The 483,991-nt window shown below is 34.8% G+C and overlaps 4 protein-coding genes, 3 long non-coding RNA genes and 1 other non-coding gene across 10 annotated transcripts; 3 read left to right on the top strand and 5 right to left on the bottom strand.

The window, feature by feature from the left end:
- Positions 1–1,603: 1,603 nt before the first annotated feature.
- LOC111503497 (sulfotransferase 1E1) lies at positions 1,604–35,348 on the bottom strand. Of its 2 annotated transcripts, XM_074172877.1 has the most exons (7): positions 33,656–33,853; positions 33,483–33,605; positions 26,220–26,319; positions 15,761–15,953; positions 13,571–13,697; positions 9,060–9,154; positions 1,604–1,990 (listed from the first exon to the last, which is right to left on the bottom strand). In XM_074172877.1, exons 1-7 carry the CDS (start codon positions 33,759–33,761, stop codon positions 1,697–1,699), a joined length of 1,038 nt encoding a protein of 345 aa, XP_074028978.1. In that variant the 5' UTR covers positions 33,762–33,853; the 3' UTR covers positions 1,604–1,696. The 2 variants fall into 2 exon arrangements, with proteins under 2 accessions (XP_074028978.1, XP_074028979.1); XM_074172878.1 differs by lacking the exons at positions 33,483–33,605; positions 33,656–33,853 and adding an exon at positions 35,246–35,348.
- A 2,448-nt stretch (positions 35,349–37,796) lies between these two features.
- Positions 37,797–144,148, bottom strand: LOC111503494 (uncharacterized). The gene is made up of 10 exons (XM_074172876.1): positions 143,858–144,148; positions 65,407–65,467; positions 59,273–61,521; positions 58,283–58,447; positions 53,248–53,487; positions 46,628–46,765; positions 46,441–46,569; positions 45,081–45,224; positions 41,062–41,292; positions 37,797–38,153 (listed from the first exon to the last, which is right to left on the bottom strand). Exons 2-10 carry the CDS (start codon positions 65,432–65,434, stop codon positions 38,100–38,102), a joined length of 3,378 nt encoding a protein of 1,125 aa, XP_074028977.1. The 5' UTR covers positions 65,435–65,467; positions 143,858–144,148; the 3' UTR covers positions 37,797–38,099.
- Positions 144,149–180,100: 35,952 nt separating this feature from the next.
- futsch lies at positions 180,101–434,971 on the bottom strand. The gene is made up of 9 exons (XM_074172875.1): positions 434,689–434,971; positions 228,458–228,556; positions 219,185–219,357; positions 216,283–216,622; positions 209,000–209,223; positions 196,462–202,126; positions 189,583–196,410; positions 187,989–188,327; positions 180,101–181,938 (listed from the first exon to the last, which is right to left on the bottom strand). The coding sequence occupies exons 1-9, from the start codon at positions 434,834–434,836 to the stop codon at positions 181,769–181,771; spliced, it is 13,986 nt and encodes a 4,661-aa protein (XP_074028976.1). The 5' UTR covers positions 434,837–434,971; the 3' UTR covers positions 180,101–181,768.
- LOC141481404 (uncharacterized) lies at positions 267,390–271,440 on the top strand. 2 transcript variants are annotated; one of them, XM_074172874.1, is made up of 3 exons: positions 267,390–267,643; positions 270,618–270,817; positions 270,902–271,440. In XM_074172874.1, exons 1-3 carry the CDS (start codon positions 267,445–267,447, stop codon positions 271,364–271,366), a joined length of 864 nt encoding a protein of 287 aa, XP_074028975.1. In that variant the 5' UTR covers positions 267,390–267,444; the 3' UTR covers positions 271,367–271,440. The 2 variants fall into 2 exon arrangements, with proteins under 2 accessions (XP_074028975.1, XP_074028974.1); XM_074172873.1 differs by having other exon boundaries at positions 267,395–267,643; positions 270,618–271,440.
- Positions 285,711–317,415, bottom strand: LOC141481405 (uncharacterized). Its single transcript, XR_012464942.1, has 3 exons — positions 317,329–317,415; positions 286,118–286,153; positions 285,711–285,978 (listed from the first exon to the last, which is right to left on the bottom strand). It is a non-coding gene; the product is annotated as an uncharacterized lncRNA (long non-coding RNA).
- LOC141481500 (uncharacterized) lies at positions 380,274–381,236 on the top strand. The gene is made up of 3 exons (XR_012465023.1): positions 380,274–380,766; positions 380,961–381,014; positions 381,101–381,236. It is a non-coding gene; the product is annotated as an uncharacterized lncRNA (long non-coding RNA).
- TRNAV-AAC (transfer RNA valine (anticodon AAC)) lies at positions 396,308–396,380 on the bottom strand. The gene has a single exon. It is a non-coding gene; the product is annotated as a tRNA-Val (tRNA).
- Positions 434,972–468,908: 33,937 nt separating the features above from the next.
- LOC141481501 (uncharacterized) lies at positions 468,909–469,744 on the top strand. Its single transcript, XR_012465024.1, has 2 exons — positions 468,909–469,616; positions 469,676–469,744. It is a non-coding gene; the product is annotated as an uncharacterized lncRNA (long non-coding RNA).
- The last annotated feature ends 14,247 nt before the right edge of the window (positions 469,745–483,991 follow it).

Below are 483,991 nucleotides of genomic sequence, written 5' to 3' on the forward strand. Positions count from 1 at the left end.
GTTGCTTTCAAATATAAACTGAAAGGGAAAACTCCTTCCAAACGACTACTTTCATATGAACATTGGACCACATAAAAAAAGTCCTTAAATAAAGTCCTTTCGAAGCAATTACTTCCATATGAACATCGAAGTACACGAAAGAAGAAAGTCCTTTCGAAACAATTGATTTCATATTAACGTTGAATTACACAAAAATCACTTGTCCTATTCAGTTTGTACTACATGAATCCATTATGAAATTGATACAGGTATTATTCATAGGAACGCTGTACAATGTAATATTTAAAAGAGTATCGATATAGAGTGCCACTTACATGGAACACCATCATAATCAATGGTGTCCTTTGAAGTTTCGAGTCACCGTTTAAGATAACATCACTTACAAGGCGAATCACTATTTTTTTTATGAGATTACGCCTTCATGCCATCAGAAGAGTTAAATATGCTCTTATCAAAATATTAGTCGGTATACTCACTCTCAAGGTTAGTTAATTCATTTCCAGCCATAGGAATGTTTTATAAATTGGGAAGGGACTATTTTTAGGGGAGAGTAATATTTTAGGATGAAAGTTTTTTTGATTCCCACTTCTCCATCATTGAAAAAAATTACGTGGGAAACCTTCAGAGACGAAGGAAAAAAAATTACTACAATAAAAACTCCTTAGCAGCATATAGGTACATTAGGTACATAGACATTTCTTTCAGATACAGAATGGAAGAAAAAACCCTTTCGACAAAGCTACTTTTATATCAACATTGAATCACATGAAAATCACTTTCTCCCATTCAGTTTGTACTACGTATATTCGTTATGAAATTGAAAAGGATATCGATCATTGGATATGTGATGTGAAATTTCACTTATATAGGAACACTGTCATTCTCAACAGTGTACTTCGTAGTTTCGTAGTTTCATCAAAACCGGATAAAATTTCAAGACCTGAAGAGACAAATCTACACACATTCGTATGAGTTAATCGAATCCCAGAAATTGGACTTCATTTCAAATTGACACAGGAATACTTTCAGAAAAGATCAGTTTCTTGTAAGTGGATACTTTTATCCTTGTGAATCATATCTGTTTCAATTCCATACCAATGTTTGGAAGTAACTTTCTTTATATAAAAAGCTGAAATTAATTTGATTTTGTTATGATCATCATCGACATATCGGTTTCGGAGTACTAGCTCTTTGTCAGTGCCGGGTGAGTCAGTTCCGTTTGAGTATTTCAAACAAGCAGAAGTTTTTTCAACTAGGAGTAAGCTTCGCCTGCAGTTGATTCGGTAGGCTGACCACCTCACCACCTGCAGAAAAAGTCCAGCAGATATCAATTAGCACGTACTCCAGGTTGGGAGTCATAGAACGACGACAGTATGTAAAACGTTTTTTCAAAATCTGCTTTCATCCTTTTCATCAATTTTTAATATCTTCAAATGTCTCAAAAACTCATTCAAGGATATTCTGTATTTTTTCTTTTTCCCAGTTCCGACACATCATCCACTTTCATTTTCTTTTTTATTGGAATTATACTCTAATTCTAATTCTTTCTTGACAAATATGTAATGCAAATCCATTTTCACGGTTTTCAAGATTTTTCAAAAAATCATAAATCAGGTATTATATTTGATATTGGAAAAATAAAAGAGGGATGCAGAAATTATATCAATTAATCAAAATAATTTTCAAATATGTGATTTCATTGATCGTTTCGGAAACGAAGATCACAATCCTTCAAGTTTTCTTCAATCCATTCATCCACTTGCCTTGCCATATCCCCTACAAAATATTCCCTCCATCCACCTAATTTTCCTTTCCGGATGAAAGAGGTATTTTTGGTGGCAATTCCCATCTCTACGAAGTGTTCCAAGTTGACAGATTTGTTTGCTTTGAAGTTTTCAAATTTCAAATGGTCTTCTAATGAATCAATATCTTGCTGGGTGAGATCAACTCCCAAAAAATCAGCAATTTTTCTGAACGATTTTGGTTTATCCTGAAAAATTATAAATAAATGATAATAATAATAATAGTAATAGTAATAATAAAAATAATAATAATCAGTCCTTGAGGGTGGTGGAAGAGTACACGCATGCTATCGGTATGAAATTCGGGATAGACAAATGTGCAATGGTTCATCTCAAAAGAGGACGATGCGGGGACTACGGAGAGGATGTGCAGCTCGTAGATGGAAGCATCCTACACCATCTGGATGCCGGAGAGACGTATACTTACCTCGGGGTGGAACAACGCCACTCACAAGAGGTAACTGCAGTGAAAAACTCTCTCCGCGGCAAGTATCAGCACAAACTTCGACAGATTTGGTCATCGGAACTGTCGGGGAAGAACAAAGTAGCTGCAATAAATATGCTTGATGTTCCAATCTTACTCTACTCGTTTGGAGTAGTGAAGTGGACTCGGGAGGAGCTGTATCAACTCGACGTAAGGACCCGAAAAATGATGCATCTCTATAGGAGTTTCCATCCCAAATCGTCCGTTCCACGGTTGTACTTCCCCCGACAACAGGGAGGTCGTGGACTTTTGAGTTTGAAGTGTCTTCATGACAGAATGGTACTGGATACAGCCTGTAAAGTCGTCAGGAGTTCGGATCCCCTTCTCTGCATGGTCCGTGACTATGAGAGAGCAGGAATTGGAGCATTTCTCGTTCAGCAAAAACTCAGATGAAAGCCGCAGAGATCATCTTACTTCTGCGGAGACACAGGGATAAGCCAATGCATGGGGTCTTCTTCAATAACATTGAAGGCCTGACGTTCGCTTTTCTCAGGTCGAGTGGGCTGAAGTCGGAAACTTGGACTGAAGTCGGAAATTGAGGGGTTCATCATGGCTTGCCAGGATGGTGTCTTCAACACCTTAGTCTACCGCAGTCGCGTGATGGGTATAGAGGTTCCTGACACAAGGTGCAGGGCCTGCCGCGAGGCGTCCGAGACCCTAATGCACTTGCTATCAGCATGTCCGGCATATGCTATCTCGGCCTATATCCATCGACATAACGCGGCCCTAAGAGTGCTATATTACCATCTACGGCACTCTTACGGTATTGAAAAGACACCGGTGTTGCCCTACGCTCCGGGGGATATTGAATCCGTTGTGGGGAACGAGAAGTGCCGAATTTATTGGAACTATTCGTTCCCCACCCTCAGGCTCATACAAGCTAATAAGCCTGATGTAGTCCTTCTCGACCACCAGACCAAAACGATATTTGTCGTTGAGTTTTCAGCTCCTGGCGAGACGAATATCGTCAGAAAAGGGGAAACGGATAAAATATCGATATTTTCTCTTCGAACTCCGCAGACTCTATCCAGATCACTCTGTCAAGATGGTCGTTCTGATTGTTGGAGTCCTTGGTGGAATGATGTCTTCTCTACTCTCGAATCTAAAAATCATACCGGCTTGCCGCACTAAGGCAGAAATCTTAGCCGCACAGATGCAGAAGGCTGTCATTCTTGGCTCACTGCGCTTGCTCAGGGCACATGATTCTCGGGCCCAATGATCACTTACTTATGCATCTGGAGAGAAGGATCACCATCAGTCCTTGAGGGTGATGGAAGAGTACACGCATGCTATCGGTATGAAATGCACTTGCTATCAGCATGTCCAGCATATGCGGTCTCGGCCTATATCCATCGACATAACGCGGCCCTAAGAGTGCTATATTACCATCTACGGCACTCTTACGGTATTGACGAGACACCGGTGTTGCCCTACGCTCCGGGGAATATTGAATACGTTGTGGGAAACGAGAAGTGCCGAATTTACTGGACCTATTCGTTCCCCACCCTCAGGCTCATACAAGCTAAAAAGCCTGATGTAGTCCTTCTCGACCACCATACCAAAACGATATTTGTCGTGGAGTTTTCAGCTCCTGTCGAGACGAATATCGTCAGAAAAGAGGAGGAGAAACGGATAAAATATCGAGATTTTCTCTTCGAACTCCGCAGACTCTATCCAGATCACTCTGTCAAGATGGTCGTTCTGATTATTGAAGTCCTTGGTGGAATGATGTCTTCTCTACTCTCGAATCTCAAAATCATACCGGCTTGCCGCACTAAGACAGAAATCTTAGCCGCACAGATGCAGAAGGCTGTCATTTTTGGCTCACTGCGTTTGCTCAGGGCACATGATTCTCGGACCCAATGATCACTTACCCCACGATGTGGGGAATAGTCATCGGTTGATAATGCTGGCGCGCCCTCCCGAATGTATCGGAGCTTCGGGGGATAGGGCCTGACCAGCGCACACTACGGTGGAAAAAAAAATAATAATAATGACCAAACAGCACTGCCTTGATAGGATACGAATGCTAGTGACTGCTAAGAAGTCACCAGTGAGGCGAGCGAGAAGTATCGCGGAAAACCTTAGGTTCCGCGAGAAACCTTCTCGCTTATTCCAAGAGCCTCCACGTGTTGTGGATAATCCGCCGACCGCTGATCAGGTGGAATCCTGCTGGAAGGATATCTATGAACACCCGCAACCACTCAACTTAGACACTTCAGCCCTAGCGCAGTTCGAAGCTCTCAATAGAGAGCTTCGACAGCCTGAGCCCAATGAACTGCGCAACCCGATAACCCTGGATGACGTTCGAAGGGCCCTTGTTGGTTCCAAGAACTTTGCTGCTCCAGGCCCAGATGGGCTGAACACTTATTGGTGGAAAAAACTACCAAGTACCCACCGCCATCTGGCCAGAGTTTTCAACTCATGGCTGGATGGAGAGCAGCCGATTCCGGATTGGTTTGTCGAGGGGCGGACCGTTCTTATCCCAAAAAGAGGAGATTTGTCGGTTCCTAAGAATTACAGACCGATAACATGGTTGAATTCGTGTTATAAGTTGTTTACAAGCATCTTATACACACGAATACTCACCGCAGTTGACCGAGTGTTCGAACGGATATATGAGCAGAGAGGGTCGAAGAGAGGAGTCGCTGGATGTAAAGAGAACCTGCTCATCGATAGATGTGTAACGCAGGACTCGATACAATATAAGCGTAACCTCTCTATGGCCCGGATCGATTACCGTAGGGCATTAAATATAATTTCGCATGAGCTCATCTTGCATTTGCTCAGATGCCTTGCGGTACCCGACAACATAGTGAGATGCATTGAACAACTGATACCACTTTGGCGAACTCGCTTCACCATAACATCTGGTCAAGCAAGAGTTCAAACAGGGTGGGTCACTTTCAGAAGGGGTGTATTCCAGGGTGATTCCCTCAGCCCCCTTCTATTCTGCATCTCACTATTGCCATTATCCGTTGCGCTCAGAAATACTCGAGGGTATAACTGTGGCACCCCCGGAAACCGGAGGCACAACGTCACCCATCTGTTTTATATGGATGATCTTAAACTTTATGCCTCTGGAGGGAAGGATCTCCATCAGTCCTTGAGGGTGGTGGAAGAGTACACGCATGATATCGGTATGAAATTCGGAATAGACAAATGTGCAATGGTTTATCTCAAAAGAAAACGATGCGGGGACTACGGAGAGGATGTGCAGCTCGTAGATGGAAGCATCCTACGCCATCTGGATGCCGGAGAGATGTATACTTACCTCGGGGTGGAACAACGCCACTCACAAGAGGTAACTGCAGTGAAAAACTCTCTCCGCGGCAAGTATCAGCACAAACTTCGACAGATCTGGTCATCGGAACTGTCAGGGAAGAACAAAGTTGCTGCAACAAATATGCTTGCCGTTCCAATCTTACTCTACTCGTTTGGAGTAGTGAAGTGGACTCGGGAGGAGCTGTATCAACTCGACGTAAAGACCCGAAAAATGATGCATCTCTGTAGGAGTTTGCATCCCAAATCGTCCGTTCTACGGTTGTACTTCCCCCGACAACAGGGAGGCCGTGGACTTTTGAGTTTGGAGTGTCTACATGACAGAATGGTACTGGATACAGCCTGTAAAGTCGTCAGGAGTTCGGATCCCCTTCTCTGCATGGTCCGTGACCATGAGAGAGCAGGAATTGGAGCTTTTCTCCTTAGGGCAGCTGCCCCAGCAGCTGTTGAACTCGGTATAGTTTTCGACTTTGAACCAGGTGACCACAACTCTGTCACCGAGTTGGAACCCGTTCAGCGAAAAGCTCAGATAAAAGCCGCAGAGATCACCTTACTTCTGCGGAGACACACGAATAAGCCAATGCATGGGGTCTTCTTCAATAACATTGTAGACCTTGGCTTATCAAAGCGCCTGACGTTCGCTTTTCTCAGGTCGAGTGGGCTGAAGTCGGAAACTGAGGGGTTCATCATGGCTTGCCAGGATGGTGTCTTCAACACCTTAGTCTACCGCAGTCGCGTGATGGGTATAGAGGTTCCCGACACAAGGTGCAGGGCCTGCCGCGAGGCGCCCGAGACCCTAATGCACTTACTATCAGCATGTCCAGCATATGCGGTCTCGCCCTATATCCATCGACATAACGCGGCCCTAAGAGTGCTATATTACCATCTACGGCACTCTTACGGTATTGACGAGACACCGGTGTTGCCCTACACTCCGGTGAATATTGAATCCGTTGTGGGGAACGAGAAGTGCCGAATTTACTGGTCCTATTCGTTCCCCACCCTCAGGCTCATACAAGATAATAAGCCTGATGTAGTCCTTCTCGACCACCAGACCAAAACGATATTTGTCGTGGAGTTTTCAGCTCCTGGCGAGACGAATATCGTTAGGAAAGAGGAGGAAAAACGGATAAAATATCGAGATTTTCTCTTCGAACTCCGCAGACTCTATCCAGATCACTCTGTCAAGATGGTCGTTCTGATTATTGGAGTCCTTGGTGGAATGATGTCTTCTCTATTCTCGAATCTCAAAATCATACCGGCTTGCCGCACTAAGACAGAAATCTTAGCCGCACAGATGCAGAAGGCTGTCATTCTTGGCTCACTGCGCTTGCTCAGGGCACATGATTCTCGGGCCCAATGATCACTTACTTATGCATTTGGAGAGAAGGATCACCATCAGTCCTTGAGGGTGATGGAAGAGTACACGCATGCTATCGATATGAAATTCGGCATAGAAGAGGCTGACATCTGGAAAATTAACACTGCCATGTAGAGCGGTGTTATTTGCCAGGTGTAGAGCGATTCGAAAAGCGATTGGATGACGATGGGGGCTAAGATCACGTTGGCAAAACAACACGCGTCCTCGTATCCAATGTTTGATGAATTACAAGGCGGCTAGCAGGCCATTCACGCCCGTAGTGCAGTGAATTGCCGCCAAACTACGACGTATCCATCCCATTTTGAGTCAAAGCGTGCTGCTAAACACCAAATAGATATAAGACGAATGCCAGCGGCTACTAAAAAGTATCTAGTGAAACCAGCAAGAAGTATCGCGGAAAATTTCAGGTTTCACGAGGAACCTTCATACTTAATCCAATAGCCTCCGCGTGCTACGGATGATCCATCGGCCTCTGATGGGGTGGAATCCTTCTGGAAGGACATCTTTGAACATCTCTATGAACACCTCCATAGGAGTTTGCATCCCAAATCGTTCGTTACCCCAACAACAGGGAAGCCATGACAGAATGGTACCGGATGGACCCTGTAAAGTCGTCAGAATTCGGATCTATTTAGGGCAGCTGCCTGAGCAAATGGGGAACTCGGTCCAGTTTCCGACATTGAACAGATGATCACAACTCAATCACCGACTTGGAACTCCTTCAGCAGAAGGCCCATATAAAAGCCGCAGAGATCACTTCACTCCTGCGGCATCACAAAGATAAGCCAATGCAGAGACACAAGATGTAGGGCCTGCCGCAAGGCTCCTAAGACCCTGATGCACTTGCTGTCAGCATATCCAGCATTTGCGGTCTCAGCCGCTATCCATCGACATAACGCGTCCCTAAGAGTGCTGTAATACAATTTAGGGCACCTTTACGATATTGACGAGACATCGGTGTTACCATACGCTCCAGGGGTTATTGAATCCGGTGGGAATGAGAATTACCGTATTTATTGGAACTATATATTAGCCACCATCAATCTTATATAAGCCGATGAGCTAATATAAGTTGATAAGCCTGATATAGTCCTTTTTGAATGACAGAGCAAGACGATATTGGTCGTTGATTATATATAAATGTAATGATTTAAGATTCAACATACAGAAAATAGAGGAGTAATAAAAGTATATAAATACATTATTTGCGGTTTTATTTGTAATATCTAATATGGAATTTAAGTTATCAAATTATTACCCGTAGTACAGTGCTGGTTGAAAATATCGCTCATTTTGTAAATTGGTGTTATCGTGAATTCTCGAGGGTGTACGTACAATTCTCTAGTGTATATTTAAGATGAGTCGTTGAAGATCAGTGTATTCTTCTTTGATATTATTTCCAATTGTATTTTCTATCAAAAGTGACAAACTTATCAAGAACTGCTGTAGTCGAAGCAGCTCCAGTGGCATCCAAAACAGAAATGAATCCCAGAAAGTTTTTTTCTGATGCCACTGTATTTGTCTGTTGTAGTAGAGACGAAAAAAACGACGCCTTTTTTGAGAGGTTGGGGCTTATTGGTTGGTGATGCTACTGCGTGTAGTTTTACTTTTTAATTCGACTCATAATTGAGATTTATTTTGGACACATTCTATATTATCCTCCTGAACATAAATCACCACGTCACTTTATTCTAAATCAGAATCATTTCATTAATGTTTTTCTTTTTACCTTGGTTTCCAGCACCGTAGGTAGGCGCCTAGATAGCCTATACGGTAGCTCCGCGCCGGCCCGGCAGGTTAGTGATTGATAGAAAAATGTAATGGTTGATGTAGGTGTTACGTATTTATGATGTAGTTAATTTTGTCAAAATGAAACATAAAAATTGATCAAAGAAATATCACGATCCTCAACGATATTGTTGTTCGGAGAAATCCAAACGGAGACTCAAAAAAACAATTCGTAACCCTTCGCAATCAGTCTATTATGTGCTAGTGATATGATTTTATATTCATAATATAACCCTAACCTCAAATATTCTATGCGAACGGTTAAAAATGGATCTTTTGGTATTTGGTCTTGTGTTATATACAACTACATATTTCAATTCACCTTAATTGTATCTTCGAAGAAGATAAAAAGAAAGTTGTCATCATTTCTTCTCGCCCAAGCCTCTTTGACATGTTCGAAATAAGGTTGGTATAAAACTAAAACAAAAAAATGGAATTTAAATAAAATGTTTGTTAGCAAAAAACAGATGAGACGAAAGTAAATAATTACAATGATAATAGTGATGAAAAATGTTGAATGATATGAAATGGTGCATTGTGCTTACTAGAAAATATTTTGGACCAAAATCGTATATCTTAAAAGTTAATAAATTAGAAGCGAAATAATTGTAAAGCAAATCACACCCCTATAAAATTTTTCAGAGATTCTGAATGAGTTTAGTAAATGAAGTGCCAAAATGTACAAGATGACCAATCGAAATTGTAACAGAGTATTCATCATTTCAAAAAAACGAATAGACTTCGCGATTTTCGATTGGTGGGGGATACTCTTTTCTAATATTTTTGACTCCATCACTTCCACCTCCATCAAGGGTGGTAATCATCTCAACATTTTCAAACAGCATGAAGGAACGGAAAGATAACTTTCGAAAGAGAATATTTCGCAGTCTTTACATTCTAAAATTCGGCCTAATAGTTTCAGGAAATATTATATGTTCAATGTATCAACCTGCGTTCATACAATAAAGAAAATTAGAACTGTAGTATTAAGGGCTAGGTAACTGTGATCGAATGAATTGACTGATTCCAAACCTTTCGCCCCCAACTGCCATGGTCATTTTCAGCAGGAGAGTACTCCTCCAATTGGCTTGAGTGTTGCTGGTTTGACCATGTTTTGTCGATCCTCGTGATTTTCTCCTTTTCGATTGAATTTGTTTCGATATTTGGGAATCTCTATAGCTTCTTGGTTTAGCCTTTTGTAATAATGGTGTGGCGTGATATACGTCTGTTCTTTCAATTTGCATTCCATGGCCTTCTTGTAGTATGTGCTCGGTGGACTTTAATCGCCTATGCAAGAGAATTTTTCATATTTTTTCAAAGGAATATTTGTATATCGAAACACGTGTTGCTTTTTAATAAACTTCCATAGAGAATTTTCAAGTATCAATTCTAGGAACAGAACGACGGTATTGCCATGGAAAGCCCACACAATCCACCAGTTGCCAATATGTTGGAACATTCGAGAAAAAGGGTATCTAGTCGGCTCCACTAGTCCCAGGAGTTGACTTCTCTATATAGACCACAATTGTTATCTAGCTGCATAGCATTCTGTCTGTATCTATAGAGTAGGGAGGGTGAGTGTAGACCCACAGCACTTAGGCCACATGTGACCCATTGTACATACTCCCGAGGAGTTGTCCTCCTGTCCATTCTGTCCTTTTCAGGAAGGTGGACAGGTCAATAGGAGGCATCTCCCTTATAGCGGCAGGTGAAGGCCAAGACTCGCCGAATACATACTCTCTTTGGCAATCTTTAGGTGTCTTACGGCGGCCTTCGTGAAGGTTTTGGAAGGTGCAGCGTCATTACTGTCGTAATGTATTGTAGGGGCAGCCAGTGCCTTGCCTTTATTCAAGGCGGAGCTCTTGCCACCCGCCGCAGGAAGTGCCCTTGCTGATGGAGGTGGGGTGTGAAAGGAGGATGGTGCACTTATAGTTGCTGCCACTCTTGCCTCTATCGCTCTCTTCCTCCTGTTGGCCTCGGCGCCGCAAATGCGCTTACGCCTTGGCCTTTGTATTATATCACGACGTGATCTGCCATGTCCACCCTCATTCCAAGTGGTAGATTGGGGTGAACATTTCTGTTCATTTCTAGCCGATACAGCTGCTCCCCAAGATCCATTTTGTCGTGGAAATTGGAAAGGTTAACCAAAGGCTGCTTCTAGTTATCTGAAAGTCTAGAAAACCTATGGACACTGACAAAATAGCATCACTCAGGTCAGGAGGTTGGTGCCGTTAAGCTCCTCACTCAACGAGCTGAACGAATTTGTGAAGCTCGAAGCTGAAAGGTAACATCTACTTCATGCTGCAAGGAATACGATACAGGATGATAATGAAGAAATTCAGCAAACAAAAGCGCACACAGGCACCCACTCATGGCTCAGTTTTCCTGCCTTGTAATCACAAGGTAACTGTGTGATAGAAGACATTTTTTTCTGAGAAATATGTTTAAACCAACTCTGCGTGTTTCCGCACGCCCAAAGATCGCAAAGACCCTCTTTCTGATCCATGGATTTACCGAGTACCAGTCCCTGCGGGTCGGTATACGTAGTAGGTTCCACCCAACGGAGTGTGAGAACTCAGTTGAAAGAATATGAAAGATTCTGTCGTCTTGAACAGGAGAAAAAGTCTGCAGTTGCTGAAAGTATACTTCAAGAATGCCTCGAAATACAATTTGATAGAACAGAAGTTCTTCACACCAAAAGTCACGCGTCTGAATCAAGAAGCCATAGAGATACACAAAAATCGAAACAACTTCTTCAATCAAAAAGATAAAAATCACTCGATTAAATATGGTATTCAGCTCACCACCGATGCCCGATCAAACCGGACACAGCCTGAGCTTATCAGATGAGTCCTCCAACTCCTGGCGGGTTGGCTGTCCTTGTTCATCTTTCACTGCCTGAACCACTGTACATGCTGTTTTTGGCGAGTGCATTGGCTTGGTATGTGGGGATTGAGCAAACCGGCTATCGGATGCTTTCTTCCACGTAGCCCCGCTGGATACGGGAATTGCAATATCACTTGTGGTTGTGTTATTCCCTAACTGAATGGCATCCCAACGATGGCTTAATACTAAGGTGTGTGTATCCGTGCCGAGAGGATAAATGAAACTGAGGCTATTGACTGTCTCTACGGAACCTTCGAGATACCGGGCGCCCTCTCGTCATAGCATCGCCTTGTCACGGTAATGCGGGGCTCTGCCGTGGTTGACCTTCTTTCCCTAGCTACTTGTGGGACTTTTATGGACAGAGTAAACTCAAAAAATTCTTTCTTATGCTGAGTCTATAGAGGAGATGCATGTCGAGCTTACCACTCCAACTGACCTCCCTGTAAACTTAGATCGGGAGCGAGTCTACAGAGAAGATGGATGTCGAGTTTACGACTTTAACTGAAACTGACCTCCCTGTAAATTTAGTTCAGGAGCTAAAGCTCTTCAACTCCCCAACTCCTGATCCAACGACTGAACCTCACAAAAAAGGTTTTGTAGTGCAGCCAGGACATGACTGAGTCATCTCCTAAAGCGGGGTATCTTATAAAACCGCCTTGCACTAAATTCTTGAGCAGCGTACGCAGAATCTGTCTCAGGTGGGGGAACAAACCCCCCATGAGCAGGTTCAGCAAACGTTTACGCTCAAGTGATAATTCACCAAAACCTGAGGCGAAAAAGCCCTGCACGACTGAATCTAAGACTCCGTCAGGTGTAGCTGACGTGCAAAAACCCTCATATGGGAAGGTTGTCGTGGGTATCAAGGTAGGAATCTTGAAACTTGACTATCCGACTACCTCATTAACATAAACTTAGCTTAAACTTAGCATAAACTTTGTGCCTGTCCTGCTGGGGACTGAATCAGGTCTTTAGAGTTCGGCAGAGCCGTACTCTTACTATCTGACCTGAAAGACCACTCACCATACAAACTAATCGGTTTCGTTAAGAAGCTGGGTTTATTTGGCCGAGTGGGAATAGGTGTGAGCCACAATAAACCCTTGCGGTTTGCGGTGGAGGATCGAATAGACCCACTCACTTTGGACCTAACCTAACCTCTACCTCTAAGATACACATATAGACGAAGGATCTCACTAACAAGTCTGCCTACTAGTATATCGCAATACATCGCTACCAACCACTGCTGAAGATGCTCTAGCCAATATATCTTCTGGACCAGGAATACCCAACCCTGATTATCACGGTTCCCATTTGATTTCCCACCGTCAAAGCTTAAAACTTCATTTATGAAGATTTTGTTCGAAAAATTCTCCTACATTTTGAAGCACTACTGGAGTCAGCACTTGACAATTCATTGATGTATTACTTCTGAAAGCTGTTAATTCATATCCACATTCTATACGACATTGGATTGGAAGAAGAAGCAATATTACATGGTCTTCCCAGTCAACTGATCTGCCGTTTCATAATCGAAGGTAAACGAGCCACCCCAAGGCGGTCAGGTTTGTGCTGAGAGTTGAGTGGTTCAGCCTAGCATCATTGATGAGACCTTGGTGGGTCGAAACAGCGCTGCCTGGTGTTAGATCACAAGTTCATTAAGCAGAAATTACACACTTGAATGAATTCACATTTTCAAATGTAATTTTCCACAAAACTATTTGAAAACCTTCGAACGTCATTCATCTCCAGACTCAGGCCATTTGAAAAATTTGAGGTTGTTTTTACCTTCGTGGAAGTAAATGTGGTCTCAAAAATGCTTGAAAGAGTACCTATCACCATTTCATGAAATTCCTAAGCATGTTGACATGGTGGCTGATATGACTTTTTCCATTGGCCAAGTCTTACTGTGAATAGCAGATGATGATAATAGTGATTTTTCAAATAACATACTCATATTTGATTTGAAAACATGAAAGAATTCTTCAAATTTGGCATCGGAAAGATCTTCAAACAGAAAACAGGAAAGATGATACATGGAAACTATGACATCTTTTGGATTCCTGGCAATATAAATGACCTGAAATAAATATAAATTTCAGCAGCATTGAATGTACTCAATATGTGATGATTAATTTTTCTAAAAAGTGTGTAAGACAATATTTTCAAAAAGCTCAAGTCCCCATAAACAAACTATAGATTAAAATTATTTACTTTTCAATTTTTTTTTCAAAATTATTGAATAGAGCTGGTCGATTCCTAATGGAAATCCACTAATACATTTGAGTTACGCGACGTTACACAATACTTATTATAAGCAGGAATGATGAATTATTTATAAATAATTTTCTTCAAAAATAGACACCACCTATGATCAGTTAGTTGATTCTGAGCTGGACTGAACAACCTGAAAAGACTGGATATAATCCTTAATCCACTACTGAAAATAGATCAATGAATTAGTAATTAAGTTTGATTACCTGTAAAGTACAAATTCAACAAAGAAGAATCATTCAAATGAATTTCATTGTTCTCAAGGTAGTTGTATTTTTTAAATTTATTACTTTTCAAAAAAAGTTAATTTCAAACCTTCCTTCTGAAAATGGAGAGTTTTGAATCCATTATTCACTCAGAATAGAAAAGTGAAGTCAATATGCAACTTATCTCTTCACAGAGAGACATGAATTCTCTCTTGAATTCAAAACTTCATTTGCAAAATGAAGGTTTGGAACTTACACCTTCTGGAAAGTATGGACATCTATCAATGAATTCCAATATTTTCGATACCGCATGAATGAATTAATTGATTTGAATAAATGGCCTCTGCTCAAGTTAGTTAGGGAAGCTATATAGATTATGCTGTAGATGACCCCTCACGATATATAAGACCTAGTCACTCTGTCGAATAAGGCCCTCGTGCCCCCCGTTAAAAGATGAACAATCTTTTTATCAAAACACCCCAGCCAGGTAGGGGTCCACCGTGAAGGGCGGTGTATGAGGACATTCATGCCGCCATATGATCAGTTATGCCCCTCTTGTCCTTCTGACGCGCGTCAGTCCTAAGGGTAAGGGAACCAGGCTCCAACCTGTTTAAAATTAAGATGTCATTGACCGGCCTCTGCTCAATTTATTCCTACTAGGTAATCTGTTTCAATCTGTTTAACCTGTTTTTCCTTTTCCTTTTTCCCAGCTTCAACCAGATGAACTCGAGAAAAATTTCTGGTCGAGGTGGGAATCGAACCCACGGCCTTCTGATCGTGAGTCGGGCGCACTACCACCGCGGCCAATTCCACAATCAATCATTCATCAATTCATTGACCTACTTCTATCTGTTTCACTAATACATTAGGGATTATATATGGACTTTTTAGCAAATTGAATCTAGCCTACAATTAATCATTTGATTAGACCATAGGTAGTAGCTGATGTTTCTAGAATATAAAATTGTCACTGCTTCGAGAAGCAGCAAAAGATGTATGTGTCTTGGTTTTGTAAACATTCATAGTGAAAATCTTTTGACAGAAAACTTCATCAGTATGTACCCAGAATTAGATCTCAAACACATTATTCATGTTGATGATTTTTCCAATTATAGAATTATCCGAATGCTAACATTGTTGTGGATTCAGCAAGTGACTGGAACCGGGCCTGCTGGTCGATGAAAACCGTGTCTGCATATAGTGGTTCGAAATCATTCTGTAGGGGATAACGAAAGGGGCGAAGAGTCATCGAAGAATAATAAAGGTCAAAAAACGTGGAGGTGAAGCAAAGTCTGGAAAACGGTTTATCACTGGCTTTGAGACTTTCAATTACTCGAGTAATCAGTGTAAAATCAGTTCCGCTCCAGACAAGTCAGCTATAGCAAGTGGAGTGAACGAGTGAAATATTGCAATAGTGAGCATAGCATTGATGGAGTTTGAGTACCAGTGTTACTAATTTTTATTTCTGTATATAGATTTAAGAAAGACCGAAAAAGTCTGAAGGCAAACGAATGAAAAATTAAGAAATCAGTAACACGCGTCGAGAAGAGTATAACTTACGGTTTTCATATATAGAAGAAATTATTTATTTACAAAATTTTCAGTCAACCCATTAGTCGACTAGAAGTCAACTATAGAAGTCATAATACAAGATAAAACATACCTTGGCCCCAACGTCAAATATATGAGGTGGATTCAAACTTATTGGCAGATGTGATTTGATGAATCGTCGTTTTCCTGTATCATACTCTTCTATGTTTTCTTTATATTTGTTGGTTAGTTCTTGCAGTTCAGCTGAAAAGGCTACCTTGTCAATTTTTTCGTGAAATTGTAGCAATGCGTCATTAATTCTTCCACTGAAATATGAGATAAAGGAAATAATGTTATTTCCTTGTTATTTTCAACCTGAATTTTGCACAAAAGTATCGAGATACTACACAAAAAGTTATCGAGGTCAAAGGAATATGTTCAAATCTCATAATGACACACTCTGGCCCTCCACTCATAGGGTGAAATTTCCTACGTCTCACTCGAACCATACGTCTTATATGATTGTCCTTAACTCTTTCTCTCATCTACTTTAGTCTTTATTGTTAAATATGCAACAATTCATTCTTCCAATTTTGCTTGAAAATAGGCAGTTGAAGAGGCGAGAGCGTTTTCAAAGATGTACCAAATTTATTGAAAACACTTTCCCAACACCATAACAAAAAAACAGAAGTATGTTAGTCAAACTGAGCGGAATATAACAGCTTATTGCTATAGTTCAAGTAAACTATATAGTGAAACCTACCTTTCAACAGCTCCTCTTTAATAATTTAGTTAGGGAGCTTACTAATTTTGTTATTCAATAATCATTTCTGATTAAATAAGAATCACAATAACTATATAACATATAAAATAAAAAAATAATAAATAAATAAATAATAAATATTTCATCTATATAGGTGAGTGGTAAAGTAGGGTTTCAAATATTAGGGTGATAATTGAAAATACTTCTGAATACTATTTACTCACATACACATAATTCCTCTTCCATATTCTCTGTTTCACTATCACTGTCGTCATTTAAATCAATAATGAATTTATTTCTACCATTAATATAGAAGTGTCCAATGTCCATATAGTCTTTTCCAACTAAAATTACTTTCGCTATCCTTTTCTGCCAGTCTTCTTCGATAATATTGGATACTTCTTCTTCAAATAACTCTATTACCTTCTCATAAAATTTTGGAAAATTATTTTTACGCCTGATGCTTTGTTTCCATTTTCCCCAAATCAACTCTAAGGGATTGAAAACGCAAAAATAGGGGAAAGTCTCGGTATGGTGTGTCCATACTTTTCAGCAATAATATCAAGGGCATACACTTTTTCAAATGTTTTTGTCTGTGAAACTTCAAGTAGTTGGCTTTAAGTATAGTAATCTTGAAAATACACATTGTTATCCATTAAAAAACTTTGTATTTCATCTATCCTCGAATTTTCATTCGGTACTTTGATGACCTGTCGCGAATGACAGGAAGCGTTGTCAAGAACTATTACACTATTTCACATCCAAATTTAGGATCAATGTGTTTTCGAATCATTTTTCGAAAATATTAGCTTTCATGTTCTCATGCAGTCCTCAAGTTTTTTCTACATAATTTCAAAGAATTCGGAACCCATCCTTTACTTTCTCCGCAATGCAAAATGATTAATCGCGATCCTTTGTTTGCAGGCATGTTAGGCGTACACATTCTCGAATCATCAGTCTACCCTTTCGTAACTGTCATGTCATGAGTGTCATACCAAATTCCGTCCAAATAGAAAATTTCTTGTAGTTCTTGTCTATATTAGTTATTTGTTCTGAGTACTTGTAATGCAATTCCACTATTCTTCTGCTTTCCATAACTGCTTGACGTTTGTTCATTATTTCAAATCTGAATCCTAGTTTCCTCATACAATTCTGAAGTTTTGTCAAAGCAACTCACTTTGTGACCGGAAGTATTCAATTTCTTCCTTGATTTCACTTGTAGGAATCTCATTGCTTTCGTAACAGTCGTTAATTTTTTTTCAATGATTTTATTAGATGAACATCTAAAGGTTTTGGTAATCCTGTATCACATCGCGTCTTGCGTTCATAAAGTTTGTTTCTGACTATTTTACGTACAGTTGAGAAAGGAATTTCGGTAAAATCTGATGTTCCTTATAATAAATAGTTTGTTTTCCTCGAAACCAAACTAGAGATGTAGATTCTTATATACATTGAAACATACTCTCTGTGTTTCAATATGCAAGTGCATCCGAATCTTCTTCACTGGTATCTCTTTTTATATAGCATTGTTCACCATCGCTATTGGAATAACTACATCGGAAAAAGTCTGCGTTGTTATCACACTCGTTATTATTATTAGTACCTGTCCAAGGACGCCACATTTCAAACAGATAACAGAAATTTCAAGTAATTATAACTGCACCAATATCGAATTTCAACACTCAAATCGCGATCAGTTCCTGAACTGAACATTGACAACACGACTGTTATAACCATCCTCGCATTCTATTCGTCACCGTAACAAGGCTTCAAATTTAATTTTATGACTCTTTAGCCAATTATAAATACGAACCGCCATGTCTATAGTCCACGGGCACTAGTTCGCTGCCTGTTCATTTATATGTATTGGTTTTTTCGGCCTCTGAGAGCACCGCAAACTTCAAGAGTCCACAATATCGTTTACTTCGACTATATAAGGAACATATTTCTCATGTTTGTTTATAGTCTGCTCAATATGCCATAGACAACGGCGATAGAATAAGTGAGGAATCCTTGAAATTGTTGCGACCGTTACATAAAATAAAGTCTTTAGGCGACTTCGGAAGTTCACAATTCGAAAAATTGATAATGGACTCTATGAACGGCGATAAGGGTACCATTCCTGAAGGTCCTTTGTTCACAGTCTCACTTAATTTCTAGTAGAAAATAGGTGAAGATTAAGTATCAGTCAGGTAGCAAATAACATTAGTAACATAACAAATCACTAGGAATCATTTCAATGACCCTCATTATGTAAGGTCTTTCGTCTAGATGCATATGAGAACATTAACATAGCCGCAGGAATAGTGTTTTCAAAAGATTCATTCCACGACATGTACCGAAATGATATTTCAATCTTTGATATTAAAACCAGGCGGTACCCAAAATGCTTCGCTCCCGTCTTCACAACATTTAGCCAGAAGCCACTTCAATATGAAACTAAAAATATAATATATAATATAATATAAATATATAATAATACAATGTTTTTTGAATTTTTCGACTTCTCCTACAAATTTCACATTCAACACGTTCACCAGGATATGTGGTTATTTTGAAACCATTTGAAAGGAATCAAAATATAAGGTTGCATTATAATAACGTGGTGGTACAAAACTAAGTTGTTCTCAACAGGTGGCACGGTTCGAATCTCTTCCGCTTCGAAACCTTCTCGCCCCGAGAGTGGATTCAAATTCATTCACATATGAAGTGAAACATACGCGAGAACGTTTCACTCTCGAATCTCTCTCATTTCGAAACTTTCTCGCTCCGAGAGTGGATCCCAATTCATTTACATATGGAGTGGAACAGAATCGTGAACGTGTCGCTCACGCTCAGAATCCTTCTCGCTGTTTTGATCTCGAATCGTCCTCGCTTCGAAATCTTCTCGCCCCGAGAATGGATCCCAATTCATTTACATGGGAAGTGGAACAGAAGCGAAAACTTTTCAATCTCGATTCTCTCTTTCTTCGAAACCTTCTCACTTCGTTAGTGGAAGTACTCTTCCACACTTATTATTTATACCGGGTGTCCCACATTTTATGTGACAGGCAATATCTGGTTTGTTGAAGGAGATACACAAAAATGTTTCATACAAAAGTTTTAGGAGTTCATGAGAGCTATATTTTGATATAATTTCTAAATATACAGGGTGTTTGGTGTAGGTGCTACAGACCAAAATTCCATTTTTTAAAATAGAACGCCCTGTATATCATTACATATTCAGATGCTACGTTAAATTCTGATATAATTTCATGTTTGGTTTTTGAAATTCGGTTACGGCGTTGTTGAGTTATTGCACTTTTCCTTAAATATAAAGTTTCAAAAAAACTTATTTACTCGTACACGAATCCAGTCTATATCTTTTATTAAATTGAGCTAGACTACTACTGAATACAAACCATTATTCTCACCTCTACGATACGATATCGATATCAGTTGAATATAATATTGAAATTCTTGAATATGTGACTAACTTGAGGGTGAATTGCTTTATATTGCACAATTTCATCAAGTAGCTTATGCTTGTTGATGCCATAGTAACAAATGTTGTTGAATTGTATCTACTTGTCAGTTCGATTCAGTGATTCTTTGCAAAACAGTAACTGTGTTCTTTGTGCGAAAACTCCAGTATGCCTTTTGTGTTTAGTCCAAGTGATTGCATTGATATGTTATTAACTTTTGGGGAATGTCAGAAAATCCCCACTGGGTCCGCGAAAGTAATTTTCAAACTACTTGGGGTATTAATGTATGGTGTGGATTGTTCAATGGCCGCATCATAGGACCTTACTTTTTCAATGAAAATCTCAATGGATTGCGATATTTACATTTTCCAGAAAATGATTTGATCCAGTTGATGGAAGATATTCCCATAGCAGAACGACAAGGAATTTGGTGGCAACAAGATGGTGCTCCTCCTCACAATTCACAGGTTGTTACTGAATATCTGGATAGAACGTACCCAAATAGATGGTAATAAGGGTCCAATTCGGTGGCCGGCTCGTTCCCCAGATTTATCACCGCTTGATTTTTTCCTATGGGGTTATTTAAAAGATATTGTTTTCACTACTCCCCCTTTGAATGTGGATGATCTGAAAATGAAAATTCGCCTAGCGTGCAGTGATATTACGCCTGATATTATAAGAGCGACTTGTACGAGAGAAGTGATTCGACGTTTCGAAGCCTGTATAATACCTAATAGGCATCACTTTGAACAATTTTTATGACTTATTCCTAGGTACCTACCATTCTTATGAAATGATTTATCAAGTTATATTATTTACATTGTTATTAATTAAAGATTTGTTTTCGAATACACCTCTTTCAATTTCGCAATTGTTTCATATTCAAAATGATTCCTGACTGAATTCCACAACTCAAAATTGAAACCATTACTTCGAACACCCAAAATTTTGACTAATTTTCATGTGATCTGATGCAGAGAGAATAATTGTATGAGATATTTTTAAAAATAATAGTCGTTCTCAAGACTTTACATTTTAAGCAATAACTCAACAACGCCGTAACCGAATTTCAAAAACCAAACATGAAATGATATCAGAATTTAACGTAGCATCTGAATATGTAATGATATACAGGGCGTTCTATTTTAAAAAATGGAATTTTGGTCTGTAGCACCTACACCAAACACCCTGTATATTTAAAAATTATATCAAAATATAGCTCTCTTGAACTCCTAAAACTTTTGTATGAAACATTTTTGTGTATCTCCTTCAACAAACCAGATATTGCCTGTCACATAAAATGTGGGACACCCGGTATATGTTTTATGAATACACATAGTTCATTACGTAATTCATACGTAGTCAAACTGGCATTAATTCCAAATTGAACATAGAATGGGGCATATTTAATTGTGTTATTTAATAAAGTAAAACAGAACAGACATTTCTGGAATTGAGGTTTTTGAAGGAGGTTTTGAATGCTTCGAAAACAAGTTTCTTGATTTATAGGGAGAGATAAAAAAATTGAAGATTGAATCATTGCATGATCAATTCCTTCAAAAAGTGGGTATCCATCTTTAGCAATCTCATATAAATACATCTGCATATAAATACATTTTACAATCCACAATGAAATTCATGGGCTAAACCTTTGTGACACTACAGAATCCAAGAAATCGACTTGGAGGAAACTCTCTCCGTATACTTGCTCTATTCTGAAGATCCCTTTTTTTATTGTTAGGTTATGAGTACGTGTTGAAAGCTCGACTGAAATCCAGTAAAAATATAAATAAAATGTATCATATTCGAAAGTAAAATTGTATGGAAGAAGTAAAATGGAAAACGTGTTCGAGTGAACCTTGATTTGTATTTCCCTTGCCTTTTTTATGAATTTTTATGTATTTGGTAATATGGCTATCGCACGTAAATTTTTAATTCCTTTGGATTTGGTATCTTTGAGATACGTTACACAACTGCTCTTGCATATACAGAGTGACCCATTTGAAAGCGGGCCACCTCTCTAAAACTGTTATTTATTATCCGATTCAGAAGTTTTTTTTTTCAATAGATAGAGCGTCAATAGTTCTATTAGAGTGCTGTGAAGTCGAAATATAAATAAAATTTTCAAGGCCTACTTCGAATTTTTTTCAAGGTCAAAAATCCAAAAAACATACTAGCGATTTTTTTATATGAAATTTGACGACGCCACTGGATTTGTGATGCTTTCAAATGGTTGTGACTGAAATTTCAAGATAAAATAATATTTTTTAACAGAAATATGGCATAAGTAAAATATACCAATCACTGTCAAAATAATTCAAATAGTTGTATATTAAATAACAATTTTGTAAATAATATGGTTTGAAATACTTCTTCAGAACATAACAACTTTATGTGCGATATAGTTATCTTTATTAGCACACTGCAGTTTGTTGTCAAAGAATAGAAATACACATCTTTATATCATAATATAATTATCAATATTAAAACCATAAATGAACCACTACAAAAGAATGTATTAACATGACAATGCCCACACATTAAATTTTGGACTGTTCCACCAAATCTCCATTCAATTCGATACATTTATCATATCGTTTTCTAATGTTAACCAAAACATTCAATAATTGATTTGGGGTGATATCTCTGCAAGCCTGTCTTATTCTTTCACGCAGTTCCTCTTTGCTCGTTGGGCGAGTTTTGTATACTTTTTCCTTAACGGTGCCCCATAAAAAAAAATCAAGTGGAGTCAAGTCCGGGGATCTGGGGGGAAACTCAATCAGTGAACTATTTCGCCCTATCCACCGATTAGGAAAATTTTCTTCCAGCCAATCTCTAACAATCCTGCTATTGTGGATGGAACAGCCATCTAATTGAAATAGAATATGGGCCTCTTCTGCTAGTGGAAGTTCATCCATAGCGTTGGAAAACTCGTTTTTCAAAAAATTCAAAAAAATTTGACCATTCAAATTGTTTTCAAAAAAAAAGGGGCCAATTATTCTGGTATGTAATATTCCGCACCAAACATTTATTTTTTGGGAGTACTGTCTTCTGCAATTTATTATCCAATGTGGATTTTCTTCCGTCCAGTACCTTGAATTTTGAGAATTAACTGTTCCATTGGTTGTGAATGTTGCCTCGTCACTGAACAAAATTTTTTTCAGAAAATTCCTGTTATTTAGATATTCTCCTTGAGCCCATAAACTATACTCCATCCTCTTTTCATTATCGCCTTCTTCTAAGGTGTGAAGACACTTTGGTTTAAAGGGCTTCATATTATTATATTTCCTAAGATTTCTCCTTATTGTTTCACGCGGTAAGTTGATGTCCAAACTTGCAATTCTCACACTTGTTTTCGGATTATTATTAAAATAATTTCGAATTCGTTCAGAATTATTTCGTCTCTGCCTTTGTACAGTATTAATATTCTTCAGGATATGTTTACTAACAGCTCCATACTGATTGAAAATTTTGTTTACTCTTCCAACTGTAGCTCTGCTAATATTTCGACGCTCCGGATGCATGTTATTGAAAATTCTACATACTTCCCTTTCGGATCTGTCGTTGTTACCACGAAGTTTTACTATTTCAATTTTCTCCTGCAAAGTCAAATTATCTGCCATACTTCTTTATTAGTGTAGGTACTTGAAGAGTTATAAACTTCACTATTAATACTGACAAATTTGTGTCTTTTCGTCTTTTATTTTAATGACTTGTCATCTCCACGGCAACTTAACTTTCAAAGCCTTCTAATAAAAATAATATTTTCGAAATGTGGCATCCCAAACATGTTTGAATGAAACCAAGATATGTAGATATTCGGAATAACTGACAACCACCAAAGAGGAACTGCGTGAAAGAATAAGACCAGGCTTGCATAAATGTTACCCCAAACCAATGATCGAATTTTGATCGAATCTTATGATTAGTTAGCATTAGAAAATGGTAGAATAAACGTATCGAATTAAATCGGAAATTAGTTACAAAGTACGGAAATTAATGTCTGGGCACTCTCATCTCAATCCATTTTTTTGTTGTAGTTCATTTATTTCATCAGTATTGGTTATTATTGATTATTGAATATTGATTACTATTTGATGTAAAGATGTATATTTCATTTCTCTGATGACAAAAAAACTGCAGTGTTTTGATGGACATAACTATCTTCTATACTTTATGGAGTTCTGTTTGAAAGAAACATAATTTGACACCATTTTGAATAACTGCTGTTTACAAGCTCGACTGCTAACGACGTGAAAGAGCATTTTAAACGATATTATTAATAATATTGTGATTTAATATGACGACAATTCGAAATATTTAGATAAAGTGATAAAAATTTTACTTATGCTATATTTCTGTTAAAAAAACATATTTCATCTTGAAATTTCAGTCACAACCATTTGAAAGCATCACAAATCCAGTGGCGTCGTCAAATTTCATATAAAAAAATCGCTAGTATGTTTTTTGGATTTTTGACCTTGAAAAAAATTCGAAGTAGGCCTTGAAAATTTTATTTATATTTCGACTTCACAGCACTCTAATAGAACTATTGACGCTCTATCTATTGAAAAAAAAAACTTCTGAATCGGATAATAAATAACAGTTTTAGAGAGGTGGCCCGCTTTCAAATGGGTCACTCTGTATATTTTCACTGAATTTCAAGTTCATTATATTTGTTGTGAAAGTTATTGAATGAAGGCAGCAAAGCCTGGAGAGTCTGAATAAATACATCACATCATAAGGCATTCGTTTCAAAAATGAAATAATCATTCTGTAAAAACTATCTGTTCTCCTCTGTAACTGACCCTGCTTGAAACGGTTTGGAATCCTCACCATTTGCAACTTATATTATATAATTATTTGTTATTTTTTAAAAAAAGAAAAAAATTCATTGAATCTATCATGTTAATTTTTCTACTAAATTTTTTCTCTACTCACTGCTTAGTTATAATCATAAAATGTACACTTTTTTAGAAAGTCTATAGATCTAGTACATGGCAGAACAGATAAACATATCTAGGTCAAGTAACTGGATCTGAGACTTTTGAAAAACACAATATGTTACATGTAAATATAAATTACATGTATGTTCTGTTTAAAATATGTTTTTCCGTTAACCATCTGTCGCACCCCTACGAACAACAACCCTCAGAAGTCGAAACTTGTGCGAGCTAAGGATTAATGAGGTCTTACCTTTTAACGTGTTATTCCTAACACGAATGCACTGAATATGTCTCTGTCGATCCCATAAATCGCGTCTTTCTAAGGGGAGATAGTATGAGCCATAACTTATTCAGGCTTGTCCTTCAAGGACAATTGAGTTCACCAGAGTATTTTTGTTTCAACCTAGCACCACTGATGATCTCAATGACGGATCGAAACAGCGCTGTCTAGTATGGAATCATTAATGCATTGTTTTTGGGCTCTGTTTATCAACTAGTTGGCTTTCAGTGAAAGCTGCAGTGAAAGACAGGACGATATCATCGGGGAGATATCATCGCTCTCACTTTCTCGGGCATGCACCATCATTGATGCTGTATTTATAACAAGTTATTCATTTCTTTACCTCAAAAGTTTCGTAATAATGAACAAGTTGGCAACACCTTGAAAATGTGTTGGTAACATATTGTTATCTATATTTACCTTTTAAGAATCATTTCAAGATAATTTTGTCAAAATTTCCACAATTGCTTCGATAATCTTATGAATTAACTAGTATTGTTCAAGTTTTACACAATCATTTGAGTAATGTATACTTTTTCTAATCTTTTCTCAAACTTTCTTCAATAACATCTCCATAAGTCACTTTCAATTGGTGTTCACTTGACAATTTTGTTAAAATAAGTGATGAAAAGGATGTGATTCGAAACATCTGATAGAATTTCTACATTTGATTCACTTGTGTTCAGCATTAGAGATGAAAACATTTGAACAAACTGGAGTGCCTAAATCAATCACAAATCTACATACCATTTCTTGGAGAAAAATTAGCAACAAAGGAATTCAAATTTGAATTTCTATGAAACCTCAATGGGTCGAAAAGACTTTTCAATTGTTTTTTTGTTTCTTGCACTTTCATGAATTTGAAGAATTTCACCAGTTTGCCAGTTTCTACGATTTTGTATTTCTGATTACTATGTGAAAAGCAGTATATCTGTGTGAAAGAATGTGAGATGGTGTTATTATTTGGATAAAATACTGGCCAGGCTAGTGATCACACGTTAAAAATAAGACCACATTATTCCTTCGTTCTTTGAAGTTCCTACTATTACGTGACATTGTTAACTTCCGATTTGATAGTACGCATTTTTATTGTCTCTATTCTCACTTCTAATATTTGAAAATATTTGAACCATGCTTACTCTAAATGTCGAAACCTGAAATCAATAACTTCTTCAGCAGCCTTCTGGAAATCCAAATTATTAGCAATCAGCCATATCATTTCCGCATGGAGAGTTGTCCCTGAAAATTATCACCATTGAACTATTTTAAATGAAAGACAGTATCCATATCATTTTTGTTGACCCATAAGAAATGTACAATTCATGAAGTGACAAAAAATTCATAGTCAATCAAATTGAAGCATTTCTGATCACAAAATTAATCAATGAAATTAACATTAGTATAACTAATGATGTATATTTCGTAGATTATAATTTCCTTTATATTAAAGATTGCCCGATCATAATAATAATAATTATCATCTTTATTTTCTGTCAGACATATATAATACATGTATAGGAATAGTCCTTTTTCATACATATAATCGTAAGCTCACACACAATAGATGTACATATATGTGTATATAAATTAATACATATAAATGATTATAAAAATAAGGATATATAAAAACAGATCAAATACAAAATAAGTAAAAGGTATCGAACAATCGCATAAATACTTTTACAAACGTCATAGATTAAAAAAAAACTCGCCCAAATTATACAAACTTCTTTGTATTAAAAGTCGTTTCAGCTTTCTACTGAACATATTTTGGCAGCTTATTGAAAATAATTTTCCCCATCACAGATGGCGAGTCTGATGAAATTTTGTACTTACAGTACGGAATATGAAAATTAGATTTTTGCCTCGTATTCACATTATGGACAATTGAGTTCCGCAAGAACATCTTTATTCTTGAAAATATGTAGAGACAATTCAGAATTATAAAGACTTACAACTCTAAACTGCCTGAATAAACTTCTACAAGAAAAAGTACTGTTAACTCCAGCTACTATTCGCAAAATCCGTTTCTGTATTATGAATACTTCAGATGTCAATGTAGAGTTTGTTACACCACATGCATATGCCATATCCCAGCCTGGATGCAACCTAGAAGTGATATAAAGAAAGTAGGTAGTTGTTGTTCCGTCAAGAAATTCCTTATATTTCTGAATAGATAACACAAGGAATTTATTTTACTAATTAGGAGTTCACAGTATTTTCTCCAATTCAGGCATGAATCCATAGTGATACCGAAAAATTCAGTTTATTCTGAACTCTCGAGTATTATGTTGCCTATTTTGATTCGGATATTAGAGGATTGTTTTTGGCGATTGTGGAATCTCATCAGTTGAGTTTTACCGGCGTTGAGAAATGTAGAATTCATTCCACAACAAATGGCAATTTTCTGTAGCACACTTTTACATTTGAAGCTAAACCTTCTTCTGACTCGCCGGACACGATCAGGAAAGTATCATTCGCATACATCGTCACAAAATTATCTCTCATGACTGTGCCCATTTCATTTGTGTACATCAAAAACAGTACTGAACCTAATACCGATTCTTATGGCACATCCATGGAAATCTCCGCATGATCGGAGTGATGTCTAAGAGTCGTATTTTCATTATTATGTGTTATACTCACATACTGTTGTCTGCTTTCTAAAATCGATTGAATCCAATCATATGCTAGCCCTCTTATACAATAAAAACACAATTTCGATAATAGATTTATTCGGTTGTCACAATCGAAGGTCCTGGTTAGGTAGTGAAAAATGCATACAGAATATTCTCCTGCTTCTCCTACATTTTAATACAAAACCTCTTCGATTCATTAATTCAAATAAGTGTATTCAGCTTTTCCAAATCCTTCTATGTAATAGACCAAACGCTCAAAAAAATGAATCTCTGCTGTGTTCGTAGATTCATTCACTCGAAAACTATGTGTTTCTAGTGAGTAAGAATTTTATGTTCACCTAAAAACTTATGAGCCTATCCAAGTAAGAATATTCGAATAATTTTGAAAAATTAGAAGTTATCGTTACTGATCTATAATTTTCAAGTTTTTATCAGTCCTGCTTTTTATATATTGGGAATACCTTCACAATGTTTAATTCTTTGGAAAATGACCCTCTTACAAATGACAGATTGATCAAGTACGTTAGAAGCTGATTATGGTAGGACATTTTTTATGAGGAAAGAAGGAACCTCAACATGACCAGAAGACTGTTTGTTCCTGAGTTTGTTTCTCAATACAGAGAATAGTTCTTCTGAAATAAAAGGTTCAGGAAATATATAATGTTGATAAATATTTATGAGACTCCCTTCGCTTAAATTTTCGTCAGTGATAATATTATTCACTATTTCCTGCGGTGTGTTAATGAAAAAATTATTCAAAAGATTTGAATCATCGATTTTATTTTGTTTAGTATGATTATTTTCTGCATTTTTTTCTATTTGACAGTTCAGATACTTGCCAAGGTGCTTCGTTAGAATTTGATTAACCCGTTATAAAAAATGTTTTTTGTATAATTCACTGTTCATATGAAAGTATTTGTTTCAGAAGAATTTTTCTTTCGTTTAATTCAAAGTTTATATGAAAGTACTTGTTTTCTTCCAGTTTGTGTCGGAAAGTTACTTCTTTGCATGATCTACACATCTATGTATAGAATTACTTTTTTTTAAATGATTGCTTCCTTCCTTTCTTTGGAAGATTCCCACATTTTTTTGGATCAAGATGGAGTAGTAAGATGAATATGTTCGTTGAAAATATTACGATCCACATGATTGAATTTCGGTTATTTGCTTTCCAGGAGATAACACAAACCTCCAAATGTTTTTCAAAGTAATATTTATCTAACTTTTACACTTCAAACCTTCTTTTGAAAATATAGATACACCACCCTGTTCGTGAATGCTTCTGCAATATGCACAACTCAAATTAAATTTATCAATACGCTTTCTTTGGATAAGATGGACTTCAGCACGGGTTTGAGTTAAGCATGAAAATAACGGATCGGGGCCGTTGATTTCAATTTCTAGTTGACATATAGAATTGAAATTCAAACATTTGATAACACAATTTGAGGAGAGAAGGCTTATTCACTGCAGGAATTGAATTCACCCCTTTCCGAAAAAAGTTGCCTATACAAGCACCATCTGGACAAATTTGTGGATTCATGGCCAATTTGAAGTGCCTTTCATTGATTGTCGCCTTGAAGGATGAATATACACTTGGAAAGGAAGTGAGTCCATAAACTTAAACTCCTGGAAACGTGGAAGTCAATAAAAGTTTGAGCTCTTCAGAACATGTTCCTTTATATCTACCCTAGAGACATGCAGGTGCACATTTTAAGGGACACCTTTGATATTTTATTCTTTATTGTTACCAACAATTACTTTTCTATGTTTATCACGCTTAAATTTACTGCATGCCACTGATTTTCTTGACTTGTGCCACTAACGCTATTCTGAGTAACACTACCATTACCTTGCTCTTTCGAATTCGGAATGGTATTTATAGTATAACCCAAGTTGAATATTTAATTATATTTTATTCTGGTACGTACATCAAGTAATTCGGTTCCTAAGTGTTTCCTATTTGTTTTGTAAATTCCTTCTATCTTACTGCCTGATGATTCAGGCTGAAAGTCTTGTTTATCTGACTTCTTATAACAAACATGTTTTGCACTGGTCGACGATATCTCTTCAGACTTTTTATCTACATATTTATCATTCAGCTCATTCAGGAGGCCGGTTTGGGTATTTGATTATTCGGATTTTACTGCGAAATTCTTCGATTATCACTTCCTTCTGTTTCAGCATATAACTTACTATATGTGCATCCAATTTCTTCTCATTTTGGGTGTGTTTTCTCCAAAGCGTCGTAAAACTCATTACCTGCTTCCACAATAGGGACGCTTTCACAACAGATAACATACTTTTTTCTTCAAAGGTTCTTACACTTGAGCTATTTTTTTCGCAGCTCACACTTCATACATTCAATATCGTTGATTACCTTTGATTTGCACTTTTTACGTGATGGGCACTCGAAACTATATCCATACTCGACCATTTCACTCAGCACGTTTCGTGAAATTCGGAGTTTTTCACGAAACAGGCAGCATTTCACAGTTCAAAATTCAGAATAACAAATTGAATTTGATTGATAATACACTATGTTCATTATTGCAAATCGCTACCAGCCCATTATCCCACATCTAACATTAGTTAAAGTAGGAATCACACGTTAAAAGGTAAGACCTCGTTTCTCAACTTCTGAGAGTTGTCGTTCGTATGGGGGCCACAGCTGATCAACAGAAAAACAGATTTCAAGAAAGATTTTTTTATAAGCAAATTATAAGGACAAACGATATTTTCATGAGCATAAATTATTCACTGTAGCTGTTTATTGTCGAAGAGACTGAGGACTGGCAAGTTCATCGAATTGAAATGTTAAACACCAAAAAGTTGGTGTTAAACACCAAAAAGTTGGTGAGAAATTCAAATACCTCTTCTAATGAACTCTAAGTATATTATTAGCAGTTTTACAAGAAATAAATAATCCACGAGAACCATCATGTAGGAATAAATAAACCACGAACCCCATCATGTGCACCATATTGATGTCTACAACAGAAAACAGTTTTGTTTCTCAGGCTTATCATTTGAGAACAGTCGAATCCACCATACATTCCTGGTTCAGCTGAGAAAGAATACTAGGTTATTGGACTTTGTCATCCAATACTTCTCTCAATGCTAGCAAAAAGATCGTGTTTGTATCCCTACAGTTTTGTTCTAATTGTTTTCATGAGAAAACACTAAGCATTGTAAGGTCTGGGGACTATAAAGGCCATCCGTCGTGTATCGATACATCTTCAAATAAGTTGAATCTGTCTTTTGAGAAACCTCACTGAAACACAAACTGAAACTTCAAGGAAAACCAAAAAAGTGTTTGAAGACGGCCAAATTATAATAAAAAGAACATTCTATCAGTACCTGATTTGTTTTCTTGAAGTGATAATTGGATGCTTGGCAGTTGCTTTTCATAATAAATTTTGCATAATAAATAATTATAAGATGATTAGAAAAGGTGGACACATTCTTCACTCATCTCTTGCAACACCACTTTGATTCAATAGATACTCTAAACATATATCAATTTCATGATAATTTAGTTCCGAAATCATGTGATATTGTTGTCAATGTCACATTTAATAACTTTATGCATGATTTTCTTTGGTTTTCAAAGTCTTTGTTTTCTGGAAAAACTATGAAAGATTGATTTTTTCTATGAAAAAAAATCATATGAACTAAGGACAAGAGGACAGAGATGAAAATTCAAATAAAATCATAAAGTACTGAAGAGGGGCATCACTAGCGAACATTTTTCTTGAAAACTAATCTCAAGATGAAGCAAGCATCAGTAAATCGGATAACAAAGCGGAAATACTTTGTTATGTTATAAGTAATGTCAATAAAGTAAAAGAGAATTGTGAATCTGAGAGAATATTGAAAATTGATTCTAATAACGGGGTCCTGAACTTACTAAAAAAGTGGTCTCGATATTTGGACGATATTTATCAACAGTGAAAACTGACAAAATGAATGAACATTTCGATCAACAGTTTTCCACACAATATAAGTACCACAGATGTATGCATTTCCGAATCGATGTTTCTTGATATGTCGTTATCATAGGGTAAATTTTTCTCTCGCCTTAAATTAGCCTCTATAACGTTCATTGTTGAAAAAGGTGATCCTAGTAGTACTAAGAAAACAAGTAATATCCTATAGAATCACAGGTTCCATGTGACAGTCAACATAGGTTATGTATGTTTGAAAGTGGTTGACAATATTTCATTTATAATTTTACTAGTTCTATTAAAGAACAAATGAAATCAAAATGAATAGCTGAAATATCAAATAAATATAGGCAATGAAGCATAAAATTTAAATACAATAAAACGAATGAAATGAAATAATCAAGATGAAAATGACCACAGACTAAAAAAATAAAAAATATAATGAATAAACTGAAACATTTCAAAACCAAAATACTTCACGATGTTTCGATTGTAAGTATCGACAGTCGTCTCCAAGAGATGACTATTTATTAATCGAGCGCTTTTACCCTCTTTCCTCTCTCCACTTCACCAGTTCAGCGGCAGTTGACCGTTTGCAGGAAGTTGATCGTTTTCCGCTTGATTACAGGTTTCCACATATTGCTTATTTCTACGCTATATAGGCTGAATGCGTCTTTGGACAACATATATGCAGCTTCTTTCAACTTCCTCTTGAACCAGTGTTCACCTCTGTGGATTATCTCAGCTTGAGATCACTTGATGTTATGTTGATGAGTCCAAATAACATGCTCCGCTATTTCCGATTTACAACTATATAGGAAAAACCAGCACGATAGAATTTATGCAATATACCAGGAAAAACTGAATCACTTGAGAGCCGGGTTGAAGCAAAACCTTCGAAACATGAGGATACAAAAAAGCCGATTGAAAAGCAAATACCACCCCAAGCTCCATGTTGAGAAGTATATGCCTAAAAAAAATTACGGAAGAGGTTACTGAAAAAACAGAAAAGTTCATGAAGCCACCTGAGGATGAAGCTCTTCAAAGAAGAATTTACTATGTTCCGACGGATGAATAACTTCCACTAGAGATGGAAAACCCGCAGATACTGAAGGAAAAAAAACCCGCCTGAAAAAGCTAGAGCTTTCGACTCGGTTAATAACTCTTTGAAGGGCAAAAAACAAAGTAGTCGTGATCCAACATCAGACAATTTCGATCCGCCAAGGTCTCATAGTGATGCTAGATTAAACCACGAAAGTAAGGTTGGAGTCATCTGTCCTTGAAAAACAAGCATGATTAATAAAAAGCGATGACATCTTCCCTTATTACAAAGATACCATTTATTGGGTCGACAGAAGACTTGATCCACCAATATCAAAGATAAACGGGGTTTCCCAAGACAGATTTGTCATCGATCGCCGCCATAGATGAAAACAAAGCATTCATAATCAATTTTCTGACATCCTTTTCGATAGACATCGTATACAAGAAAGAGATAGCTTTCTTTTTCTTCTCGGGCTTTTATCGACCAATGTCTCGTCTAAAATGTCTAAAATGGCCGAATTGGTTTTTTTTCCATTGTAAATTTTGCGAAAAGTTTCATGCTACCGAAGACTAAATATTCAGCAGTTCAGAGTGTAATTCTCGAAAGACTGAGGATGAATGTCCCTTTCAATCTGAATAAATTGATCAAATTTATCCACAATTATTGACAGTTAGTTGAAATCAGGTAGTAGTCTATTTTTAAATAGAAGATTACCTCTTACAGCATGTAACTATCTTCAGTTTCAAGTATTATCATGAACTCTGTGATTACCTGATCTGTGATAACCCATCAACCATACATCATCTGGTCTTGCTTCAAAATTGTATATGTCTAAACCACATTCTCTGTAACTGGGATGTAAAAAATATTTTTTAGGTCCAACCAAAATTCCACCTACGAATTTGATGTCTTTTTTTCTGTTCTAAAAGTATGCAAAAACTTACGAAATTGTGGAAGATCCGGAATTCCTGTTTGAACATACACTTCATTCTCAATATCTTTCACTTCAAATGGAAGTTCTTTGAAAGTTTTCCTATTTTTCGCCATCATAACTCATAAACTGAATGGAATTCAAGCAAAGACTCATTGTGTATATCCACCGAGTAAACAATGGTTAATTCCCTCTTATCAGTATTTACCATCCATTTGTCAGGTATTTAAAACTAAAATACATTGTTATTTTTCAACTGTCAGGGTTTAGGGACTAGGTACTGAGATCTGTACAAATATACTATAGACTGTATGTATAAATTTGTCCAAAATATATTTCAGTTCACGTTCTGTTTTATCTATAATATGTATCTAGATTGATTTCGATCTCAAATAAAGATATATTGAAATTCACTGTCAGCCAAAATTTTTTTTTCGTTCTATTCTATCTACACTTCATTTACTTGGTGTTTTTTCCATACACAGAAATCTTCAGAAAATAACAATATATTTTATAATTATGTGTTTTCGAGTTTGAAACAGTCGAGGCCACCTGAACAGTTCAAAAGGCGATTATCAACCTTGAAAATGAGCTAAGCGCTCAAATTTTTACAACAGCGTCTTTAGAACATATAGAAAGTATCGGGTTGCTCAAACAGTCCTGAATCAATCCTATTGTTGATCACTAGAGATTTGGTAACCACCAATATGGAAGTGAAAAAGGAAGTGAACAAAGAGCTTACCTAGTCATTGTTTAGGCGGAAATCTCAAGATCTTCAAAACACCTTTCTGAAGAGAAAATTTGAAGCACATTTAAATTGTACTTTCCTGGGAAAATCTGTGAGATTGAATCCACGTACCCGATTTCTTCACAAAACTTCAGACAAAAGACATTTAATTTCCCATTCACAAGTCTGGGTTTGAATGGTATTCATATTCATAAATTTATTCTTCTTTGAATTACAACATAAGTTGTTCCTTAACTGAGGCATAACTAACCGAACGTCTTCAGTAATTCAATTTGCAGAACATAACGAATTTGAAAGTTAGGTATAAAAAACTTTCCCACCTTCTTGAGGATACAAAAAATGTATACTTATGATACAATTTTATTGCACAAATACTTTTTATGGTGACAGGTGACATCATTTGATGTTGGGTAGTGGTCGTTTATCCTTTTCTAATAAACATTCCCGAAGTACTCAATTCCATAATACTCTATCTATATCGATTCAAGTCATTTTTCTGAAAGATGTATAGTGTGGAATTATTGACAATCTCAGTGTATTTGTAACAAGCTTAGTGGGTCAGATATTCTTTGACAAGCCTTATTAGGTCTCTCTCTCTCTCTCTCTAGTAGTCTCTAACACGAATGATTTTGAAGAGAACATACTAGTTCGAGTATTGGAATTCAACTGATGAAGTGTTCTTTCTTTTTCTGGATTTATGAAGCTTCATATATTGAAATTTACTGCTTTTGGATTCATTCTGCTAAGACCGATTTCGTTGTTGAAGAATGAGATCTTAAGGTGCCAAATGCATGACATATATTTACTCTTACATTAGGAACAACATTGTCAAAACATTGATTAAGTAGGTACTACCTGCACTTATCACCCACATATTCTTCTGAAACACTAATCCATCTGCAGAATAATCACAAAGTGCACTTTTAGAACTCGGTGATCTCAAACTGAGCAATACTGAGAATTATGTGTCAACTATTTTTCATTGAAAAATGTATCAAAAATGTATGACAAATGTATCAACAGACAGAGAAGAAACAATCATTTTATTATCTTTTGATTATAGCAAAGCATTCAACAACATGGATCTACTAAAAATGTATTTTTGTTTGCTTAGCTCCTCTATTATATTTTCAGCGAAAATTCATATGTGTATTGAACTAATTTGTAATATTTTCCAACCTGTGGTATAAATGTAGCACTGAACTTTCAACATGCTACTTAAGTTCAAAATACGTATAATCTACCTATGCAAATAACATGTTTGCATCAATTCGCTAAAAACTATAATCTTTTGCAAATAACATTGAATAACTAGTGGAATTTTTCGAAAGTAATTGGTTGAATTTGTTGTTATGTGTTAGTCAACACAAAGAGAGCGAAAATGGAATTCTGTGTGTACTATTTGTACACATAGTACAAATGTCAAGTCCTCCATTATTATTTCTGGGAAGATCCATTACCGACGGAGGGACATTGCTAATAATGTAATACTTGAAACTGGTGAATCTTCATTGAATGTTGAATCACAAATGGATTCTGATCTCAAATCGAAGGGACCCAACCAAATTCCCATGATTTGTTTAGCGAATAACATAGTTATATAATACCATTCACTGGAAAATGTTTGTGATTCAATTATTGGGATATACCTACTCTAGTGCCCCTGACTCAATTCAGCTGCATTTTCAATTTGAAATTTTGAAAATATCAATTAAGTGGGATGCAGATACTTTTCATTATTTTGAACCATAAAGTTGCACACACCTCATCAACCGCTTACCCTTCTGCAGAATATTCTTCACATATAAAAAGCTCCGCCTCTAAGCATACCCTGAGGCTGACAGCCTAAACATCGCACGCAACCTTGATAGCATAAAACTAGAAGAAATACTGGGGATTGTCCCTTTTTTATAGATACTTTCACAAACTGAAGTGTGAGGAAATCTGCAACTGTTCATATTCCTTTGAAGTTTGATTCATTATACTTGGAACTACACTTTTTACGAACTCTGACTTTTGGAGAATTGTGAAACTTTCTAAGCCGCTTATTTACACAGTAATCGATTTCAGAGCGTTTTAAAGACTAACATGCATTGCTTGAACATCCCCGTAATAAAGAATACATTTTCACTGAAGATATAGTAAAAATGTACAGAGAAATCTCCAACAACTTTGATCTCATTACGGTCTCATGAGCATATAATGCATTAATTAAATATGATTTCTTTAGTAGGCTAATCATTCTTTTTTTATTGCTGTTTGGAATGCATCTGACTTGACCATTTTTCATGTCTACGAAAGACTTTGTAGCCTCCCGAACTCATTGAGATTGCCTTCTTTTTCATGACTTCCATTTCAACAATCTTATTTTCTGTGATACTTTGTACAAATTCTTGTTGGATGTTTGTCATATACATAATTTGGGTTGTCAAATTGCTAGTCTCTTGTGGAAAAGTGTCCCAGATTTGAATGAAATATGGCAAGCTGTCTGTGTCCTTTAGTTACATTGCTTGCAGCGGAGTTCTTCATTTTACCGTCCTATATTTTGTTTAAGTGTACGTTAAGTTGGCAGTGTCTAGTGACTAGCACTCAATTATTCTGAGACGATCCCTGTAGTGTTGAAAAGGCTTATCCATTTTCCTTTACAGGTACTAATTCCCGGAAAACTATAATTCTTATAGACCTTTATTCTGATCTGGTTCGTTACCAATGGTTTTGTTTTCCCCACAACTGGTTCAGAGCCTATATCAATCTGCCAGTCCCATCTGCCAGTTCTTCTATATCTCGGCATTTCTGGATCAGTCTAGATGCATATGTTATATGGTTTTAAACATTCTCACAAGATGTGAAGAAGGAAGATGTGAGAATGTCTCCAAGGCTGCTGTTGATGAGGTTGTAATTGCACTCGTTATTCTTGAAGAAACAAGTCTTTCTAGCCTGATAAGTCTGCTGAGAGTGGTCGTCTCCGATGACTGTTCATTGATGACCAGTCATCGGATATATTAATTCAGGATGTATAAATCTCTGACGGAGGATGAAATTCCAAAAATCCACGGCCTTCAAACCCGGAAAATAGTGAGTTTTTTCTATATTATTTTCGTATAATAAATATTTCTAACACTTCAAAAAATATCTTAATAATTTTTTTAGAACAGTCAAACACTGAATTCCAAATTTTTGAATGAAGTTCATCCTTATATGAAAACTACCTCCTTTTTGGATGAAATCCATATGCAGTTGTGAAAAAAATTATTCTCGCCTTGACCTTTCAGACTTTTTCTTCGATATTCTACTCTAACTTGTTCAACAGACTTAATAGGATATATATTTAATATCCTCATATCATATTCCAAAAGTTCATATAGATGAATACCGTTATTAAACAGGTGTAATAAATCTAAGAATATCTTACTCATACAAAACTAAATCACATTTATTTCAAATTCTATTAGAGAGCTGCAGAATCAACATATAGGTATCAATAATTTTTCAAACCAGGTCGAAAACTCAAAATATTACATCGTTCAAGACAAAATGAAACCAATATAATATTTACAAAAGTACAGCTATCGATACATATCGGAATTTTAAATTTGTTCTTCGATTATCACCACAATATATACTACAGAAATATACATTACAAATTTCACTAGGTATGTATCACAAACATTTCAAACACTACACTTTAAAATATACATTAGAATGGACTTCAAAAGGATTCAAATCCTCCGCCTGAGAGTTTTGTTGCATATAGGCTGACAACCTGAAAAAAAAAAAATTAATTTCATTGTGATGAAGTGTGAAAAAATTACAACATTGATTAATGGTTGTATCATACACCTACATATATAATCTAAAAACATATGCAGAATTTTGGTCATACTAACAAAGGTTACATTCAATTCTTTATGAAATGTAGCACTCATTCGATAAATGAATAAATAAGTTTTTGAAAACTGCTGATATTGTGCAGAAATACTATACTTGCTGCAAGGCCAAAATGCTATCATTATTGTCGACTCCGACGATGCTTCGTGAGAGAAAAAGACATTTTTAGTGTAATTTTCATTTTCATAGATATATGTCTCGGAATATTATTGTTATTGTGTGAAAGCTACTTTCTTTTTTATACAAGTATAATATGAGTTTATGCAACTGAGATCTTCAACTTCTTGATAATCTTGTTGAAAGGAGTTCTTAGTGATAAAATCCGTGTTCCACGAAATAATATTAAATTTTTATTCTCTTTATGAAAGCAATAGAACTTTATGAAAGCAAATAGAACCCACTAATGAAAACGTGAGGAGAATTGAATAAAACCCATGTTAGTTACCAAGTAACTACTGTTTATTTTTGATTTCTTCCACGAAAATAAATTTGAGATATTGTTATTCACTGTCATGCATTAGGTATTCAATTATATCAGGTTTCCAACTAGCCTTTATATTTTTTCTGAGATTGGTCCTTTTGAAATGTGAATAAAAGAATCAGTTAAAAAATATCTGCACTGAAAGTTTTTATTGTTTCAACAAGTACAAAAAAAGATTGAACAAATATTAACAATAGAAGGCTATAAAAATCTTCTTCTGTCGTCTGTCTTCTTCTGTCTGTTGGTTAAATATTTGTGTAAAAATCTTCACACTCTGTTGGGACATTTTTTTTGAGCTTTCTCATGTCTTTGATTTTCAAGGGATTGATTGGTACTAGTGATAAGCGAGTCGAAAAGTTTTCTATAGTAGTAATACTAGAACAACGACCTTTTATTTATGACAAGGCATACCGTGAAGAAGTGGCAAGAACTTCTCAGGGTTCATTAGAATTAAAATTCGATTATGAAAAACTGGACACACTGAAGGAAACTTTGTCCTCCTTATTCACTTTTTCACATAGCACCTTCCTGACAGTGGCCTTGAAGTTAACCTTTGACAACTTTTGAAGTCTATGATATCGACATATGTGACACTTTTCACGAAAAAATAATGCTTTTTCCTACTGAAGTTTATTGAATCTATATTATTGTTTATGAGTAAATAAACGAACAATTATTGTAAACTTTCACGGCTGGAGATAACTGTGTGAAAGCTATTTTCCAGGTTTTTTGGCAGTGGCCTGCAGGTTTTTATGCTTGACGTTTCGTCTAGTACTGTGGTAGACAGGCGATGTGGTAACTGTCGCAGTGCCCGAGATGGTGCTTGAGTTACTGTTTCCCTCGTTTCGACCGCATCAACTGGGGTGCTGGTATTTGACTGTGGATTTTATGTAAGAGAAGCCAAGCCACGCTCACTAATGATTACATAAACCTATGCTGTTTCCGTCGAAACGACGGAAACAGCATAGGTCTCATTCCAAATTCACTCAAAATATAAGGTATCAATGCAGTGATCCCCAAAGTAGATGTCAATCAGAACATTTTTCTTGAAACTTTTGAGTTGTTTCAAGTATATTTACTCTCATTTGACCATTATATTAATTGTAAGTGTAAGAATATTTCGACCCAGATATACCCTGGTGAATGCTGAGATGCACTTTTATTTTAGAAAATGTTTTAGACCTAGCGGAGTAGTTCGGACGTTGCCGCAAGATGGTGCCAATAATCAATACTTCTATTGATTCGTCATCAATCGATCCTTGATAAATTATATTGCGAATACTATTACTTATTCTTCATCAGGAACAGATTAGTGTTGTTCACTATGTGAAGTATTGGGTGAAATGAGGCAATATTGCTTTTCATATTGGTGTTTCAAAAGTGATGATTCAAGTATAACGTTGTATAAGGTACCTAAGGTAAGGACAATTTGAAAAATATTCTAGAAACAAAATGAACCATAGACATAAAAGAAAAATGTACATTTCAATATTGATGAAATTCAAGTTGTCAATCGAAATATAAGAACAAAAGGTGCATATAATTTCTTAAAACATGAAACGTCATTTTTGTCTCACTATGGATCGATCTATATAGGCCAATTTATAATGATAATAATAATAATTGCTTTTATTGATTCTACAGAGAAATCGAAACATGAGCAGACCTTGCTCTTCCATCCCTATGATGTAGATAGGTGCATTTTGTTCTTTCCCATATAATGTATTTCAGATTGAGTCATTCACGCAAAAAGTTATTTGCCATCTCTCTTCGACATATTTTTATCGAGCAGAGAAAGCGTATCACTGTAGGCAGGATGGACAAATCCGGAATAAACTAATGCAAACGAAGCGCACTTAATATCACGAGAAAGGATCTACAGATATAACATTACTTGCAAAATATTTTCATTACTATTCAATAGACTATCAGTAATGCAAACGTGTTCACTCACATTTGCACAACGCACAACGGTTCACAACGCACACAAAATGACACCATCAATAGTTTTAGATTCTTACAGATCAACAAAAGTAATTCAGATAAATCTGTGAACTTTCATGTGTTTGCATGCATAATCTAAAATAATATATTATGTCAGTGTAATAACAATTCACATCTACCTCTCAATTTACATCATCACGTTGTAGAATTCACAGTACTTTATTGTCACACGAACAGTGATATTAATGGTTTTTAAGCGGTCCATGAAAATGAAATCAAGTAAGCCAGCCACATTGGTCGATAGATTTACATGAAAATTTTACAAGAATTTAGTTTAAAAGTGATAAACCATACCAACCTTATAAATGAACATATACTGTTCTTTTGTCTGCACTGCGCTAGCTCTATCTCTACGTATCCTGTAAACAATTCTTGGAATATCTACAAGGCGTGTTTGCTCAAACTCTCTGATGGCAATATCACATGCTATCACTACTCCTGTCCTTCCTGTTCCAGGGCTGCAATGAACTACTACTGGGTTCACTTCATTAATGGCTGAACCATTCATATTACCGTTGATGACAACGTTCTGAAATGTTGATTGATTACTTGAAAAAATCTGATTTACCAGTAAACAAATAAGTCGAAGGGTCATTACAAAATCAAATTTTAATTTGTATACAACCCACAATTTTTTAAAAAACTCTTCTATGATAGTCGATGTATCCTAATGCACCCAATATTTTGATTGTGAGATCAATTTAATTTGTGAATCGATTTTTTCACAATTTGGTAAGTTTTCGAGGAATCTTTCATAGGCACAGATTACCGACTAATTATTTGTGGAAATTAAAATGTGCTAGTGATAGATTTGTTGTAATCGAATAGTTTGAACATTCAAGTTCTAATTTTTAGAAAATATTTTTTTAGGCGGGTTTGAGTATTTGAAAATTTCATCAACCTTCTGAAATCTTTTGGAGATCTAGAATCATTTGATCGTTTCATTTTCTTCGCCACTTATTCTATAAACTTAAGAAGATTATATTATTACATATCTGATAAGAGTTTTCCAGATGGTTTCTGTGTAGCACTGTTTTAAAATATAAAGCATTAGTATTTGATGTTGACAGAATGAATAAAGTAAGCTAAGGTTAATTAAGCTCCAGGATGTCGAGACAAATAGACGGCCAGCAAATGCAGGTATCTACTGAAGAAATATTCAAATGAAAGCTTTGACGCTACTGAAAGCTAAGGGCAATATTAGTGTCATTTATCAACTTGAGTTTGAAACAGCAGGACTCAGGAAGAAATAGGTACCTAACTAATTGGTATTGTATCCAAGGGGACAAGCTTGTCTTTGCAAAAATTCCACACAAATCAGAATGCAGAACTTCATTCATCGATACAAATAAAGGAATGAACTGAAAGGTAGAATTGAAACTCCTGGTGTAGAATGAATCCATCAAAAACACTGTTACCACACATTGAAACTATAACACTTTTCTTCATGCAGGTTTCACCTACCAAGTTCCTGTCATCAAAGATCAGTCTAGAAACCTCGAAGATAATTGGAGAGATCATTATGTTTCTATCTTCAAATGATTCAATAATATCAGAAACAAAGCTGCACTGACTGTGCTGAAATGTATCCAAGCATTACAAAAACGAGGATCAAAATTGAAAGTGCTATTACTGAAAGTCAAATACATTGATCAGAAGAATGAAGTTGATGTTCATCACTCAAAACATCTTCATTCAACACAACAATTGAAAGAGTATTGCATACACGGCTTTCTATTAGAGAAATATGTCTTTTACTCCAAAAAAAAGTTAAAAAGCGCTTTCCATTGTTTCATACCGATCACCAAGAAACACTGTTGGTCACTCAATAAGTTCGTAAAGGAGAGTGCTGAGATTCTTATGAAAACTAACTTCCCAGGTTCTGTCTTTCCTGGATTGACGAACTGGACGGATGTACCAACAACACTCTCACAATACGACTGGCAATATGCTAGTACAGTTATTGATGAGGACAAAATAAGATGGGCTATATCGGGCTTTTCCCCCTTCAAGTCACCAAGACCTGACGGTATAAGACTAGCCCTACTTCAGTGGGGACTGGACACTCTTATGCCGCACCTGGTTGGAATATTCATTGCCTCTCTAGCTCTGAGGTATATTCCCAGTAAGTGGAGAGAAGTAAGAGTAGTATTTATACCCAAACCAGGTAGGATGGACTACACCCTACCAAAAGCATTCCGATAAATTAGTCTCACATCGTTTTTCTTAAAAACCATGGAGAGGCTATGTGAGCGGTACATAAGAGATGATGTACTTGTTCACAACCCACTTCATCCAAATCAGCATGCTTATACCCCGGGAAGGTCTAAGTGGTTGTCAGAAACGAGAGATCATTGAACAACAAAGAATCCACCCTGGGTATATTCATAGATATCGAGGGAGCGTGTGATAAAACAACTTTTCCAACAATTACCCAGCAACTACACTCCAGGAATGTACCCCTGGTAGTAGGAGAATGGATACTCCAGATGCTCTCTAGTAGAGCAATGAGTATTAATGTAGAAGACATCACAGTGAAAGGACTGGTCATGAGAGGATGTCCACAGGGAGGGGTTTTATCACCCCTTCTCTGGAATATAGTTCTGGATACCCTAATTGATCACCTTAACAAAAATGGATTCTACACAATTGCATATGCAGATGACATAGTTATCTTGCAGACCGGCAAATTTGTAAACACACTGTGCGATAGAACGCAGAATGGGCTCAAATTAATAGAAACATGATGTAAGGAACACTCACTATCGATCAATCCCAAAAAGACTGAGATGGTCCTTTTCACCAGGAAAAGAAGTTTAACGGGCTTTAAACCTCCCGAAATCTTCAAAAGCAAACTAAACTTCTCTGAAGAAGTGAAATACCTTGGTACTCTCCTCGACAAGAAGCTAACATGGAACTCTTATCTACAGAGTAGAGCAAAAAGAGCATACGTGGCTAATGAGTAATGTCGGAGGACAGTGGGACACGCATGGGGTCTTTCACCCCGTGTGGTCACCTGGATCTACAATGCAATAATAAGACATATGTTAACGTATGGAGCCACTGCATGGGGACCGAAAGTTCTACAAGTAACGGCCATCCAAAAATTATATCAAATACAGCGACTGGCTTGTTTAAACATCACAGGAGCCATGAGAACAACACCAACCGCGGCAATGGAATTAATCACGGGTCTGACCCCTCTGGATATGTACGTTAAGGAGGTTGCGTTAATGGCCATGGTACGATTGCGCACGGCTGTAAACCTCGAAGTAGGAATGGGTCAATTGAGGCTGGGCCTATGTCGGGAAGCGCTTACTGCGCAACCTCTGCCGCAGGCAACAAATGATGCAATTGAACCCAGGTTTGTGTTGATAAACCCTATGAAATACAAATTAAGCAGAACTGCAGATGCTACAAATGCAATACGGATTTATACAGACTGCTCAAAAACCAAAGAAAGCTCAGGATGTGAAGTGTACTTCAGGTCACTAAGCCTAAGGATTAAGTGGGGAATGGGAAGAAATACCAGCGTGGTCCAAACAGAACTGGCTGGTATCTCAATCGCCACAAAAGAAATAACCAAGTAAGGAATTTCTGGCAAAAACATAACAAAGCCTCGGTAGATAATAACATTATCCTGAGGTGGGTTAAAGGGTACGATAGGAGTAAAGGTAATCGCATTGCCGACTCTTTAGCCAAGGAAGCGGCTGGACTAAGAATTTTAGGACCCAGTGGCACCCACGGCCTGATGACTTCGACAATTGCGGAACTGGTCAAATGTTACACCCATGCTCAATCCTTAAAGAGATGGGATGGAATAAAAGGATGTAATCTTGCCAGGATCACCTTAGGCGACCCTGGGAAGCTATCGAAGAAATATCTGGCGATGACCAGAAAAAATCTACGCCTTACAGTAGGATTTCTGACTGGCCACTTTCAACTAGGAAAACACCTCCATAATGCAGGATGTGTGAACAGGATGATGAGACTGTCAGGCATATCCTGTGCGAGTGCCCGGAGTTATCGTCGAGTTCTTGGCCTACACCTGCCGATATAGAGGAGATGTCTCCCAGCGACCTGTCCACCTTCCTGGAAAGGACAAGATGGACGATGACTTAGGAGGACAACTCCTCGAGAGGATGTACAATGGGTCACATGTGGCCTAAGTACTGTAGGCTTACACTCAGCCTCCCTACTCTACAGATACAGAGAGAGAGAGAGAAGTTCGTAAAATAATTGGTTCAATATCTGTAAATTCCTGTAGTTAAACGAAAAATCAGTAAACGTAAAAGTACAGTTTTATATAATTTTTACCTTATCAAGTGTTGATGACTTCATGAAACTCCTGGCTTCAATCAAAAATGCAATCATAGAGTTTCCTTCAGATGGAACTCCTTTCTCTGGCCACCCCAAATACCAGAAATGTGTAACTTCTCGCCAACTGTTCGACACCATATTCTGTAACATACAAAATATAATTTCTACCACTCCAGTTCAAAGAAAGTTTTTCGAATATTTCAATAGAAACAATATGGAGACAAAATAATGGAGAGTCAATGGTCGGTATGAAAAAGAAGAAAGATCGTTTTCCAACCAGAAGATGAAAATACTGCTTGAAATATGTCGATAAATGAAGGAAAATAATTTTTCATTCAAATTCTCGAAAATTTCAATAGAAAGTATTTTGTATTTTGAAGAGACTTTAAACTTGATAATCAACACTGGTTTGAGTAATGAATGTAATAAAAATTTTCTACTTCATTGGCAGAATATATGCTCTATGATGTGACATATTTGGACACATATTTGAACACTTAGGAACTGATAGGAGTGGTAGATATAAAAATTAACTGAACTATTTCAATACACACAGAACAGTGATGAAAATTTAGATAGTTATCAACTAATCGAAGTGTCACCCGTCGCCCCATCATTACTTATCTGGAAGACAAGAAATTGTCTCTTATAATAAACATGGTTTCACAACAATGATCCAGTTATTTTAGCAAAATATTATTCAGCTATTTGACTGTTAATCACAAAAAACTACTTTTCAAGTTACATATTAAGTTATAGAGAATATATTTCAATTAAATCGATTAACCTACAGTATTAGAAATAAATTGCTTCAAGATATCTATTTTGATATCACTTTGCATTGGAAAACTCATTGTGGAAACTCATTAAAATTTTCAGAATTTCTATTAAAAATTTTACGAAATATATTGGATGAACATAAACTTCGAAATATTAACTTTGCTCAATTGGAGATATCGAGTGAATTTTTGGGGTAGAGCCACATATGCAAGTTATCTTGTTGCTCAAAATAGATTTATAAGGACTACACCTGGTGTTTCTCAAAGAACAAGTTTCTAGTTTAGAATTACAACTCTACCGACAATTTAAATTTTTGAACTGTGTATGTACAAAAACGAGGAGGATAAAATGTCTATTGTTTCATAATCTATTCGATATACATATAATATACATATAATATAATAAATGTGTACAATGTACATATTTATTAATTTGTTCAAAACTAGCCAAACATGTAACTTTTGGAAGTAGTATGTAATTTTAAATAGGTTTCATTTACTTCTGTATCAATAGGAAAATTTAAAACAATTAATTCACTGATTCATTAAAATTCAATATCAATTTTGATGATACTCACTTTGAGCTGAAGACTGGAAATAATATATTTATCCTTCACATCTCTTTTTTTCAGAGTAACTTGGAAATCACCAAACAACCTATTGCAGTCTAATATTTCGGAAGGTGGAAGATAATCAAAACATTTTTCCTGAAAAGAATAATTATTTAAAAAAATTTATATCTGCATTTAGGTGTTTTTTTCATACCATTCCATTTTCAAAAAAATGGGTAATCATCAAAATTACTTTTGATTGTTGTTCCCACATCATTCTCCAAAAGTCATCAACGGTGTCCTGTAATGGAGCTTGACATGCAATATAATATCCTTTTGTATTTTTTGGACCCTAGAAAAGATCCTGATTTGAGTTTTTATAAAAACCGGCATGGGGAATAGCAACATTGGTTGATGATAAAAGTTACTATTCATGTTTTTTACAGTTCTACAAAAGAATCTGCATTACAAGTTTATGTGTTCTGATCGAGATAATGAATAAGATATGAACTTTCTGAAAGTCAGTTGTGAAATTAACTGAATAATTTTGTTTTTCAATTCAATCATGCATATGTACTGCCATTTTTTATTAGACACTTGGTATAACTATTTATCAAATTTAATGATTATACTAGACAGGAATATTATCAGTTCAAATTGAGTGAACAGGATAATGAGAACATGATTATAATCAACAATCAGGATATGTTATATAGCTAACAATGGAATAACTAAAAATTTACAATAAATGTAATATCATTGGTGATATATATCCTGATTTGAAAAATTTCAACATGACCTACATTAAAATATCACAGTATATTATATGAAGTATACCATCGATATCATTGATGTATTATAAGTAGACAGAACAGTTTGAACAACATACAACAATTATTGAAAAATGATATTGAAAAAACTCCCACACTATGTCGAAGTTATTTTCCGGACTGGCTGACAGTGATCTGTAGGTTTTCAAGCCTCACGTTTCATCTACAACTGCGAAATACATTATCAAAGGCGATGAGGCAACATAAGTATTGTAAATGTCGTCAAATTAGATACTACCGAATTGATTTGGTTCTCCAAATTAATGAGTGAAATTGAATGACCTGATATGCAAGCAATTATGTGCAGGTGGCCATATTTTATTAGTTTTGATTTATTCCTCCTTTCATTTGAAGTTTCTGTGTTTCTGAAATTACATTGCTTTCCTATATAGTAATGGATAGTCCGATGCTGCCATATGTGATGGAAAGCTGTTTACAAGAAAAGCTTTCCGCCATATTAAAAAGAAAGGCTTTTGTGCCATATGTGAAGAATTTTACCGACGGGACGGGACGTTAAATCGATATTCTGGCCAACTAAAACCATCAGCGAGATGGTTGGTCATCTGAGGATACCGTAGGGCGTTTAGAACACCAGGAATATACCGGATCCTTTGTAGCTGTGAATTAGTCTACATATTCCCGGCCGTGGAAGCTTACACGCTTTGATCAACTCCGACATTGTCTAATTTCTTTTCAATTTGATGATCTTTTCTGTAAAGTGAAAATTTGAACTGTTCAACTGTCAATGAATGTTGAAACGGTGGCCACGTAGCAGGGATGGACGCGGTAACGTCCATCCCTGCGTAATATAAATCGAATGACTATGAATTTCACGAGCGGTTAGACATAAAAAACACTACTAAGTGTTCATAAGTATATTTGCCAACATTTCAATGATTGTTTATCGCCTTCATAAGGGATACAAAATGGATTGAATTATAAGCATTCACATCAAAAACATGTTGTCAGAAAATTTCTGTACCATACAATCCTTTGAGTGTACTCACCTAATTGTTTTGGCGATTAGTGGTGTCATTGAGTCTAATAAATTTGGACTTCTTCATAAAAATCACAAAATAATTTTCATTTGAAAGAATTTGGTATATAATCAAAACCATGAATAATCACTAAGCGACATATGAAATACTCACAACTGAAAATACAAATTGAAAATATATTTGGATATTCGTATGTTTTCGATTCTTTGATTAGCATTGAGTTTCCACAAAAACTATATGTTTATTCTGCGATAAGGGATTGTTTTTTCAATAACATACACATACGGTTTTGGAAGAAACTTAATACTAATCTAAGATTCGAAAACATATAATTTTACAAATATCATAATGTAGTTTCAATGTGTATTTTCAGTTGTGAGTGTTACATGTTTTTCCAAGTGATGATTCACGGTTCTAATTAGGTATTCACCAAATTTTGAGATTTTGTATGGAAAAATATAAATTTATTAGAGACGCTGACACCACTACTACTTGCCAGAACAACTGGAAAAATACACTCTGGGGATAGCATTGCACAGAAGGTTTTTGACATCACATATTTTATGCAAATGCTTATAATTCCACTTATTTTGTAGCACGAAGAAAGGCGATAATCAATCGCCGAAACGTTGTGAACACTGAGTAGTGTTTTTTATGATCAAATGATAGTGAAATTCAAAACCATAACACATCTGGACGTGAAAATGAATCTTATTGTATAAATAAATAAAATTTACATTTTATTATGAAATGAATGATTATATTATATTATTCATTCGCAAAATGGCTGAAAAAATATTGATAGAAAATGCCTTGATTGAAAATATGCCGAAACGTTTGCAATTTTTGGAAAGCTAGGTATGTAGTTCAAGAAATAGGGTGAATGTTCAAATATCGCGGGTTTAAGTACACTCGATTAGGGATTTTTTATATTTTTATGTTGATACACTAGTTTCGAACATAAGTTCATAGTTCCAGCTGTCTAGCATGTTTAGTTTGTTAGTGAGAGGCATAAAAGTTAGAAGTGTTTCGCTTATTCAGCGGGTTTCTGCTACCGAAAAAAAAAAATGGATCAAAGAATTAACAATAAATTTTGAGTAAAAAATGGAATTACCTGATCAAAAACACTTGAAATGTTGACAATCGCATACGGTGATTGTATTATGAGTCAGAAAAATGTTTACAAGTGGTACAATCTTTTCACAGAAGGTCGAGAAGATGTGACGACGCTTGCCCTGGACGCCCCACCATATAGACAACCGATGAAAATGTAGAGAAAGTAAAGGAAATTGTCATTGAGAATCGTCGAATTACTATTATAGAAGTTGCTGAAAATGTCGGCATATCGGTTGCTTCCTGCCATGTGATTTTTTGGTAAATTTTGGGCATGAAGCATGCGGCAGCGAAGTTCGTTCCCAAATTGCTGAATTTTGACAAAAAACAACGTCGCATGAGCATCGCTCGGGAATTAATGAATGACGCCAATGACAATCCAGATTTGCTTAAAAGGGTCATAACTAGTGACGAGTCAATAAAACACCTGTCTACAGAATGCCAAATTGAGATATGTGCAATGTGCTGTGTAATAGATTGTGTGAAAATTGTCATTATAACTGCTTACAGACCTCCTAGTGGTGAATCAGATTTATTCTTTGACTGTTTGTCGCAAGCATTACATATTGCTGAAAAAAGGTCTAAAAACATAATTCTTTGTGGGGATTTCAACACTGACTTACTTTCAAATGATAGGAACGCAAACTTATTAAGAGATTTATTTTCATGTTTTCAGCTGTTCAATAATATGCTAGGTCCAACAAGAGTTTTCACTAATATTAATGGGTATACCAGTAGTACGTGTATTGACTATATGGCAACAACGTTATCTTCAAACGTATATGATTGTCAGCTAATCCAACCAAATATTGCTGATCATCTTTCTCATATCTTGACGTTAAACTTGGATAATGTCGATCACGAGCTCAAAAGTAATCCTAATGCGTATGTATCTCTGAAACGTCAAGTGCACCCCAACAATATCAGTGAAATGAGATGGAGACTGAATAATATACAATGGTTCCCAACTCTTTCCTATCTTACAGTTAAGGAAGGATTCTCCCACTTTTTGGAATCTATTAAATTGGTGTTTTGAAGTCTCCTGTCCAAAGAAAAGTGTCAAAGCGAAAAAGTTAAATAATCGTTGGATAACCAATGATCTTGTCGAAGAGGGAAAATATTTGAGAGAAATGTTCCATGTCTTAACTAGTTTTCAAGTAATTGACTTGCTAAGCATGTCTAATTATAAAAATAGACTTAAAGAGCATAAAAAAACATTAGGCATAGTAAATTAGACTACTTTTCCGCAAAAATTAGTAATGCTACCAATAAAACTAGGGAAACGTGGAATATAATAAACAATCAGCTTGGCAAACGTGGGTTTTCCTGTGCTGAAAGTAACATCAACCTGAAACTTGAATCCAAAACCATTGGGAAGCCCTTAGAAGTAGCTGAAGCATTTGCTGAGCATTTTTCAAAAACCGCTGAATCTCTCATAACTAATCACTTTGGACTAAACTTATCACTGCCTTGCACTACAAGTACTAAGCTTAATATTCTCTATCCATACGAAGACAGTCCGATAACTAAACGTGAGATACATGATACCCTAAAATTAATGAAAAATAAAAAGTCATCAGGCGTTGATGATCTATCTATGAGTACTATTAAGAGCATAATAGATGCTATAATCGACCCACTCACTTATGTTTTCAATCAATCATTCATCCAAGGATATTTTCCTGATGAATTCAAAAAAGCTCTAATTTTACCGTTGTTTAAAAAAGGTAGTAGAGACGAAATAGATAACTACAGACAAATTTCTCGGCTTTGTGAACTTTCCAAACTATATGAGAAATTAGTGGCTAGCAGAATAATCAGCTATCTGGAAAGTAATACCCTGCTATCAAACTGCCAACACGGTTTTAGGAAAAATCATTCTATTGAAACAGCTAGCTATTGTTTTCTCAGTCATATTTATGAAAAACTTGATAAAAATGATTTTATTATCAGTGTGTTTTTTGACCTGTCAAAAGCATTTGACACGGTATCAACTGATTTTGTGTTGACTAAATTAAGTGTGCTTGGTTTGCCTAATAACATAGTACTATGGTTTAAGTCTTACTTGAGTGGTCGTAGCATAATTGTAAAGCAAATAAATTCAATGTCTAATGAACGCGAGGTTAGATTGGGGGTTCCCCAAGGCTCTGTTCTTGGTCCCCTATTGTTTTTAATTTTTGTCAATGATCTGTCGGAATATATGAGTGATTTCTATTTAACTATGTTCGCTGACGACACCACCATTACAGTCGCTGGACCTACTACAGATGATTTGCTAACAAGAGTTAGACTGATTATAGACCAGTTCACAAGCTGGTGTGATCGTAATCGTCTGGTTCTGAATACCTCAAAGTCGGTATCGATGAGATTTTATAATAGAAGTAGGGGTACCATAAGTGAATTAGCTCAGTGCGATAATATCAATATCAATGCAGCAAACGAAGTTAAATTTTTAGGAACAATTTTGGATGAAACATTAAGTTGGGATCAACACCTCGATAGTGTCTATGAAAAACTAAATAAAGCATATTTTGCGATCAAGCAAATGAAAAACTGTGTTGACCAACAAGGTCTATTGGCAATCTATTTCGCTATGGCTTATTCCCATATTTCACTCAATATAATGTCTTGGGGTTCTGGTAGAAATTTCAATAGGATATTTGTAGCACAAAAACGTATTGTAAGATTGATTTTCAATATGGAATATAGAGATAGCTGTAAACCGATATTTGTCAGAATGCAACTAATATCGGCACCATCAATTTATCTGTTCAAATGTGTTAATTTTGCGAGAAAAAATCTGTCCACTTTTGCAACCAATGCATCATCCCACAATCATAACACGCGGCATGGTAGCTTATTGAGAATACCAGCCCACACCACATCTAAATTTAAAAACTCTCCCCAGTATAGTGCTATTACGTTTTATAATAAACTACCCAACTTTTAAGTACTAAGGAATTTTTTATTGAAAAATGTTTTTATAATGTACAAGAGTATCTGGATGGCAACTTCAGCTGAGTTTTATTTTGTTTAGTATACTAACAAACTCTCATTGAGATTTTAAACTTTATATCTTACTTACTTGCTATATTTTAAATGTATATGTTTAGTATAAATAGTACCTGTTGACTTACCATATGTACATATTGTACCTCTGTGGCTAAATAAATTATTATTATTATTATTATTATTAATATTAATCATGGGTATATAGTTATGACGTCGACACCAAAGTTCAATCGTCCCAATGGAAATGCCCCGGAGAACCAGGACCTAAGAAAGCACGCCAAAATCGATAAAATGTCAAGGTTTTGCTTGATATTCATGGTTTTTGCATCACGATAATGCAATTGGTCACAAGTGATTGCTTCTTCGTAATTTTTCAGCCAAAAAAAACATATCGCAATCATACCTCAGCCAACGTATTCAACAGGTTTGGTCTCCTACGACTTTTTCTGTTTCCAATATTAGAGAAAACCATGAAAGGACGGCGTTTTGTGACGATTGAGTAGTTTAAAACCGAATCGCTGATGAGAACATATCAAAAAGTGCATATCAGACCTGCTTTGAGGATTGAAAAAAAAACGCTGTCACAAGTGTTTTATATGTGAGGGAGAGTACTTTGGAGGGAACAAAATAGAAATTGATGAATAAATGAATATTTCTTGATAAAATTGAAATTCACTTTATTATTTGAACGAAACTCCTTCAAAACACATTTGGAGGCGGATGCTGAGGTTTCGCTACAATCCTGCCTTAATTTATATCAGATAATATACATCTCCAAACCTTTTAAACATTATCAGGTTCATATAAATTTCTTCGAAATTATTTTCAATGAAACAACTGTAAATTTCAGTAATAATACGGTAATACTTTTCTGAACTTACTGTGACGTAATTGGCATTGATATAATCGCTATTCGGATATCCATCAATGGTTTTCAGAAACACTCGTGTTTCTGGTAGAGGAATCACGTTTGCATATCTGTTCTTTGGTTCACAGCCCTCAGGAAGTTCGCTAGTCTTTGCTGTGATTTGGGGGATTTCCTCGAATTCTGCTTTGATGTCTTCAGTATTAGCTGCAAATTTCGCAAGAGCTGGGAAATTCAATGGGTGTGTGACTGCTACCTGAGAAAAAATGAATATTTTTGAGTTTGCAAAAAAGTTTTTATAACCTGAAAAAAAAAACAGTACTTTTGTTATCATTTCTGAAAATTTTTGAGTTCTACCCACACTGAGAGTCAGCAAAACACATTTGTCAAGCTTGTTCACACATATATCTCTTGGCTTTCAATACTCAAATATAAAATAGTGGAAGTCAATTTTTTTTATATGCCAAAAGTATTCTGAATATGAATAAAATGAGTTGGGGGAGAGTGTAGGTTCAAAGTAAGTGGGTCCAATCGACTGCTTTCTGTGAGTAATTATTGTGGCCAAATAAATCCAGTTTATTAATGAAGCCGATTACTTCATTCGGCGAATGATCTTTCAAGACAGACAGAAAACAACTCGAAACTTAACTACCTGGACATAACCATCGGATATAACCACAAAAAACACAATTTCAAATGGCAATATACAGAAAACCTACACGAACAAGCTTCACCATACCCGCAAGTTCAAACCATCCACCATCACAAAAAATGGCTGCATATAACGCATTCATATATAGAATGTTAAGGATACCACTCAGCAAGGAAGCCCGGAACAAAACGGAAAATCATATACCAAATAGCGAACGAAAACGGATACACCCAAAAAACAATAGATAAATTAGAAAACAGAATCAAACAGAGTGTTCCGCTACCAAGGCCTGAGTTATTGAAAAATTTGTAAAAAATAGAGAAAAATATTTTTACACAAAATGTGACACACAGTTGTTTTTGTTTTTTTTCGGTAGTATTTAAAAAAATATAGTAAAGATTAATTTGTTTAAAACAAAATGTTTATCAAATAAATAAAGAAATTGTAAATTTAAAAATATAAAAGAGAAACAGAAATTATGATTGAAAAAAATCGTTCCTTAATAATCATATTTAGTAGGAAAAAAAATTGTTAATCGACAAAAGCGTTTTCAAGCAATGAAAAATTCTTTTCAAAAAAATATTTTGTTTTTAAAAGTCATAATCTTCATCACTGATAAAAATCCCACCAGAAACATTTCAAATATCTTATAAACAATACATTTGTTTATAACAATTTTCAAAACAAATAGAGCTAAAAATTATGAAAAGTAATTTTTATGTAACTTTGAATAATAAGAATACGGATAAATTTGAATTTAAAAAAAAATTATTGCTTTAATTGAGTTTTTCAATTTTTAACGTCTTTGATTATTAATAAGGAAGTGGAAAATCATTTTTTTTTAATTTTCCAACTAGGAATCTTTTTTGAACGCTTTCAAGAAAAGCTCCAAGAAGTGAACAGAATATGAGGTTTTTAGTTTAAAAAATAATCAGGGTGTTTATGTAAATTTAAAACTTGTAAAAATTAGTTGATTAACTGATGCAGATCTATCACGGGAAAAAAATCCGTGGAATTCCGTTCATTCAAGTGTCTAGATCTGAAACGTATGTGATTTTTTTTCTTAATGATGTTATTTAATGGGTTAAAATAATATTTATTGTTCAAAGGCCCGTATCGGTCAGCGCTTGCGGGACGCGCATCGCCCTGGTGATATTTTCGGGAGGTGGAACTTTTTTTTTAGTAAATTTCCTCCTCTTTTAGGATCTTTTTTCAAATTTCGGATATGTTCAACATTTTCCGAGATATTTGCAAACAACCAAACCACACTTTTTTTACTAAATTTGAAATTTTTCAAAAAGTTGCTAGAGGTCATTCCGAATCGAATGAGCCCTGGATCATAATTTTCGGTGCCCTTGGACAGAAGTTCCAAAAAAAGGATCTTGTGACCCAGACTATATAACATACAGGAAGAAACTGAATCAGAATAATCAAATACATAGGTATGCATTGAGCAATGAATCAAAAACCATGTGGCAAACTATAATGTCCAGAAAAAACTATGAGCCCAAAGATATTTCTATTTTTAATGAAGAACTAAAGGCGTCATGTGTTGACATGGCTAACAATTTTAATACACATTTCACGAAACCGGAAAAACAAAGAGAGTATGATCTCAATTTTATGGAACATATAGTCGTACTTTGCCCAAACTACATATTTTTTCATCTAATCAAGGAATATGAGGTTTCTGAATTAATAAATTGAATTAAAAAATTCTAATGTCAGCGGATATGATCAGGTCTCAAACAATCTTCTGAAAAAATGCATGAAAGAAATAGTCTATCGCCTGACATATCTGATAAATATTTCCAAGGAACGAGGAATGTTCTCTGAAAAATTAAAATTTGCAATCTTTAGCCCCAATCTTCAAAAAGGAGACTCAAATAGCTATGAGAACTATGGAGGAGTAAGTCTTCTCTCTAGTATACCTAACAAATTGATATTAAAAACCAGTCACTATCATTTTTCCTCCAGAATGAAGTACTTTCGACAAACCAGCATGGTTTAATGCAAGATAAAAACACGGAAATAGCTTTGTATGATTTCATAGAGCACGTAGAAACAGCTTTGGATAACAAACTACAAATTTGTTGTTCGTTCATAGATTTTTCTAGGGCATTTGACTGTGTTGATCACTATGTACTGATCCAGAAAATGCATCGCTATGAGGTTCGTGAAGTCGCCATAGATTGGATGAGAGAACAGGTCACAAACATTAATAATCCAAGTTGTTTACAGTCAGTCCTTGGCCTGTAAACAAGGAGTTCCACAGGGGTCTATACTCGGACCACTGTTATTCTTATTTATGCGAACGACTTGATACAATACCTAAATAGTGGGAAAGAAAGTTTTTGGCTTTCTACTACTCCATCTTGATACAAAAAAAGGGGGTGAGGGAATCTTCCAAAGAAAGGAAGGAAGTAATCAATTTGAAAATAAGTAACTCTATACATGGATGTGTAGATCATGCAAAGGAGTAACTTTCAGACACAAACTGAAAGTCTTCCTGAAACAGCTATTTTCATATAAACATTGAATTACACGAAAGAAAAAAATTCTTTCGAAACAAATACTTCTATATGAACACTGAATTATACAGAAGATACTTTTCTCTACTCAGTTTGTATTTCAAACATTCGTTGTGGAATAAAAATCAGATATCATTGACATGAGTTCTACTTTGAATGAATGGTAATAAATTGCACTCACATGGAACACTGTCACCCTCACTGGTATACACCGGACACTTGCCCCAAGGCAAGTTTGAAATACAAACTGAATAGAGAAAAGTATCTTCTGTATAATTCAGTGTTCATATAGAAGTATTTGTTTCGAAAGAATTTTTTTCTTTCGTGTAATTCAATGTTTATATGAAAGTAGCTGATTCAGGGGGACTTTCTTTCAGTTTGTGTCTGAAAGTTACTTCTTTGCATGATCTACACATCCATGTATAGAGTTACTTATTTTCAAATTGATTACTTCCTTCCTTTCTTTGGAAGATTCCCTCACCTCCTTTTTTTTATAAAGATGGAGTAGTAGAAAGCCAAAAACTTTCTTTCTCAAAAATTAATCACTCCTAAAAATATAACCCCTTCAACCTGAATAGTCTTTCGAAGGTACATATTTATAGTTGCATATGCAGACGATACAAATGTTCTGGTCACTGATCATAATATATTAGCACTTGCAGAATCAACAGAATCTATATATGAGAAAATAAGGAAATGGGCTAACGAAAATCATATCAGCAAAACAGCATTAGAAAAATTCTCAATGCGGAACACCACTAAAACTCTCAAAATATATGAAGATAGCCCACAAGAGGAGACATCCAACCCAGAAACAAAAATGCTAGATCTAATTCTAGATCATGAGCTCAATTGGAGTTCTCATATAGATTCACTATGTGAAGTACTGCACTGAAATTTATGTCGAATCACTGTGGAAGAGCGGTTCTCCTAAATCTGTATTATGCAACTATTGGCTGTCACTTGCGCTGTGGAATCTTGAGGCGTTTTCTGGCGCTCATGTATTCAAAACGTATTCTTCAAATACATTCATTCTGGCGTTGAAACGATAACGTCACTTTGAAACGGAATTTGACATTACGTAACGTCAATTGTCAGTTTCTGCTTTATTTTGCTCGATATAGTTTATAAAGTGTTGAAAACTTTTCATTAAGCTGGAAAATTATTACTCGCTCAAATCCGATTATAATTAACGTTAGAGAAAATGAAAAGTTTGTTTTTATTATTGAATTTGATATGTGACATTTTTTTTCAAGTGCTATCATATATTAAAGAAGAAAGTGATACAAATCATGAAATTGTGAAACAAAAAAAATCAATTGGGGCTCTTCTTCATCTTGAGTACAAATTTTGTGATTAACCAACAAAGGTATATTGTGGAATTAAATTCAACACCATTGTTTTCTGAGTCATTGATATCACTTTCCCAATTCACTGGTTTTCTGAAATTATGCTTTTCATTTGTATAGTCGATTTGTATAACATTTTCAGGACTGTTTCTCTTTCTGAAGTCCCTGTCAGTTATGACAGGGACTTCGAATGATTGTAGTTATGTTGAATGCAAGTAAAAAAAAATTATTATCTATTAAATTTTACCCTTATTTTTCGACAAGTTATGTCTAATTCCCAGTAACTTATTCATTATAGGTAGACTCATTAACTATTGGCATTGCAAAATGTATCTTAACCTAACAATTGTATATTTTTTAAACAGTTGAATATTTATATGAATTTAAGAACAGAATTCCAACAGGATTCTTGAGTGCTTATTATTCCTCTTCTGCACTAGCAAGTGGATGGAATGGGCAGAAATGAAATAGAACATATAAACTATATTTTACTGATCCAAATCTGATATGGGTACTTACTGGGTCCTCAAATGCTGGATTTCCATAAGATCTTTTAGACTGGCGATCAGCTTTTCGTCTGAGGCTGTTGTATACGGAAAGGTTGTCTACACTGTAGTCATCCAAATTAATAGGTCTACATCGTTGCTTATAATTGAATCGCTTTTGTCGTTTTCTCATGAGATACTGAAAGTTATGAGATTATGAAAATTATTCATTACATGTGTGGATGATCAAAGAAGGTTATATAACTCCGAAGTAAGCTCCGTCAAAATAGAAACATGCTTTGGTCATTAGAATTTAATTGGAGAGGGTTACAATGAACCAATAAATCAGATTGAGATGACGAATAGAGACAACCTCTGATCACGCAATTTAGCTGTGTTTGCTTTTGACTTGTTTCAGAAATCATTATTGTATAAGTGAAATATGATGAACTATAAGTTATTTTGTTCTCAGTTTATCGGTTCATTAATTGAAAAACGAAAAGAAACGGTGAGAAAATTCTTCATATCTGTTAACAGTTCCTTTCCATTTCTTGATAATGAGATATTAGTGCTGACATAAAAAAATTAATGATTTTGAAATTATAATGACAACTATTTGTGATTCTGGTGAGAAAACTAAACAAACTATCAGATAAGAGAACTATACGGAAGAGATCTCATTACAATTATTCACATAAAAATTATAGTAGGGAATTGCGATTGATTTATTTTATAGGCGAATATATTTCATCATACTGATTCAAAATAGTGCAAGAAACGAATCAACAATGTGTTCTTCATTACCTTTAATAAATAGAGTTTGAATATTACTGGATTTTTTGTCCCAACATCAAACCGTTATTCAAACTGTTCAAACTGTTCTTGAAGATGATCACTTCGTGATCGAAACACGTGTCGAGGTGTTAAAATAACGGTTTGGCGTTGGGAAAAACTCCAGTAGTATTCATTACTACACCAAAGGTTCCAAACAGTGCATCACAAGATGATTTGAACATGAACTCACCAATAATCCAGCTAGTAGAACCAGACATAAAGCGCCAACAGTTGAGATAACAATAGCAGCTATTTTGCCGCTATTATCTTCAGAATTGTCTATCGTGGCATGTTCGGTCGATGCTGAAGTTTCTGTAATTTCTTCTCCAGTAGTAGTCTCAATAGTAGTCTGCTCGGAACTACCAGAGTCATTCATTGATCTTGAATTATTGCCATGGGGAACTGGATAGCTAAAATCAGGACTCAATGTTTCTGGCAACAGAGTGGTGTGATTATCTCTCGTTTCCACATGCACAAATTCAATCGTCGTTACTGTCGTGTCTAAGGTGGTAGTATCCTCTGACGAGTGACTCACGTTCATAATAAGGGGTACGAGTGTTGTGGGAGTTTCCGTTGTTGTAGTTACTAAATTTGGTGGAATAAAACTAGTTTTGATGATATCTGTCGAAGTGAACATTTCCGTAGTAGTATCGATAACTTCACTTGTGGATTCTGTGATAATGACCCCTTTAGAAATTCTCAAACTACTTGAGTTGATTTCAGTGTCATCAGTATTCGTGGTAACTATTTCTGCAAGAGTAGTTTGATCTTTCAAGTAGTTCGTTATCGGAGAAAGTGTGATTTGTTGTGTAGTTGAAATTACAGTTGTGTAGCCACTAGTACTGTCTAGGGCTTCATTTGTACTTTCCTTATGAGAAACGGTTATTTCTGATGATTGAGTGTCCAATGTTGTACTTGTCATTTCTTCAGTGGTTTCTGGATTGAAGGTAGTGGTTTCTTGATTGGAGATGGTGGTTTCCGGAGTGGAGGTAGTGGTTTCTTGATTAGAGATATTGGTTTCTGAAGTAGATGTAGCTTTCTCATCACTATCTATGGTTGTTTCTTCACTATCAGTAACTGAGATGTCAGTTTCGACAATAGTCGTTGGTTCCTCTGTAGTTGTAGATAATTTGTCACTAGTGGTAGTGTATATCTCACTGCTGGTAGTTGATTTTTCACTCATAACTGTGGTGTCAATATTGGCGGTCGGCGTTGTTTCAGTCTTCTTTATGGTAGTGAACTCATCTTTCTGAGTGCTGTATTCCTCACTAGAACTTTCTTCAACACCGAGTGCGACTTCATTTCTACTGGTGACAGTTATAGATTTTGTGGGAATATTTTCAGTTGTTGTATCTTCTCGATTTGTAGTAATAGTATTACTTATTTTATTCTCTTCTGCTGTTTGTTTCTTCGGAACAAGGTCATTGTCATTCCTGTAACTCTTTGTTGAATTTTCGGAAAAAGGGCGTATGGCCTTAATTGTCTCTGATTCGATTTTATTGCTCAAGATGTAACTATTATTGTTCGTTGGTGGTTTTGTCAGAGTTGTGCTCTTTCCAGTTGTTTCGAAGGAAGTTTTGGGAGATGAGGTTTCTGGTTGGAGTGTATCTTCTTTAAAATCGTATCTATATGTACTAGTTGAACTATAAGTAGAGATAAAATTTATCTTTTTCATTCTTTCAATGAGGAGATCATCATGTTTGGAGTTTTTATCGATAGTATTATTCTTTGATACATTCATTTGCTCTTTGTAGTCCAGAGAAGTTGTTGGATCCCCGAATAACTGACGTAGATGCAAATCGCCTTCATTCTGATCATCCATATCTTCGAAATCCTCATGAATATTGTGATGATCGTTATCGTGATGAAAATCTTCGAAACCATTCGATTCGTATTCCTGTTCCAGTTTTTGCTTAGCTTCATTGAATTTTTTGTCGAAGAACTCTGTTTTTGGAGTTGACAGTTCAAAATTTTCGAAATCCACAAATTTTCGAGTTGAGGATTTCAAGTAGGACTCATCCAGATGCTTGTTATCGTCATAAATGATTGGAAGAGGATAGACGTTGTTTTGAAATTCTGAAGATACATATTTTTGGATGTTTATAGACCTCGAATCATTCTCTCTATTCTTCTCGTTTGAATCCTGCTTGATGCTATTGTCTCTGTTTGCTTTATCCACCTCAATATTTGAATTACTTTGGCTCTTTGTGGTATGGTTTTCTTCTTGATCGATTATGTTTGAAATTGAATGGGAATTATCCAATTTCGAATCATGGTTTATACGTTTTTGAGTATCTTTGTTTGCAATGTTCAGTTCAGCATCAGTCTTTGGTAATTTTTCTATTAAGTTTATGTTAGTATCAACAGTATCTAGAGGAATATTTTGTTGGATTGTGTTGTTGCCGGTGATCCTACATATTTCAAGAATCAGGAACACTCCTGAAAAAAATTGAGTAAGCTTTAGAAATAACAAAATCAACCAAGCCATACTATTGGAAACCGTTCAGAAAAATAGCTCAATATCTGATCAATACTGAAGATTGCTAAGGAGGGTGGTGTGATGACTGCTACCTAGGACCTTTCGAATTATTTTTAATATATTATCTACATCATTTTTATCTTTTTAATTATGTTATTTTCAAGTTTTTGGTTTCTAATTTTGTTACTTAATTATTCACATTCAGTTTAGTTCATTTAGTGTGTCAGTATTACAAGATAAAATGTAATCCGTCATTTTTAAATTGTGGCCATGTAGAATCTGCATCATTTTCAAAGTCAAGCCCTGTCATTTGATACCCACATTGAGGTAGTTGAGATCGAAAAGTGTTCCAGCTAACTTTTTTTTGTTTAAAAAATCGTGAATGCATTATCTACATCATATCCAAGTACGTGGAAAGTAATCATATCTTCTCTTGTTTCCAGTTCGAATCTACTGATGAAGAAATTTATTGTGAATGAAGGCAGTGGATTAGCTTCAGCGTCATTTGATGTATTCTCTTTGTTTCCACGTGTTCCTATTTCGAAAACAGTTGAATATTTGCAATTTTTAAACAAAAAGTTCCTGTCAATACTTGAATTCTACTCTTGAAAAAGATTCTCGAATATTAAGTTAAACAGCAATGAGGATTTACATTTTCCTATGTCTTGTTCACCGCAGACAGAATTTCCACATTGAAAAAAATAGTATTCAATATTTTTCAATTCTGTTTGCAGAAATCGATTGCTCGGAGGACAGATAGCCTGAACACGCGGCGCGGCGCATACTCAATTGCGTAGACCAGAAAAATATAATGTCGCTCAAAGGGCTTTGAGGAAAGTTCATAGAATGAATGAAGATTTTTAAAATCACTTATACTGGTTGATGACACTAGACTATTAGATGCCTTCGGAATACTGAAAATAACAAAATGTGGCACGAGAACTGTGAAAAGTCACGAATTCCTACTTCAAAAAGCTCATTGTTTACTTTTTTATCATACACTGTTAAATATAAATAGGCAAAGTTAGGTACATAGGTATAGTAAATCTTCCGATGACGGAAACTTAGTTGGTGAAACAGTTGTTGAAACTGGTATTTCCGTTGTTGAAACTGGTTTTTGTTAATGTATCGTCAACTGAAATACGAGTATTGTAACGAAACAGAAGCCGCCCCTGACCAGTACGCCGGCCAAATCATGGAACAAACACATGACATCACCGCAAAAGAATGCAGTTAGGAATCGCCAGTACAACTCTAATATCGAACCGACTACAGATTTCTAGAAAGGACCTTTAAGCACGTCTTCCCGACCCAAGAGGGCAGTCCAGAAAGTGAATCGAGCGGCTAAACAAGAAATTCAAATAGTGGATATGAATTAAACGTTAGTTGCTAAAGGTTGTAATAAATAAATTAGTTTGTGATTAGTGAAATATTGTTGAAAATGAATTTGTTCAAGACAGTTAATTTATTAATTTGTCACAATTGGTGTCAGAAGTGGAATTTGTAAAATAAATCTGTCAGCGCTTGGCAATCTTTGTATTGCGGGGAAGTTGACTAAAAGACTATTTGTTCGCGCAGAGAGATTGGTGATTCGTTGTGTTTCATGAGTGGACAGTACGGAACTACGGAAATATGAACTGATAGACCTTTCTCGCGAAAAATAGACTTGTGAAAGTAAATAAGTGTTTTTGGACTCGATTAAAATAAGTTGACATATACAGTTTTGTGGAAAATAGACAGTAAGAGACAAAATGTGTTCGAGGAAAGTGCGCCTAGCGGACTTGAAATTCGCCGAATTGAAGCAATAATTGGAGGAGAGGGAGATTGTTCTGGAAAGAAATCAGTACTCCAGAAGGGACTGTGGAATAACTTGACTGAATCAGAAGGAGATCCCGAAGCATATTTATTCGAAGTTTCTGGGGTGATTTGGGTTCAATAATGAGCAAACTCGATGAGACTACCAAATCGCTGAAAGATAAACTTCGAGAAAATGCGGAAGGCTTGAAGAAACAACTTTGTTGCCTGGCGAATCTACTCGAAGAAAGGATAGGAACCGTCGAAACAGAGATAGACAAAATCAAGAAGGAAATGAATACGGAAGTAGAGGAAATCAAAGGGGATATCAAAGATGAAATGAAGAGAATGAGAAAAAAAAGGCGATGCAATCAAAGGCGGAGTTGGAACAGAAATCACCAAGATGAAGGAAACAATTAGTAAGTTGCAATACCAAATCGTTAATTCTGCCCACACCACAGAAAATGTTACCGAAAACTCAATTCCGGAACTGAGTTTTAACATGGAAGAACTTCAAAAGGCAAGGAAAGATGTCAAAGTCAGTTCTGAGCCAGGAAACCTCTCCATGAAGCCGCCCCAGTTTGACGGAAAAACTCCTTGGGAAAATTACCGCCGACAATTCGAAGCTGCGGGTAGAATGCAAGAGAAAAGACGATAGCATTTACAATGGCGTTGCGTGGAGAAGCAACGAATATTTTGCAAATCCTCACGGCTCAAGAACAGGAAGACTATGACCAACTTATAAAGCATCTTGAGCTACGGTATGTGCAGGCCTACCTAGAGGGCGTTTTCCATTCACAGTTGAAGAACCACTGCCAGAGATCAGGAGAATCTCTACAGGAATTTGAAGCCGTCATTGCTCGATTGATTCGTCTGGCATATCCTGATACACCAGAAAATGTAATGGAGCGGTTAGCAGTTCAGGCATTCTTGGACGGACTTCGCGACCAAGAAACGAAGCAGGCATTGACACTAGCTCGTCACAAACATCTCGTAGATGCACTGACAAGCGCTCTGGAGTTTGAGGCTGCAAAAACAATCCTGCAAGAACCAGAGCAAAGCTCGAACTATCGAGAAAGATGGACAGGTGCTTGGTGATATTGAGGCCACCATTAGAAAGGTAATAAAAGTGTTGCTCGAGAGAAAAAAAATAAGATGCTGGAACTGTAGGAAAATTGAGCATGTGCGTAGCAAATGTCCAAGCATTCAAAGAACCAACACCAAATAAGGAAAACTAGAGAGGTTCGATGAGAAAGGGCAATCGTCAACCTGTATTCAGCAAGCCCCCGTAAAAATCGCAGATGCCCTGTCCCGATGACTGCTCACATTGCCGATGATCAGAAGAGAAGGAAGCAGCTATTTGTAGAACTACAGCTGTAGACGACAACTGGGAGGACAATAAGATCAAGGAAGACCAAGAGAAAGACCCAGATATTGGCTTAGTCATAGCATGGAGGAAAATTAATCAAAGACCATAGTGGCAGGAGGTGGCAAGTTATTCGCCAGCGGTTGAGTCCTACTGGGCTCAAAGGAACTCCCTTACCTTGGAAAACGGGGTTCTGAAGCGGGAGTTGGAGTCTGAAGACGATGGAGAAGAAAGGCCTGTTTGTATAAATAAAATCAACTAGTGGTAATTAGATAAAAGTGTTTTCATTCCTTTCATTAAAGTGATTATGAATTACCACAAAATAAACAAGTCACCAATCACACATATTCAAAATCAATTTCTCGGTTATTATTGTGCTTCAACGTTGCTGTATCCATGCTGAATATGCAATGGTAGGCGAATATTTATTTAATGTGAAAAAAAAATAGGAATACACCGCCTTGAATATATCAAAATTTTATATTAGAATGTTACCGTATCTCCCCTCACTATTCGGTTTGGAATGAGAACAAACTCGACATTACTATCTTGAAAATTCATGTATTGAAAGAACACCTACGATGCCCAAATGAAGAAAGCATTCAGAAAATATAGCATTCGAAAACCACAATATACAAATCCATATTAAAAATTAATGAATAACGTTATTTAATTTGATACATACCCAGAATTAACTGAAGCGTGACGCCCATAATGTGAGCATTGTTGCTGGATTACTGGATCGTCTGTAATAAAAACATAAATATTATCTCCTTATTCAGTGAGATAAAAGCACAAAAATATAACTGAAGATAAAAATTATTTATTGGATTGCAATATTTTTACAAGGGGAAAAGTATACAATTGCAAGTTGGGGTCTGAAAGGTTATAACAGCGAATTCTTTCGGTAAAACTAATGCACAACCGCTGTCTTATTTGTGTTCTATTCGTTGCTCCGCCAGAGAGCGAAATTGTTCAATTCGAAAACGAGTGCAGTTTTTATACACTCAGCCCAATATTTTTCGTATCAGCTCTATGAGGCTGTGCGATTTCCGTGCAATTTGTATGTAAACAAGAAAAGTGTAAGATAATGGCAGAGTAGCAGAGTTGGGTATTGCGAAAGCAGCATATTGACCTTATTAATGGAATGAATAATATCATTTAGATAATATATTTGAATGAATACCATCATTATCTGAAGAAACAGTGAATTTGAAATATAAAATTCAATTGGTAATTGAAAATGTTCAAAACCCAACTCACTTGTTAACCTAACCAAATGGTACGTAAATCGGTATGAAATTGTTAATACAGTTTTAGATATGAAGGTATACAGGGCTTTTCATGATGAGCGTTAATTCCGTTTCCGTTTGAAACAGTTTATCTCGAAAACGGTTCAAAATAGAAATAGTATTATCTGAACAAAGTTAATCTAAAATTGGATGTAGAGCTCAAAAATGTTGAAATATACAGGGTGTTCCATTTGAAAAAATTGAGTTCCACTCATTTTTTTATGAGATCAAAGTATCTGCATTTTTTGAAGACCCTGTATGAGGCAAATGAAAATATGACTCGGAGTGAAGATCCTCATAGTATCACTCCACTCCATTTCAAAATTTGATCGTTTTAGTGCAAGATAGTTCAAGATTATCAGCATTTATAAAAGTTCATGTTTGGTAAAAAAATATCGAAATTAATTCATATCTTCTGAACGGTAATAGATAGGTATAGGGAAATAGTATATAATTTTCTGACAAAGTGATAATGAATCATAATATGATATTATATACGGGGTGTTCCATTTGAAAAATCAAAGAAGCCGCTACTTTATAGTAGAAGCGACAACGCCGCTTCATCTAAAATATTTTAGGCGTGTAGGTCATATTGACTTATGCATACTGTGGAATTTTCAGGTTGATCCGTTGAATAGTTTGCCAGAAACGGCTAATTAACGCTCATCATGAAAAGCCCTGTATAGAATGCTCTAACTTTGAAAGGATTTTTTTGTGGGGGACTCAATATTTCTTACTGTTTTTTGGCTATATAACTCTCAGATATGATGTAAGAACAACTTTCAGAACTATCAAACTTTTGACACAAACTAAACCAGAAAATACGGTGGAAAAAATTAAACAGTGCACTAACAATAAGATGTGAGAAAAAATAAACATCGTAAAGATATAAGAAGAAGATAACAGAATCGGGCATAGCGAAGCATATTCTTAAATCATCCGGTGATCACGCTATAAACAAAACAAAAATTATCATCAGAAAAAATTAGGAAACTCAGAGAATGAACGAACACCTCCCAATGTCTCATCGATGCTAGGACCTAGTACAATAGTAGACTTGTACAATATCGACAATACACTAAATTTTATGAAATAATTTTAATAATGAAATTAATTAAGTGAAATTTCATATGTGAAAAGACAATATATACAACCACAATAATTGTTCTAGAAATGCTTAGATATGTTATACAGAGAACATTAAGAAACTCATACCATTCTATTCTATCGCCACTCTTGGTGGAGAATGTTAATATTTTTTCATACATCCGTTAATGAAGTGAGAAAAAAATACATATTTTCAGAACAGGAAAATATTCAGTAAGAACCATAAAAAAGTTTTTGTTTCTAGATGCAAATTAACAAGTAAAACACTGTAGATATATTTGAAATTCTATCAATCGTGTTTCATCAAGCTTTATTTTTGTGTTTCAATTTCCTGACAATCTTGAAAACAAACAGATGTTGACAAATGAATTTTATACAGACTTTTCAAAAACTTACTGTGCATTTAAAGTCGTTGTATAAAGAACCGAAATACCACTTGATCAAAGTAAGTAAAGACCCCATTTATTTTTGAAAAAAAAGTCGATAGCCCCCTCTGTGTGGCGAGTGATGTCACACCGTTGCCTTTTTTATCAAAAAGTATCTACTACAAAATACATATTTTGTCCGACCCAATTCAATAGGAAGGTATCCTTACACAATGAAAATTCGTACTTTTCCGTTTTGGAAATTTTTGTGTTGCCGTAATCCTTCTTTTTCTGTCTAATCAATTATAATTCGTAATATTTTTACAATTCTCAATCCTGGAAGTAACAAAAATATCGGTTTTTGGCCAAAATTCGATTGTTGTATAATTTGGTATGATCAAATAGCATCTCATCTCATTTACCATCTTAAACGCATAGACTCTGCTCGTTTTCTATGGCAGGAAAAATGAATGCTTTGTTGATATCTGTTGAGAACTGTCAGACGTTTATGAACATATCAAAGATGTATTCAAATGATGAAAGGACTGATATGCTATTTAGTTATGCAAAATCAAATAGAAATCCTCTTTTGGCAAGGAATATGCATGTTGAGCTATACCCGAGTGAAAACATCTTCTGTTTGAATTTAGGATTGACCAGTTACAAAAATTATGCTAATCAAGATTATTCTTTACGAGAAATTACCCACGAAATGGGGATTTCTGTAAAATCCATTAGACAGGGATTACGGAAAGAGAGTACGATTCGCGAAGTGATTAAGACGTAAAAATAGGGAAGTTGGAAATATTTGTAAAAAAATAATATCGACGGACGAATCAAAATTCACCAACAATGGCTGGTTTAACAGAAACATACATTATAGGTGGAATAATACAAATGAACATTTACGCAGGGAAACCAATTTCCAAGAAAAGTTGGGAATTAATGTTCAGTTGAGAATTGTGGGAACAAACATTCTTGTCCCTTTCTTTTACGATGATCAATTGAATAGTGAAATATATCTTCATTTTTTATTCAATGAATTCGATGGTTACTTAGATGAATTGTCACTGACTATCCGCCATGAAATATAATATTTTCAACTGGACGGCGCTCCTCCCCATAATGCAGCAATAGTAAGGGAACATTAAGATGCAATATTCCGAAGAAAATGGATTGGTAACAATGGTCCAATTAACTGGCCAGCTCGATTCCCAGATCTTACTCCTTTAGATTTTTTGTCTGGGGATACATAAAAGAAACAGTGTTTTCAACACCATGTACAGATATCGACCATCTCAAATAAAAAATAAGAAATGCATGTATGCTACAAAATTCCCACAGAAATTGTCTGGACCGACAACTTATGTGCATTCAACAAAGAGGTCGTCAATTCGAGCATTTAATGTAGATTGCCATGGAGCTTTGATTTTCCGTATTGCTTTCATTTTTCCCAATGTAGATTGCCACGGAGCTTTGATTTTCCGTATTGCTTTCATTTTTCCCAAAAGTTCATGATAATATAAATTGGTTTTCTGTTTGATTGTTTTCACTGATGATGGTGGTTATTTCAAATGAAACGCTATAAAAATACCAAATGTGATATACCCTTGGATTGTGAATTTATTGCTTTATCAATATATGCAATAAAAAATGCAGACCCGTATTTAAAAAAAAGTTGATGGTAGCCATGTCGACACGAAACGTTTTATCGAATATATATTATTACATCGTCATGAATACAATGATATTTTCCTTTTCCAGTTTTTGATATTTGGTTAGGTTAGGTCATATAATGATCATATGATAAAACCATAATAATATGACAGATATTTTGCAAATACAATGCTAATCAGGTCGAGAACATTGTTTTACAATATAAATATCTGCAATTTTCAATGGATAAAAACTGAATTGTTTCAAATCCTACCCTCTATTGCAAAACGTGATATTGATATTTCAAATTGACAATTGTAAAATACTGAATTGAAATAGCAACTCTGTACTAAATTTTATGGTATCTGGCGAAACAAGGATGGTGCAGTACTCGCGTGTTTTACCACTGTAGCTACAAAATGTTTCAATGAGAATTAATTATAAACGTTTCTGCTTCGACAAGAAGTTGAGGTGAGGCTTCATTGTTATTCTATGTAATTCAACATGAAATGTTATTTACGAACAGCAATTTCCTACTGAATAGTATTATTCGACGTGGACTATAGTGGTTTTGCTCGAAACAGACAATATTAAATTACGTTTCTTGCGGAATCAGTTTCACAAAATGAACTGATTTAATCTGAAACCGAATATAATTAATGTAGAACATTGACCAATATTTTTGAATAGATCAGTTATTCATTATGTTTCCTATTATTATGCTAAATATTGAAAGTTATGTATCAATTTAGAGCTACAGGGTGCTGAAGTTTTTGGTGGAAAGTAGTACGCATCTTTATATAAATATCAAATGAAATATTCTGCTTATGTATAAAATATTTGTCAGTGGAACTAGTACGTCATTTGCCCTGAAGCGTTTTGAAATTAAAACCCAACCTTTTTTATATAGTGAAAATAATTTTTGAAATCCTCATGAAAATTGCAATATAAAAAGTATTTTAGTATAACAATTTGGATACAATTCTTTACTCAACTTCAGAGAAAATTTTTAGCAAAAGTTTGAAGGAAGTATACAGGATACCAGTATCTTTCAGAAACTCCAAACTCTTTTTTTTATTTTTTCAGTATATATCAATGACCTCGTCAAAACGTTCCTCCGAAAATTGAATGATTCACTTCATTAATAAGAAGACATAAGCTGAGTGGATGATCCTCATCAACAGTGTTAGTAAGACTGGTTTTTACAGAGCGAAGTCTGTCCAAATGCCTGCATTATGAAACGCAAGTGTTGGAGGTATAGTTTTGACAGTACATGAGAAGCATTCTTCTTACTGCTTAACAGAATGTATCGTTTCTGGAAGATAATACAGTTTTTTTTCATCGAATAGTCTTTATTGGTCTAAAAAACATGTCATGATGTCCTCTGATTCCAAGTTGTGGATTTGACAGAAATGAACTATCAATGAGTTTCTAAGATCCGTGATTCTTGTTACAGTTGCTAGTTTTCGTTACAAGTTTCATTCCATTTCAATTGTCGAACCTTGACTAACGTCTGGGACATTTGCAAAACCAATATGGTTACCTTGATGATGCAAATTTTGTCAGCGAAACATGCGTCAAGGAGCAGTTCGGTATGGAAAAGTGCCTATCATCCTGGAAGACTGAAATGACTTTTTTATTCTACTAACAGCTTTCAGAATTCCGTCGACACTATTGGGTTCATTATCTAGGGTCAGTCCATATGATGCGTGGAAATAAACAACGCCACATTATTTTTTCTGTACATTAATGGTCAAACGTTGTTGATCACCCATCCAAACCTAAATCAATTAATATTATCATTTTCAACTCCAAAACATGTAATAGAATAGAATATGTTACTAGGCATCATCCGTTTAGCAATTCTGAAAAAAATGTATTTATTATTTGATTTTTCTACGCAATTCCATTCGCATCCATTATTCATCTCCATGGAGATTAAACATTGCGCAACGATCTAGTAATTGAACATTTTCCATTCCTACGAAATACTACTGAGAACTGCATTGATACAAAAGGTCGTGAATTTTATTTCATAGTGCAATGAAAACTTGTTTCTATACCATAGTAGGTAGTCACGTTTTTCTTTACAGGATATGATGTATATTAATATTCATTGGGCATCATTCTTTCATTGGCCTCTTGAAGTATGTATATGGCAACAAAAACGAAAGTTACAACTAGTGTTTAACATTGAAATATCATACGCTATGATGAATTTACGATATATAACTTGATAAAAACATCGAGTGTCACAGTTATAAAAAAGATATTTTTAATTCCATAAATCTAAAACTGTCGTCTCGAAACAACGACATTATCTCCACCACAAGTGTTGGCCACTTGAAAATTAGTAATTTTTAAAATATAGAACTTGAAAAGTCAGATGCGTGAACTACGATTCTGTTTCATGGAAGGGGTCGGTGTGCTTAGGACTTTCGATACATTTTAAAGTCTACATTAGAAGTAGGTTACCAAAATATAAAAATTTCATTGAGATTATTTGTAAACTTGAACACATAACTTCCAAATTCCAATTTTATAACTGTATTTGATAACACAACTTACAACCCAATTTTTCCGAACCAGAAAACTGTACACAACCTCAGCAACTTTTCATGCTTTATAAAGCTCAGATCAGTCCTTCTTTGGAGTATTGTTCTCATGTATGGAGCTTCATCCCCAAACATACCCTGAAGCTGCTGGATTCCATCCAGAAAAGAGCCATCCACCTGATTGGAGACGCGAACATCACTTGCAACCTTGATAGCCTGGAACATCGAAGAAAGGTTGGAGATTTGTCTCTCTTCTATAGATACTTTCACGGAAAGTGTTCAAGTGACTTGGCACATTTGATTCAACCAACAGCGGTACATATCAGAAATACGCGGCGAACTATGGCTACTCATCGTTCAAAGTTGAACTCAGTACACCTCGAACTTCAGTGTTTAAGAACTCTTTTATTTGGAGAACGGCGTTTATGTGGAATAAACTTCCTGAGAACATTTTTCCAAATGTATTTAATCTCCAGCGATTCAAATCCAATGTGAATCACAACTTTTGCATAGGCACCGCTCTAAGAGATTTCTAACGATTTTTCTGTAGTGCTTGTATTTTGTCCCTAACAAAATTATACTTCAATCACACTTCATTATCATCACACTTATTTAACTGTCGTTGATCCGGAATAATACGCGCTCTAAATCAAAACTGATTCTTTTGTCTATGAAAAGACTATAAATTATGAGATTTTTTCTTTTTCAGGAATCATGGATTCACGAGAGACACTCATCAAATTTCAGTTTCTTGATTAACTTATCTAGGTACTATGTTTGCTGGATTCCTGTTACTTGCAGCTATTTTCTTGATAAACTTTTCTCAATTTCATATCTTGCATTGCTCGAGGGGAAAATGAACAGTCTATGGCCGAGAAAATTTAGTCCCGCAACTTGTTGTGGACAGTGGTGGGAGCTCTCAGGAATATAACTGGTGTCCGAAAAGTCTTAGTACGGCCACCGTATAGACGTAAACACAAGTAAGTTCACTCTCCGCCATATTTGGCTCAAAATTCTCCACCTCGAATTTTATGCGCGGCTGAACTACAGCGCAACCGACTGAATCTGAGGCGTTTACCAAGCGAGCCAAATTGAGGCATGGAATATTAGGTATTACAGAGTGTGTCGTTGTAAGTGGTGGTTTTGTATTTCTGAAAAATTTATGTCTAGTTTCTAGTTTCAAAATGAGCAAGTGTCGAGCTGTGGATTGCTGTAATTTGCAGGGTGATGTCGGCATTCATTTTTTTCGATCTCCAATTGATGAAAAAAGGTATGTTTTTCTAGTATTTATTGTGTAAGATTGAAGTAATGAACACATAACGAAAATCATAAAATAAATTGTTATAGACCATATATAGTGGAGTCATTAATATGCAGACTTTTTATTATGAATTTAATTTGATGAAATTGAACTTTATGAATAGTATATGCCTACAGTTCCACTGGAAACCCACAAATGAAAATAATTGTTGAACCACATCAAGTTTTAATTTGTATCTGTAGGAAATCAATTACTCCCAAAGTATCAAATGTATATTCAAATAACCATTTTTGGAGCCTACTTTCCATTCATATGTTCCAGATAATCTACTATAAATAGAAAATATGCTTTAGAATTTCATTAGATTGACACACTTCATAATTAGCAAACTAGGCAACCCAAAACTAAGAAATCTGTATTTTATACTGAAGTTTTGATTTACAACAACCAACAAAAAAATATTTTAGAAAAATGGTTCAAAACAAAATGAAATAAACGTTTGCTGAACTACCTTTTTTTATCTCTCATCAAATTTTGCTTCAATATATTTAGTACCTATATTCATTTGTATTTTTCAATTGATCAAGATCCTTACTATAAACACTAAATGTTTCTTGGGGTCAATAAAGATTATTGTTATTTATATTTATATATTCTCTAGATGCATGCAGTGGAAGAAATTCGTGGAGTTTGTTGGTGATGTTCCTCCGGAAAAATGTCAAAAAAACATGAGATTGTCCTCTTCACTTCGATGAGAAATATTTTACATCAACCAGAAAAAACCGCCTAAATAAAGATGCAATCCCCACAATTCGTTCAGGTGAAAGGTAAATGGAACAACAATAACGACCTTGGAAATTCCTCCAATTCAGTCACAAGAGATTATAATTCTATTATTATATGTGAAAATCTCCCCAAATGTGATCTCGATTCATAGAATCCTGGCCGTAACCCACGCTACGTTGTCAGAATTGTCAGTGACGGTGAGTTCGGACGATCACCATTAGAGTCACCATGGGCGTAACAATAGTTTTTATCAAACCGTGAAATTCTCGTCTGAAATGAGAATGAGCATCACATGGTCAGTCGGTAGCCAGACGGTTCGACGTGGGTGCTTTGTTCACTCACTCGAATTTACTGCCGTGTTGGTCGGTGCTTCAAGCCCTAGTGTCGATCGATTTTTACTTGCTGTCGTCCAACCCCTGTTTGGAATCACACATTAAAAGGTAAGACCTCATTAATCCTTAGCTCGCACAAGTTTCTACTTCTGAGGGTTGTTGTTCGTAGGGGTGCGACAGCTGGTTAACAGATTTTTAAACATGATTCATTAACTTCACTTCATATCATTGTTGTTGTAGAACAATTCAACTGGAAACTGAAACTTTTTGTTATTACATTTTTGAATATCTTCCAAACTTGATAACTGTAGGTGGATGTGAAAAAAACCGATTTATTCATATTCAGCCTTTTGAATATCCCTAAAATCAGTTATAAAATCCTCAACATATGAAATCAATCATTATTCGCAACACGTGCGGAATCTGCTGAGCGTGAAAAACATATGTTCAACATTAGTTTGTTGAGGTTAAAAGTTAAAAGACGTACAAAGGCTAAAAACTACAAGCCTCTCATCATTATTCTCGTCATTATTAATCTTCTCTTGGTTCAATTGTGACTTAAAACAATACACCGGTCGCTGCTCGTTGATTATAATAATGCATGAATTTGTTTCATACATATTTCATGAACATAATAAGGGAATAACATATTCATTCAGTAAAATTCATATAAGATAAATGCAATAAAGATAAATGTTCTTTGAACCTGTAATAAAGGCTTGTATCATATGACGCATTCCTATGGCTTTTATTATTTCAATGGTATTTCAGAAAGTGTAGCGGAGGGAAAAACTTTTCAAATGAAATTTCTACTTATTCAGAATATGCAGAGCACATAAAAAAATATTTTTTAATAGTTACAAGGTGATAATGGACTGTATTGCCAAACATGCGCAAAACTAACTGACTGTTATAAGGAAACAAGTATATCTGAGGCACCAGTCAATCTAATAATAACACTGATGATCTTCAAACAAGACTCAACCTCTGACGGAAGCACCAAACTCTTTCGAAGGTTCGAAATAGATGAACACTTCAATCTAGCAGATCACTATTATAATATTCATGCGGTCATTGTTCACTGTGGTTCTGGCGTTGAATTTTGTCATTATTACGCCTTGGTCAAAGACGAAACGGACTGGTTTAAGTTTGACGATAGTCGTGTCACGAAGTGTTCTGGCGATGTATTGAATTTACTGGAGCCTCTGGAAACACCCTATATTTTTTTTATGAGAGAGAGGACATTGACAGATCAAGATTTTCAGAAGATGTAGTGCTGCAGGTGTTTTCCGGATTTTCTTGCAGCTGAAAAAGCAAATGCGCAACTGGAATCAATGAAGTCGCCCCGGAGCGCCAATTAACTTTTGTTGTTGTTGTTGTTGTGTTTTTGTAATTAAATGAAACATGTGATGAATAATTAGAGTTTAAAATTGAAAACGTTTTGGGGAGCATCATTTTTTTCTCATAGAATTTGCCCCTTTTGTGTTTTTGTAAAAAATACAAAACCTGGATAATTCTCGCCATTTCTCATCATTCTATTTATGTAAGTAGATGATTATTGCAAAAAAATCATATTTGACTGTGTGGCTGTGCTATATTGTTATTTTTCTCTTGGTGATTAATTATTGGAGTTCCTTGTGGTTTTACTATATCTTTTTAAAATTTTCATTTCGGTATTCAGTATCCCTTTGTTGGGAAATAACTCATTAAATGGAATGAATATTGTCTGTCTGTATTTTAACTACTGAAAAATTACCTTCTACAGGATGGTGAAAAGAGGTTTGTATTCATTCTTTGAATCAGATAATGTTGCTATGATGAGTTAAATGATTTTCACAGAAATCTTGATGGAAAAACTCACAACTTGCTGGCGTACACATTTGATTACGGTTCAGTATTCTCTGAAGAAAACTATTTTGTAAATGGATACATTTACAGAATAAATTCTGTTTTGAAACACACAATGTGCAATGTGTGTTCGATAACCAATAACTGATGTGTCAACGAAAATGAAAGAAGGAACATAATGCTATAAATATAGCATTGCAATAAAACAATATTTTTTCGTTTGAGATTTTGTATGTGGATTTATTCCCGTCTTTCGACAGTCCGAGTCGCTGATGATTCTAATGACAGTGACCTGTAAGAAGGCCTGTTAGATATAGTGGTTCATCCCTACTGTAGTTCAATCCAAGGGTGAATAAACGCCTTGGAGTGAGCCAATTCTGAAAGATTCTGCCAGAAGTCCATAAATCTTCTTGCCATCCAGGTGTTCAATCTTTGGCAAAGCCTAAAGAGATACCAATGATAGGTACTGGCCCGATGTAGCTGCTTGTAGCACGTAGCATCCTCTTTGGAAAGAAGTCAGCAGCCTTCCAGGCCAGTATGGCCAGGAATCCAGGCTAGAGACAATCTATTAAGTCTTCTTATCGAGGAGAGTCGTTTTTGGCAATTTGCTACCAATTTAGATTTTGCTCGGTAGAAGCCAAGAGCTTCCAACGCTGCTTGACTGTCCGAGAATATTTTGACTTGTGTACGAGGTTGGATTCTTCCAATCTCTCCGCACACAATTCAATAGCGTAAATTTCCGCTTGAAATACAGTCGCATAGGTTCCTAGGCAAGTTGATATTTCTGTGATATCCGTGGTATACTTCGACTCAACATTTTTATGTGAATTTTAATTGAATGGAAAATCAACTTCCTACTAACCAAAACGTTCTTGAAAAATAGGAAAAAAAAATCTGAGAATATTTCGAGAAGTTTTTGGAAAAAAAAACCTTTGGAATTTCACTTCCCCATCTGGTAATGAATCAAATAAACGTACTGTCATCATGACATGAGTAGCTGTCTCATCCGTGACAAAGTCGTAATTTTATAAATAAGATGAATACATCATCTCGTGATATTGTTTAGAACCGTGCTCTTGAGAAAATTAAACAAGAAAAATGATACATAAAATTTCTATGAATTTCACTAGTTCGGACTTCCATTGTCTACTATATAAAATGATTTGAAATCCCTGAAACAAGTAAAAAAAGAATAATTAAAAAAGAATAGTTGAAAATAACAATTATATTAAGCAACAATAAACCTGAAATGAAATGATAGTGAAGTAACCTACAAGTAAAAATATAATAATGACATCACCCGAAGACGATTGTAGATACCAACAATCGAAACGTCGTGAACTAACGTGACTTGGAATCTCTACACTTTTTTATTTTTTATTATTTTCTTTTTGCATTCCTTTAATTTTTATTTATTCAATTATTATATTTTTACTTGTAGGTTACTTCACTATCATTTCATTTCAGGTTTATTGTTGCTTAATATAATTGTTATTTTCAACTATTCTTTTTTAATTATTCTTTTTTTTACTTGTTTCAGGGATTTCAAATCATTTTATATAGTAGACAATGGAAGTCCGAACTAGCGAAATTCATCACGAAACATTGTCAATCACCTTCAAATAAAATTTCTATGTTCTTATAGGACGAAATTGCAGTAATACTAGTTACAAGTGAAAGTCGTAAAAAGCTATAGAAAAATTCATTTCTCATTTTTCATGATGATTTCCTACCAAGTAGTAACGGCTACATCCATCAATTTATTGAAATAAAACAAGTGTCTTATTCCGAAACTTGAGAATGATAGTGTTCCATGTAGTTGAAATTATAAAATGGAGAACTAGAAAGAAAATACCTTTCTTTTCCAAAAAATAATCTCTCCAGAAAATATAGCCCTTTCAATTTAAATTTCGTAACTTTGATTCAATTCCATAACGAATGTTTGGAGTACAAACTGGATAGGAAACAATGATTTTCGTAAATGTTCATGTATATCTCTGGAAGTTTTTCACAATTTTTTGCATAAAGATGAATGAAAGCCAAAAATCGTTTTTGCCATATACTAATCTCTCCTAAAAAATACCCGTTTCAATTTATCTCGAGTAGTGTTACTTCTGCAATAGTGCTGAATTAATAGTTTATAATATCTAAGTAAAAATGGGTAGAAGTGAACAAGTTTCTCACACAAGTCTTTTTGCTTGGTCCCTCTCAATGTAACAAAAAAAAATTATGCTTGAAGAAGCTATTGTATAGCGAAACACGTGTCGCGGTTTTTGTAAAACCCTTATAGTGAAAATCATACAATAAACTGTATTGATTAGTTTTTTAATATGGATTTTCATCAAGTATCGGACAGTTCTATTCAAAATTTTCCACAATGGACGAATATATGTAATCTGTACCGTGAACTGTTTCGCTGGAGATCATGATGTTCTGCTCAGAAGAATAAGAAAAATTATCATGGCTACGCTGTAAAGAGGAACATATAATTCCGAATGTGAATACACAACAATTTTTCATGCTCAATGAGTACCACTTCAGGAATAGATGAAACAGAGCACGAAGAGTTCAATTTCACTTCCAGTTACAAACGTGTTTTGAATTCTCAAGGAGATAAACGGGTGCAGTATTTGAAAGCCCGACTTCTCTACTGGTGAGATAGAAAACTCTTATAGTACGCCCGAAGTACAGCATTTCTAATCATTTTTGGAATGTTCCAATATAGAACGACAGAAATTTATAAAATACTTGACGATAGTAGATTCTGAGAAAATGCTGAAATGTCAAAATTTTAAGTAGCTATAAGTAGTAGTAAAAATTGAATTCAAACGCTGCTGAGTGTCAAACTGGACAGGAATCAATGCCTTTTCGGAAATAATGGGGATGCGGTTTCGAAGTTGTACATATCTCAACAACTTTTACTAATCCAAAAATCTCAGATTGTATATCTCTGGATTATTTATAAGATCTGCTTTCTCAGTTACATTTGCTCAGTGTTCCGTATTTAGGAAAGCCAGGAAAAATTGTGATCGGTTAGTTCCAAGATCAACGTTAGGGTCAGACAGTCAGTTATCACTTGTCGAAGTTGTATAAAATGATTTAGTTTTTGATTTTTTTTGCAAAATCATTAACTTTTGGTGAAAATTCCTTCTCTTGTTCGTCATAACATACCTACTATCTTCAAAGAAGAATTCTCGACACCTAAATAATGCCTCTTTCAAATCCAATCATTCTCAAATAGTTGTGAAACATCGATCATGTATAAAAACCGAAGTCAGATGTTTGTGATGACAAAGATTCTGAGAATCCATGTTGTTTTCACTGATTCGCTTCTGTTTCATCAAAATCTATCTAAGCAAGAAGTGAGATTGTCAACTGTGTACACAAGTTGATACATGGAACAAGACTCTTTTCGAAATGTAAACATTGTTGTGTGCTTAGCGCCTCTGTGAATGGAGAGCAAAAATACGTTGGATATTTTTATGTAGAATCAAAAGTTCCGTAGATCGACAAAATATTTCACACAGGCAGGGGTCCATGGTACTTATTTCTATGCATCTTGGTGATGACAAATAATACCAGAAACATTCGAAAACTTTTTTTTCTATAGATCTTTTCATATATTTCACATACATCTGATTCAAACCGCCAGATCCTTATCGCTTCGAGGTTCACTTTGAACAACAACATTTTTTAAGAAGTCTTTCATGACCTTGTGGTTAAACTTCCCGAGGCCATTAGGAATATAATCTACAGTGATATGAATCAAAACTAATATTATGAAGAGAAAATATTTGTATGTTTCTGTGTAATGGAGGATTAACTCAAAAATTATTTAACCGATTCTGAAAACTTTTTCAAGAAATGTGCCGCGGTATCTCTCGAAGGAAGTTGTACTTCTTTGCCACTCTGGGACCGGGTACCCGTGTGGTCAGCTCTTTCTCAGCGATCGAATATTCTAAATACTTAATTTTCGTTATTTGGTATTTTTTCAAAATAGTTTTTCTAAGAATTTTATTATCGATTTGATTTGATATCCACTCCTAGACATTTTCACCAAAAAATTAAAAATGCGGGTTTTCGCATTTTTTAACATTTTTAATGTTTTCAGTGGCCTTTTCTACGCTTCAATGTCGTTTTGGCACGCTTCTTGGCGGTTTGTAGACGCTTTTTTTGGTGGTTTTGAGACGATTTTTGACAGTTTCTAGATGATTTTTTATTACTTCTAGACGTTTTTTCACGATTTTTAGAAGGCTCCTAAACGGCTCCTACACGGCTTTTTTCTAAAAATTGGTTCTCATATGTCAGCCTCGAGAGAACGCACGTCATCTGTCAAGCACACAATACTTTTCTTTCATTGAACTAGGACAAGAATGCATCATTCATGGCCAGCTGTATGTTAGTCTAGCGCGGATAGGACCTCACTAATAATTATTTATATTGATACCGCATCAAATATCATTTAATGGAAAGTAGTCATTAAACTTCAGTGACTCATGTTTCCATGAATAAAACATTCTGCTCGGGAAAAACCTATCATTCTATAATATATGCAGCAACGATAAAACTTTCACATTCAAAATTGAAAATGCCTAAAATTGTTGAACCTGTAAACCACGGATATAAACTGTATCATAATGAAATTTAATCTCTAAATTGCACCCGTACCTAGGTGGGTAGCTGGTCCAATATGAAACGTAATTCTCTCATGGGGACCGCTCTCAAATTCTCTCAGGATGTTTCGTGCAGTGCTTGAGTCTCGATAAAAAAATAGTTTTAGTTATTTCATTACTATCAATCTATTCAAACTCAGTTCAAAAATGATGCATATGGTATTATTGAATAATATTCTTTGAAAGACATATTTTTTGTTGTGGAATTGATGCTCCTTGATATCTTTTGAGCCACTAACCTTCCACAGTCTCATAAAATATATATAGATCAACAAAGAGTAAGTGTGATGAAGGGCAAACTGAAAAGTATTGAAAATTCCATTATTTCCATCATTCATTTTATTTTCAAGAAAAATTTATGAAAACAAATTACTGACAAATTGGACTATTTAAAGGTTTACCTATATAACGCAGTAACTTCTGGTGGTAAACTTTTCAGTCTGCCTTTTATAACACTCGAATAGATCTAAATTTATCTATTTTTCAGACTCTGAAAGGTTCAAGGAACAAGAAATAGTACATTTTCATGAGTTTCAATCATATTCAGGAACTGAGATGAAGCTGAAATTGATCTAGTTGCCATAGAAAGGCTATTGAATGTGTACAAATGTTACTTAACTCATTACTTGAAAATTATTGATACATATGATTCACCACCATGAGGATCTCAATATTTCAGATACTTACATCAAAAACTGCTACTCGATTTTATTAAGTTACTGATCATCATACCCATTTCCGATTTAACGGGAAATCCATTGATTTTCTCTCTTATATTTCTGAATACGCCATAAAAATATATCGAAAAATACCTACAAGAGATGATTTTTTTATGAAAAAATTGGTAAGTTTTTAAAAAAATCGAAAAAATATACCGGCATGATAATAAAAACGATTTTATTACAAAACTAGGCGTTTCACGAACAACGAACATTTTCATCAGAATTTCAGCATATCATGAACATGAGTATCTCATGAAATGCCATACTTTGCACTGTTCAAAAATTCCATACGGAAGTTTGATTGAATTCAGAGAAACGGTTCATTTCATCGTTACCGGTGCAGTCCATCATTGAATTCCAAAGGAGTGCCTGTTATAGTAATATCAGAGCAATCTTTCGCACACCTAATAATCTCCCAACAAGTCGGAATAATTCAACGAGTTATTAAATTGCGAGGGGAACAGAAGAAGAAAACTGCCGGGAAACGTGACTGACTCAAGGTATGCCGCATTCAGCCAATCCTTTTTGTGGTTGGTATTTGTATTGTGATTCTGAGATTTCATCGCCAATGCTATAAACCAAGTAGTAAATAGTAACAGAAAAACGTGCAATCTCCATTGTTTCTTCGACAAGCAATTTCAAAACAAATAATAATGTGCCTTCTTGATAGAATACTTGAGACCACCCTGAAAGAAAATATATAAAATCTAAATTGGAAGGGTAAGTATTTTTAACCGGCTGTTTTCCAGATTTTCTAACAGGAAATATTTTCCTATCTTTGAATAATAGGAAAATCAATACAAAAATCAATCTCTCCCAGAAATATACCCCTTTCAATTTAAAGAAGGATCCTATGGCTGGGATTTATTGAAATAGGGCCAATGAATGTCATTACTACTGTCATCGATGACATGAATAGATTCAACTTATTCATGACATAAAGTCGTAATTTTATGAATGAATTGAGTGATTCATTTCATGATGATTTGTGCTGAGGAGGCAAGTATCTTTTTTCGAAACATCAGATATCCACCTTTGAGTATGACAGGATCCTGTGAATGATATCTGATTCAATTCCATAAAGGAATGTTTGGTATACCAACTGAATAAACAAAAGATATTTTTGTATAGCTCAGTATTATACAGTGCTTTCCTTAAATATCCCTCCCCTTTTATTTTTGAACGGGTCAACTTAAAAAATTGAAATTTGGGATATAGACATTGATGCATGAATACTTTATTTTGAAGTGAAATTGACAGATGAAACTTTCAAGATGGCGACTGGGCGCCATTTAAGAAAAAAAATTGAATGGAAAGGGGGGTCTTGTGACACATCTGTTTGAAGCTCCTGACAAATGCTTCACAACTCTAGAATATAATGTCAATACCTTCAACTACTACAAAATAGCGGAACTTTTAATAATTGCCTGAATACATTGACATTTAACTACATAATATGAGGTAATAAGCTTGAGGTCAGTTCAGAAGATGCTCGAAATGGTTGCCTTGAACATCTTGACATATGAACGGCCTATCCGATATTTCACGTCCAACATTTTCGAACACAGTAACGTCAATATCTCTACAAATGGACGAGAATTGACCATTTTAGAGATTGTTGACGTGGTATCTTTCTACTAGTAAAACCGAAAACAATGATGTTCATTATCGTACTGACATTTTTTGTCGTTTTTATAAACAAAACATAACTTAACAAACCTTATCGGGTTGTTGGATTTGCCATATGGCAGATAAAAAAAGAATATTTCAAGAAATATCGATATTAATGTGTTTGTCTTCAGGAAAATATTAAATGTTTCGCCATTTTGTAGTAGGTGAAGATACTGACTTCATTTTCTAGGGTTGTGAAGTATTCGTCAGGAGCTTCAAAATGATGTGTCACAAGAACCTCCTTTCCATAAATGTTTTCCCATATGGCGCCAGTCGCCATCTTGAAAGTTCCACCTGTCAATTTCACTTCATAATAATGTATTTATGCATTAATTTCATTATCCCAAATTCCAATTTTTTGAGTTGACCTGTTCAAAAAATATAAGGGTGGGGGGGACTTTCAATAAATGCACTGTATAAAATAAGCAGTTACAAAAGTATTTATCTTTCGTGTAATTCAATGTTTAAACGGAAGTAGCTGATTTGAGTGGGATTTTTTTTTCCACTTTGTGTATGAAAGTTATTTCTTTGCATGATATACACATATTTGTATGAAGTTCATTATTTGCATATTTGTATACAGTTCATTATTTGGAATTGATTGCTTTCTTCCCTTCTTTGGAAGATTCCCAGATTTTTTGTATATAAGATGGAGATGTAGAAAGCCAAAATCTTTCATTCCCAAAAAACAATATCTTCTCAAAATATACCCCTTTGAATTCAAATAATGATAAGTCTTCATTTTCCAAAAAAAAAAAACAAAGTAAAAAAAGTGATTCAGTACACAAGAAAACGCCGAAGATCAGATGATGTAACCAAAATCACACAAAACATTTCTTGTCATTTTTAAGCGTGAGTAATATTGGTATACATATTTGACGTGTTGAACATATTCAAGTATGAATTTAGGTCTACTGTTTCAGTAAACGATCGACCAACACCCGTACGTCGACGAAAGGCAAAATCTGCCGAAAACATCGCCGCTGTCTGTGAGAGTGTGCAGGTGAATCCTAGGCAGTTGATTTCGCGGTCGCTCACAATAACTCGGCCTTCCGCAGACCACAACTTAGCGAATTTTGCGTCATGACTTGGGCCTGCACCCGTACAAAATACAACTGACCCATGAACTGGAGGTAAACGACCATAGACAACGACGCATGTTCGCTGATCCATGAGCGTCCAATGCCTCCCGAAAAAGGCACTGTTTGGTGTGGATTTTGGGCTGCCGGCGTCATCAGTGCTAATTTATTTGAAAACGACGTTGGCTAGGCCATTACTGTCAACATCGGGTACTATAGGTTGATGATTACCAACTTCTTTTGGCCTGAATTGGATGATATGGACTCCAACGACATGTGTTTTCAACAGGACGGCGCTACGTGTCACACAGCTCATGCCACATTGAATATTCTGCACGAGCGATTTGAGGACATAGTCATCTGACGTGAAGGTGATGTGAACTGGCCAATGAGATCGTGCGATTTGTCCCCGTTATATTTTTTCTTGTGGGTTTTTCTCATGTCGTAGGTATATGCGAATAAGCCACAAACTTCAGCGGTCCTAAAAGCCAACATAACCCATGCCATCGATCAAATTCAGCCTGATGAATACGCCAGAGTCATGGAAAATTGGTCGTTTCGGATGCCCTTCACCCCGAGAACCCGTGGCGGACATTTCAAAGATGTTATATTCCACGCCTAATGGCATCAATAGGTCTTTCGAAGGAATAAAAATTTAGATAATGTCTCACACACACTTTGTTTTATTTGAATTCAAATATAGGAAACACTTAATGAAATACCCTACCAATGTAGTCTAATCAAACGTAGCTGCTGGTATAACAGACTGAATTGCTTCATAGATAATAAGTTGATCTCTGAATATAATGAACACAATGTATGAGAAGGAAAAATTATTTTGACATTTTTACTTCCTTACTCATTGAGATAAGAACAGCATACTTAACAGTAGAAGGATCATAACAATATTCCACGGCAGGTTTATCTTTTAGTTTCCATTCTTACAATTATATACACAACGAAATCATACGATTCTAAAAAACGCCTGAATTTCGTGTATGTAAATGTATATACATTTCATTGAAAACTGGTTCGAATAAATTTTTTTTTTGACAATTCGACCCATGGTGAGAAAAAATAATATTATTTCCAGTCTCAAATTTATATCTCGAAAAAACAATGATCAGAATTTTCCATCTCGATGTTTCGAGGCTCCTTTCGTTAATACAGAAATGAAGAGTACCCTGTAGATGTATTCGATCTGAATGGAAGTATATTAACCATATTTCAATAGTGTCGGCTTTTTAGTCATGAAATGTAGATTATTATTAGCAACTGATCGAAGAAACTATGGAATTCTTGTGACCATTTTTGTTGTGAATTTTTTTTCTAACTACACTGTGATTTAAGAATAGTTATAAGATGACTTGTCGAGCCAAATTGTGTTGTTACATGGGGTGGGTAGTTTTCCTCTTGTTAAAACACTATTTACGGGATGGAGTTATCATCATTCCAAAGTGATGGACTACTTTACTATCAAACGAAAAATTTTAAAAAAAATTATTGAAAATGTTATTTTACATCCCTGCAATTAATCTACTGAAATATACTTATGAAATTTTATTGTAGTATAACGTGATTCATTCAACACAGCTAATCAAGAGAGTAAAAATATTACTCATTATCTATCATCAAAAATCTCACGGAAAATACAGATATAGCTGCCTTGATCCCGATAAGAACTCAGGTAAGTACCACCATAATATATAAAACCATGAAACTGTCCTTGTTCGATACAAATTTGCATCAAGAGTTTTTGTTTGAGAATAATGATTAAAATCCTTGAATTTTACGTTTGTAATATATTTATATATCATTACGGGACAACACAAATAATTTTTTGATGGAATTTATGAACGAATGGTATGATAAAGTTTCTAAATCTGACATGGTTGAATAGATTTATGAACAAAGTCACTGAGTTATACGAACCGAATTAGGTGATATTATAAGGAAAGAATATTTATACTAATATTTTTACTTATCTAGATTTATGCACTCTCTTTATAACTTTTCTGATTGAACCAAATTTTGTTTTCTTCTAAGATATTTGTATTCTCTATTCGATTCAAACGAAATGATTGGAAATGTATTAATTAATTGTATTAAGTTTATTAAAGCTACAAATTGAGTAGGAAAGTGACTGCCGTGTTATGTAATTTTCATGTTTGACAGTAGTTGTTCCGTACTCTTATATGCTTTTGCTTCCATTTTGTATCTGAAAAAACCATATTCGGTTTATCAAAGTCGTAATTTTATACAAAAAAAGAGCTTCAAGTCTTTTGAAGTCCACAAAAGTGATGGTGAGAAGAAGAAGACAACTGTTTTCGCCCAGAACTGTTATAAGTAATTGCCCAAGGAATTTTTGGAATTATTGCAAATTAATTGAATAGTAATATTTCTGTAATTCAATGTTCATTGTTTCTGAAAGAAACTGGTATCAACTTTATCAAGGTCACAATTTCAAACAAGAAGAGTGTTTCGTCTTTAAAAGTTATCGAAAAAAAGATGGAGTCGAATACCAGAAACTTCTGAACATGATCAACAAATTTTTGTCTAAAAAGTTTATACTGAAGTTAATTATTTTTTTTATCCCACATTTTTCTATGATGAAAAATAAGTAGACAGTCAAAAAGTATTTCGTTTCTACTTCGTTCCTAATAGATATAGCTTCATATTTATATTTGTTCAGAAAAAAACCCACAAAAAGGTTGATGAAAAAGTTTATGGAATTTAACAATGGAAATATGCATTATCAATGGTGCTAGTCAGTTAAATTTGATAATATTACTCTAACTACTCGACAGATGCAAGTATAAAACTCGACAGATGCAATTCAATTGTTTTGGTTGGTTTCGGGTTTTGCCATGGTCTTCTTTGGTTACAATATCCAAACGTTTCAACTGTAACTGCGACAGTCAACTTCAGTGGAGTGGTCGAAGTACTCTTCTTGACATATTGACTGAACCTGAAGCTCTGCCATGTCTTTTATATCGCTAATTTTCCGCACGCACTTTATGTAATGGCGGGTTCGCACGTACTACCCGCGCGAGTTGGGTGACAAGGCTTCGTTTTGGCGCCTTTCAATGCTGTGTGCCAGATCTTTGGTAGATATGTTCTCTCTTTCTTTTTGTTATCTTGGTGTTTGTGTTTTTCTATGGCTTCTAAATACATTATTGTTGAATAATGATTCGACGTTGCTAGCCTCTCGATATTTTCGAAAAGGATCTTGTTTTCCGCGTCCGACAATGCATGTTCAGCGACTGCAGACTTCTCGGTCTGTCCCAATAGGCAACTCCGCTTGTGCTCGACAAGGCAGGTACCAATGTTCCTTTTCGTCTGACCGATATAAACTTTACCACAGTTACATGGAATCCTGTAAACTCCCGCTGATTTGAATTGATTTCTGAAATTGTTTTGTATATATAATATAAAAAGATTTCTGTCAGTACAATACAACAAATCACATCTAAAACTAATATTCGAACCAGTCAGTCAGGTAATAAAAATTGGTTTCATAATTGAAAACATGCTCAACTTGAATCACGACAATCACGAAGTAGTAGAGTTGTCTAAAAATCATCGCATTATATGTGACAGAAGCTTGCAGTAAAGTGCCATGAACCCATCAATGACACCTCCAAGTTGACCAATGGATATTGACGGTAATTCAAAGCTCTAAAAAAATATCAGAAGCAGAAGTGGACAAAATTTGTGAAGCTATACAAATAGATTCAGATCACCCCAAAATGAGCAAAAATACAACTTGGGGTATTCAATGGAAGAAATGGAGATGAATGATTTGAATTTTATTTCGAATTATTTGATTTCTCAAACATTTACAGTCAACTGGTTTACAACACCCTCAGGAAAAGGCCGATGCTTTAACTTTTGTTTCCAAGAGAAATGGGGGGTCTAAACGAAAACTGCCGACGCGACGTCTTCTGAAATATTGGTTATCGCAAATGCTACATTAGATTTCAATAGACTATGTCATTGTAACGGACAAAAATTCTCGTTGAAAAAAAGTAACTACAAGTAGTTGCCGCAAAACATTTCAGATAACTGGGTGAAAATAGAACTCGTAAATATACATAAACAAGTTGAAAAAAAAAAGGAATCGATGAACTTGTAGCATCGCGGGGTATAACAGAACATCTACTTTCTCCTTATCATTGGGAATTAATTTTGATAGAGCTGGTATGAGCTTTTCAAAAATCGTCCAGAAATGCTTCAAAGCAATTCGCTAAAATTACTGGAAAAGATGTGTTTTCATGTGGTTAAGGATGAAAAAAATGTGTGGCGATTTGACCATATTTATTGATGAAACCAACAAATAATAATACAGTTTTCATGTTCAAAAACGCTTTAGAAAGGAAATCACGTGTTGCGTTTGTTTGCGGTTTTGTATAATGTCCACAAATAAGTGTTATTTGAATTAAAAAGGTTACCAATATCCTTCTGGAATATATCGCTTAATGTTCATGAATAAACTCTGTTTTTACGACCATAAATGATTATTGCTAGCTCGAATACTTATGTGTTTACGTATATAAATTGCTGTGGTTCATTCTATTTGTTAATAACGCAAAAATAAAATAGCTTTTCAAATGATGTACTTGAAAATCAACTATATCTCTAAGTTGAATAAGCAGAATAATTTAAACTGATTTGGTTTTTTAATTATATTTTTTAAATATGAAGGCATGTGTTGAAGCACGCAATATTCAACCGAGTATTCAACAATCAATTTAAATTGGTTGAACATTCTGTTTAACAACAGAAATAACAAATGATACAAGGAATATTCACTCCATTATTCTCAACTGTGGTTTCTAATGGCAATAATCAATGTTTTCCTCGAGTTATATTATAAAACTCGGAAGTCGCCCAATATGTGGTCCTATATACCGAATGGGGGAGGGAAGTTCAACATATCATTTTTATTAAGAAGACAAATGAGGCCCAGTAAAATGATATATAGAAAGTGAAAAAATGAAAAAAAAATCAAAAAGATACATCAATGGAAACATATTCACAGAGCGGTGAAATAATTGCCATTATAAACCAACATAATGAATCAAGAATGGAAATGAAGTTGCATTCATTCTAAACTCTGGAAGGAGGGTGATTAGAGGCGATAACATACTTGGTGTCTTCCCTACGAAGACACCAAGTATCGGATCGACACACAGTAAAAAGTATTTCTTTAAATGAAGATCATAGTTGCTTTGAAATTTTTATCTGTATTGGAAAAACTATTACTTTATGCCAACATTGCCATGTTCCCCCAAAAAATCACACTTTTTTCAACAAAGAAATCAAATTTCTTGGCCTTTCAACGACGTCATTCGTTTGATTATATCATTGCGAAGATGAACTATTTTGAATCAAGAAAATATAATATCATCTCAAAATCCACCACCTATTTGAAGGGGAAAATAAACTGTTTCAAATGGAGAGCAATATCAACTAGATCTGAACACATAGTGTTTGTTTGAATTTAATACTGTATTCCTTTCAAATAACTCAATTCGTTTATAATAAGAGTTTTGTGAATCTACATACAAAACTATATTATGATCGACTGAAAATAACAGGAATTTTGTATAGAATGAACAGGGTTTCTTTTAAAGAAGTATTTCATTCATTTCAGTTTGAAAAAACCTGTGGTGCTCTGGTCTTTCTATGACCCTAAGCATCGCGTACGCGCCATTATGTGTTGGAAAGTGATGTTGGTATGTTGCGATTTTGAGGAGGAAGTGTTTTATGTGTCTGTAGGCAGTACAATTTCTTTCTGATTATTTTGTATCTACCATAATGGAACAGATTTTACAAGACTGGGGTCTTACACAGTTGAAAGATATTTTCATGGGTAAGTATTATAATTGGATAAAACTCCGCTTTATCAGTAAGTACCGCGTTGTATACGTAGTACGGAAGAAAAAGTGGTAAACTTTGACGGCAACTCTTAATTTTGCCTTCATTTTGCGAAAATTATACCAATGCTCCGTAATTTTTCACACATGCATTATTACATTTGTCGAGCTCTGCAAGTGTATATTAATTCAAACTGAAAAATCCTCCACGTTGATTCAAAGTTGCCTATCTCTTGTTTTGAACATACATTTCATCTTGTTTCAAATAAGAGTATTTTCTCTAAATAAAATTTGACTTTCTCTTAGACCGAATTCATTTTTCATTGAAAGATAGAGGTACTTATAGTTTCGAAAATAAACTATAAAACAAAAATACCAAAATAGGCACCAATAGGTATAAAAAGCTTCTATATGTGACAGCCACTTTCTGATCTCAACATGTAAATATTTGTTGAATTCCGAAACGTCTTTGCTTTCTGTAATCACTTCAGAAATGTTTTTATGTTATTCATTGGGAACAAATTGAATATACCCTACTCAGCTTGAAATTATTTGACAGATTCCTTTCAGGAATATTACCAAACTCTTCACTATAGATGAAATACGAATTTCCAAAAACGTGAAAACAGTGAATAAAACAGTGAATGCTGTTATTAAAATAGCGAATCATATTCCTTTAAGTATGTTTATATGATCAATAGTTACATTTTTTTATTGAAACATTTTATATTTTTCATTGATCCTCTAATAATACTCGCACTTTGAATTCCTTTATAACGGTTCCAAAATTATTATTTTGAAAAGCAATTTTTCTGTATATAGACTTCTGTCCACTTCAAAGGGATTTGAGGTACGTCTTTTGAATTGATTATTTATTTCTGATCAAATAATATTTGAGTACCTTTCAACTTGCTAGGAATCTTATGTTAAATAATAAGACCTCAGACAAGTTTAAAATTTTGAGGGTTGTCATTCGCATGCGAACAACAATTGGGTTGGTTAACGAAATAAACCCACTTAAACAGTGTTTTATTGATTTTTTTTTATTAAGTGGCTGCTGCTTTCATATTTTTACCTTTCTATATATTTGAAATAGTGACTAAGAATGATGTGCTGATTTCTTCTTTCGTTTCAGAATACAAGTGATGTTCCGGCAATTGTGGATAAACAAAAGCAGAATGCAGAACTTGATAAACGATTGTGAATTGTTTAATGTTATTTACCAGAATGGCATCTAGTTTTAAAAACTTCATTTGTGTAAAATTACTAATAAATTAATTCATTTTCTTGTCTGAGTTGTAATGTTGTTTATAAGCTTCGATTTCATTTCATTTGTTAATTTGCAATTTGTCAAGAATATGTCCCTTTTTTATATATGTCTTCTTATTTAATATTTATTTATGTTATTTGTATAACCGTATGATCTCTCAAAAGTGTGCGGTTGGAATATGGTATTCAAGCAAAGATTAGCAAAGAAAATTTAGTTCTCTATTACGTTTTGTTTTTCATCACATGCTTTTTCGGGATAATATTTATGATTTGCAATTGCTTCAAATAAACCAATATGTAATGTATTATTTAGTTTCTTTCCTTACTACTCATAGCTGTTCATATTACAGATGAGAGACTTTGGATTCAGGTAACTAAATACATCCAAATGAGAGGGACAGTTTATAAACAGAAGCATAAATTCATCTTTGATGAAGTAAATGAGTTTATTTGATTAATACAAATAGAAGCGTTTCAGTGAAAAATGCTTCTCTTAAAAGGAAAACAATCAATTTCTCATACGGAAACATTTAAACAATGTTCCAAGTAAACATATCATTCTTTCAAAACCCAAAACAGTTTTGCTTCGAGATTAATTTTGCTCAGACTAAAGAATGCGCATACTTACTTCTCTTGAACTAATGTGATTATTTCTATTGAAATGTATGCACAATCTTGGAATATTTTTTTTACTGAAAAGAAGTGTTTATTCAGTCCATTTGAAATAATGATTCAAATTCAACTTGAAAGAATATGTTTCTCAGTTTAAAAAAATATTTCTTCATGAATATAGGACAGCAAGACTTCTTTAAATCGAGATAATGTTCTTCACTTTGAGATTTTTATTTATACTGTGCACGGATCCACGAATGTATTTAAAAATTTGTTTATTCCTGAACTAGCCATCACTCCCCACGAACGACAATCCTCAAAAGTCAAAATTTGTGCAACCTCAACTTTTATTGAGCGATTTCTAGCACAGGTTAGACGATACGTAGTGAAAATCATCAACATCCGGCCATATAGCTCGAACCACCGTTCAACAGTAGAGTAGAACGAACCCCACAAGTTCACCCAAGAGGCTATCGTTTCACGTTTATCCAAAATAAACGAGGCCCCAAAGGCAGTTAGTTGCAGATCAAAGGTTCGACTCCAACTACCGAACGAGATTCATCCTGCAGCTATGACTGTATTTCTTTGATATTCATGAATGAAGTCTTCTCTCGATATCATAGGTGGCTTATTCATAGGAGGAGATGTTATCTCCTTTTTACACTCGGGCTTATCCTTTAAGGACATTTGAGTTCAGCAACGCAATCTTGTTCAATCTAGGACCACTACTGAGATTATGGCGAGTCGAAGCAGCGCTTTGATCACGAATGCCTTGTTTTCGGATCAAAGTCCGAAAAGCTACTGCATAATAAATATGGCCAAATCAACTGCAAGTACTGACATGGTTTTTTCATATTTGGTTTGGTTCCTTCTTACCGATAATAATAATGTTTCACAAATTGACATAAACATTCGTCATTATCTTAGAAGAAATGTAATTATTTCAAACGTAATTATTACACCACTAGACCAATCAATATTCTGAAACGAGTCTGCTACGAAATACATTCATTCGCTCTATCAATGTCGGTATCGTGTCGGTTATATCGATTACGTGAGTACAGAATTAATTATATTATTATCATCATGACCTTCATATTAAGAACTTCCAGCTATTTCGTCACATCATTTGGCAGCAGCATCTTACATCCGTATGTAAAAGATCTCAATCGCCGTTGGTCAGTGGTTCTTCGGTCATCGAGTTTCGGAAGAGAGAAGTCACCGACCTACATTTCGGAATTCTTCGATGCCATACGTGGATTAACTAGGTGACAAGACTCATGTTGTGTTGTAATGGACGTGATGGCATTAAGGTTTAAGGGAACTTGAAAAAAGTAATGATGAATTTCTAGATTATCTTCAATGTGGTAAAACAAAAAAATCCTTGAAAATTTTGATTATGGAGAATGACTAGAAATCATAAATTGAGAATTCAACTGACTGAATATTGGTTGAGAAGTAAGTTAAGAGAAAACAAATAGAAAGATTTCACTCTAATCTATCCATGATAATAATTATAATCATACAGTTTTCACACTAAAAATTTTATTCAAGATGCGTTCCACATCATGCTAGCTTCATCAGTTGGACTGGTACATCAAAATATTCTTCAATGTTTTTTATATAACAGTAGGTGATTACAAAAGTCAATTGGATAATTCTGGTGAAACAAGTAACTTTCGAAAACACAGTTACAATACAATATTGCTTCTAGGAAATCAGATAATTGATAAGTATGTTAATAATTGGCATTTTATGACATAAATTAGATAAATGATATGCTGATAATTTATGTTGAGGAGGCACAGCGTGATCCAGAGACTCAACAGTATTCCGATGTCCATGAAGAATTTCAATAGGCAATTGAATCTAATGAAATAAATTACAGTAAACAACAACTTCAATCCAAGCATGATTAATTACATCACATTAATTACAGAAATTATTAATAAAACAGAACATTAACATATCACATAAGACTGGTGAATTCTTGGGTATACAAATGAAGAACAACAAGTAAAAAATAGACAAAGACTACGACTAGGGATAGCAATCCCGCATTCCCGTCGGATCCCTCTACACTTAATCTGCTGGATCCCGCACCTTCAAAACGCGGATCTGCGGATCCCGCATTGCATTAGAAAGAACGCCTCGCGAGTTTTGCTTCATAATTTAGACACCGATACTACCGCAAGTACAAAATACGTCGCTAGTGTGATGGTGGAGGTTGACAGATTTTTGGGTTTTTTCCAGCAGCTTTGTTTTATACACGGCTTACAGCTAGTGGTGGTTGATACACTGTATAAGAAGAGGAATCTGATGATGATGACAACAATGAAAAACACTATACACGGGAATGAAGAGAGCGTAACTGAAAATATAAATTTATCGCCGCTCGAAATAATTTATCCAAACGACGATCTATTAAGAAAGTACAAAAAGTGGTAAATTTTTTCAAACGGCCCAAACCAAAAAAAGACGTTTTCTTACAAAAATATATGAATGAACAACAAGGCTCTAAACAGATTTGGCATTGAAATTGTTTCGATAAAGCAATAATCGATATTGAATCTGGGGTTCAATTCTGCCTTTTAAATTGGGAGTGAAGGCACTTTGTAGGTTAAAGTCAACGCTTGTAACTGTAGACATAATATTTCGATTCATTTTGGATAAATCGCAATAACAAAACACGGCGTTGAGTAATCAGTTTTCGCGTAGTCCACATGAACGTATTCAAGAACGGCGCTCCGAGTTCACAGGAAGTTGATTCATTTGCAAAATCCGAAATTGAATGACCAAGAAGTCAAACATACAGACCATACTCATACATTCTTCATGTCAAGAAAGTTGTCTACTCTACCTACCTAACCTACTCTACTACCTACTCTAACGCTGATATAATAATTAGCTTCAACAAGAAATAGAAATAGTCAAGAAAGACAGCAAGCAGAAGGATTTTGAAAAACTTTTGGAGAAAAAAATTACGTTCTTTGAGTCCGATGGTGTCAAAGTAGAGTACTTGAGGCTCGCCTATAATATATCTTGACGGTTCAGCCTACTAGCGTAGAATCCTATGGAGCGTTTTCTACATTTCAAGATATATCTGCATTTCATTCAGAAGCAGACTCGTAGATGAAGCGTGGAATTGAAAAATCCCGCATATCGATCCCGTGGGATCACGTACAGAAAATAAATGACAAACATTACACCTGCTGGAATCTCTGGAAATCGATGAATGCAAACATTCAAATTTCCTTCTAAACGACCAACAAAAAGTTAATCACCATTGTTAAACTCGTTTTGATGAAACGTCAATAATCAACATGGTTGATTTAACCTCACCTGTTTTTCTAGAAGTGATGTTATTTTGTGACTGTTTTTCAAAATCTACATATTTTGCCACATTTTGGCATAAACCGCCAATAATTAAAATTTTTATAAATCACCCGTTTTCCCAGAAGTAATATTGTATTGTAATTGTGTCTTCAAAATTTACTGTTTTAGCAGAATTAACCATTAAAAAAACAAGAAACCAATTCATTGTTTTAATGACGACAGCACACTTGTCTCGTCATTCCATTTGGATTCCAGGACATCGGCTGCGGATACATATCTTCACCGGCAGCAGGAAGTTGCATATCTTAATGAGGAAATAGAAGTGATTTCGAATTGGGGTGAAAGTAATCAGGTTCAATTCAATGTCACAAAAACCCAGGCATTGGTTTTCTTTAAAAAAATTAATGTCTCCGAACCGGATATAATAATGTCATGTCAGACAATTCCACTTTCTGTTTTGATAAGGTTGTTGGGGGTTAAAACGGAAATCAATATTTCTTGGCACAATCATGTCGCTGGAATTGCAAGAGCCGTTTCTCAAAAGCTTGGAAAACTGTTCCGAACCAGAAAACTATACACACCTCAGCAGCTTTATAAAGCTCAGATCAGACCCACTTTGGAGTATTGTTCTAATGTATGGAGCGCACCTAAGCATACCCTGAAGCTACTAGATTCCATCCAGAAAAAAAACATCCGTCTATTTAGAGATAGGAACATCACTTGCAACCTTGATAGTCTTCTTTAGATACTTTCGAAACTTAGTACACCTTGAACTTTCATTTGGAGAACTGCGCTGAAGTGGAACAAACTTCCTAAGAACGTTTTTCCAAATGGATTTAATCGTCAGCGATTCAAATCCAATGTGAATCACTACTTTTGCACAGGCACCGCTCTTAGAGCGTCGTAAGGATTTTCCTTTAGTGCTTGTGTTTTGTCTTTAAAAAAAATTAGTCACTGTTATATGAAGATATTGTAGAATAGTTTGACCTACCAGTTCGACTGATGAAGCTAACGTCTAGAGAACAAAATCCAGGCTAGCAGACAGTGGTCTAATGGAACTTGGAGTACCAAATGTTCCGTCCGCTACTGCGGCAGACATCAACTTTGGTATGTGCGTTTACTGTGAAGACGAAGTCTCAGTAACAACTAACGTCTCAGTAACGAAAATTACTGAGACGTTACGTAAATATAACTTTCGTCCTCGTCGTAAACGCACATACCACTGATGATGCCTGCAGCGGTATCAGCTGAAACGTTCGATGCTCTATGTTTCATTAGACCGTGGTCTACTAGCCCAGATTTTGTTCTCTTTTATCATGATTCCGGTCGTGAAAGCATATGTTCTTATATTGTATATTTATTATCATAGATAGTGTTATTAATTTTTATCAAGTTACGGGTCAGCGTATTCATATTTTACTCTAATCTGTTGTATATTTATACTCAACATATATTTATAATACGTGAAACTTCAGAAAAAGAACATGAATAAACTTACCATATTGATATGTATTTTCTACCTAAATCAAAACAAATGGAGCTTAATATATAGAAAGAAACGAATATCACTTCCGAGTTTAAGGTTTGGTTGAACCAATTAGCTGGTATAATTGCAGCCGACTGAATTTTATATTACTTATATTTTATGTCACCTCCTCTCATCGTTTGAACAAAAGCATATATCAAGTTGTGACAAAATTTACATTGAAAGGTGCTATTTCTAGTACTTTTTGATGAAAAAAAAAGTTTACTCGCCGTCGAGAGAACGCTAACAATTTTTTTCTGGGTGGTCTCCTTCACTGAAAGCAAACCTTTCATTACATCTATCTGGAAGTTGCTAGAGGTATTAAAGGAATTCCTGTTTACCTTAGAATTGTTCCCAATGATATATCGAATCATTTATAATCTTTCAAATTTAACACGAAAGGAAGTTATTAACTGAAGCAAAAAATTTGCCAAACGACAACGAAAAGTACAAACGTAAAAAGTTCATTTCAGTGGATATACTTTTCAAATAAGTCATAGATCGCTAACTTTTATCTTCAGACCAGGGGTTGGCAAGTAGTTTTAGGTGGGGTCCGGTAACTGTGGGAAAGTTTTTACGAGGTCCAGAAAAAAACAACTGATAAAAATTAAGTGCTACCTGTGTATTATTTTGGTTTCTGAATTATAAAACAAGACCTAAAATTAATGTGATAAATTACACCGACGGTCTTGAGCCACTTTTTTATAGTTTACTTCTCGAGAGGAATAGCAAATTCGAAGTGTGTCTTCTAGGTGGGCGTTCTTTAATCTTGAACGATATTTGTTTTTCAAAAAATTAATCTTTGAGAAAGATGTTTCGCATACATATGTCGAGCCAAACATAGTGGCCAAATTCATAGCTAGTTTTTTGCAATTTTCATATTTTTCTGGAACATGTTTGGTCCAAAAATCTTCAGTGGATACCGTTTTGTATATTTGCAAAGACATACCTTCTTGCAAATCAATTATCTCTATTTGAAGTGATGCCTTTGGCAGCCACATCTGTCCATTCTGTTGCTACATCAACTTCAAATGCCAATTTAAGAAACAGGGATAGCTTGCCCATCTCTGCAAAGTCTCCGAATCTTGCAGCAAATTCGTTCCTTAGATCGGCCAGAAATTTTACAAACACTGCAATGTCTTTTTCAGAGTTCTTTTTACATTAAATAATTGTCAGAATTTGAATAAATTCTTGTCTTGCAAAGTCTTTTTCAAAAATATCCAGCTTGCGACGAAAAGCAGACAGGTTTTGTATCAGATCACATATTAATTTTCCATTTTCTTGTGATTCTGTGTTGAGCGCATTTGAATATTTCAAAATATCTTTATAAAAAGCCACAACCAGCATATTACGCTTGTTTGTGGTTTCTAGCTCCCTCCGAATCTAAGTTTCACAAGAAGGAGGTTACTTCTTCTTTTATCAGCCAGAAACTTTCAATAACTTGATATTTACTTAGCCAACGAACATTTTGTTGTGTTGCAGTTAAGTCAGAATACGCTGACAGAAAGAAACTTCTTGAAATGTCGGTGTTGAAGAGCAGAATGAGATCTCATAAAATTAATCAACTTGACTAAGCTGTCCATCACTTCTTTCAGTGTAGCAAGTTTTCCACAAAGGGCTGCCTGGTGAACTATGCACTGATACGATATTAGACCTGAGTTTTTATACCTGCTTCTCTTTACTACACCCCTTTCTTTGCCAATCATTGCTGGGGCCCTGTCAGTTGAAAGCGACACCATTTTATCTTAACTAATGTTAGATTTAGTAATAAATTCATCAATGACCTTGAATAAATCTCCTCGAGTGAAACCTTTCAACATCAATATTGCTAGCAACTCTTCCCTAAAAATATGACACTCAATATCAAGCAATCTTACGAAAATAGACGTTTGTTCATCATCGACAATGTCACATGATTCATCAAGTGCTTTGGCGTAGCATGGTGCCTTTTACAGAAGTTCAAGAAAAGTGTATCAGCAGCAAAAATTTCCGTTTTTCGTGTATTACTTCTCGCTGATAACGGAATACTTTGAAATGCAGTGAATCTTTTTTTCTTCTAAAAGTGCCGTGACTACTTCTAACATACATTTTTTCACCATCTCAGAATCTGAAAATTGTTTCTGCTGTTTATTAAGCGTCCAGCACACACGTAGCGCTACTTGCCTTACTGCCAAGAGGAAAGTGTTTGCAAAATTGCTGATGAGTTGTTTCGTAACGACAATAGCCACAGTTTTATTGCATATAAGGCACATTGGAACCGCTTGAGGCCTATTAGGCAGCGTAAAACAAAATTGTTCAGTTCAATCTGCCAGAAACCTCCTATTTTCACTGTTCACTTCACGCTTTTTAAAATCCTTATTAGCATAGGTACGAAAATATTAAAAAACGCGAAAAATCACAAAACAAATGAATGGTTGCTCCGCAGTTTGCGCTACGACTGACAGTCTGCTTCCCCCGCCCACACGCCCGCATCCCCAATTTTGATACTCGCTCGCGCTTGTTTCAACAAAAAAAAATAGTGGCACACGCGCACGAACACACATACACACAGGGTAGATAGGAAACTAATGAAACCATATTAGTTGTAGGTACTTGTAAAACGAGTTGACTAGACAACTTGAAATAAAATAAGTGCATACTGAGTTGAATTCTATGTGGCTTAAAAATATCACTTCAATTAATAAAGGTATAGTATACCTTATCTACGTTATATACTTGGTATATAACACATTACAATATTTATCGGTCCGATGTTCGACTTTTCGCGGTCCGCAAACGGACCGCGGTCCGCCTGTTGCCGACCGTTGCTTTAAACCCTTATTCTCTTGCCTGGATTCAGCTTTTACCGCATAAGGTTCTTTGCCCAAAATTCTTCAGTTTCTACTCGAATCTTACAGTCAGGATATTATGATCTAGACACTTTTACGAGTTCGGAACTCGAAAAGTCGAGAAACAGCACCTCTCCCCCAGCTAGATTTTCCTACCAAATCCACTATACCAGTAGGGAAAAAAATCGTGTACACTTCGAATCAAGAGTTATGTTCTCGAATATTTTGGCCCCATATATTTGCTTTCTACTAGGACGAAATGGATGTAGTTAATATAATTTTCGGAAGATTTATTTAATCTGAAATATTTCTTGGACCCAGAAATCATTGATTCACGAAGTTTTAGATTCTGAAACCGCCAGGTCTCGCTAATCATTCTAATCTATACTTATAAATGCAAAATTCACTCACTTAGATGCACACTAATAAAGGACTTTCAAATATTTCAGCTGGGGTTTCCTCCGTGGGGATAAGATGGGCACGTTAACATATGAAAATCACCTATTTTCTCCCTACCGCTATACTTTCGGGGGCTGAAATTTTGTATGTAAGTTCGTTTCTTTTTTTAGATGTGCAATAAGGAATAAATTTTAAATATTCCAACTGTGGCGCCCCCTGGGGATAAAAGAGGGCGTTTACATATGAAAATTATCTTTTCATCACTGTTTCTTCGAACCGCTATATTGTTGGAGGCAAAAATTTTGTATGTAGGTTCGTTTTATATTGTAGATGTACAAAAAGGAGTGATTTTTGGGACGCCAAGTGGGAATATTCACTGTTTAGTATCAGCATTGCACCCGTGTGGAGCCGGGGCGGGTCGCTAGTAACTACTACAAAACTACTATTTTCACATGACCGCTTTTTTCTGCTTGTTAGGTAGGTACTGTCGATTCTACAGACATTCTCCACGTTTGCCATTTTATTTAGAATCATCTTCAACCACCATTGCGAAACATAATGATCCTTACTTGATAATTAGAACTTCTGGCGTGAAATGAGTTTAATGAAAACATTTTTCCCACACCAGAACAAAACCACAATTTTTCTATGTTCGTATCGCAAACCAAGTTAGCATCATCAGATAACTATAACTTCAGATGATGTTAACATGGTAAGCAAATTATTATTTTGATAGCTTACTCCACTATCCTTCTATGGATGCAATGTAAGATCGAAAAGTATTTTGGCGTATAACATGAGGTTTGAAGACGAAAGTACAGAATGTCTTTCCAGGGCTGATCGCTAGAATAGAATTTAACGATCACTTACATTGCATACGATCACAGAACGATAATTTTCTCTCTATTTTCTCTGTCTTCAGATGTGGAACTTTTGAACAGAATCTCGGACAAAATAAATTCGAACCTCTAACAATTTAGAAAAATATTATTAGCAATATTAGGAATTACACGTTAAAAGGTAAGACCTCATTAGTCCTTAGCTCGCACAAGTTTCTCAACTTCTGAGAGTTGTCGTTCGTATGGGGGTGACAGCTGATTAACGGAAAAACAGATTTAAAACAGACAGAAACAGATTTCTAACAGTTGAATAGTTGAAGTTCGCTATTTTGAAATATTCGGCAACATAATCTTCCACAATAAAAATGAAATAAAAATACTTGAATGATTTTTTCACGCTTATGAAATGATTATTGTAAGAACGAGCCGAAAGCTACTTTTTTTCGCAGAATTGCAATAATAGCGGTTGCGGTTCAAAAAAGGCTGTGATTCCAATAGTTATTAGTCATTCCCTATTATCAATATCTCACCTCAATAATCATAAGGTATGTCGTTCTCTCTGCAGATCTTGAGATGTTTTATTATTGAAGTTGAACGAATTACACAACACATTGTCCAATACCTTCGAGGCGTAAAACGAACGAGACAAAAAATCGTTGAGAGCTTTGCAGAAAATATCTGAATACAGTACCCGTATAACAAAACAACAGATTGAACTGGTGTAACATAATTGTTATTACGTACCTCTTACATAACTTTCATTAGCTTTGTTGGTCGGGAGAATTTCAATGTATTGTTCATTATGATTTTTGTGGGAAATAAGCCTTTGTCTGATAGCTGCGATCACGGATTAGTCACAGTTATTAGATTTAGAATATGTGCATAGCATTATTATTGGTATAAGGAACTGGTCCTTCGCAATTAAAAGGCAACAAACACTAGAAATGTTTTGAGATGGATATTCAGAATTGAAAAATCAAGTAATCGAATATTCTATCTAGTATGTGACCTTTGTCAGTAGTAACCTCGGTTGCAACTGAACAAAATTCCAAATATCAATTCAAGAGCATCCGAAAGGTCAAAGATACTGTAACAGACTTTCAATTATTTCAGTTCGAAATAGAAACCAGTGTTTCTTTTGTTCCTCTGGGTTTGTAGCCTTTCATAATCACGAGACTAAATATGTCAAGATAAATGGATCTTGGACACACGAATATTCATCCCAAAAAGTTATTTCATAATTTAAAAAAAAGTGTTTTTTCTCAAACAAGCTTAATTGTGCAATTGAATGTGTCAATTTGTCCCAATACATGGAGTATTCTTATCAATCGAAATTTAAAAAAATATATAGAAGGAAAAAAATGAAAGAACAATTAAAGTATACCAGATCGTGTTGCTAAAGATATGTTGATGAAACATCAACAAAAGCTGAAGATATTTCAAGATCAACACTACTCTCATTATAAAAAAAAAGCTGCGGATGAGTTATTCAATAACATTCCAGAAAAATAAATGGCAATAAAATAGAACACGCGAATAAATATCTGGAAAATAATGCCTAGGACGAGATAGGAAAAACTAATGAAAAAATTGAAAAACTAACCGAAATAAATTACTCCCAAGTATGTTTACGAAATATGCAATAAGTTACGAAATACACAATGAAAAAATTACTAGGACTGATGAGACGAAAATAAAACCCTAACAAAATATATTACTTTTATGTTTAACAAGGGTACGAAATTGAAATTTCCGATCGAAGGTAACCAACCAAGAACTAAGGAAATTTCGATATAAAATTCGAAAATATAAAATAATATTCGAAATTTCATATTTGATGCCTGATGAAAATATTTTTTTTCTACTTATGGCAAAACAACATTTGCAGATTAGGCATCACCAACATTCCTCAATAGATGAAGTCTTGAATTTTAATGGATTATTGTTTCTCAAGAGCTGCAAGCTATTCTATTTTGAGAACAGAATTTGACACTGAAAGTTTTGTTTAACAGTACTATATTTCAACATTGAACATAAGTAACGAGAATCTTCGTAAAAGAATAGCTTCAGGCAAAAAATTTTTGTTTGCTCAATGAGACAATAACTCGTTAATATTCAAATTTGAAAGGAATTATTTTCAGAAGGGGTCAGTTTTTCTGGAAAAAAGGTTTTTGGCTTTCAAATTCAAAATTATTGCATCCATATCTTATTAACAAGAAATAGATCGGATTAGTTCAAGTTCACACACAAGTTTTGTGTCTGAATGAATAGATACAAATAAAATGACAAACATAAATAATGGTTTAAAAAAGATTACATTCTTGAATGTTATGAAACATCGAGTCAAAAACCGAATTTGAATCGGGTATTTCAGTGATGCATACTTCACCGCCTGTGAAAAATCTCACAAAGATAAAGCAAAATATTTGAATTCACGGAGGGAGTAAAAGCATCCTTCGGCCAGTACTTTCTTTAATTTGCGTTTGGAGATATCTGGACGCCTGCTCTCTCTCAATTCGAGAGGCAAAATGTTGAATAGACGAATTCCAGTATTCACTAGAGCTTTTTTTTGCATAGAGAGACAAATTTTCTTGGGTTGGATATATTTTTTGTTTCTGGTGTCATACATGTGAATATCGCAATGCCTTCTAAAGCTGTTTAGGTTCTTGAAAATGTGAATCAAAAGTTTTAATATATAAATAGAGGGCACCGTGAGAATTTCATTACTTTTGAAGGTGTTTCTGCAGAAATGTTCTGTTTGCTACAAAACTCTATATATTCCGTCTTATTATGATTAATCATAAGTTTATTTTTGAAGCACCAGTGCTTGAACTCTCTTAGGATTGTGTTGACCTTTTCAGATAGGCTTACAGATGAAGTATCTGACACATTAATGCAAGTATCATCTGCATACATAAGCACCCTTCCTTGAGATATGTGAATGGAAAGGTCGTTAATGAAAATAAGGAAAATTAGAGGACCGAGTACGCTTCCCTGGGGTGTACCAATATCTGTTTTAAATTTCTCCGAGATGACGTCATCAATTTTAACAATGAACTTTCTTCGTTCGAGGAAGGACACGATTCACTCATTGATTGGGCCACGGACACCAAGGTTATTCAATTTATCAGATATGAAAGAAATATTGACCGAGTCGAAAGCTCTAGTAAGATCAAAGAAAATTGAGATCACAAATTCGCCAGAGTCCATGTTGTTGTTGACATATTGAACAAATTCAATCGTGCTTTGTTTCAGTTGATAAGCCACTACGGAACCCATGCTGGTTGTTACATAAAACCTGATGTGTTGAGAAAATTTGTGATTCTACTGGCCATTACCTAATCAGTTTAGAAAAAATGCTTCGTAAAGCGATTGGTCTATAATTCTCAATATTACTTGGATCGCCTTTTTTGAAAATAAGAATTATAGAGGCTAATTTGAGGCTAGAGGGAAATTTACCCTGCAATACGGAGAGATTGATAATATGCTCGAAAGCTGTTGTATTTAATTACTGAAATCGGAATTTTGTCTGGACCTGTAGATTTTTTTATTCGGTAATGAGTTTATGATCTCAAATATTTCGTCTTTTGTGACGGGTTCAAAGAACATTGATGCAGGATTGACTTCACCTGTGGTACATTGTGTGGAAAACTGTTGACCAAAAATGTTTAATAAAAAATGGCTATTATTAGTAACATCATTGAATGATGCACTTCGAGATCTATATCCCATATGAGCTCCTGCTGCTTCTTCACATTTTCATACAGCTACAGTAACTCATTATCGAAGAATATTTCAGAATGTTTTATGCAGAAAAAAAACCCAAACAAAGGATTCTGTTTCCGTTAACCAGCTGTCGCACTCCTACGAACGACAACCCTCAGAAGGAGAAACTTGTGCGAGCTAAGGACTAACGTGAAAGAAAGAGACACAGGAATCGGAAGGGTTGGTATTCCAATGAGGCAGTATTAGAAGCAAAAAACACAATAATCTACCTCTTGGGCATACGCACATGAATGTTGAAAGGGGGTATTATTCAAATCCAAATGTTTTAGATCTAAAATAATGCGGTGCGATAGCCAACATAACTGTGTGGCTTGAAAAGTAGGTTTTCAGTAACATATTCCAGTAAGACGCTCTCCCATAGCGGTAGGTGTCATCTGCATGTGTTAGCCAGGAGCCGCTCTCTTCATAATTTCAGATAGCCTGTAGCCCTGTAGCAATCCAGGCCGAAATGTGCAGATCTTGAATCGTACCTTATCGAGGTTATCGGCTGCAGCAACCTTCCCACATCAGATTATCTTTACGACAGCTATTCCTGACGATACATAATCAGCCATGCAAGGCTTTTTCGCCCTTGGTTTGGATGAATCATTGTTTGAGCATAGTTGTTGGCAAAACCTGCTCCGGTGGAGATTGTGTCCTCATCTGATGGAGCATCTGCTCATGCTACTCAAGACTTTCGTGCAAAGCGGATAGATGTGTCCTCTTCTTGAAGAGATGATAGGCCGCTTCCTGGCAGCACAAGTAGCCTTCTAGGTAGCCTTCTAGATGTAGAGCCAGTTGAAGTCGTTTGATCAATCTTCAACCCCTCAGTAAACTCAGTTCAGAAGTTGAAGAAGTGAGAAACTGTTTCTTTGTTACATTATATAGATGAAGTCTATGAATTCACGAAGGAACAATGATTATTTTCATTCAAGACAGAATAGTCTCATGAATGTTGTTAACGAACTTTCAGGTTATCACATAGTGAAACAAGAAAACACAAGGTGAACTGTAACCTCTGGCATAAAATCAACAGATGCACAAACACTCACTTTTCATATTACCATAAATGCAATACTATTTTCAACGCGCGTGGTTGGCGGTGAGTGTTGCATTTATAGTGATGGGAAAAGTGTTTGTTTGTGCATCTGTTGAATATTACTGGAGATTTTTTTCCCAACACCAAATCGTTATTTTAAACACCTCGACACGTGTTTCGATCACCATGTGATCATCTTCAAAAAGGAAGATTAAAACTAGAAACTAATGCGCATTAGTTAATCTTCCTTTTTGAAGATGATCACATGGTGATCGAAACACGTGTCGAGGTGTTAAAAATAACGATTTGGTGTTGGGAAAAAACTCCAGTAATATTCATTAGGTACTACACCAAAGGTTCCAAACAGTGCATCATATGTGCATCTGTTGATGAAATAGCTAGATTACGGTACAAGTAATATAATGCAAAAACATAACGTCTACGTGATTAGTATTTGAAAAAGCAATGAGACAGTTTGTAAGTGTGCTATGAGATATTGTTATAAGGGCCAAAATCTGCCACAAGCTATTTTTCTATAGCAAGTTATATTCATTGTATTTGAAAGGGTAGAATTTCAATTTGATGGACTGAGAACAAATAATGTTTGTGAAGCATAATCTTGGGAATCCTAGAGATGGTTTTTTTCGATGTCAGTGAAATTTAAGGAAGGATGGAGAAAATTGGTGAACCAATTCATCTGAATAAGCTACTTTATAGTGAGTCGTATCGTGAGTAAAGTTCATAGTGTAAACATTGTTCAATTATTATTATTATGGATTGTATTTTTTTCAATTCAAACTAAAGAGGAGTATTTTGAAAATGTAATCTAAAATTACATGGTGAGTGTCATGGTGGACCAATTTAATTCATGAGATCGTAATATTTTCATCGAAATATTTGAAACATTCACTAGAGTTAGAAAGAAGTAAGGCACGATCAATGATTCAAATATATTTTAGATTGTACAAACAATCATCCGACTGATTTGAATTACATTAGAATACTGGCATAAGGGATTATTTTTTCCCGCTTGGGACTTCGTTTACAAGATGAAACTGTTACTACTTAATTGCGTAATTTAAACAGAACCTGTATCAGGTGAAATTTTTGTATATACGGTGAAACATCGACGGAATCAGTTGAGTCCAGTACCAATTTGAAATAATTTGTTGCTCAATCCCTCTGAATTACTGATTATTTCAGTCATTCACAATGATCGAATCAAACTTTTTTTCAGTTTCATTTGATATGCCTCTCATTCAAATAAATGCTCTCATATTATATTTTGAAGCTCCAAATGTTTTACCTCCACAGCTCAAACAACAAGATTTATCATCAAATACATCACACATGTTCAATGAAACCAGATGAAAAGTATACTTTACTAGATAATCATTTGTAACTCATTATCGGACGTATGTTTTTCTGTTTTCGTGTTAATTGGTATTGACGTTGATAATAAAGAGAATTCGAAAATAATTACGATAAAATACCTTCCACGTCATAAAATAGTTATCACAAGAATTCGTTGAAATAAATTAGTTGCCGATTGTTTGGGTATAAAAAATATTAGAACCAAAAATCAGTATCGTATTACATTTGTTTAGAACGATTCCTTGATTTTTCGAAGGGTTATTTCTGAAATGGACAGGTTGAACTAGCGATCCGTCCCAGTGCAATGCTGATATTGAATATGAATTCAACCATCGGAAATTTAAGAGCCTTGAAAAACAGTGAAGAAAAGATAATTTTGTTTTATGGATTCTCCTTTTCCCCCCACGGCTGGCGCTCCAGTTGGAATGTTTGAAAATCCCTTCTTATTGCACATCTACAAAACAAAACGAACTTACATATAAAATTTCAGCCTCTGAAAATATGGCGGTACCGAGAAACAGTGATGAAAAATTAATTTTCATATATAAACGCACACCTCTTTTATCCCCAGTGGGGGGCGCTCCAGTTGGAATATTCAAAAATTCTTTCTTATTGCACATCTACAACATTAAACGAACTTATACACAAAATTTCAGCCTTTCAAAATATAGCGATACGGAAAAAAAGTGACGAAAAGATAACTTTATTTTACGAACGCGCCTTTTTCCCGACGGCTAGCTCCCCAGTTGGAATATTTGATAATCCTTTTTTATTGAACATCTACAACATAAAACGAACTTACACACAAAATTTCAGCCTTCGAAAATATACCGGTATGGATGAACAGTGATGAAGAGGTAACGTTATTTTGTGAACGCGCCTTTTCTCCGCGGCTGGCGCCCCCGTTGGAATATTCAAAAATTATTTGTTATTGCACATCTACAACATAAAAATGAACCTACATACAGAATTTCAGTCTTCCAAAATATAGCGATACGGAGAAACAGTGATGAAACATTATTTTTCATATATATGTGTGATTGATGACTTGTTTATTTTGTGGTAATTCATGATCACTTTAATGAAATGAATGAAAACACTTTTGTCTAATTACCATTAGTTGATTTTATTTATACTATAAATATTTTGGCTTCCCAGCTGGAATATTTGATAATCCTCTCTAAATGAGCATCTAAGACCTAAGAAGCACCTTTATACCAAATTTCAGCTTCCTAGGACTTACCAGTACGGAGAAATTGAGATTAATGAGTGTTAAGTGAGTAACTTTCGCCATTTACACACATCGGAAAAGTCCAGGGATATTTTTTAAAATGGCAATAATTTTTTTTAGATCGCTTTAGGGAAAAAAAGTTGACGGGTGATTATTAAACGAATGTAACTTACAACAAAATTTATTAAATGTTCAAAAAAAAATACTGAGTGCGCATATAAGCAAAACTGAAAAAAAATATGGCTCTTCTTTGGCACCCTGAAAAAAAATCATAATACAAAAAAAAATCGAATCAGTACAAAGTATGGCCTCCACGCTGGTTTATTACGGCCCTTAATCTATCGTGCATCGACAAAATGAGATTTTCAATGTCTTGTTGAGGTACATTCACCCATTCAGCGATTAAAAGCTCTCTCAATTGAAACGTTGTGTGAATGTTCCCCATATGCGGAGTAATTCTTCGTTGAAGAATGTCCCACACATGCTCGATGGGATTCAGGTCCGGTGATTTATCCGCATATTTATAACTTTTTAGCAGGTTACAACTGTATTTCAATTACCTCTGTGGAAATGGATCCTACCTGGTTATTACTGATGAGGTGTAATGCTGAATTGGATTGATACAAGAATTGGGTTATCAGAAAACATCTCGTATGTATATTCCTTTAGACTATCGAATATGACATCTAAACATTTTCATTCTTTTGACGTTTGTCAGAGAAAATATACTTGTTTTCGATTAAGGCATTTTTCACAAGTGAATTTATTGTGTTTCGAGAACGAAAAAGGAGATTTACCATCTGAAGAAAGCTGAGTATAGAAATATGTTTTTTTACTATTGATTATTCAATTTGTAGCGAAATTCATTTACGAATTTGGCAAGTTAATGACAAATTGGACTTTTCGCTGGTTTGCTCATATTACGCAATAACTTTTCAGGTTGTGGAAGATTATAAACACAAAAGACAGTAGAAAACACTGACTTTCCCACAAAAAAAGTCTTTCAAAACACATACAAACAAATCTGAAAAAAAAGATGAACGTCAAAAAGAAAATCGTCGAAATACATTTTTTTATACAGCTAATACCACAGATCATTGACTGACTAGTTTAAAACATTAACAACGATAATTTGTTTTCCGTATATTCTTCAAGTTTCAGAACCTTCCTTCCCTTAAAAAAAATTACAGAACAACATAACTATATCAATAAATTGAATGATATACCTATTTGAAAAATATATATTGTAGAAGAATATTGTAGCATTCTTATAAGAATTAAGTGTGTATAATACTTTGTTTTTACTAGATAATTTATGAAAAATATTTTTAGTTTTTGTGATTTCATTTAAACTCAAAAAGTCTAGAAATTGACCGATGAGTAATTGAAAAAAAAAGAATTTGAAGAAAACAAATTATGTCAAAGTCTGAAAGAACTTCAGTAGAATGATTTTGGTACCAGAATATTATTCAATGATCAAAAACTGATGAAAAAGCATATCTTCACCAATTTTCAGTCACACTCCGTATTTTTCCATTAATGGATTCTCAGGGTTTCGAGGGAAAGTTAATTGTTGAGTGATTTCGCGAATTATATTATTATCATGACCATGAGTCGTTAGGAAATGTTGAATGGTTTTTAAATTTCACGGCGTTCTTTGTAACAATTCCACGATAAAATAAAGAAACTAGAGAAAACAGTGTCAAAAATTTAATTATTTTTTGCGATGGTTATTTGTCATATCTAATGACTTTTTTAGTTGGAGCATAGTAAAAATTTACAAATCAACCTTGGGGAGTCATAAAAGAATTACTTACTTGAAAATTAAATTGTGCTTCTATAGTTTGGATAATACGAAAGTATGCTATTAACTACAATTTTCTTATCGACATTTCTATACACAATCAACAAGATTTGGTTAGAAACTGACCAATTTTCACTAAGAGTGAATATAACTTCGTTTTAAAATTTGATGACAAACGAAAGACCAAAAAGAAACAAAAAATGATTTCCAATTCGGATATAGATATAAATATAAATAAAGATATAAAAAATGTTTGAATTTTATAACTTTGGTCAGCGAATATCTAGTTTGAAGGTGAGTGAACACATAAATTAATTTTGAATACATAACTTCCTTTTGAGGTACCAAATCAACTGAATCATTTTTTTCTGGTTCAGTCGTCCCAATCATTACCATCAGAAATCCATCTACGAAATTAATAATTTCAAGTTATATTACAGTATGTTATTTTTGCTATAGTTATATCCTCTGTCGGCTTATTACTGTTAATCGAACCATACTCAAGTATTTCAGTTTACCAGGAAACATTAGAGGAAATAGCTTTCTAATGAAGCAAATAGCGATAAATTATTCAAAATCAACCAATTCTTCATAGTTATCGCATATTTATTATCCGCCGGAAATTGGTATAATGATAGTTGAACCAACCGAGGTTGTCATTTTTATCTAGTTACCTATAAAGTTCATATCTGTTCATTTCTCTTCCATCATTACATAGAAAAATATGAAAATGCCTGAGATTCATTCGAAAAAGATACTATTTTTTGAACTATGCATATACTTTATTCCATAACTTTTTGCTGCATACAGTATGCCAATTGAAAATTGAGATCAACTCTGCTTCTAAAGAATTGATTCCATTTTAGAATAAGAGAAGCGAGAAGGGGAGTTAGTACAGTTTTCTAAATTTTCTGCTAAGTGGGGTAAGCAACCCAACCTCAAAAATTTTTGTTCAAAATTTGGTAGAACCAGTGGATGGTGACTCGCGATTGAGTGAAAATCGTCCTCAACTTAAATTGGATGGTGCTCCACCGCATTATGCCTAGCAAATTAGACAGTGGCTGATCCAGAGAGGTAGCAGAGAAGTGGCCACCTCGATAACCAGAATTAACGCTCCTGGATTTTTATAGAACAACATAAAAATAGTCGTTTATAATACATGGTACGTATTCCAAACAGGTCCTCTATGACACTGCGTTTAGAACACACACCTTCAAATCAAATGATAGTTTTACGGGTAACTTAGGAAAAACATCAGAAAATTGCCGCCACTACTACATTCGACACTTATTTGCTTCCCCATCTGACATGACAAAATGGTTTTCGACATTTTGACACAAAATGCATAGTGCAAAAAGTGTTGCGGTTTTGTAAACTGTTCAATGGAAATCTCACAATAATTGAATTCGTTATGGATTCTCATCAAGAATCGACCAATTCCAAATATATCGAAATTCTATGATCCGACATCTTGATTGTAGAAAATGATATCAAAAAGTTCGAACATATCAGTATGATGTTCACCAAACTTGCTATATAATTATAATAATTTAATGATAAAAATAATGAATTGATGAATGTAGCCAATTTCCAATGAAGAAAAGAAAACTGAAACATTCTATGTTTTTTACCACTTTTATTTGTAACTAACGTGGCTGCAGTTTCGTCCTATAAGGACATTTTCAAACTTACAAATTAAACTGAGAATGATTGATTACATTAGCTCTTATATAATAACACCAATGTAGGTAATAATAGAGGTACTTAGCTTGATTGAGTACCTGTATTTTGTTTACTAGTGACAATGTGAATATGCTAATTTGAAAACTGGTGAGTAAATTAAATCAATTTGATCATTTCATAGGTTGGACCCGCAATGTTTGTATGATTGTGAATTTCCAAGGATTCCAAATAAATGAGTTTGCATAGTGCAGAATTTCCGTATCGTTTAGATTCGGGAACTTGTGGTTGCTTGCCAAGGAATGGTTTGAAAAGGTCGAATCATTTTTACCTAGTCTGAAGGACCTTTCTTGTTCAGCATAACGTTTTTGAAATTTCGACCACATTGTTCCACATAAACACTATTACACTACGGACACTCAAGCTAATAAACTCCAGATTTCTTCAACTTGTCAACTTTATCTTTGGCACTGAAAAGGAAATCAGATAACCTGGCATGAGGTCTGAATGCCACTTCCACATTAGCAGCCTACAAATCATTGTTGCACAGAGCTTTCTCACTATCTTTGTCTGCTATCTAGCTAATTACACAAATAGGCCATAATAATGGTTTCAACGCAGATACAATCCAGAAGTTAGTCACAGAACAGAGATAATTGCGGGTTTCTTCAGAAAAAACAATGTGGAAGTGGCATTCAGACCGCATGCCAGGTTATCTGATTTCCTTTTCAATGCCAAAGATGAAGTGGACAAGTTGGATAGATCTGGAGTTTGTAAGCTTAAGTAATTGTTGATGAAATTTTTTTTTTTTTCTATTGTTATTTAGCTATGTCTGTTTTCACATCAAACAATGGCAGTTATGGCAATTAACATAGGATACGAATTTTTTGCGTAATTTGTTTATTACATTATTTTAAACAAAAATAAAAATTCAATATTTTTGAAAAAAAATTTTTGCTATTTTGTTGTCTAGAGATAATTATGATTTTTTTAAAAAAAATTTCTCAATTTTAATTTTTAATTGTTCAAAATCGATTTTTTTATATTTCGATTGTTCAAATAATTAGTTAAGAAATAATTTTGCTTTTAAAAATCATAATTTACACTTCTAAATAGTTTGGCAAAAAAATATTTATTATTTAATTGTTTATTAGTTTAACAATTTGTTATGAACAAATATTGACCAACGTTATATATTTTTCTGGAGCAGAAAAAAATTAAAAAAACAGCTATGTATAAATTAGTTACTTAATTTTTTTTTTATTTATTATAATTTTATAATTTAATTGATTGTATAATTTTTATGGCGTTTTTTCATATATAGCTGTTATTATAATTGTTTTCTGCTTCAGTATATATATCAAAAGTGCTCTGCGAAGTTTAAAATTTATAGGCCAATTATTTATACCTTTTATCTCATTATTCATGCCAACGGAGATTTGGAAAAAATTTGTTAGTTAACAATTGAATAACTTTTTCAAAAATTGTGATAAAACTTTTTTTTCTACGGGACTGGATTCATTCAAGTGTTGAGAAGTATTTTGCAGAAGGATTTCTGCTCTAGCCAGTACGAAGTATCTATGAAATCTACTGTTTTCGTTTCAATCTAATGTTTTTATGACACAAAATCTACTGCTGGGGCATGTCAATGACTTGGACGTGTTATTATGATCCGGTTTTGCAATCAACAAACACAATGTAAAAAAGCTAATACAACTCTGCATTAATTCTAGGTGCCGGGACAACTGGTAACTCGTAAAGTTTTGTTGTAAGGTAAACTAACCCATATTTATTCATATGATAAACTTTCAGATAAGCGATCTAGTGAACACAAGAAAAAATAATTTATGATTACACTAAACACTTGTTGAATTTTGAAACTCTTCGTAGATAATTCTGGAATTATTTTTTCCCTTTGTTTCATTCAAAAAAAGTCGACAAATTAATTATATTCTCTTCAGTTATAGCAAATTGTTATCGGATCTGGAAATGTCCATGAATAATCGTATACGTTGCTGTTTTGCTCCTCACTATATTATTAAATTTAACAATTTATCGAATCTTCTTTTTCGGTAAGTCAAGACAAAAGGCATCTTCAGTTGATCCTTCTCCTTTTCATCAACATTATTATGTTTTTGTTATAAATGTTGTATACAAATTATAAGTCATTCTGGTAAAGATTTGTGATAAAGTGAATAATATTGAAGTCTGAGCTGAAATACAGAATCCCAAATGTGAAGTGACCTCATAGTTTCCGGTGGCCTGCGTTTCAAAAGTTCATAGAGGAAACGAAATATATGTAACTTTCCCTTAGGCATGTCTGAATCACATGATCGGCGCGGCGCCTTCATTGAATGAAGGTGAACAATACTGTCTGGGTGAGTGGCAGCAGATAATCGAGATTGAAGTAATGCATTTGGGCGAAAAACAAGCGAATCAGTGAAAGGTACACAAAAATTGATACTTAAAAAGCACAGGCGTAACAATTTGAATATATGCGTAGAACACACAAAAATGAGATTGTTTAGTGAGTATCCTTAAGTTATTCAATACTAGCTGATCCGGTGAACTTGATAAATGTTGTGTTGAATTATTCGGATGAACTATATTAAATTTTTCATGCAGTGCATTTCTTTAATGTCCCCCCCTTTATTTATTAGAAGGGATCAACTCAAAAAATTGAAATTTGGAATATTGATATTAATGCATAAATACTTTATTTTGAAGTGAAATTGACAGATGAAACTTTCAAGATGGCGACTGGGCGCCATCTGGTAAAAAAAATTTAATGGAAAGGGGGGTCTTGTAACACATCTTTTTGAAGCTTCTGACAAATGCTTCACAACCCTAGAATATAAATGTCAATATCCCGTGTTAGGAATCAGAGGTTGAAAGGTAAGACCTCATTAATCCTTAGCTCTCACAAGTGTTGACTTCTGAGGGTTGTTGTTCGTAGGGGTGCGACAGCTAGTTAACGGAAAAACAGATTTTAAACAGATATCTTCAACTACTACAAAATGGCGGAACTTTTAATGAATGCCTGAATAAATTGACTTTTAACTACAGTTCAGAAGTTGCTCGAAATGCTTGCCTTGAATTTCTGGACACATGAACAGCCTATCCGATATTTCACGCCATACATTTTCGAACACAGTACACAGTACTACAAATATTCATTATTCTCTGCCGTATATCCAATATTGAAGTAGGTTCAGTTTCGTACACACAAAGGTGTCAAATCTGGCGAGCGGGCTGGCCATTCTGTAGGACCTCGACGGCCAATCCAACGACCGGAAAAAGTAGTATACAAATAGTTTTTTTACTTGTCTGGAGTAATGTGGTGGTGCTTCATCTTGTTGGAATACAATATCCATACCGAATTCATTAGGATTCGCTTAGACGATTTCAGTGATGAGAGGGTCAACAGTAGTTTCCAGCGTATTCAGCGTATATAGTTCCCTTGTTCCCTACAATATGGTTTCCCAATATTCCTGCCCAAACGTAAATTTTTTCTATACAGGGTGTTCCTTAAACACATGCTAATAATTGAGGAGGTAATTCTTAGACCCATTTTAAGGAAAAAACGTCCTATGGACGTATGTCCTAAACGCCTTAACTTTTGAGATACAGGGTGGCAAAGTTTTCAAAAATAATCAGTTATTTAATAATAACTGAGATAATTTTGTAGACATCTTTGGCATATTTGGTACATATGTTCCATGCCTCAAGGCGCATTTTCTGATGTACAATTTTCTTAATTTTCTCTGCCAGTGGCGTACGTACGAGTTTTGAAATGTATATTTTTGGCGAAAAAAATACTACGCCACTGCTTTATCTTGAATTAAAAATTATTTTTGAAATCTCCATACATTTTTGAGCATATTTGATTTTCTGGGTTTTCTTTGTCCGACGCATGGTTTTCGCTCAAAAAATTAAAAATCGCTTTACTTAAGGATAAATTCCTTAAAAATCTGATCCGGTATCGTGCATCGACTGATCAGATTTGTTGCAAAATAATTGAGGATCTAAAAGGTATTTGTTTGTTGTCAGATGCACTGTTCTCAATTAAAATTACGTCATAACGCAGCACTGCTAAATAATTTTTGAAAACATAAATTTAGTTATCCTGGAATAAATGACGTGCAGCAGAATTTATTTACTGCACCTCTTGGAAATATGGAGTTTGTCGATATGTGATTTCTTTTAAAGATTAAAAGCAGAAAAAACAGCGTACCCACCATAGCAATAAAAAACGAATTCTTTGTATGTACAAACGTCAGTAGCTAATATTGATGTTGGTTTAAAGTAAGGTGTTGTTAAAAACTGTCACAGCGCGTTTTGATTGATTTTGAAGTGTTATTGAAGTTATTTTGGTAGTCCGCTGTTTTTCTGAATATCAGTAAATATGGTAAATTATACGAATACAGAAATGGCGCAAATGCATTACGTATATGGCCTTGCCGATGGTAATGCAACAGAAGCCAGGAAAGATATCCTAATCGTGCCTTACCAGATAGCCGAACCTTTTCAAATATTCATCGTCGACTTGGGGAAACTGGTAGTTTCAAGAAAGGGACTCCGGAAGGTAGACCTCGTGTAGTAAGAACTCCTGAAATTGAGGAAGCGGTGCTGCAAGAAATTGAGGTACATCCTGAGACGAGTACGAGGAAGATCGCTAGAACTCTGGATATTTGTCATCAAATTGTTTGGCGTATTTTGGTTGATTTTTTGTTATACCCATACCATATTTCAAGAGTGCAGGCATTACTCCCCAGAGATTTTTCACAGCGTGTGAACTTCAGTCAGTGGTATCTACAAAGTATTGCACTAAATCCGCAGTTTGAGACACAAATTTTGTTCACAGACGAAGCAAATTTTTCTCGGAATGCCATTCAAAATTTCCATAACAATCATGTGTGGGCTGAAGAAAATCCCCATGCAATAACCGAAACCCATTTCCAACACCAATTTTCGGTTAATGTATAAGCAGGAATTATAGGTGATCATCTAATAGGCCCATTTTTTCTACACCAGGACGCCTTGATGGTCGTTCTTATTCACACTTTCTCGAAGAAGACTTACCTGGGTAGTTGGAAGATGTGCCACTTGCGTTAAGGAATCGAATATGGTACATGCACGATGGCGCCCCTGCTCATTTCAGTGTAATTGTCCGAAACCATTTAAATACAGTTTATCCTAATCGTTGGATAGGTCGCGGAGGACCTCAGCAATGGCCAGCAAGATCCCCCGATCTCAACAGTTTAGATTTTTTTTTTATGGGGTCACCTTAAAACTCTTGTGTATAAAACTGCCGTTAATACTTCAGAAGATTTAAGAGAGCGAATGTTTTCAAATATTATTAGGGATTTGGTAATGCGGTATGAAGCAATTTTCAGATTCTCATTCATTTTAGAATTGATGTAATTTCTTAATTTGCTTTCTGTCGATTTTTATTGTTTTAAGTGAAAATCATGTGTCGGACAAAGAAATACCAGGAGATCAAATTTTCTCAAAAATAAATGAGGATTTCAAAAATGATTTTATTTTGAAAAGAAAGCATTGGCGTAGTGCTTTTTCCAAAAAAATATTCAATGCGAAACCCGTAGGGATGCCACTGTTTGAAAAAATACAAATTTGTGTACATCAGAAAATGCGCTTTGAGGCATGGAACATATGTACCAAATATGCCAAAGATGTCTGCAAAATTATCTCAGTTATTATTGAAAAACTGATTATTTTTGAAAACTTTGCCACCCTGTATCTCAAAAGTTAAGGCGTTTAGGACATACGTCCATAGGAAGTTTTTTTTTTAAATGGGTCTAAGAATTACCTCCTTAAATATTAGCATGTGTTTAAGGAACACCCTGTATATTGGGTATGTGTTTCCAGGAAAACGTGAGGGTTGGTCACTCCAATAACGGCAATTTTGTCTGTGAACATTGCCTTTTAAAAAAATGTACAGTCATCACTAAAACCAATATTGTGGAGATGGGTAGGATGCCTTGCAATGTTTTCCGTCATGATTTCGCAGAATTCTGTTCTTCGATCAGGGTCATCTTCAGTTAATTGGTGTACCATTTTAATTTTGTATGGATGATGATACCTATTCCTGGTCAAAAGTCTCCACACAGTAGAAGAAGATACCTCACTAACATTCGCGACGAAATGAGTAGACTGTTCAGAATTTACTACCATCTCACCAATTATTTGCACTTGCTGTTCTTCCGGAATGGACGGATGACCTGGAGGTTTTTTGTTATGTACACTACAGGTAGTTGTGAATTTGGATACAAGTTCCCTCAAATATTTTCTACAGATAGGACGATTCGGAAAACGTTCATAGAAAATCCTTTCGGTCTTGTGAAAGTTACGCTTCAATTTGTTCTTCCAATGGACGAAAATTGACCATTTTAGAGATTGTTGACGTGGTATTTTTCTACTAGTAAAACCAAAAACTAAATGAGAATATTCTAACTGAACAATGATATGCATTGTCGTACTGACATTTTTTATTAAATTTTCCGCCATTTTGTAGTAGGTTGATATATTGACTTTATATTCTAGGGTTGTGAAGTATTCGTCAGGAGCTTCGAAATGATGTGCCACAAGACTCCCTTTTCTATTTCATTTTTTTTCTCAGATGGCACCCAGTCGCCATCTTGAAAGTTTCTTCTATCAATTTTACGTCAAAATGAAGTATTTATGCATTAATTTTATTATCCCAAATTTCAATTTTTTGAGTTGACCCGTTCAAAAATAAAAGGGTGAGGGGATTAAAGAAATGCACTGTATTATGTCTGTGAAGCTTAATAACTGTACATTTGTAAAAAATCACGACTGATGAAATTTATATGATTTTCTATGTGATTTTCTATACAATTATACTTTTCAGAACCTCCCAATTTGAATATTAATTTACTCTACTTACAAAAATTGCTTCCTTGAATGTGTTCCAGAAATATTCCCAATTATTCCACGTTCTGTTTTTGATTCATGACTGGTAGATGAAACAAATGATCATACACAGATGAGAACATACCTACCACGTATAGTCGTTCTCAGGTGTTGATAAGGTTTTCTGCAACATGAGAAAGTAATATATGTCTTTCAAACTCTGATAATTCTTTGGGAAGCGCAAACTCATTATATTCAACATTTTTCGGTAGGAATTAATTTTCAATTTTACATCATTCAAAAGTATCCAAACTTTATATCAAGATCTGTGGGTACCTATAACTCTAAGCCATAAAATACCAGAGTCTGATATAGACAAGACAGGTACAAATTGCTCATTTGCCCTAATTTTTGGTCCTATTTTAGAGTGCAAACTGATCAGTATCACTATAACGGTCATTTTATTTTAATGGGGTAGTATTGAATGACAATGGACAGGTAGAAAGCCACATACAGTCAGGTAAAATACACATTAAAGTCATATAATTTTATGTATTGGAAAAAGTGTCAATAACTGACCGTTTCTTGTTGGTTAATGAACTCTAGTTCGGTGCTCCAAGTAGAAAATTATCCACTGATCGATATCTTCACTGGTGCTCAGATATATTACGCAAAACCTTCGAGGTAATCACAGACGAGCAAATTCATTACTTCACAGTATGTACACATGTGGTTGTATTTGAATTATTTACATTCGCATGTAAGCGTTGAGAATTCATCTACTTCAAAAATGTTCTCAAAGGTCATATTTAGGCCTTGATCTTTGAATTTTACTGGAGTTTCATCCCAACACCAAACCGTTATTTTCAACACCTCGATACGTGTTTCGATCATCAATTTGAATTTTATTAAAACAATGATAAAAATAAAATAAAAATAACAATAAAAATTAATTGGCGCTCCGGGGCGACTTCGTTGATTCCAGTGGCGCATTTGCTTTTTCAGCTGCAGGAAAACCCGGAAAAATCAGCAGCACCACATCATCTGAAGATCTTGATCTAACAATGTCCTCTCTCTTATAAAACAAAATGTAGGGAGTCTCCAGAGGCTTCAATAAATTCAATGCATCGCCAGAACACTTCGTGTGATCATCTTCAAGAGGAAGATCAAACCAAATATACGTACAATGTTATCATTATTTTTACCATAAATACCTCTGCTAGGTCTGCTGCGTCTTAAGTGTCATAATTCAATTTCACAATGTTGCCTTATCTACTAGTCCTAAACAATTTTACAATTTGTTCTCATGTAATAGTCAGGTAGTTCTGATAATTAAAATATTATTTCAACAAGCTATATAGTATGTATGATAGGCGACTGCTGAATTTTCTGGTCTGGTGTGCTAACTTTTTGTCTGTCCACAATATTTTGCATCGCAATCCTTACATTCAATTTCGACTTTGGATTTCCTAAAAGGGTCTGTAGTGTATGACTTGTTTTAAATACCACCTTCGTACCTAGTTCCTAGTATTTAAAACAAGTCTTCCTGTACACGAAGTCAATTTCTGATGAAGCTAACTTGTCTAGGGAAATGTGCAACGAGAGAGAGTATGTTTGTATAGTGTGGAAAAAAGTGTTTTCAATAGTATAGTATAGAAATTTCCAATGTGTCGCAAAAATTTTCCACTCAATAACGAAACAAGACTAGCCAGAAACTCAAATAACACACTATTTTGTAAAAAGCTTGGTACAACAGTGGTTGAATCAGCTTTGATAATATTATTCAATGTAAAGGCAGTATTCTACTGACAAAAAACGGTCATTAATCTATCGAATAATCTATGACAAACTCCATTCTCGTATACTATGACCTTAATTGAAAGAAAAAATAGTCTTAATAGTAGAGGTTATATTTTCCATATGATTGAGTCGACACATACATATTCAGATTTATAGAACGACTATAACAAATGAAGTTTATTGTATAAGTTTGAAAATGTCCGTATAGGACGAAACTGCAGTAACGTTAGTTACAGATGAAAGTGGTAAAAAACATAGAAAGTTTCATTTATCTTTTCTTCATTAACTCTTATAGGGGTTTGCTGTTTTTTCTTTTTCTATTCCGTGAAGAAAGTTGTCCAAAGGAAGCTGTCCTCAGGAACGTTATTATTTCGCGATATTCAGTGTCATGAGTTTTTTGTACAATTGTTAAAAAGCATCTAGACTATTTTTCTAACGAGATGATCTTAGTTACTTTGGAGAAAGTGTTCTGAATACAAAAAAAATTGTAAAACCTTTACCATGGGTGATGCTCAGTAACTACAGTTGTACAAGAAAACGAAACTATTAGTGCAGAATTGAATATTTTTTGTAAATACATCATTCGGAACATATGAAGAGGCAGAAAACTGGAAATTTCCCAGGAAATATCTCCATTAAAAATATGAAAAATTCAATAATAAATAAATTTCTTAGTTCCGAAGAGTACTTTGAGAAATATCTATGCTGTTTTTCACAAAGCGTATATTTTGAAGAAAAACCAATAAATTGACTTGTAACTCTTCTGTTACAAAAACCTGAAATTTATCCAGAATTCAACAAGATTTAGGAATAATGGTGAGAATCGGTGGAATCACATTTTGCTGTATTTGAAATGTGAATAAATATATAGGTACTTTACGAGTGCTACAAAATGACTGTTATGTAGTTCAGATGATTTTGAACAAAAATGAGATATTTTGAGTCTCCTACTGAAATATTTCGGGAACTGAAAAAATATCAAGACTCGAAAGAATTGAAATTAGGTGAAATTTTAGAAAATATAAATTTTCAATTATTTTCCAAACCATTATAAAATAAGGTCTTGGACTCAAGATCAATAGTTTAGAAATTATAGTAGGTCTAAAATCAATCTCAAATAAACAATAATTATAGACTGAAATCAAAATTTTTTAGCTCAATCTTGAAAAATTAAAATAATGAAATGAAATTTTTTAGTTTTCTGCCATAAACAGCAAATATAAAGATAATCTCGACACGTGACTTCACACTGTAAAAAAATTTTGTTATTTCTTAATTACTTGCCAGAATATTGCGGAAATTGGCTTATTTTATGCACCTAAAAACTCATTTAATGATTTTCCTGCTTCATGCATCGATATACGGAAGTTTCGAATCGTAAAATTAACGAGTTGTTACGGTTCTGCTAACTTCTCGGTTCGGATACTCAAGAAATGAATCAGTAACGGCGAGAGAAGTATCTTGTGTTATCCATCCAAAAAATTATAAAAGTAACGATGAACAAAAATGAAGTATTATGTTGGGTATTGAATCAGTGTTCTTGGCATTTATGACTACTCTAAATGCAGAAATAACATAAATAAAGAAATAACAGGAAATCGGAATTGGAAGAATTAATATAATAATAATATTTATTCACGTAGGAAAGAAGAATAGAAAACAATGTAGTAAGAAGATAAAGGTGAATAAATGAGTACTCGATAAGTGTTTTTCACATTTGTTTCGAGAAAATACAATGCAATAAAACTTATAAGAGGACGAATGAATTTGGTACCGTTTTTTTTATGTGAGTAATTGGGATTTCTCTGAATGTTTTCAGTCATTTTCTTTCCTATGTTAGAATATATTGAATTGAATTCGTTTGCTATTTCTAGTTATGTGTTAAGAGTAACCCCTGCTTCATTTTTATTGATATGATTGATCTTTCACCTCTTTTCTTATTGGTTATTTTTTGAATTATTTTCCATAACTGGGAGTTCCTTTTATGGTTCTAGATTGGTGGGTTCCATTAACTCTTTTGAAGATTTTATGTCTATTTGTTTCACCAAACTATTTGTTAGCCATGGAGCAATCTTGGTATCCTTTCTTTTGGATCTTATATGAACACTACATTTTCTATAGAATTTAGTAGAATATGTATATAAATGTATCGTTGCGGATTCGGTAATGACGTTTCTGAAAACATCGGCCCAAGATATATTGGTTATGAATTTTTTGAGTTTGTTAAGATTTATATTTATATGCGTATTGACATTATTCACATTTGTTATTTTGTTAAATTGTGGAGACTCTAAAATGATTTGAAGGGTAGTCATATAGTGGTCCGTTAATTTGTTCTTATGATGAGTGGTATTATTTTGTACAGAACTTCAGGTTACTTTTAATGAAAATGTGGTCTATGCAAGATTCGCTTTTACCTTGAAGGTTGGGTTGTTGATTGCTGATGAGTAACCAAATTCACTAAGTGTATTCAGATATTCATTGCAGAAATCTTCTTTTTTTAACATATCTATATAAATGTCTCCTAGAAGAATCGAGTATGCTGCTATATGAGGATGACTCGATTCGAAATAACTATGTATGAAAGGTAAATCATAAAATTAAACCCGAAATTTTGTAAAGTTTGGAAAAAAGTATCCTCTTATCAGTAACATAATAACTTATCGATATTGTGCCCATATATTTTACAACAACGTCGGTTCGATATCTTAAAATTGAACGACAGTTTTTCATATACAGTTTCGTACACGGCACAGTACACTTCTATATTTGAACTTAATTTGGTGTAACATTTTCTCAAATCAACTTCTTTCCTAGGAGAAGTTAGCCATGTTCGATTGGATTCAGCTTTTCCAATTATTAATGGCCTTGAAGGGTCACCTCTATATGTTTGACCACACTCAATCATGCGAACCAAAAGTGTTTGATATTTATGAGCTTTCCACCAGTTTGCAAATGAACAAATGAAATCAATACTGATCAGAAGTGTATCAGACTTATTCAAGGTAGGGAGAGAAAACAAAAAAAGCAGTGTTCAATAAGCACAAACTAGTATACAAAGCCTTGATGAATGATAAAGCGAATTCTTAGAAAGTGTTATATAAGAATATCAGAAATTGCTTGGTTCTAGTCCATACTTACGGTTTCATCATTTCAGTCTTAGGTGAGACATCCTCAACTCCACTATATTCTTTGAAAAATTATGCAACAACTTGCGTCTCCAATCAGGCGACTGGCTCTTTTCTGGATGGAATCCAGCAGTTTCTGGGTATATTTTGGATGGCGGAGTTCCATACATGAGAACAATACTCCAAAGAACGTCTGATCTGAGCTTTATAAAGTATCAAAAGTTGCTGAGGTGTGTAGTTTTCTGGTTCGGAACAGTGTTCCAACCTTTTGAGAAACAGTCTTTGCAATTCCAGCGACATGATTGTGCCAAGACATATTGGTATCCATTTTAGCCCCCAACAAACTTATTGAAGCAGAAATCGGATTGTCTGTCCTGACGTTATTATATCCGGTTCGAAGACATTTATCTTCTTGGAGAAAACCGATGTCTGGTTTTTTTTTGATTCATGTACTATGTACAACACAATTTTTACGATTCTTATCAGGAAATGTTATGTTGCCGATTATTCATTACTGCTGAAACCGGTAAACTATGCAAATTCCTTTGAATGTGATAAAATTAGAAATGATTACTTTTTTCCCAAACACTTTTTCCTATAATTTACTTTTTTCGGAAAAATATTTTAATGAACCAGGAACACCTCCAACATTTTTATAAGTGCCTACCTAACTATACATTTGATAATATTGTTCACACATCACTGGAATGCCTGGCAAGCAAGTACGAATTTCGGTCAACGAATAAAAAAGTGTTGATGACTATTCCAAATCCTTCGCTTGTTTTTTACTCTTAAGGTAGTAAAAAGCAAGAAAGAGAGAAGAGGTAAAGGGGTTGCAACTGGATATTCTGTATTCAGCCAAAAATGGTCATAGGCGGTTTTTTACCTGGTAAGAATCAATAGTTAGGCAAATATGGGAGAATAAACTTCAATCCTTTGTCAAATAGACTTTTTTCAATGAATTCTCCAATTTACCTTGAAGCTTTCTGTGTAATAATAACTCACTTTGAATTTCCAACTGAAATTATATGATTTTTTGGCAACAATTCCAGGAATATGAATTCTGCAAATATAGAATAAATTATTATTAATTTCTGATATAAATTTAAAACGACGAATAGCGTCACTTCAGAAGCACCAAAATGATGGGAATTATGAATGAATATGAATAAGATCATTTATCATTGATTTGAGGCATTAGAGGTTTACTTTCGAGGATCAAAAGAAGCGAACACGAAACTCTTTGAATTGATTGGGGAAGTGAAAATAATTGTGCTGAAATAAATTTATTCTTTGTATTGAATTTTCATTTGATATACATATTTATTTTGTTCAACTCACTTATCACAAAATTACTACCTCTTTTCTGCTTTTATTGACTCATCCTCTTCTCTAATTCAACAATCTTTTTCAACTCAGTAGGTAGAATTGAATCCTCTGGCGTGAAATGAATTCAATGAAAACATTGTCGCAAACAAAGTTAACACAATCAGGAGATGTTAAGTGGAGTGTGGAAAAACTGTTTTCATTAGAACATCTTTGAAAAATTCGACAATGTTTCTATGATTTGTCCTGGAAGAAGTAAAGGGTCAGTTTATTGTATGAATTTGTCCTGACTTAATGAATGAGCATAACTTCAATGCAGAAAAATTACAACTCCGCTTGAAAACCAACACTCATTATTTCATCAATTCCTTTTGATTGAATATTAGAATTTATAAAACTTATACAAGTGATAGTTTTCAACACGGAAAGACGCCAACTTGAATAAAATCGCGTCTAGAAGAATGTTGCTCCTGGTGTCACTGAACAGTGTTTGTATTGGGCTTGCTTATATGTAAATACATCTAAAAAACAGGATCAATCTTCCCATGCAATTTGAAATAATGGCCAATATTGTGGTATTTATATTATTAAAATCACTCATTGAAGTCTTTTTCTACACCCGTACTCTAACAATACACTTATATGACCATAATCCGTTTCAAAATGATATCCATTATGATACAGATTTTTCATAACGATACAGATTATCAACCAATAGAAACCCATAATTTTTCAATCAAGAATCCTGTTCCTTTGTTTGTCCTAGATTCTAACCTAAGTAACTAATTGCTTTATTTGTCAAAATCAGTTTTCATATTACCTACCTATATTATCAAAATGTCTGAAAACAGCGATATAGAAAGAATATCATCGACTCCAATATTTTTAAAAGATCAGATTAATTACAGTTGTTATATTCAATATAAATATAATTAGAATCTTTATAGTTTTCATATATCCATGATAATACCATTAAGTTTTTTTTTTTTTTTTTAATATGAGTTAATTACTGTAAATGTGTTCAATACAAATATAATATTTATAGTTTTTCATTATTTATCGGGTTTAGAAAAAATAGCGCATGCAACTCTCATGTAATGGTTATTAATACACTCGCATATACCATACAAAACTCGCCTTCGGCTCGTTTCGTATCCCGGTTAATGCTCGTGTCTTAATAACCATCATTACATGATCGTTGCATAATATACTATTATTGAACAGTTCTCGAAATATTTACAAAAAAATCAGAAAAACATTATTTTTATGAAGGTTTTGTATTATTTGGCGGCAGGAGTTCTTCACAACTATGATGTTAGGTTTGTTCTCGTTCTACGAAATTCAGGTTCTAGGACGTCAGGATCAGGCGCAGTTGATATAGAGCGTTCTGATTTATTGAGGATAGTTTCGGACTGATGAATCCTCTGTTCTAGTTTCGACTGCGAAAAGATCCTAAACTGTTTCGAACCGTCCCGAATCGTTCTTGCTCTCGAGGCTGAACTGTTGAGAACTGTTCCCGTTGCTCATGCGCATTCGCATGGAAATTTGTTTGGGCTATTTGCTAGGATGTTTTTTTATTTATTTGATTTGAATAATTGATGATTGAGGGTAGATAACATTTGAACTGACTATAGGGATACCTACGCTACATAACAAAATGGATATGATCAATAGTATTTTCTCGTCTTCATCTCTTCATATATACGATAAGTGGCACAGTGGTCTCCTCAGAAGCGTTCTGATTTAAACAAGTGTCCGAGACTATTTCGGACTGTTTGAGATTTTTTGTTTGTACGCACCATGTCTTGCGCAGTTTCCAAACAGTTTCGGATGTTAGAATCAGAACAAACCTGTTACAACCACTATATTAACTGCCTTTTATATTTTTATGTCGCTAAAAGGTAAATGATGACTTGTGTTTCAAAAACATCTGGCATACTGGGTGGTGAATACATGTGCCGCCCCAAATTCACTGGCAGTGTGAAATAATGATGGCATATAATGTCATACAAAAAAAGAAACAAAAATGTATACTGAACCTGAAACATTAGGAGTTGGTTTAGTCAACCATGAACTAGCTAAATGTGATGGCATAAACAAACCAAACGGATATGAAACTTCCCAATCTCTAAAAGACTAAAAGGGCTGAAATTATTGGAAATTGAACCATATATCCTTCAGCTGGAGACGAAACTACGATAGAGAGAGAAATATACTTTATTTTCCAAGAAATTAAGTTCTTATTGACAAAGCATGTTAGGAAAAATATTATTGAAGAGTGATTTTTCAAATATACAAAATATTTACAAAAGTAGAAAAACCCTATACTAATCAATTGAAAAATAAACATATCCAATATACATAAAATGAGTGGGTATATAAAAAAAATTACATAAAAATTACCTAAAAGAGCAAATAGAATATAAATAATACATTCTGACAATAAAAACATTTCTAAAATAAAATCTAATAGCAGAGTTTCACTGTACAATTCCTCCAGATTATAGAATGCTTTTTTGAGTTTGTAATAATTTTTCTCCTTTCTGATTTCGGAGGATACGTAATTATATATATTTTTGTTTTCATAAATCAGAGAGTCCTTTGTCAAAGTAGATTTCGAAATAGGGAGAGTTATTTTATTTTCCGAAATTTGCCTTGTGATATATTTCATGTTTGGTTTTGGGGTATCAATTGTATTAAGGTTTTTGTATATTAGACATACATGCTCTAGAATAATAATCTAGGTGAGGGTTAAAATGACCTTGCTGATAAATAATGGTCTATAAGGTTCACGCATTATATAGAGCTTTGCATAGGTATCAAACTGCACCTTTTTGTAAGACAAACACCGATTGTAGTAATTGTTGACTATAAAATCCCCAAAAGATGCACATTTGAAGTGGAAGGAAACCTAGTGACCTCTAAGATCAGTTATCGTTAATTTTTTTAGGATGAAATAACAGATTTAGCACAAATAAATTCAAATGAAACTTTCCAAATAAAATCCTTGAAATGATCTTGATAAATGGAACTCGATACGCGATACTCATATACATATTACAATTGATTACACGTGTCAAAGTGGTACAGATAACATGAAACAGTACTCCGTCTCTATTAGTCGTAACGTAACGTGTTCGCGGTTACGTTACGGTTATTTTGTTACAAATAGAAGCGCGCCTTAAGAAGGCTAATTTATATTCTTCAACATCATAATGATTCTATTCATGATAATACTCACACAATTTTCACAAACATTTCAATTTCTATACCCATTTTGCTAACACCGTAGATCCTCAGTAGAAATGAATATTACACACATATATATATATATATATATATATATATATATATATATATATATATATATATATATATATATATATATATAATCTAGAAAGGTTAAATGCAGTCAAGCTGCTGGAAAATAATTCCATGAAAATCTAAAAATAAATAGATAAGTACTCTTTGATCATTCCCATATTGATTTCAATTTAAGAGCCACCGGTATACAGCTGTTTCAACCTATTGGGCATCGTCAGTACCGGGCAGGCAGTCCTCGATTGAAGACAAAATGAGAAAAAACCAAGAAAGTACTTGATAAGAATAGCTGCGTAAACGCAAGCGAAACATGCATGGAAACATACTCTCTGTGTTTCAATATTCAAATGCATCCGAATCTTATTCACCGGTATCTATTTTTGGCATTTTAAACAGATAACCAAAATTTCAAGTATTCACAACTGCACCAATATCGAATTTCAACACTCAAATCGTGATCTGTTCCTGAACTGAACATTGACAACACGACGGCTCGCATTTTTTTTTTGTCACCGTAACATGACTTCAAATTCAATTTTATGACTCTTTAGCCAATCATAAAACTCGGTTAGTAAAAATCATCCAATACGAACCACCAAGACAGTCCACGCGGCTTTATTTCTTTGTATTGGTTTTTTTGGCTATTGAGCTCGCCGACAGCTTGAACTATGCACTATACCGGTTACTTCGACTATACCTTATGAGTTTGCAAATTCTACTTGGGATCGCTTTCACTATTAACCACTTAGGTAATATTCATTTCTACCGAGGAAGCTACGGTGTTAGCGAAACGTGCCTAGAAATTAAAATATTTGTGTAAACTGTGAAATTATTATCATGGATATTGTTAATCATTTTCATCAAGTAATGGGTCAGTCCATTCGTCATCTTAATATTTTTTTTCTTAATAGTCAGTGGGCTATGCTTGAAGACAGGCAGTAAACAAATCTGAAGAAATGAACTTTGAATGTTCAAGCCCGTCTTATGCATTTGACAATACAACTGAAAGAGTCGTCCCTCAATTTTGGAACGGGAACACTTGCATAAGCAGGAAATTTTCTGTGAAGATTTCTGCACTGACGCCTGTCGGATATAATCCAACGTCATTCGTGGTATTAGCCAGTGAAGTAGTTGTTTTCTGTAGGTATATCCGAGACGGGCTTGAACATTTAAAGTTAATTTCTTTAGATCATAATAATTGTCTTATACTACTAGTTGTTCAATCACATCTGTAACTCTACTTTTTTGGAGATCGCCATGCATCTTCTCGAGCATCAGTCACCTGGTATAAATTTCATAATTCTTATCGTAATCACTTATCTTTTCGTGACGTACTTCCTAGTGAGTAGATGGTTCAAATGTTTGGGAACAAAAAATAGTAATGCGAAATTGTCTTTTAGTGAGAACATTCAATATACACTTCTGAGTTATCTGGTAATTTATCTTCAATTACATTTTCACTTCCATAATGCCAAACCGATTACATGCTGTAATTGAGCGCAGCAGATTGTGTCAGTCATTATCATTTCTGCGTTTGCCCACTCTGTGGAGAAACATAACTGTACATAATATAACGTCATTTGGAAAACATAAATACAGTAATCGGAACCGGATGAAAGTTCCATATTTTTTTTACTTTCTTTGATTTTTTTATAATAACTAGGGAGCTGAGTATGATTTACATTAAATGTTTCTGATTACAAATGAGCCAATACAATATATTCGATAAACACTTTATTGTGATATCTTCACTAAAAAGTTTGACAAAAACGCACCACGTGTTTCGTCATACAATGGCTTCTTCGGGCGTGCCATTAAAAAAATATGTTCAAGATATGTTTCTTCATAACCAGCTGTCGCAACCCTACGAACGATAACCCTCAGAAGTTGAAACTTGTGCGAGCTAAGACCTAACAAGGTCTTATCTTTAAACGTGTGATTCCTAACACGAGTTGGACGATAGCAAGTGAAAATCGATCGTTCAGTCCGCGGCTTGAACAACCGACAAACACGACGATCAAATAAGTAAGTGAACAAAGCACCCACATGGAACCGATCGGCTATTGATTTTCAAGAACATATGCTTTCATGGCCGGAGTCACGATTAGAAATAATGAAATACGGGCTGGTAGGCCGTGGTCGAATGAAACTAGTAGTATCAAACGTTTCGTCTGCTACTACATCAAACATCATCAGTAGCATATCTGTTAACTGCGAGGGCAAAAGGTTAAATGAATGATAAGATTCATTGTCTAAAATTTTACATTTTTTTCTTAGGTCAATCAATTCCGTTTATACATTTGTGGTATGTGAATTAAAAGTTATCAACATCATCTTATACTTAAAACATTTACATTCTAGCATAGACGGTTACATGGTAAGATGTACATATTGAAAATTAAAAAAATTTAAAAGTCATTCGTTACTAAAAACAATAAATAATTTGTAAAATTGTATTGTTTGTTAACGTGAAGCTTTGAGTGAAATGCAGATAATCTTAGGGGCTGATATGCTGACTTTCAGCGACAGCTGCAAAAATTTCGATTTACTCATAGACTCTAAATAACGTTTTAAAGCACATGTTACGGAAAAACTTCGAAAGGCCTATGCGTGGTTGAAGTTGGTATATCAGCAAAGGATGTATTTAAGTTTGGACAGATGTGCATAACGTCAATCTTCGGAGAAAAAATATGATCCTTATTCCTGCACACAATACAGAAATTCATGAAAGGTCCTTTACCTACCAGATATCTCTTCACGGCAATCTCATGGATGTTCCCAAGTTTTTTTCATCAATTCACACTTAAAAAAAATGATAAAAAACATTTGTTTGAGAAGTAATGAAACATGATTTTTTTTTAGAATATTCCTCAATTATATTTGAGTTCTATTTATATCCTGGTGTAACTATAGCTAGAATGTTTATTTATTTTTGTTGTGGTTTATGAAGAATATTTTATGTTATGGTTAATAATTAATCATTATTGTTATTATTATTATTATTATCAAAGTCACACATTAAAATATAAAAGGTGATGACGAACAACCCACATCAAAAGTATAAATAAATCGCTCTCCGCATCTAACAGTTCACAGAAAGACTAAAACTCATATGTTAAGTATTCCTCTAGAGAATAGAAGTATTTTCCTTTGAGAAGTTTCTTAACAAATTTTCTAAATTGCTTCGTTATTTATGTCTGTTGTCAACTTGGGTAAATGATTATAAATATCTTTGCTTCTGTGAATCAAGGATTGTTTCATCAGGTTGAAAGTGGGAAACGTAATAAAAATGTTTCTTTTCCTGACGAGTGTGTCTTTCTACAAGAGCATTCACGGACCTATCTCTGTATTTATGCAACATAAAGACTGTCTCTAGAATAAATAATTCAAATAGAGTTGATATTTTTATCCGGAAAATATAGCCCTACATAACTGTCGCATTTTAACTTTGAATATAACTCTCAGAGCTTACAGGTAATCGTTTTTGACTCTAATGTCACTTGTTCTAAATCGTACTTGAATGTTATTAGGTTGGTTTTCGAAATATTCAGAGTATAGAGTATAGAAATATTCACAGCAAATTTGCGTTACAACAATTTTTGTTTTGTTATATCTTCGGAGATGGATTGGACTAGAGAATTACGATCCTCGATATGATAAGAAACTGTAGTATCATCTGCAAATAACGTGAAGTTTCCAGAAATATCAAGGCTAGCCATATCGTTAATGTAAATTGAAAAAGAATGGGGCCTAATAATGACCCTTGGGGAATTCCATTTACAATTGTTTTTCCCAGATCTATTCTCTCCCATTATTACTTTTTGATTCCGACCATCAAGGTATGATTGATATATACTAATCTAGAACTGTACCTCGGAAACCATAATGAGTAATTTTCCGCAACAGAACTTCATGACTAACACAGTCAAACGCTTTCGAAAGGTCAAGAAAAACTGGTGCAACTGCCACCATTTCATTTAGGTTCATGTAGATTCTTTCAAGAAAGTTGAAAACGGCCTCTTCTGTGCTTTGCTTATTTCGGAATCCAGACTGTTTTCTAGACAATATACTGTATTCCTCTAGAAAACCCATTAATCTACATTCAATAAGCTTCTCAATGATTTTAGATAATGTTGATAGAATAGATATTGTTGCTGGGATCATCAATAGCTCCTTCTTTGTGAAGAGGTATTACTATTGCATACTTTAAGCTTGAAGGGAAGACAACTATTGAAAAACAAGTATTTATAGCCGTTACCAAGGCAATAAGGACTTCGTCAAGTAATTATAATATCAATTTTGCTGGCAAGTGGCCTTTACCAGAGTTATATCTCGAAGTCTCAACAACGATTGACGCAGTAATAGACGAAACGTTTGTTACTACAAGTTTCATTCGACCACGGCCTACCAGATCGGATTTCATTAACTATACTGATTTGCTACGCTATCAGGTGTTTTGAAAATTGAAATTGAATTAAAAAAAAAAACAGAAACATTATAACACAGCACATAACATAATGACATTTGGAAAACATGAATACAGTAATCCAAAGCGAAAAACAGTTTCTACGTTTTGACTTTCTTCAATTTCCTCATAATTACTAGGGAACTGAGTATGACTTGCAATGAGCTTCTCTCATTAAAAATAAGCCATTATCCAAACAATTATCGATTTGTTCCGTAAGACCTGTGAAAAATGGACTGGAAGCATGAGCTTTCTCCACGCGATGAGAAAGAACTAATGTTGAAATTATATCCAAGCTATTTTCCGTGATAGTTGGCCCTGGTCTCCAAGTTTCTATGTCTGATGTTTCAACTACGGCTGCGGTAAACATTATCAAAGGTGATGAGGGCGAAGTGTTCTGGTTTGTTACAGTCCTTTGATGGTGAGCGTGCCTTCATTTCTTTTGGTTTAATTGAACGACCTGTGATGAGAACAATTAAGTGCAGATAGCCAGATTTTAAGTTAATTCCCCTCTTTCATTTCAAATTATTTCTGTATCCAAATTTCTATCGCTTCCCTATATAGTGTTGGATAGTTACCTTTGAGTTCTATCGAGAACTTTCAAAGGCGGTATGTCCCAGGTAACAATTTCTCTCGTTCGAAGAGTCGAGTACTCACTATTATCTTCGCGGTGCAGACTGATACACATCTACAAGGGATCCGGTGAGCTCTCAGTGTTGCCAATAATCCTCTGGAATCTTTGACTGACCTCAGACTCTTCGGTTGGGTTTCGTTCACCTGAATATACACGTCACGCTCTGTTTCTTCAGAACTCCTATATGGTCCGTAGAATTTATCACATATGTCAGGAAAGTTTTTCCAATGGCAGGTCTATTCCCGAGTCGTAATGCACTCTGGAAATCGGCTTCCTTATACCCATTCCTTTCAAAATAATTTTTCGAATGATTAAGTTTCTCAGGGGGTTCACATATGCGTCGGACCGTCTAAGGTGAAGCTTTGATTACCTCCCACTTTTTTCGTGACTAGTGGTTTTTCTTATCCTGTAGAATACCAACTTCAGCTGAATCACTCGGAAATTGCTTTCAAAGGGAATGATTATAGCGAAGCCGATTTTTGTCGAGCACATTTCTAATTGTAGTATTCTTCCTATTCATTGAATTCACTCTATACTTGTCGAGGAGAAACCCACTTGATATCCAAGATTTACAAGAATTACCTGGATCAATCATCAGTTCCAGATATTTCATCACCTACATCTTGTCAATATTCATACTTTTCATCATTTAGTTACTACAAAAGGAAACCTAATCCATGGGGAATTCAGCACAGGGGAAATAGATTGACAAATCAGTTCCTACGCAAAAAGCCTTTTCATCAAAATCAAATTTAAATTTGTTTAAATTTAGCCAATTCAGATTAATATAAAATATATACAATTACAGCTTATTTTACAGAACTATAAATTACATCTATGAAGGATCGTGGCTATCAAAGCCAAGCTTGTGTTACAGCCACGAATCCAATACATTTACAAACTAAGATAAACCTACTAATCAGTTCTGGGAAGTCCTAGACGACCAAAATGATGAGCCGTCTTTAAGCATAGGTACTGCTCATTTTGGGAAAACACTTCAGATCAACTAAAGAAATCTATAGAAGGAATCATGAAGGTACTGGAATGATGTGTCCGAAACTGCTATTTCCAGCTCAATGATGAATTCTTTATACAAGACGAGGGTACACAAGAAGCAACAAATTTTGGTGAGATACTCTGACGATTTCTTCGTAGTATGGAACTTAAGAGCATTCCTGAAATGCCTAAACCGTCCATATTAGGAAAGAAGATCCCAAAATCAATTGCCGTTTCTAGAAGTGATGATGATGGGGATCGAAAGCAAGTAAAAAACATTCGTCTTTGAGAAACCAACTTTGACTAGACAGACAACCATTGTATTAGGAAGCCAAAACCACTACTAATCTACCGAAAGAGATCTTTTTAATCTCTGCCTCATTTGAAGTCTGGAAAAAAAACTAGGTCATATCGAAAAGGATAGATACTGCTCAAAAAAAAACGTTCTTATGAATTATATCTGTTTCAATGTCATAACGAAAGTGACTTTCATATAATTCAATGGTCATATACATTGAAGATGGAATATATTCAGGAGATATTAGTTTTTAATTATGGAAAAGCAGAAAAAAAACTTTTTTCTCAATATTCATATGTTTCAAAGAAGAAAGTATTTAAAAAATATCTAAAAAAACTAAGATGCATACATATCTTTATAAAAAGTATGTTTTGAACCTAATTTCTTTCTTCTTTTTTTTGAAAATAACCGTAAACACTCATTTCAAAATAAAATATTGAGAGTACTAATGGGAATAATGAGCTTGATCTATCATAGGCAGTTAATTAATCATTCATCTATATGAACTTCAACCCTATTTGTGACTCACTCATTACTTCTATACTGCAAAATTACCGATTTTCTGTCACCAATTATTACACTATTAGTACGAGAGAAATGTGCAATAAAAGGATGCCCATACAAAGATCGCCAGTACAAAGTAGGTTAATATCGTTATTATGCCGTGAGTTAATCGTCCAACGCTTACACTGAGGAATTTCCTATAAATTCAACCTCGTGGTCACCTTTTGTTAGCGAGTGAAAGCTAGAAGTCAACCATGTCTAGTTGAATGACAAAATCACCCAGTCTACTTTCAGCTCGATAAAGCGAATTGATTACCCATAGTGCACTGGTGAACTATCTCCGCTGTTGTATTTTTTACTGAGGATTAAAAGTAAAATTGACCTTCTCGATATTTTTTATTTTCATTAGTTTCTTCTAAAAAAGATTGAACAAAATTGTCTCTTCAAAAAGCGTTAGATAACCTGAAAATCAGATACCGTGAAATGGTAAATACGGGATATATGAAACTAACTGCGTGGTTCGCGACAATAGTACGTTAGCTACACTGATATACCTGTTGAAACTCTTTTTACAGATCACACAGCTAATTTCAAACACCTGCGAAATTCGTTATTGCTCAACAGACTGAAGAATGATCATATACCTCAGGAACTTTGCTTGAAACTGTTCAGACTGTTAGACACTAGACTTCTAGATGTTTTCGAGAGTCTGAATATAGCAAAGGAAAGGTTCAGGCAGTAGAGAGGTATCAGAGACTGGCAGTAAATGAAAAGTATATTCTTGAATAACTATGGACAAATAGCAAAACGAAAATGATACCCAATATTGATAGAAATCAAATCTATACCGGGCATTTTTTCCAGCCCTAATTTGACATAGAAACAGAACATGTGATTCTGAATAAAAAAAATCTAAATTCCATTTCGTTATGATGATCAATAATTCAAGAATAATGCATTCAGATCAGTGATTGTTCTTCACAAGGGCCATTTCGCAAAATTTGAGTTCACCTAGAGGAATCGTTCAATCCGTTACCAGATATTTATTATTTCGCGAATATCACAGAAAATATTATAGATATTGAAAATTTTAAAAGTACTGTAGCACCAGTATTCATAATTTCAATTGAACACTGACAATACGAATAAACCAGATTCGGCTCGAGCACGCGATGCCTGATACTGGCGCTTCAATAAAAAAAAATGCCTATTTAATATGTAGACTGATGAATGTTGAATAAAAAATAATTCAATGACTGGAAAAATTAATCAAATATTTCTCTATATTGTGCTTTCGTTAATTACTGTTTTGATAGTGAAAAACAGAGGCATTAAAAAATTTCGTTTTCAAATATTCTAATTGTTTTGTTTTCTTATTGATTTATTTCTTATGGTGTGAAAAAATTATGAAAGAGTACATTTTTTATACAATGTTATACAGTTAAAATTTTTTCTGTTAGCGTAGTGAAATTTGGCGAAATGACGAACTAAAAATTAATTCAAAGATTGTGTTCAACATGTTCAATAAGTCCTATTGCTTGATGTAATCAATGACTTTTAATAAGTCTGTAATCAGAATAAATCTATTTACAAGAAAATTAAATTTTATTATAAAAAGCTTGGGATGCTTTAAATTATATTCTTTCTATGGCAAACAGCTCCTAATAAGCAAGTGTTTATAAGAATGGATATTTAGCACCTCACACTTTTTCACAATTTTTTTGTAAACATATTTGTTCTGATTTCAGACGTATTCATTAGTTATATCAAGCCATAGGACTTATTACCGATGTTGAACACAACTTCAAATTAGTTTCCAATTATTTTTATGTGTTAGTTTGTGTTGCTAATGAAGCCTGTTTTTTTTGGCTTGCTATATCAAGCCCATTTATTTGTATGCGCACGCGCAGAGAGTGTGGTTGTCTAACCTGCTCTCACACAGACAATGTGTGAGGATAATGAAGAAAACTTATGAAATATTGCATTGTCACGATTCTTGATGAGTGTACAAAGTTTAAAATAAACCTCTCCGTTTAAAGTTAGTCAAAATCAAGTCCAAAGAAGTCGGTAACAAATAAACATACAAGTGGAGCTAATAAAAGCGTGTTAAAAACGTTGTTTCTCTGCAAAAAAGGTAAGATGTTTTCACCTAAACTTGTGTATGTCATATACACCCCTCCGGAAGATATTATTCTGACTCCCACCCCGAAGTATGTGTTTGTGGAGTTGTTTCCGGACTTTGTCTGTTGGTAGCCAGTGGTACATCTTTCTAAATCAACTGCAGATAGAGACTGGTTGGAATTATTTTGTTCGTTCGGGATACTCAGACGTTTCACTCTGTCTGGGATGACCCTCCCGGTACTGACGAGGAGCTAGTACTCCGAAACCGGTCTATCCGTTGTCGCCGACCGAATGGATTAGTTTTAGCTTTTCATATATAGGAGGTTACTTGCGACGAATCATCCAAACGGAAGATGTTTGAACAGGTGCCTGATGGTTTTAGTTCAGCTTTCTGCGTTAGTTCTGGGTTAGTTCTTGTTTTGACTCCTTTTCCCATTATTCAACCCGCAATACCACCCGACCTAAAATACGTGTAGATGATCTCGTTGGGGGGGCCAGTCCCTTACTGGATGCTGAGCACTGCATCTTGAGTCGCAATTCTCATATAATAAAACTGGGATGGCGTTTATAACACTAGGTACTTATAGCACAATAAAGTATCGTCACCCGCTAAATATAGTAATTGGGATCAAAGTAACAAAGGTTACACCAATTTAAGGCATAATTTCCACCAATAATATTTAAAGGATGTATAGAGTCTGCTAAAAGTCTGTCCTTTATGTGTGTTGGACAAAGAAACATCGAGAAATACCGAGTGGGAGTGAAATATATCAAGTCAACTTTGTTGACGGAATAGGAACTCACCTTGGATTCTGAATTCAATTTTATGTTATATAAAAAGAACCGCTTACCAATTCAGTTAGGATTTTTATATGTATAAATATGAGGAAGTGGGTTTTTGTTATCTTTGTGTTCATATTAGTTCATATATTTGACTTTCAAAAGTGAATATAAGTAAATTGAAATGGGTATATTTTAGGAGAGATTAATTTTTAGGAAAGAAAGGTGTTAGCTTTCTACTTCTTCGTCTTTAAAAAAAATATGGGAATCTTCCCAAAGAAAGGAAGGAATCAAATGATTTCAAAAAATTAACCCCATACAAAGATATGTAGGTCATGTAAATAAGTAACTTTCTGACACAAACTGGAAGGAAAGCCCTTCTGAAGTAGTTTCTGAAGTAGTTAGATGAAATTCATAATGAGAAGTATTAGTGACAACTCAGAAAAATCCATTTTGAATTTTTTATTTAAATGCAGTAACATTTTTCATCAAATTTAGTAACTTGCCCTTCTCATTTGATTATTTTTTTATTCCAGGGAAATGACAACCCTAAAATGCCAGGACTGACTAAGTTTAAAAAAATCTGTTTCAAATTTGTTTTTCCGTTAACCAGCTGTCGAGGTCTTACCTTTTAACGTGTGATTCCTAACACAGGTTGGACGATAGCAAGTGAAAATCGATCGTTCAGACTAGGGCTTGAACCACCGACCAATTCGAGTGAGTGAACAAAGCACCCACGTCGTACCGCCTGGGTACCGACCGACCGTACATCCCCAATAAGTTTAGATAATAAACCAAGAGATGATTCATCAGTGAGCCGTTTGGGAGGTGGTTAATACCCCAACGAAATTTTCAAAAGTGTCGAAGTGTGTAATCCGAATAAACCTAGCCAATTTTGAAAATTTGGTGAATTATAAACCACTCCTTCGATACCTCCCAAATGAATCATGTCTTGCTGGTTAATTGTTCTCTGGTCTATTCGAAGTATTTATACCAATTACGAATTTGGTTGAACATGTTTGGAGAGGAGATGGCATTTTCAAATCTAGATGAAAGGCCCTTTAGAACTTCTCTCTTGATATATTATTTTTCGGCTCACTTTAATTATATAAACGAAATTTTTGACAATTTTATTCAAGTATAAACCATCCGTTAGACATCTTCCGAATGAATCGTGAATAGACCCAGATTGTGTCGAAAGATTTTTGGGCTGTAATTGATTACTGGCACTAACGGGTTTTCACTTTCCTAAAATTAAAAATGAAATAATCAATTAACAAAGTCAAATTACTATTCGTCCAGAAATGTTACTGCGTTTGAATAAAAATTTAAAAATGGATTCACCCAACTTGTCCATAACACTTCTAATTATAAATATCCAATAAATTCATGGTTGTGGTCATTACTACGTGGTAAAAAATCATTATGGAAAATGGGAATTGAAACTTTCTACATTTTCAAAATTAGTTTAATGTATAAGTTTGAAAATGTCCTTATAGGACGCAACTGCAGTAACTTTTGATGTACTGTTTGGAACCTTTGGTGTAGTAATGAATATTACTGGAGTTTTTTCCCAACACCACCAAAAAAAAGACACATTGTAAATATATTTAGATAGGCAATATGTGAAACTAATTTTATATAGCTGAAAATTGTTCTATATGTATCTGTAACATTTAAACATACATAAGGACATATTGTGAACTAATAGAAATGCCAATTGTAAAATTAATTTAGGGTGGTACACTTGTATGGGTGGTATTACTGATTACCTACCTGTATGATGTACCTGATTAGTATAAGTAGCTTTAGTTTTGAGTAGTTTTTAGTTTTATGTTCCTCTTGAAGATGATCACTTGGTGATCGAAACACGTGTCGAGGTGTTAAAATAACGATTTGGTGTTGGGAAAAAACTCCAGTAATATGCAGTAACTCTAAAGTTACTGCATATTACTGCATTTGTAACTAATTACAAATCAAAGTGGTGAAAAACATAGAAACTTTCAATTCTCATTTTTCATTATAAGTTTGGTCTATTTTATCATTATTTAAAATTCATTTCGAAGCTTATCAAACCAATAATTGTTCGTACCTTAAATATTGTTTACCTCTTTAGTAATATTTGAAAAGTGGAATTATTAATTGTGTTGAGTGCCAAAAAATGAAAATTCACCTGAAATGATAAAAAAGGGAATGTTAAAAGAAGTAAGACTGGTAAGCATGAAAAACTCGAAAGCAAAAAAAAGTAGGGAAAATGCCCTTAGATATTTTAATGATTCCAGTTTTCATTAGTAATTGACTATTACCAGTCAATGTGGAAAATAAATAGAGTAGGATTTTGCTTCCATTTGAGCGATTATGAATTGATCAAATTACTGAAATTCTCGTAAATATTGAAGTTTTCGATTTTGCTACATTATATAAATCAACGAGAAAATATGGGTTCGTTTTCGAAATTTCAAAGTTGAGGGTATCCCAAGTCAGACTAAATCCTGTAAAAAAGTTCTATGATCTTATTCTGATAGTACTGTGAAGTGCTGTGGCATACTGTAACTAGATTTTCGATTTTTCTACAAATAAAGAAGATACAGCGTGAACTACAGTTTCAAAATGTTTGGTTTTTCTCGTATATCTTCGAAACAAAAAAGCAAGAAACAATTTTTGGGCATCAAAAATAAGCATTTTTGCCACGATTTAACTTACTCTCTACCCCTTACTCTTTACGAGATCCCCATGCATACACTCAAATTTGAAAAGCCATATTTCAAGCCCTGCATTTGAGAGGACAACTTCCACATTTTGTCCATTGGTTGTTGTCATAATGAGTTATATCGAATTGAAATTTGATTTACTATTTCAAATTGAAGTGAAATAATTCAGTAATAATAATAATATCGTCTTTATTAATTCATAAATAAAAAAATCAATATAACGTATATATTCAAACCATCAAGTTAAATCGTCTGTAATGCAATACATCACGGAAAATGTTCTTCCGCTCTCTCAATATTATTGAAAAATCTATCGATTTTTCAAGATTTTTGAAAATTCATTATTTTTGGTCTCCAGGATTAGGAATGTCAAAAACTACTAAGTGAAATGAACAAGTGGAACCTCTGGTGTTACTGGTGTTTCTTTATACAAACGGATACTGCAGTGTTACTGTACATAACACTAGATCTGAAAGAAAATACTCAATTTTGAGTTAATTAATATCCGTTACAAATGTTACATTAACCATATGAATACAACTCAGCTTAATACAGGAAACTTCGATTCCCAACGTAATCAATAATATTGAAAATTTGGCAATCGCATATATTGTTTCAAAATCCTAGGTACTCTGCCAATTATTACAATAAATATTTCAATAATCGGCAATTATTATAGATTTACGTAATATATCAGGCTATTTCAGTATTCTACCTTATATTTCAAATATGTGCAATTACTTTCAACCACTGTGATGCAACGATAGTAATCGGTGAATTATTTTCCATGAAATTTCATTGGAAACCTCTTTGTCAATTCCTTAATCTAGGACCTTATTGAATGAACATTTCCGTACAAGGGATTTTCAATAACTTCTGCCAAATCGTGGATCAAAGTTTAAGAACATTTAAATTTTCCCCTTTATATATTTAAGTGAATGAACTTCTTGATATGTTTGAGAGAACAAACTAATTCCGGAATTGGAACTCCTACATTGAAAATAATTGTAAAACAGTGAAATTACTTCAAAAAGAAATTACTTCTCAAAACTAGGAGGACATATTACTTCATATACACTCACACGACACTTACCAACAAAATAAAAGTAGATATGATACAATTCAGGGACTAGACGTAATTTTATATCAGTCAGATACTTTTCTTGAGTACAGAAACTGAGCTGATTTTTTTAACGAATTCAACATTAGGTGGTCATTTTCTTGTTAATAGACAATAGGAAATTACTTTTTTAGATTTTGTTTATCATGGTGATTAATATGGCTTTAAATATTTCAGGATGTATTCAGGTTTTTTCGTTATAGTAGAAACGAATGAAACTTGCTAAGTTTATCGATGTCTGCCTTTTTTTAATATTGTTTCCTTCACTTTTATTTCAGTCATCCCTAGAAGTTGTTTCTGAACTTTCCAGCAGAATAATGAACGAATTCAAACAAGAACAGAATTTTAAAATTTCAGAAAATAATTTGAAAACTTTGTATTCAAATCTGTCCTGTCCAGGAGTACAAATTATGGACCCGAACAACAGGAGACGAACGTTCATACGGCATAGCCTTAGGCTAATTGCACACACACCGATTGTGGACGGCCGATTTTATGCCGGTCGTCCAAATTCCAATAGTGTACCACATGTAGGAATGGGACCTTGATCGACGACGATCACCGGTCGGCGTGTGTGCCAGGTCCCGTACCCACATGTGGTTCACTATTGGAATACTTCTACATCTACCGGGACCTGGACCTTAATATCCACTACGTAGAGAGAACACGCCGAAAACATATTCGAAAGAATACGAACACACGCCAGTTCCGCGCTGCGTGATCTACATGAAGCGTTCAACAGAGACGACCCCAGATTTCGTGAAAGGGATGAACACATGAGGCCCACGAAGCAGAACCAACGACCACCTCCGAAAGTGGCTGGTTAAGGGGACCTCTATTCAAACATTGCATACAGTAAAATCACGGCAAATCAAAATCAACAGATGGCGTGAGTGAAAGCACCTAAAGGCTGACTTTCGACCGCAGGAGGTCAGATGTCAATCTTGCTGAAGTAGCCATCAGCAGGTTGAGGTCCACTCATAAATGAGTAGGTATGGATGGACGAGATTCTAGCTTCTGCACACAGTAATCGTGTGGGTAATTCTTTCACGGGCCTCTCAATCCCGGGGGGGTTGTCAATTTTTTACTTGATCGAGTATTTTAGTGGCAATACTTTTTTTAATGTGTTATTTGCAATTCGTTTTCATGAACTAAAGAGAAATGAAGTAAGTGAAAAAAATCTGAAAAACGATTGACCCTGCAAGTCATTCTCACAACTTTTCGCTTCTTCAAGCATCCCCTATTTTTGTTAATTTTCAATTTTCTCAAAAGTTGAGAATTCCACTTCTATAAAAAAATTGCCGGGCCCCACTCATCCATTGCCCCAGGGTACAGACTTCTAAATCCGGCTCTGTATTCACGATGTTCGTTTGTTATTATATTCAGTGGTTTTGACGTTTCACCTATAAAACATTTTCCTATATTCAACGAACTTCATGAAATTGGAATTGAGGCGAGTTAAATTTGAGAAAATAAAATTCTAACCAACTATTTTAACTCAAAATATAAGAAGATGCAAATTATTCATCAATCACCGGATTTGTCAATTGAAAATTCCAAGCAAACTCCAAAATTCAAGTTACATTCTATCATGAGATTTTTACTAAACTGTAAAACCGTAACACGTGTTTCACCACGCAAATAACTCATTATTCGTGTTCAATACTAAATTAATGTAAACGTTTAAATTTAGTACTAAACGGAAGGGAAGCGAATCTTAGATTTGATTTAGACATATAATAGTATGGAGTACCTACTAAATTCAAAGGAAATGTTGAAAAGTAATAAATATATACGTTATGATTGTAATAAGCTACCAACTCACGTGTTGTGAAAATTGAAAATCATGGTTTAAAAAAATGAAAAAAAGGTATATCGATCGAAACCTTACGAAATTATTGTTTTGTTTTGAGCTTAGTTAGGTTCTCTGATCTATCTAATCTTCAATCATCAGTCTCAATGACTGAAGAGTGCATGGATATTTCCATCAACTCATGTAAACAAATTCCTTCCTCACGTTCACAATTCTCGATACGACATAATTTCAAGGATAGTAGGTTCCACTTTATGGTTAACTGTCGATTTCTTACAAAATTTAAAGAGTTACTCACCATTACCAATGGGCTTCCATGAAGACCAAAGTAAATATGTATATTATTCTAGACTAATCGTGAAGGTAAACTGGTAGGATGATATCTGTTTCCAACAACAAAAACTGCACTCAACCGTTTGCCCACAGTTCACTTTTCAAATTGATGTCCCAACTTGAACAATCACTGACACCGCTGCGTTTCAATTCAGAAAACTAGGAAGTATATCGCAGTGTGTTCCGAAAACAAAGAAACACCGATCTACCTGCTCACCTCTCGGCTCGTGAACGACTGATTAAATGTTATGAGTCAGGTTTTGTGATAGTCGGTCTCTCGATTGTTTTGTTTTTAGTGGTGGTTGCTTAGCTGCGTCATCGGCAGTAACTACTTTTCTATCTAATCTCTAGCGAATCTATATTTTATCTTGTTATTGGACTGGCATAGAATGTGAATATTTGGCTAATTATTGGAACGTGTGTTATCGGAATTCCACACGCAGTGCTCATAATTGTTGTCTAGTTATTACTGTTTCATTCTCTCTAGATTCTTGTCAAACTGCAATGAAACTTGAATATTTCTCAGTTGACTCTTATTGATATTGAAAATATAGCACCGATACTGAGAATGAATACAAAAGAGAAATATGAATTGACCCAATAATTACTATTTGACAGAAATCTTGGTCGAACAATTAATCGCATCAGAAACAAAGAGAAAATTACTGAAATGCAACAATAAAAAACATGTAATTGAAAAGTTATTGAAGAATATATGAAAAAGTTTGTTGAAAGTTCGGCTCACATTTGTAAAATCTTCTTTTCATTTATCGCTTCAAACACAAAATATATAATTTCTCAAATTCATCAGGAATCTAGTTGTAGGTACAGTTTTGTGATCATATACATAACATTGAAACTAGGTTTTGGTATGGTGAGGTGGTGTTAACCTAGATTTAAATTTAATATTTACGTGATGGTCATCAATACGGAGAAAAACGTTTATGTGCAGATACTTGTGGCTTATGTGTTTCTTATTGAACAAAGTACAGGTATGTAGGATTCTCTTTTGTCAGTATTTAGTCAACCAAGCTCTTTCAAAGGAACTCAAATATGAACAGGTCTGTCTAAACTATAGATCATGTTCACACATGAATTCTGCACAAATTGAAGATGTTGCGCATGCGTAAGAACTGAGGTTTCACATAGCGTGGTTTTATAAACTTTATGTCCGTTCTTGTAATTCAGCTCAAGGTTGCAGAACTGAATTGACGTGAGGAGTGAAGTTTGAAGGGAAATCAAGTATGATTCCCAACTTCATTGCATTATCAGTTGAACATAAAAGGTACCTTTCATTACAATGTTCAGGCCATTCCAAGAGCGATTGCGGGCCTCTTTCCTACCAAAATAATTACCATGGACTTACCAGGATTGACCGAAAGACAGAACTTCTCAGAAATAAATCAGTATTCAAATGCTTAATAGCTGTCTTTATGCCAGCTTCTAGAAAAGACAAGTACATAAATCTGAGACACTTGTTGAATTGTAGGTACTTTTGGAATTCATTTATATAGAGGATAGAAAGTAATGGGTCCAAAATTGAACCCTAAGGAAGTCGTCAACACAGGTGTATGATAACTAACTTTATATCTTATATTTTTTCGGCTTGTCCGAAAAATAACGACGAATCGGTTACAGATATATAAGAACTTGTGTTAGTGTGGAACTGATTGGGCTCTTTATTGGTTTATATTACGCCGTGACTTCTCAGAGTGAACTTTTCAAGTTGATTTCAGTTACAATAGCAGATTCTCTCAGTTCCGGATGAGGTCAGAACCAGATTGATGGCAGGGGACATCTATCTAGTAAAGCTGCAAAATGGAGCGATCGATCATAGTAGCATTCACCTAAAGGATCAAAATAGAGTACTTAACTGGTAGTTTAACTTATGATATACACCATCAACAAACAAACAGGTTACAAAGAGTAAGAATAATAACAATAATAATAGTAATGAAAACCATTTTACATTTGATAACACTATGACTACTAGTGTGAACCAATTCATACTGGAAAATACAACGAAAGACAAGAGATGTGGCAAAACAGAAATCTAATGATACATAAAGGAATGAACATGAAATGTGAACACAAACACGTAAATTGTATGTGTTGAACGGCAAGTGAACGACTGAGCTGATTACCGCCGATCTTGTTAATTTCATAACATTATCTGGGAATATATTTTGATATATGTTATTTAAAATCATATTGATAATTATTGAGTTTTTGAATTGCTTATTTATTCTATATTTTCTCACTAAAATATAAAGGTTTTCTGAATATATGACAAGTAATGTCTCTCTCTATTATTAGGAAATGTTTAATTGAAATAATCTTTGAACATTTTTTTGAGTATCATATTTATCTTGCTGAAACCAAAGAAAAGTACTGGTATTAAAAAGTAAACCTTTTTTATGGAACTCGAGTCAATAAGATCAATTAGGCAATACTAAGGAAATATGATATATTGTAAAAGTTGTCTCCTCAAAATAGTGACTTTGAAAACTACAGACAGTTTGTGCAAACAGACAGTTTGCGGATTTTTTTTTTATTTCTCTGTTCATTTTGAATTCATAGGGCCTGAGCAAGCATCTGTCTGTGGAACTGGAAGACAGGTCTCAAAAAAGGTGCATATCGGTATGTAGTCAATAGTTCTGAGAACAACAGGTGTGTGGTCTTTGTATATCATCTATGAGATGAAATGGCTCTTTTCGGAACATTGCTTGAAAATATTGAAATATATATACGATATATAAATATCAAATCAGTTATAAGGAGACTTTCATTGAATAAAGATGTTTTTCCTTGTGGAATTTCAAGACGGTTTGAAATACATATATACCAATATATTGCAGTGCAGAAGTTAGGTATATTCTTTTCTATGTATACAAAAAAAAAGGATATGCATTTTTGGTGTCCCCAAAACTACCGCTTGACATATTTATGTATATATATATTGTCAAACATGCACCAAACTAACTGAGTGCTATAAGGAAACAAGTATAGCTGAGGCACCAGTCAATCTAATAATAACACTGATGATTTTCAAACAAGACTCAACCTCTAACGGAAGCAAGAATCTCTTTGGAAGGTTCGAAATAGATGAACATTTTAACACCAGATATATAAGAACTTGTGTTAGTGTGGAACTGATTGGGCTCTTTATTGGTTTATGTTACGCCGTGACTTCTCGGAGTAAACTTTTCAAGTTGATTTCAGTTACAATAGCAGATCTCTCAGTTCCGGATGAGGTCAGAACCAGATTGATGGCAGGGGACATCTATCTAGTAATGCTGCAAAATGGAGCGATCGATCATAGTAGCATTCACCTAAAGGATCAAAATAGAGTACTTAACTGGTAGTTTAACTTATGATATACACCATCAACAAACAAACAGGTTACAAAGAGTAAGAATAATAACAATAATAATAGTAATGAAAACCATTTTACATTTGATAACACTATGATGACTAGTGTGAACCAATTCATACTGGAAAATACAACGAAAGACAAGAGATGTGGCAAAATAAAAATCTAATGATACATAAAGGAATGAACATGAAATGTGAACACAAACACGTAAATTGTATGTGTTGAACGGCAAGTGAACGACTGAGCTGATTACCGCCGATCTTGTTAATTTCATAACATTATCTGGGAATATATTTTGATATATGTTATTTAAAATCATATTGATAATTATTGAGTTTTTGAATTGCTTATTTATTCTATATTTTCTCACTAAAATATAAAGGTTTTCTGGATATATGACAAGTAATGTCTCTCTCTATTACTAGGAAATGTTTAATTGAAATAATCTTTGAACATTTTTTTGAGTATCATATTTATCTTGCTGAAACCAAAGAAAAGTACTGGTATTAAAAAGTAAACCTTTTTATGGAAGTCGAGTCAATAAGATCTATTAGGCAATACTAAGGAAATATGATATATTGTAAAAGTTGTCTCCTCAAAATAGTGACTTTGAAAACTACAGACAGTTTGTGCAAACAGACAGTTTGCGGATTTTTTTTTTTATTTCTCTGTTCATTTTGAATTCATAGGGTCTGAGCAAGCATTTGTCTGTGGAACTGGAAGACAGGTCTCAAAAAAGGTGCATATCGGTATGTAGTCAATAGTTCTGAGAACAACAGGTGTGTGGTCTTTGTGTATCATCTATGAGATGAAATGGCTCTTTTCGGAACATTGCTTGAAAATATTGAAATATATATACGATATATAAATATCAAATCAGTTATAAGGAGACTTTCATTGAATAAAGATGTTTTTCCTTGTGGAATTTCAAGACGGTTTGAAATACATATATACCAATATATTGCAGTGCAGAAGTTAGGTATATTCTTTTCTATATATATATTTCACTATCAATATCCTTTCCTGCTGTATATCCAATAAATTTTTTCATCAACTGCCAGCTTAGATATCAAAAATAACTCAACAAGAATTCATGACAGTAACAAGTCCTACAAATAAAACTGAAATTTTTCCAACGAACTGGAACTGAGGGATACATTCCGAAAATATTGAGTTTTTTCCAAATATGTTCGAATATAAAGACCTTTTCTGTAGGTTAATGCATTTTCTCATTTAATCAATAGTTCAGGAATTTCTTGCAAAATACTAGAAAATAGTCCAGTGGTTCCTCAACATAGGTAGTCATGGATTTTCATAATAAAAATAACTTCATGATGAAACTACTACTACTACTTCAGTTGAAACTACTATCTGGTCTGAGCTCCGTCCTAATAATAACAAAACTGGTTTGAATTCAAGAAATTTTGAACAAATTGAAAGTATACAATTAAAAACTATATGTAATCTTCAAAATTCGTTAATAACTAAGGGTAGTCTCCACAGCTAACATAATGTATCCCCAAAAATTATTTTTCGGGAATATGTACGTATGGAATGAGAGATTGTACGTTACGAGTGCATTCGTGAAAGTGATTAGTACATCAAAATTAAAAAAAGTGAATGAAGTGAAGAAAGCTCATTTTTATAATAGGCAAAAACACCTGAATCAAAGAGACGGTATTTCTTTCGAGTTCAAATGATTAATCCTAATATATGTGCAGAAAATAAAACTTCTCATGTGTCCCCAAAAATGCCAGTACATAGGAGAATGTATACATATTGACTGGAAAACGATTTCTTGAAAATGTTTGTATACATCGACTATATATCAGTTACTGAAACGATGTATACAAAAAAAAGGATATGCATTTTTGGTGTACCCAAAACTACCGCTTGACATATATATGTATATATATTGTCAAACATGCACCAAACTAACTGAGTGTTATAAGGAAACAAGTATAGCTGAGGCACCATTCAATCTAATAATAACACTGATGATTTTCAAACAAGACTCAACCTCTAAATACAACACCGTGCAATTTCTTCATTTGATACATTGTTTTTGTCCAAGCTTTTCCTTGAAATATAGTCTCATGCCTAAAATCACCTGTTGCTAGATAAACAAGTTTTGAATTACACCGCAACATGTATGTTCTTGAATAATTACAATAATTTCAATAATCTCGAAATTTGTGCTATATTTTTTCGGTCTAAAACAATCTTCAGCGATTAAAACAAAATTAAACGATTTGTTGAAACTGGATGTATCAATTATTCTAAACATGAGCGCATCAAGCCAGCTACTAATGAAGATAATGAATTGCAAGTTTTTCTTGCTGTTGGAGAAGATCCTAGTAGGAGTCAACGACAAATTGGTGAAATAGTGGATATAAGTGAGATATCAGTGCAACGAGTTTTGAAGAAACATCGCTTTCATCCATCTCATACTACTGTATGCCAATTTTTAGAAAAGAGTGAGATTTTGCAATTGGGCCATGGGAAAAATTCGTCGAAACGAACATTTTATGGTCGGATGAATCGACATTCCATAAAAATGGATTTGTGAATCGATATAATTACCATTATTATTCAACAGAAAATCCCCACTTATTGAGACAGGTGGACTATCAACATAGGTGGTCGATAAATGTCTGGGGAGGCATCATTGGAGAATATGTAATTGGTCCATACTTTTTTCAGGGACATATGAATGGAACAATGTAGATGAACCTGCTCAGTATTCGGCAGAAGTTAGAGATCATCTAAATGAAGTATTTCCCAATAAATGTATAGGACGGAATGGGCCTGTACGGTGACCCGCTAGATCACCAGATTTAACAAAACTGGATTTTTTTCTTATGGGGATACATAAAAAATATGGTTTACGTCGAGCCACCAAGCCACCAGCTTCTTCCGAAAATATGCGGCTTAGAATAACGAATGCTTTTGGCAGCATTACACCAGATGCCTTGCGCAGGATAGAACAGTCCTTCAAACATAGACTTCAGCTCTGCATTCAAGAAAATGGAAGACATGAACATATTTTATAAAAGTTTCATTATCAACCTTCATTAAACTCTTCCTTTTTTAGTGTTGTAGTTTGTCAGTTGACAAATTTAAATATCTAGAACTTAAGCCCTGAATTCATGAATATACACCATAACATGAAAAAAATAGTAATATTCATGATGTTTTTTTCATTTAATCTTGTTTGGTTTGATATTGCACGGTTTATGGGAAAAATTCTGCATCCAATGAAAAAATTAAGTTTCCATTTAGAAAAATGTGAGAGGTACATACATTTGTTTGGACACGCTATAATGTACCAAATTGAAACGAGATATTTTTTGTGTACTCTTATCAGTGGTCAAATGGACATCGAGTTTATGGCGTAGAAATAGGAAGAACGACCATTTTTCGAAAAAAATGCTTATTTGAGAAAAACTATTGAACCTAGCCATAGGAAATACTTGATGAAATTTGTAGAGGTTTCGTTGGCGCTCCTTATGGATCAATAGTATACAGGGTGTTCCATTTAAAATAAGGAAGATTCTACAAATTTTTATTTACAATATGTGGCAAGCGGTTTTTCATACCCTGTATATCACAGGTAGATTTCAGATATATCATTTGAGAGCGTTACCAATGTAGAATATTTGACCAAAAAAAAAAATCTATTGATCTTGGCACAACTTTATAATTTCAAATATTCTGAGTGACGAATATTGGAAAAAAAACTGTCATGCTAGATATCTCGAAAACCGTCAATATTTTCGGAGTAAAGATATACATAAAGTGAATGAATTTCGCAACGTTTCGACAAAATCACATTTGTCATCATCTGGCGATTGTTTGAAAAGTGTTCGAAAGTCGTCTGACCCTACTCAGATGACTTCGTACTGTGCGGGTACAATGATGTTATTACATATATACCGTTCTTGATTACCTGAATTTGGTACCTGAATGTTTGGGTACCTCAGTTCTTCTTCTTCTCGATATGACCTCATCTCCCCGTAAAAGTTTGAAATGTTAATCAAAGCCGAATCGACTATACCCACTCATATTGTATTATTGTAAAATTATTGCACTTTTGATAAATTTTCGTTTTAAGGGCACCTGGCGATTTTGAAAACATTTTTGAGTGTACTTTCGTATTTTGATGCATAGATTACGAATCCGAAAGAAAAAATTGGCGCTCTCCCTTATTTACAAAGTTACGGCCCTTTAAAGTTCAGAAAAGGGCGACTTTTCAGCCTTATTTTTCACAAAATAAACTATTTGAAAACACAAGCATTCATTCACTAGGTCACCTTTACACCTTATTCCTCCTTCTTTAACACTTTTCACTTCAATAATCAACATTTTTCCAATTAAAATATTAAAAAATGTACGGAGCTGTTTTTTGCTTACATATCTCTGTATTTTACGTTTTTAAGGTTAATGGCATGGTTGGTACGACTGATGCAGTCAATATTCCTAAAGTAATTCAAATGTTTTTTACCTTCATTCTTTAGATCGTAAATTGGTTTTTGGTGGTGTATTATGAATTTGAAATAGTAGGCGGTGGCAAATACCAAACGCTTTTTTCTGAAATGTCACTAGTAACTAATCTAGAGATAGAAGAATGTCACCAGGAGAAGCATTCCTTTTTGAATTAAGTTTTTTATAAGAAAAATGTTGATTATTGAAGTGAAAAGTGTCAAAGAAGGAGGAATAAGGTATAAAAGTGACCTAGTGAGTAAATGCTTGTGTTTTTAAATAGTTCATTTTGTGAAGAAGAAGGCTGGAAAGTCGCCCTTTTCTGAACTTTGAAGGGCCGTAACCTTGTGAATGAGGGAGAGCGCAGCTTTTCTCTTTCGGATTCGTAATCTACGTATCAAAATAAGTACGTACACTCAAACATTTTTTCAAAATCGCCGGGTACCCTCAAAACGAAAATTTACCGCATTTTTATTCTATGCAAATTTTTTAATTTGATATATTTCCTAAAAAATATTGTCAATAAAATTAGAGTTCAGTGACACACAATCTCAAATGTGCAAATTCACCTAAAACAAAATTCTAAGTACAAGGAAGTTTTTTACATAAACCACCTAATTTTGCTTTTAATTGGGAAGATAAGCATATATTTGAATTCTTCCATTCGAAATATATCAACGTTCTTATTGAAAATACATATAATGACAATTAATTTTATCTTATTTCTAACAGTAACTGTTTGTGTATCGAATAGTCAAGGTTAATGAGTTTCTGTGTAACTCATACGAAATTCAATAATAATGATTATCTTCACAGATATAAATGTACAATGGAAATGGTAAGATTAATTTCGTGTAATTTTCTGTGGTTACAATAATTAATACTGGCGTAACACAGAAGTTATATAATATATATGTCCTACAATTATACTGGATGTTACATGAAATTTCTAAAAAGAGGCACGCAATTCACTAGTTTATCATTAAACTGCTTTTTGTCCATTCGATTCTTGATTTTTGAAGCTTTTATGGTCGTTAATACAAAAAAACTCATGCAATCAGTAGTAAACATGACTGTAACTGCGAAGTCATCAATATTTTCACAGCTTTCCTAACATGGAAACTGTTGAAATCGAAACAGAGAAAAAACACGGCGCAGTGTTTTCTTAATGTACCTAAGTATCAATGAATTTAATTTTCACGCTAACGATTCAGATATTGTATGATGGAATTGGCCGGTACTTGAAAATGTATAACTAACGTATTCAACTTTATTGTGAGATTTTTACTAAACAATTTTACAAAAACGCAACACTTTTTTCGAAATACAATTGCTTCTTCGGGCGTGCTAACTATATTCTACATATTCAATGCTAAATATACCTTATTTTACAATTTGGAGCACCTACATTTCAAGTACCTGATTTTCACCTAAGTTCGTATTGAATATTACCTGAGCTTATGTCCCATTTTCCATATTTGAAAATATAGTTAGTAACGGGGAGTTATTCAATTCCGATTGATCATTCAGTAAATTGTCCGAACTCCTGAATCTATTGATTTCTAAATATTCTTGATGATTGAGTTTCAAACTCTCCTTTTCTAAATGTAACACATCGTACTCATGATTGAACTCATGTCCTTCTGCCAAAAGGTGATTTGCAAATGTGGAATTGGTCTTTCTATTCACAACACTACTTCTACGCTCTTTAATTCTTTGGAAAAATGTTCTTCCTGTTTGACCAACATTCAGTTTTGAGCAAGAGCCACAAGTCCTGATCTATCCGACATCGAAGTTTTGTCTTTATTGTTTTTAATGAATTCACTTGCGCCATTGTATGGCGAAACACGTGCTGCGTTTTTGTAAAATTGTTATTAGTGAAAATCTCACTATAGAATGGAATGGAATGGAATGGAATGGAATGGAATGGAATGGAATGGAATGGAATGGAATGGAATGGAATGGAATGGAATGGAATGGAATGGAATGAATGGAACTAATGGAATGGAATGGAATGGAGTGGAATGGAAAGGAAAGGAACGGAACGGAACGGAACGGAACGGAACGGAACGGAACGGAACGGAACGGAACGGAACGGAACAGAACAGAATAGAATAGAATAGAATAGAATAGAATAGAACTTTATTGGCCACGTTACATATCCATACAATACATTTGTAGTAGGTCAGTGTTCCACCTTTCGAAACAAGAATTGAAGTAGTGTACAATTTAAATAGAAAGATCAATGATTCCACTGTAAATAGGCTCATCCTACACGACAAATAGTAAAAAATACCTATAATACAAGTAAATAAAAATTAAAAAATTAAGAGTATATACTATTCAATTGTCTAAAATTCTTAAAAATCACACTGAACCTCAATATTAAATGGAGTTGTCGTTCCAAGGAGCTTTGAAAAATTCATTGATGGAATAAAAACAATATTTTAATAATAGCACTTTGCATTTTCCCTTGAATAATCTTAGAGGAAGTTGTTTCAAACTAGTTGATAACTTGTTGAATAACTGCAGTTTAGGTGGACACGTCAAGTCGATAAAAAGGTATTTTGAACAGATTCGCTGATCTCGTATTATGATTATGAGATTCGGATACGTTCCAATAACAATGTCTGTTTTTATGAATATCTATCACGGCATAATAGACAAACAGGCAAGGTAGAGGCAAGATGCCATATTACTCGAAAATTGGCTTGCAGTGAGCATTGAGGTCCGCACCAACGATTATCCTCATTATTTTTTTCTGTAGAACGAATATTTTCAGAGCATAGCTTGAGTTCCCCCACAGAAGAATCCCATAAGTGATCTGAGAAGGTTTTTAAATTCGTTAGATTCAGATATTGATTACTACCGCTCAAAATTGAATATTTTTTGCAGTAGTTACTTTTTAACTCTCTTTAGGAGCAGAATATCTCATGAATCTGCCTTGTACCAAATTATTATGAAGCATATGCACAATCTTCATTAGGAGAGGAAGCAATCCTTCAGTAAAAGTTAGCAAACGCTTAGGCTCAAACGGTGATTCACTACAACCAGAGGCGAAAAAGCCCTCCTTGGCTAAATCTATTGAGTTGTTTCAAAAGTTTTGTGCGGTTTGATGTTATATGTTTTTGTAACTCCAAAGTCAATAAATATTTTTTCACCTGTCTCTACAGTGTGTCTCACTTCTCATGGAAACACCCCTGTATCATCCGGAATAATTGAGGTAGAATGATGAAATTCACAGGACTGATGGAAATGCTCAAAATGCACCTACCACCTAAATGGCGTTGGCCAAAGTAATAGACAATGCCCACCACTTGCGATGGAACAAACCATTTTTATGGTAAAAGATACTAGGGCAAAATAGTTCGTTTTCAATACCTGAACCCCTTCATTCTATCTGGGGAGTACTCTCAGGTATCAAAGATGCAGGCATTTTCACCACAATCCCCAGATCTAACCCCACTGGATTTTTATTTTTGGGGAATTGAAAACGTTTATAAGGATAGGTCGTGCAAGAATTATACGAGCGTGGAGAGAAATCGCACCTAGAGAACACATAGAAAAATGTGTTCGCTTGGAGGAAAGTTTGATAGAAGGAACAAAAATATAAAATTGTCAACAATTGAATCAATTGAAATTCTTTGTTTCGTTTTTTAATTGAAAAGGTGATTTTAAAAGTACTACTTCGGAAGAGTTTAGAAATACATACAATTTTTCGCAACAAAACCTCACTGTTTAAAAAAATCTGTTTTTCCGTTAATCAGCTGTCGCCCCCATACGAACGACAACTCTCAGAAGTTGAGAAAACTTGAGCGAGCTAAAGACTATAACGAGGTCTTACCTTTTAACGTGTGATTCCTAACACGGTTGCAGAATCATACCAGCTTCAACCAGATAAATTCTTTCGAGAAAAATGTCTGGTCGAGGCAGGAATCGAACCCACGGTCTTCCAATCGTGAGTTGGGCGCACTACCACCGCGGCCAATTTCACTGATATCATGTTTCCATTCCACTCACAAAATTAACATTTCCTCTCTTATTGACTTTGCGAGAAGGAATAACTTTCCTGACACCAAAATAAAAAATAAATTATTTATGTGAAAACAAAAGCCAAAATTTCTCTTGAACAATTGATTCTCCATATAAAAATTCTGATTCTCTAGGCCGGGTTAGTGTTTTGATGTCAAAACCAAAAAAAATCTACTTCAATAATTACGGAAGATACGGGGGTGTTTCCATGAGAAGTGAGTGCGGAGAATCACATATCGGTGAAGCAGAGGTATAGCAGAGTATGTTTGGACTCATCAACATAACATCAAGTGGACTCAAGCTGAAATCATTCACAAAGAGGAACACTGGTTTAGGAGAAAATTCAAAGAAACCGCGTATATGTTGTCCAAGAACGCATTTAGCCAAGCTAGCGTAGAGATAATCAAGCCGAACACGACCAACTCCCGCCCAAACGGTCAGCTTTCGCTAAAACCGATGAAGCGGAAAGAGGAAAGAGGGGGGTAGGTGAAAGCACTCGAATGACCTATAAATTGTCAGATTTTGGAGTAATAAGTCCAGTTATCACCCGAAGACGATTGTGGATACTAACATTCGAAACGTCGTGACGTAACTTGTTTTGGCATCTTTTAATTTTGATTTTTCTTTTTTTTGTTAATATTTTTCAATTTTTTGTTTTTCAGCTGTTATTATTATTTGAATTTTTTATTTTTTTGGTTGTTGCTTGTATGTTATTTCTTTGTAATTTCAGTTTTTTGTTTAATAAAACTATTATTTTCGATTAATCTTTTTAATTTTTTTTCAGGGATTGCAAATCAATTTACATTATATTACAATGGAAGTCCGAACTGGTGAAATACACCAAGAAACATTGTCAACCATCTTAAAAAAAAGTGACACAAATTCGAATTTTTCAGGACTAAAAATCTTCCAGGAAAAAAGAGTATTCGTAGTAAGTTTGTAGTCCTGATCACGAATATGAAGAAATTTTAAGCCTATTTTGCCCCCTAGTATTGTTTATGTTCCAACGGAAGTGGCTGGCATTGTATATCATTTTGGCCAACCCCATTCAGGTGGTACGTGCATTTTGAGCATTTCCATCAGTATTGAGAGTTTCATCATTCTACCTCAATTATTGCGGAAGATACGGGGGTGTTTCCATGAGAAGTGAGACACACTGTAGAGAACAAAATTCTCTATCAGTGTATCAAGTGAGACACTCTGTAAACATTGATGCTGTACATTTTTTTACAAGTTTCAATTTTTTCCCTCTTTTCAGCTTATTACTGTATGATGTCCACAAGCGATTTTAGCCAATATTCATCTACGAATTCAAAATGAACCAATTGAACAGTAACGTTGGTTTACGGAATTTCGTTTCGGAAATTTTATCCTCGACGATGAGTCCCAAAGTTGTTACACACGGTGCGTGGGATGGCGAAAGAACTGGGCGTCAGCTCCAATAAGATTTTTGATGATTTAAACCGAAATGAAAAGGTCAAAAAGATCGACAAAAATCGTCACGTTTCTTTTTCTTTGCTTTTGCGCAATCAAAACTATCCCTTTTTGGAGCTAATCGTCACATGTGATGAAAATTGGATCATTTATAATAACAGGAGACGTTCAGTACATTGGTTGGGCGGTCGGTAGCCGGGCGGTTCGACCTGGGTGCCTTGTTCAGTCAGTCAATCGGCCGATGTGTGAGTCGATGGTTCAAGCCACAGGCTGAACGCTCGATTTTCACTTGTTATCGTCCAATCCGTGTTAGGAATCACAGGTTGAAAGGTAAGACCTCATTAGTCCTTAGCTCGCACAAGTTTCGACTTCTGAGGGTTGTGGTTCGTAGGGGTGCGATAGCTGGTTAACGGAAAAAACATTTTTCCTTAAACCCAGGCACGCATATAGGCAAAAACCCACCATAAAGAGACTGTATGATTGTTAGCGGCTGGTGTGATTCACTGTAACTTTCAGCAAGCGCGCCAAACCATCTCTTCGGAGTCCTATTGTGAGGAAATCGACAAAATGTACCAAAAATTCCATCAGCAGCAGCCGGCAGCGGTCAACAAATAAGGTCCGATTCTGCTTCATGACGACACGTTTCACAACGAACCTAGAAGTTCTGCCTCACCCACCATACTCCCCAGACCTCAACCGACTACCATATTTTCAAGCACTTCGATAACTTTCTCACCAGTTGTACCTTCGTCACTCAAGACCAGGCAAAAACAGCCTTCGTCGGCTCAGTCGAATTTCGAGCATGCAATTTTTATGATGACGGAATTATTCGACTTGTTTTACGTTCTTATGATGCACTGTTTGGAACCTTTGGTGTAGTAATGAATATTACCGGAGTTTTTTTTTTCAACACCAAATCATTATTTTTAACACGTGTTTCGATCACCAAGTGATCATCTTCAAAGAGGAAGATTAAAACTAGAAACTAATGCGAGCTAACCCTATTTATGCTATATAGGTATTCCATACAGGTAAACCATCCAGGCGTATCACCCATACAGGTATACCGACCTAAATTAATTTTACAATTTTGCCATATATATAGCTATATAAAAAATTTTATATAGCTGAAAATTGTTTTATATAAACATAATATTGTAAAATAATAGATGAGGCAAAATTGTAAAATTAATTTAGGTTGTGATATCTGTATGGGTGGTACGCCTGGATGGTTTACCTTTATGGGATACCTATATAGCATAAATAGGGTTAGCTCGCATTAGTTTCTAGTTTTAATCATCCTCTTTGAAGATGATCACTTGGTGATCGAAACACGTGTCTAGGTGTTAAAAATAACGATTTCGTGTTGAAAAAAAACTCCAGTAATATTGTTTTACGTTGAAAAAAGTGCACTGACGCAGATGTCGCTGACTTCGATTGAATTGAATCAGTATTCACTGAGATATTATCAAAGTAGACTCATAAAAACGAACAAAATTTTCGAAGCAACTTAATAATATATTGTCAGGTATAGTTGACGTTCTAATCACGTCACATGTGAAAGTTATTGCGTTCATTGAGGTGAATATCTTGCAACTCGAACATCAGACAACCCTGATATCGACCAATGAGCTGGAATCTCTTTATTAGTATGTCATCATAAAATCAAAATCAAAATGTTCTTTATTAATTATTCTCCATACAATTTTAAGGTATTTTTTTGTGGTGTTTATAAAATATATACAATAAAAAATATATATACAAATATACAAAATGTACACAAGGGTTTCCCCAATGGAGTGAGACAGTGGGAAGGATTAGGATGGGTAGTGAATGGGGTAGAGGGAGTGGCAGGAAAAGACCCCGATACATTTGCGCTCTCAAGAATTCCGCACTGAAGAGAAAAGCGCCTCCACACAGTCCCCCGATGGGACAGTGGGAGACGCCCCCGCTGGTGTTGGCGGTTGGCTCTCCACTCAAAAACGCCTTATATCAGCATCATCTATAGTTTTCCGCTTCCTGCCGAGGCTTACGCGGAAGTTGTCATTCTGTCGCGTTTCGGTACTTCTCAGAGAATCATTCGTCTGTTTGTTGGTAGCAGTTGTCGATACCCCCTGGAAAAAGTTCATTAAAAAACCAGGTAAGAGTATTTCTGCTATCACGTCATCATGTGTGCGTGATTACTCTTATCTAATTTTTCCATGAACTAAGCGCGATCGCATTCGCGCCGTTCACGGTATATCTCCAGTTCTTCATAGACTAGCCCGTGCTTACGGCGCTGTCCATGATAGCTTCTAACTGCCGTGACGTCCCTCGTCAGCGGGCTCTTCGGTAGAAAGAACTTGAAGAATTTCTGAGCCAGTCTCCTGATATGGTCGGTGACTGACACCACTTCTGCCAGATCTAACAGATTGTTCAATGAAATGTATCTGTCACTGTTAGTGCAAATACGGAGCACCTTATTCTGCATTCTCTCGAGTCTCATTAAAGGGGACTTCTTGAGACTGCAGAACACAGGACTCGCGTACAACATAGCCGGCCTAATTATTTGTTTATAAATAAGCAACTTGTTGTCAACACTGAGCTTAGAGTTCCGTGCAATGAGCGGATACGTGCGTTTTATCGCCGCACCTGCTCGTTGGATCGCCATACTCAAGTGTTCCTGGAAGTTCAGGCGCTTGTCCAGGATCACTCCCAGATATCTCGCACTCTTCTGCTCGTCCATGCACTTATCCTTAACTCGCAACTTCTTGAAGATTTTCACATTCGTGAATTTCCTCGTGAAGTTTACGAGTTCAGTTTTATCGGGATTTATTTCGATTTTATTTTGTTCGAAATACGGCACGACTAGCCTATCGAGGTGGATCTGAAGCTGCTGCTTCGCCACCTCGCTCGAGAAAGAGTGCGCGTAAATCGCGGTGTCATCCGCGAAAATACCCACCTTCGTCCTCGAGAACATAGGGAAGTCATGCGTATATAATGAATATAAGTGCGGTGACAAACAGGACCCCTGCGGGACACCTGCTTTGATTGAGTAATTTGCAGATGTGGTTTGGTCCACTCTTACACGAAAAGTTCGGTTGCTCAAGTAGGATTCTAGAATCCTAATCACGAATAAAGGCATGCCTGCCGACCACATTTTGGCGACAAACCCTTCTATCCAAACTTTATCGAATGCTTTCTTGACATCTAACAGGACCATAACTGTATTCTTCCCCTGGTTGAAGGACTCCCTCACCCCGTGAACAACCCGGACCAGTTGCGATGTCGTATTTCGACCTCGCCGGAACCCGAATTGCTCCTCGGGGATGAGTTTCATCCTATCTTCCAGGCGGAGAAGTCTGCTTAGGATGATTTTATCAATAACCTTCGCGACCGAACTGAGAAGCGAGATCGGTCGGTAGCTATCAATACGTGTTTTGATTTTTCCTGGTTTCGGAACGGGCACTACCACCGCATGTTTCAGACAATCTGGGTAATTCTGGTGCTTAATTATTGCGTTCACAATATGCACCAGTTGTACGATACCCTTTCGCGGTAGGTTGCGGAGCAGAACTGCATCAATTCCATCAATGCCTGGGGCTTTGTTTTTCCCCAGGCGCTTGATGTTCAAAATGATTTCTTCTACGTCTGTGATCCACTTTATCAATGTTTGCTCCGGTATAATTGGAGCCGGCCTATTTCTGACTTCATTAGCCAGTCTGGTTTTATTGGTGTGTTCTTCACAGACATCCGGTTCAACTCGGTGCACGCTGGAAAAATATTCCCCGAACAACTGAGCTTTTGATGGTCCGTCACCGCGTGCGCTTGCCCGCTTTCTATGGTAGGAGTAGCCTGATACCGATTGCTCAGTTTTTTGGCCATCCTCCACATAGAGTGGTCGTGCACGTTCAGGCTTTCGAGTTTGTTCTTCCACTTCATATTGGTGAACTCATAAATTCGCGCATTAACTTCCGCAGCAAGTATCAGCATTTGATCCTTGCTGCGGGGGTCTCCTGTGCGCTGCCAATCTTTTCTGGCTCGATGTTTTTGCTTTATGAGCTCAACGACATCATGCGGAAGAATATCTCGCTCCCCTTTCACCTCTATCTTCCTGGTAGAGACGTCACGAGATTTTTGAATATTCTTTATGAATTCTTCACAAACCTCGTTGATCCGCGATTTGGAAATGTTGTCTCTTATAGTTGTGAGGTTATTCATGGTCGATCTAAACTCCGCCCAGTCCGTGCTCTTGTAGTCATATTTTATTTTTTTATTGTTGGGTATCTCCCTTTTGAGATCAAAGAGCACAGGACAATGATCGGACATGAGCTCGTCCACGGTAACCAACATCCCCAAATCGCGGACGTTTTTATTCAATACCAGGTCGATAGTTTTGGGTGACGAACCATTCCAGGGGTAGTGGGTAGGCTCCTCCGGGAATTCGATATTGATATTGTTGTTCAGGGAATATTCCAGTAGCGTGCTACCATTCGTATTCTGTTGATTGTGGCAGTTCCACTCACGCCTCCTGGCGTTGAGGTCTCCCACAACCAGCACTTTATTCCCAACATTAAGCAAATTATCCAAATCATGCGGAGTGAAGTGTACACTTGGTTTGTTGTATACCGCAAACACGCAGGTACCGTCAGCAAGCTTGATTCCAGCATGTTCAATGTTACTGCGTTGCTGCGGTATCTGCGTGTGTGCGATACCCCTCCTTACCAGTATAGCCACCCCACCGCCTCTCACAGCATCAGGACGGTCCTTCCGGATAGTGGTAAAACCCCGCAGTTTCAGTTTATGCTCCTGTCGTAGCTTTGTTTCAGATAGAAGCATTATGTCTACATTATGTGTATGAATGAAGTTAACAACACCTGGGTATTTGTTGTTCCATTCACATTCAACATACACGCCTTTATAGGCATTTAGAAGCTGTAACTGTTGATATTACTCGCGAACGTCGCGAATGCATTCCACTTTTTCAGGGGATTATCGGCCCCTGCCATCAATTTACAAAGGTCATTCGTCGCACGAATGATCTCTGAGAGGTTTACGACCTCGTTAAGCCTCTGGAAGCAGTTAATTGCTTCCATAAGGTGCTCTTGAGTCTCCACCGGGGGTCCACCCTCCTGTTTTCTCTGCACAGAAGGGGGGGGAGGGAGTGGCTGGGATACCTGAGCTTGTCGAATCTCGCTCCTCTTTGCCCACGGATTTACCTTGGGCAGTGGCGCAGGCACAAGCCTGGGGACAGGGGCTTCCTGGATGCCTGTGTTTCCAATTGCTTGGATTCGATCTCCTCCGCCTTCTCTTTGTAGACTTTACAGTCCCTAGAGTTGGCAGGGTGATCTCCTCCGCAATTTACGCATTTAGCCGGTTCAGTTTTCGGCTTTTTACATTCAAAGGTTTCGTGTCCTTCTGCGCATTTCAGGCATCTCGGGGTCCTATAACAATTGCTCGTCGCGTGGCCCCATAGCTGGCACCTGTGACACTGCACCAGCTTTCTAGTATTTCGTCCTTAATCTGTACATGGTCGCCACGTTGACCTTTCTGGATGGTTTACCTTTATCGGATAACTATATAGCATAAATAGGGTTGCTCGCATTAGTTTCTAGTTTTAATCATCCTCTTTGAAGATGATCACTTGGTGATCGAAACACGTGTCTAGGTGTTGAAAATAACGATTTCGTGTTGAAAAAAAAACTCCAGTAATATTGTTTTACGTTGAAAAAAATGCACTGACGCAGATGTCGCTGACTTCGATTGAATTGAATCAGTATTCACTGAGATATTATCAAAGTAGACTCATAAAAACGAACAAAATTTTCGAAGCAACCTAATAATATATTGTCAGGTATAGTTGACGTTCTAATCACGTCACATGTGAAAGTTATTGCGTTCATTGAGGTGAATATCTTGCAACTCGAACATCAGACAACCCTGATATCGACCAATGAGCTGGAATCTCTTTAGTATGTCATCATAGCTATCGTAGAGGATATACCAGAAATTAGTCCTCAGGGTATAATTCCAAAGATGCCCAAATTTCAAATTCGACCATTTTGTTTGTTCACGTACCCATTCATCCAGAAATGGGCCTCATCACTTAAGATGAAAATTAGGGTCAGTTGCCAACTGCTCCAGGGTTGATTAATTGTAACAGTTCGGAAGTCCGTGTTGAAAGACGGAGATAAAAGACATTGTAGAAAAGTTTGAAGTATCATTTTCAAATAAAATTTACTTGAGTTTTTTCCCAACACCAAAACGTTATTTCAACACCTCGACACGTCTTTCAATCACCAAGTGATTGGTGTTGAAAAAAAAAATTCAAGTAATATTTAAATGGTTCATATCACTTTTTTTATTAAGTCAATTATTTGATTATGAAATGAATCCCATTTCTAATAATTATCTCTTCGAAACATATTTTTTTGCAAAAATTTTGACAGAATTGAAGTTCATTCTATGTTCACTGAGTGCACATCTCTCAGGGTGTAGTCTGCAATCACTTTTATGTGAAAATATGCGATCCTTCAATAATCTAGCAATCTGACCTATATATTCTATATTATAGCTAGAACAAGGAATACTTTATTTTTTAATTCGTGAATACTTGGGTATGATTTCAGTAATGAAAGATAATTAATAGAAAATTATTTTTATGTATTGAAGTTTATTGTTATTTACTATTTGTGCTGATTTTCAAAATTGGTAAAGTTTAAATCAACTATAGGAAACGTGTTAAATGATATCTTGTTCAACAAGTTGTTAGGGTTTGAATTTAGTATACCTAAAATGTTCAAGGAGAAATTTCTCATCAAATGTCCTTTAATCTCAAACATGGAACAGAAATATAACGGAGCAGAAGAAGAAAACTAGGCTTGTTCAAAATATTAGTGCATATATGCATTATATGAATATTTTTCTAAAGTCAAATCAGACTGAAATGAAACGGTAAAAATAATCAAACAGACATATATTCTATAGAGATTACAGCTGTTGTTGGTAAATCGATATTTACAGTAGTGACGCCCCAACTATGCGAGTCAAATTACCAAATTCCCATTATATACATATTTAAGAATTAATTGTGGAATTTTCAATTGTCATATCATTGGGAACACTTTTTTGTTACGTTAAAAAAACAGAACGAGCGTTAGGAATAACTTTCAAATTTTGTGGCACAATTGGAAATTCCGAAACAAGAATTCAGAGTTGAAAAATGATATAGAGATCCATCTACAGAAAATAACATTCTATATTCATTACTGTTAACGCAATTTAATTGTACACTGAGTGTTATTGAACTTGAAACGTTCCACGATGAATTTTATGAGAAATAATGTCCTACAAAATAAGGCAGTCAGAATCGATGTCGTACCTGACAGAAAAAGTTATTTAGATTTTCCCTTAATTCCACATTTCACACTCACTTGTTGAAATATGCATTCATTTCATAACTCATTCAAGAAGTGAAATGGAATAAATTGAAATATATAGCACCTACAACTTGTGGTTTTGAAGTCACGAAAGTTATTCTAGGATCCATGGATGCATATATTCCTTTTTCAATGAAACGAACTTCCAAAGGTAAACCTTGGTTCAACAAAAATGCGAGCAAGCTGTCGCCTCCCAAAAATCTTGTCTACCGACAGTGACGCAAAAATCCCAGTGCCGAAAACCGAACTACGTTTGTCAATGCTCGAAACAGCTGAAAACTCAGAATAAATAAAAGCAAAGGACTTCACAATCAGGGAATTATATAGGGATAAACTGCTTGCCAATCCCAACAAGTCTAAATCCTTCTGGTCGGTAGTTAATCAACACTACACAAAATCCACAATTTCACCACTAACATGAGCGAATAGTTCGATTGCAACAACAGCCCTCTTTTCATTGTATATCAATGACTTATTGGAAAAAAACAAGAATTTTATATATTGTCTCGTCATTCCATTTGGATTCCAAAAAATCGGCCGCGGATGCACATCTTCACCGGCAGCAGGAGGTTTCAAATTGGGGTGAAAGTAACCAGAAAGTATATGCCTTGAAAACCCAGGCAATGGTTTTCTCAAAAAGAAAAATGTCTCCGAACCGGATATAATACTGTCAGGACCGACAATTTCGCTTTCTGCGTCGATAAGTTTTTTGGGGGTTAAAATGGACACCAATACGTCTGCGCAAAATCATGTCGTTGGAATTGCAAAAGCTGCTTCTCAAAAGCTTGGAACACTGTTCCGATCCAGAAAACTGAACTCACCTCATCAACTTTTGATGGTTTATAAATCTCAGATCAGACTTTCTATGGAGTATTTTTCTCATGTATGGAGCTTTGCCCCCCAAACATACCCTGAAGTTGCTGGATTCCATCCGGAGAAAAGAGCAGCCATCCGCCTGATTGGAGACGCGAACATCACGTGCAACCTTGATAGTCTGGAAGATCGAAGAAAAGTTGGAGATTTCTCTCTTCTATAGATACTTTCACGGGAGGTGTTCAAGTGACTTGGCACTGAAGAACTGCGTTTAGGTGGAATAAACTTCCTGAGAAATTTTTTACAATTGGATTTAATCTCCAGCGATTCAAATCCAATGTGAATCGCTACTTTCGCACAGGCACCGCTCTGAGAGCACCTTAACGATTTTCCCGTAGTGCTTGTGTTTTGTCCTTAAAAAAAGAGTCTAGGTAGATACCTAACAGATACAGAACAAGCAATACAAATCCTTCGAAGTTCGAAGCTTTGATACCCTGTATTAGATTTCATTGGAAGGAACGTTATCAGTCCATTTTACATTAATAATATTGAAAAAAAGTTCATGCCATCCGATCTGAAGGATGGCGCCATATAAGTATACGATTCATTAATTATTATAGTCAGATATGAATATGGCAACCCACAATACATATTCCACTTCAAACTAGGTATACGGGTTGCGAACAATATTTCCACTGCATCTGTCTGATTTTATTTTATCAAACTTGAAAGAAACTGAACGTTACCTTCTCTTTAATTGAAAATAAGCCTACCCGTTTTAGTTTTTTACCTTCAGTTTCGATTTATAAAAAAAATATCGATTTTCACATTATGAAGGTTGCCTTTAATATTTTTAACGACGTCTATTGAAATTAAAGGTTCAACAACCTGCAGAATACAAAGATCTTAGGGGGATAAGCATTCTACCTATTCTTTCGATTCTTGAAAGGAGTATTGAAGTACAAATAAGAGAGCATTTGACTAATTTCTCATTACTGCCCACTGTTCAATCTGGCTTCCGAAAAGGTCATAGCTCCACTACTGCCTTACTTGATTTTGTAGATGATATAATTACTACTATCGATAAAGGTCAATGTACAATTTTAGTTCTTTTACATTTCAGTAGAGCATTTGACACTATAAATACAGACTTGCTACTTAACATTAGGGGCTATATAGGTTTTTCTGATATGGCAACCTTTCTATTACGAAATTATTTAAGTAAGAGAAAGCAGTGTGTAGAAATTGAAATGGTCCAATCTGAATATTTGATACTGAAATCAGGGGTACCTCGGGGCTCTATCATGGGCCCTTTGCTTTTTTCCATATACACTATCAATTTGATCAAATCTCAGAAGTTATGCAAGATTCACGTCTATACAGATGACACCCAAATCTATTATAGTTTTCCTCCCCCACTAGTGGATAATGCTTGTGACATTATAAATCAGGAATTAGCGACCTTCATTGATTCAGCTTCTGGTCACTGCTTATTGATCAACTCTACTAAATCAAAATTATTGTTGTTTGGTTCTGCATATAATCGTAATAAAACGCAGCAAATAAACGTTGAAATCAAAGATAATTTGTTAATGACGCCAAAAATTTAGGAGTCATATTAGGCTCAGATCTAAGATTCGAAAAACATATCAATAAGTTAATTCAACGTGCATATAGCTCATTAAAATTGATTTATGGGAACCGGTAAATTTTTACAACAAGTGTTGAAATAAAATTATGTGAAACATTAGTTTTGTCAAACTTTAATTATGCGGATTCGTTATATGGTCCAAATCTGACTACTGTTTACAGTAAAAAAATCCAGAAAGTACAAAATTCTTGTTTAAGATTGATGGCATAAAATAGTTTCAAAGAATATCACACAAATTACTTGAAATCGGATGGTTGGATACAGAACTTAGAAGAATTCTCCATGCAAATTCATTATATCATCAAATCATCCTTAAAGAAACTCCTTTATCTCTATAGAAAAATAACATTTAGAACGGATGTGTAAATCCTTGCAAAATCTCAGTATTACAAGTTTTAAGCCAAATTATAAAAATTTCCTACTTAAAAAATGAATGTCAGTTTTATCATAACTTGCTCCCCTGTGTTTTCTTGCAACCTTACTATAGCTATTAATGTAATTTATGTATTCTATATATATTGTCTATACTTACTACCTTATTATTATTATTGAGAAAAAATATTGTAATATAGAGTTAAGTGGAAGAACATATTCTTGATGAAGTAAGTGATTGCTTCATTGGAGAAAATGAACTTCGCTCTTTATTTTCCAACTTTCTTTGAAAAACATTCTTTATTATAGATGTACTGTATGTGGAAAATAATAAAGACGTATTATTATTATTATATAAAAAATAACTCAGAAGGTGAAACAAAAACAAATTCCTATTTTACTGTGCTTTTCGTTAGCGTAGATAATACATTTATTTCACTTCAAAATGAAAAATGTTGAGTTCGAAAAAATGGACAATAATCTGAGAAATTTATTAGTTCGAGTAAAGATATTTCTTGAAATATTCTCAGCTAAATGCAACGATGTAAAAACAAAATATCAATTTTCGAGTCGTATCAATTTTCGAGCCGTATCAATTTTATCACCTCGATAACTAGAAATTTCAACAAGAACGTTCGTTTGAAAGGACAATTATTAAAGGAACAATGTTGGAATATACGAAAAAACTACGTGGATGTCTAAATTCCTATTTTTCAACAATAAGATTTCATTGCTTAAATCTATCGTGCCTTGAAATGAGTCTGCAAATCCAACACCCGATCTACTTTACTCGGCTAGATTCCATTCGAATTAAAAATGTTTCCCTATACGAATAAGTTGGGATCACGATCTTGAGATTTCTGGATAGGGCATAAATTGTCGGTATTGAAGGTGAAGTTTGAATTGGAGGAGGTCTCATTCACGTGGGGTTAAACGAATCATTGAAGTGTAGCAATTCATTTCTCATTTCGTTCTCTTGTGTCTATTCATTGTATTGAAGAGGTTTATCAGATTTACATATTCATTTAAGTTTTCTCAGTAACTAGAGTTGGGGTCTAGTCACCGTCACATTCATAACATCAAATTAAAGATTTTGACTTTCTACTTCTCCATATTTATACAAAAAAATGTGGGAATCTTTCAGGAAATTTATTTAGAAATTAATTGCCCCCTTCAGGAGATTCCAACTTTTTTAAAGATATTAAAAAGTAGAACCTTTTTTTCCCTAAAATTAATCTTTCCTAAAAATATACCCCTTTCAATTCAAACAAGATTTCTATGGCTGAGATTAAATCAAATGAGCGAATGAAAGGCATTACGTACTATCATCTATAACATGAGTAGATTAACTCATTCGTGAAACTAAGTAGTATGTCATGAGTGAATAAAGTGCTTTTCCAGATTGGTGCTGACGTGGCAATACGGCAAGTTTCGTATTCCGAAATATTCGATGTTCGCCATTGAGGATGACAAAGTTTCATGTTTTCCGAAAGCTTGACAGATAACAAAGAGTCTAGAGTTGGGGTCTAGTCACTGTCACATTCATAACATCAAATTAAATATTTTGACTTTTCTACTTCTCCATATTTATACAAAAAAATGTGGGAATCTTTCAGAAAATCTATTTAGAAATTAATTGCCCTCTTCGGGAAATTCCAACTATTTTAGAGAGATTGAGAAGTAGAACCTTTTTTCCCAAAAATTAATCTTTCCTGAAAATATACCCCTTTCAATTCAAACAAGATTTCTATGGCTGAGATTGAGTCAAATGAGCGAATGAATGACATTACGTACTATCATCTATAACATGGGTAGATTAACTCATTCGTGAAACTAAGTAGTAATGTCATGAGTGAATGAAGTGCTTTTCCAGATTGATGCTGACGTGGCAATACGGCAAGTTTCTTATTCCGAAATATCCGATGTCCGCCATTGAGGATGACAAAGTTTCATGTTTTCCGAAAGCTTGACCGATAACAAAGAGTCTTTTTTGTAAGAAGAAGACTCATTGTTATCTGTCAAGCTTTTGGTAAATTTAATACCTTCGTCAGGACAATGACGAGAGAATATTAAAGAAACTGGACCAAAAAGAACAGAAATGAGATATTTAACATCAAGTAAATGAAATTGAGTACCACTCAGAGTGGTGCTCAAAATCCTCAAGGCGCTCTCAGAGCGGTGCCTGTGCGAAAGCAGCGATTCACATTTAATTTGAATCGCTGGAGATTAAATCCATTTGGAGAAACGTTCTCAGGAAGTTTATTTCACATAAACGCAGTTCTCCAGATGAAAGATATCTATCAAGTTGCCCGTAATGTTCGCGTCTCCAATCAGACGGATCGCTCTTTTCTGGATGGAATCCAGCAACTTTAGGGTTGCTGGATTCCAGGGTCTGAACTGAGCCTTATAAAGCATCAAAAGTGGCTGAGGTGTGTACAGTTTTGTGGTTCGGAACAGGTTTCCAAGCTTTTGAGAAGAAGCCTTTGCAATTCCAGCGACATGACTGTGCCAAGACATATTGGTGTCCATTTTAACCCCTAACAAACTTATCGAAGCTGAAAGCGGAATTGTCTGACCTGATATTATTATATCCAGTTCGGAGACAATCATCTTCTTGGAGAAAACCGATGCCTGGTTTTTCGTGGCATTGAATTGAACCTGGTTACTTTCACCCAAATTCGAAATCACTTCTAGATCCTCATTAAGATATGCAACCTCCTGCTGGCGGTGAAAATATGCTTCCGGAACCATGTGCTGTCGTCAGCAAAGCAATATATTGCAAAACTAATTACTCTATGACAGATATATAAGAAAAAAGAACATGATGAGCTTCTCAAATTTTTTTATAAAAGTTGAATTCTCAACGTTCCTCTGAGAAAAAAGGGGACTCGGGCGAAAATCGACGCGTTCAATAGACTAGACTAGTGTCGTTTAGAAATTCCCATTCAAGTGATTTCGTCAAATAATTTTTTTAAATTTTGAGCCGTCAGGATGACCTGCAGGGTCAACAGTTTTTCGAATTTTTCCTACTCATTTTGTTGCTCCATAGATATAAGGTATCCTAGGTAATTAACGCCCACTTAATTTCAAATCAATATATTATTTAATGAAATGATTGAATTGAAAAACTGTTTAGGAAAATAGTTTTATTGACAAATGAAGAATACAGAAAACTAACACATTAGTGTTATCAGTCATATAAGATTATGCAAACAAAAACTTTTTGAATACCCTGTCATAGGCGTCATTGAACATACAGTTTTTAGTAACGCCCATATGTGAATATACATATTATCTTGATGAACATAAATATTTTGACTTAGAGCCGTACAAAATCTAAAAGTATATTATATTGTCTTTCTTAGATAGCATTATAATTATCATTATATGAACTACAAATACTACAATATTTAAATTTTGTAACACGTCCAACACATCTCGTCCTTTCTACTAAATCATCTTTTACAAAAATGTCTCACTTCTAACATGTGTTGTAACTAATATAGAACATCAACATCTAAAGGGTTTTTAATAAAATAAATAGATATTTATGAAATGCCATCTACGTTTAATGCTACGCTATTAAACGTAGATGGCTAATGACGCCCCAGACTAGTGCGTCAATTAACACCCTAAAATTAAGTACAACATTATGGCTTAAATATGAATGAGATCAGTTATCAACTAATTTTTATATCCTGAGGACTATTCTCAGTATCAGAATCAATCTTACAATCATTTGGAATTTTCATACGTTTTATATTCATTCACTATGATACACATACATTTTCGCCTTGTATAAATGCGCCCACTTAAGGATAATAGCGCCGCGTCGCGTCCGCGCCTTCCTTTTGTTTTATTCTATGTGTGTGTAAAGTGTAAAATAACTGTGTAAAGAGTGAAATAACTCGGGCAGCATTATCTCCGATAATTAGCATTCGGGCGTTATTACACATTGGGCGTTAAATTTCATACCTACCTTACTAGACATTCCAATAAATTACTATTTTCAAGTAAACAAAATTGAACACCAATCAAATTCCAAAGTTTATTTATGCATTTTGTAGTGAACTTTCTTACTTCGATATCGTATAGAACGGGTTTTTTCAAGACGTGCCTAGTTTCTCAAATACGGTCGAAAAACTAAAAAATATATCAAGGTGTTTTTGTGATTTGCAATGTGAAGCGAACCTCTAATGAGAGCACAAAGTTGAGGATGATATACTGTAATAGTCGCGACATTACATCATCGTATGTTTGATTACTTCATTTTAGCAAAACATTATTCCGATTCTGGATTTTCACCTCGTGACCTCAATTCATAGATGCTCATTGTGCTGAATTAACTCTTCACTGAAACCCCTCTTTAATGGAAATCTCTGTCTTGTTGGTCGCCAACGCCCTTGGTAGGTGTGAAGTAATATTAGGGCTACGCCCCAATGTCAAGTCTGCCAACCCCCTAGTACCGCCTTTGAGGATTTTGTGAAACTAGGGATTCAGATCTATGCAAGAGGTATCGCAAAGCCAAATCAGCTTTCACTGATTGATTCAAGTATCACGTAACAAATTCGTTACTGGTAACAGAAATTGGATGGTTGCTGCACCAGTGGTCGAAATTTGTAAAAACAAAAATCACAGTCTCAAAACATGGAATTAGCATCAAAGTCTATAGACAGAATACATTCTGTCTGTTGTCATTAAAGATTCGAAATGTTTGACAAAAAAAGGAAAGAATAAGAAAAAAATTAAATTGAAAATACTTTTATCATCGATACTACAACCATTGTTCATTTACGTCCTCTCATCATTGAAAATTAAATTGAATAAATAAATTTCATTTCTATATGTAGTATTCCACCTTCTACTTCATGAACAACGCACGTTTCACGACAAAATTTTTACAAAAGTTGAATTGGTCTTTCGATTCAAAAATACCAAACTACGTATATCATCTTTAATTATTCAACAAAATTTCCTTTCAAATTCCTGATCTACAATCCTATGAATTTACTCAAATTATTTTTGGAAAGTCGTAAGCTACAACCAGGTGTTGAAATAATGGTATTTTTTTCAAATTCCTCAATCTGAGTTATTGATGATCTTTGATACTTACTAGGTTAGATGGATGTTTCATACTATGCTTCTGTATTTTTCAAACGGAATATCTTCAATTATACGGAAGAACGTATACAAGAACAACACCCCTGTAACTGTTGATGTATAAGGGATTCCTCAGTGATCAGTAAACACATTTTTTGACTCGTTATCGAGTTCTTTTCATGATATATTTCATTTGATGTTTGGCTATCGTCAACAAGATCAATGAAAACTATCAATATTTCAAAAGTTTTCAAATGTCATATAGATATTAGCAAGCGGTGATTTTGGATTCAGACATTCTGGACTGATCGTGGATTATAATGTACGAAACAGTACTTCATTTATAGAATACAAATAAATCACTATCGTTTTTGAATTGTTGAATGGAATTTAGTCTGATGGGATATTCAAGAAAGGGTCCTGTAAAAGATCGTAAAAACATATTTAGGTACTGAACAAGTTTTATTCAAAAATTGTGAATCAAGTTTAAGGAAACAACGATCACATATCTGATCATGAGACATTTGTGTTTTTTGTGGTCTGTACATTCACAGAAATATAAGTCATTTCGAATGAATGAATTTTGGTAATCGATCAGTCATCAAATACCACATACTAATACTTTTTTTTTGTGAAATGAAATTATTGACATTGAAGTGGCGTAGTAGTATAATACCTGGTTATTGAAGTCTTGATCAAATCGTTGTCTCGTAAGAATGTATTTTTGAAGTTGAATTGATTTTGCTACTTCAATGGCTAACGAGATTGCAAATACTTCTATACGGCGCGGAAGTTATTAAAATAACTTTCCTAGAACACAAGGTTTGACGCCGCTAATTCCAGAAGAAAAAAATTCTCAATACCAATTCACTTTATATTTCTCATGAACTGCTTATATTTTCTATATAACAATAGAAAAGTTTGTAGTTACCCCACCGACAAAATTTCCAAAAAGCTTATTCTACAATCTTTCAAAAAACTTCATGAGACCTTTGGTGAAATATCACTGCAACCGTGACAGCGATGAGCTCCTCATAATCTTTCGTGTTGTATGTTTGCCTGATATCAAAGGCTGCAAAGTTGCGGTGTTAGCGCATCTCAAATTTTTTTTATAGAGGTTGTGACATGACGCAGTTACAACAAAAGTAAGTCAAACTAATTAAAAAGTTTTTTTAATAATATACTATATCTGAATCCTCTATTATTTATGAAAATATTTGATACCTATAAAACTAGATGTATATGGGGTAAAACTTTTTTTAACGACCTTATAATTTTGTAAGAAGGTAAAATGAAATATAATTTACAACACTGAAAGATTTTGAGAGCTAGTGGAGCTACTCGAATCTTGTTCAATGTTACTGATGATATACTGCTTGCTGGTCCAAATGCGACCTATAATTATTAGGATCATTCTGAAAATCAGATCAATATTGAAATTTGTCTCGTTGTTGGAAATAAATATATTCATCATTCAGATAGGCGAGATTGATTTACGAGGAGAACCCGAACTATGGAGTCGCTCTTTGTGTTTGACTGAATTTTGTATTCTGATTTTGGACTTTTTCAAAATATTAGATTTGGATACCTCTTTTTATGAGTTTTAGATATTTTCCGCATCTTCATTCGATGAAATATTCACTGCATCTATCACAGCATTTTCTAGTATGTTTCAGTATCCTTCACCATTCAAATTTTCATCATATAGATGTATAACACAGAAACGGTCTTGCCCACACGTCGTGATTGTATCAAAGGTGAACGTGTATAATCGTTTTACAATATGAAAATTAATATGAAAGGTCACAACTGACTGTTAGTAAGGTTGGCCGTGTCGAAAAGAATGTTACATTTAAACAATTGAAACATGTCAATACAATAAAGCAAATCACTACTTTAAAAGATGTTGACTCCTCACTGGATACAAAGTAGAAAAATGAATCAAAATTTACTAAAAATAGTTATTTGTTTTGAAATTATGGATTATTGGTAAAATCCATGTGGTTTAAGAACAAACACAGAGACACAAAACAATTGACAGCTGTCATGTTATTCAGTTTGAAAGATGCGTTTGTTTGTAGATGATGAAACTATAGAACTATTCTGGTGCAAGTGTGATCAGAGACATCTGCTGTTCTGTAAGTAACTCAATGAGAAAACCCAAAAATAAAATATGTTAATTAAATGACAAAATCCTCATTAGTCTTGAGGAAACCAAGTGAAGAAATTTGTTGAATGAAAGTAAAGCCATGACATAGGGAGGTTGGAAGTTTGGTAAAAAAAGAAAATATTAAAATGTTATAAATTATATTGATGAAGAACCAGAATTATCATCATAAACATGTAGATTCCACGTTGACAAAAATCTACATGATTTCCAAACCAATAAAGTCTTTGTTACTCAGTTTATCAAGAAATACCATGGTTTGCTTGGTCATTATGGGGTATTCAGAGTTTGGTCTGCACTACGGCATGATACTTGGTGGCAAAATATGCACCGAGATATCAAACGAGTTATACCCTTTTCAATTTTGCCTCATCCCGAATTACACTCGATAATACCCGATGGCCCTAACGATTGTATTGCTCTTGATTTATATGGCCCTTTGCCCCGATCCCAGGGTGGCGTAGTACACCTCTGTGTGGTTCTCGATATTTTCACCAAACTAGTAATTTTATTCCCCTCTCAAGAAGGCTACTACTAAGGCAATCTTGAACCGACTATGTTCGGATTATTTTACTAAAATGGGGGTACCCAGGGCGGTACTAACCGATCATGGTACCCAGTTTACCGCGGCCGGGTGAAGCCTAGCCTTGCATAAGATAGGTATAAAGATTATCCATAGTTCGGTGAGGCATCCTCAAAGTAACCCTTCAGAAAGGGTGATGAGAGAGCTCGGCCGTTTATTTCGTACGTTTTGCTCGGAAAATCATAATAGGTGGGCTTGGGAAATAGGCCATATGTCTGAGCTCATGAATTCCGTGGTACATGAATCTACCGGTTTCATCCCTTATGAGTTACACTTTGGCAGGGCTCCTGTGTCAGTCCGTGAATTGATAGATTTTCCAGGTGCTCTCGATGTCGGACGTAATCATGTAAACGTGTACCTCACAAGGGAGTCTTTGAATTGAAAATCGGCCAGGAGTTCCTTACTCAATCCTGGTAGGCCCTATGTATCATTTGAGCCCGGAGAATTAGTTCTCTTGAAGGCTAACTCCACCTCATCGGTGTTGAAACAGGAAACTAAGAAATTCCTAATACTCTTTGAAGGCCCTTATAGGGGTAAAAGGGAGGGTTAGCTATGCAACTTACATCTCATCCTGCCCGGACTGATGGTTGCCTACTTTGAGGCCTAATTATTTCGATATATACCTTACCTGTTCAATCCGTTCCAGCGCGAGCATTTTTGTTGCCTTCCGTAAAAACACTGGGTGTTATCTTCAAATCGTTCTGTATTCGGTTGATTGGTCAAACCACCAACACTGACATAAAAAACTTGGCAAGTTGACTTGGGTGTCACACCAATAGGTGGTTCCACTTATGTTTCGCTTGCGTTTACGCAGCTATTTTTATCAAGTAGGGGTAGGCTGGGTAGGCTGTGAAAAAATATGAAACTACATAATGTGTTTTAGAAAACGTCACTGTCACTGAATAAATTAATGCCCGTTAGTTCAATGTAATGTATGAAAATTAAAATAATATGTTATCTTTACAAGAAAAAATTGAAATTGTGCTAATTTGTGGTGAAAACACATTGCATCGACAAGTGGCCGATATTTTTAACGCAAGACATCCTGGTAGACATGTACAGCAATCCACTGTAAGTAGGATTTTAAAAAAATTTAAACTGACTGGTTCAATTGAAAATACTTTTAAAAAACGTCATAATCCATCACGCAATAATGATGAGGTTCAGTTGGCTGTCTGCCTGGATGTTATCGAACAGGGAAAATCAAGTATTACCAATATTGTAGATAGAACTGGCGTTAAAAGAGAAAGCGTAAGAGCAATTTTACATAAAAATAAATTCAAACCCTACAAACCCAACAAACCCAAATTTATAAATACCTTAAAGGAAAGAGATTTCGATGTTCGACTAGATTTCTCTTTCTGGTACCAAGGAGAAGTAGAATTGGACAGAAAATTTCCTTAAAAAATCTTATGGACCGACGAAGCTACCTTCACATCGAACGGCGTAGTCAGTTCCCAGAATTGTAGGTAGTGGTCTCAGGAAAATCCTCATTTTGTGATAGAATGTCGGGACCAATATTCATTTAAAACAAATGTGTGGTGCGGTGTTTTAAATAATCAGGTAATGGGACCATTCTTTTTTAGACACAATTTAACTTCTCAGGATTATTTGCAATTTCTAAATACTGATATCAGTGATATAGTGGACAATATGCCGGTTGAAATAAGACACAGTCTGTGGTATCAATGTGACGGGGCTCCTATTCATAGTTCAAGATAAGTCAAAGAGAAACTATTAGAAATGTTTAGGGGCAAAGTTATTGGGCGAAATATGGAGCAAATATGGCCGCCTAAAGCGCCAGATTTAACCCCACTAGATTTTTTCTTGTGGGGTTACTTAAAACAAATCGTTTATAAACAAAGACCTTTTCGTGACGTGAATCACCTAGAAACTGTTATTAGAAACTCTATTTTAAACATAAACCCTGTGAGTATCAGCAACTCAATAAAAGATGTATCAAGAAGGACAATTATCTGCATAGAACGCGTGGAAGACATACAGAAATGTAGTGTATTTAATGTCGTGAGTATTTTTTTCGTGTTTTTTTTGCTATTAGGTATAGGTACATGTTTATTTTCAGTTCCTTTTAATTGAGATTAAATTCCACTGTATTTTTTGTTAAAAAACCAATAAACACTCTAAGATATTGTTTCCTAATGTTCCGTTTTGTTCTAATTCATATTGTGAGGCCATTTGCTCATTAAAAAACTCAAGTACTGTATAGTTTGGAAAGCCCCGTTGAAACTAGATGAACTTTGCATCAAGTTTGACAACTTTTATTTTTCAAAATTTGTTTTTAACATCAAAGAGGCTCTTAAAATATTATTATATTACAAAAAAAGAAATTCGGTCACGAGTTTAGTTAAAATAAATGATTTAGTACAGGTGTGCTTAAATTTTGATAAGTAGAAAAAGCAGGAATGCGGAAAAATAGTGAAAATATAAAATACTTATTATGGGTTTAAAACCCACCATTGGTGTGTGGGTATAAAATTACAAAAGAAAATGTTTTTATCCTTTGATATTTTTGGATATTTTGAAGAATAATGTCATTTTTCGATGTTTCTTTTTTTTAATGTCAATTTTGACAGGTTAAGGAAATCACGTGACCTATTTTGTAGACGCTATTTGACATCATTTCTTAAGCAAAATCTACTGCCAAAATCAAATTTCACATAAATAAAATTCACACAAATAAAAAAGTTTCCCATTTGATGCGGACTTTATTCAATTTAAGAGCCACCGGTATACAGCTGTTTCAGCCTATTGGGCATCGTCAGTACCGGGCAGGCGGTCCTCGATTGAACGATTGAAGACAGAATTCAGAATTGCAGAAACATTCGCTGACAACATAGCTCGTTTCAATATGTCATTCTCTTGGTGATGTCGAGATGTACGCCCTGTACTTCTTCTGCATTTCAAACCATGTGTACCTTTCTCATCAATTATAATACCGCAAACACAAGTATGAGGCACAAATAGAGGCACCCATCCTAGGTCTGCTATTCTGAAAGATTCACCGTCTAATAGTGTTCCCAAGAGATGCAACAGGCAAATCATTCAGCCAAGCACCCGACTCCTTGATTGCTGTTTTCAGACGAGCCTTATCGTATACACTTGTAGATTTCATGAGTTTTTGAACCTTCAAACAATTTTTCGAAATTAAAAATGCAACGTGTTTAGGAAGTTCATTCAATCTAGTGGTCAGCAATTTGAGTGATTTCCGTTTTCCTCGAAAATGTCCTGATAGTGAATCTTTACCCAGAAGACTCCATTTAGACTTTTCGAAAATTCTTGTACCAGGAGCCAATTTCAAAATGATGAATTCGGAAATATTATTCGGAGTTGAAAGAGTAATCAACTCGCATTTTTCAAAATTCAGTTCAAGTCCAAGATGTTTTGAATAATCAATGATTTTTTCTAAATCCTTTGAAACAATGTTTTCAACGCCAGCGATTGAGCCATCGTCCAAATAATAACAATTGAATTCGGATGATAAGCTTCTAGTGAGTTTGTTGATGGTCAGACAAAAAAGAGCAGGTCCTAAGGGATCACCTTGTTGAACACCTCTCTCAGACAGAATCAGATGTTCACCAAAACTTAAATAGGAAGCTGATTTATAACACTGACTTAAGAGGGGATATAATCCGGGAAACGAATCTTTAACCTTACCAAGCATATGTTTCTATCAGTCATGTTGAAGGCATTTTTGAAGTCTATTTTCAGGAAAATGTTTGAATCGGGATTTGGATGAAGATTAATATATCTACGAGTAGCATGAGCAACAGCTTTACATCCACCTGCAGTACCGAAACCAAACTGTAGTGGATGTAACATCGATCCTAGTTCATCTTTAATTCTCATACAACCAAATTCAGCTACCAATCGACGATAAAAGGAACCGACGGCAATCGGTCTTACTCCTCCATACTTTTCCCAAGAGCACACAGTGAAGCGCCAAAATGTTCTGGAAAAATTTCTGGAGAAACTCTACCAGTAAAAATGAAGTTACATAATTTTGTAACTGAAGAAAGAAGTTTCTGTCCTGAATTTCCAGAGCTGTGACTAATGAGGTCTTGCATGTGGCTAGAGCGGAAAGAATCTAAACCACCAGCAGAACGAGAACGAAAAGATTTGATTGCCTCCGATACTTCATGTTCTGAAAATTGGAACACCGGAAACTCTGAAAAATCGTGTGGTGGTTGCGAATCTAGAAAATGTGTGAAGGAATCTGATCGAGGGTGTTTCGATTGGAGAACTGAAAGTGTGGATTCATCATATTCGACCAACGTATCACTTGAACTCAAGATTCTGGTAGCTGACCTAATGTCACAATCAGCTATTTTAATCAAAACAAGCTCAGAAAAGTTTTGGTTATATTTCTTTTTGTCGATCTGAGATGGAATGACATTGGTCTTGGAATTAAGAAGTTTGATGTTTTTATTTATATGATATGCGAGAGAAGATCTTAGGGAGTCCTTGGTATGTGGGATAGAGAACAAAGTATAAGGAAAAGTTAACAAGTTTTCCCAGCTGTTGGAGAGTTTGTATGTAAACATTCATCTAGAATTTCGCAAAAGGCAGAGGCAGAGCAATTTCTAGCAGATTTAGGAATCCTTTTTAAAATGTGACTGAATCGTTTCAATGAGGAAATTAGAACTATCTGCTGAAACTGAAGAAATCATCAGAGTTGTTTTCTCAAAGGAATGTCAGTTCATTTATGAAAATTGCTTTAATATCCACAACAGATTAATTGATAAAGAACAAATAGCATACTTTTTAAAATTTTTATTTCATATTCTCATACATATCCCATACATTAATTGCGTTTTGAATATATGTAACTCTTCAACATTTTAAGCTAAAAGATATCAGATTTTTTTTGACTAGAAGCTATTTAATTATATTAGAGTAATTCAAGTGAAACTGCACATAAATACTTAGATGGTATGATCTTTTCAACATAAATATAAAGTGACTTTTTCACGAAATATAACCAACACAATTTTATATGGTCACTTCATCTATATGTGCGTTCAACTAAACTCAGCTGATGGAAAGTAAAGTTATAACTCATATATTTTCAGGTGATTAGCAGATTCAGTGAACGAATTTAAAATGGTGTTGGGTATACTCTTAACTGATCAAACATGAATCGTGTCTCAATTTGCCTTTTCAGATGGAGCACATGATAAATCAAACTCGAAATCCATACGAAGGCATTTCTTTTATAGCACCAATCTTACATATATAGTTAACAATAATAGTTTCGTGTACTTATAGTACGAAGCTCAATTTTTTTGAATATTCTTGTGTTTTTTGAGTCCAGGTTATATTCGTCAGAAACATTTGGCCCCTTCGGGTGATTTACGTTTTCTGGACTCGAACGACATTGTATAACGGACATGTTCTGAGAATTTGGTATATATTTTATAAACTGAACTCAAAAAGGTAGGCTCAGTAATTAATTCTAAAGTAATTTAAGTAGCTAAAATTTATCACACAAATAACACCGTGACTTGTAGGCCCCATTAGAAAATAAAATAAGTCTCTAACATTCAGATAAAAATAACTGTGAGTATATTGGATTCATGCAATAAATACGTTTTATGCAAAAACAATATCTTTGGCATATCGTGAAAAAGCGTGATCGGTACAAAACTGCAAATAAACTATAACTATAGAAAAATCAAAAGGCCTAAGTACCTTCCGTCCTTTCCCACCATTCTTTAGCTAACAAAAATTATATTATATCACAAATGATATAATCGTTTATTCTTAACACATATAAAGCATACACGAAATAATTATGTAGCAATTCAGCAATAACGTATGGCGAAATATCAAAAAAATAAGGCTTTTCTATTTGGTTAAATTACTGAAACGGATCCGAAAAAATTTATTCGGCTACAAATAAATATACGAGATCTCTAGATTGTCTTCTTGAAACCAAGTTAGTTAATGCTGGGCTAAATAATTATTTCTTGCAAATCTAGCCGAGATGTTGCAGCTATTTGAAATCTTAGTTACCTATTCTATCATTTCACATATAATTTGACGGCGATTACGTCTTACTTGAGATTTCGATAAACTTTGAAATAATCAACATTATTCTTCACAAAGGAAGAATAATTTTGAATAAATATTTGAAAAATCATTAACATTCATTAGGTTTTGAGAAATATTAAGGAACTCCTAATTCGATCGAAATTTTTCTTCAAGCTTGAACGTGTTCCTAATTCTTAGCTACGAGTTGGTTAGAAGACTGCAACTAGAGGTACTTTTTCAGGAAGATATAGATTTGACGTGTTGGTTTCTTGAGTCGACACCAAAATGGACGACTGAATACGTGAGACAAAACCATTTTTTCAAATCGGTAAAATATGATGCGGTTGTACATTGTTTATTGCTAAGAAAATAAAATATATGGGTTCACAGGAGTCTTTTAGAATTCCAACCTATATGCACTACATGATGTTTCATGGTCCTGTAAGTTGATAGTACAACGAGATGCAGAAGGGGATAAGTCTATTTTATATTTTGTTAACATTTCTTCGTTCTCTGCCACCCAATATCCCAATATATCGGTATCGTATGTGGGAATGATGGTGACTTCTGAAATGGAAATAAAAATATTTATTAGTCGAAATTTCATATATTCAACAATGGCTACAATATCAGACATATGTGAGGTACAGATCATTTCAAATTTTTTGGTAGTTCTATTCTGGAATTGTATCTATTCAAGGCAAATAATGAAAACGAAGCAATCGGGATGAAATAAACATAAATCTGTCACGACATTAACACAACCATTTTGAGAGAAACAGAAGTTGCTCGAGTAGTAAGAGGTTGTCCTCCGGGGTTATGTTATTCCCACTGTTGTTGCTACTCATAATGGACTCAAAGTTCTGGGTTATGCAAACTAGGTACTTATAGTCCCAGAGATGGTGAACAATTTTGGGTAGGTTCTTGAAGCACTACAAAACAATTTTGTAATTGAGACTACTGAGAGACAAATAATTTCACAAACCAGATCAGTTTAATGGAAATTTCCGCCTGTCAGACGATCAAGGAAGTTTCATATAAGTGCGGGTGACAGCACTATACGTAGCTTGAGGTGCGAGAGATGGCCTACATCGGCTGTACCTATCGACCACGTGACCTACAGCACCTTTGAGAAGTCTAAGTAATAGTTTCGGGTCTAAATAAATAATTTTATTTTTCTGAAATAATTTTTTTAATTGAAATTCCAAATTAGCATCGCCCTCTTCATTCATCATCAATCATTGTGCAAAATAAAAAATTGAAACAAAAAAATAATAACACGTGGCTAACGAAATTATTATTGAGAGTCCACATGGGTGCTGTTGGTCACGTGTTTTTATGAGGGCCAATCTCATCGCAGTAAACCTGAGCGAGAGGTACAGCCAATGTAGGCTCTCTCGTACCTCAAGCTATGTACGTATAAAGTTCGAGTCGAGCATTCGTAGCGATTAGACTTATTGAGACGGAAATGAAGGGTACTGAACTGAGTTCTACTGTAAAACAAAAGTGACTACCTAGGAGTAAAAACCAAAGGGGTCAATGACCTAAGTTCTTATCAGAACTACTCGTGTGCAAAGCACATAATTTTTTTTAAAATTTTTCAGCTTATCTTTTAGGGTTTTTTAGAGCCGTATAATGGAAATTATGGAGGAAAAACTGGAATCCTTAGAAAGGGAAAATCACAAGTTCCTTCATCAGAAAGACGAATTAGTAAGCTTCATTAAACAATTGAACGAAAGGTTGAATGTATTGGAATATGACAGACTGAGGAACATAACCAGAGAGAGGAGCAAACAAGCAAAAAAACTGGCACATAGGCTGAAGAAGTCAAAATGCCAGGACAATCCAATCCAGAAAAGAAAGATGCCAATGAGAACAAGGAAGAACCAAGGCAAACCGCCGAACCAGACGACGCTTCGCGCAAGAAGCAGCCGCGAAAATAACAGCGGAAGAAAAAAAATGGACACGACGGAACCGGAAAAGACAGCTACTTACTCAAGAAGTGCTGCCAACCGAAATTCAGTTAACAGCAGAACCGATCAATAATGTAGAGAGGCCAACTGGAGAAGAACCTCAAACATAAAAACTGAGGGAGTGGTGCCAACCGCAGAATCAGGTAAGCCGCCACCGATAGTGCTGCACGACAGTAAGAGATAGAACAAGATTTCCAAGGATCTCGAAACAAAAAAGAAACAGGTACAACAAAAGATAGCATCTATATACATAGCAATGATGAGACAGAATGGCGTAAAGTCACCAGATACATGGAAGACACAAAACTGGACTTCCATACGTACACTATTAAGATGGAGATTCCTTTACACGCGGTCATTCGCGGAATCCCTGAGAATGTGGAGACGGAGGATGTCACAAATGACCTAGTGAAACAAGGTTTCACTATGCTTGAATGTCACTGAATGATATCAAGGCGCACAGGAAGACGCTACCATTATTCCTAGTTGAAGTGCCGGAAACAGAAGAAAAAATTTTTGCACTGAGAACATGGAGACGGAGGATGTCACAAATGACCTAGTGAAACAAGGTTTCACTATGCTTGAATGTCACCGAATGATATCAAGGCGCACAGGAAGACGCTACCATTATTCCTAGTTGAAGTGCCGGAAACAGAAGACAAAATTTTTGCACTGAGAACGTGTGTGAATCTCATTATGCGGACGGAACCGCAAAGAATAAACGGTGCCACAGTATCACAACGCCATCGGCGTCAATTCTTCGGGCATGCATAGCGATGCTTCTACCCAACCGCGCGTTGAGTGAAATGTGGTGAAAACTACGAAAGCAGAAAATGCAAAAAGACTAAAGATACGCCTGCGAAATGCGCTAACCGCTTGGAAGCGCATCCAGCGAGCTATAGGGGGTGCAAAATGTTCACCAGACCGAGGACAATAGCATGGAACAGCGGAGAGTACAACAGCCGACAGCCAAAACGACACCACAGAAGGCGCAGACAGACAAAAATAACAATAACCTAATAAATGTATTAGGAAAACTTTTGACCGAGCAGCAGAAGATCGCGCAAGCGGTATTAGCTGCATTACTACAAGAACCTGGACAACGTTAATGTCTGCACGGATTCCAGAATTGCTGAAGATAGAAGAAACGAGCTACTGGAACTGCTATCACGACTAGACATAGACGTCATGAACAAGCATAACACGAATATAGAAAGCTAGAAATACAACTGAAGCTGAAACGCTACGAACAGCTGAAAATTTCGTCGGTATACCTGCCTCCGCAAGGTATAAGACTAGAGAGAACCGACATAGCAGAAATGTTCCCAGATTACCAACCTACAGTTACCATAGGCGACTTCAACGCAGAGTCGTGTGACTGGAACTGCAGGAATGGAAATCAAAGAGGCAGACATCTAGCCAGAATGCTAGAAGAATTCGAAAACATCGTGGTAGTAGCACCAGAATCCCCAACATATTACCCACGAGAAGACCAAGTCCCAAACATCCTTGACGTCGCCATAGTGCTGAACATCACTACTATGGAGATAAAGGTACTAGACGAATAATCATCAGACCACAACCCCATCCTATTTACAATAGGAAGAGGTGAAGTGGAACCAGATAATCCAACAAAGTGAACCATCGACTGAAAAAGATTCCAGCGCACTATTCACAATGCGATAGGAGATATACCATGCATTGAAACAAAGACTGATCTGGAGAACGCCACACAACAGCTGCGACAGGCGATCACCCAAACAATGGAAAGAACCGTACGGGAAGTTCTAACCCAGCGCTTCAACTTACAGGAGTATCTTCCACCAAAAACTAATTAGAATTAGAAGACGCATGATGCGCACAATGGACAAAAGGTGTATGCAAAGAGCCGGCAGAATACTACGAGAAGAACTAAAAGCAATCCGAGATCAACTTTGGACAACCCGTCTGGAAGAATTAAACACCAAAGACCAATCTGCATGGAGAATGCAGAAAACTCTTAGGAAGGGATTTCGAAAGCCATGCCCGCCAATACACGGCGAGCAAGGAATCGTCTACATGAACCAAGAGAAAGCGGAAGTATTTGCAGACAATTTCGAAAGGCAGTGCAGAGAGAACGACGTCCCGTTCACGGACGAAGTAGGAGAAATAGAGACACAGGTGGAAACGACAGTACGTAGACTCAGAAAACAAAGAAGGGACAACGCGCAACCCCTGGCACCAACATCTCCCGAGGAAGTGAAAGATATCGTAAGACGTTTAGCTACTCAGAAAGCTTCAGGCTTATACCAAATAACAAACCGGGCTTTGAAAGTCCTACCACAAAAGGGTAAAGCAGCTGTAACAAACATCATAAATGCTATACTCAGACTGCAGCACTTCCCTTCCCGTTCAAGAAGGCGACGGTAATCCACACCCAGAAGCCAAAGAAGATCCGGCTATTCCCAGAGAACCACAAGCCAATCAGCTTAACCCCTTCCTTAAGTAAAGTGGCAGAACGTGTCATCCTGAAAAGATTGGCAGACCAAACCATCGAACTAAGAATCCTACCAAATGAACTTGACATAATTGCAAGTCCTGTGGGTAGTAGACTTTGCGACGGAAGGCTTCAACCTCGGCAAAGGAAAAAACACCGGAGCGCTTTTCTTAGACGTCTCCAAGTTTGGCATAACGGAGTTCTGGCCAAAATGTGCAACTACACGAAACAAATGATAAGATGAATCGAGTATTTTTTAACTGACAGGCGATGCCGCTGCAGAGTAGGACAAAAACTCTCAACCATGCGATTACTGGAAGCAGGGGTCCCAAAAGGTGAAGTCCTTTCGCCACACCTCTTCTCGGTATACACAGCAGACGTGCTCCAGCCGGAGAACAACTTTAACAAGCTGGCGCTCTACGCTCTGCTGGAAAGATCAACAAGCCAAGCGCATGCCACTGGATACTTGCAGCAACAGGCAGATAGATTACAGGAATGGGCCAACCTGTGGAAGATCAGTATAAACCCTGACAAAGGACAGGCAATACTGTTCACCCAGAGGATGGTACACCCGGAAGTAAACGTCACCTTCAACGGACAAGAGGTTCCGTTTAAAAACGAAGCTAGATACCTGGGAGTCAACCTAGACAAAAGATTTACGTTCAGGTCTCACGTACGGCAGAGAATAGGAATGGCGGGGGTGGATGGACAAGATGGGATGTTCTGCACACAGTAACCGTGTGGGGAAGATTTAAACTCAGGCATTTAACCCGGGAGGAGGCATGGGGAAGCTACGTATAGTGCTGTTCACTCGCACTTATATGAAACTTTCTTGATCGTCTGGCAGTTGGAAAATTCCATCAAATTGATCTGACTGTTTGGAATTATGTGTCTCTCGGTATCTATATTACTCTCCCAAAACGTCAGCGTGCTTCACGATTTAAAAAAAAATATTTGAAAAAACATTTGTCAATAGCGTGGGTAACATTGAGACCTGACCAATCAATATGGCATTTTTATTTTTCAATTTCTCAAATATTCAACTTGGAGTTATGAAAAGTTGAAAATGTCTTGAAAATTAATTTTAGTTAAGAGAATTACCTTATAAAAAAATATAGGGTTGGTAGGGGGCCGCTACCCTTTACCCAGACCCCAAACTATACCATTCAGAGTTCATTCAAGGACAATTACAAAAATGATTTTGTGCCTCAAAAACCTAACCACGGCAAATATATTGATGAATATTATGTTTATTGAACAGATATTTTGTTCTTTGATGATTTTTGACAGGGCGCTTTGTTTCGAAGATTCGGGGCGAAAAAGAATTTCGACAATAACAAATTTGGTAATTTTGAAATTATTAACGTAGTCGAAATGAAAGTATAGCGTACTTCACTCGACCTACCAAGTGATAAAAAATCTAACAATTCCATTGGTACCTATCAACAACATTCCGATTACTACAAACGGCTGCAGACATTCAATTTGCTGGGTGTAACGCAATCAGAAACGATCCTGGTGTTTTTGAAAGAGTTCGGAAGTTGATGAGGAGAAGATTGGATTCTTGCATCCGAGCGGATGGTAGTCATTTTCAACAGTTCTTGTAGATTAAGAAACATTACATCTAATTTTTGGTAATGAATTGTTATTGTCGAAATTCTTTTCCGTCCTGTATCTTCGAAACAAAGCGCCCTATCAAAAATCATCAAACGACAAAATATTTTCAGAATAGTCCAAGGAACAGTCCCTTAAATTTAACATATGAAATCATTCATCAAAGAATGACAAGTTACCCATAAATAGGATTTTGTCCCTGAACTAGGATGCTGAACTAAAAATTTGCCATGTTCATAACAAGTTTTCAGCCTTCAAAAGATAATAATGAACGAAAAGTTCACAAAAATGTTTCATAACATAATGAGGTCAGAGAAGGAATGAAGGGTATGTTTAGAAAAATTCATATGATAACACTCCACTTTGAGATTTTCAAAAACTGGTTTGCATACACCTATTCCAGTACATGGTAACTTCTTCTGGCGTGTTTGATTAAATACTGGCTATTGTCATCATGTAACACATGATACTTGTAAATCCAACGAGCATCGATAAAAAAGTTTACAAAAAAGTATATCTCTATTCAAAATAACTATTTCATTAAAGTACTTTACCCAAGTCTTTATCTTCCCAAGTCTGTTTGGCTTCCAGCAAAGCATTATATACATCCCGACTAGGTTCTATTCCGGAAAACACGTAATATCTCGCCCGTATTCTTCTGAAGAAATCTACGTAGGAATAGTTCGTATTGCCATGATGAGGGACGTAGGTGAGGTCAACGTAAACTGGAACAATTTTTTTATTCTTATTGTATTTCGACGGCGATTCAGCCCTTTTCCTATCGTCGTTCAATTTATTCTTGGCTGTTACATTTGGTGGAAGTTTTCGTTCTTTTTTTGGAGTTCCCTTATTGTCATTTGGTGGGGCGGGACTTGGTAGACCAAGAGGTTTTCCTGGAAATGTTTGTTGTTACGAAATGGTAGTAGAACTGAACATCTCAAACTTAACAATAGATGTGATTTGTACCTCAATAATTAAGGATACTTGTAAAGTTTACAAAATGATAGAAATCAAGTCCTTATTGAATCCGTTTGCAATGTAGGTACTGAAATCAATATTAAGTTCATGGTATTACTAATTGATTTTATACATTCATGATTTCGAATGAAGGATTCATAACTGTCAATAATCAAATAAAAACAAATATCTGTCCGATTCTTAATATTTCCATTAATCTGAATCACGAAACAAATGGTGATCATGAAAATATGGCTCTCTAAAATAATCTACCTGAACACTGTGCCCGGAAACAAAACAAAAGCTTTTGAGAAAAAATGTCTTTTCTTGTATATGTAGTTTTTTTTTTCTTCTTGACGGGTAATAACTTGGTCGGATTTGCTTGCTCTATTGTCATAACTTCTCACTTTTACTAGCTAATCTTCAATTACGGTGGTAGTGTCGACAAAAATCATCGCCATGAATATTTTTCACATATAGTAAGGAGCATACTTGAAGGATGGCTGTAACTGGCAAATTATCTGAAAGAACAATTCATTCAGGCCAATATCAACTCACATACATTGTAGATTAAGTATGCCCCCTTACTATATGTGAAGTTCATTTCCTTTTACCAGGAATTGGACGATACGAATATGCGGTTGGTTACCCTGTTCACGGGCAGATGGGGCGATGACAAATATGTTGTTTGTCGTTCGCTTCAGCCTAGTTCGAGGAATGATACTCTGATAATAGCTGATATATGGGATTCAGACATTTCAGGCAATGAAATACATTTTCATAGTCGCTTTCTTCATTATATTTAAATTCAAAAATAATTTACCATTTTCGATTTCACTCGATTCAACCCGACTGTAATCGTAATCAATTATATTACAATCGACTTCAGTCAATAGAAAAATAACTTCAAACTTCAGTCTTCTGATCGACAATAACATTTAAAACAATTTGGAGCAAGCACTTCAGAAACTGCAATTTTGATACTTGAAAGTTTGGCGTTTCCTAATTTGTATTAAAAAAAATCCAAGTTTTATTGGACAATTAAGACAAACCTTCATTTGATTGCCTCTCTGAATTCCGCCACAACTCGAAATATATTATAAAAATTATTTCGAAATATTGAATTTTTCAAAAAATAGTGAGTTGCTTGGTACTTTGTAAGCTGAGTAGTTGATAAGTAAGTATATTTACCCCAAGCTGAAAGAGGATCTTTTTCGTCACTAGGTAAATCACCATAAAAACTAGCAGTCATCATGTCTGTAGGTTGAGATCCAAAATGATATCCATCTCGGTCTTCACTTCCACTTTGTATCACTGTCCCCCTTTGACAAGATCTATCTTCGTTGATATCGTACCTAGGTGTAGAAAATTTGGCTTGTGTAATCTCGTATAAATACGTAGGAGCTGGTAACCCTAATGGTTTACCCCAAGATGCAACTGGTTCTTTTTTTTCTTGGCTTACTGAAGAAGAAGACGTTTCACCAATATGGGTCGTTTCGGACTTAGTCTCATCAGTACTCTCAGTCAATTTTTCATCAGTCTTATCTACAGAAGGTGTGGGGTATTTAGCCCTTGTGATTTCAAATAAATAACTTGGCTCTACCTCTTGTTCAGTACTCGTTTCTCCAGGTAAAGATCCGTACATAGACATACTCATAGGATCAACCCTTCTGAAATCATCATCAAATTCGCAGTGAGAAGAGTCTCTTGAATGCGCAACTTGTGACATAATGCTCAGTTGATCTTCATCATCACTTTCCTTATCTAAAAGAACTTTGGATGTTCGTTCTGATATGTCAGTCTGAGTTGAACCTATAATTTCAGAATCATCACTTACGGGCGTAACACTTCTTACATCAACTTCCCTCATCGAAACTTGTGAACCTACAGTTAGTTTTGTAGTTTCCTCCAATATATTGGGACTAACAGGAACAGTGGGAGGTGTGATAGCCCCAGGGATATGTTTTTCATGGAGAAGAGTTTCTTGGGACTCTTTATCGCTTTCTGAATCAGTTATTGGCTTTTCTGAAATGGAGGGCCCAGCTCGGGTGGTTTCAGATTTTTCCAAACGTTCCTTAATTCCTGCAAAAACTGATTGAGTCGAATCTCTATCACACTTTTCCATAGTTTCCTCATCACTCTTCTCGAATGCAAAAGTTTTGGCAGGTTGGTCAGATTTCATTTCTTGTGATATCTTATGTTCCTCCTTGTGAGAATCTGAACATTCTTGGCTAAGCTGTATATGTTTTGAGTATTGCTCTTGATCATCAGATGTTTCTGAAATGGGCTTGCTGATACCTATGGATGTAGATGTGACTTTTTCCGCACCAAGATATTTTTCAATTGTATCTTGTTTTTCATGGACATCAACAGTATTAGATTTCTCAGTTAACTCATCAGTTATTGACGTTTTGCTCCCTCCACTTTCACTAGTTTCGAAAATAACAGATCTTGACATATCGGTCATTGTTTCGAATGTTTCCTTCAGATCTTTGGCAGTTTTTTCGAGTGTAATTGCAACTGTTTCTGTCTTGCCGTTAGGGTCAACTTTTGTTTCAATATTCTTTTCAAGATCCGACTTTTTGTCACAAATTTGCTTGGACGGTTTTGATAAATCATCTACTGTAAATTCTTTTTCGTCATCACATTTTTCATGATCAAGAGAATCTATTGATATTTTCTGAGAGTCTCCAGAGACCTCTTCCATAGGAGTATGTGAAAATGCTTCAGTCCCATCCTCAAAATTTTTGGATGGCTTCTCCATAAGTGAGAGTGCATATCCTGGTATTGGTTCTGGCATTTTTTTATCAGGATCAGTTTTTTCCTCAATTTTTTTACACATTTCCCCAGTTGTTTCCCATCCCACTTTTCTTGAATTGTTTCCATCATCGACTTGTTTTTTAGCATCAGTGTTTTCATATTCAATTTTCTTTCCTGTGTCATCTACGATTGCAGAATCTCTCGAGTGGGGCAAGTATTGGATAGATTCGTCAATAGCTATTGAAGATTTTGCAGATTTCAACTCTTGTTCTTTTCCACTTTCACCTGCTATGGTATCGTGTTCAACTTCTTTCTCGACATCACATTTCTCTTCACTTTCTGAAAATATTTTAGTGGACTTTTGAGGAACCACAGAAACTCCTTCCAAACGGTCGTCTTTATTTTTCTGAACTAGATCTTCTTGTTTCATAAATAGACTTACGTCAACGGTTTTATCAGCATCAGATTTTTCTTTCTGCAAATCTACCGATAACTTACGAGTTATTTCGGGATCTGTTACAGTTTCAATGTCATCTTCCAAATATTTGGCTGATTCATCCTGAAGTGTTTCCTCCAACTCGCCATCGCCATCAACTTTCTCAGATTCTTCAAAGTCAGCTCTTCTTTCATCAGTAATTTTATGAAGGGTCGATTCAGACAAATGTTCTCTTTCAGTATCAGATTTTTCGAAATGACCGTTCAAAAGATTATTTGAAGTTTCCAGTCTGGTCATTTCACATGTTTCAGAAACAACCGATTCGCTAATGCCTTCTGAGGTTTTATCTCCAACTACAATTGTTTCTACGCTTTTTGTTTTCGTGCCATCCTCTACCATTTTACTATCAGCCATTTTGCAAGTTTCGAAAATCACAGATTTCGACATATCCTCTATCGTTTCGAAAGTGTGTTCTAGATCTTTTGCTGATTGTTCCAAAATATCATTTTTCGTTACCTCATCCAAATTTGCTCCTTCAATTTTGACCAAATCTTCCTTAAATATCCCATGAGGAGTTTTTTCCAGCGAACTAACTGCCTCAATATGTTCGGTTGCCTTTGAAGATTCATCATCTGAATGTTTAGAAAGATGTTCCTGTTTCATCAGATCTTGTTGATCTTTCTCATCTCTAGAGATACCTGTTTCGGTAAGAGGTTTGGGAAGTAGATCATCTTTCAAAACTTTTGTGTGCTCGAATTCATCGAACTCCTTTGTCTCTTTCAATTCGCGTGATTCAGAGGTGACACATTTTGATGACTGTTGAGTTGTTTCGAATGCTTTTTCCGTAACAATTGTAGAGTCTGATTTTTCGATTTCGTCAATATCTTTCTCTTTATCAGTTTTCTCGTGTTGTTTTTCTTTCAAAGTTCTCGTAGATTCATCAATAACTAATTCTTTACTTTCTAGCAAACTTTCAGTTTTTTTTTCGTCCAATTCGATTTGGGACTCAATTTGACTTGGTGCGAGAATGAGAGACTGCCTCATATCTTTCATTGAATCAGAACTCACTTCGTGATCTTGTTCGGACTTTTTATGTGACGATTTTTCTAATTGAAGTGACTTTTCAATTAGTTCTTCAGGTGTCTCAGTATGTTTGTCGATTGATGACTTTTCTTTACAAAGTGCAGAGTCTTCCTTCATTAATTCTGAAGTGTCAGACATTTCTATTTCACTTAGTTTCTTTTTGTGAACAATCATTTCACCTTGTGATTTATGAGATGTATCGGAGTCCTTTTCTTTTGTAGATTTTTCTATATCTGAAGATTCAATTACTATTTTTGACTCATAGTCTGTTAATTCTGTGAGTTTTTTTACATCTCCAACAGTGTCTAACTGTTTCTCTCCTTTCTCAATTGAATCTTCGTATTCATCAACACCTTCATGGCTTTTGATTGTGTCTTTATCAGAATCAGCAGATACTTCAGAAAATGTAGAAATAATTGATTGTGCTGATTCGGATGTACCAGATTCTCTCAATTTTGATGAAATTTTCATTTCTCCTTGAACTGTAACTATATCAACTGGTGTATTATTTTCATCAGATTCCCTACCTTTCTCTTCTTTCTTGACAATAGGTATTTCGGTAGCATCATGAAGTGATTTTTTCATTTCTACCGAATCACTAGTTCTCATATAAACTTTTTTTTCTGCTTCGTCAGTTATTGGTACTTCTTCTACTTTGACTGATGAACTATGTTCTATTTGTTCTGCATCGATATTTTCACTTTCATCACATGGTTTTGATTCTTTTCCTTGTAGTGATTTTTCTTTTATTGTATCTTCTCCAAAAAGTATTTTCTGACTGTATGTCAACTCCCTAGTTTCACTTTTTTCTTCGGATTTTTGTTTTGTCAATCCAATGGCAGTCTCCACCTTTTTTGTTTCTGATTGTGAATCCAATTTCATTTCTTTTTCCATATCCCCAAACTTTTCAGTTTCCTGCTTCTTTGCCTCCTCGATGCCATCAGATGGTGTAAACTTATCATCCACCACCGTTTTATGCATTTCTGATATTACGCTATCTTCACCTCTCTTAGAAGCTTGAGATGAAGCGAATGTGTCAGTTGCGATCGTTTCGTCAACTTTTGTCTCAAAGTTTTGGACAGTATCATCTTTCATTTGTTCTTCAGAACCTTCATCTAGTTCAGATGTTATTTTAGATGGAATTGTTCCAAGTTTCTCATCATCTTTTGGTTGTTCCAAAATAGCTGTTGATAGTTTGTCGACGGTTTCGTCCCCCAAAGTACTTAGCATTTCTTTTTGTGACTCAATATAATCTTTCGATTCCATTGAATGATCATCTGTTTTTTCTTTTTGATAAGATACAACAGATTCTTTCGCCTGGTTTGTGGTGCCAGTGATAAACTCATCAATTATTTTCGTATCTCTGATTGTCACCGATTTTGGTGAAACAATATCTTCACTTGACGTTTCCTTTTGTATATCAGAAGTTTCTTTACCCTTTTGTGATTCATCCTGAATGACTTGTTCAACTACCCAGTTAACATCTTTGAACTTTTCTATTCGACTTTCACTTGGTTGACAGTCCTGAATGATCTCATCTTCCATTTTATAATTTTTTTCAGTCCCATCCGTAAGGTATGTGGTTTCATGAACTTTCTGCTCTAGACTTACTTGGTCCTTTTCAACAGATTTCTCAACAATTTTACATGCTTCAACTACTAAACCTTTTTCAGTAGCATCTGCCATGTCTTCTTTGACTTCATTCAATACATCATCTGTTTTCTGTAAATTGTCCGCCTTATATAATTCATCATCAATAGAATCGGTCACAGTTTTTGAATCTTCTGGTCGTGTCGAAATAGCATAAGTTGTTTCCTCAAATACATGTTTGACATTATCCAACAAATTTTTTGAAATATTTTTCGTTTCTGTAATAATGTCAGAAACAATTTCTTCAACTTCATCTTTCAGACTGCTCAAATGATCATGAGTTTTTTCAAGTTCTGATGAAATTAGTTCAGATACTTCACAAGTCATGTCCTTCAGTTCTTCGCTTTTTTTTTGCAGAACATGTTGGGAAATTGTGGATACAGGCTTGCCTTCGATATCGATTGATTCTGAAATTTTTGGTGTTATTACACGTGATTTTTGTTCTGCTTGTGAGATCACTGACTCTTCTTTATGAGTTTCTGCAATATCATCGTAACTATGTAATAGTTCTTTCAACTTATCTCTTTCAATAACTGAATCATCCTCGTTAGATATTACTCTTGAAATTTTTTCATTATCACTGTCTAATATTTCGTCAAGTTTTATTGTTGTTGTTGACACAACATCAATTTTCTGATCAGGTTGTTCAGAAATATCTTCAATCGATTTTTGCACTACTGTCTTGGTTTCGTCGAGCTCGAACAATGCCTTTTCTTGTACATCATTCACTTTTGTTTTCTCTCTTGAATCTTTCAGAACTTCGCTTTTCTCTAAGCCTTCTATTTTGTCGGGAATATCGTTGACCATTTTTTTTTGTTCATCATGTTTTTTTACTTTTTCTTGTGCCTCACTAACAATGGGTTTTTCTTTCAAACTATCTTTCAGGATTTCTGACTCAATTCTTTCAGAGACTTCTATTTCTTCTGGCACTTCACCTACAATTTTTTCTGTAATTTCATCGGTTTTTTTTACCATATCTTGTACATCAGATTCAGTTTGTTTGAGAACTTCCGTTTTTTTTTCCAAGACTCCGATTTGTTCAATTACTGTGGAATGCTTCAACGCACCTTTTGATTCGTCTATAGAAAATTCAACTGAAGTAGTTTCTGCTTTTGTGACCTCCTCATCTAGCAAAACTTTCAGTTCTTCTTCAGTTTTATCAGTTATCTTTTCGATAACATCAAGATTAATTTTTCCTTTTGGTTCTTGAATAGATTCAACGATTTCATCGGTTTCATGGTGTTGAACTTGTTGAACTCCATTTTTGGTTTCTGTTATATCTTCTGCAGGTTTGAGTTCCGTTATCTCTTTTTTTTCTATTGTTTGCTCATCAGACTTCTTTGCAATGAGAGCCTGTTTTTTGGTTTCATCCTCACATATCTCCTCATTTAATTTTTCAGTGTCATCTTCATCACCAAGGATATAGTCAGTTACAACATCGAAAGTATCTTTGATTGACTTTTTGATGCCTTCTACTATACTTTCTACTTCTGACACATTTTCGAAAGGTTCCTGTTTTGTTATAGATTCAATACTTTTTGAAATGTCAATATGTTTTCCATCCTCACTTATTTCCACATGTCTATCACTCATTTTTTGATTATCTGATCCAAAAATAGTGGTTTCTTTCTCGACACCTACTTTGCTAACAGTGACATCAGATAGATGTTCAGATTTATCATCGCTGAAAATAGATTTTGTTAATTTTGTCACAGCTGTTGAACTACTCTCAATAGTATCTTCAATAAAATCGACTACATCGTTTTTCTTTTTATCCAACACAGATTCTGATAATTCACGTATTTCTTTCAAATCTTTTCCAGTTAGATCTTGTTTCTCTTCAGTACACTTATCAGTATGGGTCATTTTAATTTCACCCCTATCATCAACTTTATCTAAGCTATCGAAAGTATCCTTTTTTAGTTTCTCTAGATCAGAGGTATCCGGAGTTGATTTTTGTGATGCTTCTGATTTTTCATCAGGGGTCGTTTTTCCAGTAATTATCTTCTCCAAAGAACTAGTATCTTCTGATAACTGAATAGGTGCTACTGTAATCGGATGACTGATCTCTTTTTCTTCTTCATCTGGACCTGCAAAAGAACATATATATAATTTGCTAATATTGCTGGTAAATAACTCACCTGAGAGTTTTTCAGATTCTGGTTCTCCAATTTGCTTAACGGTAATTGATGCATCAGAAATTGTTTCCACCCAAGATGACTTTTGAGATACTTTTTGGGATGGATCTGGAGAACTCCTTCCGGAACTTTCTGAACTCCTCGGGAATGTTATAGTGCCTGGTGGACAAATTTCTATTTCTTCTCCACCATCCTCACTGGAAGCTGTAACCAGCATTCTGTGAATGGTTCCACTTTCTTCATCCTCAGTTTTCTCGTCCTGGACTTCGAATTCATCATTTAATGAAACTTCTTTGAATTTCCCTTCAACTTCTTTTTTGGGCTCCTCTATTTCAACCGTTTCATCGGGTTTTCCTGATTTAATATCAGATATGATCTTAGAAGTAGCCATCATCAATTCTTGTGATTCTTTCAACAAGCTGCTCCTTTTATCTTCAAGTTTTTGATGAGTTGAATCATATACTTCCGATATTCTTTTTTCTTCTTCTATAAGTGAGGCAGAAGCTACATGAGGTTCTTCAGGAATAGTTGGGATATCCGTTTTGATCACCTTATATTCTATTACTGGCGAATCAACAGTTGTGATATGAGTTTCACGAAGTTCTGTTGTGAACGGAGTTGTATAAGGACCAATAGTGGTAGTTATCGGAAGTTTTCCTTCAAATTCTTCAAGCGGAGCATCTGATTTCAGAACTTCAGCAACACTTGCTACTATTTTGATGACATCTTCTTCGCGTTCTTTAGGCGATTTCCTGCCAAGTTCTCCCTTTTCGATTACATCTCCTGGTAATCTATGTTCAATATTATCTCTCTGAATAAAATCTTCCATAATCTCTTCCGTTGACTTTTCGATGCTTTCCGTAATCAATGCGGAATCATCACCGTTAATAATTGTTGCATGACTTTCCTCTCCTTCATTTTCCCCTTGAGATTGTTTGAGACCTTGAAGTTTTTCTTCGAGTTCAACTAAGTGATCTCTACCTTCCTTTGTTGCTTTCAACAGACCTTTATCGATTCGTTCAATTTCTGCCTCAACTTCAGTTATTGTAGGTGCCTCAGTAATTTGCTCATATTTTTGTTCATCTTCAATTTTTACTTCTACTGACTCGGGTGGACTGACTTTCAGGTTTTTGTTATTTTTCTCCATAACTAATTCAATTTTTTCTTCTACTTCCGTAGGTTCAAACTTTGTATCTGCCTTCCTTTCGTCTTCTGCTGGTTTGAGCTCCGCCTTCAATTCAGGAGTAGTTTCAATTGACCGTTCAACGTCACTTTCAATCATTTTACGAACGGTGTCCATTGAAGATGCAATTTCTTTCGTATCAAGTGGTCTATCTGCTGATGTTTCAATTTCAACATGGACCACTTTGGCTTCAGTAACATGTTCATCTTCAGTTTTAGAGATGCCTTCTGCTTTGCCACTTGAATCTTCTGACTTTATGTCAACACTCCTTTCGTTTTCTGTTCGTTTGACCTCCGCCTTCAAATCAGAGAAACTTTCAATTGGTTGTTCAACTCCACTGTCTATCATTTTTTGAACGATTTCCAATGGAGAAATTTTTTCGTCCGTATCGAGAGGTTTATCAGTGGATGTTTCAATTTTATCATGAACTTCTTTGACTTCAGTGACATGTTCATCTTTAGTTTCGGAGATATCTTCTTCTTTGTTAGTCATATCTTCTAACTTTTTGTCTTCACTTCTCTCGTTTTCTTCTTGTTTAATTTTCGCCTTCAAATCAAGACTGGTTTCAATTGGTTGTTCAACTCCACTTTCAACAATTTTTTGAACAGTTTCCAATGATGATATTTTTTCTTTCATATCAAGAGATTCATCAATTTTAGCATGAACTTCTTTGGTTTCAGTGACATGTTCATCTTTAGTATCGGGCATGCATTTCCCCATGTCACTCAAATCTTCTAACTTCTTGTTTACACTTATGTCGCCCTCTTCTTGTTTGACTTTCGTCTTCAAATCAGGAGTGGTTTCAACTGGTTGTTCAACTTTACTTCTAACAATATGTTGAACAGTTTCCAATGGAGATATTTTTTCTTCCGTGTCAAAATGTCCATCAGCAGATATTTCAATTTTAGTGGGAACTTCTTTGGCTTCAGTGACATGTCCATCTTTAGTTTCGGGAACGCTTTCTGCTTTGTCATTCAAATCTTCTAACTTTGTGTCCATACTTATATGGTCTTCCGCTTGTTTGACCTTCACCTTCAAATCAGGGGTCGTTTCAATTGGTTGTTTAACTCCACTTTCGATACATTTTTGAACGGTTTCCAATGGAGATACTTTTTCTTTCGTATCAGAGACTTTATCTGCCGATGTTTCAATTTCACTTTTCACTTCTTGAACATTAATGATATGATCATCCTCAGTTTCAGGAATGCTATCATCATCCTTCTCTTTGAAATCTTTCAATATTGTAACTACTTTTCCTTCGTGTTCTGTTAATTCTTTCTCAGCGTTCAATTCAGGAACGATATCAAATGGTTGTTCAGCTTTATCCTCGACAATTTTCTGAACCATTTCCAAAGACGGTATTTCTTCTTTGTTATCAATAAGTTTATCAGTCAATGTTTCAATTTTACTTTGTACTTCTTGGGCATCAATGATATGCTCATGCTTAGTTTCAAGTATAATATCCCCTGAGTCATGAAAATCCTTTGACTTTATGTCTTCACTTTTTTCGTGTTCTGCTCGTTTGATCTCCACCTTCAGATCAGGAGTGGTTTCAATTGGTTTTTCAGTTTCACTATCAATGATTTTTTTAACAGTTTCCAATGAAGATACTTTTTCTTTCGTGTCGTGAGGTCCATCAGCCGATGATTCAATTTCAACATGAACTTCTTTGGCTTCAGTAACATTTTCATCTTTAGTTCTAGAAATGCTTTCTGCTTTGTTACTCAAATCTTCCAACTTTGTGTCTACATTTCTTTCGTCTTCTGCTTGTTTAACCGCCGCCCTCAAATCGGGAGTAGTTTCAATTTGCTGTTCAACTTCACTTTCAATAATATTTTGAATGGTTTCCAAATTAAATATTTTTTCTTTCGTGTCAAGAGGTTTATCATCCGATATTTCAATATTACTTTGAAGTTTTCGAACATCAAGGATATGCTCATGCTTAGTGAAATCTTCCAATGATGTAACTACTACTTCACCTTTTGTTTCTTTTTCTTCCACTTTCAGTTCAGAGGTGATGTCAATTGGTTTTTCAGCCTTACCTTTGATAATGTTTTGAACGGTTTCCAAAGTCGATACTTTTTCTTTCGTATCTAGGGATTTATCAGCCAATGTTTCAACATCACTTTGCACTTTTTGGGTATCAGTGATATGGTCGGGCCTGCTTTCAGATATGTCATCTCTCTTGCCAGTCAAATCTTTTCTCCTCAATTCTTGGTCGGATTCTTTTAATATATCTTCTTTTGGTGGGGATTCCCCGACTTTAACGGTTTCTACCAAACCAGTGAGTTCTTTTGCCATAGCTGATTTTCCAATATGCTCAGTTGATTCTTGAACAACTTCGTCTTTATCCTTCTCCTGTTCTACTTCTTTTTCATGTTCTTTACTGTATTTCATATCACCTGCATGCTCGTCATGTTCTAACTCTTTTTCTAATATTTCGTTGGACTTTGGAGTTTCGGCCTTCAGTTCATGGGTATACTCATAATCAACTTCCTCATGAACCGGTAGGTCCGCAACTTCGTCAGGAGTTTTGACAATATCTCGTATGTGTTGCTGTTTGTCAAGTCGTATTCCTACTGAACCAGGTAATTTAGAAAAATTATCTATTTGTTTCTGGGGCAATTGAATTACTGGAATATCTTTCTCTTTAGTTTCTTCTTTCACATATTTTTCTTCAACGATTTGTCCATTATCTTCCTTTATTTCATCTAGTGGTATTCGTTCATCCTCAGGTAATGTAGGTGCTGTTGTAGTATCTCCTGATTTAATATTTGCAGAAATTTTTTCGTCAGGTTGAGATTCTATTACATCTTTGATTTCTTCGTCAGCTTCCTTCTCGTTTGTTTTTTTATCTGTCGACAGATCCAGTTTTTCCTCAAGACTAGCAACTTTACAAGATTCTGAAACGTCGACTTTCGTCTTAGCCATGCCCTCAACTTGGCTTTCGACACCGTCAACGTCTCTTTGCACTTCAGGAGATATATCTTTGATTTTGTCTTCTGTGCTGAGTTTTCTCTGCTTTTCTGATTCTTCACTATCTCTGGCTAATTTTTGCGTTTCTTTTTCTTTCGTTTCATTCAGAGATTCCTGGTCGATCTCCTCCTTTTCTATTATGAGATATTCCTCTTTATTTAATTTTTCATCCAATGATTCATCTTTAACCTTCCTTAGAGCTTCATCTTGTGCAGGTAAAGTTTCACCTTTTCTGAAAACTGCTTCAATTTCCTTGACTGCTTCTTGTTCTTCTTTCAAATCTGCTAGTTCTTGGGCTTTCAGTTGTTGAATTTCTTCTGGTGTTAGTTTGGATAGGTCTTTCTTCAATGCAGTCTCTTGATCAGCAGATGGAGTGCTGACTGTACTAGAATCAGTAGTTCCTTCCTTATCGAGCTTACCTTTCCTTGAAATACTATCTGGTTTCTGAACAGAACTGACGAGTTTTTTGGCTGGACTGATGGGTGCTTTTTTGGCAACTGGCCTACGAGATATTGGCTTTCTCTCTACTTTAGGTTTAGATTCAGTTGGTTGCTGAGGTTTCACCATTGCTTCTCGTTTCGTTTTACTCTCTATAACTTTTCTGTTAGTAGCGTCTTTTGCGCTTTTAGCAGGAGTACCTATGGGTGACGGTTTGGTAGGTTTTTTTGCTTCTCCGTTTTCAATAGATTTTTTTGGTGTTGTTGGTGAAGCTTTTTTCTCAACTGTTTTCTTCCTCTGTTGAGAGTCACTTCTTGATTTGGCAGTTCTTGTTTTCGGTTTGAACGATTTGTCGCCGTTTTCAATAAGTTTATGGTCTTCAATTTTTTTAGTTTTGATGCTACGATCACTTTCTGTTGAGTCAGATTTTTTTACAATTTTCTCTTTCTCTTTGATATCGCCATTCACTGCAGTTATCAAATTGTTTTCTATGATTTTATTTTCTTTTTTATCCACTGGAGTCCTCTCCTTGGAAGTAACTTTTTCTATAATAGTTTCTTTGGCAGTCTTTTTGGTAATGGAAATGGGCACAAGAGATCTCTCAGTGCACACAGAGTGTTTGATAAACTCAAGATTCTTTAACCTGTCGAGTCCTTCAAATATTTTATTCTGAGGAGAACTTCCGGGAAACATTATTCTTGTTATGGTATCGTTCGGATTAGCTGGTTGCCATACTAAAAGAGCAGCTATTGAAATTAAATTTTGAATTGGAAAATTGAACTCTCGACTAGACTTGGAATTGGCAAATAACTTTTGGTCACTTTGATTCCATTTTTGAAGGAATTCTCTGACTTCTCTAGAGTCTTTGGCCGGACTGAGGACGTACATATCTAGTGTACCATGTCCTACTTTATGGTACAAATTAATAGGCTCGGAATCTCTGTAGCAAACCTGAGGATTTAAATTTAAGTGGCGTAGATTCGATATGATTTCTTGACCTTCATCCAATAGGTTGATCAATAGGGGATCTTTATCTTTATCTCCATCTGGACTGAGTAGAGATTTTCGTTCCTTAAAAAAAATTGTTTATTAGGATAAGTGCATTAAACCAAATATAAGACTTATATTCCCTTATATCAGTGAGGAGTTAACCTCTTTCAACGTAGTGACTTGTATCATTGAATTGACTTGTTTCAATTGTTCAAATATAACATTCATTTCGACACGGCCATCCTCACTAACACTCATTCTTGAAGATGATAATAAATTTTATCGAAATATTGGAATAACTTGTGTTAGCAACTATAGCTTCTCTTAAAAAAAAATGAATAGCAAGGGGTAGCGTCTGATACTTCGTTTGAAATCGTTTCCAATTCACTATTCAGCCATATGGTATTTTTTGATTTTTGAAACTTAAGAAAAAATTAATTTCATTCAATACAAACAGATCTCCCTCGGGACAAATACCTGTCTTGACTAGTCTATTAGTTGTTTTGTTATCAAAAAGAGTAGCATCGGATGTTTTTGTGATATTTGAATATCATAAAAAGATAAGACGTATTTGAAATTCATTCAGTTCACTAGATCTCTCCAATTATTTGTATTGTGTTTTATTATAAATCCTGTCTTCGTGAATTTCTAAACTTTTTTGTGATTTGTTTCGAAATGCGACTATCTGAGACCCAAAGAATTGAGATATTGATATTGCTTGGAGTGGATGATTAAACAAGTACACAATCTGAGGTATGTAGAATATTCAATAAGAAGTATCCTGACCACCACATTTCCCAGTCTACGGTGGGTAGAACAGAAAAAAAAATTGATGAATTCGGAACTGTCAAAGATCTTTCCAAAACTGGGAGATCAAAACTGACGACAAGAAATGGGACATTTTATTATTTTTTGAGGAAAATCCAGAGACACCTACAAGAGAAGTAGCTGGTGAATGAGGATGATCCTGATCGTAGATTACAATTTTGTTAAATAATGATGGATATACAGTGTGTCTCACTTCTCATGGAAACACCCCCGTATCTTCCGTAATATTCGAGGTAGAACGATGAAATTCTCAGGACTGAAGGAAATGCTCAAAATGCACCTATCACCTGAATGGGGTTGGCCAAAGTGATATACATTGTCCGTTACTCGCGATGGAACACCCCATTTTACGGTAAAACATATTAGGGGGCAAAATAGGCTCAAAATTCCTTCAGATTCGTGATCAGGACTACCAACTTACTACGAATACACTTTTTTCCTGGAAAAACTTTAGTCCTGAAAAATCCGAATTTGTCTCACTTCTTATGGAAATACCCCCGTATCTTCCGTAATATTCGAGGTGGAACGATGAAACTCTCAGGACTGATGAAAATGCTCAAAATGCACCTATCAACTGAATGGGGTTGGCCAAAGTGAAATACATTGTCGGCCACTCGCGATGGAACACCCCATTTTTAGGTAAAACATATTACGGCGCAAAATAGTTCGCTTCCAATACCTGAATCCCTTCATTCTATCTGGAGAGTACTCCTAGGTATGAAAGATATAGATGCTGTGATATGCTATCATCCATTTTGAGCCTAGAGGAAAATGTCACAGCACCACATTCTCAGATTTTCGAGATAGTGTGAAGCAGTGTATGAAAAATTATTGATGGCGGCATCTATTATAACTGAAGAAGATTATTCGTAAAACTAATTCTGGTTGCTGAACATCCAAATTATATCCCAACCAGAAGTGAGAGCTCTCGATTGATGAGCAAAAACTGAAAAAATGGAAAAAATCTATATTCGAATGTACACATCTCGAAAACTGTACAATTTTGAGCTTTGGCTGTGAACACTTTCAATCAGCACATCAAGAACTACAATATATCAAAATCATGCGGTGCCTTGAAATCACCATGGAAAACAGTTGCTCATTGATATTTATTGTCAACCTGACAATATTGTTGAAAAATCTTGTTGTATCAACCCCCAGACCAGTTTTCATTGCATCTGTTGTTCCTAGTATTATTGTTCTTTGAATCACCGTTGTTTCTGTTTTTTCTGCCGTGTTTTTGTTCCCATTGTGTTTATTGTTCCTGTATTTGTGTTGGATATTGTTCCAGTTGTTTTCTGTTCATGAGTTCCTGTTCATATTTTAATATTTCTGAAGTTCCCATTTGAACTGATATCAGCTCATTTTGATTGACAAAGTTCAACATGGCACGTTTGTCACTTCAAGCAAAAATTGAAATTGTTGGTGAAGGGGTGATAAGACCTCACCCCTTCACGTGAAGCGGCCGCTGAATTTAATAGAAGACACCCGCTAGAGGTAGCTGTACACCCTGGCACTGTACATAAAATATATAATCTATTCGTGAGCACCGGCCAAGTAACAAAGGACTGAAAAATTGTGAAACATCATATTGATGATAATACGATATTGGCGGCTCATCAAGCTGAACCTAGAATTAGTAGTAAAATATGGAGGTGTTTAAAGAGGCATAAAATGCGTGCGTTCAATCCCAAATTTTTACATACTTTGCAGGGATGCAGGGAAATTATCTCAATGACAGGAATTTTTTAAAGTATGTCTTATACAGTGATGAGGCTACCTTTACCACGAATGGTGTTGTATCTTTCAAGAACATGAGGTTTTGGGCTGAACAAAATCCAAATTGGGTGGTGAATTGTAGAGACCAAATATCTCAGAAAGTTGATGTGTGGTGTGGTATCCTGAACGAAAATATTATCAGGCCATTTTTTTTAGATCAAAATTTATACGGACGAATATTCGTTGATTTTCACGAAAATGAATTTTCCGATGTGTTGGAAGAACTACCTTTGGATGTGAGACACAGCATGACTTTTCATTTAGATGGTTCACCATTTCACAATAGTGGCATAACAAGGGTTTGGTTGAATAGGAATCTACCTATGAAATCGACAGAACCCAATAGCCCTCTCGTAGTATGGCCACCACGATCTCCAGATTTAACTCCACTGGATTTTTATTTTTAGGGAAATTTGAAAAATAAAGTTTATAAGGATAGGCCAACAAATAAGGAAGATCTCCGTACAAGAATTATACAAGCGTGTAGAGAAATCACACCTAGAGAACTGAGAAGAGTTGGAGGAAATAATAAAAGGCGCATAGAAAATGTGTTCAATTGGAGGAAATTCCATAGAAGGCACGAAAATATAAAATTGTCAACAGTTGAATCATTTGAAACTGATTGTTTTGTTTTTTAATTGAAAATGTGATTTTGAAAGTAGTACTTCGAAAGAATTTTGAACTACATAACATTTTTCGCCACAAAATATCTTTTATTTTTAAATAATGGGAAAATGAGAATATGAACTAACATTAACCATCCTTAAACCTCACTGATTACATGTTTCCGTTCCTCTTACAAAATTACCATTTTCTCTCTTATTGAGAAGGAATAACTTTCCTGACAACAAAATAAAAAGTAAATTATTTATGTGAAAACAAAAGTTGAGTTTCTCTTTAACAAGTTCGTTCATGTTTTGATATCAAAACCAAAAAAAAATCTATTTCAATTATTACGGAAGATACGGGTTTCCATGAGAAGTGAAACAAATTCGGATTTTTCAGGACTGAAATTTTTTCAGGGAAAAAGTGTAATCGTAGTAAGTTGGTAGTCCTGATCACGAATCTGATGGAATTTTGAGCCTATTTTGCCCCCTAATCTGTTTTACCGTAAAAATGGGGTGTTCCATCGCGAGTGGTGGACAGTGTATATCACTTTGGCCAACCCCATTTAGGTGGTAGGCATTTTGAGCATATCCATCAGTCCTGAGAGTTTCATCGTTTCACCTCGAATATTACGGAAGATACGGGGGTGTTTCCAGAAGAAGTGACACAGATTCGGATTTTTCAGGACTGAAATGTTTTCAGGAGAAAAGTGTAATCGTAGTAGTTTTGTAGTCCTGATCACGAATCTGAAGGAATTTTGAGCCTATTTTGCCCCGTAATATGTTTTACCGTAAAAATGGGGTGTTCCATCGCGAGTGGTGGACAGTGTATATCACTTTGGCCAACAAGCAAAAATGTCGGTATTGGAGTACGCAAAAACCCCACTGGATGAGAAAAGATCTCACGTAGTATCCTATCAAAGTGAATGTTTGGGCTGGCATACTGAATAACAATAATTGGACCATATTTTTTCGAGAAGACAGTAACTGGGGCCAGTTGCTTGGATTTTTTCACCTATATACGACAACGTTTTCCTGATCGTGAAACATATCTTTTCAACAGGATGGAGCTACACCACAATATGCAGCACTAGTCGATGGATCAGTAGACATGACAAAATTGAATGGCCAGTCCGTTCTTGCGTACAATTTACAGGAAGAACCAACTAATATTGATGACTTGAAACACCGTATCAGGCGAAAAATCAATCAAATCACCACAGATAGGTTGTAAAACGTTGTCAAAGAACACCGTCTTTTTTTTGTCAGGAAATAAACGGTTCCCATTTTGAGCATATGTTTTAGACTGTTATTATTTCGAATATTGTTGAAAGCGTTGAACTTTATTTCGTTTCATAATATCATTAATAAACTGTAAAAGTTGAACAAATGAATTTTTTATTATACCAACGTCCACTTATAAAAAAAACCATATTGCTGAACACATTATTGAAAACCCTTTCAAATGAAGTTTCATACGTTACTCCTTTCCATTTAAAAATTTCATAGGGATAGCTATAACCCCTAGGGGGTTATAGCTATTATTATTAACCTGTTTCATGATTTTTCGATTGCATTCATAATAACGTAGAAAATTAATTTATCCGTTACTTCAGTATCATATTGTATATGTAAATAAATATTATACGAAACAGTTATTAACGGGGTGTCTCAGTCAAAAATCAAAATCGAAACTCTGCTCTACTTTGCTAAGCTTTCGCTTCTAATCGAAAGCGTTTTAAAGGCAGTAAAAATTATTATGAAACAACATATAAATTGATGAAAAACAGTGACACAACTCATACGTCGTGCTAATATTTTTTAAAAATTTAGAAATTCTAATATGTAGTTAGTTATTATACGACCGAGTATAATAATCTTCTTGAGAGAAAATGATTCATGAATACTTTGTCATGAAATCTTTCAATAATATGGTCAGCTATGAGTTGCTGAGGGGGGCTATAGTATTTGTTTATGACAAAAATTTGTATTTCTGCGTCAATAAAACAAGATAAAATACAAAAAATTATGTGTGCCAAAGAATCGAAGGACAAGGAGCAAGAAATGGAATTGCCTTTCGACTTGGAAAAGAACAAAGTCAAACCATCATCACTGAAGAGCGATAATAAAGGTTCATCTACAAAAAGTGAATAGGTATTTCTGGAAAAAAAAATAAAAATAATTGTTTCATTATATGAGTGGCCGTTCAATAAAAAAATTAAAATAAAAGTAATTTGTGCCATCGCCTGAAGTACATATCTGATATGATGTCAGATTTTATAAAAAAAAAATTATAATTATCAGTTATGAGGTACATTTTCTCAATCCACTTAGTCCTGAAGTGGTCTTAATATCAGGACGAAAGTTTAACTTCATATAAAAACGGGGTAGGTTGGACCTGAAGCCTTATTATCAACACGACAGTGACGTTTTGTAAAAAAACAGCAAGTTTGTTTTTTGCACTCCGTTTTACAGAAAACCCGTTATTCCCTTTTTTGCAAATAATATCTTTTATTGTCAATTCTTGGTAATATGAAACATAAATGAAATATTCACCTCCATTTCTATGGATTACGTTTCTGACTCTGAAAATCACTATCATGGTGTCTGACACTATGCCATATTTAACATAGTGACAGCATTATATATTTGATATATCATGCGATTCATCATGAAAATGAATCATATAAGTTATAAATACCTTCCTCTTTGATATTGAATTTTATGAATATTACTGAAATTAAATCAACCTAGTTATTGAAAAATATTAATTATTTGGATCCAAGTTTCTGATTTGACACATTCCTGGTGGCCACATTTTCGATAGCATTGTACTGGTATTGTTTTAAGGGTAGAATTAAAAGCCGGTAAATTCAAGTATTGTTCAAAACAATTCGAAAATATCATGTCCGATTGTAGAGGTATTGCGAAAAAACTGAAACCTATTCATTTTTTGCTTTGTTTTAAATATCAGAAGTTGTCATCAAGAGTTCTCACTCCAGAACACATATTTTCCCTCGATGGACCACTAGATTTAGTATTCTCCCAGCAATATTTTTTATATAAGACATAGATATTTTATGGCGTTTTCCATTATAGTTCTTATCCTGAATTCATTGACATAAAATGAAATATCAGTTACATTAAGCCAACTAATTTTATATGTGAGTAATTTTGAAAAACTGATGAAATATTTGTTGAGGGTCCGCAAAGTAAATGAAGGTATAGAGATTTGGTTCCCGAAAGAGAACAGATATCAAAATATTTTGATATTCATCTTCAAGGTTGGTGCCATAAAATTCACCCAATGAATCCTGGGTTGAAAAAAAAAACGAATTGGTATGGTAAAATAAGAGATCTAGTTAAATGACCTTCTATGTACCCAAACTCAAAATAACACGATTTTCACATGTGGAGATATCTGAAAATCAAGCTCCCGTGCATCTAGGATTTCGAGATGAACACATCGAACACTTCGAAATGTTCGGGTCCGTGTTCCGAACATATATCAGTGAATACAAAATGTCGGATTTAAAATTGAAGCCTCAAATAAAATCTTAGTACTTCATTCCAAAAAATAACAGAGGCAGGAGGAAAACTCAAATCAATCTGTTAGTACGTTTTTATCAATATCTTTAGAACCGAAAAAATTTGTTTTCATCAAGTCGCTTCTGAATACATAATTTTCAACCCATTTCCTATCTCACTGACATGAACGATGCGTGACTGATGACATAATTACCTGTATATTACAAAAAAAGTGTCCTAATTGGGGGTATACTGCATCTTGCTTCTTCCTTCTCAATACAGAACTAATGCCGCCTACATTACTATTATTCAGTCTTGTCATAAGCACAGCGTCTAATCTATCTAAATGTCTCACAAAGTCCCAAAAACAGGCCTTCCTCGAAAATCCACCATCTAGGAGCATGTTGAACCCATTTATGCCAAAAAGAGCCGCATCACCTGTAATGTACATATTTTCATTTATTTTTTTTCTGATAGGTACAGTGAATGAACTTGAAAACAAAATTTTACTCTGATATATTATAAAGAGCTTCATAATTCAATATTTTACAAGAGAAACAGAACTTGTGAGTTATAAAAGTAAATGAGAAGACAGATCATCAATTTCATTGTGTCAACTGTACTGTTGAATAAAACAGTTCAATTGACACAATGAAAGATATCGAACTGAAAAACTTTTCATCATACAACATAATACATACCTACATCATGGAATATAACTAATGTTGTATTTTATTGTCGTTATGTTTTTTGCAAATAGTTGTGGAATGGCATATAATGTATTTCTGCATATATAGGGTGTCTCATAAGTAATGACTATATCAATTCAAAGGTTGATTCCTGGTTAAATTTTATGAAAAAGATTCATAAAAACAAATCTCCTGATTTGCATCACTATTCGAGAAAAAAGTAATAAAGGTCTAATTAAAAACGACTTTAAACAATTACACAGAAATATTTCCGATAATAATGATACATGGTTAGATAATTCAAAATAGTAATTCCAGTGATTCCACCAATTGTTATAAGTTTTATAGTATCGCCAGTTCAACTTCCTGTATACTGAGAAATCACAAAATTTAATACAACTGATGAGTTTGCTAAACATGGACCATGAGCTCCAAGAGGTTATTGTGGATTGTCATTCAAAATGAAATCACTACACTGTTGAGTGAACCAAAAGTTTGAGACCATTATTATAGAGATCATACGGCCTTGATATAATCGTTACCTAAAAATTTTATATTATGATCTTGTGGGATCTCAGGTACTATATACTACATTACAAGGTGGGAATGCATGAAGTTAAACTTCATAAGCAAAAATGAGTACATATAAATATTTGTACCTACACCAGAAAAACTGATGAGGCAACAATGTTTCACATGTACGTAGACTGTTCAAAAATTAAGTTGAATATTCAAATTTTTAATTTTTTTAAGTTGGTACACTCGTCTCGAAAATATGTTCAGTGTTTCAGCTATTTAGCATATTTATTTTGTTAGTGAGAGGCATACAAATTAGGAGTGTTTTGCGGTTTAGCGATTTTCTGCTATCAAAAGGAATGAATTAGAAAATTTGCATAACATCTTGTGTGAAAAATGGAATTAAGTTTCTTATTAGTCAGTGGGCTATGCTTGAAGACTGGCAGTAAACAAATCTAAAGAAATGAACTTCAAACGTTCAAGCCAGTCTCGAATATACCTACACAGTGGGCTGAATGGACTGGTGCCTATCAGAAAACAACTACTCCCCTGGCTAATACCACGAAGGGCCTTGGGTTATATCCGACAGGCGTCAGTGCAGGAATCTTCACAGAAAATTTCCTGCATATGCAATTGGCAATACAACTGAATGACTCGACCCTCAATTTCGAACGGGCACACTTGCAGACGGGTTTCGGGCTCATTAGCCACTCATCTTCATTTCTTTAGATTAATTTACTGCCAGTCTTCAAGCATAGCCCAGTGACTAATGAAAAAGTTTTTCTTCCTTATTCAAAGGAATCGGGCAAATTTCAGATATGCAGTTGGTTAGTACCTCGTCCACTAGATGGAAGACATTTTGTTGTTCGCTCCAACTTAGGAAGAGGAATGAAATACTCTGCAAGAATTCTGATTTTCAATTATGGAATATCATTGTTAGGTCTTGCACCGATGAGTGGCTAATGAGCCCGAAACCGGTCTGCAAGTGTGCCCGTTCCAAAATTGAGGGTCGACTCTTTTAGTTGTATTGCCAATTGCATATGCGGGAAATTTTTTGTGAAGATTCCTGCACTGACGCCTGTCGGATATAATCCAACGCCCTTCGTGGTATTAGCCAGAGGAGTAGTTGTTTTCTGATAGGCGTCAGTCCATTCAACCTACTGTGTAGGTATATTCGAGACTGGCTTGAACGTTTAAAGTTCATTTCTTCAGATTTTTTTACTGCCAGCTTTCAAACATAGTCCACTGACTAATAAGAAAGTTTTTCTTCTTTATTCAGAGGAATCGGGCAAATCATGGATATGCAGTTAGTTGGTAAATACCTCGTCCACTAGATGGAGTGAAATTTTGTTGGTCGCTCCAACTTAGGAACAGTAATGAAATACTCTGAAAGAATTCAGATTTTCAATTATGGAATATCATTGACTTTAGGTCGATGATTGCCACTATCTTGCACTGATGAGTGCCTAATGAGCCAGAAACCGGTCTGCAAGTGTGCCCGTTCCAAAATTGAAGGTCGATTCTTTCAGTTGTATTGCCAACTGCATATTAAGGAAATTTTCTGTGAAAATTCCTGCACTGACGCCTGTCTGATATAATCCAACTTCCTTTGTGGTATTAGCCAGGGGAGTAGTAGTTTTCTGATAGGCGTCAGTACATTCAATTTACTGTGTAGGTATATTCGAGACTGGCTTGAACGTTTAAAGTTCATTTCTTTAGATTTGGAATTGAGTGCTCAAAAACATTCGTAATGTTGATAGTGGCATACAGTGATTATACTCTGAGTCAGAAAAAAGTGGTACAAGCTTTTCACGGAAGGTCGAGTAGATGTGAATGATGACGCTCGCCCTGGACACCCCAGCACATCAACAACCGATGAAAATGTTCAGAAAGTGAAGAAAATTGTTATGGGGGATCGTCGAATCACTATTAGAGAAGTGGCTGGGGATGTCGGCATACCGGTTTGCTCATGCCATGTAATATTTTCGAAAATTTTGGGCATGAAGCGCGTGGCAGCGAAACTCGTTCCCAAATTGCAAAATTTTTATCAAGAAAACCTTCGCATGAGCATCGCTCAGGAATTGTTGAATGACGTCAACGGCGATACAGATATGCTCAAAAGTGCAAAAAGTGCATCGAGGGTACTTGGCACAAGTTCGTAAGGCCAATAAGGAGTACTATCTTGAAGTTATATGCCGCTTGCGAGAAGTAATACAAAGAAAACGTCCGGTATTGCGTAGAAACAATTCGTGGCTTTTGCACCTGCTCGCTCGTCATTGCTTGTTTGTAATTTTTTTGTCAAAACACCACCGTAATCATGCCTTAGCCACCGTTATTACCAGATTTGGCCCCTGCGACTCTTTCCTCAGATTTGAGAGCCCCATGAAAAAACGGCGTTTTGCGACGATTGAGCAGATACAAAAACAAATCGCTCAGAAAGCTCAAAGACATAAGGGCATATCAGAACTGCTTCGAAGGATTAAAACAAATGCCGTAACAAGTGAATTATATTTGAAGGGGACTTCTTTGAAAAGGACAAAATAGAAACTGATGAATAAATAAATAATTTTTGAGAAAAATGAAAATACACTTTAATTTTAGAACAGACAGCGTATAGCTTACAGATTTTATAAATTTCTAGACTATATGCATGAAAATTAGCTAATGAATGTGAATTGAAAGTTATCGAAGATTTATGGTGATGAAACAGTATCAAATTTTCATGCACAACCGCAAGGTTTTCCCAATGTTTATAACATATATAATATCTGGGGAACCTCTTCATAGTCTTCATTCATTTCAAAAGATATATAGATATGCGATCATTTCTCTGTATGTACATATTTATACTTCTTTTCAGTAATAACTCATGTTGTATTTTACTAATGATATGTTTAAAATTTATTTCGTTGTAGGCCGATATATTGTTATTTTCATAATTCAATTCAATTCATTAACCTTTTTGATAACAAAACATATATTTTGGTTACTGCTATATAGAAGCATCTGGTTTAGGAGCAGAAATTGCCTAGGCAGAGATGCCTGTTTTGCATTTCGGCACCCTTCCAGTTACTTTCAAATTTGTTTTATATGTAAATTAGTTGCGAGTATGGATTATATAATCAATCAAAAAAAATCTTGTAATAATGAGGAAGAACCAACGGAGATAATAGGGATTGGTCTTTCTTTTATGCCTTTTAGGTGCATCACGGAATCAAAAGAATAAAAATGCTTTTACTAAATTTCATTTATAGGAAATTGATCGAAATTCATCGAGGTTTGGTAATATACATTTTTTCACTTGTATTTTGAAAGTTTTGGGGCTTTTTATTTCTCTAAGGTCGGGTGGGATAAGGTTGAAAAATTTTGGACCGAAATACGTAAATGATCTTTGGGTCAAAGATTTTTTGAAAGAGTGAACTTAAAGGTTATTGTTGAGAGTCGATCTGGTCGTCCTTGTTATTTTCACTGTGAATTTTTTATGCGTACTTTTCATTCTTAGTATTTAATGATTGATAAATGAAGAGTGTTTATGTATTGAGCAGGTTGGTATCTTCACAGAGTAATAGAGTGGAGAATAATCTATTTTTCTTTAATATGATCGTAATCAAGATATTTTGTGCTGTCTGTAAAGATTGTAACGTGGTAATGAAAGCACCACCCCATGCGACTATGCAGTATCTGATGATTGATTCAGCGAGACTATTGTACAAAATAATCATGTTTTTTCTTGAGAGAATGTCTCTCAGGATATAAAATTTGTGACTTAATGCTTTTATCCTTTTTGTCACATGGGATATGTGTTCAGAAAAGCGTATGTGTTAGTCTTTTATAATACCTAAGTATTTTATCGATGAGGTTTTTATTCAAAATTGGACAACTGCATGTATCGTTATCATAGGTGAGAGTATGTATTTTAAGAATAAATTGAGATGGTTGATCAACTATGGATGGGGAGAAAGTTATGTATTTGGTTTTCTTGATGTTCAAACTCAGTGAATTGTGGTTTGACCATAGTAATACTTTTTTCAAACTAGACTCTGCTTTATAATTTACTTCTTTCCAATTCTCACCTGTGATAATTAGAGCTGTGTCATCTGCATAACATATTAGATGTCCCATAAATTCATTCACCTGAGCAATACTGTTTATATAAACAAAAAACAATATCGGACCTAATAATGTTCCTTGTGGTACTCCTATTTTGACCTTTAACTCTGAGCTAATTTATTTTCCAATTTTCACTACTTGGTATCTCTCAGATAAATAATTCCTCAAAAGATCAAGTACTGAGCCGCGTAGGTATACCATATTTTGAACAGTTTGCTATGGGAAACAGTATCGAAAGCTTTGGCGAGATCAAGGAAGACCGCAAGGCACTTCGTTGATTCGTCCATGGCTTTTACTGTGTGCTGTAGAAAATCAAGTATTGCATTTTCTGTGTTTGATCCTTTAATGAATCCATATTTTCTGTCGGTGATGTCATTGTGGATCTCGAAGAATTCAAAAATATATTCATTATTATATACCAATATTGGCTCTATACCAGCTGTAAAATTTGTGGTACGGGATCAGATCAACAAACAGGTCAATAAAAACTATTGGCTCTATAACAGGTGCTAAAATCTGAGGTACGGGATCAGATCAACAAACAGGTCAATAAAAAACATAGATTATAATGATATCCCAATATTGCCATATGCATAACAATATAGCAAACGTCCAATAAACAGGCTGTACAACCCAGTTCAGATATAAGATGGTTGGAAAAGGTGTCATGAAAAAAATTTGAGAAAAAATACAATGAGCCCACGAGACTGCAATTTTTTTCAGATGATAGAAAGATATGGACAAACCAGACGGCTCACCAGTAGCGATATATTTCTCATCGGTATTGGGGTTTGGTATTATTCCACGATATGCCATACATTTTGTAAAACGCAACTGAAAATGGGACCTAGAATAGTGGTGTTGAGCTATCCATGTCGAAGAATGTATGGTAACGGTATCTGGGATACCAAGGTATCTAGAGTTCCCATAAACTTATCTGTTTTTCTGAGAAAAGCGCACCACAATATAATAGGTATCATTATCGGACAGGAAAATATTTGGGAAAGAAAGATTTTAGCTTTCTTTCTCCATCTTTATACATCAATTCAATTAGCGAATGAGTAGATTATTCTCATTCATGACATGAAGTCACACTTTTAGGAATGAATTGAGTGCTTTTTTTATAATGCTTTCCAAATTTGGTGCTGAAGAGCCGATAAGGCAAGTGTCTTACGGCGAAACACTGAATGTCCACCAATGAGGATGATAGTTAAAAAAATCTGTTAAAATATGTTTTCCGTTAGCCAGCTGTCGCCCCCTACGAACGACAACTCTCAAAAGTCGAAACTTGTGCGAGCTAAGGACTAACAAGGTCTTAACTATTGCGTGTGATTCCTAACACTGGCTGGACGATAGAAAGTAAAAATCAATCGTCCGGCCTTGTGGTTCGAACCACAGTTTCGCACAGTGGAGGATTGCGTGAGTAGAACAAATCACCCACGTCAACCCACCAGGATACCATTCCATTATTTGAGTGAAATTTTCTCTCTTTCATTCACTATATTGTGTAGCAATCCTGTGAATAATATCTGATTCAATTCCATAACAAATGTTTGGAATACAAACTGAATAGAGAAAAGTGGTTGTCGTATAATTGTATAAAATTTCTTTGAAAGATTCCCAAATTTTTTTGCATAAAGATGGAAATGAAAATACGTCTTATTTGATCAAAAGTATTGAAGCAACAAAATTTAGAATTTGATATTATTTTCAGTGGTAGTATTAAACTGAAAAAATGCATTATCATACACCATATACTGAGGTACTTCCGTTGCCATTATGTTCTAGGTAGTTGAATTTGAATGTCTGGTACATATAACTTTCTTACAAATATCCGGCGTATTCAAGAAAAAAAATTGAAGTGATATTCTGAAAACAAGTATTTCTCCATTCACATAATACTTTGGTAAAGTAATGGATGAATTATATTTCACAAGAAATAGTAGTACAATAGTAGTACAATCTTTTTTCAGGTTCCTACAACCTTCTATGAAGTCATTACCAAGAGGTAGGTTATCATTTCAAACTTTTAAATCGAATTATATTTTTTCCTGAACATCGCGTTATAATGAACAAAATGACAACTGGTATGAAAAATGTAATTGCAGCAGAAGATGGGTTTCTGTATATATATTTATATTTGAGCTATATTTTGTTATTTTGTTGAAGAAGTTTAAGTTACCTTGTCCTCCAGGAAAAACGTACAACGTGGGCCTCGAAAACCGAATGTTGCCCACCACATCTGAACTTTCCAGCAGATTTTCCAGTGATGTTGGCACAAGAAACGGAGCAAGGTATTTAGTAAAATTGGCAATCGCTGGTGATCCAGAAGTGAGAACGTCGGAGGGATTGATACGTACTCTGCATGCCTTTGCGAACGGTTCTTTGGGAAGTCGAGTCCAATCCCCCTCTGGGGAACAGTGAAGGTCCAGAGAGATCCCATTTTCGTAGGCGTGTATAACTCGTTGAACGTCGATTTCTTGAAAAGCCTCTGAAAAGTCTGCACACGAAAATGTACCATCCTGAAATAACATTATGGTTATATGCATCTCCAGAACGTTATTATTTAATGTCCAATAACAATTTCAATCTTGATGAATGTTACAAATTCGGTTAGCAGTTAACAGGTTCGGAATTCATAGAAGAAAAAATTGGGAGAAACTGAAAATAATCCGACAAAAATGTTCGATTGTGTTAACAAAAATTGTAATTTGTGAAATAAACAAATTGTTGTTACCTGAAATGACAGTAAATTGATGATGGCTTGAAATAAAAGTGAAATGAAAATACAATAAAAATGAATAATCAAGATAAGATAAGGAAATATTTAAAAAATGAAATAAGAAGATGACGTTTTCAAACCAAGTAACTCTAAGACGTTTTGATTGTTAGTATCCACAATAGTTTTCGAACAGTAACTGGTGGTGCCGAAACAAGCACAGTAGAAACCGTGCTAGTTTTGGATTTATTTTACTCTTCATTACATGTTCATACAAGGGTCACATCGACTTAAAAAATTCCAAATATTCATTGTGAATACCTATCGTGGACAATTACAATACAATATAACTTCTAGGAAAATATTTTATTCATCTGTTGATTATTGACAATTATTGATTTATAAAATGATGAATCATCAGAGCCTATACTTTTTGCTCGCCCCTCTGCGTGTCGAATAAGTTTTTCAGAGTTTAGTGAAATTTCAGTCTTGCCATCTGACCCCAAATATCAATCGCCAAATAAGCTAATCTGTTTCGTTAAGAAGCTGGACTTTATAGGCGTGAGACAAAATGAACCTTTGACATAATGAACGAGGTTTTGACGTTCACTCTCTTGGCGTAACTAACTACGGAACTACCTTCATAAAACCCGTCCCTGGCTACTATCGTTACCAATATTTGACGAAATGTTCATGAGATTTGCATATGCTCTATCAGAAGATGAAGTTTATGAATCCAGGGAAAAAAAGGAGAATGCAGTTTCTCCAGAAATACTTATTTTACTTTTTTCCAAAACACAAAAGCTTTGGATTCATTATCCAATACCAGATAGTTTCAACCCTGTTTTGAAGTACTATACTAGATCACTATGTTGTATGCAGAACAAACCAGAATAAGTACTTATACCGCTCACCAAGACGATATTTATGGGATCAACAGAAAACTTAGACCACGAATACCAAAGATATACGAGGGTCATAACAACGGAATATCGTGACGTGATTCTTTCAGTGAAGTTTGCTATCTTTCCTTCTTGGAAACCTTCGGTGCAAGGATAACTAGATGATACCAGATCCCAGGAAGCAAACGGCATTCAGTAATCGATTTCGAACTATGGTTATGCAACGGATCGCCGTTGGGACCCTCGATTATCTGTAGTGTTCGTAGTCTGAGTTTTTTTATCGATACTATTGAGAGGGTCAGGGATACAGGTCAAAACTATCTGCATTGGATGATACAACGCTATTGGGCTCTGGTGTCATCTAGTTGTCTCTGCTGTGAAAGCTGTAAATAGAAGCAGAAAGTGAAACTGGACCGCTGCTGATGTCATTTGTGTTCGATAGTCATGGTTTGAGTTTCTATAATATAGATGACCACATACATGGCGTCTTCGTGAAGACAGTTGTTATCACATTCCAATTGCTATGCATTCCATCAAAGAGAAAATGTTGAGAGCACATCATTTAGAACTCTTCTCGCGCGAGTTTTTAATTGTGTCTGCCTAACTGCTCACTTCTACTGATAACCAAGAGGTTGTTTAATATCATAATATCAACGTAGTATTTTGTAAGACTCTATCAGGTCCCCAGGCAGTGATCATTCGACCAAACTTGTTATGAATCAAATAATTAATATTTCCGATATGTTGTTCAGAATCATCATCTTTTAGTAATTTCTGTAAATGAGACCAATTCAACCAGGTACCATTAAATCAGCGCAACTGTCCGTCATAATTATCTCATTTGATACCAGCAAATTAGAGATAGCGGAGCATGTTTGGACTCATCAACATAAATTCAAGTGGTTCAAAGCTGGGATCATTCACAGGAAGGAACACTGGTTTTAGAGAAAGTTCGAATAAGCTGCATACATATTGACCAACGACGTATTCAGCCAATCTGGTGTGGAGAAACGCAACATATATGGAAACCTCTATTACAGTGGGAAAAGAGTCCAACAGTTCACCAAACCAAAAAGGAGAGAGAGAGGAAATGGGGAGAAGCGCCCACGTGACTTTTAGCCTGTGGATATTAAGATGGAAACTTGGTTTGGTATTTTTCTTCTCATTTTAATTTTTAAATACACTCAATCAAATATTTTTGTTCGATTTTTAGAATTTTCAATAATTCTAATATTTATTTCCATTTTATTTCACTTGTTCTTCCATAGATTCCGAACCTGCTAGCAGCATTTCGCACAAAGAAAGTCCTAACTTGAGAAAGTCGCCAAAAACATCTGAAAACTGTGGATATTGGTAGTTCACTTCATTAAGATTCTCAAACACTTTCCGAAAGAACTAACCTTTGATGCACCTTCTGGCTCATAGACTATAAAAAACGAAATTTTAGAATTGTTGTCAGTTACCTGAAGAGCCCAGGATCCGTTAGCAGCGAACGTGTATCCGGAGTGAATTATATGTCGGTGTCTTGTGAAACTGCTCAGTAAATTTCTCATGCACTGCGCTAATGTGCTCACCACAGGATGTATGAGGATTTCAGTGACTAGATTTTCGGAAGCGAATTGGATAAGACGTTCACCTGATAATAAAAAAACATTACATTAGTAAATATTTCAATATTTCAAAAATCAATTTCTTTTCATGTTTTTAGATTGAATATATCATCAAGACTTAATGTGTTTCATACTCTATAAAAATCAGTTATTCACATTACTGCCAATTGTTGAGAAAAGTTGTGAACATCCAAATTTTTATCTGAAAAGGACACAATTCGACATGACACCGTTAGCCTCCTTTACAATTTTCTTAAAATTAACGGCTTGCACTCAAACATTTTGAAATAGAATGGGAGAAATGAGTCAGTATTTTTTTAAGTGGATTATTCATTGACATAATTGGATACAGAATTCGAAAATCCAATTATAACTTATGAAATCTGATGACATATATGGAATTATTTTGGTACCATTAAAGAACGTCAAATCATTTTTATGATATTGGCAGATACTCCAATCTTGTTTATCATATGACTTCCTAGAACTTCTGCAGGATGTCCTGCAAATATCACAAGGACAAACGGGGACAACCAGATATGTTAGTAACCAGATTGGGCTAGTTCAATGACATCTGGGGCCTGTCTAGAAGATTAAACATGGATCTTGTCAGATCATGCTTGTGATCATTTTATTCTCACATATAATATCTCACAGTTATCCTTAGGATATCATGAAATATAACACCAGAACTGTATATTTAGGAACATCTGGAAATAGTTACAGAATAATTATAAGTTCTGTATTTTTCATCGGGAGAAAATGAATCATTATGAATTTAATTGTTTTATAATACTTTTCTCATTGTCTGATGGCTTCTGAATGATTCATTTCTTCTGATATGGAGAGAAATGTACTAGTTCATTTTTGTTTGCCTCATGAAAGCGATCCTGCATCTTTTACGGTTCTAGATGGACAGTTATTTAACTATGTCTGTGAATTCATAATTTTCTGTGATTGGGCATATTTTGAAAGTGAAGCTCTTGAAGTGTGGAAAGTAGACAGTAAAGCAATAAACAAATGATTCTGACATATAAACAGAAAATTATTTTTACTGGGATTTAATCAAATAGGTGAATGAATATCATTATAATGTCATCGATGACATAAATAGATCAAAATTACTTCGTGACATAAAAATCGTAATTCATGAATGAATGTGTTTTTTCGTATAATGTTATCCATATTGGTACTGAAGATCCCTAAGGCAAGTGTCTTACGGCGAAACATCGATGTCTACCAGTTACTGAAAGTTACTTCTTTGCATGATCTACACATCCATGTATAGAGTTACTCATTTCCAATTGATTACTTCCTTCCTTTCTTTGGAAGATTTCACTTTTTTTTTGTATCAAGATAGAGTAATAGAGAACCAAAAACTTTCTTTCACCATTCATTTAATGTAGAACTCCTGTGAATGATGATTTTATTCCATAACGAATGTTTGGAATACCAACTGAGTAGAGAATGGTGTCTTTTGTATAATTCAGTGTTCATATGAAAGTATTTGTTCCGAAAGAATTTTTCTTTCGTGTAATTCAATATTTATATAAAAGTAGCTGTTTCAGGAGGGCTTTTCCTTCCAGTTTGTGTCTAAAGGTTTCTTCTTTGCATGATCTACACATCCATGTATAGAGTTACTCATTTTGAAATTGATTACTTCCTTCCTTTCTTTGGAAAATTTCCTCATTTTTTTGTATTAAGATGGAGTAGTAGAAAGCCAAAACCTTTCTTTCCCAGAAATTAGTCACTCCTCAAAATATAACCCTTTCTATTTGAACAAGATTCCTCTTGGCTGGGATTTTAATCATGACTTATGATGATTCGATGACATTCGATGACTTATGTCATCGAATGTCATCGATGACATAAGTAGATCAAACCTAATCCGTGACATAAAAATCGTAATTCATGAATGATATGTGTGTTTTTTGGTATAATGTTATCCATATTGTATCAAGATGGAGTAGTATAAATCCAAAAACTTTCTTTTCCAAAAACTAGTCATTTCTAAAAATATAACCCTTCCTATTCAAATACTCTGAGATGTAAGTCTGCAAGTTTTGAGTGAATCCTAAAAAATTAGAAAAATTATACTGAAATATGAGCAGTATTTATATTTTTAGGTAGTATTCATTGTTGCGTATTTGTATGATTAAGTATACCCATGGACAGGGTCTTCAAGAGCCTATATGGGAAAATATATTTCTGAAATATTTGTTTACAATGTAATACTTTCCATATTCTATAATCATGTAAAAACTGTTCTTTTGTAAATAAATATTATTATTATTATTATTATTATTATTAATCCTATGGAATTTTATAGGATTTTGGAGTGATTTTTGATACCAAGATATTTCATTTGATCAACTTGCGATAGGTGTCTACAATTAATCGGATATGAGAAAACAAGCGTCTTTGCCGTTGAGAAAGACATTACAAAATACGTATTGGCATTGAAATTCATTTTATTGTTTTCGCACAATATTCTTTGAGTTTGTTTGAAGGTGATTGACAATGTTTCATGATGAATTTTACTAGTTAAGATAAAAATAAAATGAAAAAGTCAAGCTAAGTTAGTTCACGACGTTTCGATTTTTAGTATCCACAATCGTTTTCGGGTGATGACTGGACTGATTCCTCCGAGAGATGACTATTTATGGGTCGTTCGAGTACCAACGTCATCGCCAACGTCATCAACATGAGTTCCCGCCCGCTCACGGGAATAGAGGAATCCTTGTTGAGAAAAGACATAAATTACGCCATTGCGCCAACATCTGTGCCAACTTTGGGGATAATTACTGCAGTGGAATCCATGAGTTCCCTTATTGACCTGACCGAGACAGAAGAATTTAGATGGAAAATCAGAGAACAGCTGGATCGAAAACCAGTTTCAACATCTAACATCAGCAGTGAAGAACGTAGAGCCCTGAACAGCCTACGTAGAGACAACACCACCAAGATCCTATCTGCAGATGAAGGAAACGCTACTGTGGTGATGGATACTATTCTCTACGAACAGAAGATCGCAGAGGTTTTTCAGAAGGGACGATACACAAAGACCGGTATGGGACCCTACTGCATCAATTTAAAGGAAGTTGTACCAAATTTTGAAAAAACACCAAGTCTATTTTTCGGACGAAGAAAGATCATCGCTAACACCGCACCATTGTAGGCCTCCTGACTTGTATGGAATACCCAAAATCCACAAGAAGGACGTTCCGCTTAGACCGATCATTAGCTCCAGAGATTCGGCTACTCAAAACTTGTCTAGATTTTTACTTTCCATAATACAACCGTTACAAGGAAAAACATCGTCTTTTGCAAAGAATTCAAGGCATTTTGTCGAACTACTAGGGTCTATTGAAGTCACACAGGAAGATCAACTAATTAGTTTCGACGTGGAAAGCCTTTATACCAACGTACCGGTCGAAGAAGCACTCCAAATCATACAGAGAAAGCTATCCGAAGACGGGAACCTGAAAGAGAGAACGAATCTACCTATTGAAGTAATTATGGAACTACTAGGATGCTGTGTACGAAACTGTTATTTCCAACTGAAGGACGAACACAAGATGAGGGACTGCCAATGGGATCGCCACTTTCACCAGTCATAGCCAACATATATATGGAGTGGTTTGAAATTTTGGCCATTGAAGAAGCCCCCATGAAACCCCGAGTCTGGTTGAGATATCTTGACAACACCTTCATGATATGGAACCATGGGAATACTGAACTAAACGAATCACATCACGAATCACTGAAACACATCCACAGCATGAGACCTTTCATCACTTTCACAATGGAGAAGGAAATCCAAAACGAAATGCCATTCTTAGACGTTTTGGTGAAGAGGACCGACACTAAGTGGGAAACATCTGTATACCGAAAATCCACTCACACGGGACAGTATCTGAACCACGAATCTAACCACCATCAATCAACTAAAAGAGGAATCATCAAAACTCTATTAGACCGTGCTTTCGGACTCTGTAACACGAAGGAAGGTCTCGAGAAGCAACTAGACATCATCAAAAATAATCTTCAACGGAATGGCTACTCCAAAGCGATGGTAGAAAAGATAGCAGGAGCCTAGCAAGTGAGAGAAGCCGTCACAACCAGTGCTTGCACTTCCCTACATCAGAATTCGTTCCAAGTACAACATCAGAACCTGCTTCAAATCTGGTAACACTATGTGTAGCAGCCTCACGAAAACCAGGCCACTAAACGCGGACTGCGATTCATAGAATTGCATTTACCGGATACCCTGTGAGTGCGGAAATTCCTATATTGGTGAAACTAAGAGGCCATTGAATGTTCGCATTGCCGAGCACATGAAACACACACAGCGAGGGGAAACCAGAAAATCAGGAATAGCAGACCATGTTTGGACCCATCAACACAACATCGAGTGGTCCCAAGCTAAGATCTTACACAGAGAGGAATGTTGGTTTAGGATAAAATTCAAGGAAGCCTCATACATGTTGTCCAACAACGTATTCAGCCAAGCCAGCGTAAAAATACGCAACATATGGAAACCCATCATCAAGCGAAAAATGGCCAACTCCCGCCAAACGGTCACCTCCCACTGAACCAGTGAAGCGGAAAAAAATGGAAAGCTGGGATAAGTGAAAGTACTCGAACGTCCCATTAATAGTCATCTCTCGGAGGAATCAGTTCAGTCATCACCAGAAGACGATTGTGGATACTAACAATCGAAACGTCGTGAACTAACTTGGCTTGAAATCTCTTAACTTTTTTATTTTATTTTTATCTTTATTTTCATTATGTATTTCTTTATTTTTATTATTTGTTATTTTTGATTATTCTTTTTTAGTTGTTTCAGGGATTTCAAAACATTTTATGTATAAAATGATTTGTGAAATTCTTTGAGTTACTCGTATATTATAGATGGCTGGCATCTTATAATGCCATAAAAAACCGATAGTTAACACTGTTTCAAGTTATCTACTTCTATATCACAGTGAAATAAAATAAATTCAGGCATCTCGTGATGTGGCAAAATGTTTTTCGAAGAAAAAGTTTAATCTCCTTACTTCATAGACGGAGGCTCCACGACGCTACAATTCAGTCGTGAGTCTAGACATCGAACATTATGAGTCTGATTTTCTATTGTCGTATTTGTATCGATTTTAACCTTCTTACATATACATGATATTCTTTCTGTCGAACTTTGTACGTGTTAAATATCATTCATGCACATACATTTCAACACAAACTGCACTTATCCCATCGTTTCAAAAAGATATAAACATTATCTAGGAACTTGTGATGTAGTGTTTAGAACTTTTGGTGTAGTATGAAATAAAGACTGGAAATATTCTCAACTACCTACACAGGTTCTGTTAAATGCCTACCGAAAAACAACTACTTCCCCGGCTGATACCACGCTGGATATTAAATTATATTCGACAGATATTAATGCAAGATACCTCAGAGAGGTTAGTCTCGCAGGTATTACTCATTCAGCTAGCAGCAGGAACATGGTGAAATTATTCGAGATCACCTACAGACCGGTTTCCAGGTATTACTTCTCACCAGTACAGGAAAAACTTAACCTGATTAGCAAAGTGCCTGGGACTTGACTAATTCCAACGCTGCACGACTGCATGTGTGAAATATTGTTTAACACCTCCATCTCGTGAACAAAGCCCCAAGCGGAAGCCCCAAGAGGAATGAATACTTACTAGAAAATTAATATTTTGAAATAAAATATTGAAATATTCATGTCTCTCGACTACCCAACTAACTACCCAAGCACATTTCTGTTTGGATCGGATCTTTCTTGCACTGATGAGAGGTAATACATCGAAACTTCGAAAACTGTCTGTTGGTGATCTCTACTCGAATAATTTCAGCATGGTCCTATGTCTGGATGAAAGAGGAACATATGGAAAACTAATATGTGAGATATCTTACTTGAATGATGTATCCAGCTTGGTATAGTTCAAGTAAACGATATAGTGCAACCTACCTTCCAACAGTTCCTCTTTAATAATATAGTTAGGGAGCTAACTAATTCCGTTATTAAATAATAATTTCTGATCAATTATTATACAGTGCATTCATTTTAAAACTTCCCACCCCTGATACTTCGTTTAGCAGGGAGAATTTGTCGCATGCAAAAATGCAAAAAACACGTCAATTTAGGGGGAAGTTTAAAACCAGTGCCAGTGGTATTTTACGTTTAACCCCCTTACCCCTAGCTACCCCCATTTAATAATTTTAAATGACACCCCCTATCTTGTAACACATCATTTTAAAGATCTTAAAAATCCTCACTCAACCCCATTCAGAAAACTGAAATTGGTTGATCCGTTATCGTAAAATAGAGCAGAAAGGAAATGAAATATGACAAAATGCAAAAATATATGGAACCGCTACCACTGACTTAATAACGTGTACGCGGTTTGCCCCCCTTTTTTTGGAGTGTTGTGTCCACGAATTGTTTCATTTTTGATTTGTATCATGCTCACTCGATAAAATCTCTATTTGTATATATATATATATATATATATATATATATATATATATATATATATATATATATATATATATATATATATATATGATGTGTTGTTCTTCCGGGTGTTCATCCGTTGGGTACTATTCGATAGTCGACGTTTCGCCATCATCTCAGATGGCATTATCAAGACGAGTTACTGCTTCGCTTCGAGAGGTGTAACTCTCGAAGCGAAGCAGAACCAGTTCAGCATATTCCTATCCGTGAAAACTTCAGATTTCATATTCAATACCTTAACGGGGAGATGAGGTCAACTAAGAAGAAGAAGAACGCAGGTAAAACTCAACAACGTTTAAATAGTAGGTAGTAGAGGGTTTATGGACCAATCTATTTCTGAACACATAACGAATACCATTTTACCATTATAGTAAGAAGTGAGTTGAGCAAGGTCAACAAATTTCTGAACACGTAACAGCACACCTTGATAATGACAAATGAGATTTTGTCGAAACGTCGGTGAAATTAGAGATAATATCACATACACGGATCAAATACCCGGAAAAACCAGTTCAGCATATTCCTATCCGTGAAAACTTCAGATTTCATATTCAATACCTTAACGGGGAGATGAGGTCAACTAAGAAGAAGAAGAACGCAGGTAAAACTCAACAACGTTTAAATAGTAGGTAGTAGAGGGTTTATGGACCAATCTATTTCTGAACACATAACGAATACCATTTTACCATTATAGTAAGAAGTGAGTTGAGCAAGGTCAACAAATTTCTGAACACGTAACAGCACACCTTGATAATGACAAATGAGATTTTGTCGAAACGTCGGTGAAATTAGAGATAATATCACATACACGGATCAAATACCCGGAAAAACCAGTTCAGCATATATATATATATATATATATATATATATATATATATATATATATATATATATATATATATATATATATATATATATATATATATATATATATATATATATATATATATATATACAAATAGAGCCGCACAAAGGTAGTGACAAACCATAGCCACGTGTTTCGGGCTTTGACCCATCATCAGTATGGTTCAGCCAAATGTATAGATGGGCAACATTTGGTTACCAAAAGAAAGAAATACAAATGCATGGAGCCATCAGCAGGAAGCTGCCGCACATTTGTGATTTCAGTTGATAGATCTTGTGTTTACAAGAAAACTATCAAAATCACCACGGAGGCAGCTATAGCTACCTGCGTGACATCCGAAACACGTGTCTATGGTTTGCCACTATCTTGAGTGCTAAGTCCGATTATTAACTTCTGTATCTATATCAAGACACTCAATAACGTTCATACTTGTATTATTTCCTGGACCCGGTTATTCACATTTTGTCCTCAATCGAGAACCGCCTGCCTGGTATTGACGATGCCCAATAGGCTGAAAAAGCTGTCTACCGGTGGCTCTTAAATTGAAATCAATGTGAGAATGATCAACTATAAGTACCTTGCAATGAGTTTAAAATATTCAAAAGTACCCGTATTACAGAAAACAGCCAAAACGAATATGAAATGATCGTGAAAGTTTTGGAAACGTGATATTAACAATACAGCCTCAACTCTACACTTTGCTGAAGTAGGAGAGCCAAAAATTGAAAACCTAGTGAATTTGATGGAAACTCCAGAAGAGTCAGATTGGAGCATCGCCAATTCAAAGGATACCGAGATGAGCCCTATGGTTAGGTCGGTATCTATATTGAAAGTTGTGCTAGAGCATCATGTGAAGAAAAATACTGTAGAAAAAAAAAACAAAATGAAGTTTAGTTTGTTATGAAAATCGAAAACTAGAAGAGAGAATGAATAAATTCTTACGAATAGTCCCTGAATTGAGACAATTGTATGAGATTTTGTAAACAGTAGTGGAATTACAACATCGAAAACTGAAGTATTCGCATATGATTTGATGAATACTTTATATCTACATACAACGAATTCGTGAAAAAATTGGAGAATGAGGAAACACTTTTTAAATTCACGAAAAATCTAAAAATAACTGCGATAACATAAGAAAACAATCCAGCAATGAAATTACAATAAAGAGATGGTGTACAACTAAAGTAATATTAAAAGGGAAAGACATTTTCCCTATGCTTGAAAGAAGATGAAAATGGTTGTGATCGAGAGATTATGTGACTTGATCTAGATAAATGAATTGGTCCTCTATATATGAATCCGCCCTTGAAAATCACAAGGATATCATGTGGGCTATTATATGTAGAGAATGTACTGGAAACAAAGATGAATCATCTTGAAGAGATGAACGAACGGACCAAAAAATATGAGAACCAGTGAAGATCGAGGAGAAATGGGGTAGATGCTATTCGCTTACATTAACATTCTGAATGTATTTCATCTACGAGTTAGCAGTTGTACCATTTCCTCTAATAAACAAGCATTATGTGGTTTGATACATAACATCGGTTCATTGTCAGAGCAGACTCCTCAAAAATCCAAATTACTTCCACTCATTACAAAATGCTTTTATTGTACCCCAATGAAAATTCAACGCACCTAAGACAACATACAAATGTACTACAATAAAATACGCCGACCGTTTTGAAAGACCTATTTTTATTTTACAACTCACCATATCTCGCTTCCTCTCCTTCTAACGCTTGCTCCGTTATGATAGCTAATTCTTTTTCCAGATCGACCAAGCACGTGTTCATCTCCCATGATAGAAGCCCTGAAACAAAGTATATTATTAATTCATATTTTAAATGAACTTGGCATATTCTAATAAAAGTTACATTTTCTCATTTTGAATACACGTGGAATGATTTTATTACATTATAAAAAAAATGAAATATTCGATATCTTGATTGTGGTTCAATGAATATGAGTACCCCATCATGTTATATAATGGGATTTCCAAATGTTTAGGATGAATGGAAGATCCAGAGATACACTGAAATATAGTAGAGTTGACGTAGGTGGAACACATTAAGTTGAGGGCATTGTTTCCATATTCTAAAAATAGAACTAAAATTCCATGGAACCATACTCATTACATGCACTATCCAAAAACTTGATGTTATCGTTATCTTCGGGAATTTGAATGTCGATAAATTGTCCAGAGGAAAAGCAGTTGGTATAGTTGATACATTTGTTATTCACTTCAAATCATCGGAAAACCTACAAGAAATGCAAATACTCCCCAGATCCTTGTAGACCTCATTATCGCAATTAACTTCAAAGACAGCCGCACAAATGAAACACTAGACGAAGAGGATAATTACGAATCTCGTTAAAAATCTTCAACGCAGAAACACCTTATTTGATAAAAATATTTAAAGTTTTGTAAAGTTTTCAATATAAAACTCATCTATAAGCTTTTCCAAAACACAAAACAGCAGTATCTATTTGCATTTCTATCAAATATCACGTTAACTATATAATTCTCATATTCATTTCTGAGGATACTTTTTTTAAGTATGCATATGGATTCATCAATAAATAGATCTATGAAATACATCAACATGTAATTTACATGATAATATCATTCAATAAATTAGTTATTTAGTTCATGTTATGAAACTTATTGTATTCTTTTCCCTTTTTCGACTTGGTTTGAACAAATAGAAGTGTGCTTTGCCGATTCATTTCCATGTTGATGAGTGAAGTCAATTTATCATTATCGTGAATATAATTCAAATAATGTTTTTTTATAAAATATCAAAATTCATTTGTGACTTCACCTACTTATGACTATTTTACCCAATTTTGGGTATAAACTAATTGATGTTTTTCTTATTTCCAAACATTACAAAAGAAATTTCATAGGATAGAGTACCTAGAGTTGAACTCTTAACTTCTGTAGAATCTGTTTTCTAATGTGGACATTGATAATTAGTTTATTACATGTCCATTAAAAGACTTTTTTTCTTTTTTAATGTTAATTTTCTCCTTTAATGTTAAAATCAGCACATAGTGAAATTATATTAGTCACTGAGTAGGTAGAATGATTCATATTATTTGATTAAGTATGTTATATAACTTGCACGTTGTCTTGATTTCATTCAGGTTGGAGCCCAGATCCCTTACCCTTTTGGCTGAGATGTTATATAAAACACTAATTATGTAGAATTTGACTTCTTTATCTCCTGAAGATGCTAACTTCCTGGGTGATACGCGCGTCGTGAAATGTATTGCATTTCTGGTGACTGGAAAAAGTGCTTGTTTTGACACTGTTATGAAGTGGAACACGTGTTTTGGTTTTGTAAACTGTTAGTGAAAATTCAACAAGGCAGTGTTACTTGAAATGAAGGAAATCTGATCCGATTTCTGATTATTTTGTTAAGTAACTGTCGACCACTTTCAGTCGATACTTGTGCGAACTAGGAATTAACGCGGTCTTACCTTTCAACAGGCGATTCCTAGCACCATGAATAAACACTTTCCAAGATCTAAAATTCCAACTATGGATACAAAAAAATTTCACATTTGTTTTGGAAGAAATACACCCTTTACTAGAACAAAACAAGCAACAACTCAATCCTGTTTGACGAACCAATTTCTCTAACTTGCTCTTTATGTGAAATTATGACAAAAATCACAGTGTCAAATTACCATCAATTTTTTGGAATGTTTATTTCGAGAAAGTCTCAAATAAAATACGTATCCGTCAGCCACTGATGTAGCCAATAATTATTTCGTATATAGTGAAGAATGTAAAGAAAGTGGCATCAAAAGGAAATATGGTTTATAATTTTCTATAAATTTCTTCAGGAACTTTATACAGTGCATTTCTTTAATGTTTCCCCCTCTTTTTATTTTCTGTACGGGTCAACTCTGAAATTTGGAATAATGAAATTAATGCATGAAAACTTTATATTGAAGTGAAATTGACAGATGAAACTTTCAAGATGACGATTTTGCGCCATCTGGGAAAAAAATCAAATGGAAAGTCTAACGACACATCATTTTGAAGCTCCTGACGAATACTTCACAACCCTAGAATATGAAGTCAATATCTTCACCTAGGTACTACAAAATGACCACATTTAATAATTTCCTGAAGACAAACACATTAATATCGATATTTTTAGAAATATTCCTTTTTATCTGCCATATGGCGATTCCAACAACCCGATACGGTTATTTTTTGGTTATAAAAACGACAAAAAATGTTAGTACGACAATGAACATTATTGTTGAGTTAGAATATTCTCATTTAGTTTTCGGTTTTACTTGTAGAAAGGTACCACGTCAATTCTCGTCCATTGGAAAAAAAAATCGGTTTTTATTTACGGTGCAATGCGTAACTTACACAAGATCGTAAGGATTTTCAATGAACGTGTTCCGAATCGTCCAATCTGAAGAAAATATTTGAGTGAACTTGTATGTATACTTGTTATGTATACTACCGGTATCACAACTACCGGTAGTATACATAACAAAAAGCCCCCAGGTCATCCGTCCATTCCGGAAGATCAGCAAATGCAAATAAATAATTGCTGAAATGGTAGTAAATCCCGAACAGTCTACTTATTTCGTCGCGTATGTTTCTGAGGTGTTTTCTTCTACGGTATGGAGACTATTGAGGAGGAATAGATACCATCCATATAAAATTAAAATGGTCCACAATTAACTGAAAATGACCCTGATCGAAGAAAGAAGACGAATGAACATTTTTTTCAAATGGCAATTTTCACAGACAAAATTGCTGTTATTGGAGTGACACCAACCCTCACGTTTTCCGGGAAACACATACCCAATATCCAGAAAAAAATCAACGTTTTGGCTGGAATATTGGGAAACCATATTGTAGGACCTCTATTTGTTAATCAAAATTCAACAGGAGAACTGTATTTGAATATGCTGGAAACTGCTGGTGACCTTCTCATCACTGATATCGTCGAAGCGAATCCTAATGAATTCGATATGGATATTGTATTCCAACAAGATGGAACACCACCACATTACTCCAGACAAGTAGAAAACAATTTGGATACTACTTTTCTCGGTCGTGGAATTGGCCTTCGAGGTCCTACAGAATGGCCATCGCGCTCACCAGATTTGACACCTTTGGACTTTTTTATGGGACTATTTGAAGCAAAAGGTGAACGAAACTGAACCTGCTTCAATACTGGATATAAGGCAGGAAATAATAAATATTTGTAGAAATATTGACGTTAATGTGTTCGAAAATGTTTGGCGTGAAATATCGGATAGGCTGTTCATATGTCAAGAAGTTCAATGCAACTATTTCGAGCATCTTCTGAACTGACCTCAAGCTTATTACCTCACATTATGTAGTTAAATGTCAATGTATTCAGGGAATTATTAAAAGTTCCGCCATTTTGTAGTAGTTTAAGATATTGACATTATATTCTAGTGTTACAAAGCATTTGTCACGAGCTTCAAAAAGATGTGTCACAAGACCCCCCTTTCCATTCAATTTTTCCCAGATGGCGCCCAGTCGCCATTTTGAAAGTTTCATCTGTCAATTTCACTTCGGAATAAAGTATTCAGGCATTAATTTCATTATCCCAAATTTCAATTTTTTGTGTTGACCCGTTCATCAAATAAAAGAGGGGGGCCATTAAAGAAGTGCACTGTATAATATTGAAGAGGGTTTGAAAAAAAAATGGCTATTGCGTTAACGCATTTGCGTTACTTTTCCTTCAACAACGTTATGTGAGTGACCCGATTCCGGTTTTATAATCAAGTAAAAAAGCAAAAGTAAAGTTAGTAAAGTTTTATCCATAAACCAACCATTATTAATCCTAAATAAAACAATCACTGTGTTTATGCGACACGGCAATTTATTTACATTTTTGTGCTTGGTTTGATTATATCGAATGAATAGCGTGACTCAAACGCCAACTGCTATTATACACCCATCGCTATACACAACATCGCTACCTATGTGAGCGAATTTATATTCATAGACGACAGTATAAACTGTAAACTGTTCATTACCGAATGAGTATATAACCTGAATATTAATAGCAACTTTCAACCAAAAAAAATTCTCAGAATAAAAGCTGGAGTTTCTTTCACTGAACCATGCAACCTCTCTTCATTATTTAAAAGGTTTTACTTTTACCTTGCGGTTTTATTCTATTGATTTTACTGAAGATTCATAAAATGAAAGGTACACTTACCCTCCAATTAGACATTCACAATTATTTGACCAGAAATGCAGGGAAACTTAGACAGCCGCTAAAGAGGATGGAAATGTTGATACGGAACTTATTGAGCTCACTCACATTTTCAAAAAGAGAGTTGACGCATACTTTTCAAAATACTGTTTATTCAATCCAGGATTTCATAAAATCAAAGACTATTGTTCGCGTATTAGATGTTTCTTGAAATTTGAAGGATACCCAACTAATATTTAATTTCAATGAATCGTAAAATGAAATGAAATTGCAACTGAACTCCCAAGTTTACATATTTACCGCAGTAGATTTTTTTTCTGTGGATTGTCAGGTAAGTAAGTGAATAAATTCATTCAATTCAGTTATTAGACATATTCGTTTATGACAGAAGAAAAAAAGTAGATGAATCAAATTTAGAGATTATATAATCCTATGAGAACTAATGAATGTTATGGTTACCTAAGCAAGCTTGTATTGTAGCCAGCAAACAAAATAGTAATTTTAATTCTATATTAACACAAGGAGAACCAGGTGGAGAAAGGAAGAGTTGGGAAGAATGAGAGTGAGGACGAGAGAGAAAGAGAGATATCTGTTTGTGATGCGCTTTGGAAAGCACCTCTACTAATGGTTATTCCTCATTCAAGTAGAAGCACATCATAATTGAGTCAACAAATTTTTTGAACACTCCTTCCAATTTGAGTTTATTTCTCATGCCTTCATGCCTTCAATGATTTGGGTAGACTGCTGTGAAGTTCCTGTCTTACTGAACTGTAGCGAGTATTGAAAATTTGTACGAATTCAATTGAAGAATCATCAGTCCATAATAAACCCAGATGAATGTAGGTTTTCCTAACTCCGATTTTTCTTTACCATGATTCTTATTAACGGATTTTGAATCACTCAGAAGTTAACTGGCAACGTATTGAAGTTACCACCCTATATTATTGTCAGTAACGTATTATGCAGTTAGCCAATGCATCATATACCGTCAGTTCAATTTCCCTGTATATTATATTCCTGAGCGGATAAAATTTATAGATTAATTTACGTAATTAACTTACTTCATGAACAATGTGCTCATTTCATCGAAGAGATTGGTCCACTACTACCCCTAGGTATTTTATTGTGTTCGTTTCATGTATAGGAGTGCAGCTACAATTGGGAACATTTGCACAAGACGTGTTGTGGATTTGTATAATGTTTTAGCCGGTTGTTTTCTTGTTGTTGGAGTAAATGCAATACATTTGTTGTTTTTTTTATGTTGACACTCAATAAATTAGAAAACACAACCAATATTAATGGAGTTTTATCTCAACACAAAACCGTCATTTTTAACACCTCGACACGTGTTTGAATCACCAAGTAATCATCTTCAAGAGGAAGAAAGGAGTTTAATATTCCACTTGAAAATGACCACTTGGTGATTGAAACACGTGTCTAGGTGTTGAAAATAACATCACAAGAAGTCAACTAGTTGAAAATCATTTTGATGCCTATTTCAGCCTGTGTGTATACTTCTTCACACGTTTTTTCAACAAAAGTGATAGGTGTATCAAATGAAGTTGTTCCACCATTGACATTTTGAAGATGTTCATATTTCCAAAGCAACACCCCTCACACCACTGTCAGCTAGACGTTGAAGCAGTATATTATGATCGACAGTATCAAATGCCTTGGCCAAATCCATTAAGACAGTTATGCATTTTTGTTGATTTTGGAAAAAGTTGTTAACAGTTGGTTAACAATCTGAAAAACCGAGTTTCCTGTTGATCTGTTTTCCAGAAAACCATATTGTGATCCAAAAAAATTTGTTATTATTGCTAAATAGTAAAACTCTATTTTTGGGACATTTTTCGAATATTTTTGAGAAGTTGTTAATCATAGTTAACCAAGTTTGTTACCAATTTTTTTATCACCAGACTTCAAAATCGGTATTGTGATTGAGTCTTTGAAATATTTGGGTATTTTTCCAAAAGTAAATCTTTTGGATCAGGAACACAGATATCTTATCGGGACCAAGGAAAGTTTATTTTTTCAATCCGGTGGTTGGTGATATCATGGTGGCTTTTCAAAGTTCAGTAATTTAACAGATTCATTACTTTCGCTGGAAAAAAAACTGAAACAATTTTCGGAAGTGTGTGTGATACTTCCACTTCTGTGGTTTCCCTATCATTTGTTATTGTCGAGATGGTTGAACGTTGTTTCATTCTTTGATTGATTGCTTTCTAGCCGACGTTTACTACTGAAAAACCTGGAATTCCACCAACTAATGGAAATTGATTGTATTTGACACTCAGTTTCCAGAGCCAGTCATTTATATACCTGTCCCACCTAACAAAAGACGAAAGGATACATCTGAGAGTGATTAAAGAAAACATTTATTGAATACAAATACGAAGTTTGTTTCGGTATCACTCAGTTCAAGATGTATCTAATACTTTTCATTATTAGTAAATAATATATGAAGATTGGATGAAAATCTCATTAGTGATCAATATGAAACCCTTCAAGAAAGTTTATAGGTTATCCACTGATGCAATTTGTACATGAAACATCAATAATGGAAATATATGAAACCTAATGAATGAACTACTATAAGAACATTGGCTTTCATGACAGAGATAATTATTGTAAAGAATAAAATAGAAATATATGATAAGATAACGATACAATTTGATCCTATCAAATAGCAGGATTTAGTTTCTGTCTACAACACGAGCGTAATAAGCAGACCTTGCTCTTTCATCCAACCAATGAACGTTCATACATATATATGCAAACACAAGTACATATTATAATACAGGCTGATTCACGGTGGATGGCACATTAGACGTTTCTGGTGAACCAGACAACGGATCACTTTGAAAATTTAATGGAGGGCATATTCGGACATTCTCTAGCCAACTAAATTATTTTCGACAATGCGGTGTTGCTGCTACTATTAGAAAGCAGTAGCAACTTTGATTTTTCAAATGGAACACTCTGTAAATAATATTATTTTTGGAATCTCCAACAATTGCCCGACAACTTTTCTTGATATTTCCCTATACCTATCTGTTACCGTTTTCGAATTAAAAATTAATTTCAATTTTTTTCTTCGAAAATCATGACTTCTAAAAAGCCGATATCTTTTAGTTAAGAAGTACTATGATATCGAAATTTGGTTTGGAGTTAGGTGATACTTGGACACTTGGACACCGTTACTTCAATACAGGGTGGTAAAAAAATACAGTTTTTTCGTTTGCTTGAAAAAGTTGCTGAAATTTGATTATTTTAAATGGAACACCCTATATATTATTGAAAATTCGGGAAGCTGCTGAAATTAGCTTTCTTTCTATGCATATCATACCTATACCTAACTAGTCAAGTTTCGGACTTATGAACATTTATTTGTGAAAATGTCCCTTCAGAATGGTATTTCCATTCGGTATTTGGTAAGCAGGCCATGATTACTATTTGACAGTAGCGTTGTGACATTCTCCTAATAATATCGACATTTTCGTCACTTCAGAAGTTGCAAATACCTTCAAAACGATGGAACAAAACTATTCAAACGAAGTTCTTATGAATTTGTTTATTATTTTTGGACAGTGTGACAAAATTATCAGCAGAACATGTAGAAAGTTCAATGAAATGTATCCGAATCTACCGCCAATGAACCTCAAGAAATTTATACGAATTCAGAACAATTTCAATGCATTTGGATCAACTTTAAAAGTACCAAGAAACTTGCCTCGACCCGTAACTTTCGAAGACAACCAGATTAATGTCTTAGCATATTTTCACGCATTTCCCGAGTCATCGATAAGAAGTGCTGAAGAAGATTTGGGTATAAAATATTCATCGGTTCAAAGAATCTTGCGAAGACATAAAATGCATGATTATAAATTCACCAAAATTCAAGCAATGAAGCCTCAAGATCCTCAACAGAGAGTAGAATTTTGTGAAATGTTGTTGACACGCATTCAAGAAGATCCACTTTTTTTAAATAAAATTATTTGGACTGATGAATCGAAATTTTCGAGAGAAGGGATTTTCAATAGAAAAAATCGTCATTATTGGTCCAGTGAAAATCCTCACGTCACAAAAGAAGCCGGATTTCAAGAAAAATTTAGTTTTAATGTCTTCTGCATGTTGATGGACAACAAATTGAGGTACGTGATATACGAGGAGTCATTAACATCCAGAAGCTACCTGAATATTTTGGAGAATACTGTAGACAGTTTCGTGGATAATCTGCCACTCGAAGATTATCGAAACTGTTGGTACCAACTAGACGGAGCTCCTGCACATTGCACAAGAGAAGTGAGCGCAGAACTGGATAGACTATTTGACGATCGGTGGATGAGGCGCTTGGGACCATGGAATTGGCCAGCGAGATCACCCGATCTTAATCCATTAGATTTTTATTTGTGGGGAATGTTTAAAGAAAAAGTTAACAAAATACCCGTGCGTTCGAGAGATGAATTGTTAGAAAGGATTGCCCAAACATTTGAAGATTTGAATCCCAATGAAATCAGATCTGCCACCACGAAAGCAGTCAACACCCGCATTTTAAAGTGCTTGGAAGTGAACGGCCAGCGATTCGAACATATTTTGAAATATTCCACATGATTGTTTTACTTTTTTATAATTATTCATATCAATATTTCCAATTTCAAGTTTCTTGGTGCTTTTTTAAAGTTTATCCAAACATATTGAAATTGTTCTGAATTCGTATAAATTTCTTGAGGTTCATTGGCGGTAGATTCGGATACATTTCATTGAACTTTCTACATGTTCTGCTGATAATTTTGTCACACTGTCCAAAATTAATAAACAAATTCATAAGAACTTCGTTTGAATAGTTTTGTTCCATCGTTTTGAAGGTATTTGCAACTTTTGAAGTGACGAAAATGTCGATATTATTAGGAGAATGTCACAACGCTACTGTCAAATAGTAATCATGGCCTGCTTACCAAATACCGAATGGAAATACCATTCTGAAGGGACATTTTCACAAATAAATGTTCATAAGTCCGAAACTTGACTAGTTAGGTATAGGTATGATATACATAGAAAGAAAGCAAATTTCAGCAGCTTTCCGAATTTTCCATAATATATAGGGTGTTCCATTTAAAATAATCAAATTTCAGCAACTTTTTCAAGCAAACGAAAAAACTGTATTTTTTTACCACCCTGTATTGAAGTAACGGAGATTAGGCTGACGTGTGGGAAGTGTCCAAGTATCACCTAACTCCAAACCAAATTTCGATATCATAGTACTTCTTAACTGAAAGATATCGGCATTTTTAGAAGTCATGATTTTCGAAGAAAAAAATTGAAATTAATTTTTATTTCGAAAACGGTAACAGATAGGTATAGGGAAATATCAAGAAAAGTTGTCGGGCAATTGTTGGAGATTCCAAAAATAGTATTATTTACAGAGTGTTCCATTTGAAAAATCAAAGTTGCTACTGCTTTCTAATAGAAGCGGCAACACCGCATTGTCGAAAATATTTTAGTTGGCTAGAGAATGTCCGAATATGCCCTCCATTAAATTTTCAAAGTGATCCGTTGTCTGGTTCACCAGAAACGTCTAATGTGCTATCCACCGTGAATCAGCCTGTATATATCGCACATTCTGAAAACTTGAGAGCGCACACATACACACAATTGCATGAAATGACAACAAATGAGAAATATACTAACAAAAACACACTGATCACATGTGAGTGATATATCTCACCCATACTGTTTTTCTCCGTGTATTACCCAATAATAGAGCGTACCTACCATCATTATTCACAGGTATCAGCTAGGGAAACGTAGCAGAATGGATCCATCTTCAATTAGATACTGAAATCAGTTGAAGCTGATTTTTCTCACGACCACTGGGTCAGATACATTACTAATGCACGTATTCACCGAAAAGAAAGCACGATATGATAAAAATACGTAGATATTTGAGTAACGTTTCACTCCAGTTATGATCTGTTACAACAAGATTTATTCAAAAATAAAATATCATCTCAGAACTCAGTTGACTATACACAAACCATTCTGAGGCGAGGAGGATTAGAATACTCCTGCCGAGTGAAGTGTCACAAGTGGAGCTAAGAGTCCTCTCAAATGCCCACCTCATCCTAAGATGTGTGAATTCGTGCCAAAAAAATGTATGACTCCGAATTCACTCATCATCAAGAACAAATCCTTCGAGATACCGGGCGCTCTGTCGCCGTAGAAAAAAATGTCATTTTATTGCGGGGGACCTATATACTAGTGAAACCCCTTACGAAGCATAAAGTTACCAAAACCCCGGACCTAAAGGGATGATAAAAGTCGATTAAATGATACCAACTGTCCTTCCTGGAACAAAGAATGGAAAAAGTTACTCAGTTCTCCGGCTTTGAGTTGAGTTTACAGAGAACATAAAGTTTGCTTTCTATAGCATCGGATCAAGAATAGCAGCTCTTCAGTTTTCCAATCTTTGACAAATCTACGAGACTAACGGCGAATCAGGAAGTGACTTATCGCCTCCTCAAGAGCATATTATTTCATGGATCTGTAATGCACAACATTCTTGAGCAGCAGGAGCTGAATCTGCTTCGGGAGAGGAAAAAATCTTCCCTTGAGCAGGTACTACAAATAACCGAGACAACAGAGGAGATGGATGTCAACTAAACGACTCTTCTAGACTATTCTAGAGGAGGAGCTTTCAAGTTTTTCAGCTTCCGAACTGAGTTTACATAATAGATAGAGTTATGTCAAACGATCCCAACTAACTTTTCTGTATCATCGGATCAAGAGTGGTTGCTTTTTAATTCGAGGCCTCTTCGAAAGCTGGATATTCTATGAATCTGCCTTGCACGAAATTTTTGAGCAGTAGAAGCACCAAGAGAAAAAAAACCCATGCTGAGCAGGACCTGAGTCTACAGACGAGAAGCGACTCCAACTGTTTTCCCTGTAATAAGGGATCAAATGAAAGAGCTTCACATGTTTCTAGCTCCTGATGTTACTTCTTCTGGAGCTGGAGAACTGTGAAGGAGATGAGGATTGATCAACTGAACACAACTGTTTTACCGTCAATATCGCGGATCGGGTCCCTCAACTCTAGAAGGAACCTAAGTAAACACGTTAGTGAACACCATTTAAAAATTCAGGCCCTGGTAGCAGTGCATGTACTCTGTGCTTGACCAGCCGCGAACCGGATCAGATTTTTAGCGTTTGAAACTATTTCCACTATTCTCAGCTGACCTCAAAGATCACTCACCAACTGAATGAATCGGCTTCGTTGGGAAGCTGAGTTTATTCAGTTGAGGCTAACGGCCAACCGCGCAAAATTTTGTATTTCTTTTCTATTCAGAAGAAGAGCCGCTCGACGGAAGACACTACAACTTCACGGGTTCATATGGTTTTTTTTTGTTGCACACATTCTCTCATTCGATGTTTGTCATATTGGTCTGGATTTAATTTGAGTTGTTCCGGGTTGCATTGGGTCGGGTCGCATCGGACCTCTTTGGTAGAGTCGGGTCTAGTCGGGCTGGTTCGGATAGAATCGGCCAGTAAGTGACTTATCGCCTCCTCAAGAGCAGGATATTTTATGGATCTGTAATGCACAACTTTTTTGGGCAGCAGGAGCAGAATCTATATCAGGAGAAAAAACAATCTCCCCTTGAGCAGCTCCTACAAATAACCTGAGTTCGGTTTCTGTTTCTAAACCAATCCATTTTTGGGAAAGAAAGTTTTTGGCTTTCTACTACTCCATCTGATACAAAAAAAATGGATGAGAGAATCTTCCAAAGAAAGGAAGGATTAATCAATTTGAAAATAAGTAACTCTATACATGGATGTGTAGATCATGCAAAGAAGTAACTTTCAGACACAAACTGAAAGAAAGTCCTCCTGAAACAGCTACTTTCATATAAACATTGAATTACACGAAAGAAAAAATTCTTTCGAAACAAATACTTCTATATGAACACTGAATTATACAGAAGACACTTTTCTCTATTCAGTTTGTATATCGAACATTCGTGGAGGAATAAGAATCAGATATCATTCACATGAGTTCTACTTTGAATGAATGGTAATAAATTGTACTCACATGGAACACTGTCACCCTAACTGGTATACACGTGTTTCGCCTTAAGACACTTGCCCCAAGGCTCTTCAGTACCAAATTGGATAACATTATAGAAAATACACACACTTCATTCATGAATTACGATTTTGAATGTCACGGAATAAGCTTGATCTGCTTATGTCATCGATGACATCGTAATGACATTCATTCACCTATTTGATTCAATCCCAGCCATGAGGAATCTTATTTGATTTGAAAGGGTTATATTTTTGGGAGTGATTAATTTTTTGGGAAAGAAAGTTTTTGGCTTTCTACTACTCCATCTGATACAAAAAAAATGGATGAGAGAATCTTCCAAAGAAAGGAAGGATTAATCAATTTGAAAATAAGTAACTCTATACATGGATGTGTAGATCATGCAAAAAAGTAACTTTCAGACACAAACTGAAAGAAAGTCCTCCTGAAACAGCTACTTTCATATAAACATTGAATTACACGAAAGAAAAAATTCTTTCGAAACAAATACTTCTATATGAACACTGAATTATACAGAAGACACTTTTCTCTATTCAGTTTGTATATCAGGAGGACTTTCTTTCAGTTTGTGTCTGAAAGTTACTTCTTTGCATGATCTACACATCCATGTATAGAGTAACTTATTTTCAAATTGATTAATCCTTCCTTTCTTTGGAAGATTATCTCATCCATTTTTTTTGTATCAGATGGAGTAGTAGAAAGCCAAAAACTTTCTTTCCCAAAAAATTAATCACTCCTAAAAATATAACCCTTTCAAATCAATCCATTTTTATATCGTGGGTTCTTTCGGTTTCAGAATTTTGTGATAAATAATACTCTAAATCCACTTAAAAAACTTTTTTTTTGTATCTAGTATAAAATTACTAAATAGGGGCGAAAATAAAATGTCTGAGATGCAATTTGGAATAAAAAGTTCAAGTGAGTTCAAGAAAATCCAATATCTTTGAGGTAGTCGTCCATGTTCTAGAAATATTGCGCTTCTAAAATATCATTTTCAAAGTAGGTATATTACCACTCGAAACTTCATTAATATTCGTAATATTCGCGATTACTTTGAAGCCCTTCATGTCGAAGTTTCACTTGGAGAGATTAGAAAGAGAGAATGAAAGAATGGGACAGAAAATATAACAGATATTCCACTTGAATTTCAAATTCAATTCTCCTCTCTATGTTCGCATATCGAGATCAACTTTCGGGAAATTATAGTGAAAATTACACCCTGTTTTGAAACTGGAAAACATTAATGGAAACTACTTCTGGGAAATAAGGTATCTCTAAGGAGACAAGAGCTTGACTTGCAGAACTGGAAACATTCGCGAACTGATGTTAACTATCAAGTTTAAATTTGCAAGCCATTCCTGTCCAATTATAAGTTTTGATATTCGGTTTCAACGACGGAGGAATTTCTAACATTGATTTGCTGTAATCGTAGTAACACTTTTGGAAGTTGGTGATCAGGTGTGACATATGATGCGGAGTTCAATTACAATGATAATGATTATCATTATTGTGCTAAATCTCATGAGTTTGAATGATTATTTGAGGAAATTAAAGGTTATTGGGAGGAATTTTCGCAAAAAAATCCTTCTCTCGGCGATCATACACTAATATTCATCATAAAATGAAAATATCAACATATGAATTACAGTTAGTTCAAGTCTTATTGATATATATGATTTGAGATGATAGCAAATGTCGACGTACTGAAAATTTTGAAACATATGTAATCAGGTTCCATCCGGGACCTGAAAAAATTACATTTTTTTCAGGCATGCACTAGCGTTCCATCCGGGAGTTAATCACGTATCCCAATTCCGTAGTCTCCGTAGTTTTTCCCCTACAGTCAAGAGAATGCCCCCACTTATCACTCTCGTTGTCAGCCTTTGACCTATACAGGGTGTTTCAAATTCGATCCTCACCATTGAGATTTCGGAAAATATGAGAGATACGAAGATGGTTAAATTGGGTCAAAGTTGCGCATTTTTCTGTCTAACAATATTCAGTTGAGAAAGTTATGAAGTTATGAGTATATCCGGAGATATCCGGAAAAAACATAAATTTCAGAAAATGGTTTTTATTTTTTTTCTGGCTTTACTTTTAGAAGGATTCGAAAATGAATTGCACTTCCACATTGGCACTTTTTTCCTGCTACATAATAGTATTTTCAGATTTGCTGTCCGACGTTTCTCCTTCCGGCCACCATCATCAACTTTATATTTTCTTTTTTCAAAAACTACACCTCACGATTTGATCTCCACAAACTTCATTTGAAAAAATATGTTTCGCTGGTGATTATATTTTTTCAAATAGAGTGTGTGGAGATCAAATCGTGAGGTGTAGTTTTTGAAATTACTATGGATCTTCATCAAGTAACAGCCGAATCAATCAGAAAATTCATTTTTTCTTATGGGCGCTACATTGGATTCAATGATGAGTCATAAGTTATCATTCTTTTTCGAAAAATTGGAGATATTGAAAAAAATTATTCTTATCATAATTGGCTTTGACGTTGATGTTTATAAATTTGACTTTTAATTTGTTACACTCAATGACATTCTGTTACTGTACAAGTCATTGAATTTTTGGCGAGAAATGGCTTTCACGAATGTAGAAAAAAGAGGTATGATACAAATTTATTTATATATATATACAATATATATATATATATATATATATATATATATATATATATATATATATATATATATATATATATATATATATATATATATATATATATATATATATATATATATATATTGTATCCCGAAAGACGACAACCACATGGATCAAAATCTCACCGAGTTTGGTTCGTTTGAAAAGAATCAACAATCAAAATTTGATAAATGAGGTGTGTATGAGGTAAATTAGACATTGTACCCTTTTCAATGAAAATAGAACTTCGAACAAATAACAATAATTAACTGAAGTGTAAAGACAAAAGTAAATCACAGCAAATACTCAAAATGCTGGATTGTTCATGACAATACAACTGTGCCCTTCTTCGAATAGTATTCACTGCACGATTAATTTTTCTCCTCCTCAATCTTCCGAACACTCTAACAATGCTTTGTTGAAGGTCCTCAATATTTTGATATTCCCTCTGACCATAAACTTTATTTTTCAGTGTACCCCATAAGAATGTATCCATAACAATTGAGTCTGGAGACCTTGCTGGCCACCTCACCGGCCTATTATTTCCTATCCACTTATCACCAAATCTTTCGGTCAGCTAATTAGATACTCGTCTGGTAGTGTGCGGTGGAGCACCATCATGTAGAAACCATGTCGGTGATAGGTTTCTTCATTCAGAATTCCGTCAAATGAATGAGGACCCAAAATTCTATCTATGGTAATTCCTGCCTATACGTTAATGCTAAATCGCACTTGAGGTCAAATTTCTGGGAACTCCCTGAGGTTGTTTATGCTCCAAATGTGTTCGTTATTTCGGTTGAATATCCCACAATTCGTAAAAGATGCTTTCATCTATCCAAATTACATTTTTCAGGAAAACAAGAAAGTCATGTCTTTTTATTAGCTAATTACAAAATTCTAATCGCATTTCGGGATTACCCGAATGCAATTTTTGAGATATGTGTATTTTGTAACATTTTAAACCGCTTTTTTGAGATGTTGAGATATCTCCAAGCACTTGTGTGACAAATATTCATTTCGAAGGAAATTTGACGTGAAGATTTTCCCGGGTTTATTTTTATCTGCAAATTATTGATTTTTATCGAAAAGGATACAACGTCTAACTTACCTCATACATATCTCATTTATCAAATTTTCTTTAGTTTCCTGGTCCATTCTGTCTCCGTATTTTTTCCTCAGCTTTTCAAATGAACCAAACTCTGTGAGATTTTGATCCAATAACTTGAACATAGTTAGATGTGGTTGTCGTCTTTCGGGATACAAGTTAAAATACATTTTCTATGTCCTAACACTGTTTCTATCGTATTTGTAATAAATTTGTATCAATATCTCTTTTTTCTTCATTCGTAAAAGCGATTTTTCGCCAAAAATTCAATGACTTGTACAATAACAAAATGTCATTGAGTGTAACAAATTGAAAGTCAAATTTAGAAACATCAAAGTCAAACCCTATTATGAAAAGAACAAATTTTTTTCAATATCTCTAATTTTTCGAAAAGGAATGATACTTCATTGAAAAGATAAAATCTGGTTCTATTCAAAACAGAAATAATCCAATGTAGCGTCCATTAGAAAAAATAAAGTTTATAGTGGTGGCCGGAAGACGAAACGTCGGATAGCAAATTTGAAAACACCATTATGTAGCAGGGAAAAAGTAGCAACGTGAAAGTGCATTTTATTTTCGATTACTTCGAAAAATAATAATAATAATAAACTCGACTCGTGAAGTCGTCAGGAGTTCGGATCCGCTTCTCTGCATGGTCCGTGACCATGAGAGAGCAGGAATTGGAGCTTTTCTCCTTAGGGCAGCTGCCCGAGCAGCTGATGAACTTGGTATAGTTTTCGACTCTGAACGAGGTGACTACAACTCTGTCACCGAGTTGGAACCCGTTCAGCAAAAAGCTCAGATAAAAACCGCAGAGATCACTTTACTTCTGCGGAGACACAAGGATAAGCCACTGCATGGGGTCTTCTTCAATAACATTGAAGACTTTGGCTTATCAAAGCGCCTGACGTTTGCTTTTCTCAGGTTGAGTGGGCTGGAGTCGGAAACTGAGGGCTTCATCATCGTTGCCAGGATGGTGTCTTCAACACCTTAGTCTACCGCAGTCGCGCGATAGGTATTGAGGTTCCTAACACAAGGTACAGGGCCTGCCGCGAGGCGCCCGAGACCCTAATGCACTTGCTATCAACATGTCCAGCATATGCGGTCTCGGCCTATATCCATCGACATAACGCGGCCCTAAGAGTGCTATATTACAATCTACGGCACCCTTACAGTATTGACGAGATACCGGTGTTGCCCTACGCTCCGGGGGATATTGAATCCGTTGTGGGGAACGAGAAGTGCCGAATTTATTGGAACTATTCGTTCCCCACCCTCAGGCTCATATCGTCAGAAAAGAGGAGGAAACACGGAAAAAAAATTGAGATTTCATCTACGAACTCCGCAGACTCTATCCAGATCACTCTGTCAAGATGGTTGTTCTGATTATTGGAGTCCTTGATGGAATTATGTCCTCCTTACTCTCGAATCTTAAAATCATACCGGCTTGCCGCACTAAGGCAGAAATCTTAGCCGCACAGATGCAGAAGAAGGCTGTCATTCTCGGCTCACTGCGTTTGCTCAGGGCACATGATTATCGGACCCAATGATCACTTACCCCACGGTGTGGGGAGTAGTCATTGGTTGATAATGCTGGCGCGCCCTTCCGGTGAACACTACGGTGAAAAAAAATATTTATTTACAAAAGAACAATTTTTACATGATTATAGATTATGGAAAGTATTACATTGTAAACAAATATTTCAGAAATATATTTTCCCATATAGGCTCTTGAAGACCCTTTCCATGGGTATACTCAATCATACATATACGCAACAATGAATAATGAATACTACCCAAAAAGATACACACTGCTCATATTCCAGTATAATTTTTCGAATTTTCAAAAAGTAGAAATATTCCTAATAATAACAAACACACACAAAGAAAAGAAAAACGAATAACTATAGTAATGGTTCCTTAATTTCCAATCTACTCGGAAAAACATGAGACATTAAACATTAACTATATATAGCAAAGGGAAAAGAATTTAATTGTAAAAAATGGGATGAATCATTTAAGAGTATCAATCAATTCATGGAAAATATGTCTATTTAATGAAAGTATCAATTTTTTGAGATCCCTCTTCAAACTGTATTTATTATGGATCGCTTTAAAAGAATTTGGCATTATGTTGTACAATTTTGGTCCTAAATATGTAAAACATTTCTGATCCACTGCTTTATTTGCCCTGGGTATAGCAAGATCGGCCGATATTAAGGCTCTTGTATTGAATGGATGACTTAATTTACATGTATTGTTTACGCTGAAGAATAAAAAATATTGCCGTTGTGCCAAATAAAAATGAAAACCAATTAACAAAATTTCTATTTTTTCCGGATATCTCCGGATATACTCGGAATTTCAGAACTTTTTCAACGGCATATTGTTAGTCAGGTAAATGTGCAACTTTGCACCAATTCAACCATCTTCATATTTCTCATAGTTTCCGAGATCCCAATGGTGAGGATCGAATTTGAAACACCCTTTATAGAAACGATAGCCAGCAGTTTTTTCCGACGGTAATACTACTTTGATAGCTGATTTGCATGGAGTTTTGAAATTTGCACGTTTGACTGAAGGTGAAAATATAACTTTCAATTTATTGTTCAGTCCATGGATAGTGAATACCTGTTAAAAAGGCTTAGGAGAACTGTAAAATATACCATCAACAAATACAGATTGTATTTCACATAAGGTTCTAATATTCGAAACTGTAAAAAAGCAAACAATATTCTTGATGAAATCGTTGATTTGAAGAAAATCCATCGGTTTCATTCGTATCGATTTTTATACTATTAAGAGCGTCATGAAAATCATTGCATGACAACGGACGTTTGAGAAGATTGGACAGTCTGCAGTGGTTATTATTATTACAGATTAGAGTAACATTTTGTGAGCACAGTTTTAGAGCGTCTGCATGAAGGAGTTTGGATGGAGGTGCTGAGAAGTCGTCGAGGATTCTTCTCTTTTTGTCGCTTCAAAAGGCTTTGAAAGGCTATAAAACAATTCAAAAAACCAAAAAAAAACTTGACAATAATTATAACGAAGTGTATTTGCTTGTTTCAGAAGGGTGTGATGCGTTTGTAACCGTGACAAGAGGTCAAATGGTTTCAAAGTTTGGATTACGTGTCATAATTAGGTTACTGCAAGGAAACATAGAATATATAAATGACTGAATATGCATCTTCATCTATTTCTATATTATATTCGCCTGAAATAATAAAAGTCGCCGTATACGTTTTTGAATTACCATTATCATAAAAGGTTATTTAGTGAGAAATCCAAATTTTTTAAAAAAATTGAAGGAACCTCTTCGATCACTTGTGTCAACAGAATTGATAAAACGAATAAAAAGATATTTTTGAATTTCATGATTATGAGTAAATTCTGCATATTTTCAAAGAGCGTTTTGTTTTTCCACACATCAGAAATTTGATGTAACTTTTTGTACTATAGTTTGTGAATTAATAACAGATCACTCACATATGATTTAAAAACAGTCAAGTTCACACTAATTTCCTCTGATCAATAACTATCAACATGCTGTAAAAGGGATCACTTATACGAGTGAATTTCAATAGATAACAGGAAATTCAATTTGACTCCAATTGTCAGCTTCACTCGAAAGAAAGCATTAGCTTTCTTTCAAATTTGAAATGTTCCTACTTTCATGATTTTGTTTACAATTATAACAATGTTCATCACTTGCACAGAAAAACAAATTAACCTTTCATAGATCTGGAAAGTTTTTAGTGGAAATCTTATAGTTGTAGACCACATACGATGTTCTGAAGATAGTTCGAGTTTTATACCAGCTGTATCCAATAATATCAAATAACAATTTTCAAATCAAATTTATTGCATTGCAAAACAAGCTCTGAGCTCGGTATTTTTCCCTTTGTCTTCTGAAAGATTCTTCATAGGATATTAAAATGAGACTGTATCAATCAGTCATAATACAGTTCGACCAATTATTGTATTCCTGTTTGGAAACACTTTCATATCATGTATCGGATTCGAGAGAGCTTCTTCAGTAACCTCCGTCAAACCAGAAATACCTCCTGCTGACAGTATCGTTCACTTAATACGTGTTGTTCCTAATTAAAGTTCTGGATAATCGAGACGGCTTTCACTTGGATGGAGTGTTGAACATATTCAGTTTGGAATTCTAACTGTTTTCTCAGAAAAAAACTGTCAAAAAGATATACCAACCACCAATGCAACTGGGCTTCTTTATTTGATGATTTAAATTTCGGGGCACCACTGGAATCAATGAAGTCGCATCGGAGCGCCAATTAATTTTTATTAATGTTTTTATTTTTATCGTTGTTTTAATGAAAATTTTTATAACTTTTGACAATTCTTTTCACGAAATTAAAAAAATTATTTTTAATAAGAATATTTCCCTTCAATTTTCAATCTACTACAATCACCTACTCACAAAATGCGAAAAAATATTTTCGAAATATTCTTGCCCTTATACAGATGACAGGTATAGGGACAATGAAATACATCAAAGTACTTCAAAACATCTGTTATTTAGGAAAGAGACAGTAATTTCCAATATAGCTGAAGTTATCAGTACATACATTATGAATATTTTCGGGCTGAGCTTTTATCATGAATGAATTAAATATTACCTTTCGATTAATGTCTGATTTTTTGTAGCTATACCATTTACATGGAAAATGTAATTTTCATGATTATTTCAACTCGATAATATGCATTGATTCCTTTCCCTTTATCATTACTACATTTTGCATCATATTTTTCCCTAACTGTATTTATTATCATGCAAACGACGAAATCCAAATTCATAATTTTTATATCAATTGAGAATAAAAGTAAGTTTTATAAATAAATAACATACTATATCACACATTTAGTCGTGAATTCGATTCAATGGAAACATCTGGGAGCACTGCCATGCCGGTTTTTCATTGCCCCACAAAAAAATGTAAGAAAACATTTTTTGTTGGAATTAAAGGGATTCAACAACAGATTTTTGTAGAAAATAGTAATGTGAATGAAATAATATTCGTATAGCAATTATTACATTCGAATTCAAGGGATTTCTTCAAGATCACTCTTATGTTAAGTTTAATTTTCAATACGAGCATAAAGGAAAATCTGAAGCGATTGGTCTTTCTCTGAGGTGAGATGGTAATTCAGTCAATATTAAAAAAACTCGGTGGAGTTCTGATCGGGGTTCCAGAAATGATTCAGTACAATGATATAAATATTAATCGTTGCTATTTTGAAATACTCTGGAGTGATGGAAAAAATTAAAACTGAATTTACTCAGTTGTAATCAACAATAAAAGTTGAATTGAATGTTCAATCGATGGAGAAATAATAATTCATCATCATTTTGTCAGTAGCATATACACGGTGTTCCAAATTAAGTCGGCACCATTGCCAACTCCGTTATTATTGATGATACGAATTTGGTTGAATGGGCAAATTAGTAGCATTTTTATTAGCCTTTTCGATGATAAAAAAAATTACAGTCAAAATATTTCATAAAATTATATTTTTTCAAATGTAATCCCCTATAGTTTATCATACATTTCAATTCGTAATAACATTCTCAACAACAAAGCTCATATCACCTTCCTTCTTGAAGTTGAAAATGAGCGACATATGTGGAAATATTAATTTCTTCTACTAGTACAAACATTTTTTTTGTTTTGGCGAACAAAGAGCTATAAAATTGAGGATAAATATTCAAAAACACCACCTTTTTGTTGAACACGTATTTGGGCCCTTCTCTTGACATTACGTGTTGCTTTCAATGCAATTCAGCCATCAATTATATTAGTTATAGTTTCAATAAACACTTAACAGGACCATTCGTAGCAATCCATCTGTTTCCAAAAGACTCTCGCAACTTTGAAAAACTTTTCCAACATTCTTGTCAATAAATTAATGTAACGTGGTTCATTCAAAAAAACATGGTAGAAACATGGACCGATAATTATGCCTCTGAATAGATCACACCAAACATTAATACAAAATCCTCTTTGCGGATGGACTAGAAATGGATTATGTCTACTCCAATAATGAAAATTCTTTCTATTATACATCCCACAATTTGAAAAATCAGCCTCATCGCTCATAATATTTTTATAGAAATTTGGATCTTGTCTGTAATTATTCATAAACCACGACGATGAAGCACAGCAAAAACCGCCGATTAGGCAAATGGCAAACCAAACCACATTTTTCTTGGCGGCATTTCGGAAAATATTCGAAATATTGACGGAGCGGTTTGTCCCCAGGCGGCTGTAGCATATATGATGACAGGCTTGAACATCGTATTGTATAGTAGAATCTCATTTTTAAGATTGAGCTTTGAGTTTCTGTTAATCAGAGAATAGAGTTTTGCTATCCTCGACTGCACTTTGCTATTGATATAATCAATGTGATTTGCCCAGGTGAGTCGGCGATCTACCCACAGACCTAGGTACTTAACTCGCGTTTGCTATTCGATTTCCCTGCCGGAAATCGTGACTCTTGTGTCTGGAGAAACATTACGTCTCCCCAAGTCTATCGCCTGGGTTTTATCTGGATTCTCCCGAATCTTTCAGTCAAGGTACCAGCGTTCGAGGTCATCCAATGGGCGTTGCATGTAGACGACCGCCAACGCTCGACCCATGGAAGCGAGGAGAGCAGTATCATCGGCGTAAAGGGTAACCTCCACGTGATCGAACCTTGGAAGGTCGCTCACGTAAAGGCTGTACAATAGTGGAGACAGCACAGCTCCTTCAGGCTCTCCAGCCTGGATTTTCCTGACGGGAGACAGGGACTCAACTCGGACCTGAAATGTTCTGCTTTTCAGGAAGGACCTAATCCATCGGATCAGGCCTCAAGGCAGGTCAAAATCGAGCATTTTGTGTAGCAGGTCATCATGCCACACTCGGTCGAAGGCTTTCGAAATGTCCAGGAGGAGTAGATGAACTGTCTTCCTATTGTTAAGCTCTGAGATGGAATTTTCGACCAGTCTCAGGGCCTGCAACTCGGTGGAGTGTGCTCTCCTGAAGCCTAATTGTTCATCAGGCAGAACATTTCGGTCTTCAACTTCTTCTGTTAGCCTTTGCAGCACAACACGTTCAGCCAACTTAGCCATTGAACAAAGCAGACTAATCGGACGATGATTCTGGGGAAACACCGGGTTCTGGCCCTGTTTTGGAATCATGACGACTACGGCATGCTTCCATCTTCGGGGTAAGTATCTGAGGGCGATTGAGCTGTTGATTATATCCAGCAGATATATGAGAAGTTCTCCGGGAGTTGTTTCAACAACCTATTGTTGATTGAATCTATTCCCAGAGCTGGATGGATTACGTCGTCATCATTTTCCCTAAGGATGCGCCGAACCCGGTGTTCCAGCCGGATATCACGGTCAAAATCATCATCCGGATCAACGTTAAGTCGAAACTGACTATTTATTGTGTCTGCAAAGGCCAACGCCTTCTCGGCGGGGGAGTAGCCGATGCCGCGCTAACCGTGAAGAGGGGAGTAAGCGGTTTTCCTCTTGTCTAGCCTGCGGATGACTCGCCAGAGCTCATCATCTCCAGGTTCGAGCGATTCCAAACACTCGCTCTACTTCTCGTTTTTGAAGTCAGTGATGGCCTATTTAACCTGATTGACCATTCTGCTAGCCGTAGCCTCGTCTCCAGGGTAGAGAGTCCGCTGATGAACTCGTCTGAGTCGATTACTCTCCAGAATAAGGTTCTTTATCCTCGGAGGAACTCATTGTAGCTTCGCAGAGGACACTCTGTCCTGGTTGTGGCTGCGCGGAAAGCGTTGTTCACAGACAATTCGAAATCCGCCACCGCCGCGTCAAGACCATTGCGAGTTTGAAGCGTTTCACGGTTTGTGCGTGTCTCCACTAAGTGAGCCTTGAAGGCTTCCTAATCCGTAGATGATCTCATGCGATAATCCTGGTGAGGGGGATCATCACCCAGCATCAGGATGGATCTGAGTCAAGTTTCGACAAAGTGTACCCTTCGCAGGACATGGAGACGTTCCTGAGCAGTACGATATCAAGCACGTCAGGTCTATTATCCCCACGATAAAACGTAGGCTCATCTGGACCCATCACTCGATTGGTGAGTCTGCTCCACAGATTGTGCTTGGCATTGAAGTCACCAGCAGCAATTGTGGTGTGGTGTGGGATATTTGTCGACATCAGCAGTTCATCTACTGATTCTGGGAGTAGACGATTCCGCGAAGGATTGTAAACTGAGATTAGTCTATGACGACCTCTTCTCAGTTGGAGTTCAACGCCCACGGCTTCCGTGCCATGTAACTGATCCGAGTCAATGCCGAATTGTACGTGAGGAAGATTACCTTTAACAAAAATGCCAATACGTCCAACGCGTTCTCTATGGTACAAACGGTAGGTTGGAATACCAAAAGGTTCATTATGCAGGTAGGTTTCCTGCACAAGTGCAACATTTATGTTATGTTCTGTCAGGAAGTTCTCAAAGTCATGTTTTTTGTTTGAAATACTATTGACATTCTGAAATACAACCTTAAGAGAGCTATGCAATGTAGAGTTGTCTAGCCATTAACCAGCTCCAGTTAGCACGTCGGTGTTTAGCGTAAAAAACATTTCAAGTACGGGAAACTGAATGAAGAGTTTCTTCATCTGGTCCAGAGCGGAGCAGATGTCACTAACCTTCGACGGACTAGGACTAGAGGGAGCTGCGGCCACTCCTGCGTAGCCCATTCCCGAGCGTATGCCAGATGCTCCGGCAGGGCGCCTTCCAGGTGTGGGTGCGTTTCAGGGGGCATTTGCAGCTACTTTGGTCCTCAGGCGAACCTTGGGGAACTCAGGACAACCTCGGTGGTTCGCAGTATGCTCACCCATGCAGTTATTACATTTTGGAGGATCTGCTCGCTGCTACTTGCACTCACCTGAAAGGTGTTTGCCGACGCACTTGACGTATATGGGAATAACTAGGCAGTTCCTTTGGCTATGCCCGAACCGTTTACATCGGTGACACTGCCCTACCAGTGTCTTCTGGTGTTGGGGCTCAACTTTAACTTTGACATTAAGGAGGTCCCGTCCGTCATAGATATGTTTCTGATTTTGGTTCACTTGAACCAACATCAGTGGAAGCGGACGGTTTCCTCGCATCATCCTGGTGACGGATGATAGTTGGAAACCTTTTTCCACCAAGGCGCCCTCAATGTCAGCGATCTCCAGGTGTTCCGGGACCCCTCTGTAATTAGCCTGTCTTCAGGAAGGGTATACGTGTCATGAGGAATTTTCTCCCTCACCAATAATTTGGACATACTCCTGTAGTCCTCGATCGAAGAAGGCTGAACTTTAATGCCGTCAGCCAGGTTCACTGCTATCGTATAGTTGACCTTGTGAAAGGTAGCCAACTTCGTGAATTGAACCCACTTGTCCTTCTGGCGAACGACATTTGGGGGAACGCGAGTTATCTTGATGTTTTGGGGCATTTCAGGACGCGGAGGGATAGGAGAGCAAGCTCCCTGTTCCGTGCGATTTCTAACCTGGTTAATTTCGTCGTTTTGAGTGGGCCACCCTCTACGGTGGAGATTGATTTTTCTCCTGTATCAGAGCCATCGCTCATGTTGACATCTGTCAACACATCACCATCCACAGATGATTCAGTAGTTGAAATATCTTCTGAGAAATTCCGAGCTTCATCACGTGGTTTTGTCAGTTTTTTGACAATCTTTTTTGACTTAGCGCCGGTATTTCTTACTGCCTGAGATGCTGCTTTTGAAGAAGGAGGAAGAGGAGGAAAGTCTTCCGGGAGTCTTCGTTTCTTGTTTGCCGGTTCGTTCGGCTTAGTCGCAGTTGGTTTTAATCTCTGGCTGCGCAGAGAGGTTGGAGCCGACGGAGGTATCCTTGGAGGAAACTTCCCTTGGCGGACGATCAAGAAGCTCCCTTACCCCTGGTGGAGGGCCAGAAGGCTCCCTAATCGCCGACACGGGAATGCCTCTTAGCAGCTCTGATGGGCTCAGGCCCAGACGGTCAAGTAAAAGGTCTATGAAGCCAATCACTTCACCCCTGTCCCTGGCCATCAGGCCGTCTAGTAGTTCCTCCATACCGCTGTCGAAAGTCTCACACCCTTTGTTGTCCCAAGGGCAGGCGATGGTAAAATGAACAGTTCCGTGAAATGATAAGTCTGAACGCACTCACCAGAAGTCTGGGCGGTTCTTGCACACTACCTATAACCAGCGCACCCACTAACACAAGAGATTAACTACTGGTGAACGGCTGATCATCCACCAGAAACAATCGTTTATATGGAAATAACTTGGAAAATATCGGAGCGAAAATTAATCTGTTTGTCTGAAATGATACACTTGAGAATATTTGACAAACTGTATTTCAACGTTTCAAGGCAACTTGATTACTTATAATGATTTTGTATTATCGAATCAAACACATCGTTTCTCAACCTCATTGAAATGACGCTCCAGCATTTTCTGTTCTGTATATACAGAAACGGTTTCAATGTTATCATTATAGCAGACATATTTTGATTCACGAAACCAATACGGTTATAGTGAAACGGCTTTAAGATGGAAATGACCGTTTTGTAAAATATTACCAAATGGCTCAGTGCTGTCAAGTGAGTGGTACGACATGATGACCACGGTTTTCACGAGTTCATATCCCAGCGCAATTTTTTTCTGCTGTTAGTAATAAAAAATTATCATTCGTTTAAATACCAAAATTGGTATTTAAACGAGGTTTTAATTGCCAAAACAGAGAAATGTTTTGTACTAGTTGAATAAGTAAATTTCCACATAAGTCGCTCACTTACAACTTTAGGAAGAAAGGTGATATTAGATTAGTTGTTGAGAATGGTTTTACAAATCAAAATGCATGATGAGAAGTAGGGTGTTCCATTTGAAAAAAATATAATTTTGTGAAATATTTTAATAACGCCACTGTTATATTTTTTGTTTTCGGCATCGAGAAGGCCATCAAAATGTTTCTAGTTTGTCCAGTTTGTGCCGACTTAATTTGGAACACCCTGTATAATGTATCCTTCTCTAGTTGATCTTGTTTTCATATGCAGTATCGTGATGACTGGACATACATGAAAGGCGACATCAAAGGCCATTTCGAATTATCAATATCGGCAACTCCATATAAACCTAAAATGCCTTAACAAAATGCCATATAGAAACCTTCACGAGAATTTCAATAGAAATCGATGTTGGCTGAAAGCGATTTTAGTTACTCATTTTTAGTCGGCGTAAAACCATTCGAATAATCTTTCCGCAACAATTCGTTCCAATTACTGGAAGATATCGACAATATGAAATGTTTCTGACGTTTTCACAATGAAAGGCATTCTATGAAGCGCTTCGTCAGACGTTTTGTTGTTTATTGTACTGTGAAACTTGATGAAAATGATACCATAAAAGCAAATCTATGAAAAAGTTTTCTTTTATACTTTTCAAATATGGGTTTCGGAACGAATATCTGCCACTGAAAACAAGGGAAGTATTGTGAAAAGTGGTGATTTGAAAAATAATCCAAATAATTTGAAAGTAGATTTGCAAAAATGTATTATTAGAATTTTGAATTCTGAATGATTCTCTACAGAACAGTTGAAGTACTTGAAGATTTTTATCATCAAAAACCCCAATTTTTGTTCCTATTGTGTTAATCAGAACTTTAGTTCTGAGAAACCACGGTTCCCTAAGCTACACTTTTATTACAAATCACGAATAACCACATGTTCAGTGTGGTTCAGTCAAAGCTTCTTCATAAGATACTTTGACTGAACCACATGGCCTGAATCCAAAAAAGTATTTTCTTGTCTATAAGCCTATTTTTTTTATATAATTTAAATATTACAATGTACAATTCACTTATCTTGATACTTCCTGTTGCCTGACAAGTGAGCACTGATGACAAAAGTCGAAAGCGCTTTGCAAGAATTTTAATATATTATACACTTTAATACAAAACCTCTTCGATTCATTAATTCAAATAAGTGTATTCAGCTTTTCCAAATCCTTTTGTATGTTGAATTTTTTATCAAAATAAACGTGATAATAAATAAAGGAGAGAGAAAATAACTTTTGTCTAATTTCTACCAAGATTTTTTATTTGTTACGACGATTTCAGTTTATTTAACCATTCTCAGGTAAATATAGGATGAAGAAAATAACATTTGCCTAATTTCCACTGAGATTTTTACTTGATATGACTGGTTTCGGTCATATCAAGTATTTAGGATGAGTAAACTCATCCTATATTCAATATGAATTTCTACAAAATAGAACAAATTAGATCCGCTAACGTAATAATAACAGTTACTAACAAAGAGACAATCTAATTTTTTTTCCAAAATATATGAATACAGCGGATGTTACTGCAATTCTGGCCCCAGTACTGAAACCACAAACTGTTTCAGGAGGGCTTTCTTCCAGTTTGTGTTTGAAAGTTACTTCTTTGCATGATCTACACATCCATGTATAGAGTTACTTATTTTCAAATTGATTACTTCCGTTTGTTCTTTGGAAGATTCCCACATTTTTTTGTTTCAAGATAGAGTAATAGAAAGCCAAAAATGTTCTTTCTCAAAAATTAAAGTCTCCTAAAAATATAACCCCGTCAATAACCACTAGATACTCGTTAGGACAACAAGAAGATTGTTCTGAATTCTTGGGATTCTTGTTGAATACTCTTCTTGGGCAAAACAATAGCAGACTCAATACTTCTGGCCGCTCTGAATTGAGTAATTCCGTACAGTATATCTCGTACTTAGTAGTAAATGTTCAAGAGGTAGCAAAATCGTATGTGAATTTCTGTAACTTCATCTAGCGTTTCCTAATATGACTAATAACCAGTCCGTGTAAAGATTATTGTTAAATCATCTGAAAATGGAATTTTTAACAGGTGATGATCGATTGTATTGCCAAACAGGCGCCAAATTAACGGACTGTTATAAGGAAATAAGTATATCTGAGGCACCAGTCAATCTGATAATAACACTGATGATCTTCAAACAAGACTCAACCTCTGACGAAAGCACTAAACTCTTTCGAAGGTTCGAAATAGATGTACATCACTTCAATCTAGCAGACCACCATTATGATATTCATGCAGTCATTGTTCACTGTGGTCCTGACTTTGAATTTGGTCATTATTACGTCTTGGTCAAAGGCGGAACGGACTGGTTTAAGTTTGACGATAGTCGTGTCACGAAGTGTTCTGGCGATGTATTGAATTAATTGGAGCTCCCGGAGACACCCTACCTTTTGTTTTCTAAGAGAGAAAGGACATTGGCAGATCAAGATCTTCAGAAGATGTGGTGCTGTAAGATTTTCCAGGTTTTCCTGCGGCTGAAAAAGCAAATGCGCACTGAAGTCGCCCGGGAGTGCCAATTAATTTTTGTTGTTTCATAATTTCACAAATAAAGGTTCATGAAAACATCAAAATTTGAAAGGGTGTGATGATTTGTTTCCGCATAGTCCTATAAAGATTTTATTTTCTTCCTCCATATTCATACCACTCTCATCTTTGCGATATCTAGTCTATGTTGTATAACAACCTCCCAAGAAACTCAAATGAAATACGTCTGTAACGAGAAGACTTCAGGAGCAGGTTGATTTCTTATTGGGTAATTATGTGCCGGCATCGTCTGGAAAATAAATAATGGAGAACCTTCCAAATACCGCTTGGCAATGGATTTTATGGAGTCTCTCGCGCACGACAACGCCAGACGCATAGAAATAAAGAAGTTGATAAAAACACTCCATACTTCCCATGAGAATTTTTCGAGGCCCATTCTCGTTTCTCATAAACTTCATATATAACAAAAAGTTTTCATTTGAGCCGCTTCCTTCACGGTCATAATGTATTCTTTTCTGATAAGACCTTCCAATGAACCATTTGTTTTATTTCGTGCTTTCTAAAGATATTTTTTCTGATAAACATACATTGTGTAGAAAACAGCAGATCCACGATACCCCCAGAATACAGAAAGGGAAATTTCAGTACAAAGAATTTTTCGATTAGGGAGAAGGTATGATTGACAAGAGTATTTCGATTCTCGGATCATCTATCAACTTGTTGGGTTAATCTCATTTCTCGCGAGGAGAATTTTTAACAAAATCACACGCGATTTTTTCTGTAGAAATATCCGTAACAAAATCATATTTTTCATGACGAGTTCTAGAGTCATGTTTTCGAGCGTCACTATTAGCGATAATTTTTATGAGTGGGAACTCTATTGCAGACCAATTATACGGTTTGTTTCAATTTCGATCCTCACCATGGGGATCTTGGAAACTATGAGATATACGATACGTTGAGAAAGTTATGAAATTTGGAGTATATCCGGAGATATCCGGAAAAAACAGAATAGAACCAGATTTTACCTTTTCAATGAAGTATACTAAGTTATAATTCTTTTTCGAAGAAATGGAGATATTGAAAAGAATTAATTCTTATCATAATAGGCTTTGACTTTGATGTGTCTATAATTGACTTTCAATTTGTTACACTCAATGACATTTTGTTATCGATACAACTTGACTACAAACAAGATAGAAACAGTGTTAAGACATCGGAAATGTATTTAAATTTATATCCCGGAAGACGACAGCCGCATCGAACTATGTTCAATTTATGGGATCAAAATCTCACTCAGTTTGGTTCATTTGAAAAGCCAATGAAAAAAATACGGAGGCAGAGTCAACAATAAAAATTTGATAAATAAATTGTGTATGAGGTGAATTAAACATTCTGTCCTTTTCAATGAAAATAGACTTTTCAACAATAATTAACTAAAATGTAAAGACAAACGTATATCACAGCAAAGGCTTAAAATGCTGACTTTGTTCATGTGCCCTTCTTCGAATATTATTAACAGCACGATTAATTTCCCTCCTCCTTCCGAACTCTCTAACAATGCTGTGTTGAAGGTCCTCAATATTTTGATATTCTCTCTGACCATAAACTCTATTTTTCAGTATATTCCATAAGAATGTATCCATAACACTTGAGTCTGGAGACCTTGCTGGCCATCTCACCGGCCCCTTGTTCCCTATCCATTCATCACCAAATCTTTCAGTCAGGTAATTAGATACTTGTCTGGTAGTGTGCGGTGGAGCACCATCATGTTGAAACCAGATGTTGTTATAGTTAGCCAAAGGTAGATCATCCAAATAGTCTTCGAAAATCGATATTAAAAACTGGTGACAGGTTTCTTCATTCAAAATTCGGTCAATTAAATGAGGACCCAAAATTATATCTTTGTTAATCCCTCCCCACACGTTAATAGTAAATCTCGCACTTGAGGTTACATACCGCATTTATCAAATTTTCTTTAGTTTCCTGGTCCATTCTGTCTCCGTATTTTTTTCTCGGCTTTTCAAATGAACCAAACTCAGTGAGATTTTGATACAATAACTTGAACATAGGTCGATGTGGTTGTCGTCTTTAGGGATACAAGATCAAATACATTTTCGATGTCCTAACACTGTTTCTATCGTATTTGTAATGAATTTGTATCATATCTCTTTTTTCTTCATTCGTGATAGCCATTTTTTGCCAAAAGTTTGTCATTGAGGGTAACAAATTGAAAGTCAAATTCAGAAACATCAAAGTCAAAGCCTATTATGATAAGAATAAACTTTTTTCAATATTAGTAAGAATCCAATATAGGCCCATAAGAAAAAATAAAGTTGATGATGGTGTCCGGAAGACGAAACGTCGGATAGAAAATCTGAAAACACTATTATGTACCAGGGAAAAAGTGGCAATAGAAGTACAGTTTATTTTCGAACCCTTCGCAAAATAAAGCCAGAAAAAATAAAAACCATTTTCCGAAATTTCTGATTTTTCCGGATATCTCCGTATATATTCGGAATTTCAGAACTTTCTCAACGGCATATCGTTAGTCAGATAAATGCGCAACTTTACCCCAATATAACCATCTCCGTATCTCTCAAAGTTTCCGAGATTCCAATGTTGAGGATTGAATTAGAAACACCCTGTATAGTCCACAGGAGATACAGCAAAAAGAGCGGAAAATTATTACAGTTTCAGGTTAGTTCAGATCTACGAGTGAGGGCTTCCTAGGGATTTCCATGTATCCTTCAAGTAAATCAGCATTTCAAATCCTGTACTCAAAATTTTGTGTGCAGGGGCACATTTGGATTTGCCTGATTTGTTTGATACGATAAACCTTTGGCCACCACACCTCTGTGGACTTATCGATGATGTTGGAACTTTTTCTGAATTTGCTCTAAGCGTTGTAGCTTCATACAGTCAACTTGAAATGAAGCGAAACTGTAATAGGCTTTTCGACAAGTTGAGATTTATGATCAACAGATACACAGCTCCTGAAAATGTGGGCGATAGCCCATAGGTTCTAATATTTTTATAGCACACAAAAATTGCAATTATATAACATATTAGGATGATGAAAAAAATTATCTAGTTTCTCACTAATTATTGCAAACCGGTTTCGGGCTATTTGGCCTTTCGTGATAAATGATAAATTGGTTGTTTGTCGTACACTTCAGCCTGGTTCGAGGAATCATACTCTGAGAGAAATTCAATTTTAATCATAGAATATCAACAAAGTAAGTTGATGATGGTCTTACCTTGCACTGACGAGAGGCCAAATAGCCCGAAACCGGTCTGCAAGTATGTCCGTTCCTATAATTGAAAATTGATCCCAGCAGTTGTATCGCCAACTGCATATGCAGGAAATACTTCAGTGGAAATCCCTGCACTGACACCTGTCGGATGTAATTCAACGCCCTTCGTGGTATCATCCACGAAGTTGTTAGCCCATTAACCTACAATGTAGGTAAGTCGAGACTGGCTTGAACAAATTGTTCTTTTAGCTAATTTGATTTACAGACAGTACTCAAGTATGGTCACTGAATATATAATCATTGCTGATTATGAAAATCCTATGAGAGTGTCAAAATTGAGAGCTGAAATCGAGCAATGGATTGTATAGAAGAATATATACCGCAAATCGTTTTTTTTGTCTTGTATTCTAAAATAAGCAACTCTGCATCAATTTTACCGACAATATATCAGTTAACGTCAATAAGAAACAAACAAGAGATTAGAATTTGAATCGCCCTGTTTAATCTGCCGATGCGTAAATATACTTTCTATATAGAATAATCAGTTGCTTTAGTATTACATCATTATTTATGGAATATTATGGAATATTTCAATAAATGTGGTGAAATAAGATACCCAAGCTATTATTCACTTTTTTGAAATTTTAAGTAAATCCACCTTATTTTTTATTGGTTTTCATCTGTTGAATGTTACAAAAAAAACCATCTAGGCTATTGTGAATCCCATAATTCAAATGTATAAAAAATCCAGAATCCGAAAACACCCCTTTTAAAAATATTTGCTTCCAAAGAAACCAGTGGGAAACTATGTCATTGTTTCTTCAACGATTTTTTGCAGTGAAATGAAGTTGACATCGATGTGGAATATTTCCGAAAACATAACAAGAGAAATCCATTCCAAAAAGTGTCCGGTTTCTTTGTTTTTGTTAAATGGAGTCGAATAGAGAGGACGAAAATCAATATTACGCCTAGACAAACATATCTAGGCAAAACTCCGAAATGAAATGGAATCACAAATGAAAACAAGTGCTGAAGATGTATTGAAAATAAACTGTTTGAGAAAGCTTCAGATCAATATTATTATGTATTTGCTCACATTCGAGTATTTTTAGTGGCACGAAATATCGACTTAAACATCATTCAGAAGTGTTGTTGGTTCTATTTACAATCACACAATATTTTCTCAGGAGTATTGATGAAATGAATTGGAAAAACAAGTTGTCAAACAAGTTTCATTTCATCCAGTGGTGTCCAGTTAAACGATCTGCATAGTGTGGTGATGAAACGATATTCTGTTGGGAATTTCCTTGGATTTTTTTGAGATCTCTATAATGATACGGTAGATGAAGTGCCAGAGTCGAGGTAAGATTCATCCTTCAAGTTATCAGTGAGGTAAAAATAAAACCAACAATATTGTTACCTAAAATTACAGGTGATACAGTCATTTCTTGTGGATGGTGTGAATGCTGCTTCCATAATTGTTCAAGATGTCAATACGAATGTAACGTTTCTATGTCAAAATGGAGTCTTTTTCATCTAGTTTTATTGCAAACTCAAAACGATGTACAGCGGTATACTCTTCAAGGTACTAAGGAGACAGCCACCCCCCGAGCCGTGAAGTGTAGTTAACAAGGCAAAGTTGCGTCTCATCACTGGCCTCACTTGAAAATTAGGTATTCAAGATGATTTTCTGACAACAATCTCGTTTGCGACAATAGCTTGGTGGCCAAAAGCTTTACATCAAACGGCTCAGACAAAGCTTTCTCGTATACAGACATGTCTGGCTATCTCTCAGGTGGTATCTGTACCATACCGTCAGCGGAAACAAAAATTCTCCTTTCTAGATCTACTCTCCTTCACATTTTTCTAGACAGAGAAGCTAGATGTACAAGATACAAAATTATTTCTATTTCCTTAGACTACTGGTTGATACTGAAAATTACAACATTCTGGTTATGACCTCCAACTTATTGCCTCCTACAATCAACTACGTTCTGACTCACAAGTCTCAATCTAGAGAGGAATTGATTATGCAGGAGAAGGTAATACTAACAGCAAAGAGCTGTTGGTTCTCTAATAGATCCAGACCCAGACTAGAGATCACAATCTGCCTAGGGTCCTGAACGACCGCATTTCAAGCAGAATTCTATGATATTCATTCAGGTGTGGGGAGATTAGGGTAACCCAAACTCACTTATAAATTGGTGTGAATATCAGCGAGGACTTAAACAGCTATGAAAGCACTTGGTTACTGGAAGGTAATGAGCTGCTGACTCCTTTACAAGGGAGGGCGCTGCAAATGGTTACTATAGAACTTGTCATTTATTTTTGATTTTGCCTAAGTAGCTACAAGTTGAGCCATAGCATTATTGCATCTTTCAAGAATGTCGTCAAGTTACTGTTGGACTTCTTTAGGTTGATCTATTGTCCTACTGACATGTTACTATCATCTGCATCATCAAACGACTAACACAAAACCCTTTGTACCGTCTCAGTATTGGAGATGATGAAACATCAGAGCACAAACTTTGTGATTTGTGATATTTTCTGTCACGACCCCGTCGATATTTGACAGTTTTACTTTGATTGTACTAAAGAAATTACACTCTTGCAGTACATTCATGCTGCCTCTCGAAGCGTGTTTAGCTAATTAAATTAACTTCAACCGCAGATGACTAAGTGATGATGCTCACTTATTCAGCAGAAAGCGCATCGAGAAACAACATTTTTGTTCTGGTGAGAGAAAATTGTATTCAATAGATTTATTCATGATGAATTTGAATGTGACCTGACCAAGAACAACCGATGAAACCTTCGACATGTTGGAATAACGCTGTCACTTATTGGATCATGGATGCAATGCTTTCGAGCTCTGGTATCAGCGTCAATGCTGCTAGAACTGAAACAGCCAAAGCACCTTTCGAAAAATTTAGAACACTGATGCGCACTGGAAAAGCAAAATGTAATGGTTTATGAAGCTCTGATTAGATTTCACTCGAAATAATGCTCATATATTAGAAGTTGAGCGTCCAATAGTATTATGAGAATACTTTGTATCCTATACAAAAATTTGTTGAAAAAATTTTGAAAATAAATATAATAAAGCGCTTCAATAGATTAGGACTTCAAAGAAAGGTAATTTGTTTTGATATCATAATCAATTTAATTTAAAATGTTCGGTTGGTTTCTTGCCAACGATATATGTTCCTTGAGGGTTTGTTCGTGTACATAAAAATGACGCGCAAAGGTTACCAGCAACGTGAAGATCCATCGTATCACACCACAAAATCAAACAGACAATAGACAAAACAACACAACGATGGACTGCATTCACATACGTAGATGACCAAACCAAACAACTAACAAACATCTTCCTTCAAATCCCTGAACATCAACATCACATACAAACCAAACACGAAAATAAAACAAAAAATAAAAGAAGAAGACAAAAACCTAAACAATGTGTACAGGATACAATGCTTGGACTGCAACAAATTCTATATCGGTCAAACCAAGAAAAAACTGATCCAAAGATACGACAAGCACAAAAAGGTATACATAAACCCAATAATATATAAATCAAACCTCGCAACATACGCTATACAAAACAAACATAACTTCCCCCCTCCAGAGAACAGAAAACACCTAAAGAAAGTCAATAAAGGAAACCGTATGGACATCTAGGAAAATTTTAACATCCATAAATTTAACAGTCATAATTGACTTATCAAGAAACAAATGACCTAACAACAAGAGCTAACATTCTATATATACTACACAAAACAATACACATTCCTAGAAACAGTGAACCTAGAGAAAATCCAGCACGAAGGATATTACCGGATGTAACCCAAATTCAGGCAAATTTACCTGCAGTAAGGCGTTCTGACCACATAAAAGAACAAACAAGAGGAAGAAACGTTCAGTTTGAGCTGTTTCAGCCTATTGGGGATCGTCAGTACCAGGCAGGCGGTCTTCGATTGAAGGCAAAATGCGAATAACCAAGTACCAAAAAGTATTTAATAAAAATAACTGCGTAAACGCAAGCGAGACATAAGTGGAACCACCTATCGGTGTGACATCCAAATCAACTTGCAAAGTGTTGGTGGTTTGATCAATCAACCGACCACTGCGGTAGCAGAAATTTGGGAAGCTAACCTAAAATGCCATCGGAAAACGAATCTACATGTTTCTAGAAATTATATGAAATCCAGACAGGTTAATGCAGTCAAGCTGCTGGAAAATAATTCCATGAAAATCATAAAATAAATATACAAGAACTATTATGATCACTCCGTTATTGATATCAATTTAAGAGCCACCGGTAGACAGCTGTTTCAGCCTATTGGGCATCGTCAGTACCATCTCATGTGTTTCGGCAGTCTCATTTGCTTTTGCAAAATGATTCTCAATTCTCCACAATGACGTTCAAATCATGAAATATTAGCCTTTCAGAATAAACATCGCGAATGCAAAAAGGAACGAAGAAAAAAGGTGTAACTTAATCTCAATTCACTTGATAGGCTGTCACGAAGGAAAAATATGCAACTCGATAAGCTGGGAACGAACAAATGATATTTCGCGATAAAGCGATTTATCAGTTTTCACGATGTATTATGAACTCCTCCTGGCTTTTTTCTGTTCATGAATGGATGATTGGCTTTCGAACTGGATTCCAATGCTGATCGCTTCCGCACCGCGTTGACTGAAGCTGAATGTATTATTATTAATCACGAAAACCACATCTTTTATGGAAAGTGGTTGTGACGGTGATGGATTGAAAGTTCTCAAGACATCGTAGAAAATATTGATATATCGGATTCGCATGTTGGGGGAAAACAGAAAAGGGATGTTTGAAACCGTGTTCACCTGGCGATAGCGAGGTTCAATGTATCAGCATCTAACAAATATGAAACAGAATATTTAGGTGAAATATTGAACATCTTTGAACACAACTGACTAGCGAACGTGAAGGTAAGAATAACATATATTTCTCGGGAAAAGAGCTTTTTAGCTTCGTACCTCTGCATCATAAAAGAAATGTGGAGAACTTCTTTTCATTCTTGGGAAGTTCACCACTGTTTTCGTTTGATGATGTAGAAATGAGAAGGCAATCAGCTTTTTTCCATAAAAAATATTTTTTGATATATTATATTTGTGAACTTTGAGGCTCTTGAGGTATTACAAAGATAATTAATTTCAAACTGCGAGTTTTTGACAGTGTGTTATCACATTAGTTTAAGATCCACGAGTTTTAACTCAGGCATATTCATTTTTGATAATGTGCTGATCAAAATATATTTCATATAATATGTATACTCATGATTTCTACAAATTATTCTGTATTCATGATTTTTCAAGCTCCAAATAGTCATTTTCGGTCTGAGAAAATTAAATTTTGATGATTAATTTTGAAAGTATTGTGTTTGGATTCGATTTTTACAAATATTTTGAGCAGATACCATATTCTGAAAATTCATTGTGGTGGTGACGATATTGCATTGAATATTCTCAGAAATATATATATATATATATATATATATATATATATATATATATATATATATATATATATACATCCCGCTATTCTTTTTGCGTCCATACATTGTATATTTACATATGATCCAGCGTCCTCCACCTTTCTACGTCCGTATACGGACGCCGAAAGGTTTTTCTGTTATGGTGTCGTCATAATATCAATAAAGCGAGTGCACGAAAAAGTATTCAGTAATAGTTAATCTGGTGATTCATATTTTCGCGCCATAAATTGTCGGAAACCCCGAGTTTGGTCTGAATGATGGTTACGTCAGGACGCAAAAAAGGTTGTTGAATGTACAGCCAGTTCCCGAAAGTGGTTCATGTCTTTCTTCGCTAGGGGGTGTTCGCGTCGACACAAGTATATCTTGTTGTATACTTTTGCGACATGTCGCAGACGATTGAAACTCCGCAAATCTGACAACATTGTATATTCCGTGTATTCTATGGGAATGTCCAAAATTCATGAGAATTGGGTAGTTGTTCGTTCCGTGACAAATGATATGTGTTGTGTTGTGTTGTTCAATATGGAAAATTTGAGAGCAATGAATTCCAGTGCACGGTCCAGCAGAATACTCCAAATGTGCCTTAATTCTGGAACTGAGTCTATTAAATTACCAGAGAAAAATAATATTCTTCCTGAAGGTAAGAAATGAGTGTTAGATAATAGTAATGAGTTTGGTGTTTCCTTACAATTTGTGTACTTTTCATATTACAGTGCATATTATGAGTGCAATAGGTGAATGACGATAAATTGTTTCGAATATTACCTCGGAATGAAAAAACATTTTTAATGTCAATTTTTTTCTACAAGAGGTCACAGCGCGAGTTCTCGGCAAGAACGATGTCATGGGCTTTTGCACTGCTCACACTGCACTGCTGTAATCTGTTAGTAACGATTTTCAAAATAATTGCATTTCTTCAAACAGTTTTGTTCGACTAAAATTTCAAGAGATATTTTTTTTCACAAATAATCGATTTTGTTAGTGATCAAGGTACAAGCACTTGCATGCTGCAGCCTTTAAGATTAGAATTTTACGATATTTAGAGTGACCTAATTTGATGAGTTTTTCCACTACTTGACTCAAGAATACACTGTGTCCGAGATAAGAATAAACAGCATGGGGATATCGGAAACGGTAAGTGATATGGGGTCGATTGAATTAGAGAAAAGTAGCGCATTTATGTGCCTAATAATATGTCATTTGGGAAATTTTAATATTTCGAGTGATTTCGGAGATATCCGAGAAAAAACCAAAATTTGTGAATTTCGTTTTTTTTTTTCAAATTCAAAACAAATAGCACTTTGCCATGAACACTTTTTAGGCAGAACGTAAGCAGAATTTTTCTGTGACGTTTCGTCTTGTAGAAAACATCATCAACTAAACCAAAGTATAGCCTGTATTGTACTCCATCGTGGATACAGCAATGTATTACATTATATGATTTCATGACCATTTCTCACGCCAAATGAGGAGTGATTACTTAATCTGCTTTTCCTCAATTTTAGATAGTAGTTACGCGCTGGAAAAAATGTCATATTTTGATACTCGAAGTAAATTGATTAGTCTTATTCAAAATAAAATTTAACTTACCACTTGCAGGAATTTTTGCGTTGCTGAATATAAAGATGAGTCGCAATTTCAAAAGTTTACTTTATGAAATGTAATTGTAATGTAATAATTAGGAGCTCTTATGTATTACAAAAAAATAAACAGAAATTCATAACAAGGGTTCAAATAACCCGTCGTTATTTTCTGAGCACAAGTACGCTCGTCTCACAGACGAATTTAAAGCTTGAGTTTACATATTGGGGACAATATTGTTAAAGGCCGCAGTAACCAATCTTAGCAAATCTTCTTCATTTTGAAAATTATGAGAGAACATTTGATTTTTGGTATATCTCCGAAGAAAAAAGTCTAGTGGGGTTAGGTCGGGGGACATTGCAGGCCATTGTGTCACTATGAGTACAAATTCACTGTCCTGGGCAGTTCAAATAATCACAAGCAATTCTAGCGTTATGTGCTTAATCACCACCTTGTTGAAACCAGCAGCTGTGAGTAACCCCTAAAGGCAAATTATGTAAGCGTCTTCCAAATCCTTCACTAACAAATTCATGTTCCGCTCTTTTGTTGAATCGTTTTGGTAGATGAAAGGCCCAATTACATTCGTACCGAGATTCTCAACCCACATGGTAAAATCGAAACGCTTATTAAAAATGCCATTGTTGGTGAATTAGGTAGGTAGCGAGATGTAAAATTAGGAACGGCAATATGTCAACAATTCTACCAAACAACAGTATTATTATGACAATATAACATTGAGTGTCACTTTTCCCAGCGCATACTATTTAAAATTGAAGAAAAGCAGGTTAAGTAATCACTTTTCATTTTGCGCGAAAAATGGTCATGAAATCATATTGTGTGATATGTTGCTACATTCAAAATGAAAAATGGAGTCGTATACAGGGTATACTTTAGGTTAGGCCCATATGAAAATATAAAGTTGATGATGTTTTCTACAAGACGAAACGTCGAAGAAAAATTCTGCTTATGTTATCGTGGAGTCCTCAAAAAGTGGTCTTGACAAAGTGCTATTTGTTTTACATTTCTTCCGAAAATAAATCTAGGAGAAAATAAAAACGAAATTCTCAAATTTTGGCTATTCTCGGATATCTCCGAAACTACTCATAATATTGACACTTCCTGAATGGCATATTATTAGGCACATAAATGCGCCACTTTCCTTTAATTCAATCGACACCGTAATACTTACCGTTTCTAATATCCCCATGCTGTTCATTTTTATTTGTATAACTGGGTTAGTGATAGTACAGATCCCCTTTTTTTGATTTAGATGGAAAACCTGATTTTTCTCACTATATAGCAATTTTTAGTGTAGACGAAAATTTTCAATTTTATAGATATAATTGAAGAAGATCAAGAATTAGTTTTTCTACTAAGTACCATAATGATACGGAAATATCTGACTCAAAAGTTAATATATTTTCTCATTATCTCAGAAATGGATATTAATTCTTTCAGTTATGCTAATTTCCGTTATTTTGAAGAGATTCACAAGAAATATGCTTCAAATTTTCTTCACAACTGTTGTAGTATATATAAACAAAAATTAATACCACTCTCAAGAATTTTATTAATTACTATGTGAGTTAATTTTGTTCATATTTTTCATGTTGAAAATCGCCAACAAATTTCCAACACATTTTTTTGCTGATCTTTATTAGTTTCTAAGTCAAATGTAGCTAAACCATGCTTTCAATTTTCTCTTCAAACAAAATTAAAATTTTCGAACTGTTTCAATCTCATTTTGAAACATGAAAATTTTTCGAATATTATTTTTTTAAAGTAGTTTGTGGCTTGTCTAGCTGTACTTTCCGTCAATACTATTTTTCATTAAATAAAATGAAAACTAAAAATAAGTTCAGATCTTTTTTTACTTAGTCCTGAGTAACTTCTCAAGATTTGTTATTTCAAATGTTTAAAAAAAAGTGTATTCCATTTTATTTGTTTGGCTTCAGGCGATTTTGATATTAATATTAACATTTTCGAAGAAGATAATCGAATTTATATAAATTTTATTTTCTAATTTTTTCTAGGTTTTCCTGCATGTTCCAGTACTATACAAGATACACAAATTTTATCAATTCCATTGAAAATACATTCAGAAAATAACTCCGTAAAGAGTTGTTTGTTTTCATCTGACAGTGATGATGACCCAACTTATCTACCAGATTCTGATTACGACTGTGATGAAAATGAAACCATGGGATGTCGGACTGAAAATTATGCATTTCGAGTGAGTAAAATGAATAGTCCAAAATCTCTTTGTTTTATTCAAAATTCTGACAAACAATCCATTTCAACTCAAAATGTATATCAGACTGCAAAAATTGCCAAGTTGTTGATGCTAATGGAAAGAGGGGAAGCAGGAAACTACAAAGGAAAAACTTTAGATGAAATAGATTTGAAGATGGATGATGACATTCTGGAAGAAGAAGATGCAGAAAATTATGACATGAAAAATAATTTGGAAATTACTGAGGGCATAAATGATTCAGCCAATACTCTAGACGAAGACATTGAGGCATCGCAACAAAATATAAGAGAATCAATTCCCACAGTGAACAAAAATGCAAATAATTTCAAAAAGCGATTGCTAGTTCCTCGGACAAATCAACAAAAAAAAGTTGTTACAAAATTCTTTCAGAATCACATCAATATGAAGAAACCTCCCAGACGACACGAATGTGAAAATCTGATAAGCAAATATCCTGAATTGCTGGAAAATAAGTCTTGGGCAAAAATCAAAGTATTCATCCAAAATGTATACAAAAAGAATATTTAATTTGGACTTTTACTTTTTTGTTTTGATGTTTTAGTCAATATTGATGTCAATGAATAAAGTTTCTTTTACTTTTTTGTTTTGATGTTTTAGTCAATATTGATGTAAATAAATAGTTTCTTTTTGATTTTTCAGTTTACTGATATAAAGTCTCCTGTCACACCATATCTCTTTTTTTATTCTCTTCATTTGATTGGCATTGCATCATGTTGTAATGATATCTCATTACATTCACCATGAATCTATCGATTCGTGGTGAATGTTGCTAGTTCGGACTTCCACTGTCTAATATGGTGTTAACAGGTTCGAAATCAATGCTGTTGGGAAACAAATTTATTGTAGCATGAAAATTAAAATAAATCAATTACGGGTTGTACAAAAGCTAAGATATCAATTACAATTAACAATAAAACGTGATAATAAAAACAAACAAAAAACAGAAAAAAAATCACAGTAAAAAATAAGAAAAATTTATAAATCTATGAAAATAAGCTAAAAATTGAAAGATTTCGAACCAACTTACTTCAAACCAAGTTACTTTGGGTGATGACGTCAACACCCGAAGACGATTGTAGATACTAACAATCGAAACGTCGTCAAATAACTTGGTTTGAAATCTTTTAATTTTTCCTTTTTAATTTTCAGATTATTGGGTCTATATATTTTTTTGTCTTATTTTTTCACTGTGAATGGAATGGAAGTCCCAACTAGCAACATTCAAGAACTTTTTACGTCCATACTGTATACAATTAGTGTCCCAGAGGTACAAATCAAATCAGCACCACTTCTGTATGCATATACTGGTATTCTGGATATATACCCCTTCCACTCTATTCTCCTTGACTAGAAGTGGCAACACTGCAGGACGCAGAAATGATTACAGATTGAAAAATAAAATACTTGAGGACGCAAAAAAGGTTGATTAATATGTCGGAATTTGAAATATACAAGGAAGCCGAATCGGTTTCATTATGTACGGATTCAGAAATGGTGGTATGATATAAATATGTGGTAAACTCTTTTAATTTTGAAGTTAGTTTAATATACTTTGTAGCTATCTGTTGGAAAAAGCCTGAACTTCACATCTATCATTACAGAATCCTGTATACTCATATGGACGCAGAATCACCACCTTCATGTAAAGACGCAGAAATGATAGACGGATGTATATATATATATATATATATATATATATATATATATATATATATATATATATATACCGGGTGTCAACGAATCTATTAGACAAGTCATAATTTCTAGACTATTAGGAGAATTGAAATGAGATTTGGTATAGTTGAATGGTATGTGGAGAGGAATGTTTTCACATATTTTTCACTTTCCGGTCACTTTCGGTTTCAGCGGAAATGGCTCCGGTTCTGAATTTTTAAATGGAACACCCTGTATATTGTAACATTTTTGGATTTCTGAGACAATTCTGGATCAGAAACTGACATTTCCGGAAGTTTTTCAGCCTACTTGATTTTTTCAGAGTCACTTTTAAAATTGCATCTAGGTGGCCATGATCGGACGTAAACTAATCTATGGACCTCAGGTGATATCAGAAAATTGCAATAGCGGAGTTTTAGTGACTAGTGTGTTGAATATGAATGAGACAAGTTTACAAAATAACATTTTCGTGTCTAACTATCATTTTTCAAATGGCGACCATTTTTTGACAAGCAATTTCCGAAAAAAGGATTTTTTGACGAATCTAACGTTACTAATTTATTTGCGATTGGATCAACAAATTTAACTAATAATTTCAGCGATGCACTTAGATTTTTTGCAATATCCTAAGTTCCTGAAAATTCCACTATAGTAAATTTTCAAAGTGCATCCCTCCTTGTTCAAGACACATTTCAGCTCGTTCAATTGTTTCTCTCAACACGTTTTGTAACATTTGAGGCGATATACTTCTAAATGCCTGTTGAATCCTTTCTTCTAAGATTTCGAGAGTGGCTGGGGCTGTTGCATAGTAGACCCTTTCTTTTACATATCCCCAAATGAAGAAATCTAACACAGTCAGATCCGGTGAGCGGGCAGGCCACCGTACTGGACCGTTGGTTGCAATAACTCTATTATTAAAATGCTCTATTAAAAAATCAAGTACGTCTCTGCTATTATGGGGTGGTGCTCCATCTTGCTGGAAGTAAATTTGCCGTAAAACTTCTAAAGGCATATCATTAAGATGATCCTCGATTTCATTTTGAAGAAAACCCAATTATCTAACCCCTGTTAACTGACCTTGAAACAATATTGGACCAATTATTCTGTTTCCAACGATACCAGCCCAGACATTGACGCCAAACCTTTCTTGAAAATTGCCCTCTCTCATTGCATGTTGATTTTGTTGGGCCCAGTACCGACAATTCTGCTTATTAAACATGCCATTACTTGTAAACCGTGATTCGTCGGAAAATAGAATGAAGTTGATAAAATTTGGGTTAACTCTATTATTTTGAAGCAATCACAAAATACTACTCTTCTATTGCCGTCGTCAGCATACAAATGTTGATGTAACTGATATTTAAATGCTCGATATCCGTGCTTTTTCAGTATTTTTCTTGGTGATTCGTGACTTATCTGCATTTCTCTACTAATTTCTCTTAAAGAAACCGTTTTGTCAACTTCTACCATAGCAAGAACGTTAATCTCAGTCTCCTCATTTATGACAAACCTCTGTTCTGCGTCTCGATTTCCCTCTTGCCTAAAACGACTCTCAACATAGGGAAAATACTGATGAGATGGGTGTTGCCGATTGGGATATCTCTGAGCATACAACTCAGCAGCTTTCCTTGAATTTCTGTGGCATTCTCCAAACAATAACAACATATCCACTTTTTCACTTTGAGTATACATTATTTCGACGAAAAATTAAACTAAAATTAACGAAAATCAAGAGAAACTTCTACTTTCTGCTCATAAAGCTTATGTCACTGTCATAAACTAGGTGAGCGTTTTGTTCTCCAAAGTGGACTTGATGGAAATAACCGCAAAATATTATGCATCATTCCTATCCATGGCACCCTTGACAAAAGTAAATGAATTTGTATCGAGTATTTTCCTCAGTAATATTTAATTTATGTTCTTATTTGTAATCCAATCGCAAATAAATTAGTATCGTTAGATTTGTCAAAAAATCCTTTTTTCGGAAAGTGCTTGTCAAAAAATGGTCGCCATTTGAAAAATAATAGTTAGACACGAAAATGTTATTTTGTAAACTTGTCTCATTCATATTCAACACACTAGTCACTAAAACTCCGCTATTGCAATTTTCTGATATCACCTGAGGTCCATAGATTAGTTTACGTCCGATCATGGCCACCTAGATGCAATTTTAAAAGTGACTCTGAAAAAATCAAGTAGGCTGAAAAACTTCCGGAAATGTCAGTTTCTGATCCAGAATTGTCTCAGAAATCCAAAAATGTTACAATATACAGGGTGTTCCATTTAAAAATTCAGAACCGGAGCCATTTCCGCTGAAACAGGAAGTGACCGGAAAGTGAAAAATATGTGAAAACATTCCTCTCCACATACCATTCAACTATACCAAATCTCATTTCAATTCTCCTAATAGTCTAGAAATTATGACTTGTCTAATAGATTCGTTGACACCCGGTATATAGTTGAGAATCTTAGCGACTGGAGAAATGTACAGTAAAATGGAATACTGGGTCTCTGAGTCAAAAAATCAAAAGTTCTCTAAAGCCGTCAACCTGCACGACAGCATAAAAGTTCAGCATGAGACTTCTGACTATCATTTGCAACAAGGACAGTCTTTGCTGACTAGTTAAGAACAAAATTTACTTTTTGGGTGATCAGCAGAACGGAAGTGTACTCTTTTAACACACATTATTCCAATATTTCGATAAAATTTATTATCATCTTCAAGGAAAAGCTTGAAGATGATGAAATTTTTTATTGAAATATTGGAATTACTTGTGTTATAAGAGTACATTTCTGTTCTGCTGATCACCCAAAGATATTTTCCATGGCATGGGCTAGATAAAGCGTTTCATGCGTGTAACTGACGCGAGGTCAGAGCTTCTGGCTTCAAGCTCCTCGCTAACATCGTCGGTCGCCAGATGCTCTGGCACGCCCCTGAAGACGGCACAAGTTTTTTGCTCTTCAGAGAACGGGTGAGTGTAGTGAGGGATTTTTTCCCTCACCAGGAGTCTGGACAACCGACGATAATAGTCAGAAGTCTCATGCTGAACTTTTATGCCGTCGTGCAGGTTGACGGCTTTGGAGAACTGGATGTTCTCTTGAGCCGTCAACTTCAACAGGGATACCCATTTGTCCTTCTGGCGGACAACAATCGGTTGAATTCTGGCCTTTTTGGCCGTCAGATGTGGATTTTGTTTAAGAGGGGTGGGGTAACAGGCTCCTCCCCGTGGACTGACTTTACTGTGCTTCCTGAAGTGGAAACACCATCATTTAATATTTTTGTTTCAGTCTCCATCTCGATTTTGGGCCACTGGAGGACTCGGACTCAGAATAGTAATTCCGAGCCTCGTCTCTGACACTACCTAATACTGCCTCTTTTTTTAAGCTTTTCGGCCCTAATCTTTTTGGCTGGCTCTCATTTAGCTCGAAAGGAACAACAGAGCTCATTAGTCGACATGATTTTTTTCAATGCAAATGCCTATCGTGATACTATGCTGCAATCTATTGTGCTACTATATGCACCGACACTGCGTAGGCATTCACGATAGTTCACGCCGCTACACACTTAGGGTGCGCGGTATGCAGAGCTCAATCTTATTGAAAATATATGGGATACAATAGTGAGAAGACATCTGAGTCGACAGGGGGCATTCCTCTCAGAGCTTTGGACTTGAGACATCGTAAATTGAATGCTCAACAGATTCCAAACTATTATATTATTACACGAGGAAGCCATACCACATATTGATTTGGTACTTTGCTTTCATTCGACTACGATTACTTTGCTTACGATTGATTTTTAATTGTTTTATTGAAAGAATCAAGTTATATTCCTGAAAATATTTTGTTATGTTCCTAGAGAGAAATCGTTATGTTTGTTTCTAGTAGAAAAAAATACATTATGAGATAACTATCTTTCACTTTTCATTTCTTTCTTTTCAATTATGAACTGAAAATGTTCATGCATCATCATCATCATCAGTCATTAATATATATTCAGTCATTTGCTAAATAAGTTAAAACAAATGATGTAAATGGTTTTTATTATCATTCAATAACTTGTTTTCTGTGTTGATTGACATATGATGATAAGTGCTTGCGTTATTATTGATCTAGTTCGACTTGATGTATATATTTGGTATATGTCACTGTATATATTATATAAGTGAAAGAAAGAGAAAGGTTCCTCTTGAATTTTTTTTCAAAAAATGATTTTTTTTAGAATTCTTTTCTTCAGAAAATACAAGTGCTTATTGAAGCAAATTAATTTATTAACAAAACGTTAGTTATAGGACTCACTAAAGTTCTTAAATCTAGCTAGGTATTAATGAAGATTAACTCCTATGACTGTTCATTAGGAAACATTCGAATTTGAATTATTTCTAATTCAAGAGTTTTCATGGAAATTAGGCGGGTGGGTAATGGTTTTGCTGGGTGACTGAAACATTCTACACTAAGTATAGCACAAATTTGCATCCGGTTCGATTTAATATGGTCATTAAGGGCAATAGGCCAATCCGAAACTGATTTCAGAGCACGGATATGGTTACGGTGCCATCAATTGAATCCCTTCGCTTATTAGCCTTCCCTCGATAACGACCATGGATTGACTAGGATTTGACTAAGAATTATTATAAAATAACTGCAATTGAATCTATGAGAATTTTTTAAGTACAAAATACAAGCACTACGAAAAAATCTCTAAGGCGCTCTGAGATCAGTGCCTGTGCGAAAGTAGATAATCACGTTGGACTTGAATCGCTGGAGATCAAATTCATTTGAAAAAACGTGCTCAGCAAGTTTATTCCACATAAACGCAGTTCTTCGAATGAAAGAGTTCTTAAACAGTGAAGTTCAAGGTGTACTGAGTTGAACTTCAAAATGATGAGCAGCCATAGTCCGTCGCGTATTTCTGATATATACCACTTTTGGTTGAAACAAATGTGCCAAGTCACTTCAACGCCTCCCGTGAAAGTATCTACGAGAGACAAATCTCTAATTTTTCTTTGATGTTCCAGACTATCAAGGTTGCAAGTGTTGTTGGTGTCTCCAATCAGACGGATGCCACTTTTCTGGATGGAATCCAGTAGCTTCAGGGTATGCGTAGAAGCGGAACTTTATAGATGAGAGCAATACTCCAAAGGAGGTCTGATCTGAGCTTTATGAAGCATCAAAAGTTGCTGAGGTTTGTACAAATTTCTGGTTCGGAACAGTGTTTCAAGCTTTTGAGAAGCAACCTTTGCAATTCCAGCGACATGATTGTGCCAAGATATATTGATGTACATTTCAACCTCCAACAAATTTACCTAAGCAGAAAGCGGAATTGTCTGTTCTGACATTAGTACATCTGGTTCGGAAACATTTTTGGAGAAAACAAATGCCTGGGTTTTCGTCGCATTGAATTGAATCTGGTTACTTTCATCACCCATTGAGATATGCATTCTCCTGCTGCCGGTGAAAATGTGGATCCGCAGCCTGATGTCCTGGAATCCAAATGGAATGACGAGACAAGTATGCTGTCATCAACAAAGCAATATATTGGATTCTTAGTTTTCTCCAATAAGTCGTTGATATACAATAAATATAAGGTTGGAGACAATATGGTTTCCTGGAGAACAACAGCGTCGATGGTAACAGTATTCGAGAGATATCCATCGACTATCACTTGCAGGGAACGTTCTCTCAGGAAGCTGGAGAGCCATACACAAAAATGATTCTACAAGACATGGCACCGAAGTTTGACCGGTGAACCCTCATGCCACACACGGTCAAAGGCCTTAGAAATATCAAGCGCAACAGCTCTTGACTCTCCATATTTCTTGGTATAAAAAATAGACTTGAACTATCAAAGAATGTAAACTTCCACGGCCGGGGACAACTGTGTGAAAGCTATTTTTGTTTTTTTTTTGCCGTGGTCTGACCTTGTTTGTTTACCGTCAAGGACATGTAGCCAGATTTTAGTAATGTTCATTGCCTCTTCTTTTCTATTGAAATTACCCCTGTGTGGTGAAGATGGTACTTTGAGCCACAATGGGTACAGAAACCTAACACACACGGACAGGTAACTGAACAAAAACTCTAACCATCAGCCACAACGAAATAGATGGGTAACTATAACATTGGTTGAGAGAGCACGACGAATCTGTGAACCTGAGGAACTCAGTCACCTGAAAAATGCCTTTTATGGAAATGGGCACAGAGAATTCGAGCGGGCCATACGACCCAGGAGAGAGAACACCAAAGCAAGCCCAGCTAGGCAAGTCAAGGGAAAAGCCCTTCCCTATGTTAAAAACGTCACAGATTGGATTGGGAGAATCTTCGAGAAACATGTCGTGAAACCAATACTGAGGCCAACAAAAACTATCAAAAAAAATCCAAGGTCAGCTAAGAACCCCAGAGAACCTATAGGAATACAAGAGGTATACTGGATTCCTTGTAGCTGTGGGTCGGTTATCATTGAAACCTCAAAAAGAAGTGTAGGTACCCGTCTCTCTGAACACAAGAGAAATTGTAGACTCGAACAAACCTACAAATCAGCTGTAGTCGAACATGCTCTCAACAAAGAAGGCACTCACATTATCTTATTGGAATATACAGTAATACTGGATAAAACGCAAAATTACTATCCAGGAGGCAATAGAGAGGCAATAACAATTCAAAAACAAAGGGATGATTTCAATGAAAAAGAAGAGGCAATGAACATTAATAAATGCTGTCTTCGAAAGTACAGAAACAAGGTCAGGTATTCCCATTAAGAGAACCCACGCCCGCTAATAATAATGAAATCAGAGTCAATACCAACATCGTAGTTAATTCATTCGGAACAATGAAAACAACAACTCGAGCATCAACTCGTACACTGCGATCGTTACCACATCGCCTTTGATGTATACCGCAATAGTGGACGAAACGTCAAGTGTAAAACTTGCATACCATGGCCAAACAATCCGGAAACTAGCTTTTACACATACTTGAACTATATTTCAGTTCTAAATTATACCCGTCCGAATTCGTGGAATGTCGCTAGTAATAATTCAGAATTGTTATTGGTATTCATATGAGAACATTGGAAGTGAATATGAATTTTTCAAAAATACGATGGATACCCTTCATCAAATTATATTTCCATAAGAATGTTCTTTGAATTTGAAAACGTTGAAAGGATATTTCAATAGACAAAACTGGAAGTTGATTATAATGACTTCATGCAACATTATTTGAAAATAAATGATAAAGGGGTACCATCATTCTTCTCTTTCAAATTATCGTCAAAAATAGTTTGTTCGATGACATAGTTTTTCCGTTTATAGCTCCCAAAATATTAGGTTACTTTTGGGGCTTCTGTGCTGAACAGCCACTACACTGCGACCTTTGCAGGTCTATTGTGTGTGCCCTTATATATGCTAGAATTCCTTGTTTAGATCCGTCCTTGTAACTAGACTCCATAGGCCAGACCTCAAGTTCCCCATATATTGAGAAAGTTGTGGTTTTTCCTCCCCTAATGTTGCAAACCTTATCCTTGACAGACCATCGCAATAGCATAGTATGTGTACTTTTTTTAATTGAAGGAAGTATATTTTTGAAAAAGAATAGTTTCTGTTGAAAACTTTGTTACTTTCACTTCCTCATCTTCATGAAAAAAATTAGAAACTCTCAAAGAAATGAAGAAAGCAATTGAGTCCAAAATACATTCTCTCTACAAAGACGTGAAGATCAAGAATGGAACTAACTTTCAGATACAAACTGGAAATAACGTTTTGATTTTTTACAGATTCTTTCATGGATTTCAAATCAATTTATATCATATTAGAAATTGGAAGTTGGAAATAACTACTTTCACATGAACATTAAATTACACGAAAGGAAAGATACTTTCTAAAAAAATGTTGCATGAAGTCATTATATTCAAATTGTAGAGCAATTGCAGGATGTGATGTTTTGTAATCTATATAGATTGAATCAAACATTTCAAGAATTTTTTGTAGAGCACAATTTCCCACAAACATTCAGTTTTCAAATTATGATTGATGAAATATAAGTGCCTTCCTTCCTCTCCCGTTCTTCAATAATATATCACAGACTTACAATAATATAACTTGCTAATGAAAGAAGTTTCAATCCTTATATAGAGATAAAAATTATAAATATTCGCTAGATACATGATTAATCGAAAATAAAGGTTGATATTTTTTTTGGCATTCTCATAGAAAGTGTTTTTATACAAAAGTCATTCCTAGTTTCATCACTGTATAATCTACAATTGAAATATCTATTATCTAATTGTTGTATTACTCAAAAATGAAATCTTTTGAAGATCTTTCGTTACAAATATTTCAATTTCAGAACTTTCCGCAAATTTTCTCAAACGTTTCAATATCCCGAGGCCAGGTTTTGTCCTGAAATGATTGCCAACTTCATTTTGTTTTCTATCCTTTTATGAATCTTCGCATCTTGGATCCTTCCTCGATTTAGTTTACTTGGTGGGATCGATCAATTCGTCCTGCAGGGCAATTTTAAGATTCAACTGCTCTCGAGCGAAAGACAAACACGTAGAAAATGGTAAATATGACTTTTATTCAAAATATCAACGTCATCTCTCAAGTTCAACCTTCGAGTTCGGAAGCAATATATTTCATGAATGAAATATGAAAAAGGATCCCTGCTATAACTCAGAAACTGCAAAAAAATATTCATTGAGAATGAGTTGAATGATATATGATACTGTGCAGCAGCCCGTGCGAGAGAAAAATATAAGTATCAAAAAACTAAGCCACAAATCTATCACAAGGATTAGTGAAGATCCTAGGTGGAGATGAAATATATATAATTTTGTTAATATTTGAACATTACACAGCCCTACAAAAAAAATTTTTTTTTGTGTTGCCCTGGATATTTTTGCAAATTTTTATGTTTTCGAGTGCCTAAATCACGAATATATTTATGAAAGTACTGAATGTGCTCTATTTTTTATGATTTTTACGTATCTTGTATTTTTAATAATAATCGGCTTGTTAGTAAAAAAAAAATATTTTCTCAGTCATGATTAGGCTTCTGCGCAACTTCTTGGCGCGTACAAACATCACGTGATCCCCACTTCCCGGGCTCCTTGCTCTGCAAAACAGCTGAGAACTCAGTTATTTGATAATATTGAAGTACTAACACGGAAATCTGGATAAGTTGTTATATGTTAATATTTTGTTTCAATTGTTGAGTGTCCGTTCTAATATATTTATCTTGTCTTTTTAAACATGAGTTTGTCACGAAGAAAGTGCAAATATAGTAGTGATTTATTCTGTTATATTTGTGGTATTTATATATCAAAAAAACCAAAAAGAAATATCACAGACTTTGCTAAGGAAACTTATGCTGAATATTTCGGTTTTAAAATGGACAAATTAGATAAATCATGGGTTCCCAATAAAGTTTGTAAGTCTTGCGTTGTCTTTGCGGTTGTGGAAGAAAGGAAAACGTTCTGGATTAGACTTTGGTATTCCTATGATCTGGATGAGCTTAAGAATCATTTCGATAATTGTTACTTTTGTGTAGTAGATGCTAAAGGTTTTGATCGAAATCAAACGTGGAGATATCCAGACTTACAGTCCTGTTTTACACAGTGAAAATCTCCCTCGGCCTATTTATGTTTCAAAAGTGATTCGCATGCCCTCAGAAACAATGATGTTGCCAAATTCACAGAAATCGAATCAGTCTACCAGTGGAAGTGAATGGGAGGGTGAAACATCTACGCCAAAGTTGTTTTCTCAAAATGAACTCAGTGATTTAATACGTGATCTAAATTTATCAAAACAAGGATCAGAACTGTTAGCTTCAAGATTGAAAGAAAAAATTTTATTGGCACCGACAGTTACAATTACAACGTACAGAACGCGAGAAAGTGAGCTATTACAATTTTTTTATGAAAATGAAGGATTAGTATACTGTAATAATATTGCGAAGCTGCTTCTGGACATGGGTTTGAAAGAATACAAACCTTTTGAGTGGCGTCTTTTTATTGATAGCTGCAATTGGTGCAAAAGATGTCAATGAAGAAATCAATCTTCCACGGTTGACATCATTACAGAAGCATCGCGCTAATCCAAATACTTATAACCCTGAACTGTTGCAGTTATGCGGTAATATTAGAAGACTTAACTTCCCAGTTCAAAATAGGATTTACTGACCACAAGAAAGTGGTTGCTGCTATTATAACTCTTATACCCACAGTCTGTTCCGAGAAGGAAATGTCACTCCCAAGAGAGGACTTAGTATTGTACGAGGACCTGGTGGAAGTAGACGAGGCACAAAACGAATTGCAACTATGGAAGTTCTTGTGGCAGAGTAAAATCCCTTCGTACCGGCCTTCTTGCACCATCGAGGCTGTCGGAGAGTCCAATAGGTAATTGTATCCCAACATTTATATGTTGTTGAACACCTTGTCGACTCTACCAGCAATTTACAGAGATATCGTCATTCCAACTGATGATGTTATAACAAAAGTTGCCCATAAAAAGTCTAGAAGGCTTAATTTTGTATTGTGAATTCATTGAACTTGAAATTTGAGGTTTTTAGTTTTGAAAAAAAATATGTACTGTTTTTTTCAGTGAAGGACTTTTCACGTGCCAATGTAATGGTAATTGAATAAATTTGAATTAGCAGGTCTTTTTTATTGAGACCCTCTCGAAACAAAAATCTGAACATGGCCTAGTGTACCATGTAAGTGACATTTTATATCAATATTCTTTCATTCATCACTTTGACTCTCATTCGTGATATCTGTTTCAATTTGATAACTAATATTTATAGTACAAACTGAATGGAAAAATAGTGATTATTGTGTAATTCAATGTTCATATGGATGGAGTTGTTTCGAGAAAGAGTGTGTATGCACTGCATATCTTTATAAACAGTTTCTTTATTGTACTTATTTTGTTCGTAATTTCTTTGTCAAATGACGGAGGAGTAGAAAGTCGAAAAGCTTTTCCCCAAACAACTGATATTTCCTGAAAACATTCCCTTTTTAATTCAAATCGATTTTTACAATATTCGTGTAGAAATAGTGAACGGTGAAGTGAGCTAATTAAAAAAATTATATGTTATCTATCTCATTGTATCTTCTAGATGAAGATACAAAAGAGAAGTTATCTTGAGACAATTTTCTTTCAACATTTGAGATTATCTTCTCTAGATCCTCTTCATATTTCAGAAACCGAACACAACAACGAAAAACAACAATTTCATGTTGACAAGTCTTTCTACAAACTTTCTTTCATCTATAACTAGCGACCGCTGTGGCTCCGCAATATAGATATAAATGCGTGCGATCGCTGCTAATCATAAACCCACAATGCGATTATTGGAAGCAGGGGTCCCACAAGGTGCAGTCCTTTCGTCACACCTTTTCTCGATACACAACAGACGTGCCCGAACGTGAGAACATCTTTAACAAGTTAGCACTCTACGAAGACGACACAGCTCTACTGGGGAGATCAACTAGCTATGCGCTAGTTACCAGATACCTGCAAAAGCAGGCGGACAGATTAGGAAAAAGGGCAAACCCTTGGAAGATCAGCATAAACCCTGACAAGAGTCAGGGTTTATGCTGTTTATACTGTTCACCTGGAGGATGGTACACCTGGAAGGAACCGTCACCTTCAACGGACAAGAGATCCCGTGGACCAACGAAGCGTGGACGACAGGAGACTAACGTTGAGGGCCCACGTACGTCATAGATTAGGGCTGGCAAAAGCCGCCTGACAAAACCTACATCCCATTATAGGTCGCAGAAGCAACATGGGACTTCACGTAAAACTGCTGCTAATCAATCGTCCTGTATGCCTGCACTGCCTGGGGCTAGTGCGCAGCGACATACAGACACAGTGTCCAGACGTTCATGAACGGTTGCGTGCGAGCCGCCGTAAACGCTCCGGGATACATATCGAATAGATACACATATCGGAACCTCGATCAGAACATCCACTAGGTAGACGCGTATATGAGACAATTCGCAGAAAACGTGTTCGAAAGAGTTCGATCACACAACAGTCCAGCGCTGCGCGATCTACACCGATCTAAACCCAAGATTCCCAGAGAGAGACAAACACAAGAGGCCAACCAAGCAGAATCAGAGACCACTCCCGAGAGTCCCTATCAGGCGGCTCCGGTAAGTATAAAAACTGTTTCACCAGATTTTTAATTCACTTCTTTTTCAAATTCGCTGGAAAACACTTGCTCGCGATATAAAGACACTCGTTTCCGAATAATTTTTGCGGGCCCCATGCATTACATTTCATTCAAGTGAAGTTATGATTCGATAGAGAAAGTAAAAGCATCTAAAGGCTGGCTTTCGACCGCAGTAGGTCCGATGTCAATTTTGCTGAAGTATCCATCAGTAAGATGAGGACAGCTCCGGAGGAGCAGGGGTGGATGGAAGAGATAGGATGTTCTGCACACAGTAATCTTGTGGGGAATATTTCAACTCAGGGCACTCAACCTGGAAGGGGGCATGGGGAGAGGGCTAATCATAAAGTGTGATAGAGCGAAGCGCGGCCTTCGACGGGCTATTTATAGACACGCGACGCCGGCCCCTCGGCCGGTACCTAGGCAACAGCTATGTTCCTGCTTTTTGAATCTGTAATATTCAAAAATATTCGTTCAAATTAAATGCTGTAATGGGTCATATTGATCTATATTCAATACACAATGTATTCAAGGTACTTAATTGTATGAGGATTGATGATGTATTGCTCAAAATCGCTTCATAAAAAAGTTAAGGAAATAATGATCGTTATGGGTTATCCCTAAGAGATAGACATATACCATCGTGAACCGTTTTGTAAACTTTTTTACAATACTGTACAATACTGTAGTAAGTATATTATTTTGATCTACCTCGTAGGGTTCAGACAGCGTTTGTAACGTGAGCACTAAAAATGCGTTTATTTACATCACATTAGAAACCTCTGAAGTTATCAGTGTTTCTCTACTATATTATGCATGTTATATACATATAAACCTTCCTCTTAAATCACTCTATGTATAAAAAACCCACATTGAAATCCGTTGCGTAGTTTAAAAGATTTGAGCAGTTTTAAACCTCTTATTGGGAACATAAATTGAAATAATGTGTTTTGTGAAAAAATTACTCTAAAATTCAGCTTTTATTTTGTTTGATATCATCTCAAGACGTGACTAAAATGACTAAAATGTTCTCGCTACATCAAACCCTTCAAAATAATATGACCTAACAAATAATTGAATTTCCTACATAACTTTGTGAATTTCCTTGCCCATCCTATTTTAAGAGTGAAATCCGTTGTCGGAAATTCCAGTTATATATATATATAATTTTTGAACTGAGGTATTACAGTAATTCCTGGTTTGACTTGAGTCGCGGAGCCGCCTGGTGTTCCATAAATTCACAAGAAAACCGATTTTTATTTCCTACGGTCCTGTAATAGAATTTATAGAGGTAAGGAACAATTTTCATTTTGAAATTTCAGGAAGAGTTCAAATAGCAACGTTTTTCAGTAAAACTTGTTGAAATTAACATTAGGTATTTCAATTATTTTCACTTCATTTACTACTTACATATTTGTCAACAGAACGATGGAATGATGTACCCACCTGAAACAATATAAATAATTAATTATTGTCAAAACATCAACTTTGACATGTTTTGTTAAAAAGTCATCATGTATAATAAAAATGTAGCGCTTTCGATAGCAGACTGTGCTATCATCTTCATGGCTCTACTCAAACTGAACATTTTATCTTCTTTCTTATTTGTTCTTTCATACGGTAAATATATATATATATATATATATATATATATATATATATATATATATATATATATATATATATATATATATTTCAGGATCGTCATCTGAATGCATAATTGAGTAATATATGTCGTATCCCATGATTTTCTTCAATGAAAATAAATAATTTCGCTAATTAATTAGTACATGAAACGGCTCATAATGTGTTTATGTTTGTCATTTTGAATTCATTTTTTACATAGTTTCATGTACATTATTTCCATTCTTCAAATATTTAGTAATGCATTTTGAATCGCAAGCACTTCTCACATGAGACCTCACATTGAAATTTTTCTAACATAATAATAATGATAGCAATTGAACAAATAGTTGAAGGTCAAAGTTATGAGTGACATTAAATATCACTACCACTAAAGTCCATATTGAAAACCAACATTTGAAGAATCTATTCAAACTCTGTATTTCCATCAATCATTCGTTCGAATGTTTGGTAAGAAATATGGAGGATACTTTTTTCTTGAAGTCAAATGAATCAATATTAATGGATTTAGAACAGTCATTTCGTCTCGACTTGTTGAAATTTATCTAAATGAAAATTTTTCTGAGAATACATTTTATTCGTACACGTAGACCTTGTGAAGGAAGATCTGTGTGACGGGATGAGACAAACCTCAAATTTCGTAAATATTCTACTAATGTTCAGAAGGAAATCATGGAAAGAAAGATATCTAGAAATTAGCTAGAATGTGTTCAAAAATTTTCGAAAAAAATCATTGAAAGTAACATTTGTGCCAATTCATTTAAATTTCTTTTTCGCTAATCATCAAAAGCGATCAAAACATGGGTAATCTCCAGGTTTTTTCAATTCTTACTTTAGGAGAGAATTTTTATGTAGAAAAACGCAACTTTCAACCCCTCCTACCACAATTCATTTTTAAAATTGTTCTCATCTGTACAAAATTAACTTTGATGGATTTGACTATAAGAACAATGTTTATTCATAACAGTATAGTTTTTACAAAAAATGATCACTGTACTTCCGTAAAGAAACGTCAAATCAGAAAATATTTTCTGAAGGTATGTGAGCAATAGAATAAATTCGAAAGTAAACACTGTATACAGGGTGTAACATAAGTATGTTTAAATATTCAAGTGACGTATTCCTGAGACAATTTTAAGAAAAAAAGTCTATATAAACTTGTGTCCAAAAATGCTTCGTTTCGGAGATACGGAGTGTTGAAAATGAATTTTTTTGTTCAATTTTCAAGGTTTTTTTTATTTTTTTTCAGTTATTTGCACGAAATTTGGTACCCTGGGTTTTTTTGCCGTGGGAAATCATAATTTCGTATTAATTTTCATGTAACATCTAGAGGGCGCTGCGTACGCTGTCATTATTTATTTCAAATTGCCCTAACTTTTTTGACAATAAACTTTTGGTACTTTTCATGAAAAAACCTAATTCCCACACTTTTTCCAAGTAAAAAAGGTATAACGATGCTTATTACTTAGCTCCTAGGGCGTTAAGTGAAGTTGCTGAGAACATTACAAAAACTAAGTATGTGGTGGATCTCGTCAAAATAAACAACTTTTTCCTATAAAATGTTTAACGAAGAATGATTCGTTTTCAAAATACAGATTGTTGAAATTTCTCTGAACATGGTATGTTTTTGTCATAAGTTTTTTGCAATTTTAGTTATTTTCATCAAACTTTATACGCAGTATTCCCTACAGACTTCTTCTAAACTGAGCATTATCGAACTGCTTATTCAATCCAAATAAAAAAAATTTGACAGGTTTAATTATTCAATTAGAAAGTGCTACAATTCGGAGAAGTACTGTGTTATTTATTAGGAAAATAAACATATAATAATTGAACGAAACAACTATTACAACAACTGTTCAAAGTGACGAACCCTAACACCAATACAAGCTTCTGCTCTCCTCATCAAAGAATTCCGCACCCGTTGAAAAATGCCCCGAGTGTTTCTTATCGTTTCGCAGCAAGCTATGATGCGATCCCTCAACATTACCTCGTTTTCAATGGGGCTAACATAAACTAGTGATATTAGGTGTCCACAAAAGAAAAAATCGACGGGATCGAGGTCCGGTGACCTCAGGGGAAATGCTCAGTGCCTCCTCTTCCTATCTATCGTTGGGAATATGCTATGTTTAAAAAATGTCTTGCTATCACACTAAAATGAGCAGGAGCTCCATCGTGCATAAACCAAGAGTGATTTTGGAGACCAATGGGTCTCCGGGTTGGGGACGCTCGTGTTCCATAAAATGTAGGTAAGCATCTCCATTCAAACGTAAGGGGAGAAAATAGGGCCCAATTAAATAATCCCCAATTATGCCTACCCATACATTAAAAGAGAATCTGTCTTGGAAATGAGTTTGCGTTTTCGCATGTGGGTTATCTTCCGCCCAGATGTGGTTGTTATGGAAGTTCATGATACCATTTCCTGAAAAATTTGCCTCATCTGTGAAGAGGATTTTCGATAAAATTTGCGGATGTTGTTCGACTTTTCTTTGAAGCCATTGAGCAAATTTGATACGTGGTTAGAAATCACGTAGCGTGCGTGCCTGGACACGCTGAATATGATAAGGATATAGTTGCTGTTCCTTTAAAATTCTGTAAACTGTCATGTGACTCACATTTAAAATTTGACTAATTTTTCTTGTACTTGGATGTTCACTAATTTCTTCGAGAACCGCTTCTTCCAATTCTACAGTTCTTGTAGGCCGTGGCCTACTGCAGAATTTGTTTCAAAGCTTCCAGATTCGGAAAGTCGCCGGAAAAGATTCGCAAATGTCGCTGCACAAGGTGTCACGCGTTGGGGATACCTTTCTTGATAGATGCGTCTTGAATTTCCGTCAGCCAAGCCGTATGCAAAAACCTAATCAGCCATTTCAGCATTCGTAAAGTCGGGCATGATACCAAAAAATCACTTTATAAACTCCGAACTGTGAATTTGTCAATTAATAGTTAAAAATGCGAAGCGGAGAGTGACAAAAATTTTTGAAATCAAATTTGGCTATAAAGTAATATGCATTGATATAGAAAATTGTAAATATTTCGAAAACGATCGCCTCCAGCATTGTTGAGGAAGTGTACCTTTTTTACTTGGAAAAGGTGTGGGAATTAGGTTTTTTCATGAAGAGTATCAAAAGTTTACTGTCAAAAAAGTTAGGGCAATTTGAAATAAATAATGACAGCGTACGCAGCGCCCTCTAGATGTTACATGAAAATTAATACGAAATTATATTTCCGTCGTCAAAATACGTCAGTTGAATATTTTAACGTACTTATGTTACACCCTGTAGACAAATATGGTTTCTATTTGACTGATAGTGCGCTGATTGCCATCAGTTTTGAAATGAAATCACGTGCTTCGAAGGTGCCTAACCATAGTGGTAAATAGAGTTACATTTACTGATTTCAAGGTTATATATATATACTCGTAAACTTCGCATAATAACAATACATTTTCACTAGTTGTGTGGTAATTAGCCATAATTTTCCAAAAAAACATCTTCAAAATTTGAATCTTCAATAGTCTCGTTCTCATTACTTTTCATCCTTTTGTTATTATTTTGTTGAAGGTGTAATGCTCGCTGAATAGGGGAGAATGTTCCACGATCAGACTTGTTCCACAATCAGACAAAGCATGTAATTTTGAAATTCCAGCCGCGAGTTCGATGATTTTCGTTCGGATATGGGGGGTTACATACGCAGTTTTGGTAAACAAAGTTGTAACGCTATTCTTTTGGATTTAAGCATTTTTCAACAAAAAACTTATTTTCCTAGGTGACTTTTTTCTATTCTTGATTTGACATTATAAGCCTTAATTTTTCTTTTGGAACTAGTAGTACAAAAACAATTTGTTGATCAAATTTTGGGCTATTTTATTGACATTTTATGAGCGAGTTTACTGTTTACTCTGGATGGATGACTCGTGAGTTGTTTCCAAGCGTTGTGAGGCACTTCATTGAACATACGTCCAGCACAAAAGAAAACCCTTTCCTCCTGATTTTTGACAATCACGAGAGTCATCTGACGATAGAAGGAATAAATCTAGCAAAAAAAATGGAGTGATTATTTTGACCTTACCATCTCATACTTCCAACAAGATGCAATCGTTAGATCGCCCTGGAAACTGAACAGATAGAAAGAGAAGAAAAAAAGCTAGAAGAAAAAAAATATCATGAAAACAAAAGTAGGATTCGATGAAGACTCAACAGACGAAGAAAATGAGAACGCAGCGATGCTTGTAACTGAAAATTCTGATGATGATATTGATTATGTAGGAGAAATCGATCCACCACCTCTTCTAGACAAGCTTAATAAAGAGCCAGAAGTTGCCGATTTTATTTTGATAGAATTTATAGACAAAAAGAAAAAATGTATCACATAGCTGAACTATTATGTAAAAGAGATAAGGAATGTTAGGTTAAATTTCTGAGAAAGTCCGTTAAGTATGATAACAGCTTCATTTACCCCGAAATAGAAGCCGTCTTTTTGGTATGCTTGGAAAACATTGAGATGATGTTACCAAAACCATCACACGTGTGAACAACAAAACATCAACAATCACATTTGAAGTTTGAAGTTAATTTTTCAGCCTTAGAAGTTCGTTAAAACAGTACTAAAACTTTTGTCTTATTGTGGAACATGCCGTGTCTGGATGTGGAACATGTATGTTCCACAATCAGACAACTGTCCTTTCATTTTTCAAACAAACATTTTTTGAATTATTTTTTTGGTTTATGATGTATGTTCTACCATAGAACCTTATGCACAGCCTTAATTTGTATTAGTGACAATCATATTTTCGTTTGTTCAATAAATAAGGTTAATATTTAGCAACACCTTTTTTGTGTCTGATTGTGGAACACTCTCCCCTATTCATCTCTGGTTTTTTGGAAGTAATTTTATTTTGTTTCCCTTTCGAGCATTCCGTCTTTCCGCATCATACATTTTGAAATGAAAATTCTCTCGTGAATTTAACCTCTGAGGAGCAAGTTATATCCTCGAGAGTAGTTTTCATCATTTCTGATAGGGACTTCGTATGAGAACGAAATTACTTTGTTTGAATAGTGGAAACATTCGATGAGAGTAGCGGTCTGACCCAATTAGTGGAAGAATCCATTAGCAAACTAGGAAAATAAGTGAAAATTCTCATGTTTTCATGTCAATACTAATCCTATAATGGAATTTTGATGCAAAGTAGTCGAACACATTATTATTTTCATTAAATTTGAAGCTTCGTGTATTTCATTTTTTTCTATAATAGTAAATATTTAAATTTATTCAGGTAAGCATAATATACAATATGAATTCAATATTAAAATTATATAACTTGAGAAACTAGAAAAAAAAGGGAAAGAACTAACTAAAACTGGAAATTGTGAGTCCAGGCTGAGCTACCTAAGCAATGCTTGTGTTGTAGTCATCAACCTGGATTACATCGAGTATTCATATGTTGATTGGTGAGTAGAAAGAAAGAAAAAATCAAAGTTAAATTCATTGTGAGGGAGAGACTATATGGTTATTTATTGTATTTTGTATTTCTTATTATTATTCGAGTTCGTATACGGTTTTCAGTTCGTCATAATTTTGGTTCACATATTCTTTCAGTTTTGATTACATTTTTCGTTTATTAGGAATGACTCTGATTTCTAAAGGGTACAGGTATAACAATTTTGGACCAAAGTATGATATAAATTTCTGTGTGTGCGTTAGCCTACAGAGAGGAACATTTGTTTTCTGCTCAGATTTATTACGTGTGTAAGTATGACTTATCTGAGATATGGAGGTATTTTGCATCCATATTAAGCATTGATAGATATAGAGTTTTCTTACATCAAATAAGCCAGTTTCTTTATAAAGGTCTTCAGTAGAATATCTTCCGTTTTTCTTTAAAATTATTTTCAATATGGTATTTTGCATAACCTCTAGAACGTGTAATAATGTTTTACTGAGACCACCCCATAAAATGATACAGTACCTCAATAAAGATTCAGCGAGTGAGTTGTAAATCATAAGTAGGAGCTTTTTATTGTTCACATTTCTGATTTGATAGAATTTATAAACTAACTTATTGAGTCTCTTAACTGTGTTGTTAATGTGTTGGTCTACATATACACCCAAATACTTCATCTTGTCAACTTTTTCAATTATTGGACATGAACACTATGTTGGGGTTCGGCATAGATACTTATGAACAGTGAGAGTGTTAATTAAGGGTTGGTCTTTTTTTGTTGTGGTGAATGCAATGAACTTAGTTTTTCTCACATTTAGACTCAGGAGGCTCATATTCAACCAGGAAAGTACATATTTGAGCCCTATTTCAGCTTTCTCATAGACTTCATCCCAGGAATCGCCTTCAAATAAAAGTGCTGTATCGTCTGCGCGAGATATTATTCTGCCATTGATATTATGGAGTTTATAAAAGTTGTTGATATAAATCAAAAATAAAATAGAACCTAGCACTGTCCCCTGGGGCACGCCCATGTTGACAGGTAGTGGATCGCTGAGGGTACTGTCTATTTTAACCTTTTGATTTCTATCAGATATATAGTTTTTGAATAAGTCTAAAGTAATACCTCTAACTCCTACAGTTTCTAAACGGTCCAGAAAAATTTGATGGTTGACTGTATCAAAGGCTTTAGCCAGATCTAGAAATACTGCCAAACTTCTTTTTTTGTCATTGAAATTTTTCCAAACACTGTTAACCAATTGAAAGATTGCATTTTCGGTTGACATATGTTCTCCGAAACCAAATTGACCTTTAAATAAAATACTATTTTGTTCTAAAAAATCAACTAGCCTATTTTTCAAGCACTTTTCGAAAATCTTGGCAAAGTTATTGCTAATGGTTATTGGTCTGTAATTTGTTGCAAGTTTTCAGTCACCTGATGTGAAAACTGGGGTTGTTATCGATTCTTTGAAAGCGGCTGGTATGTTTCCTTTCAGAAAGCATAAATTAATGATATGACAGAGAGGACTCAATAGAAGTAAATGATGCCTTTTCATAAACTGGACCGTTATGCTATCAGGAACTGAAGAGCTGTAGTTTTTTAATGTAGATATTATCTTAATGACTTCATTTTTTGTCACTAGGTTCAGAAAAAGGGACTTTGTGCTATTAGATTAAATTTTCGGTATAATTTCATGTTTATCGATTTTATTTTCCATCTGTTTTCCTATATCCGCAAAGAAAGTATTAAAGTAGTTTGATTTCTCCTTGTCAGTAACAATTTTTTGACCATTTTCATTTGTATTGTTATATTTATCTTTCTGTTTCGTACCTTTGTTCGTCATTTCATTTAAATTTTGCCAGATTTTTCGATAATTATGTTGGACCTCGTGAATCTTGTTTATATAGTGATTATTCTTATGCAATTTTATCAAATTGTTGAGATAGTTTCTATAAATTTTATATTCTACATGTAGTTCTTCGGTATATCGTTTATTTAATATTTTTTTTAGGTTGTCCCTATATCTGATTGATGTTAACAGGCCTAAGGTTATCCAGAGTTTTAACTTTTTTTTGCTATGCGTGATGGACATAGTTTGAGTGGATAAAATATTATAATTTTTCATTTTATCAGTGAACAAGTTGGCCTGTGCTGTGTTATTCGAAATTAGAATATCATCCCATTTCTCTTTTTCAAGAAATTTTTTCATTTCATTTTGATTTATGAAAATTTTAGATGTTTCGACAGTGTTATTTGTGTTTGAATCGCATGTTGCTGACATAATGTTTATGGAAAGCATAATAGTGTAATGATCAGTCAAAATGGTTGTATGTATATACGTTTTCAGTGAGAGTTTATCAAGTATGTGTTTACCAGATAGTTTTATGTAGATATGGTCGATCAAGGTGAAGCTGTCTTTTGTTACTCGGGTTGGCTTATTGATGCAAGAAAAATATCCCTGTTGGGCCATCAAACATACGTAGTTATTGGTGGTCCTCTCTGAACTATTCAATGTGTTTATATTGATGTCGCCCATAAAAATGTTCACATCAACTCTTTTTTGAGCAGACAAAAAATGTTCCATATCTTCTAAGTACTGGATCAGGTTATTAGAAGGAGGGCCGTAGCAAGCTGTAATATTGAAAGAGATATTGTTCCAAGTATATTCTATTTCTAAGAGTTTGATTTCGGTAAAATGTTTCATTGTGGTGATATAGTCGATAATATTTTCAACATATACGATAAATCCGTCATTTTGGTTGAAATAAGAATCATTATATAGTAAATCAAATTCTGGAATCTTGAAATCATCTGCATTCTGAAGTGACCATGTTTCAGAAAGAATAATGACCATCAAATTGTTAATGTTGAATGTCTCAATATACAACAACAACTCATCGAAGTTTTTTCGTAAACTTCTTATATTGAAGTGAACTATATTAAGATATTCACTACCAGAGAATTTTTGAATGCTATCTTCAATATTTCCAGATACCAAAGTATCTCTGTCTTCATTATTATTGAGCTCGTCCAAGTAGTGGATCATCCAACTCAATACAAAACAAAAAAAAAATGTATATTGGAAAAAAAGCTATATGAATAAGAGGGAAAGAAATTATTATTATTAAAATATCTAGCTGAACTAATTGCACTAATTAGTGCAAGTAATGTTTCAAATATTATCCAAGCCATTGATAAGTTGATTAGTATCATGAGAGTAAAGTTAGCAGTTCTTGAACATCATGGAAGGTACTCTGCGATATCAGAGTTGTTATTAATATTGACCTTAACTCCATTTATTTTCGTGTAAACTTGCCTTTTAAAAGTCCACACCGCTCTTTCTCCAAAAGCTGACTTAGCGTCAAACAGAAGAGCTTTGTGCATCTTAGTAAGGTCCTCGGCAACAAAGATTCTTTCACCTTTTAGTTTTCCAAGATTTTTCATAACTAGCATTTTATGTTCAAATTTGTAAAATTTGAGAATAACTAGCCTGGCTTTATTTTGTTGCTGAATGCTGTTAGGATGTCTTCTTTCTTGAGAAGTGTATCGCTATTCTGATTAAGTATCTGCAACAGCTGTGAGTTTAAGTCTTCATCAGATTGTTCGGGTACCCTGTATATACAGCTATTGTTGATTTTTTCCAGTTGCTCGAAGTACGACATTTTTTGTTCCAGATCATTTATTTTCGCATTCATACTTTATATTGTGTCTTCAAGTTCATGCATTTTTCATGAATTCCTCACTCGCGAATAATTCACTGATAGTTTCTTTAATGAGATTTTGTAATTCCAGTTTGTTCCTTGTGTTCGACATTTCTTTTGAGATTTTGTAACCACATAGTACACTTAACTAGACTGATTCCCGCAAATCTGATCACTTTTCCGGGTTTTATACCTAGTAAATAACTCGTTTAAAGGCAGGAGCAAATAACCTGTGACTATCTGCGAAACATTTTTCCGATACCCGATTTTCCGATATTTCCGATATTCCGTTGTAAACAACGTTACGTTTCCGAACGTAAAAATTGTGTGGAACACTTATTGATTAAATGTATTAAAACAACTGATTTTTACTGAATAGAAATATGTGAATAAATTTGAAATATATGAGGAAGAAAAGAAAAATGAATGAAATATCAAATATATTGAAACTGAGAAAACAATCCATGACCATGGAATTCAAAAAATATAAAAACGCTTATTTGTGATAGAATAATCTTTCAAAATTCATTCTTCTAAATCAAGCACCGCTACCACATTTTCTTATATGAGTTTGGAGTTTCACCCGTGTTCTATCATCACCATTGGAATATCGAAAGATGATACGAAGATGATTAAATTGGGGCAAAGTTGTGCATTTACTTGACTAACAATATGGCGTTGAGAAAGTTCTGAAATTTCGACTATATCCGGAAATATCCGGAACAAACAGAAATTTCGGAAAATGGCTTTTATTTTTTTCTGGCTTCATTTTTCGAAGGATTCGAAAATAAATTGCACTTCCACATTACCACTTTCTTTCTGATATACAATGGTGTTTTCAGATTTGCTATGCGACCTTTCGTCTTCTGACCACCATTATCAACTTTATTTTTTCTCATGAGCACTACATTGGATTCTTTCTGTTTTGAATATAACCAGACTTTACCTTTTCCATGATGTATCACAATGTTATGTTATAATTTCCGAGATCCAAATGGTGTGTATCGAATTTGAAACACCCTGTATAACTCGAATCTTTTTGTTCCAATGATATTCTATTGACATTACTTACTCATTTTTTTGTCTTTAACCTTACACACTCGGAATGTTGTTATATGAAAATTTTTGGTGTTTTTCCACTTGTTCTCAGCTGTCTTCGATAAAGAGTAGAAAGTCACCTTTACCATATCTACTTATTGCATCAGGACTGTTACATCACATGGCTAAATGGGAATTTTTCGTAGTTTAGTTTGTGTGAATAATGAAAAAATCAAGTTGTCTCCGAACTTTTTGTTTTTTTTGCATTGATTTGCGTATGTGTATTATTTATTTCCTGTTGTATCATTTTAGAAACGTATGACTTCTGTAAACACATATTTCATTTATTCAATGAAAGGTCTTGTTTTTCGTTACTTGATGTTTCATTATCACAGTATTTTGTCGTTGTGAATAACATTACCCTAACTTTCATATACCCCAGGTGATCATGCTATAGATAATTATTATGGTTGATAACGTGGGTTATATAAAAGTTAGAGAGAAGAAATTAGTTTTTAGTATGTTATTTACTACGGAAAAGCATAAATTATTTTAAGGCATCTATTGGAAACAGACCAAAATACAGTCTCTGAACGCGCGTTTCGCTAACCAAGTTAGCATCATCAGGAGATGACTAAGCCTTGTCATCTTCTGAAGTTCACGCCAGCGCTCTGAAATTCCACTTTACTGTCGAAGGATTTCGGATGGCACTACAGTTCTTTATTTTTGTCACATACATTCCAAAAATGCAGCGCTCGTCTAGAAAAAGAATATGTCAAGCGTACACAAAATTCGAATTTATCACCCGATGCATGTGTCATTGAAAATTTACGAATAAATGTTGATAAACATTCCGCGATGTCTAAAACATGTTTCTTGTCGGCGTTATAAATAAGAAGTTATTTCGAGGCAGACCAACCGGGTGTCAACCTATCCTAACATTTCGTTTGTTGAGTTCAAGTTAAATTTACTCTCAAGGTTCCACTACACGACTCCCGTCTTGGAGATTGTCGCTGGGGTTGTTTTATCGTATGCATTTCTCAGGGGCTCTGTGTCTGGAATTAATTTCAGTGGCTTTAATCCAACTGGGTGCGGAAGTAAGCGGCTAGAAGGGTCAACGCACTGGTTCTCAACTTTTGATTGAAAAAGTATCTTCATTTATTAGATACAGAGAATATTTTGAATCGAAATTTGTCTCATACAAGAAACTTCTGGAATCGCGCGTTAAAAAATAATCGTAATCTCTCGCACAAGATTCGACTTTTGAGGGTTCTCGTTCAAAGAGGGGCGGCAGCTAGTTAAGGGAAAAACAGATTTTCAACAGATTCTTAACAATGACACCACTAAAGTCTGTGATCATTATTATTATTTCAAAGACATTTCGAAAAAATCAAGTTTTCTCAGAAAATATCTCTCCATCAAATTTCAATGCTTTATTATCACTTCGAATTCTACCAATCATTTCAGTTTTTTTCAATTAAATTTACTTCACTTCATTATACTTCACTCTATTATATATTATTTATCCATACCATTTGAATTTGGTAGATATTATTGTCTGAAAAAATATACGACTACATCTTTGATATTTCATCAGCTCGTAAATTAAAGTTAAACTCCAAATAGTCGGCAATAATGATCTTTGGACCAAAAAGATTTCAGCGAGATATTGCTGAAAATATTCTTCATATTCATATAAATGGTAACCTTCTGCCTTTTGCAACTGAAGCAAAGAACTAAGGCATGTGGTTTGATTCTGAACTGCGCTTTACAAAACACGTTAGCCACTTGATTCAAACGTCCTTTTCAACATCTTAAGGCAACTATTTCTAAATCGAGACTCACTCACCAAACAACTCAAACTAAAATTATGTGAGGCGCTAATCATTTCGAAAGTTTTATATTGCGATAGCATTTATGGCGCTGCGTTGCTTCAATCTGATTCCCTTCGTCTTCAACGAATCCAAAACAGTTGCCTTCGTTTTTCTTTTGGAATTCGATAATACGACGACATATTACCGGTCATGAAGGAATCTGGTTGGATACAACTAGAGAAACTCAGGACACTGCACCTACTCACAAACTCTCACAAATTCTTGTACACCGGAATGCCACATCATTTAATAAAAAATTGAATTCTTTCTCAAATATTAACAGCTTTCTCACTAGAATCAGGTCGGTGCTGGTCATTCGTAAACACAGATCTTCTGTTTTTACTCGCAGCTTCTCATACAACGCAGCTAAATTCTACAATCTCCAGCCCAGTGAATTCAGGTCCTACACGTTGAAAAACTTAAAAAAAAAGACTCAAAGATCATTTATTTGAGTAGTTTACTTTCCTCATGCAGACCATTGCTCAGGCGTTTAAATAAAAGATTTGGTGACTGAATAATAATAATTTTTTGAAAATGTATGTATATACTGTAATTTTCTTTTATACATTTCAAATTTCATGGTTTTCTTGAAGGTTGAGTTTAAAAACAGCTTTGCTAACACTCCGCCCATTCACCTCAATATTTTTTATATATTCTGTATGTTCTCACTTTGGGTGAATAAAGACGTTTTATTATTATTATCATTCTGAACAAAACCACAAAATTATGAAATCAACTATACAACATACAAAAAAGAAATACATTAGATTTGAAATGCAAACCCGTCATCTACAAAAAACGTATTGGTGTTCTATTTTCCCATCTTCAAAACAAATCTTTGAAGAAAGGAAGGAAAAAATTGACTTCAAAATGAATTCTCTGCAAAAATGTGTAGAATATGCGCAGAAGATTCTTTCAGATACAAGCTGAAGGAAAAATTTCTTTCGAAACAAGTTTTATACATGAACACGGAATTATACGAAAGTAAAAAAGTCTTTTCGCAACGACTACATTCATATGAACATTAAATTTATCGTATGCTGAAATCACATTTCTCTATTCGAATTGTACTACAAATAATCGTTATGAAATAAATAATCGCCCCTTAATCAAATCCACTTCATTTCTTTAAGACATGTTAACACTCTATAAGAACAGTCAGGTTGTTTAGGTCAATAAAAATCAATGAGATACATAGGTACGTAGATACAATACACAGTCAGGTTGAAAATAACATAAAAATAGTATACAGGGTGGTCTATCGAAAACTTGACAAGAAGGTTTTGGGTACTAATCTTGCAAATCCGAAAAATCGCTCAGACAAGTCGATTTTTATTGGGAGGGGAACACTTGTTTTCCCCATTTACAGCGTCGTCATTTTAACCCCGGAGATAAGTTTTTAGTTTTTCTCTGATAAGAGGACTATTACAAAAATGCTGTTTCTATTTCTCATTTTTATGTTAAAAGTGATATCTACATTATTACTAGTAGTGAGTGCCGTAAAGTGTTGCTAAAGAAACAATGGTTTACACAACTACAGAGAGGGTTGAGTTGATTGAACTGTACTATGGAAATAGACATTGTGCTGCGAGAGCCGCTGGACTGTTCAATCAACAACATGGGAAGAATGTGTCGCGACAGTATGTTTTCGATATAATTTCAAAATTTCGCAAACTGGATCTGTAGCAAATAAAAAACGGCAAATCAAACCACCACTAACAAATGAGGCGACACAAGTAGCAATTCTGGGCCATGTTGAGCTTGACCTTAATTTGAGCACAAGAAAGTTAGCATTTTTTTCTGGGGTGTCATGAACTAGCATTCGGCGTGTTTTAAAAACCCACAAAATGCATCCTTACAAAATTAAATAGATGCAAGAACTGAATGAGGATGATTTCGATCGACGCTTGCCATTTTGCGAGGTGGTTAGTGAACGAGCGGTGGAAAATCTACATTTTGTTTCCAACATTTGCTTCAGGGATGAATGTTCTTGTTTCTAAATGGCACAGTTACTCGCCATAATTGTCGCTATTGGGCTGATTCAAATCCTTACATTTTTCATGAAGTGCATACTCAACGTCCACAAAAATTAAATGTACGGGCTGGAATTTTTGGTGACCGTATTATTGGCCCATTGTTTTTAGAAGGCAATTTAACCATACAAATGTATCTACAGCCTCTGGAAGATACTATTAATCCCCTTCTCACTGATATTATTAAAAATGAATACAATTATCGGGAGGATCTGTTAATATTTCAACAAGATGGGGCTCCTCCGCACTATGCTCTACCTGTTCCGGATCACTGGATTGGGAGGCGAGGTACTATCGAATGGCTACGACGATCACCAGATCTTTCACCGTTAGATTTCTTTCTGCGGTGTCATTTGAAAAGCAAAATTTACTGTACTCCTCCTGCGTCACTCGAAGATTTACGGCAACAAATCACAAATGAATGTCGTCAAATCACTCCAGAAATGCTCCACAATGTTCGAGAACGTTTCCAGCAGAATCTCTTTTACTGCAAGGAAGCTGGAGGTGCCCATTTTGAGCATATGCTAACATGAGAATAATGCAAGTAACTTCAACTCTAAATTTAATATGGTTCGTCCAAATTGAAAAAAAAAATGTATACTCTTGTTCAGAGAATTCCAAGATCTTTCAAACGATGTGCGACTCGCCCCCAGTTCCCTATTAAAATTCCAAGGGTTGTTCACCCCTCTGCTCCGAGGTTGAAGTGACGACGCTGTAAATAGGGGAAAATACTGTCCCCCTCCCAATAAAAATCGACCTGTCAGAGCATTTTTAGGATTTGCAAGATTAGTACCCAAAACCTGTCAAGTTTTCGATGGCCCACCCTGTACATAAATACAATCAAAGATAAATTATAACACATAAGATGAAATATCAGGTTCATGGTTGGTTTTAGTTGTTTGGAATTATTCTTTCATGGAGTATATGCATTTTTCAACTAAATAAAGTTTTAAATATTTTTTGAGTGTATTCTCAGGTTCCAGACCTTTCTGGGTATCTGGTAGATTATTAAATATTTTTACTCCGATCCTACTTGAAGCTTTGTATGTAACATTGGCCCTGGACAGTGGCAGTCGTAGATAATTGTTACGACGGGTGTTATATTGCGATTTTTTAAGAAATTATGACATGATTCGCCACTTTTGACACCCGCTATGCATTTTATGATTTTTTTTTGAGAATTGAAGACTTTCTGATAGCCGACCTTCCACTTGGGCATGATAGTATTTCATCAGTTGCTTCAGTGTCAATACGTGTTTGAAATTTCTGAACATAAACTAAATCGATGAGAGCTTAGAATACATAAACCGACAGTTTTCTTTCCAGTCACAGCGGAAGTCAATGAAAATACCGAAAAATCTAGTCTTCATGAACCTGAACCTGAAATTTTTAGGAATATTCCACGAGTATAATACACAAAACCCCTGAATATGCTGGATATGACTTCTTATTACACATGTTGTAAATTCAAGGTGATGACAGCAGAATTTATTCAACAATAAAATTTTTCCTACCAACGTAGTTCTTAGTCTCCCTATTAGAGATAACTTCGACAAAAAACAAATTCTCTGGAATTTATTTTTAGTTCAAAATAGTTTTTAGTTTCACCCTATTTCTACAATAAAACCTTGAAACCACAAAAAAGCTCATGCATCACTTGGTTAATGCAGTTTTAATGAATTAAGAGACTTGAAGAACTTCTTGAAGTTTCATTCGAGGAAATAAACCATTCTATTACTGCCTCTATTTACTTAAAAATTTCTTTAGCAAAGGCTCTCGATATTCCTTTGTTCAGAAACTCCGAGAAAGTTGTGCCATAATTCGATATCATTGAGAAAATAAACGATGTTTAGGGATTTTTCCGGTAATAACTTTCCACCAATAAATAAACGCAGTTTATGGAAAAACGGGAAAAGTTATATAATCAACTTGGCTATCAAATGAATTGAAATACAAGAAACAAAATTTATCGAGTTAACTCATGGGGAGCAAGTGATTTGTTGCTGGGATACAATAAATTGAATATTTTTTTCAATTTGAAAGTGGAATTTCAACTTATATGAGGGTAGCAAAAAGTATGTTTTCACCCATCTACTCACTTCCTGACCTGAACCACTGAATTTCATCCTTGATTGAACTACATGCATCAACACTTGCACGAGTGACTTCGTTAATTGAAAATTTATTAAATTAAACCCGTTACCATCACTTCCAACTGTGAACTCATTAACTTTGATGTTCTTCTGTCTGTGAAGGCCAGGTCTCGTAATTGAGTTAATGTTCTGAATCCGCAAGAACGTCTTGGTTTCAATTCGATGCATTCTAAATTAAAGTGGGATTTGAAAGAGCAAATAGTTGATAGAAGAACTTTTCGGCTGATGTTTTCATTTAGTATTGTTTGTGTCAGGATCTTTCGTGTTGGATTTTGAATTAAAACGAACTTCATAATTCTCGAATATATTCAATTATTGTTGCCTTAATACAATAAGATCTTAATTCAAGACGTATAAGGTAGAATTGAAATGGAATGAATGCAACAGAAACCCTTTTCAACAAAAAGTTTGTATCATCTAGCACTAACTCAACGTCTGACACCTATGCTATGAAGTGTGAAAATTAGCTTTCGGAACTAGTATCAAATAGCATGGGACACATATTGGATTTCATCTAGAATCTCTCGACTCTGGACAACGCCAGTGAAAAGGACTAGTTTGTTCAGTCTAATCAACGTACTTTTTGTCGCAGATCTCACAGTTTATTTCATAATTACCATACTTCTCAATTTTCATGACCTAGTGTTCCAGCTAAGTGAAGTTGCTGTGTTAGGAATCACACGTTAAAAGGTAAGACCTCGTTAGTCCTTAGCTCGCACAAGTTTATCAACTTCTGAGAGTTGTCGTTCGTATGCGGGCGACAGCTGATTAACGAAAAAACATATTTTAAACAGATTTTAAACAGATTAAACAGATTTAAACATTCCAAAAACTGAGTATGTTTTGGATCTCGTCAAAATACACACCTTTTTTTCTATAAAAATGCAAAAATCGTTCATTTTCGAAATACAAATTGTTGAAACATAGTTGGTTTCTGTCATAAGTTTTTTGAAATTTTAGTTATTTTCATCAAAAATTTTATTGGAAAAAGTTGTTTATTTTAATAATAATTATAATAGCGTTCATTGCCCAACAGTTTTCCATTTAACAGAGCAAAACTAACATACTTGAAGGATTCATACTATTTGATATAAGACTAATACTATTTGATATAAAAAACATAAATGACTTATAGGTACGCACGAGAATTATTTTTAATTTCACAAATTCTGCAACAAAAAATATCGATGTTAGTAGAGAGCTTATTCGCATTACGACACATCAGATTGATTGGTGATTTCAACATTAAGTTAGTTTGTACCCTTTTGCATAAAAAAGTATTCATGTGCCTAGAAGATATTCTTGGAACAAAGATATCAATTTCTGATAATAGTACAGGACAATCCAATTTGCCATTCAATCAATAGCTTATATAGAAATGAAACAGATGCCTGATTTCTTCTTTTTTCTAAGGCTACAAAGTCAAATCTGCATAGCAGATCAGGGTAATCACAGTTTCTTGGAGGATAAGTTCCGGTCATTCTAAAAGTAAGAAATTTCAAAAACTTTTTTTGGACTCTATCAATTGCTGATGTATAATGATGGTATATGGGATTCCATATAATGGACCCATATTCTAGTTTTGGCCTCACCAGACTGAAATACAGAGAGGTCAAGGTTAGCATATTATGGAAATTTTTTCAGTTCCTTATTATAAAACCGTCTGCGCGGTAAGCTGAATTTATAATATGATTAATATGGTAGTTGAAAGTTAGTTTATGATCAAAATAGATTCCTAGATCCCTAATATTCTCAGCTCTTTCCAATATAATGTTGTCGATGTGGTAAGGAAATTCTAGGGTATTAAATTTTCTACTGAATGTAACAATTTTACATTTGGATATATTCAAATGGAGGCGATTCTTGAGACACCAATTTTGTAAAAGATCAATCTCCTTTTGCATAATATTACAATCATCTAAACTGTTTATAGATGTATACAGTTTCAAATCATCAGCAAACATTAATTTATTGTAAGTTATTGAGTTGCACAGATCATTAATAAATAGTAAAAACAATAAGGGACCAATATTGGATCCTTGCGGGACTCCGCTGGTTGCTGAATACACATCTGCAACTTCACTTAGTGCCCCGGGAGCTAAGTAACATGCATCGATATAGAAAATTGTAAAAATTTCAAAGACGATCACCTCCAGCGTGGTTGAGGAAGTGTACCTTTTTTTACTTGGAATAGGTGTGGGAATTAGGTTTTTTTCATGAAAAGTACCAAGAGTTTACTGTCAAAAAGCTAGGGCAATTTGAAATAGATAATGGCAGCGTACGCAGCACCCTCTAGATGTTATATAAAAATTGATAAGAAATTTCTCAAGTCAAAAAAATCCCTGGTACAAAATTTCATGCAAATAACTTATTTTTTGCAAAAGTTATTTTAAAAAACTAACAAAAAATTAAATTTCAACACCCTATATCTTCAAAATGAAGCATTTTTGGACACAAGTTCATATGGACTTTTTTCTTACAATTATCTCAGGAGCACGTCACTCAAATATTTTACCACACTTATGTTACTCTTTGTATATCTGATCAAAGACGGTAGAATCAAGTATTTTATTTCCGTTTAACCGAAAATGTACGTAAGTCAAGAATTTTCAATAAATTTCTTCATATTTCAAAACCCTTTTGTAGAATGAAAAATTATTTTTTCAACAATATAACCCAAGTAACTATTTTCTTCTAAAATGGCGACGTAGAAGACACTTTCTCAACTCTATATGGCGACACTATGACGTCAATTATGTGAATTCTGTCAATAAACTTGATGTAATGAAGAAAAGAGGATGAACTTTTCTCAGTTGATTGAATTTAATCAAAAAGGAAGGGTTGAAATTCTTCACGAATTCACGTACTTTATAATATTATTATTATTTTTTGAATGATGCTACTAATTTTCCTTTATTTTCAGTAATGTAATAATAATGTAAGTGACAAAAATGATTTGAAGCTTTATAACTTCTATTTAATTATCTGCGAGCGCTTTCGACAGTTGATCGTGCTATCATCATCTAGGCTCTACTCAAACTGAACGTGTCATCCTGTTGTAAGTCCTTTTATACTGTCCGAACGCAGGTACTCCAGGTTCTTTAGGTGAATTTGCCTGTATTTGGGTTACATCAGGTACTATTCTTTGTGTTGGATCTTCTCTAGGTTTACTGTGTATTGATTTGTTTAATATATTGAATGTTAGGTCTTGTTACAAATACAAGTACAAATCAAAACACAACAAGACCTAACATTCAATATATTGAACAAATCAGTTCACACTCCTAGAAACAGTAAACCTAGAGAAGATCTAACACAAAGAATAGTACCTGATGTAACCCAAATAGGGGAGACGGGGGCTGGTTCTAACAAATTTTGAATTAAGCGTAATATTTTCTAAACTACTTTAGCAAGAAACATGGTTTTTTGGTAAATGAAGCAAAATTTAATGAGCTTTACGTAAAGTACAACAAAATGTATATAATAATTACCATATCTGAGAAAAAACGAGTTTTGGCAAACAAGTCACTTGTTAGATCTTACCCCCGGTTTGAGGTTGGTTTTAACACCGCTGGGGAAAGTTTTAACAGCGGGGGTAAGAAATAACATGTAGTTGGGAATGGGATTTTGGTTAAGATAAACAACAAAATAATATTCAAGGTTTATTAGAAAAATTAAATGCGGTTCCTTACCGTTCATAAAATAAACAGAAAACTTAAATTATATAGTTAAACTGACTCACTTAATCAGCATTACTCATATCAGAGAACAAAAAATAATGTTTGATCATCAAATGATCATTAAAAATCCAAATAAAATGAAATTCGGCTCCTTGCCGTTTAAACATGTGTAATAAACTTGAAACTTACTAAATCTATCTTTATCAAATAAAATAACAAAACATTACTCCTCTAATAAATCGACATAGGTACAACTTTGGTTATAACAGTGAAACTTTCTAATCAGTCTTACTCAACCTACTCATTAGTCAGTCTTCAAACCAGTGATAGAAATTAGTCATCTTAATCGGAATCTGAGTTGCAGTTTGTGCAAACATAAGCAACTGCATCGCCTTTTATGCAAGTTATATGCGACCATTGTTTACAGGATATACATTCAACCCAGTCCACACCAGATATATCTTCAGAATATGATGAGCCACAGCCTAGGCAAATGGTTTCATCCTCATCATCGTCGTCTTCTGAACTCTCTTGTAATACTTTCTTTTTCACTCTATCCCTAGGCTGTTTACTGGACTTCTTCTCTTTTTTTTCCACTTTACGTTTCTTAACTCTTTGCTTTTCCTTATTGACTTTTACTTTCGCAGTAGATTTCTTTTTGTTATTCTTTAGCTTAACTTCTTCTTCTAAAGCACTCTTTTCCGGAGTGTCGGTTAAGATTGCACATTTTCGCTTGCGATCTCGATTAGACTTAGAGCGGGGGGCCGCTTTTGGCAACGGCCGTACAGCTTCGGGACTAAAGAATGTTGGTGAATCTCTTGGACGAGACGTCACTGCAGTACAGTACAGTAAGAACAATATTACCTACGTTTAAATTTTTTCAACTGTTAAAACCTGCCCCGTGTGCGGGGCAAATATTAACGCGTTAGAACCTACCCCGAGCATTTTGTTAAAACCAACCCCACGACCCCATTTTGCACAAAGTTATAGTTTTTCTTTTACCGGTTATATTCTCGATTAAAACTTTAACATTAATGAAAAATACAATAAATACAGATTTATGCAATACCAAAGCCAATTTTTTACGATACATATTTAAAAAGTAATGCAAAAAATTAAACACGTTAAAAAGTTCATTTACCTCTGAAATTGGAGGCGTCTGACACAACCTGCTCCCGTGACGCTCGGCCGGCAACTGACAGGTCGAGACACGTTTGCGCGTATTCGTAAGCACAAAGTGCGTTGGAACTAACATGGTAAGTCGAATAGGTTCCATGTAATTACGCTGTGTTAGTATTTACCCCTGTTAAAACCAGCCCCAGGGTCCCCTACAGGCAAATTTACTTAAAGAACCTGGAGTACCTGCGTTCGGACAGTATAAAAGGACTTACAACAGGATGACACGTTCAGTTTGAGTAGAGCCTAGATGATGATAGCACGACCAGCTGTCAAAAGCGCTCGCACATAATTAAATAGAAGTTATAAAGCTTCAAATCCTTTTTGTCACTTACATTAATATTAAAATATTATTATTTTCAATGCAATTTTTCACTTCATTCATATCGAAAATCTCGATAGCAAGCAATATTTGTCAAACTTTACCATTTATTTTTCATAACTACTTTAACTTTTTCACTGGCACAGAAAAATGAACCGCATAGTATCTTTGAAATATATTTTTGTAGTACAAGTGGTACATACTCGATGTCGAAGTTTGAAAAGTTCCACAATTTTCGACATTAATGATGTAAAAATGGCAGTTGAAAAACCAAAAGTGCGTAAACTGGCAAAAAAAAATATTTTTTGAATTTTCACTATCTCACCGAGCAAACTTTGTGTTTTGATTGTCACTACATGAATTTTGTGAGTCGATTCATGTAAATAACGTCATAGTGCCGCCACATTGAATTTGTAAAAAACGGCTCCTACTCCACCAATTTAGAAGGAAATGGTCACTTGGGTTATTTCGTTGAAGAGAAAACTTCATAATCTACCAAATGATTTAAAATATAAACAGTGTTCTAACAAAATTCTTGACTTAGGTTTCTTCCCGGATAAACAGAAATACGTTTTCAATTGGTTTGTCAGTAGTAATATCGGCTCTAATGAATTACACTTTTTGAATTTCGAATTTTTCAACCAAAAATCGACTGAATAGCGCCGTGTACAATGATTTCGTCGTCAACCTGTATAGTACGAGCGCACGACCATGGAAAAACCAGTATCTCCCGTCTATTCACTAACAGATTTGAACCGGAAGCAAGTAAGGTTAGGTTAGGTAAAAGTGAGAGGATCTATTCGACCCTCCATCCCAACACGCAAGGGTTTATTGTGGCTCACGAAGCTGATTAATTTGTATGATGAGCAGTCTTTCAGGTCAGATGGTAAAAGTACTCTGAAAACCTGATTCGCTCCCCAGCGGAAGCAAGAGAGAATTATTTTCCCTCACCAAATTGGATCTGACATTTTCATCTATTTGATGTACAAACTATAGGAATCGTAATCCACTTACAAAGTAGAAAGTATATCACAAGTATTTATAGTCGTAGCCATAAAACTATGAACATGAAATTTCATAGTAGTAAAATCTATACAATTTGATTAAAACTAATTTTGAAGCTTGCAAGACTGAAAATTTATGTCGCAGTCATTTTATACATTGTTTTGGACTTTGTGGTAGAAGACAGGGATCGTTCATATTACAGGATATCATTTTTTGCAGATATATTTTATAGGGTGTCCCAGAATTTAGTTCTAACTAGTTAGAAAAATGAACCAAAGGCGGTATTGAAAGACTTCAGAATACTCTTCTGAGACCATCTTTGAAATCGTTGTAATCATTGCAGTTTATAAGAAACCACACCCAACTTTGTTTTTATAAATTGGTATCCTCAGAAACTTTTCACAGTAGATATCATCACGTCATATTATTTTGTATACAGTGTGTCCCAGAATTCAGAATACGTGATACTTTTGTCAAAGAGTAGCAGAAATGAAACAAAGTCAGCTCGGGGAGTCGTTAAAATGCCCTCCTGAAAACATCATCGATATCAGGCTAACCATCTTACAAAAAACTATATCATACTCTAGTCCTTGAAATGGCCAAAAAATTAATGCCTAATTATTTGAGTCTACCTCTGAATTGTTGATAATGATGTAACAAACCACTTACTGTATTTTGGTGAAAAATTTCTACTCAGAATTTCCACATTCGAAAGTACAAAAAAGTCAGTTCTCTATAATGAATCGTATGTTCATACATTCCAGTACAGCTGACAAAAATTGAAATAGAGTTCATGACTCATAAAAAATGTCATTACACGTAATGGCAGATGACGACAACAGAAATTACGCTCTGGATCAACAGCAGCTAAAAGTGGAGTACATGAAATGAAGGATCTGGTATATACTGAAATAAATCCAGATATTCGAGTGTTAGCAAAAGAACTTGGGCTGTATAAGGGAGAATAAAAAATGGGTAGCATCTTTGCAAAATTAATTTGGTGCACGCTTTGCGGCTCAAAGATTTCAAAGGAAGAATAATATTTATCGGCTGTCTCCAAGGTATGGAACAAAATGGTCCAGATGTTCTATAGGTACTGGAGTGATGGAAGCAGATTTCATAATTATGGTACGAGTAATACCCTCAATACTCAATACTGGTCCGATCTTATTGGATAGCATAAATTCCAAAAATAATGGAGTGTGAACGTATGGTGTGGATTTTACAATGGATACCTCAATAGGCTATATTCTTACACTGTTACTTCAACAGGATCACGACATTTAGATTTTCTACAAAACACTTTCCTCAAACTATTAGAGCATATTCCACTATCAGAACGAGTATATGTACTCCTTCCCATAATTAGTACATGCGTTTGTAACATCTTGATGAGATAATCAAAAACAGGGGTCCCACGCATTGGCCAGTCCACTCCACTAGATTTGTTCTGTGGGGTTGTCTAAATGAAACTGTATACCAAGTGCCTTCAGTAGACTGGGAAGATATCAATAATCGAATTTCTCTTACATACCATCCCATCAATCTAGCTTTGATTACATTTTTCTACAATAGAGAACTCATGAGACAATATGAAACATGTCATCTTCTGTTTCGAACATATTTTGTAGAGTTCGAAAAGATCATCTCTCTGTTTTTATAACGACAGGGAGATTCAAGTGAAGTATACAATTGTTAGGGGTACCATTTTAAAAAAAAAATGGTGTAGTTTTAAAAGAAACTACCATGGTTACAATAATTTCAAAGATGACGTCTTTCAAAAATGCCTTTGCTCAATTTTCTAGCTTTATACGTAACGAAGTTATCGCTTCTTCACTGAACTCTAGACCACCTTGTATATGAGAATACTCATTTTTTACCCAGATCATGCATTGTATATTTTTCTAATAGAACTACTGTGGAAACATCGAAAGTATAATCACCTGTTTCTTTTGTGATGCGGATAAATGGAGCATATATAGGTGATATATCAGCGATTTTTGATACAAACGAAGTGAGTTAGAAAGTGAGTTTATACAAACAGGACCCCAAATACTCACTGTGCATGCGTCCATGTCATAACGGGGACACGGAGTTCTACTTTCGGTGTTGAATTAAAATTTATAAATAACGGAGGTAGAGTTGTGGCGCGACGGTTGAAACTTTTTCATTGAAAATTTCTTCCTCATTGTTTTCTTTTATTTTTCCATCAATAATACTATTACTGAAGAGTAAATAGTATTACTATAGTATTGACTCAAATATGTAGTACCAAAAAACTGAAAGACTTTTTTCTTCATCTCAATCTATCTTGAATGATTTTTTACATGAATAAAGATCTATTGATGAGATTAATCGGAATTCAAAAAACTGAACAAGAAAACTGCATGTGCACTTCAAGTGTAAGGTTAATGAAAACACATAATTATGAATTGATGAAATTTGTTATGATAATTGTGAAAACATGTTAGACAGTAAAACTCATTTCAAAGAGCATTAAGTTGTGTGTTCAAAAAATAAGGTGGATTTCAATTTTTCTCAAAAATGTTTTATTTATTTGTCAATTTCAATTTCTCCCTTCGAATAAGTCCCTCTCAGATATAATATAATTGTTCCAGCATTTATTACAATCCTCGAAGCAGTTCTGATATGAACTACTTTGTATGTCTTTGAGCTCGCTCAGCGATTCGGCTTTTATATCCTCAATCGTCGCAAAACGCCACCCTTTCATGGGTTTTTTTCATTTTGGGAAACAAAAAAGTCGCACGAGGACAAATCTGGTGAATACGGTGGCTGAGGCATGATTACGATGTGGTTTTTGTACAAAAAATAACGAACAAGCAATGACGAGTGATCAAGTATATTATTGAAATGCAAAAGTCTTGTTTTGTTTTTTTTCACAATCCCGGACGATTTCTTCGTATTGCTTCTCTCAAGTGGCGTATAACTTCAAGATAATTATCCTTATTGACCGTACGATCAAGAACTCCTGATGCACTACGCAATGGTAATTGAAAAAAAAAAACATTGAGCTAAACCTTGTTATTTGATCGAACTCAGCGTTTTTTTTTGTCTTGCTCTCTTGGGGTCTTCTATTGAGACGGTTGGACTTTGGTTTCGATGTCACATCTATATACCCAGGAATGGTCATCAGTTATCAGTTATCATGCCCCAAATTTCCGAAAAAATGCATGGCATAAGCCAACCGATATGCTGATATCCTCAACAGCATCTCTAATAGTGGTTGGACAATTATCCATAACAATTTTCTTCACTTCTCCAACGTGTTTATCGTTTGTTGATGTACTGGGTGTCCAGGGCGAGCATCGTTATTCACATCTTCTCGACCTTCTTGTACCACTTGTAAACCTTTTTCTGACGCAGAGAACAATCACCGTATGCCACTGTCAACATTTCAAGTATTTTTGAGCACTCAATTCCATTTTTCTTACAGTATTTGATGCAAATTCTTTGATCCATTTTTTTCGATAGCAGAAAATCGTCAAAAACTTTCAACGTTCATGCCTCTCGCCAACAAGTTGAACGTATTAAACAGCTGAAACTGTGAACATATGTTCGAGACGAGTGTACAAACACAAAAAAAAAAATAAAATAGCTAATCGAACGTTCGTAGCCCGCGAAATTTCAATATTCACCTCATTTTTTTATCAATCCGTATCTTCCAATAGATCTAAATATATGGTGTGGCCGACAGTCGCAAAATCGATAAATACAGCAATTGCCGGGTTTCCCTTATCCAATGCACTGTTGATATTATTCGTTGAATTTTGAATGGCATCTCCTATTGACGTTCTCTGTCTGAAACTACATGTGATTCAGAAAATAATTTGTATTCATTTAAATAACTTTTAACTATTTCACTGAGATGTCCAAGAGATTGCTCTATAATTTGTCATTACAGCTTTTTTTCAAATCATCTAAAAGGAATAATTCGTTCAGGCCAGTCTCACCTTCCAACACTGTAGGTTAATGGGCTGACACATATCAGAAAACAACTAATCCCCTGGCTAATACCACAAAGGGCGTTGGATTATATCCAACAGCTGTCAGTGCAGGATTCTTCACTGAAGTTATTCTTGCATATGCAGTTGCGGTAGTTGTATCGTGGTATTAGCCAGGAGAGTAGTTGTTTTCTAATAGGTGTCAGTCCAATAACCTACAGTGTAGAGATTCGAGGATGGCCTGAACGAATTGTCCCTTTAGATGATTTGATTCATGGCCAGTCTTTAAGTATGCCCACTGACTATATGTCAGAAGTTTTTTTTTGATAAGATTGGACTTTTCAATAATTTCTTTCGAAAGTCTAGAAGTATCAAATTGTGACATGAATTACATAGTTCAATCATGAGAGAGAAGAGCTTACCCTGCATCGCAGACGCCATTTTATGCTGAAGTTGCTGAATCGACCTAAAGACTCAACTCCATTTTTTTATATTAATCAATTTCATATAGTTAACATCTCTGTATTTACGATTTTTACAGTTTGTACCTGAACTATATTTTTTTAAAGTGACTTTGCGTGAACGTTGATACCTATATTTTATTACAGATAAGGTCGTACTTCCTAAAGAGCATAGCTCATGCTATGATAAACTAATTTTAAGAAGTCACTGACGTTCAGCTGAAAATGAAAGTCCACGCTTTAGAAAGTTTTTCATATTTTCTGATAATTTTCTTATCAAAAGCATGCCTGCCTACAAAAGTATGCCTGCATATGGTGAATCAACAGTTGAAACAAAATTTCACTATCACTCCATAAATTTATTTGTCAACTTTGTGAAGATTGGAAAACAATCAACCACAGAAACAGTCAACAAAAAACATTTATCGCTTCAGCAGACACGCTATTGAGCATTGATTTATAACTCAGTTGTTGACAGCCAAAAATCTATTTATGTTCAAGTGAATTTCACTGAAGTTTTGTTCTCCGTTCTCTGCCGCAATGCCGTGGTCATAGACGTTGACCTTTTTCGAGGTCGGGGTAGGTAAAATAGGGTTATGGGGTTCGCGTAACGAACTTCAAGATTGCTGGTTGATTAAATGAACTGAATGTGGTACGTAAATCACCTGTTTACGGGAAGAATGGATTATTCAGAAGCGTATTTCGGACAGAGGGCTTTATTTTCAACAATGTGTGTCAGAAGATGGTTAATGGTAGGAGGTTTTCAACCGCAATAAGGGTCATGGTGAAAGGTCACTTGAGCCTCCCTCTTTCGACCTGAATATGTTATTGATGATAGGTTCGAGGTAGATCAAGAGCGGTGATCGTTGCAATTTTATCGAAGCTGGAATCACTAAAACAATTAATCAATTAGTTTCGAACCTAGTTTTTCTCTTAATCCAATCTTCTAACCGTACTTTGATAAACTAGCTCATCTATTTTACTACTTTAGTTATTCTTCATATCAACACTCCTCCCTGTAACATCTGATCAAGGAAAAGAGACCCTTAGTTCTTCAACTCTTGAGCACATCTTTAAGGGGCTAGGTTATCAAGAGCACATTATTTTTCCAATATGTATTGCACCACATTCTTGATTTGCAAGCAAACTCTCCATTAGAAATGAAAATAATCGTCTCCTGAGCAGGTCCTGTGAATAACCTGAGTAGACAGAGGAAAAATGGACGTCGTATAAAAAAAAAAGAGATTTACAGTTCTTTAGCTTTTGAGGTGCGTTTAAAAAGATGGAGGTTGATCAAACGACCCCATATGTTCTTCTTCTAACATCAGATCAAGAGCATGAGCTTTTCAAATCTTCAACTCTTGAATAAACCTAGAAGACTACGTGGTGCGATCAGGAAAAGATTCATTGCTTTTGAGCAGAGTTTACAGAGAAGATGGAGGTTGATCAATTAACCCCAACTGCTTTTTCTGTAACATCGGATCATGAAAATGGGTTTCTCAGTTCTCCAACGCTTAAACAAACCTATGAGGTTAGCACAAGATTTGTGAAAACATATCAAAATCTGAAACCTTGCAAGCGATTATGCTTCAATAGGAAATATAGAGCCTGGCTATATGTGAAAAGTAACAATTTACTTAAATGTCGTAGTGAAATGGAAAACGACATATATCAATGTATTATGAAATGGTGAAAGTGAAATGTTCATTCCTTTCACCTCTGCGACCTTCATCATTGCCCAATGAAACTTTGAGGGCTCTAAGAGAATCTTATGGAGATGAAGCAATTTTCTGTGTTAAGTCCAAACTAGAAGACTTTGAAGTAATAGACAGAAAAAATCACCTCCAAACCTCAAATAATTAAGCTCATGATATACGTGCTTTAATAGACGAAAAAATGAGTTGCCCTTTATGTTTCTAATTTTTTTTGTATGGCAGCCGGTGGTAATTGAATTGAACATTCAATCGATTCAGTATCGGAATATCAAAAAAAAACAAAACAAGATCTTTGAAATGACACGTAACAGAAATATTTTGGAATTATTCTTACTTTTGCTTAGGATAGCTGATCTGTTTCGTTTATGTCACCCTGTTTTAGATATTTTAGCAGTCCTTGAGTCCTTGACTCCACGTGTTGGTAAAAGGCCCTTCATTCATAACTTATCGTCATTCAATCTATAGCCAAAACTTTTTATCCTATGAAATTATCGAACTTTGCATAGTCACAAGTGGATCCGGAATTCAAAGGAACTGACTGTAAAAGTGGTGAATGAAATGATGTTTTTCTAGAAAGGCAGTTGCAACTCTCGCGTAACGGCTTGCAATTTCAATGAACATTACCCCAAGGAACCCTATTCGTTGTAAAGTATTTTCGCGAGTTAACAAAGTTCAACTGCCATTACTGAAGAAACTGCGAAACGATTTCGTTATTGTCTGGAAAGACTCACTAGCATGCATGGCAGGCACTCAGTAGCAATCAATAAAAAACCTCGTTTTCGCGATTTCTTATAGTTCAAAACGTTTTAGAGCACAAACTCCATTTATAGGTGAATCGTTCCGAAGGGGAAACGATTTTCAAGAATCACCACAAAGATACTTCTCTGATATATTATTTATAGCAGAATGAATATGACTTGGGAAACAAGTTGAAGTAGGCAGAAATTCAGTTGGAGACAAAAAATGAAAACTGTGTTTGGTTAACTGTCAAGACTTTAGTTGTTTTTTTTTCGGGTAACTGAAACATGTTCAACATGTAGTTGCATGTAGTACTTACGAAATGGGAGGTTGCAGAATTAAAGTGGACAAAAACTCATATTTTTCCTGAGACATTCCTCCATATGAGAGAAATGAAACAATTGTACAGTTTGTTGAATGTAGAAGGAGCTTTCTAAATTTCCATACTCTATCAGATTATGAGGACTCCCAACTCTCTTCTTTATTTGACAAGCTGTACATATAATAATAATAGGAATGTAGGCTTTCACGGCTGGCGTCACTGTTTGACTAACTGCCGCGGTGAAGTTGAAACGTTAAGAGATTATAACTAAAGAAGATCTCTGAAAAACATAGAAACCAACAACAACAATGGTAATAATAATAATTTTTATTTTTAGTTAAAAAACACAAATGTATAAAATACACTCAAGACAAAAACGTCATATTATAAGAAAACAATTCCAAGATACGAACACAGTCATAAGTTACGAATATTAATGAACATTCATGAACATAAAGATGACTTATAAATTATTGTTAAAGTCAATATACCTACCATCTGATATCTAAAGGCAAGGATGTCTCCCCTCACGAAGATGTCATCTATGGGATCGATAGAAGACTCAATATGTGGACGTAAAAGATAAACGGGGCTGTCCAAGATAGTCCGTGGCAAATTTAAACTTTGGCATCCACTGTCGAACAAGACTCCTCCTCAGTTTTTTACCACATATTCCACTGCGAAGCAACCAGTTGATACCAATACCCAAAAACGGAACGTGTGTAATCCAATTCCAGATATTGCTGTTTCGAACCGCTATAGTTCCCGTAAGTGGTCTTAGGCTGAGTCACGAATGGCTTGCTGGAATTCAGCTGTTCTCGAAGGACAAGTATGAGTAAGTGAAGGCGATGACATCTTTCCCTACGAAGATGTCAACTATGGTATCAAAAGATCAATCTACGAATATCAAAAATGAACAAGGCTCTCCAAGACAGCTATACTGTATAGTACAATAAAACGTATAAGTAATGAAATTGGTACTTACGAATGGTGAAGTTAAATATGTGAAGCCGGCAAATAAATTATGATTTATCGAAACATCACCTAATAAAATGGATAAAAACACTCAAAGAATTTAGTCACATGGGAAAATGTATTTGAAAAAGAGTGAGTGTGTGTGGGTAGTCATGTATGCACGTAAGAAGTTGAACTTCGTTTTTTTTTTAATATTTCTCGCTGTGATTTATTTGAAACATATAATTTAATTCAATATTTGGAATGTTTAAATTTTTCTAGATTTTAATAATTATTATTTATATCTATCATTAATCTATCAATTCATTTTTAAACTTATTACATGTTAAATAATAATTTAAAACTTTATTTTAGTTTATGATGTAAATTAATAATACTTACATACCGTCGACTAACCTCAAATTCTAAGAACGTACTCAAAGTAATATGTGAAAATCACTTGTATCACTTTTGATCATGGTAAATAATGTTTAAAACAATAAATTGTTAATATCAGTCAACACTATGTATTATTTGAAAAAAAAAAAAAAATATATATATATATATATATATATATATATATATAGTTTTCCTATCCGTGAAAACTTCAGATTTCATATTCGATACCTTAACGGGGAGATGAGGTCAACTAAGAAGAAGAAGAACTCAGGTAAAACTCAACAACATTTAAGTAGTAGGTAGTAGAGAGTTTATGGACACCTATCTCTGAACACGTAACGAATACCATTTTACCAGTATAGTAAGAAGTGAGTTGAGCAGGGTCAACAAACTTCTGAACACGTAACAGCACACCTAGATAATGACAAATGAGACGTTGTCGAAACGTCGGTGCAATATCACATAAACGGATCAAATACCCGGAAAAACAGTTCAGCATATATATATATATATATATATATATATATATATATATATATATATATATATATATATATATATATAATTCGAACTGATAAAAAACACGTGAATAGATATCGTTAATACAGTTACCAGTTCTCACGCACACATACGTAGATGTCTTTACTTTCACTCTGTTGGTTACTTTTTTTTTGAAAAACTAAAATGTTGACTAGCTAATTTCAGTGCCTTCATCTCCGATCGCATTAAAGGATGGTTGTGCCGATAACGACCGTTTTCAAAGATGGCACGTGGATGTTGTGGTCGGAGTGGAGTCCAAAAGTGAGGTGTTTTTAAAAAAATGAAGTCAAGTTCGAATGGATATTGAAGTGAAAGAAATTTTGAGAGGACTGGAGGCCCCTACTAAAAAAAGTGTTTTATGAAATAAAAAGTGAATGAGAAGACTAAGGGGAGCAGCCTCAAGCAAGACAGCTGCAGACGAAGCTTCTGTTTACTATGGACAGGGGGAGTCTGGCCAAATGCCCTCGACTGAGAAGCAACGTCTATATGAATTGAAGAAGAAGAAGCTAATACCGTTTTTTCGTGAAGGTGTGCGCGCGCATCGTAAAAATTTACTCTAATCATTTCTTCCTAACGCGCCAAAAGAAGTATAACTTCAAAAACTGAATAAAGTCCATGAAGTACAAGTCAACTGTCAACTATCCTGTAAAAAATGTTAACCTTGTAACCTTGGAACATGAAACTTATATTGAATAAGCTGTTATATTGAGTGTAACTCTTGGTACAGGTAATCACTGAAATATAACTTCATTATTTATATCCATCGATCCATCGCATGTGGATGAAAAACTGCTATTATGTAGTTTGAATTCATGAAAAATGTTGAAACGTTAAAGTAATGGGCATTCTTCAGACCGAAAAAGTGAAAAGAAGAAATATGATCAGATATTAGAATAGTTAAATCGCTTGTAATAATCAATTGTTTCACAGGAATCTAAAAGAAGTGATCCAGAGCAATGTTGATAGAAAACAGGTAACACTCGTTATTGTCTTGTTTTTTGTTTCAATGAGAATGTTTCTGTATTTTTTCACGGTGGGGAGTGAGTATGACTAGTTGTTTCTGCCGTTTCTATCCTTCATTTCCAATAAAGAAAGTATACAGGGTTTTCACTGGATCCAAAAGATGTCGACATTATTCTGGAATGTTTTCCTCCTAGGCGTCGATTCCCCCCCTAATACAAAAAGGGGTGAGAATGTTCATAATGAACTTGTTGTGATGTGTGTTATATATCTGAAAAACAACAGAATACTACACACTTCCATCACAACCGAAATTAGGCGTGTATGTTGCTGCTGACCTTGATCAGAGGAAACATTTCCACTGGGAAAAAGTTTCGAAGAAGTAAAATACAACCAGGCTCCCCAAAAATTAAATATAGACTCTTGTAATTAACCAAAGCAGTATCGGCTAGGAAACCAAAAATTACGGCTCCTGAACTCTTTCAAAAACACGAGACATACTATTCAAATTGAATTTCAGCAGCCATTTTCAGTAATCGGAATGTTGTTGATAGGTACAAACGGAATTGTTAGATTTTTCATTACTTGGTAGGTCCAGTGTAGCACGCTATACTTTTATTTCGGCTACGTTAATAACTTTAATATCACCAAAATTATTTTTGTTGAAATTCTTTTTGCCCCGTATCTTCGAAAAAAAGCGCCCTATCAGAAATCATCGAAGGACAAACTATCCTTAGAATGGTCCAAGGAATAGTTCCTTAATTTTTTGCCGCTTGTTTGATAAACACCCTGTATATCTCAATGGAGTTGGTAAAATGGATTTAATTATTTCAGGTTGAATTCAGGGTACTGTCACTCGATTCGTTCCGAATGATTCACGTGCTAAAAGTCGTACGTTAAAAGGCAAGACCTCGTTAATCCATAGCTCGCACGAATTTCGATATATGGGGAAGTGTCGTTCGTGAACGGGTGTCAGTTGGTTAACATAAAAATATATTTTAGCAGATTTTTTCCACCAGCTCCGAGGCAACGATTGATTTAGTCAGATCTTATATAACTTTCATCCTCGTAGTCATCGCACATAACACTGACAGTTTCTGCCGCAGTAGCAGACGAAACTTCAGGTAGAAGTTCCATTCAACCAACAACTTACCAGATTCGATTTAGTTTTTTCTGAGTGGAAATAATTTTTTTTCAGAATTAGTGAATATATCTATTCGAAGACTAATGAAATATTTTTTACCAATGTGGGTGGCATCCGCCTTCAGGGTAAAAGCAACCTTGGATAAAGGATCAACTTTGAAGTAGTGGGTAAGTGAAATATAAATGCTTGTGCAAATCGGTGCTGTTCAGCAAAAATTATACAGTATTGCCATATTTTATATTCAATGATTAGACTAATGCAGTGATTCTGCAGGAAGTACCGAAACTTTTCTTTTGAAAATTATGTGTTATCCCCAGATAGTTTAGCTCTGCGATACATACCAAAAAACATGGAAACTGATTAGGACCACTTTCATTCCACAACTTTGGACATGACTCGGCGAAGGCTTCGAGACCAGGCACTGGCACTGGCATTTTGGTTTGAATTTTAATTCCGGTGATCATTAATTTTCATGTTGAATTATTCTGATTCGAGTTGAATGATGTCATGGTGAATAAATAAGCGTCAATACGACATTTGTAGGGACAGTGAAGAGTCCTTCCAAGATGGTGCTGCAGATTTTTTTAGAAATTTCCAGGAGCTGAAAAGTGAGTGGAAAATGACGCCCTGAATCATTTCTGTCGTACTCTTCATTTTTTCATTATCTACGAGTTGGCAATTTCTTACCTTTTATGAATACTCTGACCCGTTGCTTAATGAAAATTGATAACACCATCCGTGAAAATAACTATATAATTTTCACAATAAATATTAAAAATGCCTTTCGATATCGCATTACTGGTACCACTAACTGATGAAGCCGCCTTGTAGCGAAACACGTTTTGGATTAAATTTATTGAGAAAAGTCTATAATCATTATCATGAATATTGTTACCTTCAGAACATAAAATTACTCATAATCGATTTTTTTTAATCTTTGAACTTAATTTCAATCACTCTTTGCCTCATTTGATTAAAATTTTAATTATTTCACTAGAACAAATAGCTCTCTGAACCTCGATGGTTGTGTTGGGTACAAAAAACATTCAATTTATCAAACCAGAAATAATCACCTTTTTCCACTACAGAATTAATTAATTCATGAATTCCATAAGGCTTGATTTTATAATTCTCGCTTTCTCGTTTTTATTTTTACAGTATGAATTATATGAAAGCATGGCATTTGCAACTGGGAATTATTCTAGTTCGTACTTTTTCCCGAAGGATTCTAGGCACCCATTCATGGTCCAGAAGATTAAACTGGATTATTGCGAGTTTATGAAAAAGTATACCTCAGTAATTTCCTCGTGACAAAAAATGCAGAGAATTACGAATCAAAACTAGTTATACTTCTTCTTCATTTATATATCAAATTCGAATAGATAAACACATACAGGGAGTTAATTTGCAATATCCACCTCCACATTTCATCTCGTTCATGAAAAATGAGGAAATTCAGAAACATATTATTTTGTGAAAGAGAGGTTTTGGCTCTCTTCTTTTCCACCTGTATACAAAAAATGTGGGAATCTTCCAAAGAAAAGAAGGCATTCAATTTCAAAAAATTTGCTCTATACGAAAATGTGTAGATTACACAAAGAAGAAACTTTCAGACACAAACTGAAAGAAAAGCCCTCTCGAAAGTTACTTTCATATAAACATTGAATTACATGAAAGATATATGATGGAATTGGCCGACACTTGATGAAAATCCATAACTAACGTATTCAAAAAACACTTTCTCTTGAGATTTTCACCAAACGATTTTCAAAAACGCAACACTGGTTTCGCCATACAATGGCTTCTTCGGGCGTGTCTTTACTCGGGGTAAGTGTTTTTTGAATACGTTACATGAAAAAAAAAATTCGACACAAATACTTTTATATGAACACTGAATTATACAAAAAACTTTTTTCTCTATTCATTTCGTATTCCAAACATTCGTAATGGAATTGAATCGGATATTATTCACAGGACAGTGAATGAAAGAGGTAAAATTTCACACACATCATTACTGGTAAAAAGTTACTTTCAGAGACAAACTGAAAGAAAATCCACACTCGAAACAACTACTTTCATAAAAATATTGAATCACCCGGAAGGAAGAGTACTTTCTACTTTTATGAACTTCAAATTGTACAGAAAACACTTCTTCCTATACAATTTTTGAAGCAGATGAAATCGATTTAATGGCTTCATTCCTCTGATGGCGTTGGTGACATCATAAAATACATTCAATTGTCATTCCGAAAGTGCTACTTTGTTGGACGTCATAAAAAACTACAGAACTATATTTTGAACATTCAAGTATTATCATGAAGTCCACTCTCCGATGCTTTCCTATGGTTTCTAAAAACTTCAATGTTAATTTCTCCAAAACTAACAGTTATTTTCATCACTATTATCAATTTTGGTCAAAACATTCTTTCTAAAAATGTTATGTAGGACGATCCCAAATGTTAGATCATCGTGGAGAACATTTCGCGATTGTTTGGTGGAGATTCACCTGGTCTTGATGTTCTTGAAAATGACGAAGGTGTTAACTTAATTTTCTAAATCAGTCCAGCAAACATAATTAATTGTTCTTCCATGAAGAATTGGAAAACTTGTGATTTATGAAATCCAATGATTTTGTCAAAATTGTGGTCAAAAGGTAAGTTGAAAAAATTTGCATATTATGCAGGTGATACCCCTTTCCATATAAGATTTGACATTGTGTTTCCCTCCTACAGAAGAACGATGTAGTTGAAAAACTTTTATGGATTATGTACTTGTTTTTGCATTATTTTACATGTTTTAAATTTCATATATAGGAGAGGTTATTTTTTGATTTGACACCCTGAATTGAAAAATATGTGTCTATACAGGGACACATTTCAGATTGTGCTTTCGATGAAAATATTTGAGATTCTGTAGCTTGTAAGTCATGTTTTATAATGGACTGGAGTGTATATATAATGTAATTTCGAAGATTAGCCTAGTTCATGGAAATTTCTAATTTTCTACGTCAGAATCCAATTTAAAGCTTAGCGCTCTCCTAACTTCTAGAAGTTCGTATGGTAAATATACCATTGACATTGATCAAATCCAATAGGATAATATTTCAGGGCAATAGATCAATTACAGACAACTATCATAAAAAACTATCTCATTCATAGTTATTCAACCGACTGAGCTGAAATTTTGCATACAAGTTTGGCTTGACTGATATTGCAGTTTTGGCTTAGTGACATCATTGTTTTTTCATATAAAGCAGGTAAATTGCATTTTTTTTACTATATTATGTTTTTCAATCAGAGGTATTAGGAAAACAGTTTATATTACCGCAAATCTAAATTCGATTCTCGGTAATATATCCTAATTGAAAGCCTGGACATAACACAGAGAAATTGTGAAATTAAAAAAATTAATTAGTGCGACGAAAACACTTTTCACATGAGAAGGATGAGTTTAATCGATTCAAGTATAAAGAAGTCTTTTGAAGCAGGATTGGAATATTTTGTTTATGACAATTTCAGTGTATCACTATTTTTACTCTTGAATTGGGAAGGGATGGACATATTCAATTCAAATTTCTAGAATGCTTCCCCAATGTTTGTAAGAGTGGTTTTACAACGAAACATTACAGATCAAGGATAGGAAGTTATAAAGGCATTAGGCTGGGTTCATCAAGAAAAATTTTATTTTCAGGGATTTGAACAAACTGATATGATTGACTTACCTAATGTTGGTGTGTAGGTACGTTTATTCTCTGTCGAAAAGTGGAAATATCTGTGTCAATATTTTGAGAGTCAGGTACTTCTGGCACATTGAATACTGAATTGAATATTGAATTTGTTATTGAAAATTTCATGCATATTGTTGTTACAATATTTCGTTAACAAGCAATGACTGTATGTCAGTAGTTTCTTATGATTTCAGGTTGGATTCGAATTTGTTGTAGAGCAATATTTCCTCTATTACTGCGAAACACACCAATAATTCAGCATACTTCCAGAGTTATTGCTTTTTTCGACAAGAAACCTGATTTTATATGGTGTATTAGTAATATGAGAAGTTACGAAACCTAGTTTCTTTTCGTAATTTTTGATTCAGAATCTAAAAACGAGCACTTTTACGAAATTCCAGACATGCAATACTCTTCTCGACGTGCGTTCCACCACCCAAAAGGTTTCAGTTTTATCTTTGATTTGTTTCTAAATTCGGTCAAAATAATTTTGATCTGTATTATGAGTCCATCGATATACTCATATGGCGCAATCATATTGAAAGGTTTTGCTAAATTATTGTAGGTATAATAACATTTTTGCCATCTAAATATGATAAATGATATGGCAACTCTCTCTTTTTCATCTACATGACGATTAATTTTTGTCAATTTCAAATAAGAGAGAAATGATATACTTGAGATTTACCAGTTTTTTTCATTCGGCCGTTACTTGATGAAGAGCTATTGTGTTAGCGAAACATGTCATGATACTTTTTAGATAAAGTTTGTGGAGATCAAATCGTAAAATGTAGTTTATGGAAAGAGTTATCAGTTGTTTTAAATAAAGACCTTAGGATATGTAAATCGAAATATTTTTCAATCGTTAACTCCTCGTTGATCTTGATGGACACTGGTTTTGATCTCTCATAACAAAATTCTTGAATTCTTGTGGCAGTAAAATGACTGATTTGTTGAAAAAGTTTCAATATCGTTACTTTGTATCAGCAATAACTTAAAAGATTCCAAAACATTTGTTCAATATCACTTCAATGCCTACCAGTATAAGAAGGCTGTGACTAGAAGTCAAAATTATTAAATGGCAGATATGTCACGGAGTGTCATAAAATGGTCTAATGGGTAAGCAACACCTCTTCTGTACCTACTTCCACATTTTTGTCTGACATTCATTTCATCAGTTTGTTTAAGAATTCCGTCGCACAAAATCATATATTCAGGATGCTATTTGAAAATTGCGACAATGCTCAAACAACCATCCTGAGAAAGGAGGACAAAAATCATAATTGATATTTCAAAGGAATCTTTCGAAGGATTTCTTGTTGAACAAAATTAAAATCCTGTTGGTCGGGGACACAGTAGTTTATCAAATTTTGGAAGTAAAACTTCTTTACGCGCGTTTGATTCGAAGAGTAAGCTGGTGAATGCGTAACGATACCGTTACGAAATGTGTGATCGGACGAGGTCTTATGTTGCTTCATTTTATTTATTTTTGGACCTCCGAGCGGAACCTTGCGGTACACCCAACCTAATTTATGATACAGAGTGACGTTGGTTAGCCAATCAGGATGAAGGGAATAAATTTCGGTTGAGTGGTTGTGTTAGATGAAATTGAACTCGTAGATGAGGGTTGGATAATAATAATAGTAATGATAAAAGATAAAAAACGTTTAGAGTAATGTAGTCAGTGTGCGAGGTGGTGTTGTGGAGGGAAATGTGTGATGATTTGTTAAAATGAATGAGTTGTATCAAAGAAAAAAATATAGATGGCGCAACATGTCAGAAGGCCACTAAGCCGCATCTTCGTTAATAATAGTCGTATCGCCGCGTACAGCATGTCAAATAAGAGGGAAAGGAATGTAGAATTCATCGGAAAAGAAAAAAAACGAAGAAGATGCCAAATGGACACTGAGCGGTATCTTCGCTAATATTAGTCATATCATCATGTGCAGCACATCGAAGGAAAAAGGAATGTTGAAATTATTGACTAAAAAAAAACAAAGATGGCATGTAACATGTCACAAGGGCACTAAGCCGTACCTTCGCTAATAAATATCGCATCGTCACGTGCAAAACATCAAATGACAGAGGTTGGAATAATGAATATATGGACAGATAAAAACAAAGATGGCGCCTCATGTCAGAATGGCACTAAGCCGCATTTTCGGTAATAATAGTCAGATCGCCGCGTACATCACGTCAAATGAAAGGGAAAGGATGCATAATTTATTGAAAAAGAAAAAAACGAAAGGCCACTCAGCCATATCTTCGCTGATAATAATCACATCATAACGTCAAGTATATTTAATGAAAGAGAGAAAGGAATGTTGAATTCATGGATCAAAAGACAAAGATAGCCAACCGACGTCACTCTGTATTATATATTTGGTTGGGTGTTCCACAAGGTTCCGGTCGGAGGTGCGAAAATGACTAAAATGAAGCACCATGAGAAGTGAAGTTAGTGAAGATACAAATAGAGAAAGTTACGTTCAGTATAATACTGTAGGAATAATAGAGAGATATGCGAGCACACATTTATGGTCGAGAAGGCTCTGAACAATCAGGAAAAAACTATCATACGTTACCACTAATTTTAGCAGGAGATTTCAATGTTTATTTCGCGTCCAAAAATGGACAACTCTCGCTAAACTTTCTACCAGATGAACTAGCATTATATCCGAAATATACCTGCAAACCATAGATGAGAAAATCTTAACAATAATGAAAACACATGATAAAAAAGGAGAATGGTTCAGATACGTTGACGATGGACTGTACATATCACAAAACAATGGAATAGGAATCAAATAACAAAAGAAATATATATATATATATATATATATATATATATATATATATATATATATATATATATATATGTGTGTATATATAATATTATATTATATTGAAGTTTTACTTCAATCGTATGTTCTGAAGCACACATACTTCATTATTTTAAAATTCGAGTTTATGTTATTCGTAAGAAACAATTACTCATGAGGTAACTTTCTGCACTATGAACTAGTTTTACAATGTACTTATATTGTATTCCTCATTGTCAAAAAAATATTTCGTGAACAAGAATGTCTAATACATCTGCAGGTCATAGTAGAAGACGAAGTTATAAAGCGAAGCATTTGCTTTATCGAATAGTCCGAGCCAGAAAAAAATATGTGAGATTTTATTCCGAAGGTTTCGAAAGATGAAATAAATATTGGAGGTTAATTGTGTGATCAGCTCAAACTTTCACGAAAATCATGTCCAAAATTTTTCGGGATTAATACTCTTCACCAGATGCGCAGTCTTCAGAATAAATTTTTGATATTGTTGATCATACTGGCTTTCTCTTTCAAATTTACATCATCAAACTGTCTTCAACAGAACTAATTCCTGATAATATTTCACATCCTGTACCCAATAGTCACTTAACCATCACGAGTAGGACAAAAACCTTCTATCCATTCAAATCATTCGAGATGTATGGAATAATAAATCAGTCAAGCCCATTATTGAGCCAAGTTTGTTCTCTACCATCCATGAATTTCAATACATCTCTATAATATCTATTTATAACTTCTGCAACAGCCAATGACTATTCAATTGCCTTTGATGAGTTTAGTTTAGCGCAATGTGGGTTGTTCAAGCTGTGTGCATTTATTGATAACTTCATGAAACCCATTATTTATGTTAACCCCATCATAATCCCTCATTCGCAATATCCCAACTAATTCTCGGGTCGTAGTTTTTATTTCATAACCCAAAGGGATTATTATACGTATCCAGTGAAATCTCCCTTCTATGATGTATTGTTTCATATACTGGAATATTCATTCGCAAAGACCTTTCGTAGGTTCAGTTCGAAATAATGGAAACAAGGGTTTAGTGAAATTAGAAAAATGATGAACGACAAAAATATTCTTGATCCGCCATTAATAATATGCTAATATAGTAGGAATATGATACACTGAAAATTTTACTTTCAGTTTAACAATTTCCATAAGTATACTGATAATAAAGAAAAGAGAATTGAGACTTTCTATGTTTTTTATCATTTGTATTTGTTACTAACGTTACTGCAGTTTCGTCCTATAAGGACATTTTCAAACTTACACATTTAACATTACATTAACGTTAGTTACAAATAAAAGTGGTAAAAAACATAGAAATTCTCAATTCTTTTTTCTTCTTTATGATATCCTACCACGGTTACATCCATCAATTTATAGTGATAATATTTTAGCCAAAATTTGTCAGATGTTCCTTGTTTGATCTTCCGTCAAATTGAAATCAACTCAGTGGAATATTTCAGTTCGCATTTGAAAGACAGTTGAAATAAATAAATAGTGAGTAATTCACTTATGAGACAGATACATGACAGATACATAGTCGTCTATGAAAAAAAAATACATAAAATTTAAAGACCATAGAATTCTAAGAGAACTACTGACAGTTACGGCTACCCAAGCAAGCTTGTATTGTAGCCAGCAAATAAAATAGTAATTCTAATTCTACATAACCAAGCAAACTAATTTTGCAGGGTGGAAAAAGGAAGAGATAGAAAGAAGAAGATAGAGGACGAGAGAGACAGATCTGTTTGTGATGTGCTCTGGAACGCACTTATAATATACTAGTTATTCCTTATTCAAGTATCTGTAGAATCATATCATAATTAATGTTAACAAACTTTTCAACTCTCTACTGAATTTGAATTCGTTTATCATCACATTCAATGATTCAGGTAGAGCATTGTGAAAGTTTTGGTCGAAAATACGTTATGAATTTTTGATTATGCGTGAGTATGCATCGTGAAACATTCATGGTCTTAACTGAATTGTTACGAGTGTTGAAAGTATTCTATACAAATTTAATTGAAGAATTATCAGTCCATGAAAAACTCTTAAAATTGTAAGTTTTTCTAACTCCGAATAATCCATCTTCATCATTCAACGACTGGGTAGGTACACTACCCACCGATTTTTTTGTTAATCATGATTCTCATTGATGAATTTTGAATCATTTTTAAGTTAACTAGCGATTATTGGTACCACCCCAACGTGTTATGGATTTAGCCAAGGCATCATATACCATCAATATCATTTCCCTGTTTGTTATATTCCTATGCTGATAAAATTTATAGATTAATTTACGTAGTCGAATAAAAGAAAAATTATCAGACCATGCTTTCGGGCTCTGTAATACGAAAGAAGGTCTCGAGAAGGAACTAGACATCATCAAAAATGATCTTCCACGGAATGGCTACTCCAAAGCGATGGTAAAACAGAATTCGGCTAGAAGACAGCAGGAGCCTGGCAAGAAAGAGAAGCCGTCACAACCAGTACTTGCACTTCCCTACACCAGAGGATTATCGGAAAGTATAAGAAGAAATGGATCCAAGTACAACATCAGAACCTGCTTCAGATCCGAAAACAGTATCCGTAGCAGCCCCACGAAAACCAGGCCACCAAACGCTGACTGAGATTCCAAGAATTGCATTTACCGGATACCTTGTGAGTGCAGAAAATCCTATAGCGGTGAAACTAAGAGACCATTGAATGTTCGCATTGCCGAGCACAAGAAACTCACACAGAGGAAACCAGCAAATCGGGAATAGCAGAGCATGTTTGGACCCATCAACATAACATCGAGTGGTCCCAAGCTGAGATCATACACAGGGAGGAACATTGGTTTAGGTGAAAATTCAAAGAAGCCGCATACATGTTATCCAACAATGTATTCCGCCAAGCTAGCGTAAAGGTACACAACATATGAAAACCCATAATCAGGCGAAAAATGGCCAACTCCCGCCAAACGGTCATCTCCCACTAAACCGGTGAAGCGGAGAAAAGAAGCGGAGATAAGTGAAAATATTCCTATGACCCATAAATAGTCATCTCTCGGAGGAATCAGTCCAGTCATCACCTGAAGACGATTGTGGATACTAACAATCAAAACGTCGTGAAGTGACTTGGCTTTGACTCTCTCAACTTTTGATTTTTTTATTTTTATTTTTTGTACAATTGTTCTATTTTTACTTGCATTTTATTTCACCAACATTTAATTTCAGGTTGTTTGCTTAATATAATTGTCATTTTCAGCTATTCATTCTATTCAGCTATTAGTTCTTTCCGGGATTTCAAATCATTTTATATAATATCAAACAATGGAAGTTCCAACTAATAAAAGTCATCATGAAACATTGTCAATCACCTTCAAACATACAATTGGGAACATTTGCACAAGTCTTTTGTAAATTTTTATAATGTTTTTAGCTGGTGAATCTATAGATGTTGTTCGAGTAAATGCAATAAATTTGTTTTTTAAGACATTGGTATTCAATAAATTAGAAATCAGTTTGATGTCTATTTCAGCCTGAGTGTGTATATTTCTTCCCACGTTTTTCCAACAAAAGTGATAGCTGTGTCATCAGCAAATGAAATTAGGTATTTTAAAGATATTCATATATATCAGAAATAAGATGGTTCCTAATACAGTTCCTTAGGGTACGCCTCGGGTAACTATTGGTGAATAGCTGAGAGTCAATTACCTTGTCAATTTGTGTTCTATTCGTCAAATATTCTTCAAATATTTCCAAAGCAACACTCCTTACATAAATGCCATCTAGACGTTGAAGGAGTATATTATGATCAACATTATCAAATGGCCTAACCTGATCCAAAAAAGACAGTCATGTATTTTTGTTAATTTTGGAAACAGTTGTTGATTTGGTCAACAATCTCAAACACTGCGTTTTCTGTTAAACCATATTGTGAAACAGAAAAAATGTTATTTTTGCAAAATAGTATAATTGTTGTTTGAGATATTTTTCGAATATTTTAAAAAAGTTATTAATCATAGTTATGGGTTGAAAGTTTGTTACTGATTTTTTATCACCGGACTTAAAAATCGGTATTATGATGGGGTCTTTGAAACAGTAAATAATAAATTCAAAATATGGCATGTGTGTTCTATAAAGTATATATAGAGCTTTTCAATGAAGAACACAGATATCATATCTTAAGGGGACCAGGATAAGTTTTATTTTTTAATCTGGAAATGATACCGATCAACTCGTTTCTTGTTACTGGATGTAACATGGGAGTATCTAAACTGACACGTCTCATAGAGATGTTGCCGTTTCATAAACTGTTTTCAACTTTGTTCTCAGACCTATAAAATTTTCAAAAATTCTTCTCAGAGCTTATTTTATGCATCGTAATTATTAAAAATGACTATCTACTACCAGATTAATTCTTTAATTCTTATATCAAACAGATGCATTATTTTGTTCAGTTACTCAAACTAACCTAAATTGGCCCTAGACTTTTGGATATTCACAAAAGTTTGGAAATAGCAAAGTGTGACATTTGTAAATTGTGAGAGATGTCCAATTCTAAACAGACCACTGTTTACTGTTTTATTAACCACTCTGTCACATTTAAGGAAAACTTATCTGTCAGTTTTTTTTTATCAAAACAACGATAAAAATGAAAACAACAATAAAAATTAATTGGCAATCCGGGGCGACTTCATTGATTCCACTGCTTTTTCAGCTTCAGGAAAACCCGGAAAAACCTGCAGCACCACATCATCTGAAGATCTTGATCTACCAATGTCCTCTCTCTTATAAAACAAAACGTAGGGTGTCTCCAGAGGCTTCAATAGATTCAATGCATCGCCAGAACACTTTGTGACACAACTGTCGTCAAACTTAAATCATCCCGTTTCGTCTTTGACCAAGGCGTAATAATGACCAAATTCAACGCCAGAACCACAGTGAACAATGACTGCATGAATATTATAATAGTGGTCTGCTAGATTGAAATGTTCATCTATTTCGAACCTTCCAAAGAGTGTCTTGCTTCCGTCAGAGGTTGAGTCTTGTTTGAAGATCATCAGTGTTATTATTATTTTGACTGGTGCCTCAGATATACTTGTTTCGTTATAATAGTCAGTTAATTTGGCGCATGTTTGGCAATACAGTCGATCATCATCTGTTGAAAATTCCATTTTCAGATGATTGAACAATAACCTTTGCACGGACTGGTTATTAGTTATTAGTTAGTTAGGAATGATGCCATATCATGATGACGCCAACTCGGTGGGCGAAACGCACGTCTAGAAGAATATTGCAGCAATGATTTGCGGTTGTGTATTCATTTGACGTCAGGTTTACGTTTCATAAATTCAGATGATAACATTTTTTTTCAGAAATTATCGTGAATATATTTTTTTAGATGATCATCATTAAGATATAAGTAATGACATGGTAACATTTTTTCCATGATGTCTTTTCATGTTGAATGTTGCCTTGAAATTTGATAACAAACCCATAAATAATATAAAATTTGCAGTAAAAAGGTCAAAAAGAAACTTATATATTTAAAATGTCACCTATACATGGAACTTTTACGTCTGAGCACAGCTTTAGCTATAAAAAGTATCGACATAAAAGACTGCAAATTAATGGTTATGTCTTCTTTGCCAGACTGAACGTAACGTCAGCAATAAAATATCTCCAGGGTTTGGTTCTGGCTCAAGATTTAATCGATCCATCTCCCACTTATCCGCTCCTTGTCTACAAACGTAAACGTGAAGAGAGAACAAATTCTACAAGCTGATGCAATACGTTTCATATTGACATTACAAATGTATTTGTTTTTGCACTCGTTTTTCCATAATCCTCATTTTTTATTGAAACAATGGTTACAATTCGACGACTTCAGCCTTTGCATGTTTTTTTAGTTAATAGAGAAGTTAGAATGAAGTAAAGTGGAAATATTATGGGACACAAGCTTTTACTGACGAATATGGATTCATCTAATGTACTGAAAAAAATAAATAAGTTTTACTTGGAATAGACAATTCATTGTGGTCAAAATGAATAATATATACTAGGTGAATATCCTCATGTTTTGGTTGGTTTCCAGGTTTTGCCGTGGTCTCCAAACATTTTGTTTGACGTGTCGTAGACGACACCTTCATAATATGGAACCATGGAAATGCAGAACTAGACACTTTCCTGAAGCACATAAACAACGTAAGGCCTCCCATCACTTTCACAATGGAGAAGGAAATCCACAACGAATTGCCTTTCTTAGACGTATTGGTGAAGAGGACCGACACTAAATGGGAAATATCTGTATATCGAAAACCTACTCACACAGGACAGTATCTGAACCAGAAATCCAACCACCATCAATCGACTAAGAGAGGAATCATCAAGACTCTACTGGACGGTGCTTTTGGGCTCTGTTATACAAAGGAAGGTCTCGAAAAGGAACTGGGCATCATCAAAAATGACCTTCAACGGAATGGTTACTCCAAAGTGATGGTAGAACAGGCCTTAGCTAGACGACAGCAAGAACTCCACAAGGAAGAGAAGCCGCCAAAACCAGTACTTGTACTTTCCTACATCAGAGGATTATCGGAAAGGATAAGACGAATTGGGTCCAAGAATAACATCAGGATCTGCTTCAGATCTGGGAACACTATCCGTAGCACCCTCACGAAAACCAGGCCACCAAACGCGGACTGCGATTCCAAGAATTGCATTTACCGGCTACCCTGCGAGTGCGGAGAATCAAACATCGGCGAAACTAAGAGGCCATTGAAAGTTCGCATTGCTGAGCACAAGAAACACACACATCGAGAAGAAACCAGCAAATCCGAAATAGCAAAGCATGTTTGGACTCATCAACACAACATCAAGTGGGCTCAAGCTGAAATCATCCACAAAGAGGAACACTGGTTTAGGAGAAAATTCAAAGAAGCCGTGTATATGTTGTCCAACAATGCATTCAGTCAAGTTAGCGTAGATATACGTAACATATGGAAACTTCTAATCAAGCTAAAAACGACCAACTCCCACCAAATGGTCATCTCCCGCCATAACCGATGAAGCGGAAAGAGGGTTTAGGTGAAAGCTCTCGAATGACCTATAAATAGTCAGATCTCGGAGTAATAAGTCCAGTTATCACCCGAAGATTATTGTGGATACTAACAATCGAAACGTTGTGACATAACTTGGTTTGAAATCTTTTGATTTTTATTTTTTCATTTTATTCATTTTTTGTTAATAATATTTTTAATTTTTCAATTTTGTCAGCTTTTATTAATATTCCAATTTTTATTTGTTTGGTTGTTGTGTGTATGTTATTTTTTGTAATTTCAGTGTTTTGTTCAATAAAATTGTTATTTTTTTTATTTTTTCAGGGTTATCGAGTCAATTACAAATATTAGACAATGGAAGTCTAAACTGATGAAATCCAAACGTTCTACTGCAACTGCGGCAGTCATCTTCAGGGGCGTGGCCGCAGTACTATTCTTGATGTATCAATTGAAACTTGGAGTTTCAGTTGATACGTCAACAAAAAAAGACCACGGCAAAACACGGAAACCAACCAAAACATTGACAAGAATATATGATTGATTGTGATTCAATAGAGTAAACACAGGCTTAGAACTACTATGCAAACAAACCAAAGTAGGCTTTGCCAAGGCTCTCCACGTGATGATTTTCACGTGCATTAACGCTAAAGAGAAATCTGCAAAAAAGGAAGAGGTGTAGGCAAGAGGTGTAGACAAATACTCGAGAGGAGAGACAAGATGGTAGCAAAAAGGGTAGCTACATTCAAGAATGGAGTGCATAGACATACAATAAAGATTTCAACTCCTGCCAGAAATGGACGAATATTACTAGAATTCTATCCCAACACCAAACCGTTATTTTAACACCTTGACACGTGTTTCGATTACCAAGTGATCATCTTGAAGAGAAAGATTGGACTGTTTAATCTTCCTCTTGAAGATGATCACTTGGTGATCGGAACACGTGTCGAGGTGTTGAAATAATGGTTTGGTGTTGGAGTAAAACTTCTGTACTATTCATTACTACACCGAAGGTTCCAAACAGTGCACCACAAGAACTAGACGAGATAAAAACTTCTGAATACTGTAAAGAAATGACGGATATTGGAACTTTACCCTTTTTTACAAGACGGAAGACAAGGTTGACAGCCCACTGAACACGAGAGACAGAACAGTCACGGTATTTCTCTTGGAAAAAACTGATCCTGGCATGAAAAAGGTATTCAAATGGTTTACAGCCCAATTCTTTGGAAATACCATAACCTGCCAAAATTTTAAAATACAAGAAACTACTGGTATGGGACAAGGTAAAAAATTCAGACGAAGAAGAAAACTTCCTCTTGCGGCACTGGGGGAATGAGAGAGGTGGGCATTTACTGCAGTTTGAAATGGCGAACTATTGAAATAAAATAAATGTATGGAAAAAACCTACCTTCGTTAATATGAGACATGGGAAAGTTACTACATATATGGGTAACTATGTTGAGAGAAGGAATGTGTCCGATAAGGAGAGTGGCTCATATTATATGGAAAACAAATCTGGAAGCTTATAAGGCAGAACTGAAAACTTTTTCACACAGGATACGATTTGCATTAAGAGATTCTACAGATTAAGATTAGGCAGGAGACAAATTACTGGGAGGTCAACCTCTACGTACAACAAACTTTGTTCCACCGTCAAACTAAAAAAACATTAGAAAGAGCAAGGAAATCAGATATCTTGGTTCAATTCGAAGAGTCTTTAAAGAAATACAACAAAGCTTCGAAGAATTTCAGGAGGGACTTATAGAAAAAGCAGCGCAAATACTCACCAGATTCTATAAGATACCCTTGAAGTAACCGAAAAATAATATAAAACCGAATACCGGTGAGTACACAAAAAACAGAAAGCACTCTCCTGATGGAAAATTAAAAATCTAACATCGGGGTCCTGTAACAATTCAAAACCAGATGCCCCTGAGAGGGCGTCTAACAAAGATTGTTTTTTGTCAAACAAAGTGTTAGATTTGGATAATATCAAATGGCCATAAACCCACCCCAACCTCATAAGAAGCCGGAACCAGATGTCATTTACCCAGTAATAGAACCAGAACATCTATTTAAAAATTGGGTATAATCCTCAGAGCAAATTAGGTTCTGAATACGAACTCGGCGAAGACCTTGAACCAATCAGGCATGTGTCTTTTGCATTGAAGATATGAAAAGAACTACTCAACAGATATATTGAAGACATATCACTGGCTACCAAACCAATGCAGAGTAACTTAAAAAAATAAGGGAGTGCTTTCAATTGCTGTCTGAAATATAAAAAGCGCATTTGATAATACGTCCCTAGTCGAGGAGAATACGGGTCGACGACATAAGCTGCAAGTGTATAGATTGAATGCCTATGAAAATATTGGAGTACACAACCATCCTGGAAGATATAGTAGTGGCATAGGTAGCAAAAGGTTATTCTCAAGGGTCTTTCCACACTGTTATGGAACCTTGTAGCGTGGAATGTCATGATTGGTTCGCATCGTGTATTCTTGGTGGGAAGCCTTCTGGTTGGAGGGGTATATGAATGGAGTGATATGTCTCGCTCGAATGGGAGCACATTGATCATCGTTCCGGGAGATGCGTTTGCTGTTGGTGGAGTGCTGGCTTTGGCTTTGGATATGCAGGTTTTTCATACAACTGAGAGGAGATATGCATCATCTCTCTTGTTGACTTCCGATCATCTCAATTTCGATTGACCCCCGTATGATCCTGGTTTTCTGGTGATGTATGCTTGCGATCTGTTTGAAGCTTTTGAATTTGATGTTGCGACCTGTGTCGAAGTGGGGTTTATATAGGGCTGAAGGTTTTTATTCGTTACGAACTGAGAGTTTGTGTTTCTCTAACATGACTGATATTCGCATATTTGTTTGGCAGACGTATTTCTCGCTGCAATATCCACATACGATCTTATATATAAAAATTGTATGTAACTGAGTTGAAATATTAATTGATGAACATAATATTTCAATTTAGAATCACGCGCAAATTTGAAACATTCGAATAATCAACAAATTTGGAAAGCACCATTTTACTTTATTGCCATTGGAAATGTTGAAAAATCATCGGTTTCAGAATAATGGAAATATTCTGAATCAAGAAGAACTGTTGTTAGTTGTGCGGTTTTTTCGACCCTTCTAACTAATGGAAAACACCGATCGTATCTATCTAATCAAAAAAGTATTAGGAAACACAGATAAAGCTTAATATATATTGGAAGCGACTTTGCGGAAAATAGATTCCGTTACTCGATTCGACGATTTAATCAAGAAGTCTATGAAGCGTGGGATTCAGATAGGTTACTCAGATATTGCAAATTGTTGTCACGACGAAAACGTCCAGATTTGGGGATAACCGAGATTGGATGAAGGGCATTCGCATATGAAATAATACTTCAGCCTTAGTGCAAATACATATCAATTCATGACAATTTTGATTGATGAGTTTTTGGGAAGGGTGAACAACAACTCTCAAAAGTTGAAACGTATGCGAGCTAAGTACTAACGAGGTCTTACCTTTCAACGTGTGATTCCTAGCACGGGTTGGACGACAGGAAGTTGAAATCGATCATTCGGCCTTACGGTTCGAACCACCGGTTTACGTAGCGGTCGATTGAGTGAGTGGAGCAAACCACCTACGTCAACCCAACCGGCTACTGTCCCACCAATGAGAATAAAAATTGGCCAGGAGGAAAGTACTCGTTAAAGATTGAAGTAAATCATTTTATTTACAAACGAAGGCAAAAGTGGGTAATTTTATGTGAGAACAAACACAATAACTTATACAAAGTATTAACAAATGTATAAAAATCAAATATTTGGAGTAGATAGGTTGTGTTTTTTTTTAACTTCAAAAAGTAGCCGTTATTCGCCACAATTGACAGCAGAAACATATGACGTTTGGTAGATAAAATTATTACAAATAACGTGTTGGAATTGTTTCCAATTCAAATAAAGAGAAAAATTAAAACATGAAAATTATGATATCCAATAAAAATATCACGAAAAAAACGGTTTTGAATGTTATTTCAGCCGCCTTGTGAAGAGCATTACTAAAATTTCAAGATTCGTAGTACTTTTGGGATGGTCATTTTGTGGGAAGTTGAATCTAAATTTTGATCGAAACTTAATCAGAAATGAACAATTTGAAATGGCGACAATTTCAAATATTTTTCGACTCATACTCATAAGTCTGAAATTTGCTGTGAATGTTTTTAGTGCCCTCCAACTTCACAATAATATTTGTGCAGATTTTTTTTTCGTGAGATCCCAGTGTTGGGTTTATGTTAGCATTTTCTTCATCGTAACCTGAATTTCATGACTTTTGAAACGGAATCAATGATTTTTTTAATATGTTTACCACCAAAAGGGCATCCAATGAAGTATGTTATTTTCTGAGCATGTTCTTCAGTCATAACTTTTCAAGATATCAATTTGTCACCAACATAGTCTTATAGATATGAAAAAATAAAAATAGATTCGAAAATATGACCGAGCTCTTTCAGGAGCCCTAATAATATTTGTTTCAAAATTTCCCTTCATAACTCACTGAATTTTCTACCCGATATGCCATAAAAATGTCTGCAAAATTCATTGATATAAATCCCCTGAAACTCAATCAGGATATCAATTTAAACAATACATTTTACTGATTATATACAAATATTCACAAAAAATTAATTTTTGGAATAAAAATGTTGTTTAAGTAAAGAGCACTGAGAGCCATATTTATGCAAATTATCAGCTAAACAGGTGATATTCTGAAGAAATGAAAAAATGAAATTTCCAATATTTTGAATTTTCAATTGCTTGTTAGAATATTCAAAATGGAAACTATTTCAACACATTAGTTTTGATGATTTCATCTATCGGACCCCGTAGGTTAAATTCTACGACCAATGGGCTTGTTTCATGCTATGGAAAAATACTGGTTTGCTTATAGACTGATCGAGTTAGGAGTATATCATACTTATCAAGCCTAATCGGTCCCAAAATCTCTTTATATTTGCAGAAAAAAGAATAATTAGAAAAGCAAGAATTTAAATTGGCCGCGTGTCTGTTGACCCATAAAATTGATCATATCTAGAACAGAGTTGCCAAGTGTATTGGTTTTTAATATCCAATCACAGATCTGATGATCCAATTTGACAGACGCCATTTTTGTTGTAATTGTTGTCAATTCGGTGTAAATACAACTGTTATAATTATATAATTACAGAAAGTTTTTTGTGAAAGGTAGGTCTCGGCGGGTACCTATTTTGCTGCATATTCCGTGTCATTAGTTTACATTCCAAAAAATATTTTTTCAGGTTATTTTTGGATTGATATATTCTGGAGTAATTCTACATTTCACTGTACATATTTTTGCTTCTCTTAAATAAAAGGGACCTACTAAATATACCACCTACCGTTTCAATTTTTCATTCTTCATTTTGGTACCAAAGTATTGCAAATTTTTCAAGTAAAATTTATCGATCATTTCAAAATCGACTCTTGGTAAGTTTTTGGGAGTCAGCTTTAACAAAACTAGGCTCAACATTAATATTGAAATTATTTTAACAAAAATACGAAGTTTGTGGAAACCATTGACATTAGAAAGAGCACATTGTCGCATACACTACAGAGGGCGCTGGCTAACTGGATGACAATATAGCTAATATATCAGTAACCTTGAATTTCTTATTTTTTATTAGGGTTCATGAGCATTCGAAAACCATTTGAAAATACAGCTCGTTCAATTCTACTTAGAATTATATCAAGATATAACTTGTACTATATCAGTTATCAGTTATTCTACTATATCAGTTATTCGAGCGATCTTATTATTGTTTATTTCTTTGTTTGCTGGCTTTATTCTTAAAAAAATGAATGAATAATTACGGAAAATTGTAATTGATCGTTCATTTTCTCAAGAAAATGGAGTACCCATATCAAAATTTATTGGTTTATTCGACATTGAAAATGTATGTCTGCTTGTTTTTGCAACATTGAGTTTCAACTTTTTCTTAGTTGACAGCTCGCGTAGGAACAATTCGTTTTTTCATCGAGTTTTGTTTGTGTATGTTTTGAAAGGGTTTTAGAGATATATTTGAATATTAATATGGTGCTTGTGCTGATTTTAATTGTGCGGAAAGGCACAAGAAAACAGAAAGCGCATTGGTTTATAAGTGAGTTATTTCATATAATGAGTTTAGGTTCCCAAAGGATAAAATGATGAGAAAAAAAAATGGGTGAAAGTATTGGTTTGACGTACGATTGTTTTATCGTCCGTATTTGAGTTACACACAAGGCTTGCACTGAGTCTTGTGTCAAATAAAAGGAATGCGAAGATAGCACAGACAAGTGTTTATTTCAACTGTTCTCTACAAAGGTTCAACTTATACTAACTTAATTTTAAATTTACAATATCGAACTGAGATTTGAGCAACTTACTATGGTAGGAGAATAATTCAGGGGTGGAGGCACCTCATTGGGTAGACATTTGAAAAGGCCCACCCCACAGATGAAAAGATTCACAGATGCCAACCTTTTCAGTTGCTACAGCTAGATGGAAATATTCATGAAACAAATATTACAGAACCAGACTTAATCCTTTGTGTAATATTAGAAAAACCCAAGAGAGCAAATACAATAGGGTCCTTTCATAATTCTACTAATTTCAAATATTTCTCTAGATTTGTGATGGATTACGGAGCAATAGATAAGCTGGCCATTTATAAGCTTTTAAGGATTTTGAGGGATACAATCTTAGGTATAAAATCTAATTAAAATTCAAATGCTTAAGAATTTCGAAGTACTAATCTTACGGCTTGGTATTTTATAACTCAATCCCGTTAAAAGGCGCAATATGATAAAAATAATAAAGATGTGAATTTAATAAAAATTGTACTATCAATATAATAATTGAGATGAGACTCAACATTGCCGCCCCCCTTGAACTACTGAGTTCAAAGAAATGAGAGCATTAGGGAACCGCTAGTCTATCGGCAGTGGGCATAGTTTCTTGCTGCACCGCTTATATTCGCCGTTCTTGGTCCTCACGGTTGCAACTCGTATGACGCCATCCGGACCCGGATGTGCAGCTATGATGCGGCCAACGGCCCAGGCCAATGGTGGCAGATTGTCTTCATGCATGATAACTAGATCGCCAACTTGAAGTTTAGGTCCTTTGGTTTGACGGTGAAGACTGATGATATTGTTGAGATATTCATGATGCCATCGATTCCAGAAGTGCTGTTTCAGCTTCTGAGCGTGCTGCCAAGCTGAGAGGCGGTTTGCAGGAAGGTCCGCCAAATTTTCCTATGGAAACGAAGTCAGTGGACCACCAATGAGGAAATGACCAGCGGTCAAGGGAAGGAGATCGTTAGGGTCGGAAGACATGGCGGAAAGTGGTCGGGAATTTAATATCGCTTCTATTTCGACAACGTATGTCTCCAATTGATCGTAAGTTAATAGTGTGTCGCCAACAGATCGAATCAAATGCAACTTGAAAGATTTCACGGCGGCCTCCCAAAGCCCTCCGAAATGAGGTGCTCTGGGTGGTATAAAATGCCAAACTATACGTTCATGCTCAATAAACTTTTGCATAGCAGTTTTATGATCTGTGGATTCGAATAACTCTTGAAGCTCACGATTAGCTCCTACGAAATTAGCCGCGTTATCGGAGTGAATCTCTATGGATTTTCCCCGTCGGGCAAAAAGACGCCTAAGGCTAGCTAAAAAAGCCTCGGTGGTGAGGTCGCACACCAATTCTAAATGTACGGCCTTGGTGACCATGCATACATATATAGCTACATAAACCTTTATCTTGTTTCGATTGCGGTATCGCTTCTCTTTTATAAATAGAGGGCCACAGTAATCAATTCCTGTTTTCAGGAACGGTCGTGAAGCTAATACCCGAGCTTGAGGAAGAATGCCGGAGCCGTGATCAGCCAAGCGGGGTTTAGCACGAAAGCATCGTATACAACGATGAAGTACCTTGCGCACGGTATTACGACCGTTAACAATCCAATAGGTTTGACGGAGAGAATAGAGGGTAGCTTGGGTACCTGCGTGCTCGAGACGTTGATGTTCTTCGCGTATAAGTATATCTGTTACGTGATGAGAGCTGGGCAGCAATATAGGGTGCCGAGTTTTTTCTGGTAGCTCCGAGAGTTGAAGTCGCCCACCAACCCTGAGTAAGCCGACATCATCGAGATAGGGGTTGAGCGGGATTAGCCGGCTATTCGTGGAAATACTTTCGTTTCTCTTGAGGCAATTAATTTCTTTTGAGAATGTCGAGCACTGAATAAGCTTAATAATTAGCGTATGAGCCTCCGAGATATCTTTCAATGATAAGTTTTCGCGACGAGGCTGGTTTTTATTACGCGTGTTGAAGATAAATCGTAGAATATATGCCACTACGCGCTGTAATTTACCGAATGAGCTATATCGTTCCAGAATGCTTGCCCCCGTTGAATTTAAAGCGATATAAGCAGTTATTTTTTCAGAGCTTGTTTTTAACTCGGGAATCTCGACTAATTGTAAAGCTCCTTCGGGCCACGCACTTGACTCTAGAGGCAGCCAAGAAGGGCCTTGTGACCATAAACCATTTCGAATGAATTCGCTAGGCAGCTGGCCACGAGATATGTAATCGGCGGGATTGTCATGAGAAAAAAGGTGGCGCCAACGACAGCTTGAAGTTTTCCGCTGAACGTCTGCCACGCGGTTGGCTACGAAAGTTTTGAGTCGATGAGGGGGTGTTTGCAGCCAATGTAGGGAAATTGTGGAATCTGACCACAGATGAACCTCGTTAATAGGCATCAAAAGTGACTCTTGCACAGTACAATAAAGATTTGCCAACAAAGCTGCAGCGCACAGCTCTAAGCGAGGTAGACTTACCGTGCTGACGGGCGCTACGCGAGATTTAGAACATACGAGAGTAATTCGCACAATACCTTCGCTGTTTGTGGTGCGCAAATAAATACAAGCCCCGTAGGCCTTTTCACTCGCGTCACAGAATCCATGCATTTGAATACTTACAACGTTCGGGCTAACGAGGCAACGAGGAAAGAGTAATTTTTCCAGGAGTGGAAGTTGTTTCTGATATGCGATCCACATATCATGTATGTTTTGAGGGACTGATTCATCCCAGGTAACCCCAGACTTCCAGCAAAGTTGGATAATTATTTTGGCATATACTATCACTGGGCCTAGCAAACCCAGTGGATCAAATAATTTAGCAATTTGGGAAAGGATACTTCGCTTGGTGTGTGATCCTTGCGCTACTATGTTTACGCTGTAAAATAGCGTCTCTTTCCGAGCATTCCACCGTATACCGAGAGTTTTGATGGAAGCTTCGAGGTCTAGAGACATATGCGTAGAAGTGGGATGCTCGGCACCATTGACAATAAGAGAGGGTTCATTTGAGGCCCATTTGCGCAAGTTAAAACCTCCCTTCCCCAAAAGCTCGACGAGCTGATCTCGCAAGCAGGACGCCTCCTCATGGGTGTTGGCACCAGTGAGGACGTCATCAACATAGAAGTCCCTAGTCAGAACTACAGCCGCTAAAGGGTATAGATGACCTTCGTCCTGTGCTAGCTGGTACAAGGATCGAACAGCCAAATGAGATGCACAAGCTGTACCGTAAGTAAGAGTATTGAGGACATAGCTGTTAATGACAGCCCGTGGATGGTCCCGATGGACAATTTTTTGATAACGAGCGTCAATTGGGTCGACGAGAATTTGCCTATACATCTTTTCGATGTCAGCGGTAAATGCATATATGTGAGACCGAAACCGAGTCAAGATAACAAACAAGTCATCCTGCAGCTTGGGACCAACCATTAAGGTATCATTTAGTGAGATACCGGTTGAAGACTTTGCTGATCCATCGAAGACGACACGAATCTTGGTGGTAACATTATCTTGCTTAAACACGGCGTGATGGGGAAGGTAAAAACCGACACTATTGTTCTCGTGCTCCGGGATTATCGACATATGATTGAGATCCTTGTATTCAGCTAAAAACGCTGAATAGTCACGCTGCAGCTCAGGGTTCCTAGAAAACTTGTTTTCTAATATATGGAGACGCCTGAGGGCCGCTGAATAAGATGTACCCAAATTTTTAATTTGGTCGTTGAAAGGTAATTTTACTACATATCTTCCGGAATCATTCCGCGAAGTGTGAAGTTTGTAATGCTCCTCGCAAGCTTCTTCTTCTGGAGAAAGGACTTTAGACGAGGGCAGTTCTTCAATTTCCCAGAACCGAGTAAGTTCTTGCTGAGACGATGGTGAATGATGGCCGAGATGGCAAACGATGCTTCGAGATGAGGGTTGATTTCTCAATTCCCCTGCTATAATCCACCCCAGCTGTGTTTTTTGTAGCACAGCGTTTGGGTGATTTTTCAGAGATATCTGACCTATGCTCAGAAGCTTATAGAAAAGCTTCACTCCGATCAAAGCGTCTACTGGCGACACCTTGTAGAACTCGGGATCTGCCAGATGAATGTTTTTTGGAATTTCTATGGAAGAAGGATCAATAGTGATAGATGGCATAGCAGCGCTGATTTGAGGCACAATAAGAAATTCGATTGTCTTTTGAAATTTGTTGTGACGAGATTTTATAATTGCTGTAGTAGCCTGGTTTACGGTAGTTGATGTATTATCAAGACCTGAGACTGCGATTGTTACTGGTTTGCAATCTAAATTCAAGAACATTGCGACGCTCTCAGTAATGAAGTGAGCCTGAGAGCCTGCGTCAAGAAAGACTCTGCATGTTTTAGTTTTACCATGCATGTTAACTATATCAATAAGCGCTGTGGCTAAAACAGCTTCCGAAGCAACGCGAGTGTGTAAAGTTAAAGTGGAAGATGCAGCCGCTGTCGACGGTGAAGTTTCAGGAGCTGCTGGCTTGTTGCTGTCGAAATGCAATAGAGTGTGATGTTTCCGATTGCAAGTGCGGCAATTACTAGAGGAACATTGAGCTGATCGATGACCTTTGCGAAGACAGTTATTGCACCAATTACTCGTTTTGGCAATTTCATGACGCTGTTTTGGCGTAAGTGTAAGGAATTCAGGGCAATAGTATATCCAATGATCACCTTCACAATGAAGGCATCTATTTGGCGACGTAGCAGCCATGTAGACCTTCTGAGGGCGTGAGTCCGCCTTTTGGTAAGCAATCTTACCCCTTTCTCGTGATATATGCGGTTTGACTAACGGTGCTTGATTATGAGATTTAGTACCCTCCAGCCGAGCGTGCCGGTTGAGAAATGTGAGCATCTGCGAAAGTGTTGGGTTAGGAATGTCAATGCTGTAATCTTGCCAACGTTCTTGGAGACGCTCGCCAAGCTTTCTTCGAAATACTAAAACTAAAATTGAATTCCACTGATCGATGGGTTCTCCCAACGTCTGAAGAAACCGAATATTTGTTTGGATGCCATCTACGAATTCTCGCATTGAAAATTCTTTCGATATACTAGGTAAGTCTAGTAGTATATTTATATGGCTATCGCGAATGAATTTTGGATCATCGTATTGCTCTTTCAGTAAATTCCAAGCTATGAGATAGTTTTGAGCCGACAAGTCCATAGATGATATCGCTCCAGCGGCATCTTTGCGTAAACAGCCTTTAAGATAAAATAACTTATGAACAGGCGGGATACTAGGTTCTTCATGGATTAAAGAAGTAAACAAGTTACGGAAATCCAACCATGTATTAATGGATCCATCAAATGTAGGAAGACCAATGGTTGGTAGATTTGCACTAAGTTGCGAGCTTGGGATAACAGAAGCAAACTGTTGTTGCTGTGTAATTGATTGCTGAGGCTGATCTGCGCTTACTGACGCAGGGTTGACATTGGATGGTAATGAAACGGTACTAGTGAGTGCTGAATCGACATTAACCTGAGTGACAGGGTTGGCAATATTGTTAGTTTGGCTATCTATAATGGAATTGTGGGATTCCGGATCAGAAACAGAATCCGTACTCGCGGGTGTTACCGATACGTTTGTTTTTGTAGGAGTTGCTGTGACAGTAGTTTCAAGCAATCGGTTAGATAAAAGGTTTGTAGCAATTGAATAAGTTTCAAAATATAGATCTTCGAATTTATCGCCATACTCGTGATGCTCATCGCTAAGCTCACAGAGCGATTCGAGCTCTGAATTTCCTTGTATCTCTTTTCCAGAGCGGGAAAATCCCTAGATGGATCAAATGCTTTAAGAAAATTTGAATACCTGGTTAACGATCGTTTAGCACCTGCGCGTTTGTTTTTCAAGGCTTTCATTTGTTCCGCTGCCATTTTAATACAATTACTGGAATCTTATTATGGTATATAACAATACGGTACGAAGTAGATGCGATAAAGTAAAAGGGAGTTATGGAAAAAAGTATATTTCAGGTGGTACCAACTGACTTACCTGCACGCTGAATATGGATCTCCTGATACTGTTTTTGTCCAACTGTAAATGAACTTGACTCGGCAAGATTATGATTGACTATTGGAACCGGGAACTGGTCGGAACTCGTCGGAGTGTCAGCAAATGAATGATGATTGATAAAAATTGCACTACTTTTCTCTTCAAGTTGTCGATGAACACTGGATGGTTTTTTCGACTCTGATATGTTGCGCGAACTTGCGGCTTTCGAAGAATGACACACAAATGAATATGGTTGATCACTGTGCAATTACAGCGAAGTTGCGATGAATAAAGCTTACTGCTTTCCAGATTATAGAAACAACACTGATTATTTTTACACTATCCGGCTCGAAGGACCAATGGTTTGACGTACGATTGTTTTATCGTCCGTATTTGAGTTACACACAAGGCTTGCACTAAGTCTTGTGTCAAATAAAAGGAATGCGAAGATAGCACAGACAAGTGTTTATTTCAACTGTTCTCTACAAAGGTTCAACTTATACTAACTTAATTTTAAATTTACAATATCGAACTGAGATTTGAGCAACTTACTATGGTAGGAGAATAATTCAGGGGTGGAGGCACCTCATTGGGTAGACATTTGAAAAGGCCCACCCCACAGATGAAAAGATTCACAGATGCCAACCTTTTCAGTTGCTACAGCTAGATGGAAATATTCATGAAACAAATATTACAGAACCAGACTTAATCCTTTGTGTAATATTAGAAAAACCCAAGAGAGCAAATACAATAGGGTCCTTTCATAATTCTACTAATTTCAAATATTTCTCTAGATTTGTGATGGATTACGGAGCAATAGATAAGCTGGCCATTTATAAGCTTTTAAGGATTTTGAGGGATACAATCTTAGGTATAAAATCTAATTAAAATTCAAATGCTTAAGAATTTCGAAGTACTAATCTTACGGCTTGGTATTTTATAACTCAATCCCGTTAAAAGGCGCAATATGATAAAAATAATAAAGATGTGAATTTAATAAAAATTGTACTATCAATATAATAATTGAGATGAGACTCAACAAGTATTGAAAAGAAAGAACCACAATCCTTCTAGTCTTTCAAGACTTTATAGAAATGATTTAAAAAGTGACTATAAATGAAATTTATTAATTTATAAAATATTGAATTTGATGACAGAATTTTTTATTTCAACTTCAAGTATTGTCCACAGAAAGTATTATCTGGAGTTAATACTGTTACTGAAAGTATGAAACAAAATTAATTGAATTTTATCGAGTTCGAGTACAATCAATTCTGTCTATACTTGACCTCATTCAACCTTCCTCTCAAGTTTTGGAAGATTCAACAGGTTACCCAAGCGAGCCTATAACGCTTGAATTGAGTAGCTATGCTAGAAAGAGGTATGTATGTACAGATTAAGGATTGTAGAATGAATTGAATATTTGAAATGATTCTTTAATCCAGTTCACTATATTTTTTCATTTTCATAACTTTATATTATTAAATAATGCATAAAATCATAGTTTAGGTAAATATTTTGTGATCTATAGACTTTGTGTACTGATTTCAAATATAGAAATTATTTGCAAACATGATTTTTCGTGTACATTTCATTCCATGTGGAAAATGTTTCATTAATCGAAGCGTTAACGGGTTCAGATACACTCCCATAATTAAATTGATAATTATAGGCTTTGTAAATTTTACGATTTGGCAATGTTGATCATTTCTATTGTTCCTATTGGTCAATCGAACAAGAAGCGGGAATAGGGGCGTGACGTCATCACCCGACCACATTCAATTTTAAATAATTAATCACGGAAAAACTACGGTACTTAGAGAGATGAAACGAAGTGCACTGTTTTTCTATTTAAAATTTCTATCAATTGAACTATAAACCAAAAATCATGAAACAAGCCCATTATGGTATATGTGGTTACCATTAGATTTCGAATCATCAAGTTCAGAGATCGAGTTAAAAGTTACTGTAGACCATGGAACCAAACGCTGTAATTGAATCGTCATTTTTTATAAAAGTGCCGAAAACAACTGTAGTAAACAAAGAAAGCTAATATCTGATCAACAATCATTTATTTTATTTTTCACTCCTATCAACAGACTAGGAAACTATTATTTATTATGACGTTTTATTGTTGATAGTATCATAATATAGTTATGAAAAATACCTACTACTTTGTAGTTAATCCTAGCACGTTCTGTTTCTATATTAGGTTAAAATTCTAGAGGTATTCCAAAATGTACACTGAACTGAGAGACGTGTTCATATATCAATACGTCTATGGGTTATCATTAGTATTAACATATTTGTATTGACACCTTCAGTGATTTCTGTGTTTAGCGGTCAACTAGGAGAGATCTAACCCTACATTGTAAATACACTTGAACCTTATTGGATTCTACTAGATTAGTCAGATCGCTGTCAACTCAAAAGATCAGGTTGTTGGTTGTGTGAGAATTGTTTAAATGTTTGTTGGTATGTGAATTGTTAGCGTACATGATGGAGAACATACTTAAAAAGTAGGATTTTCCCGAATGTGTTGTGAAATGTTCCATTGTTGAGTCAAACGATTTCAGTTGTCTCATTTCTTTCATATATATTTTAGAAACTGAAATTGGGCTTTCATAAATGAAATTGGTATTCCCGTTTCAGTCACTGACAAAATTATGATGAAAGCCTAGTTTACCGATGTAGAGTACAAATGAATAGGTAGAAGAAAATTATATTGAATATTTTATACTGCGGATTAAAGATGAATATGAAGTGGAGGTAGTTGTTAGGGTTTGATTTTTCTTTGACGTCAAATATTATATAAATTCATATTTCAATCAATTCAATATCAAAATCATGATAAAAGCATAGTTTACCGATGTAGAGTTCAAATGAATGTGATATAAGTTAAAGAAAATCATTTTGAATATTTTATACTGCAGATTGAAGATGAATATGAAGTGGTTGTTAGCGTTAGATTTTTCTTTGTCGTCAAATATTATATAAATTCATATTTTAATAATCGAGTACTCTATTCATATTTGCTTATGCGTATATTCGAAACCCTGTTATTTTGCCTAAGGTACCTACATACGAAGTCTGTGAAAACGTTTTGTTAATTTTTCGTAGCAATGATTTTACGAACAAAAATATAATGATGATGACGGAAATTTTCCGGCAACACATTTTTCGACAAATGATTGTTGACTAAAGTTATTGCCTGTTTGAATTATTTTTGTTAGTTGAGCACTAACTACACAGAACTGGGAGCTACCGCTTGCAAAATCAAGATTTATACAGGGTGTTTATTAAACATGCGGCAAAAATTAAATGACTATTTCTTGGATTATTCTACGGATATTTTGTCTTTTGATTATTTTTAATGGGGCGCTTTGTTTCGAAGATATGAAGCGAAAAAGAATTTCGACAATAATAAGTCTTTACCAAAAATTACATGTAATGTTTCTCAATCCAAAAGAACTATTGAAAAAAAATGACTACCCCCCCCCGCTCAGATGCAAGTATCCAATCTTCTCCTCATCGACTCACGAACTCTTTCAAAAACACCAGGATCGTTTCTAATTGCGTTATATACCCAGAAAATTGAATGTCTGCAACCGTTTGTAGTAATCGGAATGTTGGTGACAGGTATCATCGGAATTGTTAGATTTTTTATTACTTGGTAGGTTCAGTGTAGTACTATTTCGGCTACGTTAATCCAAAAGTGGTTTGCATCCCCTTGCAACTTCACGTGGGGGATCCAAAAATCAGCTGTGTTTAGGCTACGTTGAATAAAAATAAAGGTACTTGTCCACTTTTAGCAGACATATTTATGAACCGCTTGGAGACCACTATAGTAAATTCCAACCTGGGTGAGAAACATATTCATTTTTGGTACATATATGTAGACGATATTCTCGCCTGTTTCAGAGGTACTACACGACGCGACGGCTGAACCAATTTATGACATTCATGAATAATCTCAATGGCAACATTCAGTTCACACTCAAAACAGAAATAGAGAAACAGATAAATTTCTTAGACATGACCATTACACATAATCAGAATAAATTTGAGTTCAAAGTTTTCAGAAAACATAGCTATACAGACATTACCATCCTAAGCGATCCTTTCCATCCAGAAAGTCATAAATTAGCCGCCTACAATTCAATGTTGCACAGAGCATTCTTACTGCCTTTGTTTGCTAACAATCTAGCTAGGGAAATTAATATAATTAAACAGATAGGTCATAATAATGTTTCAACGCAGATACTATCCAGAAGTTAGTCAGAAAGCAAAACCTTTAATTCACTCACAGATTAATATACCCCCAGATAAAACAATCAGAAATCAAAAAATGGGTAACTCTTAACATATTTTCGTGAAAGATCAGAGATAATTGCAGGGTTTCTTCAGAAAACACAATGTGGAAGTGACCTTTAGACTACATGCCAGAATATCTGGTTTCCTTTTCAATGCCAAAAATGAAGTGGACAAATTAGGGAAATCTGGAGTTTATAAATTCAAGTGTCCGGAGTGGAATGTGGTCGAAATTTCCAAAATCATTTTTACCTAGTCCTTCAGACTAGGTAAAAATGATTCGACGTTTTCAAACCATTCCTTGGCATACAAATACAAGTTCCCGAAACTGAACGATACGGAAATTTTGCACTATGCAAACTCAATTATTTGGAATCCTTGGAAATTCAAAAGTAAATGATCAAATCGATTTGATTTACTCACCGGTTGGCTGATGTAGTCAATCATTGTTAGTTTAATGTATAAATTTGAAAATGTCCTTATAAGACAAAACTGCAGTAACGTTAGTTACAAATAAAAGTGGTGAAAAAATAGAAAATTTCAATTCTCTTTTCTTCATACTTGTTGGTTTTTATTCATTTTCAACATATAACTGTACAAAATGAGACACAAAATTCGAATCGAATAAGTATACGAGTATATCATGTTTACCCACGAGGTAGATTCTCACAATCACACAGGAAGTTTATCCTAATCGCCGAATAAGTCATAGAGAACATGAAAAATGGCCATCAAGGTTCACCAAATCTAATACATTTATTTGTTTGATGATGATCAAAAATGCTGTTGTAAAAAACTCCTCATTATTTTGAAAGGTTTACAAAAACTAATACTCAATGAGTTCGATACAATATGCCAAAAGTATTCAATACGAGTGGAGTATGAAATTTCATTTGCAGAGAGACAATCATTTGATTATTGTGAGGAAATAGATATTTAATACAATTTTTATTGGGAAATCTCCATCAGTGATGATTTTTGATAGAAGTAAGTGCCTATGTTTGATCAAATAATTGCACAAAGAAGCATAATTTTTATTTGTGGTGACGAAAACATCCAAACGAGGGTTCTCATGTACATTTGTTAGTCTGGAAAAATTGTTTTATCTTAAACATTAGCCTTGTAGTAATAAAATGTCAAACCCTTTTGGATGTATATTCTCATGAACTTTTCTTTTCGACATGATATGAGAAACTACACATTGACATAACCAACAAATTATGAATTATTCATACAGTTGACACTGAAAAACTGACTGATGACAATTCATGTATGAATTGATGGATGTAGCCATTAGTTACTACGTGATAGGAGATCGTCATGAAAAATGAGAAATAAAACTTTCGTAAAAAAACATAGAAATTTTTATTTCTCATTTTCCATGAATTTATGTATAGTTGAATTATAAAAATTCATCAAAACCAACCACCTCTATATAAGCAACTCACTTCCGTGCCAGGAAAAAGGAAAGGTCTTACCTTTTGATGGGTGATCCTAAACGAACCAAACATGAGTTATTGAAGTCCGATCAAAATCTGAATCAATCAGAATGATAATAATTACCTGAAAAAAGAAAGAATATTATTGCGTCACATATACCAGCAAATTCAACAAAGAATCTATCAACTAAGCTACAATGAAACTTCTAGATTTATATCTGTTGAAAATTCAAAGTGCTCACTTAATAGATGACACAAAGCAAATATCAAAGCTGATTGTTATTCAAATTCCAAAGTTAGCCCTGCTATTGTGAATTAGTAATAGCAATCAATCAGACATTCAGATTTTCATTTTTTTCTGATCAACTAATTCTTTGAAAGCTCTTTTTGTGTCACCAGTATAACCAGAAGCGTTGTTATTCGAATAAACCAAGTCTTTTGACACACAAACAGTCAAAAAATTCGTCAAAATAACTATGGATTGTCACTTATTATATATATATATATATATATATATATATATATATATATATATATATATTAACAACGATTTAGTAGTTGCATTAAAATGATTTTACAGAACCACAAAAACCAAGAGGCTCTCCATGTAGGAGTACAACATATTATGGATGGTAAGAGTATATCATATCTAAGGTAGTCTCATTAGACCATACTGTTGAATATTTGAAAGAATAAAAGCCCGACTTCTTCTTAGACTCACTCCTTATATTATAGATATGAACAATTCTTTCTGGATTATGTTCCATAAAGCTATAGTGGATAACTGTGGACCATGTTTCTATGTACAATTTGCCTAAAGGCTCAATTTTGCGTAATGATGTATCCCCAGCAATATATGTAATATGAGCGTAATACAATGTTTTTAAGACTATTCGTCTAGTATGTCCCGGATGAATTTGAAATGACCTAGCAACAATTAGTTTCATCATGATTTATATGATGTTTTCATCTCAAGACTCCAAAGTATTTCATATTGGATACCGGCATGATTTCGAAGTTATCTGAAACAAAAATGCTACCGATTATACAGAGAAAAAAATCTGTGTTTGGAAAAAATTGGTAAGTTGAATTTTGAATGAATATTTTCGAAGATATTATAGATTTAAAATTGAGAGACATAGCGGTTGCGATGGTACCGGCCGGGGGCCGGCGGAGCGTGCTTATGAACAGCGCGTCGAAGGCCGCGCTTCGCCCTATAGCACATCATGATTAGCAGCGATAGCATGTGTTTATATGTATATTTAGCCGGGGCGGGTCGCTCGTTAGCTCATAATTCAAAAATGCTAACGCAGATACTAAAATTTTTTATTATTATCAATTCAATGTATTATTTTTTTTTTACTTTCATCTACAGAAAATCCTTTGAATCAGAAAGTGAAGACAACCACTTCCTGAAAAGCAGAGAATTCCCTGTATCGATTCAAAGTAGACTTTTTCGTAAGGTGGCATTCTCAGATTCCCACACTTGACGATTAATAAAATGGGATGACTATCCTGTCGTCTAACAAAATATATATTACCTTATAAGAACGCATTTGCCGTACCTTAACGCTGGTTATAAAATTCAATAAATTTGACGCTGTTTTGCATGACATTTATGTCACGTATATTAGCAAACAGTATGAGGGTGCTGTACAAACTTGTTCCCCCTTTTATAATAATTGTCATCCTTTGAATATTTATGTCTCTATTGGCATTCTTCCTGAATATTAAGACGATAGGATATAGCTCTCATAGCAGAAACTTCTTGGGAAAGACAGCGAGTTGAATATTTAAAAATCCAAGAAAACAGACATGGAAATAAAGGAGAAGCGACAGTTGTGTGAATTGCTATGAGTGAATGCGTTTGATATCTACTTTTGAGGAATACCTGGAATGTTAGTTTGCTCAAAAAACATTCATGTTACCAAGAACGTGATTGAATTCAAATCCATCGAATCAACTCGAACATGGAAAGTCACGTTCATAACTCAATTGTTATAGCTTGAGTTATTTCATCAATTATTGACACGTCATTGTAAACTGCTGTGTGAAAATGAACGTATCCAGCATGTTTATTAGGATCGATAGTGAATAAATGAGTTACTTCAAAATAGAAACCTGAAGTCGCTACTAGAGGTTTTCTCATGCAATATTATACTTATGTTATATAAGCTCATTATTTTCCTAAATTATTTTCTTACAGTCAACTCTGAAATATCTTCAAAATGATACATTCTAGTCATTTTATGGTGATCAAGCTATCTTGAAACCTGAGAAAACCTGGGTCATCTATGATCTTTTGGAAAAAGGCTGTGGTTTGAACACAAAAACTCGGTATTGTATTATCCAATATTTCGTCTAATTTTTCTGTTTTCAAGCGTGTATTTTATTTTTAATTCAAATCACAGAGGACTATATTATATACTTATTTCCATATTTAGTGCAATAAGTAGTTCTCAGTATATATTATACTCGATGAAGATGGAAAATGGACCAACAATTCGAATTTAAATTTATGTTAACATTTCATTGTTGATGGCAGTTTGAATAGTCAGGCTGCAAGGAATTCAATAACAAGTTTATAACCAGGGTAGTCAATGTCCAAAAGTAACAAATGTAGTCACAATGAAAAAATCAAGGTGAAAAAGAGTTGTGATTATGAGAAATCCAAATATATATCCTGTATATGCTATCCAACTACCAGAATATTTGTCACATTGATGTAATAATCATGAATGTATACAGTGAAATACAGCAAATAAATAATTCCATATTTATCAACTATTTATTGTTCAACCGAGCATCATTCGTCACCATTGCGAGGGAAGGAACAATCAATACTTCAGCTGCACCTCAGTTAATTCACTGTTTTCCTAATTCAATACGATACTCCTAATATAAATTTTGGTCATGTTGTCAGTGACAGAAGATTAATGTGAATTATTTTGTGAAACATCAGTTTTTGTTTACCCAGAAACTGGAGATTAGCGGAACAGAAAGATACACATTGAAAGAATAAATTTGATGGATCATCTAGTGGAAAAAAACGCCTATATTTTGATAAAATTTGATGGAAGGTTGACTGTGGAATTTAAATGAGACATTTTCTGAGCCACCGTTGGTCAGTTTTTGGTTTCCGTGTTCCTCATTGAAATTACTTCGAAAAAATTAACTCCAGAGAATGAAATTTGAGCTGATAGGTCATAGTCGAATGGAACCTCAATCACCACACGTTTCGTTCAATACTTCGTCGGACATCCTCAGTGTTATATGGGTTGAGTGATATGACGAAGGTCATATCACTAGGTTTCGTTACACCGACCGTGAAGCCTATGTTCTATATATTTTTTTGTTTTCTTAGAAACCGATGCTATCGTAGTCTCCATAGACACATTATTATTGATGTATGATTGATATAATATCCAATCTTTTCAATAATAGCCAATCTTTTCAAACAATCGTATACCGCTCCTCACCCTTTTTAACCAAACTCTGATATTGATAATAATCACTTTCTTGTTATATCAAGCTTCAGTGAAAACGAAGTATACGAGGCACTAAGGTCGCTCAAGCCTAAAAAGACCACTGGTCCAGATGACCTTCCAGCTTTCATTCTAAAAGATTGTGCACTTGTGCTTGCTCGTCTTCTATCTATACTAATTAATATCTGCTTAAGATCGGCAACAATACCAAGGATCTGAAAGAAAGGAGATAGACGAGATATTTCAAATGATCGCCCTACCTCTATTATTTGAAACTTTGCAAAGGTTTTTGAGATTCTGCTGGAGCGAGTTATACATCGGCATGTTAGTTGCAATATAAGTATAAACCAACACGGTTTTATGAAAAATCATTCAACGGTCACCAATCTTCTGACTGTAACCCAACATATTGCTGAATCTATTGACAATAGGGCCCAAACTGATGTTATTTACACAGACTTTTCTAGGGCCTTCGACAGGCTTGACCATGACATTCTACTGAACAAACTAGTAGCCTTTGGATTATCTTATCCTTAATCGCACTCTTTCAGTCCTATCTACGGGATCGAAAACAATATGTTCAGCTCAATGGTTTCAAATCTACCGAATATAGTGCTTCTTCCGGTGTCAAATCTGGGACCGTTGCTCTTCAATACATTCATTAATGATATTGCAGATGTTATAGATGTGTATTTCCTTTTATATGCCGATGATCTAAAACTATACTGTCTCGTTGAGAGCATAGATAATTGTGTGAACCTCTCAGCAAACGTAGAACGGGTTGTAGAATGGAGTTATCGAAATAACTTGTCACTGAACCCGGATAAATGTAAGGTCATGTCCTAAAGTTTGAAAACGAATTTCTTGATCTTTGATTATTCAATAGAAAACGTTTCCCTGGTGAGACCAGAAACATTTACTGATCTTGGCGTCACATTTGACACTGAACTATCATTTAATAGGCATATCGATAATGTTGTAACCTCCTCCTGTCGTTTGTACGGATTAATTGCACGTAACAGTAGTGATTTCAAAGAAACTTCGACGTTAAAAACTGTATTCTATGCTTTCATGAGATCAAAGTTAGAATACGCGTCAGTTATGTGGAGCCCCTTTTATCAATATCACATTGATATAATAGAAGCAATTCAACGACGATTTTCAAAACTACTAAGCCTAAAAACCGATGGCATTTATCCTCCAATAGGAACAACCCACTCTGAATTGCTACAAAAGCATAACTTTTGCAGTCTCGAAAAAAAGCGTGAATATTATACTGTTACACTAACCTATAAAATTATCAAAACCATAGTTGACTGCTCAACATTACTGGAAATGTTTAATATTTGCATTCCTAGAATCTGTTCCAGAACGAGTACTTTCTATATAAAAACATCTCGCACAAATGTTCTGGAGAATTCTCCGATCCATACCATGTGTGAAGTAACAAATTCTGTTAGCGATAATTTAGATATATTTAGTTGCAAATTGTCCTAAAATAATTGTTTTGTCACCTATAATAAATATAAAATGTGTAGTCTTTATAGTCACTTGTTTGTATTGTTTGTAGTGTTTCTAGACTTTACAGTCACTTGTTTGTGATGTATTTTTTATACTCTGTTATTTTCTGCTCTGTAATTGGGCTATGTGCTGTAGAGTATTGTATTACAAATAAATAAATAAATAATATGTGGGTAGGTATGTTTGAAGGTGGTTGACCATGTTTCGTGGTGCATTCCATCAGTTCAGACTTCCATTGTCTAATATAATATAAATTGATTTGAAATTCCTGAAAGAATCTGTGAAAAAATTATTTGAAAAATTAAAAAAGATTAGCTGAAAAATAACAATTATATTAAGCAAAAAACTGAAAATACAATGAGATAAAATACAAGCAACAACAAAAAAATACAAAAAATTAACTATCAACACGAGATGAGAATTAAAAAATTATTTTTGAACTGTTGATTTTAATGTTATAATGATTTATATGTAACACATTGACATTTAGTTTTAGGAGCAACTCTAGTATATTAAAGATGCAATTATTCATATAATAACTTTTGTCGCACATTATATCCATTCTTACCGATATATTTTCTGTTTAAAATTTGCAGTTTCAAACAATGATTTTTTGAATTTTCAGTCACATTGTACATTAACTTTCTCTAAAAAACTCATGTAGGTAGTTATTGGTTCATGATTCATTGATGTTCAACGATGGTTTTAATGCCATTTCATTTTCAGAATGAAAAATGTGTGAAAAAATCTTTTATATGAATCCTAATAGAAAAAAGCACATGTTTGGAGTACTTTTTGATGGTGAAGGTGAATGGTACTTCGTTACTATCTTTCATTGACAAACATGTCTTGAACAATCTCCGTTATTTTATTCATGTGAACCTATCCCTATATTTACCTCATTCCACCTTCTAGTCAAAACTAATTTTCAAAATTTCTTGGTCTGATGTATCCAGCTCAAGAGATTAAACCATCAGAATTTCACCTTAGAGTTGAACTCGAGTAATCTCTGCCAGTACTGTTAAGAAACCAATCACCTTTAGGATCGAAATACCGCTTCGAACTCATCAATCAAGATCTTTCAGGATCAACCTCACGATTGCCTTTACCCTCATAAATTATACCGAAAAAAAGTTACAACATCGTAGGGCTTGAACTTCGATGAAGTCGAAGCACATTTGAAAGAATAATAAATCTTTGAAATACACACACTTTGTTAAACCTCGAATTTTTTATAGGTGTACAATTTTCATAGATATCTACATTTTATCATCAGATATGCAGTACCCGAAAAACTACGGAGGGGATAACTTATGTATCACTGGAGATATATAAATATATACTACTATTACAAAAAAAAATCATTCTATTAGGGAGTGAAGAAACTTGCACTTCCTCTCATGAAATTATACCTGTTGGTGTTCCGCAGGGGTTAGTATTGGGACCACTGCTATTTACAGTTTGTATTATTAATATCAGTTAATTCGTGTAATCATTCATCATCATACTATTTGCCGATGAATTGAGGTTTCATCCCAGTTTTGAAAACAATGTTTTTGAAGTTTTCATTTTGTGGCATCGTAAACTACCATTCAATTCGATTGTTATTTCAACTCTTCATTTTACTTTTACATTTTCCGAAGGCTCTCGTGAAGGCGCGTGCAAAAATAATTTTAATCTATTTGAGGTGTACAGAAAATATTACCTGATTTGATAAGCAAGAGATCCTCGATAAAATTCATTACTAAAATATTTGAAAACAATTTGTAGCAGATAAATCTAAAAAAAAATAATTTCAGTTCTTCAGATGTCTGATTACTCAGCAAATTGAAATATTTTTTCCAATAAGGTTTCCTTCCAGAAACAATGATCCTATATTTGTTTGAAGGTGATTGACAATGTTTCATGATGAATTTCACTAGTTCGGACTTCCATTGTCTACTATATAAAATGATTTGAAATCCCTGAAACAACTAAAAAAGAAGAATTGAAAATGAATAGCTAAAAATAACAATTATATTAACCAAAATAAACCTGAAATGAAATAATAGTGAAATAAAATACGAGGCAGAAGCCTCGCAAGGAAGAGAAGTCGTCACAACCAGTGCTTGCACTTCCCTACATCAGAGGATTATCGGAGAGGATAAGAAGAATTGGTTTCAAGTACAACATCAGAACGTGCTTCAGATCCGGTAACACTATGCGCAGCAGCCTCACGAAAACCAGGCCACCAAACGCGGACTGCGATTCCAAGAATTGCATTTACCGGATACCCTGTGAGTGCGGAAAATCCTTCATTGGTGAAACTAAGAGGCCATTGAATGTTCGCATTGCCGAGCACAAGAAACACACACAGCGAAGGGAAACCAGCAAATCAGGAATAGCAGACCATGTTTGGACCCATCAACACAACATCGAGTGGTCCCAAGCTGAGATCTTGCACAGAGAGGAACATTGGTTTAGGAGAAAATTCAAGGAAGCCGCATACATGTTGTCTAACAACGTATTCAGCCAAGTCAGCGTAGAAATACACAACATATGGAAACCCATCATCAAGCGAAAAATGGCCAACTCCCGCCAAAACGGTCATCTCCCACGGAACCAGTAGTTGCTAACAATTGTAGTTACTAACAATCGAAACGGCGAGAACTAACGTGACTTGGAATCTCTCCACTTTTTATTTTTATTTTCTTTTTTCATTTCAGGTTTATTTTATTTAATATAATTGTTATTTTCAGCTATTAGTTTTCAATTCTTCTTTTTTAGTTGTTTCAGGGATTTCAAATCATTTTATATAGTAGACAATGGAAATCCGAACTAGTGAAATTCAATGGTCCTATACTATGGTTACCTAAAATTCCTGCCAAACCATTCAATTTTTTGGGATATTGGGTATGATTTTGACATACCAAATTGAGATTTCAATCAATCCAGTATTGGAAATTTCGACGATTTGCTTGTCAATTCATATAAACGGTAGATTTATTTAAGAAACGTGTAAAGTATACACGACAAAGCTGAATTACCGTTGATGCATTTCGAGAGAAACTCACAAAATTCAAATATCCTAGAGAAATCATTTTCGTTTCATTCATGAATCATTTTCATTTTGTAAAGGTGGAATTTGTATCGATGAAAAATTCTCAAAACGTTGGTACGACTCCGTCCTGGTGCCTGGGACAACTTAGTGGAAAATACGAATTTTTCATCGAGGCCACGTGATCTAGAACTACAAATTCCTAAACTTCTGTTATAAACGTTATCAGATTCCATGTACCAGTTTCCATGTCCATGTTCAATTCGCTCTTGAAATATATTAACCATTTTCATAAAACGTCTGAAAAGAAATAATAATTCTAGTTCAAGCAGGACAAAAATAAAAAAAGAAACTCTAACTATGAAACTCAAACATCAACTACTCCATTATTAACTAGGTGATAACTGTCAAATAAGACAGTTGAACATAATACCATGAACATTTCAAATAGTGAAATTGTATGTTCAGGTTGACCTTCTGATTTGGAAACAAGTTCATGAGTATATTTTTGTTTATTTTTTATAGTATCTGAACATTGGCAATGTGAAACTAATTTGGAGCTGATAAATATTTCGGGATAGTAATTGTCGTAGATATAGAGCACGGTGGGATAGTCATTTATTCAAACAATACATACAAAACTAAAATGTTGGATCTTTATAAACACAATATGAAAGGACAATCTGAATTCTATGATATTGATGTACCTGAACTGAAACTCACCTTTGTGGCAGTTTATAAAACTAGTAATGGTAATGTCGAAATCTTTCCTAATAATTTAGAAAAATAAATCCGGTCGTATAAATAAAATATGCTAGTAGTAATTAGACAAAAGTGTTTTTATTCATTTCATTAAAGTGATCATGAATTACCATAAAATAAACAAGTCCTCAATCACACATCTGTTTAATCTGTTTAAATCTGTTTTTCTGTTAACCAGCTGTCGCACCCCTACGAACGACAACCCTCAGAAATAGGAACTTGTGCGAGCTAAGGATTAATGAGGTCTTACCTTTTAACGTGTGATTCCTAACACAGGTTGTATGATAGCAAGTGAAAATCGATCGTTCAGACTAGGGCTTGAACTACCTAGCAACACGGCAGTCAATTCGAGTGAGTGAACAAAGCACCCACGTCGAACCGCCTGGCTACCGACCAACCATATTAGAAAAATAAATATTGAATAAGACACATACTATCTTGGACAAAATCATTATCATTGGTGATTTTAATATCGATTTTAGTTCACAGTATATGTTATTAGACGAGTTAAAGTGTATTTTGAATTCATTTGGGCTCTCTATATTGAGAAGAATTTTCGCATCACGGTCTAGTTGCTTAGACATTTCTTCTACCTATATAAAAAACAGTTTATTTGAATGTGGCTTTTTGATTCTTTGTTTTCTGATCATACTTTTTCTCAGTTCTAATGTGATCACTGAAAGACAGAAACCTATCATATGTATAGGTTGTACCGGCTTAGAAAAAATGCGCTCACATTCACTTCAAATTGATATGAGTGTAGGCGTGAATTATCTATCTTACGAAATGGGTGGTTGTACCTCGCAATGATTCCATTGTAAATCTCTTTACATCAATAACCTAAAACTCCTAATTCAAAGCTTTATATGCTGTAAGGTGCAATGCATTGCAGTGTTTTTCACAATGATGCATATTCGAAGTTGCCTTTATAATAAATCATAGGTTCCGCAGGGCTCTGTCATAAGTCCGATATTATTTATCATATATACCAATGATCTTTATAACTATTTGTCATAGTGCACTGTCTGCTAACGATAACTTCAATTCACTTCAGTGAAAACAAATCTCTCATGCATTAAAAACAAGTGTTCCTGAAAAAGCCAACTATTGGTTTACAGCAAATACACTCTGAATGAACAGTGAACAAGTTCCGAAATATGACTATTCCATTAGGAACTACACGAAATTTGGAGTGTGATATTATTAGGATTCACCTCAGATAATAGGTCTTAACTGGTCAAGCCATATGACATACGTAAAAACTGAAATTTCGAGTGCATTATTTCTATTCCGTCAGCTCAAACCTATTACTAGCTCTACTATACTACAGCTGGTTTTTTACCTATCCAATATGGTATTTTTCTGGGAAAATTCAACTGGCGCCCTATCTGTAATTATTCACAAAAAATGGGATAAGAAGTGTTGCTTGTGTCGAATTTATTCATACGTTATGAAATTATGACAGTCTTTTTTCTGTACGTATACCTACGTCTCCTCAAAATTGTAAAAAATACTCCTCTACTCTGTGAGGTAGCTTGCATAAATTTCTGTTGGATATAATTCAATATCCAGCGTGAAATTAGCCGAAAAAATAGTTGTGTATGTAGTTAGGGAAGATTATTGTCGAAATTTATTTCGGAATATTCGTTTTTGAAATCAAACATATTCATCCGATAGACATTTATGAAAGATTCCTCACAAATACTAGTCTCACAGATGTTTTTCGTTCATACAACAGCAGTACCATGCTGAAATTATTCAAGAAGATCACCTGCAGACCGCGGTTTCAAGGTATTACTTTTCGTCAGTACAGGAAAGATCCTAGCCAGACACCAAAATGTCTGGGTCGGATTAAATTCAATATCCAGCGTGGTATCAGCCAGGGAAGTAATTTCGAAATACATTTTAAAATATTTATTTTCTCAATGATTTTTGAAATTGTATTCTGAAAATGTCATTGTACCCACATTGTTTTTAAGTTATAAAAGTTTTCTTGCATATTGACCTGCTGCAAACAATAATGTTTTAAATGAAAATAATATTTTGTAACGTGATCAAAGAATAACCATCAGACATTCAAGTCGAATATCTATGAGATATACAGTGCATTTCTTTAATGTCCGTCCCTTTTATTTTTTGAACGGGTCAACTCAAAAAATTGAAATTTGGGATAATGAAATTAATGCATGAATATTTTATTTTGAAGTAAAATTGACAAATGAAACTTTAAAGATGGCGACTGGGCGCCATCTGGGAAAAAACATTAAATAGAAAGGGGGGTCATGTGACACATCATTTCAAAGTTCCTGACGAATACTTTATAACCCTAGAATATGAAGTCAATATCGCCAGATTTATGGGGCTATTTGAAGCAAAACGTGTAAGAAACTGAACCTGCTTCAATATTGGATATACGACAGAAAATAATAAATATTTGTAGAGATATTGACGTTACTGTGTTCGAAAATGTTCGGTGTGAAATATCGGATAGGCTGTTCATATGTCAAGAAGTTCAAGGCAACCATTTCGAGCATCTTCTGAACTGACCACAAGCTTATTACCTCATATTATGTAGTTAAAAGTCAATGTATTCAGACAATTATTAAAAGTTCCGCCGCTTTGTAACAGTTGAAAATATTGACATTTTATTCTAGAGTTGTGAAGCATTTGTTAGGAGCTTCAAAAAGATGTGTCACAAGACCCCCCTTTCCATTTGATTTTTCCCAGATGGCGCCCAGTCGCCATCTTGATAGTTTTATCTGTCAATTTCACTTCAAAATAAAATATTCATGGATTAATTTCATTATCCCAAATTTCAATTTTTTGGGTTGACCCGTTTAAAAAATAAAAGGGGGGGAAGAAATGCACTTTTATGTACTCGTCGATTGAAGTACATCAATTGGATATCCTGACGTTTTTTTCGAGTACGTCAGGTAGTTGAACATCCATCCATGTTCAATGGATATCCGAGTAGTGAACTATTTCGGGTGTTTCAATGCGAATAAGTAATTTGATACTATATCAAATTTTCAATAGTTTTCACTTCACCTTCACTGAAGATACAATAGTGTACAGAATTTCAACGCCCCTCACCAGTGCCCTCGAAAGACTTATGTTCGACCAAGTAGCAGGAAACTCCAATAGAAAAAACTTTAGTCTGCAATACAAAATATCACTTGCTATAGCCACTCAGTGGTAAATAATAAAGTAGTCTGAATACCGATAACGATATCCATTTCATTTGTTGTTGTTTCATACATAATAACCTGATGATTATGTTCTTTTAAGTAAACATCTGCATTCATTTCTCATATTCTCATTCACGATTCTCTGGTTCATTACCTTGATTGCTTGTTGGACTTTCGTTTCCCAAGCTGTACATCCAAAACGTGATTTTTTTTTGAAAACTTATGAATCTTTGATGAGATTGAATGAATGAACTTGATTGAAATTCATTTTCAGTACTCATATTGAGAGAATCAACCCAACAATGCATTATCTGATTGTTCTTTATGGAACTGCTTTTTTATATTCCAGGTTGTTCTACCAGGTATTGATGAACCATATTTAGGTGTTGTGGAATATAAAAAGTTGAACATGCATTGTCTAAATTTGTTATCGTTTTAAAGTCATGTCACTTCAAGACATTTAGATTGTTAGAATCCCTAATCGTATGTGATGATTAGAAACTACTTATAGGTCAACTAGTGTTCCATGCAAGTGAAAGTTTTATCTTTCATTTAGTATATTGTGTAATAATCTTTTGAATGATATCTGATTAAAATTCAAAACAAATGTTTGAAATACAAACTGACTAGATGAAAGTGCTTTTTGTTTAATTCAGTGTTCATATGAAAGTATTTCTTTCCAAAGAATTTTTCTTTCATGTAATTCAGTGTTTATATGAAAGTAGCTGTTTCAGGAGGGTTTTTTCTTCCAGTTTGTATCTGAAAGTTACTTCTTTGCATGATCTACATATCTATGATTAGAGGTACTTTTTTAAAAATCGATTGCTTTCTCCCTTTCTTTGGAAGATTCCCACTTTTTTTGTATCAAGATGGAGTAGTAGAAAACCTAAAACTATTTTTCCCAAAAAGAGATTTTTGGAATGATATTTTTTTCACGAGACTCTTGATAACGTAAAGACTGTTGTTGAACAAAAAATTATGAAATATATTGAAAATTCTCATAGAAAAATAATATGCAGAGGAGTTTACATAGTCAACCAGGCTCAATCGGATTCAAACAATGTCAAAGAAGTATCGTATGAAATGACAACGTGGAATCTATGTCGTTGAGGAAACTCAACCTCGACAGTTGTTTACTCACCAACAACTTTTGATGCCTTATTCAGTATACTTGCTCATGTATGGAATTCCCCAATAAGCATATCATGATTGTTCGACTGATGGAAGTCATTTGATTCCACTGAGGGCAATATATGTCAGAAGTAGGCAGAAAATTGAAGCTACTCGTCGATTCGTTGTTAAACTCAATGAATCTAGAACTCTGAATGATATTACAGAAATTGTTTTTCCAAATGAATATATCTGCATTGATTCGACTCCAATGTGATTACTTCTTTCGCGTCTCTTCAAGGGTGTCTAAAGGATTTTCTTGCAGTGATGTTCGTCTTCATGAAAATCTGTATAATTAATACATGAAGGGTTCATATATGTTTTCCTGCATTCCTCTGGATCACTTGAAAAACACCTCATATTTTCTTAGAATACAGTCTCTCCAGAACTTCAGAGCTATTTTTGTCACAGGAGGGCAGATTTATTAGCTAGAATTTGCCAATACTCAATGAGAATCCGTGTCAACACTTACTGTTATTAATTTTCACTATGGTGAAAATTGTATCAGTTGAATCGATTTTGAACATTTTTATAACCTGTTTCTATAATTAATGGCTGCACCACATATCATAGTATCAACATTTCTATATAACCGAAGTATACAGGTATACAGTGTCACCGATTAAGTCCGCATCAAATGGGAAACTTTTTTATTTATCGTTTTATGTGAAGTTTGATTTTGGCAGTAGATTTTGCTTAAGAAATGATGTCAAATGGCGTCTACAAAATAGGTCACGTGATTTCCTTAACCTGTCAAAATTGACATTTAAAAAAAGAAACATCGAAAAATGACATTATTCTTCAAAATATCCAAAAATATCAAAGGTTAAACACATTTTCTTTTGTAATTTTATACCCACACACCAAGTTTCAAACCCATAATAAGTATTTTATATTTTCACTATTTTTCCGCATTCCTGCTTTTTCTACTTATCAAAATTTAAGCACACCTGTACTAACTCATTTATTTTAACTGAACTCGTCACCGAATTTCTTTTTTTGTAATATAATAATATTTTAAGAGCCTCTTTGATGTTAAAAACAAATTTTGAAAAATAAAAGTTGTCAAACTTGATGCAAAGTTCATCTAGTTTCAACGGGGCTTTCCAAAGTATACAGTACTTGAGTTTTTTAATGAGCAAATGGCCTCACAATATGAATTAGAACAAAACGCAACATTAGGAAACAATATCTTAGAGTGTTTATTGTTGTTTTAACAAAAAATACAGTGGAATTTCATCTTAATTAAAAGGAACTGAAAATAAACATGTACCTATACCTAATAGCAAAAAACACGAAAAAAAGACTCACGACATTAAATACACTACATTTCTGTATGTCTTCCATCGCGTTCTATGCAGATAATTGTCCTTCTTGATACATCTTTTATTGAGTTGCTGATACTCACAGGGTTTATGTTTAAAATAGAGTTTCTCATAACAGTTTCTAGGTGATTCACGTCACGTAAAGGTCTTTGTTTATAAAAGATTTGTTTTAAGTAACCCCACAAGAAAAAATCTAGTGGGGTTAAATCTGGCGACCTAGGCGGCCATATTTGCTCCTTATTTCGCCCAATAACTTTGCCCCTAAACATTTCTAATAGTTTCTCTTTGACTTGTCTTGAACTATGAATAGGAGCCCCGTCACATTGATACCACAGACTGTGTCTTATTTCAACCGGCATATTGTCCACTATATCACTGATCTCAGTATTTAGAAATTGCAAATAATCCTGAGAAGTTAAATTGTGTCTAAAAAAGATTGGTCCCATTACCTGATTATTTAAAACACCGCACCACACATTTGTTTTAAATGAATATTGGTCCCGACATTCTATCACAAAATGAGGATTTTCCTGAGCCCACCACCTACAATTCTGGGAACTGACTACGCCGTTCGATGTGAAGGTAGCTTCGTCGGTCCATAGGATTTTGTAAGGAAATTTTCTGTTTAATTCTACTTCTCCTTGGTACCAGAAAGAGAAATCTAGTCGAACATCGAAATCTCTTTCCTTTAAGGTATTTATAAATTTGGGTTTGTAGGGTTTGAATTTATTTTTATGTAAAATTGCTCTTACGCTTTCTCTTTTAACGCCAGTTCTATCTACAATATTGGTAATACTTGATTTTCCCTGTTCAATAACATCCAGGCAGACAGCCAACTGAACCTCATCATTATTGCGTGATGGATTATGACGTTTTTGAAAAGTATTTTCAACTGAACCAGTCAGTTTAATTTTTTTTAAAATCCTACTTACAGTGGATTGCTGTACATGTCTACCAGGATGTCTTGCGTTAAAAATATCAGCCACTTGTCGATGCAATGTGTTTTCACCACAAATTAGCACAATTTCAATTTTTTCTTGTAAAGATAACATATTATTTTAATTTTCATACATTACATTGAACTAACGGGCATTAATTTATTCAGTGACAGTGACGTTTTCTAAAACACATTATGTAGTTTCATATTTTTTCACAGCCTACCCAGTTTTTTTAAATTAGTGTTGATAGCGGAGTAGGTAAATGTAAATACTATGAGTTTTTTTTCTTTTATTGAATGGGCTTCAAGAATCACGAAATGATGTTTCCTAATGTTCCGTTTTGTTCTAATTCATATTGTGAGGCCATTTGCTCATTAAAAAACTCAAGTACTGTATAGTTTTGAAAGCCCCGTTGAAACTAGATGAACTTTGCATCAAGTTTGACAACTTTAATTTTTCAAAATTTGTTTTTAACATCAATGAGGCTCTTAAAATATTATTATATTACAAAAAAAGAAATTCGGTGACGAGTTTAGTTAAAATAAATGATTTAGTACAGGTGTGCTTAAATTTTGATGAGTAGAAAAAGCAGGAGTGCGGAAAAATAGTGAAAATATAAAATACTTATTATGGGTTTGAAACTTGGTGTGTGGGTATAAAATTACAAAAGAAAATGTTTTTATCCTTTGATATTTTTGGATATTTTGAAGAATAATGTCATTTTTCGATGTTTCTTTTTTTAAATGTCAATTTTGACAGGTTAAGGAAATCACGTGACCTATTTTGTAGACGCCATTTGACATCATTTCTTAAGCAAAATCTACTGCCAAAATCAAATTTCACATAAAACGATAAATAAAAAAGTTTCCCATTTGATGCGGACTTTATCGATGACACTGTATAGCTTCCAAATGAGCTTCTAGTATATTTCTAGTTTCTGGTTTTGAAATTGAAATTGCATCATGTATATTCAAGTCTGTATTGCGATCGTCCTTCTCTTTCCTCCTCACATACATCTCGATGGAAAATGGTATCAAGCGGACTGCTCAAGTGCGTTATTGATCTGCAATGCCCTAGTGCCGCCCCTTGTAGTTTGGTTCGCCAGTGCGCAATGTATACGTCATAGATGAGAATTTTTATCTCTCTTTGGCGAAGAGCTTTTTGCGTTTTTTACAAAAAGGTGGTATGCAATCGGTCGGTGTAATATGGGTGTGAAATTGGACAACGAAATTTGCTTTCGTTGGTAGTGTATCGGATATTATGTTGGAAGCTGAATTCACACCAAGATTTATGTTTGGGTATATATTCATTTTAGTTTTATGCAAGAAGGGAGCGAAGATTTTTTGAACAAAATGATACTCGGGTCTATATATATCGTAAAATTCAAGAAATTATTCCATTCCTTGAAATGAGAATTTTGGTTGCATTATAGACCATATTATGACCTTCTTTAAAAACATGATTGTTGAGATCACATCTCTCAGGATGTAATCTACTATCACATTTATGTGAAGTGATTCTATCGTTAAGTAGTTTTGATGTTTGACCAATATATTCACTACTACAATTCTTACATGATATGGAATGAACTAATTAAGATTGGAAATTTATAGGAGTTTAATCCTCAAGTTTTGAAAACAATTTATTTATGGTTAGGATGGTTTGGAAAGCTATTTTTGCATATAAATTCTTGAAGAGTCTGCATAACTCAGATGTCATATCACTGATGTATGGTAAAGAAATGAAAACTATAGGAATTGGAGGTGGATCAGTCCCAATTGTGATACTGTTTGATTGTAACGAATTTCTATCCAACTGGTTGTCATTATCAAATTGAACGTCAAAGGATGACGTACCAAATAAGATCTTCGCAAATAGAGGATCTGGGTAAGAGTTATTGGTAAATAATTGGAAAAATATCTCCAAATTTTTTTTTTGATGGAATTTTTGACCAAGTTCATTCTCGTTGACTGATCATGGTATCACCAGTAGTTCAAGATCCTACCAGAACTGATAGGCTTGCGATACCAATCTATGAGAAGGATATAATCGAGTGTTCTGATTACCTCAGTATCCAGGAACGGAACCCATTGCTCATTGTTTTCAGTTTCGATGGTGAACTGTATATAAGAGTTATAACTATTGGAAAAGTCCATAATCTCAGACATTTCATCTTGAGGAAGGAAAATAATACTGCCATCGACATATTTTTTTATGAAGAAAAGGTTGAAAGGAATAACCTATAAGACCAAGTCTAACAGATCATTTATAACATATGCTGCTAAAATGGAGCTAAACTTATTATCTCCCATTGAAGTACCAAAAGTTTGTTAATGAATTGTTCTATTGAATGAAAAATATGTGATATTGAAAAGTGAATTCATAAGTTGGAAAAAATCGGTTTTATGACTAATACGTCCCCATTTCTATCAATAGATTTGAGACAAGCATCTGAATAGATATTGCTGGAAAGTGTTACTGCATCTAAGCTAAGCTAGTCCTTCAATTTATATATATATATATATATATATATATATATATATATATATATATATATATGTATATATATATATATATATATATATATATATATATAATCCTACAAAAAAGATTTGAAGCTTTATATCTTCTATTAATTATCTGCGAACGCTTTCGACAGTTGGTAGTACTGTCATCTTCTGGCACTCCTCAAGTTTGAAATTAAAAAAAAAACAACAGTAATACAAAAATTGTATTCTATTTCAGGAAACAAGTGAAATATCCAAAATTGAAAAAGCCTCTAGCCAGGGTCGAAACGTGTTGACACTTAATTGAAAAAACTTTTCCACTTTCCAAGAGAATTCAAAACCCAAGAACAACGAAACAGCTATATATATATATATATATATATATATATATATATATATATATATATATATATATGTATATATATATATATATATATACAGATATATATTTATATATATATATATATATATATATATATATATATATATATATATATCTATCGACCAAATTTTTAAAATATTGAGTAAAGTAGAGAGTAGAGTGAAATTTAAACATTTAACGATATATTCCAATAAGCCCAATACTTCGAGAGTTATCCATAGTAATCTGAATTGACCAAATGGGCTGAAAACTATTTGGGAGTCATTGCAGTTTCCTGTTATTATTGCGTTTCTTCTCCTATCTTCTAATGATATCCATTTCAACAATTCCCTTTACTACTTTGTATTTCATTAGGTTGTCCATGAAACAGTTTCCCATTGTCATACCGTACCTCCCATGCGCATGAGTAAGGACGAGCTGTCTTGGTCCCTTTGTTACAATACCTATATAATCTAAAAGTATTTTGACTTGATTGCATTTTTTCTTATGATACAATTTTTCCAAAGTCCACATCAATTCCATCACAACATTTTCTTTAGAATATAATTAAGGCAAAAAATGCTTTTATTTAATGGATAGCGTCCTGAGCAGAAAATATTCAATTTGGAAATTAGGGTCCCTCGTCTTCATTTCCCTTCAAATATATTCACTCCTCAAACCTATCGTGAAGTGAAATTGCCATCTCTTATTACATTTCTTCGCTATTATCACGGTGTCCGTAAGGTCAATGAAGTGCATTTCAAAGCATTTATTACACGGAATTGCTCTTTCAGGGATTCAATGGGAACATTTATTTGAATGTGACAGCGAAAAGGGTAGATTTACGAACGGAAGATTGCCAGTGAAAAGTGATTTGTTGAGGAAATTATTTTATTGTGGTCTATTACAATACTCATTCATATATCTCTGTTAATAATTTATTAACTTTGCCCGTTTATTGAAAACGGTGTGATGAAAATTTAAATGAAATAATGATGTAGCCTCCAGCTGCGTGAAATAACAACTGAATTCCAGATTCAGAACCACTCTAATGTTTATAATGCTTCAACTATGTCAGAAAAATATCATTCAAAATGAAAATGGAAAAATAATATTTCAACATAATCTGACAAACTACTAATAATTTTCTACTATGTGAAACATAGTCACAATAAATACAAACATGCCTAACAAGTTTCCTTCCATAAAAAACTTGGGATTTACTACCTAAAACCATAAAAACTAGTCAAAACTACATTAAATTCAAGAAACAAGTAAAAAATTGGCTAAATAGTTATGACAGAGATCTATTCCAAAAAATTATTTTACTGTAAAAAGTGCAAAAATTCAAACCTGTTATAATTTATAAGTTTTAACAAATTGTTTGTCATATTCAAAAGACAATGACATATATCTCTAATAAGAATCTAGATGTGACTTTTTACCGACTGTGATATTTATCTCATGTGATACCTTGCATAAAACTGTTAACCATCTATTGGTGATATTTAGATAATTTGTAATGTGAATGTGTATATTATGTTTCACTGAGATTTCAAACCGATTGTGTTATTCACTTGATCTGGATGCGACGCTTTTACCGACTCGACTGTGATATTTATATCATGTAATATCTTGCATGAAACTGACAACCAATCATTGTGATATTTTAAATATTGTATTATGTGCTACATGAATGTTTTTTTGTGATTTTTTTGAATCTTTTCTAGAGGCTATATCACGCACAAGGAGCAATCTTGCGATTGTTTCTTCAGTGATGCCATTGTTTATTTATGCATCTCTCAAGCACTACTGATATATTCAATATTGTATTTTTTTGATAAATAAACATTATTATTATTATTTATGGTCGTGTATACTTCCTTTGAGCCACCTGCAGGTTATGTCGTCGATACTCCTTCTTTTCGACGCCTGGATGATTGATTCTAGGGACGTATCATCAAATGCGCTCTCATATCCAAGAAAGCAGCTAAAAGCACTTCCTTGTTCTTGTAAGTTCATTCTGACCCGACATGAAGGCATTTTTTTCAACATACCTGATCTGTAGCCATATAAGTCTTTATTCAGAGTCATGTCCCTAATACACCTGTCAAGTAGTTCTTCTAATGTCTTTACTGTAAAATACGTGATACATGATAGATTTCGGAATCAATCCTAATTAGTCTCTGTATTTGTGGTTTGTATCCTAGAGCCAAAGCTGTTCTGAGAATAACACACAATATTTTAAGTAGTGGTTCCGGCCCCTGTTTAGAGCATTACTGCAGCATCACGACTTATAAGGTTGAAATACGTTTGTTTGACTTTCTTCAAATTCATTTTTTTCCACCAGCTATTTCTGTCTAGATTCTCATTCAGGGACTTCCAGTTTTTTTCCAAGATTCCGGTGTTAGAAGTATAAATTGTCACTCGGGAAAGTGTTGCCGAAGAAGCTCATACTCGAGAAGCTCATACTTGAGTTTGTTCAACATCCTTGCATTGACTTCTCCATAAGTCACTGTTAGAACTTCTCAGGGCTGTATTGTTTCTAGATTTCCTTATCTTCATGAAATATTTTCTAGTTTGTTGTTTTCCTAGTACAGATAATGATCACCAGTCACTCTGATGCCAATTCTAAGTCTGTAGAATCTCTTATCATAAAATCTACCCGGTATTAGCAAGTTTCCTAGTCTATCTCAGTCTTCTCAATTTGTTTCAATTTGTTTTGAAAATCTCAAAATAAAGTGTTTTGGAAATATATTCGTTCTCAGGAAGTTTATTTTACATAAACGCAGTTCTTGAACAGTGAAGTTTGAGCTATACTGAGTTGATCAGTCATAATCAGTTGCGTATTTCTGATTTTCTGATTGGTGGAATCAAATGTGCCAAGTCAGTTCAACACCAGCCGTGGAAGTATCTATAAAAGAGTAACAAATCTCCAACCTTTTTTCGATGTTCCAGACTATCAAGGATGAAAGTCATGTTCGTGATTTCAACTAGGTGGGTGGCTCTTATCTGGATTGAATCCAGCAACTTCAGGGTATGCTTAGGGGCGGAGCTCTATACATGAGAACGATACAAAAAAGGTCGGATCTGAGCTTCATAAAGCATCGGAAGTTGCTGAGGTGTGTACAATTTTCAAGTTGGGAATAATGTTCCAAACTATTGAGAAGTAGCCTTTGCAATTTCAGCGACATCATTGTGTGTTAAAATTGGTGCCCATTTTAACACACAACAAACTCATCGAAGCAGAATGTGGAATTAGCTGTCCTGATAGTTTTATATCCGGTTCGGAGACATTTATCTTTTTTGGAGAAAACCGATGTCTGTGTTTTCGTGACACTAAATTGAATCTGGTTATTTTTACTCCAATTTGATGTCACCTCCAGATCCTTATTAAGGTATGCAACCTCCTGCTGTCAGTGTGAAGATGTGCATCCACAGTGGATGTCCGGAAATCCAAATGGAAACAAGCGTATCAATATATTGGATTGTCTTTGATATACGATAAAAAAAGTTGGAGACTATATGGATCTCTGAGGAACACCAGCGTTGATAGTGAAAGTTTTCTAGAGATATCCATCGACGGCCACTTGCAGGAAACGTTCTTTCAGGAAGCTAGAGAGCCATACTTAAAAATGATCAGACAAACCATAGCATCGAAGTTTGGCCAGGAAACCATTATGCCACACACGGTCAAAGGCCTTAGAAATATCAAGCGCAACAGCTTCTGACTATCCATGTTTCTCGATTGCGTTATTCCAAATATATTTACATACGATGAAACGTCGCCTGTTGATCTTTGTTTCCGAAAGTCATAATAATGATCGCTCAAGACATGAAAACCTTCCAAATATTTAAGGATATGGTGATATACGGATTTCTTCATGATTTTTGATATCACTGATAGCAAATCAACTGGAGCAACTGGTTTATAGTTATGTATTTGAAAGATTTTTCTTGCTCTTTTTGGAAATAGACTCTACACGAGCAATCTTCCAACAAGAAGAAAAATTTCCTTCGTTGTAAGACAGGTTGAGAAAAGTCTGCAAAATACTGGTGCGAGTTTATTGGCCCACTTTTTAAGTACGACAACGGGCACTTCGTAGGACCAGACGCCTAGTTGATATTCAGCTGTTTCAACATTCGCCTGACTAGACATTGTCGATAAGTAATTTCCGGCATTATGGATTCTAGTTTGGGGTCTTTCCCAGAAAATTGACTGATGAATAACGCAAATTATTCAGCTAGTAGATTTGCTTTTTCTATAGCTGTTGCTATAGTGGTGGAATTGTGGATTTTGTAAAGTTTTGATTAACAGCTTTACCTATCGACTAGAAGTATCTAGATCCGTAAGGATTGGCAAGCAGTTTAAACCTAATTATCTGATTGTAAAGTTATTCGCTTTTATTTATTTTAAGTTTGCAGTTGTTGCGAGCATTAATAAACCTAGTTCGGTTTTCGGTACTGGGATGTTTGTGTCACTTCCTACCAACCGAGATGCAAATTGAAAAGACGACAGACGAGCCAAGGGGGCTTTGTTTCTCAATATGTAGTGATTTGCAACTCGATATTCGCTCCATAAATAGTTTTCATATGCGTGGAGCTGGTAATAAAGATAATGCAGAATACAGAATATACCTCATTTTTATCATATCACCTATTTCTCACCCTTTGCATTGAAAATGTTTGCATATATTGTCACTATCTAATAGCAGGGGAGCCCACGATGCAAAATGGGGATTTACTAGAGCGTCATTGAGACATATTACCCCTAGTTTATAATAATGCAAGGTAAGGTAAGGTATTCATTTTTTGACGTTCACGAAAAAGTAAAGTATGAATAATTTGCCAAAGTGATTATAGGTTTTGATAATTTTTGGGTTGGCAAGAATACATAAACAAATATTGACATTCCATTTCCATAATCTTGACAGCAGCAATCACTCATATGAAATAAATAACTTTCATTTCTATATATTTTTAATTTCAACAATTCACTTTACTGGAGTGTTATAGCCAATTTCTCTTCTGGAGATATCGAACAATGAAGGCGCTAACAATTTCACTAAATGTTCAAAACATATTTTGTTCATTCTTGTGTACAAAAATTGATCTTCATCATTTTTCATTCTTTCAAATAACTGAAATTGCCCCTGAGTCACACTTACTATTGACACGATCGCGGCAATTTTTGTATTTATATCCATCAAAAGAAAAATCAAATTTCACAATGTGACGTTTAAGTTTATCTGGTGACATTACCTTTACACCATTCGGATATATCCGTCAAAGTTCGTAGTATGGCGCTTTCTAATTGGTCGGAGGAAAGCACGAAACGCAAAAAGTTGAAATCAGCCAACTTTTTACCTTGCCTTACCGACGTTACCTTACTTTACTTTTTATCTAGAACGCAAGTGGGTTTTCTCAATACTTCAACTTTCTTACCTTACCTTACCTCGTTACCTTGCCTTTTTATAAACTAGGGGTTTCAACTTTCTGCGTTGCGTTCTTACCTCCGGCCAATCAAAAAGCGCCATACTACGAACTTTGACGGATATATCCGAATGGTGTAAAGGTAATGTCAGCAGATAAACTTGAACGTCACATTGTGAAATTTGGGTATTGTTCTATTAACGATATAAAATATGCGTCTTCCATAATATTATAGAAATGACAATTATTATTTATTCATATGAATGATTGCTGCTGTCAAGAATATGAAAAGTCAATATTTGTTTATGCAATCCTGCCAGCTCAAAAATTACCAAAACCTATAATCACTACGGCAATTCTTTATACTTTACCTTTTCGTGAACGTTGAAAAATGAATACCTTACCTTACCTCTCTGCATTACCTTACCTTACCTTGCATTATTATAAACTAGGGGTTTTAGGTTGCCAAGCTTAGAGGATAAGAAGAAAAAATTTTTATAAAATATATACCTTTTCATCGGTGGGGGAAGCGGCTATAGATTTTCAAATATGTAAAAAAATACTGTTGCATGGACATACTCGAGCGCGTCAGATATTGATAGCATCAATGTGCTACGTATTTTTAATTATGTTGGTATGTTAATCTGATCGTTTGCATGACGTGGGTGATGATATGTAAGGGTTAAAAGTGAAAAGAAAAAAAATTTAATCGAGCGCGTCAGATTTTCTATGGGGGTGTTAAGTGCAATAAAAAAAAGCTCTCATTCAATAATCTGACGATTTCGATCTGACGCAAACTCGCGGCCATTATTATGTGCAAAAAAATTCGTCATTTTGAAATACTCAAGCGCGTCAGATTAAGATATATATGGTTCATCTTTGAGTTTTAGACGTGCTGTCTCATAATCTGACAATTATCTAGAGGGATTCGCTTAATCTGACAAAAACAATTGTTTTTTTTCAATTCATTGAACTCAATTGATTGAAAATCTCAGTAAATAGCATGCGAATAAATAAGTGCATGTTTCTTAAGTAGAATACTTGTATTTATAAAAAATAATTTTAAAAAAATGCTCAAAAAAATTTAATTTTTCATAATCAATTGATTGATTATTGAATAAAAGGTTAATGAAACTGCCTATGTTTTTACAACTTTCATTTGTAACTAACGTTACTGCAGTTTCGTCCTACAAATACATTTTCAAACTTATATCTAATATATGAAAATGGATGTTTGTTGGTTGGTTGGTTGGTAAGTGATAAACTTCATCGCCACATCGCTCAACCGATCGTGATGAAACTTGACATGTATGAGTGATTTTTCATAGAGAAGGTCTGTAACTCGCCACTAGATGGCGCTGTAGAACAATTTTTTGAAAGCACTGTTCTATAACGCTGCGCACGCTTAAGTTCGTTGATTCTGATTCTGCCAAAACATTGGAAAAGCAGCGATACAGCAACATAATACTAGTATTGTATAAGTTTGAAAATGTACTTATAGGACGAAACTGCAGTAACGTTAGTTACAAATAAAAGTGGTAAAAACATAGAAAGTTTAATTTCTCTTTTCTTCATTATGATTTCCTACCACGTAGTAACGGTTACATCCATCAATTAATTGATTAATTAATCATCATCTTCATCACGAACGAGTCTGTGATTAGCTGTGATGGCGTCATGGCCACATAATTTAGAGTGGGGACGGAGTGAGAGAGTAATAGATAGAGAAAAAGTGAATAGAGAATACGGGAATAGAAACCCGGAGAGGGAAATATAGGTATCACACAGCTGCACGCATTAAACTTTATCGACGAATTTTTGTTATTTCGGCTCGCGGAAATCGTCAGATTATATATTTTTCGTTATCCTTGAATTATTTCCTTCAAAATAAAAAAAAAATTAGCTACGCTCGAGAATGTCGAAATGACGTTATTTTTTTACAACTTTGCTGCCCTCCCCTTTCTTTACGTCACTCTCAAATTGTCAGATTACTGAAATATACACTTTTTAGCAGGTAATTAACTCACCCTACCTTAATCTGTTTTACTAATCACCGGGGGCTTTATATATGGGGCTCATATTTGGTGGAGGTACATAACAGTTATCCCCTGTATATTAATCTGCCACGCTTCAGTAAATCCGGAAATCCCCGCTTGGGCTCCCCTATTATAAACAGTATTATTGTTAATCAACGGCAGTTTGAAATGCGAAAAAACAAGGATAGCAACTATATTCGTTACATCTGCTTATTTCATCCATCTGATAGGACCCAATAACCACTTCGAAACTCAATAAATGAAAACTGACATGAACTGAACTAAAGTTCTATTTCGTATATCGGTGACTTATAGTTTCAGATAATTGCTTGTCAAACTTTCGAACTACTTCGCAGAGATTTCAATCAGTCGCTTTGACAAATATATGACAGGGTTATATTAGACAACTCATGTATGCTAGTGTTTTCCATTTGAGGCGCCAACTTCTTGAAATCAATATCGACAGTAGAAAGAAGCGCAGTTTTGCATGATTTACAATTTTTTTTTGAGAACCGTAATGAAACTCGGAAAACAATTAGTATTGAAAAGATAAGATTAAGAATAAAAAAATAAAGGATATGAAAGGTTGAATTTCCGAAAAGTATTATTTCGTAAACATACTATAAACAAATCGTATGCCCGATTGAATGGTTGAGACTGTGTATATTTGGAGTTGAAAGTAGTATGCACGGTGAAATACAGTGAAATAAATCAATAGTAGAAAAAAATTATATTCTTTATATTGTTGAAAGAATAAGCTTCAAATCAAATGAAATTCATTAATTTATCAGCCCTTTCATTTGATTCCCATATCATATTGGTCACTGTGGAAATGATGAATGGTTATTTTGTGCCGCCCACAATATTGGATTAAAATGGTGACATTAAGCTGATCCTGCAATGTCACTAGGACCAAAGAAATTTGCTACATTTCATCTCAATCTGACACTAGGAAGAAGATCAGGTTTAGCAAGATTGTATTACAAACACCGGGACAGGTGAAACTGAATAATAAAATAATGTTTTATGAGTTACTTACTTTCCATAATCTGAAAAATGAATAAATATAGGTCAAAAAAGAATCTGTTCAAGTATAACAAAGGGTGAACTGAAAAATCCCCTACGATGAGTTACTTATTGAGATAAACCTCTGAAGACTTAAATCAGTCAGTAACTTATCGTATTTATATTTTTTTTTCTATAAATAAATTGAATGATTGGAAAAATAAAATTATAATACCCAGTGTCAAAAAAAATATAGTTGGGGCTAGAAGAGGAACTAATTGAAAATTTTCTGAAGGAAAATGCATATCCGAAAGAGTTTATAAGAGGACGCTTAATGACATTGGTTTGGTAATAAAACATTATCACACATATGAGATAACTGAAATTAACTATGATAATACAGAAATTATTTTAGGAAATGTGGAAAATTTCGTCAACGAAAGACAAGTTGGAAAAAACGAAAAACGTAAAGAATCTCTCTTGCTGATCTCAAACACATCAATGAAAAACTCCAGTTTTCAATACCAGAAGAAATAGTATATCGTTAATATGAATATAAAAATTAGAAATCTCATTATATCATATTATCATTTAGATTACTTGGAAAATAACCTCACTAAGCTTTGATCAGGTGGAGTATTGCAAACAGAACAATTTCTTAATGAAACAATTTGAATACACCATTCATTTTGTGAAAAGTATAATTTCCTTAATGTATTGAATGAGTAATATAATGGACTATATCGCATTTTCCTAATTGAATAACGTTTTTTAAGTAGATCGATAGAAGTACTTTCATCTATAGTTCATTCACATACATAAAGTGAAAACATATCCTGGGAAAACCGACAATTTTGCAGAAAAATATCAAGTTAAGCATTAGTACTAAATGCAAAATACCCTCGAATGCTATTCCTGCTGAAAACAATGTCTTCATAGTTTTCCAGAATACATTTTGTTTTATATTTACGAAAAATATAATTCGTGTGACTTTAGTTTCAATTGATCTTTCAATTGAGTTTCCTCTATCTCCTGAAGATGCCAACTTGGTTGGTGAAACGTGCGTCGAGAAGAGTATTCCATTTCTGCAACGTTGTGACATCGTTGTGAATGTGAATGTGAATGTGGTTAGTACAAAACTAGTTTTTCCCGACTATATTTTCTAAAATTCACGTTCTCCGCAGATATGGCGGGTTGGCTGTCCTTGTTCATCTTTCACATGACAGAATCACTTGTGGTTCGGAACCTTCGAGATACCGTGCGCCCTCTCGTCGTAGCAACGCCTTGTCACGGTAATGCGAGGCTCTGCCATGTTTGACCTTCTTTCCCTAGCTACTCGTGGGACTTTCATGAACAGAGTAAACTTAAAAATTCTTTCTGATGCTGAGTCTATAGAGGAGATGGATATCGAGTTTACGACTCCAACTGACCTCCCTGTAAATTTAGTTCAGGAGTGAGTCTACAGAGGAGATGGATGTCGAGTTTACGACTCCAACTGACCTCCTTGTAAATTTAGTTCAGGAGAGAGTCTACAGAGGAGATGGATGTCGAGTTTACGACTCCAACTGACCTCCCTGTAAATTTAGTTTAGTAGCGAGAGCTTTTCAACTCCCCAACTCCTGATCCAACAACTGAATTAAAAAAAAAACGGTTTGGTGGTGCAGCCAGGAAATGACTGAGTCACAAAACAGCCACACATAGAAATGTAAGTTAAATAGCAACACTTGGTTATATGTTACGCGGCTGCCAAACCAGGGATGGCGACACTATCGGGGTTTTCTCCAGTTTTCTGTAATGAATCACGTGCCTTCTGCGCGCGCATGATTCAAAATACTGTTTACAGAAGAAGAATGAACTTAAATTAGGTAGGACGTCCGTTAGTTTTGTTGTGATAATAATGTATAAATATGGTTTGGGACTGTTTTCCTTTTGAAATTGTGTTTTTGCTTGTGTACTGTCAGTTTCATATTTTTATTTATCGTAATGAGTACTTCCGAAAATAAACGATATCGAAAAAAGTGCTGCGTTCCTTCTTGTGAGGATAGGAAGAGTAGTCAACATCGGTTTCCCAAAGATGACCCCGCTGTTTTCGATGTTTGACTCAAGAATATAAACAATAAAGAACTCTTCAATGTACCCCATGAGACAATTTATTGTAACTCACGAGTTTGTGACAGACATTTCGCTGTTGAAGATAAACTTACTAGCAGAAGAGGTTTAAAACGACATGCTGTACCTGTTTTATTTCTTCCTGGTAAGTAAGCATAATCCTTACTCCTTTCGATATCTTGCAATTCTAGTTTATATATCTTATTCATCATATTCTCATTATTAAACAACAATTTGATTAACCACTTATCGAGTGCACCATAAGTATTGCTATATGAATTTGCAGAAAAATAGAGATGTTATCATGTGGTTGAATAATAGTGTTCTATATGTTTTCAGAAACTATCGAAGAACCAAGAGGTATGGCAAGAATGAGTAGGTCTTCTGTGGCAGGTAAGAATTATTGTAAAACTGTAGTTCCAAAATATATGTAGTTTAAAGAAAAAAATCCATACAAATGCTGCAATTTCATTTTATAGGCCAAGAACAATATGAGGACATGTGTCAGCCCTCCACTTCCATACCTGAGCAAGAAATTTGTTTTGGTACACCTTCCAGAAATGAAATTATCAGTGTTACCCAAGATATGAATAGAAAAATCTTGGAATGTTCATCATACACACCAATTGTTAATTTTACACAATATATGAAAGAAAGAAAGAGAAATTATTTATTCATGTAATTTTTCAGGTCATGGAAGCTGTGATAATAGCTATATAAACCAGCCATCAACTTCCACTTTTGAGCAAGAGCAAGAAAGTCATTTCCGGACACCAACAAGGAATAGAATAAGCGTTTGTGTAATTTTACAAATATTTCACAAATTTTGAGGAAAATAATACTGGAGCAACTATCCTTTAACCTAGTCAACTGTCCAGATCATTCTGACAATGATTCAAAACTGTCATCTGATTGTTAGATGCTGTTTGTATTTTTGGTGTAGAAAAGTCAATTTGGTTACTAGGGGAAGAGATAAAAAATTCATTAGGTTTTTGAACACTCTGACAAACAGCGATTTCATTGACCCAATTATATTGTCTGCTCATGAAAAATTTATGAAGAAAAAGAATCGTTTATTGAAAAAACATTAGTGTAAGTTGAGGTTTACGTGTTTCCAATAAATTTTGAACTGAGTTCATATAGTTTCATTACCACATTTACACAAATTTAACTGAAAATAAATATGGTTGATCATAATTTGAGGTAATTCAGTTCACATATTTATTGTTGCTTCACTTGTTGATATTTTTGATTGGTCAAGGTTTTTCCCAGATGATTTCTGTGGAATCAAAACCTGACCGGTAGTGAAGCAACAATAACAATAAATGATGAGATTGGAACCTGTGGTGTAACAGTTGAAACTTTTCCTAGAGATCAATCTCCCTAACACCAAACTGATATTTTTGCACTCGACGCGCGTTTTGCTATCAAGGTTAGCATCTTCAGGAGAAGAAAATTGATACTGTATCAATTCTCTTCTTCTGAAGATGCTAACCTTGTTAGCGAAACGCGCGTCGAGTGCAAAAATATCAGTTTGGTGTTAGGGTAATTGATCTCTAGGAAAAGTTTCAACAAAAAAGTAAAATGCGAACAACCACTATTTGAATTTCGCGCTATATCTCTTAGGTTCGGCTGCCAAACACTGGAGGCGCTGAGAAAAGTGGTTCTGTCGTAAACATTGCCGTTACCGTTCTATGTGTGGCTGTTTTGTGGACTGAGTCGTCTCCTCGAAAGCGGGGTACCTTATAAAACCGCCTTGCACCAAATACTTGAGCGGCGTACGCAGAATCTGTCTCAGGTGGGGGAACAAATCCCCATAAGCAGGTTAGCGAACGTTTGCGCTCAAGTGATAATTCACCAAAACCAGGGGCGAAAAAGCCCTGCACGGCCGAATCTAAGGCATCGTCAGGTGTAGCTGACGTGCAAAAACCCTCATATGGGAAGGTTGTCGTGGTATCAAGGTGGGAATCTTGCAACTTGACTATCCAACTACCTAGTCAACAGAGCATATACTTTGTGCCTGCCCCGCTGGGGACCGAATCAGGTTCTTTGAGTTCGGCAGATCCGTACTCTTACCATCTGACCTGAAAGTCAACTCACCATACAAACTAATCGGCTTCGTTAAGAAGCTGGGTTTGTTTGGCCGAGTGTGAATGGGTGTGAGCCACAATAAACCCTTGCGGGTTTCGGTGGAGGGTCGAATAGACCCACTCATTTTGGACCTAACCTAACCTACATATTTAATTGCATACAGTATTTTTTAATTGGAGGCTATCAGCCAAATCTTTACTTGTCTTCCTTTGGCGTGCCACAAAATTAAAACCTTGGATCATATATATAGTTATGAATGGACTGAACCGTTACTTGATGAAAATTAATAACAACAACCACGACAATATTCAAACAATTTTCACAAATATTTTTATTTCTAGACGCGTTTCGCTAACACCGCAGCTTTCTTCGTTAACTTCTTAAACATACAAGACCTAACCTAACCTAACCTAACCTAACCTAACCCAACCTAACCTAACCTAACACCGCAGATATGGCATAGTATAAACTTTATTCTGGAGCAGCAAAATGATTTTACATGGGTGCTCATTAGAAAATAAATTGTCTTTTTTACTTTTTTCTTTTTCTGGTCGCAAAGTGGCTTATATCTTTTTTCACAGTTGATATTCATGTGTGACAAGTGCCAACACAACTGTCCAGACCCGTATGTCGAGGGTTACTCCGTCCAAAACACGAAAGCCAAGTTGAAATTCTCGCGAAAACTCAGAGAATATCGTCTGTGTGACACCATCATCTAATAAGTGCCAGTATCGGAAAATAAGTAAAACAAAATGTTTTATGTTGAACGGTTTTATTGAAAACGTACTAAAAACTAAAAAATAATTCGAAATGTCCTAGGTAGCAGTCATGACACCACTCTCCTCAGCAATCTCTTGTATTGATCAGATAAAAAAATGATGGAATCGTTGGGCGTAGCCTAACCTGAGTAAATATTTTGCCTATTGATTTATTTGTCAGATTTTAGTACATTTTTTAATGAAACCGTTTAATAAATTTTTTTTTAATCATTTTATCTTCAAGTTTTTCAGTTTCAAATTTTCATCCATCCTAATGCCACATAGTTCTCGGCACGTTTGTACCTTTTACCTTAACTTGGGTAGTGTATCGCTAACGACGTCAGCCATCCCAACGCCAGACAGTCCTTGACACGATACAAAATCCTAACTTGGGTGGGAAATCGATGCTTTTATTCCGATTCTGAGTTGACAAGATTCTTTGTATGGATTATCCTGGATTTGCATCTTTTTCATAGTGAACTACTACGAGTATAGTACTAGTCAAGCCCTGTCATTTGATACCCATATTGAGGTAGTTGTAAAAAAATATGTGATCCACCATTTTGTAGCTGCGACCATTTCGAAGTCACACCTTCTTCAAAGTATATCAAAGTGTACCACTATTCTAATAGTCAATCAAGCCCTGTCATTTGATACCCATATTGCAGTAGTTGTAAAAAATATGTAATCAGCCAGCCACTTTGTAAATCTTAGATTTATAATAATTCAGAATTTAGATTGTATTGTCATCAAAACTGATGACAATACATGTGTACCAAATATCAGATCAATCAGTCGACAGAGGGTCCAACTTCAATTACTGAATTTGACCCAAACAAATGAATAAATAAGCGAACAAACAAACAAACAGGGCAAGCTAAAGATACCGTTCAAAAAAGAAATCACACTCAAGGGTCTGCCTCTGGAATTGTATTTCCTGCTACTCAGTAAACGACACTTTTGCGGTTACATCACATAACGTCCTTTTGTCTTGATTGCCTCGAATAACAATTCTCAGAAATTCGCACATAAACCCTTTTCTTATATAAGAGCTTTGAAATATCTCTCGAAATTACCAACTCCGTTTCTGATGGCATAATTATAAGCCGCTGGCACCGGCATGAAAGTAAAAATATAAATAATGGGGAATCTTTCAATCACCGCGTGGAAATGGAGTTTATGGATCCCTTACAATATGACGAAAACAGATGCAAAAAATGAAAGTGAGTGGAATTAATGAATTTGTATTTTCCATGATTACTTTTAAATATTCTGTGTAACGCAGAAATTCAAATGAGCTTGTTTCATGATTTTTGGTTTATAGTTCACTTGTTAGAAATTTCAAATTGCAAAACAGTGCACTTTGTTTCAGCTCTCTGTACCGTAGTACCGTAGTACCGTAGTTTTCCCGTAATTAATTATTGAAAATCGAATGTGGTAGGGTGGTGACGTCACGACCCTATTTCCGTTTCTTGTTCGATTGACCAATAGGAACAATAAAAATAACCAACATTGCCAAATCGTAAAATTTACAAAGCCTTCAATTATCAATTCAATTATGGAAGTGTATATGAACCCGTTAACGTTTCAATTAATGAAAAATTTTCCACATGGAATAAAATGTACACGAAAAATCATGTTTGGAAATAAGTTATACAGGGTGTCCCTGGACTTCCTCGTTTCCTCTCGGGAATGTATAGATGGGGTCAAAATATCACCAGTACTTCATATAACTTTTTTTCCTAAAAGTCTTCGTAACCAAGTTACGGGCCCTCGAAGTTACAAAATGAAAAATGTTTTACTTTGATAACTTTTCAAGTGAATATTCAAAATCATCCAAATTTTGGTAATTGACTAAACAAATGAATTACGTCGATGAGCTTTCATGCAGGAGTCAGTTGTTTTGCTACAAAGTCAGGAACGGACTACCCCCGATGGTCCACACCCCAAAACTTTGAAATGACAGATATTTTTCAATATTTTTCAACAAAATAAGGTTACTTGGACAATTTTATGAATAAAAGTACTCGTGTGGAAAGTCGATCGGAGCAACGAGTCTTGATAAAAATGTAGTTCTACTCGACGACATCAAACCCGCTCGTCCACCATTATTTGAAATGAATAATTATCAAAGCAGAAATAATAATGATAACGTTAATTCAACAACATTTATAACAGGAATAATACAAAATATGCTAAAATGAAGTCGTAAACAAAAAGTACAGTACCTATATGGAAGTTTAAGTCACAATTGTGATAGCAGATATTTTTTCAATAGAAATATCAAGTTCTGTAGATTCGTGGTGTTTTTAAACTAACAAGCTACTCTACTATGAAATATCGAATTCATTCCATATTTTGTATGTACATAATACGTGTGGAATAATCACGTTTCGTGTTGATCAGTTATCTGAATCTCATGAAACTCAACATTCGAATGTTTCAAATTCTTCTTCACAGCTAAACTGTTGAGGAGTTTCACTGATAATTATAATTTTATGGGAGAAATTCTTCAATACGAATCTAAATTTAGCTGAAAAAACGCACATCGGAAAAAATATTTACTATACTAATAAAAAGCAAACGAATGAACTACAAAAACGGCTGCACATGATCAGGTGAAAAATATCCAGGGAATAATTATGTTCCATTTCTTTCACAGATGTTGACAAAAAAAACCTTTAAGAAAGTTTTGATAAAAAATGAGAAACTGGAATGCGATTTTGTTTTGTTGAGTGGTGCGTTGTCATATGACTATCATTGTATTGTCAATATTCTATAGGATATTTTGAATTTTTTTGATATGGCCGAACAGTTTACATTCAATGAATATGCAGATATGCATGTATTTTATGGACGAGCATTTTGTAATGCTGCAGAAGCTCGTCGTCTGTATTCCGAGCATTTTCCCAATCGAACGGTACCGTCAAGAGAAACATTCGAGCGTGTCGATCGCAGCTTGAGGGAGACAGGTATGTAATAATTGATAATTAATTTGAGCACGTTGTTTTATTTCGATATTATTGTAGGTACAGTTTTGCCAAAACAAGGAGGTGAGGGCGCTCCTAGGACTGTACGTACCGTTGTATTGGAGGAAAATATTTTGGAAGCCGTCGCTGATGATCCTTCAATGAGCATCAGAAATCTATCAGAACAGTTCCATACATCCAAGTCCACTATTCATAGAATAATTAGGGAACAACTGCTCCACCCATTTCACATCCAGAAGGTACATGCCATGACACCTCAAGATTTTCCAGCACGACTGGAATATGCCAATTGGTTCATGGATAGGCAAAGAGAGGATATGACTTTTATTAATCGAGTTTTATTCACTGATGAAGCAGGTTTCAGTAGAGATGGAGTTATCAACTCTCATAATCTCCATATATGGGCCGAAGAAAATCCCCATGGGATATTGCAAACCAAACACCAACGGAAATTCAACGTGAATGTTTGGGCTGGTATCATAGGAAACCATCTTATAGGACCATCCGTTCTAGAAGAAAATGTATAAAGAGAGAAGGTGGTCATATCGAGCAGTTTCTGTAGCGGATTTTTCATTTCTGTTTGCTCTTGAGTTTCGTTAGTTAAACGTGTTTGCATTATAAAAATTCGTTATGAACATTTTACCTATCATTTCCATTTTCCTTAAAAACTAATATTTTCGAATAATGGTAGACATCTCAGGATAAATGTTGTTGAATTAACGTTATCATTATTATTTCTGCTTTGATAATTATTCATTTCAAATAATGGTGGACGAGCGGGTTTGATGTCGTCGAGTGAAACTACATTTTTATCAAGACTCGTTGCTCCGATCGACTTTCCACACGAGTACTTTTATTCATAAAATTGTCCAAGTAACCTTATTTTGTTGAGAAATATTGAAAAATATCTGTCATTTCAAAGTTTTGGGGTGTGGACCATCGAGGGTAGTCCGTTCCTGACATTGTAGCAAAACAACTGACTCCTGCATGAAAGCTCATCGACGGAATTCATTTGTTTAGTCAATTACCAAAATTTGGATGATTTTGAATATTCACTTGAAAAGTTATCAAAGAAAAACATTTTTCATTTTGTAACTTCGAGGGCCCGTAACTTGGTTACGAAGACTTTCAGGAAAAAAAGTTATATGAAGTACTGGTGATATTTTGACCCCATCTATACATTCCCGAGAGGAAAAGAGGAAGTCCAGGGACACCCTGTTTATCTGAAATCAGTACACAAAGTCGAAAGATCACAAGAGATTTACCTAAACTATGATTTTATGTATTATTTAATAATATACAGTTATGAAAATCAAAAAATATATCAAACTGGATTAAAGAATCATTTCAAATATTCAATTTATTCTACAATCCTCAATCTGTATAACTACAATTTATTATAAAAAAAAAAGATTCCTACATACATACCTCTTTCTAATATTGCTACTGAATTCAAACATTATAAGCTCGCTTGGGTAATCTGTTGAATCTTCCAAAACTTGAGAGGAAGGTTGGATGAGGTCAAGTATTGACAGAATTGATAGTACTCGAACTGATCCAACAAAAGCTTCTGAGGTAATACCTTTAATTATATGATAACATTTAATGTAGTAAAATGTATCATACTTTTTTTCATCGTTTTATCCTTTGGGAAACTAAACTCATTATATGAAATAACTCATCTATAAACCAATGCGCTTTCTGTTTTCTTGTGCTTTTCCGCACAATTAAAATCAGCACAAGAATGCACTATATTAATATCCAAATATATCTCTAAAACACTTTCAAAACACACACAAACTAAACTCCATGAAAAAACGAATTGTTCCTACGCGAACTGTCAGCTGAGAAAAAGTTGAAACGAGCAGTTGAAATGAGCAGAATGGATCCGATATGACATACATTTTTAATGCCGAATAAACCGATGAATTGTGATATGAGTAGTCTATTTTTCTGAGAAAATGAACGATCAATTGAAATTTCTTATAATTATTCATTCATTTTTATTAGGAATGAAGCCAGCAAACAAATAAATATACAATAATAAGTTTGCTCGATTCCACGAATTGACCATAAAAATGGACAATAGAATTTGCCTTGATAACTGATATAGTACAAGTTATATCTAAATATGATTCTAAATAGAATTTAACGAGCTGTATTTTCGAATGGATTTCAAATGTTCATGAACCCCAATAATTATGCATTCATGCCACCCACCAAAAATAAGAAATTCAACGTTACTGGTATATTAGCCATATTGTCATCCAGTCAGCCAGTGCTCTCTGTAGTGTATGCGAAAATGTGCTCTTTCTAATGTCGATGGTTTCTACACATAACTTCGTATTTTTGTCAAAATAATTTCAAAATGAATGTTGAGCCTAGTTTTGTTAAAGCTGACTCCGACAACTTACCAAGAATCGATTTTGAAGTGATCGATGAATTTTACTTGAAAAATATGCAATACTTAGGTACCTACCGAAATAAAGAATGGAAAATTGAAACGGTAGGTGGTATATTTAGTAGGTCCCTTTTATTTATATTCATTTCAGACTTTGTATTTTATCGAAGGATGGAAAGTTTTGATATAGCTCGGCCAAGGTAGTAATGGTAAAATTCAATCCAAAAATAACCTGAAAAATATTTTTCGGAATGTAAACAAATAACACGGAATATGCAGTAAAATAGGCACCCGCCGAGACCTACTTTTCACAAAAAAAACGTCCTTCAATTAGGTAATTGTAACAGTTGTTTTCACACCGAGTTGACAACAATAACAACAAAAATGGCGTCTGTCAAATTAGATCATCAGATCTGTGATTGGATATTAAACGCCAATACACTTGGCAACTCCGCTCCAGACACGGCCAATTTTATTGGTCAACAGACACACGGCCAATTTTAATTCTTGCTTTTCGAATTGTTCTTTTTTCTGCAAATATAGAGAGATCATGGGACCGATTAGGCTTGATAAGTATAATATACCGCTAACTCGATCAGTCTATAAGCAAACCAGTATCATTTTCCATAGCATGAAACAAGCCCATTGCTGGTGTTTCACTTTACAGGGTGTTGATTTCAGAAGATGATACAGTTGTTATAGTTTATGAACAAAAGTTCATACAGTGCACTCTATGAAGATATATATATATATATATATATATATATATATATATATATATATATATATAATAACTGTAAGCTATGAAACTCATGAAAAACAGTTTTTTTCTCTAATTCACTTGTGTTTCGTCAAAATCCCTGAACACGATTGCAGAGGTTAACCCAACTTCATTCACACATTGATAAACGATGCGAGACTCGAATAATGCAACACTGATTTCGTCTGTGACGAAAAAAGTGCCGGACCGAATGCGGCATTGGAGCGCTTTTCGAATAGTTTCGATTCTATCCAGCGTTGGATTCAACAAGATTCCATTACCTACATACCATATTCAGCGGTGAAGCGGCTTTAAGCTGATGGACGCAAACAATTTGTTTTTTGTTTTCACATGATATATGTACAATTCCAAATTGTGATATTGAATGTAACCCGATAAGTTGATGCCTATGAAAGTAATACTACAAGACCTTGAAAGTTTATAGATGAATATCTTTTTGAACGAAAACTTAATGGTTTTTTGCTTGAAAATAACAAAGTTAAAGTTTTAAAAAATGGACCTTTACTGAGAAAAAATTCAGTTAGAGTAGTTTTTGTAAAGATTATTTTACAATGCATTGAAATATGCATTGAACTAAGAACAAAATATCAATTCTCAAATCGAATAAATGTTATTACCTAAATAACGGGAAATTTCAATAATACAGTTTGTTTGATAGCAGAATTATTTGGAATATACAGTGAGCGGATAAATTATGAAACAATTTCACTATTTCACAATCAATATACTTTTGAAAAATGAGAAATAAAAAAACTTTCAATGTTGTTTTACCAGTTTTCAAATAAAATAAAAGTGGTATAAAACAAAGAAAGTTTTATTTCTCATTTTTCACGATGATCCTACCACGTAGTATCGGCCACATCTATCAATTCAATATACTTTTGACAAAAATATAGGTCGATTTTTATTTTTGAATGCTGATTTTGAAGATAAAACGTCACTGGTTTTGACGTATTGACATCACCCGTGATTTTATTGATTTAAAATATAGGTCTCGTGATACTTCATCTGGAAGGTCCTTCAATATTGCATTGGGTGAGATCATCAATTTGATATATTTGTACTGGGTGACCAAAAATATTTTTTTAGTATAGGAATAACTCTAAGTCTAACAGTTGAATAAAATATCCAAAATGCCGTCAACCACTCTTTTGCCAATGAGTAAACTCAGGGACATATCCCTCTTACACATTGCGAACTTCTTGACTAATTTTACTAAGTTCTACCTTGATTGAATTCCCCAAATCCTTACATTCTCACTGCCCGCCTATTCAATTTCGAATAACACTATAGGTGTAAATCTAGTTGTTTCAGATCTGCAGATATTGGGACCCAATCTATTATTCCGCGCCTACTAATCCACTCTTTAGGGAAACGGTTATTCAGATAATCGCACACTTCAGGTGCATAGGGATATACCATCATATTGCAACCACTCGCTTTCATTTCGTAGTTCAGAATTGTTGGCAATTCTGAAACAATTGGAATGCGGCCTGCGAGTCATTCGCGAGTCGTTCGCAAGCCTGTCGCATGGTTGTAACATCGTACGACTTTTGCTCAGGGTAGTAGTTAGGTTAGGTTAGGTATAACCTGAAAAAACTTTTATGGAAAAATACTAAATTTCATTTAAAAACTAATCAATAGAGTTTATTCTATGATTTTCACTATAAGGGTTTTACAAAAACCGCGACACGTGTTTCGCTATACAATAGCTTCTTCAATCATTACTGAGAGTTACTTCTAAATTACAACCTTATATACTATAACCTAGTACCTATTCGTCTACCTAAGTAATAAATCTACCTGAAAAAATATACCTGAAAAAATATACCTGAAAAGGGCAGGTATTAATACATTTTTCGAAAGTCTACCTGTAAATATAACTATTATTACCTGCGACAAACTTCTTGAAGTTCATAAATTCTCTTCACCCAACTATCACAATCACAGTGGAGATGGAACAGGACGAATCTATACATTTTCTGGATTTGACAATAGCAAAAGTTAACAACAAACATGATTTTTCAATTTATCGTAAACCGGCACATACAGATATTATTACATTTACAATAACCCAAAAGTTATTCGCAAGAGGAATGTATCCGAAGATTTGTTATTCATCAAGAGACTGGTGATTGGCAGTTTGAACATCTCATTTAGCTCTTGTATTTTGTTGAATATGAAGTTATTCTCTTACTGAAGTAAAATTAATATTTGGTCACCAAGTATAAAGATATCGAATTGATGATCATCACTGAATGCAGTATTGAAAGACTCACATATCACAAAACTTATATTTCAGTTTAAAAAATCACCAATGACGTCACTGCGTCAAAACCAGTAACGTGATATTTTCAGAATATTCATTTTGAAATCAGCATACGAAAACAAAAATCGACCCATTCCAGTTTTTTTTGTCAAAATTATATTGCTTGCGAAATAACCAATTTGTTCCATAATTTAGCCGCTCACTATATGAACAGAGTACCTACTGAACTCTAATTTTTCAGCAATAGGATTTCATCACATCCATGATATCCCTTATTTTTTTCTCCCCAATTTCTTTCCGAGGGTTTCATTTTTTCATCGAAAATTAGGTTTCCTCAGCAAGAAACAAAACAAATAATGAGACTTACCTTTTCAGCAGTCTCTAGAGAGACCAATTTCAATTCTGGAGAAATATATAACGTCCTGTGGTGATTCACGAATGAAAAATAATTTGGTTTCAGAAGGGGATTGAACCTACAATCATTCCAAACAAAAATTATGTACATTCAGTGACATAAATGATTTTTGAAAAATCTAACTAAAAGTATGAAAAACCACAAAACATGACAATTTGGCTCGGGAAGAGGATTGAACCAACAATCATTCCCAACAAAAATGATTGTACATTAAGTGATGTCAATAATTGTTGAAAACTCCTACTGAAATTATGAAAAACAACGAAACATGGCAATGGGAATGTTCCTCCTGAAGAAAATCAAGTAGTTTCCATAAAAGAGCTCCGAGACATTCAGTGACATATGACATTTTGTGCACATAACCTATCTTCCTCTATATAAATAAATAACAAAACAACTGTTGTTTATGTGGCTTGTGGAGGTGGTATTGAACTATAATTTATATTTTGCCTTAATTGTTGATTTATAAAGATAATTTTCTTTTTTTAAAAGTAGAATAAATAGGTACGTATAAATAATTTCAACTTAATATAGGCGCTGTTGCCAATATGTGAATTAGGAACAAATCCCTTCAAAAATTAAAACCCAACATTTTAAACATCAATTTGAATACTTTTCGAAGTAAATTTAAAAAACTCATGAATTAAACTCAACTTTATTTTGGTCAAACTTGCATTTGCTGTAATAACCCAAATTGAGGAACGTTCCCCATTCCTTTACATTCACATGTATACCGCCGAAGCAAGTACAGATTTATAAAATATATGTATTATAAATATTCCTTTCTTCATTAATTATCGGAAGTAATTTCAATTTTTGAGTACGCAGAAGAAGCTAACATAAAAATGCAGAAACATATCGATTCTGAAAGACCGCGTTCGCGTATTACTGACGTTCTGACAAACAAACTATTTATTCAGTCCATAGCAGGAGATGAATAGGGACCATGAGAGCAATAATAAAAGCGAATACGATAAATGTCCCTCAAATGACCTATTTGAGAATGTACATAGAACGAAATTACTCCAACTGTTTCAATTATATATATATATATATATATATATATATATATATATATATATATATATATATATATATATATATATGAAACAATATAATCAGAGCTACATTGTAAAGATTACTGAATGAAAGTAAGCTCAAATGTCTTTCGAATGAAGACAAGTGGTTATGCAATGAATCGGAAATTGATTAATCGAATAGAAATGGTAAGATATTTATTGAATTTTCAACAAAGTAAGAAGGTATTTACTAATCATCTCCGCTAAAAAATATATCTATTTGTGAATTCAACTAGCTTGGACTTCCATTGTCTAATATGATTCATGATTCATTTTGTAAAATCATCATAACATTGAAATCAACAGTTTAAAAATAACTTTCAAAACGCTAAGATGGGAATTCGTTTCCTACTTTACATAAAAGAGGATGTATGCATCTCCACTCACAAGCGATTTTGGAGTCGGTTTCCATGTCCATCCAAAGTTTTCTCTCTTGTGAAGAAATTCAAGCATTGTGATAAACTCAGGTGGCCAGTTCTTTGTGGTATGGGTAGTGATAAATCCCAGAAAAGATCGAAGGTTACAGATGAGTGTCCACAGTGTGTGCACTTCAACGTGGATTTTAATTGACCAACTAAATAATCTACAATCTCAGGGTTATTATATGTAGGTACTTATATAAATCCGCCATAACTCTTGGGCTTTCCACGAAATATTATTTCGTGGAAGCGAAAGAATTTAATTGTAGATAAATATAATAATAATAATAATTGCTTTCAATGAAAGAAAACAAAATACAAAAAAATATATATTATATAAACAAAAATATAACCTCCTATCAAATGGCAGGATTTAATTTCTGACCATATAAATAAAATGTAATATAAATATACTTGCGCAATCCACACTTGAATGAATTTGAAAACCGACAAACGAACATTCGAAAACTATTTTCTCACTTGAGTTTTTGCAAGTTCGAATCCTCAAAAATCAATTCTCATTACATTAAGAAACAACTGGTTTAATGCATGTTGTTCATGAAATATTAATGAACTAGGTGATATAAAGAGTGCTAATTTGTGTATATACTCGATATGAGGCCCAAAACTGATCCATGCAGTACATCAGATTCGCTACCTTATGAATTTCGACGATACCAAATTACATATTAAAACTAATTGATACATTTTATTGTATGATTTTCACTATAGAGGGTTTTACAAAAACCGCGACACGTGTTTTGCTATACAATAGCTTCTTCAAAAGTAAACTTAAAACTTTTCAGTTGATAAATGGTTTGAACGTCGGAATTCATCGGCGTCATACAAACAACTGAGTTCATCGACACATTCTCAACTCACTGTAAACACAAATATATTATTCATTTTTTACTAGAAAATCTAAGCTTCTGTTTTGAATGTTTTCAGTTCAAAATAATGCAAAATCGAATGACTTCGAGAATTATTTATATATCTTAATTTTCAGATGATCAATATGCATAGAACGACATACCCCTTTGTGTTACGATTTTGAGATATCTCTTATTTATGTATTCTAGATATACTTGTCACATATAATGAATTCATACATTCAATACCGAAAATGTTTTCAATATAAACATTCAGAAACATCTACTGACTCAACTGATAGATCTATAATATTGAAAATGCATCAAAAATATTACGAGGAAAACGTAGGCCATTATCCCCCCAAAAAACAGCAAACTCCACATTCGTTGAATTTTCGGAATAATCCATTCCAACCCTTTCCATTTTCCCAAACACCTATCTCAAGAGTGGGAAGGAGTTAAATTACGATTCGTGGCACCCAAATGCCGGTAAAGGATGGGATCGGGTAATATTTCAGATAAATGCCTGGAATAAGAGGTTATGGCAGTCGGGACCCCGGAATTTATTGATCAGGGAAAAGTCGTTATCAGAAAGTGAAGACATTAAAAAGTATCCTAACGAACCTCATTGTGCGCTGTGAGCTTCACGAGACTGGATTATTTCGTATTTATCACTGCTGCCTCCTATTTTGCATATTATGTTCATAATAGAATTTTGATAAAACTTTTCTCAAAGCAACATTATAGTTTGATGCATCAATAAACCCCTGCAGGCACATTATAAAATTTATGAAACAGGTTTGCCACTGTTTTTAGTTCGGTTGAAATTTTCTTTCATAAAACTTCATGAATTATTGCATACAAATATTGTTTGAATTGAAATGGAAATGTTTTTAGAAGAGATAAGGTTATCGGCGAAAAAAAGGTTTTTGCTTTCTACTTCTCAATCATCAAACAAAAAATACGGGAAACCGCCAAGGAAAGGAATAAAGACAAGAGCTGCACTAAAAATTCTTCGTAAAGATTATGTAGATCATGCATATAAGTTTCTTTTAGATATACACTGGAAAAAACTTTTGACACAACTACTTTCACACTGAACATTTTTTGAAAAACAACTACATTCATATGAACGTTGAATTATACGGAAATCAATATTTCCAATTGTAATGTTGAAAATCCAGAACGGCCCTGATGAGATATGTCTTTTGTTCCGAAACTTCGAAGTACAACATGGAGGGTGATGTTACATGTATGTGACATTTTATGCCAATACCCTTTCATATACGTTGTGTAGCGTGTCTGTGGATGAACTCTGCTTCACTTCCATAACGAATGGTACAATTGAAAAAGTGATTTTTGTGTAATTCAATGTTAATATGGAAATAGTTGTTTCGAAAGGTTTTTTTCTTTCAGTCTGTATCCGAAAGAAACTGCTGTGCATGATCAACATATCTTTGCAGATTTTGATTCGACTAATTGCTTGCTTTCTTCCTTAGGAAGTTTCACACGTTTTTTTGGTACATAGATGAAAAAGAAGCAAGTCAAACATTTTTTCCTGAAAAAATATTGGACAATAAACCATTAAATAGTTTAATTGTAATGAAAAAAATTTGTTTCCGCCCGGGATCGAACCGGGGACCTTCCGCGTGTTAGGCGGATGTGATAACCACTACACCACGGAAACAACTTAAAAAAAGTTGAACTGATAGATGTTCATAAACTGGTGAATTAAACTTCTCACATACTATAATATAAAATAGAAAGTGTTCCTTTTCTGTCTGCATAAATGAATCATTCTTTTAGTTTTGTGTTAAACAATCCCAGAGAATATATCTACTTCAAATGTTTTTGAGTGATGAAAAAACAATAAAGGAATCAACTTTTCGCAAGTTGAAAATGATTATTGTAATATTTTCTTTCTACTTCACTTACTACATTCTACTTTTTAATTAGTTCTTACTTAGGGTACCAGTAAGTTTGAGGTATCTGAAAATAATTCAGAGGAAAGCTTTGAATATAATAAGATAAGTGATCCAGGAATTATGTTATATCGCTATTTTTTTACATTCATTTGACATTAAGGGGAAGAACAAATCAGTAACTCATATGTTATATAAGTTGAACTTCTCCCATTGTTTCCACTTTTTACATTCTGTAATCACATTTACCAACAACATTTTTTGATGAAAATAAGACGATTTATATTCATATAAAAACCGGTTGTTGGTCTTGGCCTGGACACGAAGCCCCGAACCATTCGAAGGACGACATATAACCATTGACTACTTTTCACAACCGTGAGATGAGTGATAAATGGTCCGAGAATGATGATGTTGATGATTATTATTATTACTATTTTTCCACCAAAGGCCCTGTTTCCGAAGCTCCAACACATTCTGGAAGAAGCGCCAGCATTATTTACCAATGACCAATGGCCATTCCCAACACCTTGATATAAGTGAACATTGGGACCAAGAATCATATACCCTGGGTAGATGCAATGAGCCAAAAATGGGATGCATTTGTCCGGCTCAGATTTATGCATTCGTTTGGCAAGCCGACATGCTCTTGAGATTCGATAGTAGAGAGGGCATCTTTCCATCAAGGACTCCAATAAGCAAAACAACCATATTGATAGAGTGGTCAGGATAGAGTATGCGGAGTTCGAAAAGAAAATTTCCATATTTTTCCGTTTTTTCGTCTCTTTTCAGACGATATTCACCTCACCGGAACCTGAAAACTTCACGAAGAATATTGTCTTGCTCTGTTAATCGAGAAGACCTACATTAGTTTGTATGAGACTGAGGGTGGGGAATGAATTATTCCGATGAATTTGGCACGACCTTTTCATCAGAATTGCTAGTGATAGAAATGTTTCTGTCACCACTCGATGTCAGTATTCTGGTGGTAGCTGGACAATTGGGCGATGCTACTTTCCGTCGCCATTGGGCGACGGACCGAGCCTTGCTGTGCTGTGCCGAACAAGTAGGCCACAAGCTTTAGGCAACATCGTCACCTGATGGCGAAGCATTATAGTGGCCGCATCATTGAACGTAGAAGAAAATTGTCACAAAAAAGTATGTTGTGGGTCCATCCCATTAATCAAAAGAGGGCAAATCTGGGAGAGTTTTATCATCTTGTCAACAACCTGAAAGAAAACGAGGAGAAATTTTTCCAGTATTTCTGAATGACTCCAGGCAAATTTTCAGAACTTCTGGATATTCTAGAGCCTGCCTTAACAGGCAACTCAATTTTTTTTCCGTCCATTTTCAAAGGTACCGTCTGACATCGTGCTGTCAACTGATGGAATAGCAAAACAGAGAGACAGAAACTTCCTAGGCACGTTTGGACAAGTTGATGCTGGCAAGCGCTGGCGGGCGACGCGTTCACTTGGTCAGTCCGTCACAGCACGTACCGTTATTTGCCGGAAAGGATCCGAGAGCTGATGGAATCCTCTCCGGCGGCGGACATTCTTGGCTGTGCTGTGCCGGGCTAGTGGGCGGTTGTCTATTAATCTTCATTGTTCCAATCCTATCCCTATTTTGACGGGACGGGCCGTGCTGTGCTGTTCCGGACAGGTGAGCGACAAGCTTAAAGTGCGTTATGCCAATGGATATACGCTGAGGCAGCGTATGCCGGACAACTGGACATTCATATGTGGAAGTGTCCCACATTTTTTGTTTATCATAATGGAAAAGTGGAAAGCCAAAAAGATTATTTTCAAACAAAAATCAAATATTGTTAAGAAAGTATCACTCTTATTTTCAAAATGATTTACTGCAATTATCACGCTATTGGCAAGGGTTGAAAATTATCGTCTACAGCAAAATATTCCTTCTGATACATAGAAGATCCGTACAACTTTACACAAAAGTATCTAGAGTTCTACCAAAGTTAGGTGAGTATGCTTTTCTTAAAAAATACCCAAAAATAACCTACCTACTGTTCCCTCAGAAGTAACAAATGAGAGATGGAATTATCAATATAGTGATTTTTTTTCATGTTTTGATGAACGATTATCATCAACACATTAGTTGCCGAAGACCAAACATATTCTACTTCAGTCATTTCTTGTTGAATTGTCAGGAAAATCACGTGTTTCTGTTAGAAATAATAACTTTCACCTCGCTAATCTGAAAACAACTTCATTTGATTCAAAATACTGCTTTTCAGCATTTCAGAAACTCATCAGTTCATCAGAAACTCAGTTCCAGAACAAATTTCGAAATAATTGTCTCTCTACTTTATAACACCGCAGTGCTGCCTAACAGGCATAATGAACGAAAATTGTGGCAGTGGCAATTAAGAGAGATGGAAAATGTAGCTCTCGGCAAATTTCCATTGCTCCATTTGGCAAATTCGAACTAAAATCGAGCATATAACCCTTTTGATATATAACGAGTATTTTAGATTGGAAGGGTGGAAATGGCCTGAATTTTCAGTTTTCAGTTTGTTCCTCAAGTGTTGAACTATTCAAACTCTGCCAAAAATACTTACTTCCTCAATTAGTATTCCGATATGTATTGACACGTACTTGTGGAAGCTTCATATTGTACAAATCCTAAATTATAACACTGAAATTATTTCAAATTCACGTATAAAGATAGTAATTGACCAATCTCCCGATCAAAGTGACGAGCATTCAGATGATTTTGTTGTAATACCAGCCAAACTTCAACCCTTCAAAACATATATTTATTTTACAAAACTAGAATATGTTTCAACTGTTTCAACATGCCTTTCCATTTCTTACTTCCTTACTATTTTTCGACTTCGTTCCGATATCACCCATTGTATTTGGCATTTTCATATTTACCTGTCAACAGATTGTTGTCTATTGATTTGTTTGTTTGAAGGTGATTGACAATGTTTCGTGATGAATTTCATTAGTTCGGACTTCCATGGTCTGATATTAATATAAAATGATTTGAATGAAGAATTACAAAAGAATACCTGAAAATAACAATTTTATTGAGCAAAAAAAAACTGAAATGAAATAACAGTGAAATAAAATACAAGTAAAAATAGAACAACTGAACAGAAAATAAAAATGAAAAATGGAGAGATTCCAAGCCAAGTTACTTCACAACGTTTTGATTGTTATTATCTACAATCGTCTTCGGGTGATGACTGAACTAATTCCTCCCAGAGACGACTATTTATGGGTCATTCGAGTACTTCCACTTACCTCCGCTTTCATTTTTCTGCTTCACCGGTTTAGTGGGAGATGACCGTTTGGGGGAGGTTGGCCATTTTTCCTTGATTATGGGTTTCCATATGTTGCGTATCACTACGCTGGTTTGGTTGAATACATTGTTGGATAGAATGTATTCGGCTTCTTTGAATTTCCTCCTAAACCGATGTTATGTTGATCTGAACATGCTCTGCTATTCCTGATTTGCTGGTTTCCCCTCGCTTCGTGTGTTTCTCATGCTTGACAATGCGAACATTCAATGGCCTCTTAGTTTCACCGATATGTGATTTTCCGCACTCAAAGGGTATCCGGTAAAGGCAATTCTTGGAATCGCAGTCCGCGTTTGATGACTTGGTTTTCGTGAGGCTGCTACGGATAGTGTTTCCGGATCTGAAGTAGGTTTTGATGTTATACTTGGAGCCAATTCTTCTTATCCTTTTCTATTATCCTCTAATGTAGGAAAGTGCAAGCACTGGTTAGCCAAAGTATGTTCCACCATCATTTCTGATTTGTTTATTTCCTTCCCGGGACCTTCCTTCGTATTATAGAGCCTGAAAGCATGGTATAATGAAGTCATGATGATTCCTCTTTTAGGTTGGATTCGTGGTTCACATACTGTCTCTTAGTCGATTGATGGTGGTTGGATTTCTGGCTCAGATACTGTCCTGTGTGAGTGGGTTTTCCATACACAGATATTTCCCACTTAGTGTCGGTCCTCTTTATCAATATGTCTAAGAATGGCATTTCGTTGTGGACTTCCTTCTCCATTGTAAAAGTGATGGAAGGTCCTATGCTGTTGATGTGTTTCAGGAAGGCGTCCAGTTCAGTATTCCTCATCATCTTGTTCAAATAATTCGTCCTTCAGTTGGAAAAACAGTTTCGTACACAGCATTCTAGTAATTCCATAATCACTTCACTAGGTAAATTCGTTCTATCTTCCAGGTCCCTATCTTCAGATAGCTTCCTCTGTTTGATTTGGAGTGCTTTTTCGACCGGAACGTTGGTGTAAAGGCTTTTCACGAAACTGATTAGCTGATCTTGCTGTGTGATTTCAATTACCCCTAGTAGTTCGACAAAATGCCTTAAATTCTTCACAAAACATGTTTTTCCTTGTAATGGTTGTATAATGGAGAGTAGAAATCTAAAAAGTTTTGAGTAGCCGAATCTCTAGAGCTGATGATTGGTCTGAGCGTAACGTCCTTCTTGTGGATTTTGGCTAACTCTAAATTATGACTGACTTCGAATGTTTAATTCAATTCACTTTTTTGAGAATGTGACAACATATTTCAGAACTGAATCCCTTTTTGTTCCAATGTTTCATTTTTTTTAATACGCCACTGTAAATATTTATCACCAGCAGTGAATCCTTTACGTCACGAGTGAATCTGGAATAATAATTTGGCGTTGTATACATTGAAAAATATTTTGTTAATGCAAAAAAATCCGTAAATTATGTAAAATCAAAGCAGATTACATTATGTACATAACCTCGATGAAGCTTAAATTAGATTTTGCGGTTATTTTGTCCGGATGAACGAATTATTCCAACAGTGCATACGTTTCATGACATTTTTTGTTGACGGGACGTATTTTTAAAAGACTCGGGATAGATGAAACCTTGCTAATTTGAACTAAACTCGTTTTCTGCATCAATTGACAAACAGACATTACAATTTCACTGAATTTTTGAAATGAGATTTACATAAATAACTATATACAAATGAATATTTTTTATTATTATGGCGAATAGTTCTTTCCATCGAATACATCTAATTCAATCTATGAAACTGATGGAATACATGTTTAGTTCAATTGATTGGATAAGGAGAGAATAGATTTTATGATTTTATTAATTTGAAACTATCAATGATAATGATTATATAATTTTCACACAATAAATTTCATCCAAAACGCGTGTCACTACACGGTTTACTCATCAATTGAGCTGTAGTATGATAGTTTCATCCAGTTCAACTGATGAAACAACTGTGTCGTAAAACGCGACTCGAACAAAATGTATAGTGTAAAAATTGTTTGTTGTATTCATGATTAATTTGGAAGACATAGAGCTTGATACCTAATAACGAAAATATACTTTTAGAACACATGCAGTGTCACTTCGTGAAATTTGTCACTGGTAAGTCGTCCTCGCAGGTGTTTCAATGAGTCCAGTAAGTTCGAGAAAAACACTCATTTGCAGATTTTGTACGAAGAAAAATTTAAAAAGTAGTAATGAAATAACTTTCAGACACTGCCATAATTGATAAGACTGACTATTCGTATCTGAATCGTTTGGCAAACAAAAAACTTGCTGAACAGCTAAAACTGCGAATTGATACGAAGGAATTTTACATACTCAAAACTAACATATTGAATCTACCTAAGGAACATTATCATGGAATAACGTGGGCTGTATTTTTTTAAATAGAGGATGGCAGTTCACCCTGTAGGCGGTCACAAGCGGTGTCTTATAATTTTTATTCGTAAATATCTGGATTCACTTATTTAGTATTTTTTCAAACTGAAGTGAAGAAAACAATTCTTTGCAACTAGTGATCAGCCTTTTTTTCCCGCCAGTGCACCTTTTGGGTAGATAGATAGAAAGTGAATTGGTACCCATATGTTTTTCCGAATGTTTTCATTAGTTTTCTGGCAAGACGGAAATCTTGCTGTGATTATGAGTTTTCTGAACAACTGTCTCTTCAAGAAAAATAAGTCAAGAACTCAAATTAGCAACACAAAAACTGAAAACGCAGGATATCGAGTATTCAAGTGTATACCTGATGTCAAAAGAGATTTCTAGCACAGTATTTCTGTATATATACAGAAATACTGTGTTTCTAGCTCAATGATGTACGTGTCACGGCTCAGATACAATGTACCTACAAAGTGTTTTAATGAATTTGCGATATTTTTCGACTCTGAATATACATATTTATTCTTGATGAGTGCAATAAATCAATTATTTTTGACAAGTTGATTATCAAACCATAACAAGTTCATATTCATCGATTAGTCCACCTATGAATCCGCGTTTTCAGTGGTTTGAGCAATTTATCAGGATTTTTTTTTGTTTCAAGAACTCGTCTTGTTACACTATTCGAAAGTTAAAATTTGCTGATGCCTCAGTTTTCTTTCCCTAATAATTATTAAATGATTGTAAATAGTGGAAACTACCATGTATGTAGTAGGTGTTTGGTTTTTTGAATCAATCTACTGTTAATCTGACACAAAATCTAATGCTTGGAAAAAAATTAGATGATAAGACTGGCCGTGTTAGTATAGCTCGGGTTTCACAAACACAATATAAAAAAGTTAATATAACTCAGCTAATGATTTAACACAACATTATTCAATTCTGAGACGGTACGAAGTATACGTCGGATCAGTTGTTATTCCCATAAAAATAGATAATACGAAACACGTGAATATCCCTGACTGAAATGTGTATATACTTGAGGGTGAGACGGTATCGATTAAACACCTGCTGGATGCTAACTTGCCAACTCGCCGACCCCATTTTGTATCGATTTCACATGAATGTAAGGGTTCTTTTTTCAAGGAAAATTATTTATATCGCTCCACAATCTACTTTTTCCACTCATATTTCCATTATACATACTCGGGTCTCTATTACGTTTTTTATTCTGAATGAATCATTCATTTCTATTCGATTGATATAATTCGGTATATTTGGTATTTGAAACGCGTCATGTTCCATTTCGGTATTTCAGTAAATTGGGACATTTGCCGATGATATGAATTTCACTTTTGTTAGAGTATTTACTATTTTGAATTCTGATGGATATCCGATGGATATTCATACTATGAAGATGAGCTACAATTTTTATCCAGAGAATATGGATATGGGAGTACAATGGACTGGAGTATAACTTTATGTATATACGTCCATATGGTGTCATTATTATCCTTCTAGGACATTAAAAAAATATGTTTGGGTGTTTATTGCAGAACGACCTGAAAAGAGGCTTGCGAATTGCGAGATTTGGAGAGTTCAGAAAAACAAGGTGCGGATAATAATGAAATGAAAAATATCAAAAAATGCAAAATCACTCAATTTGTACTCCACAATGAGGGTAAGGTATGACCTAGAAAGTATAATGAAGTATAAACTACAACAAAACCATATCTATGGAAATTTAGACGAGAGTAGTTATGTGAAGTAATACTGCACCTGAAGAGGCATTCATTTTTAGATATCTCATACTACTCTGAAGTAGTAGGTCACTTATAATATTCAAGGAAAGTATTCAGTACATGGTAGTTTATACCGATGAAAATAATTGTGTGATGAAGTGATGAAAAATCATTAGACATTTAAAAAAAAAGCTGAAAGAGACTTAAAAATAATCCAAGAGTGGTTTAAAAATCGGCTTTTAACAATGAACATCGAGAAAACCCAATTCATACCTTTCACCTCATACGTGAAGAACTTACCAGAATATGACACCCTTCAAATAGATGGCAACCAAACAATATCGATGGTCCAACATATTAAATATTTGGGAGTATTCATAGACTGTAATTTGAAATGGGACATCCATATCGCCTTCTTCTTGAAAAAACTACGAAGTACATTGTCAAAGTTCAAATATCTATCGAATATTTTGAAAATTGATCAGCTTCGGATATTATATTATGCCCTAGTTGAACCACACTTAAATTATGGAATATTAGCCTGTGGAGCGGCAACAAATAATTATACCAAACAACTGGAAAAAATACAAAAGTGGATCATCAAAATAATATTTAAGAAACCATACACTTACCCCACTAATGATTTATACCGCGAAACGAAGTTATTTGATCTACGACAACTATATTTTCTATCAGCAGTAATGCGACAGCATACTCATAGAAATACACTGATAGCCATAAACCATAACTACAGTACACGTCACAAAATCAATTCTTCTCTTATACCAAGACCAGAAAAAAACAGTCTACAAAGAAGTTATGTCTACTTGGGACCCAAATTATATAGCTTGATCCCTCATGAAATGAAAGAATATAATTCTCATCATTTATTTAAAGCAAAAATTAAGGAATGGATAAACGCCCAGTCACGCCTTTACATCCATCAATATATCGATATAAAAAACATATATTACAATTTGTTATAAAAAAAAACACATAGAAATTATTGCTCTATAATATAAGTATTCTTTCATTATAAGTATTCTTTCGTAACTGTTTCTTTGGTATTCATATTTAATATATAAAACAGTATTCTCTCTTCATTCAAAACTTCTTCCATGATATTTTATATATACATTACTTTAAATTTTATATCTGAAACGCCATTTTTACATTTCCTGTGTAAAACACTATTTTTTACTCTTCCGATACTCTTTCCATGATATTTTATATATACAATATTATCCTTAATTTTATATTTACAGCACTATTTTTAAAATTTTATATTCACAACACTATTTTGAATTTTATTTTTACAACAATATTTTATATTTTAGACACTTTATAATTCATTTTTTAATTTCATATTTTTTCTTAATTTTCCTGATATGATTTCGAGATTCTGGATCTACGTAGACAATTTCACTGTAGTCAAGGTCCGCCTTTTAGTATTTTGTATACTTTGACTAGATCCCCTATTAGGCTAATTGAATGTATAGATATTACTTTTGTAAAGTTTTACTCCCACTACCAAGGCTTGCCTTGTTGGGTAGTATGTATATATTTACCATTGAATGTCTTCTTTTATTGTAACTTTTTTTTAATGTAATGTAAATACATATTATTATTATTATTATTATATTATTATTATTATTTCCAAAAGTTTGATTCTAGCTCCAATTTTCTTTTCAATTTATTTTGACAGTATCAGAAGAAACAAATCAATTGATGAGCATTTTGCAGATGATATTGTTCCATTTGTACCGATTCAAATATCGAAAATTCAGATATGTGATAGTGTACTAAAATAAATCCGTTTTATTAAACGGAATATTAGTAATATAAAATGGAAATATAAAATATTTGAAGATAACAATTTGGATTGAATAAACGTTTAAAAAAAAAATAATTTGTATTTTCGCTTCTGTTGAAATTCAAGTTCCAGTACCAGTTCCCAAATTTTGTTTTCGACCATCTTTGATCAGATTACTGCATTGATCCTATTTTTTTCCAGAATTGATTTTGAGGACTGCCTTTCTTGTCTGTGAATATATTAGTATAAGGATTTTTTTCAAAAGCGGCATATTTTTGAATTGATTCAATTATTCAAAAATTGAAAATATGTAAATTTTTTGAAACAACAATCGTCATGAGGATGTAGATATTCTATTATGAAAAAACAAGATGGTTAAGTGATGTAATCTGGTCAAATTAGACCAAAAAATAAGAGTAAAGCTACCTAAATTCCCACCGAGCTGAAAATCAGTAAGATTGTTTGAAATGTGATCAAAAATAAAATTTGAAAGTTCCCCATCTTTTCTTGTATGGAAAAAAATTTATTCAAGGTCAAAGGTCAAAATAAAGAGTTTTTCACGATTTTCAGCAAAATGGTCGGTTTCATCATAAAAATACTCCAGACAATAATTGTAGACCATAGAATTATCTACAAAAAATGTATCAATACTATTTTCCTACGAGCCACCGTTTTTGAGATATAACGATTCAAAAAGTTGTATAAGTTGTAATCGTCATAATATGCATGAGTACGCCAACTCTGTAGTTGTAATATATGTTGAAATATTTTTCTATCGGTCATTGTAACTTACACTTATGATATCAAATATACATAAGTTATAACTATAAGAATATCAGGTAAAATAAAAATATGACAGTTCCGACCAGTCAACAAAAATTTCTTACAAATACCCACAAGTCTCGGTTCATTTCAATGTTGAAAGAAAAATTTACTGCTGAAAATATATTCGTAAAACAAGCTAATAATGATGCTGATGTATTGATAATTGAAACAGCAATAGAGGAATTCAATTTGACAAATACAACTATTGTTGTTGGTGAGGATGTAGACTTACTCACTGCTCGAACTCCAACTGAAAAAACTATCTTCTTCTTTTTAACTTAAATTGCTTCAATCTTTTCAATATCTGCTGATATCCATTATTTTGCAATAGTTTCAAATTAAACAGGATTACACCTGACCCGTGGAATAGGCCTAATGGAACAACCACGTTAAAAAAAACGCGCTAAGTACATTACCTCATAGGTGGCGTGGAAACGTGTGCATATTATGGCGATTACAACTTTTACAACTTTTTGAATCGTTAAATCTCAAAAACGGTGGCCCTTAGAAAAAAAATATATTCATTTTTAATAGATAATTTTATCATCTACAATTTTTGTCTGAAGTATTTTTATGATAATACTCAGCGTAATGCTGAAAATCGCGAAAAATTAATTTTTTGACCTTTGACCTTCAATAAATTTTTTTCAAAACACGGGAAAGATGGGGAACTTTCAAATTTTAAACAATCTTACTGATTTTCAGCTTGGTGGGAATTTAGCTAGCTTCGAATGTTTAAATTGACAGGAGAAATTTTTTATGGTAGTCGAAGCAAATAGTCGAAGCATATATGAATTTGCTTCCACTAACCCAAGATGCCGACACTTGACCAGACAGCCACCTACGATATAAAAATCCAACCAGACTCGGCTGCATCCCACGGAAAGTTCATTAAACCGCTTCTCTGTTTTGTTCACGATCTGAACACAGCGAATGAAAAAAACTCTGATCAATTTCGTTTCGTTCTCTGATCTCGTGAAAAACTTTTTTTTACATAATAAATCGGAAGTATGTATTTGCAATGAAAAATATTTTTATGTATCATAATATAATATGAATTGACTGTACTTTAAAAAAAATTCTAGATGGCATCAAATTTATGAGTCGGAACTTGTGAGGGGAACTAAGTATCAACGAGGTCTTGCCTTTCAACGTGTGAATCCCAGCAAGGCAGGATATTGCACAGGAAGTGTTCATGTATTTGAAGTAACTCAGTATTCAAGGACGGATTGAAATTCAAATTTCAGAAGGGAGGATTTTCGAATTTTGGAAGCGAGTAATTTTAATTTATAGGTATATGAAAATATGTGCGTTCATATACTTTTAGAACCAGTAACGGAAATCGAAATATTCAAACTTGTGAATTTCATTAGTTACGACTTCCATTGTCTGATATTATATAAAATGATTTGAAAGAGCTAAAAAAGAAGAATAAAAAATTAAAGAAGTAAAATAAAAATGAATAGCTGAAAAGAAAAAAAAACAATTATACTAAGCCTGAAATGAAATAATAGTGAAATAACATACAGGTAAAAATGTAACAAAAAAAAAAAAATTAAATTAAAAAGCTAAGAGATTCCAATCTAAGTTACTTCACGACGTTTCGATTATTAGTATCCACAATCGTCTTCGAGTGATGACTTGACTGTTTCCTCCGTCCAGTCATCACCCGAAGACGATTGTGGATACTAACAATCGAAACGTCGTGAAGTAACTTGGCTCAGAATCTCTTAACTTTTTAATTTAATCTTATTTTTTGTTAAATTTGTTCCATTTTTACTTGTATTTTATTTCACTATTATTCCATTTCAGGCTTAATATAATTGTTTTTTTTTTCTTTTCAGCTATTCATTTTTATTCTTCTTCTTTAATTTTTAATTCTTCTTTTTTGGTTCTTTTGGGGATTTCAAATCATTTTATATAATATCAGACAGAAGTCCGAACTAATGAAATTCATCATGAAACATCGTCAATCATCTTCAAACAAACATTCAACATTGTCTTCAACATGGAAAGTAATTGTGCTCCAGGGCTTGACGAGATACCAGCAAAGCTAATGAAAATTATTCATCGGTACATTGTAAATACCTCAGTAATTATTATGAATAAAATATTCAAAACGGGTAATATCACAGTGCAATGGAAGAAATCAGTCATAACTCCAGTTTATAAATCAGGGAGTGAAAACAAATTTCAGAATTACCGACCCCTCTCTGTAGTCAGTAATTTTGCAAAATTTTTCAAACATATAAAGTTTTCTTTATTTTTTCCTCGAAACATAATCCTTGTAAGTTTCGATTTCGACCGAAACTGAGACCATTCCCGAACTTCGTTTTCGGTTTCGGTCGTAAAAACCAGTTTCGGTCGGAGACTATATCGTAATAAAGCAATGTGATTGCCCTTCGATAAAAAAAAAACAAAATTCTGGACCAGCATATGAGATGGGACGAATATACTCTATTTGTTACAAAGCGACACCGCTAGCTCACTCACAAAATGTATAATTTGAGAGAAATCTTAAACATGAAAAATCTAATGACAGTATACAAATCTTTAGCAGAATCAGTTATTAGGTATTGTATCTCCGGCTGGGATGGCACATTTGACTGCAACCTGTACATGCAAAATACTATAATTCAAATAATTTTTAGGAAAAACCCACTACTCAACAGAATAGCTCTATAAAGAAAGCAAGTTGTATAACATAAGATCCCAACCTCGTCCAAATATTTTTTTCGAGAAAATTTATCTAGGTGAAGCTTAATGTTTACCACTGTTACCACTTATGAGGAAGTTGATACTTTGAGGTTGCATATTTAAGGCAAATTATTGTCATTCAATAAATATTAGGCAAACGTACCAAATTCAGAACAGAGAAAAAAACAAGAAAAATGTAACATTCGAAAAATCAAATTGAAAATAAGTTTTTACAATTCCAGTATTGATCCAGAGCATTTTTGAAAGCATTATTTGATTGAGCAGAAAATATTTGTTCAGGTAAGCCTAACCAGTGGAAGAAACCAGGATTGGAATAAAGGTCATAATTTGGTAGTTGGGGTAAAACTAGAAACCTCGGCGTGAAATAAATCCAACACAAAAACGTTTCCCAATCACCAGAATTGTAATACTCTTCTCGACGCGCGATTCATCAACTAGGTTGGCGTCTTCAGGAAATGTATTAAACATACTCGATATATTTAGCGCCAGCCAGACTGGGGTCTGAAGAGGATATATATACAGACACTGAAAAAACAAATTATAATTTCAAATCATCTAAAAGAACCTGAACGTCAGTCTTAACTCCATACACTGTAGGTTAATGGACTGACACCTATCAGAAAACAACTACTCCCGTAGCTAATACCACAAAGGGCGTTGGATTATATCCGACAGGTGTCAGTGCAGGATTCTTTACTGAAGTTATTCTTCCATATGCTGTTGGCGATACAAATGTCGCAATAGATTTTCAATTATTGGAACACACTTGCAGACCGGTTTCGGGCTGTTTGGCCACTCGTCAGTGCAAGGTAGTATCTGTCTATCATCAACATTAAGTCGATGATTTCCGATAATTGAAAATCGAATTCCTTTAGTGTATCATTCCTCGAACTAGGCTGAAGCGGACAACAAACAACAAGTTTGTCATCGCCCCATCTGCCTGTGAACGAGGCAGATGGGGATATACCAACCGCATATCCGAAATTTGTCCAATTCCTCGTATAAGGAAAGAAAACTCTTTACATATAGTCAGTGGACTATATGTGGTATTGGTTACCTCGTTACAGGCAGATGGGGCGATGACAAACCTGTTGTTTGTTGTCCGCTTCAGCCTATTTCGATGAATGATATTCTGAAAGAATTCGATTTTCAATTATTGAAAATGATCGACTTTATGTCTACCTTGCACTGACGAGTGGCCAAACAGCCCGAAACCGGTCTGCAAGTCTGTTCCAATAATGAAAATCCATTGTGGCAATTGTATCGCCAACAGCATATGCAGGAATAACATCAGTGAAGAATCCTGCACTGGCACCTATCGGATATAATCTAACGCCCTTCGTGGTATTAGCCAGGGGTGTAGTTGTTATTGATAGGTGTCAGTTCATTAACCTACAGTGTAGGGAGTTGAGACTAATCTGAACGAATTGTCTTTTTAGATGATTTGATTTATAGCCAGTCTTCAAGTATGCCCACTGACTATATGTGAATTATAACTTCACCATGTCTATGAACTATCATCTTCTGTTGTTTCAGAATTGCAACAAGTTTTTGTGAAAGTATGAAATATACAATCTTTTTTCACTATTCAGAATGCCAACTGTGGAAAAAACCTCAGAATCCTTTGTTATTACTATTACTGTTTCCACTAAACTACTGTTTTTGCTTATCAATAGTTTTCAATCAATTTAAAAACTGGTATCGAATATTTCGAAATTTTCAACAACGAATTCAGCCTATAGTAATATTTTAAGGACGTTCCTATTCAACAATACATTGTTGACAGGAAACCGAAAATTTGCAGTTAGGATTATGGAATACGATATATATTCAACGCTACATCTATTGAATACTAAGTTCTTTCAAGCAGCCCATATTAATAATGTTATTAACACATTGAAGTCGTAAAATTATGACTCATGTTTCGGCATTTCATTTTGCGGTTTCAGTCTAGACCTAGGCGCGCCAATGTCATTACCAAGTGATCAAGATCACAAGGAACACCCGTTTTAAAAGGAAGTGGTGGAGCTTGCTAAATCGCTTTTTTATGTCTTCTTGAGCCACGTGCGGATTGAAGGAGCGCAGGGCTTCTATCCGGTAGGGTAGAGTAATGAATGATAGAGTATATAAGTTCATTTACATTTAATTTGTTCTGATAATAGAGCTTGTAGAACTTATATGAAAGATATGAGATATTTATTTGTCCATTTAGTATTCACTTATGTAAGAATTTTTTTAGAACATACTGCATCGAGAGTTTTTGAAAACAATAGTGAATTAGAGAAAATTTCAGAGTATTTTTCAGATCTTGTTATGAACCTGATAATTTTAGACTTTTCCTTGAACAGCAAAATAACCACACCATTCGTGCTTCTTGCGCCTCTCAAATAGAGTCAGACACATCGATCCATTGGTTGGAAGAGACATAAGCATTTTGTCTTCAGTGCATATCGTTTTTCTGTCAAAAAAAATCACTGGAATTTTTAATGATCAGATAATAAAGTTCAAGGTTCATTCCCTGGTAAATTTTATGAATTATATTGAGCGCAAAGCCATAAAGAGAACTGATATATAAATAGCACTTGAGTTCCTTCACGTCTCTTAATGCATCAGGTTAAGCATGAGTTGCAGTTGAAAGTCGAATAGACTCCCTCACTTTAGACCTCACTATTGCTCAGAATTGTTGATAATTTATTCACGATTTCAAATATTTGTCGCTGATGAAACCGAAACCATTATAATTCAATTTTATCATGAATATTCAATATTTTCATGACAGAACTACCTTGTGAATTGTGAGATTTTAACTGAACAGTTTTACAAAAACCCAACACGTGTTTCGCTATACAATGGCCTCTTCAGGCGTGTCTTTACTAACTATATTCTACATATTCAATGCTTTATATTCCTAATTTTACAATTTAAAGTACTTACATTTCAAGTACACGAGTTTAACTTAGTCATTTAATGTTTCATGTTTACCTGCGTTTGTAATGAATTATATTACCTGAGCTTATGTACCAGTTTCCACATTTGGAAAAATATTTAGTAACGGTGAGTTTAATAAATTACCCGAATTCTTGAATTTATTGATATCTAAACATTCTAGACCATTGAGTTTCAAACTTTTCTCTTGTAAATGTAACACGTCTTATTCATCATAGAACTCATGTCCTTCTGCTAAAATGTGGTTTGCGGATGTGTAACTGGTCTTTCTATTCACAAAACTATTTCTATTCTCTTTTAACTCTTTGGAAAAATGTTCTTCCTGTTTGGCCAATATACAGTTTTGGGAAAGAGCCACAAGTTAGCTTAGATACTCCTGGCCCATCCGAATGATCCGAGTACCTGAGTAAAACTCAGGTACTCTAGGTACTTCAAATTGTAAAACTGGGAATATAAAGCATTGATTATGTAGAATATATTCAGTAAAGACACGCCCGAAGAAGCCATTGTATGGCTGTTTAGTGAAAATCTCACTCGGTAGCCGGACGGTTCGACTTGGCTGCTTTGTTCTTCTCAGTCAATCAGCCGATGTGTGAGTCGATGGTTCAAACCCCATGCTGAACGCTCGATCTTCACGTGCTATCGTTCAACCCGTGTCAGGAATCACACGTTAAAAGGTAAGACCTCGTTGGTCCTTAGCTCGCACAAGTTTCGAGTTTTGAATGTTGTCGTTCGTAAGGGTGCGATAGCTGGTTAACGGAAAAAACATATTTCAAACATATTTTTTAAACATGACAACATAAAGTGTAAATGAAGTATATCAAAAATTAAATGACTTTCTTCAATAAAACTTGATATAAACTTATATATCATAAATAAATTCATAACATGCTACTTATAAAATTTCATTCCTCCTGATAGTATGTAACAGTTGAAAATTTCCTTTATCAGTTGAATTCAATTCCATATCTCTAGAAAAAAATTTATAAATTTCGGATAGACGTTGGACGAAGTAACCAAAAATAATAATAATACTAACACAGATTGATTTGTGAATAGGAGTCATTTGTAGACAATTTGTATTATTGAATATCATTTGAATAAAAGAAATGAACCGGGTAAGATATGATGTTTATTCTTAATGTTTATAGAAATGATGTAGGTATTATCTATTAGAAAATGTAGGCATAATTCATCGTTTTCTTTTTTGAATCGGTGTGCATCAAAAGTTTAACTTTTCACGTTTCTTAATTCATCACAGCGTGTATGTCCTGAATGAACCACAGCCCTCATGATAACCAATCCGATTGAATAATAATTTCAAATTATGATATGGAAATGATGAGGTTAAAAAATTTTGTAATAATGATAATAGTCTTTATTGGGTGAAATAGGATATAATAACCAATAGACGAATTCAAAACTGCAATGTAGTACACTATAGGTTTGTTAAATCACTTAACACAACCAGCTACGAGAACTGGAAACAAAAATATAACAAATACAAAAAAAAAAGAAAAATAAGTACATTATAAACCTGTAATATACGGAAATTAGTACGAACAAGATGTATACCTATATGAAAACAATATGAATGACTTTATTTTATGAGGTGATGAAAAATATAATCTACTCAAACTGATTTCTTCAAATTCGTGTTATGATTGACGTCATCTAAGTTCAGGGTGATTCATGTATGCCGTCATGAGAAATGAGTGATTTGTGATATTTTCAATTACGTGTCAGTAAAGGCGATAATTTTGAAAGAAGGCTAACCCACAGTAAACAATTCTTGTTTCTGTGAAGTTATTGTGACTCATTCCATCGGGGATATTTCTGTCTATAAATAAAATATTTCGATTCGCACTTGAAAAGGAATGATGTGTTAACAATTCCGATAGTACTAAGCAAGCCGGTAACACTTTTTTCACAGTCATTATTGAGAGCAGAGGCGTGAAATGGAACCATTTTCTAATTTTATTTGCAGTTATTACGTTATTTTGCTTTGCAAGGATATAATATCCCATATTCCGTGAGATTCAAAATTCCCAATCGAACTAGAAAACTTCATATTCTTTCAGACCAGTTCTTTCTTCCGGCATTCCTCGAGAATAGGAATATACGTTGTTTTTCTAAGTATTCATTATTTTTCGAAAGTAGAATTTTCGTCATTATTGCAAATTGAATTTTCAGTCTCTTCATGAAATATGTGATGGAATTGACCGATACTTGATGAAATCGAATGATAACCGTATTCAGTAAACTTCTTTGTGAGATATTCTCGAACAGTTTACAAAACCGCGACACTTGTATAGTAAAAAATATATTGTGGTTTTGTAAACTGTTGGGTAAATCTCAAAATGAAGTATTAGAAACTTTTCTCCATGAAGTAATATATTATAGTGTAATATTGATAGGTTATGTGTATGTATCGGATTGTTTTTCTTATAGTTAAGGATAGAGCGTACACCGTCCTTCCGGCAGTACGTGGCATCCTCAATGTCCTACCACCTTCAACTACGTTTAAAAGGCTCATTCTTCCTACTGACAGGCCGGCAAGTGCTACCATTCGATTTCCCATGAAATTTTGAGCTAGCGTTAATTTTTACTCGTTTATTTCATTTTGACCTTTTCTTAGTATTCTTGGGTATCTCAACCCAATTTCGAGCGTAAAAACCATGTTTGGAAGCTTCGTCTTCATTAAAAAGCTGATGGGCTAGAAAAACCATGGAAAATAGTGGGGTTAGGCTTTTGAACGGTGCTCTACGTTCAGTACAAGCTAAGATGTCTGCAAGTGGACGCCGCGTCTTTATGTACGCCACCTATTTTGACCCTTCCAATTCGGGAAACTCTTGGGACTGGTTTGCTTCTGTAAAAACGGCTATTCAATTAATGAACCATAGGTTTTATTTTATTGGGATTGAAAAAACAGCTCATCGCAACTTTTCCTTGAAGGAATCAGTAAAAAGATGCCCTAATAAAAAAGGAGAATTCGCCTCAGCCACTGCAAATCATCAAGATGTTGATCTGCTAGCGGTATCTTGGAGGGACCAAAAAGTTAATTATTTTATTGCTACATGTAGCACTACCCTTCAGGGCCAAGAAAAGGTATGACGATGATGGGAAAGTTTTTTATAAGACTGTGGAAAGACCTAAAATAGTTGAAAATTATTTTCATAGTGCTCCAGCCGTCGATATTCACAACCATATTCGGCAAAGTGGACTTGCACTAGAATAGGTTTGGCGAACCCAGAACTTGGGTTCATAGAATGTTTGGGTCCATTTTTGGAATAGTTGAAACCAACGCCTTTTTAGCTTTCAACTATTTTAAAAGTCGGGTTCGCCCAGTGGACCATCAGCACTTCACTGAAGCGTTGGCCAACCAATTAACATTACACGACCATCGATATTGTTAGCCCGACTATATCAATTAGAGGAGAATCCAATGCAGAGAACACTCATCATGTGCTGATTGCACTGTCCAGAAGCAGTGACAGGTGCCGAATGCTACGGAAATGTCTTATTAGCTCTCGGGTGAGAAAACTTGAGACAAAAGCCAGTTCCTACTGCGAAAAATGTGGATCAAACGCTGTAATGTGTAGTCCCCAAACAGGTAGGGGGTGTTTCGAATTTCACATCAAAAATGGCATTCCGGTGCGGTAGAAATTTACGTTATACATTTTTTTTAAATAAAAATATATATCAATTTTTATATGTAAAAGTGTTTTTTTTTCGTGTTTTAAATGTGATGTTCATTTGTGAAAAAAAATTCGTTTGTAAGACTATTATAAAATCAAAATATATTCCTGTTAAAATTTCAAGACTGATTATTTTAAATAATTCATAAAATGTTTTTTGTCGTTATTATTTCTTTATGCATTCCTAAAATCCCAATAATAATCATTGAGTCTGAGAAGTCCTACCTAGTACCCAGCGCAGCGTAATGCCGGAAGAACAATGAAATTGAAAAGGCGAGTCCTGCTGGCAGGACATGAAAAATTTCAACACCGATGTACAAAAGTACTTCCGGCAGGACCTTCCAGTAGGACACAGGCGTGTACATTCTATCGATAAGGCTCCCAAACTTTGTAGAATTGAATCTGCAATGCGCCAAAAATGTTTATTAACTGGTTTTCTTTCATGAGTAGAATACCAAGTAGATTACAAGCGAATAATATTTCACATCCGTTAGATATGTAGAATCAATTGAATTTGTTGCTTGTGTTATGATCCCATTATTTCAAATTTTATCCAAATTATTTTTTTACTCGAAAATAATTATACTAAACTCTGATGACAGCAATAGTCGATGTAACATGGAACCTAAAAGTGAAACTTATAAAACTATGGACGGTCCCTATGGAATTATGTGTTGGAAAATGACAACGGAAGGGAAGAATCTTCAGTGGTCGTGAATGTAACTGAATTAACTGGATAAAACAGATACGCCACAGAATACATTTGTCGGAGTAGTAGAAAAGTTTCACAAGAACAAGAATTGAAGTTGAAATTGTGCCGACGGCTCTAATTCTATATTCAAAAGACTTCAACTGCCAACAAAGAGCCCGGGCTTTCATATTTCGATTGCGAACATGCTAATTTATGAATTACAGACGATTCCGCGAGATGCTGTATTGAAGCCATTGTTGTCTACGGAGAATGAAATATTTATGTGAATCTATAAACCAGAGACTTCTGAATTGTTGATGATTTCAGAAAAAAAACAGTAGATAAACATGGAGAATCTCACTATCGTTTTATCAACCGGATATCTATCGATACTCTATTGCGTATCACCCAAAAAGTGTACTTCAATTAATCATAACCATACAAACCTATTGTTAGCGTTAATATAGAAACTGATAGGAGTTCAGTGGATCATTGAAGTAATTTAAGTGATTGAACGTTTGTTTGAAGGTGACTGACAATGTTTCATGATGAATTTCACTAGTTCGGACTTCCATTGTCTACTATATAAAATGATTTGAAATCCCTGAAACAACTAAAAAGGAATAATCAAAAATGAATAGCTGAAAATAACAATTATATTAAGCAAAATAAACCTGAAATGAAATGATAGTGAAATAAACTACAAGTAAAAATATAACAATTGAATTAATAAAAACAGAATAAAAATAAAGGAATAAAAAAAAACAATAAAAATAAAAAGTATAGAGATTCCAAGTCACGTTAGTTCACGACGTTTCGATTGTTAGTTTCTACAATCGTCTTCGGGTGATGACTGGACTGATTCCTCTGAGAGATGACTATTTATAGGTCTTCAAATACTTTCACTTATCCCTGCTTTCCATTTTCCGCTTCACTGGTTCCGTGGGAGATGACCATTTTGGCGGGAGTTGGTCATTTTTTGCTTGATGATGGGTTTCCATATGTTGCGTGTTTCTACGCTGGCCTGGCTGAATACGTTGTTGGACAACATGTATGCGGCTTCCTTGAATTTTCTCCTAAACCAATGTTTCTCTTTGTGCAAGATATCAGCTTGGGACCACTCGATGTTTATATAGTAGACAATGGAAGTCCGAACTAGTGAAATTCATAAGTAACTGAATGTAACTATACTATAATTTCAAAATAGTAGGCACTGAATTCTCAAAAATTACTGACGTTTTTGCCTCAATCTGTCTCTTGCAGTGCGTACAGAGATTATACCAAACAGATGAGAGAAAAAAGTAATGATAAAATTTCTGAGAATTTAGTGCCTACTATTATGGAATTGTACTATAATACCTATGTTTCTTATTCTTAGTAGAGTCTAGTCATTGATTTCAACTTATACTTACTTGGTTTCAAAGGCATACTCTAACGTACCAGCGAATAAAAACTGATATTGGAAAAGAGTTATTGCATATTAATGAAATGCAACTGTTCTCGTCATTATGTGACGTAGTGGCATAGGGATGGCCCTCGCCGGGGGCGCTAATGCTGGAAGTGCTGTCAGAATGTTTTCGATTATTCAAAGTATTGGTAACATCTTATTCTGAAACCGTGAAGTTTCATGAGTCTTTTTCAGGAGGTGGTATTTTACATTCAACGTGTTTTTCTCTATGTAAAAAGTGGAGCTAATTTTAAATTGAGTAAGATTGGAAATCGTTATTATTATACAGTGTGATATACTTAAGATGAAGACACCCCAGTATTTTAGTAATTTTTGGAAGGAGAGATTTGATTTCTGGTACAGGCGTAGACCTTAATGTGCCGCACTTTTCGCAATGCCTAGCATTGAACCCAGCTATGCCGAAATAAATTATTTGAAAAAGTTGCTTAGAAATCGATTTTCAATTGATGATTTCGAATAAGAAGCTACAGAAATGATAAAATAGTCAAAATTAATGGAATGAATGTATTAAAATAACTAAAATTGAAAACTATTATCATATCAAAAATAGGTTAATTAAATTGATTCTCCTTTACTAGCATGTCTCCAATTTAAAGGAATTTTTCAATTCCCTGTTGAATATGATTGGTTGCAAATTCGCCTAGTTCTTATTCCTACATAATAACGGATCTATTATTAGCGTTGCTTCTCATTTCTGTTTAAATCTGTTTATTTCTTCTCATTTAGAACCATTAATTAAAAATCGGACTTGAATACGTGAATTTAAAAAAAAATCAAAATTGGAATGTTGAATTGAAATTAGGTGTGTAGAGTCAAAATTGATTTGTAAGCAAATTTTTCAAATAACTTATTTCTGTATCATCAACGTAAAGCAAAATATCAATATTTTGCCCTTTTCGCAGGAACGCAGTAGGTCAAGTTTGAGGTCGGGCTGAGTATTGCGAAAAGTGCAAATCATGAAGATCTACGCCTGTACCAGAAATCAAATCTCCGCTTCCAAAAATGACTATAACACAGGGGTGTCTTCATCTTTAGTGTGTCACACTGTATATGATTGTGCGAATGTAATTTTTCAAAACAAACAATATTTTTTTACTAGCTTTTTCTCATTCAATATAGGTATTTTCAGAGTGTGCAGCCAGAGCATTTTACAGTGTCCATTAATTCTATATAAACATTCTACTCCATTTTATATTACCTACATTTCACACAATTAAATTTCATTCAAGATGAGTCCTATTGTAAAAGTTTCAACATTTGCGAATCATCTTTTGACAGAGGGGCACGAATTGAATCACGAATATGACGTATTTCATTCGAAAGACAAAAGGTCGAAAGTCAACTTTTTTGGAATGTTTACAAATCAACAGATATAAAACTTCGGGATTATTGCTCGATGATCGAATGAATTTGAATTGTTTCCCTTTATTGAATTTATTTTACAACGTGGAAATTTGTAATTAGGACAGATCTTTAAATCAGGTAAACATTGTTATTCATTATTCTCCAGTCTCATGAGTTGTTAATAGTTTGGGTATAGCTATCGTATAGCGAAACAAGTGTCGCGGTTTTGTAAACTTCCAAGTGGAAATCTCACATTAAATTGTGTTTTTTGACTACGAAAAAATAAAAGACGTATTCTGAGCCACGTTGAAAAATGTTTCTAACATTTCATTTTATTTGCATCTGAAGTTAATTCGCTTCAAATGACTGTTAGAAGGATTATTTTGAAACGATTTCATTCGGCTTACCCTGTTTGTTTGTTTATTTGAGTCAAATTTAGAAATTGAAGTTTGACCCTCTGTTGACAGATTAATCTGAAATTTGGTACACACATTCAGTTTTAATGACAATACAATTATATAAATTCGGTATTATTGTAAATCCAAGATGGCCGCAGCTACAAAATGTCGGATTGCATATTTTTTACAATTAACTCAATATGGGTATCAAATGACATGGCTTGACTAGTAGAATAGTAGTACACTTTGAAAAAGATTCAAATTCAAGATGACCGTAACTACAAAATGGCGGATTACATATTACCTTTTAATACTGAGGCACTGAATGAACTAAACAGAATGAGAATTGAGTAAAAAAATTAGAAACTAAAAACTCAAGAATAACATAAGTAAAATGATAATAATGATGTAGATAATGTACTAAAAACTAAAAAATAATTCGGAAGGTCCTAGGTAGCAGTAATCACACCACTCTCCTCAGCAATATACGGTACCGTTCAAAAACAAAATAAAATCGTTAGGCATAGTATTTACATACGTCCAACGATTTTTTTAATCTGATCAATACCGTATATTGCTGACGAGAGTGGTGTGATGACTGCTACCTAGGACCTTCTGAATTATTTTTTAGTTTTTAGTATATTATTTACATCATTATTATCGTTTTTTTCAATAAAACCATTTAACATAATTTTTTTTACTAATCTCATTTTCATTCAATTTCACAACTCAGCTGTTCTACTCAGAATGTTAATATTCATCTCTGGAAATTTAAATAGTGTTGAATGGTTTCTATTGTTACAAATAATAATTATTCGGAATTGCGGTCAAGATTGCATTACAAAAAATATCATGATTGGCTATAACCTCAACTTCAGAGAGTCATACGCGGTAGTGCAAATAGATTCCATTCACGTCCCACTTAACACAGTATCTAATGATTGTCTATTCTCAGAATCGACAGAAATCATTCAAATGTATGTGATTTTTTTAAAAGCCAGTTCTTGCTTCGAAATATTTAATTCAATATTCAAGTCACCGAAAATAAATATTATAATATATGTGGATATCACATTCTAGAACCCAGCTAGTGCCAGTCAAATATAGAAGTCTGTATCCTTCATTTACAGCGAATATTCCTATGGACGTTAAAAAAAATCTGTTTAAAAATCTGTTTTTCTGTTAACCAGCTGTGGCACCCCTGCGAACGACAACCCTCAGAAGTAGAAACTTGTGCGGGCTAAGGATTAACGTAGTCTTACTTTTTAACGTGTGATTCTGTCATTCCTAACACGTTCCAAATAATGATAATTATCAGTCACAGTGACTTCAAGTTTTTATACGTGAGAAAGTCTCTGTCATACATGAAAATGAAATGTATTTACTAATTTGAATGTCATAAGTTGAGGAAGTTACGAAGTTATCTTTAATAAAATAGAATGGTATTCCACAAAAAAATTGACTTTCAAATTTCAGAGATTCAACTATAGCAGAATACTAGTGTCCCCGTAGTATGCTGTTGGTGATTGCAACCTTCGTCCAAGACAGGAGTAGTCCAACTATAATAAAGTAGTGCCAATTGTATATCATTCCAAAAACCCAAACAGAGAAAAAATTATCAATCTTACTATAACAGAAATCAAAACAGTCTATAATTGAGTCAAAAAACGTTTACTTAACCAGGGATTTTTTGCAAGAAAACTCTCACAAATGTCTATTGGATCCAATGTATGTCAGGGTATTAGCCATTCGAAATTTTTATTTTAGTCCACGACACAGTCGTTAGAGTGAACTTGAAGAAAGGAGATAGATAGAAATTATTGAGGTTAATGCAGTCTTCAATACATTCTGCAATAATGAAAAAGAGCATTTCAAAATCGATTAGTAGGTGATCACTAGATTAACCTCAGGAAGTTCCTGCAGCAGTAGAAATTGTCTGCCAACCATATTTATATATAAATCGTGTTATTAACCAAGAGAGTAGTTTTTTTTCAAAATGCATTCAACAAATCCTACTATGTATCATTCGAAATATCTGATTTTTTGTTGAATATCAATTATATGTGAAAAGTATAATGCTTTGAGACATCCCAAAGTACTGCATCAAAACACACCTTCTTTAAATATTCAAATTATATCAATTATTCGTTATTTATGGTTCATTTTTCCTACGGATCCATTTTTTAATGTATAAGCTGTTTTACAAGTAGCCGATTATTTGTAAATTATTGAACATACTGATATCAAATCAATAGAAGATACAACCAATCACAAAATGAAAAATCAACTCTTTGGTAAAAGATATGGTAGAATAAACAAGGGAATAATCGATTCAAAAATCCAATCAATTTAAAAACAGATAAAACACTTTCATTTGATGCACACATTCAGTATAATATTGATGAAATTGATCAGTCAAAACTAGAATTTAAAGTTTACAACTGAACTAGTAGTGTGCTATAAATACTATTCACAATATTGACGTACCGCAACTTTAAACATTGTTAAAAATATTGTGAACCGTCAAGGGACGCCTGGCAGATGTGAAACATCAATAATCATATTTTGTGACCCTGGTGATGATTACTGGGTGGTGAAATATTTATAAAAAAAATATAATTGAAATATACATGAAAAAATTTCAATGTGACTTTAATATACTAGTAAACTCAAGAATCTTAACTAATTATTGCAATATATCATTGAGGATCTTGAATTATAAATATCAGTAATAAATGTTTCAATATAAATTCCACCATCATAACAAAATGATTTGATTAATTAATTTTTCGATGCCCTTGTTGATAACAAATAAATTCTTCGATCAAGTGTTTAAGTGCATTATTTTTCGTAAGAATGAAATTAAAATTTATTATTAATTAATTCAACAATATTTCATGCTTTGTAAATTGTGGTGGAGAGTGGTGGAGAGTGATGTGATGACTGCTACCTAGGACCTTCCGAATAATTTTTTAGTTTTTAGTACATTATCTACATCATTTACTGACCCTTGAGACAGACCAAATATACGCGAGCTCAATGCACATTTTAATTATAAAATATAAAAATGTTATTAACTTGCTGATGAATTGAGAGTGTGTCGTAGTGTGATTTTGCTTCATTCGCAGGGCTGTTCACTTCCACTTTCTGAATTATCACTGACAGACATATTTCATTTTCAATTATTTTTGAAAATTATTCTTTCAGTCACACGGATTATGTATACTGTAGTAAACACAACTATATACACTATAATTATCCGAGATCAGTGTGGTGAGAGAGATAGCGTAACGCAGAAGCAGTGGGAAGAGGATCGCACAGTCGCTTGCGCATGGCGACCTGTCGCCACGCCAGCAATCGGTTTTACGTGCGGCTGTAGACGTATCACATCGAAATGATGAGAATAATTCTGCTGAAGAATCGACACAAACCAATAAAACTTCAACTGATAAATGTATTGGAATAGCCGAATGTATCGCAAAGATACTTGATGGTACTGTTTGCTTTCAAACTTTAAACTACTTCATTGACATCATACCAGGGCCATGTCATAACAGGGCCGTAGCGAAAAGAAAAACCGGGGGAGAGGGATTAGTTACTACTAATGTTACTACTGCTATAGCATAATAATTATGCTATAATATATTGATTTTCTTACTTAGCTATCCAAAGATTGCCTAAATGCTCATGCCCATTAGGGTATGCACAATCAAAAATAAATTTTGGTAATTATAAAAATAATAATATAGTGGAAGACCAAGGACCTTGGTCTTCCACCATGTATAGGAATATTTAATATTGAAATAACTCAGAATTTCAAAGTATGGGATCTCCAAGTTATGCATGTTGGAAAATCCCAATCTTGTCCAGGTTCTTTCCCTTTCCTTTTTACCTCCCCCTTTCTTTTCTCTAATTTTTATGTTTTCAATTTTCAATAATTTTTTCTATCTTCACTTCCCAACTTTTTCCCAAGTCGAAAAAGCAGGGGGGAGTCTCCCCCCCCGTTCCCCCTCATGGCGACGGCCCTGCCCCTAAATTATATTGTTTTCAACTCAGACACAATGAAAATTATTTTTAAAAAAATTACAAATCCCAGCACACTTCCAGGTATTAGAAATCAAGTCTGTCTTATGACCATGACAGGAATACATTCGCTAAGAAAATGAATATTTCAAATTGAAATTCGAAATACTTACCTATCCGTGAGTTCCCACACAGTGCGACGTGGCAAATGTCGGCTGGAAAATAGCTTCCAACATTGCTTCACAAGTATAAACTGTCGCCCAGATATAATCTAGTACGTCGTTGTATTTTCTAGGAAATTAATTATTTTCCGGCAAGCTTTTGCTAGATCCTATTGTGAAACGACCGTGAAAAAAGTTAATATTTCGAATTTCATATCGAAATATTTATTTTCTCAGCATTTGTATTTCTTCTCGATGCAATTATCGGACGGATTTGATTTCTGAATATCTGCATTCTTTTGGAGCTATGTTCACGAGATGGAAATGTTATTACTTCACTTCATTTGAAACAGATCCTATCTCAATCGATGATTCTATATATTATGCTGTGTGGTCTCGATGAAAAACATTGTTGAATACCAGAATGACTTGCATGTTCTGGTTATATCTGTCCTGCACTGATGATGAGTTATACTCCGAAACCGGTCAGTAGGTGAACACTCGTCTGTTTTATTTATTTATTTAGTTTTATAGGAATACAAACGGGATGAACCCAAAGACAGTATTCACATATAACTTTGAAAAACAAAAAAAAATTGGAAATCACAAACAATGGTGAAAGTACGGCACAAATATCAATGAATTAATTACTGTTCACATCTACATATAGTGTCTGGGTATAGTCCATTTCTTTAATGCTCCCCCCCTTTTATTTTTTGAACGGGTCAACTCAAAGAATTGAAATTTGGGATAATAAAATTAATGCATGAATACTTTATTTTGAAGTAAATGGACAGATGGAACATTCAAGATGGCGACTGGGCGCCATCTGGGAAAGGGGGGTCTTGTGATACATCATTTTGAAGCTCCTGACGAATACTTCAAACCCTAGAATATGAAGTAAATATCTTCATCTACTACAAAATGGCGAAACATTAAATAATTTCCAGAAGACACATTAATATCGATATTTCTAGAAATATTTTTTTTATCTGCCAAATGCCCGATATCTGCCCGATAAGGTTTGTTAAGTTATTTTTTGTTTATTAAAAATTGGAGTGACACCAACCCTCATATTTTCCGGGAAACATGTTGGGTATGTGTCCAGAAAAAAATTAACGGTTGGGCAAAAATATTGGGAAACCATATTGTAGGACTTCTATTTATTGATCATAATTTAACAGGGGGACTGTATTTGAATATACTGGAAACTACTGTTGACCCTCTCATCACTCATCAATGAGAAGAACGAGAAAAAATACAATATTCAAACACAGGATTTTTTAGACGTGTTAGCAGTTTCCCAACTTCATTTGAACATAATCGAAATACAAAATGCACCATCTTACTTACTTACCATCAAAATTCAACAGGGGGATTGTATTTGAATATGCTGGAAACCACTGTTGACCCTTTCATCAATAAAATCGGCAAAGCGAATCCTAATGAATTTGATATGGATCTTCTATTCCAACAAGATGGAGCACCAACACATTACCCCAGACAAGTAAGAAACTATTTGGATACTACTGTTTCCGGTCATTGGATTGGCCGTCGAGGTCTTACAGAATGGCCAGCCCGCCCATAAGATTTTACACCTTTAGACTTTTTTTACGGGGCTAGTTAAAGCAAAAGGTTTACGAAACTGAATCTGCTTCAATATTGAATACACGACGGAGAATAATTAATATTTGTAGAGATATTGATGTTACTGTGTTCGAAAATGTTCGGCGTGAAATATCGGATAGGCTGTTCATATGTCGAAAAATTCAAGGCAACCATTTCGAGCATCTTCTGAACTGACCTCAAGCTTATTACCTCATATGATGTAGTTAAATGTCAATGTATTCGGGCAATTATTAAAAGTTCTGCCATTTTGTAGTAGTTGAAGATATTGACATTATATTTTAGGGTTGTAAAGCATTTGTCATGAGCTTCAATAATAATTGGTCGGCGTTGATTCGCGGTCTCGGAGAGCAAGTTTCATTTTTGGACGAACGAGAAGCATCTGTGAGATTTTTCTCTCCGAGGAAACTCTAACAAATGCCAGTAGAAAAAAAGTCTCTCGTGATAATAGCCAAGGAGGTGGTTGTTTTTTGGCAGGCATTTTTCAGATTCTATTGTGGGAAAACGTAGGTGGAGGCAAACATTCGATTAGGAATTAATCTTTTCTTTTTTCATTCGGTCTAAATAAAGTTTTTCAGTGCATAATTTTGGCAGTCGCAGTAGGTAACGCATGCGACTTCTTCGTAACAAATACAGTATATGTCACATTCATCAAACAGCTAAAGGAAGGGTTTGTTGTTGAAAATAGAAGCGAGCAGTTTACACCACCAGGCAGGTCGGCATTCTATTCATAGCAGTGATTACAGGCACAATATTCTCTTTCGTGAATCAGCCAGAAGTGTTTTCGACTTTCAACACCGCGGACCTTATTCCAGTCAATTTTTTAAACAAATGTGACTTTATCCCTAGAACTGGTGAGCTTATATCTCGAGCATACTACATTTCCATCGTGAGAGAGAGAGAGAGAGAGAGAGGAATGTTTGAACCATAAATTGATCAGTCATTCCGTTACATGTATGACATATTCCTATGATGATTACCCCCAACTTATAAATCATACAGGACAATTTGACAGATCTAATAACATCAATATTCACAATCTAAGAATCAGAAAATGAATGTAAAGAACGAGAAAAAATACATTATTTAAATACAGGACTTTTTAGGAGACTTGTTAGAAGTTTCTCAACTTCATTTGAATTATTCAAAATACAAAATGCATCACGGGGCTCCATCTTACTGAAATATTTTCACAGCAATTCCTTTTCATATTTTGAGACAGAAAAAATGTCTCAAATAAAAGTTGTATAAAGCTATGGAAACCAAAGTCAAGTTATTTGATTGAGAAAAAGTTTTTGTTGCCCCTGTATGAAAGAAGCGACCTGAGATGAAATCATGGAAATGGAATGCACTATTCTCATGTTTAATCGGTTGAAAAATTCTCTTGTTATATTTGATCAAGTAGGAAATACTTGATATTTAATGAACACATTTTTTGACATACATCACGCCATAACTTTCTAAACATCTGATATAAACCCAAACAATCCTAAATTGTTGAGAACAAGTCTTTCGGAGGAAATCAATCAGTTCAAATATAAAGAGTTCTCTATTTAAAAAATCCAACATTTTCAAATTTCGCGGGCTAAGTTCATTCGATTAGCGATTATTTCAAGTTGGTTCACTTGTTGGTGAAAGGCATGAAAGTTAGAAGTGTTTTGCGTGTTCAGAGATTTTCTTCAATCAAAAATTATATCAAAGAATTTGCATCAAATTTTGTAACAATGGAGTTACGTGATCAAAAAACAGTTGAAATGTTGACAGTAGCATACGGTGATTGTACTGTGAGTCAGAAAAATGTTTACAAGTGGTACAAGTTTTTCACAAAAATTCGAAAAGATGCGAATGGCGACGCTCACCCTGAACGCACCAGCACATCAACAACCGATGAAAATGTTGAGAAAGTATGATTCACTATTAGATAAATTGCTGAGGATGCCGGTATATCGGTTGGCTCATGCTATGAATTTTTTTTGTATATTTTAGGCATGAAACCTATGGAAGCAAAGTTCGTTTCAAAATTGCTTAATTTTGACAAAAAAAAAGTCTCATGAGCATCGCTCAGAAATTGTTGAATGACGTCAGTGGCGATTCAGATTTGTTTAAAAGGGCCATATCGTGGGGGAATGGTTAATATATCAAAAGCAATGTTCCTGGAGAGCCAGACCAGCCAGAGTCCTGGAGAGCCAAACCAGCACACCAAATTTTATCAAATGTCAAAGTTTCACTCACTGATTTCTCCGATTACCGTGGCGTAGCGCATCAGGATATCTTGTCATGAATTTGTTGAATCTGAGGGGGACTACTTTGAAGAGGACCAAATAGAAATTGATGGATAAATAAATATTTTTTTAGAAAAGTCGAAATTCATCTTATTTTTTGAACAGACCTCGTATATTGCTGGTTATTTTTTGAAAAAGTTCTCATCAATCTCAATAACTCTGATTTTAGATATTTCTCAAATAGGGAAACGGCTTACAATCAGCCACGCATCGTTTATACATCCTGTATTATTAAATCTTTTTCAGCCAAATTTATTTTATCCATAGTCAAAATATATAAATAAGACAAGTAACTGACAAATTATACTTTTCAAAGGTTCATATTACGCAGTAAGGAGGTCAACTTTTCTGTTTCCCCTGTATCACACTTATTTCGATTGACCGACTGACGTGTACAAAAATCGATTAGAAAATGGAACCGACAATCTTCAATTATTAAATTTATAACTCAACTAGTTTTAGATATGTTTTTCCTGTGATCTATCATGGAGGGAAAACTAGTCTCATCTGGAAGCAAAAAAGGTTTCTTTTACAATTTTGTACCAGGATTTCACAGTGGTACCAAGGAGTGGTAGACAGGACAGTACCTCGGTGAAGAGTTCGATGGTTGTCTGCAATCCTACTAGTCGTTGGTTTTTTTATCAGAGTGCTTTAGTACAAAGATGGTACATAGTAACATATGCACTAGGTATTTAACACTTGAACCTATTTATAGCATTTTCAACACCACAAAAATATCCGGATTTTGATGCTGAAGACATTTGCCCTGAACTACCAACAAGAGCAAATGGAGAATTTGGACCTGAATTAAAACTCTGGTATTCAGTTACTAAGAATACAGTAATTGGAATTACCTGTACATTCTTCGAATCTGGAAGACTGGATCCTGCGGGAGAAGGAAATATTAAGAGCAGATAGTTGTTGGTTCACAGATGGATCAAAAACACCTTCCTGTTCTGGTGCAGGCGTTTACAGTCGCAGACCCAGGACAGAGTTATCTACCTGCCAGGAACTTCTGTATTTCAAGCGGAACTTTACGCTATTGAATTGTGTGCGGAGAGATTGGATAAATCCAACCTCACTCACAAGTCAATAAAAATATTCTCGGACAGTCAAGCGGCGTTGGAAGCTCTTGACTCCCACCGAGCAACGTCTAAATTGGTAGCAAACTGCCAAAAAAGACTATCCTCGATAGGAAGACTAAACAGATTATCTCTGGTTTGGATTCTTGGCCATACTGGCCTGGAAGGCAATGAAGGCTGACTCTCTTGCAAAGGAGGGTGCTGCAAGAGGCTTCATTGGACCAGAACCTGTCATTGACATTGCTTTGGGCTTTGCCTAACAAACACTTAATTAACACCTGGATGGCAAGAAAATTTGTGGACTTCTGGCAGAATCTTCTAGGATTGGCTCACTCCAAGGCGTTCATTCAGCCTTCGAAGCTTGATTCCAAACAGTTGTTGGACTACAGTAGGGATGAACTACGATGTCTAACAGGTCTTCTTACAAGTCACTGTCATTTGAATCATCATATGCAGAAACTTGGACTGTCGGAAGCCAGTGTGTGTCGCCTCTGTCTGGAAAATGATGAAACTGCAGAGCATATACTTTGTGTCTGCCCCGCTGGAGACCGAAACAGATTTTTAGAGTTCGGCAGAGCCGTACTCTCACCATCTGACCTGAAAGACCACTCACCATACAAACTAATCGGCTTCGTTAAGAAGCTGGGTTTATTTGATCGAGTGTGAATAGGAATAGACTCACAATAAACCCTTATGGGTTGCGGTGGAGGGTCGAATAGACCCAGTCACTTCAGACCTACCTACCTACCTACATTTTTCGAATGTTTCAATATACCAGTTTTTTGGCCAATTCTGGTAATGTACACTTGAAAAGAACAGTATAGAAATAGAATATTTTCCACGAAAGAAACAAAATTATTATTATTTTTTGTTATTTGTATATTTTACTGTGAATATCTCTTGAAGTATTACAAGCTAAATTATTTGATGAAAAGTGTAATGAGTTGATAGGCATTCATTTCTGATATTTCAGTAATATTTTGTTTTTTCTAGTAAGAAATGAAACAAATTAACTACTCTGCATTCATCTACCTAATGAGTGAAAATTTCAAAGTACAAAGTTGCAGTCTCATACATTTTGTACCAAGCTAAGCTGTTTATTCATTCATTTTTTAGTTGGTTGAAGGAATATTGACTTCTTTACAAAAATGTTCTATTGAGAGAGGCATCTATTGAAGTCATCAAATTATGAATGTGTCTCTTTCAATATCATGAACTGAAAAATTATTGATATATTATGGATTACAGTTGTTTTTTTTAATATTCGATAGTTATGGCATTCAGCAAAAAGCGACAGAATGCAAATACCATTCTGGCATGTCTTTTTCTGAATATTATGACAAACAGAAAAAAATTTGGAATCAAAAACACTCAAATCTGGAAATGATGAGTACGATCATCGTAAATATTATCGACAGCTACATATCCTTGAGATCACAACCAGCTTGTTTTTACGGAGACTGCCGAATATTTTTAAACTTTTCCTATAAACTGAATGAAATATATAACAAAGAAAAATCTAATTTTTTTTATTATTTCTACCTGGATCAAAAAATGGAGTGTCTTTTATGAATTCAAACGAATTATCAGAACTATCGTCACAAACATTGTTCGAATATCTCACTTGAGATTATTTGCCATCACAGTTGGGAATATAATGAAAGTTATGATGAATTTTACAATACAGCGTTAAATATTCTTTGAACGACATTTTTTCGTGGAGGACTCAATATTATATATTATTTTTTTGGGTTTATAACCTTCTACAATCTGAAAAATGAAAGCGAAATCGGTAGAGAATCTGCTGAAGTGTAGTGAAGGGCAAAGTAAAAAGTTCACCACGAAAAGTTATTGCGTAATATAAATTACTGGAAAGTCCAATTAGTGAGTAACTTGTATTCAATAACTTTGACTACAAATTCAAAAAAATCAATTGAAAAAATTTAATATTCATACTCAGATTTCTTGAGGGTGCTGCAAGCAGCTTCATCGGACCAGAACCTGTCTTTGGCATCACTTTAGGCATTGCCAAACAAACATTGGCAGAGCCGTACTCTTACCATCTGACCTGAAAGGCCACTCACCATACAAACTAATCGGCTTCGTTAAGAAGCTGGGTTTATTTGGCCGAGTGTGAATATGTGTGAGCCACAATAAACCCTTGCGGGTTGCGGTGGAGGGTCGAATAGACCCACTCACTTTGGACCTAACCTATCGTAACCTATCTTTCTTGAGTGGTTAACGTTTCGGAAAACAATTCTTTTCCGTTTTCAAAACTTGTATTCACTATGAAAATCTCGCCTCAAACTGTGAAATTTCTAATTCCTTTCGACTTGCGTCAAAAAAAAGGTTAATTTCACCCACAATACCCCATACCAAAAAGCACATTTTTATCAAATGAGACTCTTCAATTCATGAAGTTTGAGTGCTTTTCAGACGACCTCAAATTACATTTTTATTAATTTTACGAAAACTCGTACTCCATCACGCAAAGTTTTTCAAGGCCATCGTCGTGGTGTCTACTAATTGCAGAAGTGAAATCAGTACTCATGGGAAACGCTCAGCATCACACCCACGGGAATATTGGGAGCAGTGCCCTTTCAATTAACTGGAAATTGAACCACGTAAATTATAATAAATATTTTCGAATTCGTATTTGCTCAGAGAGGATGATGACGATGATGATGACTGTACATAATACAGACGAATTAGAAATTTTCTACGAAATATTTTGGTTGGTTTACGGATTTTGTTGTGGTCTTCTTTGGTTATAATCTACTAAAGTTTCAACTGCAACTGCGGCAGTCATCTTCAGTGGCGTGGCGAAGTACTCTTCATGACTTATCAACTGAAACTGAAAATTCCAGCTGATACGTCAAGAAGAGTACTTCGACCGCGCCACTGACTGTCGCAATTGCAGTTAAAACGTTCGGAGATTATAACCAAAGAAGACCAGAGCAAAAACCGGAAACCAACCAAAACATTGACGCCAGCCGTGAAAGCCTCCATTCCTATATTTTCCACAAAAATTTAGAAAGGTTATATCAATCCTACTGATTTGAAATACTTGACGAGTTTTCCGACAGATATTTCTGTTCCATTTTCTAACATCAATAAAGCGGTGGCAATCTACTCCCGGAGCTTAATCTACTTTCGATTGAAACCAAAGCACAAAAACAAAACGTTCGTGATCAATACCAGACAGCGGTGTTTTGGCCTACCGTGGGTCTCCCGGTGGTTCTAGACTAAACCACAAATAATTAAAATAATAAGTGAATGAAAATAAAAGTAAGCATGGATCCTCTCCTTATAAAGAGGACGACAAAAGACTGAAACGACTAAATGACGCTCCCAGAGACGTTGTCAAAGCTTCGACCATCGAAGGAGTTTTGTCTCCTCTCTTTATCTGCAGCTTGCACTACAAGACGCCACTTATCTTGAGAGTCACGTTAACTATTGATGTTCGTAATTTGAATCTTTTGTCATTCCCATGAATGGAGTTTTCATATGGAGTGGATGTTCACGCTGACTTCTACTCAGGTTTATTATTTGACGACAGTTGCGTTCAACATTTTATTCGCGGTTTATTAATGAGACCTATGGCAGGTCGAAACAACGGTCTGGTGTTGAGTAATGCCTGTTTTGTTTTTGAACTCTGATTTCATTTAGTTGCCTTCCAGTGAGAGCGGCAGAGAAAGACAGAAGATGAATCTCGTTCGGAGCCTCGTTCATCATTCATATTCATGGTTTGAATCTTCCAGTCATTCCAAAGATAGCGTCTACATGAGAAAGTACTTTCATGCTTAGTTTTAGGCTACCTTCAGAAATATTCAGGAGACTTGTGCTAACCAATTAATGGCGAAGCCCAGGCAAATTCAAAAATATCTCTTCGAGAGTCCTGACCCTAATTCATCTGTAAACTAGTACATTAGGAGTAATTTATTTGTAGTAAGTGTGCCCAGACACGTCCAATCCATTGTATAATAGGAAAACGGATTTAACAAAATTTGATTTGATTTGAATTTGATATATATATAGATATATATATATATATATATATATATATATATATATATATATATATATATATATAAATAGATAAGTACTTTTTCGATCACTCCATATTGATTTCAATTTAAGAGCCACCGGTAGACAGCTGTTTCAGCCTATTGGGCATCGTCAGTACCGGGCAGGCGGTCCTCGATTGAAGACAAAATGAGAAAGCCAAGAAAGTAAACAAGTTTTTTTTGTGTCATATCAGAAAATGGCAAGTGAGATTGCCCACTGACAAGTCAAATTTAAGTATTTTCTATATGGTCCTGTAAAAATTCATTTTCAAATTATTTTCGATTTAAAAATCATGAATATAAAAGAAATTATCTAGTGAAATATGACCTGAAATTTTGGTTCTGAATATTCAACCATAAACTTTTTCCAGTGGAAACATTCCCAATAATATGGATACCAATTTTACTTTGAAGAGCAATTTTTTTGAGTGTTTCTTCCAACAAAAAATTGAACGTAAAAACGATAATCTGAAATGAACCATACCTCACAGACACCGAAAGCGTTTTATAAATTCAAAGGTTGCGAAAAGTTATAGACGTATAATAAGAATTCTTCAAGTATCATAGAATTTACAGCTCTTATGAAAATCATTCAGTTTTGGTGCAGTGAAACATTTGCGCAATATAGCTGTCACAACTTACCAATCTTGCCAAACGTATGCGGACAGAGTTCATCTTCCTATCAAAATGGAAAATTTAAATCGTGAATTACAAAATAGTTGATTTTATCCCAATGCTATTTCTGTGGTTACGCCACTGTGCAATATTTCATTCCCCCTTTTATTTTGACATTATCAATCCGGAGCATACTCATATAACGAAATAGGTTTGTTAACTGTAGTGGCATCAATCGATCACCAATTAATTTAATTAACGGGTCTAGTGCCTCAACGGTACTGCACAACCGCTGTTTATAATGAACAAGGAATTGTTCATACCTTTTAAAATAATTTCACTTCATCATAAAAGTATACAATGACGAACTACTTATGGAACAAAATGAAATACATTGAGAATAAAAATTTGCATAAATATTTAGATCTCTCCCACCGATCACACAGTTATTTCACAGTCCATTACTTGAAATATTTCTGTAAATCGTTACTTGTTCTTTAAAGAAACGAATGAGTTGACTACTTTATTTTTGAGTTATCAGAAACCTCAATTACACCCCAAATCCCTTTCGTGGAGACTGGAAAACTCGGTTTCGAGGTAACGTTGAAGAAACGGATGAGCGTAGATTTTTTTTTCATCAGGAACGTCAATTAAGGATATTCTTCATACATGCTATGACTTGCAAAATTCCACCCCAAATATTATTCTTGCCAGTCTGGAAGATAAACTATTGAGCAGGAGAAAATTATACATAGAAAGAATAGTCCAGTCTACGCAAATCACCGGCCGGCCGGCAACCATTTTAATCGATTTCACCCCCACATCAACGGGCCTGGCCCTGTCGGAATTTCTTTCTCCAATTAGTGACATTCGAAAAACTTACCTTTTGAGATTCTCTGCAGAATAATGTCCTTGTGTTGCTCAGTATGCGGCTCTCCAACTACGATGAGCAGGTAACACCCTGTCAGGGGGCTAGGAGGTGGCGGCCCACCTTTGTCCCCTCCGTCCGGCACCCCGTTCACAGTCTCCATACCCTCAAATGTTCAACCCTGTATTTCACAGCCCCAAATTCGAATATATATATTTTTATATAAGTGAATGCTTTTTGCGACGACCCTGTTCAGGGCCACACTGAAGTGCCCCGGAGCCCCTGTTACTCGCGAATGACGGCCCGTACGTTGCGCTATGCAGTAGCCAGGGCGGCGCGATCCCCCCACTCCCCCCCTCAACGTACCCCACTCGCGACGCGCTCAGCTGATGGCGTCGGGGCGCAACCGACGTTGCCGCTATCGGAGACGAAGGGTGCTCCAGGATGTGGAATGCTTCACCAGCCAAATTGCTACCGGTGCCGGTGTCTAGAATTATTTATTTTATATGTATGTTGGAAATCAGTTTTAAATTTTGAAGAACGTACTTGAGTTATAAACATTCTTTACATCACCCTGGATCAAAAACACATACATTTGTTGTTTGTCAAGTCTATATACATTTGTCAAGAAATATATTAATAGATGTGGGAAGCTGAATACACTTATTTATGAATGAATCGAAGAGGTTTTGTATAAAAGTATATAATTATAAATTCTTATTGCAAAGCCCTTTCGACTTTCGTCATCATCAGTGCTCACCTGCAAGTAAGTGGTCTTACTGAAAGGAATTTTTTTTTATTTTTTTTTAATCTCGAGGTTATGAATTTAGGAAAACTTATTGATGATTACTTACTTGTCAGGCAACCGGAAGTATCGAAAAAGAGGCCGTTGTACATTTGTAAGATTTGATTTATATAAAACTCATTAGCTTTATAACCAACCAAATACATGTTAGAGATTGAGGCTATGTGTCAAAAGTGTCATGTTGAGAATAGTGGTACCTACTTGAGGAGTGATCCACTAATTGATTTAAAAAAATTTGTTGTGGAGAAGCCAATATAGAATTATTATATTTCAATAATGAATTTCGAATTATTTTAATTACAATTCATAAGCCTTTTATGAAGGGGATGGAAATCTCTGTAGAAGTTTACTTGAGTATTCAAGCAGTGATCATTGGTAAAAAGTTCTTTGGAAATCTCCAGCTCTTCAAACAAGTCCAGTCTGAGGAAATTTATATCGTCAATTTTATGTCAAATTTTGGAATTTCTATTGGAGCTGAAGTTATGATTGTGAAATTTAATATGGTTGCCAAATTCAGATTTTTCAGGTTTTTTCAGATTTTCATTAATGCTAGTGATGAGAGGTCTACAGGTTCTAACAATGTAAGATGCTTTACCTTACTTTGATTAAAATATGTGTAATGTTATTTTCGAATTCATAGAAAATACCATATCTGGTACAAAAACAAAAATTTCATTAAATTTAAGAAAGAAATAAAATCACAGATACTTACTGCTCAGTGCTAATTTAAAATGCAATATATGCTAGTGCAATGAAATTGTTAAATTGACCAAAATGATGTTAAGAATATTAAGAGTTATTAGCAATTATATGATCTATTATTTTTTTCTCTTTATCATTGTCATGATAGTAAATAAGTATTTTTATAATTAGGTTTTTACACTCACTGTATAATTTTTGGGAGGGGTGAAAGGTAGCCTTCGGGTAACCCTTTTCCTTTTATGTATAAATCAATTTTTTATGCATAATTATTATTAAATCTCACAATAATTTAACCAACTTTCTAGTAAATTCCGAAGACATAATTAACAAGTTACCTAGAAGTGTAGTCTATAAGCTTGATTTCTCTGATTGTTCTGCATCTTACATTGGTAGAACCTGTAGATCTCTCATTACTCGCATTATTGACCATCTGAAAAAACTGAAAAATCTGCATTTAGTTTAAATTGATAGCAAATTGCCAAAAACGACTCTCCTCGATAGAAAGACACGTGTTTCAATCACCAAGTGATCATCTTCAAAAGGAAGTTTGAACTCAATGCATTTGTGGTTCAGCCTAGTATCACTGACGATACATATGGCAGGTCAAAACAGAGCTGTCTGGTGTTGAATCTTCAATTTGTTGTGTCTGGGATCTGGTTTTCAACTCATTGCCTAGGAGTGAAAGCGCTGATTCTTATCGGCGGTCGATGTCAAAACTTGGTTTTACAAATGACCACTTAGCCACTGAGCATCTTTGATACTCAAGGATTGAGTTCTCTGTCGAATCCGCAAATGGCATCTTCGTAAGGGAGATATCATCGCCTTCATTCACTCAATGTCAATTTATTTTTTCAATTTTTTCAGCGAGTATTTTTTCCAAAACTTTTGAAAAATAAACTTCCCAATGGCAAAATACACCAAAAAAAGAGCATGGTTACTGTATGATGATCAGCGGCTGGTGTGATTTACTATAAATATAACCGGGCCAAACATCACAGCAAGAGTCGTATTGGGAGGAAATCCTCGAAATATACCGAAAATTGCGTCAGTAGCACCGTCCAAAAATAATACGAATTGAGCATCACCCACCATACTCTCCAGACCTTTCGCCAACAGACTAGCATCTTTTTGAGCACTTTGATTAATTTTTTCACCGGTAGAACCTTCGCCAATCAGCACCAGGCGAAAACGGCTTTCGTCGCGAGCATCGAATCCCTAGCATCCACTTTTCATGCTGACGGAATTAAACAACTTGTGTTACGAAGGCAAAAGTGCACTAATTGAAATGTTGCTTATTTCGATTGAATTGAATATTTATTCACTGAAATATTACAGTTTAAAGTAGACTCGTAGAAACTTTTGAAACAACCTCATCAATACTATGTGTAAAATAACAAACCAAATGATATCTCAATCATAATTTTCGGTGAAAGCGAACGAGATTATACAAAATAGCACTTTGAACTAGATTGATAGACTACGAAAAAAGGAAAATTTGACTCAAAACCCAATCAGAAGCACAAATTTGAAGGAAAAATTAAATTTTAAAATAGATGGTTTATCCTGCCTGATCATCTTCTTTGAAATTCATAAGGTCAAAATTAAGTGACACTAGTTTCAACACTCTAGTAAAGTTCTACTCTACATGAACAGGACATTAAAAGGTTAATGAACCTTTGTATGTGATATTATTGATTTGTGCAGTCCAATCCGGATGATATGATGAATGTCAATATCAACTCATTTTTCAAGTACAGTGAGCAAGGTAATGAGCAAGGATTATTTTTAAATGTTATATTTGATACTCATGAAAGTCTAGTATCAAATATTATCACAAAAGTAAATAAATTACAAGTGAAGAAACAACTTCTGTACTGTCTTTCAATGAGAGACTCATCTGAAATATCTCAATTCCATATAATACTAGAGAAAATAATAAATGCTGATGAATAACTTACCTGCTTAATTTGGGTATATATGTGTATCTCCACCAGATTTCTGATTAGTTTCAGTACGAACACTGTTAGTGATAGAACGACAAAGAAAAGCATAAGTAGACTATGTCACCCAAGCTTGAAGTGTATTATTGAAGTTATTTCACAGATATTACAAATTAGTTTTTATGTAACTAGATGAAGAAGTTAATTTGTTGAGTGTGCTACTTATTGAAGATTCCAAAGTCCAAAAGAGTGAAACTGGTTACAGCTGCAGGATAAATGGAACCAAAAAATTCAACTGAAACGAACTATCGGCAATGACAGACATCCTTGAGTTCTGAAGTCAATGCCTCGAAAAGAGGGGAGAAGAATTGAAGAAGCCAGATAAATATTACTGCATAGAACAAGAAGAACAACTATTTATGGAAAGACGAATAGAAGGAAGAGAAACACAAAACAAACAAAAACATGTTTTTCGAAAAGAGGCACAGAGTAGACACAACCAAGAAGAGTCTGCCAAATTGGAACAGTCTATCAGATTGTAAACATCAGAATGAGAAAACATAAAACACAAGAACAATGATTCAAACAAAAATGAAAATATTGATGTGTAAATGTCACCGCTTTGTAAGAGAAAAGGAGCAGAAAATAAAAGAATTTTTCAACAATTATCATTTTGTTGCCACAATACAAATTAGTAATTGCGATGCACTGTTTGGAAACTTTGATGTCGTAATAAATATTATTGGAGTTTTATCCCAACACCAAACCGTTATTTTAACACCTCGACATGTTTCGACCACCAAATAATCATCTTCAAGAGGAAGAAGATTAATCTTTCTCTTGAAAATGATTTAGCTAAACAGACAGACTTGTAGAGTGATGGTAAATAAGCTTTGTAAGAGTAATCTAACTAACTACGCATTTTTTCCCCATTTCTATAGGTAATGCTGATGATAAAAATCAGTTTTTATTAATAACCTATCAAGAAATTCATATATATCTGACCATACTGTATTAACCAATTCAGAACACAAAACATATTATTATAGGTATTCCACACAAGAGACAGGGATGATTTATCAGTGCACTAATGGCAATGTCATTCAAAATTTTCAGAAAAGTAAATGCACAAAAGCTTAACTGTGTTTTCGCGTATCAAGTCTCAAGAATGAAATGTAGAATTGATGAAAAAGATGAATACAACAATTATTTCTGGATTGAAGACTTCTGTATATAATATGAAATGAATATAGAAAGTGAATACCTGACTCTCGCCCATCTTTATGAAAATATTAAGATGTTTTTTCTGTCAGGGGTCAAATTTCCATCCGCCATTCATTTTATCTCTTCGTATTCGTAACGAAATAGAGAAAAATAGATCAAGAACTTCCCAAAAGGAACGGATGAATTCTATGAGAAGAATAGTTTTGGAACATCTTTATGGCAAAATACATCGTGTAATATCTTGATAGATACATGTTTTCACACTCAAAACAACTAGAGGAATTGGAAAAAATGGGATATTGATCAAGAAGTAATGAAAATATAAAAGATTTACCGCCATTTTTTGAAGAATCCTTCCTTTGAAAACTGAATAATTCAAATTGAAATAAACTTCAATTTCCAGATAATGTTATATAGAAATAGTCCGAGTTAAATCTAGCGATCTTGCTGGCCAATCAATAAGTCCCCGTCTGCCAATCCACCTATTACGAAATATTTGAACAAGACATTCCATCAGTCGTTGTACACAATGTGAAGAAAGAACGTCATTCTACCAAAACCAAATTCTGTGATTAGAGACATCAGTATCTGCTGAATTAGAAAACAATACTTAAAAAAAAAGGAAATGAATAATCACGAAAAAACTGTTCATCAATCAGCGTTTCAGAAATATCACCTACAAATCCGAAAACCCACGGTTACAATGCACATATTAAGTTTTTGGCAACAATGAAATGGCAGTAATGAAAATTTCGTTCATTAACTGTACCGATCAAACAAAACGTTTTCTTATTAGAGATACCACGTGAATATTGACCTAAAAGATGGAACTGACCACATAAAAACTCAGTTATCAGTTATCAGACTCAGACTTTCCGAATAAAATCTTTCGATTCCTTAATGTGACACCGTGTGTTTTGAATTTGTGATTCTAAAAGCAAAGCGAAGTATGAATTGAAGGGGTTATATTTTTAGGAGTGATTAGTTTTTGTGGAAGAAAGTTTGTGGCTTTCTACTACTCCATCTTGATACAAAAAAATATGAATTATGTGAATTTTACCTAATGTTATTCAATTTGGTACTGAAGAGCCCTAAGACCAGTGTCTTATGACGAACCATCGACGTCTACCAGTGAGGATGAGAGTGTTCCATGTAAGTGCAATTTGTTACCATTCATTTAAAGTAGAACTCCTGTGAATGATATCTGAATTTTATTCCATAACGAATGTTTGAAATACAAACTGAGTAGAGAAAAGTATCTTTTGTATAATTCAGTGTTCATGTAGAAGTATTTGTTTCGAAAGAATTTTTTTTCCTTCATGTAATTCAATGTTTATGTGAAAGTAGCTGTTTCAGGAGGGCTTTCTTCCAGTTTGTGTCTGAAAGTTTCGTCTTTGCATGATCCACACATCCATGTATAGAGTTACTTATTTTCAAATTGATTACTTCCCTCCTTTCTTTGGAAGATTCCCACATTTTCTGTATCAAGATGAAGTAGTAGAGAGCCAAAAACTTTTTTTTCCAAAGCGAAGTACTTTGCAGGTTCATATTTTGGAAAACCAACGGAATTACCTTTTAGTAGGCCAAACAGTCTTGAAACCAGAAGCTTCATTTTCGTTAGTCCACTTTCTGTGTACTTTGGTATTGAAGTCACCTTGATTTGATTTATTGCTTGATTTTCTCCAGGTGAAAAGATCCTAGGAATTTCGAAAATTTCAATTATATTCCACCGTTTTCATGGCAGTCTCAACACAGCCTTTGCGAGCAGGTGAGCTATACAAATTCGAGTCTATTCAGTCAGCATTCATTCTCGTTCTCGTCATGTTCATTCGAGAGTCGATGGATGATTAAAAAAAAATAATTGTTAAGAGAAATGAGCTAGTATATACCTCAAACTGTAAATTCATTCATTTCTCCTAACTCAAATTCATAAACTTTCTGAGAGAAGCATGATCCTCAAACCTATAATAAAAGTTTCGAAGATACTGGAGAAATATACTGAGATGTCTATTATTGCTGGTATTTTTCATTTTGATAAGCTTTCCAAATGAAATTCGAAAGTTCTCTAGAACTCAGTCTTGTTTTGACCTGTATTAGGATGAACCACGAACACTTTGACGAACTTTACGGTCCTTGAAAAACAATCCCGAGTAAACGCATGGACATCTCTCCTTATGATGTAGAAAAAAATCTGATAGCTAATTTGGTGTTAGAAAAGGTCGTTTCTATTAAAATGTATGTGGACTGTTCAAAAAGTAAGGTTTTGTTTACATTTTGCAGTCTACGTACATTCGATTAGCGATTTTCATGTTTTTATGTTGATACACTCGTCTGCATCATATGTTTGAAGTTTCAGCTGTTTGACATGTTTAGTTTTTTGGTTAGAGGAGACGCATAAAAGTTAAAAGTGTTTTACCTGTTCAGCGATTTTCTCCTATTGAAAGAATTGATCGAAATATATGAACAAAATTTTGTGTAAAAAAATATGACTGCTCAAAAACACTTTTAATGTTGACAGTGGCATACAGTGATTGTACTCTTAGTTAAAAAGATATTTAAAAGTGGTACAAGCTTTACACAGAATGTCGAAAAGATATGAGTGACGACGCTCGCCCTGGACGACCAACCACATCAACAACCGATGCAAATGTTGAGAAAGTGAAGAAAATTGTTATGGAGAATCCTCGAATCACTATCAGAGAAGTTTTTGAGGATGTCATCATATCCGTCGGCTCATGCTATTAATTTTATCGAAAATTCAGGGCATGAAGCGTGTGGCAGCAAAGTTAGTCCCAGAATTACTGATTTTTTACCAAAAAAACCGTCGCGTGAGTATCGCTCAGGAATTGTTGAATGACGTCAACAGCGATCCAGATTTGCTTGAAAGAGTCATAACTGGTGACGAATCTTAGCTTTATGGTTATGCAATGGAAACCAAAGTACAATCGTCCCGATGGAAGAGCCCAGGAGAGCAAACACTAAAAAAGCACTTCCAGATCCATCAACAAGGTTTTGCTCACTGTTTTCTTCGATTACCGTGGCGAAGTGCATCAGGAGGTTTTGCCACATAGTCCAGTCATTTGAGGTTTTATCTGCGGAAAAATTCCCACTGAGCTGAATTTTGCTATACACCTTTATTATGGCGTTTTAATGAAGATGTGAAAAATCGACATTCATATCGTGCCGGCTAAAAAAGGATCAAAAATCAGTTTTTCGGGAATATCTCGCGACCTATAGCTCGGCGGTCAATAAAAGTTATTATAAAAATTATTTCTCATACAATCATCTACAAAAAATGTCTCTTGCATTTTTCTGTAAAATCAACCGTTTTCGGACTAGAGCGCTGAGAAAGCGACTACATTATGATGATGCATTCGTTTCCGCACCACCTTTGAGGTAGAATGCAAGGCGCGTTTTTTTTACATGGTTTCCCACGTAGGCATAATCCATGAACTGTAATTTATTTTATGCTCAATAATTTTTTATTTGTACATTGAAAAATATGGAAAAAAATGTTTGTATATTATTTTTTTTATATTCATTCGTCGTCTATATCCTCAATTTCAACTTCATCAAAAGTCGCTGACAAAACATCGAGTGGACTTATTGCTGTATTTAAATCAAAACTTAATCATTTTCTTAACTAGTGGACTCTGCGTTTAAGCATGACTGACCACGACAATGTCAACAAGATTTAGAACATCTCAAGCCAATTTTTTTACAACCACATTTGCTGCCATAACGTTTTGTACAATTACAAAAGATTGTGTTTAATAGATCATCGGTGCTGGTGCTGTTGCTGGTGGCAATAAAGTTGTTATTGGTTGTAGTATATTATTTTCAACTATCAACCCCACTGTTCTGGATCAATTTCTTTTCCTAACCAGGTTTGTATTTGATAATAGACTCGATAAATATGCTGTTGAGCTGCTGAAGAAGTGTGTGGTAATAATTGAAATTCCACAGTTGTGCTTTGTCTTGTTAGTTTAGTAAAGCTGCAGTATTTGTAATTGTCAATTGATTTTCTGATTTTGGAGCACCGTACATTGCTAGTAGAAAATGTATTCCAGCATTGACAAGGGCATCTCGGGTGCAATTTTCTTGTTAGAATATTTCTGCAGAATTGTGTAAATCGAGTATTTTTTCAAATATCTTCATGACTTTAACTTTTCCTTTCCCAAAAAGTGTTGAAGTTGTGTCATATCTGGTCATAGAATGTACAAACAGAATATTTTTCTTGCAATGTGGATACTTGTTGAGACTCTCACTTGAGTATATTTTTGTTTCAACATTGTTTTTCCCTGGTTTCTTAAAAAAAAATGGATGTAGGTTGATCAAGTATTTGTGTGCGTAGAAGTTATAAGTTTTGAGAAAACTTAAATACTTTGATAAAAAGCAATAGAGTTGACGCCTTATATGTATACGGCATACAATACCCTATGTGAGTGCATTCTACTTGCCTTCTCAGCGGTCTAGTCCGAAAACTGTTGACTTTACAGAAAAATGCAGGGGAGAGTTTTTGTAGATAATCATATGGGGAATGATTTATGTATTGACCTTTATTGACCTCCGAGCTGTAGGTCGCGAGATATTCGCGAAAAACTGATTTTCGTGACATTTTGACCCTTATAACTTTTTTAGCCGGCACGATATCAATGTCGATTTTTCACATCTTCATTATAACGCCATAATAAAGGTGTATACCAAAATTCAGCTCAGTAGGATTTTTTTCGCAGGTTGAAGTTTAAAAAATCTAAAATGACTGGAATAACATGGTCGTACGCTCAATAAGGAGTGTTATTTTGAAGATATGCGCCGCTTGCGAGAAGCAATACGACGAAAACGTCCGGTAGTGTGGAAAACAATTTATGGCTTTTACATCACGGTAATACACCTGCCCACCCGCCATTGCTTGTCATTTTTTTGTCCAAGTCAGGATTTCTCATACTCATGGTCCGTACAAAGAAGAAGACCCAATTTCCTACTTACCGCTTTTCATCGGAAAAAGTATTATTCAGGTTGAATTCGTGGTTTCCATAACCAGATCCTGTCAGAGTCATTCATGTTTCCCTGAACATGCTTTTTGAAGATATCCCTCTCGGAGCCTAAGAGATCAAGGTCATTATTATTATTCATCATAGGTGGTAGTCAGTTGTTTATTTTATAATATTCTGGTTTAAATTTATGAAATACGCTACAATAGTATAGAAATGTGAATGTACTTCTGAAATCTGAAATTATTGTCATGCTTTTATGAAATTGTAGTATCATCCAGTAACATCTGAGGTAATTTCGAAAACTATGAATCTCATAGGATTAACACAATGGACGTCGGACCAAACGACAAAGGTTATAAGTCTGGGTCACAAGATCCTTTTTTTGGAACTTCTTCCAAGGGCACCAAAAATTATGATCCAATGCTCATTCGATTCGGAATGATATCTAGCAATTTTTTTAAAAATTTCAAGAGGGCTGGAAAAAATTGCAAAAGTTATAAACAATTCAATAAAAAAAGAGGGATTTGGTTTTTTGCAAATATCTCGGAAAATATTAAAGATATCCGAAATTTGAAAAAAGATCCTCAAAGAGGAGGAAAGTTCCTAAAAAAAATCCACCTCCCAGTACTCTATCACCAATATTTATAATTTTAATTTAGAGGCGAAAATAGCGCTAAAAGCGGGCGATGTGCGTCCCGCAGGCACTGACCGATACGGACCTTTGAACAATAAAAATGATTTTAACCAATTAAATGTCATTATTAAGAAAAAAAAAATCACATACCTTCTAGACACTTGAATAGACGGAAAATCATGAAAAAACATTTATCCCGTGAGATATACTTTAGTTGATTAACAAATTTTTAAAAGTTTTGAATTTACATAAAGACCCTGATAATTTTTAAACTTAAAACCTCAAATCCTTTTCACTTCTTATTGTTTTTCTTTAAAGCCTTCAAAAAAGATTCCCTTTGGGAAAACAAAAAAATTTTGATCTACCACTCTGTTATTGATAATCGTAGACGTTTAAAAGTGAAAAATTCAATTTAAGCATTAATTTTTTTTTTCGATATTCGAATTTATTCGTATTCTTATTATTTAGAGTTGCAGAAAAATGATTTTTCATAATTTTCAGCTCTATTCGCTTTAAAAATTGTTATAAACGAATGTATTTTTTATAATATATTTCAGTGATAAATATTATGATTTTTCAAAACAAAATCGTTTCTTAAAAAAAATTGTATTGCTTAAAAAAGCATTTGTTGATTAACTTCTTTTTGCTACTAAATATGAATATTAACGAACTTTTTTTATTTTCTATTTCTCTTCTGTTTTGATTTTTAATTTATGTTTCCTTTATTTTTTTAATGAACAATTTGTTCCAAACAAATTAATTTTTGCGATTAGTTTTTTTAATACTATCAAGAAAAACAAAAACAACCATGTGTCACCAAACGCAAAAATTGAAAGATATTAAAAATTTATTAAAAAATAGGGACAATTTTTTTTATCACAAAAAGTGACACATGGTTGTTTTTGTTTCTTTTAGTAGTATTAAAAAAATATATCTTGAAAATTAATTTGTTTGAAATAAATTGTTCAATAAATGAATAAAAAATGTATAAATTGAAAAAGGTTTTTTTTTCAGAATATCAAAGCGAAATGAAAATTATGATTTCCGAAAAAAAAATCGTTCCTCAATGTTTATATTTAGTAGCAAAAAAAATTGTTGATTACCAAATGCATTTTAAAGCAATAAAAAATTTTTTCAAGAAACGATTTTGTTTTTAAAAATCATAATATTCATTTTTGATAAAAATACACCAAAAAATTTAAAATATCCTATGAACAATGCATTTGTATATAACAAATTTTTAACAAATAATGCTGAAAATTATGAAAAAACATTTTTATGTAAAAGGATTTGGAAAAGCTGAATACATTTATTTGAATTAATGAATCGAAGAGGTTTTGTATTAAAGTGTATAATATTTTAAAATTCTTGCAAAGCGCTTTCGACTTTCGTCATCATCAGTGCTCACCTGAAAGTAAATGATCTAGTTAAAAAGGGAATTTAGTGAAATTGAAGTTGTAAAATTTTTTTAAGGTTAAGAAATTTGGAAAAATTGTTTGAGATTACTTACTTGTCAGGCAACAGGAAGTATCAAGATAAGTGAATTGTACATTGTAATATTTAAATTATATAAAACAAAATAGGCTTATAGCAAAGAAAATACATTTTTGGATTCAGGCCATGTGGTTCAGTCAAAGTATCTTATGAAGAAGGGAAACTTGAGACAGAATGTGTCAAGTGTCATGTTAAAATAATGATACCAACTAATGTAGCACATGATATCCTTGACTCCTTAAATAACTTACATCCCAAAATCCAATTTAAACTTGAAATAGAACAAGACAATAAATTAAACTTTTTAGATCTGACTATAACAAAAACTAACAACAAACTAGATTTTTCCATTTACAGAAAACCAACCCAGACTGATCATGTCATTCCTTTCAATTCATTTCATCCCATGCAACATAAAATGGCTTCCTTCAATTGTTATGTTAACAGATTGTTAAACATTCCCTTATCTCCCTCCAATTTCAATTCAGAATTAAATACTTTAAAACAGATTGCTGTCAACAATGGTTATCAACCATCCATTATTCACAAATTAATTAGTAAATTTAAACTCAGGTCAGATAGAAGATTGGCCTTTAACTCCACCACCTTAGTTAATTCACCTTCTGTGAGATATTTTTCCTTACCTTATTTTGATCAAAATATGTGTACTGTTATTTCCAAATTTATAGAAAATACCATACCTGGTACAAAAATTTCCTTCAAATCTCAAAACAACTTAAGTAACTTTCTAGTAAATTCTAAAGACAGAATCAACAAATTAAACAGAAGTGGAGTCTACAAGCTTAACTGTTCTGATTGTTCGGCATCTTACATTGGTAGAACCTGTAGACCTCTTTTCACTCGTATTAATGAACATATAAAAAAACCTGATAAACCTGCTTTTGGCCACCACATAAAATTTCACAATCACAACTTTAGTCCCAATAGAAATTCCAAAATATTACATAAAATAGATAATAAAAATTTCCTTAGACTTGACTTTTTTGAAGAGTTGGAGATTTCTAAAGAACTTTCCAACAATGATCATTGTTTGAATACTCAAGTAAACTTAAACAGAGATTTCCTTTCCCTTCATAAGAGGATTATGAATTATTAATTAATCACAGTTTATTAATATAATTTATTCAATATTTTTCCTCTACATATTCAATCAAACCCATAATGGATCACTCCTCAAGTTGGTACCATTATTTTAACATGACACTTGACACATTCTGTCTCAAGTTGTCCTTCTTCATAATATACTTTGACTGAACCACATGGCCTGAATCCAAAAATGTATTTTCTTGGCTATAAGCCTATTTTGTTTTATATAATTTGAATATTACAATGTACAATTCACTTATCTTGATACTTCCTGTTGCCTGACAAGTAAGTAATCTCAAACAATTTTTCCAAATTTCTTAACCTTAAAAAAATTTTACAACTTCAATTTCACTAAATTCCCTTTTCAACTAGATCACTTACTTTCAGGTGAGCACTGATGATGACGAAAGTCGAAAGCGCTTTGCAAGAATTTTAAAATATTATACACTTTAATACAAAACCTCTTCGATTCATTAATTTTTATGTAATTTTAAATGATGAGAATACGAATAAATTTTAATATTGAATACAAAAAATGTTTTCATTGTTTTGATTGAATTTTTCACTTTTTAACGCCTTTGATTATTAATAACAAAGTGGAAAATCATCAGGGTTTTTATGTAGATTTAAAACTTGTTAAAATTAGTTAATCAATCAAAGTATATCTAATAAAATAATCACAGGGAAAAAAATGTAAACGGATTTTCGTTTATTCAACTGTCTAAAAGGTATGCAAATTTTTTTCCTCAATAATGATATTTAATGGGTTGAAATCATTTTTATTTTTCAAAGGTCCGTATCGGTCAGCGCCTGCGGGATGCCCATCGTCCGCTTTTAGAGCAATTTGAGCCTCTAAATAAAAATATAAGTATTGGTGATAGAGTTCCGAGAGGTGGGACTTCTTTTTAGGAAATGTCCTCCTCTTTATTGATCTTTTTTCAAATTTTGGGTGTCTTTAATATTTTTCGAGATATTTGCTAAAAACCGAACCCCCCTTTTTCTACTGAATTGTTTATAACTTTTGCAATTTTTTCCAGCCCCTCTTGAAATTTTTCAAAAAATTGTTAGAGATCATTCCGAAACTAATGAGCCCTGGATCATAATTTTCGGTGCCCTTGGACATGAGTTCCAAAAAAAAGATTTTGTGACCCAGACTATTGACGTGAATTCGCTCTCTGATATCAAACCAAAACGACCATTTCGATATCGCACCACCAGCTTTGTACAAAACCTGTCCTCCTACATCGATGAAAAATGAAAGATACGCAGGCAGAACGCAGTCGAGTATTAACAATTTCGGTTTTTGCCTACACAGTGTGAAACAACAAAATAAAATATACAGGGTGGGGCACCCCATACGACTCGGGTAAACCAAACCATTAATTTTTCGGAACTTTCCCATTTCAGGAGGAAATTTAAAGATATATCTTGCTAACTACAGTATAGTTCGTCGATTTAAATTGCATCAGTTGAAATAACACTAAAAGGAATGAACCGAATTATTCGGATTAACGGAATGCAACCTGTTTTTCCATAATGGAAAACAATGAAAACAAAAAATTATAATAATATTTCAGATATCTAATGATATTTTTTAAATTTTCGGATGAGTCGAAGTCGATTTTTATTTTAGATTTCTATTTTGTTAATAACATTTTTCAACTTCTTTTCAATTTCACAACCTTCAGAAGTTTCAAATTGTACAAGAGACAAGAACACCTTTTTTAAGAGATATTTACACTTTTTATACAACAGTCTATTCTTGCCGTTCTGGCAAAAGCCTAATCGAAAAATTTGAAATATTTCGTAACTATTCCAATTCTGAAGTTTTTCAGCTTTTCACCATCGTGCATCAAACAACTTCATTTTCTGTTCACAACTTTGGAATCAGCAACTCAGCTCAGCAATGAAATTTTAGCTCCAAAATAACTTCTTGCGTTATAAGCCCTAATATCTTATCGAGGAATCTTTTTTAATAACACTTTATTCAACTCATCAAGGATGTGCAGTACCACCAGAAAACCTTAACTGTTATTACAGTGTCAGATTTTTTGAAGAATGAATATTTCATTTGAATTGTTGTATAACAATGTACTGAAGATTGTTTGGAAAATCTCACTCAGATCACCACCATCATATCGATAAATACTATATCTTTTAAAATGATTTTGTCGCATACTGGTTGATTCAGCCGAGCATGACCAACCGAAGTTATATTTTTTTTAAATATAAAACCCAGTATATGAATACATCTTTCGATTCCATATTTTTTAAGCTCTCCAAGGAATTTTTGTTTTCGAATTTCCATTGCGGCATTGCCAAGTTTTTCCAGAAAAACCTATTTTGCAGACAATTTTTTTTAATTCACCACCCGCATGTCTACAGCAATTGAGTGGATTTTTTTCAGGAATAATCAGTCAATATCACTATGATAACTTCTAGAATCCCAACTTTCGGGTGCTCGGTAAAATCGGTCAAGTTTCATTCATTTTCAAACAGACATAATTCAACTTTTTCAAATGGAATACCCGGTATTTTTTCATTTGTATGAAATGTTTCAACACTTCACTAAATTTTTTATAGAATGTGAACTATACGAAAAACAGATATTTTACAAATAATACTCAATTTTTGTTGTAACCACAAAAAATTCATTTATTTACGTTCACTTACTCAAAATGTTTTCAATATGAACAAAAATGCCTACATTTTTTATTGAATATAGGAGTCCAAAAGATGTTCAAAATAGCGAACATTTTCTGCAACATATAATGTCAGTCTTTTTTTTAAACGAATTCTCTACATGTTCCAGCTTATCTTCTGGGATTTTTCTGAAAGCTCCAGTGATTCTTCGCTTTATGTCTTCTATAGACGTTGCAGGAGTTTGGTAGACAATCCATTTGATATACGCCCATAAAAAAATCCATTTTGGCCAGGTCAGGTGATCTGGATGGCTAGGCCCGTCCTTGTAACTAGACTCCATAGGCCAGACCTCAAATTCCCCATATATTGAGAGGGTTGTGGTTTTTCCTCCATTAATGTTGCAAACCTTATCCTTGACAGACCTTCGCAATAGCATAGTATGTGTAAGGAGGTTTCCTCATCCTCTTGGCAAAGCCTGCATAGGGCTGTGTCTGCCAGTCCAATGTTGTTCATGTGTTTGTTGAGTCTACAATGTCCCGTCAATAGCCCGACCGGAACTCTAGTTGATCGCCTATTCAGACTTAGTAGGTACTCCGTGAATTTTGGCGATGGCTCTTTAATGAACTCTTTGGCCTGTCTCATACCTGGCGCCTTATTCCACCATTTTCGAGATTGTTTTTCCTTCCAGTTGCTGTTACAAGTTTTTCGCAGCGCTTTTGCTGTACCACAAAAGGGTTCTGGGCCAATGGGGGAGCATCATGCTCCTCGTGCTAGTGAATCAGCCTCTTCGTTGCCCTTGTATCCTGTGTGGCCTGATACCCAGGCTAATGACAGTCTGTTTTGACTACCTAGTTCTTGTAACTTTTCTAGGCAGTTCCAGACCAGTTTGGAATTGACCTGCATGAAGCTAATTGCTTTTATAGCTGCTTGGCTATTAGAGTATATTGCAATAGTCTTTTCCTTAAACTCTTGCCTTAGTAACTCTTCTGCGCAGTGACGTATTGCTGCTGTTTCTGCCTGGAATATCGTCAATTCTTTACCTAAGCTTAGTGAGACTTTTGTCTTTGGTTTACTTATATAGATTCCTGCTCTTACACCTTCTGCACTTTTTGAGCCGTCTGTGTGACAGGCAATCTCTGCATTTATTGGAGGTCCTCCCTTTCATGCCTCCCTGCCTGTTATAATTGTTTTGAAGTTTTTTCTATACTAGGAAAGCTTCTTATCCGATGGCATTCCCATTATGGGGTCGTTTTCCAACTCTTTGTTTAGCTCGTTGTACCTCTTACCGTGCAGCATGCTTATGGGCATTTGCCCTCTGGTCAGTCTGGTCAGACTGACCTGGCTTCCCCTTTAATATATAGATGTAGTGGCGTTAGGTTCAGCAAGACTTCTAATGCGGCTGTTGGGGTGGTTCTCATAGCGCCCGTGGCAGCCAGGCAAGCTTGCCTTTGAATGCCACTTAGACTTCGAATCGCCCCAGCCTGCTGAGTCTTTGGCCACCATACCACCGAGCCATATGCTATCATGGGTAAGATAACCCTGGTATATAACCATATGGTCATTTTTGGTTGTAAACCCCAATTTTTACCGCACATCCTTCTACACAAGTTGAAGGCTATCGTGCTTTTTTGGATTATTTTTTGTAGGTGTTGATTCCATGTCAACTTGTGGTCAAAAATGACTCCCAAGTATTTTGCCTCTTGTGCAATTGGAATTTCTACCTCGTGCAGTACTGGTGGCTTCAGCCTTCTAAGTAATTTCTTTTTTGTAAAGACTACTAGTGTAGTTTTGAGAGGGTTTAGTGTTAGTTCCTCCTGGCACCATTTATTTATTATCTTTAGAGCCGTTTGTGTGAGGCGCATCCCTTACTATCCATTTTTGATTGTAATGACCGTTGAGGTATTCCCGTACCTCAGTTTTAAAATGTGGTGGTGGATCGTCTTGTTCCATATGGAACCCCGTCCAATAAATTCGAAAACTCATGCGTAAGAAATCTTACATATTTCCTTCCAGTGAGATGCCATCTAAAAAATACGGACCCATACCCTTTTTTCCGAGAATTCCACCCCAAACATTCAGTGAACAACCGGTCCATAATCTTCATATCATTTATGCCTATGATGAATATATCCCGCAAAATGGTTTCTAATTCGTCTCCAAAGTTAAAATTTGATATCATTTTCACCATCGCTTTCGAATCCGACACACTTTCATTAGGATCACGTCTCGCGGTATAAAACTCCAAATTTTTGGCAAAATAGGACTTCACCAGAGACAAGTGTTTAATTAACATTTTGCACAATTCTTCGTACGGCTTTTTTCTGGAAGGTCGGAAACACATAAATTTCTTAATAGAAGATAGCAGTTCTCTGACAATGTAATCAACATTATTGCTTTCTTGCGATCATCTCCTGTTATTTCATTGGCAATAAAAAACTGTTTAAGTCTCTCAGAGAAAACCGAAAAGTCGGAATACTTTGGGTCGAAGGTATTTAATGAGCCAAAAACACGTACTATTTTTTCCGTCATTTTGTAATTTGCACAAGAAAAGTTTTAATTATTTCGGTCTCACCTGACTACTAACACTGCACTAACACTTATGGGTAACAAGGTAATCCTTGTCGCAAATGTTCTAGTTTCTGGTAATAAATATCTCTTATTCTGAAGAATTTTGATTTGCAAGCTACACCAGAAAATCACATATCGGGTCGAAGTCGAGCTCTTCCATAAAAGAAATAGTTTTTTATAATTACGGTCGAGTAGCCAAACAGAGTGGTAATCGACAAATATATAATATAACAGAGAATAAATCTGTCTATTATATCTAATATGTCTAGCAATACTATGATACGTAGCTTTGCTAGGTATTACAGCCTATTATTACTGATGAAGCATATTGCGGGTCGAAACATCATATATATCATTTATTTGTTATTTTGGGCTCTGGTTTCAACTATTTGTCTTACAGTGAAAGCTACAATGAGAAGCAGAGAACACATTTCGTTTGGTTCGAGAAGCCTCGTTTACCATTGACATTTCTCGATTCCATAGATGGTGTCTCCGTAAAGGGTGACACTTCGTTTTTGGGGTCTAATTTAAACTAGTACATTTTAGTCCAGTTAGATGCCAGGAGTTCAAAGTTAGTTTTGAAGGTGAAACTTGTTTTTCTATTGATAAAGGAGAATTAGTTTTTGAAGCCTTTCAGTTTTCTACTTTCCAATCTTAAAAAAATAGATACTCGTATCAGCACAAAGTAGTAGCTTTCAACAGTATGATCCACAGACTGTTAAATGTGCCCTTGTCAGAGGTGAATTTCAATTAAGAACTGAACATAATAAAACAAATAGTCGTCAATATTGATTACGATAGCAATCTAATACATTCTTTATTATCAAAAAAAGTTATACAGCCAGGCTTTGAAGGAAGTTTAACAAATTCGAAGAGAAGAGGATAAAAGTTTTAGAACCTTAACCTACTCACGCCAACCCACTACAAATATTTCAGATTTTCTGCACAACAAAGGTGTAAATATTGCTTTCAAAACCAACAACTTAGGCATGCACATTAAGAATAACAAAGATAAAAGTTCAGTTTCAGAAAAATCGGGAGTGTATAAATTATAATGATTGGGTCATGTCCGATGTTTTATATTTGGTCAAACTGTAAAAACGTTCAAAGCCCGCATAAAGGAACACAAAAATAATTTCTAGAATGGAAAAATCAATTTCTCATATGCTAGTCATTTAATCACAGAGGAACATGAGTTACAAGCCCCTCCATTTCCACAAGAAAGTTTTGAAACTTAATCTGTTGGAGAGTATGGGAATAAACAAATTCAAAAACTCTCAATATCTTATGAACGACTAAACTGATTTGAATCATTTGCCATTAATGAAACTGTTCATTTCCAGGTAAAAATAGTTAAGTACATTTACGGTACTTTCGAAAAATTCATTCATATAGTTATTGAATTCATACCTGACCTTTTCACGTGGATTCATTTATTAGAAAGTAGGCATTCGAGTAGGTAATATGTTATTTAGAGTATAAAATGGTTGTAATTTAGAAGTAACTTTTAGTTTACGCTATTGTACAGCGATATACATGTAGCGGTTTTTGTAAAACACTTTATACTGGAAAGCATACAATAAACTATATTAATTAGTTTTGAAAAAAATATAGAAAACTTCCAAAGAAAGAAAAAAAGGTTCTTCCAAATATAAATTGTTTTTTATTTCTCATCGCAGGTGTCATAAAGAATTTCTTGAACAGTTTATATTTGGGTTTCTATTTCTTGGGAAGATTTCAACAACAAAATCATCGATAACGTTGTATTTCAAATCTATAAATGATATGAGTAATTGTTCACTGATTCCCTATTACCTTTTTATTTCCAGGTTCAAGGGAATGGCTGATATGTAATCAATAACTTCCCCAGCAGATTTCGTAGAAGATTTTTCTGTTCATTGCCTGTGAAAGGCAATGATTCATTTAAACAAAGAGATCTTTTTCCACAGTCGATTAACTTCAATCCAGTATCATTTATATTTTCAGTGAAATAATTATGGTTTTTTCAAAAGAAGATTTCAATAAAAAATTGCCTAAGACAATCTTACACTCGCACTATGCAATTATGAAAAGAATTTAGGAACCTGCGTACAAGGAAAGGAATATGCCAGTTTTTTCAAAAAAGATTTTATTGAGTATACGACTTTTTAATTTCAAAAAGGCATTAAAGTTCGAGTGAATTTCTGTAACTCCTGACGTTTTCCAATAATGTAACTTAGTGCTTGGATGAGAACAACTAATAGCACTCAATCGACCTAAATAGATAATTTGAGTTATTACTTTGATTAGGCTTCTTCAAAAAATCGAAAACCTCATGAATGTTTCCTGAATCAAATGGTTCAGTTAATGGAATTTAAATTAGTTCCTGAATTATGATGAAACAGAAGGAACATCTAACTGTATTACAGTATTCATTATCTAATATGCAGGCTATTTTATACAATGAACTAGAACTGTAAAATTACAATGAATGCATGGGCTGCCATCATTTTAAAATTGGAAATACACTTCGAGGTGGTGCTCAAAACAAATTTCTTCTCAACAAACAACTCAGGAGTAGATTATCGCAAGATATTTGGAAAAATTTCAAAATGCTATAGTATTACGAATTTTGGGTAAGTTACGAATATTAGGTGAGCACTAAGTATATTTCTCAAAAAAAAGAAAAAACGAGTTGATATGAGAGAGTTATTAATACACAGTGCACAGTGCATAATACACAGTTTAAATGCGCCACTACAAATTATTCAGTTGATATTGGGACTATAATAGTATATTATGCAACGATCATGTAATGATGGTAATTAAGACACGAGCATTAACCGGGATACGAAACGAGCCGAAGGCGAGTTTTGTATGGTATATGCGAGTGTATTAATAACCATTACATGAGAGTTGCATACGCTATTTTTTCTAAACCCGATAAATAATGAAAAACTATAAATATTATATTTGTATTGAACACATTTACAGTAATTAACTCATATTTTTTTAAAAAAACACAAACTTAATGGTATTATCATGGATATATGAAAACTATAAAGATTCTAATTATATTTATATTGAATATAACAACTGTAATTAATCTGATCTTTGAAAAATATTGGAGTCGATGGTATTCCTTCTATATCGCTGTTTTCAGACATTTTGATAATATAGGTAGGTAATATGAAAACTGATTTTGACAAATAAAGCAATTAGTTACTTAGGTTAGAATCTAGGACAAACAAAGGAACAGGATTCTTGATTGGAAAATTATGGGTTTCTATTGGTTGATAATCTGTATCGTTATGAAAAATCTGTATCATAATGGATATCATTATGAAACGGATTATGGTCATATAAGTGTATTGTTAGAGTACAGGTGTAGAAAAAAAATTGTGAAACGTCTCAATATTGATTTTCGGGGATTTACACTACCTGAAAACTAAAGTTTGCTCGTTTCAACTGGATTGCAATGTATGTCAATTTTGATATTTCTATCAATGCATTCTTTTCCAGAAGTCACAATGGAAATAGTCTATATTATACTGAACCTCAATAGCCGACCGTCAATAGCAATACCAAGAAGTTTCACAGTACTGAGCGAAATATGAATACTTTTTGGGAAAAATATGAAATTTAATAATTGAATTTATTGACATTGGTAGTGAAAAACAAATTTGAATGAAAAATTATTCGTTGTTTAACGTACTTTCGTGAGAAACTGTTTGAATTATTTTTTGAAAATCAATGACAAATTATCAACAGATGCCTTCTGATTACTGTAACGTGAATATGATTGTATTTTTTTGAAAAGTGAGCCCCGAGCATTCATAAGGTTCAATATTTTGAATAATTTGTCGCTTAAAACAGTAGTTAACGTTTTTCAGAGGTCACTTAGCATTTTTTATGTACGTTTCGACAATTGGCTCAACATGAACATCGGTAGATGTCACTGGTGCTAGAAAAAAAATCATTTGGTATCATTGGGAAATTAAATTTCCAAAACATTTGTGTATGGCGAAGAATTCTGTAAGTTATTCAATTTGTATCCTTAGTGGGTATATACAATGTGTGCAAGATAAGGAGGACTAGCATAGAAAAATCGAAAACTGAAAGAAATAAACAGTAAGTTCAGTTAGTAAAAAATTGACCAATCTAGAGCTCATTTAAATGACGTTTTGAAACATACTAATCGAACAGTCATTGTCATACATCAATGAAGGTATCACCTGAAAGTGATTATATTGGGCGATTCTTTTCTCCGGTCCTTATAAAAATCTGAAATTGGTGGCAGTTTGCCGCGGACGAAACGTCGGATTACAAATATGTGGACGCTATCTCATACAGTCAGAAAATTCATAACGAGAAAGTGTTTTCTGTTTTTCAATACATTTTCAAATAACGTCAGAACAAAATTTAAACAACTTTTTTGAATTTTGGTTCTTTTAAAATTCGTCCGGAGATTTCTTGAATTTTGAGATGTCATGAACTGTGAATTGAGTAACTTTTACTCGACTTTGTATATCTCCCATGGTTTTTGATTTTCCTATGCTGAACTTTTTACTAGGTATTTAGTTCATAGAGAAGAAAAAATTCCAAAAATCCCAGTAGCATTTTTCATTTTATTCGACGCTGAATTTTAAAAAGATGAAACATGCTTTTTCTACTATTTTTTCTCAGGAGTCACTCTTTCTCAAATATCACACATTTGAATTTTAGGAACTACAGTAACTACTATGGAATGAATATTACCACTTATATGCTATATACATTATATGCTATATATTCAAATCTCAGACGGTTCATTCTGTCTGAACTGACCTACCCTGTACTGATGAGGAGCCAGTACTCCGAAACCGGTTTGAAACCAGGAAGTTACTTGCAATGACTATTTCAAACAAGAGAAGTTTGTTACAGTTCCCAAAATGCAAGAGCGGATTTATAAGATAACAGAAAAGTAATGTATTGAAATCATATATTTATGCACAGCATCCACCCTGTATAACATTCAAAACAATTCAGTTCAGTTTTTGTGCCTAAAGACAATCAGAATAATTCGACCTTGAATAACGTTGATAGGGAAAAAAAGGGGAGGAAAAAGAAAAAGGGTTTTGTCTCTGGTAATGAGAGTTGAGTTTGGTTATCTTCTCTGGAGCAAGAATTTTGAGCTCATCACTTTGTGGATTTGAAGAAACCAAAATATTCAATACGGGAATAACTATATTTGGGTTATCTAAAGGAATAACTCGCCCACAGTATTGGGGATTTTTATTAAATACCCGTTCTCTTGTCTAATTCCAATCTTCAGGCCAAACAACAACTACGGTAAGAACCCACTTCCCGAAAATACCCTAAAGGGTATATCCTTCTAAACCTTAATCTCATTTTAGGCCTTCTTATTACCACCTCAAGTCGATATTGTGAACTATATCCTGGTATATCTCTCGCAAGGCTAGACCACTACACCCCTTATATCTCTGATTACGGTCTTCCGAGGAGCAAATATTCTGCATGGAAAAGATCATTGCCTGATTGGACTGCGTACAGGGGTAGAATCGTGCTGCTGGAGACTATTCTCCCATATCCCATGCATGTAAGGTCTTTCCTGTTATGTATTACACCCTCCCGCACGACCTCGAATCAACATTGCGGCACAAATTGCGAATTCTAGAAGGAACCAAGTATTTACCACACCTTAAGTTTAATCATAATCATCATTTATATCTGTGAACCCAAAAGTATACTTCTGGGCCATAAGCCTGTAATCACCACAAGCTTGGCGTGTTTGAAGAAACAATACACTTATCCTCCAAGTGGACTTATATTTACCTACCATCCCTCTCCGCTGAGTTCCGGCAGCCCATAATTTAGTTCCTAAGTAACAAAGTAACCCGTTTCAATCTACGACAACGAAGGTTACAAGTTGTATAAGTATCTTAGGAAATATTTCATTATTAAATATAGCATCAGCAGGTTTTGTTGTTTCTCCGTCAGTTATTTATCGATCATACCACAAAATAGTAGGTCCCACATGGGAAAAAGTACTTGGTATTTAAAATTATCCCTTTTGCAATAAGCTGCCAAAGAGCAGCCTCATTTAATTAAAATGATAACGATTCCGGTTGTGGTCGATATTATAATGATTATAGAACAACTAACAATATTTTTTAATTGCTAATTTTCCACTCTTCACCGATCGTAAGCAAATAATCACGATAATGAACAGTTCGTTTTGGTCTAATTATTCTAATGCCAAGTTTTAAAGGTGATTGAGCTGTTGTGATGCATTCCTTGATTTGAAATCCAACGTCGATGATCTGAATTTAGACAAAAATGTAGGAGTTTTGGGATACCATCATTATAACATTTTTATTACGAAGCGACATTCAATTGAATGGGCTTTTCTAATATTCAATTACAATAACATAGAGATTATAAGTAATATTCATTTCAAATATATTGAAGACACTTTCCCTCTCAATTTTGAGACCACTGATCTCAATCATCTCCTGATGTTGCTAACTTGGTTAGCTAAAAGCATGTCAAAAGATGGTATTTTTGTTTTGGTGGTGGAGAAGTGTTTTCAATAGATCCATTTCACACCAAAGGTTGATAATTTCACTTATCAATAAATATTTTCTCTCGATCCCATAGATGATATTGGGTCATATGAATGAAACGAAGCATTTGATTATACGTGTAAAATGCTTAGAATCTATAAATAACATTGTAAGTGAATCCTTTTACTTGAAAGTGGAAAGCTGATTAACGGAAAAACAGATTTTTTTTCAAACAGATTAAATGCTCGTTATGAAATAAAAATACTGGCTTCAAAAGTATGAATGAAGCCAACCAGTTGCTTACGACTGTGAGCATTTTCTTGGAAAGGTCTAGGTTTTTTCGCATACAATGATGTGGCTTCAAGCAAAAATGGCTGAAATGATAAATCTGAAAAATTTAAAGTACTACAAGCAATTGTGTACGAAACAAACGAGTGATTTAAAAACATTTTTCAGTGTGAACATTAAAATAATGAGTAGTTAGCTCAGAACTTCCTAGGTGAGAGTGTGGAATGGGGTGTGATGCATTATCAGCTGTCTACAGAATTAAAATATGTTTTCAAGATAATCGGTGAATCCAGGTATTCAAATCAGAATTGCGCAGCCCATTAGGCTTTTGGTGGTGAGAAACGTCAGGAAGAAATTCATAAAATCGACAGCTTTTAAACCCGAAAAATAGTGATACTGAATATTGTTTTTAACAAATAGTCGGTATTTCGGACAATACGCTAAATTTCAAGATATATGTGGGTTTTTTCTGTAATAAATAGTGGTTTTGGCTAGGCCAAATTCAATTATTTTTTTCCTCATCAATTAAAATTGTTCCACAAATTACATTTTTGTGGGTTTATTTTGAATAAACTACAGAATTCATTGATAGAAATTCGCATTAGTGAGACCCTTCGTAATGAAACTGCAATGCCAAGATGATTGTTTGGAAACCGACTGGGTTGGCAAATCTCCGAATATAGATAAAAGTTACGACCGTATAGAATTGCATCTCAGACTTCTAGACAATCCTCAAACAACGGCCATAGAGAAAATAAAGGAGAATGGAAATGAATTTATCGGTGCCTGAGGGGAAGTAGTTCAGTATTGAGCTGTCGAAGGATCAAAGGCCGCATGCGCACTTCCTTCCACTTTAAGGAAATCCGGTTGGCTCCGGGTCGGGACTCCTGCAACCAGTAGCGCGCAGAGTAAAGAAAATCAAGATTTTTTACGCTCGATCAATCTAGGTGATGTCAAAAAAATGCGTTCGTATATTGCATAGAATGACTTGCGGTTGAAAGGGTTGAAATTATTTTTCGAACTTGAGTATAGGCTTGTGCTATATCGTATGAAAGGTCTCTTCATTTTTTATTAAAAAATATTTATCACTTTCAAGTTTATTGCAACAATTAAGATAAAATAAATTAAAATCATGTGGTTACGGAAATTCGATAATATACGCTCAAAACTTATTGCAATACATTCAAAACACATCTCATGTTGAGGTATTGATAATTAGAAAGTGAGCCAAAACCATAACAATGATTTTTTTATATGGTATCCTTTAAAAAACTGTAAATATCCTTTCTATGCTTGATGTCACTCCATCTCGTGGACGAGATACTAACCAAACCAACTGCATATCCGAAATGTGCCCGATTCCTCTGAATAAGGAAGAACAACTTTCTTATTAGTCAGTGGGCTATGCTTGGAGACTGGCAGTAAACAAATCTAAAGAAATGAACTTTAAACGTTCAAGCCAGTATCGAATATACCTACAAAGTAGGTTGAATGGACTGACGTCTATCAGAAAACAACTACTCCCCTGGCTAATACCACGGAGGGCGTTGGATTATATCCGACATTTCGGATATGCAGTTGGTTAGTACCTCGTCCACGAGATGGAGTGACATTTTGTTGTTCGATAAAATTTAGGAAGAGGAATGAAATATTCTGAAAGAATTCCGATTTTCAATTATGGAATATCATTGACTTTGGGACGATGATGACCACTATTTTGCACTGATGAGTGGCTAATGAGCCCGAAACTGGTCTGGAAGTGTGCCCGTTCCAAAATTGAGAGTCGACTCTTTCAGTTGTATTGCCAATTGCATATGCAGGAAATTTTCTGTGAAGATTCCTGCACTGACGCCTGTCAGATATAATCCAACGCCCTTCGTTGTATTAGTCAGGGGAGTAGTTGTTTTCTGATAGGCGTTAGTCCATTCAACCTACTGTGTAGGTATATTCGAGACTGGCTTGAACGTTTGAAGTTCATTTCTCTAAACTGTAAATAATTTCCGCGGCAATGTTAGTTTGAAACGCCTTGTCAACTTGTTTTGTATGTTACAACATTGATTGTCAGTATTTTAATTAAAGTTTAAAATTCGTTAACGTCAAGTCTGACAAATGTTTAGATTAACGGAAACACATAAAATAACAGTTTTACAAAAAAATAGTTACGGAGATAAGACCCGAACACAACAGGAAGTAGCTTGCCTATTTCATGAGAAATTTTCTAGTTTACCGCCCATATCTCAAGGAACAATAAGCAAAATAGAGAAGCACTTTCGCGAGCTTGGTCATGTGTGGCAGATAAAAAAAACAGGTGCCAATGCAATGAGTGATGAACTCAAATTAGATGTGATGCTCGAGTTTGAGGAAAACCCACTTACATCGAGTAGACAAGCATCCATAGGGCGCGTGCTCCCTTTTGCTTCACCCCTGGATCCGGCACTGAATGACACCTCAATCATAATTTACGATGAAGGCAATCTGAAATAAATATCTTTTGGTCAAGATGAAATTTATTCATCAACGTTTTGTTCCTCAGAAAATTATCATCAACTCGGTTTGTTTCAATAGACCAGGCTTTTTCTATTTGATTTTTATCGTATGTGTATGTTTCATATATATACGATAAAATGAACTCCCAAAAAAAAAGTGTAGATCATGCACAGGAACAAGAATCCGAAACAACTATTTGAAACATATTAATACTTAGAGAAAATTCACTTCTTTCTGTTAAATTTGTGTATAGTCAAAGTGAACGATGTTGTGCACACTTAAAGATGGCGGCACTCTCAAAGGCCAAAAATCCAATACATAGAAATGAACCGGCTGCGCACTAGTCCACGTGGACTGTAGAATTGGCGGTTTATATTGGATAATTTTCACTAACCGAGTTTTATGATTGGCTGAAGATTCATAAAATTAAATGTAACAGTAACCAATGTGAATTGGGAAATACGGGGATGGTTATCGCCGTCGTGCCATCAATGTTCAGTTCAAGAACTGATCGCGATTTGAGTGTTGAAATTCGATATAGGTGCAGTTATAATTACTTAAAATGTTTATTATCTGTTCAATATGTGGAGTCCTTCGACAAGTACTAATAGTAATAACGAGTGTGATAACAACGCAGACATTTTCCAGTGTAGTGATTCCAATAGCGATGGTGAGCAATGCGAAAAAAAGATACCAGTGAATAAGATTCGGATGCATTTAAATATTGAAACACAGAGATTATGTTTCAATGTAAATAAGAATCTACATTTCAATTTTGGTTTCGAGGGAAACAAACTTTTACAAGCAACATCAGATTTGACCGAAATTCCTTTCTCAACTGTACGTAAAATAGTCAAAAACAAAGCTTATGAACCCAAGAAGCGATGTTATACAGGATCACCTAAACCTTTAGATGATCATCTAATGAAATCATTGAATAAAACAATATGCGACTGTTACAAAAGCATTGAGATTCCTACAACTGAAATCACAAGGAAGAAATTGAATACTTCCGGACATAACGTGAGCTGCTGTGACAAAACTCTTCAGAATTGGATACAGAAACCAGGATTTGAATTTAAAATAATAAACAAATGTGAAGCAGTTATGGAAAACAGAAGAATAGTGGAATTGCGTAACAAATATTTAGAACAAATAACTAAATATAGACAAGAAAACGGCAAATTTCTCCAGGTACCATGCTTGGAAGGTATATAATTGTCCTATAAATGACTAGTAATTTCTTCTGACTTATTCCACATTACGTTGAGAAATATACCTTGAATATTCCATATTCCTTTTTTAATTCTCGACTATTCGAAGTTTCAGATTTGGTTTGAACTTTGGAAAATTACCAATAGATACTAAAAAAAATATTTTAATATTTTTCTTCAGCATCGTTGAAACTGAGAAACTCACCAAATTAAAGTTTATCAGATCTTCAGTACAATATGTGAATTGAGTCATAAACATATGTCAAAACCACTACAAATGGGTGAAATACACCTAGGCATCAGAATGCCTGTTTGTGCTGTTTCACTCTATTTATAGTCCATTCCATTCCATTTCACTCCATTCATAGTGAGCAGATGTCTGTCAACCCCAGCAAAACTGTATTAATCCCCTTCACCAAGAGAAGGAAAGTGGACGATCCAACGCCACTTTCCCTCAATGGTGTGGTCATTCCATTTGGAACGGAGATGAAATATCTTGGCATTGTCCTTGATGAAACACTCACCTGGAACGCTCATTTGGAAAAAGTTTTACACAAAGCCAGTCTGTCTCTATGGACATGTCGAAGGATTTGTGGTAAAACTTGGGGTTTAGGTCCCAAACAAATACATTGGCTTTATGTGATGATTGTCAGACCAATGATGACCAATGGGGCAATTGTTTGGTGGCCGAAGGCTTTACAGAAAACGGCCCAAGTGTAGCTCTCTGGCTCACAAAGACAGGCTTGTCTGGCTATCAGTGGTGCCATCAGTACCACACCGTCAGCGGCCATGGAGATCCTTCTAGATCTACCTCCTCTCCACATTTTTCTGGAAATAGAGGCTAGATGGACTGCATACAGACTTGTGCACATTGCCAATTGCACAAATCAATTCAATGCAGAGTGCAACAGACTGTTGGTTGATATTGGAAGTTACAGCATTCTGGAAATGACCTCTGACTTTATGCTTCCAACTGTCAACTACGAACTGCCTTATAAAGTACTATTCCCGAGTAGAGAGGACTGGATCCTGCGGGAGAAGGAAATATTAAGAGCAGATAGTTGTTGGTTCACAGATGGATCAAAAACACCTTCCGGTTCTGGTGCAGGTGTTTTCAGTCGCAGACTCAGGACAGAGTTATCTACCTGCCCAGGAACTTATGCGACTGTATTTCAAGCGAAAATGTACGCTATTGAATTGTGTGCGGAGGGATTGGATAAATTCAACCTCACTCACAAGTCAATAAAAATATTCTCGGACAGTCAAGCGGCGTTGGAAGCTCATGGCTCCCACCGAGCAACGTCTAAATCGGTAGCAAACTGCCAAAAAAGACTCTCCTCGATAGGAAGACTAAACAGATTGTCTCTGATCTGAATTCCTGGTCATACTGGCCTGGAAGGCAATGAAGCTGCTGACTCTCTTGCAAAGGAGGGTGCTGCAAGCGGCTTCATTGGACCAGAACCTGTCATTGACATCGCTTTGGGCTTTGCCAAACAAACACTTAACACCTGGATGGCAAGAAGAGTTATGGACTTCTGGCAGAATCTTCCTGGATTGGCTCACTCCAAGGCGTTTATTCACCCTTCGAAGCTTGATTCCAAACAGTTGTTGGACTACAGTAGGGATGAACTACGATGTCTAACAGGCCTTCTTACAGGTCACTGTCATTTAAATCATCACATGCAGAGACTTGGACTGTCGGAAGACAGTGTGTGTCGCCTGTGTCTGGAAAATGATGAAACTGCAGAGCATATACTTTGTGCCTGTCCCGCTAGGGGCCGAATCAGGTTCTTTGAGTTCGAAAGATCCGTACTCTCACCATCTGACCTGAAAGACCACTCACCATACAAACTAATCGGCTTCGTTAAGAAGCTGGGTTTATTTGGCCGAGTGTAAATAGGTGTGAGCCACAATAAACCCTTATGGGTTGCGGTGGAGGGTCGAATAGACCCACTCACTTCAGACCTACCTACCTATCATTCATAGTTGGAATATCATTTTATGGTAGATGTTTACATAATTCAAACAAATATTTTATTTTCTTCGTCAAATCAGAATATATGAGAGTAACAATACATCAAAATGAAATTAAAATTGAAATAGGAGTGGTGAACAGCAATAGAATGCAGTGTGTCTCGCTCAAATTTGACAAAGGTGATGTTTATTCGATTTCAACATCAGAAATGAGGTCGGTCCAGTTGGGAGTACCCCAGGAATCTATACTTAGGCCACTCTCATTTCTATTATATACCCATAATATAGACAGGAAAATACCATATTCTGTAGTAACTGCCTATGCGGATGATTTTAGTTTGGTGGTATCTCGAAAGTGACGAATTAATTAACACAAAAATGTGAATATATTCTGGATGCAGTTTCAAACTCTTTCGAAAGTCACGATCTGTTTTTCAATGTGAAAACAACTCAGTTAATCCGCTTCCACAATTATCAGAATTAATTTTCTAGGCATTAATTTCTAGGCATTCAAATGGATGAGTATTTCTTGGAATGAGTACTGTGATCAACTAGTTTCAAAATTGAACTTTATAACCTATCTTTTCATGTACTTGAGAAATGTTCTTAACATAAACCAACTGTTTATCATGCCTATGTCGAATTAAGGTTGCGTTATTGTGTATGTCTGTGGGCAAATCTGCAAAGAGCAAAAATGTATTTATTCAACAAAAAGCTATCCTACGCTATTTGTTCAACGTTCCTCGACAGTATTCATGCAGAAACATTTTTATTACACACGAAATTTCAACTCTGGTTGGATAATATATTTATGAGTTGTCAGTTTATGTTTTCACTAACAGGAATGACTTCAATCTCAATACAGATGTTTATGATAAAAACACTCGGCAGAAGCAAATGATACACCTTAGAGCGGCTAAGTATAAAATAACTCAAAGTGCACCAAAACGTTTAGGCCCTAGAATTTACAACTGTTTACCAGATAAATTGAAGACAATATGCAGCCTTTCGTTGTTTAAAAAAATTAAAATCATTTCTATTAGAAAAATGTTTTTACACTCTTGACGAGTATATACATTATATATATATATATATATATATATATATATATATATATATATATATATATATATATATATATATATATATATCTATATATATATATATATCGATGGAAAAAAAGGTTATATATATATATATATATATATATATATATATATATATATATATATAGAATAGTACTTTTTCGGGGAAAAACTACTTTTGTATGTATGTATGTATGTATAGAATAGTACTTTTTCCCCGAAAAACTACTATTCTATACATACATACGGTCGTTATACTATATATATACTATACTATACGTTATACTATATATATATATATATATATATATATATATATATATATATATATATATATATATATATATATATATATATATATATATATAAATCTATAGATCAGACGATTTAAGTTATTCCATAGAAAAAATCAGTTCGCTGATTAAAATTTCGAAAAGCAGATATACAAATATTTTGATAGACACAAATAAAACAGTTAACAAAATCTGTGGTTAATCGAAACACAAAACTAAAATATAAAAAATTAAATTGAGTAATAATCACATTTTACCAATATCATCTCTATTCAATCAATATCTCTAATAGCTTCAACGACTACTACAGTGAACTAGGCCAAACCCTTTTCGGAAAAAATAGACCAACCATAAAATTACATTAATGAAAATCACAATGAACCAAACACAATGTACCTATATGAAACATCTGAGGAAAAAATAAACTTAGTCATAAAAAATCACAAGAATAAAAAATCTCCAGGGTGGGATTCGTGCTGAGACTCTGAAAAAACTATCAAGCCAAATCAGTTCACCACTAACTTATTTAATAAATGAATGTTTTCGAAAAGGATGTTTTCCAGACTGCTTAAAAATTGGTATAATTAAACCGTTACATAATAGTGGGGACAAAACCAGTATAGGCAATTATCGCCCTATATCCCTGTTGTCTATCTTTTCTAAAATTATCGAACGAATTATGAAATCAAGAATTAGTAAGTTTTTAGACAAGTTCCATATACTATCTGACTTACAATACGGTTTTAGAAAGGGAAAATCGACAGAAGATGCAATACATCATTTAACCTCACAGATTTATGAAGCTTTGGATTCTAAAGTTCCAGCAATTTGTATCTTCGTCTATCTCTCAAAAGCATTCAATACAGTATGCCATAAACGACTTTTGGAAAATGTTAGACCATATGGACTCAGAGGTAATATATATGAACTCCTTAAGATGAAAAGAGAAATGAAAATTTCTATGTTTTTTACCACTTTTATTTGTAACTAACGTTACTGCAATTTCGTCCTATATATTTTCAAACTTAAACAATAAAGTTTCTTTGTTTGTTTGAGTTTGAAACTGTCCATATAGGACGAAACTGCAGTAACGTTAGTTACAAATAAAAGTGGTATAAAACATAGAAATTTTCATTTCTCTTTTCATCATGATTTCCTACCACACACTAATGGCTACATCCATCAACTCCTTAAGAGTTATCTCTCAGAAAGGATACAATTTGTTGATATTGATGGTGTTATCAGCAATCCCAGGAAAGTAACATTTGGTGTCCCTCAGGAAAGTGTTCTGGGACCCTTACTTTTTACAATTTATATCAATGATTTGATGACATTGCACACAAAGAGGAGAGTCTTTAGTTTTGCTGATGACACTGCAATATTCTACCAGGCAAAAAGTGGTATGACCTAAAAAGTGATATTGAAAATCACTTCAAAATCTTTAAGTCGTGATTTCACTTCACAACTCACTTTGAACTGTGACAAAACACAATATTTACCATTCACATCTTACTCGAACAAGTTGCTAAATCTTGGCTCCCTGAATATAGACAATAACACAAATACCTGAAGCAACAATAGTGAAATATCTAGGTATTATACTTGATCGACACTTTCAATGGGACAGCCACAAAAAAATGTTGTCAATAAAATAAGGGGCCTACTGTCTAGATTCAGGTACCTGAGAGACTTCCTCGATTTGAAAAATCTTAGAACGTTGTATCTCTCTTTGGTCCAATCGCTTATTAGTGATGGTATTTTGGGATGGCGTGGAGTTGCTGAACATCACTTACATAACCTGAATGTAATCCAAAAATGGATTATTAAAATCATTTACACTAAGAATATTGACTTCCCAACTGATTCCCTGTTTCAAGAGAACCAATTTCTTGATGTACGGCAACTTTTTTGTCAAAATTTATTAAATAATATCCACAAGAAAAAATACCAGTAAATACTGTGGATCATAATAATGAAACAAGAGGGGCATTAATATATGCCTGCACAAGTGCAAAAACAATTGGACAACGTTCATGTAAATACATTGCTTCAAGGTTATACAATCTACTACTAGCTAATATAAAAAACAGACAAATTCAGAAAATATAAAGGTGAGGTCAAAAATTGGATTATGCGAAGTGGAAGAGGTGAACTTATTTTCCAACCAATGATCCAGGCTTGGGTGATGAATACTACCCGGTCTATCATCAACTAGATATTCGACCCTTATCTTCAATGGTAAGTAAAACCAAGCTGAACTGAACCGTTACGTAAAGGCAAATTGATGTAAAGTAGGGTAGTTGATAAGCCCTCGTAACGCAAAATAACAAGTAGCAGAAGGGAAAACAAAAGGCCCTAAAAAGAACATACTCATGAAAAGTTTGACCGAGTTCACTTAAATTTGAATATAATACATGCAAAGACTGATAAAACCTACTTCGATGATGTGGCCTTGAGTAGTAATTATTCAATGTGATTTTAGCAAACTTGTGTAATTCAGGAACAAATCTTCTTGAAATAGTCAGAGGACCTTCGTTTGACTAACTTTTCCGCAATAAATAAACGAGTTTCAAAGAAAAATCCGCAAACAAGCGACACACGTCTTTCCAATCCCTCTAGAACACCGAAAAAACGATAATTCTCCTCAACTCTCCTTTTTTTCATATTTAACTGAAAAAAAAAGCTCATTTTCAATTTTTTTCATTAGTGTCCTTCTTTATATTTCAGGTTGGGGACCCTGATATTTATAATGAAGTGACCTGGTAGTTCTAATGAACCTTCTGATGACAAACAGAAATGAGGTTATGTTATTTTGTTATGAATTTCCAAAATGAAGAAAACAATTAGTAAACGGTCATTATTTTGGTTATCTACTCAAAAGCAGATCAACATACCTGACGATGAACCCTATCCGTACTATCGAACTCGCTGGACTCGTCTTTGGTAAGTATGGAACGAAAAATTGTTATAACATTCGTTTTTAATAGATCTGTCTGTTTCAGGCATGGAAATATCAGCTTATCCCTGTTCTGAATGTACATATTTTATAAAAAGTAGAAGTTGAATAATAAAGTTCAGTGAGTAGAAATAAAAAAAACTGTTTTCTTTTTCTTATTTTTACTGCTATAACCTCTGGAACTGGAACATAACCCGTAACAGCCTTTCGTATTTACTTGTCTCTCACGGCTCACGATCACTAACTGCAGTGACAAACGTCCTTTTTCAACGTTGGGTTGAAACACGATGGGCCAAGAACGTCCTAATCATATCACTTTGATGAATATAGAACATGATTTACCCATAGAAGTCGATATATGAAAGTGTCATCTCTGAATTTACCCATATTAAATCCAGAAAAGTTTATTTGTAACAGTTTTGTTTTATTTAGTACCCTTAACTTGTGAATCTACAGGGTGTAACTAAATAAGTGTAAAAAATTTAAGGAGGTGATTCCTCATCGAAAAAAAGATAGGATCTTTCATATAAAGAAATTTCATTGGAGCAAAAAATTATTTTTCGAACAACTACAGAGATACATCGTCATAAATGCGAAAATACGAAACTAATCTAATAGTAGGTCGCTATTAGCGATAGTGACAATTAAATTGGTATGACGCTGTCAGTTTGTGAAATTTCGAAATTGAATCAATACTAATTGTGTGTTGTTGTTCTGTTCTTAATTAGTTACTTTAATAATTCACTTGTTATTGAAATGGCATACACGCAAATGAGGAAATGGCTGATATGCATTACGTTTACGGTCTGTCGCAGGGGAATGCTGAAATGTATCCTCAACGGCAGCATCCTTCATATAGAATATTTGCTCGACTTTATCAACGATTACGAGAATATGGTTCATTCGACAAAAGAATGCAGGATTGTGGTCGCCATCGAGAAGTACGAACACCACAGCTTAAGGAAGCAGAACAACCTACTGCCAGTACTAGAAAGATTGCTTTCCAGCAATCTTTCAATAATTATACCTTTACCATGTGCTACGAGTACAGGCACTGTTACCGCGAGACTTTCCGAACCGTCTTGAATTTTAAAATTGGATGCTGGATATGATTAGAAGAAATTGTGACTTTCTGAAGACGAGAGAATTCACAGACGAATGTAGTTTTTTTCGGGACAAGATTATTAATTTTCATAATTACCACATATGGGATGATGAAAACCCTCACGCTATTGTCGAAACTAACCATCAAGAACAGTTTTCTCTTAACGTGTGGCTCGGAGTTATTGGGGATGATTTAATTGGGCCTCATTTTCTTCCTCCTCGATTAAATGGTGAGGCATACGTTCAATTTTTAAGGGAAGTGCATCCAGTACTGCTGGGGAAGGTCCTTTGGGCGTCAGAACGGATATGTTTTTTATGCATGATGATGCTCCCATTTAACTGAAACATATGCAAATCTGTGGATAGGTCGAGGAAGACCACAGACCTCGTCCGCTCGATCCCCGGATCTCAATCCTCTCGATTTCTCTATTTGGGGCCATTTACAGCATTTGGTTTAGCGTACTCCTGTTCGCGATGTAGAGGACCTAAGAAACCGCATCATCGATGCGTGCAGGGTAATCAGAGAGACTCCAGTAATATTTGAGCGAATACGTGGCTAAATGCGCTGACGTCTAGACACATGCGTGTCTAGACATGAAACAGGCTATCGAAAAAAAAATGTAAATGGTAAACAAATAATAAGACAAAAAGTTACATTGGAAATACATTTTAGGGGTTGCGTTTTCCACTCCTTACAACCATGGGGTAAACCAAATAAATTACTGGCTGAGGGTCTTTTTGGTAGTACAAAAATTTCAATATTGTAACTTTTCCAGTGCTTGTGAAAAAAATTGTTATATATATATATGTACCCCCTTTGAGGGGCTGTATCTTAACAAGGGATGCTCCATTGAAGTTTCTTTATATGAAAGATCCCATCTTTTTTTCGATGAGGAATCACCTCCTTGAATGTTTTACACATATTCAGTTACACCCTGTATAGCAAACCAAGGGCCTCTTGACAGAATTTGCTACAGGCCCCGCGCTAGCTTAACCCGACACTGGAAGTGGGACTAAGTTATTGCTAAGAATGTTTCCTCCTTTCATCATGAAAATTTCAGACTTCTACGCGTTTCCATTAGAAATTACTTCGGAAATGTGCTTGATGAGAAATAATGTTTCTCGCAGATCGATGTCTGTGAATACATTCACCCCTCGAAAACTATACCACCCACACGCGCCATTATTTTATGGATTCTTTAGTTGATCACGATATTCCACGAAATGTAATGAGGATTACTCCATTCCATGCGACATGTGTCTCACATATTGAATTACTCTGAACTCACGTGCAGAACATGAGAAACACGGTACAGGTATTTTTAAACTCACTGTTCATAACTTTTATTTTAAGTGACGTGCAGCCAAACACGTATTTCAAAAACTAATTGAGCCAATTAAGTTCCGAACAGAGATATTTTCAATTGTGAATTCATACGATGAAGAATTCTTTCATCGACAATTCCTATTTTTCATTTTGCAAATGAAATAAAGAGCATAATGAAAAATCTTGGAAATAGAAAGTCACCAGGCATTGAAGACCTCACAGCAAAGATATTTTTAAAAAATGGGAACTTTTATTGCAGCATTTTTGAACACTATTCTCAATATTAACCTAAGAAATCACTGTTTCCAAAAATTGATGGAAAAGCTATCACAAAACCCATTCATAAATCGGAAGACAAACTAGACATAAATAACCAATGTTTGCTCTATTGGAAATTTGTGAAAAAAAAAAACGAAACACGAATGAATAAATGAATACGTTGATAGATACATAATAATATTTGATAGATAGTATGGCATTAAGGAAGGTATGATGTGTATGAAACGATACTGGCAATGAGCATCTTTGTTAGTCTAACTAAAACATTTAACATCATAAGATCTACTGATTTTTTTGGAATAGATCTTTTTTAAAGAAAATTTCTATGCTGGAATCTGTATTGATAGGTCAGCAGAAAATTGAGTACTCCTAAAAATACTAAATACGAGTTCCCCAAAGGAAAACATATTATCCATATACAATAACGAACTAATAAAATTTTACACATTAAAAGTCACCATGGTCTATAGTCTGTCCAGAAATGAGAGAAACTACAGCAATATATCTATATATGGGGCGTTCCAATGAAAACTTGACCCCACTGAAAGTCAGATACGGCCGTGTAGTCGAAAATTTCAAAGAACACTTCAATTTTCATTTCTAGGGGTTCTAATTCTGATGAAATCACACCCGAAACTTCACCCCTCTGCGGACAGCAACTACCCCCGTATTTTTTCAATGACATGGGGTCAAGTGATACCTCATTTCAAATGTATTTTGTCCCTCTATTACTTCTGTGAATTTTTCTAAAATCAGTTCATTCGTTATTGAGAAATTAAATGAAGAACAGAAAACTCGCTGTCGCTTATTTTATTGAGGAAATCAACAAAAGTAATATTATTGGCAACACAATTATGGGATAAAGTGTTCAAAACGACCTCCAATCTAGTTTCATACAATAATACAGTTTACTTTCGAATGGATTCCTTACGTTATTGAAGATGTGCGGATTCTGAAATTGGCATTCCCGAACAATTTTCTGTCGCAAGTCTTCTAGATTTGGGGACCGCTGTAGTTTATGGCTCATTCTCATACATATGCGACTTAGGAAAACCACACAAGACAAAGTCTAACGGGGTCAAATCGCACGATCTCGGTGGCCAGTTCACATCATCTCCACGTGAAATGACCATGCCCTTAAATGGCTCGTGCAGAATATCCAATGTGGCATGAGCTTTGTGGCACGTAGCGCCGTCCTGTTGAAACCACATGTCGTTGGTGTCCAGATTATCCAATTCAGGCCAAAAGAAGTTGAAAATCATTGACCTATTGTACTCACCGTTGACAAAGATGGCATGGCCAACGTCAAAGAAATATTGACCTATGACGCCGTCAGCCCAAAATTAACAGTGACTTTTTCGGGATGCATTGGACCCTCTTGAATCTCTTGTGGATTGGGATCGTCCCAAATTCGACAATTTTGTTCGTTCACGAACCCATTCATATAGATATGGACCTCATTACACGTCGTTATTCGATAAATGAATTTTCCTCAAAAATTTTCCTCAAAAAATCACCTTCAGCGATGAGGTCCATTTCTATGGACCTCATCGCTGAGGTCCATAGAAATGGATTCCTGGTTCAGTTGAATTCTGTACAGGTGCAGACCTGAGTCACGACGAAAATTCGCCAAGTTTTAGTCTTTGAAAGGTCGAATTTTTGTGAGTGACGCACACTCTCGCAGACAGCGGTGATGTTTTCGACAGATCGTGCGTTTCGTCGACTTACGAGTGTTGGTCAAATGTTTACTGAACCAGTGTACTCAAATTCATCCACCACATTGCGAATAGGACGATTATGACGACCGTAAAATTTGCGAAGCGCGCGGTACATTTCCCGAACAGAAGACTCATTTTGATTAAACAATATTGTTATTGGCACATGTTGTGCGAATAACTTCCTTTAATACAGCCAAGTTGGCAAATCCCTAATTTACTGATAGTTTGGAGATTTTCAAATAGATTTTCAATTTCAATTAAACAGTTTTGGGACCAGTTGACAACAAAAGTAATGATTATGTTTTCCGTTAACAGAGGTGCAACGGCGGTAATTTCCAGAAATGGTTTCATTACTAGGTTGCACACCAAAAACATTTTAAACATTTTCAGTTAAACTGAAGTTTCATGGAAATGATAGGAGCAATAAATTATACTTTGACAATCATTTTCTATACCTAGAACAGGCAAAAGGTTCGAAATACTTTCCTTTTCCAACTTCAAAACAACTCCTTTGTAATGTAACATTTCAGAGCTTCAAATCTTTTAAATAAAGTGATTTCTTTCGCCATCTATTTATTGATAGCAGAAACAGACGAGTAGGATAATGATTCCATAATAAACTACTCAAAATGAATATAGAGACATGTCCTTAAAATGCAATAAGTAAAAAATATGTATTATTTAGTCAAACATTTATATTTAAAATATAGTTTATAGGTGCCTTTATTAAATTTAACTTACATTGTTTTCAAAATGCTATTTGGTAATACCATTAAAAACAAATGAGTGTCAAAAACAAATTTATTTCTGAAAAAAAAAAATGTACATTAATAGTGTACGTCCACCCCTGGCTCAAAGAAGTTCGGCACAACGACGAGGCATGCTTTCCACCAAATTTCTAATTATTTGTTGTGGTAACTGCTCGTAAATCGTCAAAAGAGCATCTGCAACTTGGTTCAAATTTTGGAATGGTTGATGATCCTCCAAACGTTTTTTCAGTTCATCCCAGAGCTGCTCAATAGGATTCAAATCCGGATTATTATCTGGTCATCTCATGACATTATTATTGAGCTCCTGTAGGAGATTTCTCACGATCTTGGCTACGTGTGGCCTGGCATTATCTTGTTGTAAAATGCACTTATTGGATATTGAGGATGTGTCTCTATATTCATTTTGAGTAGTTTATAAAATTTCCAAATTCCAACTTCGACTTGAGGAATCTGGATTATATTCTCATAATCACACGTTAAAAGGTAAGACCTCGTTAGTCCTTAGCTCGCACAAGTTTCTCAACTTCTGATGAGAGTTGTCGTTCGTATGGGGGAGACAGCTGATTAACGGAAAAACAGATTTCATGGCAATAGAGGTGCAACCTCCGAATAGATTTGACAACATTGAACATTCACAAAAAAGCCTTATACATACTTGATTATGGAATATTTAATATGCTACAGTGTGAATAATTTTCAGAGAAAGTTACTCTCAATAATGCTCATGTGTTTTTAGTCATGATTTTAATATGCAAAGATAGTGTAGTAGCGATTTATTAACAACATTACCAATGACATTACTATACTTTTAAATTTCTGTTTTGATTCACGAATTTTTTTGTTTCTAAAAAAATTATTAATTATGAAATTATAATGTTATAATTAGAATGTTTCAGTAGGAGGTTAGATTCATTTATTTAACGAGGTTGATAATTATTAACAGCATAAAAAATAAGATGAAAGAAACACCTTGGTGTCCCTATGTCCTAATCGGCTCACCATAAAACTTTTCTGCTCTAGAAACTTCAATTTACATTCAGATCCACCCACATCTTCTCGAATTGTTCATACCTAAATGTGGTAATCGAGAAAAAGAAATAAATTAATTTAATATTTCATTTGACAAATTATCAAAAGTTTCTGAAACAACTGAAAAATACCACTCCACGGATAACTCAACGTGGGTGAATGATTGCCTACAAAATCAGGTAATTTCTCACCTATGAATCACGCTACTCGTAACAAGAATATAAGCTGATTGTCTCTGGTGCAGAACGTAGTCCTCTCCGCCTGAGCCATAGGCAACACATACGCCACATTTCATTCAACGTAAAGAAGCGAGGATGCTATCGCATAGATTTTTACCACCTCCTCGATGTTATACAAGCCTGATCATAATGGGGAAGATGGTTCTCTCGAACCGCGCAAAACGGCCATTGTGGGAGTGTCTCTTTCTCACGCAGCCTCCGTTATCTTCGTCGATAACCAATTGGACCACAACCATTGGCGGCGCAGCGGTAATAATAAATTTGTTCCAGAACGATAAAATGAAGTTATGATGAATTGATGTGAGAAAATCGCCGTGCGATGAATCAAATAACAGTTTTGACAGTGAAGTTGAAGAGAAACAAAAAGTGAGGAATGGGATGAATATAGAGTCAATAAGAGCCTGTAACAATACGTTTTTCTAAATGAATTTAATTTTCAGCAATCCAGGCCCAGGCACTGCTCATAGAGCGCCCTAAGGATTTTCCTGTAATACTTGTGTATTGTGTTTGAAAGGAATATACAAATTTCAAGAAAACAACACATTTTTCTTTGGCTTTTCATTTTTCATGGTACCTACCTCAATCCATTTTCGAATACACATAAGTAAATACGAATACGAGTTTATTGAATCCGTTCTAAAATGACCATATAGGATGAAACTGCAGTAAAGTAGATGATCTATCTTGTAGTAACGGCTACATCCATCAATTTTATATTTATCAAAAATAGGTTTACTTCAAACATACATATAAATTGACAGAAGAATATGTTTAGGAAACATTGGTTTTTGGGTCTTCTACTTCTTCTCCATCTTCATACAAATATGTGGGAACTTTCGAAAAAAAGAAGAAAGCAATTCAGCTCAAAATAAACTATTTACCAAAAACGTATCCTTTTTTAAAATATTCCTCTTTCAATTCAAACGAAATTCCTATAGCTCAGATCAAATCAAATAAACGTGTGAATGTCAAATCATACTGTCGTCTTGGCCTGAGTGAATTTTTCTCTTCTGGTGACGACGTAAAGTCGTAATCTTGTACCAGAGATGCATGTGTTTCTCAGTAATTTTTAACGATTACTAATTCAAAAAAATGAAGATCACCATGTAGCTGCTGCGGCAGAAATAATTTATGTATAAAATAACTCTAAACTATGCTAAATTGAACGAAATCTCTTTCAACTGTACTTTCCATGTCCTACATTGAAAAGTAGGACTGGAACCTCTGGTGTAGAATATATTCAGAACAAGCTCCAAGTCTTCAACTGAGGGGATCAAGTGTGGAGGAGAAACGCCTTCGAAGAGAAAGAATGTGCTAGTTTTTGAGGATCAACATTATTAAAAAACAAGATGATTATCACCAATGACTTTCCTCGAATTCTATAAATTTCTGTAGTAAAGAAGCATCTCAAAAAGTAGCTATTCTTCACTGCAAGAACATTTTTTCACCAATTAGATACCTTCTGATATAGGTACCATGAAAGCAATATTATAAAGGTATTTGGCTTAAGTGACAAAATGTTCACAAGACAGTTTGGATTACCCAAAGTAAATTCCCTTAAAGTAATCTATCCCTAATGAGAGTTTGATGACAAATTCAAATAGTTCCCAGAAAGTAACCTGTAAAAAATTTTATTGAATATTGAATTACAGGCACCTGAAATTTTATTGATTAATTTCCGAATTTGATAATGAAATGTCGAATAGAGGTAAAAGGGCAATAGAAAAGCTTACAGGAACACGATCAATTATTTTACATTGATGTATGAAATGGATGGGAATGAAGCATACTCTTCTGAAACTTTATCTGAAAGACCATCACAGATACGGTCAAAACCTGGTTGCATGCTTTCTTTTAATTGCTCAACAATTTGAAACGGTCGGCCATTTCATAATAAAACACACAACACACGAAAATCAAATCGAAAGCACGTTATTCCGTAACTATGTGGATGTGAATGTTGGCTAGTTTTGAAGTTGGTTTCCGTAACTAGGTCTTCAATATATTCAGATTGCTTTTTTCAGTCTGAAATGACAGTAAGGTCTTCCACAGGAACTGTTGAATTATGGACATTCAATATTTGAAAATATTCTTCTGTAGGAAACATTGGTATCTCATGAAAATATTTTCACAGAAGTATAACCTAGCAAAATGGGATTCATTGATATCCTGAACAATAACAAATCATGGACAGATGACAGATACGTAATTTTCCTTCTCCCGTTTTTAGTTCTGCACTTGGTGTACTAGGGAGTATTGTTCTAATTTCCTCTCTTTCCATCTGTCCACCTTTGGATTTTCGCGCAACAGAGAAAGATATTTTTTTTCTTGGGTGTCAACGGCACCGACTAATTTTGTTCTGGATAGATAAATATAACTTAAACAGGTCTTCTTTCGGAAAGAGCGCTCACCTTATCTAACCTTATCTCACCTTATCTAGTAACTAACTTACTAGTTGGGACACCAAAACTGCAACACTCTTCTTGATGCATGTTTCACCAACGAAGTTACTGTCTTCAGGACCTGTACATATCTAATAGGGTACACTTTCACTTTCAGACCCATCAATGAATTCGGGTTTAAATCATCGATTCCTGTCTTGAAGTGAAACTGTATGACATAAATAGATCATGTTTATAATTATAAATTAGTTCATCTCTTCTCCTAGAAACGCCAATTCAGAAATTGAAAGACACGTCGAGAAGTTGCAGTTATTATCTTCGGGATCCTAATGTAATTCTAAAAAATTTTCCACAGTAATTTTATTTCTGACATCATGTCTAAAATCTTTGCTAAATTTGTCGAATAAACTCAACCATGGTATCCCAATAAAAATTCACTACGCCACTGCTCAAGAAAATCCCTCCTTAGTTTGAAGTGAACCAGGGAGCGCTTCATAAAGGAAGATCAATTGCTGAAGTGAAGACCAACTGATTGATGAAGTTGATTCGTTGACAGCTGTCGGGCCCGTCCATCATTTCTGGCAGGGTTACGTCACAAACTAGCGTTTTCTATCAGGAGAACAGGATCAAAAAAGGGGTTCGCACCCTGGGGCCCGAGGGTTGAATGAAGTTAAATAATAGCGGGAATCGCTGCTTGAACCATGTGAAGGAGGGTCTGGCGCCACATATAACTAGGAGAACATATTAGATAGGAATTTGGAACACTGGGACACCTAGCAACCAAATAATTAATTAAATGACACCTATTGCTAATTCCAATAGGTCGCGGATTCAAAATAGATAATTATTAACGAAAAGCGGGGTTATTTTTCAACACTTCTGGAATATATTGAATCACTAGCAAAGCCGCCTCGACTTCGTGCCTATAGCAGGGCAAATATGTCTTCATTTTTTTTGTCGCATTAACTTGTTACTTATAATAATGACTCGTGATGAAATTCACTAAAAGGGAAGTATAGTGCAGAACTATCAATTTCAATATTAAAATACTTAAGTACACAAAATAAGCATCGTTGGAATTTAGTAATCTAATTTATTTTAAATATATTTACTCAATATAAGAAATAAACTCATTTATTTCTTTCAACTTGAAATGTTTTTTGAAATTGAATTTTGGAACTTATTCAAACTAAGGCATTTATATACTTTAGTTGAAACTACAACATATCAGTCTAATGAAGTTTCGTACCGTACTTAGTTACGTAGTGTGTTTTTATTCCATGAAAATGATGGTTCTGGTTCCGTACATTCGATATATAATTAAACCCAAAATAATATTATTTTCCACTATGTACAATTATTCAATAATTATTAAAGATAGTGAAACTGAATCATCAGTAGATTTTGACTGACACAGAGTAACTTGAGAGCCAAAACAAGAGATTCACTGCAAAAACACTAAGAACACTGGACACGGCGCTTCTTCCGTTCGATTTCTTGTTGATCTGCAATATATTGATTCGCAATAATTCGCATAACGGTTTCGTTGTGAAAAATTCGATTTTCTAACTCGCGACATTACTTACTTCTATTATGACATAACAATTGCGTTCAATCACAAAAAATGTTATAACACTAATTGTTTTTGCATGCACCATGACAGTTGTCATAAACTAAAAAACCGATGTCGTTAAATTGTTTATTCTATTTTTTCCCAATGTTTTGAGATATTCTGCAATTCCGGTGACAAATTTAACAAATCGATTGTACTATTTTGTTTTACATACTTATAAGATAGGAATATTTTAGAAAATTTAAATTATTTATATTATTAGTACGTATCATTGGTGACTCAGTGCTATTTTTATTTTAAAGGATCTAACAGTGCTGACAATAAATTGTCGTACTTTAATGATTATTACCTTCATTTTATATTGAATTTGTTTAGTAGCAATGTAGGTATTGATAACTAACCTCTCAACCTACTCACTTTCTTGCCTTGTAGCGAACGTTCACGATACTTTAGCGACTGAACTAGATATACACCAGTATAGCACCATGCATATTCTGTTCTAATGTAGGTATATAGGGTGTTCTAACGAAAACTTGACCCCCCTGTAAGTCAGAAACGGGCGTGTAGTCTAAAATTCCAAATAACACGTCAATTTTTATTTCTAGGGGTACTAATTCTGATATCGAAATCATACCCAAAACTTCACCCCCACCCGGTCAGCAACTACCCCCCTTATTTTTTCAATGGCATGGAGGTCGAGTGATACATCATTTCAAAGATCTTTTGTCCCCCTATTACTTTTGTAGTTTTTTTTCGAAATTGGTTCATTCGTTATCGAGAAATTGAATATTGAAATTAAGAAAAAACAGAAAATTCGCAGTCGCTTATTGTATTGAGGAAATCAACAAAATTGATATGAATGGCAACACAATCAACGGATAAAGTGTTCAAAATGACCTCCATCTAGTTCCATACAATAATACAGTCTACATTCGAAAGCGTTCCTTACATTATTGATGATGTCCGCAGTCAGAAATCGGCATCCCCTAACACTTCTCTGCCACAGGTCTTCTGTTCAACGTACTAATTCATATTAAGTATAAATTCTTGCAGCAGCTTTAGCACATTCATTATTTTGATAGGTTGCAACAATTTCTATTCTTTCTTCAGTAGAATGAACCATGTTGGAACACAGTGAACAAAGATGACTGAATAATATTTCGTGAAGAAGTGACAGTGGCCAAATGTCTACTTTTTGTTGTGCGACAACAATTCAACAAAAACTATCGGTGCAGAAAAAATTAACAGTGTCGTCCATTTCAAAACGTTTACCACTAATTGAATAAATTCTACAAATCTAGAAGACCTGCGACACTTTGGAGATAATATTGCTTGCCCAGCCATTATTGGACAAGACTGTACAAAACTTTTAAACTGCACTTTCAACATGTTAACTCTTCCGCCTGTCACGTGATAAAAAGAACTATGGAAACATTACTGTAGCCATACAAAATCGAATTCATTATATTCACAAACCAACTGCTACCTCTTTGCTGTTATGTTTCCTTAATACCAAGAAACGTAATAATTCCAAAGATTTAGTTATTTAACGTTTATTTATGGAAGGATTAGCGAACGGGATTTAATTTCCTATATGATCAATCAATAAATAAATTGAATAGACTTTTTTTAATGATTGTGACGAATCAATAATCTGTCATAGGATGTGGATACATAGAATTTGGTCATCTGGATGTAAATTTGAACTGAATGAATAAATTATTGTCGAGATCAGCTATTCAAAATTCAATTGAGAGATACATAAATCATAAACAAATAATATTCCTTAGAAATTAATCCAAATAAAAAAAAAGTGTTATTCGAAATATGCAAATCATGAACACTTTACAACAGGCGAGCAGCAACTAGAAGGGGATACGTGTAAGAAGCATAGATGTTCGTATGAGCATAGTTTTTAAATACCCACTAACTAAAAAAATAGTATTCAAAAGAACTTACAATTCTCTTCCGTTTGTTTCAACTTTTATCAGAATTTTTTCATCAGCTGAATTATCATTGCCTCCGTGGGATTGATAATCAATTATTAAATTATTAATGATTTATGCAATTTTATGTCCGTTTGGTTAGAGCGTTTTTTTACTGCTGATTTGAAAATACTTTTGTTTTTAGCTTGCGAACTATGCTTTGAAATTCGAGTTTTCCAGTGCAATTTCCAGAAAATGACAAATTCCGGTCGTTTCTAATGAAATATTAGTCCTAACCTCTATACTACAAATCGTTTATGCGATCCTGGTACGTTATATAAAAATTTTCTGGAAAAAGCTCGAAAACTGAATTCAACATTTGTGGAAACGGTTGGCAAATTTAATAAAATAACTAATACATTCATTTTTGGTACCACTAGCTGTGATTATGATAAGAATCGTATGTATGTATATATAATCCATTCCATTATGTGAATTGACTGGAGCAAGAGGTATACAAAAAGCATGCGTTAGTGAGAGACGGAAGATTGGGTTATATTGGAGGCCAGAGGAGCAGAGACGTATTCAGAAAATTTGGTCGTAAAGCAAAATTGATTCGTAGGTTCGGATTTCCTTTGAGTATTAACAGATTCGAAATTTAGGAGAATATAATTTAAATATAAAATATTGAAAACATTATAATCAAATTATTTTAACAGTAATCTGGTATAGAAAACAAATAACTGTAACCGGAAAAAGATATAAATTAATAAATAAGTGAAATTCAATAACGTACAAACAATAATTTAAAAAAAATAATGTGAAAAATGAAAAACTGCTACAAACAAATTTCAAACGAAGGTACTCTACATTAATGTATCTAATGTTTGTGCCCTGATGATAGATTTAAAGAAGTCTGAAATGTTGGCGATAGACTAAATTGTTCATTCGCTAAAATTTTTGATCTCTTTCTCAACAAGAACAATATTTGATCAATTAGTTGGATGAACAAACTTCTCACATTCAATGGGTCCATTCAGACTAATTTATTTTTTATTGAAATTTATATATTATGGAAGTGAATCATCTTTAGTAAATCAGTAAATTTTCTGGTTTATATATCAATTAACAACTGAGCAAGAGCAATTGAAAATGTGAGATCGTCCGTGGTACATCGTGACGTCACACCAGGCAAACGAGCTTCGAGCGGTGGTAACCGGGCCTGTAGTTGGAGATTATGAATCGCTGCTATCAATTCAATTTAATTTTCTTCAAAGTAATGTATATATCAATTCTGGGTAACTAGCATTTTTGAGACAAAAGTTCTATAATAAATAAAGAGTACCTTGGGATTCCAAAGTACCTTGAGACAAAGTAGAATCTGATGATGTATCAACAGAAGTCATGTCTGATGTACTCAAACTCTCACTGTCCTCGGGGGAACTTAGTAGTAATTTTTTCCAATACTTTCTGTATTTTCTATTTCTTTAGAACGATTTCAGCGATATCTTCGTTACAAGTATTCAACAAAATTTGTTTTTCCTTTTTTTGAACAAACGGTGGAGCTTTAGATGTATGGGCCGTCGGTCTATCAATCTGGTAATCAAATATATGCGGAATTACGCCTGGTTTCGATATAATTTTTCCCACTTTCATAGTTTTGATATACATGTAATTTTCTAGGTCTGTTTCAAAAAAATTCAAAATAGTGCTCAGAGTAAACTATAATTGTTTTTATTAATCATTATTATTCATACTTACATTAAAATGATCTTCGCAACAAAAAATGCGTCCCCTTGGCAGATACAAAGTCGGCCCTTCGCATAGCGCGCTGCCATAACTTTCGTAACAAATTTTGTCTGGTGCAGTTACCAAACAATTCTTGCATTTAGGAACGATGCAATACTTGCAACGTTATTTTTTATCATTATTCATATTCACGCAGTTGACACACTGCAGTAAACAACACACAACTTGCTTTCTATAGTTTTAGCAC

The sequence above is a fragment of the Leptinotarsa decemlineata genome, unplaced genomic scaffold, assembly GCF_025532065.1.
Source record: "Leptinotarsa decemlineata unplaced genomic scaffold, Ldec_3_MD MMD2_tig00000199_RagTag_RagTag, whole genome shotgun sequence".
Taxonomy (NCBI): Eukaryota; Metazoa; Arthropoda; class Insecta; order Coleoptera; family Chrysomelidae; genus Leptinotarsa; species Leptinotarsa decemlineata.

Coding starts and splice junctions, on each gene's coding strand:
- LOC141481404 (XM_074172873.1), top strand. CDS start 267,445: ATGGGAATGTCCAAAATTCATGAGAATTGGGTAGTTGTTCGTTCCGTG. Junction 267,644..270,617: donor AAATAATATTCTTCCTGAAG/GTAAGAAATGAG, acceptor AATTTTTTCTAG/GTTTTCCTGCATGTTCCAGT.
- futsch (XM_074172875.1), bottom strand. CDS start 434,836: ATGGAGACTGTGAACGGGGTGCCGGACGGAGGGGACAAAGGTGGGCCG. Junction 228,557..434,688: donor TCTGCAGAGAATCTCAAAAG/GTAAGTTTTTCG, acceptor ACTTTGTTTCAG/GGCTTCTATCATGGGAGATG. Junction 209,224..216,282: donor CGTTTTTCCTGGAGGACAAG/GTAACTTAAACT, acceptor TGTACATTACAG/GTGATGCGGCTCTTTTTGGC.
- LOC111503497 (XM_074172877.1), bottom strand. CDS start 33,761: ATGATGGCGAAAAATAGGAAAACTTTCAAAGAACTTCCATTTGAAGTG. Junction 15,954..26,219: donor TTCAGGTTTCGACATTTAGA/GTAAGCATGGTT, acceptor CTCATATTTCAG/TGGAAGAATTAATGACGCAT. Junction 13,698..15,760: donor TATTTGACGTTGGGGCCAAG/GTATGTTTTATC, acceptor TATTTATTTCAG/GTCATTTATATTGCCAGGAA.
- LOC111503494 (XM_074172876.1), bottom strand. CDS start 65,434: ATGGGCGTCACGCTTCAGTTAATTCTGG. Junction 53,488..58,282: donor ATCCAGCATTTGAGGACCCA/GTAAGTACCCAT, acceptor ATTTTTTCTCAG/GTAGCAGTCACACACCCATT. Junction 45,225..46,440: donor TTTCCAGTCTTCAGCTCAAA/GTGAGTATCATC, acceptor TGTATGTTACAG/AATATGGTGTCGAACAGTTG.